Raw genomic sequence first — 576716 nt, 5'->3', positions numbered from 1 at the left:
CTTCCAAGGAAAAAGCGTCTTTTAATCTCATGGCTGAAGTCACCATCCGCAGTGATCTTTGAGCCCAAGAATATAAAATCTGACACTACTACCACTGCTTCTCCCTCTATTTGACAAGAAGAGATGGGACTGGTTGCCATGATCTTAGGTTTTTTAATGTTAAAGATGGCCTTTAATGCCCTTTCCTGCTCTGACTCTACGGGTTCATCAGTGTGGTGTGATTCACAAACAGCAGCATCTGGGGAACTTCATCATCTACAGAGGATCCCTCTTTCATTTGGACTTTGCTATACATTCTCCATGACAGTGTGGAAAACCTTTGGTGAGCATGTCTCCTTTTTTTATGCATCACTTGATATTAAGAACAAGATGGTCACTGAACAAAATGATTCCTCTTGTTATATCATCTTTCAAGAAATCTTGTCTAATTGTGACATTCACGTGGGTGACATCTTATTGGGGGAGGACCTTTAAGATGGTGCTTTGCTCCATGACAAATACTTTTTTATAATTGACAATAAGTTTGGTGGGATCTTGTACTCTGTATTGTATAATGGCAAGCAGGTGGTATACTTGAATATGATTTGCAAAAGCCTATTCCCTTCTTACACCTTCATGCCCTGGATGTATCTGTAGACTGTTCTCGTAAATATTTTATGTGGATGGGAAAATATGCCTACAGACATGCAGCTATTGATATCCTTTCTGTCACTTTTTATTTTTTGGTTTAAAAAAAATTTGACAAAGTCTATGGAGGACTTAACACATTCTAAATTAAATCAATAGATACCTTGAGATGTGATAACTTTGATGAAATGTTTGGCATAGAAGGAGATGATAAATATTTGAAAAATAAGAAATGAGAGAGGCCAAAGACTCATAGACTACACAGAATCTTCATGCTTATAGGTCATGCCCACTTCTTTTTGAGAAAAGAATTGGGAAGCACTAAATATGGTGAGATGCAAATAATATTTAAAAAATGAAATGGATTCTATTTTAGCAGACAAGAAATGATGTATTACTGACATGGGAGCTAGAGCAAAGATCAAAATTAACACAAAACTAGAAGAATAAAAATGATTAAAAAGAAGATACGGCATACAATTAAAACAACTCTAACATGACCTATTTAATTGAGTTATTGTAACTACAATAATGTAAATGAGAAGAACAATAAAATGAAACTGAATGCTATGTAATTATAATGATAAAGCTTGACACAAGAGAAGAGAAGTGAAAGTGTGCTTCTTTCCTCTCATTGGAGAGGCTGAGTGGTGGAGTGGTTAAGGGGCCTACTGGAGTGGAATGTTGAATATGCTTTCAGACACATGGGATGTGTCAGTTGGTTTATATGGTTTTAAAAATCTATCTGTCTATCTGTCTATCTGTCTCTCTCTCTCTCTCTCTCTCTCTCTCTCTCTCTGTCTCTCTCTCTCTCTCTCTCTATCTATCTATCTATCTAGATCTAGATCTAGATATATAGATATCTTTGTCACAAAGGAAAGCCTGCTGCAATAAGGAACAGGAGAGGAGTATCTTAAGAAACGTATGGATGTAAAAAAGAAAATTAGTATCACCAAAAAAAGTGAAATGGATAGAGGTAAGAACTCTGAGACCAATCATAACAAATGCACACAGAGTTTTAACCATTGTAAATCAATTAAGAGAGAAGGAAGCTAAGGGTGGCAATGGTTTAGATACAAATTCATTTCTAAAATCTTATAGTAAATCTTATGGGATGGTGGGAGATTATGAACAATATTGCCTCATGAAATAGAGAAAAGCACAGGAAGAAAAAAAGTACAAAGAAAGCTTGGTGAGAGACCTAAATTAGCAAGTCATCCCCAAGGACTGTAAGAAAGAAAATGGAAGGGTAAACAACCAACAAACAGGAAAAGAAAAAGAAAAAGAAAAAGATCTGTAAATATTCTTATAAGAAAGACCGTAGAACCATACCACATTTGGATTCTAACAAGATAGTCCCAAATGTGCTTCTTGGGAAATGGAAATGACATGAAGAAAACCAAAGTAGAAAAAGCAGACCAAAAGTATGGAGAAGTCCATGCTGAAATTGACACAATATGGAGGAATTGAGAGATTGATTGTCAAGGCATTGAAGGAGAGGAAGATGCCAAAGGCAAGGGAAAAATTCTGGCCCAACAGCAGCACCATGTTATGAATGTTCAAAGTTCCTCTTTGCAAAAGCACATAAATCTCCAAGAGAGCTGACTCATTGCAGGCAAGGTTCAACATCATGTCTGCTAACCAGGTGGCAGAAAGTACCTGGAAAAGTGAAATCGATAGATAATCTAACTGACAGGTACAGCTTGCTGCTAGTTCTCAACCTTTTGCTAGAAAACAAGAAACAGCAAGACAGGCTAGAGCCTCGGTGCCATTTCTATCCCACCTTTTGGGAGATAAACCTGGTGGTGAGTGGTGGCAGAAGGCCAAAAGATAAGAGGGGAAGGAAGCCTTAAACTGGGAGACTGACGGACAGAAACTAGTAGTTTCCTCACTTGAACTCTGAACCACTCTCTCCCCTTCCCCCCTTCCTCTCCCCCTTGCCCCTGGTCACTCCATCTAGATTGTAAGCCATAGAAATGATTGGCCACCATCTACACAACCTTTCCTGATTCCACCAACTGCTAGTGCCCCCTCTCCCAAATGACCTTATATTTAATTACTTTGTATTGATTTCCTGTACATGTACTTGATGACTTTCCCATTAGAATATAATTTCCTTGAGGGGAAGGACTGCTTCATTTTTAAAAAAATCTGTATTCCCAGGGCCAGCACAGTGCACACAGTAGGCACTTCATAAATATTTGTTGGATTGGTGGATCTCAATTGAGTTTATAATTGTTCCTACTAGTAATAAAGGGATAGAATCACCTATAGATGTTTTTTGTATTACCAACACAACACAATACCCAGTACTACAAGTTACCAACATTTGAGTCAACAGGCATTTAGGGAGTACCTACTTTGTGTTCAGTTACTGTGCTAAGCACTGAGGATACACAGAAAGGCAAAAACCAGTTTGCCCTCAATGAGCTTACATTTTAATGAAGGAGACAACATGTGAACATTATAATCACACAAGAAATATACAGAGTAAATTATATATCACCTCAGAGGGAAGGCACTCACAGTTGGGAGAGAAGTGGAAGACCAGGACAGGCCCCTTATAGAAAAGAGGATTTGAGCTGAGTCTTAAAGGAAGCCAGGAAAGCCAACGGGCAAAAGGGAGGGGGCAGAACATTCCAGGAAGGGGGGACTGCCAGTGAAAAACATAGAGAGATGGGAGAAATCTATTTGAGGAAGAGCAAGAGCCCAGTCTCACTGGATCATAGAGGATATGGAGGGGAATAGGAGTAAGAGGACTGGAAAAGTAGCAAAGGACCAGGTCCTGAAGAGCCCCAAAAGCCAAACAGAGGATTCTATATTTGATTCTGGAGGCAAAATAGGGAGTCACTGGAGTTTACGGAGGTGGGGGGGGTGGCATGGAAGGACCTGTGCTTTAGGGAAATCACTTAAGTTGGCTGAACAGAGGGTAGACTGGGGCAGGGAGAGACTTGAGGCAGGCAGAGCTGCCAGCAGCTATTGCAACAGTCCAGGTGTGAGGTGATGATGCACCAGCGTGGGAGCAGTGTCAGAAGAAAGAAAGCAATATATAGGACAGATGCGTAGTGCAAGATTTACCTTCTTTATCATTAATATTTCTCTTGTTCAGAGCTCATTGCTTTAGAGCTGTCCAGCAGGGGAAGAGTTTTCTCAGAATGAGAAAAGGTGGAATGGGGGGGGGGGCAGATTACACTAGATGAACTCTGGGGTCCCTTCATACCCATAAAAGGAGGGGAAAAAATGGGGAAGGAGATGGGGGTGTTGAACCCAACAAAACTAGCCTAGGTTTCATCCAGGGGCTTCATTTAGGGAATCCAGCATCATCGCTTGCCTCCCCCCAACCCCCTGCCCCAGGAAAAAAATCCCATCAAACTCTGCTCAGACAATTCTCTTAGCGCTTCTTTTGAATTAATGAAGTATGAGAACATGGAGATGTGTATTTTTCATGATGATATTCGTTTTTGCAGGCCAACTGGATACAGCCTGAAGACACTGGGAAAATGACTAGAAAAGTAGATTTAATTAGTTGACTTTGCTGACCTGTTTCTTTTTTTATAGTCTCAGGAAGAGCAAGAGGAAAATCCGAGTCTTAAATGTGTCAAACCTAGAAAAGCCACCACACACTGTTCTATATAATGGAGGGTAACAGGAGACAGAGTCTCTCTGTGGAGATCATGAAATTCTTCTGAAAGAGAATCCTTTGACTTGGCACTTTTTGGCAGGGTGGGAAGGTGGAGGGAAGGGGGAAGAATGGGGAGAGTGAGACCTATGTACACACTTTTCAGATCTCAACAAAAGAGGCATGTATAATTACCCTGTAGCACGTGCTCCAAAACAAACCAGAATTAGCCTTTGGTTGGAGCAGGGAAGGGTGGCAGTTGTCTTGGCCAAAAGGAGTTCATTATCATCTGATTCTCTTGCAAATAAATGTGTGACAGAGCATCTGTAGTGATTCTTTTCAGAGGTGATTTCTATAGACTGTGTAACTGGGGAAATCTATCCAAAAGGCAGTGAGATCATGAAGCCCTGAGGAGTTCTTTTTGCTACACGCCTTCAGCATGGATGTACATGGACATTCCAGACTTATCATCTGGACTGATGAGAAGAGAACCTACTCCTGGAAAAGGCTGCTTTACACTGGGAATCTCTATTATCTCCCAATAGCTTCAAGAAGAGATTTTTGGAAATGAAGGGGAAGAGAAAGGCCCTGAGTCAGAAACCCAAAAGCACCAGATCAGATCCAGATTTTCTTTTAAAAAGTCCTGTGAATGGGGAGTGGGGGGTGGGGAGGGGAGGTGCTTAATAAAGGTCATATTCACTCATCAACTCAACATACATTACAAAAATCTATGTGTAAAACATCAGAGAGATCGAGAAAACTACAGCAACAATATTAGTAATAGCTGGCACTTTACAAATCGTATCTCAAATATATTCTTATAACAATCATGGGAAGTATTGTTATCAATTATTATCACCATTTTACAGATGAAGAAACTGAGGCAGGAAGAGATCATGTGACTTGCCCAGGGTCACATAGCTAGTAAACATCTGAAGCTATATTTGAACCCCGGTCTTCCTGATTCTAGGTCCAGTGCTTTATCCACTGGGCCACTTAGCTGCCAAAACAGCCACAACAATGCTCCTTCCACCCCTCCCTCCCCAAGAAACCAATGCCTGCCTTCAAGGAGCTTCCATTCTAGTGCAAGTTGTCAAACTCTAAAAAACATGAGGACCACTAAACCATACATCAAGATCTCTCTGGCCACACATATTGACTTAGAAAACCACATGATAACATTATCTGTGTGCTAGTGTATTTTTAATCTGATTCAGGCTGCACTTAGGAGTGTTGTGCAACCCAGGCCTCTCTGCTAGTGTGTGTGTGCGTGTGCGTGTACATGAAGAAAACAACATCTACATAGGTAAGTAAACACAAGTTAATTTGAGGAGAGAGATAGAACTTGGGGAGATCAGAATAGGGGCAGCTAGGTGGCACAGTGGATAGAGCACCAGCCCTGGGGTAAGGAGAACCTGAATTCAAATCCGGTCTCAGACCAGACACTTGACATTGACACTTACTAGCTCTGTGACCCTGGGCAAGTCACTTAACCCCAATTGCCTCACCAAAAAAAAAAAAAGGAAAGAAAGAAAAGAAAAAGAAAAGGCTTTGTATTGGCTGAATCATCTAAGCCAAGACTTGAAGTAAGCTGGGGGTTCTAAGTGATCAATATGAGGAAAAGTGCAGTCCAGACATGGGACACAGTCTATGCAAAGGATGGAGATGGCAGATGGCAGGTGATAGGCCAGTTTTGCAGGAACATAAGGTCACGTAGGGTAAGAATATGAAATAAATCTGCAAAGGAAGGTAGGATCCAGGTTGTAGAAGCCTACAAATATCATTCTAGAGAGTCTGCATTTTGACCTAGAAGCAATAGGAACTCACTATGAAGATTTTGGGAAGAGTAAAACATGGTCAGACCCATGTTTTAGGAATATTATAGACAGCTGTGTCTCAGGTGGAGAGTGGAGAGGATGGAAACAGGGTTTACTAATTAGGCGACTAGGAGGCTCAGCGGATAAAGCCCTGGGCACAGAGTCAGGAAGACCCGAGTTCAAATCTAACCTCAGACACTTACTAGCCCTGGGCAGGTCATTTAGCCTCTGGTTGCTTTAATTCACTGGAGAAGGAAATGGCAAACCACTCCAGTATCTTTACCAAGAAAATTCCATGTGACAGTCTTGGCAGGATCCGTGGCATCACAAAGACCTTGATGTGACTGAATGACTAAATAACAACAAGTAGAAAACTGTTGCAAGAATCCAAATAAAAGCTGATGAGACCCTAAATTAGGAAAGTGACTGTTAATGGAGAGAACAGGATGGATACAAGAGATGGCATGGAGGCTGGACTGCCTAGACTTGACAACTAATTGGTTATTGAGGGCTGAGGGAGAGGGGAAATCAAAGAAGATTCCAAGATGGTGAATTTAGGTGATTGGAAGGACGGTGATGCCATTAACAGAAACAGGGAAATTTGGAGGAAGGAGGCGTTTAAGGGAAAAGGCAATATGCAGTGTTGGATATGCTGAGTTTGCGATAATAATGGGACATCCAGATGGAAATGTACAGTAGAAAGTGGAAAGGCCAGACTGGAGGTGAGGAAGATTAAGAATGAATAGATAGATATAGGAGTCACATGAATAGGAGAGAGAGGGAGAGAGAGAGAGAGAGAGAGAGAGAGAGAGAGAGAGAGAGAGAGAGAGAGAGAGAGAGAGAGAGAATTAGAGTATTGAAACAGCTTAAGTTGATTTTCTTCTTTCCAAATTATACACAAACTTCTTAGTATGACTTTATAGGTGGGACAGTATTTGGGGATGAAACAAAAACTTCCTTTACACAAAGCCTGAGTAGGAAGAGGATTAGGCCTGGTTCAATTATCTCAGTTATTTCGGTGAGGCCTCCGACATGGTAGACGGAAGCGAGGAGTGACAGATGCATTTAACTGAAGTCTAGTGTTCACTATAAAACCAACACATTATGTTGATTGCTGTTCTCTACATAAACTTCGTTAAGGAATCACATGTCACTGCCCTGCACATTTTGAAGAGTAAAGAAATACAATTATATCAGTCCAATGTTTAAGATCTTTCCTTCCATAAAGCCACATTCTCAACGTGGGTGGGGACTAGCAAAGAAGCAGGATCTGCTTCTGGAGGATGGTGGTGGTGGTAGAGGGTGAGTAGGATGGGGAAATCTGTAACTGAAAGAACCTGATGGCTTGAAGGGATAAGAAAATGGCTGAGGGTGAGGAGGGGGAGCAAGAGAGTAGAGGTATATATTATAGAATCCTGTGATTTCAGAGCTTGGAAGGGACTTCGGTGGCCCTGTGATGCAACGTGGAACAGAAAAACTTTCCCCCATGAAATGAACAGAAGAGATCAGTAACATCTTGCTGGATCCCAACATGAGTTCTGAGAAGAAAAATGTTTCGGAACCCACAACACAATGCGCTTTGAAACGCATACATATTTCCTTTGAAAAGTCTATGCCGAATTCTGTATTAAACAAAGTCGGTCGCTAGGCCTGGTTGCTAACATGGGGAATGTTCCTGCCACTTGAGCCGAACAATGGGACGGCAATGTACAGAATGCAGATTACAGCACTCTGTGTGTGTGTGTGTGTGTGTGTGTGTGCGCGCATTAAGCTCTGCAATTTTTTTTTTAAATGGCAACAGCCCAGACTCACTGTGGTTTCCCTGAGGACAGATCTTACTTTGCTACCTAGTGACTGACTTTGTTAGTATAAGCGTTGAGAAAATGACAAGTCTGTTTCTAGTTGAGTTTCCAGACAACAGTTTACACTATCTCCAATGAAGCCACCAGAATAAAATCTGCACCTGGCAGCAAAGACCCCTCAGTGGCTAATCACTGTCTGAAATGACTCCATCTGGTGTCCCTGCACCAGGCTGGTCCTATTAGCTGGGATCCAGGTCTCCCCTTGGTGATACTAGAGAAAAGCCATTTGATTCTTCTTCTAAGATCAACCCAGCCTGGGAAGTTGGGGACATCAAAAACAGGTATCGTGTTTGTTTAAAATGAAAAGGAGGGGGGAACCATTAGGTGACCCTGCCTCTTGGTACTTTTAAAAACTCCAGCGGATGTTTGCAAACTAAGAGAGTGTCGTGTTCAAATTACCTCTAATAAAATGGAACCACCCAAAGCCAGGCTGCCAAATTTTCCATAAGGAAACTGTAACTGTATGTTTCCAATAGCAAAGCCCACATTTCCCTAATGCAAAACACAGGCAGCAGATTTAACAAATAGTTTTCTTGGACTGCTGGCTCAGACATCTGAACTACAGAAGGCCTTGATTTCAGTCACCAATTCCTCAGGAAAAAAAAAAGGTACATTCCAGACAAACTCTCTAAAGTCCATCTTGGCTAAAACTGTCTGTGAGGTCACAGTAGGGCGTGCAGCGAGCTGAGACAACCAAAGCTCACCTGCGTTGGCCCGTGCAGGAAGGCAGCCCCACTGAGCTTACAAACATGGCAGAGGACAGTACAATGTCAACAACCACTCAAAATTAAAAGAAAGGAAGAAAAAAAAGGCCCGAGTGGAAATGAGTGAACTCATTAATGAGATCTCCTTAGATCTACAGAATGCCAGAGAGAGAAGGGATCTTCTGAGGCTAGTCTCTTATCCTGCCCTACTCCTCTCTCCTCTCCCCTAACTCCAACCTGTAGGACATAATCTCCTTGAGGGCAGGGACTGTTTTGTTACTGTTTTGGTGTCCCCACTACCTAGCATGGCTCTACGCCATATGGCAGGCACTTGATAGGTATCTGTTGAATTTGAATAGAGAAACTGAGGCTCAGAGGGAAGAAGCCCCTTGTCCAAAGACCCACCGTGAATGAGTCAGTAGCAGGACGACGATTAGAACTCAGATCTCTTCACTCCCAGACCAGTGCACTTTTGAATATATCAAACCAAGAGAGTTCATCTCTTCTTTGTATTTTGGGTAAGTGGCGGGCAGGGGTACCTTTTACAGTTCTAGAAACAGAAGCAATGGGAGCAGGAAGGACAGCCAAAAGTGTTATATTCATGTTTGCTGCCTTGGAATACAGAGACTGGGCTGAAACCCAATCTGAAATGAAGGCAGCCAAGTTGGTTTCCGTGGCAGTACCACAGATTTTTGCGTGACCTAATTTGGGGGGGCCTAAGATGCCCTCATGATGCCGACAGCTCTCCTCGGGCTATGGTTTGCTAACCTCTGCACTAAATGATTGCTAGGCAGGGATTTCTAACCTGGAGCTAGTGAAATTTTTTTTATATACATATTTTGATAACTCAGTATAGTTGATTTCCTTTAAAAATCATGTGTATTTTATTTTACACATTTAAAGGCACGATTCTGAGAAGTGATCTATAGGCTTTACTGGACACTACCAAAGGGGTCCAGGACACCCAAAAAGTTAAAAGCCCTGAGGTCTCTTCTAGCTTTAAATCTATGATCTTTTCACCTTGCTCCTACCTCACCTGGATTTCTCATTTTTATCCCTTTTTTTTCCAATAACCCAGACATGAAAGTTCAAAATCATCATCAACTGAATATCCTACCTTGGCCACTTACTTCCTGTCAGTTACCAAGCCTACTGATTGTTCCTTCATCCTAGAATCTATACCTTCCTCCTCCTTTTATCCCTCTCTCATCCCCCTCCTATCTCTACTCGTTAGATTCCTACCCATCCTTCAAAGCCCAGCTCAAATGCTACTTCCTTAATTAAGCCTACCCTGATTCTCCATTCAAAAATTACATTTCCTTCCTCAGACCTCTCATAACAACTTGTATGGTTCTTCTGCTCTTTCCATAGTCTGTTCCATGCTAAAGTTATTGGATATTTACACATGCATCATACTGCCTCCCCTCACCCCCACTAAATTGTAAACTCTAGGAATATGATGACTGATGACTTTTTTTTGAACAAGAAATTATTCCTGTCACAAACCATAGTTTGAAAATATACGTTCTTTTTTTGGAATGTGGACATGCAATAGTCATTGTATGCATGAGGGCAGAAACTGATTTATAGTGATTTTTAAATATTTTTCCCTGAGTTGTGCATGAGGGCAGGAACTGATTTATAGTGATTTTTTTTTTTTATATTTTCCCTTGAGTCTAGCACAGGGCTCTTTACCCATGAATAACTGATGTCATCCCTTCCTAGTCATTCCTGGACACCACCCTAGTTCATTTCTTACTGCCTTACACCAGTATTATTGCAACAGCCTGTAAACTGAAGGTTTCCTTGCCTTCAGTTTCTTCCCTTGCCAGAGCATGCTGCTGCCAGGACAGGCTCCCTAAGACACAGCTTGGATTGGGCAATACTGCTCTCCTCAAGAAAACATCAGTGGTTCGCAGTGCCCTCCAAAGAAAGTCTGTGCTGCTTAGCTCAGCATTCAAAGCCCCTCCAAAATCTGGCCCTGACTTGTACTTCTAGCCTTACCTCCAACAATAAATCTATTTTAGCCAGACTGGTCAACTCATTTTTCTCCAAAAACCCCCTGCTCATTCCTACCCATTTCTGTGCCACTGGGCATGGGATTTAGTTCAGTTCAGTGCCTTAAAGAGTTTAAGAGGCTGTCTGTCACGTAGAAGGATTAGACTTCTGCTTGGTCCTCAGGATTAGAACGAGGATCCAGGGGTGGAAGGCACAGAGAGGCATTCATCCATAGAAGGAAAACTTTATAACCAACAGAGCTGCCAAAAAGGAATGGACTGCCTCAAGAGGGAGGGGATTCCCCTTTCGCTGGCAGTGAGATCTTCAATGAAGTCTGGATGGCCACTTCTTTGGGACATCTGGAAGGTTTGAATAAGGATCACATTACATTGTCTTGGGAATTCCTTTCAAATCTTAAGATCCTATGATTATTGGAATTCAATTCAAGTCAATAGACATTTATGAAGTGCCTAATGTGTGTAGAATACTATGCTGGTTGCTGGAGGTGATACAATATTTAGTTAAGATTTAGGTAAGATTCCTTCTCTGATGGATCTCAGTAGCACATAAATATGGTAAAAAAAAGTCACTGCACTCAGTCATGTCAAATCATGCAGTAATTACATTTAAGACAGGAGGCCATGTGGAAGCTCTGGGGGTGGGGGTCCCTACTTCTGGTTCTGTGTAACTCATCAATGAGGGGCTTGCACTTAGAAAATTAGGTACAGCTCACTTAGAGTAAATATTGAGGAGGGGATTTATTAGTCAACATGATCAAAGTTTTATACTCTCAGACAACTCCTCTGGCCTGTTGCAGCTTTTCTCCTCAAAGCTGACCTGTTTCTGATTTTGTGGGTGACCCCTAAAGCACCACAATCTGAGGGCAGGCCCACTTCTCTGGATCTGGTCAGACCAACACACTGGCCTTGGCCATATGCCATACAGCCTTTCCATGGCCTGCTTCATCTGCATGTTTGCTGGCTTTGGTCTTCACAATGAATGCCTCTACCTTGTTATCCTTTGTCTCCTTCCTTAGCTGACTCAGGGGTCATGGGAACTTGATGTTGGCGTAGTGATCAAGCTTATTCTTCCCAGGGGCGCTTTTCCTTTTGTAATTATGTTGTCTGTGAAGCCCAAGGGTCTTGGGTTGTCAGAAGGTGGGAAATGTTAAGTTTCTCCTTTTGGTCGGATACCTTTCAATCCCACCTTCTTAGCCTTCAAGACAAAGATTGACTTCTTTTCTTGGGCATAGGGGAAGACTTCTTTCTTTTCCTTCACATCTTAGATTAAAATTGCTAATTAAAGGTGTCTGTCTGATTATATGCTGTTTTCCCACCTCCACTCCCATTAGATTATAAACTCCTTGAGAGACAAAACCATATCTGATGGGCTACAATATTCAGTGTAATTCTATTGTAATGGGGACTGGTCAATCAGCTCAATCCTTGATACAAAGGTTATCATCATCGTTGTCTGATGCAATTTCCCATGAGAAAGAGGGTGGGCAGCCTGTTTCTGGGCGAGCCTATGATGAAGTATGATGCCAGGATTTTGGAGAGATTTTCAAGCACTTCCAAAGTCTTGGAAACCTTTGAAGACATTTTGTAACTGGTTCCAGTCTGCTAACCATGTTGGGGACAGCAGCCTCTTTGATTGGCTGTAGTTGTAACTCTGGAACTAGCAATACCTTCGGAAGACTTTAGTCAGTCTCAGCCTCTTTCTGTCTTACTTGGACTTCCTGTTCTTGATTTGACTCTTTTCTTTCTTTTCTTTTTTCTTTTTCCTTTTGGCAAGGCAATTGAGGTTAAGTGATTTGCTCAGGATCACACAGCTAGTAAGTGTCAAGTGTGTGGTCTGAGACTGGATTTGAACTCAGGACCTCCTGACTCCAGGGCCGGTGCTCTATCTACTGCACCACCTAGCTGCCCCTTGATTTGACTCTTTTCACTGATGACGTCCAGCAAGAGACAATGCTTTGGCCCTCCACTTCCAAGAATGGAATGTGTCCCCGTGGATATGGGCCTTAGCTCTTCACCTGCCTTGGTGTTCATTTTCTTATTTTAGATGAAGGAGACTGATCTGGAGGCTCTGACCTTGTGAGATCCAAAAGGTCAGTAGAGGGAGCCTTTGGGAGTCCAAGCATCCATAAGTTTGGGTCTCCAGATGTGCAGGGAGTTGAGCTGGCCCCAAACTGATGCCGTAAGAAGTAAGGAGAGACCTTCAGGATTCAACCCAGTTGTCAGTGATGCTGCATCTGGACCTCAACTTGGTGGGACAAATGCGAGGTAGAAATTATGCTGAGCGAAGCCCACTCTTCCTACCGACAAAGGTGGGATAGGGGAAAATGTACTCCAAGGTACTGGGGAGAAATATCTGTTCTCTCATTCTTGCTATCTTTGAAGTAAGTATCACTATGTAAAACCTATTTTTCTGTGAAGTGTTTAAATGGATGTGCTAGTCACTGGTGCCTAAGAAGATGTGGGCATGGGGGAGGGGAACACTCCTGGAGTGGGAGAGAGAAGCCCCCAGCCTCTGAGGGGATGTCCCTGGAACTGGGGAAGGGGGCAGTGTAGCTGGCCTGGCTCTGGCAGAGTGAGTCACAGTACTTTCTATACAATGCACATAATAAGAGCTCAATCAATATTTGTGGAAGGAAGGAAGGAACAAATGTAAGAACAAATAAATGAACCAAGGCAGAACTGAAGTGATCAGAGAATAGTCACCAAACTGTTTAGTTTGTGAAAGAATTTCCATTAAGCCAATCTATAAGGCCTCAACATTCTGGATCATGGGCAGAAAAGAGCATATCCTAAAACATGTAAGAGGAGGTGTTATGTGGTTCAAAAATTGCTCAGAATCAAAGGACCAGGGTTCAAGTCCTGGGCTCTGCCAATTACTAGCCCTGAAATGGTAAGCAAATCACTTTCCTTCTGTAGGACTCACTTTTCCTATATTTAAAATGGTGGTAGTTGGATGGATTAGGTTGTCCCTAAGGACCTTTTTTTCCCCAATGCTGACATTCTGTGATTCTATGAAATACCCTTCACATGCACACATATGTGCACACACACACGCGCGCGCGCACACACACACACACACACACACACACACAGAGTCTGATTGCTCTCTGAAGGAATGCATCAAAAAGTTAGACATGCATATATATGTGTACACATATTTAATCATATTACTACAGAGAATATGTCATTCAAAGGCAATCTGACCTTTTGTCTTTGCTTGCTGAGAAACCTGCCCTGCAACAGTCTGCCTGCAAACCAATCACAAACTACCCCCAAAGGGCTTTCCTTTTTCGTCTAATGGGTGGTTCTAAAGTAACTTTACCAGCTTACAAATGTGAAGCTCCCTGATAAAAGCAGAGAGGAAGGAAGGAAGAAAAGGAGAAATGGAGGGAGAAGGGAGAGAGGAAAGGAAGGAAGAGAAAGAAAGAAAAAGTGAGACAGAAAAGAAAGAGAAAGGAAGGAAAGAAAGAAAGAAAGAAGAAGGAAGGAAGGGAAAGAAAGACAGAAGAAAGGGAAAGGCAGGTTTGGGTTTTGCATGGCTGTTCTATTTCATATGCAGCACCAGGGGCTAGCAGCCTCCTGGGCTCCACACATCCAGATATTTTGCCTTCACCCCCTGAACTTCCCTGACTACTTGACACTCTGACTGTGTCTCCCTGACATCAAAATACCTGGGGGAGGATGTTTTGTCTATGAGACTCCAAACATCTGGCTGTTCTAAAACATCTTGAGGTTCTGTACAACTGTAGACAAAACATCCTGGGGCCTGACTGAATCTTTCACTTTTCATCTGAGAGCTGGGCATCAGGAGAACACTTGACTTTTTTTTTTTTAATGGTCCATTAAAACAAACAAACAAACAAATATACATTTGCCTGTTTGGAGTGGTGATGCATACCCAGAATCCCTGCTACTTGGGGAAGCTAAGGCTGCTGGATCCCTTGGGCTCAGGAGTTCTGAGCTGCAATAAGGGAAAAACCACAGAAAGTATCCACACTAAGTCTGGTCCCAATATGGTGAGCCACCAGGAGCAGAGCACCACAAGGCTGCCTAAGGATGGGCAAACTGGCCCAGCTAGAAGGCAAAGCAGGTGAAAGCTGTCGTCCTGATCAGCATTGGAATCGGACCCATGAGTGACTTCTGCATTTCTGACCTAAAAGACCCAGTCTCAAATAAACATTTAAAAAAAAATTCTTGTCCTCCCCGCAATATTATTCCTTACGTAGTAGGTGATATCAAGGAGGAAAAAGTCTGAAGCCTATATTTTCCTTTAGAAATAAGAGCCTTTAAATGACCTTTATTTTATAGCGTAAAATACAGCCCAAGTAATGCAAGAACATTTATACATACTGATGCAGAGTGAAGTAAACAGAACCAGGAAAACAATGTATACAATTATAATGTAAACAGAAAGACCTAAAAGCTAAAACTGAGGGCTTTGTAATTATGACATCTTTGTAAATGTAACAGCAATTTTAATTATATAAACTGAATTTGGCCTGAGAGAAGAGGTGAGGAAGAGAGATGTACCTCTCTCTCCTTTGCTATGGTAGGACTCTGGGTATGCAACATTGTATATACTGCCAATCTTAGTTGATGACTTGGTTAGTTTTGGCAAAAATGTTTTTCCCTGCTTTTTTTCCTTTGTTACAAGGGATGACTCCCTGGGTAGGGGAAGAAAAGAGATACATTTGAAAATGAAGGTAATATAACAATTTAGAAATAGTAATAGATTTTTTTTGAAGGAAATACATGAAATAGAGGTCCAACACAAAAATTAATAGTAACAAGGTCCTTTATTATTTCCTTTTCTATATGGAAAAGGCAGGAGAGCATAGCAGAATGGTGTCTACACTAGGGCTCAAGAAAGCTGGGTTCAAGTGTGTGTTGGCCATTAACTCACCATGTGACCTTGGGCAGCTCAGTTCCTTCTCTGTGAGACTAAACTATCTCAGAGCTCCCATCTAGCTCTATTCTCAGTAAGATTTCTAGAAACTATTTGTATCTCCTCTTCCTTATTGGCTGCATTTGTATACACTTCTCCATACCAACACCAAATCACTTGAATTTTAAAGCAACAATCTAGTAAGTTGATTTCTTCATCTTTCCCAAGTTGATGAAAACTCAATATCATTCATCTCAAAAGATGGAAATAAGGAATCACTCCAATCTGTATACAACAATTCACATGGGGGGTTTTGTGTAGTTTTTCTTTTTAAAAAAGTAATCTAAGGTTACCTGTAACTGCCTGCCTTTTTTATGTTTCCAAATCCAATTTACAAGGGATCGTTTGAAACCTATAGCTTCAGCCAGTCTAAAGGTAACGGTTCCGCAATCATAAGCACCTGCCTTGTGATTCAATGGGTTTAAATTACTAAGGGGCCACCGCAGACACCCCACTGACAACAATTATCATAAAAAATGTTCTGCAGTTTAGAGCTGTGGGTGGGAATTACAAAAGGTTAACAGACTAAATATAAAAATCTTTTTGAATATAAAATCAATGTGCTTTGTTACTGGAATCTGGGTGCTGTAATTTAACCAAAATAGGGTTGGGAATAGTTGGCAATGGTCCACAGAGATGGAAGCATCTTTTCTTTGACACAAAATGCAAATCGGTCTATTTGAAAGTTTTAAAAAAACCCAATTAAACAACTGAAATATTTCATATCAACAAAATAATAAAATACTACATTTGGCAATTACATATTTTTGGTATTAGGACTCTGGGAAAGAAAAGCATTTTCTCTACTAAGATGTCATTTATGTTCTTTCTTCAATAAGTATTATTAAGTACCTACTGTGTGTTGGACACTGTTAATCAGTGGGGTGATAAAGGGGGAAAAATGAGATAATCCTTTATGCTAAGACTCTTGCATGCTATTGGGGGATGCATAGCATCTATTAGATATACACAGAGTAGATACAAACTAATTGTAGGGGGTGTTAACAACTAGGGGGAGGGGCTCAGAATAGGCCTCCTATAGGAGACACCCCTCAAACTTAGCCTTAGAGACAGCTAGGGATTCTAAAAGGTGGAAGTGGAAGGAAGACCATGCTAGATATGGGAAAAGTTTGTGCAAAGAAAAGCCACAGCGGCAGGAGACAGAGTGTCCTGTACCAGAAACGGCAAAATAGGTCATTTTAGATAAAGTGTAGAGGGTTGGAGAAATAGAAAATTGGTTTGGAAAGACAAGTCTAAGCCATGCTGAGAAGAGTTTCAAATAATTGGAAATCAGGTTTTGTACAATTCTGTTATAATTGCCCCATCAAACGGGCCCCATCGAAGGACTGATGTGACATTTTTGAGCATTAGACGGAACATGAGATTCTTTGGCTATTAGCTAAGACCCAGCTGTCAAACCATATGCTTATTCTTGGGTTCCTTCTGTGGCCAGGAAACTTACAGTGGACTACATAATGGAAGGAAATCTACAAATGAAGAAGTAACACGAGTCAATCTTGTCCCAGGTGAGGCCACTCAGACACCTCTCATCACTTGGAACACATGGGGGCAAGAGTGCAATGAAATAAGATCTCATTCCTTGGGGGTAGTGATGCCACCAGCTAATACAGCCTTCCTCTTAACCCAATAATTACCTTGTATTTACTGGGCATGTATCTGACAAACACTTATATACATCTATTTTCCTTAATAGAATATAAGCTCTTTGAGGGCAAAGAACGTCTCACTTTCAATTTTATGTCCCCAGCATTTAGCACAATGCCTGGCACTAGTAGATGTTTATTAAATACTTATTGATTGACTAATTGATGAATTGAAGGGCAAGGTGAGAAAGGGGAAAAGTGCAAGCTGGTAAGGTAGAGGTTCTTGCCACTGTCTTGGTGGCCACTTTTTGCCATGGGGTAGAACCAAATCCTACAGTTTTCCAGGACAGATAAATTACAGCAGGTTTGATTTTACTGTGTAGGGGCCAGTTTCCACACTGAGGAGAGAGAGTGGCATCATGAGAGGCAGGTAGTATAGTGTTTTGAGAGCTGGCTGAAGAGTTAAGAAGATACTGGTTTAAGTCCTGCCACTGACACCTAATGAATAAGTGACCCTCGGGGTGGTGGCTGAACAGATGACAACCTGCATCATTAAAACGGAGTTTCCCCACCTGGGAATACTCTATATCGATAAAAATCACAGGTCTGTCCCCAAGGAGACAGATTTGGAGGAGCTTCAAAATACTTGTTCTATGTTCTCCTGAACCTAAGGTTTCCATGTCTACCTATATTAGACAAATTTCACCTGACATTCCTAAATCACATGCAACAGAGTGGAAATCAAAGTGCACGTGCAAGCCCTCTTGTTTTCCTTCAGCCCTAAGGAGAAGGACATAACTTTAAAAAAATCAAAAGTTTAAGAGATAACTTTTGTAGTGAACACTCACAGCGTGCTGAGCGCAAGGTGGTAGGAGTTCTCCCCCAGTCCATTTGATAAGCTGCTATATTAATACTGGTTGCTGGCACATAAGTGGGGAGGAACATGTTGAAACATCGGTAATTGCTTTAAAATGTAATATGACAACCTGATCTATTTTAATTTTAGAGTCTGACTCACTTGAGTTGATTTCATTATCTAATGCCCTCGCCCTAGGAACCCTCCATGTTCCTCCCTTGGAATGGAAGATTCCCTATTTGCTGAAAGCTTTCTTCTCCCATCTTACACTCCTGGCTAAGGAATGGAAAGCAACAACTATTCTAATTAACTTCACAAAGTTTAGTTTCCTTAGAGAATGTCTTTCTAGATGGAAATCCACATTGGTCTAAAAGCCTAGGAAGGAGTATGCTTTTTGATGGCAGGTGGAGGGAGACCCAGGGAAAGTCACCACTAATGAAAGCCAACTTGTCTTCTGGCTCATGTTGGCCAAGACTCTGAGTCATTTCATCAGCATGCATCCTTGTGACCCAAGAACAGTTTCCTTTAGTAGTAAATGCATAAGGTAGTAAGTAATCTTGTGAGATTTCCTGCCTGGTGGGTAATCAGGCTAGGGATTAGTGATGGGGATGTCAGGTGAGTGATTTGTCCAGCAGGCAGAAATTCTACTAGAGGGTTTTGCATTGGCTCTGAATGTGCTCCCTGGGATTATGAAAGGGCATAATATGAAAGTGCCTCCCAGAACTCCACTGGAAGCAGTTGTGAAAGAAAAGGACGTGTGAGCCAATCAACAAATCTTTGGGTCAATCACTGAAATGCAAACTCTGACTAAATGACTCGAGTAACTTATCATTTTATAGTCTAAACTCATAACCCATCAAGAGGTCAAGGCAAGAAATCTGGCCCCAGTATCCAGTATTAGGATAAGCTCTCCCCTACTCAAGCTTAGGACATATTCTTCCAGGATAAATGTGAGATGCAATGAACAAATGTCTCAAGTTTAAAAGCGGCACTCTGACAGTGAAGAAGAATTCTGTACAGTGAAATGCTAATTCCAAAGTGATGCCTCATTAAACCAAGTTAATGGGGATGTGCTTCAGACACACCAAGACCCCCTTTATCACAATTAGTGCCACATCTCCGGCACTCCCTGTTAGTCTAATAGAATCAGCATGTTCAGAACTAGCCCAGGGTTTTTAATTGCAAAATCGGCAAACAAATTAATCACTACTTTATGGCCCTGTTGTGGTGGTGGAGAAATGAGATTACAGCAGTGTAGTAGAGGTCACAGACAGGGTAACTCTCACAAGCTTATTTAGACTTTTAGTCAGATGCATAGAAAACGAAAAGAGAGAGACGTCACCCAGTGGGATGAGTGCCTCCCTCATACAAGTTTCTTGGGGTAAACCTTTTAGATCCAAGTTCATTGCTCTGGAGGTCAATCTTTTGTACAGATAAACTGATACCAAGCAACATACTCTGAATGTAGTAGTCACTAAATAAATATTTGTCAATTGGCTGATGCAGGTACACATGATTCTTGTATGGACCTGTAAGCTACTCTATGATGCCACTAAAATTATCAGGCATTTATATAGAGTGATATCAGAACTAAATAAATCAGAGATGGAGGCTGAATCCATGATCTAGAGATAAAAGGAGATGGGAGAGTGTCTAAACCTGTTAGCCTTGAGGTAAAGAGAGTTTCAGGAAGATGGACCAGAGGCTTCTGAAGTCAATTTCAGTTCCAGACCGAGGAACTTAAGAATGCAGTTTTCTGAATTCATTGCCACCATTCTATGTGCAGTACTTTCCTGTCCAGAAATTCTGACCAGAGTCCCAAAAGAATGAATTAGTTGAGGTTAAAACCTGAACCTGGAGCTTCTTCTGAAGTATTAACGAAGGTACAGTTAGGTGGAAAGTTGAGCACTTATACACCGAACCCAAGGTTGACGTCCAATACGGTAACAATCAGAATAACCCAGTGGTGATAGTGCCTAAAGGTTGTCAAACTACTCTCCTCAGAACAATACTATGAGGCAAAGAGGGCAAGAAATAAGAAGGAAAGAAGGAGGGAGGGAGGGAGGGAAAGAAGGAAGGAGGGAAAGAGGGAGGGAAGGAGGGAAAGAAGGAGGGAAGGAGGGAAAGAAGGAGGAAAGAGGAAGGAAGGGAAGAAGGCAAGTAAGGAAGGAGAGAAAGAGGGAGGGAAGGAGGGAAGGAAAGAAGGAAGGAAGGAAAGGAAGGAGGGAAAGAGAGAGGAAAGGAAGAGGGTAAGGAAGGAAAGGAAGGAACAATTCATCAAGTGCTCATTTTATATGTATCAGGCACTGTGTCAAGCACTAGGGATACTAATATAAGCAAAATGAAAGTTAATCCTTGCCCTCAAAGAGTTTACATTTGAAGGCAAAAGAGACCTGAAAAGCTGGAAGGTGGGGTGGAATAAAAGTCCCCCATATAGAAACACGGTTTTACAGTTCAAAGAAGGGCCAGAAGCATGGGTAGGGAATAAGAATCTATATAGCATCTACTATGTGCCTGGCAATGTGCTGAGCACTTTTTGCAAATATTCTCATTTGATCCTCATAACAACCCTGGGAAGTAGGTGCTATTATTATACCCATTTTATAGCTGAGGAAACTGAGGCAAACAAATATTGTGACTTCCTCAGGGTCACACAGCTAGTAAGTGTTTGAGGACAGATTTGAACCCCAATCTTTCTGACTCTGGTCCAGCACTTTATCTACTGGAAACAAAATAGGTCAGCCTTGACAAAATAAGGTTTTTGGAAGAAGTCACTGGTGGGAGAAGGGGAAAGGGGCTTCTGGAGGGATGTTCTATAGGATGCAGGAGGAGGAGGCTTGATCATGGGAAGTGGAACATTTGTGAGAATATCAAGGTCAAGGGTATAACCATTCCTATGTATGGCTAAGGTGTAGTGAAGACATGGGTTGTGGGAGCTGAAGAGATTGAGTGTATGAAGTAACAACAACACATATGTTGAAGTCCCCTAGTGAAGGGAGAGGAATTGGGGTAGAAAGGAAAATTGTGAGTCAGATGCTGCCCAAGACAAAAATGGTATAATGACCTGTGGGGGTTGGGGCAGTAGATAATTGCCACCAGAATCAATCAATCAATCTGAATCAATTTTTTTATATTTTATTAATATTTTGGTTATGTTTGTTTGCTCACCTTTATTAACATTAATATACCATATTATATCCTAATATATTAATGATATTCATTAATATTAGTATGAATTATATATATATATATATAAACATTAAATAATATAATCTAGTATGTGTCAGGCACTATGCTAAACTCTGCAGATACAAAAAGAGACAAAAGACAGTCCCTGACCTCAAGGTGCTTACAATCTAATACTTGTAAGAATCTTGTTGTTTCTCCTTCATTCTCTAAGGGGACCGAGGACCATGGCATTAGGAAGGTGATGCCATGACTTGCGAGTGAATTGGACTACAGTGAGGGAGGACTGTGCAAAGTCACCAGCCTCACTTTCTCCTCCGGAGCCAGCTGGGTCCAGTGGCCAGACATAGATCAGGACGACAGGCTCCCTTGTAAGGATTTAGATTTGGTGTGAAATCTGAATGGAGTGAACTTCAAAGGAGGACAGGTGGCTGAACGATGGTGGCAGTCACCAAGAATTCAGAAATTCCTTCACGCAATTATAAGCTCTCATTATTGCATCACTCCTGGTACTTCATAAACCTCTTCTTTGTCTTCTCCCTGGCCCCAGCCCATCCACCCTTTGGGGCTCTCCCAGGCCATCATCTGCTCTAGCTTTCCTCTTCTCCCTTCCTCATCTTGACCAGTTAGTAACAAGTTAAAGTTTCCAATGTCCTGCGCTCTCAAACAGCTTGCTTTATTGCAGCTCAGGCCCGACCAAATCCCTTTTCTGGATTATTCCCATTACCCACCTCCCCTGTTCCTACTCACAAGCATCTGAATGATGCTTGAGTAAATCATGTAACAGCACTGACTGGGCTTACAGTCTATTTTCAACGAGGCCCTTCCTGCAGTAAGACCATCTTTTTACCCCTCCCTGTTTGGTTTTCCAGCCTGCTCCCCACAACAGCTGTTCCAAGCTTTCCCATCTCTCCTGAGATGGCCTCTCATACCACCCCTTCTTCAACCCTCTCAACCAGGAAAATAGAGACCCACTTTCTAGAGGTTCATTTAGTGAACTCCTCCCCTCATTTATATCTCAAAACCCCTTGACAGAATCTTCCCTTGCCTCTTGCTTTATTCCAGACTCTGATGAAAAGGTAGCCTTTCTCCTAATCAAGACCACCCCCCTCTGCTTGTACCCTTGACCCCATCCCCTCCTTCCCTTTCTGGCAAATGGTCCTCACAATCATTCATCCACCCTCTCTCTAATCTTCAAACAGTTTCCTTCTCTACAGGCTCATTCCCTACTGCCTACAAATATGCCCAGCTTCCAAACAACCCAAAAAACCTTAGACTGGCATCTCCTCAAGCTATTTTCTTAGATCTCTCCTCCCCTTCTCAGCCAAACTCTTTGAAAAAGTCATACCTACACTCATTTGCTCAGCTTATTCTCCTCTCCCTCACTTATCAACTCTTTGCTGTCTGGCTTCTGACCTCCTCACTCAATGGAAGCTGTGGCCCCCCGGTTTCCAGGCACCTACTAATTGCCAAATCCTGACAGCCCTTTCTCAGTTTCTGCTCCTTCTTGATTTCTCTGCAGCATTTGATTCTGTGGACCACTCTTCTCCGGGATGCTCTCTCCAGTCTTGGTTTTGGTAACTCCCTTCCTGGCTCTCATCCTAACTGTCTGACTATTCCTTAGTCAGTCTCCTTTGCTGTACCGTTGCTCAGGTTATGGCTTCTAACGATAAGCATACCTCCAAGGCTCTGGCCCAGGACTACTCATCTCTCTCTGCCTCTTCCTTGGTGTCCTCATCAGCTCCCATGGACTTAATGATCATCTCCCTGCAGGTGACCCCTAGATAGACCCAGTCCTCATTTGTATTCGGAGCTCTGGTCCCACATCACCAATTCTTGTCTCTTACCAACTAAATGTCTATTAGACATTTCAAAGAGGATATCCCACATGCACGCCAAACTAAACACAAGCGAAACACGACTCATTATCTTTCATGTCAAGATCTTTTGGAACCCTGATTCTGTCTTCTTGCAAATTAGCTATCTCTGCCAGCTTCTTGACATCCACCCATTTGATCACCATGCCATCTATGCCAGTATACACACCATTAATAAAAATGGTAAATAGACCTGAAAGAAGCAAAGATTTCCAAGGCACTACATTAGAAACCTTGTTCCTAGTTGATATTGAGTCATTAATTACTACTCTTTGGGGCCAGCCCTCCACCAGTTTGGAATCCATCTAACTACACTACTGTCTAGCCTACCTCTCTCCAGAGTTTTCCATGTGAAAAGCATAGGAGACGCTACCACATGTCTAGACAAAATCAGAGCAAACTATACATTGAGCCTTCCCCTAATTTATTAATCTAATTATAACCCTGTCAAAAAAAGAAAGAAAGAAGGTTAGCTTAGCATCACTTGCTCTTTATGAAGCCAGTTGGCTCTCTGTGGTCACTCCTTCCTTTTCCAAATGTGCTCTAACCATCCTTCTAACAATATGTTGTGGAATTTTCCAAGTATCAAAGTCAAGATCACTCATCTACGGTTTGAAGTTTCCATTCCCTTTTGTTTTTTGAAAATGAGAATATTTGCTCTTCTCTGATCCTATGGCACCTCTCCCATTCTCCACAGTCTTTCAGGGACAGCGGTTCAGCAATCAGCCCTGTCAATGCCTTCATTTTCCTCAGATATAGGTCATATAGCTCTGGTGTTTCGTACTACTCAGGGGCATCTGGTTGCTCTCTTACCATCTAACCCCCTACTTATCCTGGGTATTTTCTTTCTTTCTTTCTTTTTTTCTTTCTTTCTTTCTTTCTTTCTTTCTTTCTTTCTTTCTTTCTTTCTTTCTTCTTTCTTTTCTTTCTTTCTTTCTTTCTTTCTTTCTTTCTTGTTTTGTTTTTGGTGAGGCAATCAGATTTAAGTGACTTGCCCAGGTTCACACTGCTCATAAGTGTCTGAGGCCAGATTTGAACTCAAGTCCTCCTGGCTCCAAGGCCACAGCTCTATGTACTGAGCAACCTAGCTGTCCCTTGTATCAACTCTCTGTTAGCCATTTTTGTTCTGTTCTTAATCAGGTCAAAAATCATTCTTCCTGGAAGAGAAAACTAAAGCAAATTAAACAGCTCTGCCTTCTCTCCATCAGCTGTCATCATCCCAACTACCCCAAGCTATGGTTCTTTCCCATCTTTTGTCCTCCTTCCCCACCCCCAACCCAATACAGCTAAAAAGGGAAGCAGAACACTTTGTTATATTTCGCTTTCTTCACCAGCCTTGGACAGCTCTGAATGTTAGCACTCCTGATACTACCTCCTCTTGCTTCCATCCTCCTAATTTTGCAGATGAAGAAATTGAGGCTAGAGAAATTTAAGAGATTTGCCCATGAGTCAGTATGGCACAGTGGAAAAGGACATAAGATGAGAAATCAAGAAACCTGATTCCTATATTTATTTCTTAGGTAACCCAAGTCAACGAATCTCTCAGATATTCAGTTTCCTTATCTGTAAAATGGGGATTATAACACCTATATATTGCCTCCTTGGGGTTATTATGAGGAAAATGCTTTGCAAACCTTAAAGAACGATTTCAATGTGACATTGTCGTTAATATTTGTTTCCTGGGTGAAAACATGTATGACCAGAAAATAGCATGAACCAATCATGTACCCACTCCATGAAGGAATGAGTAGCCTTGAGTGTTGTGCTGGTATACATGGTCATTGTTGTTTTTGTCCTTTGTTTTTGAAGAGGACCATGATATCAAGAAGGTGATGCCATGACTTGCAAGTGAATTAGATTTAAGAGTGAGAGAAGGCTGTGCAAGGTCACCAGCCTCACTTTCTCCTCCACAGCCATCTTTGTCCTGTGGCCAGACACAGACCAGGAAGACTGGAGATGGCCCCCAGTATACTTTGTATACTGAGATACCTGGATGGAGGTCTCTAGCATATTGAAACTTCAGAACTAGCTAAGTGACAGAAAGACATAAGATTCACACGGGACAGGAACACTAAGGGGGCTTGCAGTCTTCACTGGTGGAGGGATCACACACATTGACTCATCCAACAGCATTACACATTTGGAGAACTTCTGTCTCAGAGCTGAGTAGCATAATAACAAGTCTTTTATCCTAATATTTAGGAAATACTGCTTGGTGCAGCCACCTGGTCAGCCCAAGAGGGTTTCAGGGGACCTGTGATCTCATCCCGGGGAGGGGGGGCATCTCTATCAGCACAGAATACAACCCATCCATACAAGTCACTAAGTTCTCTTAGTATCAATGTGCTCATCTGTAAAATGGGAATAATCATAGTACCAACCTCTCAGGTAGGTGTTATGAGGATCAAAGGAGAGAAAATATGCAAAATACCTTACAAACCTTAAAGTAGATAGAAGTGGTGTTATTATTATTACGTATTCGGTGTGGCTGTGGTTCAAGTCTCCCATAGATCCTGCACAACAGCTCCCTCTAGTGTTCTGGAGACCATCCTCTAGGCCTTGGCCCCCTCCACCCCCATTTTGGTAAATAACAGTCCAGTACTCACATTGCCCATCTTTCCTCTCTTGCTCTTGACACGTGGCTGGTTCCTCTCCTCTTCCAATAATATGTTGACTGGATGACATTTCTTTTTGCTCTCCTTGTGTTTGAATCATTATCAGAAATGATAATAACAATAGCTAGCACTGATATAATGGTTTAAGGTTTACTTTGTTGCTATTCAGTTGTTTTCAGTCATGTTTGACTCTTCATGACCCCATTTGGGGTTTTCCTGGCAGAGATACTGGAGTAGTTTGCCATTTCCTTCTCCAGTTCATTTGACAGATGAGGAAACTGAGGCATACAGGGTGAAGTGACTTGCCTTAGTAAGTGTCTGAGGCCAGACTTGAACTCAGGAAGATGAGTCTTTCTGACATCAGGCATGGCACTCTATCTACTGGGGCACCTAGCTGCCCCTTTAAGGTTTACAATGCACTTTAAAAATATTATCTTATTCGATCCTCACCAGAACCCTGGCAGATAGGTGCTATTATTATCATTTTACAAATGAGGAAACTGAGGCTGAGAGAGGTGGAAATGACTTGCTCAGGGTCACATAGCTAATAAGTGGCTGAAGCCGAATTTGAACATAGGTCTCCCTGACTCCAAGTCTAGCGTTCTGTGCACTGCGGCGCCCCCTCGTGTCCACCACGCATCTCTCCCTCATTGACTTTTGCATTATCTGTAACCAATTGTCCTCTAGAGTCAGAAGGCAATTTTATCGGCATCCATTTGTTCAGGTAAGAACTGATTCACTGTCTTTAGGAATTATAACCATAGTTTTCTAGTTACATTGAATCCCACAAATACTTCCTAGGTAAGACTATTTGTCAGTGCAGTATAGTGGAAAGAGAACAGTACTTGGCATCAGGAAGAGTTGAATGCAAATCCTGCCTTTGACACTTAGCAACTATCACATGAGGGGAAAATCACTGAATCTTTTTCAGTCTCAGAGCTCTCATCTGCAAAATGGTAATACTACATCTAGTAGCTACCTTGCAGAGTCACTACTTGGCTCAAGTGAGATGAGACATAAAGAGCTTTGTAAACTTGGAAGTCTTGCTTAATTTCCACCTATTATTATTATTACTGCTACTTACAGAAGTAGAGGATCTTGACTGCAACTTAAATGCCACTCTTTCTCAATATCCAACAACCAAAAAAAAAAAAAGAATATGAACCACAGAGAGACAAAAAGATGTGTCTTTTACAAATGCAACTCTAAGGATAATGGTTTTTTTTAGAGGTAGGGATTCACTGGGACTAGAAAGAAGGGTTAGGAGAACGTTGGACCCGATCATGGAAAAGTTAGGACAGGCAGGTGAAGACTGAGGATGAATATTTCTTAAGACAATAGTGAAGAATACTAGAAAGAGGGAATTCATGATTTATTTTCCCCACATTGCTCAAAACAGACCAGCCTCCATCAGGCACCTCCGTTTCCATCCTTTCCTTAAAAGAATGAGGCTTCTCCTTTAGTTTCTGAGGATAATCCATATCAGAAGTACACTCACCATGGCAGCTGTGGTTCTATCTCCAAAGCCAAAGTCAAGGGCAGGGGAGCTCATAATTTCCTGGAGGAATTGGACTAAACAAATTGAAGCCAAATGCCTTGCTTTCCCCTAAAAACTCTGCATGATTCAGGCAAAGATAATATGCAGATTTTTTTTTTCTAATTCGACTGTGCAGACCTGGCCTTCCAATGCTAGGATCCCTTGACACTGGGGGAAGCAAGCTTAGGATGACTCATTTTTTCTTTCTCTCAGGATAATTGACAGAGAGAATGTAAGTGGAGGAGAAAGTTTAAATTTAACAGATGTCTCTCCGCTCGGCTTACACAATAGGATATGTTTTATACAAAGGAGGAGAAGAATTAGCAAGTATCACCAACCCCAACAGCCCTTCTGCACTAGTTAAAAGACATGGGTCAGATAAAAAATGATTTAGAAACAAAATGGAAAATGCAAGTGAGGCCAAGGGTGTAATTTGTCATACAGAGAACCTGGCACTTCTACCCAAGAGGGGATAGAGAGAAGTGGCGGGTTATAGAAATAATCCATAACATCTCAAGGATTTTTTTTCCTGTTGACAGCTCAGAGGTGGCAAGGTTTGGGGCAGAAGGTAAGCCGAATCCGACAGAATCATGTCTGCCTATAGGGGAGAGAACCAGTAAGTTTTTAAAGTAAGAAGCCAGCTTTGATCAAGACTGAACTCCATTCTCCCTATATTCTCTCTACTGACATGAGTCTGGCAAACTAATTTCTGTGGGAGATGGGGGAATCTGGGTGGAGAAGTTGATTTTCCTTACGTGAGGATTTGAAAGTAGTTAAATAAAGACAAAGCTATTTTAAAATTGAAAATATCCAAAAACAAGAAGACTGAAATGCCAAAATAAGTTAAAAGAGAGAAAAAATACTGATTCCAGTTTGGGCTCATTGTCATTAGCTACTAAAACAAAAGCCATGGCCTTCCTTCTCCTACCCTGACACCCCACTCTTCCAATTGTGATTGGTTTGAAATTTTCCTAAGTAAAACCAGAGTCATTTCCCCCAATCACCTATTAGCAATTCTAATTTTATAGAAAAGAGACAGTATTGCTATAAAAATTTTAATCTTTTAAAACATTTTAAACCCCAAAGTGCTCTGCTGTGTGCGTGGATCTGATGCATGTACCTAGGAGATGATCTACTTTTCAGAGTTTCAGTTGATGAGTCAGTTGTTATGGTAACTTCTCATTTTGGTTGAGTGTAATGGAAAAGATGTGAATAAATTTGGAGGTGAAGCTGGAGGCTGATACACCCATTGCGTGCACTTGTGCCCTGTGCTATTCTCCCTCCGTGTGTCTCTAGCTGCATAGCTCAGGTGGCTAGGGCCCAGGTTCATGATGCCAGTGTCTTACTAGCCTTTTTGTTTTTTAGCTTCCATTGGGACCCCTATCCCTCCACCTATCAGAATCCTGAGCTTCCTACAGCTGCCACTTTCTACACAGGCTTTTCCTAAACCTTCCATGGTGAGGAATCCTTCCGGGGATGTATAGGCAGATGTTTAACAACTGGCTCAAAGAAAGTACAGGCAGATATTTAACAACTGGCTTAAAGAAAGGAAGCAAGAAAGGAAAGAAGGAAGAAAGAGAAAGGAAGGAAAGGAAGAAGAAAGAGAAAGGAAGAATGAGAAAGAAAGAAAGAAAGAAAGAAAGAAAGAAAGAAAGAAAGAAAGGAAGAAGGAAGAAAGAAGGAAGAAAGAAAGAAAGAAAGAAAGAAGGAAAGAAGGAAAGAAGAAAGAAGAAAGAAAGAAAGAAGAAAGAAGAAAGAAAGAAAGAAGGAAGGAGGAAAAGAAAGAGAAAGAAAGAAGGAAGGAAGGAGGAAAAGAAAGAGAAAGAAAGAAGGGAAGGAAGGAAGGTACACAGGATACACTCTCAAGTTTAATCTGCATTATTAATACTTTTCTCATCACTTTAAGTCTAGACAATCAACACAACCAGAAGTCAGGCCTTGAAACTGCAGCCTTTGCTGATTACTGTGGTATGTAAATGTTCACACTGAAAATTTAATGATCAAAGGACAAGCACAATTCAGTCCAAGCCTAGCACAGTGTTTGACACATAGTAGGTGTTCAGTGAATGTTTACCATCCTGTGATGTCATTGGTCCTCTTTGAAAATGAAGGACAGGGTCAGCTAGGTGGCACGGCAAATAGATCACTGGCCTTAGAGTCAGGAGGACCTGAGTTCAATTTGGCCTCAGACGCTTAATAGCTGTGTGATCCTGGGCAAGTCACTCAACCTCAATTGCTTCCCCCTCCCAAAAAAAGGAAAGAAAAAGAAAATGAAAGACACACAACAACAACAATAACCAGCTACCTGAGGGCAGGGGATGTTTTATTGTTTGACTGGGCCTTGACCAGCGAAGTGGAGAGAATAAACATTGCATTAATTGAATTGACCTTAATTAAATTAGGATTAGTTCATTTTACTGTTACATATCCAGAGACTGCATAACTTATGTAGTTTGCTGTCCCCCAAATGGGAGATGGTGCTCACTGCTTGGGAGAGTTTGGGGGGGCGGGCAAAAATCCATCCCCAAGGACCACAAGCAACTCAAAAGATGTCAATCAGCCAACCGTAGGTGGAATGGGCTGCCTTGGGAGGTGGTGGATCTTCCAACAAACTGACCCTGTGTAGGGGATATTGGAAGGCGGTTGGCTACTCAGTGAGCAGTGGATCGAGAGGCTCCCTGAGGGCTCTTTCAGCTCTGAGATTCTGTGATTCCGAATGATGGCGAACAAGTAGCATGAACCCAATAGAAAGTGAAACGTTATCATCATTCCTTCACAGAGGGAATAAAACAGCATTTCTGCTGAGTTTTCTGGGACTATTTCGATTGGGAATGTTACATCTCAAACTCTACTTTGTCATTGACTCACAATTAAAACTTTGAGATGTACTCCTATGGGAGGAAAAAAAAAGTTTGGATATATGCAGTATGAAATCATTGTGAATGGAAAGGCAGGCTGCTTGATAAACAATTGACTCACGTTTGTGCAATATTTTAAGTCTCCGAAGCACATTCACACCCAGAGTCTGTTGGATACTCACAAATGCCCTGTGAGGGAGGCAGGGGGTGGCAGAGGGTGATTATGTTTGAGGGACTCACAGTCTATCTGGGTGGTAGGTGGCAAAGCCAGGATTGGAGCCCAACCTGTCAATCCACAAGCAGTAATTAAGTACCTACTATGGACCAGGTGCTGTGCCAGGCCCTGGGGGTACAAAAACAAAAAGCCCAAATCTTCTGACTCCCAGTGCAGGACACCACACTGCATCCTAGCCTCCTCTGCTGTCTCAAAGGCTCCCACTTCCTCCTGGACTGTCTCCTTATCCTCATCTGTCAATGCATCACATTTTTTAAGGCAGCTAGGTGGCACAATGGGTAGAGGACCAGGCCTAGAGTCAAGAAGACCCGAGCCCAAATCCAGCCTCAGACATTTATTAACTATGTGACCTTGGGCAAGTCTGTCTGCCTCAGTTTCCTCAACTGTAAAATGGGGATAATAATAGCATCCGCCTCCCAGAGTTCTTCTGTCAAAAGAGATAATCTTGTAAAGCATCTGGTACAGTGCCTGGTACACAGTAGACGCTATAAAATGTTGTTATTATTATTACTCATTATTTGGAACAGACTTAGGTGACAGGATATCGAGCCCTAGGCAACCCCTGGATGGCCCCTTTAGGTACAGAATTGGTAGTAACAGAATCGCCAGTCCCATGGCACACCTAGCTCCGAAAGTTTCCTGCTTCGAGGCATGCATGACTGGCTTCCTCTGCTGGCCTTTTTATAGCATTTTTATGGAGATTCAGATTAGCAATAGGGTGCAGGCCCCTCTCATCTGAGTCTGCTTCAAGGGAATATAAATAATCAACAAAGAGAAAAGACTTTCAGCCACAGAGCCACGGAAACCAAGTGGCTGCAGGCACACAACTCTGCCACACTGAGTCTCCCAGACCTTCCATGTGCCTTTATCCATTCTGTAAGAGGAATAGTTTGCAAGTGATATTGCTATGTAATAAACAGGGCATTGGCACATGCACCTTGTTTCCTTCAGGAAGTGTTTGGATAAATCTTGGGGGTGATATTTTCATGGTTTGGAGACAGCTCTGAGTTCTATTCTAGCCATGCCGTGGTGGGAATTTCATGTTCAACATGGGACACTCATCTTTGTTTTCAAATTTTTTTTAGGCAATTGGGGTTAAGTGACTTGCCCAGGGTCACATAGCTAGTAAGTGTCAAATGTTTGGTCTGAGGCCGGATTTGAACTCAGGTCCTCCTGTCTTCACAGCTGGTGCTCTACCCACTGCACCACCTAGCTGCCGCCATGGGACACCTATCTTGAAAAACTACAGACCAGAGCAAGGTGACTGGGACTATGAAAGAACTGGAGGCTGCATCATGCAAGGAGGTTGATGGAGCCGGGATGTCGTGTCTGAAGAAGAAACCATTACAGGGAGCTACAGGGTGGTTGTCAAGTATCCGGGGGGCTGTCATGGAGAAAGAGGGCACTTGCTCTGTGTTGCCCCAGAAGGTTCCACTGGGATCTGTAGAGACCACAGTTCCAAGGAAGCAGATTTCTAAGAACTTTCAAAGAATTATGATTGTCCGTCCGTGGAATGAGCTCTCTCAAGAGAACTGGAATGGTAGATGGGGTGCTGGACCTAAAGTCAAGAAGACCTGGGTTCTAATCCTGCCTCTGACCCTGCTAGCTATGCAAGGAACTCCCTCTCTCTGGGCCTTATTTGTAAGATGGGAGTAACATCTTTAGTTCTTCTCTCATAGAGGTTGGTATGCAGCTCAAATAAGATAATGGATGTAAGGTAGTTTGCCAACTTTAAGGCCATTATTATTGTTATAGTGAACATCCCCATCATTAGAAGTACTGTAGACAATATGTCTGCTAGGTGGCATGGTGGATAGAGGACCTGGCCTGGAGTCTGGAAGACTGGAGTTTAAATTTGGTTTCAGACACTTACTAGTGGGTGACCCTGATCAAGTCACTTAACCCTGTTGGCCTGAGTTTCCTCATCTGTAAAATGAACTGGAGAAGGAAATGGCAAACAGTATCTTTGCCTAGGAAACCCCAAATGGGGTCACAAAGAGTCAGACATGACTGAAATGACTGAACAACAAAATACAAAATCTCTAATGATAATAGGTACTAATATTAAATAATGGTTAAAATGGTAATTAAGTAATAAGAAACAAGTACTGTGCTTAATGTTTACTGATTGATTGATAGAGGCTGGAGGACCACTAAAAAGGGAGACTTTGGGGAAGATCTCAGCAAGGTACCTGAGATGGGATTGGGTAACTCCCCTTCTGACAATCTATAGGTCTCGGAAAATAACTGCAAAAAATTTGCATACTAAGAAGATACTTTTATGAAAAGCAAATTTAATTGGACCAAAACCCATTGACTGAGGAAAAACAAGATCTAGTTTCTCTGAGTAGCTTCCTGAAAAGAATCTCTTTCTTGATTTCTCATAAAGTCACTATCTTCCAATTGCTCTATTCTAATTTTTAAGGAAGCATTTTCTTCAGTAAGCTTTTGGACTTCTTTTTCCATTTGGCCAATTTTTCTTTTTAGGGCATTCTTCTCCTCATTGGCTTTTTGGACCTCTTTTGCCATTTGGGTTAGGCTATTTTTTAAGGTGTTAATTTCTTCAGTATTTTTTTGGGTCTCCTTTAGTAAGCTATTGACTTGTTTTTCATGATTTTCTTGTATCACTCTCATTTCTGTTTCCAGTTTTTCCTCTGCTTCCCTTACTTGCTTCTCAAAATCCCTTTTGAGCTCTTCCAAGGCCTGGGACTGATTCATATTTTTCTTGGAGGCTTTGGATGTAGGAGCTTTGACTTTATTGTCTTCTTCTGGTTGTATATTTTGATCTTCTTTGTCACCAAAGTAAGATAATATAATCTGACTCTTTTTACGCTGCTTGCTCATGATCCCAGCCAATTACTTGAGTCTTAAACTCTTTGTTAAGGTAAGAGTCTGCTTCCAATGTGGAGAATGTACTGTCCCAAGCTACAGGGGTTTGTGTAGCTGTTTTCAGAGATACTGGTAGGGACCTGTAAATTTTCAGTTCTTCCAAGGTGGTATGATAAGGGGCGAGGTGTTTACTCCTTTCCTGGCCTGTGACCACAAGTATTCCTTTCTGTCCTGTAACTGTGAGGAGGGGTTCCTCTCCACAGCCACTACAAGCTCCACCACGCCAGCATTCCTCCTCACCCCAGCACCGCCACCCAGAACTGTTACCCAGATCCAAACATGGGCAAAGCAAGAGATTCCTGCCTCTGCACTGGCAAAGAGATCCCTGCAGTCCCTCTCTGATCAGCCACTGATTCCCCCTCAGTCTGTGGGCTGGAAGCTCGGGAAGCAGCTGCCCCCCCTCCCTGAACCACGTTCTTGGGGAATGGAGCTGAAATCCTGCCTTCCTGTCTCAGCACTGACAGAAACAGACTTTTCCCACTGACCTTCTAAGTTGTCTTTGGCATTTGTGGATTGAGGAGTCTGGAAACCTCCACAGCTGCCCATGATTCAGTCCTCTGAGGCCTGCTCCAGGTTCGCTGTGGCCTGCGTGCACATGCTGCGCTTGATACACCTTTCTGATCAATCATCCAGGTTGTCTTGGGCTAGAAATTTGTTTCACTTTGTCTTTTCGTGGGTTCTGCTCCTTCAGAATATGTTTAGAGCCATTTTTTATGAGTATTTGGAGGGGTTTGGGGCAAAGCTTAAGCAAGTCACTGCTTTCACTCTGCCATCTTGGCTCCACCCCTAAGAATCTCTTTCTGATGCTGGAAAAATTGTAACATGGTAGAAATTACAATGCTATTAGTTGTTTTTAAAATAAATATTTTTAACTATTAATCAACGCCTTTGGGGTACTCGGGACAAACAAACAGCCCTGGGGCGAGGATGTTTATGTCCTAACACTAAGCAAGTCTGTCACTGGAAGGAGACAAACAGCAGGATGTCCCTGGATGAAGGCTATGAGTGAAGCACATAAGAGGTAACTGGCAGGGCTTGAATTGCTTAGCTCCTCAAAACAAACAAACAAAAAATAGGAAAGAAAAGAAAGAGAAAAAGAGCCAACTCTCCCAAGGTTCAATCTGTTTTCCACTAATGGGGGCAAAAAGTTTCTGTTGGCTCGAGGATGAAGGTGCTTTATGTTCCCATCCCTGGTTTCAATTGAAGGCTTGTTGCTCAGCCCAATAAACTGCATAAAATCCAAGACATGGTACACAGTGGAAGTTCTATGCAGAAATGTGAGAAATATTCTGCTGATACAGCAAAAAAAAATTTCTATAAATTTAAGTTAAAATAGACCAAAGGGAAACGTGGGCAATAAAGAACATTGTATAGGGGGAGAGAAAGAGGGGGATGGGCAGGGGGACATCAATTAACATCAATTCCATCCAAAGATGTTCTTTTCTAAACCGCAACTTTACCCAAAGCAACAAAAAATCACACACACACACATATATTACATATGTATGTACATATACATATGTATGTACATATACATATGTATGTGTTTGTGTAGTTTAAATTGCATTAATTCTAGGCTAAAACTATAGACCCTGATGAGGGAATAATTTTAAGCAGGCTTTCCATTGGTAAGGGAGTGGTCCTTGCTTGAAGCGCAGGACTTAATCACAGAAAAGGGACTTGCCTACCAGGTGTTAAAACAACTATAAAAGATGCAGCCAGGCCAAGTGATTTCTTTATGAGGTGCAAATTAGTTCCTTGAATGAATCAGAAAGGAAACAGCAGAGAGAGGATGAAGAATGACATGCCAGGCCCCAGGTGACCATTAAAAGTCAGTCCACTGGGTCCAGGAGAGAGACTCCAAAAGGAACTGGGTGAACGAAAGCAGCGGGGAGCAGGAGGCACTATGGGTAGGAAGCCGCAGAGTGGAGAGGGAGGAAGCTTGGGCAGAGGGGTGATGTTGTTCCATTGTTCCATCGTGTCCCACTCTTTGGGACCCTGTTTGGGGTTTTCTTGGCAAAGATCCTGGAGTGGTTTGCCGTTTCCTTCTCCAGCTTATTTTACAAATGAGGAAACTGAGGCAAAGAGGGTGAAGTGACTTGCCCAAGGTCGCACAGACAGTAAGTGTCTGAGGCCAGATTTGAACTCAGGAAAATGAGTCTTCCTGACTCTAGGCCCGGCGCTCTGTGCACTATGGCGCCACCTAGCTGCCCTCTTGGCAGAGGAGGCTACTATAAAGAAAGGGACCAGTATGCTGGGAGCAGGGCTCTTTGGGCAAGCCAGCATGAGGTGTGTCTGGTAGAAGGCGGGTTGTTAACTGCACCCGTCATCACTACAGTACAGCACAGAGCCTCAGCAAAAAGCTCCCCGAAAAGCATCCCTTCATAGAGAAGCTCAGCCAGCCCTTCATTTCTCATCAGCCTCACCCTCTGGATGCCACTTCACCATCACCATGCCCCCATAAAGGTACCTTTTCCCCCTCTTCCCTTTTAGTTTGTTTTGTGCAATGTCTTCCCCCATTAGACTGTAGGCTTCTTGAGGGCAAACATCATCTTTCTTTTTCTTTTCTACATCCCCAACATTTTGCATGGTACCTAGCATATAGGAGGCATTTAATAAACGTCATATTGTATTGTATAGATCCCAAGGCAGTACTATCCTCTTCCTCCCCTTGAGCTCTTTTCATGAAACTTTGAAGTCTTTCTTCTGGGCATGGGGGTGAGGAGAGAGCAGAAACCCCTCCTCTCTATCTTATGGAATAACATGAGAACTTCTAATTTTGTGAGTTTTAAAAGTAGTTAAAGTTGTGAAGATGAGTGTCTGCCAACTTCCTATGAATCTTATTTAGACAAGTTCTTATCTTGTGAATATTTTTTTAAAAAAAGGAGTCCAGATGTGAAGAGTCAGCATGTCATAATGGCTAGAGAGTGAGCCTCTGAGCTAGGAAGACCTGGGTTCGAGGTCCACCTCTGACCAATATTAGCTGTATGACCCTGGACAGATCACCTTACAATCTTTGTGTTCAAGGACAGAAGATTCCATGTTATTTCCCAAAGGAATCACAGAATCTGAGAATTGGAAGGGACCTCGATGGCTATGTGATCCAATTCCCCTTTAAGGGGTTGGCCAGCCTCTACTTGAAGACCTCCAAAAATGGGGACTCACCACATTTGGAAGCAGCCCATTTCACCTGGGGACAGCTCTACACTTATCCCTTGTACATCACAGGGCTTAGGGACATGACGCCCCTGAGATCTGGGAAATCTGGGTAAAGTTTTTGACCCTCCCCTAGTACCAGAGAAATCTGAATTTTTTCTTTTACTTTTATGGGGTGTTTACAGCACATGTTGTGAGATTCGGGTTGCTATTACACAATACATATATTTTATGTATTTCTGAGTTTCTAAACTTTTTCTGTGTCATCTGTTGGCTTTCATGTGTCAACTGTGGCCTCTGCAAAACTTCGGCCATCATCTAGCCCGGCTAATTCTGAGAGGCTCATCACCAGATTGGTCATATATATGGTGGTGAATTTCCTAGTCACAGCAACTCTTGAAAACTGTCTCCTACCTTGGAAAGGGGCCATATTTTTGCATCATTAAAGGAAAAGCCACTAATCCTTGAAATGTTGAAATGCATTTCCCATCATTTTATGTTACAGGAGTAAAGCCATTTAAAAAAATTCTGTGCTGGAGAATGATGGGTGCGAACATACCCTAAAAAAAGCACTTCCAGAGAAGCCCTCAGTCTTCAGCTCTTTCAGTTTGAGAAGCTTCCTCCACCCCCAGCCCTCCCATCCCTTACCCCCAGCCACAGCAGAGGCCTCCATCTTTCCTCCTCCAGCCAGAGTTGACCATAACCAACATTCACAGGGCAAGACACACACACACACACACACACACACACACACACACACACACACACACACACACACACACCCCACAAGAGTTTGAAAAGTCAGCTACCCCTAGAAAGTGGCAAGGGGAATAAAGAAATTCTCTGGAAAAAAAAACCAAACAAACAAAGTCTCTGGAGAAAGTAAACTTTAAAAAGGAATCCCTTTTCCTTTCTTCACAAAATAATGCACCACCCACAGAAGACATTCATAAGATGCTTCCTATTTTGTTTCCCCCCCCCTTTTTTTTTTTGGCAAGGCAGTCGGGGTTAACTGGCTTGCCCAAGGTCACACAGGTAGTAAGTGTCAAGTGTCTGAGGTTGGATTTGAACTCAGGTCTTCCTAACTCCAAGGCCAGAGCTTTATCCACTGCGCCACCTAGCTACCCCAATGCTTCCTATTTTCAACAGACCTCTGTACCCCCCTAAAATCGTCAAGCTTGGGGCTGCTTGCTAAAATTTCATTTAAGGTAAATACTCATGTTTTCTCCCCTCAGAATTAAGATGGGAGATATAAAGACTGACAATATTACATGGAAAGGAAAATCCCAGGCTGGGCATTAGCAGCTTTCACGATATTTCAGAGCTGTGTATTATTTTGCTTCCAGAGCCTGCAAAGCATGAATCAAAACAATAGCAAATCCATGATCCTTGGGTTTTGGACCTCTGACAGAGTAGAGATTTCAGATTATTTAGGCAGAAGGGGTCCGTTGTAACTTCTGTAGATGGAATTTGGAACTGACTTGAAAGAACTGAGAAGTCAAGGGCAAACTACGCATTGAAACATGAAATTCAATAGTAATTTGGCCGGCGGGGTGCCAAGAGAAAAGAGACATATTTATTTAATATCCTTACTCTTGTCATGATTTAAAATTGGTTCAGGTGCTTAGTAATGGTTCCTCTTCACTCTGTTTACTGTGATTAATAAAAGAAATCACAGCGAGTCAACAACACGAAATGCCATAAAAGCTGACTGGTGTGACTAAACCCAAATTAAACAAACCAGGGCTTTTTTAGGAAATCCCCCGTGTCACCCAATCCACATAAACCTTTTCCTCGTAGAGAGGAGTTGCCTTTTGTTTTGATACATTGATCTACGGGCTAACCCCCGAGCCTTCATCAACACACTTGCTCCTTTTCTGGAATTAAGATGCAAATCATGTGTTTACAATGTATCAAGTTCTATGGGAGGATTTAATATTACTGCTCACAATAAACTGCAGCGATTAAACTTTGATTCAACTCCCAAGCTTGCATCAGGCTCCCATGAATAATTCCAGGGAGAATGGGGATTGCCAGGCCATTGAGAGGGAGTGTCAGTGGGCCCGTGGAAGCCTATGGGGAAAGCAGAGCCATCCTGCTCTGTTCCTGAATATATGAGGAGCATAAACAGGAGAGATTTGTGATTTGGGACCCGATCTGGGGTGTCAGGGAGCACGTATGCTCTCGCCTCCTGAAAATCAACAGCCACAAAGAAGCTCCTATGGTGCTTGGCACCGTGGGAGGGTGGACGGGATTGGGGACGTGCATCAGGAGCAGAATGGCCGCTGCTCTCCTCGTCGGGCTGGTGGGAGAACGCTCTCCCACGAGAAACAAGGGCAGAACGATACAAGCCAGCAGACGGGCAGTACTGTGCCCTATGGCGACGTAAATGAGAGCGCTGGGTGGGCAGTCAGAGGACTGGGGTCTGAACCCGGGCTCCCACTGCATTATTAGCTGGGTGACCTTGGGGTCGCTCCCTATGCCCTCTGGGATTCAACCGAAAACCCTCTGCTCAGCCTCTACATTCCTTCACAGCCTGGTCCCAGCTCCCTCTCTGGTCCTGTCCCACCACTCCCTTCTCTAAGTTCTGTGATTCAGGGGCTCTGGTCTTTCCACTGCTCCTCATACACAACACTCTGTCTCCATGCCTGCAATGCCCTTCCCTCCTGGCTTCCCCGGCTTCCTTCCAGACTCAGCTCAGATCCCACCTTCTGCAGGAGACCTTTCCCACCATCTGCTTTGAGATTCTCTGCCATTTCCATTGAGTAGATCACGTATGCCTGATTTTGGGCTTATCTCCCCCACTGGAATGTGAACTCCTTGCTAGCGGGCACTGTGTTTTACAGGCCCCAGTGAAGAGAGCCTCTACCATCAAGGCCACATGGATTCTAGAGAGGCCAAACCCATGAGCCAGCTTGTCTGGAGCAGGGAGGCCGAGGAACAGGTCAGGTGCCACATGGCCAGAATGAAGGGGAGGGATTGGAAGTGAGGCAGGCAAGGTAGGCTAGCTAGGCTGTGGAAGGCCTTCAGAACCAGGCTGAGGATTTTATGTCTTTTCCTATGTCCTCACGCCCTGATGGAAAACTGATTTTGGTGTCAGAACTGTGTTTGAATTTTAGCTTTGCTTCTTCTTAGCCGTGAGCAAGTTAGGCAATCTCTTTAACCTCTGCACCTCACTGGCTGGTTTTGTTCTCTAGAAAATGAAGGTGATGGGCTGTGATCTTGGAGATCCCTCCTGGTTCCAAGCCTATGACGCCATGAGCATCTGAGGTCCCTAACTTCTCTAACTTGTAACCCATGCCCTAAGCATACAAGTATTTACTAACCCGTGGTGGGCTTGGGCTAAGCAGAAGTTTACAGAAAGGTAGACTCAGACTAGAACCATTCAATCACACCTCTCACAGAACAGAGAAAATGAAGGCTTGGAGCAAGGCCAGGCCGTTCTGAGCTGCACCAGCAGCAGGGTTTCCTCACTCCTCCTTTTGGACATCATTCTGCCTTGGGCTGGGCACCCAGGTAGGCAGAGTGAGCAGCCTGCATGGACGGCATCCGTTTCTCATCAACTTCTTCATCAATACTATTAATTCAGAACACGCGTGCAGCTCTTTAAAGTTTGTAGAGATGTGTACTGCCTCATCTGATGCTTTGGAAGGTTATTTCTCCTCAATAAGAACAAACTATTTACATCTCTACATGGGAAGACACTTGTAACTCTTTGAGAACTGTGTCTTTATTATGACATTTAGAAGGTGCATACATAGATGGAGGCATGGGTCTACGCACCAATTAAGTGGTGGAAAGGGATTGTATTGGGAGAGGAAAAGAGGAGGCAGAAAAGGGTAAATTACAGGACATGAAGAGGCACAAAGACCTACCACAGCAGAGGGAATGAAGAGAGGGAGACGAGCATTGTTGGAACCTTACTCCCAGATCTGGCTCAAAGAGGGAGTAACAATCAATTAGGTACAGAAATCTAACTTACCTACAGGAAGTAGGAGGGAAAGGAGACAGAAAAGGGAGGAGATGCACAGAAGGGAGGGAAAGAAGCAGTAAGAGTAAAGGGGGAAAAAAGGGAGGGGTGCTGATAAAAGGGAGGGCAGACTGAGGGAGGCAGTGGTCAAAATCAAAACTCTAGAGAAGTAGAAAGGGAGAAAGGAGAGAGAAAAGTATAAACGGGGGAAAATAGAATGGAGAAAAACACAGATAGTAATCATAACTGTGAATGTGAATGGGGTGAACTCTCCCATAAAACAGAAACAGATAGCAGAGTGGATTAAAAACCATTTTACAGAGGAGGAGACTGAGGCTCAGAGGGGGAAGCGACATGCCTGGTCATAACTAGTGCCAGAAGCCAGATTTGAACCCAGGTTTTCTCATCTCCAAGTGTGGCGCTCAATCACAAACTCACATTTCTCTTACTTATTTAACCCCCTGCAGCCTGGCTTCTGTACAGTCACTGGACTCAAACCTGACATCTCCAAGATCAACAAATAGTAACCTTCAAAAGGCTGAATGGAGCGAGCCTTTCAGGCCCAACCTTGCTGATCCTTCCTGCAGTGTTTGGCCTCAGTTTGCCTCCCCTCCCGGCTTCTCCTGGTCATCCCCTGACCTCTGCTCGCTTCTCATCTGCCTCCTTGGCTGGTTCTCCTTCCTCCTTGCAGCCCTTCAGCGTGGCCATCCCCGAAGGCTGACGCTGCCTTCAAACGCTCTCCTTTGGAAATCAAATACACATGCTGGGGCTCATTCAGCCAACGAGCATTTATTCGGTCCTTCCTGGGCCCTGGGTAGCCATCCTTACAGTCAGGACTGCCTGTTAAAAGTCGCTCCTCTGACGCATGCTGCCCCTGTGACCTTGGACAAGGCACTTGACCCCTCAGTGCCCCAGACGACTCCGGAGACAAATCAGGGGTCAGCACACTCTTCACTCTGAAGCTCCTTCTATCGAGGAAATAACAGCCCCAGCCTCTCTCCTCACCCCATCTCCCATAATGCACCAGGTACTGAAGGCACTAAGACAAAAAACAAAACAATTGCTCCTCTCATGGAACTTACATACTACTGGGGAGGAGGGACAACGTGTATATGGATAAGTGAATATAAAGTATGTTCAAAGTACATAAAAGCAATTTCCAGGGGAGGGAAAGGGAACTGGCCACTGTGGAGACTGGCCCTGGGCTGAGTCTTACACAGAGCTGGGGATTCTTTGAGGGAATGGTGAGGACAGAGGGTGCTCTAGGCATGGGCACAGCCGGTGCAAAGGCGGAACAAAAAGGAGTGATTTGACTGGAACAGAGACTGAGTAAAACACAATGATGTTAAATAAATCTGGAAGAATAGGTTAAAGCCAGTTTGTTGTTTGTTGTTCAGTTGTTTTCAGTCGTGTCCAACTCTTCATGACCTCATTTGAGGTTTTCTTGGCAGAGATACTGGAGTGGTTTGCCATTTCCTTCTCCAGCTCATTTTACAGATGAGGAAACTGAGGCAAACAGGGTGAAGTGACTTGCCCAAGGTCACACAGCTAGTAAGTGTCTGAGCATGGCTTTGAACTCAGGTCTTCCTGACACCAGGCCTGGTGCTCTGTCCACTGTGCCACCTTGTTGCCCTACAGAGCTAGATTGTGAGAGGATTTAAATGACAGACAATAAGAGTTAAAGATAATTAATGTCTTGTCCATTATCACCACTGTTATTTCATATCATACTGGAAATGTTAGCTTTAGCAAAAAGAGAAGAAAAAGAAATTGAAGGCATTAGAATAGGCAAAGAAGAAACACAGCTATCACTCTTTGCAGATGACGTGATGACATACTTAGAGAATCAAGTAAAAAACTACTTGAAATAATAAACAACTTTAGCAAAGTTGCAGGCTATAAAATAAACCCACATAAATCATCAGCATTTCTATATATTACCAACAAAGCCCAACAGCAAGAGATAGAAAGAGAAATTCCATTTAAACTTACTGTAGACATTATAAAATATTTAGGAGTCTACCTCCCGAAACAAACCCAGGAACTCTATGAACACAATTACAAAACTTTTCACACAAATAAAATCAGATCTAAATAACTGGAAAAACATCAGTTGCTCATGGGTAGGCCGAGCTAATATAATAAAAATGACAATCCTACCTAAGCTAATTTACTTATTCAGTGCCATACCAATCAAACTACCAAAAAATTATTTTATAGAGTTAGAAAAAATAATAACAAGATTCATTTGGAAAACAAAAGGTCCAGAATATCAAAGGAACTAATGAAAAGAAATGCAGGGGAAGGTGGCCTAGCAATTCCAGATCTTAAATTGTATTATAAAGCAGCAATCATCAAAACTGCTTGGTACTGGCTAAGAAATAGAGTGGTGGATCAGTGGAATAGGTTAAATATGCAAGACACAGTAGTCAATGACTATAGTAATCTATTATTTGATAAACCCAAAGACCCCAGCTTCTGGGATAAGAACCCACTCTTTGAAAAAAACTGCTGGGAAAACTGGAAAAGAGTATGGCAGAAACTAGGCATAGACCCAAATCTCACACCATATACCAAAATAAAGTCAAAATGGGTTCATGATTAGATATAAAGGCTGATATATAAGCAAACTGGGAGAACAAGGAATAGTTTACCTATCAGATCTATGGAGAACAGAAGAATTCATGACCAAACAGAGATAGAGAACATTATGAAAAGCAAAATGGATAATTTTGATTACATTAAATTGAAAAGTTTTTGCACAAACAAAGCCAATGCAACTAAGATTAGAAGGAAGGTAGAAAATTGGGAAAGAATTTTTACAACCAGTCTCTCTGATAAGGACCTCATTTCTAAAATATATAGAGAATTAAGACAAATTTATAAGAACATAAGCCATTCCCCAATTGATAAATGGTCAAAGGATATGAACAGACAGTTCTCAGATGAAGAAATTAAAGCCATCTATAGTCATATGAAAAAATGCTCTAAATCATTATTGATTAGAGAAATGCAAATCAAAACAACTCTGAGGTACCACATCAGATTGGCCAACATGACAAAACAGGAAAATGATAAATGTTGGAGAAGATGTGGGAAAATTGGAACACTAATGCATTGTTGGTGGAGTTGTGAAATGATCCAACCATTTTGGAGAACAATTTGGAACTATGCCCAAAGGGCTATAAAAATGTGCATACCCTTTGATCCAGCAATAGCACTTCTAGGGCTATATCCCAAAGAGATCATACAAATGGGAAAAGGACCCACATGTACAAAAATATTCATAGCAGCTCTTTTTGTGGTGGCAAAGAATTGGAAATTGAGAGGATGCCCATCAATTGGGGAATGGCTGAGCAAGTTGTGGTATATGAATGTAATGGAATACTATTGTGCTATAAGAAATGATGAACAGGCTGACTTCAGAAAAACCTGGAAAGACTTGTATGGTCTGATGTTGAGTGAAGTGAGCAGAACCAAGAGACCATTGTACACAATAACAGCCACATTGTGCGATGACTAATATTGATAAACTTAACCCTTCTCAGCAATACAAGGATATAAGACATCTCCAGAGGCCTTGGGATGGAAAATACTATCCACATCCAAAGAAAGAACTATGGAAGTTGAATTGCTATTTTTTTCTCTTCTGTTGAGTTTTGTTTCCTCTTTCTGATGGTTCCTCCTATTGGTTTTAATTTTTACTTACAACATCACTAATGTGAAAATGTTTAATAGGAATGTAAATGTATAGCCTATATCAGATTGTGTGCCATCTTGGGGAGGGTGGTGGGGAGGAAGGAAGGGAAAAATTTTCAACTCAAAAGCATATGGAAGTGATTATTGATAAATTAATAAAAAAATTTTTAAAAGATGCAGCTCAAGCACACGGAACCTTCCAATTGCTAGTGCCCTCCTTCCCTAACTACTTTGATCCATTTTGTATTTATTCTGGTTATAGATACATAATATATATAATATACGTATATATTGTCTCCGCTTATGTAATTCCTTGAAAGTAACAATTGTTTCTTTCTTTATATCTAAATTCCCAGCACTTAGCACAGTTCTCAGAAAACAGTAGGCATCTAATAAATAGTTGCTGATTGATTCATGAAAAAAAGATAATTAATGTCTATACTACCTAAATTAGTCTTAAAATTGAGAAGGAAAGCACTCTACCAAACTCCTTTTATAAAACAATTACAGTCCTAATACCTAAACTAGAGAAGGATAAAGCAATGAAAAAGAGAACTATAGACAAATATCATTAACGAATATCAATCCCAAAATGTTAAATTAAATCCTAGCAAAAAGACTATGTCTATGTATGCAAAAAATATATTTATTATGATCAAACTGGATTTATACTAAAGATGCAAGGAATAACAATAGGAAAATGATTAGCATAATCATATGAAAATGAAACACCCCAACCACATGATTATAGTAATAACTGCAGAAAATATTACTGAAAAACTACAATAATTTAGGCTGAAAACGCTACAAAAGAAGGGCTATTTTTAAGAAGACTAAAGTGTGTGTGTGTGTGTGTGTGTGTGTGTGTGTCTCCAAAAAACAGGCATTATTTTCAATGTGGACATACTAGAAGCTTTCCAGTAAATATATGAGTAAAGCAAGGATATTCTCTTTCTCCATGCATAAATGACATAGTTCTAGAAATGTTACCAATAGCAACAGAGTAAAAGAAAGAAATAAAATCATAAATATAGGAGAAAAAAATATCTTTACTGATGACATGATGGTTTACTTGGAGAACTCCACAGAATTATTAGAGAAACTTAACATAGACAACAGCTTCAACAAAGGAGAAAGATGAATAAAAAATCCAAAAAAAATCAACAGTATTTTGTATAACTATAGAAAAACTCAAGAGGAATTTATAGAAATAGAAATAATACAAAATAAATAAAATATCTCTGAGTCAGTCTATTATAAGAAATATTCCTCAAAATAATAAAGAATGACTGAAATAATTGGAGGGAGATTCAGTGCTAAGGGGCCACACCAATATAATACGAAATGAATATACTACCTAAATTAATATGCAGATTTAAAGCTATAGCAATAAAATTACCAAAGGGATGTTTTATGGAGCTAGACAAAATAAGAAAATTCACTTGGATGAACAAAAGATCTAGAATCTTAAGGAAAACAATGAAAAAAAAGGAATGAAGGGGAATCAATTTCAGTCTTCAAATAAAGATGAGAATAGTCAATGTTAAGAGGCATTGTGGAAAGACAGGCACACCACTATATTGTTGGTGGGACTGTTAATTGGTGCAATCATCCTAGAAAACAATGTACATTATACTAGCTAAGAGAGTGCCTAAATTGTGCCGTATATACCCTTTGATTCAGAAACCACATAGTTGTGCATATGCTCTAAGGAGGCCAAAGATAGAAAGAAAGGTACTCTATTCACCAGAATACTTACAGTAGCACTTTCTGTAGTAGCAAAGACCTGGAGACAAAGTTGATGTGTGTCAATCAGGGGAAAGGCTAAACCCAATTGTGGTATGTGAATATGATGAAATATTACAGAACTGCAAGGAATTGTGACCATGAAGAATGCAGAGACACATGAGAAGACTTACATGAACCGATGCAGTGAAGAAAGCAAAGCCGGAAAATAACAGACACAAGAACTGAATCAATGTAAATGGAAAGATTAATTACAAAAACAGAAAAAACTGAAAAAGAATTATGATCAAGGCGAGTCCCAAAGAAGAAATGAGAAACGTATGGTCCTCTTTTTATCAGAGATGTGGAATGTCACGGATGCTGTCAGCTTCAGTCAATACGTTGGTGAGTTTTGCAAACCCACTTCTCTCCCTCCCCCATCCCCCTGTTTCTCTTTCTTTTATTTTCTTTGTCACAGTGGAAGATTCTCTGGTAGAGGAGTGAAAAGGGGTATATATGGAAAGGAAGGCTACTTACAAACAAAAGATATCAATTTACAAAGAAATACTACAGCCCTAAAAATTAAATTTTAAAAGTGTTTAAATGCCACAGAGTACCATCTATATGCAGATAACTCTCAATTCCACAACTAAAGTCTTAAGGTCCTTATCCTGAATTTTAAACTGCCTGCTGGTTCTCTCCACAGGAGTGTCTTAATAACACTGTGCTTAACACTCCAAAATAAATCACCATATTTCACCCTAAATCTTCCCCATTTCTTGACTTTCCTATTTATTTGATGAAATCATCATCAAGATGATCATCCTCATCTCTCTCTCTCCTTTCTCTCTGTCTCTCTCTCTGTCTCTCTGTCTTTCTCTCTCCTCTCTTCTCCTCTCCTCTCCTCTACCTCTCCTTTCTGTCTCTCCCCCTCTCTTCTCTTTCTTCCTCTTCTCTCCCTCTCTCCCCTCTCTTCGTCTTTTCTCTCCCTCTGCCTCTCTCTGTCTCTGTCTTTGTCTTTCTCCTCTCTGTTTCTCTCTCTCCTATGTCTCCTTCCCTCCTTCCCTCTCTCTGTCTGTCTGTCTCTCTTATCCTATGGTAATTTCACTCAGCAGACCTTTATGAAGTATACACTAGGAATGCAAAGACACAAATTAAATAGTCCCTGCCCTCAAGGAGCTTACAGTCTACTGCAGAGATATTACATGTACATTATATGTTTACAAGTAAAGATAGTACAAGGAAAACTGATATTACAGGCCTGACCATGCTACTCCCCTGGTCATAAAGCATCAGTGGCTCCTCTGTTTGGCATTTAAAGACCTTCCCAATATGGCGCCAGCCTGTTTTTGTGGCTGAGTGCATAATACATTCTCCACTTCAGACAAACTAGACGACTTGCCATTCCTTTTCTTGGGGGGGGGGTAATTCCATCTCCCATTTCCCAGCTTCTTTACAAGCGGTTCCTCTTGCCTGGGGTGCTCCCCCTCTTCACCTCTGCCACTTGGAAACAGTAGTTCTCTTCAAGGCTCAGCTCAGGCACCCCAGCCCCACCTTGGAAATGGATCTATATTTGTTTGTATGATAGACTTTGCATTTGCTTATCTGTGAATATGTTGTCTCCTTCCAATAGGATATAAACTTCTTCAAGGCAGAGACTGTCTTCCTTTTGTGCTCCTCTCCCCAGGGCCCATCACTTTGTAAGCCCTTAATAAATGCTTATTGGTTGGCTGATTGTTGAGGGAGAGAACACAAAAGACAGTTGAGTCAGAGAAGGCTTCATGGAGGATAGGGCACCTGAGCTGAGCCCTGAAGGAAGACAGATTCACACAGGTAAGAGGCAGATGAAGAAGCACATTTCAACCTTGGACCAATGCACAAGTCAATGCTGTTGATTTTGCCTCTTACAGTATCTTTTGAATATATATCTTCCTTTCCATTCTCACTGCCACCACTCTACTTAAGCTCATTAACTCTCATCTAGAGTTATTTTAAAAAATAAAACCTCCTAACCAGTCTCTGTCTCTAGGCTTTCCTTTCTCCATTCCATTCTTAACTCCTACCAAGGTGACCTTTCAAAGTGAGTTAGTCTTCAAAAGTCCTGAGTGGTTCTCCATTGCTTATTTCCAAACTCTTCAGTCCAGCTTCGGCGCCCTTTGCAATATGACTCCACCTCAACATTTGCAACCTTCTTTCATACTATTCCCCTCCATATATTTTACTTTCCAGCTGAGCTGGACTGTTCTTTCACTGTTCCTTGATATTGTCCTGAACTCTCATCTCCACGTATTGGTCACCATTGCCTCTCAAGATTGGAACTGACATTCATACCTACTGGAATCACCCTTTAAGACCCAGCTTAAACAATGATCAACAGTGAAAGAGTTGGCTACCTTGCTCAAGACAATGATCCACAACAATTCTAAAGGACCATGGTGGAAAATGCTGTCTGTCTTCACAGAGAGAACTGATGAACTGAGTACAAACTGAAGCATCCTTTTTTTTTTCACTTTATTTTTCTTGCTTTTTTTTTTCTTATAACTTGGCTAATATGGAAATACGTTTTGCATGACTTCACATGTATAATTGATATTATATTGCTTGCCTTCTGAATGGGTAAGGGTGAGAATTTAAAACTCAATTTTTTAAAATGAATGCTGAAAATAAATTTTTTTTAAAAAGGGGACATATACAAGGCAGAAAAAAAGACCCAACTTAACTGCTACCCCCTCCATGAAACCTTCCTTGTTCTCTCAAGAAGTAATCTCTCTCTGCTCAAATCTTTCATCGTATTTTGGACAGCATATTCTGAATCATATTACAGTTTTCTGTGCACATCTTATCCTTTTAGTAGAATGTCATCTTCCTCAGGCAGGGAGAATCTCTAGTTTTTTGTATTTTCTTTGACATGGTGGGTCAGCAGGGGGAGTTGCAGACAATACCATCATGCAGTAGGCACCAAGGTCATGGGCTGATCAGGCCAGGATCGGGTCTTTCCTTGGAATTCTGGCTGAGGAGAATTAGAGTGCCTGAACAGTCATCCAACCATAGACGAGGCAGTTGCATAGGGAACTGAGTAAATCCCCTATATTGGGCGACAGTCTACAATGAGGGAAATCCAGAACAAGGGACCAGCAGACTATGTGAAGGAGGGCTGCCAGAGTGGTGACAGGCCACATCCCCATGAAGACTCCTTGGAGAGGCTGAGGGTGTTTAGCCTGGAGAAGAGGGGACTGGGGGAAATGATCACTGTATGCAAGTTAAAGGGCTAGCCTGTAGAGGAGGATAGACTTGCTCTGTGTGATCCCAGGAACGAAGCTGCAGAGGAAGGCTGAGGCTCCTGGCACCTAGGGCGATCGACAAGGGAAGGGGCTGCCTCTGGAGGGAGTGGCCTCCTCCCCACCACCCACTCATCTCCCCCCCCTCCCCAAGGCCTTCAAACAGAGGCTGGTGACAGGTGTCTGTCAGGGATGCCGCAGCACAGGTCGGGGGCAGGTTGGACTCAGTGGCCTCTGAGGTCATTCCAGTTCTGAACTGTGACTCTGTGAGCCACAGCCAAGAAATAACTGGCACTGTAGGGTCTAGGGCCAGAGGCTCAGCGGAGGTGGAGGCTGGTCCTCTGGTGCTACAGACTTCTGGTCCAACCCTCTGCTCTCAGGTCTTGCACAGTGGTGCCTTCCCCCATCCCCAACTCAGGACTTGCCCTGGGCATTGCAGGAGCTTATTATAAATTTGTGGACAACAAGTAGCAAATTGGAAGGAACACTGGCCTTACAATCAGAAGGGCCTGGGTGTGAATCCTGCCTCTGATACTCATCACCTTAATGGCCCCGGGCAAGTAACTTCACTTCAGGCCTGCCTCAGCTTCCTCATCTGTAAAATGGGGATAATAACAGCACCTGCCTCCCAGGTAGTTGTTAGAATCAAACAAGATAGGCACAAGGACTGTGAAGGTAAGCCATGCGAATGAAGAATGGCCTTGCCCCCTCCTGGAGAGCAGCCACCACTGGGGATGGGGCATCTGTGGCTTTCAACCACATGAGAATGTCGACATTTTAGTAACTTCCCAGGGCTGTAATCGGGGGCCGCTGGTGACAGGCAATGGGATAAGGATGGTCTCTCCAGGACAGCCCCCCTCCCTGCAGACTCCACCCTGGGCCTGCCACTGCCATCCTGGCTTCCCCCTGAGGGAGGCCCGGAGGTTCATAGCCCCCTTCCTTCCTTCCTTCCTTGGTTGAAACAATTATTTTCTCCCAGTGATAGTGCCTTTAACACAGGAAATGCATAGTTTTCACAGAGGACTTTGTATACAATGGAATGGAACAGCAGAGAAAATTAATTTTATATTTTTTCCATAGAATTTTATTGATATCTTCTGTTTTCAGATTTCCCTGTGTCCCTCACTCACCTCCTCCCATTCATTTCTTCATTCCTTCATTCACTTACATTCATTTACTAAGCAGGAGATAGCTGGGCCTGGAGTCAGGAAGACCTGAGTTCAAATCCGGACTCAAACACTTACTAGCTGTATGACCCTGGCCAAGTCACTTAACCCTGCTTACCTCAGTTTCCTCATCTGTAAAATGAACTGGAGATGGAAATGGAAAAGCACTGCAGTATCTTTGTCAAGAAAACCCCAAATGGGGCCACAAAATATCAGACGGGACTGAAATGACTGAACAGCAAACACTATGTGCCAGGCACTATGCTAAGCACTGGGCATCCTGTTCTCAAGGAGCTCACAGTTCTGTTCCTCGTAACAAAGAACTTTTTTAAGAAAAGAAAAAGATGAAGAGGAGAAAAAAATTAGAAGAATGGGTCAATTTGTTGAAAAAAATCTGCAGGGTTCTGTGCCCATGGACCTCTAACCTCATCTTCTCATACCTCTTCTTCAAGGCCAAGTTTCATGTATTATTAATACTGATTTTACTTTTTTTTTTTTGGTAAATCATGGGTTCATACTTGTAAAAAATAACTGAAGCAAGCTTTTGAGGGCTTGGTGCTTATAAAATAAAAGTGAAATCTCTTTTGTTATCCTAGCACACTGTGGGCAACTAACATAAAACATGGTACAAAATAAATTAATTTAACTGATCCACTAAAAATAATTATGTATGCATTTGTAGAATTTCTCTTCAAAATAATACAAAGAATGCAGTGGACTAGATAGAAAGCCAGCTTCAGAACCAGGGAGACCTGGCTTTAGGTCTCTTATCTGATATACACTGGCTGGGAGACCCTAAGCATGTTGGCGGGACTCTCAGCACCGTTGGCATCTCTCTACCATTATACGTTGAAAATCCACTGCTGCTATGCATTAGGGGTGGGAAACCTGCCACCTCGAGGCCACATGTGGCCCTCTAGGTCCTCAAATGTGGCCTTTGAGTCAGAGGGTCACACTTAAGGACCTAGAGGGAGAAAGAGTTTTTTTTGAGATGGTTTCCTAGACTAATGAAATTCTAAGTATGACCATGTCTATCTATCTGCATTTATCCCTTCTCCATCATGAGGGACAGGGGCACGGTGCCCCTACAATCTAGGAAATCTACATAAAATTTTCTGGTCCTCCCTCCACACCAAAGAAGAAGTCCAAATTATTATGGTATTAAATGATCAAATATGTTGATTTTTATAATGCTATACATATATCTTATGCATTTCTGAATTTCTAAACTTTTTCTTTATTGTCTGCTGGCCTTCACATGTCATTTGCGGCTCCTGCAAAACTCCCCAAAAATTCTCATTTAATTTCTTATGCCAATCTGCGCTATATCGAAACTGGAATAGAGAAAGTCACAACGTGGAAGGGATAACTGTAGTGTGTCTATCTACCTACCTATCTATCTATCTACCTATCTATCAATTGACCTATCTACCTACCTGTCTGTCTGTCTATCTATGTCTATCTGTCTATCCTGTCTGCCTGTCTATCTGTCTATTTGTCTGTCTGTCTGTCTATCTATCTATCTATCTATCTATCTATCTATCTATCTATCTATCTACCTACCTACCTACCTCTCTCTATCTCTGTCTCTCTATCCTGTCTATGTATCTATCTATCTACCTACCTATCTATCTATCTATCGATCTTGTCTGTCTATCCTGTCTGTCTGTCTATCTATCTACCTGTCTGTCTATCTGTCTATCTATCTATCTATCTATCTATCTATCTATCTATCTATCTACCTACCTACCTACCTATCTATCTACCTACTTACCTATCTATCTATTGATTGACCTATCTACCTACCTGTATGTCTGTTTGTCTGTCTATCTATATCTATCTGTCTATCCTGTCTGCCTGTCTATCTATCTACCTGTCTGTCTATCTGTCTATCTATCTATCTATCTATCTATCTATCTATCTATCTATCTATCTATCTACCTACCTATCTATCGATTGACCTATCTACTGACCTGTATGTCTGTTTGTCTGTCTATCTATATCTATCTGTCTATCCTGTCTGCCTGTCTATCTACCTGTCTATCTGTCTGTCTATCTATCTATCTATCTATCTATCTATCTATCTATCTATCTATCGATCTTGTCTGTCTATCCTGTCTGTCTGTCTATTTAGTCTGTCTACCTACTCTGTCTATCTATCAAAAGAATTTTCATGAGCCAGTATTCCTCACGTACTGGTTTCTACTTCTTTGGAAAATAAGGGAGCAGCAAGCTGATTAATGTTCAGAATGGGACAAATGAACTGGAATGTCATCCTACTTCCTTTCAAGAGTACTTGAAGTCATTCCACTACATCTTTATAAGACCCTAGTGAAATCTGTAATTGTCTCACAGATAGAAATTAGCATAATAAACCATCCCACATTCTTTTTTCCCTCTCTCACATTCAGAGCACTGACAAGGCTATGATGGGCCTGGGAGGCGGAGGCAAATGTGGGGACCAGAAAGAAGGGTGTGGGCAGAGTACAACTGGAGCATGCCAGGCTAATCACAAGACTTAGAACTGAAGACTTAGAGGGGATTGAATGCAATCCCCTCATTTTACAGATGAGGAAACTGAGGCCCAAAGAGGTGACTTGCTCAAAGTCAGGTAGATAGGAAGTGGGAGTGCTGGAATCCAAATCCAGGTCCTCTGTCTCCTCCCTCAGTGCTCTTGCCACAATACCCACTTGCCTCCCTCTTAGCTCAGAGTCCAGAGGGTTTGAGCCTGAACTCAGGTTCTGTCCAGCTCTATCATTACATGAATTGGTGACTGCATGAGGACATATTTAGAACTCATGTAGCCAAATGGAACCAATGGCTCGTACCTATATGATCCTTCAGACACCACCATCGACCTACTAGAAAATAGAGGGTAGTAGGGAAGGAAACAGATGGCCATGGTGTTTGAAAATTCCGACATCTGCACTCAAAAGTATTCCAATTATCTGTTAGAAGACACATTTTATTTAAGAGGTATCGAAAAGGACATGCAGTTGACTAATTCATGGTCTCTACTTACCCTCCAGGTCATCAGAGTCAGCTCTTCCACGATACAATAGGGATTCCAATAGGGATTCTGATTCCAAATCTTCCTTTGGGAAACATGGTGCATCTTCAGGACATTCAGATTTGGAAGTGTCCTCCTCTGGGCTTCCAGACACAGGGGGAGTCAAAGGATAGTCAATGCACTCAAATCCACTGCCAAAAAAAGATCCAGTTTGACACTTAACTTCAGATGCACAACCACATTGAGGTGGTAACAAAATCATCCAGTTAGAATGTGTAATTTTGGGAGTTTTGAACTCCAATGGAGCTAAAGCTGATCAGGTGTCCACATTGAGTCCAGTCCCATCATGAGCCCATGGGTGTGGAGGGCCACCAGGCTGCCCTAGGAGGGGAGAAGTGGCCCAAGTCAGAAACAGAGCAGGTCCAACTTTCTGTGCCCATTGGTGGTGGGGCCAAGTCCATAAGCAGTCCCTGCACTTCCAATCCTGGACAGAGGAGACCCAACAACAATGATGACAACAAAAAACTATTTAAAAGTGTACATCTGAGCACTGCTTTCCATTATTAGTGCCTCATTGCCTAAGTTATTGCAATATATTGGTTTATTATTAGTATAAAAAGAATTCAAGATAATGTTTCTGAAATTCTCAGATTCCCTGCCTTTTCAAGTCCTTTCTCTCCTGCATTTGAATATTGTGTTATACTAGATGCTACCAGGCACACAGGAGTCAGGTGGCTCAGTGAATTAATGGCCACTACAAGGGGGTTTCTAAAACAAATGCATTTGTAGCATGGTGGGATTGGGAGGTCTCTGCGGCTGCTGTGAGAAATCAAGAGGAGACATGAGGGAATGCTTAAACTAGGTAAGGGCCTCAGGTTCATGCGAGAGGGGGACTAGTTGAAGGAAGTGGGGATATCTAGCAAGGTGGTACAATGATAAAGCCCTAGGGCCTAGAGTCAGGAAAATCTGAGTTCAAATCTTACTGTATAACCTGGGGCAAGTCACTTAATCTTTGCCTCAGTTTCCTCATCTGTAAAGTGGGGAAAAGGAAGAAGAAGGATAAGGCAGAGAAGGATGAGGAAGGGGAAAAAGGAAGGAAAAGAGCAGAAGGGTGAGGAGGTGAAAGAGAACAAAAAGAGGAAGAAGGAGGAGAAGACGGAGAAGGAGAAGGAGAAGGAGAAGAAGAAGAAGAAGAAGAAGAAGAAGAAGAAGAAGAAGAAGAAGAAGAAGAAGAAGGAGAAGAAGAAGAAGGAGAAGAAGAAGGAGAAGAAGAAGGAGGAGGAGGAGGAGAAGGAGAAAGAGAAGGAGAAGGAGGAGGAAGAGAAGAAGAAGAAGAAGAAGAAGAAGAAGAAGAAGAAGAAGAAGAAGAAAAAGAAGAAAAAGAAGAAGAAAGGAGGAGGAGGAGGAGACTTAGGAGGTAACATTATCACATTATCCATAGCTGTCTTTGTTCATTTTGTGGCTATCATATAGAAGAAAGCATCTGCTTATTCTGCTTGGCTTCAGAGGTCAGAACTCACAACATTGGGTAGAAGTGGCAAAGAATCAAATTTAGACTGCCCTTCCAAATAACTAGAGCCATCCAAAAGTAGAGAGGGCTGCCTGGGGAGGTCTTTGATAGCCCTTCGTCTTTGAAGAAGACCAACAACATTGCGTGGTGATATCTTGACTTGTGTGTGAACTGGATTGAAGTAAGGCAGAGTTGCACTAAATCTTCATCCTCTCTTCTAGAGTCATGAAGTCCAGTGGCAGGACAAAAGTCAGGATGCCTGGAGACGCCCAGGATGCAGTGTGTGACCTTGGCGTCTTCCATGTTTGACCAAGCATGTAGAGCTCTGCAGCGCCTGCTTCTATAGCCTTCATGGCTGTTGGAACAAATTGTTCTCCACACATTACACCAGGGGAAATCTCCACATGCTTAGGGTAGACACCCCCCTTACTCACTGACAGGTTTGTGGCCCATTGTTTGCCCTCAGCTTGTTTGAGCAGCCCTCCCACCAGAGCCCCATAAGTCCCAGGGCTTTAGGCAGAAGTGGGTGACCACTGGTAAGGTACGTTGTAGAGGGGGATCCTTTTTTATACCCAGTGAAGTCTCTAAGACTTCATAGATGGCTGGTGAGTTCCCCTACAACTCCTAAACTCAGTTGCCTGAAATCACAGACTAGTTAAGTCTCAATGAGCAGCAAAGGTCCTTATCAGTAACAATCTGAACTATTTTGATCAATCAGTCAACCAACATCTACTGAGCACCTCCTTTGTGCCAGGCCCTGTGGTAGGTGTTGAGGACACAAAGCTTAAAGGGAGCCATCCCTGTCCTCAAAGAACTTATACTCTATGAGGGGAGTCAGCATGTACATGTAACTGATGTTTAAAGACCTTTGAAAAAATAGAAAAAAAATTAATAATAACTTACTTCTACAGAGGTTATCTATAGAAATACATTAAGGTTTCCAAAGCAGTTCACTCACAAGTGTCCTTTGAGGAGGACGCTGCAAGTACTATTGTTCCTAATTTACAGATGAAGAAATTGAAGCCCTGCAAGATGAACTGAGTTACCAAGGTCAGACACGGAGGAGGCATCAAAGGCTAGTCTCTGAACCCTGGGCCTTCCTGATCCCAAATCCACAGCCCTTCCCACTCTGCTGCACTTTCTCTACTTCTGAGAATCTCAAAGAGAATTAAGATTCCTGAAATGAACTCGGCACTAACTCAACTGGAGGAGAGTCACAGTATGTAAGGAATTTTCAAAGTCATCTTAACTTTGATCACACAGTGATCAGAACTGGGAAAATGGAAACTCATCACTTATGTTCCACTTTACTCTCCAAAGAGATTGTGAACTAGTGACATCAGCACAAAATTGGGAGACAGGGAGTTAGGAAGGCTAACCTTCTCTTTGAAATGAACAACCCATCTGACCTCAAATAAATCCCTCAATCTCACTGCTTCAGTTAATATTTACTTTAAAAAAAAAAGCTTTGAAGATTAAAAAAAAAAAACCACTGGCTAAGTAGTAAAGAATAACCCATCCACAGGAATCATTAAGGGCTGACAAACACCTTCATCCCAAATTCTAAACCCTAGGAATATTAATGACAATTATGAAAATGATATGAAAAGAAAAAAGATTAAAGGAGCAACTAACTAGTACCGACCTGCTTTCTTCACGACAGCTGACCACAGAACATATTGTTGGTAAGATTTTCAAATGCTGGGGTTTTCTACGTTTGTATAAGTAAATTCAACGTGGTGGGGGTAATTTGACATTCCTGAGAGGGCTTTGCAGGCTTGTGACAAAAGAAGCCTAAAAAAGACCAGATTCCTGCATAAATTCAGGAGCAGGGATTTGAGAAGTCTGTGAACTCACTCTCTAATCAGATCGGAACTCTGGCGGGGAAAGGGCTCTGAGAAGCCCCGAAGGCCTAACCTGGCCAACAGAACAGAACGCCTTACACCTACGGACAAGCAGAAGGGGATGGCAATTCTACCCAGGACTTACAAGGGAGTTTGGATCAGTTTTGCCTCAGCATCTCCAGTCACCTTGAACAAACTGAAATTCGAGAAAGCCAGCAGCTGCACGGATCAGACTCCAGCCCGGACCTTTAAAGCTCGGCCACTCTCACCTTTCCCAAAGACAGAGAAAGCAAGGAAAGCAGCAGTTGAGACTTGAGACCTTCTAGTTCTGTAAGCACTAACAGAGCCTGTTTTCTCCTGCTAAACCAACAGGAAGTGTAGCTCCGAGTATGCACTTGAGTATATACTCAAATCAGTTTTGTGTTCTATTGTATCCTATAAACATCTGTAAAGTCCCTGTTAAGTTTGAAGGGAGGGAAAGGAGATGAGATATTAAAAAAAAAAAAAAGAGTTCCTTCCTTCAATGGGGTTTGGACTCTATTAGGGACATTGACCTAGACGGGCATAATTACAAGGCAGATGACCGGAGGCAAAGACAAGGTCCCCTCGAAGAGCTCCAGGAAAATTTCAGGAGGGAGAGGACTGCCTAAACTTACGAACAGCTGGAAGTACACTTCCATGACGTAATCACATTGCATTCATTGTTTGTTCAGTTTGCCTTTGCTAAAACGCCCTTTCTTCCTCTCATCATATCTTTTTTTTTTGTCCTCATCTCTCAGTTACTCACAAAGAGGGTTGCCAACTGGCCAATATTTGACCATTTTGTTTGACCCCCTCCCTCACCACACCCCCTGTTTTTATCTTGGTCGTGCTATTCACAAAGAGCATAACCCATCCCCACCCCCCAATCCTAGTTCTCAGAGAAAGGCTTTCTTTGGACCCGTCTCCTTGGGTGACACCATCCTTTTCATCTCTGCATCATACTCTTCAGAAAGGGTTTTCCTTCAGCATTTTCCTGACCTCCCATCACAGAATTCTTAAGTTCCCTTGAGCCCTGTAGCGGTGCTGGAGAACAGGAATCTCCTGACATAAATGGCTCAGTGTTTGAACTCTTCTCGAGCTGGTCAGGGTGACTAGCCGAGGACTAATTTTGTCTTGCCTTCACTGAGGAAGCCTATGAAGTGAAATCTGTGTGCTTGGTTCCCAGGGAAGGCAAAATAAACACACAACGAAGGCTCGTGAGTTGACAAAAATTTTCAATTCAATATTCAGTCCTTACTTGAGAGGGACATTTCTTAAAACACAAACAAGAACCATGATGCATACATTCATGCCCCCACGATCAGAAAATAACTTGAACCCTGAAGCAATATACATGGGTGTGAAGGCAAAAATAAGGCCCAGTGGACATCTTGAGAGGATAAAACCCATGGATTTGCTCTTAGACTCAGGAAGGCCCCCAGGTGGAGTCCCGTCTCAGACTCTCGCTAGCTGTGGCCTCCACCTTGCCACTGATTTCCTGACCTCCTGGCTTCAAACATCATCAAGTCTCCTCTCCCTACTTCCATCTGTAAAAACCTTCAATAATAGGCCAGACCTTTTTGTTGTTGTTCAGTCATATCCAGCTCTCCATGACCCCATGTGGGGTTTTCTCGGCAGAGACACTGGAGGGGTTTGGCATTTCCTTTTCTAGCTCATTTTACAGATGAGGAAACTGAGGTAAGTAAGGTTAAGTGACTTGCCCAGGGTCACACAGCCACTAAATGTCTGAAGCCAGATGTGAACTCGTGAAGACGAGCATTCCTGATTCCAAGCTGTCCCACACATATCTGAAGAAAAATTATTCAGTTGTTTTTCAATTGTGTTCAACTTTTTGTGACCCCATTTGGGTTTTTTTTTTTTTTGGGAAAAATATTGGAGTGGTTTACCATTTCCTTCTCCAGCTCACTTTACAGATGAGGAAACTGAGGCAAACAGGGTTCAGTGACTTGCCCAGGGTCACACAACTAGTAAATTTCTGAGGCCAGATTTTGAACTCAGGAAGAAGAGTCTTCTTAACTCTAGGCCTTTCATTCTATCCACTGTGCCAGCAGCGTGACGTTACTTGTAATTCAAACAATGTTAACTATTATTGAATTGACTTTACTGAATTTACAAGTTTTGCATATAAGCACTGTTTTGCCTTGTAATTTTAGGTTGAATTCATTAAGAAACACTATCAAGTCTACAGCAAAACTGAATTTCCAAAGCCATCCCATGTTCAATAATGGTGTTTGAGGGTGGTTCCTATCATTCAGAAAAATTTCTCAATCTCACTTTCGAGTTAAAAAATCATAACAAACTTTCCCCCCCTCTTCTTTCTCGTTTTGACAAGATGGGTATGCCCTGATAATAAAAATATAAATGTTGCGGTATGGTGAGATGTATGGCACTTGAAATGCCACCGAGTTATAAGTGTCACTGTGATCTGTAGCATGCCGAAAATCATGAATACATACATATGTATACACACACATATCTCAGTCGTTGCCTCCCATGTTAAAATGCAAGCTCTTTGCAAGGAGCAATTGTCTAATACGTTGCGCTTGTGTCCTCAGAGTTTAGCGAGCACCTAAAAAACATCCTCATAGGACATATGACATAAGGACACAGGCCCTTAATGAATGCTTACTAATTGATCAAGTGACTTGTCCAGATCGCACTGCCAAGATGTTTCTGAGGTGGAACATGACCCTGAGGCCAGCTCTATCTGGTGCCTTCCCATAGGTAACGCTGACATACAATAGCTGCTTAAAATATTTTCTGAATGAAAAAAAAATGAGTATTTAGCTTTGGAATGAGCTTGCATGCGTTGCTTTGAATTCAGACGTTTCTGTTTTATTAGAGCCCCAGAGCACATCACCCAAAAGAGCAAAGCTGTTTCTGTATGCTCACTTGGGAAGTCCAGAGTGCGGGAGAGAAAGGAAACAGGTCAGGAGGAGATTGTTGCTTGTTCTCCAACCTTTAGGACCGATGGCGTCCCAGGGCGCTGTCCTGACTCACTGTCAATCGGATTTACGTGAGGCAGAGCTGCACAAAGTCGTCAGAATCACTCTTTCCTCCTGGGTCATCAACTTCCAGAGGCGGGACAGAAGTCAAGATGACTGGTGATGGCTTGGGAGGCGGTGGATGACCTTGGCATTTTCGATGTCTGACCGGGTTCTAAGAGCTCCACAGCACCTGCTTCGGCCGTCCTCAGGGCTGTTAGAACAAATTGTTCTCATCTGCCCATTTTGCAGGGAGATGTCTTCACATGCTTGGGGTAGACACCCCCCTAACCCACCGACAAGTTTGGGCCCATCAGTTACCCTTGGCTTGGATTAGCCCATCAGCTGAGGCAGTTTACTGGGGGATAGTCGCTGTGCACGCTACAGCTTCTTGGAGCGGCAGCTGAGAGCTGAGTGCCAGGGAGACCCCAAGGGTGGACAAGCCGCCCTGGCGAGGGCTCAGCAGCCCTCCCACTAGAGGTGCTGGCCCCTCAGGAGGTGATAGGGAAGTTCTCAATGCAGGTCATGGTGTGTCAGGGCCCAGGAGGACAGGACCTTGCAGACTCTCATGAGAAGAGTAGGCTGAGGGGGCCTGAGTTTCCTTTGCTCAGAGATCTTCCCTGTTCCTCCTGCAGATCAGAAAAGCCATGGTTCATCCCTCAGTCTGAAGTAAGAAATCAGGGAAAACTGTGTTGGTCTCCCTGGCTCAGACTGCTGTACTGGTGCTTCATACCTTCCCTGAGATAGAGGAGACAATGAAATGTTTTCATTTTAAAAGCCTCCTGCTGGGCTAAAGGTTGTACCGGGAAGTAAAAGTAAATAAGAGTTATTCAACAGTGTCAACAAAGGACTTTGTTCTCTTCATTATGTTAATAGGCACTTGTAAGCAAGACTTGTTGCCATCTTGATGAGCCTTAGTTGTTTCTTGATACGTCTTTGACTTTGAAAGAAAAGACTTTAAATATCCTGAGAGAAACCCAAATTGTCCTCTGCCAGGTTGGTCCAGCAGCCACAAACCATCTTCTCAAGCCCTTGCATCAAGCTTTCCTGTGGCAGGAGGAGACCCTGGATTTGGGAAACCAAGCCCTGGTGGCTCCCGCCAAGTTGGGAAAGTGTGGGAAAGGCCACAAGCACAGGCCAGGGATGGCTCTGGGCGCCTGTCATCTGAAGACTGCCTCAACCTTGGCTGAGAAAGTCGCCACCAGACAGCATGGTCTAGTGGCAAGAGCTCTGAGCTTGGGAGTCATAGGGTCTGAATTTGAATGCTGGCTCTGGCGTTTAAGTCCATTTGTGACTCCAGGCAGGCCACTGCATCTACACACTTGTTTTCTTCTCTGTAAAATGAGAGGGGGTGCGCGTGATGGTTTCAGGGGCCTCTTCTAGCTTTTGAACTGTGATGCTAGGGAATGATTTTGGGTTTTTTTGTTTGTTTGTTTGACCAGAGAACCTCATGTGGATTGTCACTGAGGGCTTGGGATCATCATCAGAAGAGGGAGATACCTTAAGGACTGAATCAGTTACACACACACACACACACACACACACACACACACACACACACACTTCAATGGACCTGTGAGCTAATCAAGACGGGTACTTTCTCCACTGATACAAATTCCAACCCATCCATGCTTGTCCATCCTATGTGACCCTTGCTCCTATCCTCCTCTAGGCAGGAAACATGACATTTTGTTATGATAATCTTTTAGATTTCTTGACATTGGGGCACACAGTCTGTCCATCCATTATCACTGGCTCTATAGGACCAGCTCATTGCTTTTTCTCATCATACGTTTCTCTGATGACCCTCTTTGAACCATTTCTCCTGGGCAATTCCTCACTTGTTCTATATGGGCACTGCTAGTGCCCACATGAACCGTCTTCTCCACTACCCTATTGGTGAACCTGAACTTTAATTCTTTGGAGAGTGTGGCATTCCAAACTCAGCCATAGAACTGCACTGAAGGAGAAGGCCTTTGCTTCAGGGAGAAGTGTGGGGGTCACTGAACTCTACACATGACTTCCCAAAGGTTATCCCATTTGCTCTCCTCTTCTTGTTCAATGCTAGGACAAACTCTATCTGTCTTCACAGTGTCTTCCCAAGATGTCTATGTCCTGGTGGACCAGCTCTCTGGGTTGTCCCAGATAACATAGTCTGTATAATGGAGAATCTTCATCCACTTGGTTTTTCCAGTGTGAATAGTCAGACTGAGCCCTTTTGAGAGTGTCAGACAGTTTATTTAAAAGTACAAAGTTCTAGGTTTGATGTAATGACCATGATGTCTTCTAGGGACAGGAGAACCTGAAGGCATGCATCAGCTGAGGGGGAAGTTTCTTTCATTAGTCCTTTTTGCTGGATCTCCTTCCCAACAGCAGCAAACACATTTGTGCTTTGGTAGTCACATGCTCCTATATTTCATATCTTGCCAAATATTAACAATAATCAGGTCACTGAAAAATTCTTTCAGGGACTCTTATAGGATTTCGACATGTGCATGGGGGACACCTTGTTGTACTCTGCCGACACACTCCTGTGAAGAGTTTATTAACAGCCAGTCCCCCCCACTACCCCAGGGATGTCAGTGGAAGAGGCGGCCGTCCTAGCAGCACAGGGTCAGGCCCTCTCTAAATGGTGACACCGTTTTCTGCACCACATTTAAAGGGTGTAGCCACATGCTCAGAACTCCCACTCCCAGCTGCCCTGAAACCAGGGTTTCTGTTTTCTATTTGCTGTCAGTAATTCTCTCCAATTATTATTGACTCATTTGGGTGGGAAGGACCTATAGGAAGTCATCTAGTCCATCCCTCTGCGTCATGGCAGGATTGATTTAATTATTTGTAAACCACCCCTGACAGATGGATGTCTGGTCTTTGCCTGAATACCTCCAATGAGGGCAATTAGAAATCCTGCCATGGCAGCCTGAGCCATTGGCAGCTGCCTTGTACTCAGCCATGTCTTTTGCACACAAATATACCTATTAGAATACTTTCCCTTCTCTGTTTTGCATTCTAGGATATTTGTGGTTAAGTAGACATAAATTAAAGCTAATTAATCCTCCTCCTGAAGCCAAGTTACACCCATGCCTATATAAACATATGTGTATGTGTATACATACATATATACATACATGCACATATGTAATTTGTATATATTATTTATAAATATTTATTTATTCATTCACTTATTTATTTATTTAAAAAGAGATATCTCCAACAACATGAGGGTTCAAACTTAACCTGCTATTTCTGTGCAGTTATTAAAGGAGTCCAAAGAATTGCTTAGGTGATCTATAGTTGGAAAGAACCTGAGAGGTTGCTTAGTCCAACTCCCTCTTTAACAGAAAAGGAAACTGAGGCCCAGTGAGGGGAAGTGGCTCTTTGAAGGTCAGCCAGGTAGCCAAGCTGGGGTCCGACCCCCAGATCCTTGGATGGCATCAGCCCAAACAAGGCCACTTCATTTGGGTGAAAGAAAAAGGTCACTGAGTGTGGGACAGATTCTGAACCAAGATCAAAGTGTGTTGGGGGGAAAAGAAGGTAAAATATAATCCCTCGTTCACATTGCTGGTATTTATGAAGAATGACACTTTTAAAAATATACACCCATAATCATTGAAGATGCTCTTACTTTCGACAATTTCCCCATCGTTGGTCTGGAGCTTAATGCTCAAGGTGATCGAAGAGCCCTGCACCACCTTGCTCACCTTTGGACCCAAAATCACAATCTTTGAGGCTTGAGCTAAAACAGAGAAGGACAAGTGTGCATTTAGGTTGTAATAGCGAGCTCAACTGTCTCACATTAAATTTCTTATCCGTCTTAATGGATGGCTCCCAGAGAGGAAATGTGATTCCACAGCATTATTAGATGAGGGAGAAACAAGAGTTGGGCCCAGTTCTTGGGTGTATTAATGTGTTGTCTTCTTTTTTAAAGAAGTAACTTAACCTTAAATAATAACAGAAATCATTATATTTGCAACTGGTTAAACTTTTCAAAACAATTCCCTTTGACAGGCAGATAACTATGACAGATTGTTAGTGATTCCCTCCCTCTGTGTCCCCTTACATTGCTCTTCAGTCATTTGTTTATCCCTATATGCATGTACGTGTGTTTTCATGTGAGCCATGCTGCTGATATTCTGGGTTTGCTTTCTTTGATTCACTAAAAATTGTTTTGAACAGTTAGCTTCCCCTCTTTTTTATAATGTTTTTATGGTCTATTCCCCCAAAGGAGAATATTAGGTCAAAGATATCATCAGTGTCATTACTCTTAGAGTGCTGCCAGATTTTTCTTCAAAAGAGTCCACTAGTTTGCAATTCTATCAGCAACGTATGAGTTATAGTAGTGATTTTTCACCCTTCTAATAATGCCGCACATGCAAAACAGGCATAACAACTCTAATTTAACTTGTTGGGAAGAATACCAAATAATTTCTTAGAGGAACTCCTGAGAAATGCACAGCGTTTTGAGTGTTTTTTCGGAGTTGAAAAACAAGGCATCACTCCTTAATGAGATATGATACAAATATGAAGAGCTAGTTCAGCTAGAGAAGATTTTTTTTAAAAAAAATTAATACCAAGCATATTAAAACAACCTAACAAATACCTCTAAGATTAAACCCATGACTTTACAATGTTGCTTTACTGGGTTCGACAAAATTATTTATAACATTTCAACTGCACAAGTGAATGGATATTAAATATAGATTGCAAAAATTTGCTGATTTAATACATGTTGAAAATGCTGAAGGTGAACAGCATGAAAGGTAGTTAGATTTACCATTTGAGTGGGACATTCTAGTACGTCTTACTGACTTGGATCGGATTCAGACACAGCATCTTCTCCATCTGAGTCAGCAACTTAAGGCTGTTTCTGAAGACAGAGTGCTGCTCAGAGCTCCTTCGATTGTTTCATCAACATGAATAAAATAATTTGTGATACAGAGCTCAGATTTATGGCCACTCACAATGATTACAAAGCTCTCTTTGTAGCAAGGGCTGTCTCCTGCAATGCCACAAGCTACCCAAAGGCAGGAATTAGCAGGTATTCTCAGAAGACCAGAGAACCATGATATTTCCTTTGTTTTGTTTCTACCACATGTTTTCTTTCTGTGGTACCTCTGAAGCCTGTCATCTAAATAGATGCCTTCTGGATTAAAGGATGAGAGGGTTTTTGTTTTTGTTTTTGTTTTTTTTCCAGAGGCAATTGGGAATAAGTGACTTACCCCTGGTCACACAACTAGCAAGTGTCTGAGGCCACATTTGAACTTGGGTCCTCCTGATCCTAGGGCCAACGTACACCTAGCTGCCCCCCTCTTTTCTTCAATAAAAGAAACTGAATCTATTTAGGATTTCATATTTCCTCATCTGCAAAATGGGGATAATAACTGTAGTAACCATCCCATTGGCATAGTAGATGGAATACGGACTTGAAGTCAGAAAGATTTGGGTTCCAATTCTACCTCTGACAGTTACTAGATATAAGACCACTTGAGTTCTCAGAGCCTCTGATGGCTGTCTAAGATGTGGCTACTCCAGTCATAGATCACGAGAACTTATTGTTATGATTGTATACGTATAATCTATATCAGATGGCTTGCCATCTTGGATGGGGAGGAGAGGAAGAAAAATTTGGAGCTCAAAATCTTGTAAAAAATGAATGTTGAAAACTATCTTTACATGTAATCGGAAAAAATAAAATGCGACTTACAAAAAAACCCAGTCGTATTTGTAGAGTTGGAATTGATACTAGAGACCATTCTGTCCAACTCCTTCGTTTATAGATGGAGAAACTGAGAGGCCTGTCCAGAGTTACTGATGAATTTACATTGAGCTATACCACAGGACTGTTGTAGGATCGAATGAGATAGTGATAAAGAGCAAAAATTGGTATAAATGTATGATATTGGAACATGCCACTTAACACTATTCTAAGTCATTACGTTTCATAACGGTGCCATTAATGTACTAAAGCCTAACCATTCTACAACGTAAATAATAATTTAGTATAAGTTGGCTACAGGCCTAGCACGTAAAGCAGAGGTTTTAACTATGGAACTAACTGATGTGGTAACATTCTTTCACCTGACAGAGAGAACTGATTTGTAATACTAGGTGGGCCATGCCTATACTGGCTGTGCCACTAACCATCAGTGGTCTGTAAATGGAATGAACGGCCTCAGGAGGTGGTGGCCTTCCCCTGCTGGACATCTGCAAGCAAAGGCTGGAGGACCATTTGTTGAATATGTTGTAAAGGGTAATGCTGGGTGCAAAGTGGCGCAGTGGATAGAGGTCTGGTCTGGAGTCAGGAGGACCTGAGTTCAAATCCAGCTTCAAACACTTGACACTAGCTGTGTGACCCTGCGCAAGTCACTTAACCCCGACTGCCTCACCAAAAAATTTAAAAAAAAAAAGTGATACTGGTTCGAGTCTAGGCCTCTACGTCCTCCTCCTAGCCCTGCTCCTGACTTTGGGATTTCAAAACCATGGGTCTGCTACAGTCTCATATAAGGACTTTCCTTAGGACCTGAGGCCTACTTGCTCAGGAACATCCAATTATCCCTGCAGCCTTCTCAACCAAGCGTAGACCTCTCAAAGGTCCGCTCCTGTCTGCCATTGATGAATTTCCTCTTGGGGCATTTGGGGGAGCAGAACCAGCCTTTATTCCCTTGATGGTCCTGTTCACAGACTGGACCACATTGCCTTTTCATTTCCCTTTCTGTGTGTCATTTTCCTTCTCTAGAATGTAAGCTCCTTGAAGGCAAGGACTATCTTTTTAGTTGTATTTGTATATTCAGTACTTAGTGTCTGGAACTTAGTATTTAATGTCTTTCCTTCCTTCCTTCCTTCCTTCCTTCCTTCCTTCCTTCCTTCCTTCCTTCCTGATTGTCTCTGATTCTGTGATTTCTAAGGCAGTAAGTCGGACAATTAATACTAACCTTTACTTTCAAATATAAAAAAGGCTCTTCATATGTTATTTATAGAAAGATTAGGTCTCCTAACTCTGAAACTATTTTTTTTTCACAGTACTTTGATGTTCAGTCACTTCAATTGTGTCTGAATCTTCATGATCCCGTTTGGGGTTTTCTCGGCAAAGATATTAAAGTGGCTTGCCATTTCCTCCTCTAGCGTATTTTGCAGATGAGGAAGCTGAGGCAAACAGGGGGAAATGACTCGCCCAGGGTTGCACAGCTAGGAAGTGTCTGAGGCTGGATTTGAACTCAGGTCTCCCTTTTTCCAAGTCTGGTGCTCTCTCCACTGTACCACCTCCCTTCCCTTTTCCACACATCCCCTACTTAATTAATGCTTCATAGCATACCTCCTAAGTGAGACGTGATGAACTCTCAATGCAGATTGAGACATATATTTTCTTTCGGACATGGACAATGAAATAATTTGTCTTGTTAGACTATATATGTTTGTAACTGAGATTTTGTTTTTCTTTCTTTAGCAGTGGAGGGGAGAGAAGGTAGAAGGGAGAGAAAGCAGATTTTTATTGGTTAAAAGCCTTTTAATCAAATTTTTAAAAAGCAAACACAAAAGTAGAAAATGCATAAAATACCTACGGGTTAACCTGCCTTAACATACTCAAGATATACTTATACATATACTTATAAAACAGTGTTTTAAAGAAAGTTTTAAAGAAATTAATTAATTAATTAAATGTCATTTAAAGAAATTAATTTGAAAGATATTCATTGTTCGTATTTGGGTTGAGCTGATACAATAGAAATGAAAACACTGCCTTAACATATTGCTAGCAGCAGATTTTTCCCCTTGCATCCTGCAGAACACCTGACTTTTCTGCCCTGCCTTCTTATCTGCTGTGCTGGATGCCAAAGATCCGCGGAATGCATTTGCACGGTGCTGAGGCGGAGGGCTCTGGCTCCTGCTCTTGGGCAGCAGGGAGGGATGGGCCCGAGAGTTTCATCCAGATGATGTCCCCTCTCCCCGACTTTCAGTTCACCCCCCACCCCTGGTCTGGGAGCTCTCCCCTCCTGCCTCCTAGCAGGCCCCACTGAAAATGGCCAGGGGCTTTGACTGAAAGAAAACTCATCATACTGTTAGCATTTTAACTGCATTTCATGGTGCAGTTTTTTCTACCTCTCTCACTGTTTTTAAACATTTTGCTTTAATAAAATAGTCGAGGGAAAAGCAGGAGGGTGTTCAAGAACAGGGAGATGAAGCCAATTCATAGCGAAAATGCTACAGGACAAGTCGGACTAGTTTGCACCCCAGTCTGTGGAGCCTCACGATCCAACTGTGAACCAAGCTGCTTATTTCCAGAATGATTCTCTCCTTCATGTGCTGGCCAGACTGCAGATAGGCAAGTCATATCTCACTGGGACAGACACTGGAACCTGGGCTGTATCACGCTCCTACTTTAAAGTGAAATTAGCAAACTGCTCTTCCAAAAAAGAACCAAGAATCGCTCTTCCCATTCCATTAGTGTTCTTTATCTAATTTAATTCTAGGAATAGTCTCTTCTCCCCCACTCCCCTGAATGCCTACTTAATCTAACGAGTACTGGCATGAGCTCCAACCCTACGCCCATCAGGCTAATTTAGAACAGGGTCACACAGAAATGTGAACACAACCAATAAGCCATATTAATTGAGGGAGGGACAACCAAAGCAATCCCCCGAATCTATTTAATAAATGAAAAGCAAAACAAATGACATACTTGCAGGATAGCCATTGATCCACAGGCCATCATAGATGGTGCCAGAGCAATGAATCATGAGGCCTTGGCCATTGAATACACCATTTCGCCACTGTCCCTGCAAATGAAACGACATGTTGATTTCAAATGTGGGTCCCAGAACAGGAAACTTTAAGAAGAATGTGTTTTTTTTTCTTTTTCTTCTTAAGAATTCTCAATAGCTGAGTGGGTGGTCCATGGAGCATAGGAGCGACTTAAAAATACACTGCAAATACTTTTCAGTGAAAAGTTGAATGGATGAGTAGGAAACATTCAGAGATTACAGACCATTCAACAGTATTCTCTTAGAATAAACGATTTTCTGGAAAAACTAAATTTCCTTAAGTATTGTTAGAAACCCTTTTACTGAGGCTAAGAAATTATATTTGATCAGAATGAAATCAATTTTGTTTAGTTAAATAGGGTTCCCCTTTTGAATCTCAAAGGCGCCAATAAGTATGTGGAAAATGGTACAGTATATAAAATGTAATCAAAACGTGGTAAAAATGGTATACTGTTGAGTACGAAAGAATTCTTTCATTACAAAGTCATTCCATTTGTGCAGAGTATCATAAAAGAGACAAAAACTCTGCACCTACAGTACTGAGTGTTAGGATTAAGGCTAAATAATTACTCTGTTACACTATTCATTTATAAATAAAAAGCCCAATTAAAAAACACAGTTTGAAGAAATGGAGCAATGTGTCTATCCTTTGCACACTGTAACTATGTCTCCCATAATGAGCTTGGCTTTCAGAAATAGTACTCAGAAATAAAGGAGAAAAACCAATCAGAAAAAAGCAGGAAATTATTTCCATGAAACTTTTCAAATACAGAACATTCAGTAGCATTTTACTAGAAGAAAGAATCCAACCAAAAAGTTTTAAATTTAAATTTAATTTTAATCCTTTTCTTGAAGTGACAATTATCATGGATTATTATGCAACCATGTCTTCTGCTGAGTTCCCAGAATGGAGGCGGAGACCATTCTGCGATGCTTGATTTTCAGTCTTTTCAATTTTAAACTCTGCCTTTTGGGTGATTCCAATTCTTTAGAAACCATGATTCTGAAACCACAACTTGCAGCCTTCACCATAACTTAAACAGTATGAGTTTTTAAAAGATGAATCGTTGTTTCAGGGAAAAGTGTGGGGTCATTGAAAGCTCCATGCAACTGCCCAGTCAGCTCTGAGCCCAGTGCAGTATCTTTTCAAGATATATGTATTGATGACCCACTCTTTTCCATTCCACTGGCTGGACAATAGGCATTCAGAATTCATTTGGTTTTTCCAGTGTGGATAGTAAGACCTCTTGAGCAAAGATGATGGATCTCATTTGGGGTGTCTCTGCAATGTCCTAAAGCTTGATGCAATCAGCCTCATCCACAAAGGGGAGCACCTGGAGCTCTTCACCCTTTGTAGGAAATCTGACTTCTCCATGGACTCTGTCCTTCAGAAGAACACCCCATGATGGAGGGGCATAGTTTTTGGCAAGAAATAAAAGTTGAGGATGATACAAAAGGCAGAGGAACAAGGCCGGCCAGAGAAGGCTACCGTAACCAAGAATTGTATAAGAAAAGTAGCACAAATGTGTCATCTGAGAGATGCATAACCATGAAAGAAGACAGGCCGAAGAGATGGAAAGTGTGCTCTTCTGCTGTGCCCACGCGGTAAGAGAACTAGAGGAAGGCCTGGATATGTTGGCTGAAGCCCCTGTGAAGGATTTATAGGAGAGTAAGGCCACGACCCAAGATGGGAACTCATGGGTGGGTTGTGAGTTGTGCCTTCCTATCAATGGGGCTGTGGACCTGCCAAAGGATCTAAATAGTTTTTAAGATACCTCACCAATCAATGTGCTACAAGCATTTTTGTCTGGAGCACAGGACCAGGAGCTATGGACATAAGGTGCAGAGGCAGACTCGGGCTGGATGCCAGAAAAAAAACGTCCTAAGAGAGCTGGGGTCCCTGGGCCCTTTCTTCATCGGGGGAGGCCTTCTGTCAGAAGCGGGATAACCCGCTTTTTTGATGACAGTCTAGCTTAGTAACAGGTTGGGCTGCATGGCACTGGGAGTGCCTTCCGACTCTGAGATTCTGAGGGCCTTTTAACTATATTCCCAAATGACTATTATTGATTTCTCCATCTGCTATGCAATAAAACTAACAAAACTTTCACTGTGCCGCCCCTTCCCTCCCATCTCCCCTGCCCTCAAACGCCACGTTTCAGAACACTTTTTTTTTCAAGTGGACATTTTAAATTCCCTGCAGCTTCATGTATAGAATTTACCATGTTAAATCCTAAACTTGCAAATCTACCCTGCTCTAGGACTTTGGAGAAAGACCACGATGCAGATTAGGCAGAGTTTCTATTCTGTTCAGTGTTTCTTTGTAGTGTCTATCAATCCCTGCTCCTGCTGCCCTCTGGGCCAAGCAGAGCACGGCTAATCCCTCTGCCACAGGACAGCCCCTCAGAACCCTGAAAACACTTGTCATGTCCCCCCCTAATTAGGAGTCCTCTCTTCTCCAGGCTGAACATCCCTTATTCTTTCAGCCAGTCCTCGTATGTCATGGACTCAAGGCCTTTCTCACCATCTTAGTTACCTTCCTAGGGAGTCCCTCCAATTTCTCAATAGGGACAGTGCCATCAAGACAGGTTGGTACCTTCTCTGCAACTGAGAGTCATAGAGTTTCCCGAGCCATTGAAAGGTCGAATGACTTGTCTACAGTCCCCAAGCCCTTATGTGTCAGAGGTGACACTTGAACTCGGGTTTTCCCAGCTGCAGGGCCAGCCTCTCTGGGGTTTATCAATGACCTACTTAACCTGAGGTGCTCAGAATTGAACATAATAGTGCAAATGAGGTCTCATCAGGACAGAGAACAGGGGGACTGTCGCCTCCTTTTTCTTGGAACTTATGCTTATTCATGTAATCCTAGATCCATGGGTGGGTAGCCAGGTGGCACAGTGGATAGAGTGCTGAGCCTGAATTCAGGAAGACTCATCTCCCTGAGTTCAAATCTGAGTTCAAGACACTTCCTCGCTGTGTGACCCTGGGCAAGTCACTTCACCCTTTTGGCCTCAGTTTCCTCATCTGTCAAATAAGCTGGAGAAGGAAATCCAGTATCTTTGCCAAGAAAATCCCAAATCGGGTCACAGAGAGTTGAACACACCTGAAGAACGACTGAGCACCAGCAAGGTCCAGGGTGAGCTGGAGTCAGCCCTTCAGGCTCGAGAGAGAGATCACGAGGGAGCATTTACACCTTGGAAATCGAGGAATACTACAAGCCAGGTCTTCATCCATTGTTTTCTTGGTCTTCTAGACTTTGGAAAGTGAGGGAGAAAACGCTGATAGAGCAGACGAAACTGAAAAGTGTCCAGTGGGTGCAGAGGCTGCTAACTGTTCACCAGCACAGCTGGTCTAGAGTCCACTAGCTCTGGAGGGCTGCCATGGCCCTCAGCTGACTCCTTCTGAGCTGGCTTTCCACTAAAACCCCCAGATCTTTATTTTTAAAACAGCCGTTGCTTCCTGTCCTATCGCGGAGAAGTGGCTTGCTTAGACCCAAGTGCAAAACTTCATGTTTATTTATATCCCTGTTGTTTCTCTTTGGGAATCCCTGTTTAATGCTCCAGCCTGTCGAGAAGTGTTTGGTGCTGATCCCTCCCAGCCTTGGGTCACCAAACTTACACCAGCCTGAGGTCTGAGCCTTGCTCCAGATGGAGACAAGGAGGGAGTCAATTCCAGGCCCTGGAGAAACACCCTGGACAAAAGTGTAAGTCTGCGGGGCGGCAGGTGGGTCAGTTTGCCTGGAACGTAAAGTGCGTGTGACACAGCAGGAGAAAAGGCAGAATCACCTTCTGTCCACGAAAGGCTCGTGTCTCATGCTGAATTATCAGGCTGCTCCATTTCTCAACCCTCTAATTTGTCTGTATGTGAAATGAGTATGCTTCCTCAAATTTTTATCTTACAAATGAAGTCAAAATTATCTCTCTTAAAGAAAAAATACATCAATTGCTGCTTCTCAAAGTGCCAATGTGAAGTGTAAACATGACTCTCAGGACCTCAGAGTCAGAAGAATCTCACAGGTCATTGAGTCCAACCTGTACATGAACAGAAACCCTTTCAACAACATCATGATATTCAAGCTTTACTCATAACCTCATAACAGAAACCCGAAATGCTGCTACTTGTAGCTGCTCGCTCAAAATTGTTATGGAACTCGACAACATATGGTAAGCATGTATTAAGTTCCTGTTGTATGCAACATGGCACAATGGACAAAATGTTAGACTTGAAGTCAAATCCTGCCTCAGCCATTTCTTAGTTGTGTGACTCTGGACAAGTCAATTAACTTATTTGGGCTTCTGTTTTCTTATCTGCTAACTATTTGACAATTTTCAACATGCACTTATTGAGTGCCTACTATATGCAAGTCACAGCGCTTGTTGCTACAGACACAGAAATAAAACAAAAATGGTCCCTGTCTATAAGGAGTTTATATTCTACTAACCAGAACACCTGGAAGTCTCATAAAAGATACCAAGTCAGAGCCTTGATAGAAACCGTGGATGTCTTCTTTCCAGGCTAAACATCCCATCTATTCCTGTTATGGTTCAGCCACCAGAACCTCATACCCCACACCTCTTGTCCTCCAATGAATAGTTGTTGGCTTGTCAATTATCTCTTAAAAAGCAGACACCAATAGAACTGCAGTCAATTCTCCCATCGCTAAAGATAAGAGAAATGCAAATCCAAACAATCCTGAGGTTTCACCTCACGAGCCGCAAATAGCCAAAGACGATTAAAGGTGGCGATGGTCAATGTCAGAAGGCTTGTAGAAACACAGGCGTGCTAGCGTTCTGCTAGGAAAACCACTGTGGAAAGCAATTTGGAATTGTGGAAATGAAGTGGCTAAACTGTCCCTATCCTTTGACCCAGAGATCCTGCTGCCAGGCATAGATCCCAAAGAGGCCAGTGACAAAGAGTAAAGCCCCCAGTAGCCCAAAAGAATCACAGCAGCACTTTTTGTGGGCAAAGTTTGTATGGGCAAAGTTTGGGTGGTGTAAAACAAAAGATATTCATAAAAATCCCTTTTTAAAAAGCAATTCCCAGAAGCAAACACAAAAAATGATAACCTGTACGTTACCCAGAGAGAAGGGTAACTGTTGGCAATCCCAGAAATGAGAGAGCCATGATTCAAAATGATCAAGATAGCTGGGAAAAACGAGAGTGAACATGGAGACTACAAAGTCCACCGTTCAGGCTTAAAAAGAAAACAGTTTTCCAAGGACAGAGGAGTGGAGACCCAGCCAAGCAGAGCTTGCGTTTTCTCTCAAATGGAAATAATAAGATACTGACATCTTCCCATTGATGCTTTCTGTGATGTGGGGAACCTGTCATGTGGGCATGCTCAGGTGGGAGAATGGTTATGCCCCTCTGTTCTATGCCCCTCTAAGAAGCCCCAGCTTAGCCCTGGTTTTACATGGTGAGATGTTGAAAAACTAGAGTTAAGAACACCTTCTCTAGGAAGTGGGCAACATTTAAGATTGAGGTCACAAAAGAAGTGCCTTTGACAGCCTCCTTTGCCTTAATAAGAAAGTAATTAACCTCAACGAGTAAGAGTAATTGTCAGTTGAAACTCCTAAGACACAGGATGCATTCACCCATCAAACAGGCAGCTGTTTTATATCAAAGCTGAAACATTAACATGAAAAACTCCAGAAACATTGATAACCCATGGCAGTCTTGTTTTCTGTCTTTGAAATGACAATGTCATTATAATAAAAGTCACAATGCTCTTGCTTTAAAATTTTTTCCTTATTTTTATATTTACAGGTGAAACATGATGACTGTAGATATGAATGTGGCTTTCATACAGAAATAAGGAAAATGATGAACCAGGTGTGGGTTTGGATAGTGAGGGCTGGAAATAACATGTCACCATGTATAATATGGAAGTAAGATAATGAATAGAATGCAAGAAGGTTAATTAACCATACAAAACCTTGAAATAAGTAATAGTGATGCAAATTAATTCTCTGTTAATCTGTGAAAAAATTGTGAGTAAACATGTAATATTAATCAACTTAATTTAAAGGTAATATATTCCTTTTAGAATCTTCTGAACTACTTTATGCCTTTTTCAACAGTGTGCAGAATAATCAAGGTTTGATATCTAACAGGCTACTCGACGATTAAAATTAATAATATTTACTATTGTTATTAATGATGTGGCAATCATTTAATATAGCAATTCCGGGACTACATTAATATATAAATAGATATCTGGGATAGTCAGATATTCATGGGCACAATACTGAGATTAATCAGTATAAATATATTCAAATGAGCAATGCAACTAATCAAATAGTGTAGAATCTTTTCTAATTAATGTTATAAATCATACATTTTAAAATTCCATCCTTTCTCCGTTAATTGACATGCACCCAAAGAATGAACAAATATGTTTTAATAAGGAGGCTGGCAGCCCACAGCCTGTCTTTGGGCCATTTATCACCAGATGTAATAATACGTGGGCTGCAGCAGCACGTGGTAGTACAGCTTAAGAATTCTAGGCCGCACACTCCTATTCCATACGATTGGCTTGGCTGGCCCTTTCCCCTCCTTTCATAATGGAGAGTGCCTCTGCCTTCTCTGTGGGATGACATCCCAGTACAGTCTAATCAAGGCCATTTTATGAAAGTGAGACTGAGATTAAGTGGGAGAGCAGTGCTGAGGGCTTGTGGGGGTCTGGACCCGGGCTCAAAGCCCCCATTCTGCCAAGAACTTGTATGATTTGGGGCAATTTGTCCACCCCCCCCTCCCCGCTGAGCCTCAATTTCTGCATCTGTGAAATGAGGGGCTCAGGGTACAAGGTCTGTCAGTGCCATTCCATTTCTGACATTCGATGACACTCCAGAACCAAAATGGCCATCCTTGACACATACTAGTCAGAAGAGTCAAAACTAAGAGTAGAAATCATTTAGGACTAAAAAGAAAGCACATTTTACTTTGAAAATAAGAGGAAGCCAAAACGACAGAAAACTCCCCCGAGACTGCACCTATATACACACATTCAAAGGAAGACTGGGGGGTGGGGCTGGGGCGGGGAACAGCGACCCCGATCAGATGTTTCTAAAAGAGCCGGTTAGTAACCTGTCACTTGCTGGAAGTGGGAGGGGGACAGACTTAATTTAATCCAGCAGGTGTGAATCACACAGCCAAAGAATCTGGCAGATGCTTTCATTATGAGTTGTCTGAAGACAGTAGGGGCAGCTTGGGTCTTCACTTCCCCAGCGCCTCGTGCAACGTCGCACACGGGGCAAACCCTCAGGAAGTGTGTGCTGATGCATGATGGTGTAGTCCAGGACCTGCCGTGGGACCTCAGCTGGCCCTGTCAACAAACCTCTCTGAGACCTAGCTCTTACTTCATCTCTAAGATGGTGCCTCTTGGGCCCACTGGAGGACACTGGCACTGGAGCTGAGAGAGACTTCAGATGTCATCAGGTCCAGACCTGAGACTTACCACAGTTAAATGACTTGCCTAAGGTCATACAGGTAGTAAGTATTAGAGTCAAGATTTGAACCCAGGTCCTCCAATTCTAGAGTCTCTGCCCCACTATGATATATGATATGATATAAATAATAAATGAAATAATATAAAATAACAGTTAAGGCCTCTTTGAGAATAACTAATTAGTGCATGTCAAGTGTTTAAAAAAAAACTTAAAATACTACAGAAATGTGAATTGCTATAATTATTGCCATCATCCTCTGGACAGAAACTGAGCAAGGGAAAAACAAAGATTAAGGGTAGACTCAATATCAGTGAATGAACACCAATGATGGACAAAATATGCTCTGATACATTCTAAAATGGCTTCAGTTTCCATCAGAACCACGTGCTGGCTAACTTTTATCATTTCTAATTTCTGCTGGCTAGACAGCTAAGTGGTGCCATAGTGCAGAGAATGCTGGGCCTGAAGTCAGGGAAGACCATCTTCCTGAGATCAAATCTGGCCTCAGACACTGACTAGCTGTGTGACCCTGGGCGAGTTACTTGACCCTGTTTGCCTCAGTCTCCTCATCTATAAAATGAACTGGAGAAAAAAAAAAGGCAAACCACTATCCACTCTAGTATCTCTGCCAAGAAAACTTGAAATGGGGTCATAAAGAGTTGGACACAGTTGAAAAATGACTGAACAACAAAATTTCTGCTGAGCTTTGATTAAGCTCTGAAAACTATATACTTCACCATTTTTATGCCTTGAAATACCAGTTAAGACTACATCAAGAATGGCCAAAGTCAGCTGTCTTGTAGCTTCATTTTTAACACAGGGGACACAAATGTGTAATATGTAAATGTTATACATATATTACATATATGTAGTATGTATATGTACATGCATATATAATGAAAGAATATTTTACTCTCAAGTAACAAATGGCTTAGTCTAACCTACTAAGAGTTATTGAATCACATAATAATTGCTACAGAAAATCTGGCTATCATTTACAAAGGACCAGTCTTATGTTAAATAACACCTTCACTGATAATTTGTTTGGACAAATATAAAAATGTTCTGTTTTGATCTGAAAATCCTTTTATTCTTAATGCTAATTTCTTTTAGAATTTCATTAGGGGCTACCATGCAGAGAGATATCTGATTATGAATGAGGAAAGGTGTTTTGAATAAATTGCAAGAAACAAGTACTTAACTTTTTTTTCTTCTTTCAGGAAGCAATTTCCAGTGAATTGATACTTCCCTTTCCAAGCGAGAAGCTTTTATGCTTTTATTGGAATTAATTTTGGTTACTTAAATCTCATCTAGTCTTCAACCGATATTATATTTTCAGGATTATTATTAAACTTCAATCTGCCATCTGTATCGACGAATTACTTTTCAGTAGACTTACACTGCCTCAGTTGTTCCCATAATGCCTGTGAAGTACCATTTTAAAGGAAACCTGTCATGTGTTTTGCTGACTACACAGAGAAGTGCTGGCTCTTTTCTGCAAAGTTCCTTGTAGAGCTGGGGAGGAACAAAGAAAACTACAAGTCTTGGGTTTGGTTTGGTTTGGTTTTTCATATTACTGGGAAAAGAAAGGTGGGCTGGTCATGTAGCAGGAGGGAAAGGATACCTAGCAGACAGGCTGGGCACTAGATCTGGAGGCAAGCCCTGCCTCGATACCCAATGTCCCCACATTGGGGGATTCACTGGCAGCCATGAACAAGAGATGCACAGGAGGAAGAGGATGGGCGATGATCTGCATCACTGGAGGGAGTGCCCTCCACAGGGAGGCCACAGACCCATGGAGGCATCCCAGGGGTGCTTGGGGAATCACTAATAAGTGTAAAGAAGTTGCCAGCTCTTTTTGCACATCCATTTCCTACTGTCTAACAGGAAAATTCTTTGGTACTAAATTGTGTGAGATGCTTCAAAGAGAAGTACTATCCATTGGGAAAACTTTAGGAAAACCCTGTCCACCAGCCTGCAAATGAATAAAGCAGGTAATTGGAGAGTTGTTCTTCCCAAAGCACCAAGGGCTCTTGGACAAAAAAGATTCATTCACCAATGTTTTTCCTATAAATAGTAAGCTTCCTCCGAGTATTTAAAATACATGAGTCTTCAACTGAGATGATATTTTCAGCCCTGCTCGGTAAACATAAACACTTCAGTTTATAGTTGTAGAATCACAGAATTTTAGAGATGGAAGAGCTGTTAAACTCATCTGAGCCAATATCTAAAAATGGTCCATTTTATGGGTGAGGAGACTGAAGGCTGGGTGTATCCAGGGCTGCTTGGCCAGTTAGCAGAGAGGAATCCAGAGCCCCTACCTTCCACTCCCCTTCACCACAATGCTCTGTCTTTACTCCTTCTAAAAGGCCTTGAGACAGTTTGTAAATTAAAGCACACATATACAAGCTGACCCATACACAGCTTTCCAAGCCCATACCAATGTCATAAAATGAGAGCACTACTATTCATGTGCCAATATGTCCTGATATGTATCTGCTTCAATAGCCCTCATTTTCTTTCCAAATCATCTCCTTCACTCTCAGATCCCAAAACCCTTCCTATTTAATAGTGAGATCCTTCAAATAATTTTCTTTATCTGACCCAAGACTCATCATGGAAGTCTGTCAGATGTTAAAGGCAGGTATCTGAAGGATACCTATTTGTGTACCACGCCACTCGATCCACCTGGAGAATTTATATTCATGAAATCAAGTTTTAAAGTTATAGGACATTCAAACATGCTACCAAATAAAATAGCCTTGCAAATAGGCACAGCTACTTTACAAGCCTACAAAACTTTTAAACCATCCCATCTTCTCCTGTGGCTGAGAATGTCAAAATACAAAAAGAAAATGAAAAAGAAAACCAACCTGACTTAGGTTACTGTATTATTAGCAGTGATCCCAGTTCTCTGCATCCCAGAAGTATGATGTACCGGCCCTCCCAGGTATTGGGCATACAGGAGGTTAGCTCAGGGTTACTTTTCCACTTATCTGCCCACTAAAAGGAAAGCGTCCACAGAACCACTTTGGGCTGTATCACTTCAAACAAGCAGGCAATGAAACTCAAGTTGATTGTAAGGGAAAATGTTGCAGGTGAAGAAGCCCATCCGGCTAGCCACCTGTTTCGTGCCGCTAACAGGTGTACCAAACAGCAGGCCTTCCTCTGGGAAAGAAGACAAACTCAAGCCAGCCAAAACAGACAAAGCAGCAGCTATGGGGACAGACCGAACACAGCATCTGCTTCCTGGGCCCCGCACAACTGCCAGAGGAAGCCAGAGAAAAGGAAGAACAGGTAGGCAACATTTCTAATGTGAAAACAAATGTTTTAGTTCATTAAATAACACACTAGCTCCATTTACATGCCATCAGGCTTTCTCCTAATCTCAACTGTGTACGAATATTTATTCATGTGCTCAAATCAAACACAACCTTAATACCATCCACGGAGTCTCCGCAGCAGGGCCTTGTAGGAAGTTAAGCACTGTTCACATGAGGCTGTCTTGGAATTTCCAGTCAAGGGGCCCACCTTATATTTGTATTGATTCATTGAGGCTCCATGTCTTGCCAATATCCAAAGGCTTGGAGACAGTTTATAGGATTAAACGAAATGCAAAATTGAATAATTAGGGATCCAAAACAGATCAGAGATTCTGAAGGGAGCATACTGAGGAGACGCCTCCAGGCAGCAGAGGGACTGATGAGATGACTGGGTGCTGCATTTGCCTCCAAGTTTCCAGGCAGCTAAGTAAAAATGCATCAAACCTACTGGGCTTCATTATTTTTCTTTTCTGATCAAAGAAAACATGTGGAAATTTGTCTACACAAACCTTTCTCCTGAAACCAAACTGAACCAGTGACATATCGTGCAAGACCTTGTCTAAGGGACATTGGGCAATAGAGTCCACAGTGCCCTGGACTAGTTCTATGAGACATGAAAGCTATTTAAGAGGACCCTCCTGGAAAAGGCTGGAGGCAAAACACTCTATGGTAAGTCAGCATAGGCATTCTGCAGTGGGGAACAGAACTGAGATGACTTGGCCCAGATACCTTGCTCTCAGATGATTTTAACTTGGAAAATTTTTAGAAAATGTTAATGCATACTTTGACACGTCCTATGTTTTGTCCTGTGGCCCTGTGTGTGAGGATGGACGGTGGAGCCATAATTCTCCATTCTGGCTGCAGCCACAGGTTTTAGGGCTGCTGTGGTAAAACAAACAAACAAACACAAATACTGCAGTTCTGGCCATAAGAAAGCTTATTACTCGCTTGTGGCTACACCATAGACGAGCAGCAAGATGTGGCCAAATGATAACTCTAAAGTGAACAATAAAATCCTGAGCCTGAGCTGAAGGGCTTAAAGGGAAGGAAAGAAAAATGAAAAACAGCTATGGAAAAATTCACTTTTCTGTTATTCCTTCAGAAATAAATTAACCGAAGCAGAAGATACATTTCAGCTGGATAGTAAAACTTGGGTTTCTTGCCGTTATCCACTTCCACAGTTAATGGGCCCAGGACAGGATTTACATATGGTATAAGTGAAGCTGGGCTAACATGGACATTAGATAAATAATGACATCAAAGAAAAGGCTCAGCAACTGAAAAGAATCACAGCCATTGGAAAGCAGAAAAGAGTTAACGAATGCCGAGTCTGTATATTTAGAGCAGGGAGACAATGGCCAAGTACCATCAAGGTCTTCTCATTTCAAATTTAATGAGTAAAGGAGGGTCTCTCTTGCTAATTCTTCCTCCACAAAGAAATCTCCTGCTATTGCTGAAATGCTGTTAAGAAGTACAAATAACAATAACTAGCATTTCCATGTCTCCCTAAGATTTGCTAAATACGATCGCATTGGAACCTCACAACAAGCTGTTGGAACAGGTATCTTGGGTATCATTATCATTTTGATTTTACAGATAAGAAAACTGAGGCTCCGAGGGGCCCCTGCCCACCTAGCAGGTCAATGCTAGAGACGAGGTGGGATTTGAACCAGGTGGTTCCTGGCTCCAATCCCTGGGCTTTCCCCACTATGCCCAACTCTAAGAGAAGGAGCCCAAGGAAGAGTTGTTACGTTCCTGATGACTAAGGTCACATGACATGGAAGTGCTTCCTCTCCACGCCATCCTTGTCATGGGTTAGCTTTGGAAGAGACACCAGAGATGAACTAAAACAAGTCACTTCTGTTCATTAAAATTGGCATCTTCTCTAAGGTTTGCAAAGTGCCTTCCTTGCAACCACCTTACGATGTAGGCAATAGAAGTATTGTGGTTACCATTTCACACACGAGGAAACCGGGGCTCACAACCTAGGAATCCTCCTAAGACTCCTCACTATCTCTTACCACCCCCCACATCCAATCAGTTGCCAAGGCCTGTCAATTCCACCTTTGTAGCATCTCCCCAATATGCCCCCTTCTCTTCTCTGACTGCCCCCAGCCTGGTGCAGACCCTCCTCACCTCACATCTGGACTATCTTGATAGCTACTGGTGGGTCTATCTGCCTCAAATCTCCCCCCACTGCAATCCATCCTCCATTCAGCCACCAAAGGCATTTTCCTAAAGCATAGGTCCAACCACATCACCTCCCCACCCCCCACCCCCAGTGACTCCCTATTGCCTCCAAGAACAAATACACAATGCTCTGTTTGACATCCCACACCCTTCACAGCCTAATACCTTCCTTCGTCTTCCTATTCTTTTACCTTACTCCCCAACTTGTACTCTTCAGATTCAGTGACATTGACCTCCTGGCTGCTCTTTGAACAAGACCCTCCATCTCTGGGTGTCTGGCTGGCTGGCTGTCCCCCCATGCCAGGCATGTTTGCCTTTCTCTGCCCTGCCTACCGACCTCCCCGGCTTCCTTTAAGTCCCAAACAAAACCCTCCCTTCTAGAAGTCTTTCCCAACCCCGCTTAATACAGTACCTTCCCTCTGAGATTACCTCCAAATTACGAGGTAGCAAAGACATGTCTACAATGTATCAATGCGTCCAGCCAGGTCACCTGTGCCATCCACTGTTGGTCAGCTCTAAGTGTCAGGAGGTTCTTTCTTCTAGAGTCAAAACCGATTTCCTTAAAACCCCTTCCCAATCTCTACGTGCTCCATCCTGTGGGGCCAACCTGGACCAGTCCATTCTCTTTCCCCAGGGGCTCTTCCCTCAGTCAGAAGCAGCAAAAGCAGAATTGGGGCAGAGGATGGAGCCCACTGGGGAAAGGGCCACGGGAGCATCGTGGGCTCCAAAAGGGAAGGCACAAGAAGGAGCTGGCCTTGTTATACTGACGTCACGGTGATCTATAACTGAGTGAGAGTCAGTGGACATGGTGGGGCCACAGACCCTGAGCCCCACCTCCCACTGAGGTGTGCAGTTCCTCCAGCATCTCCCATTTCAGGTGCACACATGGGCCCCGCTGTAGGGCTCCTCAGTCAAGGAGCCGTCCTGCTGCCAGTCCTGTGAGCTTCCCTTTGGTTCACATCATCTTCCCAGGCAGAGAAAACTCTCAGGAGTCCAGGGGAGAATTGCCAATGGGGATGCTTTATCCTCAAGTCATTTGTCCATTCCTTAAGGAGTTACCTTTGCAGAGGCCACAGCTTGAGTCTCCTTCAAATACGTGAAGATGCCTTCGTGTCCTCTCCAACTGCTCCCTTCTCTAGGGGACCCTCCCTCACCCCTTCGGTTGGTGCTGCTGGGAGGCTGCCTCAAGGGCCCTCATCTTCCCCACCATCCTTCCCAGCAGTGGCTCTGCCTTCTCAACGTCCCTTCTCAACGTGGCCCCCTACATCTGGACACAGAACTCTGGACTTGTCCCATTCTATTCTGTTTTTCACATCAATCTAAAAGTAAAAGCCACCCTTATGCCTTTCCTCTGGCTGCCAACAGATCTCCTGATAAGCTTTTCAGCTGAAGGGGAAAACAAAGGCTGATTGTAGCAGACCCCTCAGTTTTTGGTTTGGGACCAGACCTGTGACTTCATCAACATGGGGAACTCCCTTTGGTAATCTGTTCTACATCTCAGACTCTGGTGCAGTGACTTATCAAGGGTCACACCGCCCTGTGTGTCCGGGGCAAGATTCAGCTCAGGCCTTCCTGACTCTGAGGCCAACTTTCTGACTACTACATCATGATGGCTCTACCAGATGTCAGGGAAAAAAATCAATCGAGTTCAACAATCAGTTTTTTTATTGAACTAAAGTGTGTGTGTGTGTGTGTGTGTGTGTGTGTGTGTGTGTGTGTACAGTCTTAAAGCTCTCCTGTGTCAGCTTGGGAAAGGAATCTCTCATGGCTGGGTCTCATTTTCCTCCTCTGGGTCTCTCTGGTTCCTTCCAGCTCCAAATATGTGTTTCTACGATCTATAATATTCAAGTTTGAAGGGTAAAGCTTTTTACCCCATGCTGAAGCCCTCCCAAGTGACTCAAAAAGGAAAACCATCCTCGCCTATCCCGCTTCCCTTCTTGCTCTCCTTTGCCCTGACGACAGACATGTGCACCCAGAACACCTTTCATCTTTCAGGTGTCAGTCCAAGAGGCCTGACTGGCTGCTCCCGACGAACGGCCCCCACTTTCAGCAGCTTCCTGATCATCTGCACAGCCAGCGGGTCTCCTGGGGATGCGTGCACATGGCTGAAGAACCTGCCTGGCTCCTCTTCTGCTGAACGAATGTAGATGCACCATGAGATACATCTGCTGGTCAGTGGCATCTCTTCTCCTTTGGCCTTGGAGCTGTAACACTCAGTTACTGTCGACAACTTCTGACATTGGAGAGGAAGCCTCAGAAACTGTCAAACTAGATAAAATGCAGGAGAAATGTGTAGTGGACAGAGAGCCATTCTTACAAATCCCATACTTACAAAGCACACCAAGGAGCACTAAGCCTTGAGGACTGTGAAGAAACGTGATTCAGATTTGTATGGGGCCCATAAGTAGAAAATGCCAATTTAACAAGCGGAGGGGTTCACAACACTGTGCAGTCCTTAGCAGGCTTCTGTCAGGCAGATCGACGTGGTTTATAGACTGGTTGTGCATGCCTAATGCAGTATGATACATTACAGTTAAGACAGGACAAGTAGTTAAATCGTGATAGCAAACTTCTCTGTGAATTTCCTCATTTTTATTGCTTTCTGACATACCAGTGCACTCTTTAAAATCCCATGTGTGAGGGGAATTCTAAGAGTACGCTTTTATTGAAATTTATTTTCTGCACATTTCATAAATCGGTGAGTTTCCATTTTGAATGCTTAATAAATCAGCAAAGCATTGTTTGGAGCCCAAATTGGGTGACATGTTCCCATTGAACGATTCCCCCACTTTTGAACACATTTAAATTGTAAATGTAAGTATAGTTCTAAACATTTACAGCCCCAAAGGGAGAAGCGAGCCTCTCACTCCCAGGCAGGGAGACCCTAGCCCGATGCTACAGAGCCACCTAGTGGAACTAAACTGCCAACACCAGCGGGAGGCCATGGCTGGAATTACCATCCAGCACCGACCACTGAGCAGCTTTTCACAAGAAACTAGATATGGGGCTCCCCTGCTATCAACATGCCCATAAATCTTTTCTTACGCACTCACTGCTGTTCTAGAAGGGTGGACAATTCTTCCCTGCGTAAGGCAAAAGCGACTCAGTTGCCCCAGGCCTGGGGTCCTGCCCTAGGAACCCAGAAGGCGGAGGTGCCCACATCCATGTCCCCATGCCCTGGCTCCCTCACTTGCTGCCCGCGGCAACTGAGTAACTATGGACGCTCCCAGTAACGAGGCAGACAGAGCGACCGAAACCTGCTGCTGAGCCAGGTGGCCAACCGGGCAGTGCTGCGCCTTCCCATGAACCTGCGGGTCCGTGGCTGAGGCCCGTGCAGACAAGCCAAAAGGTACGGGCAGATAAAGACCATAAGTCGCTGGAAGGTCACTTGCTGTTGGCAAAGCATTTTGTTATTTTCACGGCCATTTGTTTTACCTGGGGACAGAGAATAAAGCACTTGAAATCATATCAGTGAGGCATTCTGGGGCCCGGAGCATGGCAGACATGTTAACAGATAGATAATCGGCAGGGGTAGCTCTCTACTTCCTGGATTCATGCATGAACGGCATCTTACATTTCTTGGGCAATGAGATGCGACAGGTCATGTGCTCCCAGGGACGCCGGGGGAGGGCCTGCTCTCCTGTGTGAAAACCTGTGCCTCAAATCTCACTTTTGCCAGTGTTCTTGCCTACCTCAAGGAAATACTGCATAGACGATAAAAACAGGCTTCCCGGAAGCCAAACACTGCGACTATTCCATAACTGCAATATCATTCCCATTGCCCAAGGTTCCTTTTTTCACTCTGAGCCCAATTGCTCCTGACTGCTCTAGTTCTGAAGGGCACCGTAATGTGCCCTCTTTGCAGGGAAGAAAACTCTTCGTTAGTCATTTCTCTGGGTGTGGAAGGGAGCCAGGAAAGCAAATGCTCATTCTTACATAAACGTAGCAAGGGTTTCTCCTTGTGGCTTCCTTCCACTGTGGCCTCTCATCTGAGGTTTAGAAAATAAAACAATTCTATCTACTAAAGAAACAACCAGAAGGCAGATTGTGCTGGGGCCATGAGGTAACTTCCTTCTCTGAGCAGGTGAAGCACCCTCCAGACGGCGCGTTGTATAAAACCCTGACACCATTTTGCCCAAAGTGTAATGGCTTCACATCGGCAGCAAGAGGTCCTCCTTGAAATGATGGGGAAATACAACCCTTGCCGTTAAATTAATTCTTGTAGCAAAGACTCATGAGTGCCCTATTGTTACTATGGTATGGTGGTATGAATGGGGAAAGGCCCCCTAGTGGAAATTCTGTTCAGAAGGAATTCTCTGCTTTCCCAGAGCAGAGGGCTGATAAGCCAGCTCACACGCTACCGAGCTAAGATGGATGGGGGACCTTCAACACCATCGCATTCAGCCCTTAAATTGGCAGATGAAGGAACGAGGCCCACAGCGGGGAAAGCACTAGCCCAAGGTCACACAGGTTCACTTCCATACTGGCCTGGAGAACCAGGAAAACGTGTCAACTGCTTAAGCAAACGATCTGCTTGGAAGTGGCCCTTCCCCCCCTGGAGAGGCCCCTCACGTGGCATCCCTGGGGAGGCTTCCCAGATACCTTGTAAGTCGACCCGTCCGCGGAGTGCAGCACCCCGTGGCCCTGTCGCTGGTCCAGAATCCAGTCTCCTTCATATTTATCGCCATTGCTAAATCACAGAAAGAGAGGAATCAGGCTGGAGGCAAGGGGCTGACCAGTTGGTTAGACAGAACGTTCTGCTGGCCCAGGCCTTTCCCCCTAGTCACCTGCTGTTGGGTGGCACATGGTTCCCTCACGAACATGGAATCCTGCACAAGACGAGTTGATGGGTCTCCCAACAAGATTTTGGCACTCGCCTTGGGAAGTGGGAGACCAGCTGACAGGGAGTGATTCAGATTGATTCCTGTGACTAGTGCTCAAGACTTTTCCACCAGCTACTGAAGCAAAAATAGATACCGCACAGATGGCTCTTCATGAAATCCTACCTTTTGCCTCGTCCCTGATTTTGGAAGGCCCACAAAAAGGAAAAGTCCTGATAACCTTGCTGCTAAGTCACTCACAGGAGAGGCTGTGACTCTTCAGACAAAGGCTGGGACTGGCCTGCTTATGGTACAGGAAGATCAATATTTCCCTAACTCTTGGGAGGTCACCAACATTCTTCATTTCCATCAATGCAGACTGTTTTATTCTGTTGAAAAGGTATGGTGTTGACAAGTTCCAATAAAAAAGAATGCAGAATAAAAAGGAAAAGGTGGTTCCATATTTCTCAGTAGATTAGCTAGTTTTTCCTACATATAAGGATGCCACAAGCAGAATTTTGCATACGAGAATCTGCCTTAAAAATTTGTTTTAAATATGTTTAAAACATATAACATTATGCCTTGCTTTTGAAAGGAGAAAGCCCATATATTGCCAGAGAATGTCATCTTTCAAATTGCTTACAAGCTTTTCCTGTATAATCTACACAGATATTGAGCGATCTTGAGACTATTATCAAAATAGATACTCTTCTAGGATAAGGTGGCAAGGTTTGGGGAGGGTGGGAAGAGGCAAGAGGTTTTATTTTTTTTGTTAAAAAAAAGGTTATATGTTTTTTCTTATTAAACAAGCATGGTGATAATTGATTTTAACAAATAAATGAGCAGTTTTAAAATGTATTTTAACTAGCATATGAGTGTTATAAAAGGGAGTCAAAACTATGGCTAAAAGCATTCTTCAAGATATGTGATTCTACACACACAGAGACACACACACACGCATCTCTATGAAATATGTCTAAAGTGTTCAATGAATCTATTAAGTACAGGTAGAAGAAAATGCACAAGAGGAAGCCTGGGCTTTGTGAATTTCTTTTTGGACTTGACATGATATTTCATTAGGAGACGAACCATTTTCTTAGGGATCATGAGTCAATCAGACTTACTTGAAGGTCGTCTGTCCCACACCATGCTTTTTATTTTCATGAAACGAGCCTTCGTAAACTTGTCCATTTTTATCAATGAGGGACCCATGCCCTAAAGAAAAGGGAAAAAAAAATTCATGCCTTATGGCCATGATAAAGCTGTGTGAGCTTTAGCCAAGGAGGTTTTTATTGTTGTTTTTTAACGACAGACGAAATCTTCATTTTGAAACAAGGACTAGGATGCTTTAGTTTGGATGGCCCATTTAATGGGTTTTCACCCGAAGGGCCCAGTAAAAATCTCAGGAGAGCATGACCACCTCAAAGCTTTCTGCTGTTTTCAGGTGGCTCTGAAGGGCCTGGAAACGTCATGGCAATATTTCCATTGTTGCTTCTCCTTTCTGACAAAATAAAAAAGTGAAGCACCATAGACAGCTGGATTAACTTTTGACCAAAACTACGAAAATCATAGTTTCTGAACAACTTTCAGTAACAATAACCAAAGTACCCTTCTAGCAGTTTTTATGAGGAGTAGGGATCTGGGTCTACTTTAGGAATTTTTTTTTGTTTTTTGTTTTTTTGGTGAGGCAACTGGGGTTAAGTGACTTGCCCAGGGTCACACAGCTAGTATCAAGTGTCTGAGGCCACATTTGAACTCAGATCCTCCAGACTCCAAGGCAGGAGCTCTATCCACTGTGCCACCTAGCTGCCCCTACTGTGCCACCTAGCTGCGCCAGGAATTTTTTATGAAGTATCGATACACATCCTATTTTGCCCAGTTTTCTCATCTGTAAAAGGAGGTGCCATTGAACATTCTGTGACTTTAGAATCTGAGGGTTTATCTGTGATTTCTTGAATTTCAGAATCGGTAATACTTTTAGTTTAAATCAGTTATTAAGTAGCTGAAAGTGATAAACATTTGGATTTAACTTGGCATCTTTGAAAAACAGGCAATCACTTGGAGGTGTAAATTAATGGAATGGAATGAGAAGCAGATCAATGGAGGGACCACCCATATCACTGAGATATTGGGGTCTTCATATACTGGAGTCAGACTCAGGGATCAGATCACAGGATGTGGGCCCTAGTGAGTTATAAGGAGAGGTTTTTTTCTTTTCTCTTCTGTGTTGGAAGATATCAACAGGTATCTCTAGACGTAAATAATGAAGAGCAAGTTCAATCAGTTCACAAGCATTTATTAGGCACTTATTGTATGCTTGGTACTGTGCTATGCAGCTGGAGACACAAAAAAGGCAAATACAGATAGATATAGATATATGTGGAGATACACAGAGATATCTATATATGGATATATCTATATCTATATGTCCTTATCTCCCTGCCCTCAAGGAGCTCATGTTTTAATGAAGAAGATCACAGGCTAATAAATAGGTGTATATACACTATACGCAGAGTACACAGAAGGCACTTGGGATGGAAAGCATTAGCTGTGAGGAGAGGCCTTGTACAGAAGGTAGGATTTGAGCTGAATACCAAAGGAGGCCAGGGAAGCTAAGAGGCTGATGTGAGGGACAGGCGTTGCAAAGGTGGGGAGACTGAAGATGGTGAATGGTGCACAAGGAACCGTCGGAGGGCCTGCTCTGAGATGGCAACAAGGCCAGGGCAGCTGGGAGGCAGAGGACGTGAAGGAGAGATGAGGAAAAGGAGGATGGAAAGACAGAAAGGGGCAGAATTGTGAAGAGCTTTCAAGCTCAAGCAAAGGGGCTGGTATTTGATCCTGGAGGTGATAGGGAGCCATTGAGGAGCAGTGGCACTGAGATGGTCAGGCCACACTTTAGAAAAATCGGCTGAACAGAGGATGGACCAGAGTGGGCAAAGATAGAAGGCCAGGAGACCAGGGAGAAGGCTAGTCTAATAGTCTGGGTGAGGGATGGTAAGAGTGTGAACCAGGGTTGTGGCTGTCTGAGTGGAGACAGGTTGGGGGATCTATACAAGAGATGTGGGAGAGGTAGAAATGATGATATTTAGCAACTGTTTGGTATGTGTAACGAGAACTTGGAGCCAAGATAATTATAAGAACAACAATACTAGCATTTATCTAGTGCTTTAAAGTTAGCAAAGCATTTTACAAACATTTTCTCATTTGATCCTCACCACAACTCTGGAAGGTATGTGCCATTATTATGCCCATTTTTCAGATGAGGAAAATGAGACTAAGAGAGATAAGTGACTTTGCCTGGGGTCCCACAGCCAGTAACTCTCTGAGGTCAGATTTGAACTCAGGTCTTCCTGATACCAAGCCCAGAGCTCTAGCCACTGTACCAGCGAGATACACAACAAGGTTATGAGTCTTGATGACTGGCTGGTTGGTGCCACCTTTGACAATTTCAGGGAGATTATGAAAAGAAGACTTATGGGGAAAGAGAACGAGTTCTGTTTTAGACATGCTGAGTTTGAGCTGCCCCAAGGACGGCCAGTTCAAGAGTTCAAGACGTTCAAAAGGTAGTTGGTACTGTGGAACTATAGCCCAGGAGAGAGCCTAGAGAGATAGATAGATATGGATATAGACAGATTTAAAATATGTATATGTATATGTATATGCACACACATATGTATATATATAATCTGCTTTCTCCTGAAATATGTGTTATATATATCTTTATTTATAGATACCTATCTATATCTGTATAATCTATATATCTTCACCTATAGATGTATAGATATAGATGGCAAATACATAGTGACATGTATAACATGTAACAAAATATATTATGTCTATATAATGATATCTATCCATCCATCTATCTACGAATCATCTGCATAGAGATGATAATAGAACCCATGAGAACTGGTGAGACCACCAATTGAGATAGGACAGAGAAGAAGAACCAGCACAGAGCCTTGAGGACTCCCACCAGTAAGCATAGTGACCTAGATAAAGAACCAGCAGAGAAGACAAAGAAGGACCAGCTGGACAGATGGGAGGAGACCCAGGAGAGAGCAGGGTGATAACAAACTGGAGTATCCGGGAGAAAGGGGTGATCCAGAGTGTCCACTACAGAAGGGTAGGCCAAAGAAAATGAGAAATAGGAAAGGCTAAAAGAAAAATGAGGAAAAGAGCCGGTCTTCTTGGGCAAAGGAAAACAGGTCATCATTGCCTTTCAGCCAGAGACTCTTAACTGGATCCTAGATTTTTGTAAATTCTTATTAAAAATTTTATCGTTGTGACATCCAGAGTTTTTTGGTGTCTTTCACAATGAACAAGATTCTTTCTCTTTCATATTTGGTTATATCTCTTTTATCTTCAACCTACAACCTATCAGAAGGGGAAGTTTTGAGTATTTTATCAGAACATGGTCACTGGAAACTCAATGAACTACATAGGACTCATTGGGATCAGTGACCTTCAGAATAAGGCATTAAACGCAAAGGTACAAGAAGAAACAGAATCTATAGGAATATTGTTAGATATTGGGAGAGAAGCTGAAAAATGTATCTTTTTGCAAAGATTATGCTTTAGAAATTTTTGATCTGAGCAAAGGATACTTAAGATGACACTTAGATTTGTATTTAAAATCAAATATGCCTGGACTTACAGGAGCTATGGAAGTGATGATGGGTGAAATGTCATTATGGATAGAGGGACAGTCTTGGAATAACAAAGACCTGGGTTCAAGTCTGCCTCAAACATATCGCTATATGCAAGTCACTTAATAGTTCAGCCTCCCAGGAAACTCTCCAAGACCAGGACATAGAGGAGTGACCAATCCGCACACGTGGAAGGATTCTCCACACCAGGAGGTTCCCCATATTGACAAAACCCCAGGCACAAGCCAAACACAAAAAACCAAAACAACAGAGTCTGTCGTTCATTCATTCACTGCCCTCTATTTATCAAGCAAGTATTTTAGAGTGCTCTCATACTGTCTCCAGATCCGATCTAAGTGGAGGCTGAATCAGTCTCAGTTCCATTCCTATGGCTTTGGGCAACACCAGAGGTGGGCATAAATTGATCCAAACTGTCTCATGGATATCGAGATAGGAAAAGACTCCAATCTGTCTCACTGTGTTTCCAAAGTCTGAACCTGCAAGTCACAGCTGAGGAAGTCTTCTAGAGGCAGCCGTGCTCTGACCAGATTTTGTCCAAAAAAGCCAGAAATCTTTGGGGATGGAGGACATCAAAACATTTACTTGAGGCCAGAGCTGGCAATGAGCATTTTCTAGATAATTATAAATAATGGTTAATTGTGCTTAAACAAAAATATACCTTCTCTCACTCCATGGGAAAATTCCCCTTCATATTTTCCATCTTTGTACTTCATTATTCCGTGCCCTTGAAGTTCCCCTAAAACAAACTGCCCAGAATAAGTGTTTCCTGGAACCAGATAAAAGAGAAAGGAAAAAGGTATTTTCAGATGCATCAATGGGTTTTTTTTAATTTTTGTTTTTAATGTCCCAGGTGCTGTAACAACGAGGTTCCTGCCTGTAGAACAACAGTGACCAACATTGCACTGTTGGAATGAATCACTGCTGTCTCTCTCTCTCTCTCTCTCTCTCTTCTCTCTCTCTCTCTCTCTCTCTCTTCTCTCTCTCTCTCTCTCTTAAAAATCACCTACTCTGTGTAATGAACAAGGGAACAGGGTCATTAGATCTTTATTTTAAAACTAATGAATGATAATCCATGTTCCCTGAGGCTGGGAAAACGAAAGGCCCTTAAAAGATATTAGTTCTAAGACTCAAAGAAACATTGCTGAATCCTTCTGTGGTTAGTGTAGGAAGTACTTCAATGTCGTGTTTCCTTTAGCCCCCTTTGAGTGGTGTGTGTGCATGTGTGCATGTGTGTGTGCGTGCATGCGTGTGTGTGTGCAGTCCCTTTCATTTTCTGCATCTATGCCTAGAAACGTGAAGTGTGGCTATGGATTGACCGCTCTCGGCCTGAAGGCATGGTACGGATCCAAATCACTCACAGAATACCTGATCTGCTCTGTATTTGTTAGGGAACAGAAATCAGAACTCCAGCAGATGATGCTCTCGTAAGAGTTTGTACCAAATTCTTTAACAATTTTTTATTAAATCCAGCAAACCCAGACAACCCTGAAAACTCATTTTCTGCTAGGGTTCCTGATTGTACAGAGGTAATGTTCCTGATTACAATATAAAGCTGATGCCATTAGAGTTTTCTGTTCTTTCTCCCTCACTTCCCTACAGATGAAATGTGTCTTTAATAACTTAAAAGAAAAGGGGAGGGGGGAGGAAAGAATAGTTAACTGTTCTTTCTCCTCACCACAAAGTGAGCTAGGGAAATCCAATTTGCCAACAGAACTATGAGCTCTTGTATCTGAAGACACTCAGTAGAGTCTTATTGAGCTGAGTGGACTCAAACAGCATGTCAGGGTCTCCACACTCTTAGTTCCTAGAGTATTTACTGAACTTCTCAAGAGTTTTTGCCACTGTATGCATGGAGTTCCCTGTATAATACAGACGCTGTACGTGATCTTTCATCTCAAGTTACAGATAGAAAATCCTTCCTGGGCCCTTCAAAAGCTGGGGATCCATTGACAATACAGATGTTTTATGAAAATTAGCAAACAGAACCCACTTCAAAGAAAGCTGACCTGATGATGCCCAGTGACACTGTCCCCTTCCTATGATCTCACCATCCACAAATTCGCCTTCATAGTAACTTCCATCCTTAAATAACAATTTTCCATGACCTAATGAAATGATAATAATATTTCACATTTATTTAGTATTTTTAAGGTTTGCAAAGTGATTCACATATATCATTGTAATTCAGGTTCCAACTTAGTACAATATGAAAACCTTTTACCTATAATAATAAATCTTCAAGTTGGTAAATACTCAGGTTTCAGAGCTGGGAACCTGGCCTTCAGTTTTGGTGGTTCTTTTATCTAGGCCCACCACACAAAGTCATCATGTGACCTTTGAAAGTCACTTGGAATACAGAGCAGTCTGCAGAGAACACGGCTGTCCAGATACTTCCACAATGCTAACCAAAATATTACTAAGCATTTTGATATTGTTGTGTCTCAGTCAAATGTGTGTGATGATGATAAAGGCATTAAAATGCAATGAACATTTAGCTTAGCATTCTTCAAGAATCTTGAGGGTCCTTCTAGAAATGCCCTCAGAATATATATTTGATAATCATTATCTCTTAGTACAAGAACAAAATGAAAGTATGTTCAGTAGCCACAGTAATATTACAGAATAAGTAAAGAAAAAATGACTTAAAAGAAGTCCTTCATCCAGGTAAAGCTTTGAGAAAACAAACCATGGGACAAGATAGGCAAATTGAAACTGAGCAGAAACGGTGATATTCCACACCATCTCAGAAAGGACACGACATAGGTCCGATTCATCAAAAAGAATGTCGATGACTAAACATCTGGCAAACGTCTCCTATGGACTCTGTATATAAGTCTCTCATTTTCCAGCTCCCTGGGCTGCCATTCGAGGGGATGGCTGCAAAACCCAGAAGTTGCCAGCATTTTAGAAGATTGAGCCAACATTTTAAAAGCCACTTTTTCATTTTCCTTAGACGATGAACCAGTTTTCATTCTCTGTTGACAATGGCTGCATCTCATGTTCTTACCATGCTTCTTCCCATCTTTCCATTCTCCTTCATATCGAAAGAAAGTATTTTGGTACAGATAGTGCCCATAACCTGAGGACAGAAGAGAGGCCAGATGTATTTCCATGTAGCTCAATGAGCATCTATCACATACTTAGGGTGTGCTAGGCACTGTACCTAGGCTGGGTCCTTGCCCTCGAGTTTACATTCTATTGATTGCATTTCCTTTCTCCCCTCTGCCTTTGGTGCTCTGTCCCTCCCAGATACGCTGATCACTTGGAATCTCATCACCATGCTGCAGCTCTAACCTTGGACACCCCACTCTGGCAGCCTCCTTCCCCTCCTTGTTGCAGGCCCAAACTCCTCCCAAAGCTTTCCTTCACAGAGGATAGAGGTTGGACTTCCAGCACACTTCACCCTCCCTCTGTATCCTCTGCCTGGTTTCGACTCTACGGAACAAGATTCCCCGCACCCTGGGGTGCCCTCTCCCCTTCCAGCTTCCTTTTGGATGTTGTCTTTTCCCATTAAATTGTTAGCTAAGCACTGTGCCTGGCACAGAAACAGTGCTTAGTAAATAGTTACTGAATTGGATTGAATCTCGGTTCTCATTCTGCCTGCTCGCCTGTTCCCTCTCAGATCTCCTTTGCTGATCCGCGTGTGTCCTCTCAATGTGAGCGCACCCCCAAAGCTCTGTCCCGGATCTCTTACTTTGCTCTCTACACTCTCTTTACATAACCCCATCAGTTCTCACAGGTTCGATTATCGTCTCTATGTTACATCTTCCAGACTCATACATTTAGCCCTCGTGCCCTCGTCTGGGGCAGCGAGGGGGTGCCATAGTACACAGAGCACCTGGCCTAGAGTTGGAAAGACTCATCTTCTTGTGTTCAAATCTGGCCTCAGACACTTCCTAGCTGTGCGACCCTGGGCAAGTCACTTAATCCTGTGTGTCTCAGTTTCCTCATCTGTCAAATGAGCTGGAGAAGGAAACGGTAAATGATGCCAGCATCTTTGCCAAGAAAACCCCCAATGGGGTTGGGAGGAGACGAACACAACTCAACAACAAACTGAGGCAAGCAGGGATAAGTGCCCTGCCCAGCTCACTTACTTAGCTGTGAGTGTCTCAGGTCAGATTTGAATTCACCAAGTTGAGTCTTCCCGACTCCAGATCGGAAGCTCTACCCACTGAGCCACCCAGCTGCCCCCCCATCTCTAACCAGCTCCAAACCATGTTGCTTCCATCTACTCCAGCTTTCCTTCCCCTCTTCTTCCCCTGAGAAACTGGGCGCCACCCTGGGTAGAAGACTACCTAATCAAGCAACAAGAATTTAAGTGCCTATTATGTCCTCAGACATTTCCTAGCTCAGTGACCCTGGGCAAGTCACTTCACCCTGTCAGCCTCAGTTTCCTCATCTGTAAAATGATATGGAGAAGGAAATGGCAAACCACTCCAGCATCTCTGCTAAGAAAGCCCTAAGTGGGATCACGGAACAGCTGGATAGGACTGAAAAGCAACGAAATAACCAAACAAGCCCTAGTCTCTCTCCTGAGCTCCACTTCCCACACTGCCAACTTTCTAGAGGATATTTCAAACTGGTTTGAACTCAACACGTCTAAAACACAATTCATTGTCTCCCTCCAACCAACCCCTCCTCCCTATCCCTGGTGTCCCTGCCCCCCTGTGCTACTGGATTTTACTATTGGTCAGGTCTAGCGCCATCCCGCGGGTCTCCCAGGTTTGCAGCCTTAGATTTGTATAGAATCTTCCTCCTCACTCACCTCACTCATATCCAGGCAACTGTCAAATCTTGTTTCCCCCTCTCACAGAGTCAATTACACGTAAATGTTTGTCAAATTAAACATCCGAAAGGAAGAAAGCACCGGGAGGAGGCTACGGCAGGAAGCTACCAAAGCTCCTTCTCTAGGGGGGGCTATCTCTATCTTTACATTGTCACCTAAAACCTTCAGTGACCATACAAAAACATGCTCCAAATCACTAAAAATAAGAGAAATTAAATTTCTTTCAAATTAAAGCAATTCAGATGTTCTACTTTGCCCTTTCGATTAACAAAGGTAATGAAAATGGAAAATGATGATTTGTTGGAGGATCTGTGAGAGGACAGGCATGCTCATGCAATGTTCACATTGCCGTGAAGTGGTCAAACAATTCTGGAAAACAATTCAGAACCGTAACTGGAAAGTCTCTAAACTATGCCTACCCTTCTGACCTAGCTATACTGCTACTAGGCATATACCCAAAGAGATCAAAGACACGATGAAAGGAACCAGATGTACAAAGATGCTTCTAGAAATACTACTGGTTATAGAAAACAACTAGGAACAAAGTGGATTCCCATCCATTAAGAAATGATTAAACCAAACGTGGTAGAGAAATATTACAGAATATTAATGGGCTGTAAGAAATGACAAATGAGTTGGATTCAGAGAAACCTGGAAAGACTTCAGTAAGCGGAACCATAGCATGTGAGGAATACAACATTGTGAAGGAAAATCCTTTGGAAAACTAAAGAAATCTGATCAACACAATGACCAGTCCTAACTCCACACGAGAGAAAAAGAAGCCCGCGTCGCCCTTCTAGGCAGGGCGGTATAGTGTGGGTGTAAATGAGACACGTAGCTCCAGACACGGCCAGTGGAGGATTGATTGATTTTGGTTAGCTGCCCTTGGTTGTTACAAAGGAGGGATTTAATTTGTGGAGTGGGGAGTCTGAAAGGGAAGAGAGAGTTAGTAAAAGGGATGAAAAAAAGAAAGAATATATCTCAGGCGCTGGGGTTACTTTCCCAAATCCCCATTCATAGTGGCAATCTAGGTCCCCTCCAAGGGCAGCTGGCTAGTTCACCCCTCAGGATTCAAGGGGTAACTCTAAAGGGTGAGGGATGATTTTTTAGCATTGTAGCTCATGTACATCTCAACATGAGGATCCTATTCCTAACAGGCATAAAGCCTGCTGACCAGAGTGAAGGGATTAGGAATAGGACAAACTTCTTAGCTCACAAGATCCCAACAATGTGCTTCTCTTCAATGACTTTCAATTGATGTGAATTAGCCAACCAGACTTAATCAGTCTTTAGGAGTGGGTATTGATTAAGGCAGCATAGTAAGAACTACAGCCGAGTGTCAAACCTGCCACTCCAGTTGGGGACATACTCTCCCACAAGGTTACTCAGACTCCTGGGGACAGTGGGCTCAAACTCAGAGCAGGGCATCACTTACGGCTCCTGGAAGGCCTTCCCTTCCCTTCATGGTACACTTAAGAAGTTTCCCATGGACATGGCATAGTTCTCTCCCGGCCTCCTAGTGGAGTCCTGAAGCTGCAAGGTTGTATGGGAATAGAGTTCCTGCTTCTTGCTTTAGCTTCTGACAGCACAGAAAGCAGATGACACAGCTTGACCTCACCTGGGATTCAAACCTTAGTTATTGTCGAATTGATGAGTTTTGCATATAACTGCTGTTTTGCCTTGTGATTTCAGGTTGAATTAAGACACATTATCAAGTTGGCGATAAAAGCTAATTTCCAAAGCCATTCAGTGTTTGGTGACAGTGTTTCGTGGGGGTCCTTCTTGTTCAGAAAAATTTCCATCTTGGCCCTGAGCTCAGAAAAATTGCAATGAAACTGTTTTTTCTTCTTTTCTTCTTTTGACATGATGGAAATACACAGGTGATTAAAAAATAATAATATCACAGTATGCATGACACCCAAAACATTGCCAAGTTATAATGGCATCACTGTAATTTGTAATACATGTATGGTGGGAGGCGGCAAGAGCACCACCTCACAGTCTGTACTATTGAAAGTAGCATGAAAAGCAGCCAGAGACAACAGGTACATGGATGAGCTCCAATAAAACTTTATTTACAGACGCTGAAATCCGAATTTCATATAATTTTCATATGTCATGAAATCTTCTTTTGATTTTTTTCAACCATTTAAAAATGTAAAGAATATTTTCAGCCCATAGGCCATACACAAACAGGTGGTGGGCTGGATTTGGCCCATGGACTACAGAGTTTGCCAACCCTTGCTCTAGACTTGGAGAAGATGTTCAACTTAAAAATGCATTGTCCATACATTTTTTTTTTCAGAGAGCTGGTTGTTAAGCCTTTACTAGCCTGCATCACCGCGCCCACTTCACCCAAAAGTGTAACAGGGGCAGAGCACAGCCCTGGCACAAAGCCTCAATTCCAGAACTGAAGCTAAGAGAGAGAAGTAAATCAATGAACACATTGTAATTCCAAGCTCCCCCAAAAGGAGAAAGTACATAACATTTTAAAGCAGAAACTCACAGGCGGAAAAAGTGGTTTTTACACAAGGACTTCATGAACACCTAGTAGAAATAAAGAAGAGGTTTAAGATGAAATAAAAACTGGAGAAAAGAACTGGAAGGAAAATAAATAGCTTAGGAGAAAAAGTGTATGCCTTCCTCAAGAAATGGTCTACCTGGAATCTAGAATATACCAAGCAGAACACCAATGACTCCGCATGACAGCAAGAAATATTAAAACAAAATAAAAAGATTGAAAAAGATAGATGAAAAAGCCAGACACCCAATATAAAAAACTACAGACCTGAAGGACATCCAAGTCAAAAAGGTAACAAGGAAAGATAGGGGAAGAGGGGAAGGGTGAGAATAAGAGGGAGGATACTATTGGAAAGAGAAGAGTCATAAGCAAAACAAACTTCCTGATTTCAAAATGGAGATTGGAAGGGGAGAAGAGAAGAGCAAAGAATTAGAATCTAATAGGGTCCCTTAGATTGCCTCATAGACAATTGGGAAATGGTTAAACAAGTTGTGGTAATAACAGAATGGGAAGAGTATTGTGCCACAAGGTCTGACATAGGAGACAATTTCAGAGACTCCTAGGTAGTATGATCTGATGCAGATCAAGGAAAAACAATTTATACCAGGGCATTAAAATAGGAAATAAAGATAACTTTGAAGGACTTAAGAACTGTGATCAATGCAATGACAAATCTCATCTCCAGAGGACCTACGATGAAGCACGTTACCCCTCACTAATAGGTGATGAAAACCAGATACAGAAAGAGAACTGTTTTTGGACATGGCTACCATGTGGGTTCATCTTGCTTGGCTCTATTACAAGATTTTATTTTTTCTTTCATTCTTCCTCTTGGTTTTTAATGGGGGGGAGGATGGAGTTAGAAATCACGATGGCAAAAAAGAAAAGGGGTAATTATGACATTTTTTAAATTAATAGAAAAGAACTGAAGGAAGCATAGACAAAAGCAAAATAGTTCTGAAAGTGGCATGTTCAATATATCACAATTATTTATCACAATTATTATAATTTGTGTATTAATTATATTACAGAATACAGTGTCATAATTATAGTATATTATGTCACATTGAAATAATTATTGTAACAATATTGTTATAATGCTATGTCATATAATATTGATTATAATATAATATAATTATAATATAACATAATATTATAATAATTATAATTTTTTAAAGCGAGTAGTATGAAATGGATATTCATGGTTTCATGTAGGATTTTCTTTTTGTGTTCTGTTATATTCATGGAAATGCTTTTTTTGTGTGTGTGTTTAAGTTCAGAATTTTTAAAAAACCCCAAAACCAAATTTTATACTTTTTAAGAATCTATACATAATAGAAATTCACAACTTCAAACAGAATCGTTTTTCTATCCTTTGTATTTTGAAATGTTTGTGCTTGTTAATGTTTGTCAAGGTCATAAGGAACAAAAAAGAAAATTTGAAAAAGAAAAACTGAATATAAGACCGCTAAGGGTAGGCAGGAAGATGAGACCCAGCCTTAGCCACACTTTGTTTTGACACAACATGTACTTCCTAACAAACCCCTTACAAAGTACGTTGTACTTTGGAGGGGAGGGAATAGATTATTGATTATTAACAAAAAAAGTCCTTTTTTGTCCCTCAGTTTTGACAATATGATACAAATATTGACCATTGTTTTTGACCAGTGTTTGGAGTTTTTTTTCTTGTTGTTCCATGATGACTTCATGTTGTTCATAAGTTCCCAAAGTGGGTGATACCGCCTCTTGGAGGGGTGCTTGTAAGATCCAAGGGGGTGGTAGTAGCCTCAAGTGCAATTGGGGGGCATTAAATAAAAAAAGAAGGAGGCGGTAGAAGCATAAGAAGAAAAGATAAGAAAATTTTGAAAAACCGTTTGTACATGTTTCATCTGTTGTGTAACACAGTTAAAGCCATAGTGATTATATTACTTTCCAAATAAATACACAAAATACAAGTTACAAGCAACCAGTGGTCAAGTCTGCCCACAGGTCTTAACAAGCAAGTGTTGGCAGGCCAGCACTATCAGGAAGTCCAGCATGCATTGGCAGGAATATGTGCATGTGATAACTTGGTTACAATATGATACCATATGGTTAAATGACACAATATTGCATCATCAAAATTTCAATGCAAGGAAAAAACCCCACAAATTTACAATAAATTATTAAATTTAAGATGTGCCATTTAAAAATATATATTTCATATTTTTTGAAATGACAATTTAAAAAAACCATTAAAGGGTTAAAGAAAGCAGATTTCCAGGGGGGCACTGGGTAATTTTTTTTTAAAGGGGATGGTAGGCCAAATAAATTTGGGAACTCCTCCTGCAGACTATCTTTTGGGGTCTCTTTTCTTTACTTTGTATTGTTGATCATACTTTATATCTTCTAAGGTTTCTTTCTCCTTTAATGATCCTGTGAACTTTATATATAAAGTAAAAGAAGAAAAGAAAAAAATAGGCTAGCAGCCCCATAATACACTAGGATGGACTCAGGTCAGCTGCCAAGCAGGGCTCTTTTGCTATTGTCACCCCCTGGGTGCTTTTTTTCCTCTTTACGGTCTGTAACCAACCTTGCCAGGCAGCACAAAGTTTATCCTTTCTACTACCAACACCCAAAGGAAGGGTGTAAAAGTTGGGGATGGGAATGGAGGTGCTCCTATGAGTCAGTTCAACATTCTCCTGTGGGAATTTGTAGGACTGGAATTCCCATTGATGGTGGTCAGGACCCTGTATCCTCCGCCCCCTTGACCAGACGAAAGGCCAGAAGATTTGAGGACTTTGCAAGGGTGTCCCTGGAACAGCAATGTTTCCATTGGGAGCAGGGGACACATTCCTAGACCCACGGAGGAAGGGCAGCTTCAGGACTCTACTGGGAGGCCAGGAGAAAGCCACACCGTGTCCAGGGGAAACTTCTTAAGTGTACCATGAGGGAAAGGACTTCCGGGAGCCACGAGTGACCCCCCAGTTCTGAGTCAGAGCCCATTCTCCCCAGGACTCCCTTGTGGAAGGGCGTCCCCAGTTTGAGTGGCATGCTCGATTCCGGATGAAGTTCTTACTATGCTCCCTTAGTCAATACCCATTCCTTAAGGCTAATTAAGTCTGATTGGCTAACTGATATCTACTGATAGTCACTGTTGGTCAACCGCACCTTGCTAAGCACCGCCTCTGCTGCCCTGAAGGAGCTCACAGTCTAATGGGGGAGACAAGGAATAACTAGCTAGGTACCCGGAGCATACAAAGGATGTAGAGAGGTTAATCCTGGAGGGCAGTCACTGGCAGCTGGGCATGGGCGGTAGGGAGACCCGTAAAAGGCCCTGCACAGAGAGGGGTTTGGGTTTCGTCTTGAAGGAAGGTGGGGGAGCCGAGAGGCAAGAGGGCTGAGATGGGAGATGCAGCACCAGAATTCGGGATCAGAGTCTGTCGGGGGGAGGTGAAAACGTAGGAAGGGCCCATGCGGACGAGAGTTCTAGGTGTCACCACGAGGACTTTATATTGGAGGGGTCTGCGGGCTAAAGGGGTACGGCTCGGGAGCTCCGAGGGGAGGGGTCTGAGGGCTAACGGGGTAGGGCTAGGGGGCTCTGAGGGGAGGGGTCTGGGAGCTATATGGGTAGAGCTCAGGGACTATGAGGGGAGGTATCTGGGCTCTGAGGGAAGGGGTCTGGGGTCCATGAAGGGGAGCGGTCTCAGGTCACAATTTGTCTGCCTGTCTGTCGGTCAGGCCCATCCACCCTTCCTCTGCCCGGACCCCGGGGGCCTCCCCCACACAGCCGTTACCGTCCCGCACCATCCTCCGCATCGAGCCCTGGTAAGGCGAGCGGGAGTCCTCAGGCTCCTTGCCAGCCGAGGCCATCTTGCCGGCCACAGTTTGCCTTAACAACCGCAGCCCCTTCTCCTATTGGGCCCTTGGTTGCTAGGGGCGTGGCTTCCGCCTCCACCTCCGGCGATGACCTATAGAGGAGGCGGAGGGTGAGGGGCCGGAAGACGAGAGGGAAGAAAAAAAAAAACAAAAACCTCCCTCAGGAAGCGCAGTGCGCCTGTGCGGCCCGCCCCTGGCTCCCTCTTCCTTTTTCCCCTGTCCCTGCCGGCGGCGACCGCTCCTGCAGGGCCCAACGCCTCGGCTGCCGGCGCCGGAAGCGGAACTCTCTGGTGCCCGACAGCCCCGCCTCCTGTGGGGTGCCATCTTGGATGCCCAGGAAGAGCGGCTGGGGGGCGGAAGTGCCGGGCGGCAGCCTCCCGAAGCCAACGAACCGGCGGCGGCAGGGCCGCTCCTCCTCCTCCTTCCCGTGGCCCTGAGGGGAGCCGTGGCCCGGCCGCAGCGGCGCAGCGAGGTGCGGGGTCGGGGCCAGGGGAGGCGGGGCCTAGCGCATGGCCGGGGCAGGAGCCCGGGGCCTGGCCGGGGCTGGGCGGCTGCGTGGCGGCGGGGCCGGGCTCGGGCCGAGGCCGGGGCCTAGTGCGGCGGCCCCTCCTCCTGCACCCCCCCCAGGAGCTGACAGCCCGCCCGGGGCGGAGCCGGAGGCTGCGGCTGGGCCTGCACCCCAGGGGGGGTCGGCGGCCGCGCCCCTCCCGGCCGGAGGATGCCGGGGTCGGGCCGGGAGCGGCGGCCTCTCCTCCGAGCCTGGGGGCGCGGCGGGCGGTGACCCGGGGCTGCGGAGGCCGCTGGGGCTGGACTGCCCTGCTCTCCCTACCAGACATTGTCTACATGTCTGTGACCACGTCCGAGTGTGCCCACGCTGAGCCCCGCGTGTCAGCGGTGGTGGGGCGTCCTGCAGGCGGAGGGAACGTGCACACTGGGTGTGCACATGCTGTGTGCAATGTGTCTGTGGACGTAGGTCAGCAGGGGCCTGTATACCGGGCAGTGTATGTGTGTACACTCTGCGGAGACTTGGAGTCATGTACATATGTGCACGCATGTAGTGTGTATGTGTGCGCATGTAGTCTGTGGAGACACACATGCACAGGATGCCTCCAAAGAACAGCCCTTAGCACAGTGCCGTGCACAGAGTAGGTGCTTAATAAATATTGATTGGTAATATACATACTATATATGATATGCACATACATATACATATTATATATGACATGCTAAGTAAACGTACTTGTGTCTATGTAGGCACACAGGGCTGAGATGATAATTAGGTCAGCTTGAGCCCAGCCTCCCAGGAGCTTCCGTGGATTTTGGATACTGGAAACAGTTGGGAACCTCATTTCATGTCTGGAGCACTTAATTGTTTTAATAGGCTACGTGAATTGTTGAGTTGCTTCAAAAAAAAAAAGAGGGGAAAACAGTTGTCCAAATAATATTGGAAAGATGTCTTAAAGAGATATGTCTGGTCGTTACTCAGTTAATTACAGCAGCAACGTCTGCAAAACCAAAGGTAGCACACTTCCATTTGTAGCTGTGTTGCTCCTAGTTGGAGCTTAATAATGTTTGGATTTTTTTGGATGATTGCGTTTTGGATAATTTCTTTTACTAACTTAGATTTTGGGTTTTGGATCGCTATAGCTGTTAACATAGCCTGCTTCCTAAATTTTGTGAAGACTTTATTGGCTTTATTTCTGTTAATTTCAAAATAGAGTAGACTTTCGGTATTGCTTGTATGTAAAGTTGTGATCCTTTCGCTGTTGGTTAAAGCAATTGCCCAAGAAGTGAAGACATCAGCTCAGCGTTTAAACCTTCTAATTAACCACTTGTTTTTTTCTTTGTTTTTAAGAACTGTTGTAACCTGTGTGTCAGACTAGAAATTGTCAGAATCACTTTTATTTCCAGGGCATATCTGAATTCCTCTATTATAATGTCTAGCCCATGGCCCATAGTTGCAAAACAAATAAGGAAATTGATTTATTCACTTGGGGAGCTAAAACTGATTGAAACAAGTGCTTGCTTTTACTAAGATTCTTTCCCCAAACTGTTTAAGTATCTTTGAAGTTGGACAATCCTGAAATTTTCCAGTTTAGTATGGTATATTAAATGATTTGAGACATTTGTTGGTAGTATTTTGAAACTAGCCTTATTTTTTTTCTTAGCCACTTTCTATAGCCACTGCACTGAAATTATAAAAAAAAATCTTGAAGCATTTGTCTTGTGTTTTAATATTGTGAAATACAATTTAATGATTTCCCTCCCCTTTGGCTAAATAGTGTTGTCATTGTATACCTTTGTAAGACTGAGGAAGATTGTGGAGACAATGACTAACAATGGGTAACCACTGAAGACTTCTCTGTAATATATAAAACAGGCCAGTGGCTAATGAATCTTTGTAACCTTTCACAGATAACAGTGAAAAGATGAGGTAGTAAGTACCTTAGGTATTGGGATTTCTAGGCATTTTATTTAATATGTCACTCGGCAAGTTTAAACTACTATAGTTGCCCAACTATAAAGTTTTTTGTAATTTTGAGGGAGCTAGCAGTTCATAATATTCATATTTGTCAAGACAATCATTTTTAAAAAGCTACAAAAATTATTAGAGCGTCTTGTCCTAGGACTTTTTAGTCTTTCTCAGCAGGCTTTGAAGCCATTACCAAAGGAACCCTATTCTAGGCAGACCTGGTAGGAGAGCTACTCCTAGATAGCCATTTATCCTCTCTTTAGAACAGCTTTTTTTTTTCCTCTTCCCAAATGTTAGTGAAATAGAAGTTGCTTCCTAAAGTTTCATACACAGCCACAGTTTAACATTTTTGCTTTTCGGCTTTGCTTTACCTAAAGCTGAAGTGGCTTTTATTATTATTGTGCCAGATTACTTTGTTCCACCCATTGGTGATAGATCCAGGAAGTAATAGTATAGAGTCACATTCAGAACTTTTTTAACCATTTGAATTTGATGATGTGGCACAGTTTCACTGCTCAGAGTCCATTCTGACCTGTTATAAAGATCTAAATCAGTACCCTGGAGCCAGCAGATTTACATGTCAAAAACTGACTTTTTAAGGAAATGTGTCCTAAGTGAGGCATTTCCGTTGGTTTAAGTTTGGTCTAGAAGATAAAGGGCAGGTAGAGGGCTTAAGTTTTATTTCTGACATTTCCACTCATGATAATGTTAGGTTTCTTAATATTAAAATGGTTGCAGGACCTTATTGCTCAGCACCTTGCTTCTGCACAGCTTTCACTTCTTTTATTTCTCGTGGTTTCACAGTAACCTAATGAAGTTCATAGGAACAGGCTGTTGCCCTTGTTTTATCAAGTAGAAACCTGAGACGCCTCCCAGGAAGTACACATGATAGTTTTTCTTTAAGTACTAAGAATAAAACTGATTTATAGAACTGAGAGTCCTGGTATTTTCAGTAGAGGAAATTATTTTTAAATGCTACTCTTTATTTTTAAATTAGGAGAGGAAAATGTTTATACTTAGAAGTATTTACTTCTGTTTTAACATCTTTATTGCTTTCTTCTGTTTTTAACATCCTCATTTCCGAATAGCTCTCTCCCACTCCCCTCTCTGGTGGGCCATCCCTTTTTACAAGTTTTTTTTTTTTTTAAAAGAGGAAAGAAGCAGTTCAGCAAAAGTAACTGATACCTCAACTGAGTCCCATATATTTTATATTAAGCCCACATATGCATCTTATATTTGGAAGCAGACAGGTTACAAATCCTAAATTAAGATTGGGTGCCAAATATGTTGTATATTTATTTCCTGAGATTGAGCAGACAGTCTGATTGTTTCTTTATTTTAGAGAGCGAAGAATCTGTGATACCACGTGCCTCAAGATGACAGTGTTAATCAAAATTGCCAGCTGTAGGGCAGTTTATTTTCCCAGCCCAGGAGCCTTTTTCTATATCAGCATGAAAAGGAATGTCTGCTGTTGGTATTTTACCCTGGAACTAGTATAGCTGGATTACTTTTATGCAGCCACCAGGCACATTTTATTGACTTATGAATACTGCTCAAACATCCTGGGTTTCTTTAACTTATGAATACTTTGTATGTGTTTGCAGCAACAGAATGTCCGAAGGAGACAGCGTTGGAGATTCTGTTCATGGGAAGCCTTCTGTGGTGTTTAGATTTTTCACAAGACTTGGACAGGTTTGTTTTATGTGGGTAATTGAAAGAGCAAATAATTGACTAATTATTTTGAACAATTATTTATAATTGTATTCCTGAAACTGTTAATTATAGACTTAAGGCATCTCTGAGTATCAATGCCCACATGGAGAGGGATAAGGAATTCTTGAATTATTCTTTTTGTTTACATTTTATTTCCTAAAATGATCTGATTGCTGTCCACAAAACACTTTGGCCTGTGTAATTTTTTTTTGGTGAGGCAGTTGGGGTTAAGTGACTTGCCCAGGGTCACACAGCTAGTAAGTGTTATGTGTCTGAGGCCAGATTTGAACTCAGGTTCTCTTGACTCCAGTGCTGGTGCTCTATCCACTGCGTCACCTAGCTGTCCCTTGGCCTCTGTACTTTTATCCTTACTTATTCCTCCTGTATAGCCAAGTCCTGCTCATTCTTTGAGATGTAGTATAAATCTTTTCTCCCAGAAGCTTTCCCTTACCACTCTAGTCCACAAATGTCTGTTCTTTCTTTGAATTCCTAATATGTTGTATTTATTTATCAGTTAATTGCCTTTTGGCGGCGGTTTTATCAAATCATTTCAGTTTTGTGTTATTGAGCATTTCACGGGTTTGTGTTCTCTAACAAGATTATATAAGTTCCACGATGACCAGGGTAGTATGTTTGTGTTCTTTACCACTGCTATAGCCGACGTTTGTTGATAATTGTTTGGCTGAGTGGTTTATTTATTTAATAAACATGAGATGCTGGGGAATAATTGGCAAAAGAAATAGTGAGCTGAGTACAATGTAGAGGCAGATATTTTCAGATGACCAGAAACATGAGAATGGTGGAGTGTGGGGTGAGGGAAATAATGGAAAGGCCATGTGATTTGTGATGGGGAAAGTTGTTGGAAGAGGTAAGAGCTTATAGAAGAGAGGGTGTTTGTGTTGGACCTGTAAGGATAGAGGGGAATTGAATGAGGATGAGGAAGGAAAGGGTGGTACTCCTGGCTTAGGACAATGGCATAGAGCCAGACAGTAGTGTTAAATGTTCAGAGCAGAGTTCTCTGTGCCTCCAGACAGGTGTTTGAGAGTCATCTACATAGAGAAGATAGATGAGGGCAGGGGTGGAGGGAAGAGAAGATCACCAAAGGAAGGAGAGAAAGAGAGACAGAAGGCCAATAAGGGCTTTGGAGGAAGAGGGGAGACATAGGAGGAGTGGTTGGGGAAAGGAAGAAAACCAGAAATGTGCATTACAGAAGCCAAGGAAGGAGCTGTGGCAAGGTGGTCTGCCCTGTCAGATGCTACACAAACAGGTTAGGAAAGTGAAGGAGAGAAAAGAAGCCCCATTGCATTTGGCGATAAGGTGTCATTAGTGACCTTGCAGAAAGTCCTTCAGAAACAGCCCTAATGTAAAGGGATGAAGGAGTCTAGTTGAGGAGTGAAGTGGATAGTAGCTTGAGAGAGAGGCGTTGGTAAAGGAAGGAAGGCTTTGTATTTAATATTGGGACACCCGTGCACACTAATGCTTGGGCTCTCTGGACAGTCAGCGAAACCACATTTCAAAGTACATCTGAATGTCACAAGTTCAGCCAACAATTTCCTATATGCCATACAATTTTATTTTTAAAACTTAGCTTTCAGGATTGAATCCAGTCTATGAACTGGCTGGTCCTCTGCTACTGATAGTGTTACCAAATATTAACATATTATTAATTATATAATTATAGTGACATTTTTAATCAAGATTGTTGCCCCTTAGGATATACATATATACATATCTATGTATATACAAACGCATATATGTGTGTGAATACATAATAGTATGTAATTGATTTTCAGATTGTTCTTTTTTTTGTACATTGAATAAAAATGGGTTGAAGTCTCCATTTTCCCTTTTGAAATATGCTGGGGCCTAGTAATGAAAATTCAGGAATTATATGAAAAAAATTACTTTATAAGTTGGATTGCTTCATCACAGGTTTCTTTTGGTATTTCATTAACTAGGTTGCCTCAAGTAGAAGTACAAGATGAACTTTGTTGCATTTTTTGTAGCAAAGTCCTTGTGTTTCAGTTTTTTGTTGTTAATTCATTTGTGATCTAATTGCTGCATTCCAGTTGTGTGTTTGTGTGTGTGTGTGTGTGTATGTGCGCATGTGCGTGCATTTTAAAATGAATGAAGCCTGTTTCTGGAGCATTGTTTTATATGTAAAGAAAAGATGCTTTAAACTAAAGGTTTTCCTTAACAGGAGTTACATTCTATATACATTTTAACCATTTTTGTCTTTTTTAGATTTACCAGTCCTGGTTAGACAAATCTACTCCTTATACAGCTGTGCGATGGGTTGTAACTTTGGGGCTAAGTTTCATCTACATGATTAGAGTTTATCTATTACAGGTAGGTAAAAACTGAAATAATAATGGATATTCAATTGATGTCTTACTTAAAACAGTATTAGTTGGGGCTGTGTTGGATATATCATGGAATTGTGTATTTATTAGGATAGTGGGTGCTTAATAAATGCTTATTGATTTATTTATGATGGGATATGCAATTCAGTTACCATTCTTCAGTAAACAGTAAATTTCTTTAAAAGTCTGTCTCATCCCCTTTTTTATTGATTTTTCAGTGCATTGGCATAGCCTATTATTACACTGTTATTTAAGTATATAATGGTAAGTATACAAATATATAATATAAATTTTACCTTAATACTTTAGGCCAGAGAGGGTGTTAAAGCGAATCTGTTCCTGTAGTCAGGTAAAATTATGACCTCATAAGCCAAAGTGTAGTCTTTTTTGTTTACTGTGTTTGTGGAATATGGCATCTTCACGTGTTTTTAGTATTATCATACAAGAATCAAACAGCCTCACAATAAATCATTGACAAGGCAAAAAATTAAATTGAAGAAGAGCAGCATGTTAAAAAAACTGAATTGAGTAATTCAGGAAAATTCTAGTGTGTGTGTGTGTGTGTGTGTGTGTGTGTGTATTTTAATGAAAAGTTAGTGAAGACCTTTTAGCTAGGTAAAAGCCAGAATTTCAGAGTAGGGAGGGAGATCTCTGGCCGTCTAGCCTGACGTATGTCAGAAAGAGCCCCTCTCTGTCCCGCCCAGTAAGTTGGTTGTCCAGCCTTCACCTGAAGGCCTCCAGGGAGGGGAAAGTTACCTCTTGAAGCAGCTGATTTCGACTTTAGAACACTGGGATTGTTGTGTTGAGCTGCGGTTTGCGCGTTGGCAGCTTCTCCCCATGGTGGCTTGTTGTGGCGTCTGGGGCCCAATAGAACAGTCAGGTTCCTCTTGCGGCTCTCATGCCCCCTCCCGAGTCTTCCCATCTCCTGGGTGAACATTCCCAGTCCTTTGAGCTAATCCTCATTCGTGTCCCCCTCGGGCTCCTCACCATACTGTTTGTCCACTTCCGCATTGTCTGGAGACTCAGCTGTCACGTAGTTAAAATGTGGCCTGCAGGGCTGCACACAGACTCCAGGTGGGGTCTGCCAGGGCTGCTCTGCTCCTCTGTCCTAGTTGCACCTGTCGGGGTGGCCCAGGATTTCTTGGCAGCTCTCTCTACACCTTTGGCTCACCTTATCCACTGAGGCATCAGGTCTTTTTCAGAAAAATGCTCCCTAGCCATGCCCTCACCATTTTGTTCTTCTGCACAGTGGGCTTTTAAACCCAAGTGTAAGACTGCTGGCTTATCCTTACTGAATTTCATGCTATTAGATTGAGCCCAGGGATTTAGCCAGTTGAGATTTGGAATCCTGATGGTCATTCAGCATGTTACCTGTCGCTTTCAGAGCCGTCATCAACACATTTGATGAGCCTGCTTTCTCTTATCATTTTTCTGAAGTCACTGATAACGTCTTACACGGCACAGGGCTTGGCCCTGATCTGTGGGACACCGTGCTCTTCAAAGTGACATAAAATCATTAACGGCTACTCTTTGGATCCGGCCGTTCAGACAGAGAGTGTCAGTTTATCCTTGGTTTACCTCACGTTGCACGTAGTTCTTCAAGGCCCAACGTGGATGTCCACCTCTCTTGATAAGAGTAATAATAGTAGTGCTAGTGATAGTAGTAACTGCAATAGTTAGCATTTATGGAGCACTTAATTATGCGCTAGGCATTCTGCTCAGCACTTCAGAATTATTACTTCATTACAACAAGCCAGAGAGGAAGGTGCTGTTATCCCCATTTTACAGTTCAGAAAATGGATGCAAATACAGGTTAAGTGACTTGTCCAGGGTCATAGAGCTAGCCAGTGTCTGAGGCCATATTTGAACTCAGGTCTTACTCACCCAGGCCCAGCACTGTATGCGCTCTGCTGTGCCATCTTCCTTCCCCGTGAAAGTGCTCTCTTCTCATTTCCTTGCCCTTTACCTTGCCTCTCTTTTGTGTCTACCACATACACCTGTCACATATTTATTTGTATCTGTGTCATCCTCCCCAACACACACACACACACACACACACACACACACACACACACACCCCCTCACCTTCGTTCAGGGCGAGGTCTGCCAGTTTTCACCTTTGTGCCCATAGTACATAGCGTGGTGCCTCGCACGTAATACGCACTTACTATCTTCTTGTTGAATTTAATTTCACTTTTCAAATACTTTGTTCTTGGTGGAATTTGAAATTGTAATGGATCTGTTTTTCTCTTGTCAACTCCAAACTTGGAGAATGCCACAACACTTTAAATGAATTAGCCACAACGTCTGCAGTGTTTCCTTTGGAAGACCTAAGTGCAAGGGCGCATGGGATGTTTTTTGTGTCTTTAGAAAATGCCAAAAGGGGTCACGAAGAGTAGGAAAGGACTGCAGGACGCACTTCTGAAGGGTTCACACAGCTGCCGCGTTCGAGACATTCACCATAGGTTGACACCAGATTCCAGGCTCATAATGAAATTCAGGCCATGTGGCGTTTTATGTCGTGCCGGGAAAGGGGAGCCTTTCGAGTTGCAGCCACAGGCCCAGCTCTTCTTAACATTAAATTGTAACTTCTGGCTTTGGACTCATGAGTAAACTCAGCACGGTTGTTTGATGTGAACTTCAGAGTGCACTGTTTGATTTCTCTTTTTAGTTTCTGTCAAGAGGGGAAAAATGAGATCTGGATTTCAATGATCTTGTTCGTCTGAAATCCATTGTAGCAAATGCTCACTCAATGCTCTTTCCATATGTTTAAGGGACAATAAAACCTAAAGAGACCCCGGCCTTAAGAAGTGTTCTTGTGCTGTGAGTTGTCCTTTGAGCTTGGAATTGCAAGTGCATTATGGGTGGTAGTTGAAGTATGAGGACGGTCTGGCTTTTTGTGACATTTTTCTATTTGTAGTTAATTTTTTGCTTTATTGAGTGATCACAGATTTTACAGTCGATGTCACTGGTCCAAATGTAAAGATGAAAAAACAGGCCTGGGGCCGTCTATAGCTTGTGAGCTTATGACAAAACCCAGAATGGAACTCATAGCCCATAAATTCCCAGTCAGATGGTCAGATTTCAACCCAAACTTCAAAAACAAATGGATTATCTTCTTATTTATCTGCTGGTCATTTTAATTTAAATAGCACGCATATACATTGAGACGTTGGACAGTGGGAAATCAGATTAAATGGACCTGTGCGTTTCACATTCTTTAATGTTATTTGTTTATTGCCACTGAGGACAGCTGGGTATCTTGTTTGTTCCTCGCCCCTAGTGAGTTTGTCAGGAAACGCATTTGGGATCCCAGGATTCAGACAGGAATGTCTCTGTCTTAGAGATCTAGTGCAGCCCCTCATTTTAGTGATGGGGAAAACGGAAGCCCAGTTAGCGGACCCATGGTCTGAACCTAGGTCTTCTGACATCTGCCATGCAGAATTTGATACAGATGCAAACTGTTGACTTGATTTTATTGGGAAATAAACTGCTCAGCTCAGTCACTTATCTTTCCTTGCTTCTCACCCCTCCAGTACGGAGAGAAGACTCTTAGGCAGTGCAAACAGCATTATGACTAAAGGGAAGTAGCATTGGAAGGGCCCACTTTGTACACAAAACGTTCAGTTGTCTAATGAAAGCGGTTTCTACCACCATCATTATATTGATCACGAGACTGAAGTAATTATAGCTCAGATCAATAGGCATTTAGGAAGCCCCTGCCATGTTTCAGGCACCGTGCTGAGCCCAGAGGATACGGAGAAAGGCAGCAGACAGACACACCCTGCTCTCCAGGGGTCACAGTCTGATGGAGGGTGGGTAACCACATGCAGGCAACTTTATACAAACGAGACCAGGACAGGGTAAATTGGAGGTGATCTCCAAGGGAGGGCATCGTTAGACTAACTGCCACAGCAAGAAGGAAACAGACTGACCGTGTAACACAAATGTGTCCATACCGCCAGCCTACTGATTTCTGGTAGTACTTTATATATGCAATATACTGTACATATATATTCAAGTTTGTAAACGTGTGTGTTATCAGGAGATAATGCTAAAGAAGTTACAGTAGGTGGGTTTTTCTTTTAAATCATGCAGTAATTTGGGGCAGCACTTTTGAGTCAGACCATGGTTTGAGTCAGTCTGCCACTGTGATGGGCAAATTGTTTCACGTCATTTTTTTTCAGTTTTTCGGTTGTTTGGTCATCTCCAAATGAGGGGATTGAAATAGAACTTTAAAGTCCCCTTGCATCTCCAAGATATTCTGATCCTTATTAAAAGCTTGAATCTAACAGGGAATAATTAATAATACTGAAAGGAATTCTTAGGATATTTTATGTGATTTTTGCTAGAATGACACTATGAACATGCTTTGTCCAGTTTTCCCACAGATCTTCAGAGAGGCCTTTTGCAAAAGCAAGATAAAATTTTGTATTGTCACTAAGAAATAGGCGACTGATAGTGATGCAGATCCTTATCTTCACCCTTCCTGGCTTCAGTAGCATTCACCTGTCATAACTGAGTCTTAAATACTACACATAACATTCTGCACAGATGATATGTATACAGGTATTTTAGTTAATGCAGTAAGATAAAACTATACCATTTTCTCACTGGATGAACTTGACATTATTAAAATGGGTTTGTTTAAAAGGAAGCCTGCGGCAGACAGGTATTGTCCAAGTCCTTGCCTCTCTCCTGTACTTTGTTCTCATTGAAGACTTTAAAAAAAAGTCATTCCGATCTTCTGGTTCTAGTTTTCCCACCAAGCAAAGATGGATACATTTTATGGTGTGTCTGATAACATGAGTTTGGGATTAGATTACTAACTGCCAGGCATAATGCATGTAATCGTCATTATTTATCTAGCACCTTCTATGTGCCTATCACTGTGCTAAGTGCTTTATAAATATTCTGTCATTGACCCCCACAGCAAGCCTAGGAAGGAGGCGCCATTATTATGCCCATTTTACAGACGAGAAAACTGAGGCAAACAAATACCTTGCTCGGGATCACACAGCTAATAAATGTCTGGAGTCAGATTTGAGCCTCGGTCTTCCTGACTCCCAGCCTGGAGCTCTGTCCACCGAGTCACCGGTATTTCTGCTTCTTAATACTAGTCTTAGTTGGCTTCTCAGAATTCTTCATTTGATTGAGAGGCACAGATTTAGACCTAATGGTATCCTTGGAAAACTTGGCAGTTTGGGCTCTAGGTTGTACACCCCAACGTAGCGAGGTCTGTAAATTAACCTGAAGTCAATGTTGTTTCTCTCCCCCACATGTGATGTAACTGGGCAGATAGCTTATGATTAAGTCAGAGAAGATTCCCGAGGCTTCAACCACCGCAAACCCCTTAGAAAAGAATAGGCCTCGCGCTCGGGAGGTCGCTCTAGCTGCTGAATGGGCAGATGTGTCTGTAACCTCTGGTTTTGTTCTCTCAGGGTTGGTACATCGTGACATACGCCTTGGGAATCTACCACCTCAATCTTTTCATAGCTTTCCTTTCGCCAAAGGTAGATCCCTCCTTAATGGAAGACTCAGGTATGCTGGGGTCAGTCCGTTGTCTGGGAGTGTTTGGTGATAGGGGAACCGGCGAGATCCCTCTGTCCTGGACACTCAAATGTCAGATTTCTTCCTGGCAGTTAAGGCCCTTAGCCGAAGGTTAGGTTGCTAGGAATGGTAGTTTACAGTATCTGCCCTCCCTTCCAGCTCATTACTACCGCCCTACCTACCCTACCCTGGGTGTTGGCACCAGTTACATTGTTTACTTTTTTCAGTTGGTGAAGTGGACCTTTCAGACAGCTCCTAAACTGTAAGCCACTTGTCAGTCTGGGTCCATACTCCAGAAACAAGTTAGGTTTCCAGATTATTTATTTGGATTTGAAAACTGGCTGGCTCTTTAAGAGTCCTGTTCAGTGATGGGGTTTGACCTCTACATAAAACAGCTGCTGGGGGTGGGAGGTGGCCCCCATTCCATGGTTACCCCGCTGTCACCCTAGCTCACTCTGCCTGGCTGCCTGGCAACAGGCTGTTGATCTGGAAGGGGGTCTTTACCAGAGAGTAGGGAGGGTGGAGGATTCCTTCATGAAGGGTAAATCCCAGCACTATTGCTGGAAGATCCTTCTGAAGATAAGGCAGTCTTTGAAAGACAGTTTATTCTGAGCTTTTCATTTCCTAGAGAGGCTTACCTTCATGTTATGTTTTTTTGACCAAAAAAGGTGATTTTTTTTCTCACTGTTAGAACATTGCCTATACCCCCCCCCCCTTTTTGTTTTGAATGATGACATTTGAAAAATACTAGGAAGGGAATGAGTGACCTTGGGAGATTCGTTCTTATGAATGAAATGTACAGATTTGTTATTTGTTACCTGTTTTGAGTCTTGGAATGCATTGAATAGGAATCAGTATTTTGTTTCGTGTGGTCCTTATAACTCGTTGTCTCTAATTGCTGGTGTGTCATGAAATGTTTTGTAAATTGAATAAATATAAAATGCACCAGGGGACCTGATGTATACAATGAATCCCCTCACATGACTCAGTATTGTTAATGTTTTTGTAAAACAGAAGAACCAATTTTAAAATGAATAACCGCTCCCTAGACTTAGCTGTGTGGAGTTTGCACTTACTAATTTTAGTGATAGTCTCGAGTGGATTTTAGGATTACAAGACATGTTGTTTTAATAGCAGTCTGGACGTTGCTTTTTTGAAAGGATGATGTGGCTGTCTCACATTAAATTTACATGTTTGGTTATATGTCACTTTGTAGATGAAGGGCCTTCCTTACCAACAAAACAAAATGAGGAATTTCGTCCTTTCATTCGAAGGCTTCCAGAATTTAAATTTTGGTAAGTGAATTCTCAGTGTTTAATTTTGAGCCAGGCACGTTGAAATGTAAATGTGAAGTCTAGAGTGGTAATTTTGGTTTCCATGAATGTCCATACTTTTGGATTATCTTGACCAATTAAGTCTTTCATTTATGGTTGACCTTTAAGGGACTAATTGTAATCTCACTTATCTCTGGGTGGAAAAACAAACAAAAAACTGCCTGCATTTTCTTTCTTTAAGGGGACTACCATAACCTGAAGGGGTTTCTTTTCTATAGCTAGTGCCATCATTATACTGGGATATAAGATATAGGCAGTGTTTCCTGATTTAGCCATCGTGTCTATGTCAGTGAATGTGGTAATGTGTTATGTATTCTCAGTCCAAAGTGCTGCCAGAAACCCACTGATTTTGGTGGAGTTCAGCTTTAAGTGAGTAACTACCATTGGGCAATTTTGTCATTCTGCTTAAGTATAAATTGGAAAAAACATTGGATATGCTAGGGAATAAGTCTGATGTGGTGATGATGATGATGATGATGATGATGATAAGTTGGTAGCCGGATGCTCTTAGAGATGAATGACAACATTTTGAGACGTGCTTCCCAGAGTAGATTGACATTCCTTCCTCTCGAGCTGTGAGATGGTCACAGAGGCACCAACGTGCAGCCCTGTAGCCAGATCTCAGCTGGCGTGGCAACAGATGCCTTCATCTTTGCTCTCTTGGCTTTTAGGCATTCTGCTACTAAGGGCATTCTCGTTGCTATGATCTGTACGTTTTTTGACGCTTTCAACGTCCCAGTGTTCTGGCCGATCCTCGTGATGTACTTTGTCATGCTTTTCTGTATCACCATGAAGAGGCAAATAAAGGTAAGACTCAACAAGCAGATGTTGTTGGACTGTGCCCAGTAGAAGTGACTGACCCCTGGGCACCTCACAAAAGGTGGCAGCACTAATCAGCTGCAGTTTTCAAATGAGAGGAGGGTTGCATTTTATGCACCTACTATGTGTCAGGCACTGTGGATACATACAGAGACAGAAGTGAAAATATCTTCTCCGCGCTCAAGGAATTTATAATCTAGCAAGTGGCACGCGCACACACACACACACATATGCACGGATGCACGGACACAGAATACAGGATAGTTTGAGGTGGGATCCCAGCAGTTAGGAAACCAGGAAATACTTCAAGTAGAGGATGATGATTGAGCTGACCCTTAAAGGAAGCTAGAAGTTCAGAGAGGCAGAGGTGAAGAGCGAGATCACCTACTGGTGAGAATATGCATCAATAATATAAGTGATGCAAAGGTAGTTTTTGGAGTAGTGCGGTAGCCATCCTTTACCTTTCGGTAAGTTACTTAGCATTTAACAGTAACTTGCTTACAGCTGTTTATCTGGGCCGCCCTTCTCTGAGGCTCTGACTTGCTCTGACTTGCCCTGACCATATTACCAAATGTCAGGAGCCCCTTTTAGAGCAGAGAATTTGCCACTTGGGAATTACACACACGCTTTCGTGGCCACAGTGGTTTATCTTATACTGCAGCACCTTGTCTCAGACTGTGCTGGCCTGCTTCTGCTTCTCTCCCAGCCCTGAGACAACTTTTGTCCCTCTGGAGTGTGGTGCCAGATCAGTCCATAAAGATGACATTGTTACCGTAGTGACAGGACAGTGACAGGGTGGGTCATAATTTCATGGATTACTCCTCCCTAAAAGATGCGGAAGGGACATTGAAGGAGTTTGGTCCCGTAGATTATTAGGGGATATGTGCTCTGTTGGGAACCTTTGTACCTGTAAGTAACTGAATTATCTTTCTCTTGCAGCATATGATAAAATACAGGTATATACCGTTCACACATGGGAAGAGGAAATACAAAGGGAAGGAAGACATGGGGAAGACATTTGCTAGTTAGAATCTGAACTGACCCTGTCACCACATAATCTGAGAAGAACCGTTTTGAGCCATTGTAACAATGCCTTTTTTCTTCATATAAAGTAGTTGATTAAGAGGGAGTCGAAATTTTCTTTGTAAAAAAGGATCTTCAATTATTTGTAACTGAAATGTCAGAGAGGTTCTTGAAGACGCTGGCATTTAAACCAAATTGCATCGAGTTCCTTTTTTGGTCATGTCACGTGTTTCACTCTGAAGGGATTCTGGTAGACTGCGACAGTGGGTGAACAGTCTCATGTGAAGGTGATGTTTCTCCATCACCGTCCCAGTCCGTTTGCATGGCCCTCTAGCGCTTTGAGGGTGTGTGGGGGATGAGGGAGGGAAGCATGCTGGGAGCTGCTTTTGGCTTCCTAAGTGGTACAGCATTCATGGGAATGTCCCTAAGTCCTCCCTCAGATGCAATCGACGACCTTCAGCTGTCTGGGCACATGCATGATATTTGGGGGCCATAATCAAGTCATTGAATAGTAGATCTGATGATGAATTGAATGCTGCCTTTTTCCTAAAGAACTTAACATTTTAAAGGTGATTTTCACGTAACTGTGTTTGGGGGTCTAATGCCAGTTTCCTAATCGCATCTTACTAGAGATGTTTAAAGTTTGGCTCTTTTCATAATGACTCAAAACTTTGTTCTTAATGACCATGATTTCTTTTGAGGGCCCTGAATTATAAATATATAAATATATATATTTTCATTGTTTGAAATTATTTTGACACATTTCTTTGATATTTCAAGAAGTGGGGTTGGTTTGGTTTTTGTTTGGGGTTGGGTTTTTTGTTTGTTTTTTTGGTTTTTTTGGATTAACTTTTTTCCTTTATGCATCCCCTTCAGAACTCAACACAGCTGGCAGTAACAGTTTTGTGGGTTTTAACACATAGATTTCATTTTCTATGGGAAAAAAAATAGAACTATGACCTGCATGTAAACTTTTTTGATGTGATAAAACAACTCTAAAATTTTATTAAGTGACTTTTTAATTCCAGACTTTATTAAAGATAGTGTCCCCTTTCTTGTGTTAGTCTTTATATAAGAACACTACAGCTCATCACATATCATAGGAAAACCCAGTTGGTAAAAGTATTCATTTTTTTCTACAACTGAATCATTTTAGCTTACAGCTACTGAAAAAAAAATACAAAATATTTGAATGAATTGCCACTATGGTCTTATATGCCATAGTGAAAATTAATGTATTTGCTCCCTGATCTTAGAGTAATGCATAGAATAGATACTTTGAGAGCTATTTTTAATAGTATATCCTTTAATTGTAGATGCCGAGTTTGGGGGTATATATGAACATGGTCTCTATTACCCAGATATTTATGCAATGTTCAGTTATGGGATTTCTAGAATTGAGGCTTTAACAATTTTTTTTTGTTCTCCGTGATTATATAGTAAAAGTACTCTTGAAAATTTCAGTCCTCTATATGAAGTTCATATTTAAGTGATCATCAGAACTGAGACATTGAGCTTTCTAAGGCAAGTTACCAAGAAGGCTGTCTCTACCATGGTTAGATTTGTTTCCTGAACACATTCCAAGTATTATTAATTTGATAGTTAAATTGCTGCCCTCTCTCGTATGTGGTTTTTAAAAAGCAGTGAGATATGGCAGCACTGTATTGCACACTTGGTAAAAATGTGAATTTAAAGATTTTTTATATAACTTTTAAAAATACACAGTATAAGCATGGTAACTTTTTTCAACTCTTACCTTAAAAATCTGCCTGTGGTTAAGCTTAATTAGCTTTTCCACTAGACAAGTTTCTTTCATGGTGGGTGCTCTTTTCTCTGGGGACTGGTCACTTAGAGGCTGATCATGTGTTTTTATCTACTCTGTTGGCAAGAATCCTTCTGTTTGAGTGGTATTAATAACCTCTCTCTGGTCTTGTAACCCATTATACTTGACTCCTAATGTAGATTCACTGCGTTCAGTCTCTTTGTAATGAAACTTAACTGTTCTGTTATCTTCTAAAGTAAATGGTTATTGCAGGCAGCTTTTATTAGAAGTTAATTGGAATACAGTTTATGTTGGAAAGAAACAAAAATTAAATCTTAATTTTAATTCCCCCTTCTGCCTTTCTAGGCTTCTAGCATGCTGAAGGGCTGCTTAGAATGTTTTTAAAGATGTAACGGGAAGAATCTTTCTGCTAGATTTAAAGTTAAGACATTTTTCTGTTGTACCTTTAAAATGTGACTCATTAGGAAACTTATTTACTGACCAATAGCAATTATTATTGGAATTGAAAATACGGAGTTGAAAAAATTTATTTTTCCACAGATTTGTGTGGATTGGTGTAATTCATGAATTCAGCAAGTGGAGATTAGATGGACCAAAAGAAAGGGATCGTCGGGTTTGTAGAGGACAGTCCTTGTTTGGGTTGGGTTAAAGTCAGTCACTTTGTGACACCTGACAGCAGGTGGTTCTGGATTGGTTAACCTGCGCTTTTGTCAAGGGCCTTCCACCTCTTCAGTCTGTGCAAACAACCATGTGTGTAACTCAGCAGTGTCTCCATGAGTTGGCCTGACTTTGCTGGCAGGAAAAGCACCCCGAGAGGTGGAGAACTGAATCACCAGCCAGCGTGTGGCTTTCCCTGGCAGCAGAGTGGATACATTTGGGCCAGTGGACTGGAGGGTGGGTTTTGTTGTTTTGTTTTCGAAAGCATGTGCCAAATATGAGCTTGGGTGGACACCCAAGCAAGCCCTAGTACATACAGGGAAAGGTTCCGGCTGTTCTTCACTTGGCAGCCAACCACTTAATCCACAGTTTGCACCTGGAATAAATAGCAAGTTCTCTAAGTCATTCAATCATGAATAAACCTGATACTGAAATTATTATACTATGATATTTACACAAACCTTTATTATTGACTGCGTAGAATGTAAATTCAGAAGAATCTGGTTGCAGCTGCATGTTAGTTGTGGGGTAAGGAAGAAAACCTAAAACTCGGCTTTTTTGATAAGCACAGTGAGCCCCTTTCTGAATAAGCAAAATGCCAACTTCTCAGAAACTATTTTCAAGTAGCACAGAAATTGAGGGAAAGGAAGTTAGATTACTGTTAGTCCAAAAGAGTCAACTCAGTTATCTCAGGCTAATTAGAAAGGAAGATGGGAGATGCATACATTTGACAACAGTATCTAAGATCCAGGATGAATTTTCTGAGTCGAACAAGCTTGCCTTTGTGTGTATGTTCCAGTGTAGACATGCATCCCTGTTTGAGGTCCTGTGCTTGGTTAGGAAGGACATCTTAATACCCCAGAGTTAGAGTTATCAAGTCAGGCCTAGCTTCCTACCACACCTTTCCCATTAGCTGAGCAGGGGACAAAGTACCTTATGCAGTGATTTCAGAAATAACCTTGATAATTTCAGTGCACATGAAGTCACCATCATGATTCTGGATAAATTAAAATGAACTCTGCTTTTGGTCCATTAATAAAGACATGATCTCTTGAGAGTTTCTTCCTTTTCTTCTGTTGCCCTTTGAGCTGGGTTTGCTAGGACTAGCGATAATGCCGCAGGTAAATCAGTTTCTGTGGATGGAACTTTTCTCTGCAGAGGGGACACTCTGTCTGTGGGGAAAATGAAGACGGATGAGACCGGGCACTGAAGTTCCCATTGCCCTCTAGGAGGAACAGGCTACGTAAACGTGATGAAGCGGCACAGGAAGGCCGAGGATGTGCGGGCACTGAAAAGCCTAAGCCTGCCTTTTTCACATTCACAGTTATGCTTCATTTTCAAGATGGAGAGATGAAGATTATCTCAACATTTCTTCCCCGATTAGCTCATGTAGGCCTCAGTCTTTATCTGACTAATCCAGCTTTTTTTAATTGCTGTATATTTAAGGCAAGAATGTCTCATGCATTTGAATTTTTGTCCCTGATTAAAATTAAGCCAAGTGTCTGCATTGCATTTTCAAAGTCAGACCAGTGAAAGTAATATATTCATAAATCTAACAGGGAGTTCAGACACTAGCACCCTCCCTCCACTCCCCAAGCTTCCTGGGGAATGAGAAGTGGAGCCTAGTGGTTCTGTCACAGGCAAGACCTCAGGCCTGCCTCTCAGATGCGGTGGGAGGGGCAGGTGAGGAGACTTGGATTTGAGTTCCTATTCTCCTAGATGTCACCTTTCTGAGCCCGTTTCCTCTTCTGTAAAACAAGGAGGCTGGAAGAGAGGAGCTCCTAGTTCCAAAACTCCCCAATTTCACTGTTTTATTGGTTTGCTCTTTTATAAGCCACAGAGTTTGGCTGGCTTCCCTCTCCCACCAGTGAGTGCACAGGTGCAGTCGCCTCTTAATGGAGGTACTCCTTCTAAAGATGCTTTCTGTGTCATTGGGCCTAGGGCACTGAAAGGGAGAACCTCAGCTGAAAGTGAAGCCCCTGGCTCCAGCTGTTAATTTGTTTGACCCAGAAAGGATCCTGCCTTCAGTTCACTGATGCTGCTGTATACTCTGGAAACTGGTAATCCACCTGTCTCTTTTGTCCCCTACATCAGAAAGGTCTGCAGTGCTGGAAGTCCCCATCTCGACTGCTTAAAGGGAAAACTACTGAATAGGGTTGAACAAAACAGCTTGTTTCTCATCTTCATTAGGTTTTCCAGGCGAATGGGACAAATTCTAGATGGTAAGGTATAGAAATGAGAGTAGGGAAAAAAATGTAGCCATCTCTTCTCAGGAGTGATTGTGTTACTCATGCTGGGGCCACGAAGGAGCTAGCTTTTACAAGCTGCTGCCCAAGATGAGTCAAAACCTGCTTATGGCTCATCTCGAGAGAGTCCTGCTGGTGTCCTGCTGTCTTTCTAAAATAACCTGTTCCTTTTCTGAGTATGGACAGAGCCTGTGAAGAAAACTCAGCTGTCAGCAGTCAGATGGCTGCTGAGGAAGACCTGGGTGCCTGTCCTGCCTTGGATGTATCCTGGCTGTGTGACCTTCCACAAGTCACACCCTCTCCATGCTCAGGGCACTCTAAGGTGCCAATCTGGACTGGTGGGGGGAGTTTCCTCACCCACACCTCTTCTAGATCAGGAGGTTTCTAACCTGGGTCTGTGAGCTTATTTTGAGAACTTTGTTTTACTTTGTAATCTTATGCATTTAAAAAACCTTACTCTGAGAAGGGACCCAGAGGCTTTACTGGACTGTCAGAGGGGTCCAGGATGTAAAAAGGTGAAGAACACTGCTTTGGGTTGGTGCTTAAGAGCGATGGAGGAAAAAATCCACCAATTGCCTATGTCTGAGCCAAGGTTCTCAACTGAGCTTCCCAGCAGCCCTATAAAGTGAGGAGAGGCTGCAGTTCTCCTTTTGAAAGAAGAAACTGAGGCAAGGCTTAAAGGTTTGCCAATGATCACAAAGCAAAACAGCAGAGCTGGGATCCAGGATGTCCAAACCATCATAGGTCGGAGATGGGGCTCAAACCCATGCTCAGCCTCCCTCAAACATACCTGTCCAAAGACGCCTCCATTCTCTTCCCCCCTTACCTTGGTGTTACACCACTCAGTGATGCACTCCCAGCAGAAGAGGTGGCCACATGGGGTGGCCGTGGTCCGCCGGCGCTCCTCCAGGCACAGGGTACACACAGAGCCCCTGCCCACAGCCTTCTCTTCCATGTGGCTCCTGTGAGGAAAACAAAGCATGGCCACCGTGCCCTACCAGTCCCTGAGGGAAGGGGGCGAGTCCCCGGAGCCCTCTGCCTGGGGCCACCCCTGGGCCAGGGAAGCTTCATACTTGCGGTGGGAGAGGCTGCGATGGAGCTTCCACTCCTTCCGTGCCCGCTGCCTCTGACTGAAGCCGTAGATCTGGATGCCCACTGAGAGCAGGAGGTGCAGCAAGGACACCATCCCCAGAAGCCTGTAGCTCCAGCGAACACTGTGGTCCTCCGTGGGGAAGTGGCGCACGTGGAGCTGTGGAGTTCAGAGAGTCCCCAGGGCGGCAGGGTCAGGCACTGCGTTTACAAAGGGCAAAGTGGGTGGTCCCCACCCCAAGGTGGCTTTGACTTGGCTTGGAGGCACCGCCCCGTACACTAAGTCAGCACAGAGCCAAAGGAGGAGAGGCTTGGGCAAGAGGTGGCATCTGGGCTGGCCCTGACTCCCAGCAAGGATGCTGACGGAAGGGCAACACGCAAATGCACCCCAGTGGGTGAGAAAGGGAGCAGTGAGTTCTAGGAGGCCTGTTCCCCCCAGCTACGGCAGCCAGCGACCTAGAAAGTAGCCCGGAGCACAGAGAGCTTCAGGGACCTGCCAGGGTTGCCCAGTCTGTGTCTGAACGTCTCCCGGCTTCAAGGCTACTTGTGTCCATGGTGCCAGGCAATCGCTAATTCAGCTTGGTTAGAACACAGTGCATGAAGGAGTAACAGGAGATAAGACTTGAAATACCAACTGAAGCCTGAACTGGGAAGGACCTTAAATGCCAGGCTAAATGTTGGCATTTTGCTCTGAACAAGGGGCCACATGGGCAGCAGGCCTCAGGAAGGTGACTGGCAGCTGGGGTTCCAGGGGTGGTCAACGAGAGCCCACCTGCTCGACCAAGAATGGCGTTTACGTTTTTAAGTTAGGTCTGGTGGCCCAGGGTTAGACAGTGGAGACGCCCACAGAACCTTTGAATGCCTGAACAAGGGTAGAGAGAAAGGAATGGGGAAGAAAGGTGCCAAGGAGACAGAACAGCAGGACTTGGCAGGAACCTGGAGATCAGGGTGGTGGGAGAGGAAGAGTCAAGGAAGGTGCCAAAAGATGGAATCGGGTGGGGTTGGAGGAGGGACGGGCACAGCAAGTAACAGGGCTGAGTTGGCCTTGGCTGTCTGAATTGGTGACAAAGACAAAAGGGGAATCAAACGAGCTTGCTTGATACAGACTTGGTGACAGCCAACTTAAAAAAGAAAAGATGGCAGTTGGGGTACTGATCCAGTTCTGACCAAGATCCCAACAGGAGCTGGAAAGGACCCAAGGAACTATCCAGCCCAGACTGGAGACGCTTGGAGGAGGAAGAAGAGTACAGGAGAGCCGTGAGGCCACCCTCAGGCGTCCAGTCCCAACCCGAGGGCTGCTGCTATTGACCTAGACCCCACTGGGAGCCTGAGGAATCTGGGGCCCAGCACAGTGCTTCCTGTTCAGTCATTAATACTGAAAACTTGGTGGGAAACAGCCTAACAGGATGGAAAGGAGCCCCTGAATGCCTCAGAGCTCGGGGTGTGACCTCATCGGTATGATGGAAAGTGAGGTCAGCCCCCGCAGCTGTGTAGCCTGAGCGTGTAACGCGTTCTGCACATCCGGAGCGCAGAGAGAGCAGCAGGCTGTTCTGCGAGCCTGCCTTCCTGGAAGAGAACCCAGCCGCGCTGCGGATAGCGGAGCACCGAGCTACTTACATACTCAATGCCGGTGAGCCTTTTGGCCAGGTGGTAGAAGATTCCATCGATGTAGAACACAGCGACGTGCAGCCGGCGGAGGCAGGCGGCGCTCTGCTTCAGAATGTGCAGTGTGCGCAGCAGCGTCGTCTTCTGCGGCTCGGTCATGTGGCAGACCCGCCTGTGAAGCCACCGCCGCGCCGCCGACCTCCCTCGGACACCGGGCGCCGGGCTGCTGTGCGGGTGCCGGGCACTCCCGCCTCCTGCCTGCAGCTCGTGCTCGAGATGGACTGAGGCCTTATCCAGCGCGTAGGGCACGAGGGCGTGCAAAGACACGAGCGCAGCTCGGCGCGGCCAGGAAGGGACTCTCCTCTTGGACGGGTCCACCTGGATGATGTTCACGTATTCTTCCCCGAGAGTCTGGCAGCCTGTAAGGCGAGAGCGCACGGGACGCTGGGGGCGCCGCCGGGCCCCGCGGACCCAGCGCCCGCGCAGCCGCCCCGCCCCAGGCCCTCATCGCCTCTCCCCAGCCTGCTTCCTGAACAATCTCCAGATCATCAGGCCAGGCCCCAGCCATTACTGCTGCTTGGCTCCTTTCATTTCTTCCCTACTGACTGCAGAATAGAATGCCGACTTGTCCTGGGGAGAGCCTGCCTGCCAGCCAAACTAGCTTCCCCACTCCTTTTACCACCTTCCCAGCCTGTCTTCTCACAGAGCTGGGAGTCAGGGAGACCTGAGTTCAAATCAGGCCTCTGCCACTCACTACTTGGGTGACCCTGGACAGGTCACTTCACCTCTGTGCCTCGGTTTCCTCACCTGTAAAATAGAGATAATAACTGAACCTAATTCCAGGTTTGCTGTGTCAAACAAGATAACACGTGAAAGGTTTGGAAATCTTCGTACTATGTAAACTCCAACTATTATCATTACTAAGGCAGCTAAGTGGTGTAGTGGATAAAGTGCTAGGGCTAGACTCAAGAAGAAATGTGTCCAAGTTCAGCCTCAGACACTTCACCCCGTTTGCCTCAGTTTCATCATCTGTAAAATAAACTGGAGAAGGAAATGGCAAATCACTCCAGTATCTCTTCCAAGAAAACCCCAAATGAGGTCACAAGGAATTGGACACGAATGAAAAATGACTAAACAACATTATTATTGTTTTTATTTCCACTGTTCTGAATCCTCTTCAGTGCTCTGCTCAGCTGCCACCACCATGAAGCCCTCCCTGATCTCCATAAGAAAGAACATTCTCTTCTTCAAGAAGCATCTTGCTAGTATTTCACCTCTGCCCCCACTAGGGTTCTTTATACTTTACTGGGTACCTGTCACGACTCTCCCTTTGGGGCAGGGACTGTCATCTTTTTAGCACGTATCCCTAGGACCCTGCACACGGTGGGTGCTGAATTGAGCTGACTAAGTCAGCAGTGACACAGCATAATGCCGGAACTCGGGCCAAGTCACTTTTCATCCTCACTGGGCCAAGGCTCTCCGGAATGTTGTAAGAGACCCGATCTGCGAGTCACAGGGGTGCGCAGGCATGGGGAATTGAGGTGGCGGCTTGTGCCTCACTGGGCTGGACGGGGCAGGTGACTCTCCAGCAGACTTTGACCACAGGCCTGACGTCCGAGGCTCAGAGCCCATTTCAGTCTCATAAAGGGACTTCCAGGTCACTTACGTGAACAACAAGATGAAGACTTGACGTTTTTCTGCTGCCCCTGAGGCACTGTCCTGAAGTGTGAGCAGAGGAGGCCTCCCTGATGCTGAACTGAGGCCCAAGAGTGCTGCAGAGCCGTCCCATACCCCAAGGCCCCGAGACTTGGGGGACCCCACCCTTGCCCTACCTGAAAGCGTGGTGAGGGTGAAGTATGCCACATCTGACAGCAGCTCAATTTCCTTCCTCCACTCCAGCCATTTCTTAGCACCTGAAAGGACAAAGGGGAAGAGCACTCTAAGCAATAAATCAGCGTCTTCTGTGTGCCAGACACTGTGCCAAGCCCTGGCATGAGGGGCAGCAAGGCGGGAGATGGCACGTCCTGTAAGGGGAACATGCAAAGACCCAGTGAGCTGGATGGGAGAGTTCCGCAGGGTGGGTCACGTGCAGTTGGGGCCAAATCGTCCTCCAACAAGACCCTCTGTGTCTCCATATTCTATCTGGCTATCTCCCATGTGGGGAATGCTCTCCCCTCTGGCTACTGCCGTCCCCGGCTTCCTTTAAGTCCCAACTAAAATCCCATCTTCTTACAGGAAGCCTTCCCCAGCCCCCTTCATTCCACCTCCCTCCCTCTATTGTTTCCTCTTTATCCTATACACGGCTTGTCTGTACCTCATTCTATTAGACCTGTGAGCTCACTGAAGGCAGGGACTCTTGTCTCTTTTTGTATGCCCAGCACTTAGCACAGTGCCTGGCACACAGTAAGCACTGCATAAATGTTAGCCTTTTTTTTTTAAGATTGTAAGCTCCTTGAGGGCAGGGACTCTTTTGTCTCTTTTTGTATCCCCAGCACTTAGCACAGTGCCCGTCACACAGTGAGGGCTATATCAATGTTAGCCTTTTTTTGATTGTAAGCTCCCTGAGGGCGGGGACTCTTTTGCCTCTTTTTGCATCCCCAGCACTTAACACAGTGCTGGCACACAGCAGACGCTTAATAAATGTTCACTGTTTGAAAGTAAAGGGACTCGGTGCCAGAAAGAGGAGTCCGTACTTTATATAGTAGCGCTAGGGAGCGAACGAGGGGAGGAATAGCACTTTGGCAGGTAAGTAGAGGAAGAACTAGGCGGGCCGTTGGGGCGGGGCTCTCGGAAAGCAAGGGGACTGACGTAATCACAACTGCTACAGCGGAGAAGCTAGGGGGCCGCGGCACACACGTAGGTCCGCCCCGCCCCGCCCCTTCTTCTGTCTCGCCTTCCCTCTTACGCCTGCGCACTCCGGGGCTCCTGGTAGCGCTTCGCTCGCCGGCCCCGCCTTCTCCAGGCTCAACCTGCGCAGCCCCCCTCACCCCACCCCCACGCCCATCCGCGCCTGCGCAGGCCTTGGCCCAGGCTCACCTGCCAGGCCGTGCAGAGCGCCTCCGGCTGCGCTCCGCAGACTGCCCCGGTAATACTCATCCTTCTGCGCGGCGCGGATCACCTCCGGCTGATTGGCGGGCGCCAGGGCCATGACTACGACCCTAACCGCCTCCCGGCTCCGGGCACGGCCCCTCGGCGCCCAAAGGGCGGGGCCTCGTGACCAACGTCGCTCGGATCTGCGTCGCGTGGATTATACGTCACACACCCATGCAGGGCTGGGGGTGGGGCGGAGGGGGAGGAGGGTAAGGTCTTAAAGGGACCCGGCGCTCCGGAGAGCTCCGGGGTGGCGAGGGAGTGGGGGTCGGGGAACGAATGCCTCGAGCGTGGCAGCTCCCTGAATGATTGGGGGTCGTGAAGACCCGCCCTCAGAGCCAGTCTAGCAGGCCCCCTTTGCACGGGCTGCCCTCCGTGCCTGCAGTGCAAAGCTCGGGTCGAGCCACCTCCTACACGGAGCCTTCCTTGATGACCCCCCCGGTGCTCCCCAGTCTCCGGTGCCGCCCCAGGACCTTTCAAATTTTTTTTTTTACGTAGACAGGGTGGTTTCAGCAGTACCCACTGTCTTCTCTGTAGATTGGAAACTCCTTGAGAGCGGGGGTTATTGTCTTCTCCCCTCCCCCATTTAATAAATGTCTGTCAATTGACTAATGGACCGTTTGGGTCGCGGGCTTATCCTTGTACTCTGCAAAGTCAATTCGGGTGAACATCACCCCGCATCCTCCCGCGGGTGCGGAAAGTCCATCCTGCACCTTCCCGATACCCTCGTGAGTGACCAGAACGGCTGACCCCCCGGCCTTGCACCCGAGAGGCGGAGGCTGGAAGTCAGCAGACCTGGGTCCATCTGCTGGCCACTTGTGTGGCCTGAGCCTCAGTTTCCCCATCTATAAAATAAGAAAGGATTAGATCGTCTCGAACTTTCCATGATTCTGGGTTCCACAGCCCCTCCCGGCTCCTAAAGCTTCCTCCCGTCGGACAAGCTGGCAAAGGGCTCCGGAAGGGCATCTGGAACCTCGGGGTGGCACCCCCGGCCACATCACCCGTCTGCCTTGGGGCAGCGCAGCCCCTCGCCGCATTGGGGCTCGAAGCCCCCCTGGGACGTGCGCAAGTCCCAACCTCCCGGAGCGTGCTCCGTAGCGGACTGGGGGCAGCGTCTCCAAACACTAGACTAAATGTTGTTTATTTTCAGTTCTGGATTCTCCCCGCCCCCTACCCCCCTCCCTCCATTGAGAAAGCAAGCAAGAAAAAAAAAAGTTACAAATAGATACAAGCGAGCTAAACAAATTCCCACCTTAGCTACTTTTATCTTATCTATCCCTTTCTATCCACTCTATCCATCCTTCTATCTCTCTATCCACTCTATCCATCTAACAATCCGCTTTAGTATATATGTATGTATACACACACCACACACACGTTAAGTCGTTTTTTCGGCCTTGTGCCTTCTTGATCCCATTTGAGGTTTCCTTGGCAAAAATACTTGAGTGTTTTGCCATTTCCTTCTCCAGATGAGGAAACTGAGGCATACAGGATTAAATGATAGGAAGTCACAGCTAGGAAGTATCTGAGGCCAGATTTGAACTAGGGAAGAGGGAGGAGTCTTCCTAAAGTCCAGGCCTGATGCTCTATCCTATTTGGATGGATGGATGGACGGGGTAGATGAGATATAGAAATGCATACATATACATATATGTACATTTATAGTGCATATAGGTATATGCTTTAATTCGCACTCAAGTCCATTGCCTCACTTTTTGGAGGTGGATAGCATGTTTCTCAATCCTGAGAATTGTGGCTGATCATTGCATAGATCGGCTTTCTAAGTCTTTCAAAGTTGTTTACCTTTAGGACATTGTTATTATTGTATAAAGTGTTCTGGTTCTCTCCAAACACTTTTGATATTGTACATCAATAAAGATTTTTTGAGTATGCACCCTCTGTTATTTTTTTTATATAAATAAGTATATTTACTTATTTTGTGTGACCCTTTGTCCACCTCAGTTTCTTCTTCTGCAAAATGAGGATAATAATAGCATTTACCTTCCAAGGTTGTTGTGAGGATGAAATCAGATAATACTTTTTTAAATTCGGAAACCTTGAAGTGCTATATAAATGCTAGCTAGTATTATTATTACTATTTATGTACAATATAAAACTTACTTAAAAATCGAAATTAAGGAAAACTAAAATAAAGATGAAATCATCTTTGATTTCTTAAGGGAGCCAATGGGAGTTTACTGATTAGGGGAGTGACCTAGTCAAGGCAGTGGTTTAGGAAAATCCCGAAATAGCTGGGTGGAGGCTGAATTAAACAGGGGAAGAGAAACCAATAAGGAAGCTACTGCAAACAGTCCTGTCAAGAGGTGATGAGGTCCTGAATTAAGGTGGTGTCCATGTGAGTAGAAAGTTCGGAACCAATGTGAGAGATGTGGAAGTCTGACAATTAGGCAACTGATTGGATAGAGGGAGGTGGAGTTGGGGAGGTGAAAGAGATTATGGGAAAATGCAAGTAGGAGGTTAATAGTACCCCCCCACACACACACACACATGGAGAGAGAGAGTATTAGGGAAGATTGGGAGATGGGTGAGTTTTGTTCGACGAGTGAGATCTGCAATCCAGATTATAATCTTGCCATGATCCAAGATCCTTGGTCCCAGTCAAAACCACAAGGGGGGAGATGAGGCTTACTGGTCACTGCTCCCAGAGGTAGCCATGACATGACCTGGGAGGGAGTTGAACTGGGGTTGAACTTTCTCAAAGACAACCCTGCAGCTGCTATGGGTAGAGGGAGGTTGGTTTAGGTTATAACTACCCTGAGGGGCCAACACCTGCATTGGAAGAGGAGAGACTGGGAGATAGCAGAGTAGGTGTGGGAGGGGGAGGTGAGGAGGAGGAAGGTTGGGGGCAAGGATAAATATCTGTCTCTAGCTCTCCCTTCAGTCTCCTGGGCATCTCAAACTCAACCTATCTAAAAACCAAACCTCAGAAACCTTCCCCTTTCCCCAAATCCCCTATTTCTGCTGAAGGTACTACTGTCTCTGCAGTCTGCCAGATTCATAACTTCGGCATCATCAACTCCTGACTTTCACTCGCCCCTCGAATCCAGTAACCTGTTGAATCTTGTGGTTTCTCCCTCCATAACCACACTTGATTTCAGGCCCTTCTCCGTTCTTGCCATGACCATTGCAATGTCTCCCTATCTGCTCGCCCGCTCTCTCTCTCTCTCTCTCTCTCTCTCTCTCTCTCTCTCTCTCTCTCTCTCTCTCTCTCTCTCATCCCAGTCCATCCTATACACAGCTGCCAAGGTAATTTTCCTTAAGCCCAGATCTGTCCATGTCAATCCCCATCTTAGTCAATGCCCAGTGGCTTCCCATTGCCTCTAGAAATAGACATTTCACTGTTTAGCTTTTAAAGCCTTATACAACCTGGCCCCAAGCTAACTCACTGGACCTTACTCCCCCCCCCCCCCCCCCGCCTCCCAACGCACACATTGTGCTATCCAAGCAAGTTGGCTTTCTCTCTCTTCCTAACACTGAATGTCCCATATACTGGCATGCACTAACTCCACCCCTCATTTCCACCTTAAAGAGTTTCTCTCTTCCTTTAAGATGCAGCTCAAGATAATCAACTATGATAGACTTAGCTCCCCTCAGCAACACAATGATCAAAGACAATTCCAAAAGACTCGTGATGGAAAATGCTATCCATATCCAGAGAAAGAACTATAGAGTCTGAATGCAGATCAAAGCATACTATTTTCACCTCTTTTTGTTTTTTTTTCTTTCTTGTGGTTTTCGCCTTTTGTTCTGATTCTTCTTTCACAACATGACTAACGTGGAAATATATTTAACATGATTGCACATGTATAACCTATATCAGATTGCCTACCGTCTTGGGGAGGGGAGGAAGGGAAGGAGGAAGGAAGGGAGAAGAATTTGGAACTGAAAATCTTACAAAAACAAATGTTGAACTCCAAAAGACTCATGATGGAAAATGGTATCCACGTCCAGGAAAAAGAACTACGGAATCTGAATGCAGATCGAAGCATAATATTTGCACTCTCTCTCTCTCTGTCTCTCTGTCTCTCTCGTTTCCTCTTTCTCATGGTTTCTCCTATTGGTTCTAATTCTTCTTTACAGTGACTTCTTTATAATGACTAATGTGAAAATATGTTTAATATGAATGTATATGTAGAGCCTATATCAGATTGCACGCAGTCTTGGGGGTGGGGGAGGGGAGGGAGGAGGAGAAAATTTAGAACTCAAAATCTTATAGAAGTGAACGTTGAAAACTAAAAATAAATAAATTTTAAAAATGATGAAAACTATCTTTACATGTAATTGAAAAAATAAAATACTATTAAGTGTGTGTGTGTGTGGGGAAAGATGTAGCTCAAGCTCCATCTTCTCTATGAAACCTTTTCTCATCCCTCCAAATACTAGTGCCCTCCCTCTCACAATATCTTGTGTACATTTGTATTTATTCCCTATATATATATTTGTATCTATATTTTTCTCCCCATTGGAATGAAAGTTCATTAGGAGTTGGGATTGTTTCATTCTTTGGTTTTATTTCCCTCATGCCTACCACAATGCCTGGCACACAGTAGGCACTTAATGAATACTTCATGACTGATGGACTGATAAAATCACTCTCTTCCTTCAAGACTCACCCTTTCTAGAAGAAGCCTTTCGTGATCCCCCAACAACTAGTTACTCCTCTCCCAAACTACCTTGTATTTTAACTGATTTGTATTTCTTCGCCTTATATTTATTCTGTATGTACATATTTATGTCCAGGTTGTCTCCCCCATCAGAATGCAAACATCTCTAGAGAAGGCATGGCTTCCTTCTTGGGCTTGTAATCTCCAATGCCTGGCATGTATGTATGTATGTATGTATGTGTGTATGTGTGTATGTATATGTATGTGTGTATGTATATGTATGCATGTATGTGTGTATGTATGTGTGTATGTATGCGTGTGTATGTATGTGTGTATGTATGTATGTGTGTGTATGTGTGTGTATGTATGTATGTATGTACATATTTATGTCCAGGTTGTCTCCCCCATCAGAAGCAAACATCTCTAGAGAAGGCATGGCTTCCTTCTTGGGCTTGTAATCTCCAATGCCTGGCATGTATGTATGTATGTATGTATGTATGTATGTATGTATGTATGTATGTATGTATGTGTAAGTATGCGTGTATGTATGTGTAAGTATGTATGTATACACACACACAAGGCTTGATTGATTGGAAACCAGTTCCCCAAAAGACCAGCAGATGGCGCCCCTACCAAGGTACATTAGGAAAATGATGTGAAAAATCACATTTGAGTCTTAGAAAAACAAATGGTAAGAGCTGGGAGAGAGCTTAGAGACAGTCTAGTCCAACAGTGTCACCCGTACTTTTTTACAGATGAGCCCTCGAGAGATTTTCCAAAGACACACAGTCGGTTAATGACAGAGTTAGATCTAGAATACAAGTCTTATAGTTCTCCGGGCAGGTTTGTTTCTAACACAGCTGGAATTGTTGCAATAAGACCCTATATTATTCTTAAAAACCAGCATTAGGGGATAGATCCCTCTCCCTGAGCAAGGTAGACTGTTTCTAAACAAGAACAAATAAGGCGGAGAATGTGAGCTCCTTGGGGGCAGGGACTGTTTAATTTCTTGTCTTTGTAGCCACTAATTTCCATCTCCTATCTCCTTCCTTTTACACAATTTTTCCCCCTGCCTGGAATGAGCCCTCCTCTCCCTCCACCCCCATCTGGTGTGGTGTCCTTGATTTTCTTCAAAGCTCAGCTCAGGCTCAACTTTCAACATGAAAGTTTTAGTGTCCAGTAGGTGCTAATGCTCTTCTCCAAATTACCTTTTGTTTATTTTACACGTATGTGTATACACACACACACACACACACACACACACACACACACACACACATATATATATACATATAGCACCTGTTGGAATGTAAGGTCCTCGAGGGTAGAAACTATTTGTCTTTGGGTCCCTGGTTTCTAGCACAATGCCTGATACATAGTATGTGCTTAATCTGATGAAGCTCTAAAGAAGTTCACTGTGTGTGTGTGTGTGTGTGTGTGGTGTGTAACCTCGTGCTAGCTCGCACACACACACATAAATATATATGTGTATGTACACACTCCTTCAGACATATATGCATATATACATGTGTATACATGTATATATATGGAGAGAGAAAGCAAGTACGTACATATATGATGTACACAAGATAAATCGAACATAAGTATAGAGGGCAGGCACTAACATTTAGGAGAGGCTTCTTGCAGAAGGTAGGTTTTAGCTTCGACTTAAAGGAAACCAGGGAAGCCAGCAGAGAGAGGTCAGAAGGAAGAACATTTCAGGCATTTCAGTGGGGTGGGGGGCAACCAATGGAAATGCAGGGAAATGGGAGAGGGAGTATCTTGAGTGAGGAACAACTGGGAGGCCAGTATCACTGAATTTCAGAGTCAGTGGAGGGGAGCTGGGTGTAAGAAGACTGGAAAAGTAGGGAGGGGTCAGGTTATGGAGGACTTTCAGAGGCAAGCCGGGGATTTTATAGTTGATCCTGGAGGTAACAGGCAACCACTGGTGTTTATTGAATGGGGTTGGGGGAGGGAATGTGTGTGACTTGGTAAGAGCTGTACTTTGGAAGGATCAGTTTAATAGCTGAATGAAGGATGGATTAGAGCTGGAGGGAAACTTGAGACGAGAAGGCTATTGTAACAGTCCAGGAAAGGTGACAAGGACCTGCACTGAGTGGTGGCAGTGTCAGAGGAGAGAAAGCAGGGAGCATGCAAGAGACATTAAGACTTGGCAACAGATTAGACATGGAGACTGAAAGAAAATAAGAAGCTGAAGATACCACTGAGCTTGGGATTCTGGGTAACTAGGAAAATTGTGGTACCCTCAACAAAGAAGGAAATTTGGAAGAGGGAAAGGTTTTGAGGGAAAGACAATGATTTCTATTTTGAACATGTATTTAAGATGTTTATGAGACAGTTTGAGATGTCCAAAGGGTAATTAAGAATGGAAGAATGGGGATCAAGAGAGAGGTTAAGAATAAGTATATCTGAAAAGCAGTCACATAGGGATGACCACCGAATACATGAGAGCTGATAAGATAACCAAGCAAAATAGCATAGAAGGAGAAGAGAAGCAGGCCCAGGACAGTCTTGGAGGACACTCACAGTTAGCAGGCATGACCTAGGTGAAGATCCAGTGAACAAAACCTGCAGCATTAGGACCAAGAGGTCTCATTATCCAGACCTACTGGTTTGTCTATGTTTGTTACTAGGTGAGGGCACTCACTCTGAATAAATCTGGAGGATGTGTGAAAGGGCTTATGAAATCCTGTTCGTTTGAGAAACCAAAGGAGACTAAGAAGGAATGGCCATGGAGGAGGAGAAGTGTCATGAAAATCTAGAGAGAGGACTGTAGTAAGGAGAAGAGGGTGATCAACAGAGGCTGTTAACAGTGTTATTGTGGGCTTAGTCCAGAAGGTGCAAGGATTTTTTTCCTTTTTAAAAATGTATTAAGTCCCTGAAAACCATAAAATCCAATTAAAACTACTTTAATAATGGTTGTTTGAAAAGCACATATACTAAAAAAAGATATGAAATAGAGCCCCCTGTTCACAATAGTCATGAGAATAGTAGTGGCTGAGGTCAGTGCAATTAGCTGCAGACAGATGTAAAAAGATTCATCAAAGGACAGTGGCACCTTGAGGGAGTGTGACCCTTCAAGATGGAGATAAGAGCCAGCCATGATCTCATAGAGGTTTGTACCTCCATAGTTATGGGATCCCCACCTGGCAGGGAGCTATACCTAAGGGAAACTTGGTAAGGACTGCACAAGGGGAGAAAAGGAATGGGAGGCACCCATTTCCCACACGTGCTCTCTACACGTGCCTCATTATCACTCTACTTTAAGCTTGAGCCCATTCTCCCCAGGGACCTTGTGTATACAAGGGGATTATAGATCCCTGATTTGGGGGAAAATGTTTTATACCAACTGTTCCTACTATGTTTTCTCAATAAGTTAGTTTCCTTTTTTTCAGGCAATTGGGGTTAAATGACTTGCCCAGGGTCACACAGCTAATAAGTGTCAAGTGTTTGGTCCGAGGTCAGATTTGAACTCACGTCCTCCTGACTTCAGGGCCAGTGCTCTATCCACTGCGTAACCTAGCTGCCCCAATAAGTCAGTTTTCTAAAAGATAATGAAGTCTATTGGCTGATTGTTGTTGAGGGGCATGCTGCTGAAGGCTCAAGAGCAAACAGTTCAAGACCCATAGCTCCTCAAGATTACCTCTACAATCCTGAAAAAGGATGAGTATCTGCTCTCTAGGGATCCAGTCCCTACAACAAGTTCAAGTATGAACTAGAGGCGTGAGCCTAAAGTGGGTGCTACTTATGAAAATCACTTTGAAAGCTGTAAAATATAGAAATAGATGTGAGAATAGACCTATAGAAATGTCAGCTGTTATTATGGAGCCTGCTCTGGGTGGGCCATGCAGGATGTGCCGAGGGTAGGTTATCACATATTTTGCCTCTGGGCTCTGAACATCACTTCCAATCCATTTCTCTGATGGCAAGATATCAGCTCCTCTTTTCTGAGGCAGGGTCTTCTCCCCTCATGCTTCTCAGTAAGGAAACACAGCCTGCAGCATTAAGAGTGTCTTGTTAACCAGACCTGCTGATCTGTCTATATTCATTACCAGGAAAGGCTACTCGCTCTGAATAAATCTGGAGGATGTGTGCAAGGGCTTCCCAAATCTTGTTTGTTTGAGAAACCAAATGGATTTTCTATGCATGAAATCACTGGATGTGACTAGAGTACCAACTCCCTCCCCAGCCAAGAGGCAGTCTTTTCCTTGAAAAGCAAAGACTCTGGAGAGAGAAGGGAATGATTCTATATTCATGTATCTGAAGGGCTGTCATGAGGGAGAAGGAGCAGAACAGAGACCTCTGGGTAGGAGTTACAGGGAAATAGACTTTTACTTAGCATAAGACGGTGGTGGTGGTGGTGGTGGTAGTGGTTCAGTCATTTCTGAGTCTTCATGATCCTATTTGGGGTTTTCTTGGCAGAGATACTGAAGTGGTTTGCCATTTCCTTCTCCAGCTCATCTTACATATGAAGAAACTTAGGTGAACAGGGTTAAGTGACTTGTCCAAGGTCACCCAACTAGTTGGTGTCTGAGCCTGGATTTGAAGTCAGGTCTTGCTGACTCCAGGCCCAGTACTCTAACCACTGCACCACCTAGCTGCCCCAAGGATTCTATGTCAATAGCTATGTTCCAGATGCAGAGGACCATCAGTGATATACAGAGGCTGGAGATGAGATACCCCTTACAAGAGTAGAGCTACTGGGTCAATTTGACTGGAAAGAAGAATGTATGAAAAGGACTGAATGGTATATATGGGAGCCAGATTGGGGAGGACTTTTAATGTGAAGTGGAGGGGTTTACATTTTAGGCAATAGACAGCCATGGAAGGCTCTCTCTCTCTGTCTCTCTCTCTGTCTCCTTGTCTCTCTCTCTCTCTCTCTCTCTCTCTCTCTCTCTCTCTCTCTCTCTCTCTCTCTCTCTCTCTCTCTTCTTTCTTTCTTTCTTTCTTTCTTTCTTTCTTTCTTTCTCTCTGTCTCTCTCCCTCTCTGTCTCTCTCCCTCTCTGTCTCTCTCTCTCTGTCTCTCTCCTCTCTCTCTCTCCTCTCTCTCTGTCTCTTTGTCTCTCTCTCTCTCTGTCTCTCTGTCTCTCTCTGTCTCTCTCCTTTCTTTGTTTCTCTTTCTCTCTCTCCTCTTTCTCTGTCTCTCTCTTTGTCTCTCTGTCTCTCTCTTTCTGCCTCTGTCTCTCTCTCTGTCTCTTTGTCTCTCTGTCTCTCTCTTTCTGCCTCTGTCTCTCTCTCTGTCTCTTTGTCTCTCTCTTTCTCTCTCTCTCTATCTCTCTGTCTTTCCCTCTCTCCCTCTCTCTCTCTCTTTGTCTCTCTCTCTCTCTCTCTCTCTCTTTGTCTCTCTGTCTCTCTCCTTTCTCTCTCTCTCCCTCCTCTCTCTCTCTCTGTCTCTCCCTTTCTCCCTCTGTCTCTCTCTCTTTGTCTCTCTGCCTCTCTCTCTTTGTCTCTTTGTCTCTCTGTCTCTCTCCTTTCTTTCTCTCTCTCTCTCTCTGTCTCTCTTTGTCTCTCTGTCTCTCTCCTTTCTCTCTCTCTCCCTCCCTCCCTCTCTCTCCCTCTTCCTCTCTCTCCATTTCTCTCTCTCTCTCTGTCTCTCCCTCTGTCTCTCTCTCTTTGTCTCTCTGTCTCTCTCTCTTTGTCTCTTTGTCTCTCTGTCTCTCTCTCTCTGTCTCTCTCTCTGTCTGTCTCTCTCTCTCTCTCTCTCTCTCTCTCTCTCTCTCTCTCTCTCTGGAGTTGAGAGTATCATGGTCAGGTCTGTGCTGTAGGAGCATCAGTCTGGTGGCTGTGTGGCAGATGTATTGGATAAAGGAAATACCAAAGTCATTGAGATCAATTAGGTTGCAGCGGTGCATTTGAGCAGTAAAGAGGCTTGGGTTAGGGCAGTGCCTGTGGAGTATTCATTCAGAAGCAAGGCTGACCCCCTGTCAGGGACCATAGAGAGGAGTCTTACATTGCGGGGCAGGTTGGACAGTCTAATGACGTAAATAACCCAAACTTCCTGCCTGTTCCTAGCAGCTAGTTTAATATTCAGTATACAGGAAGTGCTTAATAAAAATTGGTCTCCAAGGTCCCTTTCAACAGTAAGAGGGAGGATTCTCTCTCTGGAAGAGGCCCTGGGGTGAATTGGAACCATGGCCTGGGGCTTAGTTGAATAGATTTCCCAACGATCCCTTCAGGGGGATAGTCTGTGAGTCCTGCTTGGCCCCAGTGCCCCTGGCTCAGGGGCTGGTTGGCATGCAGTTTTTCTAGCAAGCCAAGCATTTCAAGTGCTCTCGGAGATAGCTCTGGGGGCCCAGCCCGCTGGACAGAGACCAGCTTGCTCCTGCTCGGACACTCAAGGGCCAAACCAAAGTGGCTGCTGTTTCCCTCAACTGGGACAATTAGTAATTCACAGTTGCCTGCAGAAGACAGATAGGGAGCCCTCTGGCCATGTCTCAGGGGAATCCAGCAGTTCTAGAGGGTCTCTGGGAGCAAGCCCAAGGGAGAGAAAGCACATTTTCCCACCTCTGTGATTGTTTCCATCAGGCACCCTCCTTATGGGAGGGCATCGGCCCTGGGTCTCTGGCTGTAGGAGCTAAGAGATTTGGAGCATTCCAGGCTAGGGGCCTATAGAATGTTAGAGCTATGTGGGCTTGAATCTTAGAACAGAGACTGGGAGGGACTTCAGAACAAAAAATGTCAAAGCTGGAAGTCTCTTTAGAACGGAGACTCAAGCTGGGAAGGGCCTTAGAACAGAATATGAGTCGGAAGGAGGCTTAACTGTCACAACTTATAGGGCCCTTAGAACAGGGAATGTTGGGGCAGCTAGGTGGTGTAGGGGATGAAGTGCTGGCCTTGGAGTCGGAAGGACTTGAGTTCAAATTTGGCCTCAGACACATGACACTTACTAGCTGTGTGACCCTGGGCAAGTCACTTAACCCCAATTGCCTCACCAAAAAAAAAAAAAGAACAAGAATAGGTCAACTATTTGAGAACTTTGAGAACATGTATTTCATTCTCCTCCTTTTCCAGAGGAGGAAACTGAGGCCCAGAGAGTGATTCCCTTAAGGTTACAGCCAATGAGTGCCAGGTCTGGAGTCCAATGCCGGGTTGCTTGGCTTCCCATCCTTGCTTTTTCCATTGTTCCAAAAACCTGTTTACTAACCAGAGCCATTTTTTTTGAGGCTTGTATGTGTGAAGGGGAGTTTGGGTGGGGTGGGGTGGGGTTGGGGTGGGGAGGAGAGAGAGTAGAGTAGAACTTGGGATTCCAGCCCTTCTTTGGACACTTGAGTTGAGAGAGGTAGGTAGGTGGCACAGTGGATAGAGTGCTGGACCTCAGAGATTGAATTCTGCCTCAAACCCTTCCCAGCTGTGGGACCCTGGGGAAATCACTTGACCCTTCTGGCTCTTAGTTTTTGCAGGGGTGGAGGGAATAATATCACCTACCTTCTGGGGTTGTTGTGAGAATCAAGAAATATGATGTATGTGAAATGCTTTGCAAATCATAAAGTGCCACATCAATACTATTTATTATTATTAATATCATTCCTTGACTTTGGGCCTCATGGCTACAATGAGGACAGAACCACTTGTCTTTGCCCTGACCTTGCTTGGGGTCTCCTGGGGATCAGAGAGCGGCTGTAATGACCATCTGCAGGGATTTGGAGTCACAGACCTGGGTTGGAATTCTGGCCTGTGCCACACCCTTGTGACCTTGGGCAAATCACTTAACTCCTGTGGGTCTCTGTTTTTCTTCCCTAAAGCAAGGGAGGCTTCTAAGGTCCCATCTTTTGGTCCAGTTATAGATCTAGGTCTCTGGAGTATGAAAGTGCCTTCAAGAACCAGCATTGGGTCCTGTCCTCGTAAGTAGACTCAGCCGCTGGGGCTCCCCAGCACCAGTGAGAAAACAGCGGGTCAGCCGTTGGAGCGCTCCTGGTGAGTCAGGGAACCCTGGGAAGCCCCGGGGAAGGGTTGGGCCTCCTGGTCGGGTGTGCTAGGGAGACCAGAGCCACCAGGAGCCCAGGACGAGCTAATTATTAATTTGGCCTCCTCCAGTCTTCCTCTCCGATGGCCGGTAATGAAAGGATAGACCGCCTTCCACTAACTGGCCCCAGAGTGGGCAGGGTTGGCCCTGGGCTCCTGGAGCACTGCAGATGTTTCGCTTTCCAACTTGGAGAACAGGTTTCCAGATCTGTGCCTACATACAAACCAGGGTTGGGCTGGGCTGGGCGGGGCACAGCCAGGCCAGGGGGGACGGGGGCTGGCTGACACCTTTGGAGAGCTCCCTTGGGCCCGCCCCCTGGCCCTGGCTCCCCGAGGAGCTGAGCAGTTTCAGTGAGGGCTGCTGGAGAGAGCTCTGCAGCCCGAGTGGGGCCAGGCAGGCTGGACAAGCGGGACCTCTTCCTGGGAATTCCCAGCCAACAGCCAAGCTGCTGCTCAGGGTAGGTCATCGCCACTCGTGGGCTCTTTTCTTTCTCCTGGCCTGTGGGCAGGCGCTGAAGCGCTGGGTAGGAGCGGGGGAGATCTCTTTTAGGGAGGTTAGGGAGGGAGCAGGGGGGCGGCATTTGCAGGGCCCTGAGCCCTGTGGGCTCTTTATTCTTTGCAAACGGCTGGGAGTGGGGGGAAGCAGCCGAGCCCTCCAGGGAGCCTGGATCGGAGCTGGGGGCTCAGTCGGTGCTGGCCTTTCCAAGGAAGCAGCTGTACCTTGAGGAATACAGGGCAGCAGACGGAGTTGGGGGAGTGAGAAACTCCCGAACTTGGTGTTAATAAGACGGTTGGTGATTAAGAGTCAAGTTCAGGTGCTGGGGCTGCCCTTTCCTAGGCTGGTTTCACCGGTTGCTTTTTATCTTGGGAAGTAAAAAGAAAGTGCTTTCTCGTCTAACAAGTTGTTTCTAATCATTCATTGTAGGTGAAAGTTAGAAGGCAGATGCCCTCTCTTTTAGCAGGAGGCTGGGGAAATGATGATGAGGGGGGATGAGGAGGAGGAGGACGAGGAGGAGGAGAAAGATGATAATGAGGAGGAGGAGGAGGAGAAGGAGGAGGATGGTGGTGGTGGTGATGACATAGACAACGTGAAATAGAATGTTCATTTATGGAGTCAGGAAGACCCGGGTCTACATTTTGCCTTTGCCGCATACTTGGGCAAGTCATTTAACTTCCAGGGTCCCCAGGCAACTTCCTAAGACTGAAATGATTAACCTGGTTTCCCTCCTCTGGAGTTCCCTACCAGGTCCAAACCAAAACAAACAATAACCAAACAAACACAAAAGAGAATAATAATGCCTGGAAGAGCAGTGTGACTGGCCATCCAGTCCAGCCCCCTAATTTTTAAGTGGAAGAAAGTGAGGACCAGAGAGAGGTCCAGCGCGCTGGTCCTGGTCACACCAGCAGTAAGTGAGCCGGCTGGGATTCACACTCTTCTCAAACCACATTTGGAGATGAGAACCGGGCGGCCAGAATCTGGGATCGGAAGCACAGGAGATGAGCCCTGGGAGGATGATGAATTAAGAAGAAACACACGTGGCAGGGCCAGAAACCCACAACCGGCCCCTTTCCTTGCTCTGCTGAAAAATCCAGCAGATCAGGGGAAGCTGTCGCTGGAATTCCAGTAAACAAAACTAGACCCCACCCGGTATCTGTTCCCATCTGGGGCTTTATGAAGCGATTCTTCTTGAACTCATGCCTGCAAAGGTGGCAGAGGCTGTTCACCTTTAAAAAACAAAACAAAACAAAAACAACCCTTATATTTTTAGAGCATTTTAAGGTTGAACTTTCTTCATAATGATAGCAGCTAGTATTTATGTATAATATATATATATATAGCTTACAAATATTATCTCATTTGATCTTCGAAACATCCCTGGGAGGAAGGTGCTATTTTTTATCCCATTTTACAGATGGGGAAACTGAGGCATACAGAGGGGATTTACCCAGGCCAAGGGGTTAGTAAATATCTGAGGCCAAATTTAAACTCAGGTCTTCCTGACTCCAGGCTCTATCCACCCTGCCACTAGCTGCCTCCCATAATCCTTGGAGATGAGCAAATTGTGCACATGTGAATGATTCCCATTTTACAGATCAGGAAACTAAGATTCGAAGAGAGTAATTGGTTTGCTTAAGGAGCCCTTATCTTTTTCCCCTTAATTTGCTAGGCTGTTGCCTGTAGAACTTAGGAGGGGACCCAGGAGGCCAATCCTCCAGTTTGCTTAGGTGCTTTGACTCTGAATGCCTAGAGAGCCTGTCATATGCTATTAACATGTGTATATTCCATTGTTAAGTGTTTTTGATGTATAACACACTGCTGTGGAATTGAACTGAGTTGGGAGGTTCTTCCTTCTTGGTTCAAACTCCTAAGCTGTTGTCCAGGGACCTTACTAACCCTTCCTGTTCTGGAGGGGAGGTGGAGGCCTGGATACCACAGAATGTTGGTCCAGGCCTAGAAAGAATCATGGGACCAAGGGTGTAGCTCCAGGAACTTTAGGCAAAGATTAGGGTAGAAGGTTTAGTCCGCTGAAACTAGCGGATGAGCTAGGCATCTGATTTCACTGGTCCATGGAGCTCCTGGTGAGGTAACTCCCTGTCTCACTGCAGGTTGGCACCTGCTTTGCCATTTGTAGTCAGTAAGTTTTCTGGGGCCCCAGAGGGAAGGGATTTGCTGGGGGCCACCCAACCAGGGTCTTCCTGACTCACAGACCCCCTATCGATCTATCCATTGTGCTTCTCATGTCATCCTTTATATGGATTTTCATTACTTTACACACATGGACACATACATGTACACACACATATTCTCACCTAACACATATACTTTTTCCTTGGGAATAAATGGAACAACTGGGGGCAAGGTGGATAGACAGCTGGGCCTGAAGTCAGGAAGGCTTGAGTTCAAATCCAGCCTCAGTACTTCCTGGGACCTTGACCAGATGAATGTGGAGGAGAGGGGGTGGAATCTATTCCAAATATCAGGAAGAATTTGAGCAAAGAAAGAGTGATGGGGGAGGGCAGGAAAATTCCAAGGACAAAGACCAGCTAAGTTGGACTAGAATGTGGAGAATGTGAAGAGGAATCATATGAAATAGAGCTGATTAAAATCTTGGTTTAATGTATGCTTCCCACCCCTCCAACACTGACCAACAGTCACCCACCAGCTCTCCACCATGCCATCTAAGGACAGTCCTTCTGGTGTCGTGGTCAGAGTCCTGGGAGTCCCCAAATCCAGGGTTCTCATCCCAATTCTGTCATCCATTTCCCATATGACCTGGGACAAGTCAGTCACCTTCTTTAGGGCCTCAGTTTCCTCATCTGTAAAATGAAAGGCTTGGATCACATGGTCTCTGAACTAGATTCAGGTTCTGTGGTCTTATTATAGTTTATAAATGCAATTGGCAACTGATGAATGAAGAAAATCCAGACCTTCCTGATGAGAAAATAAGGGTGGAGGGGGATGGGCATGGTAGCTGCCTTCAAATATTAGAGAAGCCATCCTGGGAAATACGAAGAAACAATTTTTATACAGGCCTTTGAAGTTTGCAAACTGTTTTCCCTGCAATGATCTCATCAGCTTCTCAAAACACTCCATCGTGCAGGGAAAGAGCAGCTGCATTTAGAGACAGAGGACTTGGGTACAAATCCCACCTTTGATACCACCCATATGATTTTATGTTTCAGGGCCTCGATTTTCTCATCTGTCAAATAAGGGGTTTGGTCTTAGACCTCTAAGGCCCCTTCCAAGTCTAAATCTGTGCTCTTATATTTGCTCTGAAATGGGAGCCATTATTATTCCCATTTTACAGAAAAGGAAAGTGAGGCCCTAAACCAGGCTAGATCTTCTTGATTCCAAGTCCAGGGCATTATCTATTCTACTACACCATGCTGGGGCAGCTAAGAGCAGCCGTAGTGCACAGAGTACCAGGCCTGGAGTCAGGAAAATTCATTTTCATGAGTTCAAATCTGACCTCAGACTCTTGCTAGCTGTGTGACCCTGGGTAAGTCACTTAACCCCGTTTGCCTCAGTTTCCTCATCTGTAAAATGAGCTTGAGAAGGAAATGGCAAATCACTCCAGGATTTTTGCCAAGAATATCCCAAATGGGGTCATGGAGACTCAGACACAAGTGAAACAACTGAAGAACAAATGCCATGTTGTCCAGTTAAAGTTGTAGGAAGAAACTGTTTGATGTGGAAGAGAACCCGGGGAGCGGGAGAGGGGTGTTAGCTGCATTCAAGGAGGACAGAACTAGGTGGAAGTTGTAAGGAGGAGAGTTTAGATTCGATGTAACTGGGCTTACTGTGCTCATTGATCCTCGAGCACCACGTTGTCGAGGAAATCTCTCCTCTCTCTGGGAAGCTGAGTCAGATGGCTCCACGCCTGAAACTTGGGGAGGAGGTCAGAAATGAGGCTGAAAGCCCGTGGAATGCTTCTATTCCTGTCAGGTCCGTAGTTCTCTGCAAATGTCACTGCTCAACTCTCTCTCTCCCAAAGTGCCAGATACCTGACCGGCCTTGCTCCCACCCTCCATGCCCTTCTTATGGGCCCAGCTCAGAGGAATAGCTCTGATGGAAGAGAATCCCACCTTAACAATTCACACATCTTTAGTTCAATGCTGCCTGAGCCCAGGATGATCCCCAGTCTCCACTCCCCAATCCCTAAACCTTAATCCCTTCAACCAGGTGTTAACAGCCATGTCCACACCTATCAACCAATCAACAAGTTTTTATTAAAGGACTCCTAGTGGATCAGGTACTGTGTTAAGCTCTAAGGATACAAGGAAACAATCCTTACACATCCACTAATGAGCATTTATGAAGTGCCTATTGGGTTCTAGCAGTGGGAAAACAAAGAAAGGCAAAAGAATGCTCTTTTGTGTGTGTGTTCACTTGTGGCCGACTCTTCAGGGCACCATCTGGGGTTTTCTTGGCAGACATACTGGAGTGGTTTGCCATTTCCTTCTCCAGTTCATTTGACAGATGAGGAAACTGAGGCCAATGGGGTTAGGTGATTCACCTAAGGTCACACATCTAAGTAAGTGTCTAAGGCTGGATTTGTGGGCTCAATGAAGATGAGTCTTCCTGATTCCAAGCCCAGCACTCTATCCACTGCACCACTTAGCTGGGTTCAAATCCTTGCTCTGATACTTGCTGTTTGTGTGACCTTTGACAAGTCACAGTGGATCTCAGTAAAATGAGCGGGGGTTGGACCAGAGCTCTACTTAGGTCTGAGGTCCCTTTCAAGATCTTAATCTGTGATCCTAAATCTGTGCCTCAGTGTCTTCCTCTGCACAATAAGAGAACAAGACCTCTGAGGTCCCTCCCTGGTGTGTTCTATGATCCTAATTCACTGCTCTTTGGGCCTCAGTTTCCTCTTCTGAAATAATCAAGGTGTTGGACCTGAAGTCCTTTCCAGCTTGAAATCTATGGTCCTTCTAGAAGGGCAGATCCCTTTGGAAAAGTGAGCTGGAAGGAGTAGCTAGGTGGCACAGTGGATAGAACACTGGCCCTGAAGTCAGGAGGACCTGAGTTCAAATCTGACCTCAGACACTTGATACTTACTAGCTGTGTGACCCTGGGCAAGTCACTTAACCCCATTGCCTAGCCCAAAAAAGAAAAAATGAAAGAAAAGTGAGCCAGGAATTGTGGAGCAAGCATTACAAATGGTGCCCAGGGCAAGAAGCATCTGAGGTACCCTAAAACCTGGATAGTGGGGTGGGACACTACCTCTGAGGGAGGGGAGACAGAGACTCCAAGTCACCCCCTTGGTCTGAGGCTGTTGACGGAGAGTTCAGCCTGGGGGTGGGGTGCAGAGTTAACCTCAAACAAGAGAGAAACTGACAGTTCTCACTTTCTGAGGGTTTTATAGAACTGAAAATTCTGAGAATTTTCTCCAGTTTGAGAGTTCTCACCATTTTGTGCCTTCCAGTAGGCTTTAGCTGCCCCTCACTAGTTACAGCGTGGAGAGTGCCTGCTAATTTATGGGCTGTTTACTCCCATTGTTTCCTAAAGCTAGGATTTATGAGGTGCTTCTGTTTTGTTTTGTGTCCTGGAAGTAGATTGGCAGCGATAGACTTCCCCCCCCCCCCCCCGAAGAGCAGACAGGTAATTGTCAAGTCCCGATCTGGAGAGGAAGGCTTTGAAAAGCCTTAGGGTCTCTGCACCCCCTTCTGAACTCAGCACCTGCTTTTCCTGCCAAAAAGCAAATGCCTGCTCAGTTGTAACTGAAAGGGGATGGAGGAGTGCTGACCAGCAGAAACAAAAGTGAGGCAGGGCAGCCTGGAAGGTGCCCCAAAGACCACACAGGAGGAAGCGCAGGGTAACAACATTAACAACAGTCACTGTGTGTACACAACACTTTGATGTTGCGTTTATAATTATTATTTCATTGGAGCCACACAACAACCTGCATTTTACAGATTAGGAAATTGAGGCTGAAAAAGGTGACTTGTCCAGGGCCACAAAGCCAGGAAATGTATAAGGATGGATTTGTATTAAGGTCTTCCTGATGCTGTCCAGCACCCCACCTCTCTTCCTAGGGGTTATTTACCTTTGGAGAAAGGTGATGGTCATAGACCGTCAGAGCCGGAAGAGACCCACTGAGGTCATCTAACTGACATTCTGATGTTCTTCCCCAGCTCTGACATCCCTGTTCCAAGGCCCCTCCCAGCTCTGACCTTCCCTGTTCTAAGGGCCCTCCCAGCTCTGACATTCCATCCTCTCAAATCTGGAAAGGCTCAGATTCTCTCCTCATTACAGATTTCTCTTCTTTTAGGCCAGGGAGTAGAGGCCCAGGGAGGTGCAGGAGTGCCCAGGGTCACAACAATAGTAAATGGGAGAACAGAGAAAACCGAATTAGCCTTTGTGTATCATATTAGAGTTTATAAAACTCTCCCTGGGCTCAGGAAGACCTTCAACCCAGTTTTGTCCCTTCTGGGCTAGGGCTGATATGATTTCATAACCCTCCCCAAGGAAGGCTTGGTTGCACCAGAAGCCAGAACGGTCTAGCCCAGGATATAAAGAGGAGAGATGCTAGTGCCCGGTGGGATGGGATGCAGCCAGGACAAGGGGAGGACCAGGGAAGCCACCTCAGACTCCTGACCTTGACTTCTATTCAAAGCCAGTTCTCAAGGTTCGGGGGTTGTCCCAGTCACTGGCCTCCCTCCGACAGCACCAATAATTAAAATATATTAAACACACAGGCACAGTGGGAAATGGGGGTGGGGTGGGACTTTCTGGCACCCGGTTCTGGATGGAAATCTATTCTCCTGCCCCTGCCAAGCTCTCTGACATCTGCCTGATCATCTCTTCGCTTCCTCTGGAGGGGAAACATGAAAGTCCCTGATGAGCTCAGTCTCCTCAGGGCTGCCTTCTTGTCTGCACTGCATTCCCCAGGGAGGGGATACTGAGGACGAAAAGGGGGCTTCAGAGAGCTGATCTAGATGAAAAAGACCCAGATTGCATCTGCCAGGAGGCTATAGGGTCTGAATAGGGTAGTTATATAGTGGAAGAGAGGAAGAAATATACTAGGGCCAGAATCAGGTACTTGTTTAGAATGTCAGAACTGGGAAGGGCCTTAGAGAAAATACAGTAAACCTCCCCCCCCATTCTAAATAAGGGGAAACTGAGGCCCCGTTCTGAAGACTGCAGCACGATGGTGCCTTGGTGTTCCAGTAAAGAGCTCACCCTCAGGTATAACTACTGTGGATAATTCTGAGACAATCAAGTCAGCCGCACCCCTGCAGGGGCTCTCCTTCCTCCTTCCTTGACCAGCCCTCTGATTGCCTGGGTCTCTCTCAGTGCCGATCAGAGTCCCCTTCTCTGTCCCTTAGAGCTGCCTATGGCACCTAGAGGCTGAGGGACTTCGCCAGATTCCCACAGCTGCATGTTTCAGTCTGGACTTAAGGCCAGGACTTCTTAACTTACATCTGGCTCTCCCCTTTCCATCTTTCCCTGGTCCTTTGCTGTCCACGTGGGTCCTGCTTCAAGGCCTACTTAGCATCATTCCTGAAAGAATAGTCAACGATTGGCCCAAGGGAAAACTCCACCTGGCCAATGATTCTTGGAACGGGAGAAAAGCACTTGCCTCACTTGAGAATATTAGAATTTCCATTGTTTCTATTCTGTTCCTTTCAGGAATCAGGATGGGGAGATGTCCAGGAGCCTTCTGGGCCAGTTCCCAGCATTCGAGGCCCCAGGGCATTGTATCTGACTTGGCCCTACAGGCAGGATTATGGGCAGCTGAACCCCCCAGGCCTCTTGGCACAGTTTCCAGCTCCACCCCTTCCCGGGAGAAGACCCACCACCTATCTCCACCCTCCGTTATCCTTCCTGGCCTCAATCAGTGCCGGGGACCTCATTTTGTTTGTCTTTCAAAACCCAAGGCAGACTTGCTCTTCCTCTTCCTCTTCTAAACTGGCTTAAAGTTCCAGGCCAGATTGTTCAGGACGGGGAGGATGTGCTCTTGCTCACACTTGATATTCTATCCCTCTGTCTCCCCCCCCCCCCGGGCATACCTTCCCACAGATCTTTCATGCCTCAGTTTCCCTCCCTCCTCACATCTGCCTCATCAAATCCTTCGTTTCCTTCTGGAGAAGGTTGGGTGCCATCTTCTATGGGAAGCCTTTCCTCATTCTTGACAGTCTGTAACAACCCCCTCCTCGAACAGTGCACATAGTAGGTGCTTAGCTTTACAGATTTAGAGCTACAGTTGAACATAGAGAGGCCATTTAGTCTCACCCCCTTATTTTGTTATTCAGTGATGTCTGATTCTTTGTGACCCCTTTTGGGTTTTCTTGGCAGAGAAACAGTTTGCCGTTTCCTTCTCCAGCTCAGTTTACAGATGAGGAAACTGAGGCAAACAGGGTGAAGTGACTTGCCCAGAGTCACACAGCTAGTAAAAGTCTAAGTCTGGATTTGAATTCAGGTCTTCCTGACTCCAGGCCAGGGCTCTATCCACTGAGCCACCTAGCAGCCTCCCTGTTCCCTTATTTTACAGGTGAAGTAACTGAGGCCCAGAGAAGCAAAGTGACTTATCCAAGGTCATACAGTGGCAAGAGCCCAATAAATGGCCGTACACTAAGATGTATAACTGGGATCTGAAACCAGGTCTCTTGACTGCAGACTGATCTCTCTTTTCCACTGTACCACAGTTAATAAATGCTGGTTGCATTGAATTGGGTTAGACAAAGCCAGTGCTTCTTGAGATCCCAGTCCTTCAGTAGCTAAGACCTCCATTAACCTGACTTTCTTGTGAACCACCCTCGGGGATCAGGGAGCCATGGCCCAGTGACTTCACCCCACCTCCAGGGTCAGCTCTCTGTCCAAATGACTGCCAGGAGTGTGGGCAGTGCCAGCTGCTCACTGTCACCTGCAGTGACCTGCAGAGCCCAGCAGGGCCCATGTGCTCTCTTAGTTGAGGATAAAGGGGTCAAAGGGAGAGTGGTGTCCTGGAGATGCATCTTTTTAAAAGTCTCTTCTCTCTGTCTCTCTGTTTCTGTCTCTGTCTCACTTCTCCTTCTCCTACCTCCTTCATTCTCTCCCTCACTTTCCATCTCTCCCTCCCTCTTTTCTTCTGTCTTCTGTCTGTCTCTCCTTCTCTCCCTCCATTCCTCCTCCTCCTCCTCCTCCTCCTCCTCTCCTCCTCTCCTCCTCCTCCTCCTCCCCCTCCTCCTCCTTCTTCTTCTTCTTCTTCTTCTTCTTCTTCTTCTTCTTCTTCTTCTTCTTCTTCTTCTTCTTCTTCTTCTTCTTCTTCTTCTTCTTCTTCTTCTTCTTCTCTCTCTCTCTCTTCTCTCTCTCTTCTCTCTCTCTCTCTCTCTCTCTCTCTCTCTCTCTCTCTCTCTCCCCCCCCCCCTTTCCTCTCATCTCTGCCTAAAAACATCTCTTCCTCTCCCATCCTGGAGACAAAAGGCTATCAAGTCACTGGGGGAGATGTTTTTCCCTGAACAATTTCATTCCTTTTGTTGGTGACTCTCCAGAGATGAGCATTGTAGAGACAGACACGTTTGGCATTCACTTTTTCTTTAAGGCTAAGTTTCATTTAATTCCTGCTCTGTCTGATTTGAAGTCTCTAGGCTTCCCAGAACTGAGAGAAGGCAGGGGGAAGCATTTGAGTCTCCAAGCTTGGTTAATTTATGGAATTTAGATAATGCCAGGCAAGTGGACACTCAGACACTGCAATTAGAAGGCAGGGTAATTTAAGTCATTTTCTGTGTTTTACAATTAGCTGTTGGGGCATCTGATTAGAGATCCTATTTGGGTGTGTCAAGGGATGGCTAGGAGACTGGAGAGGGTGGTGGTGGTATATAATTGTTCCTGAAAGCAATACTAGCCTCTCTCTCCCCTCTCTAGCTCATGGTTTCAGGTGAATAAAGCTAAGGCTTGGACCATGGTCTCAGTGGATTCAGTTTAATTCAATAAGTATTTATTAGGGGCACCTGAGTTCAAATCCAACCTTAGACCAGAAGTCAGGAAGATTCATCTTCCTGAGTTCAAATCTGGCTTCAGACACTTCCTAGCTGTGTGACCCTGGGCAAGTCACTTGACCCCATTTGCCTCAGTTTCCTCATCTGTAAAATGAGCTGGAGAAGGAAATGACAAACTGTTCTAGTATCTTTGACAAGAAAACCCCAAATGGGGTCATGAAGAGTCTCAACTCAACAACAACAGTAAAAAGGTGCCAGACAAAATGTACCTGCCCTCAAAGACTTTCTTTTTTCCTGGGGGGCAGATGTCAGCTGATAGGTACATTGTGAAAGCTGACTTTACTACAAGGCTTTGAGGTGTTCAGAGAGCTTTGTTGTTCTTCTTGTCCATTCTTCATTCTGGAAGAGGACCATGACATCGGGGAGGTTCTATATCGTTAGGGAAAGCATTCAAGTCATGCCTCTACCCTTGGACCAGGCGCTCTACTCCCTGGGTTTCAGTTCCCTTATCTGTAAATGAGGGAGTTGGGCGAAATGACCTTTGAGTCCCTTTCCAGCTTTAGACTATGATCCTTTGATTTCATTTCAGCCTCACAAGAAACTTCAAGGCCAGCGGATATGACAGATATTATACCCATTTATAGATGAGAAAACCAAGGGAAGGGAAGGAGGGATTTGCTGTTACCATGCTTGGAAGACTCTTCCCTTTTTATTACTGACCTCCCTGTGTTCTTTCAAATCTCAATAAAAGTCTCACCTTCTATCTGAAGCCTTCTTAATTCCAGTCCTTCTCTCTGTTAATGATTTCCTATTTATCTTATACATAGCTTGCTTTATATGTATTTGTTTGCATGTTGTCTCCCTCATTTGATTGTGAGCTCCCTGAGGACCGGGGCTGTCTTTTACCTCTTTTTGTATCCCCAGCACGTAGGGCCATGCGTGGCACATAATAGATGCTTAATAAATGTTTATTGACTAACTGACAGGAATATATACTGTACAATATACACAAAATAAGGCAAAGGAATTTCAAGTAGGAGGGATCACTAAAAATTGGGGAATACAAAAAGGGCCCATTTGGAAGGTAGTACCGGGGTCAGGCTTTGAAAGGAACTGAGAGATGGAGGTTAGAAGGGATGCATTCCTGGCATAGGGCATAGCCAGGACAAAGCCAGGAAGGGAAGAGATGAAATAATATGCATAGGGAACAGGTAGTAGTAAGCCAATCTGATTGAAATGTTGAGTGCCTTAAAGGGAGTATTATGAAGAAAAACATGGAAGAGAGGGGGGAGGCAGATTGTTGTGGCTCAGTTGTGTCCGACTCTTTCTGACCCCATTTGGGGTTTTCTTGGCCAAGATACTGGAGTGGTTTGCCATTTCCTTCTCCAGTTCATTTTACAGATGAGGAAACTGAGGCGACTAGGGTTAAATGACTCACCCAGGGTCGCACAGCTAGGGAGTGTCTGAGGTCAGATTTGAACTCAAGATGAATCTTCCTGACTTCAGGATGGCACTCTATCCAAGGTGCCACCTAGCTGCTCCCAGAAAGATCCCAGAGGGCTCTAAATGGCAGCTGGAGGATTTTGTATTGTATCCTAATCAAGTAGTCTGGTATGATCTTTGTTTCAGGTTTATCTATTTGGCAGTTATATGGATGATGATCAGAGAGCAGAGAGACTGGAAGCAGGGAGACCGATAAGGAGATTATTGCAATAGTTCAGACGAGAAGTGATGAGAATACAAATCAAAGTGGCAGAGGTGGAGGGGAGAAAAAGGACAGGCACAGAGGGACAGAATTTGGCAGCTGATTGGGCATGCAGAATGAAGGCAAGAAAAAGTCAAGAATGAGTCCAAGGTTATCAAGCTGAGTGACTGGTGGTGTCTTTGACAGAAATAGGGATGTTAGAAGGAAGGTCGGGGGAAAGTCATTTCTATTTTGGACACGTTGAGTTTGAAATGCTTATGGGACACCCAGGCAAAGATGTCCACCAAGGTTTGGTAGTACAAGACTGGAGCTGGAGAGAGATACAGGAGTTACCTGCATAGAGCTTTCATTGAATTCATGGGAACTGGTGAGGTTATGAAGAAAGAGAAACAGAAAGAGAGAGAGAGAGAGAGAGAGAGAGAGAGAGAGAGAGAGAGAGAGAGAGAGAGAGAGAGAGAGAGAGAGAGAGACAGACAGAGAGAGACAGAGAGAGAGAGAGACAGAGAGAGAGAGACAGAGAGAGAGACAGAGAGAGAGAAGAGGAGAAGGTCCAAGACCGAGCACTGGATAATGCCTGTCCCTAGTAGGCAAAAGCAAATTGATAAGCCCAGCCAGGGGAATCAGGGAGCTAATCAATCAATCCCCATTTATTTAGCTTCCAGTATGGGCCAGATACTGTGTTGGATATACAGAAACAAAAAGGAAACCGTTCTAGAGGATCTTATGTTCTGTTAGGGGAGATGTGAAATCCAAAATCAATTAACAGTTACATAAATAATTGTATAGAAAATAAATGTAAACTAAGAGACAGCAGTGGCACAGAAGTTAAGGGAAGTTAAGGGAAATGATCTCTTGAGCCGTCTGGGTCCAGTTGCAAGATATAGGTCAGGACAACTGGAGATGGCCCAGGGTGCAGTGGGGAGACCTTGGTCTTTTTAAGCTAAGGCCTTTCCTATGTCTCAGTGGCTCATTCAATGATTTAGTGATTCAGTGCTCATTCAGCACTGCTTCAGTCAAACTGAGGCCTGGGAAAGACCTTAGCTTGGAAAGGTCAATGTATCCCACTGAGTCCTGGGCCATCTCCAGTCATCTCGATCTGTATCTCGTCACTGGACCTAGATGGCTTAGGAGGAGAAAGTGATGCTGGTGACTGCACAGGTCTCCCTCACTCAGATGCAATTCACATGCAAGTTACAGCATCACCTTCCTGATATCATGGTCCTCTTCAAGACCTAAGGACAAATAACAAGGAAATGATCTAGGTCAGACATTTTTAACTTGGGGCCTATGAACTTGCTTTAAAAATATTTTAACAAATATTTCACTATAATCATTTTCCTTTGTAATCTGATATGTTTTACTTTATGCATTTAAAAATGTGATTCTGAGGAGGGATCCATAGGCTTCATTGCACACTGCCTAAGGGGTCCATGATCAAAAGAAGATGAGGGGTTCAGAGCCTCTCTTCTAACAGGAGGCAGACAACAGTGTTAAAAACTGCAGAGAATCTTAGGACTTGAAGGGATCTCAGTGACCATTTAGTCCAAACTGACTTTGAGCAGTGATCCCTTCTATATACCATGGGATATAGCCTCTTCCTGAAAACTTCCAGGGGAACCCACCTTCTCGAACTGAGGCAGCTCATTTCGCTCTTGGACAGCTTTTTTCATTAGGAAGTCTTTCCTAACAAGTCCAGGTTTGGAAGCAGATTATTCAATGAACTGGGAGCCAGGAGTCTGGCTTTGGTTCTTTTCACTGATGGGCTCTTTAATCTTGGTGAAATCGCATAGGCTTCTCAGGAAGAGATGCCCCTGCCTACATCATAAGGGCAACAGCTTGTCCAGATATAGTGTGAAGACACTGATACATTATAGCAGGCTGGTTTTAAGTAACCTCATGGATTCTTTATTTACTTGATTTATTTACCTCATTCATTCATTCATTTGAATTCATTCATTTATACCATTCATATTATTCACTTAACTCTGCTAATTCATTCAGTTACTCCAATTCTTCATTTCACTACTCCAATCTTCATTCTTTTTTTCACCCCACTCATTCATTAATTCATTCAATCACTTCATTCCCTCATTCATTTACTCACTCCATTTACTTTTACCTTTATTCATTTATAGAATTGCTTACTCTCAGAGCTGGCTTAGACTGGTGAGTCTCACTCATTCTTGAAATATGATTGTCCTCTCCATCATGCCCTAACAAGTGGCCACCCAGCGTCCTCTTAGAGACCTTCTATTACATAAGAACTCTCTACCTTCTGAGGTGACCCATTCCAATGTTTGGATAACTCTAATTGCTAGGAGATTTTTCCTGACCTCAAGTCTAAATTTTTTCTTTGTAATGTCTATTTATTGTTCCTAGTCATGCCCTTGTTGGAGAGGTAGAGAGGATTTAGGAGCAGGTATAGTTTAGACTCAATGGTCTCTGGGATCCTTCTAACTCAAAAAGATTTTGTGATTCTCTTGATGGGATTAAAATATTTGCCTTTCACATGTATTATTTAATTTGATTATGTGACACTCTTAGGAAAACAGGTCAGGGGCTATCTCCCATCTTCACAAGAGGAGACAGACACAGAAAGTTTGTGTCTTGCCCTAGTAACTGAAATAGGAACAAGTTCTCCAGAATCCAGTGTGTTGTTCACAGCCTAGAGTTTCACCTCCCATCATCTTACATGTGAGAAATGAAAGAGTTAAGTTTCCACATAAGTAGATAAGAAATCAGCACAGACAGACTAACTTCTCAGTCCAGGAGGGGTGGAGTGATAACACAATTCTAGGCACATAACGTATGTTAGGGGTGGAGCATATAAGGAAGATTGTAACCCAGAAGGATTAGGACCAATTGTGATCCAGAAGGGAGGAGTTAGGCAATTACTAACTATAAAGATTGCTCTGGCTTCTTTTAACGCTTGCATTTTCTCTCCTTCCAAGGAAGTGCACTGGCTTCTCGAGAGAATCAAAATGGCACACTTCAACCTCTTTAATAAAAAGCCTTTGAGACACCAGTCTTCAGAACTGAGTCTGGGGTCATCTTTATAACACTACAGTAGAAATCAAATTTCGTCTCTGCTTCTGACTGTTTTTGTGGCCTCAGACAAGTCGCTTACACTTTCTGTAGCTGATCTGTAAAACCAAGGAGCTAGACTACATGTCATTCAAGGTCCCTTCCTGGTCTAGATTTTAGGTAGGTGTTACAGTGGTTAGATCACTGAGTTTGGAGTCAGGAAGGATTGAGTTCAAATGTGCCCTCAGACACAATGTGACCCTGGACAAGTCACTTAACCTCTACCTAAGTTTCCTTTTCTGTAAAATGGAGATAATGGCACTTACCTCCCAGACTTCTTGTGGGCATCCATCGCGATAATACTTATATGGTGTTTTGCAAATCTTGAAGTGATTTATATAACTATATATATAATATATATATGTATATATATATATATGTACATGCACTTGTATGTATGTATATGTGCTAGCTATTATTATCATTATTATTGTTATTGTTGCTACAGCTGGGTTCTGCCTGTTATGGCCACCCATTATTTCTAGTCCTTTCTGGGAGTTTTTTTTTTTTTGAGGCAGTTGGGGTTAAGTGACTTGCCCAGGGTCACACAGCTAGTGAGTGTCAAGTGTTTGGTCTGAGGCCGGATTTGACCTCAGGTTCTCTTCGCATCCAGGGCAGGTGCTCAATCCACTGCACCACCTACCTGCCCCTCTAGTCCTACACTCGTTGAAGAAGTAGCGAGGATTTGGGGGCAAGTACAGTTTAGACTCAATGACCTCTGGGGTCTCTCTGATTCGAAGATTTGTTTGATTCTGTTGATTTTGTTGGTGTTCAGTTGTGCCGACTCTTCTTGATCCCATTTGGGGTTTTCTTGGCAAAGATACTGGAGTGGATTGCCATTTCCTTGTCCAGCTCATTTCACAGATGAGGAAAGTGAGGCAAACAGGGGGAAGTGACTTGCCCAGGATCATACCAGATTTGAACCCAAGTCTTCCCCGACTCCAGGGCTGGCAGCTCTATCTACTGCACCTACCTGCCCATGTTCCATTGATTAGGATATGATTAAAATATTCACTTTTCACATGTTACTGAATTTGGTCACTGTAGCACCCCTATAAAGGATCTGGAAGAGGAAGGGTAGGACAATGAAGCAGAACCGGTCAGAAAACCCTGGAGAGACCCCTGAACCAGGGAGGGATTTAGGGTTGAAAGGGATCAGAGATAATTTTAAATCCAACCCTGTCATTTTACAAATGGGGAAACCAAGACCCGAAGAGAGGAAATAATTTAAACAAACTTACACAGGTTACACAGGTAGTAGAATCGGGATTTGAATCCAAAGCCTGGGATTCCAGCTGTACCACTGCACTGGGCAGAAGATGAGCCCCAGGTCAGGGCTCAGTAGCCTCCAGGCCCAGGTTAGGGTTCAGTAGCCTCCAGGCGTGGAAAACCTATCTACCCTCTCCAACGCTGGCTGCAGTTTCCTTCCTCCCCTCCGCTCTTTGTTTGTGCATCCCCGAGAGCTCAAAGATACAATAAACAGCCAGATGGGAATAAATGAGGCATAGGCGCCCCGAGATTTTCACGGCAGAACTGTGACTAACGAAGCTGATGTGTTTCCGTCTAATGTGTCCGGGCTTTTGATAGCGAAGATTCAAAGCTGGAGCAGAGGCGAGATTGCATTTCTCATTTCTGCTGTTTACCAAAGCCTACCACTGGCTGAAACGCACAGCGGAGAGTCTCGGCTGCGGGAGCTGCCCATTAGCCGCTAGCAAGAATACAGAGAAGAAATTAACACCCGGGCAGTTCATCAGAGTCTGTCTCGTTTGACGGGTCCCTGAAAGGCAGCCTGCTGGGGCAAGGCGACTGGACTCCCCCACCCCCCAAGCGAGGTGACGATCAGGTGCGGATGAATTGGCCTGATTGTCTGGCGAACGTCAAAGACAACGACTCCCTCCCTTCCCCATGCAAGAAGAGAAAGCCTGGCAGGCTTGTTTTCCAGTTTGATGCATCTGAGAGGGAAGGAAAGTCCCGTACGCTTTTAAACTGGGGCAGGTTTGTCTCCAGGAGGGACAAGGGCTCCTGCTCTGACTGCTCCCCTCCCTCCTTCGCCTTGGGCAAGATCCAACTAGGGAAGGCAAGGTTACTCCCCGGCAAGCCAGGCTTTTGGCCAAAAAAAAAAAGTGCATTTGGCTTTACTGCCCAGTGCATAACTTAGGCTAGGTAAGTGGGGAGCTGCCCAGGGCACTAGACTAAGAGGGGCACAGCAAGAGACATTTACTAATGTGATTTAATTAAATGTATATGTATTATATATGTATATACTTTAAATATTTATGTCTATCTAAATATTTATATGTGTGTATGTATATGTAGTTATATACGTAGATCTGTGCACATCTATGTATGTGTGTGTATATGTATATTATATATAATATATAATATATATTATATATTATGTATAATATATAATATATATTATATATATTACATATATATATATATATATATATGCCCATATACACCTATGCTTTGAGTGGCCAAAAATCCCACTCTTCTTTTATTTATTTCAATCCAATAAGAGTAAGGACAGCTAAGTGGCACAGTAGATAGAGTGAGGGGCCTGGAGTCAGGAAAACCTGAGTTCAAATCTGACCTCAGACACTTACTAGCTGTGTGACTCTGGGCAAGTCGCCTAATTCCGCTTGCCTCAGTTTCCTCATCCTGGGCCGAAGAAGGAAATGGCAAACCGTTCCATTGTCTTTGCCACGAAAACCCCAAATGTGGTTTGGACTTGACTGAAATGACTAAATAACACAGTAAGAATAAGAGTTAATTAAGCATTTACCTTGTGCTAGACACTATGCAAAGACAAAAATAGAGCAGCCCAGACTCAGAAGAGCTTACATTTGATTTGGTAGGGGGTGGGGCAAGCAAGATGTACGCAAGTAAATCAATATGGTTTGTAGAAAAGAATACAGAGTAATTTCAAATGGGAGTGTGTGCTGTGGGGGAGGGGCCAGGATCTGATGGAACAACTTGGCTTGGCTTGGTCTCTGCCCTGTAAGTTGGCAGAAAATCAGGTGTATAAGTATTTTTTTTTGTTGTTTCCCATTTGATGGAGCCAGAGCTATAACTAGGGTAGGGCCACTGGCACCTTGTCCCTGGGGTCCTGACATCTAGAGAGGGCACCTCCCTCCCAGAAGAGATGCTTTTTTTCCTGGTGATGTCTGGGGACTGCTGGCCCCATGACTTACACCTTATGCATTTCTGGGGTCCTATGCCTTGGCATAGGGGCAAATATAGCCCTGACCTCTTGACTGGCCCCACTTCCAGGGTACCATTGTCCTGGTATTCCCCTTGTGGGGCCTACTTCCTCTCCCAGCCCCTGAAACTACACAAGAGCTATGTCAAGGATTCTTTGGGAAAACAAGCCACCCCCTCTTCTAGTAAAACTCTACTCTCCATCAGACTGTCCTTTGCACTGTCTCTGGACCTCAATTTCCCCAGATGTAAAATTAGGACATTTCCAGGCTTTCCAGCCTAAGCTTATGATTCTGGGATCCACCTTTCCTGCCCTGCCACAACTGTTTTTGCCCGAGGTAAAAATAATTCCTAATTACAACCCAAGGAAAGGAAAGAAAGGAAAACAGAAAATGCTCTGAGTTTGTTCAGAGATGAATGTTATCAGCTGTCTCCCCTGAAGCTGAGCACAGCCTACCGTTCCCCAGCCTCATTCCTGGTTTAGGAATGGTTTCTGGGGCTCTGGAGGGACACATAGAGACATGAATATGAAACTAGAATATAAAGGTAGTGTACGGAGGAAAAAAAATTCAGACTCACCCTGATGTAGCTGAATTTCTTTAGAGATAGGATGTGAGCTCCCAGAACTCTCAAAGGTTTAAGTGTTTTCCTTATCTGTGAGGTGAGTAGGGCAGTGGGAGGCTGTCTCCATATTATAGATGAGGAAACTGAGGCCCAAGAAATGAAATGGCTTGCCTGCTCAGGGTCCCAAGGCCAGTAAGAGGCAGAGCTGGGCCTTGAAGCCAGGTTGGCTAAGGCCTGTACTTGGCCTCATTGCTCATAGGAATTAGAGCCAGAGGGGCCCTGAGAAGTCCTTCAATCTAGCCCCTTCATTTTACTGAGGAGAGCACAGGCCTAGAGACATTAAATGATCTTTCCTTTCTTTTGTGGTTCGGTCACGGCCCAATGAAACCCCATTTGGGCTTTTCTTGGCAAAGATTGCCCTTTCCTTCTTCAGCTCATTTTACAGATGAGGAAACTGAGGCAGATGAGGTGAAGTGACTTACCCAGGGTCACCGAGATAGTAAGTATCTGAGGCTGGATTTGAAATCAGGTCTTCTTGACTCCAGGCCTGGTGTGCTATTCACTGAACCACTTAGTTGCCCTTTCTTTGCTTGTGCAGGGAGTAATGTGTAAAAACCAGGCTTAATCCCTGATTCTTAGACTTTAAATCCAGTGGGCTTTCTACTGCCTCAGACATTAAGCAGCTCTGTGATCATGGGCAAATCACTTGGTGCTTCAGAGCTGAAGTTTCCTCATCTGTACAAGGGGGAGAATCACATTTGGCCTATTTGCCATACCAGGCCATTATGAGTTAAGCGCTTTATTCACCTTAAAGCCAGAGCAGTTCAGTGGAAAGAAGCCTGTATGTGGAATCAAAGCACCTGGGTTCAAATCTTGAGGCTGTTATTTACTACCTGAGCAATCTTCCTCTCTCCCCTTCATAGAGGTCATAGATTTAGAGCTGGAATATATCTGAGGTCAGCCCCCTCATTTTACAGGTGAGGAAACTGAGGCCCAGTGGGGTTAAGGGTCACGTTGATAAGTAAGTATTTTAGGCAAGCTGGTTTTCCTCTCTTGGTCTCAGTTTTCTCATCTGTCAAACAAAGGGACTGAACTCAGTGTTTTCTGTAGGGGTCCCTTCCGGGTCTAAATCTGTGGTCTTAAATTGGAGTTATTACTGATCACACCAAACCACGCTGCCTTTGAAGGCATCAGACCCCGGACTGCCCGGCTTGTGGTAAGCAGTCTTTTGAGGCAAGGATTTCCCGAGGACACGGGGACTTTGATGATGATTATTCCCCACCTCAAGCCGAGGAGGGAGCGAGGCAAAAGCCTTATTATCTCCCTCTGCCTTCAGCCTGATACAATGAACAGCCTTCCCCAGGGGCTGACATCATTGTTCCTTTGTGGGTCAGCGTCCAGTGTCAGTGACCTCCACGATGTGAGGACAGTTTGTGGAGGTGACTCAGAGGGCTGTTGGTACGGAGATGATGCCAAGAGCAATAAACCCGATTCAATGGGGACCCCTGCTAAATTCTGGGAAAGTCAACCAGGGTTGGTTTGAAGTTCACCTTTGTACTCTATTAAAAAAAAAAATGTTTGCTAAGTAACTGAACAGTACAAGCAAGGTGGAGGGAGGCGCCCTGCTCAGAAAGAACGTATCCCTTTGAAGAATGTATCCCAGTTATATGCAAGCAACTTTTACACATTAAGTATCATTCTTATCAACTATCTAAGCAAGTCTCTACCTGGCAACACTTTCTTAGCCTAATTTGAGTTATGCCACCTAGGGGGCGCCACAGTACACACAGCACTGGAGCTTGAGTCAGGAAGATCTGAGTTCAAATTGAGCCTCACACACGTACTAGCTGTATGACCCTGGGCAAGTCACTTCACCTCTATCTGCCTCAGTTTCTTCATCTGCAAAATGGGAATAATAAGACCACTCCTCCCCCCAAGGTTGTGAGGATCAAATGAGGTCATATTTGTAAAATGCTTTGCAAACCTTAAAGAGCTACATAAATGTTGACCATTATTATTACTGAACGAGGAGTGTGAACTCCATAAGACTGAAAGTCACTTGACCTCTCTAAGCCTCAGTTTCCTCATTTGTAAAATGGAAATAACAATGCACCTAGCTCCCTGGATCAAATGAGATAATATATATAAAGTGCTTTGTAAACCTTAAAGCACTATGTAAATGCTAGCTAATTATGAGTATAATGATCTGGAGGCCTTTCATCATCCTGGTTTCTTTCTCTGGATAAGCTTTAGCTGGTCAATGTCCTTCCTAAAATGTGGCACCTAAATCCTAACACAGTGGGGATGACAATAACAGGAAGGAAGAAGGGAGGGAGGGAGGGAGGGAGGGAAGGAGGGATGGAGGAAAGAGGGAAGGAAGGAAGGAAGGGAAGAAAGAAGGGAAAGAAGGAAGGAAGGAAGGAAGAAGGAGAGGAAGAATGGAGGAAAGAAGCATTTGTCAAGTGCCTACTATGTGCCAGGCCCTGTGCTAAGCACTTTAGAAATACCTCACTTGATCCCTACAACCACCCCCTGGAAGCTGGCAACCCTGTAGAAATGGGAGCTTGTAGGCCAGGCCTATTACTTGATTGATGTCAAGAAATCCCAGTGTAGAAACTCCCTCCACTGTGCAGAGGTCAGTGCCTAATCTGCACCTTAGACCTCTTGGGTTGGTGTGGCCTCTGAGAGATTAACCAATTTGCCCAAGATTGTTATTGTTAGTGTTATTGGCCTCCTCAGGGCCCACCACAGAAGGCCCCTGACAAATCTATGTTGAATACTTTGCCAGGTAAGTGACTCATTTAAGGTCCTACAGACAGACAGTAAAGGTGAAGAAGAGGCTCCCGGCTCAAGTGGGGCCATTGTGAATCCTGGCCACTGTGCAGACAGAGGTCCTTTGAATAGACAAGGGAAAGGGGACAGTACCCAGAGGGTTTCTTTACATTCACACCAGTTTTGCTCATTCAAACTGAAGACCAGTCTTTTATGTAAAACATTCAGAAATAACCCCTTGGAACCTGGAGTGAAGTTTGCTGGAGGAAGGGACCTTTTAGATGTTGTTCAGCTAAGGTCATTTACAAAGAAAGAAGGAGGGAAGAAAAAAGAGAGAGAGGAAGAAAGAAAGAGAGAGGGGGGAGGAAGGGAGGGAGGAAGGAAGGAAAGAAAGAAAGAAGGAAGAGAGGAAAAGAGGAAGGAAGGAAGAGGGAGAGAAAAAAGAGAAAGAAGAAAAAGGAAAGGAAAGAAAGGAGGTAAGAAAGAAAAGAATCAGAGAGTGAGTGAGAGAGAAAGAGACAGACACACAGAGAAATAGAGACAGAGCATTTCACCCAAGATTTTACAGCTGGTAAATGGCAGCTCTGGGAATCTCTCCCAGATCTTTTGACTTGAAATCCTTGGCTCTTTCCGCTGCTGGATAGAGTCTGTACCATAAAGCTTTTTTTTTAAAAATTATTTAAAACATTTTTAGATGTATTTTTTATTCTGAGTTTGAAAAACACGAAATAAAATGAGCATTTCCAAATTCACAGCAGAATAGAAAAAAAGGAATTGTATGTGAAACTAGAGCTCTCTGTTATATACAACTTACTTTTAAAAAAAGATAATCAATTCAGCATAGGATGTTCAAAGCTGTCCTCATTGGTGATTCTGTCAGTCTTCACGTTCTTTTCTGTGGATTTTTAAAAGGATACTTTCTTGACCCTCCTTTCCCTTTGATGTTTAGTTCCCAACCTCCTTTCTCCCTTTATCCCCTCCCTAAATCAGAAAAAAAAGGCCAAGTCTTGTAACTGCTCATTTTGTAACTCACCTTTGTGAGTTCAAATCCAGCCTTAGACACTTACCAGTTGTTTGACCCTGATTAAATCACTTCACTCTGTTTACCTCAGTTTCCTCATCTGTCAAATGAGCTGGAGAAGGAAATGGCAAACCACTCCAGTATCTTTGCCAAGAAAACCCCAAATGGGGTCATGAAGAGTGAGACATGACTGAACTGACACCCAAGGTCCCTTCCAATGCTGAGATTCTATGACACATTGATCATATTAGGAAAATTTTAGCTCCCAGATAAAAATGCAAATAATAATTCATTAAAATAACAATAGCTCGTGTTTCTGCTTAGCTTTCAGGTTTACAAAGTGCTTTATCTGGTTATCTCAGTGGAACCTCATAACAACCTACGTTGACAGGTGCTTTGTTTTTTGGCCTGTCTCAGTAATTTCAGCAGAGTAGAGGAACCTCTCCCTAACAGGGCAGATCAGCAATTGCTCTACTAAGCAATCGGTATTTGAACTCAGCCCATTTGACTGCACAGCAATGCTCTTTCCACCAGGCTTCTGTGTAGCAGGGATTTCTCTTTACCAGCTTCTAGCACCAAATCATAAATACCATTGTCAGGTAAAGAAGACACTTTCAACTGAAGAAAAATGAAAGCTGGCCAGGGCTCAGTAGAGGGAGAAAAGAATACAAGCAGACATGGAAATCTGGGGCCAGGAATGGCCAACGAAACTTGCTGTGCCAGTAGCTAGGGATGATAAGACTAGAACAATGAAGAGACCTTTCCCGCGGTCTCATCGGTCCATTTTGCTGGGGTGCATGGAGCCTGATTAGGCAGAGAATTTCTGAGCCTCCCAAGCCTCAGCAAGGGGACAGTGGTGTCAAGTGCCCTCTGTGCTCCTCTCCAAGTCAAAGGCTGAGAGAAGAAAAACCACCTACCAAACATAAAACAGCCTTTTCAGCCAGAATCAGCAGCAGTAAGAGAGAAGAAAGCAATGGAAAACAACTACACTGTCTCCGCTCCAGTAAATATACATTTTTCAAACTGTAGAATACAGATCCACAGCTATCATTGCCACCCCTGCTTGCTTTCCCCTGCTAGGCTTGCATGTAGACCTACTCTTTGTTCTAGCACATGGCTTGTTACAACAATCAGTCTGGCCTTGCAAACATTTGTTTCTCCTCAGTGTAGACAAGTTAGATAGCCACACCAAGGGAATGTGGGAGTCTTCTCCCCAGGACAATGCTAATTTATTGGGGGGAAAGAGGGACACCCGTGCAGATCTCCCATAGGTGGGACTCTGCCAAGTTTTAGTCTGGGAATTATAGGATGACCTTGAATAGCCTTGCAGCCTCCCCTCCCACCCCCGCCAGTTTCTTTTTAAATGGAGTTCTCTAAGGCTCAGAGAGATTAGGTGACTTGTCTTTGGTGACAATGACCACTTTGGATTCCTCATGGCAAGACCAGCACTCTGTAAGTTTCTTGACATTATACACACACACACACACACACACGTATATATATACATACACCCATATATATATGTGTGTATACATACATACATATATATACACATATATATGCACACATACATACACATATATTATAGATACTATTCTCTATCTCTCCTCTCTTTTTCTTCCCATCTTCCCTCTCTCTCTGCCTCTTTCCCTTCCTTCCCTCCTTCCTTCCCTCTTTTCCTTCCCTCTTTTCCTCCCTTCTTTCCTTCCTTCCTTCCTTCCTTCCTTCCTTCCTTCCTTCCTTCCTTCCTTCCTTCCTTCCTTCCTTCCTTCCTTCCTTCTTTCCTTCCTTTCATCTCCAGGATCTGCCTTGAACATAGTCAAAGCTTAATAAATGTGTATTGAATCAAATTGCCTTAACTAATAAGGAACTGTGTGGGAGAACAGATGCTAAATTGACTGTCACAAACCTTAAATGCTAAAAGAATTCAGAATAGATAGAGTTTAAGGGTTGGCATGCCCAGAGAGAAGGCTTCGGGGTGATTATAGGGCTTCAAGAATAATAGATTCCAAGCAGGGGTTTTTATTCTTTTTTCGAGTCATGGACCCTCTCTGACAGTTTGGTGAAGCCTATGGGTTCTAACATATTATGGCCTACCACATAATGGAAAGAAATGTTAAATTTCATACTGAGGTTAGTGAAGGTTTCATTCTGAAGGTTAGTGAAAATAAAGATATAATTTTTCCCCCCAATCCAACTTGACAGATCCTCTGAAATATTGGTCAGTGCTACCCCCACTCCCAGACCAGGTTAAGAACTCCTTAAATCAGAGCTTGAAGGAACCCTATGAGGTCATTTGGTTTAACACCTTCATTATACAAATAAGGAAACTGAAGCCTAGAGTGATGAAATCACTTAGCCAAGGCAGGAAGCATCAGAGGCATAATTTGAACCCTAGCCTTTGGACTCCAGAACCAGGGGCATTTCTACTGTATGTACCCTCCTCTCCTGTCCTTTGCTGGGTCGGAATTACAGAAGAGGATGGGCATGAATGAGGGAGGTTAAGGTAATGAGGAAGATCAAGTAGGTGACAAGTGTTCTGAGGCCAGTGAGAACATTGGATAGGAGGGAAATAGGGAGAAATGGAACCAGGGCAGGCAAACTCCAGGGGGCTTTGTCTCAGGGGCTCAAATGTAAAGGGGATACCACTCTTTGGGCGACGACGGGTGGCGCAGAGACCATTTAGATACTAGTTGGTAAAAATAGCCAGACTCCCAATCTTTGTCCATTTGTTTCCAAATCCTTTGCTTCTTGAGGGAAGTACTTCCTCCTAACCACCCTCACTTCTGCTCTTAGCCTTATAGCTTTCCCTATTGGTCTAAGGTGTGAAAACTGTTAGCTTAGTAAGGCTTTTTTGGTTTTAGCTCCCTATAGCCCTCTGCAAAGCTTTCTGCAGCAGAAAACCTTCCTTCTGATTCTTGGAATCAGACAATGGAATAAACAGTTAATAAACATTTATTAAGCTCCTGCTGTATGCCTGGCACTGGGCCAGATAATGGGAATACATGATTTTAAAAAAAACCAGTCCTTACTCTCTGAAGTTTCTCCTTCAGTCATTTTCAGTCATGCCTGACTTTCTGTGACCCCATTTGGGGTTTTCTTGGCAAGGATACTGGAGCAGTTAGCCATTCCCTTCTCCAGCTAATTTTACACATGAGGAAACTGAGGAGCTTAGGGTTAAGTGACTTACCCAGGGTCGCACAGCTAGGAAGTGTCTGAGGTCAGATCTGATCTCAGGAAGATGAGTCTTCCTGACTGCAGGCATGGCATTCTATCCTCTGTACCACCTAGCTGACTGGCTATCTAGTACAGAACTCAATAAATGCTTATTGAATTGAATTAAATTGAATTGCTGGGTCAGTGGGGATTCAAGATAATGTGGTGTAGTAAACGGTGGAATCTGGAAGATTTTGTTTCAAATCCTTGTGGAAGGAAGCCCCTTCCCCTGCTTTGAGTCTCAGGTACCTAATCTGTTAAAAAAAAAAAAGAGGCCTCAGACACTTACTAGCTGAGGGATCCTGGCCAAGTCACATAACCTCTTTATGCCTCAGTTTCTTCATCTGTATAGTAGGGATAACGATATCTTCTATCTCCCAGACATATGGCAGGGCTCAAATGAGTTAGCACATATAAAGCACTTCCCAAACCTTAAAATGCTATGTAAATACTATTTTTATTATTGTTATTAATAGTAACAATACCTCTAGTACCTTCCTCAAAGGGCTGTTGTGAGGCTCAAGTGAGATACAATGCTCTACAAACACTAAAAAGTCACAAAAACATAGAGTGTTATAAGATGTTCTCTGGCCTTCAAGAGGCCCTCTTGGCCCTCAAGAGGGAGATGACATACACAGGAAAGAGCAATTCACTGTAGCAGACTGTACATGTGATAGAAGCCAGAAAACATCCTCCAGGGTTGCAGGATGGCAAACCCACCTTTGTCTGGGAGTTGTCCCTCTGCAAGTCACTAAGCCACTCTCTTTTTCAGTTTTCTCATCTGTAAGATGGGAATAATGATACTTACCTCACAGGGTTGTTGATGAGGACCAGAGAATAATTTGTGGAAAGAGCTTTGGAAACTTTAATGTTCTCTATAAATGTTCACTATTACTACTACTACTACTACTACTACTACTACTACTACTACTACTACTACTACTACTACTACTACTACTACTACTACTTACTACTACTACTACTACTACTACTGCTGCTGCTGCTACTGCTACTACTACTGCTACTACTGCTACTACTACTACTGCTACTACTACTGCTACTGCTACTGCTACAACTACTACTACTACTGCTACTAGTGCCACTACTACTACTACTACTACTACTACTACTACTACTACTACTACTACTACTACTACTTTATCCTGTTTTCATCTTTTTCCAATGAGATTCAGGTAGAAAAGATCCTGGGCTAGGCACTAAGGTAACGAGTATTTATTAAATGCAATAGTATTTGTAAAATGCTTAGCACCTTGCCTGGCACACAGTAGGTGTTTAATAAATGCTTGTCCCCTTCTCCCTTTCTCCTATGTACCTGTACTAAGTGCCAGGAGTAATTTGTTGTTGTTTGAATTGTTTTTCAGTCGTATCTGACTCTCCATGACCCCATTTGGGGTTTTCTTGGTAGAGACACTGGAAAGGTTTGCCATTTCCTTCTCCAGCTCATTTATAGATGAGGAAACTGAGGCAAACAGGGTAAAGTGACTTACCCAGAGTCACACAGCTAGTGAGTGTGTGAAACTGGATTTGAACTCAGGAAGATAAATGTTCCTGACTCCAGGTCTGGCATTCTCTCCACTGCTCCATCTAGCTGTCCACCAGGCATACAAATACAAGCAAAAAGACAGCTGGTTCCTGCCCTCAAGGAGCTTACCTTCTAATGAAAAAAGTCAACATAAAAGAGAGCTGAAAGGGGAGAAGGGAGGGGCATGGTGTTCGGAAGTAGAAAGCAGAACCAGGAGGGGAATGAAGGCTGGCCTGCCTGGACCCCTCCCCAAATGGATGCCTTGGGAAGAATCAGTGACGGCCAGTAGAAGTGAAACTTGAACGACTGTTTACACAGAATAAAAAATCAAACATTAAATTATCACATGCAAAAATGCACAGCCTCCCCAGCAATAGAGAAATCCACAGTGTTACACCAGCTTTAAGGAGGTGTAATCCATTATCAAAAGAGCAACAATAAATCCAACGGATAAAGGCTGTCACTGGAGGAGCTATGTGCATAAAGACACTCTCAGGAGATACTGTGAAAGTTGTTTGCTCCTTATAACTTGGAGATTCGAAGTATTTGGGACGAGAAAATTTATTTTCATGGAGTGCTGGGCTTGGAGTCAGGAAAACCTGAGTTTAGATCTGACCTCAGACAGCTTACTAGCTCTGTGCCTCTGAGCAAGTCATTTAACCTCTACCTCAATTACTTCATCTGTAAAAATGGAAATAACGATATCACTTACTTCCCAGGGTTGTTGTGAGGATCAAATGTAAAATGCTTAGTATAGTGCCTGGCACACAGTAGGTACTATATAAATGTTAGCTATCGTTACTAAAAAGCTGGTAAGTTTTTATGGATCAATGCTGTTTATTATTATTTCTCATTTTCATGGAGGAGGTGATATTTGAAGATGAGTAATATTTGGATGGGGTGGGGTGGAGAGTGTGTGCTAGCTGAGGGGGAAATTGTGTAACAGGTGAAGCGGAGCCCTGTGAGATACAGTGATCAAAAGGTAGGTAGGCTTGTACCAGATTTTGGTGGACTCTGAATGCCCCATTTCCTGTATTGTTGATGGCCTGTTTTCTGAATGTGTTTTTCATATGCCTTTCTGGAGAAAAGAAGGCTGATGCTTGAATCTCTGAGCTCATTAAAGGGTTTGTGGAGAAACGAGGGACTAGAAGCCCCAGCTAGGCAGTGGTATTTTGTAGGGAAGGGTCTGATGGCAAATGGTTTCTTAAGTATATGAACTGGGACAAGTAGAGAGGGCCAGGATCTCTTCCCAGAGCCCTAGAGCACACTGGCCAAGATTGTGCCCAAGTCTTTTCCTCTACACTTCCATGGACCATTGGGAAGCTGGGGCTAGGAGTTCTATGACCAATGGCCACACCCGGGGCTGACCCGTTTTGCGTGGGTCATTCATTGTCTTTGGAGGAGAGGCTGGCACCAGAGACTCTGCAGTGCTGGTATGTGCCCAGCACCAGTCTGTGCTTGTGAAACATTGGCAGCCCAGGTGTCCAATTAGTTAGAACTCCCGCCCCCATGTGGGTAGTTTCCTGGCTTCAGCCTCCCCCAGAAAAGGTAGCCTGGAAGGCAGGGAGTTAAGAGGCAGGGGCAGGTTGAGGGCTGCTGCCTGACTCTGGAAGGATGAGGTAATTGGAATGTGTCAGCTCTGGAAGGCCCCTGCTCCAACACCTCCCCTGGCTCATGTAGAGAAAGACTCCAGGGAAGAGGAAATAGGGATGGATCACAGAGGCCCTGGGGCTTGCTGGAGAAAGGGGAGAAGGCATGGGCTTCTGGGCCCTCAAGGCTGGTATGGGTGAGATGGAGGAAGGTCGTAGGATCATGGGACCGAAAACCTGAAAAAACTTCGAGATGAGGAGAGAGTCTTATACCGATGGGCTTTGGGAAGGACTTGGATTACCTAGGTGTTCTTTTTTTGTCATGGACCCATCTGGCTCTGATGAAGCCTACAGATCCCTTCTTAAGAAATGCATTAAAAAAAATACATAGGATTACAAAGGAAACTTTGTAATTTTGAAATTTTTGAAATTTGAAATGTGTGCATTTTAAAATAGTTATCCAAAAATAAAAAAAAAAACAAATTCATGGGCACCCAGGTTAACAACCCCTGATCTAATACCAGCCCCTCTTTAACAAAGAGGAATCACTACAGCCTCTGTGAGGGTCAGAGAGGAGAAGGGATTTGTTCAGTGAGGTTATCCAGGCAGGATGTGGCAAAGCCAGGATTCAGACCCAGGCTGTTGAACTCCCAAACCATTGGTTTTTTCATTACATATGATCCAGGCTGCCTCCATTATATACCAAAAAGAACAAAGACACACCAGTTGGGCTGTCCCTGCCTCAGTGGCCCTAGAAAGGTAGCAATTGTGTATGCTTTCTGGGAGTCAGGATAGGTAGAAGATGTAAAAATGGTGAATTTCAGCTGATGTCAGGAAGAACTCCCTAATAATTAGAAATAATTAAAGCTAATCAAAAAAGGAATGGGCTGGGGAGAGAGAAGGGAGGGGGAGAGACAGAGACAGACAGAGACAGAGGAAGAAGAAGAAGAAGAAGAAGAAGAAGAAGAAGAAGAAGAAGAAGAAGAAGAAGAAGAAGAAGAAGAAGAGAAGAAGAAGAAGAAGAAGAAGAAGAAGAGGAGGAGGAGGAGAGGAGGAGGAGGAGGAGGAGGAGGAGAGGAGGAGGAGGAGGAGGAGGAGGAGAAGGAGAAGGAGAAGGAGAAGGAGAAGGAGAAGAAGAAGGAGAAGGAGAAGGAGAAGAAGGAGGAGGAGGAGGAGAAGAGGAAGAGGAGAGATAGAGAAGAGAGAGAGATATGACAAAAATTGAGTGGATAGAGATAGAGTGGCTGCAGCAAGAGATAGAGAGAGTGGATGAATACAACAAGAAACAGAGTAGATAGGTAGATGGAGAGAGATGGATGGATAGATGGATAGATAGATAGATAGATAATAGATAAGGAGGTAGGTTGGCTATTGTCCTTCGTGCTGGAAGAGGACCAAAATGACATCACTATGTCGGGATCCAGTTATAGTATGTCCAACTGCGGCTGATCAGACCAGGCTTTACTACAGGTTGGGCACAAATAGTCCGTGTGAACCTTTGAGGTGGGTTCTCTAAATCTGTGCATCTTACATTTCTTTTGAGCTACTGCAATTCTGCTTTGCTCATAGAGCACAACGCCTTCTTTGACGTGGGCATGCCATGCTGGGTAGTTCTGTGCCAGTATCTCCCATATCTCACAACAAATGCCAAAGTTCTTCAGAAAGACTTTGAGACTGTCCTTGTACCACTTCATCCGACCTCTGTATGAGTGCATCTCTTGTATGAGTTCCCCATAAAATAGTCTTCCAGGCAAATATATGTTTGGCATTTGGACAATGTGGCCAGCCCACCAGAGTTGTTCTCTCTACAGTAGAGTTTGAATGCTTGACATGTCGTTCAGCTGCCAAGTTCAGGTAGGTAGATAGATGAGAGAGAGAGAGAGAGAGAGAGAGAGAGAGAGAGAGAGAGAGAGAGAGAGAGAGAGAGAGAGAGAGAGAGAGAGAGAGAGAGAGAAATGTATAAAGAGAGATGGATGGATAGATAACAGAGAGATAGGTAGGTATAAGATAGTTGTAGAGAGCAGATAGATAGAGAAGGATGGACAGATAAGGTGGATAGAGCACTTCTGTATGCCAGGCACTGTGCTAAACACTGAGGATACAAAAACAAACAAGCAAGACCATCCCTGCCCTCAAGAAGCTTCCATTCTAATAGGAGAAGACAATGCATGGGGGAGGGGTCTGCTGTAGCCAGCTTGAACCAATGACAGGTTGTTAAAATTTCAGAGTGAGCATTTACTCCTCAGAAATTGGCAAAGGCTACATATTAGAGCTTGATTTATTCTTTTGTTATTATCTAGACTTAAGAAAATTATGGAACGAATGTTAATAGGGCAGATTAAACTTAAAAACATCTTGTCCTGGACAGCCAGTTGTTAAACATTTCCAAGCACACCCCTCCAGGGCTGCTGGCAATGGGGTGGAAGTCCACTTCTTGGGGAGGTTTGTAGAACCAATATTGTTTCAGGATTGGGCCAGGAGAGCCTCCTAGGTCTCTTCCAATTCTGAAATTCAGGTGACTATGAAGGAATCTGGAATATTTAGGCTGCAGGAGAGAAGACTTGAGGGAGAGAGGTGGATGAAATCCCTGTCTTCAAGGACCTGGAAGTACCTCTTTGGGAAAGGAGATTCGACTTGTCTTCCTTGGTCCCCGAGGGCATGGAGCTGAGAACCCTGGGTAGAAGTCGCTGATTTGGGCTGAAAAGAGAAAACGTTCCTAAGAATTTACAGCCACCCCAAAGGACAAGGGGCTGTTTCAGGAGGCTGTTGCTCCCAATTGCCAGAGGCTGCACGCCCACCTGTTTGGAATGTTGTCCCAGGGTTCTTGTTCGGGTACACAGTGGACTAGTGGCCTGTGAGGTCCCCTCTAGTTCTGAGATTACCTTTAGGACTCTGGAGAATGTGTGAGTGGGTCTCAGTTTCTCCTCTTCACAATAAGAGGGCAGGAGGCGATGCCTCCTAAGCATCCCTTTGCTCTCCATTTTCTGCTTTCAAAGAGAGGACTGAAGGCATGGACCTTCTCCCCCAAGCCACCAAGGATACCTAGAGAAATAACTTCTCATCTTCCTTTGGAGTACATGGTTTTGCTCATTTTTCTGGGAGGGACCCTCTGAGGCCATCCAATCCAACCCCCTCACTTTATAGACGAACAAATCGAGGAACAGAAAGGTTAAGCAGCTTGCCCAGCTGCTAAGCATCTGAGGCAGAATTTGACCTTGGGTGTTCGTGACTAAGATCTAGAGCTCCATCTTGATTATGATGGAGCTCTGGACTTAAGAGTCAGAAAGACCTAGCTGGGGCTGGAATTCTCAGTCCCTAGCATTACACCCCCAAAGCGATTTAATTCACAAAATATTTATTAATTGCTTATTACATATAGGCAGTGGGAGTGGATAGAGGAGTGACCTCTGAGAGTCAGAAAGTCCTGGCTTCTGCAGGAGCAGCATTTGAACCCAGAACCCAGACTCCAGACCACAGATCTAGCCTTGTGATTCTGTTTTTCTTAAACCCTCTACTAAAGCTCTCCGGTGTTTTATCATGGTTTAGGAGCAACTCTTGAAGAGGCTAATCTGGGAGTTTGTTTTGCTTCATTACATGTTTGTAACAGCTTGGTTTTTCTTGTCTTCTCCATGGGTGGGAGAAGAGAAGGTAGGAGGGAGAGAATTTGGAACTGAAATAAAATCGAATTTTAGAAATTTTAAAATTAAAAAAGAAATGGCTTTGGGTTCTTTGGAGGTTAGTGCCAATGGGGTGCATGCACTTGCAGGTTTACTAAGCGAGAGAGACTCTGAGTAAGAATCCAGCCGCCTCCATGGTGTCTCCTGGCACGTGAAGCTCTTTGAAATTTGGTGTCATCTCCTTTTCCAAGGTTTCAGCCAAAGCAGTTGCTGTTCCCCAACCATCCATGGGCAAGAGTGGGTGTCCCATGTCCCACAACCCCAGTTAATGTAATGAACACTCTCCGTACAGCTCTCTTTATCAGGGGAGCTCATCTCTTTAGTTGATGCAATAGAATTATTTAGGAATTTATACCTAGCTCAATTCTCCTATTTTATATCGCAATCAAAGAGTCATTTTCACCCAGAAAAGGCATCAGCTTAAAACATCGTATCAGTTATATTAGCTGGGGTTGAGAAGGGTGAGATGCCCCTACTATGCCTTTGCACAGACTGTGCCTCACGCCGGGAATGCCCTCCCTTTTCACCAGTACCTCTTGGAATCCCTTGCTGACTTCAATGTTCAACTTAAGTAGCATCTCTGTTGTTGTTTGTCCTTCCTTTTCCGAGAGGAACAATGACATCATTGGGTAACGTCTTGACTTGTGCATTTAAGTGGAGGCTGGTTAGGTGGCGCCATAGTGCACAGAGCACTGGGATCCACTCAGGAAGACTCACCTTCGTGAGTTCAAATGTAGCCTCAGACACTTACTAGCTGTGTGACCCTGGGCAGGTCACTTCACCCTGCTTGTCTTCGTTTCCTCACCTGCAAAATGATCTGGAGAAGGAAATGGCAAACCGCTCAAGTATGTCTGCCAAGAAAACCCCAAATGGGGTCACAAAGAGTAGAGCGCAATTGAAAAAATGGCCCAGCAAGAAGAAAGGATAAATTGGGTGACCTGGGTTTGAATCTCACCTCATACACTTAATAGCTGGGAAAATCACCTAATCTCTCTGGATCTGTTTTCTTCATTTGTAAAATAAAAGGGGGTCGGTTTATCTTGCAGCTCTGAATATGTGATTCCATCACTCTATGAATCACAATAGTGGAGAAGACAGGAAGACCCCTTGTCATGGCCCTGCCTTGGTGTTTACCCAGGGAGTCCAGTAAACCTTACCCCTGACAGACCCAGGACTGAGTTAGAAGTCTGAACAATCAGGTCCCTCTCCGCTCTGTCCCCTCCCCTCCCAGCCTTCATCTTAGTCCTATCCCTCCCTCTGAATCTTTGCCTGTGCTGTTCCCACCACTTGGAGTGCTGTCTCTCTTCTCTCTGGCTCTGGATTTCGTGTCACTAGGAACTTTGTTTTGGGGGGGGTTCTATAGTTTTCTTCCTTGGTGATATCCCCCTGACTCTTTCGGGGGGGGATAACTAGGGTGCTTGCCTCAGCGCCTACAGCTGTAACATTAGGGGTGCTATGTTCCACCTTCAGGCATCTGCTGCCACTGAAATTCTGAGCCTCTGTCTGGCCTGCTCTTCTGGCCTGGTATGTGGGATATGGGGCACAGCTTGTCTGGGCCTGTCTGTGCTACCCCAAGCCTTCCCAGGCATATTCTCCACAATAGGAGCATTGTTGCAGGAAGAAGGGGCCATGGCTTGAGCCAAGACACCCTTTCCTGGGAGTTTTAATCCCATTCTTTGTGGGGGGGGACACCTCCTGTACCCCACCCCCACCATACCACCACACCGTTATGGCCTCATCTCTGACATGGTCAGTTACCAGAATGACCACATTGCTTTGAATGTGTGGCTTCTTTCCTCCATCAAACCGACACTCCCAAGATCTGAAGCTGCTTATGAAGAGAAGCCGACCTTTTCATTCCAGCATGAGACCCAGAGGCTGTTGAATTGGGGCAGGGGTGTTCCATTTATGAGCAGAGCCGGTTCTTATCAGACGAACACAGTAACCTCGCAGGTTTGTCCTTGACAACACTGTTTGTTTTCTGTCCTCTTTCAACCTCGGGCTAGCTGCCCATATAGTCCATTGTGGGCCAACGCTGAATAATGCCGAATTAAATTACACTGGAGTCACACAGCTAGGAAGTGATAGTTACATTAGCTGGTCCCTCCAGTTTCTGCATTCTAGGATTCAAAGGCCCTAGGATTCTGGGATTTGCAGATACTAAAATTCTAGGATGGTATTGTACTATGATGCTAGGATTCTGGGGTCCTAAGATTCCACAGTTTTAGCTCGAACACATGCTGGCTGTGAGACCAAGTACAACTTATTTCTAAAGCTTTTCAGTGTTCTAGGAAACTCTTCAAGACTATAAGTTTTGTAATAAGTGCCAACTGGCTTTGGTAGAGGGAATTTTCTCATAGGGGAATTCCTTATATTATGAAATTATTATATTATATTATATGAAATTATTATGAAAATATTATATGATATCACAGGGTGAGTCCCTGTTCTTATCTCTACGAGTCTAGGATTCCAGGAGGCCAAGGTTCTAGGATACTGAGATCTTGGGATCTTAAGGTTCTAGAATTTTGTAAGTCTTGTGTTCTAAGATGCAAAGATGATAGGATTCTGTGGTTCTGAGCTTCAATAATTTTAAAATTCCAGGACACTATAATTCTAGGATTCTAAGACACTAAGATTGTAAGATTCTAGAATTCTAAGAGTCTCATCCTAAGACTTCTGGTGTACATTTCTATGGTTCAGGGGTTCAGTAATTCTGAGGTTCTAAAATTATTTTGCTCTAGTGTAACCTCCCCTTCAGTGATTTTCCCTTTCTTGGCACCTGCCCTTTCTGCTTCAGTCTCCAAAGGGAAGCTACTACTACCTCTAGGGCTCTAGAATAAACTTTTTTGGGGGATTTTATTAATTTATTTTGATTTATCAACAATCACTTCCATATGCTTTTGAGTTGAAAATTTTTCTCCCCCTTCCTCCCCCCCACCCTCCCCAAGATGGCGCACAATCTGATACAGGCTTTACATTTACATTCCCATTAAACATATTTTCACATTAGTGAAGTTGTTAGTAAAAATTAAAACCAATAGGAGGAGCCATCATAAAGATGAAACAAAACTCAGCAAAAGGTAAAAATAAGTGGCAGTGATTCGAGTTCCATAGTTCTTTCTTTGGATGTGGACAGCATTTTCCATCCCGAGGCCTCTGGAGATGTCTTAGATCCTTGTAATGCTAAGAAGGGTTCAGTTTAACAATATTAGTCATCGCACAACATGGCTGTTGTTGTGTACAAAGTCCTCTTGGTTCTGCTCACTTCACTCAGCATCAGACCATGTAAGTCTTGCCAGGTTTTTCTGAAGTCAGCCTGGTCATCATTTCTTATAGCACAATAGTATTCCATTACATTCATATACCATAACTTGCTCAGCCATTCCCCAATTGATGGGTAGAATAAACTTATTGGGTTGTGCTCCTATTACTATAGCCCATGAGCCCCCACTAATAGCACTTCCTACTAACAATCAGCCAGTTGACATAATTGGCTTTTAGCAAAAGCATTTACTAAGATTTCATGTAAGAATAGTAGATACAAAAGGTCTCCCCATAAACCTGGTGAGTACTTTTCAATAATTGTACACAGAAACCATGAGAAGAGTGGGCATGAACTCTTAAATTATTAGTGAGACACAGATAGGATATGTGTGCAGCAAAGGTAACTTAAGAATATTGGAAGCCCTTTCCCTCTTTGCGGAGCCCTCATGGTTCCCAAGACCTCTTCCTCTCTGTATCCTGACTTTCAATTACTGGGATCATACTTGTGGAAGCTGCTTTCTCACTTGGGTAACTATTCTCTATATCTACATCTGTCTGGAGTGTATATCTCTGCTCTCCACTAGATGTAGTGTCTCCTTCTGGCCCAATAGCTCCCCTTTGTAGCTTTATAGAACAATATATGGGGGGGCAGAAGGGGGCCTTTTCCACAGTTGGCTGCAAGCTTGGAAAGTCTTAGAACTCTTAAACTGCTGGATATGGTATCTCCTTCTTTGCTGCCAAACACTAGAGACAAATCCCTTCTCCACCCAGGGGTCTCATTCCGCAACTGTTCCTAGTCTTGAAGTACCTGTTGGTATTGTGGATAGAGTATTGGTCCTGGAGACGGTAAAATCTGAGTTCAAATCCAGCCTCAGATACTTAGTAGCTGTGTGACCCTAGGCAAGTCATTTAACCTCTGTTTGCCTCAGTTTCTTCAGTTGTAAAATCAGGATAATAATGAAGCTACCTTAAAGGGTTGTTGTAGAGATCAAATGAGATCATATTTGTAAAAAGCACTCACCACAATGCCTGGCACATGTTCATGGTCAGTTGTTTCAGTAGCGTCTGACTCTTTGTGACCCCATTTGGGGTTTTCTCGGCAGAGATGCTAGCCTGGTTTGCCATTTCCTTCTCCGCATAGTAGATGCATAGTCCTTCCCTCACTTGACTGCCTTGACTCCTCAGGACTTATCTATTTAAATCTGTTAGAAATGTGGCTAGTTTGTTTTCTCAGCCAGTTCTATTACCTCCTTCTTGACTCAGAGAGGTTTTTGAGCCTCCTAAAGGGATCAGGGTGTAGACACATCTTCCTTTTATATTAAAACCTCATCATGCGTGACCACATCAACTTAGCTGAGGTGGAGGGGTATTGGTGAATCACATCCCCTCTTCCTTTATACTAGCATTATAAGATTACGGAGTTCTAAAAGGCACATATCCTAGGATTCTGGGATTCCAGGTTCCTAAGATTCTCGGATTGTGAAATGAGAGTCTTTTAGGATTCCAGCCTTCTTTCTAGGATTTTAAGTCTAGTATTCCAGAATAGAATAATAGCATATGTTTATATAATGCTTTAAACCCTCATGTTGCTTAATACTCATTATCTCAATTGAACCTCAACTATCCTGGGAGCTAGGAGCTCCAGGCGTTATTATAGATAGCATGGGATAGCAGATCTGGAATTGGAGAGCTGGGTGTACATCCTCCATCTGCTGCATGTGACTTTGGGCAAGCAACTTCACCTCTCCAGGCCTCAATTTCTCATTTGTAAAATGTGGGATTAGATTAGGCAGAATAAGATTTCTTCCAGCTCTAAATATGTGATCCTGTGACCCCCATTTTGTACCTAGGCAATTGATTTTCAGGGCAGATGAGTGGTCTGCCCATGGACACACAGGCAGGATTTGAACCCAGATTTTCCTGGCTCAAGATTTCCCCTCTCAAGAACAGGGGAAGGTTGACAAGGATTCTAGGATATAACTACTAAAATGTTGAACTGAATGGGATAAAGTTCTAAGGTTCTCTGAATGCTATCAATGGGAGCTTGTACAGGGGAAGGGACCTCTGCTTTTCTCCTTTCTGGCCTTGGGGCCTCCACTGGGGATGCCAGAGGAGGGTGGGGTCTGGGGCTGAAGGCTACATTTCCTGGGCCCTCCTACTTGCCCAGAGGCCCAGAGGGGGAGGAAGGGAGGGACATTTGGAGGTGCAAGCTGTGGCTTGTGGTCCTTGCCTCTCTAGAAGATTGGGGAGGGAGCAGAGCTCCCAGATACCAGGAAACCAAAGGATAGAACAGAGGGGATGAGAACTCGGCCTATGTTTGAGAAGGGTGGGGGAAGGAGTCCTACAGACCAGGGACAGGAGAGAACAGCTGCTCCTAGAAGCCGCCATCGTCCCACCCCAGCCCCACCCTTATTTCCTAAGGTAGTCTGGAGACCCAAATTCTATAATGTAAGACTTTATATTTCTTGCTGGCCCCAATCTGGATCAGGCTTAATCTTAGGTTTGGGCTTCCTCATTCTGGACAGTTTGGCCAAACCTCCTTTCTTCTTCGGACTTCCTCCTAACCATCCTCCTGTTAAAGACTTTAGCTTGAAAAGGCCAAGGTCTCCCACACTGCATCTGGGGCTATCTCTAATTGTCCTGAGCTATATCTGGCCACTGGACCCAGACAGCTGCAGAGGAGAAAGTGAGGGTGGTGACTTTGCACAGCCCTCCCTCACTCAAATCCAATCCACTTGCAAGTCATGGCATCACCTCCCTGATGTCATGGTCCTCTTTGAGAAACAAAGGACATACAGCAGCAATGCTAAAAAAAATTTCTACTACAGGGATGGGGGACCTGTGGGTGCACTTGAGGACCTAGAGGGCCACATGTGACCTCGAGGCTGCAAGGTTCTCTGCCCCTGCTCTGTTACTTAAAACCACTTTCCATCAGGAAGCTCATAGTCTGATTGGAGAGTGCACAAATAAGGGGGAAAGGGGAGAACATATAAGACAATTTCTGCTCTGTGAATGACATTCTGTGAATGATAAAGTCAGCGGTTCAGGAACTTCTAGGAGGGAGAGGCTGGTGGGACATCAGGGAAGGCTGCCCCAAGGAGCGGGGCTTAGATCTGGGCCTGGAGGGGTGGGATTGGTTTTAGCAGTTGGAGAGAGGTCTTGATAGCTGGGAAATAGTGTGATTTTGCCTTTTATCCTGAAATACAGGGAGAGGGTCCTGGAGCCAAATGAAGCCTCAGTGGTGCACTGGAAAAGAAGGCTAGATTTAGAATCAAAGGACCCAGGTTTGAATCCTGGTTTGGTCGCTGACTGTGTCAGTCATTTATAATGTAATCATTTATTAAGTGCCTACTGTGTGCCAGGCACTGCATCAAGCTCTGGGGATACAAAGAAAGGATAAAATACAGTCCCTGGTTTCATAATCTAATGGGAGAGACAACATGAAAATAAGGAAGCCCCTAGCTGTGGAACTGTAAACAAACTCCTTAACCCTCTCTGAACTTTAGTCTGAAAAATGAAGGGGGTTAGACTAGGTGCCTTCTAAGATCCTTTAAAATTCTAAAGTAATGATTCTCTATGTGAGATTTAGGGTGGGGTGGGGGACACAGCCAGGATAGAGAAGAGAGAGCCCCAGGCCTATACTCTTGAAGACCTGAGTTCAAATCTAGCCTCAGACACTTAGGAGCTGTGTGACCCTGAGCAAGTCATTTTATCCTTTTTGCCTCAGTTTCCTCATCTGTAAAATAAGCTGGAGAAGGAGATAGCAAACCACTCTAGTATTTTTGCCAAGAAAGCCCCAAATGAAGTCAGAGAAAGTCAGACTCAACTAAAATGACTGAAGAATAACAACAAAAATAACCAAACTTCAAGGAATTTTACCTCAAGAAAGTTTACATTTTTCAGAAAGTATGAGATCTCAACCAGGATTCCTGAGGATCGGTGATTTAGCACATCACCCATGTTCTGATGGAGAAATACTGGACTCATGGTGCAGAATGAAACACATGCTCCTTTGGACGCGGCCAATACAGAACTTGGTTTCACTTGATTATGAATATTTGTTACAAAGTTTTATTTTTAATTTCAATGAGGGGAGAGTAAGGAGAGAAAATAAATGCTTGTTAATTTAAAAAGAGGCATCTTGCCTCTATCCTGTGATGAACTTTGTCTCTTTCTACCTGAAAGAGAAAATAAAATAGCATCTTGTTAACAATCCACACTTGCAGCTGCCTAGACATTTCACTAGTTCCAGCTCCCAAATCCAAGAGTTGTATGTTTCCCAGGAGCAGATTTAAAGTGGTGGATGTGCTGGGATGTGTGTGACAAGTCACTTTACCACTCTGGGCCTCAGTTTCCTCATCTGTAAAAAAAGGGGGTTGGCCTCTGAGGTCCCTTAACAGCTCTAGATTTGTGATGAAGAGGAGACCAGTAGGGTCAAAGTCACAAATAGAAAAGGGAGCCACTAAACCATACTTACAGATCCTTGTACTTAGAGAAAACTACATCATAGTATTATCTATGTTTTATTGTATTTTGATTTTGTTAAATATTCCATGGTTACATTTAAATCAGTGCCAGTGACTCTAGGAAACACTGTGTTTGACACCTAGGTACTGGATGACTTCTAAAACCTCCGCAGGACTATTGTCTTAGGACTCCAGCTTGTGTTTCCCCTGGGGATGGGTCCTTTGGTTGCGAGGGAGTGGGCTGGGAGAAATGAGTCAGGTTTAGATCTGTGTGTCTCCTGTGGGAAGAAAAGGAGTGGGCATGAGTTAGGTTCCTTGTATGAGTAGTGGGGTAGGGCATCCTGAATCTATTAGAAGAAGTCAGACTGATATGGAAGTGTGTTCTATTTGATTGTGCCAATATAGCCTATATCAAATTGTTTCCTGACATGCGGAGGAAGGGGGAGAAGGAGGGAGAAATTTGGAAATTTTATGAAAAAAAGAATGTTAAAAGTTGTCTATGTGTAATTGGAAAAAATAAAATTTTATTAAAAAGAAGAAGTCAGAGCCTGGATGGAGTTCAAGGGTGGAAGCCCAGTCCCTCTTCTTTCACTGAGGCTACTCTGGACCAAGAGGGTGAACTTTACCCTCTTACTCCACAAATAAGAGGGACTCAGGTTAATTTGCCTGTCCAAGGTCCCTGTCCTCTAAGCCCAGTGAACTTGCACTCTTAATAGAGATCTGAGCTCACAGCTCTCCCCACAACAGGACAGGGCGTGTTGGGGCAACACTCTGGTTTTCCACTCTCTGCTCTGGCTCCTGCTGCTAATTAGACACTGGAGAAGCCTGGATGGAGAGGTTCAGAGAGGAGCAGCCGGAGGGGCCGAAGCAGGAGCCCAGGGTGGGGAATCCCTTTCTCAGGTGACTAATAGGGTGGCAGGTGAGTAACTAGGGTGGGAGAAGAGCCCTGGAAGGAGACAGCTCCCCCTAAATGAAAGAGGTAGGGAAGGGCAGGTCAGGGAGAATGTGGAGAGAGTTGCAGAACAGGCCAACGAGTGGTGGAACAGCTCAGTGGAGTGGGGAGAGAAAGAGGGAGAGAAGAATGGTGTGGGAGAGAGAGGCGGAAAGGAGACGAGTGAAGGGAGAGAGGAAAAGGGATGGGGAGAGAGAGAAAGGAGAGGGACAAGGACAGGAGATGAAAGAACGTAAGGGGAAAGGAGAGAAAGAAAGCCTAAGTGTTCCAAGTAGAAATGGTGATTGACAGGCCAGCATGGTGTGTGTGTGTGTGTGTGTGTGTGTGTGTGTGTGTGTGTGTGTGTGTGTGTGTAATAGTGTGACAAGCTGAGTGGAGAAGGGGTCCAGGGCTGGGAGAGTTTGTTCTCAGGACCTCTTAATGGGGTTTGCCAGGGCTGATCTTGGTTTGACAATGCTGTGTATTGGGGGGGAGGTGGGGTGTCCTGGTCTTTCTGGGTATCAGAGCCCCCTTAGGCAACAGGGAGACTACTGAGCTCCAGGGGCTGGAATGTTCTAGGTCTACAGATGGATTTTATGAAGGGAAGGACAGAAAATTCTCTGCCTCCTGGGTAGAGGCAGTTGGGACTCCAGCTCTCACAACCCGTGGTCTAGGGTCAGATTTGAACATGTATGTGGTTCAGGAGGGGAGACTTGAGAGGGGAAGGAGTAGTCTCAATTGACTATGGTATCTTCTGGACCTACCTTCTCTCTTTGCCCCCAAAGGAAGGCCTTCCTGGCCTCCCAGAGCTGCCAGGGTCTCTGGACCTTAGCCCTCTGTAATGAAGTCTTCCAACTCAGCCTAGCCAGTCCACTTGGCCAATCATAAGAGATAGGTGGTCACACTGAGAGAGAGAGAGAGAGAGAGAGAGAGAGAGAGAGAGAGAGAGAGAGAGAGAGAGAAAGACACAGGCAGACAGAGACAGAGAAACAGAGAAAGACAGAGAGACACAGAGAGAGGAGAGACAGAGACAGACACACACACAGGCAGACAGACACAGAGAGACAGAGACAGGAACAGAGACAGGGATAGAGACAGAGTGTCTTTGTGTGTGCGCCCTTCCAAAGTCTGCCTGTTCTTTTCCTCTCTGGCCAGCTCCCCATGGTTCTCATTCTCTCTTAGGGGTTCCCCCCTCAGATGCTTTCTCATCTCCCTTTGGAGCACTCCCATAATGCGTTCTCTACCTCCACTCCCTACCCAGTGCCTCAGGATGCCCTCTGTTCACCTACATCCTTTCCTTGGCATCTCCCCAGGGTCTGCCTTTCTATCACACACACCCCCTTCCCAAAGTTTCACTTTCATCCTCACCTCCCTAAGAATAACTCCCCATTCTGGAGGTAAGGCAGATCTCAGAAAAGCCTCCATAGGAAAACCAATCCAACCGAACTAATTCTCCCTGAATTGTTAATGACTGACAGCTCCTCTTTAATCTACCCACTGGCTACATTTTAAAATCAACCAGTAACTATTTAATAAGTCCCCGCCACATGTCAGGCGCTGGGGATACAGAATCAAAACTGAAACCATCCCTGAGGAATTCCTATTTCCTGTAATGAACCCTCTGTTGGTGGAGTTTCAGGCTGCAGAAGAGGAAGACTGTATTAGAGAGGGCCCAGGAAGGCATAGCTAATGGAGCAGTGGTAAAGAATGAAAGGGAAGACTTCAAGGCCACCCAGTAAATATTTATTGAATTGCATAGGACTGAGGCTTGTGGGTATAAAACCAATACTTGGGTAGGAAAAGATGCTAGCTTCAGTTATGACATCCTTGCCAGAGACCATTAATTGAGCACCTGCTCTGAGTAGGGTGAGATGCTGAGAACTGGGATCTGAAATTGTAGGACCTATCTGAATGGACAGGACCCATGTGTACAAAAAGCATGACTGACATGAGGCAGGACCCGGTAATCTGACACATGTATCCACTGCCTTCTAGATGTTGTAGCCTATGCTAGGTCATGGGAAGGTGGAGACCCAATCAAATCCAATCCAACAAGTGTTTATTAGTAGACTCCCATGTACCAGGAACCCTGCTATGCCACGGGGATACAGAACCAAAATTGAAAAACAATTCCTATCCTCAAGAAGCTTATATTCTACTGGGAGAGAAGGAGATGGTATGTGTGTATATACATATACGTATTATGCATGTGTGAATTGTATGCATGTATATAGTTGTATGGGTGTATGTGTGTGCATATGTGTATGTATGTGTATGTAGATATATGCGTGCAGTGGGGATACATTACATGAACGTACATGTATATGTATATATGTATAGAAGTATATGTGTACATGAGTGTATATGTGTGCACACATATGTATGTACATGTAGCATAAGTGTACATGTGTGCATACATGCATGTGCATCTATGTAAGTGTTCAGTGTGTGCATACATTTATTTTGCATGTATATGTAGGTATGTGTGTATGTGTGTATATGTGTGTGCACATGTATTCTGTGTATATATGTATTTATATGTGTATATGTGTGTACACACCACATATAGAAAAAAGGCACTACAAGATCATTTGAAGAGAGGAGGGCAGAGGAGAAATCTGGAATGGCTTCCCATGGGAGGTCACTCCTGAGCTAAGCCTTAAGGAAGCTAAGGACCATAAGGAAAATAAGCGGCAGAGGGGAGACTGAAAAGAAGGGGTGCCCAGCTTGGGAACAGCAAGGAGGCCTAGTGTGCCTAGAACCTGCAGTGTGTGAAGGGGAGGTGTGTGAAAGTAGCTGGGAGCATTAGGCTGGAGCCAAATGGGGGCTTTGAATGTCAAGCGAGCATGTTTTGTCTGGGAGGTGAGGAGGATCCAGTGAAGTTCCTTCAGTGGCAGTTGGGGAGGTCCTTCTGAAGAGGACTCTGAGTGTCTTCTGAAGGAGGATCACAGAAAATGTGAAGAGTGATCATCTCCTTAGAGCTGGAAAGAACCCTTGGAAGGCTGGGGCTTGGCCACACCTGGGATACTTTGGGTGGAAGATGGCTCAGAGCCTGAAAACGATTTCATCCATCAATTAAGAGGCCAGTACAGTGGTCCTGATGGGAGGTGATGAGGGCCTGTACTAAGGTGGCATCTGTCTGAATATGCAGATGAGAGATGCTGTTGTGGAGGCAGAAGTGACAAGACAGTAAGTGTCATAGGCAGAATTGGAACCCAGGTCTTCTGGTTCTAAGGCACTTTTCACAACACTGTGATGTTCTTTTGTTGTTGTTCATGGACTGACTTTCTTTGAGAGGAAGAGGAAACAATAAGCATTTATTAAGCACTTACTATGTACCAGGCACTATGCTAAACTCTATAAATATTATCTCATTTGGCTTTCATTACAATCCTGGAAGGTGGGGGCTAGTCTTATCTCCAGGTGAGGAAACTGAAGCAGATAGAGGGTAAGTGGCTTGTCTAGGGTCACCTGACTAGTGTCTGAGGCAAGCTTTGAACTCAGGTCTATCCTGACTTCAGGACCAGTGCTCTATTCACTTTGCCACCTAGTTGCCTCTAAGTGAGGTATTGTAAAAAGAGAGATGGCTTGCTAATTTATAATTTTCTCCCTGTTGGTCTTTCTAGGTATGAGACAGGGCCAGGTTCTAGGCTCTGCTGAGGATTCGGAGGCTGGGAACCCAGCAGTTGTTGGCTGCTAAAGGGCATCTCTCACTCTGAGAAACTGGTCCTCTCCTGCCCTTGCATGGCCCAGGGAAGCAGTGTTCACATCAGCCCTGACTCTTGGGATAAGGTCCACACTCAGGTTCTGGCTCAGCTATTTGAAGAGGCTAAGAAGGACTCATCTTGGAGGTGATGTGGGACTTCCATGTCAGGTGGGAGTGAGGACAGAGGCTTCTGGAGGAATATTTGACCTACCTACAAAAAAAAAGGGGGCCACAGAGCTTGGACTTCATTGGACCACTGTCAGTCATGGCACCCCCTCCCCTGCCAGCTAGCCATGTTGCACAGCCCTTGGAGCCCTTATCACTCCGTTCAGAGAGGATCAGGCGCTTCCTGTCAGCCAATGTCCTGCCTGTGGGTGAGTGAAGTCCCTGGGCTCTATTCAAGTTGGGAACTGGGATAGTTTTCTGAATCTCTTACTTCTGACTTTGTAGTTATGGGGTCCTGTCTCCTCTCCCCTTATGGGAGAGATAGTACCACCCCCACTTGGCACAGGGTAAGTTCCCCTGTGTTATGACTGTGCCAAGGGAGGAGATGGGGCAGCTTCTGTGACTAGCAACAGGTGAATGAGATAGGGTGGCCTGAGACAAGAGCACTTCCTCCTCTTACATAGGAGAGACTGACCATCACAGTGCTGCTGCCAGGGTTGGAAATACGTATGTCCTACATCATCCCACTTCCAGATTTCTCTCTCTTTAACCAGCTGAGGTTGGATACGTTGAAGTGGAGAGTGTATGGTTTGTTGAAGGAACAAATTGCCTATAAGCAGAGAGTAGAACATCCACCTGAGTGGCTCACCCTTCTGTACCCTTCTCCCCAGTCCCCACAAGGATTCAGGAAATGACCAGGATAGAGGTCTCTCCAAAGATGGGGGTGGAGTGAACATGATTCTTTTGATTGGTTTTTAAATTTTGCATTAACATTTTTTGTTTTTACATCACCTTTCCCACTTATGTTCCTCCTTCCAGAAACTTATCCCTTATAACAAAGAATAAAAAAGAGAAAAAAGGAGTTCAGCAAAACAAACCAATAACTGAAAAAGTCCCAGGTTAAATGCAGTGTTTCACACCCACTTGTACAAAGAAGGGTGAGAATGTGCCTCCTGCTACATCTTTCGGGCCAAGCTTGATTATTATGATTTCATAGCATTTCATTTTGGTTGTTTTATTGCCGTTCTTCCCCCTTACATTGTTGTAATCATTGTGCATTTTGTTTTCCTGGTTCTACTGCCTTCATTTTGCATCAGTTAATTTAAATCTTCTCATGCTTCTCTGTAGCCACTGTATTTATTGTCACTTAGGCTATAGGTGCATTTCGTTATATTCACACGCCACATTTGCTCAGCCATTCCTCAATTGATAAGCATATACTTTGTTTCCAATTCTTTGCTACTACAAAGAGTGCTGTGATGACTGTATTAGTGTTTGGGGGGACCTCTCTTCTTATCATGGATCCCCCTGGTGTATATGTCTCGCAGTGGCATTTCTGGGTCAAAAGGGCAAGGTCATTTTTGTCACTTTCTTATCCTAATTACAACTTGATTTCCAGAATGGTTGGACGACGGTATTCACAGCTCTACCAACAATGTATTAGTGTGCTTGTCTTTCTATTTAACCCCTCAAATGTTGACCGTTGTTGTCCTTTATAATTTTTACTGATTTGGTAGAAGTGAGGTGAAACCTCAGAGTCTTTTTTAGAATGGATTTATCTTATGATTGATTTGGGGTAGTCTTCCATGTGGTTATTAATAGTTTTGAATTTGTTCTTTTGAGAACTGCACTGATTTGTTGTCTGAGCATGATTCTTAAAAGTGATTAAAAACACACTGGCTCCTCCTGCCTCCTGGCTTTCTCAGGTACCAGATATGAGTCCTAGAGAGAGAAATTCTGGAAATCTTTTCTCTCTAAATTATGGATTCTTATCTAGGCAGGCTGTGGATGCACTATGTAACTGGCCTCAGGAGGGCTGTTTAGCATGTGGGGAATGCTGCTTACAGACTTAGGGGAGCTGTTGAGATAATCCAGTGCATGCTTAGAGATCCCTTTGTGGGGCATGCAATCCCCAAAGCAATGAAATGTCACTGAGCCAATAGTCATAGCCCAGAGAGAAAACTTGTTTAATAAGCTATTCTGAGTCTACACCTGCTCCCCTGAGCAAGCAGTTCTCCAGGGGGTAGGGAAGGTTCAGAGCTTAGGAAGGATCCATTCTCAGGGTCTCATGTGGATCTCTTCTTTTTGGGTCCCCACTGGGGGAGAAAGGGACTAGGATTTCTTCGGGCTACACAGGCAGTGTGTGGCCTGGCTTTCCCTGTAGGATTTGGTGTGGAGGGTCCAGTGGTCATGGTCTTACATTCATTTTTATATGCCCCCCTCTCTGCTCCTGCCACACCCCATGGCTGCCTACTTTACCCTCAGGGCCTCTCATAGTTGGACCCATAAGCACTGACCATGGAGGTGGAGGAAGGGGATTGTTGTGGGGAAACTGCCCCTGAGTAGTGCTGACCTTGCCACCAAGAGCCGATGGTAATACTAATCCACAAGTCAAGTAAAACAAGCATTTATTAAGTGCCTACTATATGTACTAAGTGCTGGGAATACAGAGAAAGGCCAAAACAAAAACCTGGCCTGTGACCTCCAGGGACTCAGAACCTCTGGTCTGAGGAGGGGCGAGGAAAGAAACATGGCTCTACTCTAGGGAGCCTTCATTCTGAAGGGGGGAGACAGCCCAGCCCGCAAGGATCCCATGATTTCACTGAACACAGTCACAGTAAACAGCTGGAAAATGCTTACAAAGCACTTTCCCCATTGCCATCTCTGTTGACCTGCAGTGAATATGAGGTCCCACTCCCACTGGGGGAGGCCCTGTCATCACCCTCCCCGAGTTTTTATGAACTGCCTTCCTTGCTGCCCACAGTGGCATGCTCAGTGCCTCTGCTGCTCATGGAGGATGAATGGGTGCTCTGTCCTTGGAGGACAGGGGTGATGTGATGCCATTGGATGTGGGCTCTGAGCTGGTTTTTCAAGAGTGGGGATGGGCTGTGCTAAGGGCTTCACATTCTCTGCCCTGTTCCTCACTATAGGAAGGAAGGAAAGAAGCAGGCATTTATTAAGCACCTACTATGTGCCAGGCACTGTGCACACTCTTTACAAATATCTCAAATTGTGAGCCTCACCATTCTCAGAGGTGGATGCTATTACTAATCCCAATTTACAGATGAGGAAACTGAGGCAGACAAGGGTTGAGTGATTTGCCCAGAGTCACACAGCTGGTTAGTGTCTGAGGCTGGGTTTGAACTTAGGTTTTCCTGAATCTAGACCTATCCACTTCACTACCTAGTTGTGACCAATAATCTGGTGCTGGTCAGGGTTCACACTGAGATCAGGGTCAGGGGGCTTGGTCATGGTATGTAATTGGTCTGTAGCTAGGAAAACCTTTCTCTTGTAAGTAAAATGGGGACCAAGTCCTGGCCCTCCACCTTTCGCTGCTAAGAGCTAGAAGACTCAGACTCAGGAAGGATGGAAAAGCAAAGGATAACACATGATAAGATGGTGGCTATGATAGTGGAACAGAGGTAAGGGGCATCGTGAGGCTTCTGAACTCTGCTGGAATGGTGGCCCAGCCATTTCTTGGGGGCAGGCCGCCTGCTGCTGGTGCCTCTCCTCGTGTGGGACAGTGGAGGATGGATGGAGTGAGAAGGTCTTGGGGAGGATAGACACGATCCAATCCATTTGGCTAATGGCAGGGACCCTGCTGGGGAAGGAGCTGCCTCTGCTCAGTTCCTCTTAAGGACAGAAGGAACAAGCCACTGTGGGGAGACAATAGGAGGGGAAGGGCCTCAAAGAGGCTTCCAGCTTGTGGTCTCTTGGGGGTGGGGACACCAAAGAGCTAGCCAAGCCTCTTCCCCAGGGGGCCAGGGCATCAGAATTAATGTCTAGGTTCTCTGACAATCAATTCTCTCTATCCACCCTGTATCAAGAGGGCAGGTTCCTTCCTGCCTTCTCCCTAAGAAATTAAAATCAGAGGTAGAAGGATTATTAAAATTAAATCATTTTCAGTCGTGTCTGACTCTTCATGACCGCATTTGGGGATTTCTTGGCAGAGATACTGGAGCGGTTTGCTATTTCCTTCTGCAGCTCATTTTATAGATGAGGAAACTGAAGCAAACTGGGTGAAGTGACTTGCCCAGGGTCACACAGCTAGGAAGTGTCTGAGGCTGAATTTGAACCCTGGAAGATGCATCTTCCTGACTCCAGGCCTGGTACTCTATCCACCACACCACCTAGCTGCCCTAGAAAGGCTATTAGAGATGTTATTCTGCCTTTCTCTTTTTACAGAAAAGGAAGCTAAAACCAGGAAAGTAGGAAAGAGACAGGCCCAAGGTCACACAGTGAGTTTGGGCTAGGACTTAGGTCTTCTGAGATCTGTTGCCTTAGTTTCCCCAGGGAGAAGGGCCACCCTTGTGTAGGAGAGGAACAGATTTTGAAAGCCACTGCTTTCAACAGAAAAGGGCCCTTGGGTGAGTCTGATTTCCCTGCCCCTCCCCAGATCCCTACTCAAGATTTTGCTGAGTACTGAACTCCAGCTGTGTTTTTCTGATTGCCACCCAGGAGGCCAGGCTTAGCCCAGAACAACCCAGACTTCTTCCTCCCTGAGCAATGCTCAGCTCTGTTCTAATCCTGGGTACAATTTTCTCAGTGCTGTGCAAGATAGCAATCTGACCACATGAAAGAATTACAAATTATTCCAAGAGCCCATGGCCTTTTGGGTATTAAATTGGGCTCTGAGCAGTGTGGGGAGTCTGAGGAAGTGGGTCATTTTCCTCCTTCCTGCCTGGAGCAATTAGCATCCTTCTTATCATGTTTGAATGTGTCTGGGTCAACCCCTCCTCTTGTCTTCTATTGGGTCAGCTCTCTGGAACCTTCTCTACCCGGGAGGGGTGGGCTGGCACCTGAGGACATCCCAGTCTGCAACACTCCTTAGTCTGAGGGGGAGGAATGAAGATAGCAGAGACTTCTGTGTGTGCTGGAAGGAAGAGCAAAAGAGCAGAACAAAGCAGTTCCTGGAATTCATAAGATTGTCAATGAGCACTGAGTGTCTGGGGTATGCTGGGTACTGAAGAAGAATGTGCAGAGAGGTAAATGGGCCTGGGTCTCCTGTTGTAGGAAGATGTAGGCAAGAATCAGTGCGAAAGATGGGAAGGTGGGAAAGGGCTGTGATTCAACTGCCCTGATACCACTTAACATTCTTTTTTCTTTTTTAAATTTGAGATCCAAATTCTCTCCCTCCCTCCAGCCCCTCTCTTTCACACTCTCTCCTTCTCTCTCACCCCATTGAGAAGGTAAGCAATGTGATATCAATTATACATGAATAATGCAAAACATACTTCCATATTAGCCTCTTATGTCTTCACCTTGTTCTACTTCATGTTATAGTTCTCTGCAGAGCTAAAACTAGGGTGGGGCAACCAGTCCATTGTACCAAGGTAGGGAAATTGGAAGGGGTGGACAGCACCTTCCAGGGGGACACTTTTTCCTCTGACTGCTCTACTCCTGGCAATGGTGGTATACTTTTTCCCTGCAGAGGCACCACTTTTTAGAAGGGTGGGACCCTTAGGGTAGCCCAGGATGAAACTCCTTAAAACTGACAGCCACAATCCTGGCTCCTGCCAATGCTTGCTTCCTCTCACCCTATCTCTCACCACAGATGAAAATGTTTCTCGTGACAACTGTGGTTAACTGTGTCCATATCTTGTTATTCCTCCCCCTCTCCCTCCTTTCCTCCAACTAGACTGTAAGATCGCAGTGAGAAGAAAATATGACTTACTCATAGGATAGTAGATTTCGAGCCAAAAGGCATAGTAGAGATTCTTGTGTTCAGCCCCCTCATTCTACAGATGAGGAAACTGAGGCCCAGAGTAGTTAAGTCACCACCTAGCACAGTGCCTGGTATACCACATGTGCTAAATAAATGCTTTCTCTTCCCTCTGAGATTATCCCCATTTTATCCTGTCTATATCGTTTTTTGTACACTGTCTTCCCCATTAGACTATGATCTCCTTGAGCTCAGGGACTTTGCCTTTGTCTTCTCAGCACTTAGCACAGAGTACCCATAGTAGGTGCTTAATAAATGTTTAGCGACTGACTGAATGACCCAGATCATCTGATTTCAAACCCAAGACTCTTTCTATCCTATTATGCTCCCTCCCTGTTTCTTTGTCTTCCCCCACTTCCCCCCCAATGCCTAGCACATTGCTCTGCAGAAGAGCTTCCTGGGTTTGAAGAGAATTCGTTGGTAGATGCAACCCCAGGGGTAACTTTACTGAACAATCTTCTGATGATTAATGTCAGGCGAGGCATGAAAAACAAAGGAGGTGCTCTTCTCACCTAAACTATCTGCCGCTGCCTTGGAGGGTGCCCCTCACAAAATCCGGAGGGCCCCAGGATTCTCCCTGGTCCGTGGTGTGGCTCTGCAGGTCCTTAGGCACAAGCTGTGTTGATGGCATCAAGCCCCCAATACTGTAGGGTCTTCCGGGGAGATCCAAAGCCATTCTTCAGAGATTGGGATGACAATCCATCCTGGAAAAAGCAAGAGGATGAAAGGAACCTTAGGCAGCTATGTGGTGCAGTGGAGAGAGTGCTGGACCTGGAATCAGGAAGATTTGAGCTCACATCTGGCCTCAGACACTTACTAGATGGGTGACCTTGGGCAAGTCGCTTAACCTCTGTTTGCCTCAGTTTTCTCATCTGTAAAATGGGGACAATAATAGTGCACACCTCCCAGGGTTATTGTGAGGCTCAAATGAGAATATTTATCCAGTACTTTGCAGGCACTAAGTAAACAGTAGCTATTCTTATTAGCATATACTAATGCTGATTGCTAGATGATGAATCCATTCGTGTGGGTGCCTTAACAACCGCTATAGATCGCTGCTCCTTTCCCTCCATACCTCAGCTTGCTGCCTTTCTTGCCCATGTCTTTCAGTAAATTCATTTCAATACAAGAAGTATTTGTTTAAAAAAAAGCGATAATTATCCAGTAATAATAATGTTGTTCAGTTGTTTTTTTTAGTCCTGTCAGACTCTTCATGACCCCATTTGGGGTTTTCTTGGGAGAGATACTGGGGTTTGCTATTTCCTTCTCCATCTCATTTTACAGTTGAGGAAACTGAGGCAGAGTTAAATGACTTGCCCAGGGTCACACAGCTGGCAAGTGTTTAAGGCCAGATTTGAACTCAGGAAGAAGAGTTTTCCTGACTGTGGGTCAGGCACTCTATCCCATGCACTACCTAGCTGCCCGGCAATTATAATAACTAGCATTTTATATAAGGCTTTAAGGTTCACAAAGCACTTTACAAATATTATCTCATTCGATCCTCACAACAACTCTGGAAAATAGGTGCTATTATTATTAAATTTTTCAGAAGAGGAAACTGAGGCAGACAGAGTTTAAATGACTTGTCCAGGGTTGAACAGATAGTAAGTGTCTGAGGCTGGATTTGAACTCAGGTCTTCCTGATTCTGAATGCGCTGTACCACTAAGGTGCACCTTATTCATTCACTCATTCATTTGTTCATTCATTCAACAAACACCTTCTGAGGATATTGAAGAGGCAAGCATTGGAGTGACAAAAGTAGAAACATGTCCTGCCTTTAAGGAGCTAACACTCTCCTGGGGAAGCATTGTGTACCAGTGAATACAAAATAAACAGTGATATGAGGGGGAGGGGTGGGCCCTAAAGGTTGAGTCGGGGATAGGTAAGGCCTTGTATAGTAGGTGCCAAGAGTCTGGGTACAAAGAAAAAACCAACAAACACTACCTGCCCTCAAGGAGTTTATACTTTACGGGGTGGTGCTACATGTATGGTGGTTAGTACAGAAATATAATTGAAGGACACGAACAATTAGGGGGATCAGGAAAGACTTACCTTCATAAGGTATCTGAGCTGAGCCTTGAAAGAAGCAAAGAATTTGAAGGGACGTTGGTAAGAATATGTGCTTTTCAGGCATGAGGCACAGCCTGGGCAAAGAGAAGTAGGTAGGAAATGGAACACCATGTTCTTGGCTAGTTTGACTGGAACAAAGAGAGAGTGAAGAAGGGAGGGGTGGGAAGGTAGTGTGAGATAAGTTTGGAGGTCTACCTAATGAGCTGGATGCCATTCTGGGCTTGGTTTTGTTTTATATTCTCTGGTTTCTAGAGGACTTTCCTCAATACAACCCCATGTGGACGATACGAATATCATTTCCTTCATTTTATGGATGATGGAACAGAAGCTCAGTTAGGTTAAGGGACTTTCCCATGGTCACTCAGTGACTGGTTTGAATCCCAACCCTGGTATTAAATACTTGTATGCTTTTGGCTATATGACTTTACTTGTCCAGGACTCAGTTTCCTCTTCTGTAAACTAGCTAACATGGCCAGGCAATGTGCTAAATGTTTTAAAATTATTAACACATCTGATCCTCACAACAACCCTGGGAGGTAGATGCCATTTTACAGTTGAGGAAACTGAGGCAAGCAGAAGTTAAGTGACTTGCCCAGACTCACACAACTAGCAGGTATCTGAGGCTGGGTTTGAACTTAGACCTTTCTGTTTCTAGGCCCAGAGCTCTCTCTACCAACCAGAGGAAATTAGAGAAAGTAGATTTTTTTTTTCTTCTTCTTTTCCTCCTCTGGGTTCTTCTAAGGCCTGACATGCAATAGCATGGGAAAATGCATTTATTACGTGTTTACATTGAGCAAGGCTCTGAGCTAAGTGCTGGGGGCATTAAATACAAAAGAAAAGACAGTCTCTGCCCTCAAAGAACTTACATTCTAACAGGGGGCTGGTGAGTGGAACCATCCCTTGAGGCCCAGAAGACCACCCTGGGCACTCAGTAAAGGTCTTCATCCAGGACTTCCAGCATCTTTTTGGTGACTCAGTAGGTGCTCGCCATCCCTGTGGGATCTCTGGGGCCCGTATGCCACGTGTGAGTGTCTCTCCCTTACCCTCACTCCCACACCTTCCCTGAGGCTGAGACACCTGGGACCATATACTGCTAGGGGTGGGGAACCTGCAGTCTCGAGGCCACGTGAGGCCCTCTCGGTCCTCAAGGGATCCCTAAGGGGATTTGTCCTGTGAAGTTTGGATTCAGTCGAAGTCCCACACTTGAGGATCTAGAGGGCCACATGGGGCCTCGAGGCCGCAGGTTCCTAGACTCTGTCTGGACAGATGGGTGACACCCTGATCGGAACACCTGAAGAATTGGGCAAGGACACTGGGGTAAAGGAGAGGGGACTGCAGCCTCGAAGGGTCTGAACTGGGGGTTTGAGATGTGGGGCAGGGTGGGGAAGAATTCCTTCTGAGTCATCTCTGCCTCCCCCCCATCTTCTTCAGGCTCCCAAGCCAAAAGCTGACGTCATCAGGGTTGGGGGATTTCAGAGCTGACACCAGCGTGTCGGGCCTCCCAGCGCCTTCTATGCCAGTGGGCCCCTGCCTGGGGAGTTGGTGCTTTCAGGGTCCCATACCCCAGATGCCTGGAGAGAATTCTTCTTGGTCACTTCCTTGTAACTTGGGGGTCTGATCCAGAAGGGCACCCTCATTGGAAAAGAGGGTGGGAGACAGAAGGAAAGGGGAATGGGCGTATACCCACTTGTGCTGGGGTGCATTTGGTGTGTGCAGTTGAAGAGGGAGGTGGGTGGAAGGAGAAAGCGTAGGGGCTTTTATGGGTACCTCTGTGTTTCTCTGCCTGTATTTCCATGTGACTCGTGGGTGTGCATGGGTCTATCGCTACATGTTGTGCATGTGTACCTGTCTCTGACAGCATGCTTTGCAGGTGTGTGGGTTTGTGTGCGTGTATGCCAGTAGTCATGTGTGTTTGTATCTGTATTTCTGTGTCTATGTGTATGGTTTGTGGGCATGTCTGGGTTTGTGTCTGTGGGTGTCTGCACATGTATTTCTCTGGGGTTTCCTGTGTGTGTGTGTGGGAGGGGGGATTGGTTCCCCATCCTCCAGTAAGACACTTGGCTATGGTTGGAGGATAGGGCACAGAAGAGGCTCTGGTGGGCTCTGGGACTGAGAGAATCAGTAACTGAAGCAGCCTGAAGCCTGAGTGTAGAAGGGGAAGGCTGGGGATGGACAGGACAGAGCAGCAGCTTCTCTGGGGAATCCTGCATTCTCCAAATATGCCAGGACAGGTTCGAGTCTCCTTTGCCCTGTGGATATGTCGAAAGATCTCCGTGCAGAGGCATGTACGATCCCCCCCCCCCAACTTGTTCCAAGGGTTTCTGCTCAGGCCTGGCCTGGAACGGAGGGAGAGGATGATGCGGGCACCCGGAAGCTCCAGGGGGAGAGGACTTAGCCTGGATAGGGACAAAAGACTTGTCTGGACTGGACACTGCCCTCTGATGTGCCCCACCCACCCACCTCTCCTACCCTACCCCAGCACTTTAACTTTTACTCCTTCCTTCCTTCCTCCCTCCCTTCCTTCTTTCCTTCCTCTCTTCCTCCCTCCTTTCCTTCCTTCCTTCCTTCCTTCCTTCCTTCCTTCCTTCCTTCCTTCCTTCCTTCCTTCCTTCCTTCCTCCCTCCCTTCCTTCTTTCCTTCCTCTTTTCCTCCCTCCTTTCCTTTTTTCCTTCCTTCCTTCCTCCTTCCCTCCCTTCCTCCCTCCCTCCCTTCTTTTCTTCCTTTCTTCCTTCTTTCCTTCCTTCCTCCCTCCCTTCCTTCCTTCCTTCCTTCCTTTCCTTCTTCCTTCCTTCCTTCCTCCCTTCCTTCCTCCCTTCCTAGGCTCATATCAATCAATTCAACATTGCTATTGCTCCTGGAAAAGCTTCCCTATGGTTCTATTAACCACCCCTGTGACTCTTCAGATTAAAACATCCTTCCCTGCCCCCACTTCCCTTTCTATATCTGTCGTTGTTGTTGTTCAGTCATTTCAGTTGTGTCTGACCCTTCATGACCTTACTTGGGATTTTCTGGAATGGTTTGCATTTCCTTTTCTAGTGGATTAAGGCAAACAGAGGTTAAGTGACTTGTCCGGTGTCTCATGGTTAGTGAGTGTCTGAGGCTGGATTTGAACTCAGGTCCTCCTGACTCTACAACCAACACCTTATGAAATTATAGGTCTGGTTTAGAAAAAAAAAAGTGGGCCAGGCCCTCTGCTAGGTGCTGGGGAGACCAAGATGAAGGAAGACCTGATTCTTGCCCACTTAGCTCACATTACACAAGGGGAGGTAAAAATAGAATGTGATCAGCGTCTAAGAGATATGCAAATGCAAGGCTTCCTTCCCAGGTGTGCATGCAGTTGTCTGTGCCTGTGTGTGTGTGGTGGTGGGGAATTGGAGGGGGGTGGCTGGGGGATGTGGGAAGGAGAGGGCCTCACAGAAAGCTTCATGGAGGGGAATGTTCAAAGGGAGCCTAGAAGGCAGGGAAGGAATTCAATTTCTAGGGAGGTAGAAAGATCTTCTATTTTGCTTTCTTATTAATTACTTAAGCCCCTGTCTAATCTCCCTTTCTAGACAGTGAGCTGCCTGAAGTGCTCAGCACCCAGTGTCCATAATCCTTAGTAAATGATGGGAGGGAAGAAATGAGGGAGGAGTGTGGCAAAAAAGCACATTAGATTTTAGTTCAGAGGCCTGAGTTCAACTCTTGACTCTGCCTAGTTAAGGAACTGTGTGACCTTAGGCATGTCAGTCAATCAACATTTATTAAGGCACCTACTGGGTGACCTGCACTGTGCTCAGTGCTGAGTATAGAAAGAAAGGTAAAAGATGTCCCTGCCCTCAAGCTACTTCTGTTCTCTGGGCCTCAGTTTTTTACTTTGGAAAATGACAGGACTAGTCTATAGGGCCTCTGAGGTTCCTTCTAGCTGTAAATCTTTGATGGATGAAAAGAAGGAAGGAAAAAAGGAAGGGGGGAGAAAGGAAGAGAGGGAGGGAGGGAAAGAAGAAAGGAAGGGAGGGAAAGAGGGAAGGAAGGGAGAGAGGAAGGAAGGAGGGAGGGAAAAACAGGCAGCCAGTCTTCCTGCATTGATGTCCACTAATAAGGAGACACTCCCATACCACTGGGCTCTGGGACTCTGCTTACACACGTACACCTCACAGGTTGTTATAGGCCCTATGGTGCTAGGGCTATAAAATGAGTCATTCTTCTTTGGAGTTAAGGGACTTGGGTTCTAATCTTGGCTCAGCTGCTTAGCCTGGGTGACATTGGGCAAGCCTCTTTCTCTGGCCCTCAGCTCTGACACCTGTAAAATGCTGGCTTTGCTCTAACGCTGTGATTCTAAGTCCTTTCTGAACCTTCCATGGCTGTGGACCTAGCCCTGGGCTTGGCAGAAGGAGAGAGAAGGAAGATGCACACTTTCTGTCCTCCCAGGTCAGAGAATCACATGTGCAGAGATAGAAGGAACTTCAGAAGCCATCTGGTCCAATTCTATCATTTTACAGATGGGAAAACTGAGGCCCAAGAGGGCAGCTAGGTGATGCCATAGTGCACAGAGCACCAGGCCTGGAGTCAGGAAGGCTCATCTCCCCGAGTTCAAATCTGGCCTCAGAGTCTGGCTGTGTGACCTTGGGCAAGTCATTTCACCCTGTTTGCCTCAGTTTCCTCATCTGCAAAATGAGCTGGTGAAGGAAATGGCAAACCACCCCAATATGGGATCATGGAGAGTTGGACATGATTTAAAAATGACTGAACCACAACACTGAAGATCAGAGAGCTCGTGACTTAGCTCAGCTCCCATAGATAATTAGAGGCAAAAATCTGAATTTGAACGTAGGTCCTGGGCAGTGTGGTTCTCTTCTGTCTAGGCTCTGGTACACCCTACCTATATGATCTTGTGTTGTGCACAACTAGTTCACTTGGCTATAGAGCCTACCTAGGGCCTAGGATTTCCCAATCACCTGATGAATCAAGACCAGCTTAACCTTCTATCTCGAATGTGCATTGATGAGGCGGGAGGCAGGATGGAAGCAACTCCGTTTATTTTTAGCAAACCACTTACTTATATAGTAAAATAACAGGAACTCTTTCTCAAGATACAATGGCATATAGCCCATGCTGTGCTTAAGGACAGCGCATGCACGTCCTGTGCACTTATCTGACTCCAATCCCAGAACAGACTGCTAATGACCATACAATAACTAGGGGAGTTAAAGACTGTTAAAGATCCATACAATGGAGCACCGAACGAGGCGACCTTTGCTCAGAGATCAGCACCCGAGACGGGCCTCCGCCCGTCAGTGAGACCTCATGAACAGCCTGTGGCCCTGTACATCCTTACAGATCCCCAACAACTCCCCCTTTTTGTTTTTGATGGAGACGGAGCATATGAAGCTCAGTCCCAAAGTCCTTTATCTGATCAGCTATGCACCTGAGCAAACACGGTCCAAAACACAGCATGGCCAGCAAAATCAAACATAATGGCAATAAGGAAGACAATAGAGACATAAACCAATGTCCAAGGTCATCAAAAGGATTACGGAGTTTATCTATCCAATCAAGTATACGTTGGGCAGTTTTATCTGGCATCAAATCCTTATCAGCCGCCCTTGCAATATCTTTAGCAATTTCATATAAGTCATCAATATCCACTGCAATAGCAGAATTTCCAAACAGCCCATTTAGATGTCTACGTATTCTTTGCCAATCCCATTGGGATTTATTGTATTTAACATTGGTAAGGCAAATGAATTCATACCTATAATCACATTTTAAATGCGTTCTATATTCTAAAATATCCAATTCATCACCTATTTCGATAATGGTTTCCTTCATTCCCTCAAGTATATGGTAAAATTCATCATCTATCCTTTTTTGTGTTTGAAAACCTTTAGATACATTGTGAGCTAATTGATTCATAAAATCAGCTTGAACCATTTCATTTCTTGTGATAGATATAGATTGAGATAAAGATACAGAAGCAGTTATGATAGCTATAAGTGAAACAATTCCCAATACTACACATGAAATACATCTCTTTTTCCTAGCAACTGCTAATTGATTACTTTGGTCTATTATTCCAAAAATATGATCAGAACGTGACTCATACCAATCTTTGCTTTTCACAGGCACCAAGGCAAACTTTTGTTGTGTAATAACAAAAATAATTTGGTCTCTAATCTTGGTTCCTATACATTCAAACACCCTGCAATTAATACAAGTGACATTATATTCTCCTGAATCCACGGCTGTTACATTAACATTCTGTGCTCTTCCCCACATAAATGCATGATTACCAGTCAAACAAGCTCGCATTGTCATATTATCATGGAAGGTCCCTTGCAAATTCATGATGTTTATGGGACCTAAGGCTGCCCACGCCTTCCACAACTGATTTTCAACTCCTCCGTCATGAAAGGAAACCCAATGAGGAAATGGAAACCCGCCAAAAGCCCAAGTATGATTGTTTTTCTCCCTAGTATAATTGTGCCAGGATTGTAACATAAAATTCTTTTGTAACACAACACAATGACGTTCTGAAGTATGATAAGATAACCAAGGAGGATACCCTAAGCTCTTGCTAATCGGTGTCACATGGCTTTGAATTACTTGGACGTCTGATAGGTGTGTCATTAACACACTGTGACCCCAAGATGCCCCGTGTAAGTAACCTTATAAGATTGAAAAAAGATAACAGTATAAGGAGGGGGTGCCATGTTATTAAACATGTACCCATCAAAATGGGTGGTGACATTAAATAATTGTAAACATGTCGAGTCTTTGGTGTCATTGCCTTTTGTAACACAAATAGGCGGCACCAAAGCCACACCAGTAAAGTTCATTTTTACAGTGTGTTGAGACCGGTTCTTAGGTGATAGGAAATGAAATTCCTTACCAGAACCTGTGGAGGCATTTCCTTGCAGAATAACCTCAGGTATTGTCTCCCCCCATGTAACTAGTTTGGGCCATGGCGGTTTTGTCACAAAGGCCCATCGTGTTGTATTTCTTGTCTCTGCTGCTGCTGTGTTCTGTATCCCTGCTGACGATAATGACAAGAGGTACAGCTCGGTTAAAAGTTCTTGTAGTGCCTTCTTCTTATTCTTTCAGTTCCTTCAATTTCCTGGCTGGCCTGTGTTTTCTCTTCTGCTTGCCTTGTTCCTTCTAAATGGATAATGCAGACAGCCTTCGTTCTGACCCAGAGTTCTCCATCACCTGGGAAAATAAGAACAAACCCTTACCCCCAGGTTAGCACTAGCCCTGGACCCTGCCAGACACCATCAACATCTCTCCACATAACTTTCATATTATGTTTAGGAGAAAGGAATCTGTTTGATTTAGTGGTGTCACTAGTACTGTTGTCATTTCCTGCCAGATATTTCATTGCAGGGGAGAGGTTACAACTATTGAATTTTAAAAAGGGCACCAGATAGAGGCCTTATTCATCTTTGTGGCATTAGTAAAGACATTAATCCCGTGTACGTGTTCACCTGCTGTAAGTGTAGGTTGTATCCAAGGCCAATTCTCAAAGATTGCATGATATTTAAAGGGTTTTCCATACACAAGTTTCAAATTGATATTCACTTGCCAGTTAGGCATTGTTTGTATTGCTGTTTCAATCATTTGTTGAAAAAATGGAAGGTGTATGACTTCCGGATGTGTGCCACATAATGTTAAACACCTGTTGTCAATTTTATGTATTAAGTCCCCTATCAAGGCCATGTAATTACTTAAAGTATTTTTGGCTGAGATGGTAAATATACTCATTCTAAAAAGCCTTTGTTTCTGATGTATCACTGCTGTTGGAGAATTTGGAGTGTTAAATATAGAAGCCTCCACACTTTCATGCCTATCAATCCTGTTTGTGTGTGCTCCAACTACTTGTTCCTGAATATACAGCAATGTGTGTTTTGCCTCAGGGGTCAGTATTCGGGGTGAGTCTAACTGAGGATCACCTCTAAGGCAATCATATAAAGGTATCAATCCATAATTTGGAATGCCTATCTGTGACCGAAGCCACTGTATATCTCCTATAAGTTTCTGAAAATCATTAAGTGTTTTCAACTTTTGTAGGTCTATTTTTGGAGGATGTAGAACTATTTTTCTTGAAGTATCTGGTGACCTAAATATTGATATGGAGGAAGTTTTTGGATTTTTTCTGGGGCTATTTGAAGCCCATGACTTTGCAGCAAATTTTGTATTTTTAACAAGATTTCTTCCAACACTTCAGGATTGGGATGAGCACATACAATGTCATCCATGTAATGTATCATTTTTAGCTTTTTGTAATGGAATAGTAAAAAAGCAATCTTTTAAATCAATAACTATCAAAGGCTAGGAAGTCATAAAGCATCGTTAATTTTCCTGACTTCTTTGCAATAATAAAAACAGGTGAATTTTAAGGAACCCAAACAAGTTCATTGGATTTCATTTTGTATTTTGTCAGTTTTATGGATAGAAAAAGCACAAACAGTGGGCGGGAGAAAATAACAGCTCTTAGTAAATGTAAAGTATCGCGCCACAAATTAAGGGGAAATGAATTGAGTTTTAGCTATCTGTTACCTTAGTAGTTTAACTTCATCTTAAAATAATTGATTAGTGGTGATTTATTAGGCAAGCTAAAAGTAATTAATGTCTGTAAAAGTCATGTGAAAATTATTAAAAATTATAGAGGAATTTTGATTAATTTGTAACATTTTGGTGGTATACCTGCAGACTGCAGAACAATGCACCCAAAGTAAGCAAAGGGTGACACCCTCTGTACCCTTTGAGAGGTAATTATAAATCTATGAGACTGAAAGGCTTGTTGACTGAAAAGCTTGTTAAAACTTGGGCATTAATAAGGAAAGTTTGGTGGTAGTAGGACAACTGCAAAGTTTATCATCCATACAATAAATTACTTTTGTCTGGGAATATTTCTGACTAACAAGTTTAATAGTGTGATGAACAAAATTTCGGCACATGGTAAGAAACATTCCTCCTTAAAGGATCATAATAGGGAAAATGGGAAATACTGATTTAATGAGACGACCATATCCAAATTCAAACTCAAAACAAAGTTAATTATAGTCCTAAGAGTCTTTTCCCTCAAGCAGTAATTTCACTGATTATGGCTTAAAGCCAGATACAGTTAATTATTTTCATAGAAGTGCAATAATCAATAAAGATTTCCTAGGACTCACATATATAAGAAATTTTACTCAACATCCTTTCTTTTCCACATTTAAACTTGTCTTGGTGAAAAAGCCAATTATTAGAAATTATTTATGTATAAAGTTGCAATTTCTCAGTCTTAGCTTTAAAACAGTAACTTCAAATAACTTAGTTAACAATTTTGGTAATTTTCATGAGTGATAGTTAAATTATTTTAGTCTAAGCTGTTCTTTTAATCATAGGTAAAGATAGAAATACCTGATTTTCTAAATGATAGTTATAAAACATCATAGAACAAGATTAACCGGACTTGATAAAATAATTTAGCTGGATTTACACAGTTATCTCACTACCTTCAGTTTCTTTTAGTTCATGTTTAATAACATCAAAATTTAAAAATTGACATAACACATAAAAGTGTACCAATTTGTAATGAGACTAGATTTTTAAAACTTGAAACATGCATATTACTAATGTGAATGAACTAAATTATCTTTAGATTGTATTCCAATACTTAAAAACTTTTCTTTTTGATTTGAAGAGGAAAACTGTCTTCCTTATCTCCTCCTTCTTTCTCCCCCACCCCAACCTGGCCAGGGTTGGAATTCAAGAGAAAGGAAGAGAATATTTTTCAACATAATCTTTTAATCTTACACCTAAAGCTTTGGCCAGAGCTTTAGAATGCAAAAAAGAAAGAGAATTTTTTCTCCAAAAGTTTCCAAATCTTTTACTCTCAAATCATCTATTCCTGCTATTCATGCAAACAGATTATATTATTCTTTCCACCCATACTTTTCTTATTCCTGTATGTTTAAACTTTCTTGCCTTTTATCAAATTATATAACCTAAATAATGAAGTACTTTTTCTCCCATTCTCTCCCCCATCCACCTGCTCCCGGGAAATGCGGCTGGTATTAGGGAGGGGGAAAGGGAGAAAGTCACTAACAGCATTTCAGAATCCAGTTGCAGCCCTTGGCTGCCTGGCAGTAAAAGATTAAACAAATCACAGATGTTAATCACAGACAGTCATTCACACAGACACAGACAAACATAGAAAAAAATGACAGGGAGAATCCAAAGGTGAGAAACTTGTCAGAAATTCCCTACACAAAGGAAATGATACTATTTTTATTTTATCTTTTCTTTTCATGGTATTCTAAAACCAGGCAAAATCTTTCTTAAGGTTTTGGTTTTTATAAAAGGAAACTTTTTCACTTTGTAATGCTCCACAATGTCCACAATACAGTGCTGTGGCTACATGTTTCTTTTCTACTTCCCCTTGGGGATTTTTGAAATTCCTCATGGCACATGGCGGGAGCTTCCTTTGTTCTCACAGCTCCTACAAGCCCATTTTTATAAGATTATAGATAGTGAAAGTACCCAAAGGAACTGATTTTGGGTCTTGGGTATTATAAAATTCTGTTGATTGTTCTACTATTTTCCATTGTTCTAAATCTAAACTCCCTTCTCTGGGGTGCCATGGAGATTTTATATCAATCATATCTAGAAACTCTTATTTTCTCAGGAGTTACCGAGCACCCCTGTTCCTCAATCACTTTATATATTACTCTAACATTCTGTTCCTTATCTGAGAGTTTACCTAGATTTTGCCTCATGATAAGACTTTATCTTACCTCTCCATAGTTTTGTGCCACAGGATACGATTGGGAGACCTCTCACAAGGAGGCTGCCTGGCTCCAACAGACCTCGGTGTCTTGATGTGGGTGTCGCGTCCTTCTTGGTCCAGACGTTTCCCGATTGTGTGACGCAGCTGTCTTACTCTCCATGTCTTCTTCACGGCAGCAGTGCAGCCCCATGTTGGGCGCCAGTTTGTTGTGCACAACTAGTTCACTTGGCTATAGAGCCTACCTAGGGCCTAGGATTTCCCAATCACCTGATGAATCAAGACCAGCTTGATTTTCTAACTTGAATGCGCATTGATGAGGCAGGAGGCAGGATGGAAGCAACTCCGTTTATTTTTAGCAAAGCACTTACTTATATAGTAAAATAACAGGAACTCTTTCTCAAGTTGCAATGACGCATAGCCCATGCTGTGCTCAAGGACAGCGCATGCACGTCCTGTGCACTTATCTGACTCCAATCCCAGAATAGACTGCTAATGATCATATAATAACTAGGGGAGTTAAAGATTGTTAAAGATCCATACAATGGAGCACCGAACCAGGTGACCTTTGCTCAGAGATCAGCACCCGAGAGGGGCCTCCGCCTGTCAGTGAGACCTCATGAACAGCCTGTGGCCCTCTACATCCTTACAGATCCCCAACAATCTTGGAGGTGAACTCCTTGGGAGCAGAGACTGTCTTTTGCCTTTCTTTGTACCCCTAGCATTTAGTATGGTGCTTGGCCCATGTTCAGTCATTTTTCAGTTGTATCTGACTCTTTGTGGTTCCATTTGGGGTTTTCGTGGCAAAGGTACTAGAGTGGTTTGCCATTTCCTTCTCTAGGTCACTTGACAGATGAGGAAACTGAGGCAAAAAGGGTTAAATGACTTGTCCAGGGTCACCCAGCTAGTAAGTAATTGAGGCTGAATCTGAACTCAGGTCCTCTTGACTTCAGGTCTGTAGCTCTATCCACTGAGCCACCCGGCTGTACAAGCTTGGCACATAGGAGGTACTTAATAAATATGGGTTGGTTGAGTCATTCAATTCTCCTGCTCTCATCTGTAGAATAAAGAAGTCAGGCTAGGCGGGTTCTAAGGTCCCTTCAAGCCCTAGCTGGGTGATCCCATAACTCCTTCCCCTGTCCCACAGTGCTCCTTGCATTCCCAGTGGGGGTGTGGGGGTGGGGAGGAGACACCGAGTGTGGGCAGAGGACAATGAGGGCTGGCATGCAATCCAAGGCTGCTCTGTGTGACCCAAGTGCCAGGGAGTTTGGGAGTTCAGGGAGAAGAGAGGTCAGTGTGGGCTGGAATGAGAGAATGTGACGAGTGTCATTCTCCCAGTGCCTAGCATATGGTAAGCACTTAATAATTGCTTGCTGCTTAGGAGGAGGGCTTGGGGAGAGATGGGCAGAGAAAAGGGCTGAGGAGAAGAGAGGGACTGAAGAGAGAGCCAGTGGAGCTGAGCCTCTGCGGATGGGAATCTGTAACTTTCTGTAGCTAAAATCTGTCTCCTCAGGCCATTCCTGAGGGCCCCTCAGGGCTCGGCTTCCTCTGACATCTCTGCCCACCCAACTACCCCTACCGAAGGTGTCCTGGGGGATTGCTGAGCTGGCCTGCTGCCCACCCTGCACTGGGAAGCTCCCTCAGAGCTTTGAGCCTTGTCAGCCCAACATGGGATCTGGAGGCTGGCATCCCTGAGGCTAGAGCTGGGCTGCCTTGGGAAAACAGGTGAAGACACAGGGCAGGTAGGGCCGCTGCTGGCTTGTGCTCATTAGCCCCTCTGGAAGCCCTGGGGTGATGAAGTCTCAGTTTCAGTGACAGCAGGAGATGTGGCAAGAAGATCTTCTCTCACAGACCTTTTTTTTGGTGGTGGTGGGGAATGTCCAGTAACAAGCTGGCAGAATGCAGAATCCTGGAGCCTGTGGCCCAGGAGGGACCCTTGGCCTGGGTTCAAGTACCAGCTTTGCCACTTATTACCTTTGTGACCTTAGGCAAGCCATTTCCCCTCACCTCAGCCTCAGTTTCCCCCTTTGTAAAATGACAGAGTTGGATTGGAAGGAACCTACCAACTCTTAACCAAGACTCTTTTGATCCCCTGCCTTTATGCAGGACTTTACCTACCCCATCCTACCCTCAACCTGGCCTGGGCCAATGGGTCTTCTGCTTCCCAGAGGATTCTGGGAAAGGTGGCACATTGGAGCCAGAGCCTGGTGAGGTGGGTGGCAACAGGTGTTGGGTGTGGGGTTGGGGGCTCCATGGAACCCAGATGTCAAGTTACTAGGCAGGTGGGCACAGAATGCTAGCAAGTTTCTGCTTATCTTCAGGACCAAATTATAGGAAGGCCCCAATTGCTTAATATTGGTGGATAACACACACCACAAAGGCAAAGGTTGACTTACCAAAATCATTATGTATCCTAGGTAACATGCAGTTTAATTTAGAGCTATTTAATTTAATTCCACAAGCAAAATGATGCTGTGAGAATTCAAATTAGCTGCTCCTGATCTTGGCAAGCTTAAGGGTTGGAGCTGGGAGAGACCTTATTAGGTTCAATAGCTCCATTGTACAGATGGGGAGATTGAGGCCCAAAGAGGGAAAGGACCGTGCTTAAGATCACGCCTGCATCAGTCTTTGTACTCAATCCTCGTTGGGCTCCTGTGCCTTGAGGCCTTTGAGAACCTCCCAGTTCCACACTAGCCATCTCTTCATTTCCCACTGGGGCAGCTATGTGGTGCAGTGGGTGGAACACCTGACATGGAGTCTTCCTGAGTTCAAATTTAGCCTCAGACACTTACTAGCTGTGTGACCCTGAGTGAGTCACTTGACTCTGTTTGCCTCAGTTTCCTCATCTGTAAAATGAGCTGGAAAAGGAAATGGCACACCACTCCAGTATCTTTGCAAAGAGAACCCCAGGAAGAGTTGGACAAGACTGAACCACAACAAAATCATTTCCTACCCAGCTACAATCCTTTTTACTTCTCCATCACTTCCCTCTACTGGGAACATTCCCCCTCCCCCTCATCCTTTTCAGATTCCTTTTGTGCATTGTCTTCCCCTATTACATCATAAGCTCCTTGAGGGCAGGGACTATTTAGCGCAGTGCCTGGCATATGGTAGGCCCTTAATAAATTGACTGACAAACTCGTCAAAAAAGATGGCGTCCTAGCCTCAGATACTGTCCTGTGTCTCTGGGAATCTCCCAGTCAGGAAACCACAGAATCACAGGCCTAGGGCTAAAAGGGAGCTGGAGGCCACTGAGTCTGGTCCTCTCATTTCCTAACAAATGAGCAAACTGAGACTTCTTTGGTCGTTCAACAAACAAATTCAAGTCAATTAAAAATATGCTTACACGTTGGTTTTATTCCCATGCTAAGTTTCTTTCTTAACTACAAACTCCATTAACTTCTGTGAAAGGAGCCCTGAGCTCCACCTGTGGGAAGGAGAGATATTGTACAAAGATCCTCTGGTATTATAACCCAGAAGATCTGGGTTCCCATCTCAACGGCTCATTATTCTCTGTGGACCTTGGGAAAATCACTTTCTTTCTCGGGGCCTCAGTTTTCCTCTTTTGCAGAATGAGGGGTTTGGACTAGATGAATCCTATGATCCCACCTGAGCTCTAAATCCTATGATCTGGTTCATCCTAGTCCCTTAGGGTCCCAGGCATTGGGATTGCATACAGATTATGTTTCCCTTGGAGAACATCCCTCAGGGTGGGAGCCAGAGAATCCCCCTGGCTCTTCCTTAATCACCCCTGCCTGCCCATGGCTGGTGTCCTGGGTGCTTGATCAGGGTATGTTCAGGTCCTCTCTGGGTATGAGGAAGGAGTTAACCCAAGATGGCAGTGGAGACCTTGGAAACCAAAGCCCTTTGGTCAGTGAGAGAAGGCTAAGGGCAAGGACCAGACTGGGCCAAGCCAGGGGGAAAGGAGAATAGCACCATAGAATTGGCTGGGTTCTTATCAGGCTATGATTCCATCAGGCTCCATTTAGGGACTTTCCTGGTAGTATAAGCAAAGTTCCCTGGAAACCAAGGGCTTGTTTCATCAAGTTGTAGGATCAGAGCTAGAAGTGTCCTTAAAGATTAGTCACTTAATCCCACTCCTTCAAAGTAAACATGGAGCCCCAGAGAAAAGAAGTGATTGTCCTAAGGTCATACAGGAGGTAGGAAGCAGTGGTTTAAAGCAAGCTCTCAGACTCCAAATACCACATTCAGTCTTCTCTAGCTGTCATTGTCCTCGTAGACACTTATGGTGTGAGGAAAGGATTCTGGCTTACATTTCCAATTTACCATTTACCAGCTGAAAGTTTACTTGACTCATTTACCTCAGTTTCCTCATCTGTAAAATGTACAATGCTTGGCCTCCCTCCCTCACAGTGCTGTTGTGAGGACCAGAGATTCTCCTGGGTATAAACTGTCTTCAGCTGTGCAATTCAATAAGGTAAGCACTGTGTGAAGACATGCTATATAGGGCCTGGACATGTTAATTTCTGCTGAGAGCACCTTCTCTGTAACTTATAGTCTGAGTGTAGTCTGAGAAGTTGGCCTAGGACATTAAAGGGTTAAGTGAATTTGCTCGGGGTCACATAACCTTCATGTGTTAGAGGTCAGACTTGAACCCAGGTCTTCTGGCCTTTTAAGTTTGGGCTCTGCATAAAGACAAAAACAAAACAATTCTTGTCCTCAGCTCAATCCAATTCAGCACACATTTACTAAATACCTAGTATGAGCCGGCAGGCACTGTCCTCGGTGCTGAGAGAGAATGCAGAGTTTAAAGTTTCACTTTAAAAGAAAGAACCAGTCCTGCCCTCAAGGAGCTACTATTCTAATAAAGGCATCTGTGAAGGATATAGAAACTCTGAAAGTAAGATGACTTAAACTTACTTACTGTTCCCTCAACTGCAATATGTTTTTCAGTTTCTGACTCTTCATGACCCCATTCTTGGCAAAGATACTGGAGTGGTTTGCCATTCCCTTCTCCAGTTCATTTTACAGATGAGGAAACTGAGGCAAACAGGGTGAAGTGACTTGCCCAGGGTCACACAAGCTAGGAAGTATCTGAGGCCAGCTTTGAACTCATGTCTTCCTGACTCCAGCCCTGGCACTCTATCCACTATACCACCCGGCTGCTCCTACTACAATATAAAACTGGCCAAAACACCACCACCAGAGAAAGCCAGTTATTCAGATTTACTTTGGGCTTTTTCTGGGGTGTGGACCCAACCCCAGTGCTGATGTTGGTTTGGGGTTGTATGTTGATCAACTAGAAACTCCAGTTAACTTCTCCAAGGTTGGGGTGAATTATTCTTCCTCCTGTATTGACCTGATTACTGCCTTACATACATGACATTCCATGTCCCACCTCCATATCTTTGAATATGCTGTTCTTCATGCCTGGAATAACTTTCTTTCCCACTTGTGCTTTACTAAGTCCCTGGCTTCCTTCAAGGCTCAGCTCTGTGCCCCGCTTCTTACATCTGAGCAGCATACAACCCATTCTTCTCTCTGGTGTCTAGAGCCCTTTACAACCTGGGACTTACCTACCTTTCCAGGCTTATGATGCACTGCTCCCCTTCTCATCATACATTGAAGGCCAAGCAGGCCTTCTTGCATGACTTTAATCACCTGTCTCTGGTCTTTGCACTGGCTGTGCCAGATACTTGGGGCACACTCCCTCCTCAGTCCTAACTCCTAGAATTTCTTATTTTGTTCAGATGCTGCCTCCTAGGAGAAGCGTTTCCCAATTCAGCTTCTAGTGACCTCCCCTTCTCCCTCCATCACCTGGTTAGCCATTTTGCACAGACCTTTGTATGTATGTGTTGTCTTTCCTGGTTGGATTGTAAATTCCTGAAGAGCAGGACCTATTTCATTTTTAATCTTTGTATTCTCAGTGCCTGGATGGTTAGATAGGTGCTTAATTAATACTAATTGAATGAGTGAATAATGAAGGGTCCAGGCTTCATGTTTGTGGTACTATAGAAATGTGTCTTGTTTGGGCACCTGGCCTCAGACATCTTTCTTTTGTTTCTTGTAACCCCTCAATCAGAAAATCATTGGATGGTCACAGATCTTGAGCTAGAAAAGATCTCTAAGGCCACTGAGTATAACCCCTTCATTTTTCAAATGAGGAGACTGAGGCCCAGGGCAAGTGACTTGCACAGTGGCACGTGACTAACAAATGTCAGAGGTGGGATTCAAAGCCAGACCTTCCTGACTGCAGGTCCAGTGCCCTCTCCACTATACCATACTGCCTAGATTTGGAAAAGATCATGAAGAATCATTTGGTCTACCCCCCTGCCTTCAGGAAGGCAGGTGCCTCAACTGAGCAGCCGATGGTTCCTATGCCGAAGGTAGAATGTGAGATGGTAGAGGGACATGGACAGGCTGGGCTTTGCCCTGATTCAATCCGCTACTGGAAATCTAGGACTCAGAGGAGTATGCCCTGAGCCCCGATTCCTGATATCTTCGGTTTCTCAGCATCCCCACTTGTGTCTTTCTCTATGTTGGCTCAGCCAGGATGCCCATTGCTACACTAAGAGGTCACCTTGGTGTGCTCATCTCGAGTTCCCCACCTGCTTCCTCCAGGAAGTGTGTTAAAGGTTTCATTGCTTCAAAAAAAAAAAAGGTCCTTAGCCTCTTTGGGACTTCCAAAAGCTGCCATGTAGGATGGAGAACCATGGCTTTTCTACCTAATGCTCTTAAATCACAACTCATTTAAGCTGTAAGCAACATTGATTCTGGCCCCCTCATTGAACAGATGAGCAAGTTGAGGGGCCAAGAAATTAAGTGACTAGTTCTAGAACCTGGGTCTTTGGACTCCGTGTCCAGTGTTTTGCTCACCCCACTGGTTAGGGCAGTCTTTTCCTCTGTCTAATTGAAATCTCTCCTGCTTCCAAATGGCCCATATAGTCTACTTGTATATGGAGTCCCTGTCCTGATTGCAGTCTCCTGTGGGACAGACCCTCCTCTCTGTAGCCTTCTCCAGGTCCCAGAGGCATCATGGCATCCACCTCTTCAGCTTGGCTAGAAGGAGCTGGGAACTTTCAAAATAAATCTCCCACACTCTGAAAACACTTCTCCCCCAAACTTCTTGGCAGAACCCAAATGAGCTCACAGTTAAGCGAACAATATTTATGGTTAGCTTTTCCCTGGAGGTCTGCTGTCGCTTTCTTTGTTTTTCTACCTGGCCTGGCCTGGCTCCCTGTTTTAATTTTCTCTCACGCTCTCTGATCACAGGAAGAAAAGGCCCTGGGTCAACTCCCAGGCTCATTTATCTTAATTAGGAGCAGCGCTGACTCTCAGGCAGGATCCAGCACTTGAGGCCTTCCTCTCGATTTTCTGATCTGTTCCAGGGGCTGCTGGAAAAGGGGAGACAGAAGGAAGCTGGAAGCTTTGGGAGTTGGTGATGGCATCTGGGCCTGATAATTCACCACCAGCCCTGCTGAGCCTAGAAGCCGGTTCTTCTGAGCTGTTTAGACACATGTTCTCACTTCTCCCTGACACCTTGGAGTCTGAGCCCAAGGAGTCCGGAAGAGGAGACAGAATTTAGACTATAAACTGTTGGGTCCTGCACTTAGGTATGCAGAGGTCCAGTGTTTTTTTTTAGGCAATTGAGGTTAAGTGACTTGCCCAGGGTCACACAGCCAGTAAGTGTCAAGTGTTTGGTCTGAGGCTGGATTTGAACTCAGGTCCTCCAGACTTCAGGGCCGGTGCTCTATCCATTGCGCCACCTAGCTGTCCCAGGGCCTGTGTTTTTTGGAGCAGGGAGAATTCACCTCCTTCTTTGCCTTCTCATGATCCGCACTTGCTTTTAGGCTTTTGTGCTTTTTCCCTAGATCCAGGTAATAGTCATATCCCATGGGAGTGGTGTGCTTAGGAGGTTCTAAGTCCAGGAGGGCTTCAGATAACTGACCCTTTACATAGCTGCCAATCAGTCCACTAGTACTTACTGAGCACCTACTATGTTTCAGGCACTGTGTATACAAGTACAAGGAATGAAATGACCCTTCCTTGCCAGACTTCCCTTCCTCTGATGCAGACCTGGCCATATCACTCTCCTGCTCAAAATAAAATTCAAGGGCTCTCTGCTACCTCTAGGCAAAATAGAAACCACCTGTCCTGGCTCTGGAGGACTGGGGCAGTCTGGTTCTAATCAATATTCAAGTTCTGTCACGTTGTTCTGTGTTCTAGACAGATCAGGCTGCTCGTGATTCTGGAGAGAATGTAAGGTCCTCAAGGGCAGGGGCTGTTTCAACTGGGGCATTTCATACATGCTTATCAGTTAATTCATTGGTTCCTGATGTATCTTGTTCTTTCTTGCTCTGTTCCCTTTTAGAGACGGGATGGTGTAATGGATAGAAAACTGGCCTCCATGCCAAGATAGAAAGTCTTGCTGCATGACCTTGGGCAAGTCACATAACTGTTCAGCATTGCTGGAATTTTTCTAAGATTAGAACTTACAGAGCAGCTGTCCATCTACATTGGTTGGGGGAATAAATATCCTCACTGGGAACTCCATACACTATTGAAATCACAGATCCAGAAGTCAGGGAAAATGAAAAAGAAAAAAAAACTTGCCCAAAAAACTGTAGACAAGTCATTTCCTTTTTCTCCTCAGTTTCTTCATCTGTCAAATGATGGGTTTGGCCTGAAGTTTCTTCCAACTCTCTATCTCTGATACTGTACTTCACTTAAAGCTGGATTTTGGGGAACTAAATTGAAACATCAAGGATTTCTCACAGTATTTTCTGTTGTTCAGTTATTTTTCAGTCATATCTGACTTTCTGTGACCTCATTTGGGGTTTTCTTGGCAGAAATACTGGAGTGGCTTGCCATTTCCTTCTCCAGCTCATTTGACAGATGAGGAAACTGAGGCAAACAGGGTTGAGTGACTTGCCCAGGGTCACACAGCTTTTTTTAAAAACCTAAACCTTATTTAAATTCAAAGCATCCCCCAACCACATGGTCTCAAGTCCATTTTCCTTGAGACTTCTCTCCAAGAATCTTTCTGAAGGAATAAGCGTGTAGCCTTAGTTGAAGTTGAACACACCCTTTGAAGCTCCCCCGCTGGTCTTCTGAGGGAGCTGTTTTGCTGGAGCCTGCTAGACTGAAGCCCCAGAGGTCCACTTGGCGTGGAGCTCTCTGAACTTAGGAATTCTTGGCATTTTCCAAACTTAGCTGCTCTGTCAGCCCCTGCCCTGATCAAAGGCTTCCTGAGCTGACAGAGGACAGAGACTGTCGGAAGACAGCCAGGGAAGGTGCAACCCAGACAGGCCTCTTTGGGAAAAGGCAATTATTTTCCCAAACTCACCTCTGACTCAACTCCCACTAATTAGTCCGTGTCCCCAGGCAGCTGCGGTGACCTGCCTCTGTATCCCCACAGTATCGCTGATCATGTGTTCAGCTGTTAAACAGTGATGCTTCATTTATCTAGAACTCAGTTACCCAGTAGACCCTCACCCAGGGGCCGTGAAGGCAGGAGTGGGGAAGGCCTCAGAGCAGACCAAAGAAATGTACCCAAGTCCTCACCCTTTTTATAGATGACCCCTCAAGGACACTATTAAAGCTGGTCTACTCACATCTCAGTTCAATTCAAAACAATCTGGCAAACTCTTAGAAGTGTCTGCTTCCTCAATGGCCTTGTGTTTGGAGATTCAAAGACAAAAAAAAAAATGAAACTGTTCCTGGTCTCTAAGGGCTTATATTCTATGGGGAGAATCAAAGTGCCTGCAGTCACAGAGCCAATAAATGTCTGAGGCAGGAGGAAATGAAGGATAATCTTAGAACCTTTCAGAGCGCCCAGGGAGGGGTAGTCTGTCGTCAGGGACACAGCCAGGTGTAGCAGAAGCATCCTGGGAGTCTCTGGTAGAAGAAGACACCAGGAAATCCAGCTTATTAGACCTGTATGTCCGGGACAGCTGGGTAGTACAGTGGATAGAGTACGGGCTTGGGGGCAGGAGGATCTGAGTTCAAATCCATTCTCACACACTTACTAACTGTGTGACCCTAGGCAAGTCACTGAACCCTGTTTTGCCTCAGTTTCCTCATCTGTAAAATGAGCTAGAGAAAAAATGGTAAACCATACTTATATCTCTGCCAAGAAAACCCCATATGCGGTAACAGTGAATTGGACTGAATAACAATAGACTTGTATGTAAAAATCACACTTTCTCTGAGACCCAGCACCTAAAGTTAACCTCCTGTGTGAAGTCTTCCCTGAGTCTCTCCTCTCTTCTCAAATTACTTTGTATTTACTGTGCCCCACACAGACCTATACTTCTTGGGCATTCTGGAAGGTTCTATGATTTTTCTTTATTTCTTCCCTGTCTCAGACATTTATTAGCTGTGTGACCCCAGGCAAGTTGACTATCCTCTCTGGGCCTCAGGTTCATTTTCTAGAAAATGAAAGGGATCGGGCTTGATGGTTTCCAAGGTCCCTCCCAGCACCAAGTCTACCATCCCATCCTTCTGGGGTCCTGCCTCTCAGTTATGGAAGAAGGACCATGACCATGGACCAGTCAGATGACTTCTTTCAGTTTTGGCTTCATTACCTCTAAAACCGAATGAATAAATAAGTGAAACAAACATTCAGTAAGATCCTCCAGTGTGCCAGGCACTGGGGATACACAGACAAAGGTTCTTGCCCTCAAGTAGCTTGCATTTTAATAAGGGGAAACCGTAGAGAGAGGGGAGTGGTGGCCAGGGTAGTCTCAGGGATGGTGAATGGCTCCAGAGGGCAGCCAGGTGTCACACTCTTTCCTATAGAAATAAATGTCTTGTTTTGATGATTGTTCCCAGAATGGGGGTGGGGCAGCACATGTTGGGTGGGGCGGGACAAACACTCCTGGTTCCTGGTGGATTGATGCTCCATGGGACGTGAAGCATGGCATAAGAACAGCCAGATGTAATGGGTTAGGTGAGCTTGTGCTCAGATGTTCACCCAGCAGAACAGCTCAGTCCCAGACAAGTAGTACATGAAGTGGAGACAACGCCTTCCTTTGATATTGTCATGAAAAAGCACTTTCTAAGCTTCACCTGCAAAATGGGAGCTGATACTGTCATTAGCATCACCCGATAAAAATAATCTGTAATCAAGTGTGAATGTTTGAAAGTGTTTAATAATGTTTGATAATCATGTATGGGGCCTTCTCGGTGTAAAGATTTACATTAAATTGAGATTTGGAGAGATGGTGGTGGAATATCTGCTGTGGCAGGCAAGTGGGGAGGTGCTTTGGGATCATGGGGCCACTGGCTGCCTAGCTCTACATTCTCCCCCCAAGGGGGGAGCTGCCTCTCCTCTTGGGGTCTGCATGGTTCAGGCTCACCAGCATCTTTCTTTTTTTCTGGCAATTTTCCAAATGGCCAAGGAGATCCAAGAAGAAGGAGAAGGAGAAGGAGAACAAGAGGGAGAAGAAGAAGAAGAAGAAGAAGAAGAAGAAGAAGAAGAAGAAGAAGAAGAAGAAGAAGAAGAAGAAGAAGAAGAAGAAGAAGAAGAAGAAAAAAGAAGAAGAAGAAGAAGAAGAAGAAGAAGAAGAAGAAAAAGAAGAAGAAGAAGAAGAAGAAGAAGAAGAAGAAGAAAAAGAAGAAGAAGAAGAAGAAGAAGAGGTGGAGGAGGAGGAGGAAGAGGAGGAAGAGAGAGAGAAAGGGAAGGAGGGAGAAGAAGGGAGGGAAAGAGGAGAGAGAGAATGAAAAGAGAAGGGAGGAGGGATCTAGGGAGAAAGAGGGAGAGAGAAAGGAGAGGGAAGGAAGAAGAAAGAGGAGAGGGGGGGGAGAGAGAGAGAGATTGAGGAGAGACCCACACAGTAAGGGAAGAGGCACAGAAAGGGAGAATGAGACAGAGTGATAGACAAAAGGGATATGAGAGGAATGAAGGAAAGGAAGGGTAAAGGCAGGGGGAAGGACTATCTGCTCCACCCCTGAATTGGAAAGGGCTGGTGAGGCGATTGAGGTGAGCCATTCAAGGAGCCCTGGGCTAGAGAAGGGCTAATTAGATGTGGCAGCAGGCTCCCAAGGGGGACGGTTCACCTTCCCTTTGGTTCTGCCCACCCTTTTCTCTCCCCCCACCTCCATCTTGGATGTTTCCATGAAGCTGAAGCTCTGAGGTGCTAGGGCATGTGATAGGTCCCAGGGAATCCAGCTGTTTGCTGTCTAGGGCCTGAGAAGAGGCTGGTGTGGGGCCTGCTCTGAACAAGAGGAGCTGTCCTTCAGATGGGAGACCCTGCCCAAGGGTCCTCTTGTGGAAGGCTGAGGGGGAGAAGCTGGGCCTTGCACAGGGCTCAGAGCCCCAGGCTCAAGTTTGCCCTCCTGGGTATGCCAAAAGAGATACCCCACCCCAGGCTCTCTGTCTTTCACAGCACCTAGGCGTTCTGATAAACAAACACTGGTCTCTCACATACATTCCTTGGCATGCCTCAGACCTCTCAGAGGAAAAAGGCAAACAGGATGATGATCAGGTGATGAGGAGAGGGGAGCATGTGGGTCAGAGGCTATGTAACTCCCCAACTAGAGAAAAGAGGAAAGCACCAGTCATTCATTCATTCATTCATTCATTCATAAGCATTGACTGAGTGCCTGAAACTTGGTCAATAAGTCAACAAACATTGATTATTGACTGACCTATATGCCTGGCCCCATTCTAGGTACTGGGAATATAAAACAAAGCCAACATTTGTCCTCCAAGAGCTCTATGGACACACATGTCAACACTAAATACAAAGCACTGGGGGTGGGGGGAGAGGGAGCAGAGGTCCTAACAGCTGGGAGGAATGAGCTGAGCCCTTAAGGGCAATTAGGGGTCCTAAGAGGTAAAGGTAAGGAGGTGGTGCCTTAGAGGCAGGAGGGACAGCATGTGAAAAGGCCTCTGGGACAGGAGGAATGGCATTTGAAGGACTCAGGCAGCTCACTTTGGCTGGGATGTTGAGTGACAGGTGAGGGGGCTGAAGACCAGAGAGGTTAAAACCCAGCACCCCATCTACTCTGCCTTTCATTCAATTCACTTCAGTTCAGTAGAATCCTCAGCTTCTTTAGAGAGGCAGAGGGGCTTTGAACGGCCCATGAAAAAATCCCAGAGAGAACCTATTGGGCTCACCAAGCAAGAGGTGGAGCTGGGGGATGGACCAGAGCTCCAGGCTCCCTTCTGGTGGCCCCTTCCCCAGCTCAGGGGGGATGAGGACAATGTCCTCTAGAATCCATCTGCCTTTGGAAGCTGCTGGTCCCCTCTCTCTTTGCTTTCTTCCCTGCTTGGCGTTCACACTCGGACTACAAGAGGCCAAGCTAGGCCATGTTAGTGAGACACAAGTGTTAGGACAAGAGAGGCTTTGGGGAGTATTGGTGAGGGGGCTCGGCTAAATGATCTCTTCTGGCTCTAATCCTGTGATGCTGTGTGATCACATCACTTTACCCTCTGGGCCTCAGTTTCCCACAGTTGTAAAATGAGAGGAGTGGGCCAGATGACTTTTAAAGTCTCTGCCAGCCGTCATCCTAGGAGCCAACACAGCCACTGAAGAGTTAATGCAATAATAAATCATGAATGGCAGGATTTCGGCACTTGAAGGGATCTCGGAGGCATCTCATCCCAACCTACTTCCTTCCAAGGACAGGACGTCATCCTCTGTGGCATTCCAAATAGTCATTCAGCATCTGCTTGTTGGGTGGCCCCCAGAGGGCCAATGCAGAATCGGGGGGGGGGGTGCTGTTGTGGGACAAAGAGACAGATACCCCCTTTTTAAAGTGTTGATATGCTTGGTTTTTACATAACCAGCATTTCTCAATATATCCCTCCTTGTAACGAAGAATAAGAAAGAGGGGAGAAAAACCAGAGTTCAAAAAAAACTAAACAATCTCTTGAAAAAAATCAGACATTGTCAGTGGTGTTCCACTTCCTGTGATTCTCCATATTTGCAAAGAAAGAAGGAAAGTGTCACAGGAAGCAGATTTAAACTCACTTTGATCTATCAAAGTATAGAAATGGTCATCTAGTCAACCAAACCATTGAGCCATAAGCATTTATTAATCACCTACTGCAAGCCATGAACTGAGTACTAGGGGTACAAAGATAAGAGAAAAAAAAATGAAACAGTCCCTACCCTTAAGAAACTTACATTCTAAAGGAGAAGAAACATAGGATCATAGATCTAGGGCCAGAGGGGTCAGAAGAGACCATCTAATTCAGCCCCTCCATTTTACAGATGACAAAACTGAGGCCCACGGAGACTCTCCTGAGTTAGGAAGTTAGCAGAATGAAGATTTGTGTTCAGGTGCTGGCTGTTTTGAGAATCTCTTTTGGGGCATGACTCCTCACTAACTGATGCCTTTAGGGGCTAGACTCCTTAACAGGAGTAGGGGAGTTATTGGAGATGCGCTTTTGGTTAACTTCTAAAAAGATGTCACAGTTTCTATGTAAATGTGGCCCGAGGGCTGATTATTCTGATCCTTGCTGGTCCTTGGAGAAATCAGTGTCATCTTGAGATCCAGCCGCTGCCGCTGAATTCCTTAACTTTTCTTCCAACTTTGTGGGCTAAATTAAAGAGGAAAGGGGGATGGGGAGGCCAAGATGAGGGAGAGAGCAGAGAGGGGCAATCAAGGGAGAAGGGAGGCAGGAGGATCATGGAAGAATGGCAGAGTGGGAGAGACCTTAGAACAGAAATAATGGGACTGGGAGGAATGTTAGAACACACTGTCAGAGCTCAGAGGGGTCTTAGAACATAGATATACGTCAGAGCTAGGAAGGACCTTTAGAATGTTGCATGTCAGGGGCAGCTAGGTGACTCAGTGGATAGAGCACTGGCCCTGGAGTCAGGAGGACCTAAGTTCAAATCCTGTCTCAGACCAGATGCTTAACACTAGCTTGGGGCCCCCGGGCAAGTCACTTAACCCCAATTGTCTTGCCAAGAAAACAAAACAAAAAAAAACCAGCCAAAAAAACATAGCATGCCAGAGCTTGGAGGGCCCTTAGAATGGAATGTCAGAGCTCAGAGGGGTCTTAGAACATGGAATGTCAGAGCTTGGAGGGACCTTAGAACATGAAATATCAAATGTCAGATGTCAGAGCTGGGAGGGGCCTTAGAACATAGACATATGTCAGAGCTGGGAAAGATCTTTAGAACATATTATGTCAAAGCTTGGAGGACCCTTAGGATGGAATGTCAGAGCTCAGAGGGGTCTTAAAACATAGATGTATGTCAGAGCTGGGAAAGATCTTTAGAACACAGTTTGTCAGAGCTCAGAGGACCCTTGGAATATGGAGTGTCAGAGCTGAAAGGGACCTTAAAACACAGAGATAGCCTAGTTTAACCTCCTCCTTTAACAAATAAGGAAATGAAGGAGAAAAGGGAGGTAAAAGGTAGAGAAGAGAGGAGTGGAGTGCAACATTGATCTCTGTTCTAATCTGTATCTTTTCAGTCCCTCTGTTAAGGGTCAATCTGAGGATGATCCAGGAGAATCAAAGAGTACTTAATGAGTGTCCTTCACTTACCAGACCCACTGAAAGAAATGGGGCAATGGTCTAAGCAGTTAATGATCTGAGCCGGCAAACGTCCCCCCCCAAATCCAACTGCAAATAGCAATTCTCTCCCCCTTGCCTAAGGAAAGCCCCAGTAGAAGTTGGCTGGGCCTTACTAATGAGCTCACAGACCTCTTGTGAGAGAGGCACTTTGCAAACTGCTAGACCCTGTGTAAAGAGCAACAGCCTTCCTTCCTGCAGAATTTTCTTCATAACTGCCCTGGGAGAGTGGTAGTGCAAAGACTTATTTAGGCTATTAGACTCATTTTGTAGGGCATCAAGTTGGCCCATTGAATAGAGTGCCAGGCTTGGAGTCAGGAAGACTTAACTTCATGAGTTCAAATCCAGCCTCAGACACTTCCTAGCTGTATGACCCTGGGCAAGTCACTTCACCTCATTTGTCTCAGTTTCCTGATCTGTAAAATAAGCTGGAGAAGGAAAAAGCAAACTCCTCCAGTATCTCTGCCAAGAAAACCACAAATGGGGTCACAAAGAGCCAGCTACAACTGAACGACAACAACAACTCGTTTTACAGATGAAGAGACTGAGCCTTGGGTGATAGAGGTGACTGTTCCCCAGCATGCTCAACTGATAAGTGTCAGGGGGGGAGACTTCCTGGTTCTGAATACGGAATGTAGTTCTTGTCATGTATGAGTGCAGGTTTCTGGAGTTTTCCAAGTACTTTCTCTATGGAACAAGGTGGAATGGGAGAGAAATGTGTGGCAGGCTCAATAATACAAATGAAGGCAGAGGAGGAAATGATATTAATTAGAATCCTAATTCAATTGTAAACATCTTGAGGCCAGGGAGTATCTCTTTTACTTCCCTTGTAGAGCCCCACAGGGCCCAGGACAAGTCATGCCCAAGGGTTGGACCCTAAAGGAGTCTGTAGTTATCAATAAGTTAGAGACAATTAACATCTGTTAACTACAAGGAAAGCAACCACTCCCTATGGGGCAGGGCACCACCTAGCGGTGGCCATGGAAACCACCCTTATTCTAGAGCTTCAGAGTTAGAGATCCCGCCAACCCCTTTATTTTACAACTAGGTAAACTGAGGCCCAGAGAGGGGGAAAGGACTTCTCCAAGTGGTGAGTGGCAGCTCAAAGTTGAGGAGAAATTGTCTCCAGGCTCCCAGTTCCTTGAGTTTTTGCATTGTTCTGCCATGTTATTGTCCTCTAGTTATACGTTATCAACAATTGTGATAATAGTGGTAAGAATGATAATAATTGGCATTTAGATGGCATGTTAGTGATTGAAAAGCTCTTCACACACATTATGTTATTTAACGCTCACAGCAACCTTGTCATTGGTCATTAGAACAAGGCCTCATTTCCAGTTGAGGAAACCATCTCACAGAACTGACCTTGTCCAGGGTCACATGGCTGGTGTAGACTGCTCTTAGTCATTCTCTGCTCTCCTACATGCTACCTGTGTGACCTTAGCCAAGTCACTTCACTTGTATGGGTCTCAGTTTCCCCATCTGTAAAATGAGGTGGTTGGACTAATGGGTTCTAAGTCTGTGATCCCAGGGTCCTCTTCTCTTTCTGCCCTTCCTTTTCTCCTGGTGTCTCTCTATCATGAGCTCTCTAGTTCTCCCCCTCTGGCTTTCCCTCTCTGTCTGACTCTCTTTTCTCCTCATTTGCCCCTGTCTGTTGTCTGTCTCTTTATTTCTCCCCCATTGTTCTGTTCCCTGGGTTCTCCCTTTCTCCATTCACCTCCCTTACCCTGTGTCTCACTATTCTGTCTGTTTCCTTCTCTCCTCCCTCTCTCACCATCTCTTGTCTTTGTCCTTCTGTTTCTCCTTTTCTTCCATGTTGTATGTTCTTCCTATCTCTCCCTCTCCCTTCTTCCTCTTTCTCTCTTCCTTGTTTTTTCCTTTCTCCCCCTCTTCTGTTTTCTCTCTCCCTCCCTTCTTTCTCCCTCCCTCTTTCTTCTCTCTCTCCCTCCCCCTTTCTCCCTCTCTCCTCTCTTTTCCCCCCCTTCTCTCTCTTCTCCTCTTTTCTCTCTCTCTTTTCCCACCCCACCTCTCTTCCCTCCTCCCTCTCTCTTTCTCCTCCTCCCCCTTTCCCCCTCCCTCTCCCCCCTCCCTTCTGCCTCTTCTTCCCTTGCCCCCCTTTCCTCCCTCCCTTCTCCAAGGTGGGCCCAGCTCCATGCCGGGGCCCTTCAGCTCCATCCAGGCAAGCCAGGCTGTATAGCATGCAACATTTATGCTGGGGCTTATGTAACACAGAGCATTGTGTTACCGTACCTGCTCTGCCAAGGCATTCCAGCAGCACACCAAGGTCAGCTGTTGCCTGGGCCATTAGATCCCAGGGAGCATGGGAGCTGTTAGCCCAGGGCCCTGCTGACTTACATAAGGCTGCCGTAGCAGGGCCTGGCCTCTACCGGCCACCACTGATGAGCTTACCTTCACTTCCGCCTGCTATGAAGCTTGGCTTCTGCCTGGCAAGGATTTGTGAGGAGAACCCTGACCATGGTGGCTGGGCCATTATTCCCTGATTTGCCCCTTTGCCTTTCTGGGCCTCGGTTTCCTCCTCTGTAAAATGAGAGGTTGTGCTAGGTGGTGTAGGAAAGGGTGTTAGGCCTGTAGTCAGATCCCTTGGGTGTGAATCTCAGCCCTGACACTTCCTGCCTGTGGCAATTTGAAGGAGTCACTTAATCCCTGTGGCCTTTGATTTCCTCACCCTGTAAACTGAGGTTTCCCTTCACAACCTAGCTCCAACTTACCTTGCCAGGATGATCGCACATTGCTCCCTTTCATGTTCTCTTCCATCCAGTCAATCTGGCCTTGTTATTGTCCCTCACATGTGGCCTCATTTCCCACCTCCGTGCCTTTGCATCAGCTGTCCCCCATGCCTGGAATGCCCTCCCCTCTTCACCTCTTTCTCTCAAAATCTCTACATTTTCCTTCAAATCTCAGTTCAAACACCACTTCTTCCATGAGGCCTTTGCTGGTCCTTCCAGCGTCTAGTGGCTCCCCTGTAAAATTACCTCATATTGATTTTATAATAAATACTTGGAGGTATCTGTGTTGTTTCTTATGAATGAAGGTGGGTTCCTTGAGGGCTGGAATGAATTCATTTGTTTGTTTGTTTGTTTTTGTTTTTTAAGGCAATTGAGGTTAAGTGACTTGCCCAGGGTCACACAGCTAGTAAGTGTGAATGAATTCATTTTTGTCCGTGTATTCCTAAGGCTTAGCACATAGGACGTGGTGAATAAGTGCTCATTAACTGATTGCTTGGTGGACCAGATAACCTCTCAGATCTCTTTTGGCCCTAACCTTACGTTCCTGTGTACCTTCTAGCCTAATGTTCTATTATTTCAATTGAGCAATACTCCTTGGCAGGTTCAGGTATCCTTGTTCCAAAAGCCTCCACGATAAGCCAGGAACTAGCCAGCTTGACGGGGAGTGGGAAGCTGAGATGGATGGGTAAATGGCCTAGAAACATGCCCAGAGGTACCTAAGCTAGCCTGGGCTCAGTACCTCTATACCCCTCAGGAAGGAGATTTTCTTGCAAAAATCGCTTAGCACAGTGCCTGGCATGTAGCAGTCACTATATAAATGCTCATTCCCTTCCTTCTCTCTCTCTCTCTCTCTCTCTCTCTCTCTCTCTCTCTCTCTCTCTCTCTTCTCTCTCTCTCTCTCTCTCTCTCTCTTTGGCAGTTGGGGTTAAGTGACTTGCCCAGGGTCACAAGTGTCTAAGCCCAGATTTGAACTTAGGTCCTCTTGACTCCAGGGCTGGTGCTGTATCCACTGCACCACCTAACTGCCCCTCCTTCCCCTTTCTACTTCATCGGCGGATCAGTGACATTCCTAAGATCATAGTACATTGCTCGTTTAATACACACTTTTTTCCATTCATTCATTCACTCACTCACGCGTGCATTCATTCACAGATTCAGGCCTGGAACGGATCTTAGACATGACTTAGTCCAACCTCCTTATTTTACGATGAGGAATCTGGAGCCCAGAGAAGAGAAGCAGCCTGCCTCAGGTCACACAGCAGCTAAGCAGCAGTGGCTGCATTTGAATCCAGAAGTTGTAGGGCCAGAGCAAAGTCCAGTCTAGATGCTAGGCCGAGGGTCAATCTCCTATTGCCCGGGGATGGAGCTGTGGGCTAAGCTGAGTTATCAGGCTTCCTTCCTCAGACATGTAGAGCAGATCAGCCCTCCCCACTAGGGACCTTCTCCACCTGATCTCAGTCTCTGTTGCCATAATTAGGCCCGTGATGGCTAATTACAGGATCCCCAGTCATTGCAGTCACTCAGACTCACATGGTAGGATTCTATTCTGAGGCCTCTGAGGCCTGCCTGTCAGTCCTGTCCTGAGTGGAAGGCGAGCCCATCCCAGGCACCAGGCCCTGTGCTAGGGATGCTCTGGCCGACGCCTGTGAGATGAAGCCAGAGAGGCAAACACACATCTTCCATGTAATTTACCACTTCTGCCGGAGTCTCGGGCTGCCTGCTCTCATCTGACCACTGGAGCGTTCACTGAAGCAATGTCAGGCTGCTGGGCCCGGGAGCCGTGAGGGAGTCGTGGGAGAAGCTCCTTTCCCTTTTCTTCATCCCCATAATAACACAGTATCATGGATGGCAATTGAGAAGCGCTCATGACCGTGCTATTCAGAGAGCTCAAGGTCAGCTTTGCTCAGTCGCTTGTGTTCTAGTTTGAAGCTCCTTTCTGTAAGGTTTCCTCTGATGCCCGAGGCCCCAAATGCAGAACCGGCATTTTTATCAGCATAGGAGGAAACCAGACAAGTAGAAAGACGGCTGGATTTCAAATCCTAGCCCTCCTACTTTGTGCCTTATGTCTGTGGGACAAGTCCCTTCTCTCCTCTGAACCCCAGTTCTATAGGATAGGCATGGGGCTGGACCAGGCAGCCTCCAGGGTCCCTTCCCTCCTTCTGACATTGGGTGTTCTGAAGTGACTTCCAGTTCCACCCTTCTATGCTCTAGGGGCCTTCCCAGATCTAATAGCTTATGTTGTAAGACACCCCCTCCCTCTCGCCCCCAATCCTGCCATTTCCTGCTTTAACTCAAAGGTTATTAACCTGGGGTCCATGGGCCCCCAAGGGATCCAGGAACCTGGATGGGAAAAATTGACATCTTTATTTTCACTAACCTATAAATGAAATTTAGCACTCCATTCAATGACTGTTTTTGAGCAGGGGGTCATGGGTTTTACCAGGATGCCCCAGGAGACCATGACCCAAAGAATATTAAGAAGACCTGTTCTAAGTTTTCTCTTGTTTCTGATGTTCTGTGTTCTAAGATTCCTCCCAGTTCTGACATGCTGTGTTCTAAGTTCTCTTCCAATTCTCTCAATTTTGTATTCTAAGGTTCCTCCAATCTGACATTCTGTGTACTAAGGTCTCTCCCAATTCTGGCATTTTATGTTCTAAGATTTCTCCCTGCTCTTTGTTCCATGTTCTAAGGTCCTTCATAGTGCTGATATTCTTTGTTCTATATTCTAAGGCTTCTCCCAGCTCTGACATTTCGTGTTCTAAGGGCCCTTCCTGCTGTAAATCCTTTGTTTCTTATGACTAGGTACACTGATGCCCTATTCATATTTCCCAGGGCAGTCATGGAAATGAGATTAAATTCCTCCCAGTAAGGGGGGTAACCTCTTTTGGACTTGACTGGGGGTTAAGATGACCTGGGAAGGAAGGAAGGAAGGAAGGAAGGAAGGAAGGAAGGAAGGAAGGAAGGAAGGAAGGAAACAAGTGATGCCTACTATGTGCCACCTACTATGTGCCAGGCAGTGTGCTAAGTGTTTTACAAATATTATCTTGTTTTACCCTCACAACAACCCTGGGAGATAGGTGCTATTATTATCCGCATTTCACAGATAAAGAAACTGAGGCAGACAGAGGACTTACCCGGGGCCACATAGCCAGTAAGTGTCCGGGGCCAGATTTGAACTCTAATCTTCCTGACTTGAGGCCAGGTACTCTGTCCACTCTGCCACCTAAATGCCTAGTTGCCTGGGCAAATGCCTTCCCTCTCTGGACCTCTATTTCCTCCTCTGTGAATTGAAAGGGTTGGACTAAGTGATCTCCGTCCTGCTCCCAGAGGGTAGGATGCCAAGATGCCTGGCATGGGGCTGGCATGATCTCAAAGCTATCCCCTTATGGTCTCAGTGAGGACAAGAGCTCTTGGGAGATGTACCCCAAGACAACATAAGGAGAGCATGCCCTGGGGCCTGGCCTCCTAAGGAGGAACCTGGCTGGCCTCAGTGGACCAGGAACAATTCACACAATACTAGTGGCAGATAGCAGGCAGCCTTGGTCATAGTGGACAGACAGCAAGCATCTGCATCTGGGTGATCCTATGCAGGTCCCGCCCTGACATGTCCTGCCTGTTCATGTTCCTGGGCAGGTCACTTAGCTTCTCAGTGGCCCCAGACAACTTTCTATGACTAGAAGTGACCAATGAGTTTTGATCTGCATTGGAGGAAGGAGTTTCCACACTGAGAGTTCTCTTTATGGATGAATTGTTGAGTCCTGATCAAAAACAGCAACAACAGAAGTACAAGATAAGATGAATTTCAACTCAGTCCTAGCTCTGCTCTTTCCTCTCTAGGTAACCCTGGGCATTACCTTACACCTCAGTTTCCTTATTGGTAAAATGAAGGGGCTAGTGTCTCTTCCAGCTCTAAATATATGAAACTCATCAAATAAAAAGTCATCATTGATTATCTGTTGAAGAGGTTCCTAACTTGCTCTGTGTCATGGACCTTTTGACAGTCTGGTGGAGCCCCTGGACTCCTTCTCAGAATTTTTAGAGGAATAAAATAAAATACAATAACATGAATTACAAAATTACAATTTTGTAAAAAATTTGTAAAAAAAAATTACAAAAGAAATCAATTATGTTGAAATATAGTGATGTAAGTAAAAAAAAAGTTCACAGACCCCAGATTAAGAGCCCCTGATCTACTATGTCCAGCTCTATTCTAGCCACAGTGAGGGGAATATAGGAGAAGGACTCAAAAGCCTACCCTCTAGTTGGGCAAACAAGATTCATGTTTACAGAACTAGAAAATGGCATAGTGGATAAAGCCCTGGCCTTGGAATCAGGAAGACTCATAATTCAAATCCAGTCTCACACACTTCTATCTGTGTGACTTTGGGCAATGAGCTGGAGAAGGAAATCACAAGCCGCTTCAGTAGCTTTGCTAAGAAAACCCCAAATGGGGTCATGAAGTGTTGGATACAACTAAACAACAACAGCAGAGAATAGAAGATTAAGATGCATTGCGTGGTCCACATGTGTGGAAGTACTATGTAAAAGTATGGAGAGATGGAGTAATCAGGGAGGGCTTCAAGAAGGAGGTGAAACTTGACCTGGGCATTGAAGGGGAAGTAGAATTTATTTTTATTTTAAAATCTTTTATTATTTATTACCTTTTCTTTCATTTTATTGGGTACTCTATGTTCTAGCCAAAATGGCAGTCCTCAAGCTCTGTGTCCTTGTGCAAGCCTGGAATATTGTCCTACCTGATCCCTGCCTCTTGGAATCCTCAGCTGCCTTCAAGATTCAGGCCAAATGCCACCTCGTTCAAGCGCCTTTCCTAAGACACCCCTGTATTAGTGATCTGCCTGAATTATTTTGTATCGAGTTTGTATTTACTTCCTTGTGTTCATATTGTCTCCCATCCCCTAATGGAAGGTGAATTCTTTGGCAGTGGGCAGTCTTTCATTCTTGTTATTGTTTCTCCAGCATGCATTAGATACTTAGTTAAATGCTCCTTAAAATGAATTAAATTGCTCAGGCTGATGTTTTTGCTTTTTCTGAGACAGGCTTTTCTTGGACCACCTGGTTTGGTTGAGGATGGAGTCTCCACCTGTCCACAACCACCACCACTCTGCCTCATTTGCCCAGCCTCTGTAAAATCAGCCACATCCTTTTCTCACAAGAGAACATGTCAGCTTCAGTAACCAAATCTAGGATGATCCCAAAAATTGGCCCCAGAGGGCCAAGCAGCCACCCAAAGTCTAACACAACCCACAGGTGGGACAGGATGATGACCAAAATTCTGGTCTATCCCTCATTTTCCCTTCAACGTCATCCTATGTAATCCAAGGCCCTTCTGGCCACCAAAGACCAGCCCGCTTTTGTCTAGCGCCTCCTCTGTTTTTGGAGGTCAAGGTTCAGGGTGGTACCATCCAGCATCCCCACACCTTCCCCATGAGATCTGAAGTCTCCTATTCAGGATCTCACAAACTGAGTGGGAAATGGAGTAAGAACATCTTGGGTCCTTTACTAGTGTTATATTCAAGAACAGGACGTTTTAAGACCAGATGCTAGTGAAAAACACACTTTCTAAAATTAGCCAGTTGAGAATTGCACATTTACCCAATGAAATGTATTGATTTGGCTCCAGCCCTGTCTTTCTGTCTTTTTTCCCCTCAGTCTCTTCTGTACATGCCTTTCTTTTTGGGTCTTCCTCTCTTTCTGTTTCTATCTCTTGCTTTCCTCTTCCTACATCTTTGTTGTCTCTCTGGTTCTTTCTCTTTGTTTCATCTTTGTTTCTGTGTCTTCTCATCTCTTCGTCTTCTTATCTCTTTTTCTGTCTACTTATCTATTTATTTCTCAGGAAACAGAGACTCAGAGAGATTGTAAACCTTTTGCTATGGTCATATTTCTAATAAGTGTCAGAGGTAGGATTTGAATCTGGATCTTCCTGAGACTCAGATCTAGACGAGATCCACTTATGTTAGCCACACAGTCTCTGATGGGTGGAATTGGAACTCTGGGAAAAGATGAAGACTTACCCCTCCTACCCATTTTTCTTCCCCCACTCCTCATCCTTGGTGTTGTGTCAAGAGGCCACATGTCCCAGGGGCCATAGTGAGTTTCCTCTATACTCTTTCCTGAGCTCTGGCTTTAGTCTTGCTCTGTTGTCAGGACCCCCTTCTCTTGCTTGGGGTAGTGAGGACCCAAGTAGTGAGGTAGTGAAGGTAGTGCCTTCTGCTAATCGTAGACAGGGACAAATCACCAACTTCTCAACCGCCAAAAGGAAGCATTGCCCCCTGACCTGCATCTTCCTCCTTCCTGAGGAGTGAGCTGTTCCCTGGTTGTACTGAAGTCAGTCCCCATCCTAAGTCCCTGAATGCCACCACCAGGCCGGCTATTCTTAGCAAATTTGTCTTGGAACATAAATTCTAGCTCGACTTCCAATTTGCATGTAAACGTGGGTCAGAGGCTTCTTATTCATTCTAGAGCAAACCCAAATCTCTGTCAGGTTGCTCTGTGTTCCTTCTTTCTCTTCCTTCTCTATTTCCTTCTTATCCTCTTGTCTTTCTTCTCCCCCTCTTCCCTCCTTTATCTCTTCTTCTATTTCCTCTCCCTCTCTCCATTATTCTCACTTACTTTCTCTGTCTTCACACCTTCCAATTCCCAGTTCCCTTTAAGGCTCATCTCAGATGCCACCTCCTACAGGAAGCATACCTTCATTCCCCTCCTAACCAGTTGTTACTGTGCTTTGTCACCCTCTTTTGAGCTCTCTTTCTCTCCATACACACACACACACACACACACACACACATGCGCATAAATACACTTGTATACATATATATGTTCTCACTAATCCCCAAAGAATCCTCCTTGATAAGAAAGAAAAAAACACTATTTGTTTCTGTTCAGTTGTATCCAACTCTCTGTGACCCCATTTGAGGTTTTCTTGGGAAAGATAATGGAGTGGTTTGCCATTTCCTTCTCCAGTCCATTTTACAGATGAGAAAACTGAGGCAAACAGGGTGCAGTGACTTGTTCAGCGTCACACATCTAGGAAGTGTCTGAGGCCCAGATTGGAACTCAGTTCTTCCTGACTCCATGCCTGGCACTCTATCCTCTTCAATGCCACTTAGCTGCTCTGAAAAACTACAGGCCAGATTTATTGACAAGATGTCCTCTTCTGGAAGGGCATACAAGGTTTTGTACCCAGAGTCCCCACCTTTCTACCTGGTACCAAGCCAGGTTAGCTCAGTGAAGCTGAGTTTCAGCCAGCCCCTTCTCAAGGATCTAGTTCTTTGTGTCTTTGAAAGTAATCAAGGCCCATCCTTTGTCCCTGAGATAATTAATAATAATAATAATAATGATAACATTTATGTAGTGCTTACTATGTGCCAGTTGCTGCAAAGAACTTTATAATGTTTATTTCACTTGATCCTCACAAATAACCTTAAAGGTAAACGATAATTAATGACCTCTGAGGAAGGGTGAGTTAGGATTAAATGGAAAACCCCCTTCCCAAGTGACCTGGAACTCTTCTTGCCTGTACCTAGATGGCCCCCGAAGAGGATCAAGCCTGGATAGTTGACCTTTGCTCTGTATAGTGACAATCTCAGCTCAAACAAGTGTTCAGTTGGACTACAGAGCCCAGGGACCCTGAACGGCCTGGATGGGAAGCCCTGGGGTCCAATGTTACTGATTTTGTCTGAGACTTGAACAAGTCCCCAAGTCAAGGGAGCCAGTCTTGGGAATCCAGGTCTGTCCAAGTATGGTTAGATCAGGTTCTCTTCAGAATTGGAGGCTTCTTGCACCAGCAAATGGTTCTGCATGTGCTGTTAGGGATATGAGTTCTCCTCCCCAATATCAATCTTCTTCTTCCTTCTTCCTTCCTTCCTTCCTTCCTTCCTTCCTTCCTTCCTTCCTTCCTTCCTTCCTTCCTTCCTTCCTTCTTTCCTCCCTTCCTTTTTTCCTTCCTTCCTACCTCCTTTCCTTCTTCCTTCCTCTCTTCTTCCCTCTCTCCCTTCCTTCTTTTTTGTCTTTCCTTCCTTTCTTCCCTTCCTCCTTCCTGATATGCAGTCAGACCTTGAGATACAGTCAGATATGATGCAGATTCTGCTCTCTGTTGATTGCTAGATTCATTCATTCATTCAACAAACAGTGATTAAACACCTCCTTGGCACATCTCCTTGGCACTGTGCTATGTGGCACTAAAGATATCACATTAGTAATGGCCTAGTCCTTGCCTTCAAGGGCCTTATGTTCTCCTTGGGGGAAATGACCTGTAAGTATAATATAAGGCAGGGGATGGGGTAGGACAAGAGATCCTGATATGAAGAATTTGAGGAGGGAGAAATTCCTTTCAAGGACTAGCCTATCCCAGATGCCGTCCTTGTCCTCAGGAACTTATGGAGAGAGTCCTATGTTGAACTCTATGACAGACACAAGAGAAGAAGCAGGGTACCTCTTTGGGGAAACTCACAGTCAGCCCTGGGCAAATGGAGCTCTAAGGATCACAAAGCACTTTCCCCAGAATCTCTTGTTTTCATCCCACAATAACCCCCCCCCCAAGTCCTTCTATGGGTATTATCACATCCATTTTAAAGATGAGGAAATTGAGGTAAAGGGGTATGTCCTACTAAGTGTCAGAGGTAGCTCTTTTCTGACACCAAGCCTTGTGTTCTTTCTACTATTTCATTAAACTTCTGAAAAGATCCTCAGAAAAATTGCAGGATAACCCAGACTAGAGGGGTGAATAGTCAGGGTCAGTGTACTCTGAAGGCTGGGCAGGTAGAGCCTAAATAGTGATATTTCCTGGATGGGGGTTACCAGAGTAGGCCCCTGGGAGATTCTGAGTGACTGGCTACAAGGCCTCAGTTTGGAGCAAGTCTGCTTTTATTCTGACAGCCTGTGCTTCGGGAGCACAGGTAGGATGTTGGAGGTCTACACATATTCCTCAGACCCTCCTGTTTGGGGATCAGGATATGATGCCTTCTCCTCCTTATGGCTGACAACCTTGGAGAACGAAGTGGTTGGGAGGGGGAGGAGAAGGCGAGGGAACCCTGGAGTTATGAACATTTCCTTTGACAAAAGCAAAATTATCATTTGAGGCTGTCATAACAGACCCCAGTCAGAGCCAAACGGAAGGAAGCCTTCCTGAGCTCACATACTTGTCTCCAAATAGGACTGGCACAGAGATCACTGAGGGGAGGATTCAGGGCACTGTGTCAAACTCTCCAAGAAATTGAGAAATTGTCGCAGCTCCACCACCGGGGCTGACAGCTGCCGAGGAGGGCTTTCACCGATCCCAGTGTGGGATTGGCTAGGCAGCTTCAGATCTGGCTGCTATACCTGGGTGACACAGGGCTGTTAGCAAAGGGAAGCAAGTTTGGGAGTTGATGATAATGCCCAGGGTGTCATGCTCTGTACTAAGAGGCAGAAGGCCATCTATCTTCTACCCTGGTCTGTCCACATCTGTTCTGAATTATGGGAGGGGGCAGGCATAGTTTAGGAAGGAAATTAATAAACTGGAGAGCATTCAGAGAAAGGCAAGTGGGACAGAGAAGGGCCTTAAATTCATGCCACATGAGAAGGTTGAAAGAACTAGGGACCTTTAGTCTGGAGAAGAGAGGGCTTGGGGTGACAGGGCTGTTCTTGCTAAGTATTTTGGGGACTGTTGTATGGAAAGGAGATTGTTCTGTTTGGAAAGAGCAGAATGAGAAGTAACCGATGGGAGCAGCAGGAAGAATTACAAAGAGGGCAATCTATGCTGGATGTCATTCCATGATACCTCAGTGTCGATGGGGAAAGGGCTGCTTGGGGAAGGGGTGGGTGCCTCCTCCCTGGAGTTCACAGCCTAGTATGGGGCTAAGACACAAACAGTGATGTTTAGCATACTCAGTATTCCATGGTGGGTGCTTCAGAGAGGTGACATCCCAGGTGAGGTTCAAGGAGTGAGGACTACCTTCCTGGAGAAGATGGGCTTTTAGGTTAAGCTTTAAAATGTGGGTGGAAAGTCAGCAGGAGAAGAAGGGAGGGGGAATCTATACCAGGCATTGAAGCAGCCTGAGCCAAAGCAGGAGAGTATGGGGAATGTTGGGAGGGGGTCGTGAGTGCACAGAAGGGAGACCTTTGGGGCTGATGTGTGGCATAGAGGGCACACAGTTCAGCAGAATGTGAAGTGGATCATTTGTCTCAAGTGCCATCTTTGAGTCTGACCTCCCCCCGCTAGCAGTTCTCAGCTTCATCAGGGCACTGCCCTGGCCCCAGACTTTAGACCTTTTCTCTCCCTTGCCAATCAAAACTGATGCATCTTATGGCCCATTCCCTCGAGGCCCTGATCTCTGCCCTATGTGAAAAAGGAATCTATCAGGGATTCTGGGCAGATAAACAGCTTGAGTCCTCTCAGGCAGCATTCTCATCTTAACAAGATCATAGGAGAAAAGGTCCAGAGCTAGAAGAGATCTCCAAAGTACCATAGTCCACAGGTTACTATAGGTTACAGATGAGGAAACTGAGACCCATTGAACTGAAGGGATTTGCTCAAAGTCATATAAGTAGACACATCCAATGGTCACACAAACAGTAAGTGTCAGAAACAGGATTTGAACCCAGATCCTTTGACTCCAGAGATAGGGCTTTTCTTCCCCCCACAGAGAAATCAATACTTTAACCTGATTTATGCTGTTGTTTTTGTGTGGCTTTCGAGAATTACCTTGTGGGTATTTCCTTCATGGATACAGACCACAGCCTGTCCATTTTTTCATCCTAGGTGATTCTTAGCTATGCCTTTCTGAATGTCCTCTGAGGATGCCCTGCCCACTGCTATGTGCCAGGCACCAGGCATGCAGAGACAAAGCTCAAAGACCATCCCCTTGTCCCCAAACAGCTTACATTCTATCAGGGAAAGCAGCAAGTACATATAGAAATCAATACAAAGTCACTTGGAGAGTAGTACTGGCAATGGGAAAGATCTGGAAAGATCTCATGTGGGAGGCAGCACTTAGTGAAGTGGATTACGTGCTAGGCTCTGCAGTCAGGAGGATCTGAATTCAGATTTGACCTCAGACATTTACTAACTGTGTGACCCGGGGCAAGTCACTTAACCTGGTTTGCCTTGGTTTCCTCATCTGTCAAAGGGGATTACAACATACCTTGCTGTGAGGATCAGATGAGATAATATATGTGTTGAGTCATTTGAGATTCTTCATGACCCCATTTGGGGTTTTCTTGGCAGAGATACTGGAGGGGTTTGCCATTTCCTTCTCCATTTCATTTCACAGATGAGGAAACTGAGGCAAACAGGGTGAAGTGACTTGCCCAGGGTCACACAACTGATAAGTGTCTGAGGCTGGATTTGAACTCAGGTCCTCTTGATTTGAGGCATAGCACTCCATCTACTTCATCACCTAGCTGCCTTTAATGTAGGTAAAGCACACTGTAAACTTTAAAGTTCTGTATAAACGCTAGCTAGTTGTTGTTAATTTATACTTTGAAGGAAGGAAAAGATTTTATGAAGTAGAAATGAAGGAGGAGAATATCTCTGGTTTGGGGACAGGTGGGGCAACAACACAGAGAAAGGAGGTGCAACATTGCATACAAAGAACTGTGAGTCTCTCACACATGTCTACAAGAGAGCTTTTTGTACCATGTCCTGTGCACGAGTCATTGCCAGTAGCATATTGCCCTCTTCTTTCACCCACCATGACTTCCTGCTATTCTTCAGGGCATCTGAACCTTTAAACCTGTCTTGGGAATCCATTGTGCCAGCTGGGGCAGCTAGGTGGCACAGTGGATAGCACACTGGCCCTAGAGTCAGGAGGACCTGAGTTCAAATCCGGCCTTAGACACATGACACTTACTAGCTGTGTGATTCTGGGCAAGTCACTTAACCCCAACTGCCTCACAAAAAAAAAAAGTGATTTGTATAGAGTCACATAGCTAGCAAATGGGGCAAGATTTGAACTCAGGTCTTCCTGACCAGTCTGTGTGACCCTGGGCAAGTAATTTTTAATTTCTGTGTGGAATTAAGAAGCCTTTTCAGGGTGAAGGAGGAGAGTGTAAAAGCTGGCTTGAAGCTTAACATAAAAAAACCCCCAAAAACAAAACTAAGATCTTGGCAACTGGTACCATCATTTCCTAGCAAATAGAGGGAGATGAAGTGGGAGCAGTGTCAGATTTTATATTCTTGGGCTCAAAGATCCCTGCAGCCATGAAATTAAAAGATGCTTGCTCCTTGGAAGGAAATCTGGACGGCATACTAAAAAGCAAAGACATCATTTTGCCTACAACAATCCAGATAGTCAAAGCTATGGTTTCCCCAGTAGCAACATATGGCTGTGAGAGTTGGACTATAAGGAAAGCTGAGCCACTGAGCAATCGATGCTTTCGAATTGTGGGGCTGGAGAAGACTTTTGAAGCCCTTTGGACAGCAAGGAGATCAAATGTCAATTAAGAAATTAATTCAGACTATTCACTGGAAGGTCAAATGCTGAAGCTGAAGCTTTAATACTTTGGCCACATAGTAAGAAGATGGGAATCACTGGAAAAGACCCTGATGTTGGGAAAGATTGAGGGCAGAAGGAAAAGGGGATGGCAGAGAATGAGATGGACAGATAGTGTCACGGAGGCAATGAGCATGAGCTTGGACAGACTTTGGGATATAGTGGGAGGGCAGAAGGACCTGGCGTGCTGGGGTCCATGGGATCACAAAGAGTTGGATACCACTGAATGACTGAACAACTTCTTGCCTCTAGGTCCTTCCTTCCTTCCCCATCCTGCCTCATGAACAATACCTATTGCTCAGACCATGGCAGGTAGCTGCATGGGTAAAGTATTGAGTTAACCCACCACTGACTTGGACTGACACAGCAGACAGATAATTCTCAGGGTCTTAATTTGAAGGGGAGGAGGGTGGGTTGGATTGAATTTTAGGACAGGTGCAGAGCAGATCCCTGCTCCTTTCTGCCCCAAACCAAAACCCCCTGCTCTTAACTCTGTTTTCTCGGTGATGAAATACGGTTGCTTTATCATGGAAACCCATCTTTTCTGACCCAAAGTCATAGGTGGGGATTTGTTCTGTGAAGTTTGGACTCAGTGGAAGGGCCACACTTGAGAACCTAGAGGGCCACATGTGGCCTTGAGGACATAGGTTCCCCACCCCTGGTAGGAAGTGAATGGGGAGAAGTGGCCTCCTTCTACACCTACCCCTCTCCCAGCAGACATTGGATAACTGACAAATCACAGTGAGTCCCCTTCATTTGAGGTCCCAGGGACTGAGGTTCAACTGGAGAAAAGGGCGGTGTACTGAGAAGTGTGTCAAGTTCTATTTTCCAGGCAGGAGCTGCGGCAAACAGACAACCTGGGCTCCCTTCCCAGAGTGAAAAATCTGGCCAGGCTGTTCCCCTTGACCTGTTTCCCATCACCCTCAAGCCCCAGCTTCTCATCCAGCTTTCCAGAAAGATAGGCTATGTTCCAGCCTGCATGCGTAACCTGTGTGTTCCAATGGCTGATGGCAGGGCTGAGTTGCTGGTTCAGAGTAGGGGGGCAGTCGGAGCAGGAGTGACCAGGGGGTGATGGGGATGGCATGCCTCTTAGCAACAGAAAGAAGGGAGTTGTTTGTGACATCTCACAGCTCCTCTGGAACTGTCTTGTTGGCCAGATATCCACTGCCATGCTCTCCCGGAAGCTTTTGCCTACTAACGTTGCCTTGGGCATCTCTAGAAATGCCTGCCAGTGGACACAATGAACAGGAAGAGTTGGAGCGTGGACCACGGGGAGGCTGTCGGAGTGTATTTGTCTCACCCCTGGAAGCATGGTCTCCTTAGAGATGGGAGGGGGGGCCCTTGTCTCTCACCCCAGTCCCCTTTGTGTGTGCCTGGGTGTGTGTGAGTGGAGACTTAGAGAATTCACGTGCCTGGAGGGGGCTGGGTCTGTGCCTGCAGCATCTCCTGCCTGCTGCTTTGCAGGACTAGAGGGTGGCATGGTTACTGATAGCAACTCAAGCACCAGCTTCACCCCCTCCTCCTTCTCTAGGATCATCTCACCCAGCCCCGATTGACTACTATGTCTCACTTGGTCTCATGGATGGCACAGAATGCAGAGCTGTGTTAATTAAGAGGCTTGGCTGTTGCCAACCTTAATGAGGCCACTCAGCTGCCTGGGAAAGGGACAGGGTGGCAGCATCTTCCCCTCCCCCCAAGCATGGGGAATGTTTGTGTCCACTCATCAAGCATTCATTAAACTCCTATTATACACCCAGCACAAAGCTAGGCACTGTGGGGGGATGAGGAAAGAGCAAGGAGGCATAGTCCTCTTCCCAGTATCTTTTCCCATCATCTCTCATCTGAGCAAAGGGAACCAAATATGGGGGCAATTATTAAAGATGCCTCCTTGTTTTATGTCTCTCCCCCTCCCCCCCCATAGCATGGATTCTGCCCTGGGGATTTTAAAGAAGATAAAGGGGGGAGGAAATGAGGCACAGAAGGGATCAGCAAATTGCATCTCTGGGCACAAGAAAGAGGAAGAAGAGGAAAGGAGAAAGAAATTGATTTCTTGTACCCAGGAGGATGGGGAAGGGTTAACAGTTCGAGCAAAAAGTAATTTAGATCAAACCCTGCCTTCTCTGTGTGCTCCCATCCTAGGATGCTCTCGGTTCTGCTCGATCGCTGTAGTCTCAGGTCTTCAGTGAGGAAGGGAGGCGTGGAGGGGGGCAGGAAAATTGACAGTGATTCCTTAGTGGCTCAGCTTATAAATGGGATGAAATTTAAACTACCTACATTCCGCTCTGGCGGCAGTGGTGGCTGCATCGGGGAACGGCTGCACCCTCTAGGCAGCGGGGCAGGTGGCCCCCGACGGGAGCAGGGCAGGATGCTCAGAGGGCTCCGAGCTCATCCAGGCGACTGAACGAGGGAGAGAGCTAGAGAGAGGGAGAGAGAGAGGAGAGCGCAAGCGACAGAGCACAAGAGAGAGCAGAGCAGAGCGGGAGAAACCCACCCACAAACCCAACTCTTATCTCCAGAAGACAATGGATGTGGGAAGCCAGCCTCAGAAGCACAGTAGGTGGATTTGGAATTTCTATCCCTCCTGGGGCAGGTGCTGGGTCCCCTTGTTTCCTTATCAGCCTGTGGGCCAGTTGTTCTAGCATGATTCAGTGCAAAATCTCTGCATTTGTGTGTATGCATGTGTGTGTGCATGTGGATGTGTGTGGATGGTGTGTGCCTGGCCAGCTGAGTGGTCAGACTCTGTCTCTGATTCTCCCCAGCTTCTAGCCAGGAGACATGTAGAGGGCTCCCACACTCGTGGTTGGAGCTTTTCAAAGGTGTCTTATCTCTAAGGGGGTATATTTTATTAATTATGGACATTAGAAGTCGCTAGTAAAGAAGTGAGACTCCCATCCAGATGTTTTGGTGGGGGGTGGGCAGAGAACCCAGATGACACCAGCATCTGGGTTTGTATGGATGTGGGCAAAAGATGCTGCTGCCCAGCTTCCTGGAGAGTACCCAGGGTCTGGCACTGCAGTATTTGGGTAGGTATGGTTGGCGAAAGTTTCGCAGAGGTGGGTGCTCAGGTGGTGATTGCCCCAGAAAAGCTGCAACTCTGGGAGAAGGGGCAGCCCAGAGCCTTGCCCAGATGCAAGCCAAAAGCAGACATTGGCCTTGCTCTTCCATTTGGTGACCCCCCACACTGAGCGAGGGGGCAGCCCGGAGGTTAGCTGCTCTAGACCCCTTTCAGCTTTTCCACTGAGGTGTCAGAACCAACCAGAAAGACCTGTTGCCAGCTGAGGCAGAATGGCACGGTCTAGGATGGGGTGGCAAAGGAGGGGCATGCCAGTTCTCAGTGTTGGCTAAAACAGTATGTAAAGATGGGCAGGTATGTTGCAGTAGCCCTGACGAGCACATCTGTGCAGCATTAGTACCTGCAGATAGCAAAGACTGGCAGAGTGCTGTCTGTAACCAGGCAGGGGGAAGTCGGGGGGAGCAGTTGGAAAGGGGGATAAGCTATTCTGAACTCCCATTCTCATTATGTGGCAGGGTCACAACGGAGGAGCCAGCCACAGCCTGGCCAGGTAGTCTGATGACCAGACCCTGAGGGACACTGCCCATCCCCGGCTGGCAAGAGCCTGATGTCTCTGGTCCCTGTCACCATATACCCCTAAGAGAATCAATGGCTTCCTTCTCTAGAGACTTCAATGGAGAAGAAAGGGGCATTGAATTCATAAAGCAGGAAGAGGGGCTTTGGGGATCTCCCTAGGTCTCCTCAGTTCCCCAACTCTGTGCCTCCCTGATTCAATGAGGCAATACAAGTCCAGGTTTCTTTTCTTTTACTCCACTCCCCCCCTCCATGAATTACAGATTTTCAGTGTTGGAAGGGCCCTGGGTAATGAGTCCTAGCGCTGAAAGAGACCTTGGGTCATCATTTATTGGAGAGGAAACTGAGGCCTGGAGAGAAACATCCTGTCCAAGGTCAGATTGCTCTTCTGAGCCTGCTACCCTCTTGCTCACCTCCCTGGGTGGCGACCCATGTTCAGGTCCCCTGCCTTCTCTCCCTTCTCTCTAGGGTGATGACTCCCTCTCTCATCCAGATTAGATGTTACCCATCCCTGTTCCTCAAAGACCTAGCTACTCAGTGACAGTTCATTGATAAACTAACCCTGTGGGCGTGTTAATGTTGCTCTGTGTGTTACTATGTTAGCCCTTCCAGATGACATACTTGCTCTGGCAGCAAAAATGCCACCTCCTCTTTCATGAAGCCTTCCTTGATTGTCTCATTGGAGAAAAATCTCCCTCCTTTGAGCACTTCAAAGAGTTTTTTTTCCCTTTTTGCCTTTTTTTAAATGGACTTTAACACATTTTGTAGCTAATGGTCTCCATCTTCCTCACTGGGGGAATGCAGAAACTGTTTCTGAACCACCCCTGCATCTCTGTGGGATGGGGGTGAGGTGGGGGCTCAGCACAAGGTTCTGCAAAGAGTCAGGGCTCAGTAAAATTTTACTGGATGAGTGAAATCCAACAGGAGCCTTCTGGAGACATAATACCTTAACCCAAGGGAGATCTCAGATGGTAGGCATTGCAGCAGGCTGGTGGAAGAGAGGAGTCCAGGGGATGGAGTTAACATTTGGTACTTCAATCACATCCTAAAGGCAGATATCTGCTCTGCTTACATCTGGGGAGAGCTGTAGGGTCAAAGATCACCATGTCTTTCCTGGATCAGTGACTGGAAAGGTTTCCATCGGCCCAAGTCGGATGATTTAAAGTAGGGACTTTGTAGGACCTCACCTGCCTGTGCCTGAGCCTGGGTCACACCTGGGTTCTTGATCTCTGCACCTCTTTGCTTTTGGCACTTAGACTCCCATTTCTGGCACTACCTGGACTTCTTACCAGAGGTAGTGGTCTTTGAACTGTTAGCCAAACTTCCCGAAATCTCCCCTTGACTGACAGATACAAGTCAAAGGATCTTTGTTCTAGAGCTGAAAGGGACCCTTGAGATCGTTGAATCCTACTCCCTCATTTTACAGATGAGGAAACTGAGGCCCAGAGAGGTCAAATAAGACAGAGATAGAAACAGAGTCAAAAGTAGTCAGAATTTGAAACCGGTCCTCTGATGCCAAATCCAGTACTCTTTCTCCTTTGCTACCCTCCCCTGTTCCCAGATAAATGCTGTCCCTCTTAGAGATACCCTGGGACCCACCTGCAGACAGCCAACACCAGGATGTTAAGTCTGGGGAGAGGGGGATGCTGGAGAGCTGTCCCCTGGCCTGGGTGAGTTGATGTAGAGGTGTGCTTGGCCTTGACCAAGCATGTGGGCCTCTGTTTCTTCCTGGGCTTCAGAAGAGAAGGCAGAACCCTGCCTCTGGATTTAAGCAGCTCCAGGGCACCTACCTGGGGTGTGGGTGGGGACAGGTGGGGTTGGCTAGTACAAGTCTGGGTAATCTGACTTCAGGAAGCACAGGGGGCAGAGGGAGCTTCAGGGTCCTGCTCCCTGGAGCTCAGGCCTCCCTGGATTCAGGAGTAGGGGGAGGAAGGCCAAGGGCAAGGTATCACAGTCCCGTTGGAGCTGTGGCTACCTAGCACGCAAGACTGTTCAGCAGAGGGGAAATCATGCTAAGATTTCACTTTCCTCAGTTAGAGGAGAATCAGGAGGAAAGGAAAGAGAGGCTTCCTTTTTCAGACATCACAACAGCTCAGAAGTCACATATCTCCCCACACTCTCATTCCACATCAGCAGTAGCCAGTTGTCAATATTTTTGTTCATGCATTGAAAATCACAGGCCCCCAGATTTAGAGCTGGAAGAGACCCCAGAGGCCTCTGGTCCAGTCCCTCCCATTTTATAGATGGGGAGAGGCCCACCACGATAAAATGATTTGCCCAAGGTCATACAAGGTAGTAAGGATCAGAAGGAGGATTTGAATGCAGGGCTTCTGAATGCAGAGTCAGGGCTCTGAACACCTTGCGATCTATGCTTGAGCTCTAGTTCTGGCGGTGACTGAGCATCACAAGGCCTGAGAGTTCTTTCCCCCTACATCACACAACCTCTCATTATCAGCTGGGTGATGGGGGAGGTCTCTGACTCTGATACTCAAAGCTTTTATCAATGGGAGTCTTCCATCCACCAATGCAGATTGGGTCTCACTGTGCCTTTGGAGTGACCCTGCTAATTGGGTTCTGTTATGATCCCCACTTTACATATGAGGTAACTGAGTGATTTGCACTGGGTCATATAACTTGTAAGGATCTAAGGCAGAATTTTAATCCAGCTCTTCCTTATCCCAGGTCCAGAGCCTTAAATAGAGGCTGGATGCCTGGATGGATGGATAGGTAGGTAGATGGATGATGGATGGGTAGACAGATGGATAGATAGGATTGTAGACTTGGAGATGGAAGGGTACATAGAGGTCACTTTATTTCATAAATGAAGAAACAGAGGTGCAGAGAGAGAAAGACCCCTGCCCAAAGTCACAGCAGGAATAAAAAGCAGGCTTATGATCTGAATTCAAATCCAGGGACTCCAAACCCAGGGCACTCGTTCCATCCTGCTTATGTTAAAGTAGGAGGGGGACTAGGAGATGTAGAAATAATGCTTACTTAGCAGTCAGAGGACCTAAGGTCAAATCCCACCTCTGAGTCCATATTAATACTCTATGTGACCTCTCGCTCTCAGATCACTTAATCGACCTGGGCCTCAGTTTCCTCACCTGTAAAGTGATGGGCTTCTAAGGTCCCTCTCAGCTTTAGATCTGTGCACCTGTGATCATGAAATCAAATTCTCTCCTTATACAAGGGAGAGAAAAAAATGACTGGTCCAAGGTCCCAGAATGAATTTACTTCTGAGCTTAGGCTAGAAAGGCTGACATTTACATGGCCTCTTAAAGTCTGCACTCACCTTGCATTATCTTGTTGGAGACAAGGAGCATGGATAGGAGCAGAGCTTTAGCTCTGGAAGGCACCTTAGAGGGCATCAAGTCATCCCTCCCCCTCCCCCCACACCTTATTTTACAGATAAGGAAACTGAGGCTAAGTGAATTGTTCAGGGTTACATGACTCACAATTGTCAGAGACAGGATTTGAACCCCAGCCCTTCCAAATTACAAGTGTAGCCCCTTATCCACTACATCAAGATGCCTGTCCAGGTAGATTGTACTGGTATTATCACAGAGCTAATAAATGTTAGAGGTAAGATTCAAAGTCAATTCTTCCTAACTCTCCAAGTCTATGACCAGCTGGCTGGCTGTCTCTGTCTTTCTTCTCTGTCTTTCTTGGTGTCTGTCTCTGTCTCTTCCCATCTCTCTGTCTCTGTCTGTCTGTCTGTCTGTCTGTCTGTCTGTCTCTCTCTCTCTCTCTCTCTCTCTCTCTCTCTCGCACACACACACACACACACACACACAATTTCGGTCCAGTAAGTGCTATGATATGACCAGGAGGGGGCAAGATGTTTGTCAACCTTTACATGACAGGGAGCAGCCTGGAAATCTCTGTGATGCTCGTGACTGGGATGACTAGAAGCCTCACTGAGTTGAGGGCAGGCCTACCTGAGTAGCAGAGTCCCGACATGACATCCCAACTTCAGTGAGTGAAGCTTTCTCCCAGTCCCCCTCAGCCCAGGGCCCTGTCTCTTAGGCTCTCAGTTTCACGTTCACTCCCTCTTAGCAGTAACCCCACAGCTCCACTACCTCACAGCTTCCCCTCCCAATATCCCCTGGAGCTAGCAAGCAATTAGGGGAGAGGACAACTAAATGGAATGATGAGGGGGGGTAGCCAAAGGGAACGCATTGTTTAGAGCTGTTGTTTAGATCTGTCTGGCTTATTCATGGTCCGATCAGGCAGACTGTTCTAATTTTCAGCCCTATTGACCTCATGGGGTGACAGTGACACGTATCCCCGAGACTTCAGACTTCTTGCTGTATTCTGGGGACTCATTACAAGAGTCAGCCCCCTAGGAGAGCCAGACTCCCAGTCTCCTGGAGCCCCAGAAAGGTGTTGGAATGCCTGTCTCTTCTCCTTGCATTGAAGATGCAGAAATTAGGTTACATAATCTCACCCCCTCGTTGATTGCCGTAAGTGGTAGCAGTTTGATTCGACAATAATTGTTGTGATTGGATTTTAATTTTTAATGTCTGGAATAGATTAGGAGCTATGGACCAATTTTTACATATTCAGTTACTCTGCACCTAATAGTACTATTTCATTAGCTGGTAGCTATTCTTATGGACTCTCCTGCAAGCTCTCTATAGAGGAGATAGATGGGTAGAGAGAACTGGAGCAGACGTATTTCGAGGAGCGGCTGGTGTATTTTGAGGAGGCTCACACCTGCAGATCTGCTCATACATGATGTGGGGGTGGGGTGTGAGCGCATGCCCTGAAAAGCAGAGATGGCAGCTTCTCCAAGGGCTGGGAGATAACTTGAATTGCCCCCCACCCCCATCACCTTCCCCTCTGCCTCAGCTTCCCTCCCAAACTGTCACCCGTACTACTGTGCAGTGTATGCCAGAGATGCTAGGCTGAGTATGTCCAATCTGAAGCCAGGTACGTTGGTGATGCTGTCTCCTAGATAGGGCTGAAAAGCAGTGAAGCTTAGAAGAAAGTTTTCTGGTGGACACAAGTTTGAAGCCTATCTGTCCTATGTGACTTTGGACAAGTCATTTAACCTATGTCTGATTTTCCTCATTTATAAAAACAATGGGTTTGATTATATGGTTTCTTAAGGTCTTTTCCTGCTCTAAATATATAATCTAATGATTCTTTGTAAGAAGCTACCCTGGAGAGCCAAACCTTGAGGATAGGGCAGGAGAGAGAATAGGGTGAGTCATCCTGCCAGAGTGAGTAACAACTGTTAGGGATGCTGGGGAGGGATTGAGAATGAGGCTTACATGGTGCCCTGGAAGATGTCCTCATCACTACTCAGCCATGGCCAGCAAAGCTAGGTCTGTGGACTCCTTTACCCCAAATTGGCTACAGGGCATCTCTGACCAGCACTTGTGCCAGGGTTGGGGATGACTAACACACTGAGAAGCTCCATGAGGGGGTAACTTCCTTCCCCAAACCCAGGATATTCCATCATTCTGCCTACCCTTTCCAGCTTCTATAGGTGGTCATAGGGGATTGACTTCAGGATGCTTTGCCTGTGTGGATGGTCCTGAAAGAGATCCAGGGCTGCTGATTGGCCTGGAATGGAGGAGAGGAGTCCTCCCCCTGCATTCTGTCCCAGCAATAACTAACCCTCACAGATCATAGGCTTGGAGATCTGGAGCTGGAAAGGACCTCAGGGTTCATTTGGTCCAACTGACTCATTTTACAACTGAGAAAGATGAAACCCAGGGAAGGGTATTGGAATCATAGACTTAGGGACCTTGGAAGTGATCTAGTTCAATTGTCTCATTTTACAGATGAAGAAACTGAGTCTTAGGCAAACTGACTTGCTCAGTCACACAGGTAATAAGTGATGAGGTTGAGATTCAAACCCAAATCCTCTGAGTCCCAACCCATCGCTCTTCTAAGTGCTCCATGATGCCTTCACAATGGCTCAGACAGATGAGATGAGGAAATATTGTTAACAGGGGCACTGGACAGGAGGAAAAGGGAATCTCCAGACCCTCCCCTTCTGACCACCAAACTCTTCCCTGACGCCTCAAGAAGTCTGGTCCCCTCCAGTAGCCTCCACGTTTCTGCTAATATATAGGAGGGGGAAAGATGCCTGTGCCAGCCTGTTACAGCTGCTTCTGTTGCTCTACCATCTCCCTGCATCGTCAGGGTTGGGTTTTTTCCCCCTCTAATCCTAACCAATTCATTGCTTTATGTGTCTCGTCCAATGGGAATCAGAGATGCTGGATCTTCTGAAATGTCTGGAAATGTGCCGAGTCTGCCTGCGGGGTCAGGCCAAGTCTTTCTGGTTCACTGGTGACAAAGCTGGCCTTGCTAAGCTGTTCCCCTCTAAAAGGGGATTGGCTTGGGATGGGGAAGGAGTCTGTCTTGAAATCCCTGTGGACTGTCCAAAAGGAGAGAATGGGGCAGCTCTGGGGGAGCTCAATTCCTCAGTCCCAGATGAAAAAAATCAAACCAAATCTTTGATCCCGCCACGCAGCAGGGTCGGAGGCACCTGTGGGGAGGGGTAATTCAGCCTTGAGAATTTCCTTACCTGATGAAGGAAGTACCTGGAGCCTGGGGCTGACCATCAGGAGTGGAGGCTAGAGCCAGCAAACGCTGCTTCTTCATCTCCCCATCCTCTGTCTACCTCCATGTCTGATCCCCTTCCTCCTCCCCTCACTCCCCTGAATTATTCTTAGGTCTGTTGTATAACAGGCAAGCTGAGGAGGGCTCCTGGAGATGAGGCTGCTAAGTCTCTGCAGCCACAGCCTGATGGAGAGAGAAGGAACTTGTAGTCTGGGAATTGCTTAGCCCAACCTCCTTGGGAAGCTGAGTCTCCCCTGTGGGGGAATGAACACCAGGACTGGGGCCCCTTTTGATGCTGTAGAGAGGGAGGGCATAGCCAAGCGCAAAGGCTCCATGACCACTAGCATGAGCTCTCTTTTCCTTACTGGGGTCCCCAACCTAGAATTCATAGACTCCTAGGTTCCACATTGAATAGGATGTTGGACCTGAAGTCAGGAAAACACGAGTTCAAATCTGACCTCGGACATTTACTAGCTGAGTGACCCTGGTCAAGTCACTTCACCTCGGTCTACCTCAGTTTTGTTAATCATACAATGGGGATGATAATAGCGTTTCTTCCCCAGGGTTGTTGTGAGAATCAAATGAGGTAATATTTGTAAGTGCTTAGCACAGGGCCTAGTAAATAGAAGGTGCCTAATAAATCTTTGTTCCCCCTTCCCTTCCTACAGAAGCTGTGATTTACTCAAGTTCATATAACTAGCCAGTCACAGAACTAGGATTTCAATCTAAGCTTTCCAACTCAAAAGTCAGTCTTCCTGTCACATAGTCCACCCCCATCCCCTGCCCCCATGTTCCACTGCTCACAGCTCTGGGTTCCTCCTGTAAAATGGAACTGGCTATCCTACAATCTCAACCTCTCTTCGACATCAGGGCTCCAATTCAAGGTCAATGGAATTAATTCTGCATTAATAAATTGGATGGAAGGATTTTTAGAATGAAGCCTCAATTCCTTGTTTTCACTCTGATCCATCCTCCTACCCATCTCTCCCCACAGCTGTTTTCCCTTGGTTTCCTAGAAGCATGAGCCAGGCAAGTCATTTCTTCTTTCTTGACCTCAGTTTCCTCATCTGTAAAATGAAGGGTAGAAGATCTCTAAGCCCATTCTCCCTGAACTCAGCTCTAAATTCTAGGAACCTATGAATGATGAAAGGGGGATCTCAGTTTGAAATCCATGGTCCAAACTTAGTATATGCCAGGCACTTTGCTAGGCACTGAAGATATAGAGATAAATCAAAATAATGCCTGTCCTCTAGTCTGTTTGGGAAAAATAAAATATAGAAATGAGCAAATTTAAAATACATTCAAAATAAACACAAGTAGCAACCACAACCATAAAAGAATGGAAGCTGAATGTTGTAAAAGTGTAACTAACCTGGCCCCAAAGAAGAGGCGTGAGATGATAACTCTTCTTTGAAGAGGTGGGGGCCCATGGCTATGGAACACTGCATATAACATTGATTTTTTTTAATGTGTTGATTAGTTTTGCTGAACTTTTTTTCTCTTCTTTAAAGAAAATCTCTTTGTAATAAGGGATGCTTCTCTGATGGGGTGAGAAGGATACAGGGAAAAATACAAGTGTTAGAATGAAAGACATAAATACAGATGTATTAAAAACAAAGTAACTGGACAGGGTGGAGGGTTGACAACTTGGAGTGGGGGTGGGTTCAAGAAAGACCTAGCGTAGGCATGTGATGAACTAATCACAAAATGGTTATTGACCATGTTCCCACTGTGTGTCAGACATTGCCTTTAGACATGAGAACCCCTGGAGTGGTTGGAAATAGATTGGAAAGAATGAGACCACGGGGGTGATGGGGTAGGAGGAAATTCACATGCAGACATCGTTCACAAAGGCAGGATGGGAAAGTCCTAGTTGAAGTAGGTTTAGGGAACGACCCTGGGGACTTTTGCCTGGGGAGAAGCTGGCTCAGGGTGTGTTTGGTCAGCTCACCAAAGAATGCATCATGTCTTCCTTCTGTTTCCCTGGCCCTTTGGGCTAGCTCATGAGCTGGCAGGTGGCTTCCTTGGGACGAGAGAGCCAAGACTTCCCGCAGAAATAGGTGGATGGATGTCAGAGCTAGCACTTTCCATTTCAGGGACTATGCAGGGCTCAGGGGGGAGCGCATTCCTGCTGGCTAATGGAATCAACACTTTGGTAATGAAATGCAGTGGGGAGAGAGTTGAGGGTGAAAATAGTTTAGGGTAAAGGTGAGGTCAAACACTATGCCCACAGGGCCAATAGCCAATGGTATTTTGATTTTATGAGGCAATGTGGTTCAGTGGCTAGGGCAGCTTGGTGGCACCAGGCCTGGAGTCAGGAAGACCCGTCCTCATGAGTTCAAATGTGGCCTCAGACACTCACTAGCTGTGAGACCCTGGGCAAGTCACTTCCCCCCGTTTACCTCAGTTTCCTCATATATAAAATGAGCTGGAGAAGAAAATGGCAAACCACTCATTATCTCTGCCAATAAAACCCCAAATGGGGTCACAGAGAGTCGTGACAAAGTGGTTCAGTGTAAGAAGCCCTAGGAGATCTAGGTTGAAATTCTAGCCCAATTTCTTACTAGTTGTATGACCTTGGGTGAAAGTGTCTTTTCTCTGAGCCTCAGTCTCCTCCTTTGTAAAATGATGGGAGTTGAACTAGATGTTCAATCTTTAAAGTCCCTTTTGGTTCTAAATTGTAGAGTATTACGATTCCCAGCTTCCTGGCTAGTCCCTGTATGAAATGTGCCATTTCCTACTTCCACGCCTTTGCCTACCCTGTCCCCTACTCCTAGAATACTCTCCCTTCCTTAGCCAAGCCAGGGCTTGGCTCCGGGGCCTCCTCCTTGGAGAAGTCTTTCCTAATCCATTAAGTTTTTGGTAGTCTCTTTAACACTCCCCCACAATTATATTGTATTAATTTTCTTTTTACTAATCTGGGCATGTGCTGACAACCCCCCTCCCTCTGCAGTAGAGTATAAACCCACTGAGGGCAGAGATTATTTATATCCCCAGGATCAAGTCTCCCTGGCTTCCATGGTGGTTCTATATCCGCCAATCAGGCTGTCTCCATTGTAAACACAATAGCTGCTTAAGAAATATTGGTTGGAAGAATGAATGACTCAGGCACTCTTCTTTGTGACTGATTTCCCCAGTGGCCCAGGAGACAGGGCATCAGCAGAAGTGCCAGGGGCTGGACCTTTGGGAGAAGGGGCTAGCTCCTCACTGCTGTCCAAAGCTCTCACCTGGCTAGCTGTGAACATCGGCTGTTGCTGTGTCTTTTCTCTGCCCACACCTCTCAGGAGCCAGGCAATCACACAGACAGAAGCCCCTTGGGAGGCTTGGGGGCAGCGTGACCTGGACTCTAGCCTAACTCTTTTTGTCTCTGAATGAGGCCCAAGGCTTAAGGGAATGGTGAGGGGCAGGCAAATAAACCTTACACCTTTGCAAGAGCTTTGCGGTTTGGGGAAAGGAATTGAGTATTGTTTAGTTGAACCGTCTTCCCATGCTGTTAGGGGATAAGAGGGCAAAGTGTGGGCTTAGGGGGCATCTCCACATCTGAGCTGTTCTATCTGGAGAGGAATTCGGGAAATAATTAAGCAACATTAGAGAAATCCATGTTCAGGTCCGCCCAGACGACTCTGGCTCACCCCTGGCTCTCCTTTCTCCCAAAAGGTAAAAGACCAACAATGTGGACTTGGAAGACATGTTGGCCCATTCAGATTTTTGCCAAACATTGCCTTTTCCACACACCCACCAGCAGCTACAGAGGAGATAATATAGTTTGCAAAAGCCTGTGGACTTTCATTTGCAGTTTTTATAAACTGAGAATGAAATCCAAGTCTGTACTATGTCATTTCCAATATTATTCTACTCTTACATTTTATTCTTTAGGGGTTTTGTACATTGTCTCACCAACTGGACTGCAATCTCCTGCATGGTATAATGGGTGTTGGGTGGAATTTTAAGTTGGCAGATCCCTCAGAGGCTACCATCTAACCCAACTCATTTTATAAGCCACCATTCTGTCTCCTGCCTTGAGGCTTCTGTCACAAGCCCTGTCACAAGCCATGCCCTGAGTCTAGAATGCTCTCCTTACCCATTCCTACCACATAGAATTCTCTTTTTCCTTTCAAGATTCAGCTCAGGGCCGCATCCTATATGAGTTTTTCCTGAACCCTCCAATTCTTAATATCCTTCTTTTGAAAATACTTTGCATATACTTTGTACTTTTCTCTGCATGTGTTTTACTCACAGTAGAATGGAAACTCCTTGAGGGCAGGAATTACTTAATTTTTTTTCCCTTTGCAATCCCATTGCCCAACAGAGGTCTGTGCATATTTGTGGTTCAGTCATTTAAATAACGTCTGACTCTCTGTGAGAGAGTCATGGGGGTTTTCTTGGCAGAGATACTGGAGTGGTTTGCCATTTTCTTTTCCAGCTCATTTTATAGATGAGGAAGCTGAGGTAAACAGGGTGAAGTGACTTGCCCAGGGTCACATGGCTAAGTATCTAAGTAAATATCTGAGGTTGGATTTGAACTCTGGTCTTCCTGATTCGAGCTCTGGCACTGTATCTGCTGTGCCACCTAGCTGGCCCAAGTATGAGCATATAGTAGGCATTTAACAAATACTTGTTGACTTACTAGCTGTGTGACCCTAGACAAGTCACTTAACCCCAGTTGCCTAAAAACAAAAAAAAACAAAAAAACCCCAAATACTTGTTGAACAAAATTGGAAACTAAGGCCCAGAGAGTCGAAGTGGCTTATCTGAAATATTCTCCTTCCTCCTCTTTGCCTGCTGTCTCCTACATGAGGCCTTTCTGGATCCCACCGGCGGATGGCTATTAGCTCTTGAAATGACTTTATATAAACATGTATATGTATTTTGTATAGGTATATGTGCATATGTACATTCATTCATTCATTTGTTTATTTATTTTCTACTTTGTATAGGGTAGCCAGGTGGCCAGTGAATAGAGCTGCAGGCCTGATGTCAGCAAGATCTGAGTTCAAATCTAGCCTCAGACACTTCCTAGCTGTGTGACCCTGGGCAAGTCACTTAACTCCATTTGCCTCAGTTTCCTCATCTGTAAAATGAACCAGAGAAGGAAATGACAAACTCCTTGTGAAGTGTCAGACATGACTGAAATGACTGAACAATAACAAAACCAAGTCCCAGAGAGCTTCAGTGACTTACCCCAGCTCACACAAGTTCAAATCGTATTTGTGCAGCATTTTGCATAGTGCCTGGCACACAGTAGGTACTTAATAAATGCTTGTTCCCTTCCCCCTCCTCCCCTTACAGTATTCAGTTCCGTCTTTATACTCTTGTGGCACTGTCAGTGATTAGACCAATGTAAAATGTAATGTAAAAAGCAATGTGTTACTGTGCCCAATATACGTTGGTTGACTGATTAAATGGGCCAGCCCCAGGGTAGCCACAGAATATTCTTTAAAAACTAAAAACAAAAAAAAACCCTTTTTCATTTCCTGTCTTAATGCCCCAAATTTCACCATAGCAAAACTTTCTAATAGGCCCTTCTTAATAGATCAGGGAGGAGGGGGTGTACCAAATACATCCTCTATGTACTTAATTTGGTTGAAGGCTAACCTTGAATATGGAGGTACCATAGTGTGGTGAAATTAATATTAAATATGGAGTCAGGGGATGTGAGTTTGAATTCTAGTTCTGCTTTTGTAGCTTGAGAAGATACATTCTTCTCCTTGAATTTGTTTTTTAAAATATTTTTGATAACTAGATTGTGATATAATGGGTTCCCTTTGTGACCCGATGAATTTTACTTTATGCTTTTAAAAACATGATTATGAGAGAGGGTTCATTCATAGGCTTCACAAACCTGCTCCAGAGGTCCAATCACACACACACACACACACACACACACACACACACACACACACACACACACAGATTGAGAATATCTAGGTTAGAAGGAAACTTGGAGATCATCTAGCCCTTCCCCCCTCATGTTACATGAGAGTCAGAGAGATTTGAGTCCAGCTTCACAGTAAGTAGCAGTAAGCACTACCCTAGTAAATAGCAGTAAATATTCCACTGGTAAGTAGCAGTAAGTACTCTACTAATAAGTAGTTAAGATTCAGACCCAGGTCCTCTTCCTCTGCATCCAGTGCTTCTCTTGGAACCAAAATGACACCTTTAAGATTTGTGTGATCTAGTGACTAGATATATGAATGTGTGCACACATGTGTGAGAAAAAGAAAGAGAGAGGAGACAGAGAGAGAGGGAGGGAGGAGGAGAGAGAAAGCAAAATAAAGAGAGGAGAGAGAGAGAGAGAGAGAGAGAGAGAGAGAGAGAGAGAGAGAGAGAGAGAGAGAGAGAGAGAGAAGACAGGGACATCTGGTAGGAGAGACAGAAAAAAGAATAGGAAGGGGAAGGAGAAGGAGGCAAAGAAGAAGAGAAGAAAAGGGGGAGAGAAAGAGGAAGAGGAGGGGAGGTCTGGGAGATAGAAAAAGAGTAGGAAAGGGAAGGAAGAGAAGAAGAGGGGAGGGGGGAGAGAGAGAGTGGGAGGAGAAGGAGAAGGAGGAGACAAGAGACCAGTCAGGTCACACCAAAAAATATACTGACCTCCCACCCTAGGTCCCTTGGAACTGAGACAGCTGGCTTGGTCCTTCACACAGGTGTCCTGTTTCTCTTGTGTGTTTAGTAGTAAGGGCTGGGGATAAATGTGGGGTTGGGAAGCTCATTTGTCATATTCTTGATGCTGGGGGAAGTAGCAATTTATGTTGTGACAATCAGTCATAGATCTAGAAATGGAGGTAACTTCAGGGATTACATATTCCTTTTTATTTTACAAATGAGCGAACTGAGGCCTGGAGAGGTTAAGTGACTTAAGGTTGTAGATAATGAGTGACAGAGCTGGGATTCCAATGGTCCTACGACCCCAAATTCTGTGTTCTTTCCACTGGCCCTCAGCTTTCTCCTCTGTAAAACAACCAGTTGGTCCCTTCCAGATCTGACATTCTATAAGTCACTCCCCATCCCAGGCCTCAGTTTCCTCACCTGTAAAATGAAGGGGTTGAGCTGACAGTTTCTAAATTGTCTCCATCTTCAGATCCTCTGCCCCTCTTTCTTATTCCTGGGATGGGATCAGAAAGGCCTCCGTCTCTCAGTGGGTTACCCACTCTCTTGGTTCTGGAGCCCCTGATAAGTGGGGCATCAATCCTTAATGAGAAGCCCAATCTATTAATAGCTGTTTCCAGCCTGCCTGTGGACAGAAGAGGGTCTCTTTAGGGCAAATTAGAGTGAGTAAATACAGCCTAAAGTCTTGCTTTAATCAAACACACAGCTCCCTTTTATCTGGAGGGAAAAAGAGAGTGTCAGAGAGGAGCTGTGACTGTGACTTTAGTCACTCAGGCAGCAGGATCCAGGTTCAAAGTTGCCGAGTCTAGATAAAGGGTGGATGAGTGGACGGAGGGGGGTAGGAAAGGGATGTTGTTTTGCAAATCTAATTGGTCCCTTGATGGTAGAAGGTTGGGTTATTTTTGTAAGACCAGCAGACAGCTCTAAGGGGAGAAAGCTGCTGGCAGTATCTGCTGGGGTGCCCTACTTACTGTGGGCACCAGAGAGCAGCTCCAACAGGGACTGAAGGGCTAATGTAATGAGTATGACTCAGGCATTAACCTCGAGACCCTCCAGAACCACTAACTCTGGACAGCTCCTGCCCCTGGACTGGTGAATAGGCTATTATTTCTTACTTGCTTGACTCTGCGTGAGCCCCTTGGCTTCTCTGGGTCTCAGTGTCCTCCTCTGTAAAGTCCAAGGGTTGGGCTGGACAATCCTTAAGGTGCCTTCCTGTTCTAGGCCCTCTGACTGCATAACTCTGAGCTCAAGGCCTCCAGAAAAAGAAGGAAAAGGTTTTGCTGGGAGGTTAGCCATGTGGAGATGGTCAGGCTAAAAATGAGGATCAGAATTAGTCCTGATCCTAAAGTATTTTAAAGAATATTTATGGCTTGTGCCTGAGCACTGATCCTTCCTAAGCCTGAATAAAGGCACTTTTAAACACACCCCCAGCTCTAGAGCATCCTGGGTTTGGGAGAGTCAGTGCCAGATGAAGATCAGGGATTAGGGATTGTCTCCACCAAGGTGTCTGACAGAAGAGCCAGTTTCTGAGTGAGAAGGAAGAGACGAGGAAGACGAAAGGGACCCTGAGCACATCAATGAGTCAATGAGCATTATTAAGTGCTCACTGTGTGCCCAGCACTATGCTAAGAGCTAAGGCTGCAAAGAAAGGCCAAAAAACCCTGCCTTCAAGGAGTTCGTATCCTAATGGAGAAGACCACGAGCAAATGGCTAGGTGGAATACACACACCTATAGCCACAGCACACATATGTGCATATGTAGCATGGACCCAGTTATTTGCTACACACATACACATGTATATGTTTATATATGTACACACATCGATATATGTAATGCATTATGTACATTAATCACTGTGTGTATACATGTACACATGTATATATACATTGTGTTGTGCATATAATCACCTATTGTACATGCATGTATGTGTACATGTGTACGTGTGCATATAAGTATGTACACATATAGTATATGTGTGTGCATGTGTATATATATGTATTGTGTGTATGTGCATATATATACATATATGCATTTGTATAGAGGACATACATATAAATATATATGCAAATGAAAGTAATTTCCAAAAACAGGGCATTTGAGGGAGGTGGGGGAGAGTGAGTGTCCTCCCTGGGTACCAATCTTTCCTATCATCTTTCTTTCTCAAGGTCTCTTACAATGGTTTGGCATCTTCCATACACTCTGAATGTTTTGAAGAGAGATGACTAGCTGGGTGAGATAATCTTAGGGGTAGTCAGTCCACCCCTAACCTGAGCAGAAGTCTTCCCTACAATATTCTTAACAAATGGTCATCCAGCTTTTTCTTAAGGGCTTCTAGTGGAGGAAAAACTCACCACCTACCAACATAGTCCATCTCACCATTAACTAGCTCTAATTGTCAAGAAGTTGTGTATGTGTGTGTGTGTGTGTGTGTGTGTGTGTATTACATTGAGCTGAAATAGGCCTCTCTGCAGCTTCCATCCATCCCTTTCATTTGTATCCTCTGGTTCAACCAGGAAAATGCCTGGGAGGGACAATAAAGCAGAGAATGTCTGAGCTGAGACATAGCTTAGAGATCATCTAATCCATTTAGTCATTTTACAGATGGGGAAACCGAACCAGGAAAGACAGGGTCACACAGAAAGTCAGTGACAGTGCCAGAAACCATTTCCTCTAATTGCTAGTCCTAATAATTCTGTTGACTCTATTTTTTGAGCTTACATATGGTCTCCATTTATATTAACTAGAAGAACATTGCTTGGCTGGAAACTTTTTGATGGCCTTGCCATTGAATGCTTCTATCTAACATAGAGATCCTTAATCTTTTTTTGGGTCATGGACCTCTTTGTCAGTAGGGTTAAGTTGATGGACCCTTTTCAGAAAGTTTTTAAATGCATAAGATAAAATACATAGGATATAAGAGGACACCAATTGTGGTGAAATAAAGTTATCAAAATATTTTTAAAAAATTAATGGACTTGGGCGGCTAGGTGGCACAGTAGATAAAGCACCAGCCCTGGAGTCAGGAGGACTTGAGTTCAAATCTTGCTTCATACACTAGCTATGTGACCCTGGGCAAGTCACTTAACCCTGATTGCCTCAAAAATAAATTAATGAATGCTAGGTTACAAACCTCTAGCCTAACAGAACTTATCATGAGGACAGGGATGCATGGAGCCTTGAGGAATTGGCTGTTTTGGAATTCATGATATTGGGAGAGGGGAAGAAGCAGAAGCCCAAGAGCCTGGACACTGTTCTGCAGGCCTAGGCTGTTTCAATTGGGCCTGGAGACTCGTAGAATATGTGGTCAGACATGTCAGGGAGCACCTTCTTGGACAACAGCCATCAGCTAGAAGGAACAGAAGGGAGATCTAAGTTCAAATCCAGCCTCAGATAACTACTAGCTGTGTGACCCTGGAAATAGTCACTTAACTGCTCTCAGTCCTAATTACCCAATCTGTAAAATGGACAATAGCACCTAGCTCCCAAGGTTGTTCTGAGGATCAAAGTGGATCTCACATGTATATCACCTTGCGAACCTTACAGTGCTATCTAAACAAGTTACTTTACTACTATTTTTGTTGTTATGATTTGCCCCAGGCCCTGGCTGCCCTGTGTGTGATCCCCCCAGTCCACTGAGTCCCCTCCCTGCCAGCATCTCCCACTGGCTCCTCACTGATGTCAGCAGCCAACAGCTTTGATGTGTGAATGAGGAACTGGGAGAACAGAACTCTGAGTCATCAATCTCTGGTTCCGGGTCTGAATTCTGGCTCTCGTCAGGGAATTAGGCTGAGTTTTTGCAAGTAGTTACTCAGACCTTTCCCTCAGGAGGGTCTGAGTCACTTCTTGAGTCTTCAGCCTGAAAAAACGTGGGGGTAGGGGGGCGAGTTTCTTAGAGAATCCAGCCTCTGTTCCAGACGCATCTCGGCAATGAATACAGATTCAAAGTGGCTTGAATAGATGCTGATTTGGACAATCCACTTGGCCCTTTTCCTGATGGGCAACCGAGGTGCATCACATTCTCCTCTTGGTGTCAGGGAGAAATGAAAGCTTGAGTATTTCCCATCTTGGAGAGGCAGGTAGTCAGGAGACCTGGGTTCTTCTCTTCCCCTGGCTGGGTGACATTAAGAAAGTCACTATCTCTTTCTGGGCCTCAGTTTCCCTTCTAAGATGGAGATCATAGAGTCATAGGATTTTGCCTCCATGCCCATTACAAGTCTGGAAAAGTGAGCTGAGCATCCCTGAGGGCCTTTCCAGCTGTAAAATCCTATGATCCATGATGATCCTGCCTGGAATGCTCTCCCTCCCTCCCTGCTCTGCCTCTCAGACTCCCTGGTCTTCTTCAAAGCTCAGTGGAAATAGCACCTCCTGCATAAGGCCTGACCTGATCTCCTGTCTACTCATGCCTTCCCCACTAACATTTTCTTGTATTTAATTTGTATAGATTCCGAGGCAGAGAACCCACCCACCCATGGTTTGAGGCCTATCTCTGTTGCATACTGCCTGAGTGACCTTGGGCAAGTCACCAATTTCCCTGGGCTTCAGTTTCCTCACCTGTAAAATGAGGTTACATTAGTACTACCAGCTCTTTCCGATTTCTTCTCACTTTAAATCCTCCTTTCCTCTGACAGTGAAGCAATTTGAGAATGATGAGCTCCACCTTGTCTGCTTCCCTGGGCTCTTAATGTAAGGATAGAATGAAATAATGTACCCATAAGCCCTCAGTAAACTGTAAAGTGAGCTTGGGGCACAGGAAAAGTGCGAATGCTGTTAGTATGTTTCAACGCTAATAGGGTGAGTTGGTGGGGAAATAGCTTCTGTCTTTATCTTTGCGGTAATGATCATTTTGGCTCTCAAGGGCCCTTGGGTTATCTCATTTGCGCTTTCTTAAATACTTCATGAGACTTCAAGTGTTTAACAGTTTTCTCTTCTCTGCCCTGGCAGAAGAACCCTTCCCCCTCCCCCTATCCACACACACACACACACACACACACACACACACACACACACACACACACCCTTTAAACAGGAGCTTTTACCACATCCTTTGCTGGACCCACTTAGCTCTTGGTTAGTTAATAAGGAAATGTCCTTTCTGCATGAAATACCTTGTGCGGGGCTTTGCAGGGTTTTGTCTGATCCCTCATTAACTAAAACCTCTTCAGCTAAAGACCAGTGTGGGTAGATTGGCCCAGTAAGGCATCTCTTGGGATGCCTTCTCTCAGCTTTTCTGAAAAAACCATAAAAGAAAATCTTGTTAATTAAGGAAAGTCTTGCAAGATTTGGAGTAGCTAATGTTGGGTTTTAGGGAGAGATTCCTGGTAGCTTCAGGACGCCTGGCTTATTGCTCTCTTCTCACCCAATCCATTCTTTCCACTCCAACCTTAGGACTTCCTGAAGTCTCACCAAATGACATGGGACCCACCCTTTTTTTCACTCATCTACCTGTCTGTCTTTCTGTGACTGGTAGTCTGGGGCACTGGGAGTTCACTCAAGCTGCCTGCTTGCCAGTTGTCCTGGTGATCAGAAAGAGGGCAGTGGATTGGAAGGGCACCAGAGATTTCAGGGCTTGCAGCTTTGAAAAAAAAAAGGTTGAAGAGCTTTGCTTGACAAGCAGTCTATTAAAAAAAAAAGGTAGGGCAGAGATGAAAAGTAGAGAGAGCATCCTCTAGTGAAAAGGGTTTGGAGTCAACAAGACCTAGGTTTGGATTCTAGCTTTCCAGCTTACTACCTGTATGACTTTGACAAGTCACTTAACTTTCTCTGGGTCCAAATTTCTTCCTCTGTAAATGAGAGGGCTGGATTCTATAACCTATATATGCTCTTTGTGATCATATGACCCTGTGAGAGCCAGGTAGAGTGGGTCACCATTAGTATCAGAGAAGAGAGAGGAGGGGGTCAAACTATAAATGGGAAGGATGTCTCATGTGGTAGAAATCAACCCTGGGATCTAGTCATTTAGAGACCAGATTGCCTTTGAAGTCTCTTCTAGCTCTGAATCTATGATGCCCCTCTCAAAATAAACAGGTGTGTTAAAAACTGGTTTTATATGTAATTGGTAACATATGTGTATATGTACATATACATGTATATGCATATGTATATGTGTGTATGTATGTATGTATGTGTGTATATATATATATATATATATGGAAAACAAAATAAACAGGTGAAATATAGTCCCTACCCTTCAGGAGTTTATATTTGAATAAAGGAAAATAACATGGAAAAGGAAGCTGAAAAAGGTTGGGGTGGAGATGTAGGTGTCCACTCAGGAGCCCAGTGATAGCATCTAGAAAGTCAGATGTGAAGCCAGGAGGGGAAGGGACATTGGCTTGTCTGATCCCTTTTCCAAAATGGAGATCTCAGGAGGATCTCTCCAATGGAAGGAGGCAGAATGGGGGCTGGCAGAGTTGATCGATGTTGCTGGGTCATGAGGCTCTAGACATTCAGGGAGGTTCCAGGGTAGGACCACAGCACAGGTATAGGATTGGAGTCTAAAAAGTCAGAAAACCAGCTGGGTGGCCCCTCCCCCAAACTATAATCTATAATTTCTGGGTTATCAAAAAAGCCCTGCAGGTGTGGTCTCTATAAGAGTTATAGCAACAACAAAAGCTGATGTTCATATAGTACTTTGAGGTTTCAGCAAAGTGCTTTACGTATGTCATCTCATTTAAATCTCTCAGCAACCCTGGAAGGTAGGTGCTGTTCTTATCCCTATTTTACAGATATGGAAGCGAAGGCAGGTCTTCAGATAGGTTGAAGTGATTTGCCTGGGGCACATTGCTAGAAAGTGTCTGAGGTGGGATTGGAACCCCATCCACGGCACCCCCTAGCTGCTAATGCTTGTTGAATTGAATTGAAATTCTGCTGTCTGTGCCCATCTGCTGTGCCATGGTGCCATAGAACCTAGAAAAACTCGGTTTGGTCCAGGGGTTGTTCACTTCCAGTATTGTAAGAAGTACAATGGAGAGGACTGGGGCCTTTTCAAACCTAGATTTCCTTCCCATTATGTCCTAAATGATCAAAAAGGGATCATAAGACCAACGTGCTTATTTATTGAACTAAATAATTCAGGGAGGTGTCTGGTGGCACGGTGTCCTGAAATCCTACCACTTTGGCAGAGCGTGGGTGAGATATTGCACTCTTCCTGTCTACAGCATCTACACTGCTCCTCAGCGTGTGGGGCCCTCAAACATGCCACAGTTGCTGTTGCTTACACCTCAATTCAGGCTACATTCATGGCTGGCTAGGCTGCTCCCTAGGTCATTTTCATCTGGAAACAGTGGACCCTGGGTAGCAGCTGTCTGAGGATACGAGCCAGTGGATATGGGATATAGAGTAGAACACACCTCAGTGAATGAGGTTAATGAAGATGAATTTCTACTGGGAAATTGGTGACTGCTTTGGTCCCTCCATTCCTGGCACCCAGCTCGGTAGTCAAGAGAAGCAGTGGGTTCTGAGGGTCTCAGAATCAGCATAAGGGTTTAAGAGAAAGGCCAGGAATGAGGGAAGTGTTTTCAATCTCTGTACCTTTAAATAGTCCTGGATGGGGAAATAGTCCCCTTATTTAAACGAGGTCTTCAGATAAGTAATAACAATCAGTCAGTCAACTACCATTTATAAAACACCCATCAAGTGCCAGGCACTGTGCAAAGTTGAAGACACAAAGAAAGGCGAAAAACAGCCCTTGCCTCCAAGGAGCTGACATTTTGTCTAGAGAGAAACAGTCTGTACACTGACAATTAAATAAAAATATAGACTAAGAAATTTTTCTGAGGGTGGAGCAGAAGTGAATAATGAAGGACCTGCAATACCTGAGAGAATCTACAGATACAGCGTCTTTTAAAAAAATGATTGATGCCTGCAAAAAAATTACCTTTGGGGCCACTAGGGGGCGCAGTGGATAGTGCACCGGCCCTGGAGTCAGGAGGCTCTGAATTCAAATCCGGCCTCAGACATGTAACACTCACTAGCTGTGTGATCCTGGGCAAGTCACTTGCCCGATTGCCTCACAAAAAATAAGTTAAAAAATTACCTTTATTTTCCAATATATCCCTTCCCCTTGTTCACCCAGAGAACCATCCTTTATAGCAAAGATTAATTGGGGCGGGGGAGGGAAGCAAGACTTCACCCAATGATGACATTGTACACTGTGTTCCAAGACCCTCGCCTCTCCAAAAAAAGGTGACATGCCTTCTCACAGATATCTTCTTTGGAGAGCTTGGTAGGGTTCTGGCTTTTTTGCTCTTTCATTTACATTGTTGTCTCTGTGCATATCATTTCTCTGGTTCTATTTCTCTCACTTTCCATCAGCTCATCTATATCTTCCCATTCTTCTCCGTAATCTTCATATCCCCCGTTGCTTGCAGCCCAGTAACATTTTCTGGCTCCTTTGGCCATTCACTCTTGTATCTCCCATCCCCCTCTTATCTAGCCTGGCTCCTGCACGTCTCTGTGGGCTCAGCAGAGGTCTGTCCAATTCAACTTCCTTGAATTGGAAGTGCACATTGTTACTTGAAGTTTGCAAAAAGAAATTCATTTCTGAACAAAGAGGTTTCTCCTTTTGTAAAAAAAAAAATTATCAGGATTGGATTTTTGTAGCCTGAGGGGCTGGGTGATTTCTGGGGTTTTTAGCAGAGGGAGAGAGACGGTCCATTTCCCTAGGCCTCAATAGATGAGGAGTGTAAGGGGAGAAGACAGGCTAAACTCCATCTTTGTGTTCCTTGCTGGTGTCCTTGTTTCCCCAATCCTTCCCCCATCAGTCCCCTGGGTGCTTCCCCAGCTCTGCCCTCCTCATCCATTCTTCTCCTCCAGAGCAATTTCAGAGGCTGCCAGGAGAAACAGATGATTCAGGCCTGAACTTTTTAAAAATAGTGTTGTTATCCGGTAAACCAAGGGGGGAAAATCTGTTTTATTTTTTTTTTCATTCCTACAAAAACATGAGTTCTGAGTGAGTCTCAGCCTCTTTGTCATCCTTTCAGAAATGCCAAAACCTGTTAAGTGAAGATTTCATGTCCCGCCATGGGGCAATCAAATGATGTGGCTGCTGAAAGGAAGCATCCCATTCAGATTTGCATTCAGGGCTCTTTGAGCTGCCCGAGACCCAATGTGGTGCCCTGATTTGGGGCCTCATCCTGAAGACCCTTTACAAAGAGCTGGCACTTCCTCTGTAGGAGATGCAAGAGGGGACATTGTCCCACCCCTTTCATCCAAGTATCCTTAAGAAGGAAATATTTTATTCTAAACTTATAATAGACAGCTAGGTGATTCAATAGCTAGAGCACTGGGTTTAGAATCAGGAAGGCTCATCTTCATGAGTTCAAATCCAGCCTCAGACACTTACTAGCTGTGTGACCCTGGGCAAGTCACTTCACCCTGTTTGCCTCAGTTTTCTCATCTATAAAATGAGCTGGAGAAGGACATGGCAAACCACTCCAGTATCTTTGCCAAAAAAACCCCAAAGGGGGTCACAGAAAGTCAAACATGACAGAACAGCAGCACTGATAAAAGAATTATAGACACAGAACTGGTGGGGACTTTAGTATCCAACTCCATTTTGTGGATGAGAAAATCGAGAATCACAGAACAGACAAATGACCTGCCTAGGGTCATATGACTAGCAAGTATATCATTTGAAGGATTCAAATCAGGTCTTCCTAACTCCTGGTCCAGCACTATCTCCATTTTGACCCCTTGATGCTTAGCTGGGGATGTGACTCTTACTCCACCCTGTCCTCAAGGAACTCACAGTCTAACAGGGAGAAGGGCAATAATAACACAAATTAATTAATTAATGATTAATTAAAATAATAACACAAATAGCTCTGATACACATCTAATCAATCGATCAGCAAACATTAATTCAATAGCTACTGTATGCCAGACACAGCACCCGGAGAGAGAAATTCAAAGAAAGAAATAATCCCTAATATCAAGAATCTCATATTTTAAGGGAGGGGAAGTAAAGTACAGGCAAAGGAGAGGTCCAGGCAAAGTGTTAGAAGAAAACTGACAAGTGAGAGATCATTTACAGCCAGGGCAGAGTATCATGGGAGGCTTCATGGAGGTGGCACCTGAGTTAGGCATGGTGAGAGTGGTTATAAGAGATTTATTCCAAGAACAGGAGAAGACTGAATGAGCAAAGGCATACTCACATGGTCTAAAAGCATTTTTAAGTACCTACTATGTGCTGGGCATTGTGCTAAGCCCTGAGGAGACAAAAAGAGTCATGAGGCTGTCCCTGCCCTCAAGGAGCTCACAGTCTAATGGAAGAAATAGGAGGAAAAAAAACCCCTATGTACAAATAAGCTGTATATAAGATAAACTGGAGACAATTTCTGAGGGAAGGCACTAGAATTAGGGGAGGATCAGGAAAGTCTTCCTGTAGAAGGTAGGGCTTTAGCTGAGACTTGAAGGAAGCTGAGGAAGTCAATAGATGGAGTTGATCAAGGAAAGCATTTCAGACATGGGGGACAGCCAGAGAAAACATCCAGAACCAAGACCCCAAGAGGGTCTTGTTGAGTGAACAGCCACAAGACCAGTGTCATAGGATTGAAGAGTATGTGTAAGGGGTCAGGTGTAAGAAGACTGCCAATGTTGGAAGGACAGGTCGTGAAGGGCTTTTAATAGCCAACAGGAGATTTTGTATTGGCTCTGGAGGCAATAGGGAGTTACTGAAGTTTATTGAGTAGAGACGGACAGCCATGAGCTTCAGGAAAATCCCTTTAGTGACTGAATGGAGGATAGACTGGAGAGAGGAGACTTGAGGCAGGCAGAACCCCCCTTCCCCCAGCAGCTGTTGCAATGGTCCAGTGTGAGGTGATGAGGCTGTGGCAGTGTCAGAGGAGAGAAGGGGGCGTATCTGAAAGATAAAATTGACAGGACTTAGCCACAGATTGGATATGGGGGGGGGGGTGAGAGAGTGAAAAGCCCAAGATGTTTCCTAGGTTTCAAGCCAGTTGGAGATATCCAGTAGGCAGTTTGGAAGTGTGATACTGGAGGTCACCAGAAGGGAAGACAGACTTTTAAATGGCCAACTTCATCATTCCGATGCTCGTGGGGCCAATGGAAATAGTTTTGAATTTGGAGTCAGAGGGCTTGAGTGTTGATTCTGACTCTGCTATTTAGGAAATATGTGACCTCAGGGAAGTCACTCACTTCCAGACCTCAGTTTCCCCCTGTGTAAATTGAAGGCATTGGGAGAGCAGGTCTCTGAGGTCCCTCTGGGAAGAATGCCTCGGTTGGGGACAGAGAGTTCAAGACAGCGCAACGCATATTAAGTACATGATATGGAACAGGTGCTTCTGGGAGTTCCTGGAACAATCTCATGAAATCATTAAAAAGTCATTCCACCTGGTATTAACAAGCATCCCCAGGGATGGGTGGAGGGAGGAACAGCGACCCAGAATGTAGCACATTTCCCAAAGCCTCTCAAGCTGCTGATTTATTCCCAGTTCCTTCTTTTGCTTGGCATCAATGTCAACATTTTCATTGATCACTATTAGTGTTTCAGTGCAGTTGGCTTCTTTTTGCTCAGGTTTCCTTCCAATTCCTCCTTTCCCAGCTACCTGGGGATGGAGGGCAGATAGTACCACTGGCTCTGAGATTTGAGTTTTATATATTCTGCCAAATCAGTGTCAGCCACTTAACTGAGTCTTTGCAGCGTGCCTATGATGAGCGTGGTCCCCTGCCAAGCTAGGCTGGGTGAGGGGCAGGAGAGGAGGCAGACCTGGCTCTCATAATTGGGGGAGGTTGTGAGCGCCAGAAGATGGAATCACGCTATGAAATATTACCTTAGGGCTGAAGGAGTGTGACAGCTGCTAGAAGAAACAGAGAAAGGAGAGATTGATATGAGTTAGGCTATGAAGGCTTCCATGAACATGGTGGAATTGGGAGATAGATGGTGACGGAAGTCTAATGCACTCATCTTCAATTTACACCTTCCCTTCCTTCCCCTCCCCTCTTCTTCCATCCCCTCCCCTTCCTTCCCTTTTCCTTCTTCTTTTCCCTCTTTTTCTCTTCCCTGCCCTTCTCCTTCCCTTCTTCTCTACCTTCCCTTCTTCTCCTTCTCTTTCTCTTCTCCTTTTCCTTCTCCTCGTTCCCATCTCCTTCTTTTCCTTCTCTTCCCCATCTCCTCTCCTCTTCCCTCCTCCTTTTCCTCTTTGTCTTTCTCTCTGTCCTTCCCTTCTCCCTCTCTCATTCCATTCCTTTCTACCCTATCCTACTGTATCTTTTTCCATCCCATCCTATTCCATTGGGAATACTAGATGATTTCCAAGGAGATGTTCCTAGCTTTACTCTCCTGAGATTATATCTTTATAGATTCCCCTGTATTTAGACTTAATCCTTTCATCTTCAGATGGCTCTGCGCTTGCTTTGGGACAGGGAGTGTTGAGTAGGGTCCTTCCCCCACCTCCCTAGAAGCATGAAGGATATAGTTTTACCTCACACAAAAGAAAACCCTACAGCAAATGAAGGAGATGGGGGCGGGGGAGAGATCTCACTTTCAACCCTTGAGTAACCTTGGAAGACAGCACGGTCCCGTGGAAAGGTTTGTGGATTTTGAGTCAGACTGTCCAAGGCAGGCTCAAACCTCAGCTCTGCCAATTATGTCCAATGTGGTTTCAGGAAGACCCTTCACAATTTCCTTTTTTTTTTTTTTTTTGTAAATTGAAGGGGATAGGATGTGGTAACGTTGGAGACCCCTCCTAGCTCAAAATTGATGTGGCTTGTTGTCATCAGTCATAACAGCAGCTGGTTTTTATTATTTGTCCCTTTGTCCTTTCAAGCATTTTAACTTGAAAGCACTACATAGCTGTGAGCTGTTTTCATTATTAGCATCATTAAGTTGGAAGCAATGGAGAGTCTGCCTCAAGAGGTCTTGGATGGTGGAGGTGTGGCGGTTCTACTGTTCGACACTTATTGAGCCCACATGCCATGGACCAGCCCAAGGTGTATAGCCTTGGTTAACTGGGTTTTGAGGACACTCCAGAGAACAAACCTGGTAGTTTCCAGGGAGACACAGGATGGCAGGCCTGTGGTCTCATTCTTTATCCCAGTCCTTTTCCTAGCGTTCATCTTCTCTACTCCCCCAGGCATCCTGGGGGGGTGCACACCACTCAGAACCGTTTCATCTATGCAGAGAACTCCATCTCCTCTGTATACAGCTGTCCCTAGAATGGGCCCCATAAAGAGACACAGCCAGACCTCTCTGAGGGAGCTCAGAGGGGTCCTTTAATCCCTGTGTGACTTTGCCCACTGCCTTCCTTTTAGGACATTAGCCTTTCCTGCCTTGGTTCCCCCACCCACAGTGTCTTTGGTCCTACGCAGAGGATTGGCACAGTCAGTGGCTTTCCAGTAGGTCTCTTTGAAGTCCTGGGCATCTCTGGACAGGGGCCAGGTCCTCCGTCACTCCTGGCAGAGGTAGGGGTCTCCGCCTCAAGGCCCCTCTGATCTTTGCTCGCCTTGACCCATAGCTGACCCCACTTCCCATTCCATCTCTGCTGTCCTCCTCTCCCCCAGGACACACCAGAGCCGGATCTCTTCTTTAGCTTCACTGTGTCTTCATAGATAATTAACTAAGCTGGGACCAGAGCAGCAGGCGGGGAGGGAGGGAGAGATATCAATAACTCAGGGATGGGCACGAGCCCCTTCTGGCTTGCTCATCCATTGGGTCTAGGTTGGAAGCTAGGTTGGTGAGCCTGTGACTTGGTGCGGCCAGGGTGGAATTAATCTCCGCAGTTTGGGGGGTGGGGGTGTTCTTCAAGGATCATGAGCAGAGGTTGGGGGAGGGTTACTTCCAGCTAATGAGCTATCTCTCTGCCAGCTGCAGCAGGTCCAAACCAGGGCCAGGGCTGACAATGATCTCTGGAGGCTGGAGTTAGCACCTGGCCCATGCATGGACCTTGTGGATGACCTGGTTACCTTCAGCCCTGGTCAGACTGTCTATGAGCTATTGCGTCCTGTTCTGGGCACCATGTTTTTGGAAGGATAATGGCAAGCTGAAAAACACCCAGGGGAAGGTGACAAGGATGGTGAGGGCATCAGAGACTATGCCATGTGAGGATCAGTTGAAAGATGTTTCTGAGAGGAGAAGAAGAGAAGGTGGTGGCCATGTCACATGAAAGAGGGATTAGATTTGTCTTACTTGGTCCCAGAGGATGGCACTAGGAGCAGAAGGGTAACGAGAGGTGCCCCCAGATCTGGAGTCAGAAGGCTTGAGTCTGAAGCCCGTCTCTGACTCTTCCTTCCTGTGTGGAGAAAGACATCCGCCATCTTTAAGAGCGAGTTTCTTTACCTGTAAAATGAAGAAGCTGTAGCATGTGACCTCTAAGGTCCCTGCTAGCCCTCCACATAGCATGGGATTTAGAGACAGAGAACCTGATTTCAGAACCCTTCTGTTCTAGCCCCTCCCAGGGTGACCTTGGGCAAATCTCTTTATTTCTCTGGGCCCTAGCGATCTCTTCTGTAGAATGAGAGGATGGGTCTAGGTAAGGGACATTTAAGGCCCACTAAGCCTCTAGATCTGTGATCCACATTCCAGAGATGTCACTGAGACATAAGGCTGTTGCGGTACCCAACTTCCACAAGACAGAGAGCACAGAACTGTAAGATTACTGCATAGATTCAGAGCTAGAGGAGAACTCAGAGGACATCTAGCCATTTTACAAGTAGGGAAACTAAGGCTAGGGAAACGAGTTGCCCAAGGTCACAAATGTAGGAGGAGGAAAACCCAGGGTTTAAAACCAGGTCTTCATTCTTGAAATCTTGAGGTCTTTTGACTGTGCTCTGCCTCTCAAGGTTCCATTCATTTTGTTTTCCTTTCTAGATCTTTGGTCCAGGCTCTGCTGAACTCAACACCTTTATAGGACCTAGGATCTGTGGGATGGGGAGGATGGGGATGTGGGAGTTTCCTAGAACTAGCCAGGGGCCCCAAGTTCCATTTTTGCTACTTATTAACTATGTGGCCTTGGGCAAATTCTTCAATCTCTCTGAGACTCAGTTTCCTCATCTGTAAAATGAAGGGGTTGGACTAACTGTATCTAAAGGTCCCTACCAAATCTAAATCCTCTGAAGTACCTGCTGCACAGGGCATTTCCTCCGGCCAGGCAGGGGTCCTACATTCTGGATGTAGGCTTTTTCAGTCTGCTGGTTGGACCTTCAATCTTATCACTTTATGCCATCTGCCTTGTTTATGGAGGACAGGACCCTTCTCTTCACCACAGTATGTGGTTAAGAAAACAATTATTTCCCAATCCAGAGGTATTGATTTAGAAGCCATAAGACCGGGACTGCCTAGTGATTCTTTAGTGGGAGAGGGAGGAGGAAACAGAAAATCCTCTATTTCTTCTGGGCGGGGGGAAGAATGGAGGAGGAGCAACGGGAGTCTTGTATATTTTTCTCAGCTCAACACTGGGCTGAGTTACAACCCCCACCCAGGTTCCTTTGCTCCATATTTCTCCTTTTCGGGAAAGGTTTGGAATAGATGTTTAGCACAGTTTCAGAACTTCAGGTTTTAAAAACATTCTCACCTCATCACTAACACCAAGACAGCCATCTTTAGTGAACAGAGCTCTAGTCTTGGCCTCAGGAAAGCCCGGATTCTAATCCTGCCTCTGACACTAACTTTGTGACCACCAAAAAGCCAATTAACCTCTCTGGGCCCCAGTTTCTTCATCCATAAAATGAAAACAGTAATATATATGGTTCATTTCTCAGGGGGTTGGTATGAGCCTTAGGTGGGATAGATAATGTGGCATAAAGCATTATGAAAACCTTAAAGCTCCAATAAGGGTCCATTTTTATCATTATCACCACCACCACCACCATCATCCCCATCTTGCCATCATGACCATCATTTTCATCCTCATCATTTTCACCGTCACCCTTATCAATTTAGTCATTGTCCTAATATCCCATTGCCTGAGATGACGCTTTATGCTTTACCAAGTATTTTCATATTCATTCATTCCTCACTATGTTTACATCCAGTGTTAGGAACTGGGGGAAGAACTAAATTTCAGCTCAGACATGGTCCCCACTGGGACACAGCTCTGAAAGACATCGATGCAATGTGAGCGTCCAAGTGTGCTAGGTTCAAACAAAGTGCTATGTGAGATGGGAGGGGGAAAGGTCGCTTTCAGCCTGGAGCCTGGTATAAGGGATAAGGGAAGCCTTCCTGAAGGTAGCAACATTGGAGGTGGTCCTTAAAAGCTGGATAGGAAAGAATGCAACAGAAAAAGGAGATGAAGGCAAGATATTCCAGGAATAGGGAACAAGCATGTACAATAACCATCTCACTGATTCTCAAAAACACCTAATGTGACCCGCAGTCCAGCTGCCATTTTGTATATTTTACAAATGGGGGAACTGAGGCATAGAGAGGTTAAAAGCGTTTTCAAGATGATGAGTGGGGGTGGCATCAGGACTTGAGCCTGGATCTCTTGGCTCCTAGACCCATGTACCTTCCACTCTATCTCACTGAGATCCTTCCCTTTTGAGAAGGGATTATTATGTGTGTCTCTCCTCTGTTTCTCCATTTGCAAGCTGGGTAGCCTGAGGCCAAAAGAGTTTAAGCAATTTGTCACTTAGCAAAATGAGGAAAACAGATCTGGAAACAGAGCTCTGCCTGGTTCCTAATGTTATTTCCGCTGGCCGCATGGCCCCAGTCCAGACTTCCCTTCCTCTTTTGGGTGATAGGCAGAACACAGATGGCGGTCATTTTCCCCTGAGTGTAGAAACAAGAGCGTCTGACATTTCTTCTGGGCCATATCATCAATGCCCACTTTATCTGAAAGTCAGTGCCATGATGGTCTGGTGGGCAGTCACTTTCCATTTAGGAGAACAGGTTCGGCAGGCCTTAGGCATGGAGGGAGGTGTCTGTTCTTTGGGAAAAGTCTACTAACAAGGACTGATTGTGGCTTCTTCCCATCCTGGTGGCAAAAGTAAAATTTGGGAAATGTCATCTCAGAATCTGATTTTCAAGTCCCAACTAGTGGCCAATGTGTTTTAAGCCATTGAGAGGTCTTTTGTTATAATGGAATGGAGTCAGGGAGACTGCGACCCTGGGCAGTTCAATGAACCAATCTGAGCCTTGGTTTTCTCATCTGTGAAATGAGCATAAAAATAGCAACTATATTATTGCTATATATTACAAGGGTGTGAGGCTCAAATGAGGTAATGCATGCAAGGTGCTTTGCTAACTTTAAAGTGCCATATAAATGCCAACTTCTTGTTAGTTTTATTAATCAGCATTTGCTACGACAAAATTCCAGTCGAGCAGGGTTGTATCATGGGCCATCCACACCAGGTGTTAAGTGTCTTACTAGGATAGCAGAAAGAGGGCTAGGCTTGAATCAAGCGTTTAAGTGCCTACTGTGTTCCAGGCACTGGGCTAAGCACTGGGGATACAAAGAGAGGCAAAAGATAGTCCCTGCCCTCAAGGAGCTTACAATCTAATGGAGGGGACAAGACGCTAGCAAGGCAAGCTATAGACAGGATTCATAGGAAATAATCAATGGAGGAAAGGCAATAGAATTCTAAGGGATTGGGAAAGGTTTTCTGTAGAGGGTGGGATTTTAGTTAGGACTTAAAGAAAACCAGAGAGGTCAGTAATTGGGAGAGGAGGGAGGGGGGAGAACATTCTAGGCATGAGAGAGAGCCAGAGAGAATGCCCAGAGAAGGGAGATGGCTTGAATTCTTGAAGACTTGAGTTCAAATCCTACCTTTGACACTTGCTAGCTGTGTGACTGTGGGCAAAATATTTTATTTATCAGAGGCTCTTTCTTCCTCTAAAAAGAGGGAATCAGGGGCAGCTAGGTGGCACAGTGAACAGAGTTCCAGCCTTGAAGTCAGGAGGACCTGAGTTCAAATCCAGCCTCAGACACTTGACACTTCCTGTGTGACCCTGGGCAAGTCACTTAACCCCAACTGCCTCACCAAAAATAAAAATAAATAAAAAGAGGGAATCAAATTACCTTTAATGCTTACCTCAGAGTTAGTCATGAGGCTCAAATGAGATGTCTTCAAAGCGCTTTGCAAACTAAAATTCTACGTAAATGTCTGTCATTGTTGTTATTGTTGTATGGAATGACAGTTTGTGGCAGTAGATAGAGAGCCAGCCTTGGAGTTATGAAGACCTGGGTTTAAGTCCAGCACATACTGGCTGTGTGGTCCTAGACAAGTCAATTAACTTTTCAGTTCTCCAATTCTCTATAAGACTGTAAGTTTTAGAGCAGATACCAATCCACTTTGGTAGAGGGAATTTCCACACCAGGAGTTCCACAGATGGAGTAAAAAAAGAAAAATCCTTGTGGGCACTCACCCCTCTGATGCAGATTGCCACTCCTTGCCCTGTGGACATTTTGCTTTCTTTCATGAATTCTGTAATGAGAAGAAGTCCCCTCCCTGGTGCCGAGGACCTCATTTAGCCTTGCTGGGCCTCAGGCCACAGCCATCCATTCCATGCCTTCTCAAAGCTCTTCCAGCTTGGTCAGGGCTCCCACAACTGGGGCCTTCCCCTGGCACAGCCTGTGAGAGCTCTGGGTCTTCCATAGGCCTCAGGGAGGCACGAGAGGAGGATGTTGGTGAAGGGAGACTTCAGGAAGTGAATGAATAATTTGGGCTCCACTAATTAAAGATTCATGATAATTTGAGCAAATGTGGGCTGATGTTTCTCTCTGAAGTATTGATGATGGATGGGATTTTCTAGGCTAATTCAGAGTGTAAGTAAGACTGGGAAGGCTCTCCTACCTACAGCATAGGTAGCGGGGAAAAGGGAAAAAGGAAAGAAGAGAGGGTGGGAGAGCATGGAGAAGGAGGAAGGGGGCAGGGGGAGGAAGCAGTATTGACCAGTGCCAAGAGCGTGGCTACCCCCCAGCTTTGCCCCTGATTTGCTATGTGGCCTTGGGCAAATCAATCCCCCTCTCTAGGCCTCAGCTTGCCCTTGGCAAAATGAGGGAATTCAACTAAGACGTCTTTAGATCCAAGATTCTATGAACACTTAACCCTCTTAAAGGGAATAAATTGCTTTTAAGTATCTTTGTTGTCCACTTGCTAGCCAGCAAATAGTCAGCGGCCAATTAAAGGAAGGCCTTGTCTCTCCATTAAAGCAAGTCCACTGGGGCCAGTACTTGACAATATGACTATTCCATGACAGCCTCTCTTTACCCCCAGTGCTCATAGAAAAGCCAGGTATCAATCATTGTGACCAGGGGCAGGTGATCAAGAGAGGTTACATGTACAGCAGAAAACAGAGATTGTGGTCCTGGTTGGGCCAAGCTTCCTGGACTGCCATGAGGTTCGGATGTATGACAATGCATGGGGATGCGAGTCAGAGAATGCCGCCATTTCCAAGGTTATTATTACTTCTCTCGGAAATCTGGGCAGCATCAATCTCATACAATCAAGAACTATTTATTAACCATCTGCTTTGAGCCAGGTATTGTACTAGGCCCTGGAGATGCCAAGGAAGAGGTCTCTGCCTTCAGGAGCTTGAGGTGAACCTTGAAGGAAAAATCCCAAGAGGCAGAGGTGAAAAGGGAGTGGAATCCAGGTGTGGGTGGCTGCATGGGCATGGGCAGATAGGGGAATGAAACACCAAGCTTGGGTAACAGCAAATACACTAGTTGGGTTGGAATGTAGACTATGTGAAGTGGCGTAAGGTACAGTAGACCTGGAAAGGTAGGCTAGAGGCAGACTGGGAAGGTCTTTTGGCCATAGATATGCCCAAGGAGTTTTATCCTAGACTCAATGAGGAGCCATGCAGGGTCCTTGTGCTGGGGAGTGACAAGTTAAGATTTGTACAGCAGAGTAGAAGACAAGTTTAGGGAGAAGAGATGAGAAGCAAGAAGTTTCCAAAACAACTGTCATTTCATCTCCCTGGACTTTCTCCTGCAGTCGGTTGGTCAAAAAATGTTCATTAAGTGCCTATAATGTGCTGAGCACTGTGCTAAGCTCTGGGGATACAAAAAGAAGCAAAAGACAGTCCCTGCCCTCAAGGAGCTTACAATCTAATGAGGGGGACAACATGCAAACAAGCTATATCCAGGATGAATAGGAAATAATGAACAGAGGGAAGGCGCTGGAATGAAGAGGATTGGGGAAGGCGTCCTGGAGAAGGTCGACTTTTAACTGGGACTTAAAGGGGGGAATCAGTAGATGGAGATAAGGAAGGGAGAACATTCCAGGCATGAGATAGTCAGAGAAAGGGCCTAGAGCAGAGAGATGGAGTACATTGTTTGAGGAACTGGAGCCAAGAGGCCGGCGTCACTGGATCAAAGAGCCATAGCAGGGTAGGCAGTGCACAGATGGCCATTTCAAACGCCTCAACTATCAAAGCCTCAGGGCATCTCAGGGTACTCCCTGGATCCAGAGGTGTGCACCGGGCTGCCCTGCCTGCTGCAGCCCTTCTGGACTTTAAAGTTTATGTAGGAGTGTGTGCCCTCAAATCCCCCAGCACATTCAAGCCTTAATTGGAATTAATTAGTTCTCACCAGTGGCTTTTAGCCGTACAATCATAACAAGGCCATATTTTGGGAAACCTATGAGCAATGAGTCACACAGCCTGAAACCAGCCCCAGAGTCAAGAGAATGGGGTAATTATAGAGTCTAGGAGATTTGAGACCACAATGAATGCCTCTGAGATTGTGAGCCCTAGGCTAGCTCCTCTGGCAGCCAAGTGTGTAAATCAAAGCCGTCCGAGACCTTCCAGCCACCCAATTTGAATCCTACAGTGTCAGAGCTGGAAAAACTTGAGCGACTGACAGGCCCAACCTGTCTTATGGAGGAAGAAAATTCGTAAGCTGTTGTGACCAATTATGGCCCCCTGGCAAAGCTTGGGGGTGGGTCAGCCCCATTGGAAATGTGCTGAAATTTTAAGCTATTAAAGTTTAAAACTATACTAAGACTTTTGAGATACCCTGCATACATCACAGGATGAGTTTTCCTCTCCCTGTTGGGAAAAAGAAAATTCATACTATTAAAATTGTATCACAGTTTCAGAGTTGGAAGGGTCTTCTAACCCAACCCACGCTCGAACAAGAATCCTGTCTACAGCATGTTGGATGAGTGGGCAGCTATCAGGGCCCCTTCTAAGCCTCTTCCTCTACAGGCCAAGCATTCTGTCTCCTCATCAGAGCCTCAAATGACAAGAGGATGTCAGAAGGGAAAGGAACCTTTCAAGAGCCATCCAAACCCCTCATTTACAACCTGGGAAACTGAGGCCCAGAGAAGGAAGCAACAGGGCCATGAGCTGAACCCAGATCCTATTTTTAATAGTATTTTATTTTTTCCAAGTACACATAAAGACAATTTCTAACATTCATTTCTTTATAAGATTTTGCGTTCCGAATTGTTCTCCCTCCCTGTCTCCACCCCTAAGACAGCAAACAATCTGATTTAGGTTATATATGTGCAACCAGATCCTATTTTAAAGTAATAATGGCAAAGGCTTTTGGTCCCTTGAGAGTCTAGTGATATCTGCAACATCATGATGGTAATGTGTATCCCAGAATTACAGCAAATGTTTTTTAAAAAATTCATTCCTTTTAAATTTTGATTTTTATTTCAATGAAAAATCATATATTTTCTCTTTCTTGCCTCCATTGAAAAGGAGAAGAAAAACAGAGTATTTGTAAAAAACCTGTAAAGTCAAGCAAAACAAATTCTTGCCTTGGCCACATATAAAAATGTATATTTGGTGAGGTAATACCTGGTCGCATTTGTCTATGGTCAGTTTGGGGTTTGTTTCATCTTGGAGAATGATGGTTCGGCACTGTTGGGTACGTTAAGTGTGAGAGGACTCTTCAGGGCACTCACCTCTGTGTGAGTTTTTATCATGGAATCAATTCTCCAGTTGGAGAAATTGTGTGCCTTTGGGCAGGTCACTCTACCCACTTAAGCCTCAGTTTCTCCACTTGTAAAATGAGGAATTTGGACAAGATGACCTATAGGACCCCTCCCAGCTCTGACATTTTCTTTTTCTTTGTAAATTTTTTTTTATTTTAAAATTAAATACAAAATAAGAAAAGAAAAAAATACATTGCCATGTACACAGCAGATCATAAGAGAGGATTCAATATAACACAATAAATTTCCATTTCAAGAAAATCTATATAATAAATACTACACATTGTTTTCAAAGCTGCCCAGCTTTTCTTTGCTTCCTTGTTGTTGTTGTTTTTTTTTTTGTTCTCTGCTGTGCACTTTTTACTTTTTTTCCCCTTCCTCCCTCCATCACCCTAAAGAAGGCTGCAATTGAGTGTGGATACATAGACGTAGGTATCTATACATATACACATAGACACTCATATACATACATGTAAGATCATATTATACTATTTCCTCTTGTCATCTGTTTCTATGAATACAGGTAACATCTTCCTTCATAAGTCCAAGTCTTTCCATATTTTTCTAAATCCACCAGCTCATCATTTCCTACAGCAATATTCCAACCCAGTCACATCCTATCTGAGAGATTGCCTATAAAGGGTTTTTACCCATTTTTCTTCATTCCTTCTATTCTTGGCTACATAGGTTTTATTTTTACAAGAAAATTTTAATTTAAAATAATCAAAATTTTCCTTTTTACACTTCAACAATGCTGTCACTTTATGGTATAGTTTAAGGTCTGATACTGCTGAATCTACTTCCTTCTCATCTTTCTCCCCTGGTTTCTTTGAAGTTCCCAACCTTTTATTCTTCTGAATGGACTTTGTTATTGTTTTTTAAATAATAGTAAATAGTAAAATAGTAAAATAATTTTTAGTGATTTAATTGGGAGGACATTAAGTAAATAAATCAGTTAGGTAAAATTGTCATTTAAAAATTATATTGGCTTTACCTAGCCATGAACAATAAATATTACTTCAATTATTTAGATCTGAGCTCTGACTCTTTCTGTCTTAAGGGCCCTCTCAGCTCCTACACTATGTTCTAAGGTCTCTCTCAGCTCTGACATTCCATATTCTAAAAGCCCTCCCAGCTCCAATATTCCATATTCTAAAGGCCCTCCCAGCTCTGACATTCCCTGTTCTAAAGCTCCTCCCAGCTCTGACATTCTGTGTTCTAAGGCCCCTCCCAGCTCTGACATTCCATGTTCTAAGGCCCCTCCCAGCTCTGACATTCCAAATTCTAAAGGCCTTCCCAGCTCTGACATTCCAAATTCTAAAGGCCTTCCCAGCTCTGACATTCCATGTTCTAAGGCCCCTCCCAGCTCTGACATGCCACGTTCTAAGGGCTGTCCCAGTTCTGACATTCCGTGTTCTAAGAGCACTTTCTTCTCTGATGGTCTGCTTCTATGATTGTGGCTGAGCTGGCCCCTGAACAATGTGGGAGGGACCTGCCTGAATGGGGTTGTTGACAGCACCAAGGGATATAAGGACTGACTTTCCCCGGATGTTGTCTTAGGGCCCTGGTAATGCAGGGCATCTGATAACAAGCCTCTTTGGATGCTTCGCTCAGGGTAGCTCAGGACTGACCAAGCACTGAGGAGCAGATGATAAGGAAGGCCAGCGCTGATCTGTTCCCTGGCCATGCTGGTGCCTGCCAATGTCTCTAGACAGCTGGCCAATCAGATGTTTTGGATCCATACTACACTTGCTGCTGTGATATCTAGCAGGAAAGAGAAGCTTCAATGGTCCAGGCACATCTGGAAGCATGTCAACCTCTGGATTCCCGGAACCTTGAGGAATGGAACATCTGACAGATGGACGGACTTTCCAGACTTCCCATCCAGGCGTTTTTCCCAGCACCCAGATGTTAGGTGCAGGTTTGGCAGAACATCTGGACAGATGTATTTCTTACTTTGCATTTGGAGGTTCAAGCACCATGAGGCTGGAGCTTCAGCAACCTTTTGAACGGTGCAGGAAAAATGGGAATTTGTAGGATGATAGCTTTAGAACTGAATAGGACCTCAGGGGTCATCTAGTTCAGATAAGGAAACTGAGGACCAGGATAGTTAGGTAATTTGCTCAATGTGACCCAGATAGTAAGTGGAAGAGTTGGGTTTTGAACCCAGGTCTTTACTGTCCAAATCCAGCACACTTTCCATGGTACCATTGGCTGAGCAAGTCAGCTCAGTCCAAGATAAGCATCTATTGAGTGCCTACTGTGTGCAACACATAGCTTTAGAGGCCATCTCTACTGAGTGCCTATTGCATGTCAGGCATGATGGAAGACACCAAAGATTGAGAAGATGCAGCCTTGCTAACCACCAAGGTGCTCATGAGAATCCTCTTATGGAAGCCCATGGAAGGGCGCTCAGAGAGCTGGTCATTTTACAAATGAAGCAACGAGACTCAGAGAGGCAAGTAGACTTGTCCAAGGTCATAAAGATAGTAACTGGAGGGCTTGAACTTAGGTCTTCTGATGGCCAAACCAGTGTACGTGTCATTTTACCCTGCTGCCTCAGAGCTAGCTCCCATCCTTGGAGCCCCTGGCTCCAAGCTGAGACCGGCTTAGGTAATTTAATTGGGAGGACATTAAATAAATAGATAAGTTAGGTAAAATTGTCATTTAAAACTTACATTGGCTTTACCTAGCCATGAACAATAAATATTACTTCAATTATTTAGATCTGAGCTCTGCATGTGCACCCAGGATCTGCACCTTTTTGATCCACTTACAGTCTAGAATCCATGAGCAAGGGTCTTCCTGTGCGGGGAATTCCCTCCACAATCAGGTTCTGAGTTTGTAGGTAAGTCCTGGGGCATGTTCTGAGGCAGTAGGAGGTTACACAGCTGGGGTCAGAGTCAGAATATGGTTCAATGAAAAGACTATTGGCTCTCTCATCAGAGGATCATTCATTACCTGTGTGACCTTCAGCAAAGTATTTAATCTCCCTGGGCCTCAGTTTTCTCACCTGTAAAATAAAAAGATTGGGATAGGTGGGTTCCGAGGCCCCTTCCAGCTCTGTGATTCTAGGAATTCTCATATTTTTTATTCTGAGCCCACATATACTCTATCCCCTGCTCCATATTGGCTGAGTCTCATAGAGGTTAATTGACTTACCCAAGGTCACCTAGCTAATATGTCTCAGAGATAAGATTTGAACTCAGGGTTGACTGATTCCAAGTCCAGCACTCTCTACCCAATACACCATGTTGCCTAGGGTCCAAGAGATTAACTGGCTTGCCCAGGAACATGAAGTTAGTAAGTCTCAAAGATAGGATTCAAATTTAGGTCTTGTTTATTCCAAGAACAGAATTTGAACCCTGATCCTTCTTTCTCTGAGGTCAACATCCTATCTACTCTTCCATGTTATTTCTATGCTGAGGTACTTAGCAATTTCTTTTAAATTAGATTTCTTTGTCTTTGTGGGTCCTATTTCCTCATGACAGTGTGAGTTCCATGAGGGCAGGGCCCACATATGGCTTTATCTTTATATTTTTCTCTCCTGATGCCTCAGGGGCCTGGCACAGTGCTGTGCCCATAGTAGGTGCTTAATGACTGTCTTTTCAACTGGACCTGAAACAGACATTTCAATGTAACTAGATTCTGGGAGTTCTTCTTTCCCAGCCTCCCAGAGAGGTTTTCCGGGTGCTCTGGGTGGCTGGTCTCAGCTAGCTCTGAAAGGGCCGGTAATTGGCAAATGGCAATGTTTTCTGCCCAGTTGTCTCTGCTCTTCAGAGAGCTTTACTGACTAATAGGCTCATTCCCTACCCAGGGATTGCTTCTGGTCTCTCAATTTGAATTCTCCATTAGGGAGGAAGAGGACATTCCTGTAGTTCATAAACAGGTCTCTGAGGAAGGGAGGCTCTGGCTGCCTGGGTCTGTGGTGGGCAGAAAGCCGAGGGAATCAGATCCTGACCCAGACGCAGACGCAGACGCACAGGCTGGGCTTCTTAACCCTTTCATTCTCAAGCTCCAAAAGGTGGAGTCTCCCCTTTGTCCTAGGGCCCAACCCAGTGCCTTGCGCACAGTAGGCATTCCACAAAAATTTGTAAAATTGGATTGAACTGAGTTTGTAATGACAATAACAATAATAACAACTAATAGTAACCAAGTGCCTTCAGGTTTCCAAAGTTCTTCACCCATACAATTTCATGGGGCAAATACAGTTACCATTTATCCACTTGCCAGCGTCTTCCCGGGGCAGCTAGGTGGTGCAGTAGATAGAGCACCGACCCTGAAGTCAGGAGTACCTGAGTTCAAATCTGGCCTCAGACCAAACACTTGACACACTTACTAGCTGTGTGACCCTGGGCAAGTCACTTCACCCCAATTGCCTTAAAAAAAAATCCTTGCTCTCAGCATCTTCCCCTTTGAGGTCCAAGTTACTTGGATTTATCACCCAAACCTGGTGGCCATTGTATATGGACCCCCAGGCCTTTTTCTTCCTTCTCCAAGGAGCTCTGTGTCTGGTTTATGGTCTTTTTCTCTGCCATAACTCCTGACTTCATGCTAGGGGACTTTGACATGCATATCGATACTACCTCAAATATCCATTTTCCAAATGCTATCCACATCCAGAGAAAGAACTATGGACTCTCAATACAGATCCAAGTATACTGGTTTCTCTCTTTTTTTCTTTCTCTTGGTTTTTCCTTTTTGTTCTGATTCTTCTTTCACAACATGACTGATTTGGAAATATGTTTAATATGATTGTACATGTGTAGCCTATATCAGATTACTTGCCATCTTGGAAAGGGGGAGGGAGAAAAAAAAGTTGGAACTTAAAATCTTATAAAAGTGAATGTTGAAAACTATCTTTATATGTAATTGGGAAAAATAAAACACTAATAAATGGGAGATTTTTTTAAAAAAAATCTCAAAACATTAAAAAAAATCCATTTTCCAGGTAAGGAAACTGAGACTGAGACAGGTTAAGTGACTCATGCCAGATTCCCCAAGCATTAATCTAGTAAGTGTCAGAGGCCGTATTTGAACCCAAGTTACTGTGGCTGACCTTCCTTCCTATATACTCTACCCTCTCTGAGTTTTCATGAGTGGGGAAAGGAGGAAATGAGCATTTATATAGCTCCTACTATGTGCCAGGCACTGTGCTAAGCCCTTTACAAATATCTCATTTGGTCCTTGAAACAACCCTGGGAGGTAGGTGCTATTATTATCCCCATTTTGCAGGTGAGAAAACTGAGACAAACAGATTAATTGCCTTGCTCAGGGTTACATAGCTAGTATGGTGTCTGAGGTTGATTTGAACTCATCTTCCTGACTTCTTGGCACAATGCTCTGTGCACTATGGTGCCACCTAGAGGCCTAGCTGTGACACTGTCCTCTCCTGTTTCTTATCCCACCTGGATGACTGGTTTTCAGTTCCCTTTGACAAGATTATCTGTATCTCCTTCCTCCACCCCATCCATACTATGGTTATCTTGGACCCTTTTCTGGTTTCTCTCTAGGCTCTTAGCAACTTCAGTAGTTTGTATAACTTCAATGATTTCCTCTATGCAAATGATTCCCAGATCTATATACCCAGCCCTGGCCTCTCTCCTGAGCTTCAGACCCGCATTACCTATCATTTACACATTTTCATCTAGCTGTCCCATAGATATCTCAAATGCACATGTTCGAAACAGAAAAAAAAAATCTTCCCTGCCTCCCCTCCCCCAAACCCAATTGTCTTCCTGATTTCCCTATCATTATTGAGGGCATCATAAACTTTTCAGTCACCCAGGTTTGCAACTCAGTCATCCTCAACTCAAGATTCTCCTCACCCCACATATCCATTAAATTACTAAGTCTTATCTTTTCTCCCTCTCCATCATCTCTTAAATCTATTAGAAAAAGAGAACTCTGGGCCTGGAGTCAGGAACACCTGTATTCAAATTTAGCCTCAGATGCTGCCTAGCAGTGTGATTTTGCATGTCGCTTAACCGCTGCCTGCCTCAGTTTCCTCAGGTGTAAAATGCCTATGATAATAGCATAGCTACGTCCCATTACTGTTATGATCATAAATGAGATAATATTTGTGAAACACTTAGTACAATGCTTGGCACATACTTAGTAGGCACTTCAAAATGTTTGCCGCTTGATTGACTTAATGATCTCAAAGGTCACACAGTAAGTTTCAGAGGCAGGATCTGAACTCAGGTTCAAACTCCTCTGCTCCACTTTTAGAGCCCTTTCTGATCTGTCTCCAGCCCTGCCATGATTATTACATGAACACCCCTTCTTTCACAAGATGTTCCAGACAGATTCTGACCATCTGTGTTCTGGTGCTCTGCAAGGTACAGTAAAGAAACATGGCATCCAGAGTCAGGAGACCTGGGCTCATCTTGTCTCTTTCTGCATCGTCTTGGGCAAATTGCTCTACTTCTGGCCTCAGTTTCCTTCTCCCCAAAATAAAGGGGTTGGAGTAGACAGTCTCTTATGGGCCCCCAATCCTCTGATCACATAGTTTTGAACAGGCAACAATGAATTCACCAAACTGCAAAGCTCTTGGTGTTTCCATTAGGGTCTGGGTCATGGGCAGACACAGACCTGTCTGCACTATTCTATTGCCCCTGCCCTTCCCTCTATTCATGGTGCAACTACTGTATGTGTGCATCCAGCTTTGGGCTAGTCAATGTGTTTGAAGCCTAATACACTGTCCCTGCCCTCAGGGAGCTCACAATCCTGTAGGGGAACAAGACATGGAATGTAACATGATAATTATGATCCAGGAAGGGGCAACTAGATGATAGAGTGCCTGGCTAGCCTAGAGTCAGGAAGACCTGAGTTCAAATCCAGCCTCAGACACTAGCTGTATGACCCTGGGCAAGTCATTTTGCCCTGTTTGCCTCAGTTTCCTCATCTGTAAAATGAGCTGAAGAAGGAAATGGCAAACCACTCCAGTATCTCTGCCAAGAAAACCCTAAAAGTTGTCACGAAGAATCAGACAAAACTGAACAGCAACAAACAATCTCAGAAAGCTTCCTGGAGTAGGTGGCTGCAGCTGGGCTCTGAAAAACAGGAGGAAGCTGTGTGGGTACAGGTGTGAGGTGTACGCATTCTGAGAACAAATCGCTTCATATGCCTGATTTCATTTGAGCCTCACAAATATACTCCAAGGCGGACATTATTATCCCCATATTACAGGTGAAGAAACTGACACCCAGAGAAATTAAGTGATTCTACTTCTCTTGGATGACATCATTGAAGGAATGGATTCAAGGTTCATTATTGCCTCAGCCCAATCTGCCTTCTTAGCCTGTCCAAATCACACCTCTCTTTCAAAGCCCAACTTGGAAAAGCAGCATGCTAATGGGATTTGCCTTGGATTTGGCTCTGCCATGTATTAGCCGGATGACCTTAGGCAAATAACTTCCCCTCTCCAAGCCTCAGTTTCCCCCATAGAAGATGAGGGGGTTGAACTGGACAGCATCTGGGCTCCCTTTCTGCTCTAAATCCCGGGTCCCTTGATCCTTCTGCCTCTGCCCCCATCTTCCTCCCCACCCCTTCCTTGCCTACCTGTCATGGCTGAGCTCTCACAGGTAGAGAGAGAGTTCTGGGGATTGCAGTGGAGCTTGTGTATATGTGCATGTTTTTTTAAATGTATTTTTAAAGAAACTTTTCAAATGCAGCTGTGGTTGAGTCAGTTAAATTATTTGGGAGGAATTCAGCAAGCTGAGCATTCTGGGTGTTATTTTGAGCTCCGCATTATTGGGAATTATTGCATTCTGTATTTGCAAGACAATTGCATTGGCTGGGTGATAAATCAAACTTGATATTGTAAGAGGATTGCTGCTCTGTGGTGGGGCTCGGTGGGAGATGGTGTGGTGGGGGTAGTGGTGATGTGTCAGATATTCAGGCTTTATGGAAGCATTCTGGTGGTGGCACGGTGATACCCCTGTGCCTGGGGCAGAATGTTTGTCATTGAGACTCCTTACATACCCCTCCCCTTATCATCTACATTCAGTTGATTTGGGGAGAAAGTGAAATGCTAGGACTTGGAGGTCCTATCAATCCTGAGCTCAGAATCAGATTGTCTTTCAGTGAGCATTTATGAAGCATTTACTATATGCCAAGCATTGTGTTAACAATGAGGAGATAAAGCAAGACAAAAATATAGTCCCTGCCCTCAAGGAGCTCAGCTCCTTTCCTATCTTAGCTCTGCCTCTGGCTCTCCAGACTTATCACCATGCCTCTGCTGTCTTCTTACCCTGAGATATCCTTCCACCCTTTGGCCCACTTTTCCCCCTGGTAAGTTCCTCCCAGAACCTCCATTTTGAAGAAAGGCCCAGGATAGCCATCTTTCATTCTTCTCCTGGCTTTGCTTCTGATTGTAGACTTTGCTACCATGCTCCAACGCCTTCTGTTCAGCTTCCTGATGGAATGTAAGCTCCTTGAGGGCAGGGACTATCCTTTTTGCTTGTATTTGTATACCCAAATGCTTGCTGTCTCGACTTGACTTGACATTCTAATGGGAGGGACAACTAGGTCAATATACAATATATGCAGAGTACATAAAGGGAATCTAAGAGAGAAAGGAATTAGCAACTGAGTAAAAAGGGAACCAGGAAAGTTGTCCTGCAGAAGGTTGGTCTTGAAAGAAGCTAAACTAAACAGAGGTGAAGAGGGAGAGGATCATCCATGCCAAGGAGATGGGAGATTGAGCATCGTGTTCCAGGCCAATGTTGCTGGATCTCAGAGTGAGTGGAGAGGGGTAAGCATAAGAAGGCTGGAAAGGTAGGAAGGGCTAGGAACGTGGCTTTCAATGCCAAGCAGAGAATCTAATATTTGAATTGGGAGGTGATATGGAAATGCTGGAGCTTATCAGGAGGTGACATGGCAAGATCTTTACTTTAGAAAAACTACCTTGGCCATCGGAGTGAAGGATTGCAAAGGTTTGAGGAAGAGAGATCAATCACAAAGCAGTTGAAATAGCCTAGGCAGGAAGTGATGAGGGCATGACTTAAGGTGGACATTATGTAACTAGAGAGAAAGGGAAGTATATGGGAGATTCTGTAGAGGTTTGGAGATAGATTAGGTACGTGAAGTGAGAATGAGTGAGGATGACACCGAGGTATCAAGGTTGAGTGACTGGAAGGATGATGGTGCCTTTCTCAATCCAGCCTCAGACACTTCCTAGCTATGTGACCCTGATCAAGTCATTTCACCTGTGTTTGCCTCGGTTTCCTCATCTGTCAATGAGGCTAATGAAAGCACCTACCTTCCAGGGTTTTTGTGAGGATCAAACTCGATAGTGATTGTATAGTGCCTGGCACACAGTAAGTGCTATGCAAATGTTAGCTGTTATTATTAGTAAGAAAGTTCAGAAGTGGGGAAAAGTTTTCTGGGGAAAACGATGGAAAGAGCTATGCATTTAGACCAGAGACACTGGTTTTAAAGCCAGTGTTGGCCATTTATTTATGTGATCATGAGCAAATCCCTAGCCTCGTTTTCCTCATTTGTAAACCAATCAATCAAAGACCATTTATGATGCTCCTATTTTGGGCTGAGTGCTATCTCAGGCACTTAGGATACCAAGACAAAAATGAAACAGCCCCTACCCTCAAGGAGCTTACCTTTGATTAGGGGAAACAATGTGTGCACATGTAAGTAGATACAACATATACAGGAAGTGGATTCAAGGGAGCTAAGGAATCTAACACGCAGTGTGATTCAGTGGTGAGAGTCCTGAATAGATGAAGGCAAAGGATCTGGGTTAGAATCCTGATTTTACCACTTAACTGCTTGTGTAGACTGGGGCAAACAAATTTACCTCTCTGGGCCTTTGTAAAATGAAGGGGGTTTATTGGGATGATTTATGAGGTACCTTCTAGCTACCAATTTATGATCCAAAGCCATAAGTCCCCAATGGAAAGTGAGTCTTATAGGTGTTGGCCAAAACCATGAAGGAGAAATGCAGGGAAAGAGATTTCGAAGAGCCAGGGATTGTCAAAACAGTAAAGGACAGACTTAAACTTCATCTAGTCCAACTCCATCATTTTACAAAAGGGGAAATTGAAGTCCAGAGAGGGGGAAGAAGTTTGCCCAAGGTCACAAGCAAGGTCATGGGACAGTCAAGTCTTGCTCTTAGATCTGACTCCAAGCTTAGTGTTCTTTTTCCTACATGAGCTTACTCACTCAGATGTCATTCCCTCCTCTTTTAAAATCCTCATGGAGGGGGGTAATTCCATACCTCAATTTACCTTCCCATCCCATTTCAGTTTCTAATAATCATCCCCACTGGGAAGATCTTTCTGCATTTTTTGTCTTTCTCATTAGAATGCAGGGGATGTCTAAACGCTGCATTTGCCTCCACAACGCCAACTGCAGTGCCTAGCACACAGTAGGAGCTTTAAAAAAATTCTTTTCCATTCATTCGTTCCACCCTTGGAGGAGGTAACAGATTTAAATCTGGAAGGGAACCAAGAGGCCATCTGATCTAACCTTTCCAATTTTACAGAAAAGGAAATTAGAACTTAGAGACATGAAATGACTTGCCCATGGTGAAAGGGCTAGGAAGGTTCATAGGTAAGATTTGAACCCAGGTTTTTCTGACTCCAAGTCCATTGCTCTATCCATTCTGCCATGTTACCTCTGGAAGGGTCCAGAATCTCAGAGCCAAAAGGGACCTCAGCGGCCATTCACCCCAAACCTTTTATGAGCAAGCATCTCTGTACAACATCGTGGACTGGTGATTATCCATTCTCTGCCTGTAGAACTTCTATGACAGGGAACTCAATACCCATTCTGGGGCAGCCCTTTCTACTTTGGGTGTGAATATGAGAAGTAGTGGTCATTTCTCCTCCTCTCTTTAAATCAGAGAGTCTATGTATTGAAGATCAGCAGGCAGGCCTCAGAGAAGGGTAGAGGGTATGTATGGGTAGGAGGGGAAGTGCATGTATATACAGGGTAGGACTATATGTGTATGTTGGGGGAGGGGCAATGCAGAAGGCTTTGTCACTGGCAGATGTTCTGAATGCCTCCCTCCTGGCCTGCCAGCCTGCTGTGATAACTCCATTGCACAGCGTTCCTGTTAATTAATCACGCCAAACCTGAGATTTAAAGTGTCACTGGTTTTCTTCTTCTTCTTGTTTTTAAACTTCAGAATAAAGCCCTGGAAGTTCTCATTTGACAGCTTTATTCATAACTCTAGTCTCCCCCAGAGGGTGGGGCTTCCTTTCGGGTGGGCATACACCTGGTAGTCAGTAAACTAGAGTGGAAAAGGAAATGCACCAGCTCTGATTTCAGAAGGCCTGGATTCTAATTCCACCTCGATGATTATGATCTATGTGGCCTTAGGCAAGTCACTCGGCTCTCCCTGGGCCTCAGTGTCCTCATCTGTAAAATGAAAGGTTTGGATTCTAGGGTCTCTAAGGACCCTTCTAGCTCCTATCATCCTAAATCATCATGTCTTCCTTTAGTAGGATACCCAGAACCTCCCAGGGAAGGAGGGCTTCCTGGTGGATGATCAACCAGGTCAGCAAGTGACCATTGTATCTAATTGTTCTCCATCTCAGGAAGTCCCTTCTTTTATCTAATTGAAGTCTAGCTTGCTCAGTGGCTTGAAGCCATTCTCTGTCCTCTCTCCCCCCCCCTTTCCCCTTATTCTTAGGAGAAATCAGCAGAGTACAATGGAAAGATTGTTAGATTTGGAGTCAGAAGATTAGCTTGTTGACACCTTATGCAAGTCTAGACTGGTCCTTCCAAATCTACAACCTCTAAGGTCAGACTAAATCACCTGTAGGGTCACCTCTGATTCTAAATCTGTAATGGAGGGAGGGAGGGAGGGACGGAGGGAGGGAGGGAGGGAGAGAGAGAGAGAGAGAGAGAGAGAGAGAGGAGAGAGAGAGAGACACACACACACACACAGAGACAGAGAGATGCAGATGGATTAATAGATGGATGGATGGATGGATGGATGGATGGATGGATGGAATGGACAGATGGATAGAGTGGATGAATAGATAAATATATGTAGAAAATGGAATAATGGATGGATGGATAGATAGACAGATAGAGACAGACAGACAGGTACATAGATAGATAGTTGGACAGACAGACAATCAGCTAGATAGATAGATGGAGGAATGAACAGGCAGATGGACAGATAAAGAAACAGACAGATAGAACATGAAGTACTTACTATGCACTGTGCTAAAAAATGGGAATCCAAGAGAAAAAGAAGACAGGCCCTCCCTGAGGAAGTTTACATTCTATGGGGAGGGGGGTGACAACATGTAAGCCGGTGCTGTGGGGCAGAGGGGGACTGAAAGGGATGGATACTCTTGAGGGTTCAAGATTTCTAGTGGGGAGGTAGAAAATCCAGAGTCAGGAGTGGGTAGAGAAATTATCCTTTGTGACCTTGGTCAAGTCTCTTCCCCTCTTTGGCCTCAGTTTTTTTCCCCAGCATTGACCTAGATGACCTCACGAGTCTCTTCAAACACTAAATTTGTGACTATGAAATGGGAAAGAAAGGGCCTCTGTATTTCCGAAGGGTGGGTCACAGCCTCCCATGCAGACTAGCATAGCACTCTGCTCTTGGTGTTAAAACACAGCTGTGTTTGCTCAAAAGGTCATCTTCCTGCGTATTTCTCTTAAACAAGAACAAAATTGCCCCCTTTCTGTGGGCTGTGCTTTAAAAAGCCCCATGCCATGACTCAACCATCAGGTTTAGAAATGCCTTGCCTTGAAATGAATCTGCCATTGATCCCCCAGTAACATCCAAGGGCTTCACTCCCCTGCCTCAAAAGGCAGGGTCTGGGTGCCTTTCCTGCATGGGGGAGGGGAATAGAGCGGGGGACACACGTCTGTTTGGTGCAGTACATAAAATTCTCTCATGAAGTGTGGCCTCGACCAGAAGACCTTGACCTCACTGCCCCCTCCCTCACCCCCAGCAGTGGATAACACAGGGGAATGAACAACAGCAGATATTTGAACCTGGCCCTTCAGACTCCGACACCAGCATTCTTTCACTATTCCAATGTGAGCTGCTTGACGGCAGGGATTGCTTTCCGTTTTTCTTTCTATCTTTTGGCACAGTGGCCCACACTGAGCAAGCTCTTATTAAATGCTGATAGATCCATTGATGGATTGAGGTCTTTTATTTTATAGAGGAAGACAGACTTATCTAAGGTCAGCTAGTCAGAATCCAGAGACAGCATTCAAACCCAAGTTCTCTGACTTCAGACCTGTGGGGCTACCAAGACTTTGCAAATTGGAGATTACTTTTATTTAAATTTGAGCCCCCTTGGGACCCCTTGAACCCTCGATCCAGTAAGGGAGCCCAAGTAAGGTGTTGCCCCAGGTCTGAATCGGGGTGTGGGACCAAAAGGAAGGAAAGAAAGGGACAAAGTCAAGCTTTGCAGACTTTACATTTGGCCTGGGAAATGATAACCTTGGGGTCCAGCCTGCAAAGATGCTAAGTTGGGTCGCCCTACCCTGCTCTAGCTGGACTGCAGCTTCTGGGTATACAGAAGAGCCCAGGGAGCTGCCAGGTGAGGACTAGGGGGTGGTGGAAGAAAGAGAATAGAGTGCTCTGCACCTGGTAGGGAGCTGCTTACTGAATGAATGAACAAATGGAGGAGAAGTGGGGCTCATGGAATCTTGACATAAAAATGAATGGCATGCAAATGACATGCAAATTGATGCAAATGAACCCTATTCCTTGGAGGCAGCTCAGGAAGAGAAATGCTGTGTGGGCTGAGCAACTTGTCCTGTGGGGACTCTAATAATAATAATAGCTAACATTTATATAGCACCTACTATGTTCCAGGCACCACGCTAAGCACTTTACAAATATCATCTCATTTGATCCTCACAATAAACCAAGGAGGAAGGCGTTATTATTATTCCCATTTTATAGTTGGGTAAACTAAGGTTAAATGACTTGTCAGGGTCAGGTAGCTAGGATGTATCAGAGGTAACTGGTTTTTTGAGGGGGAAAGGGGGGAAGAGACAATTGGGGTTAAATGACTTGCTCAGGGTCACACAGCTAAGTTTCAAGTGTCTGAGGCTGGATTTGAACTCAGGTCCTCTTGACTGAAAGGCCAATGCTCTATCCACTGCACCACCTAGCTGCCCTAGACTTTGGTCTTCCTGACTCCCAGATCAGCTCCAAGCTTTCCATAAGGAAAAATAATAATAATTATAGACTGCTAAGTATGAGGGGGGGAAAAGAAATGAGTAGGTTGGTGACTTGTCCTGAGACCATTTCTGTATCAATGCTATCTAATGTAAAGATGCCTCAGGGGCTAAGGACAGCAGTGTGGTGCAGCAGAAAGTACTGAACTTGTAGGTGTCAGACCTGAGTTCAAATCCCAGCTTTCTTCCTGCCTGTGTGACCCTGGGCAAGTCACTGTACCTCCATGAGCATCCATTTTCTCTTCTGTAGACAAAAGACTAGGTACCTTGGAAGGTCCCTTCTTGCTCTAAAACTAATATCCTAGATGAGAAGGGAAGAGAATAATAATAGGACATTTTCCTTGTGACAGCCCTAAGAAATAGACATTGTTATTACCACCATTTTATAGGTGAGGACCCGTGGGACTCCCAGCATCCTCTGGGCAGAGAGACATGCACGGGAGCTGGGGATGACAAAGGGGAGGAGGGGGATTGGGAAGAATATGCAGCTGCCTTAGTTCTAGAGAGAGGGCTGCCTGGCTGTTTCCCCTTGGCAGATGCTGGATACCCAGCAGCTGAGTGATGGCTCTGGGAAATGGTTGACAGGCCACTCTTTTCTTTGTAGTTCAATAACTGCCTGCAGATGGACAGTGTCTGTCCTCAGGGGCAGCCTTACAGGAAGGCAGGCTAAGTTCTTAGCTAGGGCTTGAACTCTGAGGGGTAACAGGGCTAACACCATCTTGAAATACCTCTAGGGCCCTACCATCTTGTGGAGGACTGAAATTCTACCATTAGAAAGTCTCTCCTTTGGGTCTTGACCCCTTTTTTGTTTGTTTGGGTCTTCCATAATCTCTTCCTGTAGGGATCCTAGGGAGGAAGAACCTCTTAAAATTACAGAATCCTAGACTGTCAGAATTGGAAGGGATATTAGAACAGAGACTAAAAATTGGGAGGGTGCTTGGGACAGGGAATGTCAGAGCTAAGAGGAACTTTAGGACAGAAAATCTCAGAGCTGGGAAGCCTCTTAGAACAGAGAATATCAGAGCTGGGAAGGACCTTTGGACAGAGGATATCAGAGCTGGAAAGGCCCTTAGAACAGAGAATGTCAGAGCTGAGAGGGACCTTAGAACACGGAATGTCAGAGCTGGGAGAGACCTTAGAACAGAGAATGTCAGAGCTGGGAGGGACCTTAGAACATGGAATGTCAGAGCTGGAAGAAGCCTTAGGGATGACAGAATCTAACTCTGTCCTTTTCATAGAACAAATGAATGGCCAAGACCACACAAGAAGTTATTGCTTGAGGACACACTGTCCCCACTGCCAAAGCCTTGTCTGTAGCTACTGGATGGCCCCCAGCTCCTCCACAAAACAGGAGAACTAGAACAAAGGAAGCCTCCAAACCTTTGTCACCAAATTCCCCGGTACAGTGGAGCAGAGGGGTGTTCCAAGCACTGCTTCCTTGAAAAGACTCGAGCTGACTCACTGCTAATTGGCCTCCCTTCTTCTTTTCTCTTCATTTCTTTTCTTTTTTACCTCTAAAGAAAAAATAAATATTTGCGTGAATAGCATTAGATTTATGTAGCCCACACATGGCTTTGTGCCTGATGCCAGGAGGTGGGAGGGGGAGGGGAGGTCAGGAGAGACAAAGGGAAGACAAGGGTGGTGTGGTTCGGATGGGTTGGGGATGCTGCTGCTTTTCAGCTGAGTGTGCAGCCTCTGGGGCTGAGGCTTGAAGCACAGGCCCCCATGCTTCCCCCTCTATTTGCACTGCCTGACCCCACCAGTCTGTGCATCAGGTCCTGCCAGCTTCCTCAAGAGATGGTGCCTGGGCTTTGGTTCTCCTGAGCCCATTTGCAGATACCCAGAGTAGGGAAGGAGCCAAGCTCAGTCCAGGCTTGATGTGATCCTGCTTGAAGCAGAGACACATCAAGGTTGGCTGACCATTACTTTTTTCCTACAATGTTAGGGGAGAGGAATATAAGGTATAGCTAAGGATACAGGGACAAAGAAGGGTATGAATTAAAGAAGGAGGAGGAACAGGGGGGTAATTTAGTATCATTAGCCTTGGAGTATCAGCTAGGACTCATTATGACTCTTTTCCACTAAGTCAGGACCCTGCCCAAAGCCCACCGACCCTCCTTCCTCTTGGCCTGGGGTGTATGCCCTGCCTCAGGGTCCCCATTGGTGGTGTAGGCCAAAGATGTCAAAGTGATAGCCATGGACTGCAAGAGGCCCACAAAACTCCCGTGTGTGGCTTGAATCAAATTAAAATATAACTGGGATATGTTTAACAAAATAAATAAAAACGCAATACAACATGACTAATTAATCTGTGGTTTTCGAAGTCAATATGAAGCCTGCAAGGGTCCATTTTTATTTGAGTTTGAAAACACTGGTTTGGGTGACCTCCATTGAGGGAGGTCTTAGAACCATAGAATCCCAGAATGTCCCAAATGTCCAGAAGGACCTCTATGGCCGACTCACACTGACTCACACCATTGTAACACCCTGGTCATCCAACCTCGGCTTGAAGAACTTCACTGAGAGGGGGCCCACTCCCCACTGAGGCAGCTCATTCCACCTAGAGCCCAGAGCTTTAATTGTTTAGAAGTTCTTCCTGATATCAATTTGTCTCCTTATCCTCTTCTTCTAATTCCTCCTCCTCCTCCTCCTCCTCTTCTTCTTCTTCTTCTTCTTCATCTTCTCTCCTCCTTCTTCTCCTCCTTCTCCTCCTCCCCCTTCTCTTCCTCCTCCTCTTTCTCCTCTTTTGTTGAACCCAGGAAGTTAAGTGGGAATCCTTCCCTCCCCTCTTATCTCCACCCCCTCTTGAAATGTTTCCAGCAGACAGATGTGTATGCATCTGGCAGTCCTTTGTTAGGTCCCCTAATGTCCCTGGGACATGCTCATCTTTGGAAAGCCAAAGCTTCAGGCAGCAGAAGAGTTTGGCCAAAGAAGGGCTGGCCCAAATCTCAGACTTAGCTTGCATTTGGGCCTGCAAGCTACCTACAAGAAAACAAGACCCAGGGGGATCTTTGGATATATTGATGTTTGCAGCATAAACTAACATCAGGAAATAAGCCAGGTGCTGTGTCAGCAGGGGGGGATTGGGAACGAGAAGCAAACAAGTCATCAAGAGACAGTGAACAGAATGTTATAAGGGCAGAGCTGCCACCCAAAGACTGAAAAAAGGTAGGGAAGGAGAAGAGCAATTTGTTCTGTCCCTGAGAAATGGCCCCAGGGAGCCCCATGGAGAGGACAAAGGAGAAGGCTGGTGAACTTATTAGAAATCCTTGGGGCAGCTAGGTGGTGCAGTGGATATTGAGCACCGGCCCTGAAGTCAGGAGGACCTGAGTTCAAATCCGGCCTCAGACCAAACACTTGACACTTCCTAGCTGTGTGACCCTGGGCAAGTCACTTAACCCCAATTGCCCAAAAGCAAAAAAAAAAAAATCCTCATTGCCTCCTGGATAAAGCATCACATTTCCTATCTTTGTGAATGGTGGGCTGAGGTCCAGAACCATCACCACCCTCCTTGAGGCCCTTCAGAACTCTGGCCAGCTCCTCTCATCAGGGTTGCCCCAAGCTAGACCTTCTCACCTACCTTTAAACATCAGCCTGAGTTAGAGTACTGAAGGCTATCAGGAAGATATGCTTGCTGTAGGTCCCCAAGGAGAATCTCAAGATTCTGGAAGCTGCAATGATGTGGCTCTCCCTGGGTCACAGTCAATCAACACGTGTTTTATTAAGTGCTATGCCAGGAAGCTAGGTTAAGTCCTGGGGATACAAAGAAAAAGTGAAAGTAATCTCTTCCCTCAAGGAGCTTACCTTCCAATGAGGGAGCAACAGGTAGATATATAATGCATGAAGAATAGAATTTTAGAAGGGAAGCCTCTGTCAGCAGGTGGGGAGCCTGGGGCACCAGGCCTAGAGGTTGAACTGAGTCTTGAAGCCAGCCAGGGAGTAGAAGAGACAGATGTGAGGGTCTCTCTCTCTCTCTCTCTCTCCCCCTCCCTCCCTCCTTCTCTCTCTCTCTCCCCCCTCCCATTTCTCTCTCTCTCTCTCTCTCTCTCTCTCTCTCTCTCTCTCTCTCTCTCTCTCTCTCGCTTTCTCTCTCTTCTCTTCTCTCTCCCTCCCTCCCCCCTCTCTTTCTTTCCTGGCTTCAGAAGTTATTACCACAGAGTGTTACCCATTCCCCAAAAACAAAGGCAGGAATCTTACTTCTTATGCAACCTTGGGCAAGTTATTAAACCTCTCTGGCCCTTCATTTTCTAATTTGTAAAATGAGAGGATCAGAACAGATAACCTCTCAGATTCCTTCCCAGCTAGAGATCTGTGATGCTCTGCTACTCTGATCATCCTTCCTTCTGTTTGTCACTGAGGCTTGACTGCTTGTCCTGGAGCCACAGTCACAAAGAAGAAAAACATGCATAGAGATGATTAATAGCCTGCCTTCCCAAAAGAGGAAGATGCTTCTCCAGGAGACAGTCTCATGGCAGGCCAAGTTGACTGAAAAGAGTGGGCAAGGTCAGGCCGAGCACAGAAGTCAGAGCAGCATAGAGTAAGAACTAGAAGAGACTCTGGGTGATGCCTAGTTCAACTGCCCATTTTACAGATAAAGAAAATGGAGATTCAGAAATGACGTGGACATATAATCATAGGTCATACATCTAGAGCTAGGAGGAGTCTCAGAAGACACTTAGCCCAACATTCTCATTTTACAGGAGAGAAAACTGAGGCTTATGGAGGTTGCCACTCACCTAAGGTCACACAAGTAGTAAATGGCCTAATCTGGGTTTGAATCCAGGTTTCTAACTTTAAATACAACACTCTCTCCACTGTGTCATGCGATACCCCCTCCCAATGCGGTAGTAGCAGATGTGTCCCAAACTAGTGCAGTCTACTAGTCCATCATACTGGGGCTGAGACTGACCCCTCAAAGTCAGGACTATAAAAGACAAGGAAAGGGTACAACCAGAGATGTTGCGGGGAAACCTCGAGCATGATGGTCTATGGGTTCTTTCAGGAAGACAACCACAATGGTCTGGTGAGAGGCTTTTCCTAGGTCTCGATGTGTGATGACCCCAAGCTTCCCCTAACACCCTTCTGTCCACATTTATTACAGAACACAGGCAAGATTGTCTTATTCCATCTCATCTCCTTTGGGCAGAATGTGGCATGGCAGGAACTAAGTCTAGTGTATTAGTATTAGCATTGTTATTGTTATTAGGAGGAGTACTAATAATTAATAATACCTTTAAAACTTGTGAAGTGCCATATATACATATATATTGTTCAGTAGTTTCAGTCATGTCTAACTCTCCGTGACCCCATTTGGGGTTTTCTTGGCAGAAATAGTGGTTTGCCATTTTCTTCTCCAGCTCATTTTACAGATGAGGAAACTGAGGCAAACAGGATTAAAGTGACCTGCCCAGGGTGACATGGCTAGCAAGTGCCTGAGACTGGATTTGAACCCATGAAGATGAGTCTTCCCTGATTCCAAGCCCAGTGCTCTATCTGCTGCACCACCTAGCTGCCCATATACTCCTTGAGAATGCACACACACACATACACACACCTCTCTCCCTCTCTCTCCCTCTCTCTCCCTCTCTCTCTCTCCCTCTCTCTCCCTCTCTCTCTCCCTCTCTCTTTCTCTCTCTCTCTCTCTCTCTCTCTCTCTCTCTCTCTCTCTCTCTCTCTCAAACACACACATACACACACACACACACACACACACACACACACACACACACATTTTTAAAGACTCCCATAACAGCCTTGTGAGCTAGGCTGGAACTTTTTTTAACCCCCATCTTCCAGATAGGGAAGCAAATATTAAGTGACTCTCCCAAGCTCACACTGCCAGCAAATGTCTTAGGTAGGAATTAATTCTCGCTTACATTTGTACCATTTGCAAAGTAAACATTTGGTGCCCAAGATCTCTGTGAGGTAGGCAGTATCAATAATTTACTGTCTAGGGCAGTTGGATGGTGCAGTGGATAGAGCACCGGCCCTGGATTCAGGAAGACCTGAGTTCAAATCTGGCCTCAGATACTTGACCCTTACTAACTGTGTGACCCTGAGCAAGTCACTTCACCCCATTGCCTCACCCAAAAATAAAAAAAAATTACTGTCCCCATTTTATAAATGAGAAAGAGGAGGCTCAGAAAGTTAAGCAGTTTGATAAGGTTCAGCCAGCCAGCAAGTGCTAGAGTGGGGATCAGGAACATGGGCTTTCTTGCTCCATAATGCCTGGCATTGAATGATCCCTCATAATGTCTGTATCTGTGGGTCAATATTGGGAGTAATGGTCAACAGACAAATCAATGCCATGAATGATTGATAGAGACTAAATCAATGCACTAAATCAACGCTACTTCAGCTGGATGAATATTAAATCCATTCTAGCAAATGTGCATGGCCCATTAAAATCTTACTAATTTAGATTGACTGGGTACCAGCTATATCGTGAAAGTCTGCAACATAATGTGATGAAAAGGACCCTAGGCTGGAAGTCAGGAGACTTGGATTTTAATCCTTCTTCTGCCCTAAGCTCATAAAGATGATAAGATTTAAAGCTCCCAGGGACCTTAGAGATCATGAAGTCCAACCCCCTTTCATTTTACAGATGAGGAAACAGACCTGATTGTGAAAGCAATGTTTACAACACCAGATAGGAAGTAATGAAGGTAGAATCTTAACTCATGTCCTCTGCTGTGTGACTTTGGATGAACCACTTAAAGTCTTAGAAGCTGATTTCTTCTCTGTAAATCGAAGGAGTGGGACTTAATGACACCTAAAATTCATTCTGGCAGCCATATGGTAAAGTGGCTAGGGCACTGGGCTTGGAATCAGGAAGATTCATCTGCATGAGTTCAAATCCAGCCTCAGACCCTTACTAACTGTGTGACTCTGGGCAAGTCACTTAACCCTGTTTGCCTCAGTTTCCTCATCTGTAAAAATGAGCGATCTAAGGAAATGGCAAACCACTCCAGTATCTTTGTCAAGAAAACCCCAAATGGGGTCATGGAAAGTTGGACCTGGGAGCAGGTAGGTGGCACAGTGGATGGAGCACTGGCCCTGGATTCAGGAGGACCTGAGTTCAAATCCGTCCTCAGACACATAACACTTACTAGCTGTGTGACCCTGGGCAAGTCACTTAACCCCATTGCCTAGTCAAAAAAAAAGAAAAAAAGAAAAAAAGTTGGACATGACTGAAAAGTGACTGAATAACAAAAAGATCCATTCTGGCTCTACCTTTCTGGTCCTATCCTGTATAGTTCTAATTCCTATGATCTGTAGATTATATTTGGTGAAATTCCACTTTCTTGGTTTGCTCTGCACCTCACAGCTCCAGCTGAATGCTAACAGCCCCATTATAAAGTCAAGATCCTGCTTTCATTAATTGATCAGATTCATTTATAATCAGAAAATTCCTGGTTTGTAAACAAACAAGTGCTGTTAATATACCGAAAAATTAGTTTCCTGAAGAAGATTAAATATTCCTCCTTAATTTTATTCAATCTATTAATTTGCTTAGAAAACCCCCCCTCCCCCAACCTCCTTGCCAATGATCATGAACACCAACTTCAGCCAGATACAGTAATCGAACATTCCTTGTATGGAGTCTGAATTTCTCGAGTTTGCCTGTAATTTGTTAATCAATATCATAGGGGCTGAACTCTTTCCACCTAGTCCCTTAATCAGCATCCGGAGAGGTCCCTTGACTGGTGGAATCTCTTGATAGCCAATTCTGGCTGGATTCAGAGATGGTTGACTGTGACCCATGAACCATCTACTCTGGGAACGGGTGGTGGTGGACGGCCCATTGGATCCTGGCCAAAACGTCATCATTCTTGAGGCCGACTATAATTTTGACACGGTCCTCCACTCACCACTGGTCATATAACACTGTAACTTTTCTCCACTGGAGACTGGTTATAACACCATGCTACTTCTGCCCTGGAGACTGGCTACATATATCACTGATGGAAATTCTATAATGTTACAACAATTCTACTCTTGTAGAAACTTGACTCTCATGTACCCAGTGTATCTACACTTCAGCCTGACTCTCATATCATACTGCTTTGATGCGGAAGCCTGGCTGTTCTTCACACATTACATCTTATCTCTCATCTTCACACCTTTGCCCAGGCTGTGCCCCTGCCTGGAATGTACCACCTCTTCACTTTTGTGTCTTAGAATTCTTAGCTTCCTTCAAAGCTCAGTTTAAATGCTACCTTCTTTCTACATGAGGCCTTTTCTGATTCCCACTCAGTCCCCCAGCTTCCTCTGCCTCTCTCATAAAATGTTATATATGTACACGCAAAATATATACATGTACCCATATACAAAAACATATATAGATGTATGTAGCCTGTATTTACTTTTGTTTACATTTGTTGCTCTGGAAGGAGTGCAAACTCTTTAAGGTCAGTGGCTGTTTTATTTTTGCCTTTATAACCCTAGCACCTGGCAGAGTGGCTGAAACATACTCAGTGCTTAATAAATGCACATTGATTGATCTTAATATTATAATGCTTCTATACAGAATGGCAACTACATAACTATAATACTCCTGTGCTTCACCCTGATTGTAACGATGTGTCTACACTGGAGACTGACTATGACATTGTAATCTTTCTTTGCTTCAAGTTCCTATAATGGAGACTGGGTCTATAGAATGCCGTAATGCTTCTACATGCAACTAGGTGGCACAGTGGATAGAGTGCCGTGCCTGGAATCAGTTTAAATCTGGCCTCAGACACTTACTAGCTGTGTGACTCTGGGAAAGTCACTTAATTAACCCAGTTTGCCTCAGTTTCCTCATCTGTATAAGGAGCTGGAGAAGGAAATGGCAAGGAAACCCCCAACAGGGTCGTGTGGTGGGTAATTTATAATAACTAAAGAAATGATCTGAGCAAGAGTAATTTATTAGCTGGGCAGTCACAGTAAAGGGATCAGCGGACTCATCAGTCACAGAGAGTCAGACATGACTGAAAATGACTAAACAACAATGATGAGAAATGATTCTACACCATGGCCTGGCTATGGGGCTATACCTCTATATTCATAGGGATGAGGACAGGAAGTGCAACTGGGGTTTCATTGGCATTAGAAACTTCCTCTGCCAATGGTCTTGGAGAGCTTCCTAGAGAGCTAAGTTGGGTGATTCACGTAGGGTGACACAGCCACATGTGTCAGGGGCAGAACTCGAACCCAGACCTTCCTGGCTTTGAGGATGGCTCTTCCTTCCCTCCCCCCATGTTTTTGTACTAGAGATAAAGTCACAGGTGTGCACAGGCGCATGCCCGCAACACCATCCCACTGTAGGTGGGGCTGCCTTGTAGGGTGTTTCATTGACTAATCACAGGACAGCAGAGGTAGGGCTGGAAAGGACCAGAGAGACCACTTAGCTCCCACCCCTGCATTTTACAGATGAGAAAACGTTCCTGAGGAGCTTGCATGAGCTCACACAGGAAGCAAGCGTGAGAGGTGAGAGTTTGACTCCAGAGGCAGTCAGGTGACTTAGCAGATAGGACACTGGGCCTGGAGTAGGGAAAACCTGAAACCACATCCAGCCTCAGATGCTTTCTACCTGTATGACCCTGAGCAAGTCATTTAACCTCTGTCTGCTTCAGTTTCTTCATTTGTGAAATGGGGATAATAATGGCATTATGACCAGGGTTGTTGTGAGGGTCAAATGAGAGTGCTTGGCACAGTGCCTAGCATACAGTAGGCATATAATAATTGCTTGTTCCCTTTCTTCCTTTCTTTTCCTTCCTTGCTTCTTTCCTTCCATCTTTCCCTCTCTCCCACCTTCCCTCTCCCTCCCTCCCTTCCTTCCTGCCTTCCTTCTTTTTTCCTCCCTCCCACCTTTCCTCCCTTCTTTCCTTCTCTCTCTCCCTCCCTCCTTCCTCCCTATCTTCTTTCTTTTCATCCTTCTCTCTCCTTTCCTTCCTTCCTGACTTCTTGCCTTCCTTATTTTTCCTCATTCTTGCCTTCCTTCCCTTCTTTTCTTTTTTCTCTCCTTCCCTCCCTCCCTCTTTCTTCCCTTCCTTCTTTCTTTTCATCCCTCCCTCCCTTACTTCTTTCTTTCCTTCTCTCTTTCCTTCCATCCCTTCCTCCCTCTATCCTCCATCCCTCTATTCTTCTTCCCTCCCTTCCTCCTTCCCTCTCTCCCTACCTTCTTTCCTTCCTTCCTTCCTTTTTTCTCCCACCCACCTCCCTTCTTTTGTTCTTTCTCTCCCTCCCTTTTCCTCCTTTCCTTCTTTCTTTTCATCCCTCCCTTCCATCTCTTTCTCCCTCTCTCCCTTAATTCTTTCTTTCCTTCTTCTCTCCTTCCTTCCATCCCTTCCTCCCTCTATCCCCATCCCTCCATTCTTCCTCCCTCCCTTACTTCCTTCCTCCCTCTTCTTACCTTCTTCTTTTCCTTCCTTCCTTCCTTCCTTCCTTCCTTCCTTCCTTCCTTCCTTCCTTCCTTCCTTCCTTCCTGCCTCCAGAGATAATGCTCTTTTCTCTGGTCCCCTGGAGGGGGTCTCAGGCAGACCCATCACATCCTGAACTTTCCCCTCTAGTTAATGTGCTAGAGCTGTGCTCTTGTATATTTACCTTTCAGGGATATCCACAACAGATACATCCTTAAGCTTAATTCAGTCTCTCTACCCTGCCAATGCACCAATTTCTCAGCTGCTTTTAATCTCAGAGGCTTATGCAGCCATTATCTTCACCAAAGCACAAAAGGTTATTAAATCTTTGAATGTGCGTAATGCTTGATAATGTGTATTTTGCCATCTCTCCTGAATTGGAGCAGGAAGACTCTTAGTGTGGCTTCTCCCATTAGCTCAAATCACACTTCAAATTATGTTGCAGGATTAGGTGATACCAAGGGTGTTTTGAGTCTTATTAAATGGGCCAGATACTGAGTCTCTTTCACATTCCTGCTTTATGAAAAGAAACCACCAGAGTCCACCAATCAATGCCAAATGACTCCATCCCCCAGGGTGCAGGGTTCTGGCCTTGGAGAGGAAGCCTGGTAAGGCTAATCTGGCATTCCTCTGACTGTAATGCAGCCCTGCAAATAATTCCTAAGCCTCATCAGCCTGAGCAACATGTTTTCAAGGACCAGTTGAGTTCAATTCAGCCAGCACCTCCTATTTGCTTGGGTCTCGGAACTGGATCACTCTTGGGAGGTGAGCACTGCAGCATCGCTAGAAGCACTTGCCAGGTTGTGTCTCCACAGGGGAAGCACAACAACAGAACCACAGAATTTTTAGTTGGAAGGGATTTCAGTAGCTGTCCAGTCCAACACAGATCCAAGCCCAACTAGGGACCTTCCAGCCTCTGCCTGAAGATCTCCAATGAGGAGGAGCTCACTACCTCCAGTCCATTTCACTTTTGGAAAGCTCCAGTTCTGAAATTCTATAGTGATTAGGCACTTTTCCTTCTGCTAATTCACAGCAAACCTCTTTGTAACCTCAGCCCCTTACTATGTGCCTGACACATAGTAGGCACTTAGTTAATGTTTACCAATTGATTGATTACTTCTGTTTCTGCCCTCTAGGGCGAAACTGAAGAAGGCAAATCGCTCTTCCATTTGACAGCCCTTAAAATATTTGATGATGGCTAGCATGTCACCCCTGAGTTCTCTTCTCTTGGCTAAAAATCCCAATTTTCCCCTCAGATCTCCATGTGGCATGACCTTAAAAGGCTCTTCACCTTTCTGGTTGCCCTTTTCTGGACACTTGCCAGCTTTTCTAGATGCCCTTCTTAAACCGAGTTACCAACAGTGGAAGGCAGTCCTCCTTACATAGCCTGACTGGGCCTGTTCATGAATGGTCCTGTCTAGCCAGAGCATGGAATATTTCATGGAGAGGAGTATATGAGAAGTCTGGACAGCTAGGCTGAATACAGATGGTGGAGACCCTTGATCACGAGAATCAGAAGTTTATTCTGTAGAAAATGGGGAGCCACTGATGTTTATTGAGTAGAGGAGTGATGTGATTCCAGAAGTCCATTTAAAAAGTGTCCTCAAGGGCAGGGACTATCTTTTTATTTGTATTTATCCTTGGCACTTAGCATGATGCCTGGAACTTGACTGGTGCTTAATAAATCTTTACTGATTATTGACTGTATCAGATAGTAGCTTGAGGGGATGGCAGGGTCAAGTGAAGGATTAGTGGTGTTATTTTGAGTGTGTGTTTGTGGAGAAAGACTAACTTTCTTTAAAACACAGTTCTGGCTCCTCTTCCCACACTGAACCCTTCTGCATCCCCCATCCCATCCCCATTTGCTCTCCCTCTTGAAATTATTTTTGTATTTATGAGTATTTACTAGGTATTTACAAGGGACCCCTGGATAGACAGCCAGCATCTAATCCAAGAAGACCTGGGTTCAAGGTCCTACTTCTGATAAATCATATTGGTGTGACCTTGGGCAAGTCACAATTTGTCATTGCTTTAGGCAATGTTCTAACACTATAGGTTGAAGAGAAAGTCCCCATTTATATTGGTAGAGGGAGTTTCTTTGCCAGCTGTCAAAGTAATTTTCCTAAAGCGCAGGCCCAACCCTGTCACCCCCAATTCTTTAAATTCCAGTAGTTCCTTATCACCTCCAGCATCAAATATAACATCACATGTCTGGCTTTTAAAGTTCTTCATAAACTAGTTCTCCCCCCCCCATTTCTAATTTTCTTATACCTTATACTCCCCTCCACCCCTAACACACGTATGCATACACACAATACACACACACACACACACACACACACACACACACACACACACACACACACCCACCACAGGCCTCTTGAACAAGACATTCTCTCTCTTGACTCTGGGCATTTTCTCTGGCTGTCCCCTATGTCTGGAATGTTTTCCATTCCTGTCTCCACACTCTGGCTGTCTTTAAGGCCCACCTAAAATCCTACTTTCTACAAGAAACCTTTTCCCGATCTCCTTTAATTCCAGTGCTTTCCCTGTGCTGACTATTTCCAAGTTATCTTGCATCTAGCTTGTTTGTACATAGGTGTCTGCATGTTTCCTCTCCCTCTCCCGCATTAGACTGTGAGCTCCTTGAGTACAGACTCTCTTTTACTTTTATTTGTATCCCTAGTGCTTGGCACAGTGTCAGGCGTGCAGTAGGCACTTAATCAATGCTGGTTGAATTGAGCAGAGTACAGGCAGAAAGATCTGTGAAGACATTTTTGCAGTCAATCCTGCAGAGTTGGAATGAGAACCTGGAATACTACAGTCACAAATAAAGACATACAGTTCCAATTCCCTTGCAGCCAAGGCTAGGCAGCTGAGAACATTTCTTTTGTTGGGTTGGAATGTGTCCCTGTCAAATAATGCTGGAAATAAGTGGGTCACAGGCTGGGCTTTTGTGATGCAGAGCATCCTGTTCTAATGGTATTTGTGTTTGATTTTCTGTCCTCAGCCCCTTGCAATGAGTTGGGCAGATAGTAGGTGCTTTTTAAAGGCTGCCTTATTGAATTTGTAGAATTTGTGGCCTTGGGATATTACCCACAATCAATCAACCAACGAGCAGGTATTGAGTGATTATGATGTGTCAGCTAAGTGGCACAGTAGATAGAGTATGGGGCCTGAAGTCAGGAAGACCTGAGTTCAAATCCAGTCTCAGACACTTACTAGCTGTGTGACCCTGGGCAAGTCACTTCAACCTGTTTGCCCTAGTTTCCTTTTCAGTAAATGGCAAAGCACTCCAGTATCTCTGCCAAGAAAACCCTGAATGGGGTCACAAAGAGTAGGACATGACTGGAATTACTGAACAAATATACTAGACACTATTTAGGTGCTGGGGATACAAAACCCAAAATGAAATGGTCTCTTTTCTCAAATAGCTTAGCTTCTGTTCAATAGAAGAAGCAGTTTAGTCCATGAAAAGCATCCCCTGGTCTGAGAGTCAGAAGAGTAGAACTTTAGTCCTGTTTCTGCTCCTAACTTACTATGTGATTTTGGGCTAGTCCTTTCCCCCTCTTGACTCAGTTTCCTCATCTGTAAAATAGGAGTGATTGGACTAAATGATCGCTAAGGTACCTTTGAGTTCTAATGTTCTATGGAGATTCTTCCCACCCCTCAGCCCACTTTGTCCTCAACTTACAGGAGGAGGAAGTTACCCAAATATGGGACAGGAAGGACATGAGAAAGGGGGACTGAGGCACCAAGACAAACTTCATCCACTTCATATTTTGGTTGTCTTGTCCATGAATGCAACTTCATTCAGTAATGTGAACTGAGAGGTAACTGTGGACAAAGCCCCAGGCACTTGGTGTGTGTGTGTGTGTGTGTGTGTGTGTGTGTGTGTGTGTGTGAGTGTATATATGTATGTGTGTGTATGTATGTGTGTGTATGTGTGTGTATGTATGTGTGTGTGTGTGTGTGTGTGTGTGTGTGTGTGTGTGTGTGTGTACACTGGGGAGGAGGGAGATATTGGGAAACACTAGAGTAGTTCTAATAGCTTGCGTCTTTAGAGTATCTTAAGATCTGCAGAAAACTTCACATAGTTGACCTCATTTGATCCTCACAATTTTGTATTGCGTTGGAAACAGTGCTGGAATCACAGGGCCTGACTTTCAATTGCATCTCCTTCATTTGTTACCCCACCTCCCTGGCTAAGCTCAAACCCAGCCTCAGACACTTCCTAGCTGTGTGACCCTGGACAAGTCACTTAACCTGTTTGCCTCAGTTTCCTCATCTGTAAAATGAACTGGAGAAGGAAATGGCAAAGCACACCAGTATCTCTGCCAAGAAAACCCCCTATGGGGTCATGGAGAGTCTGACACAACAGAAAACAACTGAACAAGAACAACAACACCACCAAGCAGAGTGCCCTGGACATCAGAGGGAGTTGGACTAAGCGGCCTTGGAGCTCCTGCCAGCTCTAGGTCTGTGATCATTTGGACTGTGAGATGGATGACAGTATTATTTATGCCCATTTTGTGGAGGATGAAACTGAGGTCTTATAGCTAGTAAGTAGTATAGCTAGTAAGTGGCAAATCTTCTGCCTCTGAGTTTCATCCTCTTTCCTCTGTCCAGTACCTAGGAAGCTGGATAATCTAATTAGTGCAGTGGGCTGGTTTCACTTTAAGAAAACTCAATATGTATGACCATGGACTTATATCAAAGCAATTCAATTTCTGGGTAGTTATTTGCTGATGAGTATTTCCAGCAGGGCTCCTTTAAATAGTAGGTGAACCCTGGGTAATTAAACAGGCAGTACATTTGTGGACCTTTGAGTTACCCAATGTTTCTCAGGAATACCCTGCATGGGAGGCATTGTTGATCAATAGAAGGCAGGATGATGGCTGTGGATTCAAAAGACTTGGGTTCAATCCCATCTCTGATTGTTATTACATATATGACTTCGGGCAGGTCCTTTCTGTTCTCTGCAACACAGTTTCCTCATTTGTTGTTCATCCTTCGTTCTCGAAAAGGACCAGTGACACCACAAGGATGTTGTTGTGACTCATGCTTGAATTGGATTTGAGTGAGGCAGAACTACACAAAGCCATCAGCCTCACTGTCTCCTCCAGAGCCGTCAAAGTCCTTGTCAGTAAGACAAAAGTCATGACAAAGGGTGATGGCTCAGCCAGGTGATCAGTTCCAGTTATTCCAATGCGGTCCCCTCTGGCTCTACATCTATGATTCTATATTTATGAGGTCTTTAAGGTTCATTCAGGCTCTAACTTTATAATCCTATCAACCTAGCTTGGGTCCACCTCTACCCAACATGAGCTACATAGAATGGGAATTTGAGGAGATGGTGTACAAATTACCGCTCTGATGCAAGCTCAGCATTAGAGAGGATGCTGAATGAAGAGGATGCTGTGGGTATAGCAAGTAATTAGAGATAGTCCCTGAAGGAAGTAGGTTCTCAGCCCAGCTCTGAGAATATATAGTCAGCTCTCTGTGTGTGCTCACCTGTCCACTGAGTTTCATTGGTAGAGGCACGTTTAGGGAGAAAAGGCCTCTGAGCCCCAGTATAGGCTTCCAGGGAATTCTCTTGGATTTGTTTTCTTGGCTTCAAAGGCCAATCCATTTTTGTAGTCTGTTCAGCTGCTGCTAAGTTTAGCCTCCTAACTGTGTACATGCACCTGCTGGATGCCACCTAAGAGCTGTGTGTGTGTGTGTGTGTGTGTGTGCATTCACAGGTGTGTGTCTGAATTCTCTCCACAGTTCTGCTGTAGTGATGGGTGCCCAGGAACCTGGGATGGGGAGAGGCTGGAGAGGAAAGAGACCATCTGGTTTTTAGGGTCAGTACAAATGTTCCAGTATGAAATGGACCATCACAGCTATTTGTGACTATTCCTAGGACAAAGCAGTTCTTTCTAAACTCAACATATACCATGTATTTTAAAATGCTGCCCAGTTAAGTCATAGAAATATAAAGTGTCTGAGCTGGTATGAGCCTAGAACAGAAAATGTCTAAACTGGGAGGGACTTTAGAACCTGGAATATCAGGATTATGAGTGACCCTAGGATAAAGAATGCCAGAGCAGAGACAGTTCTCAAAACAAGGATTCCTGAGTTGTAAGAGACCTTAGAACATAGGACATCACACCCTGGGGAGGCTTTAGAATGGAGAATGTCAGATCTTAGAGCAAGGAATGTCAGAACTGGAAGGGACCTTGGCATATAGCATGCCTGAGCTGGGAGGGGCCTTAGAATACTGAATTTCCAAGATGAAAGAGATATTAGTTCAACTCACATTGAGTTCAACTGAAGAGAATTCATTTAAAGATTTAGACTCTAATCCAGCTGAGGTCAACCATCCCATTTTGTAGAGGAAGGAACCGATATCTAAAACGGGGAAGAAAATTCCTGAGTTCATAGAATGAGAGTTAGAGGAGTCTGGATTAGAATCCATATCTCTTGACTCCCAGCCAGTGGCCTTTCCTCTGCCGCATGCTGCCCCTTTGTGTGTTGCTTATGAATTCCCCCCTTCCTATGCTCATCACAAATGAGATAACCCAGGAAGGCCCAGAAGATAGGGTTGGGGGGGACCCACTCATGAATTACTGAGCATGACTTGGGTCAGCTGCAGGATCTAGTGTCCCAGCTATAGATATAGACTTAGCTGGTGGATAGAGGGAAGCTGAGTGCTCACATCCAATGGATGGGGCCAACCTATCCCAAGGATCCCTGCCTACTTAGTGTCCCTAGGTATTAGGGGGTACTTGCTCCCCAAATTCCCCACCCTAACTCAGAGTTCATCTTTGGGAGATGAAAAGAAATGATCTCCTTGTCTGTTATCAGGTTCATCCCAGACCTGGCAGCCAACAGTGAATTGGGGACTTTCTGGTTCTTTAAATCAATTCTCCTCTTAGGAATGAGATACCTAAATGTGATGTCCTACTGCCTTCCACAGAGGCCCCAGCCAAGCTCCTCTCTTCTCAAAAGTGTCCTAGGGAGGGCTTATAGGATGCCTATTCCAGGAAGTCTTCTTGGATTAAACCTGCCAATTTTGCTCACATCTCTCTTTATTCTGCTTCCCTTTCCTGGGACTAATTTGGGCCTGGGTAAACAATCGTCTTGTGTTTTTATATCCCTTTTTTCTCTATTATTTATTTTCTATATCCCCTTAAGGTTTCCAAAGTGCTCTCTTCCTTATATCCCTGTCTGCTTTGTCTTAGGATCATAGATTTAGGACTGGACAGGACCTTAGAGAGGGCATCTAGGTGGTGCCGTAGTTCATACAGTGTGGGGCCTGGAGTCAGGAAGGCTCGATTTCATGAGTTCAGATCTGGCCTCACACACTTGCTAGCCGTGTGCCCCTGGGCAAGTCACTTAACCCTGTTTGCCTCAGTTTCCTCATCTGTCAAATGAGCTGGAGAAAGGAAATGGCAAACCACTCCAGTATCTTTGCTAAGAAAACCCCAAACAGAGTCAAGAAGAGTTGGACACAGTTGAAAAAAGGACTGAACAAAAGAGGAAACTGGGATTCTAACTCAAGCCTTTCGACTCTAAGAGCATTGCTTTCTACTGTATCATGTTGCCTTCATTCCAGCTATTTGATGGTTGACTTTGAAAGTGTTCAGAGTGCTTTGACAGATACATGTGAGTGTCCTCCCTGCCCTTAGATCTGGAGCATCAGTTCACTCATCTGTAAAATGCAGTTGTTGAACTAGACGACCTTTGGGGTTTCTTCCAGCCATACTTCTATGCTCCTATGAGCAAATCACGTCTCTGGTACTTACGTAGAAGGAAGAGCCAGATCAATGGAGGGGGGGAGTTACAAGGAGGCACATTCTGTAAGGACTTGTAAGGAAGAATTGCCTAACAATTTTGTTGTTGCTGAGTCATTTTTCTGTTGTGTCTGACTCTTCATGACCCCATTTTGGGGTTTTCTTGACAATGATACTGGAATGGTCTGCAATTTGCTCATTTTACAGATGAGGAAACTGAGGCAAATGGGGTTAAGTGACTTTCCCAGGATCACACAGCTAGTAAGTGTCTGAAACTGGATTTGAACTCAGGTCTTTCTTACCCAAGGCCAGAGCTCTATCCACTGCCCCGCCTAGCTATCCATCCTAACCATTAGAGCTGTCCAAAAATGGAATGGTCTGCTTCTCTGGCAGGTTGGGAGCTCTCTGTCACAGGAGGTGTCACACAGAGGACAGATGATCATTGGTCAGGGATACCGAAGAGGGCATTTCTGTAATGGTAACAACAGGAAATGGTTAGACTAGATGTTCTGTAAGGCTCCTTTCAGCTCTGAGTCTGTGGCTCAAGACCAGGGCACTGTGGCCCCACAGCAAAGGATTTGGGAGCCCAACCATCAGTGCTATGTCTAACAGGGCTCACTACACATTGGCTTTCCATGTGACCAAGAAGACCTGAGCCCTGGGATCCTCAGACCCTGATATGCTCTGGGGAAGCCTGGAGGCTCTGGAGTCTGTGTTGGAGGGATGAGGGTGGGGGCATCGAAGAAGGCACTCAGTTCCCCCAGTGTTTCCTCTGTTCCTTAAAGCCCTGGGGTCAGGCTGTTCTGGCTGCTTTGGACAGAATGGACCCCCTGACCTGATATAATGTTTAGGCAATCATCCAAACCATCTCTAGGCAGCCGGCAGGAGAATGAATGTAGGTCACTTTGGTGCAGTGAGAGAGAGAGAGAAAAAAAAAACCATGTTATCTCTCTTCCAAGCTCTGGGCTGGGCTCTCTTGTTCTGTCATTTCCCAGGCAGAGCCAAACACTTCTCTGATGAACTGATCCTTCCTTCCTCCCTTCCTCCCTAGCTCCCTTCCTTTTCCCTCCCCCCCTCCTTTTTCCCTTCCTTTCTTCCTTCTCTCTTTCCTTTCTCCCCCCCTCCTTCCTTTCCTTCCATCCTTCCTTCCTCCCTCCCTCCCTTCCTTTTTTCTCCTTTTTCTCTTGGTACAATGGAAAAAGTGCTGAGCTTTTGGTCTTAAGACCTGAGTGTGAGTCCTGACTTTGCCATTTACTATTTGTGTGACCTTAGCTAAATCACTTTCAAGGCATCAGTTTCCTCATTTGTAAAATGAAGACCAGATGACCTCTAAGGTCTTTTCTAGCTCTAAATCTATGATCTTGTGAGCAAATCTCATTTCTGCTGTGCTAATAATAATAACAGTTAACATTTGGATAGCGCTTACTATGTACCGGCTGCATGCTAAGCACTCCACCATTACTATCTCATTTGATCCTCACCACAGCCCTGGGAGGTAGGTGCCATTATCATCCCCATTTTATAGATGAGGAAACCGAGGCAAACAAAGGTTTAGTGACTAGTCCAGCATCACACAGCTAGTATGTATCTGAGGCTGAATTTGAAATCAAGTCTTCCTGATTCTAATTCCTATCCACTGCGCCCCCTTGCTGTCATGGGGGCACTTAGATGCCTGTTACTAGTTCAGATGACTGTTAGAAAAATCACCTTTTTCAGCTACAAATGACTTAATTGTAAAATAAAGTTGACCTGATCTATAGTTTATCCTGGAGAAGAGAAGGGATGTGATGACTGTGTTCAAACATTTGAAGAAGGGTCAGATCTGTTGCTATGTCATGGTGGCGATTCCTTTCACATATGAGTTGAAATGGATAGATGACCACTACTGTCCCTCCTAACTCTGAAATTCTGTGCTTTTGTGTATTTCTCCTGCTTGATGCCAGAAGTCAGAACTAGGGCCAAGGACTGTAACAATATGTAAGCAAAGACTGGGTGAGGTGCTGTCCTGAGTTTGCAGGGTGGATTCTTGTTCAGGGTGGACTAAATGCCTTCTGAGGTCCTTTTCAGCTCTGGGGACCTAGAGCCCCTCAATCACTTGGGGTGTGTGTGGGGAGAGGGTATCTCCCCCCTTTCCCAAGGTATTCTGTCCTGCCATACCTCAGGATGGGCACAATCCGCCAGTGACCCCAGTGGCATTACTCACTCAAGTTTACTCACTGTGACTCATTTTGCAAATGACTTGGTAATGTGTAATTACTTTTTGAAAGTGATTTTAAATAAAAGGAAAAAAGAAGTATCTCTAAGTTCCGGAGAGACCTCCAGACAGGAAATCATCAGGAGAGATGAATGGGCAAAGAATTTATTTCAGGGACATTGTATTAATTATCAGCCACCACAGTCCATCATTGATTGTGAGGTGTTTAAAAAGATTGGATTTTTGTTTGGTGATTAATAGGCTGGCAGAGAGAGGAGACCTCTTCTCTTCCTTCCACTCCATCTCCTTCTCCCCTCCTCCTTCCTTTCTCTCTTCCCCTCCATCTTTTCTCCATTTCCTCTTTCCTCTTCTCTCCCACTCCCCTCTGCTTTTCTTTCTTTTCTTCCTTTCCATTCTTCTCTGTCCTCTTCTCTTCTGCCATTCTCCCTTTCCTTCCTTTCTTTCCTTTTCCCCTCATCTTTCTCCTTCCCCTTCCTTCCTCTCTTCTTCCTTTCTCTTCCCTTCCTGTCTGTCCCTTCCCCTGCCCTCCTCTTTGCTTTCCCCATTCTCCTCCCTCCTCTCATCCTCTCTTCTTTCTTCTTCTCCCCTTCCCTCCTGCCTCCTCTCCTATTTCCTCTCCTCTTTTACCTCTCTCCCCTCCCTTTACCACTGCATTCATCTCCTCTCTTCTCACCTCTACTCCTTCCTGTATTCCTCTTCCCTCCCCTCAGCTGTCCTCTCTTCTCCTCTCTTCCTCTACCCTCCTTTCTGCCCTTCTCTCCTCTTTCCTCTGCTAGACTCTCCTCAGATTGCCTCCCAGGGTGGCCTTGGCATTTGCAGGCTACTGACATCTGCGGGGAGGAACATGGCATCAGTTTCCTCTAGTAGGCTCTTTGCTTCCTTGAGATTTATGTCAAATCTTTGTGTCAAGAAAAAAAATGTGTCAAAGAAACCTGTTGTCCAAACCATAGGCACTTGGGAAGAATTCCTGTGGCATAAAAGACACCCATTTCTTAGCCCTCTCATGGCCACTGGGGGAAGAAGGAGCTTTTCTGGGCTCTGATTTCTCTTACCAAACTACAGGGTCAGGCTAGCTTTGGGGCAGGCCCTGCTTGAGGAAGAAGCAACATCATTTGTCCTAAAGGACATGAGTTACTGAGTTCATTGATCCATAGCTGGAAGGGAGCTCAGAGGACATCGAATCCAAGACCAACTTTTTCAGATAAGGAAATTAAAGAGGGAATAAATGATTTGCCTGAGGTTCTGTGGGTTGTTAGCTTCAGAGGCAGAATTTGAACCCAGGTCCTCTGACTCCAAAGTCAGTCTTCTCTACTATGCCAGGCTACTCAACCATCCTGACAAAGTTTTATGCCCTCAGGAAGCAAGAAGTCTGAGCTACTGAGAAGAACCATGATCTTTTTCCACTCTGCCCCTTCATTTCCACTCAACTAAATCCATCACCCTTCAAGGCCCAGCACTAGCCTCACTACCTCTAGGAAGCCTGCCTTGATCATGCAAGGGATCTCTCCTTTCTCTGAACCTCTGTTATTCTGACTGCATGAGTCCCTCCCTCGGCCCCCATCACAATATTGTTCTCCATTCTGGGTTTGTTGGCCTTTGACTTCCTCCAACCAGACCATGATCGCCCTGAGGCAACTGTGGAACTGGGCACAGTGCTAGGCACACAATGATGCTCAATTTCCAAATCTGCAAAAGGAAACAGTTGGACTTCACAAGTTTTAATGTCTTGGCCAGCTCTAGCTCTAGGGTCTTAGGGTCTCAAGGCTTTCAGTGAAATGAAAAAGGATGGGCAGGTGGACCTCCCCAGGTGTGATGTGTCTGTCTACCAGCAGAGGGTGTCAGGACCAGAGGCAGCTAGCTAAGAAGGAAGAGAACCAGGGGTTATGGTCTTGGCATCCCAGAGTTTATTGATTGAGACTCCCACCTGGAGAGAAACTTAGAGGCCATCTGAGCCAACCCATTCATTAAAAAAAAAAAAGATGCCATGTGGCACAGTGGATAGAGAGCTTCTACCATGGTGACATGCTAGGCTGTAATTAGTGGACATTCCCCTTAATTTGATCTAGTTTCCATGCCATGTCATTGCGTGCATGTCTGTTCTACTCCCCCCACCCCTTTGTTTTTCACTCTCATCTGGACCTGGAGTCAAGAAGACCTACATTCAAATCCAGAGTCAGACACTTACCAGTTGTGTGACCCTAAATAAAACACTTAACTTCTGCCTCAGTTTCCTCATCTTTAAAATGAGAAACAAAAATAGTACCTACCTCCCAGAATTGTTGTGAAGATAAAATGAGTTCATATTTGTAAAGCACTTTGCAAACCTTAAAGTAAATATAAATATAATGTATCAATATAAATGTCATTTGTCATCATCATCATCTCTGAGAGCAGTAATCAAATCACCACTACCATTCCTGGAAAGACGTTGTTAACTGTACCAATCACCATTCCCTATGACTTTCCCTATCCAAAACACCCCTCCTTAGCTACTATTCATCCGTTGTCTTTTCCTATCAGGATATAAGTTTCTTGAGGGCAGGGACCATCTTTCTTGCTTATACTTGTATGCCCAGTACTTTGCACTATACCTGGCACATAGTATATATTTAATTAAGAATTTTTCTTTCATTAATATGAACTCCTCTGGCATTCGAGGCTCTTCACCTCCTGGCTCCCTCACATCTTTGTGGTTTTGCGCATTACTCCCCTCTGTGGATTCTTTGCTCTGGCCATACTGATATACTTGTTACTCCTAGTACATGGTGCCCCATCTCCTTTCTCTCTGCCTGGGATATTCTTCCTCCTCACCTCTGCCTTTTAGAATCTCTGGCTTCTTTCAAGACTCACATCAACTGCAACTTTCTGCAAGAGACCCCCTTTCCTCTCAGGAGTTACCATGTATCTACTCTCTATCCCATATACGTGCATTTTCTCCCAGATTCAAATGTCAGCTCCTAGAGGACAGAGGCTTTTCTTTGTCTTTTGGTTGTAACTTCTGTGGTTAGTTAAACTCCTGGCCATGGCACCACAGCTGTACCCTTCCCATCTGGAACAGCAACCCTTCCACCCTCTACTAGAAACCATGCCACCACCACCCCTCTCTGGAGGAGGAATCCACTCAGCTTTCAAAGGCTGCCCTAGGACTGAGCTGTCCTGATTGGTGAATGGGTGAGTATAAACTCATCCAACCCACTGGAGCTAGCCTGCCTCAGACCATGCTTTGTGTCCCATCTGGCCATCCACCAAGAAACTAAGGCCAACTGGGATATCTTGTCATCGGCTCTATCACCTCACATATTCTCCACCACCTTCCTCACTCCACTTTCCACCTTTTGCTCTGGGCTTAGTAATCAAATCAGCACTACCATCACCTCTAGAAAGGGTTATGTATTATCCCATTCACCAGCACTATGACTTCCTAGACCAAAACTCCTTTCCCTGGCCACCACTCCCCTAGATACATTGTCTCCCTATGTTAAAATATCCTTAAGGGACTTTCTCACTTTGGTATTTGTATCACTGGCACTTAGCACAGTGCCTAGAACATAGCAGGCACTTAATAAATGATCATTCACTCGCAGTGCCTAGAGCAGAGCTCTCAAGCTGTACGGGGAAGGGGTTGGGGGGTGTCCTTTCCACTAAATGCTACAGGCAGCAGGACTTGCATCTGCCTTTGCTCCCACTCTACCCGAACCCAATATCCTGTCCATGGGAAGACAATGAAAGCCGGTTTTTAGCACCTGTTCCCAATCACTGTCCTGCGTAGAGCCTGTCCAGATTCAAGAGTTACCCAGCACCTTGCAGGGACCTTGACTGGTAGTAAATGAACGTGGCCAGTCCTATGTGCCTGAGCATTGTGTCAGCAGGGTAAGGAAGGAAGGCTGGGGGAGCTTAGGAAACTGGGTTCCTAAGGAGACCTGGACAGGGGCATTAGCCTTTGTCATCATTTTGAATAGATGCTGAATTTATTTTTCTGAGTGCTTTTTATTCTGCCCCTACCTTTTCCACTCTACTCTCCAGTTTAAGCTCTCTGAAGGTAGAAAGTATTTCATCTTTGTTTTTGTGTCTCCTATGCCTAGCACAGTGTATGGGACAAAGGTACTCATTGGCTTGGCTTGGCTTAAATTCCCAAGGAAAATGGCCAAACTAGAGAATGGTTGTAAGGGGGCTTAATGTTTAGTGTGTCTCAGACCAAGTCCCTTCCTTCCTCTGGGCCTCAGTTTCCCCATCTGTAAGAAGAAAGGGTAGGATTACATGATATCTAAGGTTCTTTTCAGCTTTGATGTTGACCAATTCTACCATTTCTTGGAGTTCCATTTTCCCCGCTTGAGAACTTTGAGAACGTGGTTTCTTTCCAGTCCTACCTAATGTCTTTCTGACTGTAGCCTTGGGAACTTGGTTTATTTCCACAACCACCTGCGCCCCTGTTTACAGGGCTCCCTCTCTGAATCCTTGAACCTGATTGCATATGCCAGGAGCTGTTTTTGAGACAAAATCGGGTTTGGAAGGAAGATGTGGGTCTTTGGGTCTCTCTCAGTCCTCTTACTACCCCAGGTATAGCCAGGGCCTCCAGAAGAGGGAAAACTGATGGGGAAGGGAAGTATCGGAGTGGAAGAGAAGGAATGTATGATGATTGGGAGATTTAAAAAAATCAGAGGGTTCATATATGACCTTTGGGAGGAAAGTGGAATGAGCAGGCCAATGACCCAAACTTTGGTGTTTGCATATGTCATAGTGTTGTTTAAAGTATCGCTTCTTAAACCGTGAGGTGTAACCCCAGATGGGGTCACAAAAAATTTGGCAACAGTAAAAGGTTTCTGAACACACAATGGCCAAAAATTAATTAAAAATAAAATGCGTAATGAATCTGAGGTGTTTTTGACAACACTTGCTGGTGTTGCATCTGCCAACATGGCTGCAGCCTTGGTTGTGAACACAAAGCACGTGCACTTTGCTTGGCTCATGCCTTCAGGCCGTGCAACTCTAACCAACACTGCTGAAAGCTCGAGTGGAAAAAATTTAAGAAGCCCTGGTTTAAAGGATCATCAGGTTTAGGTCTGAAAAGGGGTCACCAGTGCCACTCCTTGCCCCTCCCATTTTAAATACCAGGAATCCGAAACCTAAAGAAGTTCTATTACTTACCCAGGGTCACACAAGAAGGAAGGAGAAGAGCCAGGACGTCATTCTATCTCCAAATCTGCCCCCTCTTTCTCTGCATCACATTGCCTTCTTAATGAAAAAACACAGCACTTAGCACAGTGCCTAGCACATAGTAGGTGCTCTTATTCATGAATGCTTGTTGACCTGATTTGACTTAGAAAATCTCGGGTCCCAGTAGTGATAAAGGGAGGTCAGAGAATCATAGATTGAGAACTGGAAGCGGCCTTAGATGCCCAAGGGGATTGTTATTCAGGTATGTGTTGGACCAGATGGCCTCTGAGGTATCTCCCCAACTTGGAGACTGTGATTCTGTAGAAATAAGCCCAGAGTGCCTCATGGGACAGCCCCACCCCTGACCCCCGAGCTCCTCCACATCTGCCTGCACCCTTGCTCTCTACACATCAATTAATTTTGTTCTATCTTGTGTCTAATGGACAGCCCCTCACCTTGATCTTTTTCTGATACTTAAGCACAAATATAACTTCTAAAATCAGGGTCACGGTGGTAACTCCTGCATAGGGAATACCAGGAAGCTCCTCATTTGCTTCTCTTTCCCCAAATTCAACCGCTCAGTCTTCACTTTAGCCTCTTGGAATCCCTGGCTCCCTTCAAAGCACTGCTCAGATGGCAGGTCCTACAAGGGACCTTTCCTAATCCTTCCAGGTATCACTGCTCTTTCCATCTTGCCCTGCCTTTGTATTGCTTTGTAGCTTTTTGTGTAGCTTTTTGTATACTTCTTATTTATTGACACCTGTCTATTTTGTATCCTCTTATTAGAATGGAAACCCCTTGAAGATAAAGAGTATTGCAGTTTTGCCTTTGTAACTCAGCACTTAGCACAGTGCCTGGCATGCAGTAACACATTTAGTAAATATTTGTTTGCTTGAATTGAATTTTCATAGAATCAGAGATAGAGGGTTCAAAAGGACCTCAATGGCATCTATCCAACACCCTTATTTTACAGAGGAGGAAACTGAGGCTCAGGGCATTTAAATGACTTGTTGGAGGTCACAACAAAACTAAATAACAGAGGTAAGATTACTAGTGAGGTCCTCAGTCTTCAAATCCAGAGCCCTTTCAACTCTACCACCTTGATTTTCAGATGTGAATTCTTCCCCCTGGTGCTCCCTCCCTTTCAAAGGGGACAGAAATGAAACTCCTCGGGAGCCCAGCAGGCCCTCTCTTCCCATGACAGTCTGTTTTCCAGGTCTGTTTGGTAAACCATCCTTGCCTGCCAAGCCAAATGATGATTAATTGATGGTGTGCTCTTCTCAAAGACAAGATGCCGCTTAAATGCTCAGAAAGAACATTTGTGGAATCAGAATTTGAAGCAAATTAATATGAAACTACGGCATGCGGCATAGATCCTCGAGGCTTAATCACATGCCACGAAATAAAATAAATAGCCTTGCTCTGCTCCATTCTGTGGACAGGGTGCCTGGGGGAGGTAGGGTTGGGAAGGGGCTGGCTTGACTAGGGTGATCTGATGGTTTATTTATTATATTCCAGAGGTAGCTATTTAATCTGGTCTTCTTGTAGAAGGAAAGGCAAAATTTCTTGTCACCAAACTAGATGACCTTGACCTAAAGAGCCCACCCTGGAGCTTTTCTTTCTTCCTGTTCTTAAAGTTCTGGGTAAATGTGAGCTACTATTATTTGTTATTCTTCTTTCTTTTTTCCTCTTTCTCCTCCTCCATCTCTCCCTCTCTCTCTCTGTCTCTGTCTTTCTCTCTGTCTCTGTCTCTCTCTCTCATCTCTCTTTCCTTGTCTGCTCTCTCCCCACCTTCCCTTCTTCCTCTCTTAATTAGTCTGTCTGCCTTAAGTCTCTTTCCTACACAGCTTCTCAAGCTCAGATCTCATCCTATGACTCCTCTCCTCAAAAACCTCTAATGACTCCCTACCACCTCTGAGATCAACTACAGATTACTCTGTTTATCATTTAAAGTCCTCCACAACTTGGCTGTGACCTGCTTTTCAAGACTTCTTATACAGCTATGGTCCTATATTGCTATGACCCTATGACTGATGAGGTCCCTCCAACTTGAAGTCTGTGATCCTATTAGCTTCCTCTTCTTTCTTCTCCTCTCTTTTTCTCTTGCTTTCCCTCTATATCTCTCTTCCTTTTTCTCCTTCTCCCCATCCTTTCCCTTCCAATATCCCATCTTTCTCCTCTTTTCCTTCTTCATTTCCTTCTTTATTGCATTCTCTGCCTTTTTCCATAAGTTAAATGGCCCTCTGCAGAGGAAGTGGGGGAATTTTCAACCAGGTAGACAAGGGGATGGGAGAGAGAAATCATGTACTAGAATAACTTATATTTATATGGCCTTCTAAGGTTTGCAAAGCTTTTGTAACAGGCTCTGATCTCCTGTAGTGGGTCTGAGGAGGTCCACAGGCTGGTCTCTTATGTCCCTGTCACTGGAAAACTGGCCAGTTGGTTATGTCCATTGTTCTGGCTTAGAGGCACAGCATACCTCCCCACACTTACTGATATCTCTACTGAGTAATCTTGGGTTAATGATATTGATAATGGGTGAGGAGTTTCATCCTATTGGTCTTGCTTTGTCCATGGTCCCTTTGAAAACTCCATGATGTCCTTTACAATCTTCTTTCTAAGGCCATTTGGGATTGTGTATGTAGATTTGAATTTCTGATTTTTTTTTCCTACTAATAACAACCCGTTGCTTACGTGCTGATCTTCAGTATTATAAAGCCCTTTCACACCCTTAGCTCATACAAAGCTCATAACAGCTCTGTGAGGTAGGCAGGGCAGGCATTATTTAGATCCATTTCATAGGTGAGGAAACTGAGTCACAGAGAGTGGAAGCAACTTACTTAAAATTATACGACGACTTAATATAGGGAAGTTGAGCACAGGTCTCCAGATGCACTTCTTTCTTCTGCACCAGACAGCATTTCTGGTATTGTAATTTATTCTATTGTTTAATTGCGTGTTTTTTTTTTCTTTCTTCTTAATGAGATTATGGTTTCTTTAGGCAAGGGACTGATTTCTACTTTTCCTGGATTGCTCACAGCATTTAACACAACTCTGGGTACTAATGGACACTTAATAAAGATTTGATGAGGAGTGAATAACTTGGGGAGTGAATAAGTTAGTTAATAAGTGAATGAAGAAATTCATGGATGAGAGAATCTAATAATAATTCATATTTATAAAGGATTCTAGAGCAGAGGCTCTTACCCTTTTCTGGTATCCTGGATCCCCTTGATAGTCGGGTAGAGTCCTATCAGAATAATGTTTGTATAGGCATAGAATAAAAAGCATGGAATTACATAGGAGACCACAGATTAGTGAAAATAAAGATGTAATTTTTCCCCCATCCAAGTTCATCCTGAAATCTATCTGTGGACCCAAGATGTCTGTGTATCTTAGCTTAGGAAGCCTTACTTTAAATTGTACAAGATACTTCACATTTTAAGGCGTCAAAGACTAGGTGACTGAGTGAAAGAATGAGGAAATGAGAGAATTAAAGACAGAGAGGATGAGTGAGTGAATCAGTGAGTTTACAAGTGAAGGAGTAAATGAATGAATGAGTGAATGAATGATTAAGGAATAATTAGTGATTACACAAGTAAGCACATGAATGAATGAATTAGTGAGTGAAGTAAATGATTGAGTAAATGAGTAAATAAATGAGTGATTGAATAAGCAAGTAAACCCATGAATGACTTCATGAGTGAGTGAATGAATGAATGAGTGAAAGTGAATGAAAAAATAACTAATGGTGAGTTAATGAATGGTTAATGAGTGAATGATTGAATGAATGCACAAGTAAATCCATGAATGAATGAAGGACCAACTGACTCAGTAAAGGAAAGATCTTTTTTTTTTTTTATCAAGAAAGACTCCTTCTTTAAGAGAGTCAGACAGCTAGGACCCCCAGACTAAAAGGAAGGAGCAACAGCATTGGAATTTCAGCACCTCAGAGTTGCAAGGGACCTGCCTCTGCTTGAAGACCTCCACGGAGTGGAGGCCTCCTTGGGAGAGCAGTAATCTGAACCTCCCAGGCATTTTTGGCTGCTATAGCCAGAAGGCTCTGCATTCAGACAAGGCTGGCTATCAGAGAAGTCCAGAAGAACAGGATGGGATATTCTTCACACACCAGGAGATTGGTTAGGCCTCGGCTCTGCAGACAGAAGCTACTCTGCTGATGTTTCCATTGTATGTTTTTCAGTCTGCCTTCTCCCATCCTCTTCTGCAGCAGACACTAAATGGGGAGTGCTAGGGAAAATGACATCTTTCAAAACATCACTCTGAGAGCAGAAATCTCTTTTGTGGCTCTAGAAAATGTTATTTCCCTCTGATGCTGGCTGCATTAAGTTAAATGAAAACAAGCCCCTGAGATGAATTTGAAATTACAGACTCAAGCCAGGGAGGGAATTAACCCTGAAGACAGAGCAGGGGTTGGTGACACATATGTCACTTTTCTTGAGGTACCTTTCCATCTCAGGGATCTCATTCTCCTTCCCCTGGAGAGAATCTACAACACTTTAACCTATACAAATGAAAGGCCTCAGTTTTTTCATCTGTAAAATGAAGAGGCTGGAATAAGTGGACTCTGAAACCCCTTCCATCTCGAGTTCTGTAATTCTTTGATTCTAGGAAAGACCTCATAAATATTTGGGACCTTACTCTATGGTGTCTAGCTTTTATTTTCAATTAAACAAACATTTATTGAGTGCGAGGCACTGTACATACAAGGCACTGATGGTATAAAGGCAGAAGTGAAACAATCCTTGCCCTCAAGGAGCTTGCATTTTATTGAGAATTAATTTTCAATGCCTATCATACAGTAGAACTTTTGCTATATGTTTGCAGGATCAAATTTCAGCTTAGTTACTAAGGCATTTAACCAAGAAGCACTAAGTCAATGCCTACCGTGTGCCCAGTCCATTTGGGCATGAGTAGTAGGAAGGGGGCAGGATGGATGGAAACTCATGGTCCCTGCCATCAGAACTTGGGAGACAGGACATATAGTTAGGAAACAGGTTTTCCTTTCATCGTGAGAATGTCTAAGGTTTCTCTGATTCTTTACTTACATAGGACTTAACAATAGAAAAAAAGGGCCTTAGAGTATTCCACAATAGTTTGAAATTTATAAAGCTCTGTCCTCATGGCAGCCCTGTGGGGCTAGTAGAGAAAGATGATTCCTATTTTACACATGAGGAAACTGAGTCTCAGAGTGGTGATATGACTTGCCCAAAGTCACAGTGCTAGGAAGTACCAGAACTGGGATTCAAATAGTAGCAGATGGCAGCAGATGCTGGCTCCTGAGCTCAGTTAGAATGGAGGAGGTGTTAAAGTGCTTTTTTCTTTAAATGAATTGCCTTCCCTCCGGCAAGGAGGGGAATTGTTGGCAGCTGCCTCCTGAATGGAGCATGTCCCAGTGGGACACTGACAGCCAGTTACCTGCTTGTTATTGTTTATCTCTGCATCCTCCCTCTACCAGGTGGTGAGGAAGGGAGAGAAGGAAGGCAGCAGGCTTGAAGGAGACAAGGAGCGGTGGGGAGCAAGGAGTTAACAGCAGGCAGACTTGTGGCTCCCAGCTCCTAACGTGGCCCCGTGCCTAGATTGATGAAGAGAAGGGCTGCTAAGATCTGGCTGCCCCCTGGGCCACTGCTTTACCTGGCAGCAACATGAGTAGGTGGCCACGGCCCCGGAGACCGGGGCTGCAGCTTTGCAGGAAAGAGGTGGGAGCTTCGATCCTAGGGAACTTCCTACCAGGGCTGTAAGAATGAGACAGGTGCCCTGGTTCCAGGGATGGCAAACTGAATGATTACAGGGCTCCCCAGTGCCTCACCGCAGCACGGGATGGAGGAGCCTGGTGCCCAGGATGTGCTCAGCCCAGACCAAGGTAAGAGGGAAGGGGCTGGTGGACGCTGAGACATCGACAACCCATGCTGGGCACCAGGCCAGCAACGTACCCTCTTCTCTGTCCTTTATTCCCCTTCTGAGCTTCTTGGCAAGAAGACGGCAAACAGACCAGGGACTGACTTTGAAAAAGAGCCCAGATTCAGAGATAATTTGAGGCAGTGGGTATATAGCTGGTGTGAAAGCATGAAGCAGGGGGCTCAGGACAGAAAGGAGCAGGAGGTGGAGAAGAAGAGAAAGTGGAAGTGAACAATATTATAGTCACCATCTTTTCTCTTGTCCAAGTAGTCAGCCAGTTACAGGGACTGACACTGTCTCTGGAGATGGGACTTATCCCCCAATTTAGGCAAAGAACAGCAAGCAAAAGGGTTGATGATGGGAACACTGGTCTGTCTCCTGCCTTTATAAAGAAAAGGGCTGTGAGCTCTTTGAGATACCCAAGTCTCTCTCTCTCTCTCTCTGTCTTTCTGTCTCCCTCTGTCTCTGTTTCTGTCTCTGTCTTTCTGTCTCCCTCTGTCTCTGTCTCTCTTCTCTCTGTCTCTCTGTCTGTCTCTCTCTGACTCTCTCTGTCTCTTTCTCTTTCTCTCTCCTCTCTCCCAGGTTAGGCTCTCCAAGGAGGCTGGGTAAGTGTGTCTCCTGCCCTGGGAAGGGACAGAGCACTCCAGTCTTTTACACTCAGACAGGGGAGAGATTTCCAGACATGGCATGGCAGCCTTCCTCCTTTGCTCTCTCTGCTCCCACTCTTACTATAGCTATTTTGCTCTTGGTACCTCTCATGGGCTGGCAAACATTCTTGCTCTCTTTTCCATACAGTCAGCAGAGCTGACAAAGCATTGGGGTCTAGGCAGGTTAGGTGCTTAATGTTTCCCTCTGCTAGTCCTGACTCAGTTATGCTGGCTCATCCTTAGGAATAATTTGCCAAGCTCCATGATGTGACTTCTCCAATCTTTTCCCCTTTGCTCACCCACTTTAGCTACTTTCTACAAATGGGCCTCTCCTTGTTGTTACAACTGGTGATAGGCTGAAAGGCCAGAGGTTTGTGAGAGAAAGGAGGCTGAGGAAAGGTTCCACAGGTCTTACAAACCATGTGGTTTAGTGGAAAGAGACCTAGAAAGCCTGGATCTGCATACTGGCTCTGGAACTTACTAGTTTTGTGCTTTTGGCCGAATGATTTCATGGCTCTGAATCTCAGCCTCCTTATCTGTAAAATGAAGATGATATAGGAAATTTGTAAGCCTTAGGGCAGCTGGATGGTGCAGTGGATAGAGTGCTGCCCTGGAATAAGGCAGACTCATCTTCATGAGTTCAAATCCAACCTCAGACCATTTTAGCTGTAATGACCCTGGGCAAGTCACTTAACCCTGTTTGCCTCAGTTTCCTTATCGGTAAAATGAGGTGGAGAAGAAAATGGCAAACTACTCCAGGATCTTTGCCAAGAAAACCCCAAACAGGGTCATGAAGTTAGACATGAATGAAAAGGACTGAACAACAAGAACCCTTGCAAGCCCCAACCCACTACAGAAATGTTAACCACTACTATTATTATACAATCTAGATTTTTTGAGGGGTAATTATTTTTTAATTAAGTTTTATTGATGCCTTTTATTTTAATTATCACACTGGCATTTCTGGTTATACCTGCTGCCTCTTCCAGAATTGAATCCTATCTTGTAAATAGGAAAACAGTTGGCCCTGTGGTAATGCCTGAAAGTGTATGCAACATTCTACCTTTGCCTTTCTCTACAAAGCTACCCAGAGGAGCAAGGTATGTTTTGTTAGCTATTCTCCAGGAGCACCCTCTCCATTTACATTGTTGTAGTCATTCTGCATATTATTCTTTTGGTACTGCTTTCATTCCATATCGTTCTTATAAATCTGCCAGTTTCTATGAATTCTGAGATATGTCATTATTATAGACCCACCCCCTTTTTCTACCTCTCAGGACCAATGAAAGATGTTCTGGCTTGTAAGGAGTCACAAAGGTTATATTTTCATAGTGTCTCTGAGCCCCTTATTCCTTGCCCAGTGATTGAGTGTCCTTTGGGTTCTGTAGGTCAGCATTAAGTGACTGTGTCCAGATAATTTACAGTGGATCCAAAGAAGTCCTGGTTACCATGCTCAAGGAGAAATTCAAGCTTTCCTGACTTATAAAAGTGGGGAAATGTGCCATTTATATTTTCTCCCTACTCTCCTGTATCTGTCTGCTTTTTAGAGACCAGGTTTGATTATTAGAGAGTCTGAGAAATAGAGACAAAAATGAGGCATTCTTAATCTCCCTTTCTTTCTTCTTCCCCTCCTCCTCCCCTTTATTCCCTCCCTTCCCTCCCTCTCTCCTTTTCATCACTTTCCTCCCTTTCTTCCTTCTTTCCCTCTCCTCCCTTTCTCCATTCCTTAATTCTTTCCCTTCTCTTTCCTTCTTTTTCCCCTCCATCCATTCCTCCCTCTCTCTATTTCTCTTGCTCCATTACTTCCTTTCTCTCTCCTTCCCTTCCTTCCTTCCTTCCTTCCTTCTTTCCCTCCTTCCTTTCTTCCTTCATCCATAAATTTCTATTGACCTTTTATGATGTACTGGGCCTGCTCCAAGACACAAAGATGAATAAGACTCAGTCCTTAGCCATGTGGCATATACACTCTAGTGAATGAGATAAGACAAGTAATTACAAAGGAAACATAAGTGAACACTTAAGGACAGGTACAAGAGTTCTACCAGTGTCAGAAATTTCTTTACATACTGCTCGGTAGACTCAGTCAATTAATTATCTGAGATGTCTGATATATAGTAGAATGAAAAGAGCACCGACTAGAGCCAGAAGACTTGAATTTGAATCCCACCTGTGGCACTTACTTCTTCTGTGACTATGGGCAAGTTGATTAACCTCTCTGGGCCTCAATTTTTTTTATCCATCTGTAACATGAAGGATTTCTGTGGTCTCTTTGAGGTCTAAAACTATAATTCCATGATGCTGTGTGTAGGCTTGTCAGCACCATGGACAGAGTTGATCACTTCCTGAAGCCAAGCAAATGCTTGACATCAAACAGGCTTAGGAGAAGTGAGAACTGAGGAATGGTGTACTTTATTCAATTCAGTCCTCTCATTTTACTAAAGAGAAAAGTGAGTCCTAGGGAGGAAAATTGACTTTCCCAAGCTCACACAGCAGCAGAGCCAAGAAAAGGGCATAGGTCCCTGCCTCCTAGTCAAAAATTTATGTAATTTGAGAGGATCTAAGGTTTCCCTGACCCAAACTTACTCCTTGCCAAGGTGTCACAATACTTGACATTCAACCACTAGAAATGCAGTGTTTAGAGTTAAACATTGCCCTCTTAAGGCTCTTCATAAATTTTTCTGGGAGGGAATCTGCTGAATCTCTGACAAGCCCCACCCTCCACCCCAGGTAAATAAAATCAGCTTCATTTTGTCCTCTGGTAGGAGAGACTAAGGTAGCTGATATAAGAAGGGTGGGGTTGGGGGTGGTGACTAAGAGGGCATAGAGGAGAGTTGGGGGTGACACTAAGGACACATTGATACCTCTTGTTCTGGAAATGGATTAAGTGCAGGGGACCAGTTTGGGATGGAGACAGGCTTAGATGTCCTCTTAAGACATCTCTCTTAATCCCAAGATTCCCTGGATCTGTTTCTACCTCAGACTGATTACTAGATGGGTGACCCAGGGAAAGTAATTTAACCATTGTTTCCCTCAGTTTCCCCATATATAAAATGAGGATAATAATAGCACTTACCTCCCAGGATTGTTGTAAGGATCAAATGAGATAATATTTATAAGGCACAAAGTTTGCAAGCAAACTTTAAAATGCTGTGTGAATGTGGGCTGTTATTATTATGAAAAGTGTAGCTGGCTCAGATTTGGGCTGTAATTTTGTTAGTATAATTCTGAATGGAGAATCCTCCAGGTGGTAGTATTAGAGTAATGTCCTGCCTTATAAACCCCTTCATTATAGCAAGGATGTGGGTAGACTGTGGTTCCTCATGTCTCTCATGGTCTTCTGCCATGCTCCTCAAGCCTGGTATTCATTAGACCCAACAGAAGCTATAGAAAATATTCATTGAGTGCCTACTGGGACCCTAATCTTACCAGCACTTTGCATGTGAATGTGTGGTAGTCCCAGCCCTCATGGTACCCACAGTTCAGGTGGAGACATGGAATAGGAACTGACACAAACTCCAAGAAGACAATTTCAGGAGGTAGGGGATAGGAGGGGCAGGTCAGTGCCTCCCAGGTTCAAAGACCATGCTTCCATTCCAGACCTGGGGGATGCAACTGCTCTTCTGTGCCCAGGGTAGAATGGGAGCTGGCACCTCCAGGCAGAGTTGTTGTCCCGACTACCCCCCAGCTCACCCTCCTTTCTCTGTGCACTGTCTTACTTCCCTTTGGCACTCCTCCACTAGAATGCTTGGAGACTTTTCCCTACCTCCAATGGTCTCCCCTTCTTTTCTGACCCCCTCTGAAGTTTCCCTGTCTTGTTAGTGGAGTGAGATGGTCACATCAGCCTTAGCTCCAGTCCCTGCTCCAACCCCTTTTACTGCTGAGTCTTTGTCTTTCTCCCTATCCTTTCCCAGAAGCTCTTGTTTGGTTACCAGCCCCTCAGGTTGAAGTGAGATGTTTGGCTGTCTTATTTTGAAGCCTCTCAGAGCTGTGGCTCATTCATGGGATTTCATGCTGGACTCTCACTTCCACTGACTTGTAGTGGGGGAGATGGTTAAAAGAACCTGGTTGGTTCTTTTTAAATGTCTTAGTTTCAAATTAAAAAAAAAGGCTTAACACTTCCAGATGGTCTATAATTAAGTGCTAGAATTATTTGCGAAGATTGGTTGGAACAGATAGGAATAGCTACAGGTCCTCAAAGGAAAGGGAAATCAGTGAAAGTTGAGTGGTCAAGGAAGGCTTCCTGGAGGGGTTTGTTCTTGAGTGAGGTCTTGAAGGATGAGTGTGATTTGCATCCGTAGAGCTGAGAGGAGTCTCCTGCAGGGACAAGTGATGTTGGGTTCTATCCTTTCCCATCTGTTTTCCAGGTGATCTCTCTGAGGGAGGTAGACTCTTGAGCTTCTGGAAACATTACTTTAGGAATGGATCCAAACAGAGGCCTTGAAAAAAGTCCAGCAAGTTGGAATCATCCCTGCTTCTTTGGTGTCAGCGTGTGTCATTCAGAGAGCAATCATAGCATGATTAGCATTAAGATTAACAGAGACAGAGGTTCCCACCCCCAGCTCCTTCAGGAGCTCACCTGGCCTGACATATTCTTTGTCTGTTTGGGATGAACTGTTGCTCCTTCCCTCTTTTCCTTCCTCCCCATAAAGCAAGTCTCAAATGTGCAGCCAAGAATCGTGGAGCAGATGGGCAGGGAGTCTCGGGCTCGTCCTTCCATCTGCCCCATTAATAAACTGTTCATGATGGTATTTTACAGCTCCCCAGTGCCTTCCTCTTGAAGGAGCCCAACATGCTTTGCAAACCAGTGAGCCAGTGCCTGTCCCGGAAATGCACCCACTTCTGTGGGGGGCAGGTGGGAGAAGGGGAAATTAGGAGCCAGCCTTCTAAAGAATCCTTGATTGCTCCAAAGTGGGGTTAGTTTCAGAGTTTTTTTGTAAGATGGGGGGGGCTACAGGGTAGTGCAGAGGGTGTGATGAGTAATTGGACTTGGTGATGTTTCATCCTATGAGTTTTCTTCTGGCAAAGGATATGTGGGTTCCAGCCAGCTCGTTGAAGGCTGTGTGTGTGGGAAAGGCCAGGTGGGAGATGGTCTTCCTGATAGGGTGGGTGTTCTTCTCCAGGACAGGATGTTTCCTCCATCACTCAGACAGCCATGCATGGGGCGGAAGGGAGAGCTGCTAGTGAGGGAAAGTAGAGGAGGAAGCTTAGGGGCTCTAGCTATGGAGACCCTAGACCCCAGGACAGGAAGTGATTCCCAGCTGTTACATCAGGCTAAGCTTTAGAGCCTTTGACACTCTTCTTGTTTGTAAGAGTGCCTGGGTCTGCCCAGGTACCTTTCAGTTCTTAATTCTTTGTGCTTAGGAAGGACTGATAAAATGGATAGAGGCAGAAGTGGGTAGCTTGCCTTGGTAGGAGAAAAAGAGAGCAATATCAAAAGCTCTTATAGTGTGATGGCAATGTCAGAGTTCAACAGAGACTATTGCCCGCCCCCCCCCCCCAAACAGGAGAAAATGTGAGCGTTCAGATACTGGATGGCTCCCAGGAAGACTTATTGATTCAATCAGTCAGTTAGTCTGCAAGCAATTATTTCACACTTACTATGTGCCAGGCACTGTACTTAAGCACTGAGACAAAGAAAGAAAAAAAAAAGTCCCTGCCCACGGGAAGCTCACATTCTAATGGGAAAGATATGTAAATAACTAGTTGCATAAGAGGTATATACAGTGTAAATGGAAGTATTAAGGCAGGCGCCCCAGAGCTAGGATCATAGCATTTTTTAAAGTATCTTAGAGGTAATGTATTCCATAGGCATCAAACATGCTTCCCCTGGGCCCACATTGAGCCCACAGCACTCCCAAGTGTGGCCAACAGAATCTAGGTCATGTTAATATGTGGTTTTCTAAGTCAATATGAGGCCCAGAGGGATCCTTATGATTTAGTGGTCCCTTTTCTATTTGAATTTGTTACCATTGATCTACTCCAAGTGTCTCATTTTACATTAAAAAAATCAAGAGCTCAAGAGATGAAGTGGTTTATCATAAGATCATGAAAATAGAAGGGACCTTAGAGTTCATTCAGTCCTGCCCATCATTTGGTTTTATCTGGTTTTTTTTAAGTTTTTTTTTTTTAATTTGGAATTTGGGAATCGCCCACAAAAAGCTGCATGTTAACACCCAAAGAACAGTGAACAGGATTGTTTATGAAACCATGGATTTCTCTTATGTAGTTTGTTTTACACTTCATTTTGCAAAGGAGGAATTTTGTGAGGTCAAGTTATATCAGAGGGTCACCAGATTTTAGAGTCAGAAGGAGACCTTAAAACTCATCCAATCCCTCCCAACCATCATAGCTGTTCCTCTCCTCAAATTATCTCTGCAAATTCTCTCTCGGCTAGGCAATGGGGTTAAGTGACTTGCTCAGGTTCACACAGCAAGTAAGTGTGAAGTGGTCTGAGGCCGGATTTGAACTCAGGTCCTCCTGACTCCAAGGCCAATGCTCTATCCACTGTGCCACCTAGCTGTCCCTACAAATTCTCTATCTTTGGATGTGGCATAGTAGAGAGAGCACTGGATCTGGAGTCAGAAAGGCCTTGGTTCAAATCCCACCTCAGAAGCTTATGAGCAGCATGACCCTGATTACCTCTCTGACTTTCAGTTCCCTCATCTGTAAAATGGGAAAAATAATAGCACCAACCTCTCAGGGCTGTTGTGAGGATCAAATCAGAAAATATTTGTAAAATGCTTTTCAAAACTTAAAGTGCTCTATAAACGTTAGCTATTATCCCTTTAGTACAATATGAGCTTTTTGACAGCCAAGACTTTCATTTTCATCTCTGTGTTCCTGATAAATATTTATTGTTGAATTGGATTAAGTATTTCAAAGACCTTATTTCCCACATGAGGAAACTGAAACCCAGAGAGAAGTGACTTTATGAAGCAGCAGGGCCAGGATTCTGACCCAACTCTCTTGATTTCAAAACTAAGGTTCCTTCTGCTACACTATGGGGGTACATATTGTGTTGGGGGAGGGATGAGGAAGAACTAAGATCTTCCATCGAATCCTGCACTCCAGAAAGTGTGCCAGCTCCTCTCCAAGGAGCCAAGTTGCTTTGTCTCTTGGTACAGTGAGATCTTGATTTCATATCTGATAAGAGTCTTGTCTGGCCTTAGAGAATCCCCACTCAGAAGAGTCTAAGCTCTTTTTTGGCCCGCCCCTCCCCTTCTACCCAACTCTACTCTTTCTGAGACTACACTCTGACCCATGGCTTTATTCCTTTGGGTTTTGCTCCCCTGTAAAACTATTCACCACCCCAATAAAAGGCCTAGTTGCCTCAATTAAACTACTGTCCCAACTTACCCTTAGATTTCCCAATTATGACTCAGTCTAGTGTTCTTCTTAGGTCTTTATTGGAATAGTTGTGGGGAAGAGCTAGTTAGTAGGGCAACATGCATTTGTTAAGAACTTACTATGTGCAAGGCACTGTGCTAAGCTAAAGCCAGGCTGGGCTGCTTTTTCCTGCTCAGTATCTTTGCTGGTCTCCCCATCCCAGTTTATTAACACATGGATTCAAAACATGTGTCAGACAGTTGATGTGGGACAGAAAATGTGGCTTGAAAGGTCACCGGCTAAGTTTCTTTATGAGGAAGGCATGGAATAAGGGGAAGAGCTCAGGTAAAGCTTCTAAGTGAACTTTTAATTCCCAGAAACACTGAAGGGACAAGAAGGAAAACAGATAAAGGGACAGGCTTACCTTCAATAACTTTCTGATCATGGAGAACCCAGCCCATTAGGCAAGTGAACAGGGCCTGAGCAGAGTCTAGATTCAGACTCAGGACTTTGGGGCTCAGGGGTCAGAGACCTGCAGAGACCTGTGGCTAGTCCAGAGTCCAGGAGCTGGCCCATCCTGTCCCTGCCAGGTGATACCTTGAAGGAATTTCTTCTTTCATGTAGGACTGGAAAAATTCTTGGGGATCACTGCTTCCAGCCTGTGGCAGAGATTCCTGCAAAGTTTATTTTAAAAGTAGAAAGCTTAGAGGGAGTTTTTACAATCCTAAAGAAAACTCCTGGTGTGAATTTAGCTCTGGGGAATCAGCAGAAAGTTGCAATGGAAAGAACATTAAATTTGGAATCAGAGGACACAGTTTAAAATTCCGCCTATACTATGATTTCCTCCTCTTCCTTCTCCTCATTTCCTGCTTTTTCTTCCTCATCCTCCATCTCCTCCTATTACTACCATTGCTGCTGCTGTTACTGCTGCTACCACATTCACTAGTATAGCCTTGGACAAATCACTTCTCTGTGCCTCAGTTTCCTAATCTGTAAATTAAGGATTCTCAGGGGATCCATGGACTATGGTCTGGGACAGATTTCAGGAGGTTCATTAACTTGGATGGGGAAAAATACCTCTTTATTTTCATAGTCCTGTAACTGAAACTTAGCCCTTTTTTTTTGATGATTTAAAAACATTATCCCAAGAAGAGATCCATAGGCCTTATCAAACTTTAATACACATAAAAGTCCAGGACATGCATAAAAGGTCAAAAAATGCTATACTAGATGGTCTAAGTACTTGCCTGCTCTAAATCTATGATCTAGGATCTTTTTTCTATCCAACCTGCTTCTCTGCCCCAAAGTGATGCCATCAAGAAGTAGGGGCCTCTAGGACTCCTCTTAGAAGTAGTTGGCAGGAGGAATTCAACCCACTTTGGGCTCACCATGCAGAAGTAGCAGCCCCACAAAGATGGGCTGGGTGGGGTTACCTAGAGGTCCAGAAGTGGACAGTGCACTGATGGAATCACAGTGTCTTCTCACCTTCTCTCATCCTCTTTCAAGGCTGTGCTCACATTCTACCTGGTGATGACAAAGATTCCCCTCCTGTCTGTCTCCCCCACCTTAGCTCTGCCCACCCCTGAAACATCAACTATAGCATCCTTTACCTGGAAGGGAAAAGAGAGCTTTGTCACCAAGTCGCACACACAGTTCTTGGTCCTAGCTTGCCTTTTCCCTAAACCCCGACTCTGCCTTCTTGTTACCATTCTCCTGAGTGGCCTGGGCCATGTTCCATGGGCAACTTTTCCTCCTGCTGAAATGGTCCAGGCCCCATATGGTCACTTTTCAGGAACTCATCCTGCCCATTCCCAGTGGTAAAACCATCCTTCTGCCTCTCTCCTCTGGGCGTTGCCAGGCACAGCTCCCCTTCTGTAGGGCTCCTGGCTGAGCTGGATCAGATGGCAGGCCAGGTGGGAGCCTATATGCACTTCCCAGAGGGTGTGTGCCAGGCCTTGCCAGAGACAGCAGGAAGCCACACGGTAGCTCTTAGCAGGAGTGTTTCCTGGAAGTTGCTTGGCACGCAGCCTCTCTACTCTTCTGCCTGCCTCCTGACCACCCAGAAGGGCTCTGAGAGAGAGAGAGAGAGAGAGAGAGAGAGAGAGAGAGAGAGAGAGAGGCCCACCTTTTCTGATGTCCTGCAAACCTATCTACTCTCACTTTATGAATGAACCCAGGCAGAGATACAAATGGAGTTCTCTGCCATAGTGAGTGGAGTTGATGACACTCCGGCGGCCACTGGGGGTTTATTAAGATGAGGAATCAGAGAGAGCAGAAAACTGTGAAATGACCTATTAATAGAGCCCGTTTCCCTTTGACGGGGCTGTCAAATATGATTAATAGGGACAGGAGTGGTGTCCCCAATGAACTAGCTGAGTCACGCTGCCTGCCTGGGGGGGATGGTAGTGGGAAGGGAAGAGGAGGGTAACGAGCCACTGCCCGGGAACCTTGGTGGAAAAACCTGAGGTCCAACATATTGTGCTGTGAAAGGCCCCATGAAGAGGGGCAGCATCAGGTTGGAAAGGGGACTGGATGAGGATTCAGAGGTCCTGGGTTCTAATCCCATCTCTACCACTTACTACCTGGGTGACATTAGGCAAGTTAACATCTCTGAGCCTCAATTTTCTCATCTGTAAAATGGAGCAGAGAAGGTATATGAACTAGATGGCCTCTAAAGTCACTTCTGAGACAAGTTTTTGTCTTTGTTCTTGGTCTTAAGGCTTCTTCCCCTACCTGAAAATACCCTCAGTGCCATGCCTGAAATTCCCACCCTCAGTCAACGAGTCAACAAACATCTATTAAGTATCTTCTCTGTGTCAGGTCCTGTGTAAGTGCTGGGGATGCAAATCAGTCAATAATAATAAATAAATAACATTTGTTAAGTGCCTACTAAGTGTCAGGCACTGTGCTAAGTACTGAGGATGGAAACTAGTCAACAACAATAATAATACTAATAAACATTTATTAAGAGCCTGCTATGACTATGCTAAGTCCTGAGGATGCAAAGAAAGACAAAAACAACCTCTGCCCCCAGGGAGCTCACAATCTAATACAGACAACATGCAAACAACTATGTACCCATAAGATATATAGAGTAGATGGAAGATAATCTCAGAATCACCCTTTTAGGTTAAATCTTTGAGCCCTTGTCTTTAAAATGCAGGAGTTACCCATGAGGAAAATAAAGCAATCCATTAGTACCTATGAATATTAGAAGCCATGACCTCTCAGCCTGGGTCAGTTTGTCTTGTAGCAGAGGATAGAGCCCAGTAGTAATGGGAGCCCAGATGAATGCGTTTCCGTTAGGGGTTAGAAAAGGTTCAGAATGTGGGTTAATAATAACTGGCACTGGAGAGCTTCTGAAACTTTGCAGAGCACACTATCTCCTAGAAGCACCCCCATGAGGTAAGGACTACAGGAGTTATTTTATCCCCGTTTTACGGATGAAAAAAAAATGAGGCTCATGAGGCAAAGCAACTTACTCAGAGTTGCAACAGAGTTGCACTAGTTGTATTAGTACCGTGAAAGATTATATACCTTGCCCATGGCTACACAGCTAAGTACGAATGAGTGTCAGAGGTGTGATTATAAACCAGGTCTTTCAGCCTCCAGGTCCACCATGGAGCTCTGGATGGTGCCAGCTGAGGGAAGGAGTAGCAGCAGCGGGGGGGGGGGGGGGACCTGGGCCTCCTGGAGAAAGATCACCAACTTCCCATTTCCCTCTGTAGACACTGTAGTCTTCTATTCAGAGCCTCCAGTGTGGACAGGGAAACTCACATCTCTATAAACTGTTCATTATACTGGTGGGAGAGAACTGGAGAGCGGCTTAATGTGCTCTTAACATCCTCATTAGACCAGACTTACTTTCCTGAGCCTAGACCACTGGAGATGGTGCCACCTGGTCTAATTTAATACAACAAACATTTATTGCAGGCTATGTCCGAGGCTCTGTGTGTGTATAGGGGCAAGGATAAAGCTCATCCTCTATTATCTTTTCTCATTTTATCCTTATCTTTATGGTTGATGAAATGCAGGAAGAAATAGTCCTGGGATGGTTGCTATCCCACTTTTCTTAAACATTTGATTGTTGGCAGATGATGCTTTTGGACAGCATCCTATGGTTTCAGTTCTCAAGCCCTCTCCTCACAAGTGATCCTTCCTTCAGAACACATTGTTTCCCTTAGAACTCCATGCCGAGGACAGCGGGTGGTGTAGCAGATAGAGCTCCGGCCTTGGAGTCAGGAGGACCTGAGTTCAAATGTGACCTCAGACACTTGACACTTACTAGCTGTGTGACCCTAGGCAAGTCACTTAACCCCAAACTGCTTCACCAAAAAGTTAAAAAAAACCCAAAACTCCATGCCCAGAGGGTTGGTCATTGGTGCTCAAGGACCCATGCCAAATGTGGAAGTGTTTTCTGAGTATTTTTATCACTCCCTGATCTCTGGGGGTCTGGGCACCAGGGCAGTGGCAGGGGGACCAGAGGGAATCAGGGAAGACAAAAAGATAACTCTAATTCAGTCACCAATAGAACGGATTATGTTTCTTAAAAGAATAATCCATAAAAGACCTATGATGTCAATGGAATAAGAACTCCCTTCAGTCAGAAATAGCTTATAGCCACACAGAGTTGTCCACAGGTCAGAAAAGAAAAGTTAGAGGCTGGATTTGAACCCAGATCTTCTTGGCTCTAAGCCCAGCAATCCATCCGTCATGATTTGCTGCCTCTTACTTTTTCTGATAGGGCAATCTTTTTGAAATCCCTACTTCCTTAATCAGGAAAAGTTTAAAAGCTTTTTTGAAGCGCTTTGTCAAGTCAACAGGTGTGTATTAAACACTTAATTATATGCCAGGCACTGTGTGAAGCTCTAAGGAGACAAAGAAAAGTCTGATGGTGATGATGATGATGATGATGATGATGATGGTGATGATGATAAAAACAATAAAATAAGACAGCAATAGACAGCCCCCACCCTTGGCAAGCTCACAGTCTAATAGGGAGACCACATGCAAGCAATCTTGTACAAACAAGAGATAGGGAGGAAAAACTGGAGATAACTTTTTGCTTAAACAAAGTTTTATGAAGGTCTTTTTCAGAATCAGTGAGGTCAAAAGAGCTGGCCTCACTTGGGTTCAAGTTACACTTCTGATATGTGCTGGCTATAAATTACCTTATCTGAAAATAGGAATAATAACAGTGTCTACCTCACAAGGTTGTGTTGAGGATAAAATGAGATATATTTATAAGCACTTTGCAAACCTTAAAGTGTTATATGAATGTTACTATTACCTACAAGGGTAGCCCATTCTACTTTGGAAATGTTTATTTTGGGGAGTTTTCCTTTATATCAGCCTTAAATGTGTGCAAGGGGAGTGTGTGCCTCTGGTTTGGGGGGAATTACTTTTTGAAAAACAATAAATACCCTTTATTACCAGGCTTAGAGAGTTGCCTGGTACAGTAAGAGATTATTGCCCATGGCTACACAGATATCATGAGTCATAAGTGGGATTTGAATCAAGACCTTCCTGGCTTTCAGGCCAGTATTCTATTCCCTCTGCATTTCATGCCATCAGTGGAATGTGTTAAATGCCCCAGGAGCAGCTAGTCTTCCCCCACATACAGGAAGAGAGACTGACAGAGGTGGCCAAGCAGGAGGCAGAAATGTGGCTGCTAGACTAGAGCTGCAGGTCAGCTGGAGTTGGCTGGTATCCAGGCAGCACTCTCCTACCAGCTGGGCACACAGCTGTCTGTCAGCACATCAATCATACTGCCTGCCCTGTGGCCAACATGTCTTTAGGGTGCCTTGGAGTTGGATTTCCTCCTCCAGTCTTCTGAAAGTAAAACTTTTACCCAGAGTTAAATGGTGGGAAGCTGGAAGGATCTTATAACCAACAAGACTTGATTAGCAGAACGAAGACCTGTCTGCCTTCCCCTCTCTGAGACTGAATACACAGAGCCTGAGATCCATTGGCAATGGCCTAGCTCTCATCTGTACAAGGGCTTGTGATTTTCTAAAGCCTTTCTCCATCTGCTGGCTCTTTGATCCTCACAACCCCCATGCGAGGAAGGAAGGGAAGTATAGGTATCCTGTCTTCTATAAGAGGGGGAAACTGAGGCTAGAGAGGGCAAGTGACTTCATAGGATCCTAAATCTTGAACTAGAAGGGGCCTCAGGGGTTCTCTGTCGCAGTCATCTCATTTTACAGATGAGGAAACTTGCCCAGGAAGATTGTGTCCTAGTCAAGGTCGCGTCGAAAGTAAGTGTTTGAGGCAGAATTTGAAATCAGGTCTTCTGACCTCAAATCCTGTACTCTTCCCTCATGGGTTAGTAGCAGTCCCAGGACTAGAGCCCAGATCTCCTGACTTCCTGTCATCTCTGTGTCACCAGTACCTTGTTTGTGACCCCAAAAGTGACTACACTGGTGGCTTGATACTAAATTGGAGGGAGGTCTCAAGAGGAGTAACCCAGGGATCTTTGCTTAGTCCCATGGTGCTCAGTACATTTTCATCAGTGATATGGATGAAAGAATAGAGGACATGCCTATCAAATTTTTAGTGGGTACACAGCCAACACACTGGATCACAGAGTGAGGCTCCAAAAATATCTCACTAAATTACAATGATGGATTGAGCTTAATATGATGACATTTATTTGGGATAAATGTAACATCTTCTATTTTGGCTAAAAATCAACTGTGGGGGAGGTCTGTTTAGGAAAAAGAAAGTTCATGTGAAAAAGAGCTAGAGGTTGTAGTGGACTGCAAGCTCAATGTAAGCCGTCAGTGTGATGGGACAGCCAAGGAAACAGGCTTGTGTGAAGAAGGGAGGCAATGTATAGTGGAAAGAATCATATATGCACAGATAGAGGACCTTTGGTTCTGCTCTGCTACCTACTACGCGAGTGACCCTGGGCAAGTCACCTAGACTGTAGGAGCCTCAGTCCTTCGTCTGTAAAATGTGGGATTTGACTCACCAGATAACTACTTAGGCCGCTAGGTGGTGCCATAGTGCACAGAGCTCTGGGCTTGGAGTCAGGAAGACTCATCTTCGTGAGTTCAAATCTGGCCTCAGACACTTATTAGCTCTATGACCTTGGGTAACTCATTTACCCTGTTTGCCTCAGTTTCCTCACCTGTAAAAATGAGCTGGCAAAGGAAATGGCAAACCACTGCAGTATCTCTGCCAAGAAAGCCCCAAAAGGGGTCACGAAGAGTCAGGCATGACTGAAACAACTCATTAACGAGAGAACTACTAAGATGTCTTCTAGCTCCAAGTTTACGACTGTAAGGACCAAGGCTAGGAAGATGAGAGTCTTCTTGTTTTCTGCCCTGGCCAGTCCACGTCTGGAGGGGTTATGTTCAGATCCCAGAGCAGGGTTATAGGCAGGACATTAACAACCTAGAGTTCATCAGAGGACAATAGCTGCTGGGTGGCACAGTAGACGAACTTGCTGGGAATGAAGCCAAGAAAACCTGAGTTCAAATCCAGCCTCAGATACTTAGTAGCTGTGTGACCTTGGACAAGTCATTTAACCTCTGTTTGCATCAGTTTTTTTCATCTTTAAAATACAGATAATAACAGTACCTGCCTTCCAAGGTTATTGTGAGGATGTGTAAAATACTTTGCAAATCTTGAAGCCCTGTATAATGCTAGCCATTATTATTATCCTCAGCTGCAGGGTTTGGCAATTTCCAAGGTATGTACGCTCACACTAAACATTTAACAATCAGATATTACAAGCCTGATAACTGGCTCCAGTATATCAATCAATTGATTAACATTTATTAAGTGTTTACTATGTGCCAGGCACTGTGCTAAGTACTGGTAAAATAGGGATAAGAATTATACCTGCCTCCCAGGGTCCTTGTGAGGATGAAAGAAAACATTTTAAGTGCCTGGTACATTTTATGTATATATGTATATGTATATATATGCATATATATATATATATATATATATATATACACACACACACACATACACACACACACACACACATATATATGCACACATATACATATATATTTCCCTTCCTAGCCTCCACCCAAGTCACATATACATACACACACACACACATATACATATCTGTAATAGATACTAGCTGTTAATATTATTATTTTGAGGAAACTGGAGAATAAGGTGGGACAGCATAGACCCATAGATCTGAGTATGTTTGGACTGGAGAAGAGAAGGCTTAAGTAGAACACAGTCACTATCATAAAGCATCTCTTGGAAAAAGGATCAAATTGATTCTGCTTGGCCTCAGAAGACCCAGAAGCCAAGCAGACCAGGAGTTGAGAGGTAGATTTGAACTTGATGGAAAGTAAAACTTCCCAGAGGTCCTAGTGCTCTCCAAATGGAATGGTTGCCTTTTACGACTGGAGGTAGGGAGGTCCTCACTGTTAAAGGAGGCAGGGGATGACCAATTTTGAAGGATGTTCTATATAGAATTGCTGTTAGGGTACGAGTCAGACTTCTGACCCAGGAAGCCTGTTCTAGTGCTAGGATTGTGCATGTTTGTAATCCTTTGAATCAGAGTAGAAGAGAATCAGAGAGGGAGGGGAGAGGGAACTGGGGGCCTGACTCAGGTGGAGTCTAGAAAGGGAAACAGCTTGCTATAATGGCAAGGCCCTATAGACCTGTGACTTAGAACGAGCCACTTCCCTTTCTCTGGGCCTCAGTTTCCTCACTTGTAAATGAAGGGGAATGAACTAGATTATCTTTTTTGGCTAGGCAATGGGGTTAAGTGACTTGCCTAGGGTCACACAGCTAGTATGCGTTATGTGTCTGAGGCTGGATTTGAACTCAGGTCCTCCTTCCACTCTATCCACTGTACCACCTAGCTGCCCCAAGGACTAGATTATTTCTAAGGGCCCTTCCTTCTATAAATCCCATGATGCAAAGAAGATGGCAGAAATGAACAAACACTCATCCCCAGTCCAAGCCCTTGCAGCGAGATAGCACAGTGGATAGAGTGCCAGGTCTGGAGTCAGGAAGACCTGAGTTCACATCTGGCCTCAGATACTTACTAGCTGTGTGACCCTGGGCAAGTCACTGAACCCTGTTTGCCTCAGTTTCCTTATCTGTAAAATAAGCTAGGGAAGGAAATGGCAAACTATTCCAGTATCTTTTGCCAAGAAAATCCCAAATGGGGTCACGAAGAATCAGACAGCATTGAAAAACAACTGAACACATACACACATACACACATTGTCTCCCAGTCTAGCGGAAAGACACCACAACTTGGAATCAGAAGTACTGTATCTACATCCTGGCTCCATCATTTAGCAGCTTTGCAACCTCGGGCAAATCATTTCCCTTCTCTGAACCTCAATTTCCTCATCTATAAAATGGGTTTAATAGTCATTTAGTCACGGAGCCAAAATATGCCTCTGCAACATCTTCCCCTTTGCTCCTGGGCCCTCTGCTGCCAGGCAGAACTTCGTGCTCTTTTCATTGTAAGGATCTAATAACGTGATTGCCGTCATGAGTCTTTCAAAGCTCAAAGTGCTACAAAAATGACCATTCTTCCTGTTTTTATGACCTTGTCTGGAGCCTGCTGCTGAGCCCGTACAACCTAGGAAGCAGGCAACCTGGGCGTGGCTGCAGAGGGGTAGCCCAGGCTAAAGCATGAGCATCTCCTGAGGTAGGGGGTGCTGAGCTGACACCCTCTTAAACAGAATAAAAATAGCCCAGAGTGAGTGCAGACATGCCGAGTGACTAGTCGCTTCTCCCAAACTTTTAAATAATCTCTACCATATGTGTGTGGGCTCCAGCTCTGCTTCAGTGGGTGGGACTCAACAGGCAGAGCTCCACGGGCAGAGATGAGGGGCTGGCACCATGGGCTGGGGCCTGGGGCCAGGTGGCACCGTCCATCATTCATTCATTCATCCATTCACGAACACCAGCTGAGTACCTACTGTGTGCAAAATCCCAGAGGAGAAAAGCAATCATAGCTGACATTTATCCAGGTTTGTGGGATCAAAGATCCCAAGGCCAGGGCTCAAAGAGGCTTTGGGGCCACTTAGTCTCATGCCCTTTCTTTGACAGTACTTTACACATATTATTTTGAGTCTCCCCCCAACCCTGTGCTGTGGGTAAAACTTCAGAGAGTGTTATCTCTCTTTTCTAGAAAAAGACACTGAAGCGATTCACCCAGGGTCACATGGCCTCTACACAACAGAGAGAAGGTCTGTCTTGAACTCATGGCTTTCACTTCTAAGCCATATATATCTTCTTTTCACTCGACTGGGTGAAGGTAACTCCAAGGTGGATTCTGGTCCAGGTCTCTTCTTCTTACAAGGCCAGAAATCTGCCCACTGTTGGCAGGGCACATGGTCCCTGTCCTCAAGTAGCATATCTCTTCATGCAGAAAAGGGGCTTGAATTCAAAACCCTAAGGTGAGGCAGCTATTCAATTGTTTTTCAATCCTGTCTGACTCTTAATGACCCTATTTGGGGTTTTCTTGGCAAAAGATACAGGAGTGGTTTGCCATTCCCTTCTTCAGCTCATTTTACAGATGAGGAAACTGAGGTGAACAGGGTTAAGTGACTTGCCCAGGGTCACAGAGCTAGTAAGTGTCTGAGGCTGGATTTGAACTCAGAGGAAGATGAGTCTTCCTGACCGTGCTCTATCCACTGTATCATCTAGCTGCCCCTAAGGTGAAGCAGATTGTGAAGCATACCAGATGAGACATTCGGATAAAGTGTCACAGGGGCTTTAAAGATAGAGTAATCAAAAGAACTACTCTAGAGTAATCACTTTCAGCTGAAGAAATCAGGGAGGACTTTTTCAGGGAGGTGGTATTTGGCATCTTAAAGGCTAGAACAATAGCAGGAGCAGATCTGAGAGCCCCAGCCCCACCCCCAGGTCCAGATTCTATTTTAGTTGGCTGGACAGTGCCTTGGGATTGCTGATATTGGACTCCCGGGAAGAGTCCCATGGGGCCAGCCTGAACTTTTTAGGAGAGGATAGGTGCTAAGATCACAGAAAGAGCCAGGGATGGCTTTGGGTTCCCTGTATCAGAAAAAGTGCGGTACAGTGGGGAGAAAGGGGGAGCTACCGCCCTGGGCAAGTGAAGGATACATTGTACACACCCTCCACAGACACTGAGACACATGTACCTTTACATATATATAATCACATGTACAAAAAAGAATGGTGGAACCATAAGGATTTCTTTGTGGAAAGTTTATAAGGAAAATTCAGGACCACCAGAAATTACAAATGACTCAGTTTTAAAAAGTCCAGGAGATGGCTCTTAAGCCCCCTTCTGGTTCTAAATCTATGAACCTATGGTACCTATCTGAGGAGAACAGGTAACTGGAGAGCATTTGAGAAAGACAGAAGAGAGATGAACAGAAAACCAAACAGTATCTCTTGCAGCCTTCTTGTTAAATCCAGCTTGTTACAAGCTTCCAGCTCCAGTTCAGCTCCACACACCCACCCACCACGTGTCCTCCTTTGGGTCCAGCATAGATTTTCCATCAGAACTGTTGCCAGCTTAATGTTCTCCCTGGGAAGTGGGCCTTGCCCAGCTGCCCAGCAATGGTCCAGCTTACTGAGTAATCACTGCCTCTCACAGCTGGAAATGCTAGGTGGAAATTACTTGAATCCCTGTTGTTTCAGACTGGGGGCTCAGAGTTATTAGCAACTGTTCAGATATTGTCAAGTCTCTGCTGGGATATGACTATAGTTGGGGATATGGGGTGGGGAATGCAATTGGATTCCTGCTAGATCAAGCCCTGCTTCTTGGCTAGCTCATCCCCCACCATCCTGCCAATACCCACCAGCAAAGCTGATGTAATCACTGCTCTGCCCCATTAATCACCAAGCTGGGAACCATTCTCTGTGGAACAGGGCAGAGAAAAGCGGTGGAACAGGCCCCCAGGGTGGTGTTAGAGCCTTGTAAACAGCGGATTGTTCAGGAAGCCAGGGCACGGGCACATGGGCACACATAGCAGGGATCAGCAATGAACAACTAATTCAGCCTTGCAGTTGGGTGGTTACGACTCACTCCCCAGCCCATCATGGCCCTGAAGACTGCGATGCGTGACCAAGCTTTTACTTTTGGCCGATTAGGGACTAATAAATAACAATGATATTCACTCCCATTTTGTATAGTGCTTCCCAACTGACAAAGTACTTTCTGCATTGTTATCCCCATTTTAGAGATGGGGAGACTGAGGCTCAGAGAAGTATCATGGGTTTAGACCTGGAAAGGACCTTGGAGTCCAACCTATCTAGTCCAACGTATCCTTCCTCCATTTTACAGAGGAAGAAACTGAGGTCCAGTCAAAGAAAATGACTTGCCAAAGGTCACACATTGGCAGAGCTGAGATTTGAACCCAGGTCCTGTGACTTCAAATCAAAATCTTTCCAGTATTCCTTGCTGCCTGTCCAAGTCTTTGCATTTGTCTAATAACAATGATATTAGCACTTATTTATACAGTGCCCAAATCTTAAGCTTTTAGAAGCTTAAAACTGTCCTAAGACTTTCTGAATATTCTATATAGTACTTTCAAATTTTATAAAGCACTTTCTTCTTTATTATCCTCATTTAAGAAATGGCAGTTAGGTGGCACCATAGTGCATAAAGTGCCAGTCCTGGAGTCAGGAAGACCTGAGTTCAAATTTGGCCTCAGATATTTACTAGCTGTGTGACCCTGGACAAATCACTTAACTCTTTGCCTCAGTTTCCTCATCTGTAAAATGGGGATAATAACAGTACAAACATCCCAGGATTGTTGTGAGTATCAAATGAGATAAGTGTATGTAAAGTACTTGGCAAATCTTAAGGCACTGCATAATTATTTGTAGTTATAGAAATGGACATTGTTAGTGTGGTTAAAGCTGGAAAGGACCTTAGAAGTCAGGTAGTCCCATCTTCTCATTTTACAAGTGTGGAAATTAAGTCCTAGTCCACTTCCCACTTTGCCAAATGATAAGCAGCCTGGTTCCCTATGGGAGGAGTAATGAATATGGAGTTAGAGGTCCCCAGGTGAATGCTGGCTTTGCTGAGTAAGACCTGGGTGACCTTGAACAAGTCACTTGCCCTCTCTGGGCTTCAGCTCCCTCCTCCCTAAGTTTAGAAGGTTGGACTATCTTGACTTTGGAGGTCCCTTCCTAGGATCCTATTTGTGAGACCCCTTTCCTTGTCCCTTCTCTGCTCAGCAGTCCCAGTCCCTTCAAGGGATGGTAGGGGACAGGAGAAGGTGGGGAGAGTGAGACTTCAGCCCCTTCCCAATCAGTAATCCCTGCCTGGCAATGAGGGGAAGCTGGTAATTCCCCCACCTGAGCCCCATGAAGCTCTTGGCCAACTCAGCATCTCCTTGGCCCCAGCACACCTGTGGCCAGGAGGCCTCAGGCATCAGGTTGCCTCTGGCTTCCTGCCCAGCTGCAGAGAGCTCTGGTGTCTCTGGTCTTGACATGGCTAGCTTCTGGGGGCTACAGCACGGACAGATGAGTCTGGGATGCTCCAGCCTGGCTTTCTGCACTTTTGGCTCCGGACCCATCAGGGTAAGAGCTTGGGGCTTGAGGGGAAGAGAGGGGACTCAGCTGACCTTGGGAAGCCTGGAGCTTAGGAATCTGGTAAAGGCCTATGTTCCCCCTTTCTGTGGGTGCAGAAGGTAGATCCTTGCTTGAGGGGAGGGCAGAGAGGAGAGCAGGATGGGCTTCGAGGAGGCAGCCCCCCCCAGGGCAGTGGAAAGCAAACATTCTATTCAACTCAACAAGCAGGGGGGATACAAAACACAGAACATCAAACTGTCCATACCCTCAAGGACCCTTATAGTCTGTGGGGGAGGGCAACCATAATTTCATTAAAAGTATATATAGCAATTAAATATATACATATCTAAACATACACACATATATACATATATTATATATGTATATATAAAATAAAATCTGTGAGGAAACTGAGGCTCAGAGAGGGAAATGAACTTATTTCTTCATTCCATCATTGGTGAAGGGAATGTTCTCCCTTTTCCCATGAAGATCTGCAACTTATGGTTTCAGAGAGCTATTTAGGGAAACCAAGAGGTCCAGTGACCAGGTCTTCTTAATGCTAAGGCCAATTCTCTAACTTTATTATCATCATCATCATTTACATAATGCTTTGAAGCTTATAAAGTGATTTACATACATTATCTTATTTGAGATATACAGGTGAGTAAATATGGAGTGATGGGAAGAGAAGAGAGTACTACCAGGGTTGGCAGCAGGGCATCAGGAAAGATTTCACACAGGAGATGGCAACCGAGCTGAGTTTTGAAGTAAGTGAGGGATTCTGAGAATGTAAACAAAGGAGGAAGGGCACGTCAGGCATGAGGGACAGCTCATGCAAAGGCATGGAGTTGGGAGATGACTTTAGCAAACAGCAGATTGTTTGGTTTAACTGGAAGGCAGAGTGTGTGAAGGAGAATCATAGGAAACAATTCTGGAAAGGTAGAGAGATGGGAGCTAGATATTGCAGGGCTTCGAAGTCCAGGGTATAGGATTTGAATTTTCTCCTAGAAGCAATAGGATGCCACTGAAGCTCATTGAGCAGGGAGTGACGTGGTCAGAGCTGTGTGTTTTAGGAATGTTAACTGGGAAGGCATGTAGAGAAATGGATTGGAGAAGGGGGAGAGATTGGAAACTGTGAGACCAAGGTCATAGCTGGATTTGACCCTGGTGGAAGGGGTGGGGATGAGTCATAATTTTCCAGGTGAGGGAACTAAGGCCCAAAGAGGGTAGAGACCTGCCCCCAACCTAAGAGACCCAAAGTCATATAGGTAGTGAGTAGCAGCGTCAGAATTTGAATTCGGGTCCTGAGACTGAAAATACAGGGCTCTTTCCACTGAACCTGTGCTACCTTCATCTAAGACCATCTCAGGGGTTTCTCTTCCAGTCATACAACAGCCTGTAGGTGGGCTCTTTCCCTTCTACTAAAACTGTGGCATTTCTGAAAAGAGAGTTTGGTCCTTTGTTTGGAGAGAGATTTAGGCAAGTCTAGTGTATTGGGGGTGAGGAGGAAATGAATCTGGGTTAAATAAACACTCAGGGAAACCAGGCTTCCTACCTGGCACCTTCCAGCAGGGGAGGAAAAGCCCGCTTAGATTTGGTGCTAGGTCAGTGTGGGCTGGAGTTGATTCCAGACCTTCCTAGTTGCTGGGGCTAAGTGATCTGTGAGTCTCAGTTTCCTTTTCTGTAAAACAAAGGTTCACCCAAGATGACCTTCTACCAGTCTTCCAGCTTGCAATTTGTAATCCTGCATGATATCTTCTTCCTTCCTTTTCCCTGAATTTCTTCCATATATAACCCTGGCTAATAGCTGTAGCAGGGAAAATCTAGTCACAAATCCATGAACCAGAGATGTTTGTATTTCTTTTGCAAAGGGGAAAATTTGATTTCTCCTTGGTTGGTAACTACAGCTGTAGACACACTCACTCACAGGTTGGCTGGGTCTAGGTCCCTGACATAAAATTCAGATGTTTTCATTCACCAAAGCCCTTTAAAGTCAGAATTTCTTGCCCATAGACAATAATCATTCTCTTTTAAAAGCATTTTGTTATCTTTTGGTTTTATATCACCTTTATTTCCCACTACATCCCTCTCTCCTCTCTAACCCTGAGAGCCATCTCTTAGAACAGGAAAGAAAAAAGACAGCTCAGCAGAACTTTTCAATGCACCAACCAAGTCCAACAGTGTATGCAGAGTTCCACACCCATGGATCCCCTCCTCTGCGGGCAAAGAAGGGAGATGAATTTTCACCTTTTTTCTTTGGGGCCAGACTTGGTTGTCTTAATCAGAGAATTCCGTTTCAATCATTCTGTTGTTCTGTTCTTTCCACTTACACTTTTGTCGTTGTTGGGTTTATGGTATTTCTCGTTTAGCTTACGTCACAGAAATGATCATGTTCAAAGAAAATAAAACATGAAAGTTGAAATGGTCCTTTGCTGGAATTTCCTTTCAGTTTTTTCGGCCCCAGAAACGAGCATGTGTCTGTGGTAGCTTTGTGAGTGAGAATATAGAGTGTAGAAGGCAGCGGCAGCAAGAGCTGTGATGAGGTGTTGTTGAACGAACCCCGTTCCCGCTGAGCTATGAGGATCCAGGGCCTGGAAAGTCCATGTGGACAGAGCTAAAGGTATTACTATCGCTTCCTTGGGCTCAGGGAGGAACTTAATACCTGCTGCATCTTGTTGAGCGTGGTGACCTTGCCCCTAAGCTCTCTGGATTAAATAAACACTCAGGGAAACCAGGCTTCCTACCTGGCACCTTCCAGTGGGGGAGGAAAAGCCCGCATAGATTTGGTGCTAGGTCAGTGTGGGCGAGCGAATTCCTCTGCTTTTGTTTGCCTCTCATTTTAAACCTGAGCTCGGGAGGCCCAGAGAAGGAGGCAGGAGCTTAATTCCCTCCTTGAAGAGAAGAGACAGATGTACCGTGCCTGCTTGATTCATTTTTTAAAACGAAGGGATACAGGTTTCAAGGAAAGGCTAAAGAGGTCAGCGCTTAGCAGGACCAGGGGAGATCGGGACCCTGCCTCTCGCTTTGCTTTGTGGGTCTGGGACTGAGGGGGGAAGCTGCTTCCCTGGTGCAAATATGACAGGGAGACCTTGGGACAGGGGTTCCTAACCCAGCCTCATCCTCCCAGTGAGGGTGGCCCAGTCCCTGGGGCAGGAAGGCAGGCTGAGAAACAGCTTTCGCTAAAGGAGAAAAGCCCCGGGTAATCAGCGTCTGGCTGGAAGGCAGATTATTGCTCAGGTTTCTTCTTCCTGTAAGTCCCCACTAAAACCCCACCTTCTATAGGAAGCTGTTCCCCACCCCTCTTAATTCCTTCCCTCTGTCCATTATTTCCTGTTTATCCTGTATATAGGATGTTGTCTCCCCCATTAGATTGTAAGCTCCTTTGGGGCAGGGACTGTCTTCTGTCTTTTTTGATATCCCCAGTGCTTAGCACTGTTGGGCATGTAGTAGATGATTAACAAATGTTTATTGATTGATTGATATTTTGAAAGGTGGGAGTTTTTTCTTGTGAATTCTCCTGGGATACTTAGGCATTTCCTGGAAGATTGTCCCTGGGTTTGGGGAATTTTCAGTTTGCCCTTTCTCCTCTGAAAAGCAGAATGAGGTTATGGGATGATTGAGCAACCAACGATCCAAGACAATTCCAAAAGACTTGTGCTGGAAAATGGTAACCACATCCAGAAAAAGAACTCTGGAGCCTGAATGCAGAGCGAAGCGTCCCATTTTCGCTTTTTTTGTTGTTTTTCATTTTTTCTTGCTTGTGATTTTTCCGTTTTTGTTCAGATCCTTCTTTCACAACATGACTAATATAGATATATGTTTAATGTGATTGTACATGTAGAGCCTATATCAGATTGCTTGCTGTCTTGGGGAGGAGGAAGGTATGGAGAAAAATTTGGAACTCAAAATTTTACAAAAATGAATGTTGAAAACTGTAATTGGAAAAATACTATTAAGGACATAAAAAGAAAACCAGAATGAAGATTCTGTCCATCAGTAAATGCCCTTTTCTCCCCCTCTTCTGCTCTTCCCCACTCTTTCTCTCTACCTGCCTCTCCCTTTTTCCCTTTTTCTCTTTCATCTTCTTTTCTCCCCCTCCTCTTTTTCTCTCCCCCTCTATTTCTAGCTTCCTTTTTCTCCCCTCTTTTCCTCCCCTCTTTCCTTCCCTTTTTTCACCCCCTTCCTGTTTTCTCTCTTCCTCTTTTTTCCCCCTCTCCTTTGTCTGCAGTAAATAAAGATTGTTTGGCCTCTATTCTCAAAATTCTAGAGCCAGGAGGGGCCCTCTGGCCGCCTGTCTCCTGGCAGGACTGTTCTTCATCCATCCCATTCAAAACAGCAGAGCTTCTGATTGGAAGATGGTGGGGGAGGGGGATAGAGAAATCATCCAGGCCAGCAGGGCACACTGGCCCTGGCTTTCAAGATTGCTCCCATCTGCACAGACCACTGCAATTTTGATTGCACGTGCAAATGATTGACAATGAAGAGAAAGAAAGTAGGAACCAGCAGGTTTCCAGGAACATATTAAAAATGCTGTAGAGTACCTAAAAATCCCATCACGGAGCCTGGAGAGAAACAGCTCTTCTCTCCCCATTGAGCTGGCTTCTGTGTCTGTAGGGTAGGTGGGAAGGGCTTTCTCTTCATCTCATTCTTGCTTCTCTGGGAATCCTTGCCCTGAGCTGACATTCCCAGAGTCCTTTGGGAAAGAAGAGGCCCATCTCTCCGCAACAACTTGTTAATTGTAGTTGTTCAGTCATTTGAGGTGCATCCGACTCTCCATGACCCATCGAGGGTTTTGTTGGCAGAGATGTTACAGTGGTTTGCCTTGTACTTCTCCAGCTCATTTTACAGATGAGGAAACTAAGACAAATAGGGTTAAGTGACTTGTCCAGGGTCACACCAGCTAGTAAGTGTCTGAGGCCAAATTTGAACTCGGATCTTCCTGACTCCAGGCCCAGTGGGTATGTACCTGAGCAGGGGGAGAGTTAGTTCAGTTTGACTGGAATGTCAAATGCATGAAGGGAAGAGGAGTGAGGTAAGGCTAGAAAGGTGAGTTGAAGAGAGACTAAAAGACTTGAATGTCATGTTAAGGAGATTAGACTTTATTCAGGGTTTGTAGGAAGCCACTGCAAAGGTTTGTGTTTATCTATTTTAAATGGAGAGGGAAGAGATCTGAGGTGTGTTTTAGGAAGACCTCTTCCATAGTTTGGAGAATGTGTTGGGGGAGTAAAAAGGCTAGAAATTCTTTTTTTTTTTTTTTGGCTAGGCAATCAGGGTTAAGAGACTTGCCTAGGGTCACACAGCTAGTGAGTATCATGTGTCTGAGGTTGGATTTGAACTCAGGTCCTCCTGACTCCAGTGTTAGTTCTCTATCCACTACACCACCTAGCTGCCCCTAGAAATTCATAAGATAGTCTGGGGAAGAGGTGATGGATATAAAGACACTTTAAGATTTACAAAGTGCCTTCTTTTCATGTGGGCTTCAAAACCAATGAGAGGTACCTTGAAAAAATGTGCAAAAGAACGACTGTATCAATACAGCTCTTCTCACCCCCTATTTTGACAGAGGAGGAAACTGAGGCACAGAGGGGTTATAAGCATAAGCAAAGATTTAGAGCTGGAAGGAGCCTCAGGAGCTGTGAAGCAGTGAAATTACATTCTCAGGGTCACACAGCTTGCTTAGTAGATGAAGCAGGATTTGAACCCAAGTCTTCTTGCTTTATCCCTTATATTATACTCAGAAAATCTGAAGAGGTAGGATTCAAACCCAGGTCTTCAGAATCCAAGCCCAGCACTATGTACTGTGCCATACTACACAGGCTGGTAGTAGTGGGAGTAACAGCTCGTAGGCTCAGTGAACTTGGAGTCAAGAAGACCCAAGTTCCAGTTCTACCCCATATGCTTCTTAGCTGCATAAGCCAGATAATTCACTTAATCACTGTCTACCTTAGTTTTCTCATCTGTAAAGTGGAGGGTGATAATAATAACACCTACTTCCCAGACTTGTGAAGATAAAATGAAATATTTGTTTAAAAAAAGCACTTTGAAAACCTTAAAGTGCTCAATGTTGTTAGCCATAATGAGTCGCAAGAAGCGGGTAGATAGGTATAAAGTCAATAGGACTTGGCAATGGGTGAGACATGGAGAAGGGCCAAAGGTGGCTCAGCTTTCCTAGAGAAGCGATTGATGTACAGGTAGAAATTCTCTCCCACTCCCTCCCCATCCAAGGGAATGAGCCGTTTAAAATTGTTTTCAGGTGAGGCGAGTGCCAGTGTGGCATAAGGAAGACACATAATAGGAAGAGAAGGAACTACTGTGGCACTGTGCTAAGAATCTTACAAACATTATCCTGTTTGATCCTCAAAACAGCCCTGTGATGTAGATGCTGTTATCACCCCCATTTTTACCCTTGAAGAAACTGAGGCAAATAGAGGCGAAATGACTTGTCCAGGGTCACACAAATAGTGAGCCTCTGAGGCTGGATTTGAACTCAGGTCTTTGGGACTAGAGGCCCAGAGCTCTCTATTCATTACACTGCTTGACTCAGAGGACTTGGGTTTGAATCCTCCCTCTGCCTCTCACTCCTTGTGTGACCTTGGGCAAGTCATTCCCCTACTCTGAATCTGACAAATGAAGGATTCTAGAGGCAGAAGTGCCCTCCTAACCCATATAGTGGAACGTCCTCATTTTTCATATGGGGAAACTGAGGCCCAGAAAGAGAAAGTGACCTGTTCATGATCAGCCAGGTAGTAAATGATGAAAATGGAATTCAAACCCATATCCTGTGATGGTAAAGACAATGTTCTTTCCTTGATACCATGAGTAATTCCTTTGCTATAACTCAGTATGCCTTGATTTTATTGCTCCTAAACTACCAGCATTCTTTCTCTCTTCAGATAACCATAATGGGCTTTTCCTTTGGTCCTTTTCTACCTCTTGTGCTCATAGTTTTAAAGATAGGAGGAATCTAAGAAAACATAAACTGGGAAGGAAGTGGAGTAGGGTAGGAAAAGCCCTGGCCATGGAGTCAGAGGATCTGGATTAGAGCACCCACATCTGCTGCTTAAATAACCCTCAGTTGGTCACTCAACTTCCTTCTGAGCCTCAGTTTCCTCATTTACAAAATAAGGAAGTTGGACTGGATGATCTCGAAGGTCATTTCCAGCTCTAAACCCATTGATCTTATAATCCCATTCTCATACATCTGCCATAAATGTTGGATCCCCTCTGTGTCATCCCACCCCCAGGTCAATAGAAATGTTATGACTCCTTAAACATTTATTGATCACCTGCTATGTGCCAGCACTGACCTAGGCACCTCAGTTACAATGATGAAAAGGAATAGTTCTTGTCTTTAAGGAGTTTATTTTCTATCAAGGAAGAAATGTGCATAACATATAGACAAAATAAATGAGAGATAATTTCCAATCTAGGGGAGGGCACTTAGTAGGGGATGGTGTAGATCACCTCATAAAGAAGCAGGAATTTAAGCTGTGCTTTGAAGGAAAATTGGAGGTCTAAAATTCACTTTTCAGGGATGTGCAAAGACATGGAGCCTAGAGATAGAATGTTGTGTGTGTGTGTGTGTGTGTGTGTGTGTGTGTGTGTGTGTGTGTGTGTGTGTAGACAAGAAAGCCAGATTGGCTAGAATGTAATGTGTGAAGGGAAGTATTATGCGTGGAAAGGTAAGTTACAGCCATATTCTGAAGGGCTTTTAATATCCAGTATGATTTTACATCTGATCCTGGAAGCAATCAGGAACCACTGGAGTTGACTGCCTTGACAACTGACAGGCATAGAAATAGAATGGGACATCATCCTTGTGAAGAATAGAAAATAACCTAATGCTGAAGAAAAGGAGAGTTTGTGTAGTTGAGGCAAGAAAACAATTAGGAAAGGAATGGAGAGGAGGGGAAAGATGCTAGAGGTTGTTCAAATCTGGCCTCAGCCACTCGACACTTACTAGCTGTGTGACCCTGGGCAAGTCACTTAACCCCAATTGCCTCACCAAAAAAAAAAAAAGACGTAGAGGTTGACTTGACAAAACTTGGCAACTGATTGAATGAGCGAGGAGGAGTCAAAGCCAGTAGTCATGGGCCGAGGCGACTGGAAGAACGGAGGCGCCATAATGGTGATGAGAAGCTTGGAAGGGGGATGGCCTCCCAGGAAAAGATGATGAGCTCGGTTTTGGATATGATGAGTTTTGAGAGGCAAGAATAGTTTCGTTTTTTGAAAAAATCTTCATATCCCTAGAGCCGTACACATAGTAGGGACTTCAAAGCAAGTAGTTATCGAGTACAGTCATTTCAGTTGTGTCCGACTCTTCCTGGCCCCATTTGGGATTTTCTTGGTAAAGATGCTAGAGTGATTTGCCCTTTCCTTCTCCAGTTCATTTTATAGATGAGAAAACGGAGGCAAACAGAGTGAAGTGACTTGTCCAGGGTGACACAACTAGTAAATGTCTGAGGCTAGATTTGAATTCACGAAGATGGGTCTTTCTGACTGCAGACTTGGTGCTCTGTCCATACTTAGCTGCCCTAAAAGTACCTGTTGGGCCATAGAAAAAAATGAAACAGGGCCTGTCCTCTAAGAGTTGATCTGTTCGTGAGTAGGGGACCATGAGTCCACAGATCACTTTGAAAGTACAAAGTTACACAGATTGAAATAGTCAGAAACCTCAAGCCTGAGATTCAAACCTTATCTGATGCACATATAGGTGAGGGAATGGGTGAATTGTGTTCCTTTAGCAAAGCTTGGTTTTTATCAAATCGCTCTCTGGATTCAAGCATGAGGGGTTAAGAGACATTTACTACATCACCTTCCTTGTCCTGGATCTTCTGAAGCTTTTGATCGTCTTTATCAAGTTCCCGTCTTTTCAAAGTGAGTTTTCGTTGGGGTGTGTGTGTGTGTGTGTGTGTGTGTGTGTGGTGGTGGTGGTGGCGGTGGTGGTGGTGGTTCCTACTTCTTAGAAGAATAGCGTTTTTTGACCCCATTAATAATCTCTCTGGGTGACTGGCTTCACACAATGCCGTAACGGCCTGCCATCACTCCTCTACTGCCGACTTCGGTTCCATCAAGGCTGTTTGCCCACCAGGAGAGATTGGCCTCTTGTCTCTCTGGGAGACGTACAGGATTCATTTTCCTTCATACTAATGCTCAGCGGTTTTCTAATTCAATTCTAGGGCAGAAAATGTAAGGCCGGCTGGTTTTAAAAATAAATAAACGAGAAGGTGGGTGTTTGGCGAGGGGCAGCTAATTGGGTTTCAGCGCTCCTCATCTAAGAGATTAAATGGAAACCAGTCGGGTGTTCATTATTCTTGGCTCTGTCTCCAAAAATGAGTGGAGTTATTCTTGGCATTCACATGCTGTCTCCTCAAACCCACGCCGGCTCCTAGCTTTTCTGGGGCATCGATCAATCAACAACATATATTAAGTTCCTACTGTATTCAGAGCTCCATGCTGGGTGGTGGAGATGCAAGGTTCACATTAGCCATCTGGCATTTTTTTTTTTGGTGAGGCAATCGGGGTTGAGTGACTTGCCCAGGGTCACACAGCTAGTAAGTGTCATGTGTCTGAGGCCAGATTTGAACTCAGGTCCTCCTGAGTCCAGGGCCGGTGCTCTATCCACTGTGCCACCTAGCTGCCCCCACCTTAGCCATCTGGACAGATGTTCAAAGGATCATATCCTAGAATCCATTAGACTGTCAACTCATCAGGGGCTTTTGTTCTTTGGGTTGCCCAGTGCCAACCTGGTACACAGTTGGCGCTTGAATTGAATTCAGTCAATCAACAGGGTATTGGAAAGAGTATTGGCTTTGGAGTCCAAGGACCTGGGTTCAAATCCCTCCTTTGCCACTAGCTATCTGTAGGATCTTGGTCACGTCTCCTTGGATGTCAGTTTCCTTATTTGTAAAATAAGGATGTTGAACTAGATGGCCTCTGAGATCCTTTCCAGTTCTAGATTTATATTCTTATTATCCAGAATTTATTAATCATTTTCTGAATGCCTGACACTGTGCCAATTGGAATCTGAGTTGAAAAGGATCTCAAAGGTCATTTAGCCTAGCCTGTACCTGTGTGGTAATACCAACTATAGCATCCCTGACAAGTGATCATTCAACTTCTACTTGAATACTTCAGGTGACAGGGAACTCACTACTCCTAAGGCAGCATATTCCACTTTTTAGAGAGCTCTGACTGCTAGAAAGGCTAATCCTTCCTGATTCTGCCCTTTGAGAGGAGGAGAGGGAAGGTTAGAGGAGTAAAGTATCTTAGAGACTGACCCCTCCCCTTATTTTATGATTAAGGAAATGGAGGCCCCGCAAGATGAAGTGCTTGGTTTGAGGTACCACAACTAGAATCATAGATTTAGAACTGGAAGGGACCTCAAAGGCCACCTAGTCAAAAGCTCTCATTTTACAGAAAAGGAAACTGAAGACCAGAGAGGAAATGACTTGCCCAAGGTCACACAGGTAGGAAGGGTCAGAACTGGGATTTTAGCTCAGATCTTTTTTCTACTGTATTTTTCTGTTTTCCTAGGAAGTAATGGAGTTGGAACTTGAACCCAGGCCTTCTCAGATGCACTCTAATGCCCGCTATATCATTCTGCTTCCTAACCAGAAATACCTGCTGTGGCAGCAGGCTGAGCACATCTTCTAATGGTCTGGCATCATCAGGGTTAGCTCCTGGTTCCAGATGTTCCCATATTCCCTGAGGCAGCTTATTCCCTGGAGCACACACTGTCCTGTGTCTCTCTACCTCCTCTCCTCCTTCCCGTAAGGAAGTCCATCCATCCTCTTAACTATGTTCTGGCATGATTAAGTCAGGAGTCTGTTGTAAAGAGACAGAAATTGGCACTGTTCCCTTGAAAAAACCTGGAAATGCCCAACAGCCTCAGACAGTGTAGGGCTATGATTGGAAAACTGGCACTGAATATGTTACCATGTCTTCACAATGAGTGAAATGCCAGGCAGTTGGCATGTGGCCCAGCATCTTGTTTCTACTCACCCCTAGCCATGGTTCAGGGGAATTTGAACCTCTGGGAGGGGTTTTTGTATCTGTCATTCCTAGAAGGGAGAAGGAACCAGAGAGAATTCTTGTTACTATAGACTTTCGTAGATTGACTCACTAGTCTACCTTTCTAGGCTTATTCCTCCTCATTATTCCAGTCAAACTGGCCAAAATGACATTCCCCCAAGCTCTGTGTGTCATCTGTGGCCTTGTCTGTTCCCCCCATGCCTGGAAAGCCCTCCCTCCTTGCCTCTTAGAATCCCTAGCTTCCTTCTGAGTTCAACTCAGGCTCCACCTTCTATGGGAAAACTTTTGTGATCTCCCTAATGGTGAATGCACTTTCTCTCTGAAAAATATCCTATATATACTTTCTTGTTTATATGTTATATCCCCTCAGTAAGAGACTATGGGACACAGTAGATAGCCTTAAAACCAAGAATAGCAGAGTCTTGTCTCTGACTCTCGTTGGCTGAATGACCCTGGCCAAGTTGTCATTATTGGTCCTTTGTTCTCAGAGTATACCAATGACATCGTTATTCAGTCTCTTAAATGCTCTAGCATTCATGTAACACAATATGGTTAGCCATTTCCCAATTAATGGACAGCTACCCCCAATATTTCTTAAATGAATATCATCTCCCAGAGGATGCTCAACACCATAGAAGACTCATTTATTACAGTGTTTGTATCCCATGCTTGGAATGCCCTCACTCCTCCCCTTAGCCTCTGAATCCTGAGGATCCTTCAAGGCTCAGCATCAACAGAACCTTTGACACAAGCTCCTCCCTGCATCACCCAGCTAGTAGTGTCCCTTCCCCTCTAATTTACCTTGTATTTATTTTATGGCTATCTTTACATTAGTCATGCTCTCTATCCTGAGCTGAATGTAAGGCCAGAACTATTTCTTTTTTGTCTTTGCTTCAACAGGGCCTGAAACACAATAGAAGCCTAATTAATACTCCTTTGACTAGAAATATTTGAATAGTCATAGCAACCACTTTTCACTAGAACCTTCCTCCATCATCTGCCATGATTTGGAGACCCTTACCCTCAAGGACTGTGCCATTAGTGCACAAGCATTGAGAGATCCCTGCAAGCTGGAAAATCATCAAACATCAATTAGTAACAGACTGTCAGTCTTTCTGTCATTCCAGAATCATCCTCAGATTGATTTAAAGTGGGAGGGCCCTTATATATTTTCTAGACCAAGTCTTCCTTTTCCAGGGGAGGAAACTGAGTATCAAGGACATAAAGTGATTGATCTTTGGTCACTTGGGCATAATTAATCCATTAATTAGCATTTAAGTATCTACTATGTGCCAGGCACTGAGCTAGGATATAAAGACAGAAGTGGAATAATCTTTACCCTCCAGGATCTCATGGTCCACAAGTATAAGACCAGTCCCTCTAAATGCACAGAAGTGTTGAATTGTTTGGGCAGATGGTGATGGATGGTTTGACTCTGGCAACCTATGAAATGAGAAGATAGAAGAATAGAATAGGGACCAGTGGAGTGAGAACCCATGGAGAAGAGATCTGACTTATTAAAGTAGATGTAATAATAATCTCTTATATAGCTATAGTTCATTGAAGTCGCTTAGTAAGCATCTATTAAGCACCTACTACATTCCAGGCATTGTGTTATACAAAGAAAGGCAAAAGACAGTCCCTGTTCTCAAGGAGCTCACAGTCTAATGGAGAATACAACATGAGAACAAATACGTACAAGCAAGCTCATGCTCGCTCTCTCTCTCTCTCTCTCTCTCTCTCTCTCTCTCTCTCTCTCTCACATGTATAATATTTGTATATAGAAAATACACACACATATAAGTATATATGTGATAATTAGGAAATAATTAGCAGAGGAAAGGCACTAGAATTAAGTGAGATTGAAAAAACTTCCTATAGAAGGTAAGATTTGGCACTTGAAGAGAGCCAGAGAAACCAGGAGATAAAGATGAGGAGGGAAAGAATTCCAGGCATTGGGGACCACCAGAGAAAGTGCCTGAAGCCCAGAGATGGTGTCTTGTTCATGAACCAGGAAGAGGCCAGAGTCACTGGATCAAAGAATGCATGTGTAGGGAAAGTAGGTATAGGATGTTAGAAGAGTGAAAAAGTAGGAGAGAGCTAGGTTACAAAGGGCTTTGAATGTCAAACACAGGATTTTGTATTTGATCTCAAAGATGATAAGGAGCCACTGGAGGTTTACAAAGGACTTTGCTCATAACCTTATGAAGTCCAGTAGGTAGTGTAGGTACCATTATCCCCACTTTTCAGATGAGGAAACTGAGGATCAGAGAGTAAACCAATTGTCTAGGCTAGGGTCTCAAAACTACTGAGAATCAAAGAATCTAGTTCTAAGTTCTACAATAAACAAAGATGTCCATCTACCCTTCCTGTTCATCCAGAATCAGATTTCCCCTTGAGATATAAGTTCCTCCCCTTCACATGCCCAATTCTTACCTGATCTCCAAGAAGTCTAATTTAGATCAGGCCACTCCCTAACCTTCCTGGTAGAAATGCTCCCCAGGAACATCTCCAGGAGATAAATGGTAATTTGCTTCAGGACAGAACTGGTCGAGGATGGTCTTTAGACTGAGTTAGAAGGAACCTCTCAGCCTGACCAGTCCAATCCATACCTGAATAGCAATCTCTTATAGAAATCCTCCTGCATCCGCGACAGGTGGCAATCCTGCCTTTACTGGAAGAACCACCACTTCCTGAGTCCATTTAATTTTGTTTGTTTGTTTGTTTGTTTTATATGAGGCAATTAGGGTTAAGTGACTTGCCCAGAGTCACACAGCTAGTGAGTGTTATATGTCTGAGGCCAGATTTGAACTCAGGTCCTCCTGACTCCAGGGCCAGTGCTCTATCCGCTGTGCCACGTAGCTGCCCCCAAGTCCATTTATCTTTTGGACATCTTTAATTGTTAGGGTATTCCTTCTACATTAAGCCAAATTTGCCTCTTTGATTTCTACCCACTGTTCCTGGTTCTGCCCTCAGGAGCCACATAGAACAAGTCTAGTCCCCCTTCCATATAATAGCCTTTAAGATACTTGAAGATAGCCATCATGTCCTCCCTTGAGTCCTCTCCAGGGTAAACATTTCTAGTTCCTAATACCTATTGTCATATGACATTATTATAAGGTCCAATACCTTAGGATCATAAGTAAATGTAGAAGGTCTGACCTTCCGAATTTTACTTTATATTTTGAATTGACTTATTAGTGTTTACGTTGTGTCTTCATAGTAGAAGTGTAAGCTTCTTGAGGGCTAGCAATATTTCCTTTTTGTCATTGTATTTCCAGAGCCTACCTAACCCACTACCTGCCACATGCTTAACAAGTACCCTTGAATTGAATTGGATTGCATCCTAGTTGCCCTTCTCTGTACGCTCTCCAACTTATCAATGAGGTTCCCAGAGTGGAACACAATGCTCTGGGGGTGGTCCGACTGGGACAGAAGACCACCGGACTATGTGCTCTTGTTACTGGAAGCTCTGCAGCCCAAAGTCACAGTAACTTTCTCAGCTGCCATATCACATTGTCGATTCTTATTGAGCACACAGTTCACCAAAACCTTCAGAACCTTTGCAGATAAACTGCTATTAATTAGTTCATCAATGAGCATTTGTTCACTAGCTATTACATGCCAGGCACTGTGCTGGTACAAGGGCAACAGGCACAAAAATCTTGTCCTTGTGAATTTGAACACTCACCAGTAAGGTGTTCATTAATCCTTATGAAATGTCATCTTACTCCTTTTGGCCCATGGTTCTATCCTGATCTGGAATCCACTGTGTATGGGCTGGGGAGGGGGGAAGTTCTCAGCTATAATGAGTTTTGGCTCATGGGAGGAAGGGAACAGACTTTCCCAATAATATATGGGAGGAGTTTCACAGCCCTTCAGCTTCTGCCCAGGTTTGGAACTTGAAGGGCAGGGAGTGAGATTGGCCTCTTGAAGAGGGACTCAGGCTTTCCTCTGGCAGAAGAGGCTGGCAGCATCTCTCAGGGCTTGGTCTGCTGTAACTCTTCCACCCACCCTGTCTTGCCCTGCCCAGAAGACTCTAGGACCCAGAATGAATAATCCAGTCTGGGGGTGGGGAAAAGGTCACTGAGTTGGGACTGAAGTCTCCAGGACTTCTCTCTCTGAGCTGGAGGAAGAAGTGAAGGGGTGGTAAGATGATACGACAGACCAAAGAGGTCTGTTGATCTTGGTGAGCAGCCTGGAAGAGCCCATCATCCAGATGGGAGCTGTTTTTTGAGGGACAGGGTGTGACTGGGTGACTCCCTGCCTCCAACCTTCATATCTTAACCAGTCAGGGTGTGGAGCAGGTGGAAGCCTCTGGGGGCCATGGACCTGACTCCTCTGCTTCTCTCCCTCCTGGCCCTGTCGCTGCCAGTTCCAAGGCAGAATGAGGCTGTTTTGTATCCTCTCAGGGAGCAAAACAATGGAGAGGGAAAAAATGTGGCAGATTTTCTCTAGGCTCTGTAAGTACCACCATCGAGGCTTTGAGAATCTGCTGTGAGTATGGAAGAAGGTAAAGATAAGCAGAGGTGGAGAAGAGAATTGCTAATCCAAGGATTCTTAGCCTGGGGTCTGGGCAGAAATTCCAATGGGTCCATGAACTTAGATGGGAAAAAATTACATCTTTATTTTCGTTATAACCGATTTCCATTGTAATTGTGTGAATTTTATTTTATGCATTTAAAATTATTATCTCACAAAGGGGATCATAGGCTTCACCAGATTGCCAAAGGTTTCTATGACACAAAAAAGCTTAAGAACCCCTGCCCCAGGCCATTGTCCTTGACTATTAGTGAAAATCTGCTGAAAAGAATAAGGCATGAAACCCAGTTTGGCCTGAATTCATTATTCCCATTTTTAGACTGAACAAGTCAATTGGCTGCATTCCTCTGGAGTTACTCTCGATTTTGACAAAGAGAAAAGGAGTTACTGGAGGGCATTACCCAGGCAGCCAGCCCAGAAAGGTAGATCGAAGGGTGGGAGTGGAGCAAAGTTGGCTAGCAACAGCCTGTGTCTGTCTACGTGGGGGAAGATCCTCAAAGTAAGTGTGTTCAAAGAGAATGAGTTCACCAAAACAAACTTCAAGCCTTTCACAACATGCCACATCAAACTTGAAAGAGACCTTAGAGACCACTGTGACCAAACCTCCCATTTTACAAAGGAGAAAACTGAGACCCAGATTAAGGGAAGAGACCTGAGCCAAACACAGACAACTAGTGAGAGGTCAAACCTGGTACTGCAACCCAGGTCTTTGGACTCTCTGACCCTGGCACTTTGCATGTATGAACCATCTAGCAGCCAGGGCACCCATGTGCTGTTCCCTGAACTTGGTAACACCAGAGCAAGGGGGTATTGGAAAGGAAGAAGGATCGCTGCTCCTTCTTTTTCTCCTCCTGATTTCCTCAACCAGAGTTTCCACAGACTAAATCCTCTGACAGGCTGGGGCTGCAGCCAGAGTTATGGATTAGTATCTAGGAGGATTTGGGATTTTGGTTAAACATGGGTCAGGAGGGGGTGGGAGGGAGCTCTCACATGTAGTCCTTCACTCAACCAGGACTGTTGTGACAAAGTAGAGGGCTTTGGCTGTTTCTTTGGGCTGCGCTCTTTCTTCCTGACCCATTTCAACAATGGGAAGAGGACTGGGACAGGCTTCAGCATCAGGAAAAGGAAGTCCAGCCAGGCTTGGGAAGCTGGTGGGTTGAAAGGAGCTCTCCCATCCCCCAGGAGTAGAGATAGTATTGGGGGAAAGCAGCTGGTACCTGGAGCCCTGACCAGGCAGTGGCGAGCAAGGGCAGAAGAGGATGAGAAAAACCTTTGGGGCAGACTCTTGGGATCCTCTGAAGGATTCAGCTCACTTGTGCAACTGTCTGCTTCTTTTGGGTAATGCCAGCGACTTTCAGTAACCTGGTACAAATGGGACCAGTATTTTACAGGAGGAGGAGGAGGAGCAGAAATGAAGTTGTCTGACCTGGGACCTCTCTTCTAAGTGCTGAGGCAGATGCTAAGGTTTCTTTTAAGAAAATGTTGGATTTTTAATGGAGTCTTCAGGAACCACGGCAGCTTTTAATTGAGGGGACTCAATAATCCTCAAGGTTGAGTGGGGCAAAGATGGTTCTGGGTAGTTCCAGAGGGAACATAGCAGGATGGTACATCTGTCCCATCCTTTTGGTCTTTCCTTGCCTCGGTGACCTGGTGACTGACCTGCCATCACTTTGGCCCAGCTGGGAGAGGTGAACTATTCGACCTTCCTGACATGGCTCTTGGGAACTCTCCCTCACTCCGAAACAGGGGGACAGTGGCCTGCTTAGCAAAGGAGTTTCTCTGGGTCGGAGGGAGCATCGTGGTTTCCCCAAAGTGGAGACTAGGCCAGTTCGGTAAGAAGGGGAAAACCCAGCCTCACTGGGTTTTATGGTATGGGTACTTTGTACTACAGTACAAAGTAATGACACCTAACCTTGGGATAGCACCTTAAGGTTTGTAAAGTGTTCTATTCGTTTGATATAAAGTCTCAAATGTCTTTATTTCATATTCCCAGGGTATGTGGGGTATTGGAGACAGATCCCTACAACTGGGGTTAGGGACAGTATTGACTAAGGATTTCTGGTATCTGAGTGCCTATAGTCTGAGGATAACGATGACAATAATGAAGACGAAGATGGTGAGATTTTATATAATGCTTCAAAATTTGCAAAGCAATTTACAAATATTATTTCATTTGATGTTCGTAACAACTCTGGGAGGTAGGTGCCATTATTTTCCCCAAATTATAGTTAAGGAAGCTGAGGCAGGCAGAGGCTAATTGATCGCCTCAGGTCACACAGAGCTGAGAGAGGTTTTGAACTCAGCTCTTCCTGCCTCCCAATCTATCCATTGTAACATCTAGCTGCCTTGAGATCTAGGGCTGGAAGGGATCTCAGAGGCCATTGAGTCTAACACTTCATTTTATAGATGAGGAAACTGAGGCTTTTCCAAGGTCACACAGGGATCAAGTGTTTAAGGTGGGATTTGAACCTACATTCTCCAACCCATTGCTTCTTCTCTTCTCTCTCACTGGGTCCTGGTGAATGTCTGTTCCTTTCAGCCATCCAGACCTCTGGTCTATGTTCAGATATGGGAATAAATTCACATTCTCTGGAGTCATTAAACAATCTTGGTATTCTCTCTCCTGTCTCTGGACTCACTGTCTATCTTGTCTTGCCCTAAGCTTCTTACCATCCTCTCCTTGGGCACATTGTTCTCACTCTGAGGTTTAGGGAAAACTCAGCTGGGTGGGATCTCTGGGTTTACGGCTTAGATTAGGTGTTTAAGTGGCACAATGGATAGAGCCTTTGGCTTGGAGTCAAGAAGACCTGAGTTCAAATCCAGCCTCAGACACTTCCTGGTTGTGTGACCCTGAGCAACTCTATTCACCTGCCTGCCTCAGTTTCTTCAACAGTAAAATGGGTATAATAATAGAACCTACCCCCCCAGGTTTGTTGTGAGGATTAAATGAGATAGCATTTGTAAAGTGCTTAGTACAGGGCCTGGTACACAGTAGGGGCTTAATAAATGCATATTTCCTTCCCTTCCCCTCTGTTCTAGATGGCCTTCAACTCCAACTGTAACTGGGTCAGCATCTGTCATAGGACCATAGATTTAGAACTGGAAGGAAACTTAAAAGTCACCTTCTCCAATCCCCCTCATTTTACAGATGAGGAAACTGAGTCCCAGCATCCCAAGGGAAGAGCATAGATTTTGGGGGGGGGGTGGAGTGGAGAGGAAAGGTTGAGTTTCTCTAGAGAAGGACCCTGGGACCACATGCCCCTGAAGTGCCAGTCCCTTCTCTGACCTGGCCTGGGACACCTTTCTGACCAGCTGGTCTTTTTCCAATGACAATTTCTACTTGCTGAACCTTGGACCTTCTTCAAAGCAGATTTCCCCAGAGAGAATTCCTGATCCCCTCGGTGAATATAATCCCTGGGCTTATCCCAGCCTTACTGGGAACATTTCGATATGGTTTGTGGTTTCCAATATATTTTTCACAAATGAGATTTTTTTTCTCCCACCCTCCAATAGATGGTTATTTTTCCCCTAACCAATGTATGTGGCTTCTCCTCCCTCCCCCTTCCTTCCTTAAGTCAACATTCTGAGCTTTTATCTTGACCACCAATAAGCTTTATACAGAAAATGGAATTGCTGAGTTACAGACTGGGGTCAAGGCTAGAGGCTCCATGGCACAGGCTGCAAGGAAGCCCTGGCTCCTTTCTGAGGGACAGTGAAAGGATTGAACTCCAGGGAGGTAGGAAAGGACAATTGGCTTGGGGTCTAGGGGCTCAAACACAGGCCTGGGCTCCTAGAAAAGCCTTATTTTTTCTACATGTGTGCTCTTGTCTGGAGAAATGGATTGATGCTTGCTTGAGGACTTTCCCCAAATTTAGGGATGAAGGTCCAGCTATAAGGAGGGAATTGAAAGCAGAAGGCCCTGTAGAAATTCCTTAAATCTTAGTCCAGGTATTCTAGCCCTGGTTGGGTAGCTCTATGAGGAGGAATCAGGGACATTCAGGGGTTCATGGTCTGAGGTTCACAGACCGCCCTCCCCCCAAGGATCCATCGATAGATTTGTGAACTTGGGGAGGAAAAATTACATTCTCCTTTGTTCTCCTTTATATTTGCTCCTTCTACTGTATCTCTCTGTCTGTTAGTGAATGCCTGTCACTTGGCAACCTGATTCACATTCAGATATGAAGATGTATTCATGTTCTTTGGGGTCTGGAAATAATTCTGGTAGTCTCTCTCTTGTCCCTGGACCCAATGTCCATCTTGCCTTGCTTTAATTTTCTCCTCATTCTCTCCTTGGGCATACTATCCTCACTTGGAGATTTGGGGAAACTCCTTAAATATGAACCCCTTAATTCTGAGAAACAGTCCAGAGGTTTCCCAAGACTGCCCAAGGGTTCATGATTCAGAAAGGGGTGAAGAACCCTTAGAGTAGAAAGGGATGGACTAAGTCCCAGAAGATTTGGGTACAAATTCTGGGCCGGCTATTTCTTATTCAATTTTACAAACATCTATTAAGTGCTTATGGTGTGCCATGTGCTAGATGCTGAGGCTACAAAGATCAAGAATCCACCCATGCCTGCCTTCAAGGAGCTTACATTCCGTTGAATAATGCCTGGCATTTATATAGCCCTGTAAAGTTTTCAAAGCATTTCTGAGCCTCACAAGTAATAAGTGAAGTATGTAGGAACAGCAATAGTGACTAAATCTATGATCTCATTGGCTTAGGAAACTCCCAGATGCAGAAGCTCTCTCCCAATGTAAGTTAGCACCTGCACTGGTAAAGGGATGACAGTTTAGAAAGTCTTTAAAAGTCTCCTAGAGCGCTCAGACAGTAAGACAAAGGCAAGACTTGAACCCAGGTTTTCCTGGCATTGTGATAAGCTACCTCTCATGATTGAAGAAACAGGTATTATTGTTCCCATTTTTCAGATGGGGAAACTGAGGCATGGAGACTTAAGTAATTTGCCCATAAGGTGTTGCACAGCTAGTGTCAGAGGGGAGATTTGAATCCAGGTCTTCTAGACTCCAAGTCCAGTGCTCTTTAAGCCTTTGGGGGGAGGTCCTCTAATGTGGTACCTGTAGGAGGGGATTTGATCCCAGTTAATTTGGTTGTCTTTGGGATTTCTCCTCTGGCCAGAGTTGGGGTGGGGAGCTCCGTGCTAGTGAAAAACAGATCCTTTGTCCTAGCCCCAACTCAGGATTGTTAGTTCTCTTAGCAGTGCCCAGGCTGAGCCTGGAGCCCAGCTCTCATTACCACGTTATTTTATGGAAAGTTATACAAATTGAATCAGCTCAGCCAATGGCAGAGGGATTAGACTTTAGCTACAATCTACAAGGAGACTGATTCAGCAGGAAGCAGCTCCCTTCCACCCCCTCCCCACTCCCGGACCCTTTCTCAGAACCAGCTACCAGCCTCCCGGCTTGATAGCTTTAAAACTCGACCTGTGACTGCCTGTCTCTCTCCATGGTATTACTCTCTCTTATGACTAGCTAGGTCCAACTTTGAATGGGGGTTGGGAGAGAGGGTGATTCTTCAGTAACTCTGTTCATTAAGGCTTGTAGGATCAAGGACTCAGCTGGAAAGGATGTTAGGGCTTATCCAGTTAAACCCCATTCATTTTACAGATGGGGAAACTGAGGCCAAACAAGTTTGACCAAGGCCACAATGGTATTGAGTGTTACAGCCAGAGTTCAAACTCAGATCCCTTGTTTCCAAACCATTTTACAGATGAGGAAACTGAGGCAAACAGGGTTAAGTGACTTGCCCAGAGTCACATAGTGTCTGAGATCGGATCTGAACTCAGGTTTTCCTGAATGCAGACCCAGCACTCTATCCACTTCACCATCTAGGTAACAGTACAAGAGCTAATCACTGCACACCAGCAATCTAAGATGGGACAGGGCGCTCCCTTTGACAAGGGCTAAATGTGAGATGCAGATAGTCAGGGTGGAAAGAACTTGGAGGAGAGATTAAGACTTGCTGAGGAAGGGTTCCTTGAAGAGGTAGGCTTTGAAGGAAGGTAGGATTTTCGCAGGAGGTGAAGAGAAGGAAGGGGATTATAGGCAAAGGGGAACCATTTGAGGAGAGTGGCTGGGAAGGAGAGTATATGTCTATCTGACTAGGGAGGTAAAATTTGCTCCAGGGGTAGGAGGCACCCTCCCCCACCCAACAGTCACCTAGTATGTAGTTTCTGTGGGACAGCATCCAGCTGTGTGACCAAGGGCTGGCAAAATGCTTCTCTGGTTGGCTTCCTTGTTCATCCTTGCTAATTCTTCTGTCCTGCTCTTCTGGGCCCTAGAAGGCCCTAGAAGTTTAGGGACCTTCTCTGAGTGATAATTGCCGCTTGGGGGTGAGGGATAGGGAAGAGGAGTCTTTGACTGAACACCTTCTATAGGAAGCTACTTAATTGCAGTGCCTTTTAATTATTTTCTATTTATCCCATATAAAGCTTACTTTGTATACTATATTTGTTTGCATGGTATCTCTCTCATTAGATTTAAGCTTCTTGAGGGCAGGAACAGTCTTTTGCCTTTTTTCGTATCCCCAGCACTTAGCACAATGCCTGAAACATAGCACACACTTGACAAATGTAAGTTGGTTGATTGAACACCCATAGAGAACAATCAGCTCTTGAGGTTGGTGCCCTCTCTAACCCTGGAAGTCCTAACCTTCCCCCAGGGCTCTCTTATTCGGGCCCATGGAAAGCCTGGGATCATGAGGAGGGCTCTGGTAAATCTAGATCAACCTTTCTAGTCTTGCTTCATCACCATGCCTTTGTCCAGGATGTCCCTCCTGCCTAGGATATTCTCTCCCCTCATGTCACCTCCTGGATTTCCTGGCTTCCTTCAAGCCTCAGCCCAAATCTCACCTTCTGCAGGAGGCCTTTCCTGGTCCTCCAAGCTGTTAGAGCCTGCTCCTCTCAAATGACCTTTCGTCCACTCTCAATTTATCCAGTATGCACATAGTTGTTTGCATGTTGTATTTCCCACTAGACTGTAAGCTCCTGGAGGGCAAGGTCTGCGTTTGCCTTTATTTGTATCTCCAGCACTTGGCAGAGTGCCTGGTATGTAAAAAACCTTTAATAAATGCTTGTTGACTTGGCATGGAAGGTTTATCTTTTGAGGTGACCTAGCCCAAATCTACCTCCCCCCCATTTCATAGAGGGAAGCTTGAACTAGAAGACCTCAAAAGAATAGTAACTTGAGGCAGGCACTCGGTACTCCATCCTGTTGCCAAGTAGGCAGCTTAGGGGTGCCATAATGCCCAGAGTGCTGAATCTGAAGTCAGGAAGACCTGAGTTCAAATCCAGCCTCAGACACTTACTAAGACTGTGACCCTGGGCAAGTCACTTAACCTCAGTTTCCTCATCTGTAAAATGAGGATGATAATAGTAGTGTTTACCTCCTGGGGTTGTCATGGGGATCAAGAGGGATTATACTTGTAAGGTGTGCTTTGCACATGAGGTATATTAGTACTGAAAGAAGTAATGAGGTGATGAGGGGTAAGTGGAATGATTCAGAGAAACTTCGAAGCTTTCACAGAAAGTGTGGAAGGTAGGATTTGGGGTGGGATCTTATATTCATAAGGTCATAGTTCTAGAGCTTGGTGAGGGGGAACCTCAGAGGTTCCTAATCTGACCCCTTCATTTTATAGATGAGGAAACTGAGGTTTAGAGAAGTAACACCAATCTAATCCATCCTTATTTTTTTAAAAAAATAATTATTTGCATTTTTTCATTTTACGTCACTCTGATGTCTGAATATTTCCATCCTGCCTCCCCTGTGAAGCAAGACATCTGCTTGTCACAATAAGAAAGAAAGCAGGTTGTCCTAGAGCCCTTCCCCACCCAACTACCACCACAAGGAAGGGAGAGGAGGCATATTTTCTAACTTTTTTCTGAGCCAAGTGGTAATCCCTTTCATTTTACAAATGGGGAAACTGAGGCCCAGAGCTGGGAAGTGGCTTCCCCAAGGTCACATACAGGCCTGTGAGCCCCCACTCCCAGGTGAATGAAGAGCCCGGGGCTGTCAAATTGAAGGCCTGGTTGTCTGCCAGGGCTCAGGAACTTCCAGCTGCCTTGATGGGCACATCTGCCGAGAGCCAGGTCTGGTCTAGGCCCTTCTCTGGGTTCTAGCCCCATCTGCTTGGAATCAGGAAGACTCATCTTCACAAGTGCAAGCTGTGCACTGATGAAGGTGCTCCCCTGGCAGCCTGCTCTTGCTGTTTCAGCAGCTGCTGCTTTGTGAGTCCGGTGTGTGTATTTAATAACCTTTTTGCTGTTAATTTTTAATGTCTCTGCTGTCCTGAGTAACAGCCTCATTTGAAAGCAGTTTGTACTCGAAAATGCCTCTCTGAATTATTTATGGGAAGATGGCTCAGTCAGCAAGTTATACTTGGTGGTGGGGGAGGGGTAGGAAGAGGTGGCTGATGTGTAGTATGAAGGCGTAGGAATTTGGAACCAAAGACCTAGGTTCTAATCCAGTCACTACTTGGGTCAGTCAGCCAGTCAAGGAGCAAGCAAGTCTTTATTGAGGACTTAACTAGGTGTGGGGTATAGTGTGTGCTAAGCCCTGTCAATACACATAAAAACAAAAGGAATCAGGATCAGAGCAGGTGGGGGACCTTAGAGGTCACTGAGTTCAGCTTTCTGATTTTACGGCTAAGGAAACTGAGGCAAAAGGAGTTAAGTGACTTCCCTGGGATTACACAGCTAGTAAGTGTCTGAGGTGGGATTTGAACAAAGGACTTCCAATTAAGAAGTCCAGTGCCTTAACCACTACACCACACTTTCTCTGTGTGATCTTGGGCATCCCATTTCTCTCTGAACCTCTGAGGGTTTAGATGACCAAAAGCCCTGAATGAAGTGTCTCCGAGTCCAGGAAAGGGAACAGATCCTATTTACCTAGTGAGGTCTTTGGACAGCTTCACAGCTGACATCAGTCAATCAACAAGTGTTTCTTGTCCGAGTGCAGTAAGAGGAAGAGGGGAATAGCAGGAGGAGTCAGGATTCTGGGGGATGAGTAGGGGCCTTGCTGCTCAATCATTGTATTGTCTTCCCTTCTCTGGGCCTCAGTTTCCCCTCTTCTGGAAAATTCACTAGTATATTGTTCCAATCCAGCTCTATCATTCATATACATCCATCCATCCATGTACATACACACACACACACACACACACACACACACACACACACACACGGTGCCAGGGACAGCTAGGTGGTACCATGGATAGAGTACTGGGCCTGGAGTCAGGAAGACTTGAGTTCAAATCTGACCTCTGACACTTACTACCTGGGTAACCCTGGGTGAATTACAAGAAAAGCCCAAATGGGGTCACAAAGAGTCAGACATGACATGACTGAAAAATGACTCAAAACACTACCCTCTAGTGCTTAAACATGTCGGGCACCATGGCAAGTGTTTTACAATTATTATCCCACTTGATCCTCACAACAAAGCTGGGAGGTAGGTGTTATCTCCATTTTATAGATGAGAAAACTGAGGCAAACAGAGGTTAAATGACTTGACAGGAGTTGCACAGTTCTATGAGGGATAACAGGAGGAAGCATACAATCTCAAAGTCAGTGCTAAATTTTAGATTAGGAATTCAGAAGAGAAGGAGATGAATGTGGATCTGGGTGTGTTGGAAAGGCCTTCCGCTGGACCCTAAAGACCTGGGGAAGATTGTGGAGTAGTGAATGAGCCCTGATTTTAAAGTCTAGGAACCTTGTTCAATACCTGCTCTTCCCACTTAGTGCCTGTGCGATCTTGGGTAAATCATTAACCTTCTGGGACTTGGTTTCCCTCACTATAAAATGAGGTTTTGTTGTTGTTCAATTGTGTCAGACTCTTTGTGACTCTTTGTGACCCCATTCGGGGTTTTCTTGGCAAAGATAAGGGTAAGAGAAGCTCTTCAAAGAAAGAAGGCAGAAGTGTGAAGTGAACTCTGAAATCCTATGCTTTAAATCCAAGCAAGGACAGTTGACAAGAGGAAGGGACTGGTCCCTAGGAACTAGAGTAACAAAAAGGTCTGGACAGACTCGGGGTAGGGAGATGGTGAGAGGCTTGGAATCCCCTTCCCTGTGCACCTCGGATCTGGGGATACCTGAAGACCTTTTGTACTCTCTTCCCAATTCCAGAGAATGGCTTGAGTATGTAGAATAGATTGCCATGTAGAGGTTCAGATTTCAGGAGGTGACACAGGCATCATCAATTTTGTCTTCTAGAGATGCTTAACAATAAGGAATCCAACTTTTTAAATGAGCAGAAGTAGAAAGCCCACTGAACTGGGAATCGGGAGACCTGGGTTCAAGGGTTAATGGGGCTGATGATAGGTATCTGCACTCTTTCTCAAATGGGATGTTGGGAAGCAATGAGATAATGGATATAAAAGTCGATTGAAGTTTGCCACAGGGGAGAAGATGGAGAAAAAGAGAAATTGTGAAAATAAAATGTAATTTAAAAAATATGTTGAAAAATGTGAAATGTTAAGTAAATATAAATAATGACCATCAACATGGTGGGGGGAGGGGCAAATTTGATTTCATCAATTTCTCAAATTCCTAGTGTGGAATCTCCCTCCACCAGTGCAGATTGGCAATTCCCCTGTAACATAACAACAACAACGACAACTAACATTTATCTAGCACTTTCTGTATTCCAGGCACTGTGCTAAGTGCTTTACAATTATGTCTCATTTGATCCTTACATCAGCCTCGGGAGGGTAGATGCTATTATTATCCCCATTTTATAGATGAGGAAATGAGACAAACAGGTTAAGTGACTTGCCCAGGGTCACACAGTGTCTGAGGCCAGATTTGAAGTCAGCTTTTCCTGCCTCCAGCCCCGCTGCTCTTTCACTGCACTATATTAAAATTTCCAAAGTGTTTTACATACATTCTCATTGGAGTGTCAGAATAACCCTGTGAGGTAGGATCATCTCCATTTTACAGATGAGTTACATAGCTAGTAAGGTCAGCTAGGTGGCTCAGAAGATAGAGTACCAAGCCTAGAGTCAGGAAGACCCATCTTTCTGAGTTCAAATCTAGCCCCAGACATCTATAGCTGTGTGACCCTGGGCAAGTCACTTGACCCTGTTTGCCTCAGTTTCCCCATCTGTAAAGTGAGCTGGGGAAAGAAACAGCAAACCACTCCAGTATTTTTGCCAAGAAAACCCAAACGGACATGACTGAAAACGACTAATCAACAACATAGCTAGTAAATGCCAGAGGCAGGCTTTGAACCCAGATCTTCTTGTCCTCCAAGTCCAGGACTCAGTCACTAGATCCTCCTGCTCTAATTGCCAAAGGCCCTGTAGAATGTCCACTGAGAGGCCCAGACTTGCCCAGTATCACACCACTGTGTACCGGAGCCAACACTCGCACCCAGATCTCCCCAGCTCCAAGCCTGGCTCTCTAGCCACCATCCTATGCTGCCTATAATTAATAGAAATTTAAGCCATTGAGAAAATCCTTTAAAGACTTGGAAGGTCAGAGTCAGAAGTGACCTTCGAGGTCCTCTAGCCCTATCATCTCATTTTACAGGGGAAACTGAGGCCCATGAAGAAGGAATGTATCCAAGGTCCCAAAATGACTTGATGTAAGAGATGTATTTAGAACCCTGATGTCCAGACTCATAGTTTTGTGCCATTTACCTGTCTGAGGATGAACAGTTAAAAGCCCCTATGATCTAGGCCTATATGCAATCAAACAGCTTGGGTTTGAATCTTGAGCTCTTCCCCTAGTTGTATAACTCTCAGCAAATCAGTTCACCACTCTGGCTCTCTGTTTTCTCCTCTGAAACAAAGGCAAAGGTTGGGCTATCTAAGGTCCCTTCCAGCTCCTAAGTGTGTGATCCTATGAAGGCTGAGGCTGACACTGAACTGATCTGTCCCCTCTCTCTGTTTGTTTCTCTAGTGGAAAGATGCATCAGTTCCATGCAGGCCGGGACTCAGATGGTCAAGCTTCGAGGTGGCTCTAAGGGCCTGGTTCGCTTCTACTACCTGGATGAGCACAAGTCGTGCATCCGCTGGCGGCCATCGCGGAAGAATGAGAAGGCCAAGAGTAAGTATAGCGCCTACCCTTCCATTTGGGTCAATCCTGATGTGAATTTTAGGGAGTAAGTCTTCTCTCGCCTCTCTCCCCTCTTTACTGTCTTCCCTCCAACAAACTAGCCATCCCTGGCACTGACCCTGCCCTCCAGGCAGGGAATGAGGAGGGTATCCTGAGCAGTGCAATAGGGGGACTATTCACAAGGGAAAGGGAGAGCAGTAGGGCTCAGCCCTGTCACGGTGGGCTTGGCCAGCTCTAGAGGAGTAGTTGGATTCTGCATTATGATGGAGACCTCCAGCTCAGGAATGCTAGACCTCAGTAGAAAGTGATCTTAGAGATCATCACAGGTTCACAGAATCCAGAGTTGGAAAGGACCTTAGAAGCCATCCAATCCAACCTTCTTATAGTTTATATGAGGAAACTGAGACCTAGAGGTGATGGGGCCTTGTGCAGCTTCCCACAGGCAGGAAGCAAGGACTGCTATGCTTTCACATTTGTCTTCCTTATTGACTAGGACAGTGCCTGGCACAAAGTAGGTGTTTAGCAAATGTTTGTTTGAAGTAATAACAGTTGACTTCTCATTGCGTTTTTCGTCAAGTACTTTCATTATCTTACATGAGTCTTACAATAACCCTGTGTGTTGGGCACTAAAGGTAGAATAATCCCGTTTTAAAGATAAGGAAACTGAGGCTCAGAAAGTTGAAGCGTCCATGAGTGCCAGAACTAGAATTTGAATCCAGATCTTCTTAACTTCAAGTCCAGCACTCATTTACCCTACCAGGGCATCTCAACATTTTTTAATGTCATGTTCCCCTTTTGTAGTCTGCTGAAGCCTCTGGACTCCTCAAAACCACGTTTTTAAATGCACTAAATAAAGCACATGGGATTACAGAAGAAACTATGGATATGGAAATAACAGTTATCAAAATATTTTAAAGAAAAACCAATGCATGGAAGCCAGGTTGAGAACCCTTGTGCTCTCCCCATGCTTACTTCCCAGAGCTAGGACTAGAAGCTTCAGGAGCTGGATGTTGGCAAAGAGAAGTGGGCACCAGCAACTCATAAATTGGCTCCTCTGTAAGCAAGGGGATTACAGGGTTGGAGAAATGGGTTAGGGGGACAGCAGGCTCAGAGCCGCTGCTTTCCATCCCTCCCATCACTGGAAGCTGCCAGAAAGAACAGTGCAGACCCAGGGCTCAATTTCATTGCTATGCACTGAATCTACACGCCAGATCTGAAACAGTTCAAAAGCTTGGCCTTCCAAAGCTAGGGCGAGAGCACATGGCACTTCTACTGCTTCTGCTTAGGGAATCAGACCAAGTGGTCTGGTAGAAGATCCTTTCCAGCTTTAAAATCCCAAACGCCAACAAACAAACAAACATGAGCCCCACCATCCAAGGGTATATAGGAAGGATTAGCCACACTTCAGGAAATAGTTAGGGGACTCTTGTGGCCAAGGAATGGTTAAGCAAGATGACTTTGTCAGTACTAAGAAAAGATGAACACAATAAATGTAAGTCTGGTTAGGACAGGGCCAATCTGGGAAGGCTTCGTGAAGGTGACCTTTTATCCCTTCGAGGAAAGCTGGCTTTGAATTCCCACACCCACCATTTAGGAAATGCTTGGCTTCCTTCTCTAAGTTGAGCTCAAGCAATAACTTTCACATTCCTTTGCTGATCCTCCTTCCCCAATTGTTAATGCCCTTTCCCTTGAAATTACCTTATCCACACTTTGAATGTAATTGCTTGTGGTCATGTTGTGTATACCCTGCTAGTATGTAAGCTTCTTGAGGGTGGGAACAAGCCATTTTTCCCCACTTTAATCTGTGTATCCTTAGCATTTAGCATGGTGCCTTAGATGTAAAAGGTGTTTAATAAAGTCTGATTGAATGGAATCTGTAGCTTCTTTGGACTCACTCCTAGAATCCTAGTTCCTTCGAAACTCATATCACCTGCCACCCTCTACATCTAGCCTTTCGTGATTGCCTCCCCCAGAAGCTAGACCTTCCCTTCGTCTCTCCAAATTATCTTCTATTTATTTTATATGCACTTAACATGTTGGCTTCCCCAATAGACTGGAAGCTCTTTGAGGGCACAGACTGTTTCATTCTTGACTCTGTATCCCCAGCACCAGGCATGTTAGTTGCCACTTAATAAATATTTAGTTGATTATAAACATTTCCCACTAGGGGACGGGAAACTTCCAAACCCCTAGACTTCTTTTTCTTCCATCGCAAAAATAAGGATGGTTGGCCTAAGTGAACTCTACAGCCTCTTCCAGCTCTCAAACATGGAGAGTAATTTTGTCTTTGTTCCTGGTGTGGACACTCCCTCCACCTGTGAAGATCAGCAATTTGTCTGTAATTTACTGTTGCCTGGGGACACTATAGAGGCCAAATTACTTGCCCAGTGTTATTCAGGACACGTGTCTGTTAGAAACAAGATTTGAACTGAGGCCTTTGACTCTAAACCCTCTAACCTCTTACAGGAAGTGACTTGGGTATGATATGAAAAAGCCAAGGGAGGAGAGTTTCTTTGTGTGCTCACAGCAATGAAATCGAGCCCTGGGTCTGCACTGTCTTCTTTCTGGCAGCTTCCAGTGATGGGAGGGATGGAAAGCAGCAGCTCTGAGCCTGCTGTCCCCCTAACCCATTTCTCCAGCCCTGTAATCCCCTTGCTTACAGAGAAGACAATCTACAAGTTGCTGGTGCCCACTTCTCATTACCATCCTCCTAGAAGCCAGAGGTGGACAGATAAAGCTAGTTATGTGATTCAAGGAGGCTAAAATTGGCCCCAGAGCTTTCTGTGATTCCCCCTTCAGACCCCTCCACTCCCTCACATAACTCAGGCTTCAGAAGACAGGAACTCAAAGGAAGGAGAGCAGATCGACAGTGTCTTCCGAGGAAGCGAGGGGTCAAGCAGGGCCAGTTAGCTTTCTTTTCTAACTACTTATTATAGTCAAGATTCTAACATTCAGGCACCGGAACATCCAGAATGAATCTAGCTTTCATCACAGGATCTTACACTTCCTGAAGAAGAGGTGTTCCTTTCTTCCCTTTTCTTTTCCCGTTCTTTTCTCCTCTTCTCTTTACCTTTTGTCCTTTTCTCTCCTCTTCCCTCCTCCTCATCCCCTCTGTCTTCCCCCTTCCCTTCCCTCTTCCCTCTTCCCTTCCCCCTCCTCTTCCTCTTTATCTTACCCTTTCCCTTTTCCCTTTCTTCCCCCCTTCTCTTCTCTTTCATCTTACCCCTCTTCCCCTTCTGCTTCTCCTGTCTTACCCCTTCTCTTCCTCTCTTTCTCTTTGTCTTTCCCCTTTCCTTCCCTCCTTCTTTTCCTCTTTTCTCTTCCTCTTTGTCTTACCCATTCCATTCCCCTTCCTTTTCCTCCTTTTTCCCCCCTTTCCCTTTCCTTCTTTTCCCTAAAACATCTCTTGAGTTCACCTTTCTTTCCTGACATTTGCAATGCTCTTTGCTTCAACACTTCCAAGATTTATGATTGAATCTGTACAAGTCTGCCCTCTACCATTCCTTTTCCCAATTCATGACCTAACAGGTGGTCTGGGAGAGCACCTAGGGCTGAAAAATCTATCACTTTGAGGCTGATCTCCCGGGGGGCTTAAATCTATAGACTTAGCCAAGTTGGTCCTCACACTCAGCACTTAGCACAGTGCCTGGCTTGTTGACTTGACTCAAACAGCAGGCGTATAGCCCAGCAACAGAGCTTTTCAAACCAATGACCATTCCAAAGCCTGTACTTCACTCCTATAGCCTTCAAGGGCTCTCCAAATGTTCCCACCATGCCATGCCTTGAGAAGGCATGAAGCTTAATGCGGGAGACAGAAGACCTGGGTTTGAAGCTTGTGTTAGACACTTGCTAGCAGCTGGGTGTCCTAGGTGCTTCTAGGATCTTAGGACCAGGGTCATATAGCTGAAAGGGTCCTTAGAGGTCAATTAGTCTAGTCCCTTCATTTTATAGATGAGGAAACTGAGGCTCAGGGTGGTTTCACAGCTGCAGCAATTTAAACTCAGGCTTTCTACTATGTCTCCCAGCCTATAGTGTGGTAGGGAAGTGTAAGGAGTTCAATGCAGATTTTTGGCAGTCTTGACTGGTATAATGTCTAGAGTACTGGGTCAGGAGTCAAGACCTTTGAAGTCTGCTTTAGACTCTCATTAACTGTGTGGTCCTAGAGAAGTAGCCTCTGAGCCTCTGTTTCCTCCATCCTAAAATGAGGATAGTTACATGGCCTATCTCACAAGGGTCTTGTGAAGATCAAGTGAGATAATGTAGGAAGCACTTTGCAGACTTGAGGGCTGAGATCTCATTGGTGTGGGCATTTTCTCCCTGAGCACCCATGCTAGCCCATCTTCCTCTTTGCATCCCACCCAAAGATTCTCCTACAGAGCCTACCCTTTGGACTGCAAGCCTGCCTGTAGGCCTTTACTCCCCTTACTTTTCAGAGGCATGAGATAACAACAACAATAATGACAAAAATAGCTCCCTCACCCCTTGAAACCTGGGAGTCGTAATAAACCCTTTACCAGAACCTGGGCTAAGATTAGAGAAAGAAGCTGCCTGAAAACACATAAAAGAGTCAGCCCTGGGCCTCAGTAGTCCTTGTTATTGGAAAGATGGATGGCTCCCCTGTCATCTAGCCCAGGAGAATTCCATGTCCCTGGAGGGGAGATTTATGTGGGGACAGAACTCAGATGATAGAATTGGTGTTTCACTGCTGCTCTTCTAGTCTCAATTTTTTCTATCCTTTCTCCCTTCTGTCTCTCTCTCTTGCCTCTTCTCCTCTCTCTCACCCTTCCTCCCTCCCTCAGTTTCTCTCTCCTCCTCTCTTCTATTCTCTGTGTGTCTCTTCTCCCTTTCTTCTCCTCTCTTCTTTTCTCTCTCTCTTTCTCCCTCTTCCTCCCTCCTTTATTCTATTCTCTGTCTCTGTCTCTACCACTGTCTCTGTCTCCCTTCTCTCTCTCTCTCTCTCTCTCTCTCTCTCTCTCTCTCTCTCTCTCTCTCTCTCTCTCTCTCTCTGTCTCTGTCTCTGTCTGTCTCTCTCTCTGTCTCTGTCTCTGTCTCTCTCCCTTTCTCTCTCCCTTTCTCTCTCTCTTTCTTTCTCCCCTCCCCCACCATGTACTATGTTTTACCCTTGCACCTCCAGGAATGTGAAGCCTCAGCTTGTTAGCCTCACTAGCCCCTTTCTCCCCTGGCCCAGCAACCACAAAGCAAAGACAGCCCAGGTGTATGCCCCACCCCAATAATCTGAAAAGAGCCAGCATCCTTGGCTGGGAGGGGAGAATGCAGTGCTGACCTGCTTCTTTCTCTGCTGCCTGTTGCTCTTAGCATGGGGCTTTCCTCGGAGCAGGGTCATCAGCCCAGAGGCTGGATGGCTTCTCTTTCCCAGACAGCCGTATCTCTGCAATATTCTCATTCACATTTTCCCAGCAATGTTCCTGGACCCATGTCAGGGCTGAGGAACCTACCACCAGAAAGAAGAGGGCTCTGCAGGGGAGGAGAGTTGGTAACCTGAGCTGCCCTTCTCTTTTCTCCCCAGGTGCCCCCATCCCCCATCTCATGTCAGAATCCTTCCTTCACCCAGCTTTGACCCTGTCTGAGCCCTGGTTGGGAGGGAGGGCAGGGAGAGGAACAGAGAAGGGGTTTCTAGGCCAGTTTCCCAGCCTGGAGCCTGAATCTGACTCAGGGCAGGAGATGGAAGAGCAGTAAGGCTAAACCCTCATGCCTCCTTCCTCCTTGGACATCTCACACCACCTCTACCCTAAACTCCCCTAAGGTTGTGGAGACTCAATTTCAGGCTTAATTAGGATATATGCCAGGGCAGGGAGGTACTCACTGTCTGTGTGATCAATGATTGCTAGTTTTCTACAACCTATTAAGAAGAAGGAATCAATGCAATTAGACATTTATCAAGCACTTGCTAGAGAGGAAGCACAGTGTCCTGGAGAGAGAGCTGGTCTTGTTGTGAGGAGGACCTGGATTCAAATCCCACCTCGCCTACTGCTTCAGTGACTCTGGGCATATCATGTCATGTCTCTGAGCCTCAGTTTCCTCATCTGTAAAAAGAGCCTGGTAATAAGAACACCACCTCCCAGGGGTGGCTGTGAGCCTCAGATGAGGTAAAGTGTTCTGAAAATCTTAAGGCGCGATATAAATCTGTGATATCAGTGGGTACAATCTGGAATGGACCTTATCCAATCTCCCACATTTTACAGGTGAGGAAACTGAGGCCCAGGTAGGTCAGATGACTTGTCCAAGGTTTCATGATGGGATTTGAATCCAGAGTCTCCAGTTCCAAATTCTATGATCTTCCTGCTACGCTACCATATTGTCAAATATTATTATTACTTGTGTACAAAGAATATTCCTGGGGGTTAGGAGAGGTAGAGGCAGAGAGGTGGAGGGAAAAGCTTGGATAAGACCATCTCTGTCTTCACATAGTTTATAGCCTAGTTAAGGGGAGTTGGGTCATCTACACAAATAAAAATTATACAAGTTCTCAAGAGAGGTGAAAAATGCTATGGCAGATGGCAGAGGGAAGATGGCCAATAAGGGGAGGGGGCCAGGGAGAGAATCAGGGCAGGTTTCCTAGAGGAGATAGAATTCATTGCTCAGCATATGTTCTGAGGAGCTGGGTCTAGGGTTCTCACTGAATTCTATCCCTAATTCATTCAGGCACATTCTTTTTTGTGAATACCCACTATATACAAGGATGCCTCATATACACATTGGGGACACAAAAAGGGAAAATGACAAAGCTGTTGACAATTTTCCTTGGCATCCAGGTGATACAATAGGTAGAGCTCTAGACTTGGAGACAGGAAGTCCTGAGTTTGAATTCTGCCTCAGACACTTACTAGTTAGGTGACTCTGGGCAAGTCACTTCATCTCTGCCTCAGTTTCTTCATCTGTAAAATGTGACAATAATAGCACCTACCTCCCAGGATCAAATGAGATGACAATTGTAAAAGAACAAAACAAAACATACTTTCCTCCATATAAATACTAGCTCACCTTTCTGACCTTTCCTGTCTCCTCTCTTCCTCAGTCTCCATCGACTCCGTCCAGGAGGTGTGTGAAGGAAAGCAATCAGAGATTTTCCAGCGCTATGCTGATGGGAGCTTTGACCCTAACTGTTGCTTCAGCATCTACTATGGGGACCACATGGAGTCGCTGGACCTCGTGTCCTCCAATGGAGAAGAAGCTCGAACCTGGATCACAGGCCTCCGGTACCTGATGGCAGGAATCAGTGATGAGGACAGTCTGTCCAAACGCCAGAGAACTCGTGACCAATATCCTTTGGAACTGGAGTTGGGGGTGGGGTGAGCAAGGAGGTAGTTGTAGAATCTTTGGATGGATAGTGATTTTCAGGAGGTAGTCTATTCTACCCTCCTCCTTCCCTGTAAATGTAACTTCAACTAATAAAGGCCATCTCCAGTCATCCTGATGTGTGTCTGGCCAGTGGACCCAGACGGCTCCAGAGGAGAAAGTGAGGCTGGTGACTGCACAGCCTTCCCTCACTTAAATCCAATTCACTTGCATGTCATGGCATCACCTCTGTGATGTCACGGTCCTCTTTGAGAATGAAGGACAAATAGCAACTTTATCTTCTAAGACCTCCTTGTCGAAAGGCAATGGTGGAGAGCAACAGACTTGTTTCCCACAGTAGTCTGCGAGCTCCCCGAGAGTTGGGACCAGGATTTGTGTTTTGTTTTGTTTTGTTTGCCTTTCTTTGTATTCCCAGCACTTGGCACAGTACTTTATACATTTATACTTTAAACCCTCTAGTGCTCTGAGCAACTCTATTAGGATTGTAAACTGCAGAGAAGGTGGCAACTTGCATCGGTATGGGTAGAGGGAGTTTTCTCATCTGGGAGTTCCCTAGTCCATGAGATAGGTCCAGTTCCCATCTCTATGAATACGGAACTGACCCAAGGCCCAGTAGTCAGTAGAGTTGGAGTCTTCTGGCTCTGATTCCAATCAGCTAATCAAACAAGCATTTATTAAGTGCCTGCTATGTGACAGGTACTGTCCTAGGGACTGGAGACTCAAAAACAGAAATGAAACCATTTCTTTTCACCAGGATCTTATATTCATATTTTTAGGGAAGAGAATGTGACAGTTTGTTTCTCCTATACCACATTGCCTTTTAACTGCCTAAGAAAATGTTCCCATCCTATAAATGGGGTTGTTGTCTCAGATCCCCTTCTACCACCACCCTGAGAATCTGAGATTGGATGTCAAGGCCCATCAACAGAGGCCCAACAACCTCTGTGTCTGCTCTGCCCAGGTTTGGGCAGTGGAACTGAGAAAGGTCTGAGGGATGAGATGGCCCAGGGGAGGGACAGGATCAGGATGGGAGTGTTTGGGTCATGGGCTGCATTAAGGGATGCTGTTGGGGGCCGGGCTGGACTGGGCTGGGCCGGGTCAGGCCAGCTGTTGTGTGGCCCCTAACCCAGCCTCAAAGTGGCTGAAGCAGACGTTTGACGAGGCAGATAAGAATGGGGATGGCAGCCTGAGCATTAATGAGGTCCTCCAGCTCCTTCATAAGCTGAATGTGAATCTACCCCGGCAGAAGGTGAAACAGATGTTTAAGGTAAGCCAGCAGTGGGCCCTGGCAAGGGGCAGGGAGGTCTGGAGGGTGCAGGGGAGGGATGAGGAAAAGCAATAGATGTACTAAGTCTACTTGCTGAGGCTTAGTCTTTGGGGGGAGCGTGAGGGAGGTAGAGGGTGACCCCTCATTGCCCTGAGCCTCTGCCTCACAAACGTCAGCAAAGCTGGAAACCAATGCCTTCCACTCTCAGTTATCCAGGCTGTTGAACAGCAATGTGTATAACCCAGGAGCTGGGTTATGTGGGATCTCTTATCTTGTACTTGGCTCTGTACCTGTGGTCCTCCCCAGTGCCCCAACCCCAGTAGAATGGAAACTCCTTGGAAACTGGAGAGGTTCCTCTTTAGTCTTTGTAGCCTCTGAACCTAGCACAATCCCTTATGCCTGCCCACCAGCCAGTCAATAAGCATTGATTAAGCACTTATGATGTGCCAGGCCCTAAGCATTCGAAGAAAAGTAAAACCAGCCCCTGCCCCTCAAAGAAGTGACATTCTAATTGGGGAGAGAATGTATAAACAGTTAGATATAAACAAGATCTATACAGAGAGGGGAAGGAAATAAACATTTATATAGTGCCTAGTATGTGCCAGGTACTGTGCTAAGAACTTTACAAACAATATCTCATTTGATGAAAGGTGATATCAGAGGGAAGGCATTAGCAGTGGCAGGACCTGGGAAAGGCTTTACGGCAGAAGGTGGGATTTGAGTCGAGTCTTACAGATACTTGGCAGAATGGTGTAGGAGAAAAAAAATGCCTGGTTTTAAGGTGGAGAAGCTGGGTTTAGATTCCAGCTCCACCTTCTATTATAACCTGGATCTTGGGCAAATCTCTGAGGATCACAAATTCAGCACTCCACTGAAGATGATAAATGAGGATGAATGAAGAGTTGAAGACAGTATTGAATTTTATAAAAAGAGAGAGAGAGATTGATTTTGTTATTCAGTCATTTCAGTCGTGTCAGACTCTTCATGATCCCATTTGGGGTTTTCTTGGCAAAGATACAGAGGTGGTTTGCCATCTCCTTCTACAGCTCATTTTATAGGTGAGGCAAACAGGGTGAAGTGACTTGACCAGGGTCACACAGCTAGTAATTGTCTGAGGCCAGATTTGAACTCAGGAAGATGAGTCTTGCTGACTCCAGAGCTGGTACTTCATCCACTTCACCACCCAGCTGAGACAGAGAGAGACAGAGAGACAGAGAAAACTAGAGACAGAGACAGAGAGAGAAAGACAGACAGATAGACAGAAACAAAGACAGAGAAAGAGAGAGAGACAGAGACTGAGATTGAATGACTGATTGATTGATTGATTGATTGATTGATTTAGAGTTGTGGAAGGGACCTCAGAGACCATGTAGCCCAGCTTCCTCATTTATTAGAAGAGAAAACTGAGATCCAGAGAAATGAAGTCATTTTTCTCAAAGTCACATTGCTAGGAAGTAGAAAAGTTTGGACTTGAACCCAGGCCCTCTGGTTCCAAATCTGGTGCTCTTTCCACTGCCAAATGCCCCTTTTCTGGGTCTCTGATTCCTCTTCTGTAAAACAAGGGAGCTTAGACTAGTTTCCTTCCACCTCTGGCTCTCTCCTCCTTGTTAGAAGCTTAATAAGTATCTGTGGATCAGCACTGGATTTTGATGAAGCAGCAGATTGACTTTCCTAACAATATTAGACTGAAGCAAGTTTTTCAATAGGCTCTAATTTCACAAGCTAATTTCTGGAAGAGTTGAAGAATTGGCTGTCACCAGGAAGAGAGATTAGCTTTGTACTGCTTGGCCCCAGAGGACTGAACTAGGAGCATGGGAGGGAAGTTGCAAAGAGGCAGATTTGGGCTGGAGGTTGTGAAAAAAACTTCCTAACAATTATAGCTGTCCCAGCGTGCAATGGGCTGCCTCCAGAAATAGCTAATTTCCTCCTTACTGGAGATCTTTGAAGATGAGTCTGGATAAGCCCTTGTGGTGGATATGTTGTTTTAGAGTTCCTTCTGACATGTGGACTGGGCTATGAGGTCCCTCCCATCTTAGACATTCTGTGATTTTGTGTGAAAGGAAGCTTAGAGCTTGGGGGCTAGGGCAGAATGGTACCTACATCTCTGTGGAGCTAACGGGGTTCATTAAGAGCATCTATTCTCCTGATTGGCTGGAAAAGAGAAAGCCCAGGTTCCCTGAAGCCAGAAGATGATATCACAGAACTTCAGATGATGGTCCAACCCAGTAGGATAGGTCGAGGATAGACCTGGCACATGCCAATTGGGTAGTCCCCTGAGGAAGTGTAAAAGTCACTTCTCTCTGGCTGTTGTAACTTAAAAGGAGAATGGAGAGAATGTATTGGGTTCACTATGATGCTCTGGATGGAGTACTAGATATGGAGGTAGGAAAACCTGGTTTCCAGTCCTGCCTCAGACATTTACCATGTCATTCTTGACACCTCATTATCACTCATCCGCCATATTCAATCAGTTGACTAATCTGATCATTTCTTTCCTGTGGGCCTCTCTCCCATCTGTCCTCTTTGCTTTACTCACATGGCTGCCACTCACCTAATTCAGGCCCATGCCATCTCTCACCTGGGCTATTATAATAGTATCTAATTCATTTTCCTGCCTCTAGCCTCTCCCTGATCCAATCTATGATTCATTCATCTGCCAAAGAGATTTTCCTGAAGCATAGATCTAATCATGTCGCTTTCCTACTCAATAAACTCCAAAGGTCCTCTATTACATCTAGGAATAAATTAAACTCCTATTTGGCATTTAAAGCTCTTTACAACCTGGACCCTTCCAATCTTCCCAGTCTTCTTACTCTAGGTTTTAGCCATATTGACCACTTTGCTTACATAGTGTCCCATCTCCAACCACCATGACTTTGTGCTTTCTGGAATCCTTTCCTTCCTAACCACTGCTTCTTAGAACCCCTGGCTTCCTCTAAGACTCATCTCCAATGTTACCTTCTTCAGGAGGCCTTGCCTGGTCCCACCTACCCCTCAGAGACTACTGCCTCACTTAAATCCAATTCATGAACCAGTCAAGACATCATCCAATGATGTTATTAGTCCTCTTTGAAAACAAAGACGGAGCATTGGCTTCCCTGCTCAGACTCCCTTGTACCTCCTCTGAATGTGTCTTGTATGGATCTGGTTATGTATGAATTGTCCCTCCCCTCTCCAATTAGAATATAAGCTCCTTTTGGGCAGGGATTGTTTTCTTCTTGCCTTTGCAATCCCACTGCTTATCAAAGTGCCTGGAATATAGGAAATGCTTACTAAAGTCCTTGTTAGATTATGAGCAAATCACATTACTTCTCTGAGACTTGGTTTCCTGATCTGCAAAATGAGGAGGTTAGAATGGGCAGTCTTAAGGTCCTTTTTATCTATATTCCTAAGTGCCCTCCAATCCCTCTACCCTTGGGCCAAGCTCCTCTAAATTGAAACCATCTCTAAATCCCTTCTCCAAGGTGTAATTAGCCAAGTTCTCCCCAATGACTGGGCTGAAGGCTAGAAGGGCTGTTGACTGTCCCAGCTATGGAGAGCGTGGTTTGCTTTGAGGGGAGGAGGGTGCTGGACCAGACAGGACAGAGACAAGATTAAGGGTCAATGTGAGAGTGAAAAGAATGACGGATTTTAATCAGAGGAACTGGATTTACATTCTAGTGCCACTCTGTTCTTTTTATTCATTCATTTCATTCATTCATTTATTTTTCGCTGCTGTGTTCTTTCTGAAAATGTCAGGACCCTAGAACATGCAAAGTCAGAACTGGGAGGGGCCTTAGAACAGAGAATGTCCAAGCTGGGAGGGACCCTTAGAGATCATCTGATTTAGCTCTCGTTATTTCACAAGTGTGGAGCCTGAGGCCCAGTGGGAAATATTGTGGGCTCTGCTCCTGAGGCTATTGATTATATCAGGCAGGTGTGCAGAGAGCTGTGAGCCCGGGAGGGAGAAGTCCAAAATGAAGCAAAGCTTTCCCCTTTCCTAGCTTCCTTTATTTTTTTGCCCTTTTAATAGGCAGGTTCTTGTTTCTGGTTCCGTAGCTCCCAACTGAATTCTCTTGCTCCCTCCTTCTCCCCCCTGCTCTTCTCTCTCTCTCTCTCTCTCTCTCTCTCTCTCTCTCTCTCTCTCTCTCTCTCTCACACACACACACACACACACACACACACACACACACACACACACACACACACACACATATTCTAGTAGCAACCAAATTCATTATCTCACCCCGCAATTTTTCCCCTTCCTCTCTGGGCCTCACTTAGTATTGCATCCCCATTGTTAGAAGTTATGAAAATTCCTCCTTCAGCAGTAGCCACAGCTTTTATTGTCTGTAATTATAGTCTCCATCTCAGACTATCACAAGACATTTGGGCTGGGGGAAGGGGGAGCATCTTGGGAGGTTTTATTCTGGAAGGTGAGGCAGGGATGGTGTTGAGAACCTGACTCTCAAAATGAAATCTCTCTCCCTCCCTACCCCCCCACCTCAATGTCTTGCCATGATATTTTTTTCCAAACCTGGGAAGAAGGTTCCTTGAACCTGAAAATCATTGCATTGGGACTGCTTCTGCTTCCTGTCTGTCTTTTTGACAGCTGTCTCTGGGAGGCCACCTGGGGTCTCTCTCTTCTAAAATAGGCTTGTCTTGGTTAGAAAGAGTAGGCTGTGTTCAACTGGAGTGAGGAGAGCAGTCTGGGCTCCAAGAGCGGTGTGTGTGTGTGTGTGTGTGTGTGTGTGTGTGTGTGTGTGTGTGTGTGTGAGAGAGAGAGAGAGAGAGAGACAGACAGACAGACAGACAGACAGACAGACAAAAAGAGATGAAGGAAGGAGAGAAGAGAAAAAGAAGGCAGAGAAAGAAGAAAAAGGAAGAGAAAGAATAGAGAATGATAGAAATGCACACCTCACCCCCAACATACACACACACACACACACACACACACACACACCCCACCTGACAAAATCAAGCTTGCTTTGGCCAGTTTCAGGGTCTGCCCGCTGGCAGTACCTGATACAGTGCACAGCTATTCTTGTCTGCTGTCCAAGAGGCTATCCAAATAGAGAGACCAGAGTCTGCGGCTGGCAGGATCCTCTGTAGCTTTCAGGTCTCCAGCTCCCTGATTCTGGTGTCCTCATTCCTTCAGATTCAGTGACAGCCTTCCTGCAAACGGGCTTGAGGGGAGCCTCTGGACCACCCCCAGCATTAGGGCAGGTTGATTGACCGAGTGAGGACATTCCACTAAATTCAGCAATGTTTTTAAACACTGATTATGCACCTGGTACTGTGCTAGTCTATGGAGATATAAAGACAAAAGTCAGTGTCCTTGCCCTCAAGGTGCTTACATTTTCTCTTTTTTATTTTAATTTTTTAAAATTCTAAACTTAAATATTACATTTCCATATGTACCATGGGACAGAGACAAGAGTCCATAATACTACCTAGTTCTCTATTTCCTGCCCTCAGGGCACTTACATCTTCTTTCCCTTTTTTTCCCTGTTAATAGTATTCTATTTTTTCCAATTACATGTAAAGATAATTTTCAACATTCATTTTTATAAGATTTTGAGTTCCAAATTTTTATGCTTTCCTCCCTTCCCTCCCCAAGACGGCAAGCAATCTGATGTAGCTTATACATGTGCAATCATGGAAACATTTCCACATTAGTCATGTTGTGAAGGAAGAAACAGAACAAAAGGGAAAAGCCACCAAAAAAAAGTGAAAATAGTATGCTTCGATCTGCATTCAGACTCCTAAGTTCTTTTTCTGGATGTGGATAGCTTTTTCTGTCATGAGTCTTTTTGAATTGTCTTGCTGAGAAGAGCTAAGTCAATCATAATTGGTCATCATACAATGTTACTGTTACTGGTTCTGCTCATTTCACTCAGCATCAGTCCATACAAGTCTTTCCAGGTTTTTCTGAAGTCTGCCTGCTCATCATTTCTTATAGCACAATAGTATTCCATTATATTCATATACCACAACTTGTTCAGCCATTCCCCAGTTGATGGGCATTCCCTCAATTTCCAATTCTTTGCCACCACAAAAAGAGCTGCTATAAAGAGTTTTGTACATGTGGGTCCTTTTCCCATTTTTATGATCTCTTTGAGATACAAACCTAGTAGTGGTATTGCTGGATAAAAGGGTATGCAGTTTTATAGCCCTTTGGTCATAGTTCCAAATTGCTCTCCAGAACGGTTGGATTGGTTCACAACTCCACCAACTATGCATTACTGTCCCAATTTTCCCATATCTTCTCCAACATTTATCATTTTCCTTTTCTGTCATATTAGCCTGTCTGATAGGTTTTAGGTAGTACCTGAGAGTTGTTTTAATTTGCATTTTTATAATCAGTAGTGATTCAGAGCATTTTTTCATATGAGTATAAATAGCTTTAATTTCTTCATCTGAAAACTGCCTGTTCATATCCTTTGACCATTTATCAGTTGAGGAATGACATGTATTCTTATAAATTTGACTCAGTTCTCCACATATTTGAGAAATGAGACTTTTGTCAGAAACACTGCTGTAAAAATTGTTTCCCAGCTTTCTCTTTTCCTTCTAATCTTGGTTGCATTGTTTTCATTTGCATAAAACCTTTTTAGTTTAATGTAATCAAAATTATCCACCTAGCATTTCAGAATGTTCTCTATCTCTCATTTGGTCCTAAATTCTTCCTTCATCCCTAGATCTGCCAGGTAAACTATTCTGTGCATTCCTAATTTGCTTATGGTATCATCCTTTATGTCTAAATCATGCATCCATTTTGACCTTATCTTGGCATATGGTGTGAGATGTTGGTTTATGCCCAGTTTCTGCCATCCTATTTTCCAGTTTTCCCAGCAGTTTTTGTCAAATAGTGACTTCTTATCCCAGAAGTTAGAGTCTTTGGGCTTATCAAACAGTAGATTACTACAGTCATTTACTACTGTGTCTTGTGTACCTAATCTATTGCACTGATCCACCACTCTATTTCTTAGCCAAAACTATTTGGTACTAAGAAATAAAGTGGTGGGTCTCGCTCTCTCTTTTTTGTCAATTTTAATTTTTAAAAAATTTCTGAACTTACACGTTACAATTCCTCATACATCATAATACAGAGAATCATCCATGATACCAAGGTCTCTGTTCTGTACAGCTAGCTTTTCTTTTTTAAAGATTAATAAGATTCACCTGTAGCTTTTTAAAATGAAAGTATTTACATTCTCCTGGGGAGAGACAGCATGTATCATAGCTAAGTCCAAAAAAATATGGAGTGATGGAGTGGGGTAGTAACAACAAGATGAATGAAGAAAGTCTTCATGTAGGTGGAGATGCTTAAACTAAGCCTTGAAAGAAGCTAGGGAGTCTTAAGAGGCCAAGAGGAGCAGGAAGGTCTTCTCAGATTGGTGTGGGGTGGTGTGGGGGATGGAGTGATCATCTGTGCAAAGGCAGGAGGTGGAATGTTCTATGTAGGGAACATGGAACTGGACATTTTGGCTGGAGCATAGCGTGTGTAAAGGGGAGGGTCATGTGTACAACCTGGAGAGGGGGGCTGGAGGTAGACTGGGAAATGCTTCAAATGTCAAACACAGGTATTTGCATTTTGTAGTAGAGACTGTATATTTCAGTCAAGTCAAAAACACTTATTAAGTACTTACTGTATGCTAGACACTGTGCTAAATACTGGAGATACAGCAAAGAAAGGCAAAGACAGCCCCTGCCCTCAAGGAACTCACAGTCTTTTTTAAAAATTCATTTATTTTTAGCTTTCAACATTCACTTCCATAAGATTTTGAGTTTTAAATTTTCTTCCCCTCCTCTTTCTCCCCCCCGCCCATGATGGCATACAATCCGATGTAGTCTCTACATGCTCATTCATGTTAAGCATATTTTCCCATTAGTCATGATGTAAAGAACAATTAGATCTAATGGGAGGAACCACGAGAATGAAACAGTAAAACAAAGGAAAAGGAGAGCAAATAGTACGCTTCCATCTGCATTCAGACTCCATAGTTCTTTCTCTGGCTGTGGATAGCAATGTCCATCATGAATCTTTTGGAATTATCTTAGATTCTTGTGTCACTGTGAAGAGCCAAGTCTGTCAAAGTCAGTCATCCCATAATGTGGCTGTTACTGTGTACAATGTTCTGGTTCTTCTCATTTCACTCTGCATCAGTTCATGTAAATGTTTCCAAGTTTTTTTTTTTTAATTCTGCCTCCTCATCATTTATTATAGCATGATAGTATTCCATTACATTCAAGGAGCTCACAGTCTAAAGAGGGAAATGTGTGCTGGATAAACAGGAGGTCATCTCAATAGGAAGACACTAGTATTGAGGAGGGCCAGGAAAGGCCTTTTACAGAAGGTGGGATTTGAACTGAGATTTAAAGGAAGGGAGAATGATGATTGTGATGATGATGATGGTGGTGGTGGTGGTGGTGGTGGTGATGGTGATGATGATGATGATGGTGATGGTGATGATGGTGATGGTGATGATGGTGATGGTGGGGTGATGGTGGTGATGGTGATGGTGATGATGATGATGATGGTGATGGTGATGATGGTGATGGTGGGGTGATGGTGGTGATGGTGATGATGATGATGATGATGATGATGATGATGGTGGGGGTGATGGTGGTGATGGTGATTGATGATGATGATGATGATGATGATGATGATGATGGTGGGGGTGATGGTGGTGATGGTGATGATGATGATGATGATGATGATGATGATGATGATGATGATGATGGTGGGGGTGATGGTGGTGATGGTGGGGGTGGTGATGATGGTGGTGATTATGATGATGATGGTGGTGGTGGTGATGGTGGTAGTGGTGGTGGTGGTGGTGATGGTGGTGGTGGTGGTGGTGGTGATGATGATGATGATGATGATAATGGTGATGATGATGATTGCAGGCAGGGGGCACAGTCAGTACTCCATACTCTGCTCTCCAACAACACTGGCCTCCTGGCTGTTCCTCACACAGGACACTCCATTTCTAGGCTGGGAGTTTCCTGGCTGTCCCCCTTGCCCCTAAAATGCTCTTCCTTCTGATCTCCACCTCCTGCCTTCAAGTCTCGGCTAAAATTTTCTTTTGACAAGACATCTTTCCTGGTCTTCACTTAACATGAATGCCTTCCCTCTGAGATTCTCCAGTCCCTCCAGACTATAGTTTGCTTGTACAGAACTGTTTGTATGTTATTTCTCTCTAGACTGTGAGCTCCCTGAGAGCAGGGACTGTATTTTTGCCCTTTTTTTGTATCCCTAGTACTTAGCACAATGTCAGACTATATAATAGGTACTTAATAAATGTTTATTGACCGACTGATACAAGGGGAATAATGCTTTGCATGCAGGGTAGTGTGTGTTCTTAGGAATATCAATTTGGCAGTTGGGTGGATTGAAAAAAAAATGGTAGGCATCCCTGAAAACTTTGGCCTGGGTCGGCTCTAGAAAAATCCTGGGGGCCATGAGGAGGATATTTTGAGTGGGTAAAAGTACTCATGAAACATCTATGTGATATGTTAATGATGGAGATATCATTCTAGACTGATTCTTTTTTAAAAATTGCATTTTAATGGTATCTTTTGTTTTTACATCACCTATATTTCCCAGTATATCCTTTCCCCACCCCAGTCATCCCTTATCACCCAGACTAAATGGAGAAAAGGAAAAAAAAGTTCAGCAAAACTGTAAAACATTTTTGAAGTCTACCATTATATGTGGTTTTCTAAACCATTGGCATAAAATCCAAATGGGAATAGTCCCTGGGGACTGGTAGTGTATTAACTTAAAAACCCACAAATGACATTATCTGTGTTATATTGTATTTTTATTTATTCCGTTCAACATTTCCCAGTTTGAGTCAGCTTCAGGTGGCACTGGAGAGTTTTGCCTGCTGATTGGGCTTGTGAGTTTCACATCTTGGTCTAAACCCCCAGGCCCCCATGTCTGCAAAGAAGTGGGAAGATGTCTTCTCATATCTCCTCATTGGCGCCCAGTTGGGTCATTGTAATTTTGCAGTATTGAGTTTTGTTTGGTTTGCTGTTGTCATCTTTTCGGTTGACATTGTCACAGCCATGTTATATGTTGTTTTCCTGGTTTTGCTTGCTGCGCTTTTCCATTAGCTCAGATAAATCCTTCCATGCCTCTCCTAATTCTTCACATTCGTCATTTCTTGCAGGATGATAAGATTCCATTACATCCATGTGACCCCAACTCGTTTGGCATTCCTTGGTTGGTGGGTGTCTACTTTGTTTCCATAGCCACCACAAAGAATTCTGCTATTAAAAAAAAAAGAATTCTGCTATAAATATTTTGCTCTCTATGGGACCTTTGTTTTTACCTAGACCCACTTCTGAAAGCAGAGCAGGGCAAAAAAGCAAAAGACCATCATTAAATCATTTAAAAGACAGTGCGAGTTCTGGGGGCAGAAAGGTCCCTGCAGTAAACTCTTGGCAGGCAAAACCACTGCAAATTGGGAGCTCGGCAATGCAGTAAATCACCTGTTTTTTAATGATTGCAGGGACATGCACAGCCTTCCTTGGGGTGCAAACAGCCCTAGCTTGCTTCCTAAATGGAGTAAGGGCTAATGATGGGCCTTGAATCACACATGTAGCAAATCCCTGAGCTGGGCTTAGCAGAGTTTCTAATAAGTGCACACTGTGCTTTGCCAGTGATTTTTTCCCCTCCCTGCCCCCTCCCCTTTGCCACATGGAAGAATGGCAACCCATGGAAATTGCTTGGAGGTAATGCTGATCTGTCACAGACACAGAATCTCTGAGCTAGAAGGGACCTTGGACCTCGGACCATTTACTCTAGGCCAGACCGGATCCAAAACCCACCACCTACAACATCCTCCATGAGTGGCCATTCAACCTATGCTTGAAGACCTCCAACCAAGGGGAACCAATGCCTCTTGAAGAAGCCTATCTCATGCTGGGATAGCTGTCATTGCCAGGAAGTTCTCCTGCCAACTTCCACTAGCTTCCTTTGCTACCCACTCCCTAGTTCTTCCCTCCAGGACAAAACAAAGCTAGTCTAATCTGTATTCAATGTGACTCAACAGTTCTTCAATACTTGAACCCAGCTGTCATGCCTCTCCCCCCTGCCCTGTGTTCTCTGCTCTGAACCAAGCATGCTCACATGCCTGGTTCCTTGAACTGATTGATGTATCAAAGAATTCCTGAGTTGGAAGTGACTTTCAAATAATCTAGTTCATTTGAGTCTCAAATCAATCCACCATCACGCATTTATTAAGTATTCCCACTGTGATAGGCACTAGAATATAAACACCTTGAGGGCATGGGATGTTTCATCTTTGTCTTTGTATCATCAGGACCTGGGTAGAACACAGGTCCTGGAGTCAAGAAGACCTGAGTTCAAATCTGGTCTCAGACACTTACTAGCTATGTGAACACGGCCAAGTCATTTCACCCCCTCTTTACCTCAATTTCCTGCTCTGTAAAATGGGGGTAATAATAGCACTTCCTTCCCAGGGTTGTTGTAAGGATCAAATGAGATAATAACAGTTAAGCACTTAGCATAGTGCATAGTAGGTGCTTTATAAATATTAATAATCATCATCATTATTATAGTAAGTAGTCATTAAATAAATGTACGTTGGTTGCTTGTCAGAATTTAATCATATCAGCTTTCTTTTTTCACAAATGAAAATCCAGTGAGAATAAATCACCTGCCCAAAGTAATATATGCATTATGAAATTAAAGTCCTTCACAAGGCTGGCTGCCTTTCTTTGGATGTTAATCAGATTAACAATGACCTTACTTGGGGCAGCCAGGTGGCTCAGTGGATAGAGCTCCAGCCCTGAAGTCAATAGGACCTGAGTTCAAATCCAGCCTCAGACCAAACACTTGACACTTACTAGCTGTGTGACCCTGGGCAAGTCACTTAACCCCAATTGCCTAAAACACACATACACACACACACACACACACACACACACACACACACACACAATGACCTTACTAAAATGTGGTGCTCAGTGCCTTCCAGGTGTGGGGACAGCCCATGCGAAAACAAACAGTAGGGAGATAATGTCGTAGATAATGGATAGGAAGTAGGTCGTAAGTATACTACATAGCACATAGTAGGCATTTGCTAAGTGTGTTGATTACATCCTATTTGAGAAGCACCTGAAAGACAAAATAATCCAACCTCACATTTTACAGTTGGGGAAACTGAGGTCTAAATTGTAAGAAAGGAATCTTCCTAAATTGTAAGAGCCCTATGTTCTAGATAGGGTCTGACCAGGTCTGAGGAGAGCAAGGCTGACACCTCCTTATTCCCTGGAGTCAAAAGAGTAGAGCCTAATTCCAGGAGGCAGAGGCAGGAATGTGGTTTGCTAGGTATTGAGCCCCTAGAAGCAGATGAAATAGCCAGGCTGCCACCAGAGACTTGAAAGAGGAGAAAACAAAATGATGACCGGTCCTCCCAAACGGTACAGATGTAGCTGTAGGATCTGCAACTCTGAATGAAATGCAGGACACTCTGCCTTTGCAGCCCAGCCAACATTTTAATGCATCTCCCCTGCGAGTAGAGGGGAGGAATGAATCTGCCTATCTGCAAATGGGCAGGGCTGTTGGGAATGTGCCAGTGAAGGCGAGAGTTCAGCCAGGATGGCAACCATCTCTGAAGAAGGCTCAGCTTTGCTCCTTGCCTGGGGGATGGAGCAGGGAGAGCAGCCAGCCACATTGCCCTAGGAAGATGAGCTCCCAAGCAAAGCTCCTATGAATTGCTTGTATAATTAATACTAATTTTGTTGTAGAAAAATCTTGATATTATTTAAACCATCCTGAATTGCCTAATCAAGATAGAACTCTGTGTATTAGCTAAAGAGCAAACAGAATATAGTTTTTATTAAAATTAATATATTGTAGAAAGACTTGTTATGTCCTGAAAAGGACTCAATACAATCAGTCACCCATGGGGCTTAATTTCCTAATTAATGCCCTCTTGCTGGCTCAATTGCAGGATGGTTTATTACTGTAATGGCTCTAATTCAACACTAGGAATTTTAAAGATGGGCCTGGGCTTTGATCTCCTGGCATGTCTCATTTTGAAAATGAGCCATTTACAGCTACATCAGAAGGGGTCTTTGGAGGTAGCATCTTCAATGAGACCACCCGCTACGCAACATTGTCATCCTCTTCATCCAGTCTTTTTGTTCAATTTTGTTTGATTTCATGGTGCCAGGTTTGAAAATGGGCAAGAACATCTCCCCGATTCCAGTGGAAAAGACAAAATTACATAAAGAAGATTACCACAATAACAATAGGCACATAGATAGTAGTTAAAGTGTGTGAGAGACTTTACTCATATTACCTCATTGAGTTTCGGCTGCCGACTTGACCAAGTATTTATTGAACACCTACTATCTGCTAGGCACTAGGGACATACATGGAAATGATGAATCACTGCCTTCAAGGAGCTACAATCCATAGCCCTGTGAAGTGGTGCAGGTATTATTATTCCCATTTTACAAATGAGGAAACTGAGGTTCAGAGAGTATCATTAGATCATTGATTTCGGATCAAAAGAGACTAACTGGTTGGGGGAAGCATTTAGTAAGGGCTTACTATATGCAAAGCACTGTGCTAAGTGTTGGGAATACAAATAGATAAAACAGTCTCTGCTCTCCAGGGACTGTCACATACTACTGGGGGGATGTTTCAGGGAAGAAAAATCTTGTGGTTTTTAGGGTGCAGTGACAAACTCAATGATAATGCACCTACTCTAGAGTAATTTCTATTGTTAAAACCACATTCATTGCTGATGGTGAGCCCATTTGATGATGCTAAGGATTTTGGTAGTGGGAACTTTCTTTTTTGGTCTTCAGTAGCTGTAAGACTTTAAAGGTTATCTGGTCAAATTCTAGCATTTTATATATGAGGAAAATGAGATAGAGAAATGAAGGTTCTTGCCCAAAGTCGCACAGATAGCAAATTACCACACTCTGGCTTTGGACTCTAATCCCATTGCTCCAAATACAGTGATTTTTCCATTGTATCACTTAGATTGAATGAGTTGTTCAAGGCCACACAGCTAGAAAGTGTCAGGGAGGATTTAAAACCAAGACTTTCTGATTCCAAGTTCAACATTCTTAACTACCACTATGCAGCCTTGAAAGATGCAGGAAAAGGCACCAGAATCCAACCCAATCCAATAAATGTGTATGAAGCACCTACCTTGTGCCAGGCACTGTACTAAGTGATGGGGACATAATTAATAAATAAAAATGCAGTTCCTGCCCTCAGGGAGCTTACAGTCTAATTGGAGAGGGACACAACACATAAAAGGAAGCAAGAAATGGAGGGAAAGGAACATCTTTTGTGGAATTGAAACTGCGCACTGCAGTCAGGGCAAAGTAGACTGGGTTGAGAGTCCAGTTTCTGCCCTCTATGAAGGAAGGCATTGAGAGGAGTCTGGAACTCTGCCCTCCAAACTGAGGGCAGAAAGAGATTGAGGAAGGTAGCGTCAGTCAGGTAAAGAAGCCTACTGAAGCCTAGAGGCAGCCAAGTGGTGCAATGGATAGAATGCCGGGTCTGGAATCAGAAAGACCCCAAATTCAAATCCAGCCTCAGAAATGTACTAGCTGTACCCTGGGCAAGACACAACCTCAAATTGCTTTGGTTTCCCCATCTGTTAAATGAAGATAATAACAGCACCTACCTTCCAGGGTTGTTTTGAGGTTCAAATGAGATAGCATTTGTAAAGCACTTAGCCAGTACCTGGCACCTAGTAGACACTTAATAAATGTTTATTTCCTTCTTTCTTTTCTTTCACAATCTGGCCCCCAGCCTATGTTTCCAACGTTATCACATAACTGCCCTTCATGCTGTCTATATCCTAGCCATGCTAGACTCCATCCTGCCTTCATCTGCCTTTATTCAAATTGCCTAACTTTCTTGCACTGGAGTCCCTGCTTCTACCTTTTATCTACTACAGAAATTCCCTTTCTTTAAGTCTCAACTCAGATTCATTTATGAAGCCTGCTATGATTCCTCCAATTACAGTGATCTCCATCTCCACCAACATTAGGTTTTAAGCTTCTTGAAAGCAGCTTCAATGTTATGCTATTTGGGGAGGATAACCCATGAATGGATTAATGATAACCCGGTAGAATGGAGCCTGATGTCTTGCACATGGGTGCTTAACAAGCATTGAATTGAATTATGTTCCATATGTGGTGCATTGTATATCCACCAGGCCATTATGAATTGTGTAATGTGTTGCCTTTTCTTTGACTGTTGGATAAGAACATTTTAGACTCTGCTTTAGTGAAACCAGTGGCTAGAAAGAAGGGTTATGGTCATTTCAGCTTTATTTATTAAACCTTCCCATAGGGAAAGTGCTAGTAGTTGGGAGTGGGGAAATTGGACTCTTTGGGGAGGTCTTGGTTGCTGTCCATGGTGCAGAGGACTATCCATGGTGCTGATCGCTGGGTTTCGATCCAGTGTGTGGGCTTTTTCTCACTGACAGCTTCAGATTTCAGCCACACATGCATATGGAAGTGACAGGATTGGCTCATTACACAAAGATGTGAGGATGGAGCTGTAATGAAAGATCACCACATACACAGGAAGTTGTCGATGTGAAAAAGCACCTCACAGACCTCTCTGCTTGCACAGCAAACAATCTCCACTCTGGGCTTGTTCCTGTCCTGGCTCAGTCACTCTGAATTACAAGCCTCAATGAATGGCTTTATCCTTAATGGGCCACTGAATGGATCCTTTATTAAGACCTGAGGCTTGTTAATTCTGAAAGCCTTGATGGCAGCAATTCCTAATATCTAGAATCCCTCTCAGGCCAGGTTGTGTCTTTATTTAATGGCTGAGAAACTGCTAAAGGTATAATTTTACAGGATGAAGTTTCCCTTTGTGGTGCTCCCTCTTCTGTCTTTGGGCTCCTCCTGCACAAAGAACACGTTTCCCTAATCTTTCTGCAGGTGCCCCTTGCTCAGGTTTTTCATTCAACAGCGACCACCATCATTTTGTCTTGATATAATCTGACGCATACACCAGAAATTAACATGTCAGTCAGGTACTCTTTTAATTCCTGTTAGACTTGGTATCATCCCTCTGAATGTGACCATATAAGTCATAGCAGTTGAAATTGCCAGGACAGAGGGAGAAAGAGAAAAACAGGAAGGGGAACCAAGGGCAGAACTTTGGGAAATGTTTACAGTCAGAGGAGAAGTGGGGAGAGTAAATAGGAATGATTGAAAATAGAATCAGGAGACAGAGCACAATGTCATGGAAGCCAAAGGAAGAGAGATATTTAAGGAAGAAAAGGTTGTCAGCAGGGTCAAATACTGTCTAGAGTTCAAGTAGGATGAATGGTGTGAATGGGATTTGTGGTTTCAACAGGAGCTGAATTAGCTGTGATTCTGTGACTCAGTGGTGAATTATCATACTGTAGTGACCTGTGTGGCAGAGAGTCTAGTGGAATCCATGACTTAGCAGAGATGTGTTGATCACAGGCTATGCCATAGAGCACAGATTGTGTGGAGCATATTTTTAGGCCTGGGATGTACCTCAGGGGTCATCTAGTCTAAGCCTCCCTCATTTTACAGGTGAAGAAGTTGAGATCCTAAGAAGTTAAGTGACTTGCAAGGTCCTACAGGTTATAACAGTGAGAACTGGAAAGTGAACACAGATCCTTTGACTCTAAAAGTCAGTGCTCTTTCCATCATTGTCCTTTTTTAAAATGTTGTCAACAGCTTTTGTTTTTACACCACTTCAATTTCCAAATATATCTCTCCCTTTTTCAGAGAGCTATCTATCCCTTATTTCTTATTCAGTCATTTTCAGTCATGTCCTACTCTTCATAACCCCATTCAGGGTTTTCTTGGCAGAGACACTGGATTGCTTTGCCATTTCCTTCCCTAGCTCATTTTACAGATGAGGAAACTGAGGCAAACAGGGTGAAATGATTTGCTAGTGTCTGAGGCTAGATTTGAACTCAGGTCCTCCGCACTCCAGGTCCAGCATTCTATCCACTGCACCCAACTGCCCCTGTGATAAATAATGGAATTAGGGTGGAAACCCCACCCCTTATTCCAAGGAAAAAATTGAGGACAAGAGAGGAAATGTGTGACCTTGAGCTAATCACTCTAATCTTTTCTTATAACAAGGAATATTTTAAAAGAATGAGAAAAAAAAAACAGTTCAGCAAAGCTAACACTCTAACGAAGTCTGACATATAATAATATGTGCCACATATTATTGTGTGGCATGTATGTTATTATATGTGATATGTAATAACACATGTCAAACCAAGTGTTTGTACCAAGTTTGACATAAATTGTCTTACCCACCTGACATATAACATTTCATACTAACTCTGCCATAATATTGTGTTTTACCCAGAAGACATAGAATGATATGTCATGCCAAGACAGACATATGATAACATATTTTGGCACTCATTTTAATGTATGACATGTCACCCTTAAAGGTAAGTATTGTGGGTGATACAAAATATAACTCTAAGTCCCTTCCTTCACGGTGCTCACAATGTAATTGGGAGTGAGGGGAAGAAGGAAGTTAATGTGTATAACAATGAAGTGTCAAAGTTCATGGCCATGATCAGTTTGAGAAATCTGGACTTGATATGGTAGGGTGCCATGCCAGATTCTTGAGTGGAGAGATGGTGTCTTGAAAAATCAAAGATGCTCTAAGAAGATTGGCCTGATAATGAGATTCAAGATAGACTAGATGGGTCAAGTCGAGGAGACCATTGCCATAATTCATATAAAGTGAGATAATGGCCTGGGCTTGCTTGAGAGGTGACCATGACCATGAAGAATGATGGCAGAGAGTGGGTGTGATGAATAAGTCTAAATGAGAGCAGCCAAAGAATGAAGGAGCTCTCTCTTCACCCTCCTTCCGAGTGGCCCAAGGAACAGAGGGTACTGATGAGGTATGACTAATAAGGCTGATGTGACATTGCAGGATGATGCAGTTCTTGTGAGTCTCATGGGAAACATTGCCTGCAAATGCCCCATACCCTACTATGAGAAAGGATAATAATAATAATAATAGCGAACATTTATATAGCACCTACTATGTGCCAGGCACTGTGCTAAGGGCTTTACAATTATTTTTTCATCCAATCCTCATAACAACCCTGGGAAGTAGGTATTATTACTATCCTCATTTTACAGATGATGAAACTGGGGCAGCTAGGTGGTGCAGTGGATAGAGCACCGGCCCTGGATTCAGGAGGACCTGAGTTCAAATCTGGCCTCAGACACATAACACTTACTAGCTGTGTGACCCTGGGCAAGTCACTTAACCCCATTGCCTAGCCAAAAAAAAAACAACAGATGATGAAACTGAGGCAAAAAGAGATTAAGTGACTCATCCAAGGTTACACAGCTAGGAAGTGTCAGAGGACAGATTTGGACTTAGGTCATCCTTGATTTCAGGCCCAATACTCTATCCACTGAGCCACCCATCTGCTCCCAAGAAAAGGAATTTCAGCAGAAAGTAGATACCTAGCCCTAGGTGCCTTCCCACTGATGGAAAATGTTAAGAGGCCCACAGTGGGAAGAGTATCAGCTTTGGAGCCAGAGGACCCCTGGATTTAAATGCCACATACTGAGATTCAAGATAACAATTCTTTTTCCCCATCCAATTTATTCATTCTCCCACCTCATCTGTGAGGGCTGCTTACACCATTTGAGAAGCTCACCTAATCCTCCCAAAGCTTCACAATTGTGTTTGTCTGACCCGGCATGTTAAACTTGCCAAGGATGCCTGATTGGGATGGACTTTTCCCTTGGTGCCTGTCTCCTGTTGAATTTCAGTGAGTGTGCTGAGTAGCAGGGGTGAGTGAGCCCCAGCCTCTGCTAAGACATGGATGTGGCTAATTGGCTCTTGCTCTGCTGTACTTGTGTGACGTTCAAATGAGATCCCGAGGTAACCTTTCAAATCTTAAAGTGCCATATGATAGCTACTATTATTATAGAATGTAAGCTCCTTGAGTGCAGGGACAGATTGCATTTTAATTTTTATATCTTTTGTATCTATCATGTTTGCTGTTGTTCAGTCATGTCTGACCCTTTGTGACCCCCTTTGGGGCTGTCTTGGCAAAGATACTGAAATGGTTTGCTATTTCCTTCTCCAATTCATTTTACAGATGAGTATACTCAGGCAAAGAGTCAAGTGATTTGCCAAGGGTTACACAGCTAGTAAATGTCTGAGGCTGGATTCAAACTCAGGTTTTCCTGACTCCTGGCCTGATATTCTATTCACTGAGTCACCTAGCTGCCCTAAATCTACTAAGTTATGGGTTGCAATCTGTATTCATGGAGGCAGTTCCCACACTGGGAATTCTTTGTGCCCAGCAAAATCTCAGATCTTTGGGGTATTTGTAGAGGTATCATTTGGACTCTCTCCCTAAGCCAGAGTGGAGTTTGGCCCAGTCCCCTTAACGGGCAGTTCATCCAAATCCCCTGAACCCACAAAATATTGGCCACATGGGAAGACTACTTAGCTGAGTTGCTTCCTTAGGCCATAAATTTAGAGATGGAAAGGAATTTAGAGGTTACTTGGGGTCCAACCCTCCTCATTTTAAAGAGAATGCCACTGAGGACCAGAGTCACCCAGCTAGCAAGTAATCAAGTTGGAATTTGGACCCAGATCTTCTGAATTCAGCCCCAGTTCTCATTCCAGTTAACAGAGGGCAAGAAAGTGAATTCTTTTTTTTGGACAACCAAAATGCACTTGGATGGTCTTGGGAAATGGCCTTTCTGAACAAAGAGCTGGGCCAATGCACTAAATCATGTCATTATGTACAAGGGACCCTGATGGGATGGGAAGCTGATGCTCCAGGACACTAGAAACACAAGTAAGGTTTTCTGAGTTAGTGGCCACAATGACAGCAGTTGGCCCTGGAATGGATGTTATTAAGTGGGCCGCTGCAGCTCTGTGTTGGCCTGAATACTGATGGTGGAGGCTGCCGTGGAAGCTGGTTGACCCAGGCAAAGTCACTGCATGTCTCCCTGCTTTGGGAGTCCTGTCAAATCTCAATCTAGATGGATGGCAGCCGCTGCCCAGATAATTAGGCAAGCTGAGAATCAGGCTGCTCCTGATTTTATTGTGAAAATTGGGCTTCGAGGAGGGGGTTCCAGGCCTTCTGGGTCTCCACTTGTTTATAACTGCTGGCCAGCAACTTTTAATTAGCATTTTAACAAAATGAAATCTCAGAGACAGAGCTGCAGACCGGGTGTGATTTTTAGCATCCAGTGTGGTGGTCTGACCAGGAAGTGTCTTGTTGCCTTGGGTCAGGGTGGGAATCTGTTCTTCATCTTCTACTCAGGCCTGGGTCTGACATGGATCTCAAAGTGCAGTTAACCTGCAGGCAGAGTCTTCTCAGCTCCCCCATCTCTATTACCCATTTTCCAAGGCTCAACTCAAACACACCCTTCTCATGGAAGCTTCCTCTCATTTCTTTCATTTTTTTCCAAACCCTTTTCTTCTCTTAGCTATTAGACCACTTCAAGAATGATCCAGGACAGGTCACAGGAGCATATTATTTAGAACTTGATGGGTACATAGAGATCTTCACATCTAACCTCCTAAGGATTAGAAAATGTTAAGTGACTCATGTAAGGTCACACAGCTGAGCCAGAGGAGGGGGCAAGGAGAGGAGGAAGAGGGGAAGAGGGAGGGAGAGCTGAGTTCCTGTAGGCCCATGCCCGCCGCGTGGTCTCTTTATGTTACAGGAGGCAGACACAGATGACAACCAGGGCACACTGGGCTTTGATGAGTTCTGCGCATTTTACAAGATGATGTCTACCCGCCGGGACCTCTACCTGCTCATGCTCACCTATAGCAACCACAAGGATCATTTGGACACAGAGGATTTGAAGCGCTTCCTGGAGGTGGAACAGAAGGTGACAGAGGCTTGGTGGGAGGAGAGAAGGAGCCTGAAAATGGATAGGGGGAGAGAGGGTGCCTGGGAAAGAGCAGGGGGAGAAGGGGAGCCTGGGAAGGGGCAGGGGAAGAGGGGGAGCCTGGGAAGAAATGGGGAAGTATGGAACAGTCACTTCATATCCCTGGGCTGCTATCTCTTCAGCTCTAAAATGAGGGGGTTGGACTGAATGGCCTCTGAAGTCCCTTCTAGTTCAAGACCTATGATCCTAAGTCACCTAAGTAACCTCTTTGAGCCTCAGTTTCCTTAGCTGTAAAATGAGGGAGCTGAGATAGATGACTTCCGAGGTCTTTTCCTCTAGCTCTCTGATCCCATGGGGCACAGAGCAGTTCATCAGTCAGTAAGCATTTATTAGGCACTTACTGTATGGCAGGCATTGTATTAACTCTGAGGATTTTTTAAAAAAAGGAAAAAAAGTCTCTATGCTCTGAGAGCTGCTCACTGTCTAAGGGGGAACAATCATATAAATAACCAGGTACGTACAAGGTCTGTACATTATGAATGGAAGGCAACCTGAGGGAAGGCTGCAGCTGTGAAGAGAACTGGGAAAAGCTTCTTGCTGAAGGTCACCCAGCTAGAAAGTATCAGAGATGGGATCTTCCCTCAGGTTCACCTGACTCCTGGTCCAGCACACCAGTGCCTGTCTATGCTGCCGCCCAGAGTACTTGACCAATAAATGCTTGTTGAAAACAAACATTAATGGAGCTTGGATTGCCTTCTCAGCTCTCTGGAGGAGAAGGAGCTGGAAATCCTGTCCTCTCTCCCAGGGAGCTCACAGTTTAGTGAGACAGGCCATGCAAGCACAATGAGGCAGATTTTATAAGGCAGCTCAGTGCCCAGTGAACAAGCTAATGGCATCCCACAATCCTGGGAGGGCAGCGAAGAACATTGACAGCTGTTTGTGCCGGGCCTCAGTGGGCACCCGGCTTTGTTCAGCTCTTTGAGTAACCTTGAGATGCCTCCTGGGCATGAAGTGCCCCAGAAGCTCTAAGCCATAAGGGCTTGGCTGCCCCATTTTAACAGACAATGCCCACCAGGATCATCTCTGGCTGCAGGATCCAGGTGTCTCCAGGACACAGGCTCCCACTCACTCAACATAATTATGTCATGGATCATAGTTGGACATTATCCCCTGATGCCTCATTCTAGAACATGCACTACCTGTCTAGCTTCTTTCTGAGGCTGCCATGGCCCATCCTGGTGGCAAGAGCATGGCGGAAGCCAGAATTTACCAAGCATTTATGAAATCATAGGCGTTGTGCTTGCTGCTGGGGCTACAGAGAGAAAATCAAATGGTTCCTGCCCTCAAGGAGCTTTCATTCTAAAGAGATGAAACAACACGCAGACAGATAAAGGCATACAAATCCAAATATGTGGAGTGGGAAGGCACTAATAACTGGGGTCAGGAAAACTATCCTGTACGATGAGCCTTGAGGGCAACTGGAGGTTCTAACAGGCAGGAGTGAGGAGAGAAGGCATTTTGGACCCGAGGAGAGCCTGCTCCTAAAGGTGAGAGCCAGAGGGTGCGGCAGGAAGGGTCAGTTTGGCCCACCATGGTGTGGGTGATACAGTCATAGCAGCAAGCCTGGAAGGAAACAATGGAGCCACGTGGGGAAGGGCTTTAAAGGCTGCTTACCCTCTCTAGGCCTCAGTTTCCTTCTCTGTAAAACAAAGGGGAGAGGTGAATTAAACAGCCTCTGAACACCTTTCAGCTCTAGATCCAGGGTCCTCAGAGCCAAGCAGAAGTTTGTGTTTTGAGCCTGGAGGCAATTTTGTTCTTGAAGAATCTTTGTGTGGCTGTGGTTAACTTAGGAGGGGAAATGATTCAAGTAGTTAGTGCTTGAGGCAGTGGACTCAGCCCTTGGAGCAGGGGTTTTCAGAGAGAGAGAGAGAGAGAGAGAGAGAGAGAGAGTGTGTGGTGTGTGTGTGTGTGTGGTGTGTGTGCCCATGGACCTCTTGGGCAGTTTGGTGAAGCCTACAGACCCCCTCTCAGAATTGTGTTTCTAAATGCATAAAATAAAATGCACAGGATTACAAAGGAAAACAGTTATGTTGAAAGAAAGCAAAGAAGAAAGGAGGGAGAGAAGAAGGAGGAAGGAAGGAAGATAAAGGGAAAGGAAGGAAAGATGGTAGGAGGGGGGGAAGGAAGGAAAGAGGGAGAGAGAAAGGAAGGAAGAAAGAGGGGGAGGAGGGGGAAAGAAGAAGGAAGGAGGGAAGAGGAAGGATTTACTGAAAGTCTTTTCTGTTCAAGGCACCATACTAAGTGCTTTACAAATATCTCATTTGATCCTCACAACAACCCTGGGAGGTAGTTATTATAATTATCCCAATTTTACAGCTGAGGTAACTGAGGAAGATAGAGATGAAATGACTCATCTAGGGTCATAAAGCTAATCAGTGTCTGAAGTAGGATTTGAACTCAGGTCTTCCTGATTTCCTGATTTAACTCTGCCACTAGTTGCTTCTGTTGTTATCAAACACTATTTTTTAAAAGTTCTCAGACCCCAGATTAAGAATCTCTGTCTTAGAACTTTTCACCACAGACAGCCTGTTTTTCTGGTTCCTATCAGATTGGTGGCAGGGGGGCATCCTCTGGACTTTGTGCACCCACTGGCATTAGGCTCCAGCCCTGCTCTGGCTCCTTTGCTTTGAAGAGGAGGTGCTCAGAGGGGTTTCTTGGGGAGGATCCCTGGACCAGAGCATGATTAACTGGAGGGAGAGTTGTACATGCCAAGTGTTTGCTAATGAGAAAGGCACAGGGCAAAGGCAGGGACAGGTAGTTCTTTCTGTGCCTGATCTCCAGCCTGAGAGAAGATCCACCTTCTGTCTGGTATACCCACTATAGCTCTTATTGCATCTCCATGCTTTTGTGAGTAAGAGGGAGGGAAGGAAGGAAGGAAGGAAGGAAGGAAGGAAGGAAGGAAGGAAGGAAGGAAGGAAGGAAGGAAGGAAGGAAGGAGGGAGGGAGGGAGAGAAGGAAGAAAGAGGAAGGCTTTACTAGAGTCTTTTATGTGCTAGGCTACAGTGCTCAGGAGGGCAGCATGGCTGGATTTTCCAGGGTTCTCTCTGTATTGAAAATTACCGTAAGAGGCCAATAATGATGATAGCCCAATAACTCGGCTGCCTTACACTGGAATCACACTCCCTATTTTCTTGTCCATTAAAGTAATTTCATCCTCCCAGAATCCTTGGGAGGCAAGCAGGTTACAGAGGAGAGAGCAGCATGGGGCACTCAGTCAATCACCTTGGTTTCAGGGGACCAAGGTTGTGGTCACAGAGTCTCAAAGTTGGAGGGGACTTCAGCAGTCATCTAGGTCACGCCACGGCAAAAGACAATTCCATGCCCTTGAGGGCCTTATAACGGAATGGGGGAGACAACATGCAAAATCTATACAAACAAGCTATATATAAGAAATAATGAACCATGGGAAGGCAGCGGAATTAAGAGGGATTGAAAACCCCCAGATTTTTTTCAGACAAATTGATGTTTAACCATGCCTGCTTCATCTTGTCCTTGGGAAGATCAGGTCTTGAACCCTTGTGTACATTAATCCCAACTACACATTCTTTAAGATTCTAAGTCATCAAGATCTTTCTGGATCTTGACTCTGATGTCCAGTGAGTTAACTCTCCCTACTGACTTTGAAGCTCTCACTCTCTGGGCAATTGGACAAGTCACTTCCTTCTCCTGAGTTCAGGTTTCCTATCTATAAAACAAGGAGGCTGGACTAGCTCTATCATGGTCTGTGTCCATGGGGAATCAGAGGGAAGCAACTTGCCCAAGGTTGTTGAGTAAGAGAGTGGCAGACTTTGAAATAGAGCCCAAGTGTGCCAAAGATAACACGTTTGTTGAATGCCAGTTAGGGGCCCTGCCCCAGGTGCTCAGATGTTAACCACCATTCATGGAATTCCGATCCTGTTGAATGGCATGTGTTGGGGTGGGGGGAGCCCCAGTGCACTGGGCTCTAGCTCCAGAATTTGCAACTTCGCTAATCTAACATGGCGTCTCCCTGGGGCTCCCTGCATGTTATTTCTGATTATTTATGGACTGTCAGGAAACAAGCAGGGAGCACATCTCCCAGTGCACTGGGGGAGTTGCTGCCTGGGTGTGCTGCAGATTGATGACCGAGTTGAGCAGCTGCGTCCGAGGAGGGGCCATTTGTCTAGTCTCCTGACCCCCGTGCTTGCTTCGCTCTAGAGAAGACCCAGACCCATCATTCCACTCCTCCTGGGGCTTGTACTACCCGAGTGAAACAGACTTTCCTCACTGCAGATGGGCTCTCTTCCATTAAATCTTAACAGGCACCAACCCCAGAGCGAAGCACCAAATGTGCCGATTAAGTCATTATCCCAAATCTCTCTGGCTTTCCTACCACTGCCTGGTTCTTAGCTTCATTTTTATTTCATGAATTGCTCTTCAAAAAGAGTCCCTGTCAAACATTGCTGGAATTCTTTATGCTTTCCAGCCTTTTTATGGAAAGGTTGAAGTCATCGATCTTGGTGTTCCTCCCAGAGGTAGAGTAACTTAAGGAGCTCCACTAAGCCAGGGAGCAGCTAGAAAATCTCCCTTTTTGTATCTTCCTTGGCCAATAGCTCTGAGTGGAAGAGCCTGGGTCTAGAATCCTGGTGCTCCTGAAGTCCCTTGATGCCACTGGGAGGCAGATCTAGCTCTCTCCTGGTCCTCATGCAGTCCTGACCAGATGCTACATATTCATGAGAACTTGTGACAAGAGGGTTTGTTATCTAGATGCTTAGCCAGTTCCAACTCAGTGGCTGCAGCTGTCTGTGAGCCTTTTGTCAGGAGATAGATTCTTTCTTTTAAAGAAAACAATGGTGAGATTTCAGAGTAAATTGGGATGCTTCAGGGTAGGAGTTCATAGTCTTTGTATCATGGACCCTTTGGTAGCCTCCTGAAGCCTATCGACACATTCTTAGAATTTTTCAATGCACAAGATAAAATACAAAGGATTACTAAAGAGACCAATTAGATGGAAATACAGTTCCTAAAAAAAAAAAATTTAAGTTGATGGACTCTAGGTTAAGAATCCATGCAGAGACATGGGAGTGTTGATCCTAGCTCAGATCTAGCTTGTACAGAGAGGTAGAAGGACCAGAGCTCTCCTCTCTCTGCCCCATGGTGCTGGGTTTTCTGATGTCTTCCCCACCTACAGCCCTAGATGGGCACAGTGCCTGCTGAGCCTTGTTTCCCGTTCTTTTGTCTCATGTTTGAGGGAGGTGGGACAGTCATGGATTCATGCCCTTCCTCCTAGAGATCAACTCTAATCAAACAGTACCATTGGCCCACAGGATAGAAAAACAGCTAGGTGGCGTAGTGGATGGACTTTGGGGCCTGGAGTCAGGAAGACCAGAGTTCAAAACTGGACTCAGACACTTACTAGCTGTGTGACGCTGAGCAAGTCACTTACCCCTGTTTGCCTCAGTTTCCTGATCTGGAAAGTGAACTGGAGAAGGAAATGACAAACCACTCCAGTGTCTCTGCCAAGAAAATCCTGATTGGGGTCACAGAGCATTGGATATGAGTGAAATGACTTGATAACAGCAACAACAAAAGCTGCTTCCTTCTGTCATCTGCTTCCCAGCAGCCTGAGTCTGATCTTGGGCGAGTTCCTTATGTTCCCAGGCTCATACAGCTACAGCTGGAATGGGTTTCAGAGCTCAGCTAGTCCAAGCTCCTCATTTTACAGAAAGGGAAACTGAGGTCTAGAGAGGAGAAGGGGCTTGTCACCGAGGTACTAAGTGGTGAAGATGGGGTTTTAACCCAGTTCGTCAGCCTCCAAAATCATTGCTTATCCTACATTACAACACTGACTTTATTCATGGGATTCTAGAAGCAAAGGATTTTGAACTGAGAAGAGTCTCTTGAAGTCACCAATCCAAATCCCCTCACTTTACAGAGGAGGAAACTGAGGCTCAGAGAAATCAAGTGATTTGCCCAATGTCCCAAAGCTAGTATGTTGCCAATTCTGGATTCACACCCAGGTCTTCTGACTGCCAAGCCAGTGGCCTTTTCCAGCACATTGAACTATATTCATTGGTCTTTTTGTATTCCTTTTGTTTAGTTTTTGTTCAGTTGTTTTTCAGACATGCCTAACTCTTCATGATCCCATTCAGGGTTTTCTTGGCAAAGATACTGGAGGGGTTTGCCATTTGCTTCTCCAGCTCATTTTATGGATAAGGAAACTGAGGCAAACAGAGTTAAGTGACTTGCCCAGGGACACCCAGCTAGTAAGCATTTGAGGTCAGATTTGAACTCATGAAGATGATTCTTCTTGACTCTAGGCCCAGTGTTCTACCCACTGCCCCACCTCAGGCTTGAAAAAATCATAGGGGCTTAATAAATGCTTTAAAAACTCCCTTCACTGCATGTTGGCACCTTGGGACAAAGTTCCAACTGTTCCACCCTGACGATGGTTGTGACGCCAAGCATCTCAGAATAAATTAATGAATTTTTCCTAAGAGAATACTGATGGAACTCGCTAGGGGGTGGAGAAGCTTAGAAAAAGGCAGGTGCTGAAGGCTTTGTTGGGTTATCTAATCCCTTCTTAACCCTGTTTCTATTTCCGACCTGTACCATACCCTAAGCTCATTCCCCTCAAGGAAAAAGAAGGGTCACTTCTCTTTTGTCCTAAACCCTTGTCTTCCCTTGTTCCACAGGAGCCCTCCTTTCCTGCGAGAGCTTGAGGATTCAGATGGGGAATGGGGTGGAGGCTCTGAGGCGGTCAAAGGGTCTCAGGGCAGTGGAGTTGAAGGAATGAGAAAGGGATAATGTTTCCTTCTTTAGTATTCAAGAACAGCTCAGAGAGAAAGGACAGGGGCAAGTAGAGGCTTGGAACAGACAGGAGATCTTTCCCTCCCCTAACCCAGCCAACCTGTTATTCTCTATTCTTTGCCTGTTCCTCATCCTTGACAATCCATTGGCCCTGTCTGCTAGGGAGCAAGGCACGGATGTCTTTTCAGAGCTACAAGGATGTGTTAATGTCTGGCTGGGCTATTGATTCCTTTACTTGTCAAGAGAGAGAAAATGAACTCTAGCTGTAGGAAGCAATGTACTAGAGTAATCACAGCTGGCATCCAGCTCCCAGCTACACACCCCGCCAGGGCTTCTGGTTCACAGGACAAACCTGGAGTCCAGTCTGGGGAAGGAGTGAGGCACTGAAACTCCTAGACTTGTCTCCCAAGGGTCTTGACCCAGAAAATCATGTGTCTTTCCCATGAGGGAGATGAACAGCATACAAGTGAGTACTTTACAATGAGTTAACTCATTTAGGTTATAGAGTCTTAAGATGCAAGATCTGGAAGAAGTCCTGATCTCCCATCAGAGATAAGAAAGACCTCAGTCACACTTTAGCTGAGTGACCCTGAGCAAGTCACTTAACCCCTATTTGCCTCATTTTCCTCAGCTGTGAAATTGGAATATTAAGCACCTACCTCACAGGGCTGTTGTTAGGATGAATTGAGGTAAAATATGTAAAGCATTTTGCAAAGTTTAATGTGCCATATAAATGCTAACTGTTATCATTAGCTGTTGCAGATTTCAGAGCTGGGAAGAATTTTAGAAGAGAGAGTGTCAGAGTTGGGAATGATCTTAAAACACAGAATGAAATTGGGGTGGGGAGTGGGGATGGGACCTGGATATCATCCGTCCAGCTTCTCCTTTTGTAGCTGTGGAGACTGCAGATTTCAAATAGCAAATCCTTGCTCTGCCATTTGCTGCTTGTCTGCGTGACCTTGGATAAGTTACTTGGCCTCTGTGGTCCTCAGTTCCATCATCTGTGGAATGAGGGTATTGAACTAGGTGGCTTCTCATTTTGATATTCAGTGATCTTCTTCTCTACCTTCCTGGTACATCAGGTAAACTGAGGCATGGAGAGTTCTCACAACTTCACTGAAAGTTCCTTACGGCAAAAGGGGGCAAAATTGGAGAACTTCTCTTCTCTACCTACTCATTGTTTTCAGAAGTTAGGAAGATTGTTTTTCTCCATCTTGCCCAGAATTAACCCACTCTCTCCATGAGTTGTTAAAAGGTCCTTGGATCTGGCCCAAACTGAGCCAGCTTCTTTCTTTCCTCCTAAGCATGTACTACCTGGCTAATTATTATTAATCCTTCTCTTCCCCCTGGCTCTGATGAATTGCTTCTCTCTAAAGCCAGTCTGGCCTATAGATGTAGGTAATTAATCTATGGTCCTGTTGACCTCAGCCAGCCCTGGTTCTGCCCCATGGCTCAAACTCATGAGCCTTTCAGTGAAATGGGCTTCAAGAGTCAGCCTCACCAAGGGTAGGGGAAATGGCAGGGGCTGGCTGTGATGCCGCACCCCAGCTGCCAGAGTGTTTGGTTGGGTCAATCCTGACACAGTGATAGCAACAGAATGAGAAGGATGAGGGACCCTGCAGGGCAGAAGGCTGGGCAGGCACTGGTGAGGAGCAGGGACTAGCAAGCCTGAAGTGGCCTCATGGTTGTGCGGCTGTTTCATTCCAGATGACGGATGTGACCAAGGAGTACTGCCTGAATATCATTGACCAGTTTGAGCCATGCTTGGAAAACAAGAGTAAGGAGGTGCTCGGCATTGATGGTGAGTGAGTGAGCTGCTGGGGCTGGAGAGCAGGAAGCTATCAATTGTCTATAACCTTTTTGAGTTTGGGACCTAGCCCTGGGACCAGGGGCCTCATCTGGGTGTCAGACAAGAAACAACCAGGTCTAGGTGCCTGCTTAGGGCAATTCAGGAAACTGAGGCCCAGGCCCAAGTTGAATTCCATCTCTGAGGATCCTTCTGGCTTATGATCCTAGGATCTCATGACTCTGAACATTTCTGTGCCTCAGTTTCCTCCTCTGCAAAAAAGGGGGTTGGACTAGATGGCTTTTGAGGTCCCTTCCAGCTCTGGATTTTCCATCCTAGATGCCATGAATCCTACCTAAGTCCTTCTGAAAGCTGAGTGACTCAACGCACTCTTTTTTATAGGTTAAAGTAGAACTGTCGCCCTGCCCCCATCCCCTTATGGATATTTGGACATTGTTTTGTCCCATGTGCTTGGATGTGATCTTCCTCTCTCTGGGACTGGGGGAGTAAGATGGAGAATTATTGTGGCGGTAGAAGTTCACCCCTTTCTTGACCATTACACCTAAACACAGAAGTCTCTACTTGGGAATCAGTCATCTCTCTTCCCGATTTCCCAAATGAATACCACGCTTTCCATTGTCTCTCACTTTGAGGTGGGCAGAGGATCTCTACTGGGGTCCCCAGTCCCCCCTTTTTTAAACACTGGGATATTGAACACATCCATATAACAAATGTACATGTATGTGTATATACATGCATATCTATACACATATCCCCAAAAGGAATGTTTCTGACTCATTTTGGTCCATAGTTGGAAGACTCCTTATCGATCAATAAGCAAGCCTTTATTAAATGCCTACTGTGTGCCTGACATTGTTAGGTACTAGAGATAAAAAGTCCAACCCCTTCATTTTATGGATGAGGAAACTGAGATTCAGAAGAGGAGAGTGAACTGCCCAATGTCACATAGGTTGTGAGTAGTGAAGCTAAAATATAAATTTTGGACCTTAAAGTTGGTATTCTTTTCATTAAATGGTGCTGTCTCTTTGGACATGCTTCTCGTGCCTAAAGAATCTCCTCTTACTTTGCTCTTTGGAAAAAGTACTCTATCACTACCCTACTCTACTCTCTAATCATCCTTTAGTCCTCTGTTAAAATGTTGCCTGAAAGCAGTAACATATTCAGCTGTTAGCCCCTTACATCTTAGTAAGAATTACAGATTAAGTAGAGGACAGTTCCCTGAGGGAATGGGACAAAGGTTGGTTTTAAGAGCTGTAGGTGAGGCCAGAATGAGGTGGTATGGCTGGAGGGTGGCGAAAATCAGAAAGTATTGGGACAGGATAGAAAGGATCAGCAATAGAGGTGCTCTAAGAGGCCAAAAGTGAGCTTTCCTTCTTTCACAGCTTTGCAGGAGAGAATTAAGGGAGGCTTCTCTGGTGTATCATTTGCTCATTTAGACCCAACCTATTATCTCGAGTCTAAAACACCAGCAGGTGTTCTGGAATTTCCCTGAATATGGAGCTGAGAGAGAGAGAGAGAGAGAGAGAGAGAGAGAGAGAGAGAGAGTGTGTGTGTGTGTGTGTGTGTGTGTGTGTGTGTGTGTGTGTGTGAAGTGGGTTAGTGGATAAAGAGTCCTCTCTGAGTAGACTCTTTGGATGGAGAGGGATGAGCAGTAGGCCAGGCTCCCTGGGAGTGTCTTCCTGAAACATTGCCCAGAGAACAAGAAGATAATTAACTTGTCAGGATCTATTATGGCTGATTTTCTCCAAACGTACCTTATGCCCGATCAATTTTCCAATTTTCCTGCTTTTCCTCAAGTCCTGGGCTGGAGGCAAGCCATGGAGAGAGCTTGTAGGAGACGATGGTGCTAGTTTGTGAGTTATGGCTCCTGCAGTTCACTTAGGCTGACCTTGATCATCATGCTATTCTAGCATCTAAGAATGTGGAGCTGGAAGGGACCAGCTAGTACAGCTCTCTTGTTTTACTGATGGGGAAACTGAGGCCGAGAAAGGAGAAGGGATTTGCCCAAAGTCCCACAGCTAATGAGAGAGCTGGCTTTGGAACAAGGTCTTCTAACTCAGTTGGTCATTTTTTCCCAACCTCCTCTTAGGTTTTTCATTGAGCTCCTCCCTTAAAATGGGCAGCTTGGCCAGGGGACCAAGTGGGTGATGTAGAGGTTAGAAGGCTATTGAAACAATCTCAGAGCCAAAAGGATCCTCATAGGGCATCTGGTCCAACCCATGAGGAAGCAAGAATGCCTTCTATAGCCAACAAGTGACCCAAATGATATCACGCCGAGGAAGTCCTTGTGTCTGGAGGTAGCCCATGCCACTTTGGGACAGGTCTCTCTGCTACCTAGGAAGTTTTCTTAATATCAAGTCTAAATTTACATCCTTAACAACTTCTACCCATTACTCTTGGTCGATACAATTATAGGTTCCTAGATTTATAGTTGGAAGGAATGATGGAGGTCATTGAGTTCAGCCCCCTCATTTTACAGCTAAGGAAACTGAGGCTGAGTGAAGTGACTTTCCCAGAGTCACGCAGCTATTAAGTGTCTAAATCAGGATTTGAACTCGGTTCTTCCTAATTCCAAGTCCAGGGCTCTCTATCAACTATACCATGCTGTGGCCTATTGGGCTAACAGAATAACCTAATTACTCCTCCATATTATAGGACCATAGGGCTGGAAGAGAACTTAGAAGTCACTGAGTCCATCTCTCAGATTTTACAGATAAGGAAACTGAGGCACATAGGGGCGAAATGACTTGTCCAGGGTCATATAGCCTGTGAGTGGTACAGTCAGGATGTGAATCCATGTCTTCTTAACTCCAAATCCAGTACCCTATCACCTATACCATGCTACCTTTCAATACCTGAATGTAGGTACCATGGCCTCTCCAAAGTCTTCTCCAGGCTAAATATCCTCAGTTCCTTTGAGTAATCTACAAATAGCCAGACAAGTGAAGATCAAGAATTACTTTAACCTGGAGCAGGTTCTGAAGCGGGTGCTGCTAGGGGAGGTTTGCCTCAGGCTACCTAGCTTATGCCTGGTACACATATGTCCCTCCTGAGTGTGAGTACCTGCATGACTACATACCTAAGCAAAGGCAAGATGGTACCATTGTTAGGGCCATGGCCAAGACTTAAAAGAGATTTGAAGAATAATCAGTTGAGGTAGTCAATTCTCAAAGCAGTTGGCCCTTTATTTGGTGTGTTAATGGAAGGCCACAGGGATTTGCTGCTGAAAGATGGAAGGACTAGGTAAGGCTATTTAGTCTATGAAATGTTCAGCCAACGTATTGGAGGTGCTCTCTTTCCAGCGAGATTCATGGAATTGGAGTCATCCAATCCATGCCCCTGGACCTGATAAGATATCTGTTTGGATATCTGTCTCCTGGGCTCTCACTGAGGGCTAACCTGAGCAAGAGAGAGAGAGCCCCTTTATCCAAGGGAGCTGGGGTCAACTGTCTCTTCCCCTGGGAACCATGTTCTGATACAATTGAAACATACCCACCTTGAAGTAAATATTCTATCCACCTTTTCAAAACATTCAAATCCAAAGGCTTGGTTCTGCTTTCTCTTGCTAGAATCCTGCATATTTTACCATATTTTACATTAGATTGTGTCTGAATTTCCTGCCAGTAGGCTGAGATTGTCATGGCAATTCCTGGATAGCTTTTTTTCTAGAAGCCTTGGTTATTGGGAGTTACTTGGGACTATATGCAGAAGGTCTCATGGTATACAATGTCCTTTGTGAGGGGCTATAAGAGTAAGGGATTCAAGACCTTTATAAAATAGGATTTCCTTTCTCAGTTAGCTTACGTATAGTCCCCTAGAGAGCCCCAAAGTGCAGGGGGGAGACCCTAGGTTAGAGTATATGGATCTGGTTTTCAATGAAGTGTCATGATAACCTTGTCAACAAGATGGAGAGTCATGATGAATGATGGCTGTCAATCTAAGGGAACTCTCTGGTGGGCTTTCTCCTTGGCTCTCTCCTATTCAGGATTCATATCAAGGATATGAATAACAATACAGATGGAATGCTTATTAAGTTTAAAGATAGGATGATTTTAGATGTTGGCTTTGGAGTCAATAAAAATCATAACAGACTAGAATGATGAGCTGAAGCTTTTTTCTTTAAAGTTGAGAGCTATGGGGTCAGCTGGGTGGTGCAGTGGATAGAGCACCGGCACTGAAATCAGGAGTACCAGAGTTCAGATCTGGCCTCACACCGAACACTTGACACTTACTAGCTGTGTGACCCTGGGCAAGTCACTTAACCCCAACTGCCTAAAAAAAATAATAATAAAATAAAGTTGAGAGCTATGATTTCACTCACTTAGGAAACTTCCAGTATGGAAAAGCCCTCCACCCATCCCAATTGTCAATTCTCTGTAGTTTATGACCTTAGGGAGTTCTTGGGAAGTTAAGTGATTTGCCTCCAGTCACATGGCTATGAGTCAGAGGCCATATCTGAACTCAGGTCTTTTTGACTTCCACTGATCTATTAACTACTATACCCATTCTGCCTCTAACAAAATGCAATTTAGTAGGGAGAAAAGCAAACCCCTGAGCTTGGGTACAAGAAGTCATCTGCCCTAACAGGGGATGGGGAAGGGGTATCGATACAACAGGTTACATTAAAAATACTAAGGAGTTTTCATGGACCACAAGCTTGAAAGGTATGGTGTCCAGAACGATGGAAACGATCATCCTTTGGATGTAGACCTGGCCAGACATTGGAAGCACTGTGTTCAGATGTAAGAAAGAAATGAATAAGTGAAAACATGTCCAGGAGAGATGACCAGGATGCTTAAAAGGGCTCCAAATTATAATATATGAAGAATAGTGGAAAGACCTGGAGAAGAGGAGACTTAAGGGATTGGGGAGGAATCATGGTCTCAAATGCTTTTATATGAAAAGGGGGAATTGAATGTGTCCTCAGTGCTTATAGGGAGTAAAACCAGGACCAATGGGTAGAAATTCTAGGGAAGTTGATTAGGGTGTAATATAAAGGATTTCCTTTGACTCCACTAAAGCCTTTGACTGTGTGGATCACAACAAAATATGGCAAGTCCTCAAAGAGTTGGGAATACCAGACCATCCTACTTGTCTCCTGAGGAACCTGTATGAGGGCCAAGAAGCAACAGTTACAACTGAACATGGAACAACTGACTGGTTTAAGATTAGAAAGGGAGTATAAGACTGTGTATGATCACCTTAACTTATATGCAGAGTATATCATGGGAATTGCCAGGCTGGATGAATCAAAAGTCAGAAATGAAGGTTGCTGGGAGAAATAGCAACAATCTCAAGTATGCGGATGATACCACTCTAATGGCAGAAAATGAAGAGGAATTAAGAAGCCTCTTGATGAAGTTGAAAGAGGAGAGTGTAAAAGCTGGACTGAAGTTTAACATGAAAAAAAAAACAACCTAAGATCTTAGCAACTGGTCCCATCACTTTCTGGCAAATAGATGGAGAAGAAATGGAAGCGATGTCAGATTTTATGTTCTTGGGCTTAAAGATCACTGCAGATGGCGACTGCAGCCATGAAATTAAAAAGACTCTTGCTCCCTGGAAGGAAGGAAGGAAAGCTACAGCAAACCTGGACAGCATACTAAAAAGGAGAGATACCACCTTGCTGACAAAGGTCCAAATAGTCAAGGCTATGGGTTTTTTCCATAGCAATGTATGGCTGTGAGAGATGGATTGTAAGGAAAGCTGAGACTTTTGAGAGTCTCTTGGACAGCAAAGAGATCAAATCAGTCAATATTTAAAGAAATTAATTCACACTATTTATTGGAAAGTCAAATACTACAGCTAAAGCTTAAATACTTAAATAATAAGAAGATGGGAATCATTGGAAAAGACCGTGATGTTGGGAAAGATTGAAGACAAAAGGAAAAGGGGACAGTAGAGGATGAGATGGATAGATAGTGTCATGGAAGTAATGAAAATGAGTGGACAGACCTTGGAAGATAGTGAAGGACAAAAAGACCCAGTGTGCTGTGGTCCATGGGATCATGAAGAGTTGGACACAACTGAACAACAATAAAAGACTCACTAATAGAGCTGTCCAATGCTAGAATGAGTGCCTCAAGACATGTGTCATGGAGCAAACAGTTGGGTGGCATAGTGAATAGAGCACTGCTCTTGGAATCAGGCAGACCTGAATTTGAATCCTATTTCAGGTGATTAACTAGCTGTGTGACCCTAGGTGAATGAGTCACTTCTCTCTGGGTCTCAGTTTCCTTATATATAAAATGGGAGTGATAATAATAGTTCCTACTTCACAGGGTTGTTGTGAGGGCCAAACTAGATAACACCTATCTCTAAAGCTCTTTGCAAACCTTAAAGCATTATATGAAATGCTAGCTATTAATACTTTTTTAAAAAAATTATTATTAGCCTGAGCTTTGCCAGTCACATGTGGTGTGACCTTGGGCAACTCACGTCCGTTTTTAGGGCCTCAGCTTTCTCTTTTGTAAAAGCAAAGAAGTTGAAACAGATCTAAAATCCTTTCTAGCTATAGACCTATGATTCTGTTATCCTTAAAGCCCCTTTTACTGTCAATGTTTTGAGATTACACATGGTGGCATAATGGCTAGCATGTGGAAGAACTGAGTTCAAATCCTGCCTCTATATAGGTCTAAGTCTATAGATCTAAATAGGGCGTTATTAAAAAAAAAAAAAAAAAAAAGAAAAGAGAAAGCAGCTTGCTCACCACCACCCTACCTACCCCACTGATGGAGACACTAGCTTTCTGTGTGATTCTTGGTAGGTCTCTTGGATACTGAGATGGGAGGGACCTTCAAAGTCATATACTCTTCCTTCCTTATTTTACAGCTGAGAAATTGAGACCCAGAAATCTTAAGTGCTTTGGCCAAGATCACACAGATGGCAAGTGGTAAAGATGGTATTTGAAACCAGGTCAAGATTCAAAATCCAGAGTTCTTTCCACTCATTCATCTAAAGATAAGGATGATAATGACATCTACAGTTCAGGGTTTTTATGAGAATCAAATGAGATAGTATGTGTCACATGCTATATAAATACCAGTTATTGTTATTGTCAGTTCTTTCATTCTTCCCCTCCCCTCCACCCCTTTCCAAATGTTCTAGGTAATGTTCTTGCTGTGTTACTGGAAGATCTGAGTTCTTGTCCATCTCATCCCTCCCAGGTTTTACTAACTACACCAGGAGTCCAGAAGGAGACATTTTCAACCCCAAGCACTACCAAGTGAACCAGGACATGACCTACCCACTAAGTTACTACTTCATCACCTCTTCCCATAATACCTACCTCATTGGGGACCAGCTCATGTCCCAGTCTCGAGTGGACATGTACTCGTGGGTACTACAGGCCGGCTGCCGCTGTGTGGAAGGTGAGAGGTAGAGGTGAGAGGTACCTATAGCCATAGGTACCAGCCTTGTTCCTGACCTGCGGGATTACCTGACAGAGACCTCCTGGTCCTTCCAGAGAACTAAGATAGAGTTCTGCAAACTGGAATCCAATTCCTAGCCTTTCCACTAATAACTGTGTAACTTTGGCTAAGTCGATTTATCTTGGCTTATTGTAATGGAAATGATAATTAATTTTAGCCCTGGCCCTTTCACAGGGGTATTGAGGGTCAGCTGAGAAAATGGATATGAAAGCTCTTTTCTAAGTGTAAATCTCTATTCAGACATAATTGAGGGTATTTATTCTGGGAGAAGGTATGGGAGATATTTCCCATTTCTACTTCCAGCCTTCCTTCCTTCCCTCTGTGGGCAGCATTTGACCTTAGGGCCTTAGACATCTTACTGAAGGGCTAAGCAGAGGGCTTAGTAAGTATAGACTCTGTCTGCCCTGGCCTGAAGTCTCCTATGGGAAATGGGGTCACTGAAAGTCCAGAAGAACAGTTCTATGTTTTAGGCACAGGCATCCCTAGATGCGACCCTGCCACCAGGCACCTGAGCCGTTCTCTGACTGAGGACTACTCCCATGCCAATTGCTTCCTGTCCAACCCAACAGACGTGTGTTAAGGGCCTACTATATACTGGGCACTGGCCATACGAAGACAAAAAAAAACAGTCCTTCCCCTCTAGGAGCTTACATTCTAATGGAGGAAACAACAAGAATACAGACTACAAAGATATATTCAGTCAATTCAATGGAATGTGACATTTCCTCAGTTTCCTTTCTTGGAATCCTGGGTTTCCTTCAAGATGCAGCCCAAGCGCTGCCCTAGACATGAAGTTCTTCCTGGTTTCTCCAACTACGAGCACTCTCCAAATGACCTTCCATTCCCTTTATATACACTCCCCATTTTCTTCTCTGTATACATACTGCCTCCTCTACTAGAATGTAAGCATCCAGAGGGCAAGAGTTGTTTTCTCTTACATCTCTAACACTTAGCACAGCCCCTAGCACATAGAGGGCACCTAAGAAATGGTGGCCAAGTTCATCTTCCCCATTTTCTTTCATTCATTCAAAGATCATTTATTAAAGAACCTACAGTGTGCTGAAAGCCTTGAAATGTTGGACTTGGATCCAGCCTTTCTATTATGAGAGTGGAAGGAGAGTGATGGAGAGAGACAGAGAGAGACAGAGAGACGGGGGGGAGGAAGGAAAGAGAGAGGAGAGAGAGAGAGAGAGAGAGAGAGAGAGAGAGAGAGAGAGAGACAGAGAGAGACAGAGAGAGAGAGAGAGACAGAGAGAGAGAGAGAGAGAGAGAGAGAGAGAGAGAGAGAGAATGAATTCCCTCCCCAGCCCCAGCCCTGAAGGTTTAAAGACTTAACTAATTGAAATTTTTAATTCTTTTTTTTTAAAGGAAGGTATTTGGAGACAAAATTGTGACTAGTCAGTTCATGCCCCACAAACATCTAATAAATAACTACCATGTACAGGATTCTGTCTTCAATGTTTATATATATATATATATATATATATATATATATATATATATATATATATATATATATATATTTAAACTCACATAGTTGCCTTCAAAGAGCTTATAATAATTTTTGGTTTGGAGGGAGGGATAGGATGCACGCCTGAATGACTATGCTACAAATTAGAATATGAGATGGGTGAAGGAGATATCCAGGCACAGTGCTTGGAGAAATGTGAGGAGGGAGAGATCCCTTTATCTGGGTGGGATGAAGGAGTCAGGGAGCCTTCATGGGCCAATGGCACCTGAGTTGGGCTTTTAAGTGAGGGAGGGATTTCAATAAATGAAGGGGGGTAAAGGGGTGATGTGAACCAAGGGCTAGTGATGAGAGAGGGTGGAATGAAGACAGAGAGATGGTAATCTGATTGGGCTACCAGAGTGTGAAGGATAGTGGAGAAAGAGGAGTCCAGTGAGGAAGGTTCTGAAGGACCTTGTTGCACTCATCAGCTGATTTTGACCTTTGCCTCTCTCCAGTGGACTGTTGGGATGGACCAGATGGGGAACCTATTGTACACCATGGTTATACCTTGACCTCCAAGATCCTCTTTAAAGATGTCATTGAGACTATCAACAAATACGCCTTCATCAAGAATGAGTGAGTGGCAGCCCCTGGAGTCCTTGGGGCCCCCTGATTCCATTGAGTTCATCTCTCTACATCTAGGCAAGACGAGGCTGGGTTCTAATCTCAGCTCGGATCCTAACTCTTTGTGTGAATTTGGGCAAGTTCTTCTCTGGGCTTCAGTTTCTTCATCTGCAAAAATCAGGGGGGTTGGAACAAATTTCCTCCCAGTTCTAGAGCCATAAATTTATTTTGGCAAACCCCAAAAGTGAATGCAATTATGGTAGTATTAAGTGGCACAATATCTAGGAATAAGGAGGTAATGGGCCTTCTCTCCTCTGCCTGGGTCAGACCCTATCTGGAATATTGGCTTTAGCTCTGGGTGCCACATTTCAGGAAGGACATTTAGTGAGCTGGAGAATGTACAGAAGAAAGAAACTAGGATGGTGAAAACCTTGAGCCTAAGTCATATTAAGACTGGAGATGGATAACCTGAAGATGAGAAGGTTTGGGGGTGGGGCAGGGAGAACATGATAGCTGTCTTTAAATATTTGAATGGTTATGATATGGAGAAGGAATTAGCCTTTTTCTGCTTGGCCTAGAGGGCAGAGCCAGGATCAACAGGATGGAGATAAGAGAGGCAGATTTAGGCATGATGTAAAAATAAGCAAAACAAAATGAAAACCTTCCTCAACAATTAGCACTGTCACAAAGTAGGTTGTCTCGAAGAGTGGTGGGTTCCCCCTCCTAGGAGATCTCTGAGCAGGGATTCACCGATGGGCAGGTAGTTGTAGCTGGGATATTTGGCTAAGGATGGCTTGATCGAGATGGCCACTAAGATCCTTCTACCTCTCAAATTCTGCCATTCCGATGTGCAAACAGGTATCAGTAGCTGCATGAGACTGGGCCAGTTGGGTTGAGGCTAGATAGATACCAGGACAGGAATGATATTCTGGTCAGACTGCATTATAACTTTTCGTTTTCCTTTAGGACATCCAGAAGCCCTTCCTGTTGGTCCTTGGGGCTGGGGACACTCCACGTCCTCCAAAACAAGTACACATACACACACTGGTCATATTGTCCATGCCCCAACACACACACACACACACACACACACCACACACACACACACACACATACACACACATAAACAGGTCAACCAGGTCCCAGTAAGCTTTTTCATTATCTCTGATTCCATTCTTTGGCCCTGTGCCCTACTTTCTCCTCTTGGCAGAAAGCCAGGGCCCTCTCACCTGAAATCACCTTTGCAGGCAACTCATGGGCCCCTTCTTACCTTACTTCTCCACTGAAGCCCTGATCTCCTTTGGAGCTCCTCTGCAATGCTCTTGAATAGAGATCCTCTCTAGAACAGAGGAAGGGCCTGGTCAGAGCTATACTTTGAGGAAGGTTAATATGGTAGCTGTGTGGAGGATGGTATTGGGGTATCTCACCCAGATGGCTAAGAAGGTCCTTTCCAATTCTTACACTCTGTGATTCTGAAGTGGAATCAAGACTTAATGACTTATTGATGAGGGAGAAGAGAAATATATGCCTGGATGTGGGAGTTTACGTGTGGGACTGTGTGTGTGCACATCCGTGCCCACCTGTTTGGGTGTGTGTTCTGCCTGTGTCTGCAGTTCAGTGGGCAAACAGCTTCCCACATACATGTAATGATCCCATTTATTATAGTTCCCATATTAATTACCCTGGAGGAGACACACAGCCTTCAGGCCTGCTTTGTTATCACTCAGCATGGTTGCAAGACATCATTAAAAAAAAATTCCAATTTAGTTTCTCAAAATAGACTGTCTATTATGACTTTTGCATTCAAGTCTTGTCGAATGGAAGCTCTCAGTCTGGGAAGGAAGTGTTAATTGTACCAGGAAGGAAAAAAAGGAACAAGATTAATTTGAGAATTAAAAATAGAGTGACACCTTCATAAATTGGTGGGCCTAGCTCTGAGTGAGGCGTGCTGGTAATCAGAGAGATAGGCACCTTCAGCTCAGGCTGTTGGCTTAGCAGGATTCCTGGAGTGGGGAAATGAGGCTCTGAATCTCCGTGACAGACAAGTACATGGAGAGCCCGTGATTGAATTCAATGAGCATTTATTAAGCACTCACTTGGTGCCAGGCAAGCAGTCAACCAAGAGTCATTTATTAAGCACCTACTATATGACAGGTACTGTTCTAAGTGATGAGTTTGCAAAGAAGGTTTCTGCCCTCAAGGGCTCAGATTCTAATGGGAGAGATTACATGTAAATAATAACCTGGCACATGGGAGCTAGCTGGAGAGAAAATGAAATGGATACCGGCAGTGAGGGACAGGTCGGGGAGGGGATGGAGAAGGCCCTTTGAAGAAGGTGAGATTGAAGCTGAGTAGTGAAGGAGGTGAGGGAATTTAGGAGGGGAAGATGATGGGAAGGAAGGCATTCCAAGCATGGTTCTCCTCCTGCCTGTCTGACTGTTCCTTTTCTGTCTCCTTTTCTGGATCTTCCTCAACAACATGCCCATTAATGAGGAGTGTCCCCCCCACCCCGCCCAAGGCTCTGTCTTGGACCCTGTCCTCTTCTCCCTTTATGTTATTTCACTAGGTGATCTCATCTGCTCCCATGGACTACATTATCATCTCTCTGCTAGCGATTCTCAAATCTACTTATACAGAGTACTTAACCTGTAACAGAGTACTTAACTACTTAACCTCTCTCCTGAACTCCAGCCTCAAATCTCCAATTGTCTATTGGACCTAATGAACTGGACCTTAATCTCAATATGTCCAAAACTGTACTCATTCTTCTCCCCCTTCCCCACCCCCCCAACCTCCCCTCTTCGTAACTTCTCTTTTCATGTGCAGGATACCACCATCTCTTCAGTTACCCAGGCTCACAACCTAGGCTTCATCCTCAACTCCTCACAATCTCTCATCTCTGACAGATAATCGGCTGCCAACAACTGTTATTTTGCAACATCTCTCGATGGCAGCTAGATGCCGCCATACATAGAGCGCCGGACCCAGAGTTAGGAAGACTCATCTTCCTGAGTTCAAATCTGGCCTCAGACACTTACTAGCTGGGTGACCCTAAGCAAGTCACTTTAACCTGTTTGCCTCAGTTTCCTCATATGTAAAATGACCTGGAGAAATAAATGGCAAACCACTTCAGTATCCTTGCCAAGAAAACCCTAAATGGGGTCACAAAAAGTCAGAAGTGACTGAAAAAAAAGCCAAAACAAAATGATTGAACAATATCTCTTGATATTGTTTTTCTCCTCTGACATTGCCCCCACACTGATGAAGACCCTCACTACCTCACATGTAGATCATTAAAATAGCTGCTGGGGGCTGCTCAGAGCCTGCCTCAATTCTCTTCCTACTCTAATCCATGCAATCCAGTCACCAAAGTGATTTTCTTCAAGTGGGGGTCTGATCATGTCACCTTCCTTACTCAGTAAACTCCAGGGTCTCCTTATCACCTCCAAGATCAAGTAAAAAATGCTCTGTTTGGCATTCAGAGCCCTTCATCATTGGTCCCCCTCCTACCTTTCCGTTCTTCTTACACCTAGAATGGGGGAGGGGGTGGTCCTGAAGGAGAAGAGGGTGATCCGACAATGTCAAAGGCTGCAAAGAGTATCAGGACTGAGAAAAGGCTAATAGATGTAGCATGTGGTCATTGCCTGGGGGCTAAAGGGATTCCCCACCCCCAATGGGAGCTTAATGTCTTTAGGTGGGCTTGACCCATTAAGTGGGCTCTTAGGTAAAAGGCTAATAGAGTGGGTGAGATGGCAATGGGCTGGAAGGATTCTTATGAAGGTGTTTAAAGTGCAGTGCCCTTCATTGCTGTTGTAATAATGTCTAATAATAATGTGATTACAATAATAACTTCTGCTATGAGACCTTGAATTGTAATAGCAATAATACCCAACATTTCCATAGAGTTTGAAGGTCTATGTGGTCTTCCCACACGTTGTCTCATATGGGCCTGGAAGGCAGGGGCTGCTCAGAGCAGTAATTGAGAAAAAGGGAAGTGTTTGCCCCAGGGGCCCACAGCTAGTGGGAGTCTGAGGTGGGACTTGGCTTACTGTGGCATGCACGTTGCCTCTTACCTTGGAGATACACACATTTATGACACTCCTCATTAATGGATGTGTGTGTGTGTGTGTGTGTGTGTGTGTGTGTGTGTGTGTGTGTACACACAGAGACAGAGAAAGAGACAGAAAGAGAGACAGACAAAGAGAGAGAGGCAGGGAGGGAGGGAAAGGGAGGAAGGGAGAGAGGGGCACACACACACTAGCTAAGTTGTCAGGTCACCTCTCTGGGTCTCAGTTTCCTCATTTGTACAATGAGGGGGGGCTGGATTGGAGAAATACAGGTTGCCTAGGATGACTAAAGGGACCCTTCTCGCTCTGAAGCCATGATGCAGGTATCCCTGCCACTCTTGTCTGCCTGCACATAACAGGGCTTAATAAATGCTTTTTAATCAATTGATCGTAGTTTGGGGCTCTCACGTTCTTTCTGGTTTGTCTGTCTTCCTGCTCACTCTGCTTCTCTCACCCTGTCTTCCCTTCTTTCCTTTCTTATCTCCTCCTCTCCTGCTCCCATCTTCTCTATCCTCCTCTTCTTCCCTTCCTCTCTCTGTTCCTCTCTCCCTCCCTCCTTCTGTGTTCTCCTTTCCCTCCCTCTCTCTCATCCTCTTCCCCCATCTCTCCTCATCCCTCCCTCTCCCCTTCGTTCTGTTCCCTCCTCCCCTTTTCTTCTTTTCCTTCTCTCATCTTTTCCCCTTCCTTCCTTCCTTTCTCTCCCCTTTCCCCCTATTTTCCTCCATCTCTCTTCTCCTCTTCCCTTTCTTTCCTTCCTTCCTTCCTTTCTTTTTCTTCCTTCCTTCTTTCTTTCCTTTCTTCCTCCCTTCTTCTCTCCCTTCCTTCCTTCCTTCCTTTTTCTTTCTCCCTTTTGTTCTCCTTCTCTGTTCTCCTCTCCCTCCCTCTTTGAATTCTTCTTCCCCCTTTCTTCCTCTTTCTCTTCTCTCTTTCCCTCCCTCCCTCCTTCCCTTTCTCCTCTTTCTCCCTTTCCACTCTTTCCCTCTTTCTTTGTGTGCACTTCCCCCCTTCAATCCTCTTCTGCTTTTCTCCTTCCCCCTCCCCCTCTCAAACATGTACATTTTCTGAAAAGTCTGTAATTGCTGCCAGAACATCATCAGCCTAGATCATTCCTAGAGTCCTGTGGCTTCCTTTTGTCTCAGCTTCCTAACAAAGGCACCTTTCTCTTCCCTGTTCCTGAGTGCCAGGGTCTAGCAGCTGCTCCTGGTTCTATGAGTCAGCTCCTCCTCTTATATGCCCCCTTTCCTCCCCCCTCCTCCCAGGTACCCAGTGATCCTGTCCATTGAGAACCACTGCAGTGTCCTTCAGCAGAAGAAGATGGCGCAGTACCTGATTGACATCCTAGGGGACAAACTGGACTTGTCGACAGTAAGCAGTGAGGAAGACTCAACCACTCTGCCATCTCCTGAGAAGTTGAAAGGCAAGATCTTAGTGAAGGTAAAGACCCTGCCTGTCCTGGACGTCCTGGGGTGGTAGCCCACAGTCTGGGGGCCTCTGGAGGGCCAGGGGTTCCTCATAGGCAACAACTTGTCTGAAAACGATCTGATGTTTTTAGTGGACCACAAACTCAATAGTCGTAAGAAAAAAAAATCCAAAGAGATTCATAGATAAAGATTAATAAGATTAATCTGTGAAAATTAATCATCTTAATAGAGGCAAGTACACCTTCCAGCAATAAGAAGCTGACAATTTTTCTGTATTTCATGAATGATTTCAAATTTGCAAACATGAGTGACTGAAAGGACAGTGGTAGTCATGCTAGAAACAAAGGTGTTCAAAATGAGGATGGGCATTTGGAGGAAGCTCAATGAGTTTTTTTAATTTGGTTATCTTGACTTTGAGATGCCAAGAAGGCTAAGTAGAGATGTCCAGCAAATGGGTAGTGATGCAAGGCTGGAGCTCAGGAGAGGGCTAGGGAAGCTAAGTGACATAATGGATAAAGTACTAGGCGCGGCATGAGGAAGATTTGACGTCTGATCTTGTCCCAGCCCCTTATTACCTGGGTGACCCTATGTGAGCATTAAACCTTTTTCAGCCTTAGTTTCCTCATCTGTAAAATGAAAGGACTGAAATAGATGGCTTCTATGGTCTATTCTAAATCTATTTTCCTATATAACCTATATCAAATTGCTTACCATTCAGGGAGGTGGGGAAGGGAGGCAGAAAAGTTTGGAACTAATTTTTTTTTAATGAATGTTAAAAATTATCTTGTAATTGGGAAAAAAATACTATTTTAAAAATAAACAGTGGGTAGAGCAACAACCCTGAAGTCAGGAGGACCTCAGTTCAAATCTGCCCTCAGACCAAACATTTAACACTTACTAGCTCTCTGACCCTGGGCAAGTCACTTAACCCCAATTGCCTAAAATAAAATAAAATAAATAAACCTATGTTCCTATGACTTGTCAGATAGGGCTGAAGAGCTTGGGCGTCAGAGAGGGAGTTTGGTTTCCAGATTCATAAGTGCCCCTCTAGCTTCTCATGTAGGGTGGGGCAAGGGTGTGCTGGTGAATGTTTAATAACTGGCTCTCTGAAAATGCAGGGCACGCTTTAAAGTTTAATGTGCGTTATTCACATTTTTTCCAACACTTTTTAAAGTCCTGGACAATCAATGAAACAGTAAATCAAGTCCTGATTTAGAGTAGTTGCTGATTTCTGGGATGTAAATGCTCACACTGAAAATTTAACACTAGCTCTCAGAAACCTGAACGATTTGGCTCCAGCACACCCCTGGGCTAAGAGAAAGACAAAAGGAGGAAGATTTACGCTGTCAGAAGCAGCGTGATCTTGTAGAAAATACCCTGGCCCAGAACTCCAAATACATGGCTTAGTTCTAGGTTCGGCCTGGCCTCAGAAGCCTGAAGTGCAGAGAATGTAAGTTTCTAGCTTGAGAGAAGGAAGGGGGACCTTGGAAGTCTTCTAGTTCTGATGGATGAGGAAACTGAGGCACAGAGCCATCCCAGAATAATGGGCTGTTAGCCTTAGAGCAAGAAGAGACTCAGAGGCCCTCAAGTCCAGCCTACCTCCCATTTTTATTTTTCAGTCATTTCAGCTGAGTTCAACCCTTGGTAACCCCATTTAGGGTTTTCTTGGCAAAGATCCTAGAGTGGTTTGCCTTTTCCTTCTCTAGCTCATTTTACAGATGAGGAAACTGAGGCAAACAGGGTGAAGTGACTTGTCTGGGGTCACACAGCTAGAATGTGTCTGAGGCTGGATTTGAACTCAGGTCCTCCTGATTCCAGGCCTGGAGCTCTACACTCTATGTCACCACCTAGCTGCCCTACTTCCCATTTTACAGATGAGAAAAGTGGGACCTAGAGAGATGAAATAACTCACATAGAAAATAACAAAGTTAGTCATCAAATCCAGGTCCATTGTCTCTTAATCCAAGTTACCACCTTCCAGATTTCAGTTCCACATGAGGGAAATCATCCTCACAATCAGAGCTGTCTAAAAGTGGGATGGGCCGCCTTAGAGGAATTGACTTCCCCATCACTAGAAGGCCTCAAGGCTTAGATGATCACTTTCTTGGGAATGTTGTCTAGGAGACCCCTGGTCAAGTAAAGGTTGAACCTTGTGATCCTTCCCAGATCTAACATTCTGTGATCATGCTTCTGGCTCTGCCAGTGTGACCTTGGCTAAGTAATTTAACCTGGGCCACTCTGGCCTCAGTTTCCCCAACTGTAAAATGAGAATATTGGATTAGATCATCTCTGAGGTTCCTGCTAGCCCAGAGATTATATGGGATCATAGAAATGAAACAGAAAGGGACCTTCGAAATGACCTAGATTAACCCCCTTAATTACAAATGAACAAACGAAGAACCACTGGTTAAGAAACTTCCCCAAGGTTACATGGGTAAGTAAGTAACATAAATGGGATTTGAATCCAGGTCCAAATCCATTGCCATTCCCATAATACCACACTAATCTGGGTCTGGAGTACAGAATTTTTATCCTTGACACATTCAATAGTGATAATAGTTAATAAATAATAATAATAATAATAATAATAATAATAATAATAATAATAATTAACTATATAGCATTTACAATGTGCCAGGCACCATACTAAAGTAAGCACTTATTCTTAGCACAAGTCTTATTTCGTTTGATCCTCACAACAAACCTTAGAAGGTAGGTGCTATTATTATCCCCATTTTACAGATGAGGAGAGTGAGGCAAATATAGACCAAGTGATGCCCAAGGTCACACAGCTAGTAAGTGTCTGAGACATGATTTCAACTCGGGTCTTCCTGACTCCCGACCCAGTGCTCTATCCACTGCTCCATTTAGTGCTTCATAAGAAAAACAGTTAAGCAGTTACTGTGTACCAGACACTGTACTCTAAGAAATCCAGGCAATCTCTCAGATGCCGCAGCTGCCTTGGAAGCAACAAGTTACCATGGCAACAGTGCTAGAGATGGGGTCAAAGAAGCTGGCTTTGAATTTCAGCTTTGCTCCTCACTCCTTATGGGACCCTGCCAAGTCACTTCACTTCACTTCAATTCACTAAACATTTGTTAAGTGACTGCTATGTGCCAGGCACTGTGCTAAGTGCTAGGGATACAAAGAAGCAAAAGACAGTGCCTGCCCTCGAGGAGTTTACAATCTAATCAAACCTCTCTGTATCTCAGTTTCCACAAAACCAGAAGGCCCCTAGAGTAGCTTTTAGCTCTGAATCTGTGATCTAATCATCCTGGGTGCTGGTGACGGGGGAGTCAGTCCACATACAGCCCTGGAGGACCACATGCTACACTGTCTGATGAGCCTGTCTGTGTTCCTGCAGCCCTGAGGCCCTTCTGGCTGATAACATCAGAGTAGGCTTTTCTCTCCCTAATGAAGTGTCTATTTCCAGGAAAAGTCACTTAGCCACTGATTTAGGCAGGTCTGGCCTTTGAATTGAACCCTCTTCTTTGCCTCTGGCCCTGGCTTCTGAAGGGTTTTGAAGCTATGTCCTGAAGGTGGGAAGTGTGAGCTGACACACTCTCTTATTCTCAGTAAGCAGGGAAAGAATTGAGGACCGTAACAGGATAGCCAGCCATTCAGAGCCTTCCCTTGGGGCTCCCCTGCCAGTCCCATAAAGAAGGAAAGTTGAGCGGAACAGAGTCATCACCCAGCCACAGAATGACCTCCTCTTCTTCCCTCTTGGTGGGAGAAAAAATCTGGCACCAGGAGGGTCTGGTTTCTGCTGCTAATAATCTGTAGCCTTAGGGGAGTCACTAGGGAGACTGTCCAACAGTCCATAGATGAAAAAGACCTTTGGGTCTCAGTGGACTTGCAAGCTCTGTTTAGGAGCATAGATTTAGATGGGGAAGGGACCTTAGAAATGAACTTATACATCACCTTAGTTTACAAGTAAGGAAACTGAAGACCCCAAGAGAGAGGCAAGGACTTGCCTTAGGTCACCCAATAGGAAGTGTCGACTAGCCAATAAGAGGTTGTTAAGTGCTTACTATGTGCCAGGCACTGTGCTAAGTGCTGGAAAGATAGGAAGGCAAAAAATAGGGTCCCTGCCTTCAAGGAGCTCATATTCTAATGGAAACAATGTGTGGCACAGTGGATAGAGTGCTGGGCTTAGAATTTGGAAGACTCTTGGAGTTCAAATCCAGCCTCAGACACTTCCTAGCTGTGTGCTCTGGGCAATTCACTTCACCTTGTTTGCCTCAGTTTCCTCTTCTGTAAAATGAAGTGGAGAAGGAAATACCAAACCCCTCAGTATCTCTGCCAAGAAAACCCCAAATGGGGTCATGAACAGTTGGACGCAACTGAAAACAACTGAATGACAATAATGTGTATATATTCTCTCTCTCTCTCTGTCTCATATGTGTGTGTTTTATACATATGCACACACACACACACACAGAGTAGATAAAAGGTAACTTCAGAGGGAGGCCCTGGCCATGGGGCAAACCAGGAAAGGTCTCCTGATGAAGATGTGATTTGAGCTGAGTCTTGAACAAACTCAGGGAAGCCAAGAGGTGGGAGCAAGGAGGAAGGGCATTCCAGGCATGAGGGCTAGCCCTGCAAAAGCATAGAGACTAGAGGTGGAGTGTTGCATGTGAGGAATAGTAAAGAAACCAGTGTCACTGGATTACAGGGTACCTGGGAGGGAGTAAGGTGTGAGAAGACTGGAAGGGAAGGAAGAGACCAGATTGTAAAGGGATTTAAACAACATTTTATATTTTGTTCTGTAGATAATAGGGGAATCACTGGAGTTTAAGCCAGGACAATGACACAATGAGGCCTATGTTTTGAGAGAGTCACTTTGACCACTGAGTGGAGGATGAACTGGAGTGGGAAGAGACTTGGGCAGAAAGACGAAGCTGTTGCAATCACAGTGAAAGATGAAGGTCTGCAACAAGATGGCGACCATGTCAAGGGAGAAAATGGGACACATAGGAGATGCCATGAAGATAGAAACAGCAGGATTTGACAACAGATAGGATATGTGGAGAGAGTATTAAAAAGGAGTCAGGAACAACACCTCGGCTGTGAGCCTGGGTAAACTGGAAGGATTGTGGTGCTCTGAACCAAAAAAGAGGAGTTTGAAAGAGGGAAAGGTGAACAAGGGAAGATAATGAATTCAATTTTAAACATGTTGAGCTTGAGATTCCTACAAGACCTCCAGTCTGAGATGTCCCAAAGGCAGTTGCTGTACTGGAAAACAGTGTGGCAGAAATTAAGTTTTGACCAATATATTACAATATAGTCTACAATAAATTCTAAACAAATGTGTGAGCTTAATATTAAGAAGCATGCCGAAAAAATTAGAAACAAATCAAATCATGATTCAGAGCTGTGAGTAGGAAAAGTATTCTTTGGGGAGGGGAGAAATTTAGCATTTTGGTTTTTTAATTCAATTTTATTTTATTTTGAGCTCCAAATTCTTTCTCTTCTACCTTCCCTTTCCCCTCCTTGAAAAAGCAAGAAAAACAAAACCTGTTATAAACATATACAGTCAAGCAAAAACATTCCCACAGTAGTCATGTCCAAAAATATATGCCTCAGTCTTCACTCTTGAGTCTTTCATTTCTATCTGGATGTGGGTAGCAGACCCCATCATGAGTTCTCTGGAACTGTCACTAGTTCTTGTGTTAGCAGGGTTAGGAGATGAATTCTTAACCAAACAAGAGACAGAGACAATTACAAAAAAAATAGATAATTTTGATTATGTGAAACTAAAAAGCTTATGCACAGACAAAAATAATGTGCCTAGAATTAGAAGAGAAGCAGTGAAATGGGGGATAATCTTTGCATCAGATTTCTCAGATAAGATTTGGTATCCAAGATATTTAAATAACCAAAACCCATTCCCTAATAGAGAAATGATCACAGGATATGAACAAACTTCTCAAAGGAAGAATCACAACTGTTAACAATCCTAGGAAAGAATGCTCCAGACCCCTACTATTAAGAGAACTGCAAGGTTTCAACTCACACCCTGCAAATTGTCAAAGATAACAAAAGACGGGAATACTTAATATTGGAGGGGTTGTGGCAAGATAGCCACACTAGTACATTGCGGGTAAACTTGTGAATCAATGCAACCATTTTTGGAATTATGCAGGTAAGTTGACTAAAATGCCCATGCGCCCCAGGGGGGGGAAACAGGTAGGAGAAGAACCAGGAGAAGTCAGTGTCAGGAAAACCTGGAGGGGAGAAAAAACTTGAGAGAAAAGAGTGTGGCTAGGATGTAGCCAAGGGCACTGAGCTCCCCCCACCTGCTTTGTCCTTCTTTTCTTGGCTTATTTAATCTCACCATCTGACACCCTATTATTTTTCCTTTTTGGTCCCCAGGGGAAGAAACTCCCAGCTAATATCAGTGAAGATGCAGAAGAGGGGGATGTATCTGATGAGGACAGCGCTGATGAAATTGATGATGATTGTAAACTCATGAATGGAGATGTAAGTCACAGAGTCCCTCAGGCCTTGGGTGAGAACATGAACCTCAGGCCTTCAGCAAGCTCCCATTCTCATTGGGTTCAGGAGGCATGCAAAGTTGACTTGAGCCCAGGAAGTAACGACAGCCAGAAGAGATGAACAGGGTGGCAGGATCCTCAAGCGATAACATATGGGACTCCCACTTGAAGTTCAGAAGTCAGGAAAGGGAGGCTAAAAATAACTGGGAGGGTGGAGGGGGCTTGCTGGGTGGAAGGTCTTTTAACCAGCAGGATGGCACTGTTCAAAGGGAAATGTTCTTGTGAAGCCCTGCAAATAGATTTGATGCTGGGATGAGGAAGAACAAATCAACTCCAACTAACCCACGCACAGCCTGGGCATCCCAAGCCCATGTCTGCAGTGGTCTCTAGCTAGAATATTCTCCCTGTGTGGCATGCCTTGCTCCAAGGTTCCCTTTGAGTCATAAATTTAGAGCTGGAAGAGACCTTAGTCCAACCTTCCCATTTTACAGATGAGGAAACTGAGGCTTAGTGCCTTGCCCAGGGTTACGTAAGTATTAAGCATCAGAGACAGGATTTCCACCTGGAGACTCCTGACTCCAGTGCCAATGATTTTATCATACTGCTCCCCTGCCCTGGGATGGACACGGCTGCTTTGGAGACCTGCTTACTCAATGGGATCATCTCGGGGATAAGGTGTTTGCACAGTCTATGTCAGGTTTATTAGCATGTAAGCACCTTGAGGTCACAGACTGACTCACTTTTGTTCTTGTATCCCCAGTGCCTGGAACACAGTAGGTGCTTAATAAAAATGCTTATTGGTTTTTGAGGTTTGAGAGGGATCATGTATTCATGGAGGAGACTTTAGAGGTTGTCAGGCTGAGAACAAGCCCTTCATTTTACAGATGTGGAAACTGAGGCTAGAAGATGTTAAGTGATTTGTCCAGGGTTGTGCAGATAACAATTGAGACAGGACTGGAACTCAAGTTTTCCTGACGCCAAATCTGGTTCTCTGTTAACTACCTCATGCTACATCCTGAGGCTTGCCCAGGGTCACGTTGCTAATAATTGGTAGACCCGGGTTTAATGACCCTAGATCAAGCAATCTTTTCACCACACCATGCTCCCCTCCACCCCTTCCTTCTTTCCTTCCTTTCTTTTTTCCTTCCTTCCTTCTACCCCTTCCTCCCTCTATTCCTTGTCCTTCCATCCCTCCCTTTCTCCCTCCCTGCTCCCCCTCCCTTTCTCCTTTGGGACAGCTTCTCCTGACTTCAAGCCTAAATCAGGACTCTTTACCATTTCCCCCTATTGTCTGTGGTTCCAGTCCCTTGGACCTGATAGGATTAATTGGATCCTTCCTCCACAGGATCAACTCTTTGAATATTTGAATCAGGTAATGAACAAGTATTTGGTGAGAGTGTCCTGTGAGCCAGGCATTATACTAGGTACTAAGGATACAACCAAAATATGAGGGGGAGGGGAGAGAGAAGGGGGGGGAGAGAGAGAGAGAGAGAGAGAGAGAGAGAGAGAGAGAGAGAGAGAGAGAGAGAGAGAGAGAGAGAGAGGAGAGAGGGAGAGAGAGGGAGAGAGGGGGAAGGGGGGGAGAGAGGATGAGAATATTTCTTCCCTCTGAGAGCTTCCATCCTGTTGGAGGAGAGAGTGCCTACACATATAAGTATATAGGAAAAAAAATACAATGTAATTGGGGGTGGGGCAGGGGATAACGGATACATGTTGCATTTGGACTGATGCTTGAAAGAAAGTGGGGCATTTAAAGATACAGATGGAGAAAGTGTGTGTATCAGGCAGGGGCGGCAGTCTGTGCAATAGCTCAGAGGTAAGAGATTGAGGGTCATGTGTGAGGAACAGCAAGAAGGCTTAGTCTGGATGAACCATGGAATCCATTACTAACAACAACAGTAATAGTAACTAGGGTTACATAATGCTTTAAGATTTGCTTCACATGTTTTCTCATTTGATTCTCCCAACCACACTGGGAGATGGGTGCTATTATTATCCCCATTTCATAGATGAGGAAACTAAGGATGAATGAGGTTAAGCGGCTGGCTCGGGACCCCCCAGCTAATAAGTGTCTGAGACAGGATTTGAACTTGGGTCTTCCTGGCTCCCAAGTTTGGGATTCTAACCATTGTGGCACTCCCCCGTCCATAAAGGGAAGTAAAGTAACAGAAGCCTGGAAATTCAGGTTGGAGCCATGTTGTGAAAGGCTTTAAATGACCAATAGAGTCAAATACAAATACAAATAGAGTAGGTTATTTATCTTTGATCCTTCAAGTGGGAGCCATTGGTATTGATTGAGCTCAGAAACAACGCCAGAGAATGTTCCTTTGGCAGAGGATGAGTGATGAGAGAGGGAAGAGAATGGAAAACAGCTCTCCTCTCCCTCCCTGGGCCTTTCTCCTCTAGGCAGCTGGTGTTATACTGAGAAATGAGCGAGTTGACGACCCAAGCTAATTTTAAATTGTGGACTTTATTAGCGCGTGGCTGCCAGGGATATTCACATCCAAATCAAGCAGCCCCCATCAGGGGTCGAGCTAGGGTTTATATAGAAAAGAGCATGGGAAAGAAATGCAGGAACACTGACGAGGTAATCCAAAGATGCAGGTGTCTTTGGGGCTATGGATGGGAAAGTACAGGGAGTGTACAGGACAGGGAGGGGGATGGATCTTTGAAGTCTCGCAAGAGGAAGAGTTCTTGGGCTGGTCAAGGACACCCCTCTCCCTCTGTCTTGATGAGAGAATGCTCTGCAACAAGGGAAAGCTTTCTCACAACACAGGAACTTACTGAGGAATTGGGAGGCCTTCCAGAGACATGATCTGAGGGCTGGGGCCTGAGCAGCCCAGCTCTGTGTAGCTGTACCAGGGAGAGATAAGGGTCATGCTGAGGCCCATGCATGAATAACTGCTAGGCACAGTGTCCTTGAGCTGGGGAGTGGTTGTTAGAGACAGTGTTTCTGAGACTAGGAAGAAATTGGGGCACAAGTACAAGCACAAGCACCCAAGCACCCCATTATTACAGATCAGAGATCACACAAACCAGACCAGGTGTCCTGGTCTCTGGTATAAACATAATTATCTAAAGCAATTATATTGCAAGCTTTCTTATCCATTTGCGTTGGAGGTATGGGCTATGCTGAGCTATGCAAGAGTACATTTCACTATTGTTTAGATTTAGGAGGAAAGAGGTCTGGGGCAAGATTAAGCACCAACTTTTGCTTTCCATGGCTTAAAGGGCCCTACTACCTAAATGGCAAAATAATGTTCTGTATTACACTGGCACCTGGGCTGCAGTGTGCGGTCATCACCATGTAGCTGGAGCCTTTCATCCACGGTCTCCTTTCCTACTTCTGGGAAATGGCCCATCAACCTCTCTCCTCAAAGACACTGGAAGAGTTAAAAAAATAAAATCAAAAGTAGCCCAGCCCTAGAGAACGAGCTGTCTTAAGAGCAGGGAGTCCATCCTGTTGCTTACCTTTTATAGCTGGTGATTATTACTTGCAATAAAACATCTGTAGGTGCCCTGGTGTCCCGATCTTCCTTTGCTTGCTGGAGTTCTCAAGTGGGGAGTCTCTCCATCACTGTATTGCTCCCCTTCTAGATGACCTAGGTGGGGCTGGACACCTTTACGAAAGAGATTGAGAAGTCAGGAGTTTTCTTGATGGTCCTGAGGGAAGAATGACTGTTTAAACCTTACAGGAACCAGGGAAAACAAATTGTTTGGCTATTTCCGAAGTCATACAGTGCTCTGTGATTAAAGTCTTACAGCTCTTCTCTGAGTCACTGTGATTTTATTATCCCCTGAGGGCCAATGAAATGGGATGACAATTACAGGGGAAATCTCCCCAGGAACGGGCCTCCTCCCAGTTGTTTGAGAGCTGGCAGGAAGAATTCAGAATTGGGTTAGGATGGCTGTGTGAATCTCTCAAAATTAAAAACCAGAAATGCCTGAGGATGACTTCACTTCTTTTCTTAAACCAATTGTGAGTTGTGCATTCCAAGAGAAAGCAGACCTCTGTGTCCCTTACTGCCTGGCAGGGCAATAATGGAGACTCGGGAGCTAGGAAGTCAGGTCACAAAGGAAGGGGTGAAGCCTGCTGTTCTCTGCCCTGGTCTGATCCCATCTGGTTATTTATGGAAACTGGACAGCCTCCGGAGGAGCAACCAGCCTCATTCAATCAGTGAGGCATAGATCATAACATTATCATCCTATCATAGATGATATATCTGTTATAATAAAAATTACAATAGCTAGCACTTAGGTAACACTTTCAGGTTTGCAAAGCATTTTATAAATATTATATTATTTTCTCTTCGTAATAACCTAATATCCCCATTTTACAAATGAGGAAACCGAGGAGGAATGAAGTTAAGTGACTTGCCCAGGGTCACACAACTGGTAAGTGTCTGAGGCTGGATTTGAACCCACATCTTCCTGACTCTGGGCCCAAGCAATCTATCCAATGTGCTACCTAGTTGTCTTTATAGGTGTGGCATGTTCGCCTCTAAGAACAGAGGCACAGAATCCCTGCTATCTCCTTCCCCTCCACCCCCACCCCCACCTCTATATAACTACAGGGTTTATAAATAACCTACTAAGCATCAGTGGAACACCCACTCATACGAAAAGATACAAGGAGACATATGTTTGCTCCTCATCCTTGGGTCTCAGTTTTGATCTGTTTCTGGGAAATGAGGTCATACCTGTAGCTGTAACCCAGGAAATTGTCTGAGCCTAGACCATATGTGTAGACCCATTTGGAATAGCCCAAGGGAAGTAGAATCTGTGCCATGTTATATCGAGGCAAATGAAGGGAAATGAACCCTTCGTAAATGTACCAAGCTAGAGTAACGCAGCCTTTGAGTACACCAATCATCAGTAGACCTGATAAAAATAAAAACAAGGTTTAATGGAATTCCTTTCACATCTGGGTTTGTCCTCATGGGCTCTCGTTTGTCTGCTCTTCTACCCTCCTTCCCTTGGAGAAAGGTTCCTAGTCTAATCAGACTACATCAGTTGCACCTCATGGCCTCGGGGGTCCCTGCCAGCTCTGAGCTATGCTGCTGCTGAATACTGGTCACGCCTGTTGATTTTAGCAACTCTAGTCCTCCCAGGAGGGGAATATTTGTCAGTTCTTGTTAAGTCATTTCAGTCATTGTCCAACTCACCATGACCCCATTTGGGGTTTTCTTGGCCAGCATTCTCAAGTGATTTGCCGTTTTCTTCTCTAGCTCATTTTACAGATGAGAAAACTGAGGCAAACAGGGTTAAATAACTTGTGCAGGGTCACACAGCTTGTAAATGTCTGAGGCTAGATTTGAACTCAGAAAGACAAGCCTTCTGGATTTCAGGACCGGCACTCCATCCACTTTGCCACCTAGCTGCCCTTGGTGGCTCTAGACTTTCCCTATTCTGGTAGGTCAGGTGATTGACTAATCAGATGGTGACCTCTTCTTGGCTCACCAGGGAGCCACACCCCCTCTGTGGAACTAGAGGTGCCTGGCTTCCACAGCATATTGTCTCCTGGTATCTGGCTAACTCAATTCATTTCAGCAAACGTTTATTCAACACCTACTACGTGCCAGGCATTTTACTGGACATAGGAAACACAAAACCAGAGATTAAATAGTTGCTGCCCTCAGGGAGCTTATATTTCTACTAGGGGTATTCACAGGTATTCAGGTAAGCAGTTAGTCAATAAGCATTAAGCACCTACTATGTGCCAGCCATTTTACTGCACACAGGAAACACAAAACAGAAATTAAATAGTTGCTGCCCTCAAGGAGTTTGTATTTCTACTGAGGGAATTCACAGATATTCAGGTAAGCAGTTCGTCAATCAATAAACATTTATTATTAAGCACCTACTATGTGCCAGGCACTGTTCTAGACATGGGGGGGATACACAAAGACTAAGAAATAAAATGATGCTCTCAGCTTCTGTTCTATTCCATGTGCATGCTGGTTATTAGCTTGATCTGCTAGGTAACAGAGATTCTCACCTGGGGACTCTGCCCTTTCCAGGCTTCCACTAATCGGAAACGAGTGGAGAACATCGCCAAGAAGAAATTGGACTCACTGATAAAGGAATCCAAAATCCGAGACTGTGAAGACCCCAACAACTTTACCATCTCCACGCTGCCTTCCTCAGGGAAGTTTGGCCAAAAGGCCGAAGGCAAGAAGGTGAGCCTTTCATTGTCTCTTTCTCCAGAACCTCCTCAGGCCCCGTCCTTCTCTCCCTCCTTGTTTCTTCCTTTTGGGTCCTTGATAAACCTGACTCTGGCCTCTTCACTCATCTCTTTGCAGAAATTTGCTTCTCTGGGCCTCAGCCACAGACAAAGCTATGGTGAGTCTCACCTCCTCCTCTGCATGTTCCTCTTCCTTAGTTTGAGATGCTTCCTGGTACAGTGGACAGAGGTCCTGGACTTAGGAAATCTCTGGGGTCCAATAACTAACTGTGCCATTAGGGAAAAGATGCTTCATTGTTCTGAGCCTCAGTTTTCTCATCTGGAAAATGGACATAATAATATTGGTCATAACTACCTCATTGGAGGACTAAATGAGTTCGTGTTTGAAAGCCCTGTACATTCAAAGAAAGTTAAATGCAGGGTGTCCCAAAAGTCTTTGTATAAAGGCTATAAATTTACCCAAAAAAAATCCTTTGACAGTTTGATTATTCATATTTCTTTTACATTTATTTAGATTTATGAATCTTGAATAGTAAGTGTTCATCTTAACAAGATGTACACCGATGTCATCATGCCTTGTATGGATGGCAAGTTACTTTCTCCGCCCCATGCAGGGACGGAGAAGGTCCTCATGCTCGGCCACCTCGGTCACCTCATCTATCTCCACTGGACTTTCGCTTGTGGACTCAAGTCCAAACTGCCACATACACATCGAAACCTCATTCTCTGCATGATCTCAAGGCCAGTATTACAAAGGCAGGCATTTGTCACATAGCAGTGGCTGCTGAAAGTTTTTACAAAGATTTAAAACTGGTCAGAGTGATTGCTAGAATTTTGCTGTAAAAGGGTTAAGCAGTGATGTATAGCACAAGTGGTGGTTACTGTAAATATTAATAAAAATAATATATTTAAAAATTTAAGTAATTAACCTTTAAAATATTGCTTCTTCTTCATTTGTAGCATTTATGCTTCTAAAGTTATTAAAAACTTATAAACCACACTAACGTTTTTGGGATATCCTATATAAATTTCAGCTATTTCTGCTTCCTTTCTTCCTCCTCCTCTTCCTCCTCTCCTTCTTCCTCCTCTCCTTCCTCCTCTTCCTCCTCTGCTTCTTCCTCTCCTTCATCCTCTTCTTCCTCTTCCTCCTCTTCTTCCTCCTTTTCTTCTTCTTCCTCTCTTCTTCTTCCTTCTCTCCCTCCTCCTTCTCTCATTCTTTCTTTTCATATACTCCTTGCCTTTCCTTTCACCCTCCATTCTGGTACTTAACCTAGAGGCAGGGGTTAGTCTTCTAAGGCAAACATAAATGAAAATCAGTGTCCAAGGACAGAACTCTGGCTGAGGCCTGAGACAGAGCCCAGCTCACTGGCCTCCTGTAGTAGCCCAGCTATGCAGCCACCTGCCTGGCATTGTGTTTGTGAGATGTCTATTTAGCAGGAATCAGAAAGGGCCTCTCTCACAGCCCTCCTGAGGTCTCGCTGCACGTGGGGCGGTTCTTTGGAGGAGTGGATCTGAGGTGGATGAGAAGACAGGGGGCTAATTTTTGTTTGGGTCCCCCAGCTTGCCTAGGTCAAACCCAAGTCCTTCTGACTCCAAATCTGGCATTCTTCCCCCTATCACATGCTGCCTCCTAAGTCTCTAGCCCAACTTCCCTCTCTATAACACAAACATTGCAGATTTCTAGGGCTGTGTGTGAGGGTGGCTTATTCTTGGGTGGGATGGGGGCTGTGGGGAGCATGCTGGGTCAACTTCTTCCCAGCAAGCAACCAGATTTCCATATGGGTGAGCAAGTGTCTGACCGGCTCCCCCCCATGCCCACACCCATCCATGCACACACCTAGCTGGCAGTGCTGGATGGAGGACCCAGAGAAGGAAGGGGCAGAGGTGGCCCCCAAGGGGTGTGGCCCAAGCGATGCCAGGGCTGTACCCTCCACCTAGGCCCCGATTATTTTTAGAGCCATCGATCGTTTGGGTTTCCACCCACATGGCATCGAGCCACGGCATAGCTGATAACCACGCAGCGAACTCTGAGAAATACACTATTTAAAGCTGCTCCCAGCGTGTGTCTTGTGTTTATCTGTCCTGCTTATTGGGGGTGCTTTATTTTTAATATCCAGGCATCTGGGTGGAGGAAAACAGCACCTTTTGTTGTCAGGGCTTATCTGCTTTTGAGGCCAGTGATGATCCCCCACCATGGTGCCTGTGAGCAAAGCCCAGATGAACCATAGGGCTGATCGGCCTTCACACCTGGTGACAAGAATAGGACATAGTCTCTGATTAAGCCACCCCCCATCAAATGTGGTTTCCTCCACTTTCCAATCCTTTGCCTTTGTGAGCATGTATTGAGTGCCTATTATGTACAGAATGTAAGCCATTGTTGGACCATGCTAAGAAGGAGACAGGAATTGATTCATCGATGACAATGATAATAATAGCAAGAATTTATGTAGTGCTTTAAGACTGGCCAAGTGCATTATAAATATTATTTCATTTTTATTTTCACAATAACCCTGGGAGGTAAGTGCTAATATTATCCCCATTTTACAGATGAGGAAACTGAGGCAATTTAAGGTTAAGCAACTTGCCCAGGGTCACACAGCTAGTAAATGTTATCTATTTAGTGTCTACTAAATACAACTGAAGAGGTGACTGTGGTATAGACAGCCAGCCTCAGTGTCAGGAAGATGAGTTCGAGCCTTACCTTTGATACTTACTGACTGTGTGACCAGGAACACGACTCTTAACCTCGCAGTGTAGCTAGACAATATTCCAAACATGTAAGCTGCAGAACAGGTCCTGATCCGGTGAAGGGAGTTTCCTCCCAGGGAGTGCCACCCCCCCCCCCCGATGAAATCACAAATTCAGTCCAAAAAGGTACCAGGGACTGATGAATCAAAAGGAAAATGAACCAATCCCTGCCTTCAAGGTACTTACCTTCTATTGGGAGGAGGAAGGAGAGGGAGGGGAGAAAATGGTGTGCAGAGACAGAGAAGTACAAGGTGGGGTCTCTTTCCATGCTCCAGAAGTCCACAGTCCAGCTATAGGGAGCAAACAGGTACATGTGGAGTCTTTATCATAGAACAGGCAGCATGCTACCAAGTGGGGAAATTGCCCAAACAGAATAGTACAGCTGCTGGATTTCTGAGGCAGGCATGTCTGCATGTGCTGGCATAGTCAGGGCGGGTGTCCTGGAGGAGGTGGGCCCTGCCTTAGGCCTTGAAAGATGGGCAGGATTTGAATGTGTCTCCTCCGTGACTAGTTCTTGAAAGGAGTAATTCAGGAGAAATCCTCAGAGCCCTGGAATCTCAGGACTAACATGGGTAAATGAGATGATGAGATGGCAATGAGACTTGTGGGAAGGGCAGGGAGGATAATTAGTGAAAATGCTCCTGGAAAGGGGAAGTATTTGGCCCCTAACATCTAGATGGGGCTACTGGGAAGGCTACTGGCTCTGCAGACAGAGCAGCTGTATTCAAATCCCACCTCTCTAAACCTATCTGGGCCTCAGTTTCTTCATCTGTAAAATGAGGGACTTGGATTAAATGGACTCTGAGATCCCTTCCAACTCTAAATCTATGATACCAGGAACTTATTATTACCTTGTGAACTTGGGTAAAGTGCTAAATCTCTCTGGGCCTCAGTTTCTCCATCTGTAAAGTAAGGATGGGAGAAGTGGACAGAGGCAACATAAGTAATGATTGATAGCTAGCCTCAGAGTCAGAGTTTAAGTCCTACTTTTGATATACATTGACCATGTGACCCTTGAGCAAGCATGCTCTGTGCCTCAGTTTCCTCATCTGTAAATTAAGGGACTTGGATTAAATGTACTCTAAGATCTAAGATCTCAGGAATCTCTAACATTCCACCTTTAAATCTCTGACATATGATTTGATTTCCCTCCTAGCTCTAATTCCTTGTAGACAAATTTGTCAGATGCCATCATCAGTGGCTCTCCTGCAGTTACTCACAAATTGAATACCAAGTAATCTGACTCCCTGACCGCTTTGAGGTTATGGTGCTAAGCACTTCTGATGTAGGTTGCAGGTGGCATTTGCCTTTGAAAAGGGCAGAGTGCAGAAGTTCAGCTGGAAACATCCTTCTGAGAAGCCAGTGGAAGGGAAAAGGGCAGGGGGCAGATCTTCACCATCATCATGGTTGGTCTAGATGCTAGGCTGACCAGCTTGGGCTCTGCAGCCAGTCAGAGAAGAAATACTATCCTCCACCAGCACTCAGTGTTTTTCCTCCTTTAATTATGACAAATATTTATAGGCGTGTTAGGTTTTCAGTAACTTCTGTGTTCCAAGCAATGTTTAAAGGGTAGTGAGGCATGTAGGACCGAGTGCTTTCATAATAAGCCATCAATATCACTTTCAGCAGCCTTTTTTTTTCTATCCTGAGTGCTCATCAATAAATTAGGGAGAAAATGGGCTAGCTCTGCTGTGGCAAGAGACAAAAAGAAAGGGGGGTGAGAGAGAGAGAGAGAGAGAGCAACAGAGAAGAGAAAGAAGAGAGACAGAGAAAAAGAGACACACACATACACAAAGACAGAGAGATAGAGACAGAAAGAAATACAGAGAAACAGAGAAGAGAGAAAGGAGAGAGAGAGAGAGAGAGAGAGAGAGAGAGAGAGAGAGAGAGAGAGAGAGAGAGAGATGCATCTATAAAAGCAATTTTGGTCCCTGGAGAAGGGGGAAAAAAATCAAATCAAACACCTCCTGTTATTGGAAATCCAGGCTTTGAATCTGAAACCTATGGGGAATGTAGGCTGGAGGAGGGGGATGGCAGCATCTCCACTCCTTCTGGCTGACATCTCTAAATGCCACAGAAATGGATAATATAAGAGAGCAGCCAAATGCAAGGTAAAATCTTTCATGTCACATAATTAAGGAAAAAGCAAAGGGAAAAAAGAATGGGCTTCAGCAAAGGGCCAGCAGAGAAACAAGATACAATTGGTTTCTGGAAATGGTTCTTGACACCTGGGGTGGACAGTGCTTAATGGGTGGTGGATGGTAACTGTGGCTGAAAGGGACCTTTGAGGTCTTTTTGACCAAGCCCATTAGTTTACAGATGAGGAAACTGAGGCCCAGAGAGAAGCTCCTTGCCCACAGAAGAGCTCCAATTTGAGCCCTCATCTCCAAATTCAGATTTGCCAGGGGATGTGGTCAATTTCAGGTGCTTTGCCAGCTGTTAAGAAAATTTGTTAGGGGGTTGGGGGCTATGGTTATTTTTACCCTTAGATAGACTTTGCATTTGTATCAAGTGAGAATGTTTCAGCCAAGATAAAGGGGTGTGTGGGGTGTGTGTGTGTGTGTGTGTGTGTTATTGTTAAAAGGATGCATGCAAATGTTACCTTTTGAGGTTTCAAGGATGAACTGGGAAAGGAAGCATTTGCAACAATTTCAGAGCTGGGATTCTGGGTTACTAGTGCTACTGAATCCTAAACTCAGACTTTTTTGACAGTGTAGCCCAGTGTGGCCACACAAGTCTTGTGGTCAGTAGGACCTGAGCTTGAAAGTGACATCTCTGACTTTTGCTACCTGTGGGACCGTAGAAAAGTCGTACAAACTCTCTGATCTTCAGCTGCCCTATCCCTAGGCATAGAGCACTGGGCCTACAGTCAGGAAGATCTGAGATCAAATCCTGCCTCAGACACTTAACGAGCTGCATCACTCATTTAAGTTCTCTGGGCCTCAGTTTCCTCATCTGTAAAATGGGGATAAAAATAGCACCAACCTCCCAGGCTTATTGTAAGACTCAAATGAGATATGTGTAAAGTGCTTTGCTTAAGGTGCTATATAAATGTCACCTATCATATTATTATAGAGATAATAATCATAATAATAGCATGTGATATTTAGAGGGTTATTGTAAGGATAACATAAGATAATGCATTAAAATACTTTGCATACCTTAGCGAACTATAGAAATGTACAATGCTTTAAAAAAAACCACATCCATTGCTATCTTTTGGGGATTTTTTGTTGTTGACTCATTTCAGTCATGTCTGATTCTTCATGACCTCATTTGGGGTTTTCTTGGCAAAGATATTGGAGTGGCTTGCCATTTCCTTCTCCAGCTCATTTTACAGATGGGGAAATTGAAGTAAACAGGGTTAAATGACTTGCCCAACATCACACAACTAGTAAGTGTTGAGGCCAGATTTGAACTCAGGTCTTCCTAACTCCAGACTTAGTGCTCTATCCAATGCACCTAGCTGCCCATCTTTCATTTTTTATATAATTATAATTTTCAAAAATATCCTCCCCATCCCCACCCCTTTCATTACATGGAGAACCTTTCCTTTTAACAAACAAATAAACTGAAAAAAACAGGGCAGAGGGAGGGGGAAAAGCCGTTCAGAAAAGTAACATATATATGGACCGTGTCTGACACACAGATTTTAGCACCCATAGTTCCTCACCTCTGCAAAGCCTAGAGGGAAGTAAGCTTCTTTCTTAACTCTGCTCCAGGACAAAGCTTGGTCAACATTCTTACACTGAGGTCAGCTTCATCGTCCTTTCCATTTACATGGGTGTAGTCATACCTGTGGCCATTAGGGGGCGCCTTAGTGCACAAGCATTGGGCTTGGCATGAGAAAATTCAAATAAGACTTCAGACATTTTCTAGCTATGTGACCCGGGGCAAGTCATTTCACTTCTGTTTGCCTTGGAGGCAGCTGGTTGGCTCAGTGGATAGGACACTGGACCTGGAGTCAGGAAGAACTTAATTCAAATTCAGCCTCAGACAATTACTAGCTGTGCGACCCTGGGCAAGTCACTTAACCTCTGTTTGCCTTAATCCCTTGGAGAAGGAAATGGGAAACCACTCCAGAAAATCCTATGGACAGCATTGGTGTGCTATGGTCCATAGGGTCACATTGAGTCAGATGTAACTGAACAATCATTGTGTATATTGTTTTCCTGGTTCTGGTACTTCATTTTTCATCAGTTCATATCTGTCCTTCCATGTTTCTCTGATATTATATGCATCACATTAGTCATTTCTCATAGCATTCTAAGACTGCACTGTGTTCACACACCACAACCTGTGTGATCATTCCCCAGTCAATGGATGGTGGCTTTGTAAAAAAACAAACAAAAAAAAACACCAAAAAGAACCCAAAAAACACTGCCAAGAGTGGACCAGAAAGTTGGTTGGGAAGGTAGAGGCAGGGCAGTAGAGTAGAAAGAATATGGACTCTGGGGTCAGAGGAATTGGGTTCAAATTCTGCTTGTGACCCTTACAACCTGTGTGACCTTGGGCAAGTCACTGATCCTCCTCTGGCCTCAGTTTCCCCTTCTATGAAATGGCACGGTTGGACTAGATGGCCTCTGGCCTCCCTACCAGCTCTGGACCAAGGAGCCTAGGAGAGCAGAAAGGGATCTTAGATGTCCTCTATTCCAGTCTCCTCGTTTTATAGAGGATGAAATTGAGGTCTGAAGAGGAAGGAATGACCATAGACTGATACAGGAAGTAAAGGCAGCATTTCAGCTCAGATCTTCTGGACCTGAATTCAGGGTCCTTTCCGTGACCCTAGGCTGCTAGTCCTGCTAATGGGAGATGGAACCTCTGCCACATTGGTGCCTCCCCCACACTGCCGCGACCGTGGGATCCAGCTCTGAGGGCAGTAAGCCTTGGCTTACTGATGGTGCAGCCCGTGGGAGGGGGGATGAGCCAAGGATGCTCTTGTCTGTCCTTAGAACTTGGCATGGGCCCAGCCCAGGTGTCAGGGGGGCAGGCCTGGGGTGCTGGTCTTCACCCTCCTAGAGAGTCTGTTATCTAAGCAGAATAGTGAAAAGGACCTGGGGCAGAAGGGAGAAAAGAAGGAGGAAAAGAGAGAGGGAAGGAGGAAGGAAAGAAGGAAGGGAGGGAGAGAAGGAAGGAAGGAAGGAAGGAAGGAAAGAGGGAAGGAGAGAGGAAGGAAGGAAAGACATCTCATTTGTTCCTCATAACTCTTCAAGGGAGGTGCTATTATTATCCCCATTTTTCAGTTGAGGAAACTGAGGTGGAGATGAAGTGACTTGCCCAAGGTCATACATCTAGTTTCTGAGGCTGGATTTAAATCCAGGTCTGCCCGACTCCAGGGCCAGTGGTCTAACCATTGCATCACTTAGCTGCCCTACTAGGTTAGAATGCTGGCTCTGCTACTTAGCTGGATAACCATCTTCTCTCTGGGCCTCAGTTTCCTCCTAGATCAAATAGCTAATTTTATATGGGGTTTTTAAGTACATGAAGTACTATGTTTTATATATATTTATATATATATATATATATGTGTGTGTGTGTGTGTGTGTGTGTGTGTGTGTGTGTGTGTGTGTGTATGTAAAATCTCATTATTATTATCCCCATTTTACAGATGAAGAAATTGAGCCTGAGAGAGATTTTTAAGTTACTTCCTCAGAGTCACACATAGAAAGTGTCTGAGTCAGGATTTGAACTCCAGGTCTAGAGTTCTATCTACTAGGGGCAGCTAGGTGGTGCAGTGGATAGAGCACTGGCCCTGGAGTGAGGACCCGAGTTCAAATCCGGCCTCAGACTCGTGATACTCACTAGCTGTGTGACCCTGGGAAAGTTGCTTAACCCCAACTGCCTTACAAAAACAAAAAAAAGTGCTGTGTTCAGATCTGGCTATCTCATTTTGGGGCAGCTAGGTGGCACAGTGGATAGAGCTCTGGCCTTGGAGTCAGAAGGACCTAAATTCAAATCTGGCCTCAGACACTTGATACTTACTAGCTGTATGAACCTGGGCAAGTCACTTAACCCCAATTGCATCACCAAAAAGCAAAAAAGCAAAAAGAAAATAGAGTTCTATTTACCTAGCTGTCCCTAAAGAGATTAGATGAAATTATCTCCACAGTCCTTTCTGGTTCTAAATCCTGTGGTCCTGAGGAAGACCAGGCTCCTCCTGGGCTCTGGCTCATTGAGGCAGGTACATTGGCCCTTTCAGGTTGGGGGGAGGGGTGTACAATGTGGTCTCTTGGGCTCATTAAGTAGCTTTGCTGGGTTGAAATGCAGCAGTGGTCACAGGGAGTCTGGGAGGTGATGAAAGAAGAGTTGAATGATGTAGGGAAAAGAGCACTGAATGCAGAGTCAGAGGAGCTGGGCCAAAGTCCTGGCTGTTATTTATTACCTGAGTGATCTTAACACATCACTTAACTCTCTGGGGCTTGGTTTCCTTCACTATTATATAAAAGAATAAAAGGGCCCCATCTTAGGACCCTGTAATCCTTCTGTCTCCAGAAACCAAGCAAGCCCCAGGCTGGAGCAGCCAGGTGGGTGAGCGGAAGAAGACCTGGGTTCCAACCCTGCTTCAGAAACTTCCTAGCTATAGGACTCTGGAAAAGTAGCTTTACTTTTCTTGGCCTCAGTCTCCTCATCTGTAAAATGGGGATAATCTAACCCTTAGGTTAGCGTGAGGATCAAATATGTAAATATACATACATATATACACACACATACATGCATACACATACATAAATTATATATAAACACATGTATGTGTGTATATGTATGTTTACATTTTATGTATATACTTGCATAAATAGATACAAGTATATATATATGAGTTTGTGAAGCTATTTGCATTATTAAAATGTTAGTGGATAGAGTGTTGGGCCTGGAGTCAGGAAGATTGTCTTCCTGAGTTCAAATCCAGCCTCAGATGCTTACTAGCTGTGTGACTGTGGGCAAGACACTTAGCCCTGGTTGCCTCAGTTTCCTCATCTGTAAAATGAGCTGGAGAAGGAAACGGCAAACCATTCAGTATTTTGCTAAGGACTTTGCCAAGAAAACCCTAAATGGGGTTACAAAAAATCTGACATGGCTGAACAACAATAAAAGCATTTATTAAGCTCCTACTGTCTGCCAGGTACTGTACTAAGTACTGGAGACATAAAGAAAGGCCAAGGACAGCCCCTGCCCTTGAGGAGACAACAAGCAAATAACGATGCCCAAACAAGCGGCTACAGTGCCTCCTGCTCTTGAAATCAGGAGGGACCTGGGTTCGATTGCCACCTCAGACACCTGTACAACGCCGAGCTTGATGGCAATATTGCTTCAGATAGTTACCAGTGGTGTGATCCTTCAGTGCCTTCAGGGAGCTCTCTTAGACTATAAATTACTGAAGGGGTGGTTGACATGCACCAAAGAAGGTGTGATGAAACCACAGGTTTGGACTTAAAAACAAAAACAAAATAAAATCCTCACGGGGCTGTTATGCAGCCCAAATTGTTGTCAGGTTGCCTTTCAGTCATGTCTGACTTTCTGTGACCCCCTGTGGGGTTTTCTTGGCAAAGATACTGGAGTGATTTGCCATTTCCTTCTCCAGCTCATTTTACAGATGAGGAAACTGAGGCAGACAGGGTGACGTGACTTGCCCAGGGTTACCCAGCTAGTAAGTGTTTGAAGCTAGATTTGAACTCAGAAAAATGAATCTTTCTGATTCTAAGCCCAATGCTCTATCCACTGTGCCACCTAGCTGCTCACAGCCCAAATAGGATGACCTTAAAACACTGTATCTGTATGTCAGTCATTATTGTTATTCTTCTGTCCCTTTAGAGTCTCTCCGTGTTGATGAACTCACCCCAGGCATACTCTATCCCTTGCTTGTGGTCCCATGTCAGTAAGTGGTACAGTTCCCCATGTGACTCAGTATCCTAGGTTCGCTGAACTCTAAAGATTTTTCTGTAGTATGAGCTCTTTGGGCCCCGCATCTCCACTCCCCTAAGGCCTCAAATGTATCGCTCACTGAACAATGAGTGTGGAGAACAGCAAATAAATATTTCAGGCCTCTAAGTAAATATAGTCTACCTTTTCCGTTTAAGTAAAACCCAAGAAGTGACAGCCCTCTCCTCTCCTCCACCTCTCCTTTCTCCTGGTTTCTCCATTAACACCTGAGCTTCTATTAAATTGGCATTTTCCAGTTATCATTGGGATCAGACAGCAGATGTAGGTGGGTTATACATGGGTATATGTGGGGGAGCAGAGGTGAAAGATGGAAGGAGCGTGGGGCCTGTGATATTGAGGACAGAAATGAGAGTTATCCTCAAGTAATGGAAAAAGGATTAGCCATGTTCTGCTTGGCAGAACTGGGAGCATGGGGGAAGGTGCCAAGAGGCCAATTTAAGTTGGCTGTCAGAGTTTCCCATCAATGAGCGCTGTCCCAAAGGGGGATGGACTTCCTCCTCACTTTACTCCTATGCACACCCAGCTCACCTCCTTGATATTCCACAAACTGAACATGTGATCACCCACCTCTCTGACCTCGCGTTGGCTGTCCTTTCTGCTCAGTATATATTCTATCCTCTCAGAATCCCTAACTACCATCAAGGTTCAGCTCAGTTACTATTTGCTAAACAAAGCCTCTAGTAGTCTCTTTCCCCCTAATTATTAGTGCTTCTGGATTCCCTGAAATCACTTTGTATTAACTTATCTGTGGGCAACTAGGTGGCACAGTGGATAAAGCACTGGATCTGGAGTCAGGAAGACCCAAGTTCAAATCCAGCGTCAGACACTTCTAATCTGTGTAACCCTGGGCAAATCACTCAACCCTGTTTGCCTCGGTTTCCTCATCTGTAAAATGAGCTAGAGAAGGAAATGGCAAATCACTCCAATTTCTTTGCAAAGAAAACCCCGAATGGGGTCATGAAGAGTCAGATACAACTGAAATGACTGAAAAAACAACTTATTTGTGTCCATATTGTCCCCCTCCACACACACACACACACATAGTAGAATGTAAGGCTTCTTGCAGGCAGAGATGGTTTCATCACGTTTGTCCCTTTCTCTTTAGCGCTTAGCATACAGCAGATTCTTAATAGATGCTTGCTGAGTTGAATGGAAGCTAGATGACCCGTTGTCAAAGATTTGGACAGTCCCTTGCAGGTTGGACCAGAAGGAGACTAGGTCCGTATTGGTGGTCAAGCAAGTGGATACTGAGGTCTCTCTCGGCTTTGAGATTCTGTGAGATGAAGGGATATTCTGGAGGTATTTTTTTTTAAGATGGTACAGGTAGCTAGCTGTTATCAGTTGTGTTTTTTTCTGGACTATTCCAAGAGAAAGAACCCAAGATTTGAAGTCAGAAGGTCTAGGTCCCCTTCCTGGCTCTCCTGCTTCTAATTTATGTAGCTAGCTGTTATCAGTTGTGTTTTTTTCTAGACTATTCCAAGAGAAAGAACCCAAGATTTGAAGTCAGAAGGTCTAGGTCCCCTTCCTGGCTCTCCTGCTTATAATTTATGTGACAAATAGCATGACCTCTCTGTGCCTCAGTCTATTCATCTGTAAAATAAGGGGGTTGGACTTGAAGACTTCCAAGGTCTCCCCTTCCACCTTGAGGCCGAGGGGTTGCTTTGGTCAGACCTTCCAGACCAACCCTTATAGTCAATAGGAGAGCACATATTACCCCAAGACAATGAGTCTTCTGTGCATTTGTTTCCTCATCTCTAAAACGGGAATTAACACGTTTGTTCTACCTACCTCATAGGGTTGTTGTAAGGAAAGTATTTTGTCATCTTTAAAGCACCATTGAAATAAAAGCTATTATCATATATTCTCAGCTTTTCTAGCTTTGTTTTGTTTTGTTTTTTTGAAAGGGAGAGGGCTCCCCAGTGCAAAGTTGCTTTTAAACTGTAAAAGAGAGAGCAGTTTGGCCTTTTTAGAGCATCCCTTTGATTATCTGATCTGAGGACAATCCCAAGAGTAGAGAGCTTTCAAACTTAATGGACTTCTTCTTGTTACTGTTGTTTTTTAGTGGAGTTTGACCCTTCGTGACCCCATGGATCACAGTATGCACCAGGCCCTTCTATCCTCTACTATCTCTCAAAGTCTGTCCAAACTCATATTCATTGTCTCCATGACACTATCTGTCCATTTCATCCTTTGCCATGCCCTTCTCCTTTTTTTGGGCTCTTTGCCAGACTTCTAGTGAGTTAGCTGCTCAATGCCAACAGTTATTAGAGAACCCTGGGGCTTGGAGAATCATTGGGACCTTGGAATTTTCCTCCTTCTTGAGGAAGAAATAAGTCTTTCAGGTCCACAGGCTTCCTACCTAGCTAACCATGGTCCTTCTGGTCTAGTCACTGTTGGTTTTGGAAATCTACTGGCTAGGTACAGTAGGAGAAGGGTTGGATTTGAAGAGGGAGGTCCTCAAATCTTGACTCCACCACTTACCTATTTTGATGTGACCACTGAGTCTCAATTTCTTCATCTGGAAAATGGAGTGATTAGGACGCGATGAGTACTGACGTCTGTTCCAGCTCTTAGTCTATAATCCTGAAAGAGTCAAGAGACTTGGGTTCTAGTCTCCTGCAGTAACAGCATGTCATTGAATAATAAGGGAAAGAATCCTGGGCTTGGATTTGAAGCACGGCTCTGCTGCTTATTTCTGTAACCTTGGGTAAGCGAGTTCACCTCTGTGGGCCTCAGTTTAACGCTCTGCAAAGTAAACAGGCTGGCTTTAGCTGGATTTCTAAAGTACTTCCTGACCAGCTCTAAATCCTATGATTAACTCTGTGAGATGAGGAGACAGGCAGAACTCAAAGGTCTTTTCCAGCATACAATTCCATGGTTATTATTTTTCCTATTATCGTCATATTTCAGGGGAGAGCTCAGGACACCCTGTGGAACTTATAACATGGTTCGCTGTCAGACTCACCTGTGGGACTTCCTATCAATCAATCACATTTATTTTATTAAGGACTTTGTTAGGCACCAAGCACCATGCTAAGCCCTCAGAAGACAAAGAAAAATACAGTCCCTGCCCTCATAATTGGATCTCGAATACAATCAAAATAATATCACTATGTTGGGGTCAAGGTACCCTGTGTCTGACTGTGGCTGATCAGACCAATACAAGCTTGGAAGGCTCTACCACAGGTCAGGCACAAACAGTCCATATGAACATTTGGAGTGGAGATGGCTCTGCATTTGCACATCTTATATTTTTTTTGAAAACTACCCTCATATTCTACTGGGGAAAACATGTATATGATAATAATAATTAACATTTATATAACACCTACTATGTGCCAGGCATTGTGCAAAGCAAGTCACAATTATTATCTCATTTGATCCTCACAACAACCCTGGGAAGTAGGTACTATTATTAGCTTCATTTTACAGGTGAGGAAACTGAGGCAGACAGTGGTGAAGTGTTCACCCAGCAACTGTCAGAGGCTGGATTTTTACTCAGGTCTTCCTGATTTCCTGCCCTGGTCTCTATCCACTGCACTACCTAGCTGCCCCTACATAGAAGAGACATGGTAGATGGATGGTAATCACAAAGGGGAAGGCACTAGCAGCTAAAAGAATTGGGAAAGACCTCGTATAGGTACTTGAAGAGTGAGATACCTGAGTAGCTAGTAGGATCTGTATCATAGTGAGGTAAGATGTTTTTCTGCTGCTCCCCAAAAGAGCTCAGGACCCTCCCACTGTCATATTTATCCCATTGAAATGATCCCACCCCTAAACCCCAGGCATCAAATTTCCTGTTAAGTCATATTTCCAGTTCCTAACCCTTACCCTCCCCCTAGAAAAGAAGAAAGAAAGCATATAAGTGGTTCCTGCTGAGAAGCTGTGGCTGGGTAGCATTTTAATTGTTGGTAGTATCAGAGATTCAGAACCCAAAGAGACCTCTGATGTCATCAACTCCCAATGCCCTCGGTTTTCTCTTCTGTAAAATGATGAGAGGTCAGGTGAGTTAGAATCTTAGACTTTGGGCTGGAAGGGACCCCAGAGGTCATTAGTACAACCCTCTCATTTTACAGATGAGGAAACTGAGGCCCAGAGAAATTAAGTGACTTGACTGTCTTTTGACTCTTTTTGTATCCCTAGTGCTTACATGCGGGGATGGGCCGGTGGGGGGGGATGCTCAATAAATACTTATTGAATTGAATTGAATTGCCCAAGGTAACTCAGCTAGAAAGTGTCTCAAGTCTTCCTGACTCCAGGTCCAGAGTTCTATCTACCACTTTACCATTCAATACTTATGAATGTAGTTAGGGAGTGACAAGCATTTATTAAGTACCTACTATGTGCCAGGCACTGTGCTAAGCATTTGAGGACATGAAGAAAGGGAAGACAATTCCCCTGCTCTTGAGATCACAGTCTAATATAGGTGAGGACAGACAGACAGACAGACAGACACAGAGAGAGAGAGTCAGATGTAGTTGGGGAGATGGGTCGGTTTATGTAGGTATGTACATATGTATAGGTGGAAGAATGTGATGTTATTCCTGTGCACGCATGTTCCAGTGCTTCAGTGTTACTGTAAATGCATGCATTTGGAGGACTGGTACGTGGATATGTGCACCTATATAGAAATAAGGGTCAATTGATACATGCATGCCACGTGCCAGTGCATGGATGTGTCTGTATACATATGTAGGCAGAGGATTTGTGCAGGTGGCTATGCTCCTGTGTGGGAGTAGGAGAGAGATGGCAGATGGCATGCAGGTAGGTATGCATATACCCAACGATAGACATGTCTGTATATGTATGCAGTTTGTACGTAGGTGTGTACGTGGGCTTGTAGGTGGGTGTGTATATAGGAATGAAAAGGAATAGGGGACAGCGTGAGTATGTGTTCTATCCGTGGCTCCTATCCCATGTTTCACCTTGATGCCCAGCCCTTACTGATGCATTTTCAGCGTGGTCTGCAAGACCCTAATTTGCCAGGAGAAATCCTCTCCCTTGCCACTTATACCCATTGAGAGGATTCAAGAGAAATAGTCTTGAAATCTCCTTAATAAAGTTTTCATGGGGCTCTCTGCCCTCTGGTAAGCAGCCTGTCTTCCCCTGGAAAGGAGCTCAGGTGGCCGCAGTCTTGGGAACCAAAAATTGGAACCCAGGGAAAAGAGGGCTATAGCCATAAGTACCTCAAGAGCAAGATATGATTTGGTGCTTATATAAATGTTTATGTAGAGCTCCAGTTTCCACGGTGGAACACGCCACCCTGTCAAGGAGGCTGCCAGGTGAACAGTCTTGTTAACAAAGCCAGAATTCCCCATTCTCCCTCCCCCTCCCTCCCCCTGCTTTTCTGTAGGGGCTGAGGAGGTGGGGTGGGGATGAAGGCAAAGACTGGGAGCCTCTGGTATGGCAGGAAGTGGCTTAGCGGCCTGGGATAGGAAGCAGGCAGGCTTTGTTCCGGAATAAGCCCATGTTAATATTCAAGCCTGTCCCTAAACAGGCCTGGATTCTGTAGGTCATTTAATCTTTTAATAATTGTGGCTTATAAAGCAGGAGTGCTGCCCACGGAGGCTGGCAGCACACACACACACGCACACACACACACACGCACACACACACACACACACACACACGCACACACATGCGCGCACACACACACGCACACACACACACGCGCACACACACGCACACACACACACACGCACACATACACGCACACACACACGCACACACACGCACACGCGCACACACACGCACACACACACGCGCACACACACACACACACACACACGCACACACACACACACCCCTCCCCAAACTCTGGCTGGCTCCCTTTCGAGCTGGAGCGCTGTGTGGTATACAGTTGAGCAGTTCAGCTGGCTCCTTTGGGAGAAGGGAGAGGGAAGGGTGCGGTGGTCAAAGTGGGGAGTGGTCCTGGCCTTCCTCTCCTGGTGGGGGAGGACTGTCTGCAACTCCTCTGGGCTCCCCTGATGTGAGAGATGCAAGATCAAAAGATCAGAAATTTAGAACTAGAAAGGACCTCTTCAGCTGGAGGCCACCCAATCCAATCCCCTCACTTTATGGAGAAGGAAACTGAGGCCCAAGGAGTTAAGGTGATTTGCCCAAGCTCACAGAATCATAGATTTAGACCTTAGAAGTCATCTAGGCTAACTGTTATTTTACAGATGAGGAAACTGAGGCCGAGAAAGGTAAGAGATATGCCTAAACTCATAGTATTATAGATTCAGAGCTGAAAGCAGCCTCAGAGGCCACCCAGCCTGACCGTCATTCTTTAGAGGAAGAAACTAGAAGTAAGAGTCACACAGCTAGTAAGTGTTTGAGACAGGATGTAAACCCAGGTCCTCTGACCCCAAGTCAAGTCTCCCTACCACACCTCTTTTGATGGGAAAGGAGAGAAACAAAGAGGCGATGATCTCACACTGCTGTGCCCTGCCTGGATGCTCTATTGTAAACACTTTGTGATCCTTAAAGCGCAATGTCAGTATTAGGTGTTACTGTTGTTATCATCACATCACAGTGTTGGGTCCAGTTCTGGAGATGAATTTTGGGAAGATGTCACTTCAAGAGTCTGGAGGGTGACCAGGTTGATAAAGAAGCCCAGGTTCTTGTTCTCTGTCTGTCTCTGTGTCTGTGTCTGTCTTCTGCCTGTCTGTCTCTCTCTTTCCCTGTCTTCTCTTTTTCTGTGGTCTCTCTCCTATTTCTCTGTTTCTCTCCCACTCCTCTCTCTCTCCCCTCTGTCTGTTTCTCTGTCTCCTCTCCCCTCTCTTTCTCTCTCTGTCTCTGTCTCTCTCTCTCTCTGTCTCTCTCCTTCCTTCCTCCCTCCTATGTCTTCTTTCCTCCTTCCTCCCTTCTTCCTCCTCTGTCTTCCCTCCTTCCTTCTTCCTTTTCTCTTCACCCTCCTCTCTCATTTTCCCTCTTCCTTCACTCTTCTATCACCTTTCTCTCTCCTTTCTTCTCTTCTTTCCTCTTTCTCTCCACCTCTTTTTTCTCTCCTCTCTCCTCTTCCCTCTTCCCTCTTCCCTTTCTTTTCTCTCTTCTCTCCCTTCTCTTGGCACACTCGACTCAACCCATTGATTTCAGTTTAATTAAGGCTTTGGTAAACACAGGAAATCCCTCTGGGCGAGCCTGGGTCAAGCTCTGCTGTAGCTGAGAATAAGTGGTGAATGGTCTGTGGTTGGCAATATCCATGCTGGAGGAGACTGAGCTCCTGGAAAACAGGAGGCCAAGACAGAGCCCTCCTTCTTAGGGCTCTCAGCTAGGGCCTGGCCTGGCAGTGTTCAGCTGGATGGCCCCTTGTATGAAGGAAAAGGCCAGTTGGTTAGGCAATCAACAATTCATCAAATATTTATTTTAAAAATAATTTTATGAGTAGATTTTGTCTTTATTCATCCTAAATCTTCCCCATATCGCTCTCTCTCTCTCCTTCTTCCTGGAGAGCCATCACTTATAAGAAAAAGAAATGTAAGAATGGAAAATAGAAAGAAGAAAAAAATCCAGCCTAGTGTTAAATACTTATTCTATACCTGGTATGTAAGGATAGGGAGTGAGTAGGGATCCATGATTTCACTGGTGTAGGATGCTCCCAGAAAAGGAAACTCCCTCTGCCAATGCAGGTTAGGGCCTCCTCTTCACCTTATAGCCCTAGAGAGTCCCTGGCATACAGGAGGTATGTAATAAATGCTTTTTGGATTGATTATTGTGCTAAGTTCTGACTGCCAAAGCTCCTGCCAGCTCTAAGAGTCTTTGCTTCTGCAAGACAGCTAGGTGACGAACTGGAAAGAGCAAAGAGTTTGGAGTCAGGGAGACTCGAGTTCAAATCCTGTCTCAGGCATGTACTAGTTCTGTGACCCTGGGCAAGTCACTGTACTGCTGTCTGCCTCAGTTTCCTCAACTATAAATGGGAATAAAACAGAACTTACCTCCTAGAGTTGTTGTAAAGAGCCAATGAGATAAAATATGTTTATATTTTTTTATGTTCACATGTTTAAAATACATAAAAACATGTATTTATAAATATGTTTATATGGTTTGCAAACCTTAAGACATGATTGTTAGCGATGATGGTAGTGGTGGTGGTGATATTTCTAAAATCCTATGACCTTCACCAACTGGGCCTAGTTGGACCCATCCCCAGGTCCTGGGGGCCTCAGCCCTCTCTCCCCTACAAGAGGAGGAAGGATAAATTCATAAGATTTAGACCTTGGAGGTCAAATACAACCCCCTATTGGACACAGGAGGCAATTCAAACTAGAAGTAGTGACTTTCCCAAGGTCTTGTAAGCAGAGAAGATTTACCTCTGCCCTGCCTCCTCCAAGGCTGGGAGTGGGGGTGAGGGGAAGGAGAACTGTGAGGGTCAAATGAGAACTCATATTTATTATTCACAACACCCCCCATGACGTAGGTAGCATCCCCATTTTATAGAAGAGGAAACTGAGGATCAGAGAAGCAATTTGCTCATGATTTAGGACCTGTCAGAACTCAGCTTCAAACTCGGTCTCTCTTGATTTCAGCTACCGCTCTTTCTCCCACCCCTCTCCCCCCCAGCCTCGACTCCACTGCCTCTCATGACTGCGTAGGCTCAGACTCTGCTGCTTCTTTGGGAAAGAGGGCTGCGTGCCCTGGCTAAGACCCCAGGCCTCTGAGCTGGGACCTCAGAGGTCATCTGATTCAGCTCCTTCTCAGACAAGAGAACATGCCTAGTAAGTGATTATCCAGCCTTTGTTTGAAGGTCTCTGATAGGGTAAGCCTCTACTAGAACATTCAACTTGGGTTCAAGAAGATCGGAGTTCAAATCCAGACACAGAAACTTACTGGCAGTGTGATCCTGGACAAGTCACTGCTTCCTCCTCTCTAAAAATAATTACAGCACCCACCTCCCACAGTTGTCATAAGGATCAAATGAGGTGTATAAATGAGGTTTATAAACTTTATGTATTATCACTATTAATGTTATTATCTTTCTCCTCTCTCTCTTTTCTTTCTCTCTCTCTCTTTTTCTCTCTCTCTACCTCTCTCCTTCCCTCGCTTTCTCTGTTTAACAGAGCAAAGCTGAAGAAGATGTGGAATCCGGGGAGGACTTGAGTGGCAGCAAGAGGAACAGTCGATTACTAATGAGTAGCTTCTCCAAACGAAAGGTCAGGATGGGACTCCAGGCCAGTCCCTGGGCTTTCGAGACAGGAGTCAGAATCATGAGCCAGAGATGTGCCCAAGCAAACCAATGAAATGCAACTGATAACCAACATTTCTCTAATACTTGACAGGGCATTCTTTCATTTGGGTACTAGATTGGGGGCCAGGTTCAAATGGCTGCTCTGCTTCCTACTGCCAACATGACTCTGGGCAGTCACATTGACCACTCTCTAGGTCTCAGTTTCCTCATCTTTAAAATGAGAGAATTGGACTAAATGACCCAAAAGGGTCCTTCTAGCTCTAAATTTATAATCCTTTAATCCTTCTATTAAAGGGAAGGGGTAGTATTACTATGAATTAATAATATTACTAATTTTATAACTGTACATAATTCGTACTGTACATATAATATAGCATATAATTTATATTTGTGTATTAAATGTTTTATCTATGTGTTTGTATATAATTAGATCTAAAGATAAAATTAGATTATTTATTGTTATTATTATGTCTGGTAAGAATGGCTGGCATTGAAATAGTGCTTTGAGGCTTACAAAACACCTTACAAAGACTCCTTTGCGTGATCCCCACAACAGCCCCCTCATAGCATCCCAGCTCTCTGGGGGCTTTGTTTTTGTCTTTATAGCCCCAGTGCCTGGCACAGACTAGGTGCTTAATAATTGCTCGCAACTTGATTGATACACTTGCCACTTCTGTCAGTCAATAAGCATATGGTGACCCTGGGCAAGTCACTTCACTCTGTTTGCCTCAGTTTCCTCATCTGTCAAATGAGTAGGAGAAGGAAATGACAAACCACCCCAGTATCTCTGCCAAGAAAAACCCAAGTGGGATCATAAAGAGTCGGACGCAACTGAAATGACTGAGCAACAAGAAAAAACTACTTTCATCATAATGACCCTATGAAATAGCTAATTGAAATATTATTACCTCCAATTAAGAGATGAGGAAACTGAGGCTCAGAGAGGTACCTGGCACAGAATAATAGCTTGATAAACCCTTAGTGACTGAAGTGGCAAGCACTTAACCATCAACCTGCAAACAGTAATTAAGTACCTATTTTGTGCCAGGTACTGTACTAGGCACCGGGAATCCAGAGACAAAAGCAAAGGCCTGAAGGGCCTTATATCCTATCGGGAAAACAATACCCATGTTACACAGTGTGAGTCAGAATTCACACCCAGGTCTCCTGATTCCAAGTCCTGGACTTTCTATCTGCTACATTATAAATGCCTCTCCTTGCCTACTCTCTCGTATTCTGGACATGTGAGCTATTGTTATTACAGTCTCCTTCTGGAAAAAGTAGAAGATGGATGAGGTCATGGTCAAACATCAGGAAGAATCTGTTTGTCTGGGCAGATTCCAAAGGCAGGGGCCGGGCTCCAGGCACTGGGCAGCAGCAGACAGCCTGGGCCAGGTGCTTTCTCCAGAAGCCCTCCTCCCTAGAGACCTTACATGCATCCCTCATCAGGTCTCAGGAGCAGGAGCTGGCCAGGAGTCTCCTACTAGCTGGACCCAAGGAACACTGCAGAGCCAAACAATGGGCAATAGACAAAAGTGAGAGTGGGGTAAAGGGGCTCACAGGCTGAGATGCAATGAGAGGAGGCAGGAGAGGACAGAGAGGGGACAAAAGCATCCTTCCTAGACTGAGGCCCTAAGATCCTTCCAAGGAGTGACTGAGGTGGGACAGGGCTTTCTTGGCCCATAGGGAATTCAGGAGTTTGTCTGCTGCCGGAGCCTCTTACCTCACTCACCTCTCCCTCACAGCTTCCTTCACATACCATCTCCTTTTGGGATCCCCTCCTTGTTTGTGCTCCCTGACTCCTCAAATCGTTGTGCATAGACTTCCCTGAGTACAGAGGCTGATAGATTGAGGGCTAGAAGGAAAGAGGGGAGTCCAATCCCTTCATTTTACAGATGAGGAAACTGAGTCCTAGAGAGGTGAAGTGATTCCCTTAAGGCTGCACATGTCATAAGTGGCAGAGCTGGGATGTGAACCCACAGCCTCTGTTAAATCGAGTGTTATTTTTGCTGCTGTGTAAATGCTGACTTTCTGTGGCTGGCTAATATCACATCTCTCTCCTCCCTATGCAGAAAAAAGGGAGCAAGTTAAAGAAAACTTCCAGCATAGAAGAAGCCGATGATGACTTGGACGCCCAAGGAAGCCAGAGCAGAGGGTCAGTTCCCTGGGGCAGGCACCTGGTGGTCAGAGATGGGAAGGGATGGGTAGAGAGTTCCAGCAGGGCATCTGGGGATAGCGTTCAGCATACAAGCACATCCCAGAGGTTCTCAGAGCTTAGATCCAGAGCTGGAAGGCACCTCAAAGGCCATCCAGACCCACTCCCCCATTTTACAGATGAGGAAATGGAGGTTTCAGCTAGTAAGTGTCTGAGGAAGGATTTGAACTCAGGTCTTCCTGATTCTAAGTCCATGACTCTAGCCACTGCGCATGACAGGTGTATCTGATAAGTTCTGGGAAGGTGGAGGTGACAGGTTGTACCTGTGTGAGCTGACCATGACGCTTTCTCCTCTGCCCTCACTTGGTTCATGTAGGATAAGCCGGCAGAAGAAGACCATGAAACTGTCCAGGGCTCTCTCTGACCTGGTGAAATACACCAAGTCTGTTGGAATCCATGACGTGGAGACAGAGAGTAAGTAGGGATAGCCCCCCCCCCCAGATCCCAGGGGGTGAGAGAAAGTGGGGAGGGAACTACAGGAGTAAGGGGAAGTGTAGGGGTGAAGAGAAGTGGAAAGGAGACAGGAAGGGAGCTACGGGGAGGAGGGTGAGGAGAGGAAGGGAGAGAGATGCAGATGGAGGCGTGGTTTCAAGGAACTGGGGAGGGATGTGCATATGGGATGCATTGCCTGCCTCATGGGGTCATGAGGCTTTTAAAAAACCTTGGGAACCTTACAGTGATGTATAACTGCATCCTTTAGGGTTGTCAGGGTCTAGTAGAGGGGCGATGGTTGTAGAGCCTTAGGCCCTGAGCTCAATTGCCCGTTAGGTTCCCTACTCTTTGTGCAACCTTGAAAATGTCATTCCCTATCCCTGGCCTTTAATCTCCTTCTCTCGATAATGAGAAAGTTAGACTAGATGACCTCTATTGAGCTAACATTTGTTAAGCACTTGTGTTCTGGGAGACAGTGAAAAGGAGCTTATAGTCTATTTGGAGGAGAAGAGAGGAAAAGAGAGGAGAGGGGATGGATGGATGAATGGACAGACAGATGGATGGATGGATAAGTAGGTGGATAGGTGGATAGATAGAAAGATATGCTTATGCAAAATAAATTCAAGGCAATTTGTGGAGGGGATATTGATAGCAGTTCATGAGAGGGACCTAAGAGGCTATCTCAGTAGTAATCACAGTGCCTGGCACATGGTAGGAGCTGGATAAATGTTTATTGATTGACTGTCAGATCTGGCCTACCCAGTTCATGAAAGCAATCCCCTCTGTAAGGTACTTGATAAGTGGTTTCCCAGCCACTGCTCAAAGACCTCCAGTGAGGGAGAGGCAGTCACCACCTCCAGAAGCAGCCTGTTCTATTTTGAGACAGCTTTCATTTGAGAGCTGAAATTGACCTCCATGCTGCTTGGGTCTGCCCCCTGAGGCCAAAGAAAAGGACCGGGATAGAAGGTGGTCCTTCAGCTAAGCTTTGAAGAGACCAAGAGATTCCAAAAAGTGCTGACTAGGATGGAGGGCACTCCTGGCATGGTGGGCAGGTAGGACCCAGGGACAGAGATGCCCAACCCTGAATCGGCCCCAATTTGGGAAAGCCAAACCTCTGTATTCAGAAGTGAGGCCACCTGGATGCCGAGAGCCCCACTTTCCTTCACTGAGGGATGAAGCCCCACTCGGTGGGATCTTCTCTTCAGAGGGTGGGGACAAGATTTTGCCTGATCCTTCGTTCCACTACGTGGTCATTACAATTGTGTGTTTCTGCCCCGGAGAGATTTTTCTTCTCTAATATCTGCCTGGAGTCCTGGCTTCTCCTGGGTTTAAGGGAGAAAGAAGGCAGTGGCTGAGACCAGCCTTGTCACCATGCAGCTGGAACATCCTCCAAGTGATCTCCAGATGACATGGCATATCTCCTCTTATGCACCAAGCCTTTTAAAACATTATCACTTTTTAAATTTAATTGAAATCCTTTTGAATCAAACTTGTTCATAAAATGTATCACATACTTTCATCATTTATTCTGAACAGAATCAAATGCTCACTCTATGGCTCAAGCTCATTATTACAAGAGCCAATTTGTATGAGGGGCTCTGAGGGAATCATCTATCTCTCTCCTTCCTCACTGGCAGATGGCTGGAAGGCTCTCATGTGATTTCCATTTACCCACATCCAGCAGCCTTTCCCCTTCTCTTAGGCTACTTCCAGTCTTAGGAGGACCAGGGAACAAGATGACCAGAGTGTGATTAGAATTGTTTGTAAACTAAAAGGTTGCAAGCGCCAAACAAATGTTTGCAACATTTCCTAAGGGTTTAAGTTTACAAATCACTTTTACTTTCATGTATTGTATAAATGTAATCTATACTCTATAATATTTATATAAATTATATATAAATAAATGTAACTAGCATAGTTAAAGCGTCCCATCTGACCTCATAATCTCTTTCCCCTGTACCCAGTTAGTCAAAAGTAACACCGCCTCCCTTCAGCTCTTACAGTTAACTATGTTTGTATCTCTCTTATCTGATTTTTTGTATCCATGTCCCAATTAGACTTTGTCCCTGGAAGGTAGTTACCGTAGCTATAGACTCATAGACTATCAAAGCTAGAAGGGATGATAGAAGGAAAGAAAAAAGCATTTATTATTCACCTACTGTGTTCCAGGCACTATGCTATGAGCACTTTACAAGTATTATCTTATGAGATCCTCCCTTGAGAAGTAGGTGCTCTCATGATCCCCATTTTATAGTTGAAGCAACTGAGGCAGACAGAGGTTATATGACTTGCCCACAGTCACACAGAGCTAGTAAGTATCTGAGACTAGATTTTTAACTCAGTTCTTCCTAACTCCAGGCTTGTGGACTATACTTGGCCACCTGCCTGCCTTAGGGACCATCTAGTCCGATCTTATTATTTTATTGATCCAAATGAGGCCCTGAGAGGTTAAGCAACCTACCTAAGGTCACAGAGCAAGTTAGTCTGTACTGTGTGATCCACATGACCTTTCACATAATATAATAATAATAATAATAATAATAATAATAATAATAATAATAATAATAATAGTAACAATTAATAACATAAATATAGCACTATGTGCCAGGCACTGTGCTAAGTACTTTGCAGCTGAGTTGGGTGTCAGGTGTGAATTCAACTGGATTAATTGTTGATTAATTAATTTGATTAATTTCTAATCCTAGTCTCCTGCAGTTGGCAAGTGTCATCCTTTAGTGAGACCAAGGCCCATCAGATTCTCCAACAGAAGCCGGCCCACTACCTGCGTTTCAACCAGCACCAGCTTTCCCGTATCTACCCATCCTCTTACCGGGTCGACTCAAGTAACTACAACCCCCAGCCCTTCTGGAACGCTGGATGTCAGATGGGTAAGTAAACAGAGGGGTCAGACCGGAGAAGCAGAAGCTCGGGGGAAGGATGCTCCAGACAGGGCAAGAGAGGGCTGAGAAAGAGTGCCTCTAAGACTCTCTGGGGCCAAAAATTGGACTTGGAGATGTCCAAGTATTTTTAGCACACATCTCCCCTGCTCAAAAGTCTGCAATGGCTCACTATCACCCACAGGATAAAGTCCAGGTTATTTAACCTGGAACTCAAGAGCCACATAATTCATTCATCCAAAAACACCTGTATGTATGTGCTAAGCCCTCTGTCTAGGTATCATAGAGGATACAGAGATGGGTAAAGCAGAGGGTCTGCCCTCTAAGAGCTTACAATCTGATAGGGGAGACAAGACCTCTGCTGGTGTACACTCTCCCTAGTGTAAAGCAGGGTGCAGTAAAGATGATCCAAATGATCTTGCCCTCCCCTCATTTCTTGCTTCTCTTCAATGCAATCCTCCCCTCCAGTTGGGCACATCTCTTTGATGTCTCCCATACTCTCCCATGTTCCTGGTGGAAAGAGAGCTGGAGGAACTAGGTCCATGTCTCACCTTTGCCACTTACTATCTATGTGACCTTGGACAGATCATATCACATTTCTGAGCCTCAATTTTCTCATCCATAAAATGGGGGAGTTGAACCAAATGATCTCTAATGATACTGCATCCTTGTACGTGTTCCCTTCCCATGCCTAGAATGCTTTCCCTCCTCATCCCCCATCCTTTGGAATACCTGGCTTCCTTCCAATAGTCATAATAACAACAATAATAAATACTAGTATTTACAGAGTTCTTTGAGGTATGTAAAGTGCTTTACAAATATCTAATTTGATCCTCTCAATAATCCCAGGAGTTTAGGTGCTATGATTATCTCATCTTATAGATGAGCAAACTGAGAAAGTTGTCCCCCAGTTAATAAGTGCCTGAGGCTGGATTTGAACTTCTGGCTACAAGTACCATGCTCTATCCACTAGGCACCTAGGGCAACTAGGTGGCGCAATGAATCCAGTGCCAGGCCTGGAGTCAGGAAGATTCATCTTCCCAAGTTCAAATTGGCCTCAGACACTTAGTAGCTGTGTGACCCTGAACAAGTCACTTAACCCTGTGTACCTCAGTTTCCTTATGTGTTAAAGGAGCTGGAGCAGGAAATGGAAAACCAGTGTCTCTACCAAGAAAACCCCAAATGGGGCCACAAAGAGTTGGACATGACTGAAAAATGACTGAATGCCTTTTCTTTGGTCCCAGGAGGCAGAGCTGGGAGCAAGGGGTGGCAGCTGCAAAGAGTGCCCTTCCCCACACCTGCCCACCCATCAAGGCCCTGGTGCCACCTCCTCTGTGAAGCCTTCCCTGACCACTCCTTCACCTATTTAAGATGTCTCTTTTCTCTAAACCTTTCCTTCAGTCCTGAGGTCTGTGGCACCCAAACAGCCCTGAATCACATGTAGCTTCAGGCCAATAGTGTGCGTTCATGTATTTTGTCTTCCTGACTAACCTATGAGCTGCCCATGGAGAGAGACCATGATCTGTAATTTCTCATCTCCTCCAAGGGGCCTAGCACTGTGCTAGGCACACAAGTGCTCACGCCTACACCCCAATTCATGATCTGCATTGCTGTTGTGTTAAAACAACCCAACTGGAATAAATCACGTAAAGAATCTTGGCAGGGAGATTTGGAGTCAAAGGACCTGAGTTCAAATCCAGCCTCAGACATTTACTAGCTGTGTGACCTTAGGTGAGACACTTAACCTCTCTCTGCCTCAGTTTCCTCAACTCTAAAATTGAAATAAAAATAGCACCTACCTCCCAAGGTTGTTGTGAGGATCAAATGAGATAAAACTTGTAAAGTACTTAGCACAGTGCCTGGCACACAGTAGGCACATAATAAATGCTTATTTCTCTCCTCTTGTTCTCTCGAATACCGGGTGCTCATATTTGTTAGTTCAATGAGTTTTACTGGCTTGGGATGGACTGGGTGGTTGTGGATGGGAGCAAAGGGCCCCCTAAGGGCTTACTGTCTCCCTGCCAGCTCTGGCTCCAGTCAGGGGATACTTGTCCTTTCTCTGCCCAGCTGGCTCAGGCTCAGAACTGACCTTGATCTCATGTTTTCCCCACAGTTGCCCTCAACTACCAGTCAGAGGGGAGGATGCTCCAGCTGAACCGAGCCAAGTTCAATGCCAATGGCAACTGTGGCTATGTCCTCAAGCCCCAGTGCATGTGTCAAGGTAAGAGGGAGCATCACTGGCTGGGTCCTGGCTGTGGAGAAGACTAGATCTTCTCATGATCAAGCTAAGAGGGCCTGCCCGGCCACTGAGTCTTACCCCCTTGCTTAACAGACATGGAGCCTCAAGGAGGTAAAGGAATTGCCCAAAGTTTCCTTGGATAGGAAATGCCAGGAGTGGAATCTGAATCTCTGACAGCAGGGTCAGAGATCTGTCTATTGTACCACACTGTCTCCTAAGAGTCTAAAAGTAGATACTGGGCATCTGCAAGTAGGAAAGGGAAAGGAGAGAACCATGGAAACATGGAGAGGCCATAGCATCTAGAAGGATGAAAAGGGGCAAGTGAATCACCCTCTATAAGCAGGTAGTTAGGGCTGGTATCAGGAAGGTCCTGGCTGGGAGGACTCGAACACATAACCAAAGGAGTCTGAGATCACTCTGTTCTTTGGACATTTGGAATTTGGTTCCATTCAACAGGCATTGATGAAATGCCTGCTGAGTGCCAGGCACTGGGGTTACAAAGCCACAAATTAAAGATGGCCTGCCCTCATGGGGTTTACATTCTATTGGAGGAGACAATACATGCAATATAAATAGATCTGGGTCACTTGAGTGAGCAAAAACTGGAGCCAGTAAGTCAACAAACATGTATTAAACACCTGCTATATACCAGACAATGTGCTAAGTGTTGGAGATACAAAAAGAGGAAAAGACAAGCCCTGTCCTCCAGGAGCTTACAATCTAATCTGAGTAATGACTGACGAAGACGCAACTGGGCGCTTTTGCCCCTGGAGCCATTTCGGTGGGGAAAGGGGCAGCTGCGGCAGTTGGGGCCCGTGTGCATTGCCTTCCTGCTGGGGAGCTATCTGCTAGCCCTTTGGCACGAGGAGATTGTTCTAAAAGGCCTAGGGCTGGGGGGTGGGGGGGGGGGTGGGGGTGGAAGGATTGATGCTCCAAGGACTGTGTGGTACATCTTGACCACATCTGTCTGCCCATGCACAGCCTCTGAACTGACTGTCTCCACTCTCATCCCCTCACCCTCCTTGCCTCAAGAAAATGACTTTATGGATTTTTTTAAAATTTTAAACCCCGTTTCTTCTCTTTCTGCCCCTACTTCCCCTCATGCTCAAGTTTTCAAATCCTTTATCTGCTCCTGTAGCTGCCACAGATAACAGGCTGGATGAAAGCGTTTGAAGGGGATACTACATTCACAACTGTCTCTGCTGAAGCCACTCAGCCTGGCCCTCCGTGAGCTGGTATCTGCCAGCCCCTGGCCTGGTACTCTGCTAATAGAATTCTGGAGGTTGTCATTCTTGCGGATGGGGTCAGGCTGGACCTGGTCTGCTTAGCTTCACTTCAACAAAGCCCCCTGTCCCTCAGGCAGCCTTGTTAGTCAGCCCCACAGCCTGTCTGACCAGCAGACTGTTCTCAGCATCCTGGGAATTTTAGACTGAGTGATGCACCTGAGGGGGTTACATTCATGGTATGGGCTTGGAACAGAGGCTAGTATGGAGAAACACCATGGTCATGGTGTAATAAGGCATATATGCTCGAGGTAAGATCTGTTCCTTTTGAGGGGATGGGAGTTTGTAGCCGTAGAATAATCGAATATTAAAAATAGTCAAGGGCAGCTAGGTGGTGCTAGAGAGCCAGCCCCAGAGTCAGGAGGAGCTGAGTTCAACTCTAGCGTCAGACACTTACTAGCAGTGTGACCCTGGGCAAGTCACTTCACCTGTTTGCCTCAGTTTCTTCATCTGTAAAATGAGCTGGAGAAGGAAATGGCAAACTACTCCAGTATCTCCGCCAAGAAGAGATGGGGTCAGGAAGAGTCGGATACAACTGATCAACTAAACAACAGCAAAGATAAGCAAAGCAGGTATAGGGGCAAAGGGGCTGGATTTGGAGTCAAGGAGACCTGAGTGTGACCTTTGCCCCTTAGGCATGTTGGCCATATGACAGTGGGCACATCACAGAAGCATCTCTCTGGACTTGGAAAAGACCCCAGAGGTCATCTAGCCTAACCTTCATTGCACAGATGAGGAAACTGAGGCCCCTGGAGGTCAGAGTAGAAAACTAGAACAACCACTTCATTTTACAAATGTGGAAACTGAGGCCCAGGTGATTCACCTAAAGTCACACAGGTGGTAATCATCTGAAGCTGGATTTGAACAAAGATCCTCTGACTCCACAATTGGCATTTTTTTTTCTAGGGGGCCTCATTGCCCTCACTAAAATTCTCTGGGTCTTGGTTTCCCCATTTATAAAACAGAGTTTGGGGCAGCTAGGTGGCGCAGTGGATAGAGCTCCGGCCTCAGAGTTCAAATCTGGACTCAGATGCTTGATATTCACTAGCTGTGTGACCCTGGGCAAGTCACTTAACCCCAATTGCCTCACCAAAAATTAAAAAAATAAAAATACATAAAACAGAATTAATAATATCTCTCACACTCATCTCATAGGGTGCTTATGAGGCTCAACGGAGATACTTGGATATAAAGCTCTTTGAATAGATTAGAGTGCTGCATAAATGGTCATTATTATCTGATCCAGCCCCCACATTTTACAAATGAGGAAACTGAGGCCCAGAGAAAGAGTGGAAATTGTGTAAGATCACAGAGTGTCAGGTCTCAAATGCAGGTCTCCAAACTCTGAATCCAGAGCATATCCCACCATACCACGCTATCTCTGGCTGGCCTGAAACACTCTCTCTCCCTCCTCACCTCTGCCTTTTGGCTTCCCTAGCCTCTTTCAAGACTTGGTTCAAATCCCACCTTCTGCAGGAAGCATTCCTAGTTCCCTCCCCACCTTGCCTCTCACTGAAACAGTGTGTGTCTCTTGTCAATACAGAATTACTTGCATGTTGTCTGCCTCATTAGAATGGGAGCTTCTGAGGGCAAAGACCATAGTTTTGATTTTATTTCTGCTCCCAGTTCTTAGCCCAGTGTCTGACTCAGAATCAGTACTTAAGAAAAGCTTGTTGACTGACTGATTGACTGAGCCTCCAGACACTCGGTCATATAGCCTGGTCTCCCAGTGAAGGGCAGAGATCCTTGCTCCCAATTTCCCCAGTGGAATCCATGGCCTAGAGATGGGACCCTCTGTGTTACATCTCCAGGTTCTGTGTTTTTCTAGGTGTCTTTAATCCCAACTCTGAAGATCCTCTCCCAGGGCAGCTGAAGAAACAGCTGATACTCCGGATTATCAGTGGACAGCAGCTCCCTAAACCACGGGACTCCATGTTGGGTGACCGAGGAGAGGTAGGTGGGAGTGCTGGACAAGGGGCTGGCCTCATCTTTGCAGGTGAGCTGACCAGTACCAACAGGCCTCAGAGGGCATTGGACAAGGATGGTGTGGGCCATTGGATAGAAACAGGAGACAAGCAGCCTGGTGTAATGGGCTGGGGTCAAAGAGATGTAGGAAGGAGGCTTGGACATCCTGAAATGATGGCAAAAGCAGGATGGACTGCTGGAAGTGTTCAGGCAGAGTCTACAAGACCACTTGATGGGTATCTTGTAGGGGAGAAACTCTCTTTCCAGTATGGGTTGGACTGCACAGCCTCTGAGATCCCTTCCAACTCTGTGATTCTGTGATTTCAAATCTCCTTCTTGCTACTAATATACTACGTGATCCTGACCAAGTATTTATGTTTCTTTGGTCTTCAGTTACCTCATCTGTTAAATGAGAGGATCTGTTAAATGGAGGATTTCCAACGGCCTTTCCAGCCACGATGGTGAAGATGATAGCCAGTATTTATAAGATTTGCAAAGCACTTTACAAGTATCTCCCAGCATCCCTGGGAAATGGGTGCTATGAGTATTTCTATTTTACATATGAGGAAACTGAGGCAGAGAGCAATTACATGACTTGCTCAGGATCACACAGCTAGTAAGCATCTACAGCTGAATTTGAATTCATCTTTCTGATTCCACACCCAGCCCTCTGTCCATTGGACCACCTAGGTGCCTGTATGACTCTAAGACATATTTATGAAACATAAGGATGTCTTGGGAGATAGGAGGCTGTACTAACTGACCTCCCAAGCTTCCCACCCACCCCCCATCCTCCTATTTGCCTTCCAGATCATCGACCCTTTTGTGGAAGTGGAGATCATCGGATTACCTGTGGACTGTAACAAGGAGCAGACCAGGGTTGTGGATGACAATGGTGAGCATCGTTTACCTTTACTCTCCCTGTGTCAACATGTGAAGCCAGAGCCCTGTACTGTCTGCTGTAGGAGAGAACTCCCAAAGAAGCAGAGACAACCCTCCCTAACCTTTAGAACTCACAGTTAAATTAGGAGAGCAGGGAGGGCGGGCATGACAGGGATGCCCACCTGCTTCCCTCTCTCTTCCCTCCTTTTCTGGTCATGGTGAGAACCAGAGGGACTCTGAAAGGCGGTTGCTTCCTTTTATGTTCTTAGTCTCAGGAGTGAGGTTGATGACTGCACAACTCTACCTCACTTAAATCCAATTCATGCACAAGTCAAGACCCTCCTGATGTCATTTGTCCTTTTTGAGAACGAAGGACGAACCACAGTCTTTGGGCTATGGAAAAGGGAGGTGATGATAACCAGAGTCATGGGGGTAACTGCAATGATTCTGGGCAAAGACTGTCATTCCTCATGCTGCGGTGGATTTTGGTGGACTCTTCATTACTTTTGGCATGCAACAGAACAAGATTAAAGTGAAATAAAGGGAATAATTTACAGTGATCCTGGAAAAGGGAGTTGAGTCAGAGATGAAGCCTGTTTTCTCCTCTGGGCTCAAGTCCACTTTGCCTTCCTCTGGCCTCTAGGCTTTAACCCCATGTGGGAGGAGACCCTGGTGTTTACAGTGCACATGCCGGAGATTGCACTGGTCCGGTTTCTGGTCTGGGATCATGACCCCATTGGACGGGACTTCATTGGACAGAGGACGTTGGCATTTAACAGCATGATGCCAGGTGAGTTCTCTGTTCCTAAGTCACTGGGTGATAGCCAATTCAATGAGCTCTAGCTATGGCACTGGCTAGATACTATGGATGAAAAGACAGGGTGGATAATGTTCCCTGGCCTCAAGAAGCTTCCATTCTAGCAAGGGGATACAAGGTATAAACAGGTAAATCCGTAAAGATGGAAAGCTCACTAACAGCTAGAGACATGCCAATATTCAGTGGACGGCTGTTGTGAGTGTTCCCTCCACCAAAGGTGTCAGTCATGTGACCCACAATGATCCCAAGTACAGCCCGAACCAGATGAAAATGTAATTGGGAAATGTTTAACAAAATAACAATAAAACATAGATGATGTTGCATTCTAAAACCAAATCAACACGTGGCATGCAGGGGTCCTTATGTACAGTTTAGTGGTCCTGTTTCTGTTTGAGCTGGACACCCCTGCCTTCCACTAATGCAGATTGCAACCCATCTATCTCTGCTTGTGCTATACTTGTCCACACCCTCCCATAAATTTGTGATGATGGCTCACGCAACATGCTGAGGGGCCTTCCTCAACTTCTTTTGACACTTTGAGGATAAAAGCTTCGTCATGGTAGCGGATGACCCTGGGATCTCAAAGTCTTTGTCAGTGGATTATAAGTTTTGCCAGGTGCTACCCCTGAGTATATTTCCAAGTCTGCTTTCCAAAGACTGGTCCAGCTCATCAGCTAGGGGGCTACGGTGAATAGAGTCCTATACAAAAACTGTACCCAGGAGAATGGAAGCTCCATCAGGGCGGAAGCTGTTCCATATAGGGGAGGGGGGTCCTTAGCACCTAACACAGTGCCTGGCCTGGAAATGGGTGCTTGTTACAGCCAGAAAGACCTCCCCCCCCCACCCCCTCTGTACTTCAGTGATCTTTGTTTTAGGTTATCGACATGTCTACCTGGAAGGGATGGAAGAGGCCTCCATCTTTGTTCACATAGCTATCAATGACATCTCCGGTAAGGTGAGTACCCTTAGCCACCATGGGGATCCCTTAGGAAAATCTTTCTTGTTGGGATCTGGGCTGTGACTGACCTGAAGATACCAGTCCTTCTTCCCAGGGAAGCCCACACGAGGTTGGGGGAGGGAGAGGACCTGCACTGCTAGACTCGGGTTCTTTCCTGGGATGCATGGTTTTCAAGTTGACAGGCCCCTCGGGTGAAGGTTGAGACAACAAGCTGCAACTGGTCAGAAGGTCAGTCAACAAGCATTTTTGAAGGTCTACCACATGCCAGTCACTGTGCCAAGCACTAGGGATGGATACAATGGAAGGCAAAAACAGTCCCTGCTGTTAAGGAGTCCATATTCCAGTGGGGCAGATAACGTGCAAATGATTGTGTACATATAAGATATTTGGGTAAAGGGAAAGTTTCTCCCCTTTGATACACAAAATGGAGCTGAAATGGTGTCACCTGGCCAGCTCAAGGACCCAATGAACCCTTTAGCTGTCCCAGAGGTAACCCATTTAAGAGGTATTCTCAGATTCCCAGTCCCCCCCCCTTCCTCAATGTGAGGAGGTAGAGTAGAACATTTGTCCTTCAAGGAGTTTAGACCCCAATTCCTCCCATGGCTTCTCTCCACTTCCTGATAGCCCATGAAGGGTTGGGGGCTGCCCACACCCTAGCTTTGGGGAGCTGGGCTAAAGCTACCAGGGCAGAAACTAGCCTGTACTTACAAACATCAGCCTCACCCTTTGTCTGCTCTCCACCTGAGGTTAGTAAGAAGGCAAATGCTCCCTCTGGGGCAGTGGGGTTCAGCCATGCCCCCTTATTGTCACTCTCTCAATAGAAGGCTCCCTTGGGTCCTCCCATTTTTAGCCCAGACCCTAAGTTAAGAAGAGTGAGAGAGATATCTGAGAGGTAGGAGAATCATCTCCTGCTGATTTCTCCAGCTCAGAGCCAGGTCAGAACATCTTAGGCAGAGAGATTCTCTTGAGGCTCCTTTTGTGTGAGATCTCTCACACTGGCCGACTTGTGTACTCTCAAGAGGGGAAGAGAGACTGTCCACATACTGGGAGTCAGATCTGGGCTGAAGTCCCTGACTCTGGCCCAGTGGCCAAATTCCTTCCCTCCTCTTTCCTCAGCTGTAAACTGAGAGGTTAGACCACCTCTAAGTTCCATCCCAGCTCTAACATTCTACGTTCAAGGCTCCCTCCAAGCTCTGACATTTATATCCTCAGTCAGTCAGTTAACAAGCTCGTATTCAGCACCTTCCGTGTGCCAGGCACTGTTTTAAGCTAAGTGCTAGTGATGTAAAAAAAAGGAAAAGCCACCTCTGCCTTCAAGAAGCACCCATCCTAATGGGAGAGACAGTATGCCAGTAATTCTGTACGTTCAAGATGCAAACAGGTAGGTCCCTCCCTACCGAGCATTGTCCAAAAGGCCCTTCTGAGAGCTGACATTCTATGTCCCAGGGTCCTAGCTGAATTCTACAATTCTGTGTTCTAAGGCTTCTCCCAGCTCTGTTGTTCTATGTTCTAACACTACAGAATTCTAGAGCCTGACGTCTGTATACAACAGAGAGCATTAGTTTCAGTGAAGGTGCACCTTACTAACAAGGTCAGGCTGTGTCTAGAGGTCAGAGTCTCTCCAGAGATTGTGTGGGAAATGTGGACAGGATGGACGTCAGGCCCCAGGGCTTTGGGGGGGATGAGAGTAGGTGACAGTTTGCCCTACTCAGCATCCCATTTACCTACAGTTTATGTGAGTGAGCTGTTACTAGACTCAGCAGCTCAGGCTTTAGAATGAGCAGTTTCTAACTTAGGGTAGTGTGTCCCTGAGGAATGTCCTGTCTCCTACCTCATTTCTTTGAGGTTTCTTATTGTCTCTCTCCCTCCCTTCTCCCTTCATTTCTCCCTTTCCTTGCCCATTCAGCTTTTCCTTTCTCTAGAACAGAAGGCCTATGGTCTCCTTGTCATAAGGCCTCCTCAGCGCTGCTTAGCTAAAGAGATCACAGCCCCTGGCCCAGATTAAGGGGTCCTGGTATCTCCATCAGATGGCTTCATCCCCTTTACCCAGGCAGGACACATGAGGACAAGCCCGCTGCCCTAGACAGCTCAGCACAGCTCATTAGCCACTCCCCAGTGGCCTGGAAGAGCACACAGTAGCACCCTGTGAATCGGGGAAGTTAAACAAGGGCTGGATGTCTTGTTGAAGACCGTTCTCTGGTCCCACGCACAGCAGATTCAGCACCTGACTCTGAGTCCCTGGGTGCCAGGCTAAAGGGATCTGATGGATTTGTCAGCTTTACTTCCTCTTGACCCAGTCAAGGCCTTCATCTTCCCTCCCCCATGGCCCTGACTTTCCCTTGCTCTCATCTTCCCTTTCTCTTCCCTTCCTTCCTTTTCCCTTCTTTGTTTTTCATTCCTTCTACCTTTTCTTCCCTTTCCCTTCCTCTACACTTCCTTCCTCTTTCTGCTCCTTTTCTCTATTTCCCCTTCCTTCCCCTTTCCTCCTTCCCTTCTTTCTTTCATGGCCCTGACCTTCCTTTCATCTCTCTTTCCTCCCCTTTCCCCCCATTCTTCTCTTGTTCCTTCTCCTTCCCTCAAAGCCTCAACCTACCTTCCCTCTCCCTTACTATCCCTTTTCCTTCCCTCTTTCTTCCCTTCCCTCAGGGCCCTGCTCTTCCCTTCTCTCCTTTCCTCTGCTTCCTTCCCCCGTAGTTCTAACAGCATCCATCTCCCCACCTCCTGCCCTGAAGCCCCTCTCTGCTTGCCCATCCCCTGACCTCACCTAGGGGAGGTCCCGACAGCCCCCTCCTCTTGCCTCGAGCCCCTCTGAAGTCTGTGTTGGGGACTGTTTTGATTTGCACGGGCAGAGTGGGGAGGAAAGAGGGGCCTTTGCAGCCATGTCTGGGAGATTGGACGGATGCTTCTCCTCCTCCCTCTCTTCCTGTGTGCTCTGTTTCTTAATTCTATGTCTGAGGCCCCTTGTTGCATTCCTCTGACCTCTCCACCTTCCCCCCTCCCAGCTCCTGAGCTGCTGTCTCAATTCCCCTGGGATCCCTTCCTCTCCCTCCCTCAGCTTCTCTCCTAGTCTGTATGCCTGTTGCTCCCTTTCTCCATCACAGCCTCAGAGAGATATGGTGAGAGTTGGGGGGAGAGGGGGCAATGGAGAAAAAAATTTCTAACAGCAGGAGATTAGAATTAAGGGGCAGTGAGTTTTAGATGGTACCTGGAGTCCCCAATGAGCCAGCACTCCCTACAACTCAGCCTTAGCCCCTCTCCAGCTCTCCAGCCCCCTGATCTGGTCTCTGGGCCTCTAGGGGTGGGTATGAGTTCCTAGAGACTCACCAGTCGCCAGGGTGAACTCTCTTGCTACCCTGTCTCCAGCAGTAATGGCCAGAACCATTGGGAGACCCACCTGGACAGCTGTGGGATGCCCTTCTAGGAGGGCTGCAGTTGGGCTGGGTCCAATTAGACTCAGAGTCTGAGGGAGCTGGGTTCAAATGATGGTTCTGATGACTATAAACAGGTCACTTGGTTTCTCAAGGACTCAGTTTCCACCTCCATAAGATGAGGGAGCTAGATGGGATGATCTCGAAGGTCCCTTTAGCTCTAAAGCCTAGGGTGCTCATCCTTTTCTTAAGATTACAGAGCTGGATTCATGGGTAGGACAGAATAGCCCCTGGTTGCTGGGCCTTGCCCCCACCCCTACCCTGGCCTCTCTCATTCCACTTCGCAAAGCTTCTTGCTTATGTTTGCCATGTCTTCTGCCTTCCTTCCCTGCCTTCTCCCCACCTGTGGTTTCTCTGTACTGTGGGGCTCTTTCCAGGTGTGATGACCAACTCCCCTTGTCCCCCCCAATGTTGTTGCTGTCTGATTTGCCTTTACTCTGTCTGTTTGGTATTACAGTGGGCTTCTCTGCGTCCAAAGTCTCCTTTTAGAAGCAGAGAATGGTTAGGAGCCTTGAAGGTACCCCCCGACCTGTCTCAGGAAGGTGTAGTGACCGCTGCCGCCGGCCGACCTGCATGCTCTCAGACTAGTCACCTCCCCTCTTCCTCCACCTCCTCATTGACATTTTTGAAACTCTTCAACTCATGGATTGTGACATTCCTCCTTGATATGGTGGGGCCATCTGGAGCCAGAAAACCCGCCATTTATGAAGCAGGTCCAGGATGGAAGGCACCGAGGGCTCAGCTTTTGCTCTTGTTCCCTCTCTGCTCATCCCTTCCTTCCCACTTTCCTCCCAACCCACTCCCTTCTCTTTCTTGCATCTCCTTTTCTTCTCTTGCTTCTCTCTTTCTTCTCCCGCTCATCCTTTTTACCCCTCCTCTCTCTTCCCCCTTACACCTTCCCTTTCTCCTCTCTTTTGTTCATAGCCTTTCTATCCCTCTTTATCTCTTATTCTTTCTCTTCTATTTCATGCCTTCTATTTCTCCTCTTGATCACTCTTCTTTCCTTTCTCTTTTCCTCCTCTCCCTCTGTCTCTCCTCTGATTCCTTTTTCTTCCTCTCCTTTGCCCTTCCACCTCTCTCTCTCTCTCTCACCTCTCCTCTTCCCTTTCCCCTCCCTCTTCCTCTCTCCTCCTTCTCCTTCCCTTCTTTTACCCCTCCCTCTCTCTTTCCCTCTCTGTCTCCCTCTTCTTCTCTTCTCCTCTCCCTTCTCTCCCCTTTTTCTCCTCTTTCCTCTCCTCCTCTTCTCTTTTCTTCACTTCACTTCTCCTCTCCTCTCCTCTTCTCTCCTCTCCTCTCCTCTTCTCTTCTCTTCTCTTCTCTTCTCTTCTCTTCTCTTCTCTTCTCTTCTCTTCTCTTCTCTTCTCTCTCTCTCTCTCTCTCTCTCTCTCTCTCTCTCTCTCACACACACACACACACACACACACACACACACACACACACACACACACACACTTTTTTCTCTCCTTTCTTCTTTCACAGAAAAAAGAAACCTTTCATTCAAATACTCTCCCTGGGTTCCCACAGTCCAGGTCATTCACCCTGATTGGCTCTTCCATTCAAACCAATGGTCATAAGCTCCTGGGGCCCCTTTCTCAAAGGCACCTCCCCTGACTGCCCTCTGCCTGGGGGTGGAGGGTGGAGGTGGAGTGTTTCTGCCAAGTTCAAAGCTAACATTCTGGATCTTCTTCTAAATGACTTTCCTGTGACCTTTCACCAAATTTGCACTGGATTTGGGATCTTGAATCAGCCAGCTGATTCAAGCACGATGGCTCCTTGCTCTCCTTGCCTCCAGGATGCCCTCCCTGGGAGCTAGCTCTCCCATGGGCCCTGGCCACACACACCATCCCATCCTTGGGGCAGGGTGGGAGGGTGGGGGGATTGTTAATGTTTTTGTCTGTGATGGGAGTTTGCGCGTGTGATTGTGTGCGTGTGTTTACTCTCTGAACCTCTTCTATCTGAACTCTGCAAGCATTTGCTAAGGATGCTGGTTACTCTCATCTCCCAGCAGTAACTCTGGGTACTTGCCAACCTCTCTGGATTGTCTCCAAGCTGATGCTGCCCACTAGGCTTTTGATCCCTCCAATTTGTGTCCAGAGCACCAGCTTTTCTGGGCTAGGTGGCAGAGGGTCCTGGCTGATGGCTGCAGTGAGCCACCTATACCTGGGTCTAAGGCTTCCAGGCCTGGCAGGGGGAGGAAAGGAGAAAAGATGGACGGAGCTGGAGCCATGGGTGGAAGGTTTGGCTCTCCTAGGGTATCCATGGATGAAGCCTTCCGCACACCTTCCCCACCACATACATGGGACAGCTCCCTATTGGCAGCTAGGACTCAGTCAATCCTAAAGCCAAAAGTCAGAGGTGACCAAGAAGCCATCTGGTCCAGCCCCTCTCCCTAGGAAAAGTATCCCCTAGACATTTTTCCAGACTGAGCTCAGCACTCTGAGAATCCCAGCTTAGCTCTAGGAATTCAAGGCTACAAACATTCATATGAAAGGAGGGGGAAGAACCTTGGATGAAGCATTAGGAAATCTTTCTCATCCTAGGTCAACCACAACTTAGCTCCCCGTGTGGCCTTCTTGGGACCTCCTTATACCTATCTATAAAAGGGGGAGGGCAGAGGACTCTATGCCCCTTCGGGTCCCTTCTAGCCTCAACCTTCCATGCATCTCTAAGTATGGATGATGCCACCTTCAGCCCCTGGATTACAACCCAACTCTGGAGTTTGCCACTTGTCTATGACCTTGGACAAGTCCCTTCCTATCTCCAGACCTTCAGCTCCTAGTCCTCTAGAAAACAAATGGGGTAAGACTGAATGGTCTGACTCTGATGATCCTAATAAACTGAATTTGACATGCTGGGGCCAGTTGAGTACAGTGGGATCTGTAGACAGACCTAAGAGGAGTCATCTCCCACTTCCTCCATCCTTCTCTGGGACCTTCCCCCTTGCTCCCCCCCCCAAAAAAAATAACAAAAACAAAAACTGTTCAAAACAAACAAAAATCTTCAGCAACCCAACCTGTTTCACTTGCAATATAGGGCTGGCAAGTACACATGGAATGTTTTTAGGAATGCTGAAGTTCTGTACGTCTATTCGGGGGTTGTCCACAGTTTGAACACGCGACTGTGGTGTTTTTCTCTTTCTCCAAACCACAAGCTCAGCCCCACTTTGATGAAGCCCTGTAGCACATGGTCTGGGTCTGACCAGAGAAGCTTGCTTGTTTTCTATGGGTTGGCAACAGGGTGTAGCAGAGGGGGACAGGCAAGATGCAAGGTCATGCCACTGACCTATGTGGTCTCAGCCCTTCTCCCCTTTGCCCCTCTTCTGCTGGGACCCATGCTCCTGATGAATTTCAATGACACTGGAAAAATTCAGTCCATGCTTACCTCTTGCTATGACCCCATAGCCACCCTAGGATCCCCTCCAGAGTGCATGTGGCCTGGGGTGAACCCAGAGTGAAAAGGTGAGGAGTAAAATCTGTAGGCATTCCTCTAGAATGAGGAGAAGGGTAAGGAGGAGGGCACCATAGTCTGAGCCCCATGCAGGGCCTTTTGCTGGCCACATGATCCCCCGGGTTGGTTCTCCAACCCTGGCTGGGGCCTCCTCATAAAGAGGAGTCCTTTGCCCACCCTGATGGTAGACAGAGGGACCACCCTGTAGCCCCCAACCACCTCGCTTCTGCTGCTCCCTCTGCTAGATATTCATAGACTCTATCCTGGAGAGATGTTTGCCCATCCCTAGCAAGGGAATTGTGCCTATGGGTGGGTCTATATTCCTAGACCACGGGATAGGGGAGTATGGTTCAGGTTGAGGGTGTCTTAAAGCTTCCTCTGCCTGACTATCCTGTCTCCCTAGTTCCAGACTTTGTGGGAGCAGGCGAGGTAGACAGATTCAACCTTTGTGCCCCTTCCACATTCTCCTGAGTTTCAGGAGAGTGAGCACTGTAGAACATCCCTCCTGTCCTCCCAGCTACAATTTGTCTGCTTCAAATTGACCTCCCATCTCCTCCCCCAGCACTCAGCCAAAGTAGATCCTGCTGAACTTATGGCTTCTGGCAGGGCTCCAAATGGGGTGCAGCCTCTGGCCCCAATTGGGGGCTGGAGAATCTCCTCCCTTCTCCTTCCCTCCTTGTCCCCTACAGAAGAGGGATGGATATGGGAGGATGGGGAGGGGCCCAGTGGCAGCTGCATATTATGTGAGGCTCTCTCTCTTGCAGGTGAAGCAGGCTTTGGGCTTAAAAGGCCTGTTTCTCAGAAATCCAAAGCAGGCGTCCCTGGACAGTCATGCTGCTGGTCAGTTCCACAACAGACCCTCCATTAGTGGCCAGCTCCTGAGGCGCACGGCTAGCGCGCCCACCAAGAGCCAGAAGAAGGGTAAAAAGGGCTTTCCTGAACTCACCACGGACACCAAAGACAGTGGCTCAGAGGGGGCAGGCGAGGACACCTCCCAGCCCCGCTTTGACTCGGAGCCAGAGAGTGCGGCCCCAGCCCCCGGAGCCCTTGGTGAGGGGCCAGGCCGAGGGCCAAAAGGTAAGGCCCAGGGTCCCGGGACAGGGAGAAGCCAGAGCCAAACAGCTGAGGGCTCGACCTTGAGCGAGCCCACGCGAAGGTCAGAGAGGTTCCAAAGCCTGGGCCTTGGCTCCCCAGGTGAGAGGCCAGGTACCCCAGAGGGGTCTGGGCCTGCCGGGATGGCAGCAAGCTGCATGAAATGCATGATTGGCTCCTGTGAGGGGCCCGAGGTCGAGGGTCAATGGAGCAGCTGCCAGCCCTGCCCGGGGCCTGCCATCAGGGAGGCCCCCCAGCCTGAGCAGTGCAGCGGGGGGCTCGGAGGCGTTGGGAGGCTGGGCCTCAGACACTGGGGGATCAGCGAGCAGCCCCAAGCCCGGCCGGACTCTCTCACCCCTGGGCCCAGGGGTGGCATCTACAGCAACAGCAACAGCAACAGCAGCAGCGGCCGTGGCGCTGCCCAAGCCCCCCTGGACAGTGACCAGCCCCTGGGCTGGGGAAGGAAGAGCAAAAACTTGTCCAAATGCCGTGGGGCCAAGGGCCCTTCTCAGCCCAGGTGGCCAGGAGGGAAATATGGGAGTGTTGTGAGCCTAGTTACTGCCGCCAGTGGCTCCACATCCTCTGACTCCAGCAGCCTAGAGAGTCTGAGGGGTCCTGAAAATCCCCTCAGGCCCGTGGGCACCTTGCAGAGGGAAATCAATGCTTTGTTTGTGCAAAAATTGGAGGAGATTCGGAGTAAATCCTCCCTAATCTTCACTGGTAAGACTAGATGTTCTTCCCCCTTGCTGGTCCCTTCGGAGCACTCCCTTCCCCACTGTGTCCGTCTCCATTGTTCCCCCTACCCGCTTTGGCATGGCCTGTGGTCTAGTGTAGATGTTCCGGGTGTAGCTTCTTCGGGAGTTGGGGGGCACCTTTTCTTTTTCAGTGTGTTTCTGTACCAAGTTTGTTTTGGTTTTGCTTCGGTTAGGCTCCCTACCTCTGTCCCTGGTCTTTAGTCCTTCCCATGAGCCATTCTGCTCTCCACCACCCATGAGGTCATTGTCATCCTTCTGTGGAAACCCATGTAGAATAGCTTTAATGTTAGATTGACCAACCAGAGCCTGAGATTGGGGCAAGACTGTCAAGAGGCTTCATCCTCAAGGCCCTCCCTTGATAGCTGTATCCTTGGGGGCCTTTCCTTCAGGATTCTATCCTTAGAAGACTTCCCTTCAAGGCTCCATCCTCAGATCTTCCCTTCAGAGCTCCATCTCTCTTCCTCCTTGGGACTCTCCCTTCAAGGTCCCATCCTCTTCCTTTCAAGGCTACAACCTTGGGGTCCTCCCTTCAGGGCTCCATCCTCAGGATGCCCCCTTCAGAGTTCCATCTCTCTCCCTTCCAAGCTCCCTTCTCAGGACCCTCCTTCAAAGGGACCCTTCAAAGTCCCATCTTCTTCCCTTCAGGGCTCCATGCTTGAAGCCATCCCATCCCTCCCCTTTAGGGCTCCATCCTCCTTTCTTTGGGGCTCCATCCTCAAAGACTTTCTTTCTACTTTCTTGAAAGGTCAGGCCCCAAGGGAAATCCAGAATAATTGAAATTTGTGAATGAAGCTCTCCTCTGGGTCACTGACCCACAACTCTAGGCAGAGGGCAAACTCTCTTTATTAACCAAGGTTGTCAAACTGAAGAGGTTTAATAGAATAAGACATCTGCTCTTTGGGCTTGGATTTTCACAGTCCATGACACTGAGTGCAACAGCTTGAATGAACCTCATTTTCTCTCACTCTCAGGGTCCTGGACTTAGTGATTGGAGCAGCCTGTGCCACCCACAGAGTTCTTAGAATTTAAAAAAAAAATTCTGCATTGAAATGGAAAAAAAAACCCAAAACATAAGGATATGTTTGCTCTGCAGACATGCAGTTTTCGAAAGCAGCATGAACTCTTTGCTTAAATCTGCTAAGGAAGAAAAAAATTGTTATCACCTTAGAAAGTAGTGGTCTAGTTCAACCTCCCACCCAGTACAGGAATCCTCTCTACCATGTCCCTGCTTGTGTGACTTTGGGAAAGACACATCTCTCCAAGCCTGGTTTTCCCCATTTGTAAGATGAAGGATGGCAATACTGCTAATACCTGTTGCATGGTCACATTGTGAGAACATTTTGTAGCCTTGTTTTGCTGTAGAACTGTGACTGATTTCATGATCCAATTGGTCTACCCTTCTAGTGATGTGTTTCAGCTCACTCCCCATGAGGCTACCTATGTGGAGTTCAGAGAGCTCGGATTGGTAGAAATGTCTTTCCTGCATGTACAGAAATATGCCTCCCTCTATCTTCTCCACATTCTTTTTAATTCTTCCCTCCGGGGCCAAGCAGACTGAATCTAATTCCTCTTGTGTATGATGCTTCTTCAGCTATATGAAGAGCACTGTTCTGTTCTCACCCCCTCTGCACCTTCCCCCGGCATGTGTATTCCTCTCATGCTGATTGTAACCCTGCATTGGAATCGTCATGGAAGTGGAGACCCACTCCCAAAATTCCATCAGCCGCTGACATCATGGAACTGGGGCCTTTTAGGATTGCTCACAAAGGAATGTGGGATAGAAGAAATAAGGAGGAAGCTGGGTCAAGGGGTGGAGAGTTGGAGTCGTCTCACCTTCTTCCCCAGACTCCTTGAGAACGGTCCCAGACACCTTCTCCCCAGTTCCACTCCTGGTTCCTTCAACTTTTACTCAACTATAGCATGTATTTATTTTAGGGCCCCCCCAATCCTGCTCCTCACCTTATCGTTTCCTCTTGGGCTTTATCATATTCCTAGTTCTTGGCCTTCTTTTTCCCTTGTGGGCTGCTATCTGGGGCTGCAGAGGGTAGAAGGGACCACAAGTTTCTATCATATGGAGACGATGGTGTAAAAGGAGCATTCAAGATAATAAAACTTCCCTTGATGATCTGGAGGCAAAGAACCTACATCCCACTGAGGAAAAAAAAAAAGTACTGAGTTCCCCCTCTCTCAGCCTCACCTGCAGAACCAGCATCACTTATAGCCCACCCAGCACTGCTTCCTTTAATCCAGTCGGATGGGGAGATTTCCCAACTTCCTCCTACCACAGTCCTTCCCTGATTGAGAGCAAGGGGCGGGAAGTCAGGCCTCTCCGAATTCTCTAGGCTGCCCAGAGTACCTTCTCGAGTCAACTTGGAAAGTGATGAACTGACCAAAGCCAGGGCTCCTGCTATTTGCACCCCAAGTTTGCTGGATGTGGGTGCCCCAGAAGCTCTAGGGGGCCCGTGCCATTACATCTAATTGGTCCTTTGGCAGTTTCATGTACTAAGCACTATAGGGAGCATTTATTATACTTAATAAAAAAAAACAAAACAAAACAGAAAATAAAGCCCCCATCTATTACTCATCAGTGCTCTGGTTGGGCAAACTTTTCCATCTACAGGGAGGACTTTTATAAAATCCCTCACTGTACTTCCTGGTTCCCTTCCTCCCTGTCTTGCCTCATGTCCCACTTCTGTCTCACCCTCCCAACTAATTATGGTTTCTCCTGTCCACATGCATACTCTACCTCTGTAGTTAAGAATTGAAAGGACAGAGAGATTTCAAGGTAACTCACCCAGACTCCTCCCCACTGCCCTGCCTCATGTTTCCTCCCCCACTTACCCCAGCAGTCCTGGACCCCAGTCCCCGTTGTCATGTCTGACCACAGTGTCTCAGTGTGCCCTGAGCATGCTGGCCAGATGGGCTTGGTAATAGGGCTGTGGTGGTTTCCAAATCCCCAAACTGGAAGGTTTTGTGTTCAGCATGAAATTATCTCTCAGCATGCTTGAAGTGTGTGTGTGTGTGTGTGTGTGTGTGTGTGTGTGTGTGTGTGTGTGTTCGTGCGTACACACACACCCTTGGCTGGAGGGGATGAGGGAGGATTTGGGGAGGCAATGCAAGATTTAGAGGGTGGATACCCCTGTGCGTTGGCTCTAGTCCCTCAAACCCACCCCCACCCCCATCCAGACTTCCCCAGAGCTCTGTGCCTGGTCCCCCACCCCCACCCCTTATGGTGGGGCTCTCGGAGGGCTGGGCCCTGGGCGGTGTTCACGTCTTTCACTCACCCACTGCCTGGCTTGACGCTGCCCTTCTCTCTCCAGATGGCCGCCCGTTCTCCATCCAGAGATCTGTCTCGTCTTTGTACGGCCTCGAAACCATCGCGGAGGAGCCGCTCGTTGCCAAGGAAACGCCATCCCCCGCTCCCTGCCCCCCTCTGCCCCCCGCCCCCATCAGCTACTCCGAGGGAGGGTCCCACTTCTCCGCAGGCTCAGGCTCTGACACCCCTCTGAGCTCTCCCTCCCCAGGTGAGCCAGGTGGACTGACCGCTCCAGGGCCACACCGCGCTGAAGGAAGTTCAGAGGGGGAACGGCAGACGGAGGACAGAGAACAGGAGTCCCAGGGGGCACTGCCCACGCCCCCGGCAGGGCAGGGCTCCCTGCTGCACCCCTCCCCCTCCCACTGTGAAGAGGAACCGGATGGGGCAGCCTGGAGGGCAGAGCACACAGGCGACCCGCAGGGTCCCCGCCGGCCTGTGGGTTCCGTCCCTCTGCGAATCCCTCCGGCCCCAGCTCGGGCCCTGGCCGGCCCGCCGGCTGTGGTGAGGAGGGCCAAGAGCGAAGGGCAGGTGACCTTTGACCACCTAGTGGTCCGGCGTGCCCCGCCCGGACAGTCCCCTGCTGCAGCCGTCTATTCAGATGCCACGGGCAGCGACCAGCTGTGGAGCAAGTTGGAGCCAGGCAGTCAGCGGGACAGCATGTCCTCTTCCTCCAGCATGTCCTCCAACGACACGGTCATCGACCTTTCGATGCCCAACCTGGTGAGGAAAAGCCTGCCCAACCTGGGCTGTCTCACAGGCAGCCGGGAGAAGCTGGCGGGGCTAGCAGTGCACAAGGGCCCCTGGCCCCGCTCAGCTGCCTCTGGCGGGGCCCAGCTGCCCCCCGTGACCAAGAGCAAGTCTAACCCCAACCTGAGGGCGGGGGTGGCCCCACCGCCAGCCCCGGATGAGCTGCAGCCCCGGCCCCTGGCCCGGAGGCCGGAGGATGCTCTGGCCTCCCTCCGCCGGAGGCCCACGTGGAGCAGGCTGTACATGGAGGGCCTCCGGGCAGAGGGGTCCTCCCTGGGGCCCCGAGCTCAGGACATGGGGGCCGCTGCCAAGTCCAAGAGCCTGGGCGACCTCACATCGGACGACTTTGCCCCCGGCTTCGAGAGTACTTACAGGAGCATCAGCCGCAGCTTTGGCCCCCGTCCACCTCCTGCCGCTGGGGCAGGGAGATCTCTGGGACCCAGGCTGCAGGCCAGGCCTCGGGATGAGCTGACCGAGCAGCTGAGGAGACTGACCGGCTTCCAGCTGGCCGGCGACATCACATCCCCCACCAGCCTGGGGCCTGCAGAGGACGAGGACGAGGACGAGACCGGGCCGGCCACAGTGGGCCAGGGGCTGGGCTTCCTACGTAGATCTTCCTCTCGGAGCCAGAGCAGAGTGCGCTACATTGCCACCCGGGCCAGGCAGGCCCAGGAGAGGCAGAGGCTCCAGGGTCTGGGGGTCCAGGGTCCCCTGGAAGAACGGGGCAATCCAGAGGGGGCCTGCTCTGTGAGCCGGGAGGGGTGTGTGGACTCTCTGGCTCTTCTGATTCCCCCTTCCAAGTTCACCCCGGGCCTCATCGAGGATTCGGACTCGGGCCCTGTTCTTTTGAAACTCTAAATCCGAGCAGGACGGGGGGAGGAGAAAGCCCAGTCAGGGAAAGGCTTTCGGGGTTTGGGCTGCAAAGACTGAGAAGTGTTGTTACTCCCATGTGTCCACCCGCTAAGGTTCTGGCTCCCCATCACTCGCCCCTCCTCTGGGCTCAGGCTGGGCCGAGTGGTGAGGCAGGTCCAGAATTGGCCACTCTTGCATTGCCTGGGCCTGGCCTTCTCTGTCCCTGGCTCTTCCCACCCACCTTTCTCCATCCAGTGTCCCCGACACCCAGGCCACGGCCGCTGGGTGAGATCCCGCACGCTAGCACCTCCCCCTTCCTGAACCTGGGCTGGCCTTGAGCCTCAGTCCACACTACCCCACCCCCAGCATCTGTCAGCTCCGCAGAGCTCTGAGGTGCTCACTCCGCAGCCAAGGCAGGAGGGAGGAGGACACGGAGCTCTTGGCCTCTGCCGCTGCCCTGCTGCTCAAATGTGGGGAGGGTTTGGGCTGGGGGGATGGCTCCCCACAATGCTGCTGTACATAGCGCATGGAGCAGAAGCTCTCGGGCCTCTCCATGTTTGCACTGCCGTGCCAGGGTTTTCATGTGTTTTAAATGAGATTATATACATATATATATATATATATATATTTTTAGACACACATATAGAACATGAGAAACTACCCAAAATTATCCTTCTCCAAACCCATTTTTACCTTTGTTTTTAGCCTGTGTATGTACTTACACAAACATGTGTGTGCGTGCATGTGTGTGTGTGTGTGTGCGTGTGTGTGTGTGCGTGTGTGTGTGTGTGTGTGTGTGTGTGTGTGTGTGTGTGTGTGTTCAGGACAGGTGAGACACCATGAAGATCCTAGCCCTTCCTGGTGGGAAGAATGTTGACCACAGTGGTTTCCACGGTGACCCCAGTCCCAGGAGAGGGCACTTTCCCCTGGGACCCTGGGCCACCTCCCCCCACTTTTTACCCATCTTGTTTTATTTGTATAAGAATTTTCTCTGTACATTGAAACATTTTAAAAACCTATTTGTAAGTTCTTCCACGACTCCAATAAAATGCATCAAACCTTTTGGTTCCTGACTTCTTTTGATGGTAGCTGGCTATGGACTCTGGCCCGTTTGGGGGACTTTGAGTCAATTCACTGCTCTCCCAACATCTGAGCTGGGTTAAGTTTGGGAGCCCTCCCTGGACAAGGTGGGTTTGGCACTCCCCTCTGGACTGGCTTTGGTGGGGGGGAAGGGATTCCTCTCTGGGTTGAGCTGAGTTTGAGATTCCTGTCTAGTCTGGGTTGGGTTAGGGGGTCTTCTCAGGGCGAGGTTGGGTTGAAGACTCATCTCTGGGCTCTGGGCTACATTTGAGACTCCCTTGTGCTGGGATGGACTGAGTTTGAAACCAAGCATTGGGCTTTGGTCATGAATGGAGTGAGAGTGAGAGTGTCTGAGCTCAGGGTTTTGGGTTCAATAGTAACCAGATCTATATCCAGGGAAAGATGACCAGAACTGTCCCAGGGCTCCAGATTTAAAGGCTGTTCATAGAACTTGATGTCATTCGGCAGCCTGAAAACAAGAGCTAACCTAATTAGGAAGAAAAATTACTTAAAATAGGAAACGTCCAGATGCTTCCTCATAGTAGAGGTACATACACAAGGTGGGGTGCTCCTCAGTCAGGACCATGCCCTGCACCATCCTCCTAGCTGTGGCTTCCTAGCATTCTGGGGTCTCCTTCCTCCAAACTGGATTTCTCTTCATAGGTTGGGCTGGGGGCTCATTTCACACCTCCTGCCCTGGGTACTGTTGGCAGTGATTACCCCAGGATCCAAACGGCTGGGCTCTGCTCTGGCTTCAGGCTCAAGGCTAGACTGGGACATGTTGGACTCCAGATTCAGTGTGCTGAGCTGAACTGGATCTGGGACTCGGGCACTGGGCTCTGGGTACGAGGCTAGGCAGAGAGGCCGGATGGATTATTGGCTTCGGGGGAGAAAAAGAGAGGAATGAACCAACGAACATTTAGTAAGTGCCTAAGTACTAGGCACTGCACTTCGTCTACAAGGACAAAAATTATAGTCCCTACCCCAAGGAATTTGCATTTTACATTATAAATCATCATCTATCCTCTGCTCAAAGGCCTCAAATGGGGGTGGGGGTGGGAAGAAACTCAAGCACTTTCTAGGTGCAGCCCAATCCACTCATTTTTAGGAAGTTTTCTCTGACCCTTGCCTCAGTTTGCTTCTTCATGCCTAGTACCGATTCACCTAATTCTGTCCTCTGGAGTGGGGGGAGTGTGTCCAGCAGAACAGGACAGGTGAACTCCCTTCTGACCACATCACAGCTCTTCAAATATTTAGCTGTCCTGTGTTTTATTTGGGGTTTACTTGCCTGTTTAAACGCTGTTTCTCTTCAGTAGAAAATCAGCTCTTTGAGAACAGGGAGTTCCCATATTTTTAGGTTTTGTATTCCCAGACATAAGCAAAGTGCCTGCCTGGCCCACGAAGCACAGGCTGGATAAATGCTCTGAACTGAGCTTGACTGAATTGTCCGAAGGCCTGAGGCTCCAGGGACGTGTCAGCAGCAGGCCTGGATTCTGAGCCTGTCTCTGTCAATAATTCCCTGTGTGGCTTTAGGCAGGTCCACTCTGGGCTTCCTTTTCCTTTTCAAGAAGGGCCTGGGACTGCATGGCCTCTTGGGGCTCTTCTTACTGGCCTGTGGATGATGTTGGTGGGAGGTGGTTTGGAAAGACCCTGGAAGCCCCACCCCCTTCACCCCCTTGGGTCCCAAAGAGCCCCAGGCCTCGGAGTCACCAAATCCAGGTTCCAGTCCTGGCTCTGTTTCAGGCCTGTTGTGTGATCTTAAATAGCTAAGCTCCTACCTCGATGAGCCCATCCATCTTCTGTACAAGGGGGTTGATGTCGGTACCTGGGACTGTCTCCCTCACAGCTGGTGTTCTGAACCTCAAAGGAGATGAGGGAAGTGATCTGTAAGCTTTCTGGGGGGGGGGGTGAGGATGGTGGGGCAAGGCCACCTCCACAGGACTTAAGGAAAGCAGGGATCAGGGCAATGCCGAGTCGGGGAAGCCCATGCCCAGGTGTGTCCACTAGGGCCTCAGTGCTCGGAAGTCAAAAGGAAGAGCGGGAGCCCAGACTCAGAGATGGAAGGGAGCTGTGCAGCCATGTCCAGAGACCCCACAAACCCCCTGAGCCATCTCCCCAGTACCTCCAAGGAGGGAGCATTCACTGCCTCTGGGCTGGCCATTCCATCTGGGGACAGCACCATGTGTCAGGACCTCGAGCTCGAATCTGTCCCTCTCCTTCTCTTCCTTCCCAGCCCATCCCTCCTTCTGTTCAGTTCAGCTCTCTGAGGCAAGGCCACAAGGCCCGTCCATCCCATGGCCGCCCTGCAGATTCCCAAGCACAGCTGTTGTGCCCTCCTCAAGAATCCTCTTCTCCAGGGTGGTTGCTGTTGTTTGGTCATTCCTGACTCTTCCTGGCCCCATCTGGGGTCTTCTTGGCAGAGACACTGGAGCGGGTTTGCCATTTCCTTCTCCAGCTCATTTGACAGTGGAGGAAACTGAGGCCAAGAGGGTGAAGTGACTCGCCCAGGGCCACACAGCTGGGAAGTGTCCGAGGTTGGATCTGAACTCAGGTCTTCCTGACTCCAGATCTGGCCCGTCTCTCCACTGTACCACCAAGCTGCTTCTCCAGGGTAAACAACCCTATTTCCCTCAAGGAGAACCTCATATGACCTGATTTCAAGGCCTTGCATGAAGAGAAGGGGGAATGGATCAAGAAGGGCTTCCTGCAGGAGATGGGCCTTGAACTTGGCTTTTAAAGAACTTCCTTTTGCTAGGCACCCCCCAGCCAAGCTGCATTGCCTGAGGGAGCACGAGAGGGAGTATCTGTAGGAGTCTGGGAATCTTTCTTTTTCCTTCCATGAGTTTCTAGTTGTAAGACTGCTGACCTGTGTGTGGAAAAGCTGTTGCCTTGCTCTGGGACTGCCTTGCTCAGCGCTAAGAAAAGAGGGTGCAACTTGCCTGGTTCCCCACCTAAGTCCCCCTCCCATACCTCCTGACAGGTTCTCCTCTCTCGGCCTACAGAAGCCCTCCGGGGGATGGATGGATGGGTTTCAAAGCAGTGATTTTCCAGGGGGTCTGCATGGGGCCCAGGCTAGCAGCAGACAAACCTTGGTTCCTCTGAAACAATAAATGCCTCAGGTCACCAGGCCACAAATCGAAAGAATTCGTTTTTAAAAAGCACGGTTCGTGTCAGGGTGGCTCCCCCAATCACTAGCTCCCCCGGTAAAGGAGGTCCGGGAGGTTGGAGCAAAGGAAGGCCCTACCTACGTGTTCTGACGGACAGGAAATAAGCTGACTTTTCCAGGCCAAGATCTGAGGGACCGAGCAGGCAGCTGAAAGAGGGGAGGCAGGAGGAGGGATGCTGAGGGGATACCGAGTCTCTGTGAAGCCGGCTCTTTGCTGACGGGCCAGTAAGGGATCAACCCATGAGGCTTGAGCCCCCTCACCCTTCTGTGATGGGCTCCCTGAGGAGGGAGAGTGGTCTTTGTGTTATTTCCAGACATTCTGATTCGTCTCCTTGGGGATTCACTGAAGCTTTATGCTGTCCCACCCCCAACCTGCCCTTCTCCTTCATCTGTAAAATGGGGACAACACTATCAGACTGTCCAGTAAAAAAGCATGGTGCAGAGGTTAGGGATTCGCACTATTGTTTGCAGCCCCCCTGGCCTTTGAGGGATAGGGAACCCCAGATTTGGCCCAAGATGGGGAGCAGCCCATGTGCAAGTGGGGGTAGCTATGGAAGCAGGTCTGCGGCCCTGGGCCTTGGCACAGCTTAGCCCAGAGCAGGAGGGTCAGCCCTGGGCTGGGGGGACAGAAGGAGAAAGTCCTGTCCTTGCTCCCTCCCCGTGGAGCAGGGGAGTCTTCGATGGAATGGGCAAGTCTGCCTGCCACAGCCAGGGCCCCAGAAGCTCCTGGCTGGCTCGCTGGCATCCCCCACCCCACCCCAGGGCCTGCAGCTTTCCGGGCCAGAGGCCAAGGGACAGCCAGTGTGGGGGTCCTCCGGGTGAGCCCAGACACCAGACAGCTACTTCAGGCCACAAAATACTGATAACGGAAGCCGACGTTTAAAGAGCACTTTAAAGTCTGTGAAGCACTTTTCACGCTAACTCAGGAATAGTCAGAGGAGGGGTGCTGCTGCCTGGCCCCACCCCCAGCGTGCCCACCCTCCTCCAACGTGAATTTCCTCCCCATCCCTCTGCCAGGTGCTGCTTTCCAGCCCAGCCAGGCTCCCCAGGTGTCTCCCGAGTGCCACCTGGTGGCTGCTAAGGGGAAGTCCCTGGATCATAGTCATCATCAGTGAGCCACCCCACCCCCACCCTGAGGGGCTGTCATCCCCTGGGTCTGATGAAGACACAGGCAGGCACCACAGACCCTGTCTGGTGCCTGGGTAGGCAGACAGGCCCCCAGGAGCCTCTGAGCTCTTCAACTAGGACAATGAACAACTCATTAGCTAGTAGATAGTGAACTGAATTTGGAGTCCCCCCAAGCTGGCTTCAAATTCTGAAGCAAATTCATTACCTGTGTGACCTTAAGCAAATTATTGTACTTTTCAGGGACATAGTTTCCTCTGCTGTCAAAGGAGGGGCCATGGAGATCAGACTATACAGGCAGTGTGGTCCAGTGAACACAGCACTGGGGGCGGAGTCCAGAAAACCTGGGTTTAAATCCTGCCTCAGACAGTGTTATCCAGATCAATCACAGCCCCTCAAGGCCTCAATTTTCTTACTCTAAGGTTCCTTCCAGCTCCAAAGAAAAATGCATACATTATGTTCTCTCCCTCTCCTGGTAACTCCAGGGCTCCCCGAGGAGGACAGAGGAAGGAAAGGCAGGGTTACTCAGAGAGCAGAGCTGGGAGACAGGACCGGCTTCTGAGGAAGGCATCATACCCAGCCATCTCCCAGGAGCCAATGCCCAGTCCTCACTCCCACACAGGACACACCCAGCCCTGCACGGGGACCTTTACACTGCGGTGTCTTGGGATGCAGGGGTGGGGGGCAGGAGGGGCTGGCAAGCAGCAGGAGCTCAGTCAATGATTACTGATTGGAGGGGATGGAGGAGCCTCAGTGGAGGCTGGGAGCCCTAACTCGCAGCTAAGATAATAAACCCAGCGGATGGATCTGCAGCTGAGGGAACCAGAGAACACTGAGGTTTCAAACTCGCCAAGGTTGGGCTGGATTCTAGCGGCCGCTCACTCCAGATTTCTTAACCTGCAGTCTGTGAAGTTGAAAATGGCCTGAGCTGGAGGACCTCATCAGTCAGGTGTGGCACAAACGATAGCTCACATTTCTTCAGTGCTGCCCTAGAGTGCACCAAGTGCTTGGACGGCATGAAGCCTAGTGCTTCTCACCATCATGCTCGCTGTCCAGCTGGGGAAATGGACCAAAAGGGCACAGTGGGCCCCATCTCCCTGAAGTGTCTGGCTCCAAGTCAACCCGCCAAGTACAGGCTGGCCTACCCGGCCCCGGGCATCCCGTCCAGCTCAGAGATTCTGTGATTCTGAGTTCACTCTTCCACTTGTCTGGGCCTCAGTGAAAGCACTTTGCAAAAACGGGGTGTGCCCTCACTGGCCACTCACCCTGGATTTGTTTCTGAGGACTGACCACCTCATATCATGGCCCAGCTGGCACCCACAGTGAAGGAGGGACGGCTGGGCGCAGTGACAGCTAAGGTCAGTTCCCAGTGCTCCTGGCCTATCACTTGACTTTTTATCTTTTACATCATAGTCCAGACATCAGCATGGGATAGAGAAATGACAGATAGATAGATAGATAGACAGACAGACAGACAGACAGACTGACTGACTGACTGACTGGACTCGGCATCCAAGAAGACTCAAGGACACCTGGGTCCAAGTCCTACCTGGGCCACATATCAGCTAAATTTCTGAACCTCTCAGTGGCCCAGGCCATAAGCTACAGAGAAGGAGCCCAGAGGCATACCGGAGGGCAGAGGTCACTCCTTGCAAATTCCCTGGACCAGGAAAATCGCAGGGCCAGGCCGGAATCTGGCCTCAGAACCGGCCCTGCCTGGGCCACATGCTGGCTGTTAGACCCTGGGCAAATCAACTTCCTGGAGCCCGGGCAGCTCGCTAAGAATCACTGTTATTCATTCATCCAGTTGCGTCTGAATTTTTGTGACCCCATGGACCATACTTAGCACACCAGGGCCTTCTATCCTCCACTATCCCTCAGTCTGTCCAAGCTCATGTCCATTGTATCCACCTCTTCCTCTGGTGTTCCCTTCTCCTTTTGCCTTTAATCCTTCCCAACATCAAGGTCTTTTCCAATGAGTCCTGTCTTCTCATTATGTGGCCAAAGTATTAAAGCTTCAGCTTCAGTAGCTGACCTTCCGGTGAACAGCCTGAATTAATTTCTTAAGCATTGACTGATTTGATGTCCTTGCTGTCCAAGGGACTCTCAAACATCTTCTCCAGCAACAGAATTCAAGAGAGTCACTTCCTCAGGTGCTTGGCTTTCCTGACAGTCCAACCACATTGCTACTGGAAAAACCACAGCTTTGACTAGATAGAGCTTTACCAGCAAGGTGACGGCTGTTTTTCAGTATGCTGTCCAGATAAGCCATAGCTTTCCTTCCAAGAAAAAAGCGTCTTTTAACGTCATGGCTGGAGTTACCATCTGCAGTGACCTTTGAGCCCAAGAATATAAAATCTGACACTGCTCCAATCGCTTCTCCCTCTATCTGCCAAGAAGTGATGGGGCCAGTTGCCATGATCTTAGTTTTGTTTTGGTTTTTTAATATTAGGTTTCCATTCAGCTTTTACACTCTCTTCTCACCCTCATGAAGAGGCTTCTTAATTCTTCACTTTCTGTCATTAGAGCACATATCTGACATTGCTGATAACTCTCCCAGCCACTATCATTCCAGCTTTTCATTCATCCAGCCTGGCATTTCCCAGGATGTACTCTGCCTATAAGTTAAATAAGGTGACAATATACTGCCTTGTGGTACTCTTTTTTGACTCTTAAACCAATCAGTTGTTCCATGTGTGGTTCTGACTACTGCTTTTTTGGCCCACATGCAGTTTCCTCAGGAGACAAGTAAGATGGCCTGGTCCTCCCAGCTCTTTGAGGCCTTGCCACATTTTGTTGTGATCCACACAGTCAAAGGCTTTAGTGTGGTCAATGAAGCAGAAGTAGAGGTTTTTCTGGAGCTCCCCTGCTTTCTCCACAGTCCAGTGAATGTTGGCAATTTGGTCTCTAGTTCCTCTGCTTCTTTGAAAAAACTAGCCTGCTCTTCTGGTAACTCTCGGTTCACATGCTGCTGAAGCCCAGCTTGCAGAACCTCAAGCATGACCTCGCTGGTGTGTGAAATGAGCACAACTGTCTGATAACTGGAACATTCCCTGGCATTGCCCTTCTTTAGGATTGGCATGTAAAGCGATCTCTTCTGATCCAGTGGCCACTGTTGAGTTTTCCAGATTTGCTGGCACACTGAGCGCAGCACTTCACCAGCATCATCTTGTAGGGTTTTAAATGGCTCGGCTGGAATTCCATCAGCTCCACTAGCCTTGTTGTTAGCACTGCTGCCTAAGGCCCACTTCACTCACTAAGAATTAGCAAACCCCTTCCTCCCCAGCTGCTCCTGACACTAATTTCATCACCATAACCCAAGTTCCAGACTGCTTTCTTGGGGAGACGCACTTACCCAGCCAGGGGACGACTGGCTCCTCTATAGCCTGCAAACTCAGGCAGGCCACAGAGAATGCCTAGCCTTTTCAGGAATCCTGCCTACTGGTCCCCCACAGATTCGAGGCTCCAACAAAGAAGAAACCCTGTGCCATTTCTGTAGTTATCATAGATTTCCAGCTGGCCAGGCCCTTGGCAGGCCACTGGGCCCAGCCTCCTCGTTTTACAAAGTGCGGAGCTGAGCCCCACACATGACTTGCTCAAGCTGACTCTGGATCTCAGAGCTGGAGACTTCAGAGCCCCTTGGGACTAATCCCCTCACTTTGCAGAGGGAGGAAACAGAGAGCAACAGCACTGGGATTGAAAACCAGGTCCTCTGACTCCAAACCCTGCGCTCCCTGAAGCAGCCAGCGGGATGGTAACCAGTCACATATCCTGGATTCTAGGCTGTAACTGCAAGCTGTGTTTATGACAAGTGAGGCAAGCCATTTAGAACCGGAAGAGCCCTGAGGAGTTTAGGTCTGGCCCCATTCCAGTTCTGGCGAGATATCTCCCGAACGGAAACTCAAACCCACTGGGTCCACATCATCCCCAGCTTCCCAATTCCTGGTCAGGGCTGCGCCACGCTCCCACTCACCCTAACTTTTACAGAACAGGAAACTGAGGCCCCAGGAGGTTAAGTCACCCAAGCACAGCGGCTGCGGTTACCAGGGATGCCCACAAGAAGGTCCTTTCCGCTCGTCTCTTACCCGGACGGTCACAACTGCCTCCCACGTGGCTTCCTCGCCTCTAACCATCCACCCCTCCCAAACCTTCCTTTACCCAGAAGCCAGACTGATTTCCCTAAAAATGAGGCCACTCCCTTGCTCAAGAAGCTTCAGTGGCTCCTCACTGCATTTGTGATTTAGCATCTTTCACAGTCTGGCTCCAACCTCTGCTCCTGGGCTGATTCATCATTACCACCCTCCTCCACTGCCTTCCAGCCACGGGGACCTAGCAGCTGTTTGTATGACACACCACATCTGGATTGCACTCCCCCCACATCCCCACCCTTTAGAATCTCTACCTTCTTTCGAGGAATAGCTCAAGTGCCACCTCCAAAACAAGGCCTTCCAAATTAAAAAAATACAAAAAATAAGGGGGCAGCTAGATGGTACAGTGAATAGAACTCTGGCCTTGAAGTCAGGAGGACCTGAGTTCAAATCCAGCCTCAGACATACAACACTCACTAGCTGTGTGACCCTGGACAAGTCACTTAACCCCAATCGCCTCACCAAAAAAGCAAAATATAAAAAAATTTTTTTTTGAATTTAACAAAAAATAATAAAATAAAAACAAGGCCTTCCCCAGTTCCCCCATTCCCAAAATTACTTTGTGCCTCTGAAGGTCCACCAAGCAGTCCACAAACATTTATTGAGTGTCTATAAGACATGTATGCAAGACCCGCAGCCCCTGCCCACAAGAAAGTGCTCTGTTTCAGTTGTACTTGCCAGATAAGAGATCCCTCCACAGCGGAATGCCCGGCTGGTGCTCACCCTGCCCTGTTCTTCCTCCCTTTCAGCTGGAGTTTGCGGTAGAGTTTGGAGAGCACAGAAGAATGGGCCTTGGTGGGCTTGGAGACCCCACGAGGGAAAGAACCTGGGAGGCGCAGGCTGTGACTGGCCTCTGCTGCTGGCCAAGCTCAGTGGAAGGGGCACGGCATACTCCCTGCCTGTCCAGGCTCCCCCTGTGTGTGGCACCATGAACACAGGCTTCAGGCCCTGGAAACCAAGGGTCTCCATGTTCCGTTCTGCCAGCTCACTGCCAGCATCCTGGAGCTCTTTACCCAAAGAAAGTCAGTCTCAGGTCCTCCCCGATGCAGGGAGGCCCAGGATGATGTGAGAGAGAATGGAGCTTGGAAACTCGGCTCTGTGAGCTGAGAAAGGCCTGCAGCGCCAGCCCTGTGGAAGGAGCAAACACGCAAAAGCAACTCTGGGCTCTTTAAAAACTCTATTTGGTACGGGCCATTTGACTGCTGGCGGATTTTAGTCAAAGATAGATATATATTTTAAAAAGTTTCTTTAACATTTAAATATATTTCAATATGAATGTCTCACAGAACAAAAAAAGTCAAGTCTTTCCATCACAAATACTGCAGCATTAAAATAAACACTTACCAAAATAAACAATATGAGTGATATACATATATATATACGTTCGTGGGTATAGTCTATCGAGTTAGTCATATTGTCGCTTTGAGTCACAAAAGCACAATATAAATACAGAATCTGATTGGAACTCCATTTCCCCTGTTGTAATAAAAATACATTCTTTACCACTGACAATAAAGCTAGTGCAAGTGTAGAGCAGGCGGCCCCCCGCCCCCGAGGGGCTGCTCACTTGGCTGGGACTTCGTACTTGAAAATGACGCTGAAGAGCCGGCCCCCCAGCCGGTCGGCCAGCCAGGAATTCTTGATGACGGCGAGCTTGAGGCTCTCGCAGCGCAGGGCCGCGTGGTAGTTGGTATGGATGGCGCGCCCCATGCCCTCAATGATCACCAGGTCTGTGCTGCGCTCCCGAACCAGCACTGCCAGTCCTTTGTCGAGACGGCTGCAAAGGAAGAAAGAAGCGTGGTGAGCTGGGGACCCGGCAGGGACCTGCGTGTGCCCATGACAAGCTGCTGCCATTCACCGGCACCGCGGAACTGACACGGACCTCCGTTCTTTCATCGTTATCAATCTGTACCAAACCTTAAATGTTCCCGTCAGCCTAGAGCAGGGCTGCTTAAACTTCTTCCTCGGCTGGCGTGTGGCCTGAGGGCGCGAGCAGCAGTAAAGTGCGCTGTGTGTTCAGAACCAAGGCTGCTGTGAGGCTGCACAATGCAACCCGGGCCAGCGCTGCCAGAAACACTTCAGGTTCATTACTTGTTTGATCTTTAATTAATCTTTGGTCGTCGCGCATTCAGAAACCTTTCACTGTTGCCAAATTTTGGGGTTTCAAGCCGCAGTTCAAGAAGCGCTGCTCTAGAGCACGTCACGCTTCCTTTGTTACCAACAGCATATCACTGGGAGGGCGGGGGACGGCGGTCCTCCTCTGTGACAGCATCACCATGGGCACCCCTCACATAGAAAAGCCTTGCACTGATGAAGGCTAGCACTTCATCTCTGTGTAGAGAGGTGAAGTCGCTTCAACTCATTAAGCATTTATTAAGCCTCTAGTGCACTGAGTGGTGCACCGGGGAAGCTAGGTGGCGCCACAGTGCACAGAGCACCGGGCCTGGAGTCTGGAAGACTCATCTTCCCGAGCTCAAATCCAGCCTCAGACACTGCCTAGCTGCATGACCCTTGGCAAGTCATTTCATCCTGTGTGCCTCAGTTTCCTTATCTGCCAGAATGACCCGGAGAAGGAAACGGCAAACCCCTCCAGTATCTTTGCCAAGAAAACCCCAAGGGGGGTCACGTCTGAACAACAACAACCAAAGACACGTTCCTGGAAGCGTGCTGGGTGCTGGGGATACAAAGCCAGCTTACACTGTCAGGAGGAGAGAGAACACAAAACAAAAGAAACACAAACGTTTTTATGGACAGGTTCTAAGAACCGGAGGGCACTGGCAAAGAGCGCCCCAGACGAGCTGGCCCTGGGGACCGGGGGGAGGAGAGGGATGCAGCTCTGACCCAGGCACAAGGGCGGAGTTGTGGGAGCCCGGTCACCGTCCCCCAGCCAGCGGGGGTCAGAAGCAGGACTTCAGCCCGGGCCTTTCGGACTCCCAGGCTGGCAGAACCACTTTCTGTTGGCAAATGGATGCTTCTAATTACAAAACTACTCTAAACCAAGAAGGGCTTCTTAAGGAACTCAGCTGGACAACCCTGTCACCCAGCAAAGGAACTGCCTCATCTTAAAATGAACCCATTTGGAATCCGGAACCTTACCAATTCCGACCAGCCTTCTCCAATGAGTGACGTTTTTCTGGATAACCCTGGCTCTGGATCACCAGGGGCCGCACTAACACACTTGTGTGGGACTCATTTATGCTCCCATCAAGAACATAATTGTTCGAATGACTGTGGTTACAGCTGATTACCATTCTTACTTAAGCTGGCAAATAAGGAGCTTTTCCCAAGGAAGTCTGTAGAAGAGATCCCAAACTTTTGGATGTCAGCAGGCATCTAGCTGAGGCCCACAGTGGGAAAGCATCCCCCCTACAACACACCTGACAAGTAGGCGGACGGTCTGCACTTGAAGACCTCCGGCGAAGGGAAGCTCACTACCTCCTAAGGAAGCCCACTGGCCAATGCGGACCAGGCCTTATTGCCACAAGGTCTTCCCGGGCTAACACGCCTCTTGGCATCTTTGGCCCACTGAGCACCCTGATGAGGGGGGCCGCTTGGTCACGCCTCCTTGCTTCCAATCCCAGGGACATAACACGTCTGGGTGGCAGAGGCTGAGGTGACCAACTAGCAAACTGCTGAGACACACCAGATGTTCAGGCATAACAGATCATGGTTACAAAACATTAACGCTCTTGAGTTACCAGTGGTTAGTGCCAGGGGCTCCCTTTCCTTTGAAGCAGAACAGCCCCAGCTGGGGACAAGGCTGACATCACCCTGCCTCTCTCAATCTCTCTTTTCCCTTCTTGTCACACACATGCCCCACTCTCAGGAAGAGGAGGAGGACCAGGTGATCAATAAGGGCCCTCCAGGCTCCTCCCCACCTCCATGCAGAGCCAGCCACAGCTCCTGGATTACCTTAGGTCTAAGCAGGGGGAACTGGAGCCCGTCTGTACCAAGAGCAGCTTGTCCTCTTTCAATGCAGATCTAGGAGACAGAACAGGCCCTTGAATACAAGGGGAGCAGCCACACAAGCCCCGCAGAGGGGCACAGCACACACACGTGCACACACACGAGCCCGGCGCCGCCCGCCCACACGCACGGGAGGCATGCTCCACGGCCGCCTGCGGGGGGCCCCGGCTGGACAAATCCTGCGGCTGCTGGGAGGCCACTCACTGTATGAGAGGGTCCATCGCTGCTATCCGCTCGGCCACAATGAGAGACTCGCTGTAGGTCACGTCGTTGAGGGCGGGTCCAGAATTACAGGCTAATATGACCTGGAGCAAACAGGGCCATGTCAGCACTGGAGCAGCCACCCGCACTGAGGGCAAGGTTAGTGGGGGCTTCTGCTCAGGCTTTGGAGAGTGATGGGGGTTCAGTTGTCTGGCATTCAAGGACAAGTCTAAGAGCAGACAACAGCCAGTGTCCTTAAGCAAACACAAAGTCTAAAACCAGGGAAAGAAAGGCTCGGGAGCTCTGTCTGCCCTGTGAGAGTCACTTTAACTTTAACTTGCTATGAAATAAAAAAGCCAACGTGATATCTAAGAACCCCAGTTTGATCTCGTCCAAATTACCTCCTCGACTTGGGGGCATGGGAAAATCTCACTGCCAAAAGTATGCCAAGATCTGGAGGGCCTCCACTCCCAGTTGGGCAGCCACTCGCTCTTTCCAGAACCCCCTGGTCACCTCACAATTTCGGCAGCTAGAATCCTGGCAGCAAGTGACACATGTCCTGCTCTGGCCAGAGAAAAGGGTCCCCAGTACTGGGCAGCACACACTCACCTCTGTTCCTCTAAAGAGTAGCTCCCTGACAAAGGGGAAGACTCCCAAAATGATGTCTATTCCACTGTTATCTGCGAAAATTAAGGCACATTTATGAGGGGGACCCTGCAAGACAAAACCAGGATGTTCAGTTTGGAAAAGGAGCTTCTAAGTTCAAAAACAATCATCGCAGAAGCAGAGAATGCCTGAGGCGGAAGGATCTTGGCAGCCTAATAGTCTGACCCATACAGGGCTCCTTCCCAATCTCGCACTCCAGAGGCCAGCCAGCTTCAGCCCACAAGCTTCTAGCAAGGGAGATCCGACTCAGGCCTTCCCAGGCAGTCCCTCCCCTCCCCACCTCCAGACAGGGCAGCCCCAATCATCAGGATCTTTCTGACCTCAGACCACAACTTGCCTGCCTGTCCCTTCCCCAGTCTTCCTGCCCCTGCCCTTGGAGGCCAAGCAGAGTGAGGCTTGTGCCTCCTGCCACATGACGGCCCCACCCCACCCCACCCCACCCCCGCCCAGGACTTGAGGATGGGTCACTCCTGAGGCTTCTTTTCTCTGGGTTAAATGACCCCAGTTCCCCCCAAGTGTTTTCTGATGGCACGGTCTCTAACACCAATTCTGCCATCACACGTCCCACCATCATTTCTGACTCTTCTGTGGGACTCAGACAAACATGGCCTCTGCATACCAGAGGCTAAGGCTAGAAGGGCAGAAGAAATAAGCATTTATTAAATCCCTACTATGTGCAAGCTAAGTGCTGGGGATGCAAAGAAGGGAAGTTTCTGCCATGGGAGAGAGCACGTGAGTCATTAGGCACACAGAGAAGTACAAAGTGGATGGAAGTCATCTGAAAGGGGGCAACAGCAGCTGAGGGGGCTGGCAAAGGCCTCCTGCAGAAGAGGAGATCAAACTGAACCTCGAAGGAATGAATGATCACTAGATTTCAAGCTTTTATTGGAGAATAAATTTTTTTTAAAAAAACCTACGTATGTACGTATGTGCACACACATGTGCATCTGTGCACTCACGCACACGTACTTCCCCTACCTCCCCCGCATGCACACAAAGCCCCCCAGGGAAGAGACAGCAGTATCTAACAGACACCCCCCCACCCTGATCAGCCGTTTCCTCCCTACCACACAGGAGCCCGGAACATAAGAATGGAAGAGGCCTTTCACAGACCCCCCTCGTGCCCAGTGTCTAGCACGGAATCACGGCCATCTTTTCCATGATGCCACACACTGCCTTCCTGTCCCTCCCCTTCCTCATCCCTTATCAATGAGAGTGACCCCCACCCCAAGGGCAGAGAAGCCTGGCTCCGTCTTGTGTCCATCCCAACAGCATCAGGCCGGCGCTCACTTGGACAGTCTGGACAGTCGTGACCACACACCTACCTTTAGCCGCTGCAGCCACTCTCCATAGGAGTCCACCAGCCAAGGGCGCTCTAAAGAAAAGACAGAAGACAGAGACCCATTGACAAGACCATCACAGCCACCCACAGAGCAACCACAGGTCAGGCAGGGGGGCTTGTGCATCTCCTCCAAGGAGGTTTATCTCTGTGACTTAGTACATTTTAATGAGGAAGAAGGGAAATTAAGCTGTGTAGAGGCTTTCCAGTTTACTAAAGACCTCCAGGCAGCTACAGCCATCAGTCAGTCAGTCAGAGAGCTATTCTAGGCAGTGCTGAAGGTTAGTCAGTGGGATATCCCATGAAGTGCTAGCCATCAGTCAATAGGTCAGCAGGCTATCCCAGGCAGTGCTGGCTGTCAGTCAGTGGGCTATCTCAGGCTTCTTGCCCCACTACTAGCTACGTGCCCTTGTCAGCCTAGGGCATCCATACCTTGTAATTTCTTCTTGGCTTCTTCAAATCCAAACTGCGGCTCAGATTCCAGAACACTGGACAAAGAAAAAAAGCTATGAATAAAAAGCCTGTCAGGTCGAGTTGCTCCACATGGAGAATAAGACTAAAACATAAGAGCTGAACCAGCAGAGCCTCATGAGGGCCCAGATTCTGGGCAGGGCGGCTGAGGAGCTAAGGGATGACAAAGCCCATCCCTGGGAGCTGCGCTGAAGGGTCCTGCTCCAGACAGATGTGGAGCTATGGGAGACAATGAAGTCTTTCTGTATTAACACGAGACTCCATATTCCAGGGTGCGGCAGCTGGCAGTTAAATGGCATGTCTCTAAGACCTGCACAATCCTCAATCACAGCCCATGACATGCAGAAGACATGCAGGTCATGCTGAGAACATGGAAAAACTGAATGGCCCAGCTGGCCCTCCTGTCCCCCTCCACTGATGGAGAAAGAGACTCCAAAAGTCAGTGAGAGGGTAAGGGCTTTAAAAGGGAAGAAAACACACCAACGTTGCTGGATTTTAGGTTTCTTTTAAACCCAATAATCGTTTCAAAAAAAGAAAGAAAAAAGTTATAAAGCTCAGATCACTCCCCAAAGCCTATTTAGAAGAGCATGGCAAGGCAGGGTCATTTCAAACCAACAGGAAATGTCATCAGCTTAAATCAGAGGCTTTACTCTAGCTTTGCACACACAGTGATGGAAAGAGTTGTAATTCAGTACAAATCTAAGTTGCTTTAACAATTAAAAAGGTGTCGTGGAATAAAGACATAAAATTATTATGACATATGCTAGACAGAAACTAGAAATAAGTGCATTTTACATGAGTTTCTCAGGATGAGAATAATCCTGGGGAACATTTTTAGAGTGCTTTTTTATTTTTCTTTTTTTGGCTAGGCAATGGGGTTAAGTGACTTGTCCGGGGTCACACAGCTAGTAAGTGTTATGTGTCTGAGGAGGGATTTGAACTCAGGTCATCCTGAATCCAGGACTGGTGCTCTATCCACTGTGCCACCTAGCTGCCCAACTAGAGTGCTTTTTTAAAAAAGAAAAGAAAATCACTCAAGGTGAGGGCTTTACCAGGGGAATAGATTTCATTCTTAATTGTTTTTTAAAGTGTGCCCCTCTCCAACATCACAAAGGATTTCATTCAACCTGTGGAGGCCTATGACTCAGTGGGTGGAGATGAAAAGTGAGTTTCCAGCTCAGGACAGCCAGGTGTCTGCTGAACTCCAAGTGTCTAACAGGTCAGGACAAAGTCTGAAAGCAACCCCTTAACCTACTCCAAGCCAGGCTGGCTGGCTCTCCACAGGGGCCACCCTGGCGCACCCGTGAGCAGGGATGCAGGCAGGCTTGTTTAAAGGATGGCCTTGGCCTCAACAACCATTCCAGACATAGAAGCAGCGGGAACGCATGGGGTGGGAGGGTAACGGTCACATTCACACCATTCAACTCAACTGGGGCTGGGATCTCCAGACGGGCAAGAAAAACCAAAATGGGGGGGGAGGGAAGGTGCTTAGAAACGGTGCCGTGAAACATTGAACACCTACTCTGAGACTGCTTTTGCTCCCCAGTCAAAGACATTCCCCGCAAGAAGTCCTTTCACCAGAGCAAACTGCCTCTCCTCCCAGCCTAATGAATCCAAAGATCTGATTACTCTTTGAAAACATTTTAACGCTATGCCATTTTCTCTCTGCTTTACCTGTAGAAAGATATGAGACATTGGATACACAGATGAAGAAATCGTCCTTACCCAGCAGCAGACCTTCAGTCCCCAAGACCACTTCCAAGCACTCAAGCATTCTCCGCTAGGTTCGTGGCCTCTACTGGCCCAACACGTCACCGTTAGCAGTACGGGCTCAGCACAGGCAAGGAAACAAACACAGCGACTGTTCTTTGGGGCCTCATCAAGCAATGGCCATGGCTGACCCCATTCTAAGCAAGGGATGCTGCCTAGGGGTGTCCTTCCCCTCCCTGACCACAACCAGGACACTGGTTAAGGGGAGGGATCAGGGGGGTGAAAATACCCACATCCAGACCGGCGTTTGTAAAATCAGAGATCTGAGCAGAAATAACATAAAAGCAGTAAGCCCAGGAGCCCGGGGTTTCTCATGGCCACTGGACTCCCCTGGGGATTGGGGGTGCGATGGGCAGGCCCCTGGAAGGATGGGTCAGCACGGCAGCACTGAAGGGGAGGGGACGGAGACAAGGCAGGCTGCAAAGTTCTCCTGACACACCCAGGCTGCTCTGCTCTTGACCAGAAAAGTCTGTTAGGGCCAGGCCTTTTCTCTCAGGCTGACTCGGGGGGTTGGGGGAGTCCCACCTGACCTGTTTCTCACAAGAGGGCCAAACCTGAGCCTCATGGGCAGGGGAAACTGCCACAGAAATCCAACATTCCTGGATTTACTATGGATGACTTTCCCCCAACCAAGAATACACTCCCCACTTATTCCATTTATTAATAAGAAGTGGAAAGAGTTCTAACAGCAGCTGCTATGATTAGTCATTATAAATGTGTAACTTTTAAAATACAGACAAACATACACTTTGGCATTCCAATGCCAAACACATGTTCCACTGGCAAAAATCATCCACAAACTAGGGGATGAGGAGAAGACTTCTGGATTCTGCCCAGCTCCCTGGACAGGGGCCAGGGGTACTCAGGGAATCCGACCTCGGCTTCTTTCTGCCCCAGGATGAAGGCCCAAAGACCTAGGGTTAGCACAGAGCCTTTTTAAAGGCACTGCCGGTCAACTGATCACCAGAGACGCAGCAGTTCTGTGACATACAGCACGCCTTCCTCCACTTCGCTTATTCCGGGGATCAGAAGGGGGTGCTTGGGTAACTCAATGTTCCCCAACAGAGCCAGAGGCCTCGTTTCACTCTAAGGATGTCTACTGAGCTCTAGCTAGCTCTCTCTCTCCTTTCTCTCTCCGCCCTCTTCCCTCCCCCCTACCTGGTCATCTTGGGTGTAAGAGTACCCCACACGATACCTCTATGTGATCTATGGGGGAAATCACCGTGGCGCCTTCAATCCACAGCCTTTCAGCAGACACTGCCAACAGAGAGGGCCGACTTAGTTTGGGGGGAAAGTACGGACACCCTCATGAGCAGCTGCTTAGTCACTGGGGCCAGTCACCAGAGAGCTAATATGTTCTTGTCACGGCTCAAAACCTGGTGGCAGACTAGATGGCCCCCTCGTCTCTCGCCCTTTCCCAGTCTTACAAGTGACCCAGCTCCCTTCATAATCCAAATCAGGCAAATTTGAGAAAACCGAGGCAGAAGCCTGCAGACTTACATTTCTGTCTACCCTGTAAGGAAAGCAGGACTTACTTTTGAATAGGGGTCTGGGAAGTTGAATTCATTCAAACAGTGCTCCCTTGTTTCTAACAGGCTCCTCACCGTCAAGGTTCCATAGGCACTAAGTGAAAGACAAGAGACATCGGTGAACATGAAGCCAATGTCGCTAGGCTGGGGCAGCCTGGGTTGGAGCCACTCTGACAGGAACAGTCTGTCTCAACCACCTTTATGTCCTACCGCCTGTACGCAGGGACCTTGGTGGAACTGTGGGGATTATTTAATGTGGATAAAAACAGACACTTATTTCAGGCAGAAACCAGACAGACAGCACGGTCTGAGGAGGTACAGCCACGGCGAGCACCAAGGGTGACCCCACCCCAGCCGCCAGAAGCTCAGGCTCAGGGCCTCCCAGAGCACCCCTGGCCTGACCGAAGAACACCTTGGAGGGCCCACTCCAGCCAGGCACGCTACGGGGATGCTTCCTCTTCTCCCAGCTGCCCTGATCAGCCCACTCCATGCAGTACTTAAGCCATGACCAGACCAACAGGGCCACTGTTCACTGCAGCTCCACTTTCCTGGCCCCCTCCTCTCTCTGTTGTCTCCCATATTGGAATGAAAGCTCATGAGCACAGGGGCTGCATTTCTTTCTATACTTATATTCCTTGGTGCATAATGCAGTGGCTGGCACGTAGCAGCTGGCATTTATATAGAACTCTAAAGTTTACCTCATTTGACCCATACAACAGGGTGTCTTCTACCCCCGTTTTACGGAAGAGAAAACTGAGGCAGGGAGCGTTTAGGTGGCTGGCTCAGGGTCACCTTACTGTGGCCTCATCTGAGCTCAGGCCTGGCTAACCCTAGGTCTGTGCACTGCGGCGCCCAGTGGCCTTGTGCTAGGGACTGAATAACAAAATGGCAACAACCGCCCTGGCGCCTCTTGTTTTAAAGGCGGTTGTGGACAAAGAGTCAGGAAACCTTGAAGGTCTGCTGAAATGGCTGCTATCATATGCTGAGTCACCATTAAAAAGCAGGAAGGAGATGGAGAGGGGAAGGGAGTCTAATAATTGTGTGATGCACCTTGAAAAAAAAGTATTTGTCAGTGACGTTCCATTTGCCAAGTGAGAGGATTCTCTATTCTAGAACGGCCAAGATCGGCTCTTTCTGTGGCCTGGGGTCACCACATCAATGGAGACCTGCCGACACCTAGGGCTGAGCAGCCCCCAGGGGTCAGCGAGCCAGGAAGGCACGGGAGGGCCTGGCATCTGGATGATGGGTCAGGAACTAGGGCAGGTGCGCAACAGGAAGGAACAGACTGTCCTCCTACTGCGATGCTGTGGGGGGAACGAGGCAGGGACTTACAATGGCTGATGTCTTAGCGTCTGAAGCTTATTCCAGTACTTCTGTCGGAATTTTTCTGCACGTTCAGCTGCATCAATGGAATCTGGCTGGCTGGCTATAGCCCGATTCACGACCTAGCAGAGACATAAAGTCATTTCAAAATGCAAGTGTGCTTGATGCCTGGACCCAAAGTAGCTGCTCCCATGAGGACTCCAAGTGGCAGTGGTGGCCAGAAATTCCCTTGAGAGGCAGGTGCCCCAAGGATGCCAAAAACACAAAGAAAGGCCCACGAACCCCAAACACTCAGAACAGCAACAGCAGAGAACCAGAGACCAAGCAGATGCACACTGGCCCGACCTGAATGCATCACTGCACCAAATTACTAGGAAATTACACAGGAAAAGGTGTATGAACGGACACCAAGTAAAGTAAGCAGAGTCAGGAAAACCATGATGCCAATGATGTAAACAGAAAGAGGGGCAACAAAATTCTGAATGAATACTGGGAAATCAGAATGGCCATTGGCCCCAAGAAGGACGATGGGTATGGAACAGAGAAGGCTGGGAATCACCTGGCCCAGGGGGGCTCTACCCATGGCCCTGAAAGAATTGGCAGGTGTGACTGCTGGGACCCCAAGAAGGACCACTGTACACAGACTGTGGACTATTACACAGGGTTAACAAAAGAATGCCAAGCCGGGGAGGAGGCCGGAGACCTCAGGTTTAGTCCTAGCCCAGGCACCATCCTGCCGAGTCTCCTCAGTTCCTTCTCCTCTCTGGGCCTCTGTAACCTCATCTGTAAAATGAAGGAATCGGACTCTGTGACTCCGTATGGTTCTATCAGGGTTCCTTTTTGTCAAAGGCATCATCTTATCAAGATGAGAGAATTAAGGCTGAATTGTCAGCCATTCTTGCAATGACTTATTTAAGACCAAGTTCAAATCCAACCTCAGACACTGAATAGCTGTGCTGGGCAAATTATTTAACCTCTGTCTGCTTCCTCAGTTCCTTCCCTAGTTCCTCAACTGGAAAACAGGACAATAACAACACCTCTCTTGAGGGGTTATTGTGAGGATCACATGGGATCACATTACTGGACTATATAAATGCTTATTCTTCCTGCCCCACCCCTGCCTTATTTAAAGTGATCTGCTTCTGACACAGGCTCTGTAAGCCTGGAGCCAATTCAGAGCAGAAGAAGCTCCTTCTGAATTCCTGCAGAACAGAAAGAGGAGGCCAAACCCAAGGCCTCCTTTGGGGCCATCTTGGACACACAGAGTACAGCTGAGGATTCCTACAGAATCAGCTCTTGCCACTACCAGAATGGCAACTCCTTGGGGCAGGGGCTGCGTGTCATTCTTTTTCCTTGGATCCCCAAACCCTAGCACAGAGCCTGGCACCCAGAAGTAGTTTAATCAATGTTCAGTGATTGCTTGGCTGACCCAACTCCCTACGTTCACACACCTTCACCAGCTCCCCAGTCTGACCCAAGGCCTGCCACTGGGAGACGCTAGCCAGCAGAAGGACAACCACCAAGGGGTGGGGAATAGTCAGTCCAACAGGGAGCTTGGTCTCCATCTTGGCTTTACTGACACACACTAACCAATGGAATCCACTTCCTTTTAAAAGTCTTTCCTCATCCAAGAGGTTGAAACCAGACTTTTTCAAGAAGCAGAATGTTTGCCAAGAAACACCACCATCTTGCTTCCACCTCCCCTACAATCCACTTTAAGTTCTATTATTCACCATGCCAGGAAGGCTATATGGCAAGAGCTCAAATCATCAGAAAAGTCCATTGCAAGGAAAGGACACTTTGAAAAACAAGAGAAACTACATACAGGCCCAAGGGACCCACTTTCTCAGTGTCAGTTTCTCCTCTCTCAACAAGCCATAGAGCTCAAAGGCATTTATTTAATATTTTCAATATTCGGAGCACTTACCCCATCAAGTGCTTCCTCAAAGCAGGTCAGCCAGTATTTCCGAGCCATGGCATCATCCGTGAGGTCAACTGTGTCAGGGATATAAGAAGATGGGTCTAGGAGGAGGGGCAGATCAACCAATGGCCTTTCTAATCGATCCATTTCCAACAAATCAAACTGGGGAAAGAAAGAAGAGGAGCCCCAAACAGGTCACTTAAGGTGTTTCAAAAGACCAAACCTTCCATTTAAAGTTTTTTTTTTAAAGATTTTTAAATTTTCTTTGAAAAGATGAATTTTATATCAGTTTTCCAATGAAGAGCTCAAAACAATTTATAGTCATATGAAAAAATGCTCCAAATCACTATTGATTAGAGAAATACAAGTTAAAACGACCCTGAGATATCATTTTACACCTATAAGACTGGCTAAAATGATTCAAGGAGAAAGCAACAGATGTTGGAGGGGATGGGAAAAAACTGGGACACTCATTCACTATTCGTGGAATTATGAACTGATCTATTTTGGAAAACAATCTGGAATTATGCCCAAAGAGTTATTAAACTGCCTATACCCTTCCTCCAGGAATGCCATTACTAGGTCTATTTCCAAAGATAATTAGGGGAAAAGGAAAAGAATCTGTATGTTCTGAAATACTTATAGCAGCTCTTTGTGGTGGCAAAGAATTGAGGGGATGCCCATCAACTGGGGAATGGCTAAATAAGTTGTGGTACATGATTGTGATGTAACACTATTGTGTTATAAGAAATGATAAGCTTGATGATCTTAGAAAAACACTAGTAGACTTGCACAAAACAATGAAGAGAAAGATGAGCAGAACCAAGAGAATGTTGTATATAGTAACAGCAATATTGTTTGAAGAATGACTCTGAAAACAACAAAAAAAAAAAGAATAATTTTGAAAGTGAGAGGGAATGAGTGAATCTAACTCTCATTGGATTCGGCTTAAGGAGGGAATAACATATACACTCAATTGGGTATAGAATTCTATCTTACCCTACAGGAAAATATGGGGGAAGGGGATAAGAGGGCAGGGGATGATAGATGGCAGGGCAGACTGGGGGAGGGGGTAATCAGAAGCAAACACTTTTGAGGAGGGACAAGGTCTAAGTAGAGAAGAGAGAAAACAGGGGGCAGGATAGAATGGAGGGAAATATAGTAAGTCTTTCACAACATAACTATTATGGAAGTGTTTTGCATGACTGCATGTGTATAACCTATATCAAATTGCTTGCCTTCTCAATGAGGGTGGGTGGGTAGGAAGGAAGGGAGAGAATTTAGAACCCAAAACTTTAAAAACAAATGTTAAAAATTTGCAATTGAGTAATAAGATATATAAGCAAAGGGGTATAGAAATCTATTCTGCCCTACAGGAAAATAGAAGGCGAAGGGGATGAGAGAAGGGTGGGGGTGGGGGGTAATAGAAGGGAGGGCAGATTGGGGGAAGGGGTATTCAGAATGCATGTTGTCTTGTGGTGTGGGGAGGGGAGAGATGGGGAGAAAATTTGGAACTCAAAATCTTGTGGAAGTGAATGCTGAAAACTAAAAATAAATCAATTTTTTAAAAAAAGAATGACTAAGAACGACTAAATCATTTTGACTATTGTAAATACCCCAATTAACTACAAAGGACCTATGAAGGAAGACACTATTTGCATCCAGAGAAAAAACTGATAAACAGAATTATGTATAGAATGATTTTACATAAACATATTATATAATTACAAAAAATACATAAATATATAAATATAAATAAGTGTGTCTAATGGTAGCCATCTCTAGGGTGGGGAGGGAGAAGGAAGAAAAAAAAAGGGGAAAAAAGTTACATGATAACTTTACTATATATTTAAAAGGAATAGCAAGTTGTACATAACAGATTTGCAGTTTCATGTGCAATCATGGTTTTTTCTATCCTATGATGTTATAAAAAAAATCCTTGGTTCTCCAAAGTTCAGAATTTTTATAAAAAGACTTGATGTACTTTGCATTATGTTTCTCCAAAGACTTTCTCCATATTGATGCCACCGAGCAAGAAATCTACTTGACATTTAGACTATAATGATTCCTCCCACTAAGATGCTTCACTGGAGAACAGAGGTGAGCCCAGGGCTCTGGATGGCTTTGCCAGCACAGCCAAGCCCCGGTTGGCTGCATTTGACACAAGCCCAGGAACAAACTGGGCCCTTTTTGCCCAAGGACCCAGCCCAACTAGATGTGAGCTGCCCAAGAGCTCAAGAAGCTCTTCTGCTGACATCCAGAACAAGGGATAATAAACCTGATTGTTTATCAGTATGATCACCATATTTCCCTCTCATTTTCCTTGGTAATCTTCTACATCTCATTTTCTGGTCCTGAGCAGGGTTCCCCAGGTATCCCCAGACTACCCACAGCCTGCAGAAAACATGTTAGAGCCCAGGGCTGGAAGGAGTCCTTCAGGCTGGCTTTCACAAGGTTGGGAAATCAACCAATCACCAACCTCTGAAATAATGAATTTAGCTCTTTAATCTAGTCAGTCCTGAGAATGCCATTTGACACCCAATAACTGCTTCTTTGTTAAGAAAGTTGGAGCACTATCACGTGCCATCTCAACAATTTCTAGGTTAATTCGGGTTGCATTTGGCTTCAACCACATTCTCATTTTGGCACGTGGGCTTGATGGGAAGGCCTTTATTTCACAGGTATGTTAACATTCAATTCACAACCTAAATTGCTATAACCATCCCTTTTCGGTTTTCAATGCATGGCGGTCACTTGTGCTAAGTTTCCTTGGCCACAAAAGCAATGTGGCATTTTGGATATTATTATTCAATAAGCTTGTGACAGCCCATGAAATTGGTGATTTCCACCATGACAGAGCTGTGAAATCAGCCATCTTGTCACTCATTAACACCCAATCCTAGCTGGGTGACACTGACTGAAGGTTCAAAAAAAGCACCGTCCCCTGTTGCTTGTTTGCTGCGGCCATCCTCCAGGTCTGCGAATGCACGCCTGGCAGCCGCCTGCCTACAGAGTCCAGTCCAGCCTGCGTCTGGGCGTGGCGGGAAGGCCTGGGGGCCTCAGCAAAAAACGGGCAGGGTGGAGATACTGGGAGAGAAAAGGTCACCCTGAAGGCTCTGAAACACAGGAGGGATGAAATGCGGGCAAATGAGCCCTATGGACAGAAATACTTCCCCAGCAGAATGCACTGGACCAAAAGCGAGAGAGAACTGGGTTCTAGCCACTAGTCTACTAAATGTGACAATGATGACAGACGACGATAACAACTAGACTTAATGAAGTGCTCTAAGGTCTGCAGAGCGCTTTACATGCATTATCTCATTTGATCCTCACAACAACTCCAGGATATAGGTACTACTCCCATTTTACAGTTGGGGAAACTAAGGTAGACAGAGGTGAAATTACTTGCCCAGGATCATTCAGCTAACGTCTGAGGTGGGATTTGAACTCAGATGTTCCTGGCTCCAAATGCAACCCACCTGGCCACTTAGCTGCCCATGACGTGATCCTGGACAAAGTGACTTCAATGGGCCTTCTTTTCATTACACAGAATGGAGAGGTTGGACTGGATAATCTCTAAGACTGCCTCAGTTCTAAAACTCAGTTATTTTAGGAAAGGCTGACGACTGGAAACTAAAAGGGAAATAAAAAACCCCACATGTCACATGCATCTTTCTTATGGCCTCACACCACCTCTGTTTCAAAAAAGTCTTCTGTTTACAGAGATTTATACTCAATCAACCTAAGGCCCCGAATTCGGATCCAGTGTGCCTAAGTCAGCTTGGGTGGGGTCTGAAAGGACAGACACTGTTAGGTCATTGGCAGCAGATCTAATACTTCTGAGGTCAACTGGACTTTGAAAACTAAGTCTCTGTAGGCTCTAAAGGTTAATGCTGGGGCTGTGGCTAAAACCTTCCAAGGTAAGCCATGTGGCTCAATGGTTATGCCAGACATTAATGTCGTCCCTCTGAGGAAAGCAAAGTAAGGCTGGGGATAGATAGAGTCAGACACTTCCTAGTGGTGACCTAGCTGTCTAGACAAGTCACTTCACTTCTGTCTGCCTCAGTTTCCTCCACTGTGAAATGGGGATAACAACAGCACCTGCCTCCCAGGGCTATTGTGAGGATCAAATGAGGTAATATTTGCCAAGAGTTCTGCAAACCTTGTACAGAAATGGGAATGGCGGGCAATGGGGCAAACACATTGGAGGGACCAGCCCTGTAATTGGTTTTTCAAGAAAACAAACTGGGGAGGCAGAGTCAAGATGGCAGACTGAGAGTCAGCATCTTTGCCTAGCTCTCCCAGCATACCTCCTCCACAACACTTAGAAGACACACCAGACTGAATGCTGATCAGGAAAATTGTGAAAAAATGTTAGCGAGTCCTTTGTTCAAGGACAGCTCAGGAAGACAGACAGAGGGCTCAGCAAGTGGACACCTGGGTGTGGGCTGGCCAAGAATGCAGCACAGGGCCCCAGAGCACTCCAGAGCTCAGGGACGGAAAAGGAACTGAGCCAGAGTAACAGACAGGCAGCACTGGGCAGAAAGAAGTGTCGTGGGATTGCTAAATAAGTTCCGGAAGCAGGAGCAGGGGCCGTCTGGCAGCCGGGTCACAGATCTGGGGCAAATAGCGATGGCAACCAATCCCAGAAGCCTAGCTGAGGACTGAGCAGAGAAAAAGCTCCAGAAACTTCACTGGGTGGCTCTAAGCCCTGGAGCACCGCAGTGACTCATTTCCAGCCATCAGCCACACATACAAGCCTGCAATGCAGTAACCAGGGCTGGCCACCAAAATGAAAGGGAAGCTAGCCATTCAGTCACTCTGACCCTGTAGAACATCCCAGAAGGCTAACAGTGAGTGACTGAGTCCGACTACAGCATACAGAAACTCAACTATGCCCAAACCAACAGACCTAAACCTGGGTCAGAGACACACAGAGCTCAGAGCAAGACAGTGAACAGACCTCTCTACAGATCATACCACTCTGGGGACAACAAAAAGTTGCAGCCCCCTCAAACTGAACTGAGAAAGCAGCAGCAGAATATCAAAGGACATATGCTCAGGTCAGAGGTGAGCAGAGCCCAATGTTAACAGGAAGTCCAAAGTCAAGAAGGAGACTAGCAAACAAACAAAAAAAGAACGTGACCTTAAAGGCTACTATGATGACAGGAAGCTCAAGAGACAAACTTACAAGACAATGACTTGAAAACATTTACAAGCAAAGCCTCAAATTGGACACGAGCCCAATTCCTAGGAGAGCTAAAGAAAGAAATTTTAAAAAACAGGGGAAAAAAGAATTTAAAAACAAAATAAGAGAGGTAGAGGGGAAAATCTGAAAAAGAAATGGGAGTAATGAAAGAAAATGATGAAAAGAGAATTAACAACTTCGTAAAAGAAACATAAAACTTCACTGAAGAAAATACTTCCTTAAAAATAAGAATTGGTCAAGTGGAAGCTAATGATTCCATGACACATCAGGAAACAATAAAACAAAGTCAAGACTGAAAAAATACAAGAAAATGTCAAATGTTTCACAGGAAAAATTACCTAGAAAACAGACCAAGGAGAGATAATTTAAGAATCACTGAACTACGTCACAGCTATGAACAAAAAAAGGGCTTTGACATCATATTTCAAGAAATTATAAAATTGTAATTATAAAACTGCCTAGATATCTTAGAACTAGAGGGCAAAATAGAAACTGAAAGAATCTACCAATTACCTCCCAAAAGAAACCTCAAAATTAAAACTCCCAGGAATAAGTGAAGCCAAAATCCAGAGCTTCCAGATCAAGAAGAAAATACTACAAGCAGCCAGAAAGAAAGAATTCAAGTACTGTGGACCGACAGTCAAGATCACACAAGATTTAGCAGCCATCACGATAAAGGAACAGGGATATTCTGGAAAGCAAAAGATCTAGGATTACAACTAAGATTAACCTACCCAGCAATAATGAGTATAATCTTACAGGGGGGAAATGGATATTTAGTAAAACAGAGAACCATTCCTTATGAAAAGATCAGAGCTGAATAGAAAATCTGACATTCAAATGCAAGATTCAAGAGAAGCATAAAAAGGTCAACATGAGTGAGAAATTATAAGGGACTAAAAAAGGTTAAAATGTTTACATTCTCATATGGGGAGATAATACATAACACCCCTAGCACTTATCATCACCAAGGGTTTTAGAGGAAGTCTAATTAGACAGAAGGCCTAGGTGTGATTCTAGTAAGATTGGATCAAAAGAAGAATAGAATGCAGAGATGGGAAAGGGAGTCGGGGAAAAGAACAAAAGAGAAGGCAGATTAAGGGAAGAAGTGGCCAGAAATAAAACACTCTTAAAGAGGGAATAAGGTGAAAAAGAGAAGGATAAGTATAAGACAAAAGAACAGAGGGAAATATACAGTTAGCAATCATAACTGTGAATGTAAATGGGATGAACTCACCCATAAAATAGAAGAGGATATCAGAATGGATTGGAAACAAGAATCTGTACATTGTTGACAAGAAATACACTTGAAACAGAAAGATACGGAGGTAAACTAAGGTGCTGAAGCAGAATCTATTATGCTTCAACTGAAGTAAAAAAGGCAGAGGTAGAAATCATGATCTTGGGGAAAGCAAAGCAAAAATTAGACCTAATTAAAAGAAATAAACAAGTAAACTACATTTTATTAAAAGATACTAGAGACAATAAATTAATATCAATGCAGAATACATATGCACCAAATGGTATAGCGTCTAATTTCTTAAATTAAAGTTAAATGAGTTACAAGTAGATAGCAAAGCTATAATAGTGGGGTACCACAATTTACACCTTTCATACCTAGATAAATATTACAATAAAATAAGCAAGAAAGAAGTTAAGGAGCTGAATAGAGTTTTAGAAACATTAGATAAGACAGACCTCTGGAGAATATTAAATGGGAATAATATCTATTCCTCAGCTATGCATGGCACCTTGCAAAAAAAAAAAACCTCAACATTTATTAAGGTATAAAAATTTTACAAACAAATGCTGAGAAGCAGACATTAAATGCATCTCTTTCTGAATATAATACAATAAAAATTGTGTTCAATAAAGGGTCTTAGAAACAGATTAAGATTAAAAATTAATTGCAAACTAAATAACATAATCCTAAAGAATGGGTGGGTCAAAAAACCCCAGAAATCATAGAAATTATCAATAATTTCATTAAAGATAATAATAATAACAACAACTTATGGGATGCAGCCAAAGTAGTATGTAGAGGAAAATTTATCTCTCTAAATGCTTATATCAATAAAAGAGGAAAAAAAGCTACTTAACAAATTAGCATGTAACTAACAAAATATGGAAACAAACAAATTAAAAACCCCCAATTAAACACCAAATTGGAAATCCTGAAAATCAAAAGTAAGATTAACAAAATTGAAAGTAAAAAAAATTTTTGAACTAACTAATAAAACTAGAAGCTGTTTTAAAAAACAGTAAAATACACAAGCCATTGGTTAACTTGATTTTTTAAAAGGAAGAAAATCAAATTACCAGTTCCAAACATAAAAAAGGTGAGTTCAGGACCAATGAAAATGACATAAAAGCAGCAGTTATTAAGAGCTACTCTTCCCAACTATATTCCAATGAAACTGATGATTTTTTTTTTGAGGGAGGGAGGCAATCAAGGTTAAGTGACTTGCCCAGGATCACACAGCAAGTAAGTGTCAAGTGACTGAGGCTTCTTTCTTTCCTAATTTTTTTTAGATATAGCCAATGCAGAAATGTTTTGCATGACCATACATAACTACACATGACTATACATAACCAGCATTCTATTTACTTCACCACCTAGTTGCTCCCGTATCCTGTTTAGGGGATGTCAAATTAGTCCATTTCTCTAGGGCTAGGCTAACTGTAAGAAAACGTGTTCTTAGTGTTAGAAAAATAAACAAGTTTTGTTTTTCTGGCCTTCTCAATGAATGGGAAAGGAAGAAAATTTCAAACTGAAAAAAAAATTTTTTTTAAATGTTCGAAATAAGGTTAGATGGCCAGGCTGATGTTTCCTCCCTCTCACCTACAGAGAAATCAATCAGTGCTAGAGAGAAGGTTTTATTAAACCTGAGAACCTGGGACTTCTGAGAGCACAGCAGCGGGCAGAGATGTGCTCAAAGCACTATGCACAGAGGTGTGCTATCAGGGCAGGAGACATGATGACAGGAGGTCAGGGTGTGGCTAACAGTCACTTGAGAAAATGGTGACAACCCCAAAGGAAAGCCAGCCCAAGAGCTCCTGCCAGGGCTGCTCCTGGTCGCCATTCCAAATACACGTCTTCCCCCCCCACCCCATACAGCATTTAACCTACTGAGGATGCAAATACTGTGATCCAAAACAGGGATGGGGAATGTTTTAAAACTGCCCCCAGCTGCTCTGTGCATGCTCATTCCCCCCAAGGCGACTGTCTCGGACTGATATCCTCTAGAGGGCACAGACCCTGGACCCCAAACGCCACCCCAAGGCCAAGAATGACAGAGACATAACTTATTTCTATGTCAGCTTGACTCACTCTGAGGACTGTCATGCTACAGCTAACTTCTGAGACAGATGAGGCAAAGTGCCTTAAAAATAGGGAGACTGAGATCATTTCAAAATATGTAATATACCCGACCTCCAAATGGGGGACCCACCACGGTAAAAGCCTGAAGAGGGAAGGAGACTGAAAATCCTATGCTGGCTTAACATTAATATCAAGAGAGACCGCATGGCCAGGATCATCGACCCCCTCACCCCATTTTAAAGATCAGGAGCTGAAGCCCAGAAAGAGGAAATAACCCGCTGAAGATCACACAGCCAGTGAGCATCAGGTTTCACGCCTCAGAGCCCCATCGCGCACACTGGTGCTGCCTCCCACTATGGCATCCCCCAAAGGACTCACAGTGCCACTCCGAGCTCTCTGCATGGGATACAGTTCTGGGGACGTGCTCATCAGACCAGAACTTCCAGCATAATTCTCTCCCCAGCTGTACTGGTTAGGATCTAGGAGAACAACAAAAGAAGGTGATGAGTCCTCAAACACAAGGGCTCCTAGAACATGCTACATATACAGGGAACACAGGACCAGCAGAAAGACTGAGCTTCGAGGGTCTAAACTCCAATCCTTTAAAGTATCTAAAAACATTCAAGGAGCAAAATTCTTGCTAAGAAAAGAAGGGAATGCACCCTGTCTTTGTTGTTGTTCAGTCGTTTTTCAGTCATGTCTAACTTCCTTCTGATGCCACTTGGGGTTTTTTGGCAAAGATACTGGCGTGGTTTGCTGTTTCCTTCTCCAGCTCTTTACAGAGGAGGAAACTGAGGCAAACAGGGTGAAGTGACTTGCCCAGGGTCACCCAGCTAGTAAGTGTCCAAGGCCAGATTTGAACTCAGGAAGATGATTTTTCTTGACTCTAAGCCCAGCATTCTATTTACTTCACCACCTAGTTGCTCCCGTATCCTGTTCAGGGGATGTCAAATTAGTCCATTTCTTTAGGGCTACGCTACCTGTAAGAAAACGTGTTCTTCGTGTTAGAAAAATAAACAAGGCCAGAGAAAACTTCCTGCTGTATTTAAATCAGGAAACTTACAGGGAAGACATTACAGGCTTATCTTTAAGCTCTGGGAACAATGACTCTTTCAATTTCTGGGAAAATAAGATACCCAATAGTGGAACTAAATTCTCTCTCCTTATTTTTTGTAAGGCAGGACACATTGCTGGCATCACATAAAATATATTTCTCATTTAAGAAGTAGTTTATATCTTTAGAAAAAAATTAGTCATTAGACACAGAGAATCAGGATGAAAGGTAATTGAGGGCCCAAGACTGGTGATGGGAAGAAGGAAAAGAGGCAGTTAGAATTTGAGATGTCTGTCATTCCTTTTCACCTTGGCTAATGGTTTCTTTTGCCAGGGAGGGGAGAGAATGACAGAGATAGAGAAGGAGGCGGAGGGGGAGAGAGAGAGAGGGAAGGGTAGAGAGAGAGAGAGAGAGAGAGGAGAGAGAGGGAATGAAGTCCTCTGCAATCACAAGGAAGCCAAACACGGGAACGGATCAGCCAAATTCTCATCCAGGCCCCTCTGGAGTGATCACAATCAAAGGTCCTGCTTTTCCCCTTCTCTAGAGGAAAGGATCGTTGGCATAGACAAGAAACAGATGGCCAAGTTCTACCAACTGCACTTAACTCAAAGAGTGGAAATGGGAAAGGATGAGGGTTTGGTTTTTTAAAACCCAACAAAACCACAACTGTTAACAGCCCAGCCATTCCTTGCTGGTGGCATCTCCTGCCCCTGGCCCACAACACCCAGGACAACCCTATGCTGCTCCCTAGGGCTTCATCAACACATGCCATCCCACTGTATCCACCAACATTCCCAAACACTGAATTAGGAAAAAAAGAGTAACCCTCTACTCACTGTCTTGTTCTGCTCCTTTTAGGAATGCCCCGATGGCGCCCAGGTAGCCTTCGTGCCTCAGGAACAATGCCTGAACCTCTCCCTGCCACAAGATGAAATATTGCATTGGGATGGTCCCTGATGGCCAGCCAGCATGGGCACTTTGTGCTCACTAGGTGGTTTAAGGCAATTACAATACACGTGGGTACCTCGCCTCACACAGTCAATGCATTCCTGAAAAGTTGTGCATAATAGACTTTTGTCAGCTGAAGAGCATTTGAACTGCAATAGGGAAGTTTGCTAGCTACAGAAATTCCAAGGTACATCTTTCTGCCAGGCAAAGGATCTGTCTGTAAAACGAATCATCAATCATCCTATGCATCTAATTTGGGAGCTCTTAATATACACAACTAGACTTGGCCTAAGGGGAAGTTCACCTGTCTAGGCTGACCAACACAGGGGGGCATTAGAAGACATTGAAATGGTCACAGAAGGGCAGCAACTCAAGGCGATACATGCTCATGCCACTTCCCAGATAGGGCACACCAACATCGAAGCCATCACCCACAGGAACCAAAGGGTCACTGCCCAAACCCCCAGTCATCCGCACTGGCAACTTCTCCACAGTGCGGGTTACAGGTACATGAGGAAGTATCCTCATTGTCTTTCTCCTGGAGGACTCTTGTGAGATGCAACAGACTGGAAAGAAGGGAACTGCAGGTAGCTCCCCAGCTCACAGGCTCCCTGAGGCTTCTCTAAACCAAGGCTACTCAATCACTCAGGGCTAAGGCTATCAGGTGAAGAATCCGACGGCCCCAACTTGTAGCTAATCTGCAGAGGCATCCTCCAGAGACCCTCAGTCTTACTCTGCTGTCTCAATATCTTTAGAAATACTCTTAACTCCCTGAGAACTGATTCTGGGTTAAGGGAAGGGAACAGGGCCAAGGTAAAGAACGAATCCCCAAATCCAGCGTGGTACCAGATAACACAGGGGGTTCGGTCTTCATTACCTTGGAGAAGAAGTTAATACTGTAAGTGATTGTGCGCATGGTGGCCGGATGGCCCCGAATGAAGAAGCCCCCAAAATAAACTTTGTCCAGGTTGTGGAGTTTGGCATAGAGACAAGCCAGCTGCCCGATGTCATTGCTAATCATGTGCAGTAAGCTCTTAGACATATCTTCCTTGGAGAACTCTAAGAGAGAGTAAAAACATCTTGGTGCGAGGTCAACAAAGGATATGTATGTGTGCTCTCAACTGTTTGGGGGGCAATGGACACTGTTTTCAGATGGAGGTAAGTACAGTCCTGCTCTAGGAGAGGCCATAACAGTAGTGGTCAGCACTAACCTTGAAAGACTTGCAGAGAGCATTTTATATACATCCTAACTTCCTAACAACGCTGTGGTGTAGGTGCTACTGGAATCCCTCTTTTACAAATGGGGAAACAGGCTCAGAGAGTTTCAATGACTTGTCCAGGGTCACCTAGGTAGGACCTGTCAAGAGGTGGGATTCAAAGCCAGCTCTCTCTGTCTCCCAGGTCAGCACTCCCACATCTCCAAATGCTTCCTGTTGTCCCACTTCCCCCAACAAAGCACAGGCACACATTAATCTGTTAATACAGGAACTAAAATTCTGACCACAAATGCCTCAGACCCAAGCAAGGTTAAACTCCACCATGAAAATAGTCATCGATTTAAGGAAGGAAACAGTTACGTGGGTTCACTCTAACAGGTTTCCATTTCCTCCTAGTAACTAAAGTAGAAATGCTGCAAGCAAAAATTTTTTTCTTTTTATAAATCAGAGCATTCTATAAGCAACAGATGGGAAGGAAATTGCCCCAGACATCTGTACATAATTCCCTGCTAACAATCTCGTGAATCATCACTCAGTTTGCTATAATCGGCGCAGACTCTGTCTCTGGATTTCTGGAAGATAAGAGCATCCAACGGGGGGTACCTTTATCTGCAGTGGCAGACTTTCCAAAGCTACTGGCTATAAGATTGCCACTGAGCCCCAGGGTCTGGTAGGCCCCACCATAAATATCTCCCACCAACATATCCACATTTGTGTGCTGGCCCTTTGAGGCAAGATGTAGCAGCTCATCAAATTTCTAGAAGGAAAAAACAGAGGAAATCAAGAGATCACCCAGATTTGGGGGGCCAAGGATAGCATGACGTGCAAGTCCACAGTGTGATGGCCAAGGCCTGTGAAGGCCCCACAAATCTGGCCTCACTTCCCGCCTCCCAGGAGGCTAACACCAACAAGGGTGGCCCAGCTCAATTAGTGACAATGGTGATAAACCTGTTTGAACCAACCACCTTTAACATCATTCTCAAGACAGCATGCAATAGTCCCCTCTCCAGAAAAGAACTAGAGGTTTGTAGGCACGGGTAAATAAGAAGGACCATAACCACAGCTACTGAGAAGGGCCTTTAGGATGGGGGAAAAAAAATCAAACCACAAGCTGTAGAGGTCTGACTTACAATATCCCTTTCCTTCAAGGAACTAGGCAGGACAAACCATAGCCCTACAAAGGACTTACCTTTGTCTTGGTAAGCAGGGCACCAAGCCCCCAGAAGGTGCCTCCTCCAATCGAGCTCCCACCAATCCACTCAAATTTGTCTTCCGTCTCCACCTGGCAGTCACAATCAGGGCAGTCTGGTTAGCACTGATGCTCAATATGACTCAGGTGATCAATAAGCGACTTATCCACAAGTGTACTGTGAGCAGGGGACTTCCTCCAAGAGGGCCCAGAGCTGGGGGCTGAGGGGCAGTGGCTCAGAGGGGCTCCTTCTCTAGTAATTATTCTGCTTTAGGAGGGAAAAGGCAGACCGCTAAAGAAGTGCCCCACCACCCTCACCCCTTCCCTGCTCTTCAGAGACAATGAATCTGGGTCTCAGAGCTAAGCAGGGGCTCAGTTTGGGCAAGACTCAAAGCCTCTATGCCACGTCGGCATAAAGAAGGCCACGACGTGGTGGAGAAATGAGGGCCTGGCTTCCCTTTGTACTACAAAGTTGGAACAGCCCTTTACATACAGCAGCTCATGTGAGCGCCACAACAACCCTGGAAAGCATGCAATAGTCTCTTCTCACTTTGTAGCTGATGAAGCAGAAGGGCCGTTCTGCTCGAGGTCACACAGCTGATGCAGTGGGGCCAAGAACAGCACCTCTAAATGAAGGCCCTCCACAGCAGTCAACAGCCTCTCCTTTGAACCCAAGGTCAGGATGCAGATGCAAAGGAGGATGACTGAACCATGAGTCCGCCCTCTCCCTGTGAGCCAGTGGTCTGCCTCCTGGGTCCCCCACTCACCTTCACTATGGAAACTCCAGAGCCAATGTTGACCAGGAGGTATGGGAAAATGTTAGGGTGGTTGGTCTGAAACCGGAATTCGGGATCAGCATCTTTCTGGTACATGAATGCCTCGTGGGGAATATTCTTTAGCACAAAATTACACCCTTTTATCAGGCAAGTCATCACATCTTCCTTATCAACTCTGAAAAGGAAATCAAGCACTGTTTCAAGAGGTTAGTCCCGTGCATGCGCGGGTATATGTGCATGTGCGTGTGCATATGTGTGTGTGTGTGTGTGACACAGAGATAGATAGAAGACAGAGGTAGGTGGACAGATGGGTAGACAGATAAATAATAGATAATGCTTAGACAGATAAATAGATGGCATATAGAGATAGATGGATGAGTAGATAGTAAATAAATATAAATAGTGAACAGAGAAACATAAACAGACAGATAGTAAATCTGTCTGAGACCTCAGATAGTATCAATAAGAAGTACCTGAGGCTTGGGGCATCATTCCTCATACCTCAGGACCACAACATGATTACATTAATAGTTAGTAAAAACAAAATAAAACAAGAAGTAAAGAAATAAAATAATCAAGCAAAGAAGAAAGAACTCAACCACAGATAGTAACTATGAGGATAGAGAAGATCTGGGTTCATATTCAGAGAAAGATAATGGAGCTAAAAAAGCCACTCCTTTTTCAATGAGAAATGTCAAATGGTCCTTAGTACAAAAAGAGTTCTTGGAAGAATTCAAAAAGGACCTTAAAAATCAAAAAAGAGACACAGAGGAAAAATTAGAAAAAAAAAATAAGAGCAATCCAAGAAAATCAAGAAAACTATGAAAATAAAGTCAACCAACTTGGAATAGAGAATCAAAAACTTAAGGAAGAAAATAATTCCTTGAAAACTACAACTGGGCAAGGGGAAGCCAATGACATTCTAAGACACCAAGAAATCATAAAACAAAATCAAAAGAATGAAAAAACAGAAGAGAAAGTGAAACATCTCATCAGAAAAACAATTGATTTGGAGAACAGATCAAGGAGAAATAATACAAGAATATTTGGACTACCTGAAAAATATGATTTTTTAAAAAAAGAATATTTTTAAAAAAAGAATGTTGATACAATATTACAAGAAATTATTAAGGAAAATTGCCCTTAAGTTCTAGAACAAGAAGGTAAAGCAGAAAAAGGAAAAAAAAATCCACCAATCACTCCCTGAAAGAGATCCCAGGAAGAAAACTTACAGGAATATCATAGCCAATTTTCAAAGCTCCCTGGTTAAGAAGAAAATATTGGAAGCAACGAGGGGAAAAAAAAATTTAATGTCATGGAGAGACAATAAAGATCATATAATAAATAAAGATTAAACAAGACCTAACAGTTACTACATCGAAGTCCTGGAATACTATATTCCTTAGAATGGGGGCCACCTCCCATTATCCTGATCTATATGTTGCCACTAGACTCAGATGGCTCGAGAGGAGGGAGGCTGGTAACTCTGCACAGCCCTCCTCACTTCCATCCAATTCACGTGCAAGTCACGGCATCACCTTCCTGATCATCATGGTCCTCTTCGATAAGGAAAGACAAACAACAACAACATAGAGCAAAAGAGCTGGGGTTACGAGCAAGAGCAACGTACTCAGCAAAATTAAGTATAATCCTGAATGAAAATAAAAAGGACATTTAACAAACTGAAAGACTTCCAGGTTTTTGTGGCAAAAACTCCAGAACTTAGAGGAAAATTCAACATATAATGTCCAGGAAAAATATAAAGTAAGCATTACAGACAAAATATAAGGGACTCAATAAGGTCAAATGGTTTCCTCCTCCTATGCGGAAACATTACCAGTTCTTTTACGACTGTCATTTCTATTTGGGTAGTTTGACAAAGAGGCCTGGGCTGAACTTAGCATGATGGAGAGATTCTTAAAAAAAATAAAACTCTGCAGGGAGAGCTAAAAAGGAGCAATTATCCCATACAAATGAGGCGTAAAAAGAAAAGCTGACACAAAAGGAGTTAATAGGTGGAGGACATGTAGTGCTGGAACCTTACTCTCTTCGGGAATGGCTTAAAGAGAGAACGATATGGATATCTAGAAGGGCATAAAAGTCTTCTAAATTCAGAAAGAAACAGGGGGCAAGGGAATAGGGTGGGGAGAGAGAATAAGGGAAGGACTTTAGAGGGGTGGGTAGGTTAAGGAATAGGAGAGCAAGGTAGTGGGTAGAAGTAAAGCAGAGGAGTGAGGAGAGATAGAGTAAATATGGTGAGAAGGATAGTGAGGAAAAATAGGAAGAAGGAAAATACACAAGTAACTGTATCTTAGAATGTGAATGGGATGAATTTACCCACAAAATGGAAATGAAGAGCAGATTAAAAATTTGAATTTGACAATACGTTGTTTTCAGGAAACATAAAAATGACAGTCACACAAAAAGATAAAATAAAGGACAGGAGTAGAATTTAGTATGTAAAAAAAGCAGGGAGAGTCATCATGATCTCAGACAAAGTTAAAGTTAAAATAAATTTAATCAAGTGAAAAACAGAGAAACTACACTATGTGTCAGTAATATTATTCAGTGTAGTTTAAGACCACTTAAAATACCCAGACAGTATAAAATACCTGAATGTATACCTAGCAAAACAGACACAGGAACTCTGTGAATAAACATAAAAAACTTTTTACACAAATAAACTCAGATCTAAATAAGTGAAGTAATATTTATTGTTCATTGGTAGGTAAAGACAACATAATTTTTAAATGACAATTTTACCTAACTAATCTATTTAGTCAATGTCATCCCAACTAAGTTATTAAACAATTATTTTACTAAGTCAGAAAATATAATAACAAAGTTCATTTGGAAGAGTAAAAGGTCAGGAACTTCAAAGAAACCAGGAAAAAAGATGTAAAGGAAGTAGATTCAACCATATCAGACCTCAAACTACAAGGCAGAGTATCGCTGAAGTGTAAAAAGGACAATTTCTATTATGTTAAACTGAAATTTTCTTGCATAAATAAAACCTATGTAGCCAAGAAGAGAAGGAATGCAGAAAATTGGAAAAAAACTTTCATAGACAATCTCTCAGATGGGATGTGATTAGGTTTGGAATATTGCTGTGATGTAGAAGATGATGAACTGGTTGATTGAGAAAAACATGGAAAGACATGGACCTATGAGGGAAGACGCTACCCACCTGCAGAGAAAGAGATGACAAGTGGAAATAAGCACATGACAGTGTTACATCGAGGTATACGAGTACACATGGTATATGGGTATATGTCTATAGAGTTCTGTGTACACGTATATGTGTGCGTAGCTGTCTTTAATGGGCACAACAGAGAACAAAGGGAAACAAAGCTGGGCAGCTGTGAAAACAGCATCCGGTATTTATCACACAGGTTTTCTTGAAATGGAAATATATTGTCTTATACTGAATCCTCTCCTATGATGTGCTGTGTACGTGGCAGTTATTTTTTTTTTTATTTTCTCATTTTGTATTTAAGTTTAAAATTTTTTTAATTACATTAAAAAAAAACCTCTCCCACATGCTTCAGCCAGGTCCTCGCTGGTGGGGCCAACATTCCCAGATCCCCACCACTCACCTAGCCGTGTTAAAGGGCAGAGGCAAAACACAATAACTATAGCTTTCGATCTGAAATGTAAGTGCTGCATTGACTATTTCTGTATTTCAATGACTCTGAGTTCACTGCTGTGGGCATTCCCTCCAATAATGTGGACTGCAGCCCATTCCTGCCCTCTTGTCCCCGGTGATTCTTATCCATGGACTCCTGTGGATTTACAATACAGGGACAACCCAAAATGCTGGAGAAAGCCTCCCCCTAAGCCTTTTTTATATTTAGTGGATATCGATTCAGAACATGGGCTCACCCTCTGTTACCACTCACTCTTGCGACAGGAAGGAATACGGTCCCAGCAACAGCCTGAATCTAGGGGCCAAGATCCTACCAAGCTATACATACAGAGACTCATCATCACCATATTGATCACTAGGTGATGACTTCTTTGGCTGTAGTAATTCAGAAAATTTAAAAAAAAATGGTCCTCTGTCCTGTGAGGTGCCCCCCCCCTTGCCATATCCACAGAGATGACGGTCCAGTGGTGAAAAATGCTTTTATCACTGCCATCCAAAAATATCGCCATGAGGCCACTGCCACAGGCTACCAGGTGATGCTCGGTCTTTCCCCCACTCTACAATTCTTACACTAGACGCAGTGCTTCTAAATGCACCCACTCCCCTTTGTTTTCCTGGGCCCCCATCAAAGACCCCCTGGTGAGCTCAGCAAATGAAAAAGGGCCTCCGAATTTATGCCCAGCTTCATCCTACGACCTCCTCCACTGTGTGACCCGAGAGATCTTTGAAGCAAGTTTGCTTCCCAGGTTCCTACTGTACCATCAGGGCGCCCAGGTTAAACAGCACAGGGTGCCAAGGCTGGCCCCTGCAGGACTGCCGAGATGTGCTCCGAGGAATGGCCCACTGACGGCATCAGCAGGAACTGACGACTGCTTCAAGTTTTCACACGGAGCTTACCTCGAGGCCTACCAGAATTTTCCTTCTTTTCAATTTTAAATAAAAACGCTTTAAACCTGTCCCCCAGTAAGAACAAATTCCTGGAGCCAAATTTTTGTCCCTCTCCAACTCATGTGCACTTACTTGAGTCGCAGCTTCTGCTCGATGAGGTCTTTGAATTTATATGCACCCCCTCCCGTGGCCTGGATCACCTTTGTTTCTGTATTAACAAGATGGTCTTTGATGAAGTCCAGACAGGTTTCAATGTACGTGTTCTCAAATTTAATAAAATGCAGCCGAGCAGTGATCTCCTCCTGCACGGAGATTTCATAGGGAGGCTCATGCTCCTGTTCGGCATCCTACAGAAAATACCAATGGCATTTTAGTAATCAAAAGCATGCAGATGAGGACTTCTGTATAGCCCTAGCCACACCTGATCTCATCTGTAAAATGGGGACAGTAACCACAGGTATCTGCCAGGTGTGCTGCATGGATCAAATGAGCTAACACACAGAAAGCATTTATAAATCTTACAGAGACATGGTCGATGCCAGCTGCTATTAACACGGAGACAATTATTATGTCACTGAAGTCTCTCAACAAGCCTGGGAAATAGGTATTTTTATTATCATTCCCACTTTACAGATGAAGAAACTGAAGCACAGATAAGTCAAGGGATCTGATCACAGTCACACAGCTAGTAAGCTTCTGGGGCAGGATTTGAACTCAGGTCTTCCTGCCTCTTCGCCGTGCAAGGGGATCTAAGGGATTCATTTCTTCCATGTTTTCTTTTTCTCTGCTAAGCTGCACACTGTTAAAGAGGCAAGAGCTTTTAAACCCACCTCCAAGCCTGAGGCAGGAAGTAGAAAGGGCTTGTGTCTAAAGGCAATCAGGCTGGATTAGAAACTAAAATACGGAAAGGAACACTCAGTCTAGGGAGAAGGGATGAAAAGAAGAGCAAGGGAGAGGCCCAACCTGAGCCCACTGGCTCATGTGGACTGAGAAGGAGCTGAGCTGGGACCCAGGGCAAGAGGGGGCAGTGCTCAGGATGTGGTCCTGGTGGCCCCCAGTATGGAATGCAGGCTCCAAGACATTGGAAAAGGCCATCCTCCTTCTGGGAAAGCAGGCCCTCTTCCTCTTGGCTTTAGAATCACTCTCTTTCGTCAGAGCTCCACCCTGACACCAAGCACCTCAGGGGCACATGCTGCCATTTTTTGTTCTTTAGCCCCAAATCTAGCAGACTGCCTTGCTCATAATGGACATTTAAGGAATTTCATAGAATGCCTTGCTTCTAATTCTTCCCCTAGAAACCCAAAGAAAGAGGCCCATGAACTATGGCTAGCTGGCATTCTGCATGGGCTGCGGGCTAGCGGTGGAAAAGCCCCAGCACTAGTACTGCTTTTCGAATGGGGTCTGAGGGACACTGTCGCGTCCAGCACAGCTCGAAGTCTTTACCTTTCCTGAGTGGTCAAAAGATCTCACTTTGGCTACTTTGTGCTGTACGGTTGAATAATAAGCCAATTTGGTTAATGATCCACCTGTGGATAAAAATATTAAAAACAATTCAGAACCAGGGCAGGAAACAATCTGTCTCAGCCATTCTCAGCATGGCCTTACTTTACTAACAAACTATTCTGTTGCAAATAAAAAATGTGTAGGCTGAGAGATGAGCACGCATGAGCACATTTTCTCCATTTCAATCTTCATACATATCTCAAGCCCTGCGACCAGGATGGCAGCAGGTGCTGCATGAACTCCCCAACTCCAAGATGCAGGCTCTGTGACTAGAGAAAGAGAAAAGTGGGCAGAAGGTGCCCATCCCACATCTACTTTCCATCCAGGACTCTAGAACATGTCACGTCTCCTGTCCCCTTGCTAATACAAGTCACTTAACTTAGATGACAGAGGATATCACTCCACTTCAGAGCTAAGGAAAACTGAGTCTCCAACTTAAACCCTGCTGATGACCTAGATTCTAGGGCCTAGAAGGAAAGAGCTGATAATGTCAATGTTTTCACTGAAAAGCTTTATAACTGACAAACCTCCTCAGTGACCTGGCCACCAGTGAAACCAATTTCCCAACATACACAGTTGAAGAAATGAGGTGGTTTTTAATGACTTCAAAAGAACTATTCACAGGGGCAGCTAGGTGGTGCAGTGTATAGAGCACCAGCCCTGAAGTCAAGAGGACCTCAGTTCAAATCCAGTCTCAGACCAAACACTTGACACTTACTAGCTGTGTAACCCTGGGCAAGTCACTTAACCCCAACTGCCTAAAAACAAAACAAAACAAAACAAAACAAAAAGAACTATTCACCCAAATGAAGGGTTTTAATATCATCCTTCAAGGGAAGAATGGAAACTCCATGAGGTTAGAGACTGTTTCATACACTGCCCTGTATCCCCAGCCCAGGGCACACAGGACGTATCATATCCAAAGTAGGATCTACATAAAAGGCTTGGGGACAGGTTAACTGACCCTAGAGCAAGTTAATACAAACCCAGAATAATCAAAAGCAATCAGATGATTGATTCCAAAGCTCCAATTCCCTACACTGACCAAAATAAGTCAACTTCCTTTCCAAATCCGAGTGCCCAGCAAATTCTGGCAGTTAATCTTGCAAACTAAGAGGAAGAAGGAGGCTATTCCTGAAATAAACAATGTGGAGATCAATAAGATTATCTGAGGAATCATCGGCTGCAAAGGGCAAAGAGTCAACGGCTTCTACTTTGAGACGATGTAGGGAGGGAGAAAGAGAAAAGGAGGAGAGGAAGGGAGAGAAAAAAGAGAGAGAGAGGGAGAGAGGAAAGACAGAGGGAGGGAGAGAGGGGGAGAGAGGGAGAGGGAGGGAGGGAGAGAGAGAGAGAGAGAGAGAGAGAGGAGAGAGAGAAGACAGAGAGAGAGAGAGAGAGAGAGAGAGAGTGTGCAAGGCTGAGCAGGTCCATGCAGGGACTCCTAGGCCTCAGGAATGATGGCAAACAACAAGAAAGGAAACCCCTTCTCAATATCCCCAAATGGGGCATGAAGCATGACACAGCAGAAGCTGGGAATGAAAGATGTACTAGATGACCCTGAAGGTTCTTCTCAGCTATGATTCTAGGAACTAAAACCAAAGCATTCCAAAATGACTTACAGAGAAACTTTTTTTTTGCCCAGGATATAGGTGGAAAAGAATGAAGACTCTCCAGAAGAGAAAGGGCTGGATCAGCCTGTCTAAAGCCCCCAGTAGTGGTTTTTGGGTGTTGCTCCCTCCCCCAACAAGGCGGCCCATTGCCCTCCGGCCCAGCTGTTCAGCAGAGGAGTCTGTCCTTTTATCAAGCCACAAAGTTCTGCTCTGTAATTCCAACCCACTGCTCTGAGTTCAGACCTTGGAAGCCAAAGTTAACCCCTCTCCCACGAAAATACTTCACAGGCTTAAAGTCAGTGATGGTGGAGACACTGACAATCATTGGAAATTATTTTAAAACTTCTGTTTTGCAAATGATTAAGTACTTAGAAAGCAAATGGAAAGGAACACATTAAAATCTGACACCAAACGATCTAGGATACATTAAAATACGCTCAGAAAGCTTGCATGCTCAGAATACTATTTAGTCTTCCTAACACACATCTCACACACACACACACACACACACACACACACACACACACACACACACACACGCTCATCTCCTCAAGTGTCTCCTAAGGGAATAGACATAGTCTTGGTACCTCCCCTCTTCCAGGCCTCAAATGATGCCAAATCTACGGGTTAATTAAAAGAATTTCTAAGAAGTGATCACCTCATGAGCCCTCCCATGCAGTGACACAAATTAAGAGCCCTCTTTAGAGATGAGCAAGCCAAAGCAGGTAAGAGACCTTTTCAGTGACTCATCGATCATGAAGAGAGCAGGCTTTCGATCCCACCCTTGGCTCTTGCTGTGATCCCCTGACACAGCACATGCTGGTTCCAACACTCACTGGTCCCAGAAGGCAAACTAGGGAAAGTCTGTCACCCTCAAGTGACAAGGACAATGGGGGGATTCTTCATACAATGAACAGAACAGCTCCGGACTGCTGCACCAGAAGAAATCTTCCCTATAAAATGGGCACTGAAAATCCCCAAAGAGGGCAGGCCTCTTTCAACTGCTGCTGCTGCTTTTTTTTTTTTTGATGGGCAATCAGGGTTAAATGACTTGCCCAGGATCACACAGCTAGCATCAAGTGTCTGAGGCTGGATTTGAACTCAGGTTCTCCTGACTCCAAGGCCAGAGTTTTATCCACTGTGCCCCCTAGCTGTCCCTGGACTGCTTCTTAATTCAGGGAGTGGGAGATGACTCACTGAACCTCAGAGCTGATCTCAGAGGTGGCAAGCATGAAATCCAACTCACAGCTGAACAGGAGTCTCTTGCCCAACACTTCCAGAAAGCAGAAGGCGGCACAAAGTGGGGTTCCCAGCACCCCCCCACACCTTCCCAAGGCCTCTACAGAGTCCAGCACGCTTGTGGATAGCTGCTAATTATGAAGACATTTGTCCTTACATCAAAGCCTTCTGGGCCCAGGCAGGAGAAACCTACCCTCCCTTCCACAGAACAGCCATCACACACCTCAAAGGAGCTCTCACCCCCTACCCCTGCCCCAATCTCCTCATTGCAGGCTAAATAAAGCCACTTCCTTCAGCCTGTCCTCCAATCCCCTGACCTCCCAGGTCCCCCTGGACGCGGACACACTCCACGTCAATGTCATCGGGAGGAGGTTTCCTTTTCTATGATAGTGCTTTCAGTGGAGGAAGGCTGTTATCACAGGCACCGGGTGATATGACACTCCTTAAAAAGGATGACAGGAGAAAAGCCCTTCCAGGACTGGGTGTCAGGAAGAGGGACAGCGAATGAGTATTTATTGAGCACCTACTATGTGCCACGTATGCGCTAAGTGCTTTACAAATATCCCATTTGAACCCTACAACAACCCTGGGAGGTAGCTGCTAATATTGTCTCCCTTTTACAGGTGAGGAAACTGAGGCAGACTGAGGTAAAATGAGTTGTCCAGGGTCACACAGCTAGTAAGCGGTTGAGGTCACATCTGAACTCAGATCTTCTTTGACACCAGACCCAGTGCTCTACACACTGGACCACCCAGCTGCCTGCCTCTAGGGGGTACCCTTTTACTAGACAGGATTATCTCATGATATCATGGCTCATATGCGATGTAGAAAGGAAAAGCACTCTCTCCCAGTTTGGTGGGCATGTTTTGTACCAAATGTTCCTTACTATGTCATAGTATATAAAAATGAACACAGTACTCCAGATGTGACCTGACCAGTTCTGAGCACTGGAGCCATCCAAGTCTGGCTGGGGATCAGCCCTTGAGTACAAAAGTCAGGTGAGACAAAGAGGATCCCCAGGGATCCAATCTGCCCTCGATTCACGAGTCCTGGATACTCCTTAGCGTAATTCCCCCAGTCCCTGTGGATGAAGGTAGGGATAACTCTGGTATTAACACCATAGGCATGGTTACGACCTATATATCTAGGGCCAGGCACCCCAGGGGACCAGCTTCTCGGACTGGGGAGAAAGAAACCCACTTTGCCTTGATCTATCTCTTGCCCAATTTTGCCTGGGTATGTCTGCCCACTGTCTACAAAGACAGAAAGAAGGGAGGGAGGAAGAAAGCCCAATACAAACCACCCATACACCACTGATTACTTTCTTAGCACATTTAGATGATTGAGGGAAGCCACATGAGGAAGGTCACCCATCAGGAAACCTTGCTTTCAAATCCTTTGTCTTACTTTTGAGCCAGGCCAGTGCTGTGATAAACAGACTGTCCTGACTTATCTTTCTCTCTTTCCAAGAAGGTGAATCAACTCAGCTGGCCTCAGTCTGAGAAAGTTAAAAAGTCCTGCCAAGAACTTTAGAGCTGCTCACTCACGGTGCCTAGAAGTTTTTGTTTTTTGACCCCATCAAAAAAGCCTGGTACAGGAGAATGGTGGAAACAAATCTGTATGAGATCCTAACCAGTGCTGGCAATCTCGTCGGCTGTGCTGGTCCCCAGGATTCTCAAGTCCTGGCTCTGAGCTCTTAACTTACACAGGGGCTCCTTTAAGACCTACAATCACTTGTTCCTGGCCACAAGCTCAAGAGCAACACACAGAAGGAGGAGGGAGGCCTTTTTTTTTCCAAGGAGACAAAATAAAAACCAGAAGTAAAAATACACCCTCGGAGTGTATCTTATTTGAAAACCCCGTACTTCAACTCTGATATTAAGGGAAAGCCCTAATTCCGACTGGTGCCCTCAGAGGCTTCTCAGCTACTCTGTCGTTAATCACTTGAAGGTCCCGAATTTAAGACCTTTGGCCTCTGAAGGCAGAAATCAGATGATCTGCTTCTCCAAAGGGCAGTCAGCCAACAAGCATTTATTAAGAACCTACTGTGTGTCAGGCACTGGGCTAAGCCCTGGGGCTACACAGAAAGGCCTTCAGGAGACTGCAGAGAGTGGAAAGTCCTCTGGGCTGCGAGTCAGAAAACCTGGCTTAGAGTCGCAGCTCTCCACGGGCTTGTCAGGTGACTGCGGGCAGGCCTTTAGCTTTCCCAGTTTGTTTTCTCATCTGAAAGGAGGAATAATTAGACTCTCGCTTGGCTATTGTGAAAAAGTACTTTGTACTCTGTACAGCACTAACTACAGAAACACAAGCCAGTTATTAATGATTAGTATTCCTTCCTCATTCAAAACAAAACATTAGAGACTGCCAACGGGAAGGGACTGAACACCCCAAATGCACAGAACACTGCCCAATTGTCAGCTAGCAGAGCATAAACTGATACACCCTTCCTCGGTGGTTTTATGAACTTGCAGGATTTTTGCTATTACTATTAGCAAGCCAAACTGCTTTGATCTATTCACACATCATGGGGCTCACAGAGGGTGAAGGGGTTTTCAAGTTGGTCCCCCAAAAACACATAAGAAAATGAGCCTCCCCTCTCTTATTTGCAGAGGTGGGGGACTATGGGTGGGGAACAGTGCACACACTATCAGCGGCTGCTGCTGTACTGGCTTGCTGAACTGTACACTCGCGCCCTGCCCCTCCCCCCCTTGCTGGGTTGTTATTGCTTTGCTGCGGGAGATGGCTCACTGGGGAGGGAAGAGGAGACAGATTCAGAAGTGAAAGTGACATAAAAAACCAGAATATACAATAACACTTTAAGCACTTATAGTCCTCATTGAACAGGTGAGGAAATTAGGGCCCAGAGAGGAACAGATCTGCCCAAGGTAACCCTCCCCCTTGGCAGCAGAGCTGAGTATCCAGTCTCCTGAGCTCCAAATCTGGCCCAGAGCTGGTTCCAATGAATAAAAGGAATTCTATTTCGGCAATCTCCACAAGCCTAATTTTAAAACCCCTTGCTCTCTATGACCTTTTCCTCACCAAAATGCTACAAATGCCCAAACGGCTAGGAAAGGAAACCCCTTGAGGGAACAGACTGTGTCTCATGAGAACGTTTTTTTCCTGCTGAACTTTGCACACAGGTGCAAATACTTCCTGCTGAAAAGCTTCTTGGTGAATTAACATCTTCCAATTCCCTCACTGCCCAGAGCCAAGATGGCACCATCAGCTCTCTTCTCCAACACTAAGTTAAGTTAGACAACAGCCCACCTCCACTCCCACTATCCCCAAGTCAGGAAAACCTTCCAATGTGAGGGAAACAAAACAGTGATTCTTGCAGGGTGAAGCAAAGAAACACTTCCTATTCCCACCAAACTTCTAAGGATATACTTGCTGTCCACCCAACAGAATGAACTATCTATCCCTGTCCTTAGCTCCTGGAAATCCAGCTTCAACTACCTCCATGCTACTGAAACAGGCCCCTTAAAGGTCACCAACCACCTCAAGCCTGCCAAAATCCAACCATCTTTTCTGGGAACCTCATGTGGGTCATCTAACACGTGGGTCTCGACCACTGAAGAGGTCGAGAGTGGAAAGTTTCAGAATCCCTGAATTAGGGGCAGCTCGGTGGTGCTGTGGATAGAGCACCAGCCCTGAAGTCAGAAGGCCCTGAGTTCAGATCGGGCCTCAGACCAAACACTTGACACTTACCAGCTGTGTGACCCTAGGCAAGTCACTTAATCCCCAAAACACAAAAGACAGAATCCCTGAATTAACACAAGCTCTTCCCTCCACTACCCTGTGAAAGCTCTCAGCAAGAGCTGAGGCTGGGGGAGGGGAGCGAGGCTGCTTGATCACTCCCGGCAATGAGGGACGGAGAGTCCACAGGCCCACAGGCCTCAAGCCCTCCGCAGTAAGCCATGCTGCATTCCCTTTCAGGGATCAGTAACACCGGCCTCCCTTCCACCTTTCTGGATGTTTCATCTCTGACTCCTCACATTCCTCCTCCTTATTGTCCCACCCACCAAATGGGCACATCACTTAAAGTTCAATTACACGCCCTTTGCTATAATTTCTCCATCTTCCAGCTTCACCTCTGGCCTCGTCGTGGATGCCACAAACACATGCCAGGGCATTTCTATCTGAATGTCCTACTCTACCCCTCAACACCAACTTCCTTCGGACGAGGGTTCCTTCTGCTAATTCCCTTGGTTAGACTTCACAGTGGTTAGAGCACAGGACTTGGGAGTCAAGAAGACCCGAGTTCCTACCTGGCCTCAGACTCTAGCTTTGTGACCTTGGACAAGTCATTTAGCTTCTGTCTGCCTCAGTTTCCTTATCTGTAAACTGGGAGTAACAACAGCCCCTATCTCCCAAGGCAGGTATAAGAATCAAGGAAGGTAATATTTGTAAAGAGGTTTGCAAGCCTTAAAGTACTATATAAATCCAAGCTACCATTTCTCTGACTTTTCGACTTTGGCATTTCAGGTGAAATATGTTTAATAACAAGGAATCACCTAGCTATATACTTAGAACCAATGGGTCCTAGATCTAAGTTTTTAAAGGGCAAAAGGATCCTGTGATCCATCGGGTTTTAGTCCATGTCTCTGCGTCAAACGCTTGCTCTGGAATTAGCATCCTGTCCACAAAAGTCCCAGCTGTTCCTAGCTACCTCTTTGTATCCCTGGCCCAGAATTTCACCAATCCCTCCTCCCTCTCCTGCTCTGTAAGATACAGAGGCTGGCTGGCCTAGAGCCTCTCTAAGGTGTCCTTTAGCTCCCAAGACTGTGGCCCTAAATCCCCAACCATATGACAAGGTACTGTGCTCAACACAATCAAAAATGGGGAAAATGCCCCTGGACCCAAGGGACCTCAAGTTCTATGTATGCAATAAATCAGCCTCCTCAGGAACCGTGACTAAAATCACTATGAGCCACTTTCAAATACTAGAAACAGAAACACCAGTGGTCTGGCTACTCATTCAGACACTGTATTCACAGCGTGAGACAATGGAATATTTTTAAACCAATGACAACATAAGCAAACTGATGGGTACTTTCATTTGTGCTTACTCCTTCTTCCCGTTCATAAAAAACGGAAAACAAGCCTCACTCTGCTTCCTAAGTAGGCTCTGACACAAATCCCCTCCTGAAATTCTACTCTGATTGTCCATGGCAGGCCCTCCTTTTACACTGACTTTCTAGTGAAGCCCCCTGAAAGAACTCGGGCTGACTGCCCACCTCCGAGAGGCTCCAGGTGCTGGAAGTTTGGCTCAGGACTCCTCCTCCTCCTCCACAGGCCTCCTCCACAGAACTACTCTTCTACTGAGCTCGGGGAGGGTTGTTGTTTGTAAAGGAAAGTCAGAGGAGATTAGAATTGGTGCCAGTCGGCAGTGAATAACATCCTGGCTGTTCTGTAACTGTTACAAGCATCTGGAAAAGCAAACAGCCCCATATTGGGAGGGAGAAGAGGCCCAAAGCAGCACCAGTCTGAGACCGGGCAAGACTCCCGGGCACCAGTGATGGCAGAGGAAGTGTCCAGATACTGGTGATTCCTGACAGAATTCCTCATGGCCCAGGAAACCCTTCCTGCTCCCCTTCTTTCTGAGCTAGACAAGTCTGCTCCCAGACAATGGCAGCAGGAAAGGTGAGGAGCCTGTCTGGGCTTCCTCTTTTAGGAATAAGTGCCAAACTGCCCAAACCAGGTCACCCCTCCTCTCTGCTCCCTTAACAGAGAGTCTCCATTAACGAACCAGGCCACTCAGAGGCACTAAGGTCTTAGTTCTGAACCCCTTCCCCTCCCCCCAAAAAACTATGAAAGGGTGCTCTCCCCTCCCCTGCTTCTTTTTAGCTGCTCACAATTTCACTGGGGAAAAAACCAGGAAACCAAATAAATCAAACAGGCCAGAACATGGTAGGCCCTTGATAAATACCTGTGGCCCTGAGTGGGCCCAGAAATTGAGTTCCCTCCCTCTGCCCAGTGTCTTCTACCCTTATCCCCCACCCCCCTACTCCAAAGGAAGGAGAGCAGACAGACTGAAAGTGAGGTAGGGAGCTCTTCTCAAAGGACTCCTAGCCTTGAAGGCATAAACACAGGGGCAACTAGGAGCCCACCACTTTCTGGCGAGTTGCTCCTATAGGAGTCGTATGGGCCCAGGTAAGGATCACAGACTTACAGATCTAGAACTGGAAGGGACCTCAGAGGCCATATCATTTTACATTTGAGGAAACTGAGGCCAAGAGGTTTTAAGTGACTTGCCCAAGGTCACACAGGAAATACTGGCAGAAACAGAAGATTTGACCCCAGTGCATACTGGGGGATGAGAGAAGACAGAGGACAAAGATAGTGGCAGGGGGTGGGGAGAAGAGGGGTGTGTGGTGGGGGAATAATAGTGGCTGGGGCCAGGAGGGAAGGGGAGGACAATTGGGGGGGAGGGGAAGAAAAATCTTGGCCAGATCCTAGGAGGAACAAAGAATGTTGGGATGGGATGGGACAGGGAATGGGTGGCTGGACAGGAGGATGGAGGGATAAAGAGAACACAGTGGCTAGAGGGTGTGAGGGGGCAGCGGGAGAACAGTGGCTGGATTCCCCTTCAATCTGGCCACCAAAGTGGTTCTCTAAGGTCTGACTATGTCACTCCCCTACTCAAAGAACTGCAGTGGCTCCTTATCACCCCCAAGTCCGGCTGGCCTGTTCCTGCCTTGCCAGTCTTCTTACGTTCGGCTCCCCTCCTCAATCTAGAACCTGGCTACTCTGGCCTCCATGCCTGGCCTGGCTCTTCCGGCTCTCCCTCCTACCCCCAGATCTCAGTTTCTGTCTTCCTTCTGGTGTCTGCTCAAATCCCACCTTCTCCAAAAGGCTTTCCCAAGAAGTCAGATTAGAAGGTGAGCTCCTTGAGGACAGGGACCGGTTTTGCTAGCCCAGGGACTGGCTCATAATAAGCCTTTAATAAATGCTTGATGACCCACTGACCCTGGAGAGGTGGGGGCAGCAATGGTGGGTCTGGAGGGAGGGAAGGGAAAGGAGAGGACAGCTGCTGAGGGAGGAAGGAGGGGAGAAGGAATAAAGGAATGGAGGAAAGAAGGACTGGGGAGGAGGGACTAGAGCTGAATGGGGGGGAAAGGAGGAAAGGGCGGATGGAGGGGAAGAGGGGCAGAGGAAGGACTATGGGGACTGGGGGCTGGAAGGAGCAGACGCCAAAGGGAGGGATGGAGGAAAAAGTGGCAGGAGGGGTGAGGAGGATGTGGCGGAGGTAATGGGGGAGGGGTGAAGGGGGAGGGGAGAAAGGTGAAGGACCTGGAGGGAGGATAGATGTGAAGGGGGGGGTGTTTGAAGGCCCCTGCTGTGTGAGAGGGGAAAGGGGTGAAGGACTGGGAGTGAGGGGTGCATGTAGGCCTGGGGGGTGAAGAGGGAGGGATGTGTGTGAAGGGCCGGGCTGGGGGGAAGGACTTTGGGGGGAGGTGTGGAGTACCGGGGGGGGGGGATTGAGGGACCCAGGAAGGGTGGAAGGTGGTGAAGGACCTGGGGGTAGGGTATATGTGAAGGGGGGGGTGTTTGAAGGTCCCTGCTGTGTGAGGGGGAAGGGGATGAAGGACTAGGAGTGAGGGGTGCATGAAGGCCTGGGGGGTAAAGAGGGAGGGGAGGATGATGGGTGTACGGTGAAGGAGGGCTGCGTGTGAAGGGCCGGGGCTGGGGGGGGGAGGGGTGGAGGAAGGAACCTGCGGTGTGAGGAGAGGGGGGGTGGGGTGGAGGACCCTGGGGGGGGGGGAGTACCGGGGGGTAGGGGTCAGGGGGGCTGAGGGACCCGGGACGGGGGTGTCGGGGTGGAGGCCCCCTCCGGGATTCCAGCGGACAGTTGTTTACCTCTTCCCTCCCCCCCACCTAGCTCGGACACCCCCCCTCCTGCCCGGTCCTCGCACAGCCGGCCAGCCCGGGCCAGGTCGGGCCGGACCCCGCAGCCTCCCGGGGCTTGTAGTCTCCCCGCCGCTCTCCGGCCCCGAGGGCGCGGGATCGAGGACTCCATTTCCCGCCGTGCCTCGCTCTCCCAGCCCGCCGCGAGGCCTCTTGGGATCGGTGGTCCCGTACCGCCCCCGCTGCCGGCCCGGGGGCCACCGGAGAACTACAGATCCCGTGAGGCCCTGCGGCTGCCCTCCCACCGCACTCCCCCCTCCCTGCCTCTTCTTCTCCCCCCCGCCCTTCGTCCGTCCCCCACCTCCCCCTAGTTCACCGGTACCGGGGACGGACAGCCCCGGCCCTGTCCACACCGGCCCACTCTCGGGCCCCTCGGACCCCCCGCTACCTATGTCTATGGCGAAGCGCTTGGCATTCTCCAGGTTGCGGAAGATCTCGTCGGGCGGGAGGGTGATGCTCTTGTCCAGGCTGTCCCCGCTGCTGCCGCTGCCGCTCGCTCCACACTCCGCCATTTTGAATCTGCCTGGCCAGCCTCATCAGCCATGCAAATATATGCGCATGTATTTGAATCTTAATAGGCTCCCACCCCCTCGTCGAATAGTTTATGCTAATGAGGCCCTGCCAGGCAAGATGCCTCCCCATTTTCTCTCCTTCCTAAAGCCCGAGACGACTCCACCTGACTTTGGCCAGCCATGGGGTGAGGGTTTGGGGTTCCTCGAAGTTATAGACTGAGAGCTGTGGAAGGACCCCCAAAGAAGGACTATCCTGTCAAACCCCTGAATTTTACAAAGGGAGAAACTGAGGCACAGAGAAGCAAAGCAATTATTTGAACCCAGGTCCTCTGACCCCCCCAAACTAGTGTTTTTCCACTGTACCATTGCTGCCTTACCTTGGTCACATACAAGGGGAATCAGGCTGCCTCTAAGGTTCCTTCCGTACCTGAGATTCTGTTACTGATCAAATGGGCTCCTTTCCTCTCCCCTCAGTCCCCAAGGTGACTGTCCAGCCCTCTTGACGAGGACCTTAGATCAAATTCTAGCTCTATCATTTATTCCCTTCATGACCTTGGGCAAGTCACCTCACCCTTCTAAGCCTCAGTTTCCTTCTCTGTAAAATGAGGGAGGAGGTGGATGAGCTGACTTTCAGTGCCATCATATCTATGATCACATGAATTCAATTTAGTAGTATTTACTAAGCACCTACTGTGTGTAAAAATGCTTGTCATTTGTTGTTGCTGTCAAGGAACTTACATTCTATTGGGAGAAACAGCATGTACACAAAATCCTTTCTACACCATCCCAGACAAGTGGTTGACAAAGTGGCCTTTGCTTGATACTCCCTGGTCACAGGGAGCTCACTACTTTCCTATCCCCACTTTTGGACAGGTCTAAGTGCTTTACAAAGCTTTAGAGTTTACAAAATACTTTAAAATTCATTTATCTCATTAGCTGGCCGATTAGCAAGCATTTATAAGTATCTAATATGCTGGGCAAAAGTCCTTCTACATCTGTAGAGGCAAACATCCTTAATTATCCCCATTTTGCAGATGAGGAAACAGGGAACAGAGGAAGGTTAGGTGATTGTTCAGTGCAATGATTCCAGGACTCAAGATCAAGTCAATTAGAGAGGCAGAGGGGAGCTCAGCAGTTGTACCTGTGCAAAAATTCTCTCTGCAAAAATCCTTACAGCTTGCAATGACTCTAACCATTAAGATTTTTTTTTCTTAGAGTCCTTCCAGTTTATCAATGCTCTTCCTAAAATTGGGCACCTACAATTGAACACAGACTTGACATATGCTCTAACTAGGAGAAAGGGTAACATAATTAGCCCTTCCCTCTTGTTGGATATAACACCTTTTTCAAAGCAGATCAAGATTGCATTCATTTTGGGGTTCTATTTTTTTATCGAATTTCATTGCTATCTTTTATTTTTTCTATCTTTTTCATTTCCAATTATATCCTTCTTCCTCTCCTACCCAGAGAGCATTTCCTTATGTGAGGGCAAGAGAATGTGTGGAACACTCTCCTGCCTAAATTAATGTAATTACAGAAGGATTAGGCATTTCTATTGAATCAATCAATTAAAAGTGTAAACCAGTTGTGAACAAGTCTTTAATCAGTATGGGAAACCAGAAGGACTTTGATCATTGGATGAAATCTGATGACACCACACAGGAAATGCTTTGCCATTGACTGAAAGAAATAGATATACCTTTGAGCCTATACCCACATATATGTGTATAGATATCCTATATCCTAATAAAGCAGTTGAGAACAGAGCATTCCAGCAATAAGTCAGTCTAGTAGTTGAGAGAATTGCCCTTTGAGGGGTGGGAGGAGACCAACCCAGTGGTGAATTTTAAGAGTTGAGAATATTTGGACTTTGCATATGCACACATACTGGTGAACCCTGAGCATCAGTAGATGAAGGTAGCGAGTGCATAGGAGCTAGGAAACACAGCAGGGGCAAACTAGAGATACTGAGGAAAAACAGCCTTGAGGACTCCAACAGAGGGCTAAACCCTTCATCACAACTCCAAAAGGACTTTCAGTATCTAGAAGAGAGTTACCCTTTGCCACATGGACTCTCTCTGGGCTGGAGTTTACTTTCATTATGGACCCTGTGTAATACTGTGAGAAAATGTCCCAGACTTGTAGAAGGATTGAGCAAACAAACCTGTTCTACCTGCTTAGTAAATACTAATTTCTAGGAGCTAATTAAGGCTGGCAATCAATGGGGAACACACCATATGGGGGCTCCTGGGTGACAGTCCTAGAAAAACCCTCAGACTCTCAAGGTTACTCCTCGAACCCTCTGGGAAGTAGTCAACTACAGTCTGGGGACTCAAGCTGTCAGTAGCAGTGCAAGCTGGGAGACTGAGCCCGGAGGGAGTAATATACTTGTAATGATGAATTTTAAAAAAGAGAGAGACTGCAGGAGAAAAAGCAATTCAGCGAAACATACCAAGGCAATGAGCAAGTTTGAGAGTATGTGTCACCCTTAGAGAAGAGCACCTCCCTCCCTTCCTTCAAGAAGGTGAGGTCTAAGGGAGGTGTCTTCTCATGACTCTTACTCCATGCAACCTTAGTCATTATGATTGGATTACATTCAATTTCAGTTCTTACTGAGTTTCCCATTTCCATTGTTGGGTATTATTTTTCTGGTTCTGCTCACTTCCCTCTGCATCAGGTCATGTAAGTCTTCTCAGGATTTTTTCTGTTCTTATTCGATTTCATGAACATCCCACAATTTGCTTAGCTATTCTTTGTTTATAATTTTTTTTACCATGGCAAAAAGTGCTTCTATAAATATCTTGGTACATGTGACACTTTTCTTTGTGTCTGACTTCTGTGGTAGATATGCCTAGCGGTGGGATCTGGGGACATCTTAGACAGTTTTTTAGAGTAATTCCAAATTGCTTTCTAGAGTCCTTGTACCAATCCATTGCTCTGCCAACAGCGTCTTTGTGTGCTTGTTTTTCCCCAGCACCTCCCACAATGACTCTTCTTTGGTATCTTTGCTAGGTTGTTAAGTGTGAGGTGAAGCCTCAGATTTCTTTTGATTTGCAAATCTATTATTAGAGAGTTGGAGTAATCTTTTTTTTTAATAGTTGTTAATAGTGTGCAATAATTCTTTTGAGACCATATGTTATGGGCATTTATTCAATGGGCAATGGTTATTGGTTGTATATTTTTCTTATTTCCCTCTGCATATTGGATATAAAGTCCTTATTATAAATTTTTGATGTGGAGATTTTTTTCCTCCTAATCAACTACTTCCCTTCTGAGAATCCTAGTTGTATTTGTTTGTACACAAGCTTCATTTAATTGTAATGTTCTTTTTATTTTTTGCGCACATCCTATGATTGACTAACATATTAAACTTGAAGTCTCAGGAATAAGAATTTTCTTTTTTAAATCTGCTCAAGTCTGTTACCTGATATCAAACTCTGTCAAAACTTCCTTCCCAAAATGAAATGCCTGGATTTTTCTTTTCAGCTGATTGGATGTCTTGATGTCCAGTGTAAACAGTATCTAAATCAACACTCTGATGGTGAGACAGAGTGCCCGTTCATTCTTTAAAAAAAGATCACTCAATCACCAAGCATTTATTTAATGTCCACAAGGATGAGCATCTGCCCCTTGGCACAGAACTTCTGTGCCCAATGCTGAAGGAAGAGACAGCAAAAACAAGGCAAAAGCAAGAGGAATACCAGAGCCCATCTTTTGATATTTATATTATGCTTTTCTTACGATATCTCTGTTAACCAGGCAGTGCAGGTTTTATTTTGTCCATTTTATGGAGGAGAAAACAGAGGTCCAAAGTAAGGCAATCTGGTGCAGTGGAAGGCACAGTGGGTTAAAAGTCAGCTGATGGAGGTTTTAGTGCTGACTTTGAATTCTTGCACTGATTGCTAGTCTCAGCTGGAGATAGGAAGGAAGGAAGGAAGAAAGAAAGAAAGGAAAAAAGGGAGGAAGGAAGGAAGGGAAAAGAGGGAGGAAGAAAGGAAGGGAAAAGAGGAGGAAGGAAGGAAGGAAGAAAGGAAGAAATGAAAGGAAAGAGAAAGGGAGGGAGGGAATAAAGGACAGAAGGAAAGGAGAGAGGGAGAAAGGAAGGCAGGCAGGAAGGAAAAAGGTCATCAAATCCAGCTCCCCTCACTTTACAGACAAGGAAACTAAGGCATAGAAAAGTGAATCAACTTAAAATCACACCGGCTAGTAATTGAGAGAGGTAGGATTTGAACAAAGATCCTCTGGTTCCATAGGCAACACTCTTTCCTCTGCATTGCACTTTTAAATAGAAAATCAAACAGCTCTGAGCACAAACTTTTTCTAGACACAAAATAGGCAGGTGACTGTTTCCACTTCCCTGACTCATAGGAAGCATTACAGAAAGGCAGTCTGGTGCTTGCTCTGGGCCAGGGGGTCTATGAACTTTTTTTTTTTAATCTTTTGATAATTGTAGTGCAATATTGTAGATTTCCTTTGTAATTCCCTGCATTTTATGCATTAAAAAAAATTCTGAGAAGTCAATAACCTTTATTAGGGTGTCAAAGGGTCCAAAACACAGAAAAGATTTAAGAACCTGTACTCTAGTCCTACCACCCCATTTTACAAATGGGTAAACTGAGGCTTAGAAGAAAATGATTTGCAACAAAAAAAATCAAAGTTTAGGTCAGCTGTTTTTAGCCATTATTAATCACCATTAATAATGATGACAGACACCACTGTGTAACAGGATAGAGCCTGCCTCAAAATTCAGGGAGATTTGACACCTACTGGCTGCTTGGCCCTAATCACAAGTCATTTAACCTCTTAATACAATAAGTAAACTCTGAATGACTGCAGAGTAGGTGCTGACCCATATTCATTGGTTCCTTGATTTATCAGTGAAATCATAAGCCCGGCTACAGAAAAAAATAAAAGCCAATGTAGTATTAGCTAAGTCCCAGACTAAAAGTCAACTCAACACTGTGCACTTATTAAGCTCCTACTATGAGCAGTAGGACAGTTGGCAGGGCTAAAGCCCTGGGGATACAGATGAAGAGCCAAAGAAAAGCTAGTTTCAACTCCTCATCTCTGTAACTAGTTATCTGCTCCAAGTACTAGGAGCAAATTTTAAGGCACAATAAAAATTTTTCGCTATCATACTTAGATTTAAGAGATAGCCCATAGGCTATTTCTCTCCCCACAAGTCTTGTGAGATAGGTCTTCTCTGGCTGAATCTAGTACTCTAGTTCCTAAGGCGGGAATGGAGATGTCTGGTCTGTCCACTGATTGGTGGAGGTCAGAATTCAGGTTGGGGCAGACAACTTGCTGTGCACACATCCTCCCCCACACCTATGATTCAGCAAGGTTTCTGATAAGTCGATTATCTTCCTTGTTCTCTTACAAAAAAACAGTAAGACCTGATTAATAGGGTTTATTCCACCCTCCCCTTGCTAATTAATGCCCCCCTCATGAGTTAGAGAGCCCACCAGGTAGCTTGGGTTTCAGAGCCCAAGGACCACCATTCTCCATCTTCCCACTATAGATAAACCAGTGAATCACTGAACAGATTGATCATAAAGAAAGATTTATTTGCATTTCCAGCATGCAGACCATTTCTACATGCTGTCCAATGACAGCTTTGAATGCTGATTACAAATTCTACGCCCTCCACATTGGGCAACAATCTGGATCCTTTTAGGAGCATAACAAAAGACATTTCATTTCCCCTCCCCTTTCCCTAATTATCCCACCCTCAAAACATGCAAATCCCCACCCCTGAAATATAATTTGTACAGTGGCCTTTCCTGGAAAGGCTTCCAATAAATACATCCATCATAAAAACAACACCAGTTGTTACTTTCTTTCCTATAAGGATATGCACTGGGTACTGCCTTTACAAAAGGCATCAACACTGGTCTATCTGCCCCACAGCACTGTACACTCTACTTGAAATTGGCACATGCCCTGAAGAATGCCCTCTAAGATGGGTCCCATGGAAGACCGTCACTTTTCTCAGCATACTCCCGCATGTGCTAACAAAATTCTAGGACCCCTCTGGTGCCATAATGTGGACAAACTTGCTGAAGTTACTGTTGCTGGGGTACAGACCAACGCATTGCAACCTTAATTAATCAGGTTAGACAATATTAAGCCTTCTTCATGGAAGACTGGCCCAACAGTCAAGTCATCCCTCAAGGAACATTACTTTACATTCTTTTAGAATGGCCCTCTCTCTGTAGGCTAGGCAAGGAGAATCAATATCCTTCAATGAGAAGGGAAAGATTAAAAAAAAAATGGAGCACTCAGTGCTCTGTAAAGGAAAGGGAGAAAGCATTTTGCTCTACGTTCTAGAGGAGCCAGGGACTTGGAAAGCAAGTCCGGATTTTCCTCTGGATCAAGTAAGCATGAGTCCCCACCATTCAGAGTCCTCCTGGTCCTACCAGGGCCGCCAGAGGCTACTGCCAGAAGGTGACTGTCCGGGTGCTGGCTTGGTTGAGGGAGCAGGGGACAAGGGAGAGGAAGAAGGTGGTTTCAAGTCTTGAATAGTGGTCAGAGATGCCTGTGGCCTCTGGAAGTGATAAAGCAGCTTCATCTGGGTGTCTGTGTTGGCTGAGTGCAAGGTCAGGAACTGGACTGCTTCTTTGAGGCACCAAGAGTAACCTTCACTGTAGTCCTGTTGCAAGCTCTTGGGGCATGATGCAAAAGCTGTAGGGAAAAAGATGAGATGAGATTAGAGGTATAGACAATCCAACCCACAAGTGAATCAGAAAACCATATGCTCCTAGGATCAGAGGTTTGGGAATTAGCAGCTCACATCGAGCACTGACCTTTGCTGTGTTTCAGGTAGCTGACAGTCATCTCCAGGATGTCAGCCTTCTCCAGCTTTGAGTTGGGCTGGTGTCTCTGGAATTCTTTCTCCAGCAACAGTTTCAGCTGCTCGATGCTGCTGTTGATGCGGTCCCGACGCATCTTTTCCACCACCGGCTTCCTCAGCTGTTAAGAGGGAGGGAAAAGAGAAATGAGTGGACCCATTTCATCCAGCAAGTCAGGCAATCCAATGTCCACTTCCCAAAATATGCCACAGAACGGCCACTGTAGGAGAGGATACTTACTCTGTTTTTCTCTTTAGGAGTGAGAATATCCATGGAAATAGCGTTGGGGGCCATGGCTTCTGGAAGGATGCTGGGGAATAGAGGCAGAAGAGGCTTCAGTTCTAAGCTTAGGCCCCTGTGAGACGCAGACTCAGAGCCAGAGCCCCCTCTATTTATACCCGGAGTGCTGCATACAAATGCATGGGGCCAGAGATCTTCCGAGGTTCCCACACTCCCTGGCCAATCCATGCCTTTAGAAGGACAAAGGAGACAGCATCTATTACGGCATGGTAAATTGGTTGTGAATTGCCTGGGGAGTAATGACTGCTCCCGGGGGAGCAGGTGGACTGGGGAGGCCACTGGACAATAGAATTCAGCTTTGGCGGGATGGGCAGGGACGGTGGGAAAGCATGGGCCATCATTTTAATTACCGCCGGGCCCCAAGTTGGGAGCTGAACATCTCAATATGTCGCCTTTTCCCAGGCCTGGGGAAGCTGCATGGAGAAGGTTGGAGGGAGGGGAGATGGTGGGGGAGCAGGAAGGAGTAGCTTCCCCCTCCCCTCCTCCCTCCTCAATTCCCTAGCCACCCACTTGAAAAAAAAAAAGAAAGCGGAGTGTGTGTGGAGGGGAAGGGGGAGGGTTAAGCCAATGAAGTCCATCTTTCATTTGGACATGAAACACCCTTTGACATTAACCCAGGAGTCCTGAATGGATGGATTGTCAGCACTGTCTTTGGGCTTCCCTCCTCTGATTACTTGGGATCAGGGCTGGACTATTTGGCAGCAGTGAGAGGGGTTGAGGTAAGAAAAGGTTGCTGCCTTTTCAGATCTTTTCTTCCCTAGGTACTCATTGACATTGGTTCCATTTTTATAAGATCTTAGGGTTTGAGAACTGGAAGGAACCCTAGATATCGGCTAGCCACCCCTTCATTTTACAGAGGAGGAAACTGAGGCCCAGAGAGAAGTGACTTGTTTAAGGCCACACAGGTGGCAGAGCTGCGATTCAATCCCAGGTTGGATGGTTCTTTCTACTATACCAAGCAACCTGCCCGATTCTTTTAGAATAGGGGTACTTAACTGTTTTGTATCATGCATCCTCTGGCCATCTCCTGACTCCTATGGACACCTTCTCAGGATAATGTGGTTTTTTTAAACTTTTTTTTTGAGGCAATCAGGGTTAAGTGACTTGCCCAGGGTCACACAGCTAGTAAATATCTGAGGTTGGATTTGAAGGCAGGTCCTCCTGACTATCCAGGGCCAGTCTTCTATCCACTATGCCACCTAGGATAATGTTTTAAAATAATTGAAGGAAATGTCCAATTTTGGTTAGAAGTTAGTGAAAATAAAGATGAATTTTTTTCCCCATCCAAGTTCACAGACCTGCTGAAATCTATCCATTAAGAATATCCTGGAGGGGGGAGCAGTTGGGTGGATAGAGCACCGGCCCTGAAGTCAGGAGGACCTGAGTTCAAATCCAGCCTCAGACCAAACACTTAACACTTAGTAGCTGTGTGACCCTGGGCAAGTCATTTAACCCCAATTGCCTAAAAACAAACAAACAAATCCCAAGAATATCCTCGGGGGCAGCTAGGTGGTGCAGTGGATAGAGTACCAGCCCTGGATTCAGGAGGAGCTGAGTTCAAATGTGGCCTCAGACACATAACACTTACTAGCTGTGTTGACCCTGGGCAAGTCACTTAACCCCACTGCCAACCAAAAACAAAACAAAACAAAACAAAAAGAATATCCTCAGGGGCAGCTAGGTGGCACAGTGGATAGAGCTCCAGCCTTGGAGTCAGAAGGACCCAAGTTCAAATCCAGCTTCAGACACTTGAAGTTTACTAGCTCTGTGACCCTGGGCAGTCACTTAACCCTAATTGCCCAATCAAAAATCACACATACAAAAAAAAAAAAAGTCCTCCCACCTGTTAAAGAAGAGTTTCCATAGTGATTCATAGGTCAACTAGTCCCTCCTCAAATGCCCTCAGCTGTCCTTTCCCTACCCTACAGAATGAGCCTTCTCTGATTTTGAGAAGGTTCTAGTCTGTTAGACTCTTCCACTGGCACCCTACTCTCTGTCCCTTTGGAATTGCAGTAGTCATCTATAAACTCCACTTTGTGGTGCTCAACTTTGTGGATAATACTTCTGTGGCTCCCCATTACCTTTAGGATAAAATATATAATGCCTCTATTTGGTACTGAAAACCTTTTACCATCTGGTAATGGACAATTCTTCCAGGAAATTATATATTATTCTAGCTCATGTGTACCATGTTCCAGCCAAAAGGATCTATTTGCTGCCCTTTCACCTTCCCTAGTGTAAGTCGTACCATTTCCCACCTCCAGGCCTTTGCACAAGCTGTTCTCTACACCTGGAATTTCAATCATTTTTTCAGTCCTGACTCTTCCTCTTTCTGACCCCATTTGGGGTTTTCTTGGCAAAGATACTGGAATGATTTGGCACTTTCTTCTCTAGCTCATTTTACAGATGAGGAAACTGAGGCAAACAGGGTTAAGTGACTTGCCCAGGGTCACACAGCTAGTGTCTGAGGCCAGATTTGCACTTGAGGAGTCTTCCTGACTCCAGGCCCCATGCTCTCCCTATTCATCTCCTCCTCTTCGAATCCCTAAAATCTAGAGATTAAAGATTTAGTTCAAGTACCATCTCTTAATGGGAAGCCCTTCTTGATTCCCACAGGACAAATCCCTTTACTTTGAATTTGTTTAAGTATACATATTGCAATACTTAGTGTTTTTCCCCGTCCCCAGCAGAATATAGGCTTTGTGAGGGTAGGGACTTTTGTCTTGATCTGTACCTGTACAGTGCCTGGCATACATTAGGTGCTTCATAAGTGCTCCCCAAATTGGATTAGTCTCAGCAAATCTTCCCTAGCTAGGCTATCTTGGCTTTCTTGGGAAGGTTACTTGGGATAGGCTACTGTAACTAAGCCTCTGTATTTTGCTCCTGCTTCTCTTTCTTTTCGCCCATTTCTCTCCCTCCCCTAAGCCCTAAGAATTCCAGCTATGGCTAATCTAAGGAGGGACCCAAGTGGGGCCCTTGGAAGCCTCTAGGTGCACCATTGGCCCCAGTGTTTCCTTACTGGAGCCAAGGTTATCTGCTTCTCCTTTTACCAAGGAGTCCACATCCTGGCTGGCCCAGTCACCAGTCATTTCCTCTATCCTCAGTGAAACATGGGCCTGAAGCAGGCCAAAGCCAGGGTAGCTTCAAGCCCTATGTGGAACAATGAAGTTTAATGGGGGATAAAAAGGAGGGGGGTGTCTATTCCTAAGCCAGAGACTGACCTCAAACCCCAGCCAGGGATTGATCACAGCTGTGACCACAAACCAGCTCCCTCCTCCTGGCTACCGCCTGACCCCTTACCCTGGCCACAGAACGGTGGCTCCCCCATCCCCCAAACTGACCCCTTAATGGTGGCTCATGGAATGAGCCGGGATCCTGTCCTGTAGGTCAATTCTCCCCACCTGGAATGTCAATGTGAAGACATTATCAGAGGTCACGTGTGGCTTTCTAGATCCTCGGGTGAAGCCTTTTGACTCAGTCCAAGTATTACGGAACAAATCTTTTTATTAAGGAGATTTGTTCTATGAAGTTTGGATTCAAAGGGCTGCACTTGAGGACCTAGAGGACCTTGAGGCTACAGGTTCCCCACCCCTGCACTAGGTGTTGAAGTGTGAATTACTCTGGCTGACCCTTCCTCATTGCTGGGGGAAAAGCAAAGCAAAACACCAAAAAACCAAAAATACCCAACCGGACTCTGGTGGACTAGGTGACTGATGGAGAGTCAGGAAGAATTTTGAACAGGCATCACAGAATCTGAGTTTCAAGGGATGTCACACCCACATCCAACCTCACACCCAAAAGGAATCTCCACTATAGCATATTCAATAAGTGGTTACCCAGCTTGGGTTTGAAAACCTTCGAGGAAGGAGAACTCACTGATTTTTGCTCCTGGTAGAAAGGAGTCTGGGTAGCTAGATAGTACAGTGGGTAGAGTGATGGGCCTGGAGTCAGGAGGACCTGAGTTCAAATCTGGCTTCAGATACTTATCGCTGTGTGATTCTGGGCAAATCACATCACCCTGTTTGCCTCAGTTTCCTCATCTGTAAAATGAGCTAGAGAAGAAAATGGCAAACCACTTTTGAGAAGAAAACCCCTAATGGGTCATGAAGAGTTGGACAAGACCCAAAAGACTGACAACTCTTCATTAGAATGTAAGCTCCTTGAGGGCAGGGATGGTTTTGCTTAATAAATGCTTGTAGATCAGTCATGAATAGAGCTGAGTCCTTTAGACTTTGGAGGTTAAAGGCTGGGGGAGGCCCGAAGGAATTCCAAGTACAGATTTCAAGGGTCCAGAATGGGGCTACCTTTCAATTCATTAAAATTGGTACCACATCCCTGCCTTGGGGGAAGAAGGTGATAGATGAGAGCCTGTACTGTCCCCTTTCAAGCTCGATAAAGATCGGGAACCAAAGACAGGTTTCTCCTGTGCATTGGACCTTAGACCTGGACCTCTGAGGTACAAGAGTCCAACCCCTTCATTTTAGGAAGGAGGAAACTGAAACCTGGAAAAGAATTTCAACTTGACCAAGGTCACACAGATAGTTTATTCAAACCCAAGTCTTCCAAGGCCAGACCCCATGATCTTGGATCATAGTGGATAAAAGGATTTTTTTTTAAGTTGGAAAGGACGTCAGAGATCATCCCAACAGCTTAGAAAACTGAAGCTCAGAAAGAACAAATGGTGTGGCCAAGATCAAACAAGGAATAGATGACGGAGCTGGCATTCCCACCTCAAATCCTTAACTCAATTCTCTTACTATACTATATATATCATATATGATATACATTTTTATATTATTACATAATATGATAATATTTATATAATATATAATACTTTCTATACTATAGTGTCTCTCATCTTTGGGCTATTCTTTATAGAGGAAGAAACAGTGGTGATCTAATAATGAATTTAGAAAGCAGGGTGCCCACCCACATCCACACTCCATCATTTGTCACTGTGTGGCTGATAAGCCTGGTTTCTCTTTCAAACCTTATCAAGGAAGCCCAAAGTGAATGCAGGCAAGAGTAAGAGTATCTACAGTGAGACTTTTTTTTTTAAAGGCAATTGGGGTTAAATGACTTACAGTTGTCTAGGACGCTCAAAGGCTGACTCCTCGAGGGCCACCAAGCCAACAGAGTCTGAGGCCAGACTAGACTTGTGTTTCCTGGCTCCAAGGCCAAATCCCCATCCAAAATGCCACCTTCTCTTGCTCTCTAGGGTACTGTTACTGTTATTATCATAAGTTGGACAAGATGTCCCTTCCAACTTTCCAGAACAGATTCTCTGATTATCCAGAAACTTCAATTAGCCAGAAAGTACTTGCAGGGGGAGAAGGGGTTCAGTTAGGTGGGGCTACAGTGGATAGAGCACCAGGCTTGCTATCAGGAAGACCCATTTCATATTATCTAACCTGGCCTCAGACACTTTCTAGTTGGACAACTCACTTAACCCTGTTTGCCTCAGTTTCTTCATTTGTAAAATGAGCTGGAGAAGGAAATGGCAAAACCCTTCAGTATTTCTGCCAAGAAAACCCCAAATAGGGTCACAAAGAGTTGAACACAACTGAACAACAACTTGGAAGGGGGAAGGGAATAAGCATTTATGTAGGACCTACTGTGTTTGCTAAGCACGGTGCTAAGGGCTTCACAAATATTATCTCATTTATCCTCACAACAACCCTAGGAGGTTGGTGCTATTATTATCCCCATTTTACAATTCAGGAAAATGAGGCAAACAGAAGTTAAATGTACCTAGTGTGCCCAGGGTCACACAGCTAGTAAGTGTCAAGTGTCAGAGGTCAGATTTGAACTCAGGTCCTTCTGACTCCAGGGCTTGTGCTCTATCCACTACATCAGTTAGCTGCCACTAAAATATATTGTTAATAATAAGAATATCATACATTTAGAAATGGAAGGGTCCTTAAGATCACTGGGTCCAACCTCCCATTTTGTAGATAAAGAAATTGAGGACCAGAAAAATGTGTTACTCAGAATCATACAGCTAGTTAAGTAGCTAAAGCAGAATTTGAACCCAGGTCTTCTACCATGTATGTTAGGGATTCTAAACCTGGAGTCTATGAACTCATTTTATATATAGACATACATACATGTATACATGCATATGTATAATCTATGCCTATATTGATAACTATATTTTAATGGAATTGGTTTCCTTTGTAATTCTTTGAATTTTTTTCCCCTGCATTTAAAAACATGATTCTGTGATAGTCCATAGGCTTCACCAAGCTGCCCAAGGGGTCAGTGATGCACAAAAAGTTAAAAAATTAACCTTACATGTGTGCTTTATCCACCAAATTTATGCAATGATTTAAAATTTAAAAAGCATTTATCCTATGAGGTAGATTTACAAGCTTTATTAATTACATTTTGAAGATGAGGAAACTGAGACAGAAAAGTCAAATGATTTGCTCAAAGCACCCACAGCTAGTAAGTGCCAGAGCCAGGATTCTAAGGCAGTTCTTCTGCCTCAGAGCCTGGTACCCTTTCTACGCTATCACTTTGTGTTTCTTAATAATGTTAATGTAAATATTAATAGATAAAATTTTCAGAGTATGTTAAGATGTGCCTGGTACTTTCTGGCTAATTGAATAGTCTGGCTTAGTCCTATGACTTGGCATGTTAGCTAATGTGCTGAGGCAATGGGTGTAAGAGAAAAAGGGATTTGGAGGTAGGAAAGACCTGATTTCAAAACCTTCCTTTGACACTGATTAGCTGTGTGACCATAGACAAGTCATCTATAGACTTTCAGAATTTTTGAAGTTGGATGGGACGTTAGGACCATCTCTGTCCAACAATCTTCCAACCTCCCCTGGAAGACCCCTAAGAAAGGAGAACTCATTCCACCTTTGGCCAGTGCTAATCATTAGAAAGGTCTTCCTACCATCAGACCTCAGTTTCCCTTTTTGCTACTTCTGCTCACTGCTCCTGATTCTGTCCTCTGAGGCCAAGCAGAAGTAGACTAATCGTTCTTTCACATAAGAGCTCTTCAGTCATTGGAACATTGCTATCATGTCCCACTCAAGTCTTTACTCCCCAGTTCCTTCAATCTATCAGATTTCACTACTCTAGCATCAGTGTTCTCATCTGTAAAATGCAGCAATTCCGTTTACAATGCACAGGCTTGACTGGAATGAGAGAAGGAATGCAAAACATGTTGCAAGCCCTGAAGCTCTAGAAAAGTCGGTTATTATTATAACAATCTTTTCTTTTTAAGTGGACAAATGATCAATAGTTTCTCAGTGTTCAAAATGATGGATCTAGCTATTACTGGATGGGTAGAGCTGATAGTTAAATTTTCAGTGTAAACATTGACACCTAGGAAATCAGCAAACACAGCACTGTTTTGTTGATTGTCTAAACTTAAGAAAGTGAGGAAGAAAATGTTGATAACTGAGATGGGCTTTCAAAGTGCCTCCTGCTTTGTGGAGAGTTGCACAGCCCTACTTCCTGGGGACAGAGCTCCGGGGGTCAGCTCTGTTTCAGCCTCTGGACCCTCCACGTCTCCATCCATAGCTCTGGGCATGAGAATGAATGTTGACAGCTACAGCCTTGGTATAAAGCCCGGTATGAGCCTGGCTGTCTTTTTGAATTAGCAAAGAGAGATTAAGGCAAACACAAGCATAATTTCCATGGTAATTCTTCCAGTAAAGCCCTCCTCTGATGACGATATTCATCACAGTGTGGGTACTCAAAGGCTGTGCCAGGGACAAGAAGATATCTAGCTCTGTCCTGGCGAATCTTGGGATTATAGAATCACATAGCTGGAGAGCTGGAAGGAACTTTGGAGACCATCTGCTCTAATTCTCTCATTTTACAGATGAAGAAACTGAGGCTGAGGAAGATAAAGTGATCTGTCCAAAGTGACATAGAGGCAGAGATCTAGACCTGAGAGACAGCACAGAGGTCATGGAATCCACCTCCCCCCCCCCTTCATGTTACTGAGGAGGAAAACTGAGGGACTCAAAGGGACGACTTGCTCGAGGTCACAAGGCAGTACCTAGCATTTGCTAAGTGCTTTGCAAATATCACATTTGATCATCCCCCAAACCCTTCAAAGTAAGTGCTGTTGTTGATGCGGTTTAGGGGTTCAGAGGTTCTGGGACCCCAAAATCACAATATGAGGGTCCTGCCCGAAAGAATTTGACAGAAGCCTTCTTCCAGTCAAAGACAAGGTTTAATAGAACATCCATCATATTGGGCAGACTCCTAAGGAGTCTGAATATTAGTAAGCTATTGGCTAGATTATAAGAATCTAAGCGTTGTAATGGACACAAGATGGACCTTATATACAGAAAGCCTGTGGGAGGGATCTAGGAGTGGCCAAGTAGTCTATGAGGTAATGGAGCCTAGATGGGACCAAGGGTGGGAAGTGGCCTGGGGCCATAGAGAGGCAAGACAATGGAGTGGAGATAGGGTGTAGCCACAATGACAGACCAGTTGATGGGATTATAGCCTCAGGCTAACACCAGAGATTTGGCCAGATGAGAAAGTCCAGGGTTTTTCCTTTCTGGGGCCCAGATCCTAACCTCATCAGTATGATCCTATTTTAAATTGAGAAAACTGACAAAGGCAGAGTTTATTTATTAAGGGTCACCTAGCTAGTAAGTGTCCAAGGCTGGATTTGAACTCAAGACTTGCTGTATATCCATTCCAGTGCTCGTGCATTATGGTACCACCTAGCTGCCTCTATGTGGTACTGTGGTACTGCCACTCATGTTTGGTGGATAGGGCCTTGGATTTGGGAGTTAGGAAGAATTGCATTGAAATCCTGCTATTACTAACTGTGTTACCCTGATAAAGTTAATTAACTTTCCTGGATCTCAGTTTCTCTCTCTATAATGTTAGGGAATTGAATTAGAAAGTGATACTTCTAGCTTTCAATCTGTGATTAAATGAAATGGTGGATGGGAAAATGTTTTGGAAAGCTTTACACACACGTATATACACACACACATATATATATATATATATATATATATATATATATATATATATACACACACACACATATATACATACAGTATAGTGTGTGTGGGGGGAGGGGGTTATTTATTTTAATTTGGGCCATCTGTGCACATTTATCATCCCCTTAAAGCCTAGTTTTTGAGCTAACCAGAATGGAAGCATATCTTTGGAGAGGGAAGGGACCTGGTAGGTCACCTAGTCAAATCCCCTCATTTTACACATGGGGAAACTGAGGGCCAGAGAGACAGTGTGACTCAAGCAAAGTCACACATAGGATTCTACACTTAGAGCTGGGAGGAACTTTAAAGGTTATGTGATCCAAACCTCTCATCTTACAGAGCAGGAAACTGAAGGGAAGCGTTTCCCTCAAAGTTACACAGGAGATCATAGGAGCATAGAGGTAGAATAGAAGCCAAGGAATCCAACCCTTTGCATTTTATAGAGGAAAAGGGAAGTGACTCGTCTGAGGTTACGCAGATGGTGTGCTGCAGTGGATAGGGCATTTGGGCTTGGAGGAACGAAGGAAGGAAGGAAGGAAGGAAGGAAGGAAGGAAGGAAGGAAGGAAGGAAGGAAGGAAGGAAGGAAGGAAGGAAGGAAAGGAGGAAAAGAGGGAAGGAGGGACAAAGAAAAGAATGAAGGAAGGAAAGAAAAAAGAGGGAGGGAGGAAGAAAAGAAGGAAGGAGGAAGGAAAGGAAGGAGGGAGGACAAGAATGAAGGAAAGAGAAAGGAAGGAGGGAGGAAGGAAGAAAGGAAATGGGTATTTATTAAGTATCTACTATATGTCAAGCACTATTCTAAGACCTTTACAAATATTATCTCCTTTGATCCTCATAACAATCTTTCAAGGTAGCTATTTCTATTTTACAGATGAGGGATCTGAGGTAGAGAGTGACTTATACAGAGTCACACAGCTAGTAAGTGTCTGAAGGTAAATTTGTAATCTGCTCTTAGAGCAGAGGTCCTTGTATTTTTTGTGGCATTGATCCTTTGGGCTTACATCGGATCACAAAGAAAACCGATTATATTGAAATAAAGATATAATTTTTTTTTCTCATCCAAGTTCATGGAACCTCCTTGGGGATCTGTTTAAAACAAAACAAAATGGTTTTTAAGAAACCCTGTATTAGACACTTAATAGATGTGTGACTTTGAGAAAGTCACATAACATCTCTGTGCCTCAGTTTCCTCATCTGTGAAATGAGAGGATTGGTCTTAGTGGATTCTAAAGTCCAAAATATCTGATTCTTCGATCATAAATGACTAGAGGCAGAGTTCACTGCCTGATGCAAGCTCCCAGAATCTCCTTCCCCAGCTGAGCCTGTCTGACACCCCAGAGGATTTCGCTAGGTGTAGCCTAGGTGGCAGCGTCCAGGTGTGCTAGGGATTAAGGATCCAGCCTCCAGCTTGTCCAGGTGATCGCAGCAGGAGGTTGTGTGTGTAGGAGAGAGGAGGTGGGAGGCATCCTTGGGGGCGGGGAGGGATGAGGGAAGCTTTGATCCAGTTTTCCGATCTGAGAAATATGAAATGAATGGGCTTCAATCCTGCCAGCCTCCGCTGGCCACAATGGCCGACGGAATCCAGGAGGGCTGGCCCGGGCCCCCAGGATGAAAGGCATTTTCTCTTTCTCCCGAGTGCTGGCCAGATGGCAGCTCCGGCATTAGCTTTCAGTTCTGGAGCCTCCCAGGCACACTTCTATTGTTGACAGTTTAACACTGTGAATGAGGCCGAAGTGTGGGAAACTGGAAAAACTCCGGGCTCACACCATCTGATGTGAATAGTCAACCAGGCGGGCCGCCTTGCGTGGCAGGCACAAACAGACCTCTGGGGTTACTAACGCCAGGCTCCCGTGTAAAAGGGAGGGGAGGAAGGAGGAGGGGAAAGGGAGAGGGGGAGAAAAAAGGGGAAGGGGGAGGGAGAGAGAGAATTGGAGGGAAAGGGAAAATTGGAGACGCACAGGGAGAAGGGGAAAAACAAAGGGAAAGACAGAGAAACCCAGAGGGGGAGAAACAGAAAGAGAAGCTTTGGGGGTGGCCAAGAAAAGAGAGGAAGAAATAAAGGTATAGAAACAGAAAAAGATCAAGAAAGAGACAGAGAGGCGAGGGGGGATAGTAGGAATGGGACAGAGTAGGGAGAAATAGAGTTAGGAACGAAGGGAAAGAAACAGAGAAGGTCAAAGAGACATAGGGGATGGGGAAGAAAAAGGAGGAGGAAATCTAGAAAAAAAGATGAGGGAAAATAAGAGATGAGAGAGAGAGAGAGAGAGAGAGAGAGAGAGAGAGAGAGAGAGAGAGAGAGAGAGAGAGAGAGAGAAAGGGAGAGAGAGAGAGAGAGAGAGAGAGAGAGAGAGAGAGAGAGAGAGAGAGAGAGAGAGAGAGAGAGAGAGAGGAGAAGTCAGCATTCCCACTCAAAGCCCCTGGCCATCCCATCAGCTGATCTGAACAGTGATCTCTTCTCTTGCCATTCAGCTTTATTTATGTAACTTTTCACTGTTTCGACATGCTTGGAAAAGTGCCAGGTACTTTACAAATATTATCTTATTTGATCCTCATAATAATGCTATGAGGTAGGTGCTATTATTATATCCATTTTAAAGCTGAAGAAACTGAGGCAGCCAGATGGCAGAGTAGAGTGCCTGGCCTGGAGTCAGGAGGATCCAGTCTCAGATACTATGACCCTGGGCAAGTCACTTCAACCTGTTTGCTTCAGTTCCTCATCTGTAAAATGAGCTGGAGAAGGAAATGGCAAACCGCTCCAGTATCTTTGCCCAAAAAAATCCTTCTAATCCTTGGCCGTCCTCTATAATTTACAGCTTTGGAAAGATGCCTGGGGTGCTGAGGGATCAATTTGCCCAGGATTAGGCAGGCAGTACCTTCCAAAGTGGGATTTGAACCCAGGGCTCCCTTCCTGTCTCAAAAACCAGATTTCAGTTCATGACACCAGTATAGCTCTCCAATTATAATTATAGTGAAAATATTATGATCATGGTAATTTAGTGACAAAAAAGGTTTGATGATTTATAATTTTATCATAATGAATAATTTAGCAATTATAATACATTGGATTTCTTAATTTGCATAATTTGGAAAACACTCTAGTCTTTTGTTAATTGCTAAGCAAAGGGATTTCCATTGAGGGAGGATCCCCAGACTTTCCTGGGTACATTTAGAGCCATGCCCCCATAGGTTAAGTGCCTCTCAGAGTACAGCTGAGTTTGCCTTTCAACTCTGTCCTACTCCAAGTGTTTGGTGGTTCTGCTTCCTAGTTTTCCTGGTCAAGTGAGAAAGATTTGGGTGGTACCCAGGAAGGAAGAAAGAAAGGAAAGGAATAAGCATTTATGAAGCACCTACTATGTGCCAGGCACTTTACAAATATTATCTTATTTCATCCTCACAATAATTTTGTGAGTTAGGTGCTATTATTATGCCCATTTTACAGCTGAAGAAACTGAGGCAGTTAGGTGGTACAGTAGATAGAGGGCTGGGAAGTAGGGCAGCTAGGTGGTGACATAGAGTATAGAGCTCCAGGCCTGGAATCAGGAGGACGTGAGTTCAAATGTGGCCTCAGACACATACTAGCTATGTGACCCTGAGCAAGTCATTTCTCCCTGTTTGCTTCAGTTCCTCATCTGTAACATGAGCTGGAGAAGGAAATGGCAAACTGCTCCAATATCTCTGCCAAGAAAACCCCACATGGGATCATGGAGAGTCTATATGACTAAAATGAAAGAACAACTTCCTGGCTGCAGGCCCAGCTCTCTATCCAGTCTACCATCTAGCTGCCTCACCAGTTGCTTGAGGGCAACTGGTAAGATAATAAATAAATTTGGAATCAATTAATCAATCAAATTTATTAAGTACCTACTGGGTGCCAGCTACTGTACTAAACATTGGGGGGGGGATAAGATAGTCCTTGCCTTCAAGGAGCTTACAATCCAATGGAGGAGACAACATGCAAACAAATATGTATAAAGCAAGCTATATAAATAAGTGTTTGGTCGTATCCAACTCTTCCTGACTCCATTTGTGGTTTTCTGGGCAGAGATACCGGAGCGGTTTGCCATTTCGTTCTTTAGTTTATTTTACCAATGAGGAGACTGAGGCAAACAGGGTGAAGTGACTTGTCCAGAGTCACACAGCTAGGAAGTGTTTGAGGCCAGGTTTGAACTCAGGTCTTTCTGATTCTAGGCTTGGTACTCTATCTATATCACCACCTATCGGCACGATAACAGGAAACAATTAACAGAAGGAAAGGACTGCAGTTTACTAGTAGGGGAGTGACACAATTGGATATTTGATTTAGGAAAATCGATTTAGTGGCCAAATGAGAGATGGATTGGAGTGGGGAGAGACTTGAGGCAGCCATTGCCACACTCCAACTGGAAGGTGGTGAGGGTCTGCACCAGTGGGGTTGGAAGGGGCCATGTAGTTCAACCTCATTTCACAGATGAAGAAACTGAGGCCCAGATCAGGTTAGTGACTTGTCCAAAGTAGCACGAGCACTAAAGTGACAGAGCTAGCATCCAAACCCAGGGCTTCTGACCCCAGAGCACTTTCCATTGTACCAAAATGCTTCTCCTAAGTATGGGGACCAGGAGGAGAGATGGATGGATAGATAGATGAATAGATAGAAAGACAGATAGAAAGACATGATAGATAGATAAATAGATGATAGATAAATGGATGGACAAATAGATATAGGTATAGATAGTACATATTCATATGTGTATGTGCTATCTACCGAGATAAAATTATTTCTGTCTACAACTTTTCCTCTATCAGATCATAAGCTCCTTGAGAGCATGGCTCTCTGCCTTCCTAATTCCTCAGCACAGGGCCCTATCTCCAACAGACAGTTTAAAAAAAAGTATTTTTTACTCTTCATCAGACAAAATCTGTCTCTAAAAATAGCCTTAACTTTGCAAATGTATTTCATGGTGAGAAGCACAGTGGTCATGAGCTTTCCTGCTTTGACAGGCAGCTGGTGCTGAACCTTGGTCTGAAGAAGACCTAGGTATAATCCTGCCTTTGACACTCACCAGTTGTGTGAAATTGGCTCAATCTAATCACCTCTCAGGGTCTCAGTTTTCTCAACTATAAAAAAGGCAAGATAGGGAAGATAAGGGAAAACTGGAAAGCAGTTTGGCAGAGACTAGGCATATACCAATGCCACATACTCTGTACCAAGATAAGGTCAAGATGGGTACGTGATTTAGACATAAAGCATGACATCATAAGCACTTTGGGGGGGGACATGGAAAAATGCACCTCTCAGATCTATGGTTAAGGAAAAAAAGTTTATAAGCAAACAAGAGATAGAGAGGATTATGAGAAATAAAATGGGTAATTTTGATTATATGGAATTAAAAAGGCTTTGCACAAACAAAACCAATGTAGCCAAAATTAGAAGGAAAGCAGGAAGGTGGGGAAAAATTTTATAACAAGTTTCTCTGTCAAAGGCCTCATTTCTCAAATATATGGAATACTGAGTCAAATTTATAAAAATAAGAGCCATTCTCCAACTGATACATGGTCAAAGGGTGTGAATGGGCAGTTTTCAGAAGAAGAAATCAAATCTATTAATAGTTATATGAAAAAATGTTTTATAAAAAATGCTCTAAATCACTACTGATTAGAGAAATATAAATTGAAACAACGCTGAGGAAACACTATCAAATTGACTAAAATGACAGAAAAGAAAAATGACAGGTGCTGAAGGGGATGTGGATAAATAGGTACGATCATTGGTAGAGTTGTGAATTGATCCAGCCATTTTGGAGAACAATTTGGAACTATGGCCAAAGGGTTATAAAACTGTGCATACCCTTTGACTGAGCAATACCTCCACTAAGTCTGTACACCAAAGGGATCAAAGAAAGAGAAAAAGGACCTATATATCCAAGAGTAGAGCAGCTCTTTCTGTGGTAGAAAAGAATTGGAAGTTGATGGGATACCCATCAATTGGGAATTGGCTGAATAAATTGTGATAAATGATTGTGATAGAGTATTATTGTGCTATAAGAAATGATGAGCAGTATGGTTTCAGAAAAATCCTGGGAAGACATATAAACTGATGCAAAGTGAAGAGAGTAGAACCCAGAGAACATTGAACATAGTAACAGTCACATTGTAATGATGATTAACCATGAAAGACTTAGCTACTCTAATCAATACACTGGTCCAAGACAATTCCAAAGGACTCATGATGAAAGATGCTCTCCACCTCTTAAGAGAGAACTGATGGAGTCTGAGTGCAGATTGAAGCATACTTTCCCCCTCAGTTTCTTTATTTTTCTTGCTTTTTTTTTTGTTGCAACGTGGCTAACATGGAAATATTTTTTAATGATTTCACATATATAATTGATTTTCAATAGGTGGACAAAGGGCTGGAGGGAGGGAGAGAATTTGGAACTCAAAATGTAAAAACAAGATTGCTAACTATTAATTATTTTGGGGGGAAAAAAACCCCAATTGTATCCCAATAGGTGGTCAGCTGGACTCAAGTTCTAATCTAGACTCACACACTTATAGAACAATAGATTTTGAGTTAGAAGCAACCTTAGAAGTTATTGAAAACAATTTCTGTACTTCACAGATGAGAAAACAGGTCCAGAGAATTTAAGGACTTTGTTAAGGAGTCTGTGTCTAAAAGCAGGATTTGAATCAAGTCTTCCTGATTTCAAGTGTAGTACTCCATCTACTAGATCAGGTTGTCTCAGATTCTTACTAGCCACATGACTCTAGGCAATCTACTTAACCTCTCTTGCCCTCAGTTTATTTATCTGTAAACTGAGAGTTGGACTCAATGACTTCTAAGGTGGCACATGCCTATAATCCCTACTACCTGGGAGATTGCTTGTGTTCCTGACTCCTGAGCTGTGGTAGGCTAAGCCTTTTGTGCATTTGGCACTGATATAGTGGATTCCTAGGAGCTTAGGGCTTAAGGAGAGGCATAGTGGATAGCCTGTTGGGTGTGTGGAGTCAGCAAAGGCACGGGTTCACACCCTTAACAGCTGTGTGACTCTGGGCAAGTCATTTCATTTTTCTGAGTGTCTATTTCTTCATCTGTAAAATGGGGATAATAATACTTGTAGTACCTATCTTCCAGGGTTGTTGTCAGGGTCCAAAGAAATCATGGAATTAGAATTGGAAAGGACTTCTAATCCCACCCCTTCATTTTACAGATGGGGAAACTGAGGAAGGAAAATGATAAGCTTGTAGGAAGAAACAAGAGGGAAACAGAGAAGGGAATAAGCATTTATATAGCACCTACTATGTCCCAGGCACCATGCTAAGCCCTTTACAAATATTGTCTCATTTGATCCCCAAAATAAACTTGAAAGTTGAGGCAAGTCCTTATTTTGTAGTTGAGGAAAATGAGGCAAACAGAGGTGACTTGCCTGGAGTCACACAAATAAATCGTATCTAAGACAAAGATTTGAACTCAGGTTTTCCTGCTTTGTAAAAAGTTTGAGAGATAGTTTCTGAGTATTTAATAATTTTATTAATCATGCCACCATATAATAATAAAAGGGGTCCATGACACTCTCGAGTGCCAAAGACTCCTCATGGAACCCACTCAATGCTTCTATGCCCTTGGAAGACTGAGTGTTCTTGAAGGTGGCAATCAACTCTGATTGGTTAACAAGTAATGAGAAGAATGAATATTATAATGCAAGGTAGACCTATTCTAATGAAGGGCAGAAGGATGTGACTTTGATTATGTCATTTACTTCCAGCCACTCACAGCCTTGAGCCATCTAATTAAAGAATTTATCCCCATTCAAACACAATGTAGAATACAATGGGCTTTCCCACCTGGGGTTTGAACAAGATTGAGGAGAAAGTTAATCCAATCTTATTATCAGCAGTGTCTTTCAGATGGCCTCATAGAGAAGAATAAGGTTTCGGAAAGGGATCAATCCTGAGTCTTCCCAGTATTAGCAATTAGTTATTTAACAATCACTTCTCTCACATTATAACATTAGTTGCCTCTAATTATAGATAATCTGTTTAGTGTGGGAAGTATTTCAGAGGCCATCTAATTCAACTCTCTCATCTTATAAATGGGGAAACTGAGGGCCAGGGAGATGAAATGATTTGCCTAAAGTCACAGACAGTCTGTGGCAGAGAAAAGATTTGAACCCAGCTCATTTTACTTTAAATTCAGTGCCTCTGGACCAGCATGGAGCCAGACACATAGTAAATGCTAAATAAATACATGTTGTTTAATTAATTAGTCTTGCTTTAGATGTTATAAAGTATGTAAAAGGCTTAGCAAACTGATAATTGCATAACAGAAGAGAAATCTTCTTAGGGGACTGAAGAACATGCCCTCTTCCCCACCCCCCCTTCTTTGATTATGACCCAGTATTACTGCTTTCTGACCATTGCTAAGTGCTTAAATGATGTGGTGATTTCCTAGTCATCACTGGCCTGTGTTTCCTATCCTGGTCTCTCTCAGAAGCTATACTTCTAAAAAACAGGACATTTGAATGGGAGAAAACCTAGTACAGCCCCTTACAAAGTCTCAAAGAAGGGGCAGCTAGGTGATGCAGCGGATGGAGCACTGGCCTTGGAGTCAGGACTGGAGTTCAAATCTTGCCTCAGATACTTAGTAGCTGTGCAATCCTGGGCAAATCACTTAACCCTGATCACTACCCCACCCCCCTTGCAAATCCCAAAGATTTGGGAAGCTTTCCCCATCCAATGGTAGCAAAACTTTTCTCATTTGTGGGCTTGGTGAACTGGGTGCTTGTATTTTCATTCAAGGGCTCCTAGGATAAGGAGATTATGAATGAACCAGAGGGACTGTAAGAGTCTGGGGAGTCGGGTCAAAGAAAAGCAGCAGTGATATGTGAGGTAGGAGAAAGATGATCAGACCTGGGAAGGAGAGACTTGGTTTAGAATCTTAGATCTGACACTTGGCAACTGGGTGATTGTAGAAGTCACTTCACGTCTCTGAGACTCAGTTTCCCCAGATGCATAATGAGAGTAATAATACTAATAAGTGACATATACATAGAAATACACACAACATCCCTTTGGATTCTCCCAAGAACTGTGACTTAGGTGCAATCATTATGCTTTTTTTTTTTACATTTGAGGAAACTGAGGCCCCAAGAGGTTGTGACTTGCCCAAAGTCATACAGCTAATACACAAATGGAAAAGTCAGAATCTGAACTCCAAATCCAACACTTTAAATCTATATTGCATCCCCTTAAGCCAAAGAAATGGGAACACTGATTAAGAAATGCCCAGGGGTGGGGCAGCTAGGTTGCACAATGGTTAGAGCACTGGCCTTGGAGTCCAGAGGACTTGAGCTCATATCCAGTTTCAGATACTTAGTAGCTGTGTAACCCTGGATAAGTCACTTAACCTGTATTGCCTAAAAAGAAAAAGAAGTGTCCGGGGCAAATAGGCAGGCTGCGCAGTGAATAGAGAGCTGATACATTGTTGTGTAGTTGTTTCAGTCTGCCTGCTTCTTTGTAACCCCATTGGGGTTTTCTTCATAGAGATACTGAGGGGTTTGCCATTTCCTTCAGCTCATTTTACAGATGAGGAAACTGAGACAAACAGGGTTAAGTGACTTGGTCAAGGTCACACAGCAAGTATCTGAGGTCAGATTGGAGCTCAAGTCTTCCTGACTCCATACGATTTGCCACCTGACTCCCATTGGAGTCAGGTTAAAACTAGAGTTGGAATCCTGTTTCTGACACTTACTAGCTGTGTGAGTCTGGGCCAATTGCTCAACTTTTCTCAGCCTCCTCATCTGTAAAATGGGAATAATAATAGCACCTATCTTTCAGGGCTGTTGTAAGTCTCAAATGAAATAACACTTGTAAAGAAGGCTGCAAACCTTAAAGTACTATTTAAATGTCATGTATAACTCTTAAAAACATTTTTTTTAAAAGGGGGCGTTTTGGGAGAAGGGAGAATTCGAACAGCACGTTTTGGGAAGACGCAGGTGAGGATATAGAATGGCCAGGGATTGGGCCAGGGGGAGGAGAGCTCAGCCAGCTGTGAAGGGACCAACCAGCGAGTGCCTGACCCTGAACGGTTCTCGGAAAGACTCTCGGGGATGGCTTCTCTTAAGAAAGCTCTCCAGCCTTGAAGCATAAGAATGGCACGGGATTTCTTTTTTTCGCGGAGTGGGGGTCGGGGTGATAAATTTTAATTTTTTTTTCTTTTGGGGAGCTTTATCTCAGCCCAAACCAACAAACAATCCTTCCATAAGAAGCTCATTGAGTGTCAAAGAGCAGAACGTTCCCAAGTTTTAAAAAGCTCGGATAATACTGATCGATCAAAGTACTCTTTGGGAAAACAGTCCTCCAGATGGCCGATCGGGACGGGAAATGGCCTGGAGGACAATGCCCTGTCAGATCGCGTCACTAATGCAGGCTGTCGGTCGCAAGGCACGCTTCTTTTGTTGGTTCCTGAATGTCATCCAGGGGAGAGATAGGGTGGGAACTTATGGCGTCTACACTCTGGGCAGATCAGAGGCTTTGTCCCGAAAGTAGGCTGGCAGAACAAACCCACCACCATTCTCCAGCCCGGGACAAGCTTTGGAAAAGACAGGCAACAGCAGTTCTGGTGTACACAGCTCCCCCCCACACACACACTCACTCACATGTGCATGCATGTGCTTGCTTATATATATCACGTATAACACACCTATAACTATGTTATGTTAAACTATTGAGAATTATTTAATAATCATAATGTTTTCATGTACAATATATTAAATAGAATGCATTATTTTCTACTAGATAGTATTCCAGTAGCCTATTTTATATATGTGTTTATGTTATTGATACACTATAAACACACATATAACGTAGTATATATATACATATATATAGAAATGATTCTTAGCAGAATCAATAGTGGTTTAAGTGTATAGCTAAGAAGACCTGAGTTCAAATCCTCCCTCTGACACATATTGGTCCTATGACCCTGGGTAAGTCAATTTCTCAGTGGCTCTGGAAATTTTCTAAGATGAAAAATGATAGGACAGTTGTCAGTCTGAGTTAGTAAGAGGTTCTTCTTTTACAACAAAGAAATCACAGGTGTGGAAATGATAGATATAGATATGTATTTTATATATACATATGTGTGTATACATACATATTTATATATCACTATCCTTTGAGGCCATATGGAACAAATTTAACCCCCCTTCCACATGACAGCCATTCAAACACTGAAGATATCTATCTATCCACCCATACATCATCTATCTATCTTTGATGACCCTAGTGGAGAGAGTGAAGGTGATAACTTTGCGTAGCTCTACCCCACTCATCTAATTCACTTGTGAGCCAAAATATTGCCCTCTGAATGTCATTCATCCTCTTTGAGAATGAAGGAAAATAACATCTATCCATCCATCCATCCATCTATCTATCTATCCAACCATCCATCTCTATCTTTCATCTCTATCTATCCATTCATCCATCCTCTCTATCCATCTATCTATCTTTCTATCTAAGCATACACACATAAAGAGCATATATCTGTATTTTGTATCTATTATATAATACATATATCTATGTTTTATATAGCTATCCCTGTATTTTGGTAGCTATATACACACATCTTCATGTGCATACATACATATGCAATAGAGTTTCTAAATACATATGTTCATGTATAATTTATATCACATGTATGATACATAAGGCAATCTACATATAGATACACATAGGCACACATATACATGCATGTCCATATACACACATGCCATTCAGTGATTACATTGATGTAGGAAATTCTGCTGAGGAAACTATCAGTAAGAAGCAGCATGAAATCATCATACTGCAGTGAAAAGAAAAGAGAACCTGAGTCCAAATGTTGCCTCAGACACTTACTAGCTGCATGACTAGCAAGTCACTTAATCTCTCTGTGCTTCACTTTTTGTATCAGATGGCCCTGAAATAATTTCTGTCTTTATTATCTTACATTCACATTGACTCTTCTGCAACTTTTAGCCTTAAAAACTCACCTGGGACTCTGGGATATTAAATGACTTAATGAGGGTCACATAATAATAGCCAGACTTTAAGGTATACAAAGCACTTTACCAAAATTATCTTATTTGATCCTCACAACAGCTCTGAAAGGTAGATGATGTTACTATCCCCATTTTACAGATGAGAAAACTGATGCTGATGGAAATCAAAGGTCTTGCCCAGGATCACACAGCTAGTAAGTATCTGAGGCAGGATTTGAACTAAAATCTTCCTGATTCCAGGTCCAGCACTCTATCTACAGTGTTGGACATAACCAACGTATGTCAGATTTGGGACCTAAATCCAAGTCTTTCTGATTCAGAAAGGGCCCCTCTATCTTCTATGCCATACTGAACCTCTATAAAATAAAATGAGCAGCTAGGTAGTGCCATAGTGGATAGAATGCTGGGCTTGGAACTGAAAGACTAATTTTCCTGAGTTCAAATCCGGCCTCAGACACTTATTAGCTGTGTGACCCTGGGCAAGTCACATAACCCTGTTTGCCTCAGTTTCTCATCTGTAAAATGAGCTGGAGAAGGAAAAAGCAAACCACTCCAGTATTTCTGCCAAGGAAAACCCCAAATTGAATCATGAAGAGTCAGACATGATTGAACAACAACTTCTTTCTGGTAGTGGGCTTAGGAAAGTATTAATGTCATGTCCACCTTCATACCTTTCTCTATTTTCTGAGTTCTCTGGGTTTGAGTTATATACAAGCATTATTCCTTCCTTCCTTCTTTCCTTCCTTCCTTCCTTCCTTCTTCCTTCCTTCCTTCCTTCCTTCCTTCCTTCCTTCCTTCCTTTTTCATGGTCATGTGGACCATATTGAAAACTTCTTTGAAGAGTGTGCCATGCACACCATAGGGTCCCTATGTAAAGATGGGGTGGGAGGGCGGACCCAGAATGGGGTTCTTATCTCATCAACTCTACTACTTTCCAACAGGATGCCCTCAGCCAAGTCACTTACCTTCCTCAGTAAAGTAACAAGCTTGTCCAGACTGCTCTGAAATTCCTCCTTGTTCTGACATGCTGTGTTCTAAAATTCCTTCCAGCTTTGACATACATCCTAGGGTTCTCTGATTCTTCCCTTATTGTCTCTGTGTTTTGGTTAGAGTTGAGGTAGAGCAAAGCTTCTGAGTCAAGTCAATAAGCATTTTTTTAAAAAAAATATTCATTTTGAACTTAAATACAAAAAGACACACACACAAAAGAACATTTTCATGTATACAGCACAACATAAAAAGAGGATTCAATTTAAAATCATGAATTTCCATTTCACACTGTAAACATTTATTAACTGCCTACCACGTGCTGAGTACTAGAGATTTAAGGAAAGGCAAAAGACAGTCCTTGCCCTCATGGAGCTCACAGTCCAAAGGGAGAGACAGGAAGCCAACAATCACATCCAAACAAAATCTAGACAGTTACCACCTCAGAGACAGGGTACTAAGATTCAAGAGGAATAGGAAAGGCTTGTGGCAGAAGATGGGACTTTAGCTGAGGCTTTGATCCTGGAGGTAAGGGGGAGTCCCTGGAGTTTATTTAGTTTGGGGAGGGGGTGATATGGTCATACCTGTACTTTAGGAAGATCATTCTAACAGTTGAATGCAGGATGGATTGGAGAGGTGAGAGAATTAAGGAAGGGAGACCACCCAGCAGGCCACTGCAATAGTCAATTGTGAAGTGATGAGACCCCACACTAGAGTGGTGGCAGTCAGAGAAGAGAAAGGGCATATGCAAGAGAGATGATGAAGATAAAATGGATAGGCCTTGACAACAGATCCGATATCATCATCATCATTAATAAATTGTTATTAAGTGCCTATATGCCAGACACTGTGATAAATACTGGATATGAGGAAATGAAATAGAGTAAGGAGTTGAGGATGATACCTAGGTTGCCAGCCTGGGTGACTGGGAGGACGGTTTTGACCTCTAGAATTAAAAGGGAGATAGGAAGAGGGAAGAGTTTGGGGAAAAGATAATAAATTCAGTTTTGGACTTGCTCAGTTTGATGTGTCATCCAGTTTGAGACATCCAATGGGCAGTTGGGTTGGGGCTGGATAAATAGATCTGAGAATTCTCTACATAGATGATCATTGAGTCTATGAGAATTGATGAGATCACCAAGAGAAATAGCATAGTAGGAGAAGAGAAGAGGGACCAGGTCAGGTTTTGGGGACACCCAAAGGAGACTGAGGAGTAGTAAGGCAGGTAGGGAGAGAGCCAGGAAAGAGCAATGTCCTGAAATCCTAGAGGAGAGATATTGAGGAGAAGGTGATTGGCAGTGGCAAAGGTAATAGTGAGGGCAAGAAGGATGGGGATTGAGATTCAGCAATTAAGAGATCATTGGGAATTTTGGAGGCAGCTGTTTCATTTGAAAGATGAGGTTGGAAACCAGACTATGGAAAATTAAGAAGAGAGTGAGAGGAAAGCATGTGGAGTAGACACCCTTATTAAGGAATTTAGCCACAAAAGGAAGGAGAGATATGGGATGATAGCTGGGGATGATGAATAGATCACATGTGTAGGCAGTAGGGAAGTAGCCAGTAAAGAGAGGGACTAAGTGATCCTTGTTTTATAATGAGTACTTCACAAGCACTCTGTATCCTGCTCATTTTCTCTTCTATGCATGCCTCAGTTTCCCCACCTGTACCATCTCCTGCAGGAAGCCGTTTAGAAGCATGGATTGATCTGACTGCCCAACTTTGCTGCTGACCAAATAGCTCTCTCCATGCAAATCATAGCAGCTCATGAGAGGAAAGTCACTTAGGCTCTTATGCAAAGAGCTTTGGATTAGGCCGTGAGAGACCATGAGTAAGCTATACTTGCTATCTGGGTCTCAGCCTGCAAATCTGCAAAATGGGGAACTTACAGGTAAAATTGCCCCGCTCTAAATTTTCAGGGATGATTTGAGGTTCCATGGAAAATATATATGGGGACTCTATTGGGTTTGCCAGTCAGTGAAATGAGGATGTTATAATCTCTGACACTCTCTCAATTTGCAGGAATAATTTGAAGACCAATAAAAAGCATATATGGAGCTGTTGGGCATTTTTTTTCCCTTTTAAACAAAATCAGTTCTACAATGCCAGAGCATTACACACAGGTCATTTTGCCAATATTTTTAAAGGCAATTGGGGTTAAGTGACTTGCCCAGGGTCGCACAGCTAGTAAGTGTCAAGTGTTTGGTCTGAGGTCGATTGGAACTCAGGCCCTCCTGACTCCAAGGCTAATACTCTACCCACTGCACCACCTAGCTGCCCCTCATTCTGCCAGTTTTTAAAGTGGACACAGTCCCCAGTGTGGAGTGGACCAGATGAAAGACGAGACACTTCCCCAAATCCTTCTCCCTTCCTAGTGCTGAAAAGGAAAAGACTGAATTGGAATCTTTCGGAAGGGGCTGCTTGGGAAGGGATTGGGTTTCCCCTTCTTGGAGATCTTTAAGCAAAGACTTGGTTGGCCACTCATTGTGTATGTTATGGTAGGGATTTCTTTTTGGGTGTGGGTTGGGTTAGATGGTTGCTGAGATCTCTTTCAATGCTCCAGTTCTGTGATTCTGTGTTGAATGGTTATGATCAGATTGGCCATAGAGATGGGGGCGGGGAGGGGGGGGTTGGGGGAGTGGGGAGGGGGGGTGGGGGATGGGGGGTGGGAGTAGGGGGGGATGGGGTGAAGCCAGTACTTAATTGTTCAATCTCTAGCTTGACCACATAGACTTGTTGTAAACCCTCCCCAGGTTAAGTATAGGACCTCAGAAAGTAGAAGACCTTAGAAAGAGATAGACTGGAGCAGTGTCCTAGAAAGGCTCCTGGATCTAGAATTGCAGGTCTGGGTTTGAATCTCAGCTCTGCCACTTAACTGTCTCAGTGACTTTGGTCTCTGTGTCGCCCATTTTCTTTTTTTTTTTTTTAAACACTTGGTCTATCTTGAGAGAGAGAGAGAGAGAGAGAGAGAGAGAGAGAGAGAGAGAGAGAGAGAGAGAGAGAGATTTGGTCTCTATTTTGGCAGCTAGGTGATGCAGTGAATAGTATGCCAGGCCTTGAGTCAGGAAGACTCATCTTCTGAGTTCAAATCTAGCTTCAGACTAGCTGTATGACCTTGAACAAATCACTTAACTCTGTTTACCTCAGTTTCTTCATCTGTAAAATGAGCTGGAGAAGGAAATGGCAGATCATTCCAGTACTTTTGCCAAGAAAACCCCAAATGGGGTCACAAAGAGTCAGACCTGACTGAAAAACAAATTCCCTATCTTAGCCAGACTGAAGGCCTCACTACTCCTGGGGGCTCCCTGTATTGGTTTGGGACTTAGTGGATAGAGGGGATCAGCTTCAGCCCTTCTTCAGCCTAAAACTCTTGACCTCATCCAATCTGCCAGTTTCAGACTTCCCAGGATCAGGGATGACCCACTCAGACCAGTTTCCTCCTTTGTAAAACCAAAGAGTTCAATCAGATGACCTTTGAGGTGCCTCCCAGCTCTGATCCCAAAGCAGAGCCTATGAGTGTCCACAAATTATCTAGTCCAGCCCCTCATTTTAAAGAGAAGGAAACAGAAATTCAGTTAAGTGACAGGTCCAAGGTCACAGAGTGAGTAAAAGAACAAGAATTCAAACTCAGATCTCTAACTCCAAACTCAGTATTCTTTGTACTGTTAACTCTGTGTAGATAATACCTTAGTGATCACATAAGGCACAGAAACAGTTAATCAATTTTTATTGTTATTAACCAAGTCCCTCTCAGCATTCCAAGGGATGACCTCATAAGGACACTTTCTTAAAACATCTTTGCCTTTTCCTCAAGTATCAGGAAAGCCAGCACTACCCATATGTCCCTTCATAGCAGAGACACACCAGAAGGATTCATTCCTTTATAAAAGGCACCACTTTCTTCTACCCATTGGGAGGAAACACTTCAGATAATTTCTGCTACAACAGTTTCTTGTTATCATAGCAACAGCTTAAACCATAACCTATACTAGAACAGTATAGAAAATACAAAGCCCTGGAGGCTTCTGAAATTAAACCACTCATTCCCAGAATGAAAGAATTCTCCCCATTCCCACTCCCCTAATCCTAAACACAGCCCCAGCTTCCCTTTCCAAAGAAAGGCAATAGCTTGTCTGAAATGTGTTCTCTCAGAGTCTTACTTAGAACCCTTGTAAATTTCAGAGGTCATCTTCACTGTGAAGATAATTAAAGGAAAGAATTCCATTTCTACCCACTGACAGAAATAAAACTCTCATGGAAATACGTATTTCCTACTTAAAGAGGATTTGTGAAATCAACAGCCCCTCTAGTCGGCAAAGTCCCTTGGGAAGACGATCAGGGTGTGTGGGTGTGTGCTGGTCCATTCTTCAGTGGGGTAGTGGGGAATGGTTGATGCCCATGGGTAACATGGCTGCCACACTGCCCCTGACTCTGGGGGCAGCCCCCAGAGAGCTGTCTTTGAGCTCTCAAAGCTGGATTTCATCCAGGAGAGGAAATGCAAGACCGCTGTGAGGGAGCCTGCAGGGATTTGGCTCCCTGAGGAGTCTTATCCAGGAATTCTGGAGAGAAAAGAGGAAGAAAAGGGAATCAGTGTAAAGGTTTGTCAGACACTCAGCTTTGGATACTATAACAATTCCTCTCAGCCACATACACACCCTCCTACTTTTTTTTTTTTTGCCAGATCCATACTTGAAATTACAATGTAGGGAGTTTCTAGTATGGAACCTCCTTCCACCAATGTAGAAATTCACTTGGTTATGTAGCATAAAGTTTTGGAGAGGTGTCTAAAAGTACCAAGAGGCAGGTGACTTGTGCCTGATCACATAGTCTATAGGTATAAAGGGGTATGTGTGTGGGGGGGGGATTTGAACTCAGGTGTTTGTGATTACAAGTAAGACACTCATTCCACTATTTCAATATGCTGCCTAATTCTCCCTCCCTTCCCTCCCTCCCTCCCTTTGTTATTCCCTCCCTACTTCCTTTCTTTCCTTTGTTATTCCTTCCTTCCTTCCTTCCTTCCTTCCTTCCTTCCTTCCTTCCTTCCTTCCTTCCTTCCTTCCTTCCTTCCTTCCCTCCCTCCCTCCCTCCCTCCCTCCTCCCTCCCTCCCTTCCTTCCTTCCTTCCTTCCTTCCTTCCTTCCTTCCTTCCTTCCTTCCTTCCTTCTATGCTTAGCACAACAGAAAGTTTATTTGCCATAAGTCATATGGCTAATACAAGCCAGAGGCTGGATTTGAACCCAGGTCTCCATGACTGGCCCTGTAATTTCTACACCATGGTGCTCATCAGTGCCTTACCCAGGGAACTGATATTAGGATTATAGCCTTGGAGTTGGGGAGATGCTAAGGGTACAACCTCCTCATTTTACAGATGAGGAAACTGAGGCCCAAAGATATTAAGTGGCTTACCCAAGGTCACACAGTAAGTAAATGATTGAGGCAGGCTTAGACCCAATTCCTTTAACAAGGGCAGAACTCCTACCATTTGGCTGCACTGTCTCTCAGTGATGACAGCTCATGCTTTTTTTTTTTTAAGAGCTTCGGGGTTTCCAAAGCTCCAGCGTGTTCAGACAACAACCCTTTACTGGTATGACCTTGGGTAAGGAATATGCTCCTTGACCTCAGGTTTTCCGGGCAGGGAGCTTGAGAAGTACTTGAAAGCTAGTGAGTGTCAGAGGTGAGACCTGAACACATGGAGAAGGCCCTTGGACGTGACTCACCTTGTTCCTGCAGATGATTAAGCCTGTGCTCCAGGTGGATGGGAGGCACCCCCAGGATGTGGGCTCATACCAGCCTGAAGTCAGCCTGGCCATTCTGGCGTTCCATCCCCAAGTACTCCCGGATGTTGCCACTAACATGGTCCTGGGGCTTCTTAGCCCAGAGCTTCATTAGCTATAAGAAAAGAAGAGAGTGTGAATGCAGCCCAGGTGTCCCAGGTGGGTTTATTCCCACCTGGAAAAATGGAGGTGACCAGCCTCTTTCCTTCAGGAGAGACCCATGGGGTTTTGGGTTCCTGTTGGTATCCACCATTACCCCAAAGGGCTCAATTTCTAGAGATCATGGAGAAGGAGAGAACAGAAGAACCAGAAAGCATAAAATTCTGCTGTTCATTTCAGAGAAGCTGCTGCCCCTTCAGTAAAATCCTTGCCATTTTAATTATCCTGATTAATATTATTCAGGTTTTGCTTTAATTTAATTTCTGTAGCAGTTTTATCAGGTGATCAGTCTTCTGGTGTGACACCTCATGTGTCTCAATGATAGGCTGATAACCCCCCATACCATACAGATTTCACAGCATCTCGTCAAATCATAATTTCTCCAAGGTTGAGTGCCTCACTTTCCTCATTTGCAAAATAAAGTGGTTGCACTTTTAAGGTCTCTTCCTAGTCTAAATTTAGGGACCTGAGATGCCACTGAGTCATTTTTCCAGATGAAGAAGCAGCTGTTCAGACAGAGGAAGGGCCCTGACCATGATCACATAGATAGTGAGTCACAGAGGCATAATCTGAACCTGGGGCCTTTGACTTAGAGATATGGTGGTATAGGGGAAAGAAGGCCGGATGTGGAGTTAGAGGATTGGAATTTTAATGGCTCTGCCACTTAGTACCTATGGGACTTGGACAAGTCATTTCTCATCTCCACACTTAAGTAATAATATTAATAACTAGCACTTGATAGCACCTTAAAGTTCACAGAATACTTCACAAATATTATTTAATCCTCACAATCTTAGTGGGAAGGGGAGGTGCTCTTATGATCACAGATGAGGAAACTGAGACACACAGGTTAAGTGACTTACCCAGGGTCATATAGCTAGTCTTTGTGTGTGTGTGTGTGTGTGTGTGTGTGTGTGTGAGGCAATTGGGGTTATGTGACTTGCCCAGGGTCACACACAGAGTCTCAGGCTGGATTTGAACTCAGGTCCTCCTGACTCCAAGCCCAGAGCTCTACTCACTAGGCCACCTAGCTGCCCCTCATACAGCTAGTCTTAAACAAGATTTGAACTCGGGTCTTCTTAACTTCAATCTCTATCTCTTGCCCTACTTAGCTACCTCTAAATGGAGAGGATAGTTCCTAAAGGCCTTTCTGACTTGGAATGTATGTGGTACAGTGCATAGAGCATCAGCCCTTGGAGTCAGGAGGATCTGAGTTCACATCTGGCCTTAGGCACCAGCTGTGTGACCCTGGGTAAGTCACTTAACTCTGATTGCCTTCCCCCCTCACCAAAAAAATAAATTTATGCTTATAGCTTCATGGCTCCAAAATCAGTATCCTTTCCACTGTTGCAGAGAGGGAAGCGATTTTAGAAATCACCTATTCCAACACATTTTAATACCCCCCACCCTCAGTTTTATAGGTGAAAAAAATGAGATCCAGAGAGGGCAAATGATTTGTACAATATTACCTAGATAGTAAGGTTTTCAACCCTATCCACTTCTTCCCACTAGACTGATGGCAAGTTAAGCCTTTTCAAGAAAAGAAGGGGTGGTTGCTCCAAGGTCACCCCATTTCCTCTGTTCCCAGGACAGATTCTGGTGCTGCCACCTTTTGACAGTTGTTGGAGGGCAAGGGGGTGAGTCTTTGTTTGAATGAGGGCTGGAATGACCATGGACTAGGCCTAAAAGCGTCCTTTGTGTCAGGAGGTTTTCAGATCCTACCCCCCCCCCATCCCTGCTTTGGCTTCTACTTACTTAGATGAGCCAGAAGCTGGTGCATCTCATAGAAGGCCTCTGGAGGTGGGCTCTCTCCTCCTCCCCCTAGCCAGGCTGTGGGTCCAGTGCAGAAGGAAGCTCCTATTTATAGACCAGAACTGGCCCAGGGGCTCTGTGAGTCCCACGGTCATCGGTAGTTCCCACACTTGGCAGCCAATGGCTGGGGAAAGGGGAGACAATGAAACAGGCAGCCACTTAGCTATGGTACACTGAGCCCTAATGCCCTGGGGGGAGTCACTTTCTGCTTGAACCAACTGGTGGAGTGTGGAGTGGTGGTGGTGGTGGTGGTGGTGGCGGCGGCCTGAGGGTGTGGGGCGCCTGCACCTGGGAAAGGAATGACATTCCAGCTGGGTGTCTTCCGATCAATGGCATTCCTATGCCCTAGCATGTGCCAGGCCCAGTCAGCCACCGTGAGGGCATGTGCAAGGCAGGAAAGAGAGGAGGAGGGAGGCAGAAACAACCTGCTCACCAGGCAGGCAAAGCTTCATCTCTGTCAATGTGACCCTGCCATCAAGGAATAAGCCCTGGGACCATTGGACTGGGCATTGGATCTGGAGTTAAAAGACAAAGCTTTGACTTAGTAAATGAATGACTCTGGCTAAGCCATGGGAGGATAGGATTGTAGACTCAGAGAGGGGACCTCAGTTGGCATATAGCTCAGATGGCTCATTTCACAAATGGGGCAGCTGAGGACCCAAGGTCACAGCTAGTAAGTGGACCCTGGCTTGTCTGGCTTCAAATCCAGTACTCTACCTACTGTACCATGATACCTCCCTCATTTTACAGGGGAGAAATGTGGCATAGTGAAAGGAAGGAAAGGGGATTTTTTAAGCACCTACTATATCCCAGGCACTCCTTTGAGTACTTTACAGATATTATCTCATTTGACCACCACAACAATCCTGGGAGGTAGGTCTTATTATTATCCCAATTTTTTTTAACTGTTGAGGTAAATAGAGGTGAAGTGATTTGCCTGAGGTTCAGTAGCTAATAAGCTGGATTTTAGATTTGTATTTAGGTTTTTCTGACTCTAGGCCCAGGGCTCTGTCCCCTGAGCCACCCAGCTGCCTCTAGGGAAGAATGCCAGCTCTGGAGTCAGAGACGGGCACATCTTCAGTTCCCATTTCTCATGAGTGTTGAGTCATTTCAGCCACATCTGACTCTCCGTGACCCCATTTGGGGTTCTCTTGGCAAGGATACTGGAGCTGTTTGCCATTTCCTTCTCCAGCTCATTTTACAGTTAAGGAAACTGAAGCAAACATGCTTAAGAAACTTGTTTAGGGTCACACAGCTAGTTAGTGTTTGAAGCTGGATTTGAACTCAGGTCCTTCTGACTCCAGGGTGCTCTATCCACTGAGCCACCTACCTGCCCTTCTCATGCTTACTTAACACCTTTGTGAGCCTGGGCAAATCTCAATCTCCCAGGGCCTTGGTTTCCTCATTTGCAAAATGAGGTGCAGTGATGGAATAGAATGTGGTTGGTTGCCTAGAGCAGGAGTTCTTTTCAACATTCACTTCTATAAGCTTTTGAGTTTTAAATTTTCTCCCCCTCCTTCCCCAAGATTGCATGCAATCTGATATAGGTTCTACATATACATTCCTATTAAACATATTTTCACATTAGTCCTGTTGTAAAGAAGAATTAGAACCAATTGGAGGAACCACAAGAAAGAAGAAACAAAACAAAACAGAAGAGAAAAAAAAAGAGTAAATTGTATGCTTCTATCTGCATTCCAACTCTATATTTCTTTCTTCGGATGTGGATAGCATTTTCCATCATGAGACTTTTGGAGATGTCTTAGATTCTTGCATAGAGCAGGAGTTCTTAACCTAAGGTCTGTGAACTTATTTTATTTTAATATTGAAAATGGTTTTTATTTTCATTTTTAAAAATATTTTATTTTTTTCCCAATTACATGTAAAAACAATTTTTAACATGTCTTTTTTTTAAACTTTTGAGTTCTAAATTGTCTCCTTCCCTCCCTTTTCTTCCCTTTCCCTGAGATAGCAAAACAATTTGATATAAGTTATACATGTGCAGTTATGCGAAACATGTTTCTATATTAGTCATGTTGTAAAAGAAAACACAGACAAAAAAAACAAAGAAAGTTAAAAAAAAGTATTCTTTGATCTGCATTCAGACTTTTATCAGTTCTTTCTCTGGAGGTGGATAGCATTTTTCATCATGAGTTCTTCAGAATGGTCTTGGATCATTGCATTGCTGAGAATAGCTAGGTCATTCACAGTTGACCATCATAACAATATTACTGTGTTGCATGCAATGTTCTTCCAATTCTGCTCGCTTCACTTTACATCAGTTCATGTAAGTCTTCCCAGGTTTTTCTGAAACCAAACTGCTCATCATTTCTTATAGCACAATAGTATTCCATCACAATCATATACCACAACTTTGATAACTGTATTTTAATCTAATCAGTTTCCTTTGTAATCCTATGTATTTTATTCATGCATTTAAAGACATGATTCTGAGAAGGGGTGTATAGGCATTACCAGCCAGACTGCCAGAGGGGTCCAGGATATACATGTGAAAAAGGTTATAAACTTGAGACTACAAGGTCCTAAATCTATGATACTATGGAGTGGAAGCCCAGGAAGATAAAATGACTTGTCCAAGATAACATGAGCCAGAATTTGAATGAAGAACTTTTGACTCCAAACCCAGTACTGTTTGCCATTCTAGTAACTCCACCTCTTCGAGCCCCATTTTCCCCACTTAATATGGAAGCAAGAGTATTTGGTCCACTCACCTCAAGGGATCATTGTGACAGACACTAAATGCTTTGTAATCTCTAAGATTTCTCTCTAAATGCAGATATTCTTGCCTCCTCAGATACCAACTATTCTCCATTATGTTGGCATGTATTGGCAGAAATACAACTCTGTGTTGGCTGCATGACTTTGGAGAAGCACCTCACCTCTATGGGACTCAGTTTACTCACTGTAATAGGAAGGGATTAGAGGATCTCTAAAGGATCCTCCCAGCTCTAACATTCACTTAACTAAATAAATCTGCCAGGACATCAACACTAAGGTCCTTAGTTAAATGATTCAACCTTTCTTTCCATGAAAAGCATTTCCACTGATATTTCCCATACCTGCAATTCTCTCCCTCCTCATGTCCATGGATTGACTTTTCTGGCTTCCCTCAAGTCCCAGCTCAAATCCCATCTTCTAGGTGAAACCTTTCCTGATCTCCTTTAATGCCAGTGCCTTCCCTCTCTGGATTATCTCCAATAGATCACACACACACACACATCTCATGTATATGTATATGCATATGTATGTGTATATGTATATATGCATATAGAGAGAGAAGAGAGAGAGAAAAAAGAGAGAGAGGAGAGAGACAGAAGAAGAGAGAGAGAGAGAAAAGAAAAAGAGAGAGAAGAAGAGAGGAGAGAGAGAGAGAGAGAGAATGCTTATGTGAGCTTGTCTGTATATAGTTGTTTGCACATTCTCTCTCCAATTAGATGTTAAACTCCTTGAGGGCAGCAACTGTCTTTTACCTTTCTTTATATTCCAGGCACTGGGATACCAACAGTGCCAGACACAGTGCCTGGCACATGATATGACTGCCTGGCCTTTGGTTTCCTCAGCTGACAAATGAGGATGAAGACCCCCACCCCCTCTGCCATGCTGACCAAACAGCCTGATAACAGGCTAACACTGATAATTAGTGGGATAGTACATGGAAGGACTTCAAGATGTTTTGAGTACAGAGATCTTCAAAACAATCCGATCTTTAAAATCAATCCATCATCCAGCACTTATCAAATGACTGTCAGCTTGCTGGATGGAGCACCCAGCCTGGAGGCAGGAAGACTCCTCTTTCAGAGTTCAGATCTAGCCTCAGACACTTACTAGCTGTGTGACCCTGGGCAAGTCACTTAACCCTGTTTGCCTCAGTTTGCTCACTTGTAAAATGAGCTGGAAAAGGAAATGGCAAACCACACCAGTATCTTTGCCAAGAAAACTCCAAAAGGAGATCACTAAGAGTCAGACACATTGAATAACAACAACAATCTGTCAGGCACTGGGAGATACAGAGACAAAAATGACGCAGTTCCTGCCCTCAAGGAGTTTATACTTTTTGCAAAAAGCCAACATCTACACATATAAAATATATGCAAAATTAATACAAGGTAATTAATTTTTGAGAATATGTCTTTTTTTTTGGCCTAGGCAATGGGGTTAAGTGGCTTGCCCAGGATCACACAGCTAGTAAGTGTTATGTGTCTGAGGCTGGATTTGAACTCAGGTCCTCCTGAATCCAGGGCCAGTGCTCTATCCACTACACCACCTAGCTGTCCCCAAGGTAATTAATTTTTGGAGAGGACATCACAGCTGGGGTGGGGAGAAAGGATGGGGTCAGGAAAGGCCTCCCTTACCAGGTGACATTTGTGCTGGTTTCGAAAGAAACAAGGACTTTTAAGCAGCAGAAGTGAGGCAGGAGTACATTCTTGGCATGAAGAACAGTGTGTACAAAGGCCCAGAAGTGAGAAATGGCATGTTTTGTGTGAGGAACGGCAGAAAGGTCAGTTTGACCGGATCAAAGTTTAAAACATGGGAGGTGGTATCAAACCTCAGGAAATCATAACAAATCATTAGTGTAAAAGTTTAAAAAAAGTTTGGTTCATTAATTAGTTTTAGTAGCAAAAATGGTTATAAAAATAAATTTCACTTCCTTTGAACAACATTTGGTATCATAGTGGTAAAATTGATGAAGACTGAGCCTGTCTCCAAGGAGGAGATCTAAGAAGATGCCCCCACCCTGCCCTTTT

The 576716-nt window shown here is 45.0% G+C and overlaps 7 protein-coding genes and 1 long non-coding RNA gene across 9 annotated transcripts; 2 read left to right on the top strand and 6 right to left on the bottom strand.

The window, feature by feature from the left end:
* Positions 1–53559: 53559 nt before the first annotated feature.
* On the bottom strand, positions 53560–102255 carry MORN1 (MORN repeat containing 1). The gene is given in 10 exon segments (XM_078146229.1): positions 53560–53634; positions 56776–56876; positions 63259–63369; positions 68311–68407; positions 85953–86040; positions 87295–87385; positions 91499–91606; positions 92847–92945; positions 93848–93919; positions 101924–102255. Coding segments are annotated over 10 exon segments (918 nt in total). The 5' UTR covers positions 102000–102255.
* RER1 (retention in endoplasmic reticulum sorting receptor 1) lies at positions 102240–117382 on the top strand. Its single transcript, XM_020975817.2, has 7 exons — positions 102240–102477; positions 106083–106170; positions 108436–108540; positions 113996–114095; positions 115321–115399; positions 116110–116245; positions 117197–117382. The coding sequence occupies exons 2-7, from the start codon at positions 106090–106092 to the stop codon at positions 117284–117286; spliced, it is 591 nt and encodes a 196-aa protein (XP_020831476.1). The 5' UTR covers positions 102240–102477; positions 106083–106089; the 3' UTR covers positions 117287–117382.
* Positions 117383–120154: 2772 nt separating this feature from the next.
* On the bottom strand, positions 120155–127907 carry PEX10 (peroxisomal biogenesis factor 10). Of its 2 annotated transcripts, none has more exons than XM_020975797.2 (6): positions 127697–127907; positions 126493–126573; positions 124673–125079; positions 123040–123256; positions 122793–122928; positions 120155–120892 (listed from the first exon to the last, which is right to left on the bottom strand). In XM_020975797.2, the coding sequence occupies exons 1-6, from the start codon at positions 127806–127808 to the stop codon at positions 120847–120849; spliced, it is 999 nt and encodes a 332-aa protein (XP_020831456.1). In that variant the 5' UTR covers positions 127809–127907; the 3' UTR covers positions 120155–120846. The 2 variants fall into 2 exon arrangements, with proteins under 2 accessions (XP_020831456.1, XP_020831462.1); XM_020975803.2 differs by having other exon boundaries at positions 123040–123215; positions 127697–127904.
* Positions 127908–140613: 12706 nt separating this feature from the next.
* On the top strand, positions 140614–482411 carry PLCH2 (phospholipase C eta 2). The gene is given in 25 exon segments (XM_078145756.1): positions 140614–140816; positions 185449–185902; positions 368203–368349; positions 375395–375631; positions 376806–376942; positions 397673–397843; positions 406379–406472; positions 413645–413848; positions 415874–415994; positions 421309–421483; positions 427846–427953; positions 433988–434146; positions 434270–434286; positions 434288–434309; positions 453897–453989; positions 456097–456179; positions 456556–456653; positions 459377–459559; positions 461682–461789; positions 464919–465043; positions 465866–465950; positions 466581–466727; positions 467630–467709; positions 475352–475664; positions 479755–482411. Coding segments are annotated over 24 exon segments (4617 nt in total). The 5' UTR covers positions 140614–140816; positions 185449–185793; the 3' UTR covers positions 481356–482411.
* LOC144454242 (endogenous retrovirus group K member 7 Env polyprotein-like) lies at positions 198485–200667 on the bottom strand. The gene has a single exon (XM_078145755.1). The coding sequence runs from the start codon at positions 200090–200092 to the stop codon at positions 198797–198799; it is 1296 nt and encodes a 431-aa protein (XP_078001881.1). The 5' UTR covers positions 200093–200667; the 3' UTR covers positions 198485–198796.
* A 9615-nt stretch (positions 482412–492026) lies between the features above and the next one.
* PANK4 (pantothenate kinase 4 (inactive)) lies at positions 492027–535092 on the bottom strand. The gene is made up of 19 exons (XM_020975770.2): positions 534952–535092; positions 523747–523829; positions 522436–522650; positions 517761–517944; positions 516994–517086; positions 516408–516561; positions 515465–515646; positions 514476–514557; positions 512964–513064; positions 504061–504216; positions 502143–502255; positions 500817–500904; positions 499034–499185; positions 497473–497528; positions 497027–497076; positions 495645–495749; positions 495039–495139; positions 494781–494849; positions 492027–492645 (listed from the first exon to the last, which is right to left on the bottom strand). The coding sequence occupies exons 1-19, from the start codon at positions 535073–535075 to the stop codon at positions 492432–492434; spliced, it is 2322 nt and encodes a 773-aa protein (XP_020831429.1). The 5' UTR covers positions 535076–535092; the 3' UTR covers positions 492027–492431.
* A 5529-nt stretch (positions 535093–540621) lies between these two features.
* LOC110198097 (transcription factor HES-5-like) lies at positions 540622–542271 on the bottom strand. Its single transcript, XM_020972244.1, has 3 exons — positions 542167–542271; positions 541882–542047; positions 540622–541759 (listed from the first exon to the last, which is right to left on the bottom strand). The coding sequence occupies exons 1-3, from the start codon at positions 542218–542220 to the stop codon at positions 541491–541493; spliced, it is 489 nt and encodes a 162-aa protein (XP_020827903.1). The 5' UTR covers positions 542221–542271; the 3' UTR covers positions 540622–541490.
* A 25690-nt stretch (positions 542272–567961) lies between these two features.
* On the bottom strand, positions 567962–571968 carry LOC110198092 (uncharacterized). The gene is made up of 3 exons (XR_002321650.1): positions 571894–571968; positions 569923–570094; positions 567962–568765 (listed from the first exon to the last, which is right to left on the bottom strand). It is a non-coding gene; the product is annotated as an uncharacterized LOC110198092 (long non-coding RNA).
* Positions 571969–576716: the final 4748 nt, after the last annotated feature.

This window comes from Phascolarctos cinereus, unplaced genomic scaffold (assembly GCF_003287225.1).
Source record: "Phascolarctos cinereus isolate Bilbo 61053 unplaced genomic scaffold, phaCin_HiC Scaffold_726;HRSCAF=1367, whole genome shotgun sequence".
Classification (NCBI taxonomy): domain Eukaryota; kingdom Metazoa; phylum Chordata; class Mammalia; order Diprotodontia; family Phascolarctidae; genus Phascolarctos; species Phascolarctos cinereus.
The sequence above is the reverse complement of the archived record's forward strand: the minus strand, read 5'-3'. Positions and strand labels throughout refer to the sequence as shown.

Excerpts from the sequence above, each read along its gene's own strand:
- RER1 (XM_020975817.2), top strand. The coding sequence starts at position 106,090 with ATGTCCGAAGGAGACAGCGTTGGAGATTCTGTTCATGGGAAGCCTTCT. Across the intron at positions 108,541-113,995 it reads TTAGAGTTTATCTATTACAG|GGTTGGTACATCGTGACATA; the intron begins GTAGGTAAAAAC and ends TTGTTCTCTCAG. Across the intron at positions 116,246-117,196 it reads CCATGAAGAGGCAAATAAAG|CATATGATAAAATACAGGTA; the intron begins GTAAGACTCAAC and ends TTTCTCTTGCAG.
- PEX10 (XM_020975797.2), bottom strand. The coding sequence starts at position 127,808 with ATGGCCCTGGCGCCCGCCAATCAGCCGGAGGTGATCCGCGCCGCGCAG. Across the intron at positions 123,257-124,672 it reads GGCTCACCGGCATTGAGTAT|TGCCTGACCCTGCCGCCCTG; the intron begins GTAAGTAGCTCG and ends TTGTAAACGCAG. Across the intron at positions 120,893-122,792 it reads CTGAGTGGTGTAACACCAAG|ACAGAGTGTCCCCTCTGCAG; the intron begins GTAAGGGGGGAA and ends TTTTCCCCACAG.
- LOC144454242 (XM_078145755.1), bottom strand. The coding sequence starts at position 200,092 with ATGACACACCTATCAGACGTCCAAGTAATTCAAAGCCATGTGACACCG.
- PANK4 (XM_020975770.2), bottom strand. The coding sequence starts at position 535,075 with ATGGCGGAGTGTGGAGCGAGCGGCAGCGGCAGCAGCGGGGACAGCCTG. Across the intron at positions 523,830-534,951 it reads GCGCTTCGCCATAGACATAG|GTGGATCATTAACCAAATTG; the intron begins GTAGCGGGGGGT and ends TTTTATCCACAG. Across the intron at positions 517,945-522,435 it reads GAGCAGAAGCTGCGACTCAA|AGTTGATAAGGAAGATGTGA; the intron begins GTAAGTGCACAT and ends TTTCCTTTTCAG.
- LOC110198097 (XM_020972244.1), bottom strand. The coding sequence starts at position 542,220 with ATGGCCCCCAACGCTATTTCCATGGATATTCTCACTCCTAAAGAGAAA. Across the intron at positions 542,048-542,166 it reads CTCCTAAAGAGAAAAACAGA|CTGAGGAAGCCGGTGGTGGA; the intron begins GTAAGTATCCTC and ends CCCTCTTAACAG. Across the intron at positions 541,760-541,881 it reads CTACCTGAAACACAGCAAAG|CTTTTGCATCATGCCCCAAG; the intron begins GTCAGTGCTCGA and ends TTTTCCCTACAG.